Below are 576,716 nucleotides of genomic sequence, written 5' to 3' on the forward strand. Positions count from 1 at the left end.
GGCATCGACAGCAGTATATTACTCAAGTGGTTGGTGGAAAGTATAACCAAGCCCCAGACAGTTGATTCAATGTTTGAACTTAAGGTTTAATTAATATTAGATGCTCTTTTGTGAAAGAAAATTTTGATGGCCCATGAGAAGACAGAACAAGAAATAGAGAAAAAGCTTGGAAGGAGGGCTGAAGATCTGAGAGTTTAATTTTGCCTTCTAGCTATTGGGGCTCAGGGGCTCAACTCTAATCAGGCTGTAATTGCATGTCCTTTATAGAAATGCTTGTCCATCTGGGTGTAAGGAAGAGCACAGGCCAAACTTTGTAATGGATTTCTTGTGGTTCAGCATTCCTCCCGTGTACTGTCAGTAAAAAGAGAGGCAGACAGAGGTGATGTTTCCATTGAAAATCAATTCACCCAACAAGTACAAGATCTCCACAACATGGTACCCAAATGGACCAATTTCCTGCAATTTTCCACAGAATTACCCTCCATTTATTTTCATGGTCAACTAAGCTTATTCAGGGTCCAAGGTGGCTGGCTTGTACTCTAATGCCAAGTCTAAAGTGTCCTGTTGTCCTAACAGCTTGCAAAACAAGTAAGGAAACTACTGCCTATGCTGGAGATGCCAACCAAACTGTCAAAGCCTCAAAGCATCCAGAAAGTGGTGCCAGGTAGAGAATGAGTAGTATGCCACACTCAGATGAGGCTAACCACCAATCTCCCCCAAAGAGTCAAAGATTTGTGGAGACACTTAAAACAGACCCAGACCAACAAAATCTAGTTCTATTTCGGATAGAAACCATAAAATTTTAGAGTAGACCTGGTAGATGCTTTACAGAAATAGCTTGAAAGTCTGGGTAGATTGCTGCTGAGTCAAAATTATGTCATGTGCTGGGAAGAGTGCTTTTAAGTTTTCAAAGGTCATATAGCTGAAGGATGCCATTGGGGTTGTATAGTTACTAAAGAAGCAAGTTAGAAGACATTTTATTCTTATCATTTTGGGGAGAAATTAAATGCCAACCATTGTTATGGTCTTCCCAACCCCACATGAATTGACAGTGAAAGTTAGGCTTGAGCTCAGCTTCCTGACAACTGTCTAGTGGCTCTTGATTGTTGCCTATATATCTTGTTTTTTGTTTTGTTTTGTGATAGTTATGGATCCGTTTCTGAGGTTAGTGGTGTTCAATGTCTTCTCTAAGGTCACAGGACAAAGCACTAATATAAAGTCATAATTTCTGACTTTCAAGAAACATAGTATCAGTCTTAAGAGCACATTCTGCCAGAAATAAGTCTAGGAATTTTGCAGTGTTAACCCTACAAAGGTGAAGAAGCCCCATTCCTCTGTGGCCTCAGGTCTGTCTACCTGTCTTTCTACCTGTTATCAGGAATGAATGTATTCCCTACTTTTCACTCTTGGGTATACCCTGGAATTCCTCAGTCTTCCACTTGTTACTTTCTACAACACTATCTTCCTTCTTCTCAATCCAAAGTCTTTGACACTGCTTTTACTGTTTCAGTCTCCTTGTCCTTACTTTTTAAGTTTTGTTGACATTGCTATGAGTTTTCATTTTTTGACTTGGCCATGTTTTCTCCCCTAAACTACTGTTGGTGATGGTGCTCTAGACCTCCTCAGTTCTTCATAAATGCCTGCATTTTTTAGGTGGCTAGACCACGGTATCTAATTCATTCAATACATCCACATTGGGTACCTACAGGACACTCAGTAAGGCTGAAGAGATTGGTGTCTTTATTCGTAGTCTAGTGAAATGAAAAGCCACTGAGGAATTTTATCTTAACATCAGCAGTTCCAAAGCAGAATAAATGGAGTTGGATAGCATTTTCTATTTGGAAAGATGTTGATAGGGCTGCTTAATAGATTTGGAAGGAGGGCTCTCTTGCAATCCTTCATTTCCTTTGTCTATTGTTGCAGGTTTTCATTAACCTTTGAGGTTGTCTTCATTTTGTGGCTTGCATTTTAAGCATTTTCTGGCTTCAAAAGTGCCTGCCAAATAATTTCTTTCGATCCAACTGCTTCCCTCAATTACTATTATATTTAAGTCTTTTGTAAAGTGGTAAACTCCATACTGCTTGAATAGCTCAGGGCACCATCCCATTCAGCTGTGGCCCTTATGGCTCAAGGTTTCTTTTAGGAACTATGCTTGATGCACTTGAGGAAAAGATCCCCTAATGCTAGACTTCTGCTTCTCCCCACAGCTGAGTGGTCCTCTTATGTTAATCCTAACTAAAGAAAGAAAGAGACCAAAGGAGAAAGAAAGAGTGAGGGATGGAAGAAGAGGGAAAGAGGAGGAAGGAGGGAGGAAGGGAGGGAGAGAGAGGGGGAGGAAAGAAGGAAGAGAGGGAGGGAGGGAAGAAGGAAAAAAGGGAGGGAGGGAGGGATGGAGAGAGGAAGGAAAGAAGAAGGAAGGAAAAAAGGAGAAAAAAGCAGGGGGGAAGAAAGAAAGGAGGAAAGTAAGAATGAAGAAGATATATGAAAAGATATATGGACAGATACTTTGGATATTGTTTCATGTGATTTAATAAACATAATGGTGTACAACTTAGCAATACACATCCTTCTCCACCAGAAATTCTTTTTATGAAAAATTTCTTAATTAATTGTCTAGTGAAGGATGGTCTTTGGCTCAAATGCTAGCAGTTTCTAAATTTTACTCCAAGAGAACAATGACAAAATAGTTAACATAAATGGAATACTACCTCTGTTTCAGGAATTATAAACCTTTCCTCCTTTACTTTTACTGCTGAGGTGTGAGGTGAGTCTGTTATGATCTCTCATAGATGAGAAAGTTTTGGGGTGACAAGATGAAGTAACTTGTCTTCTAGAAGTGGAAACCCTGAGGAATGTCAGAATAAGACGGAATGCAGGTCTCTGACTCCAGTTTCTCTTCTTCTCTTAAATTTTAAACACTGTATTTCCATTTTGCTTTCTGTTTACTCATTTCAACCCATACTGTCCCATCAGATATCCCTACTCCCACCCTATCACCATTACAAACTCCTTCCAGAGGGGAGAACAGAGATTCTGTACCTTCCTCTCTATCAAGACAATCCTATGATAGAAATGATCACACTGATATATCTCATTTATTCCATGAATTGACATATTTCATATCCTTTATGGTAGTAGAATATGTAAATATTTCTGGCCTTTATAAATAGATAATAGTCTGGTGAGGAAGGAGAGCTATGTTGACACATATAATGTGGCACTGTGTATAGGAATGAAAATTGTTGGAGGTGTTCTTGGAGCCCAGATGAAGAGACTCTCATTCTTTCAGGGAAGTCTAGGAAGAAGGGTGGAACATTATCACAGGCCAGAGAGGGAGTCATGTCAGACAGGGGATCCTGTAGAATGACTAAGGTTTCAGTACTCATGTGTTCATTCAACACATAGTTGGTGACCATTCAAAACATACTTGGTGAGTACACTGTGATACCCTGTAGTTATGCACTAGTAGTGGAAAAGTAGATACAGTTCTTTCCTTCAGGAGCTTCCAGAGTGATGAAGAAAATAAGTAGCAACATAAATGTATAAATATTTATCTACAATTGAAATATACACTTGAAAATATGTTAGGGTAAGAGAAAATAAGAGGAAAACCTGAGGTAAGTAATATTGGGAAAAGGAGTTATATTTTTTAAAAAATCACATGGCATTGAAGGGTGATCTTGTGGTGGTCAGGAACAATAGAAATGGGCAGAGTAGCTAGGCACAGTGGTTCACATCTGTAGTCCTAATTACTTGAGAGACAGATTGGGAGAAGTATGGTTTGAGGCCAGCCCAGGAAAAAAATTTGTGAGAACTTTATCAATAATTACCAGACCACAGTAGTACATACCTGTCATCTCAGCTATTTGGGAATGTAAACATAAGAAGGCTTTTGATTGTAGTCTATCCTGAGTGGGAAAAGTGCACATGACTCCACCTGAATAGAAAGAAACTGGGTGTGATGATATGTATCTATCATCCAATCCAAGGCAAGAAGGGTAAAATAGGAGGATTGCAGCCCAGGGGTGGGCCCTAGCAAAAAGTGAAACTCTATCTCAAATAATCATTGCAGAAAAAGTGACTGGATGGTAACTCAATGGTAGAGCACCTGTTTAGCAAGCACAAAAGCTTGAGTTCAAACCCTAGGACCACCAAAAAATAAAAGGAAACAAAACAAACAAACAAGATGAATGAGTGAAGCATTCTAAGCAAAGGAACAATATATAAAGTCCCCCAAACCAGAAATAGCCAAAGGTGCTAGAGTGCTGGAGGAAAATGGCAGCAGGCAAAGATAGAAAGGCAAAACAACAGCTTTGGATCTGGGTAATGAGAAGGCTTTGAGATGGAGAGGAGGGGGTGGAGCTTAGATGCCTGGAAAAGTTTGTGTTGGGTGTGGAAATAGACAATGACTGACCAACAAAGAAAACCAAAATCTACGTATTCTGAACTCACTGTAGCTAGAGAATCAGCTCCTAGCAGCAGTGCCTTGGTAGAAATGTAAAGTCAGGCAAAGCAATGGGAGATCTACCTGGTATGGAAGGGAAGGCTTCACGTTCTCTGAAAGAGGTTGTTGGCCCTGCTGCAAGTGAGTCAGACATCCAGGCCTCCTCTGGGATGGGTTAGGGGAACAGGCTCTGCTTTTACTGGTCGAAACTTAATTGCGATTGGGAGCAAAAGTTAAGGCAGTATCAGTTAGAAATCAAGTCTTAAGGGGGAGGACCGTAGGCAGATAAGGAGAGTCAATGGCCCCATGGAGATAAGGTCTTTTTCCTCTTCCTAAAAGCCTGAGAGACAGAAATAGAAGAAACACCTCTGACAATCCTGAAGCAGATCTGAACAGGGGCCAAATACTGCTCCCCCAGGGAGGGAGGTGGACTGTGGCTCAATCAGATGCCAGACTAAATCAGATCCCAAAAGAGACATAAAAAGGGAGACTGCAAAAGTGCTACAAATTACAGGTCCCCTTCTTGCTCTTTTCCACTGAGAATTCTGTACTATCTTCCTCTCCCTCTTCTTCCTCCTCTTCTTCTCCCCTTCCTCCTTCGCCAGGAAGCAGGTGGACAGGACCTCATGCAGAACAGGCCTCACTCTACCTTTTAAATAAACTTTGCTTCTGCAAAGTTTTCCAGTGCCATGATTCTTTTCTTAGTGGAGATTACAAAGGACCCCAAGACTCCTAGATCATATGGGTCTGTTTATCGGGGCTGATATTTAGAGGAGTTACTGTTCAACTTTCTGGATGGTCACCATAGAGAACCATGTGGTTTCCAGTTGTAGACAAGGGGGGGCGCTCTCAAAAGTTGCTCCAGTTGGTTGCAGTTCTACTTCTATTTTTTGTCAGTTGTGGGGCTTGAACTCTGGGCTTAGCCACTGTCCCTGCACTCTTCAGCTCATGGTGAGCGCTCTACCACTTGAGCCACAGCACCATTTCCGGTTTTCTAGTGGTTTATTGGAGATAAGAGTTTCACAGACTTTCCTGCCAGGGCTGGCTTTGAACCATGATCCTCAGATCTCAGCCTCCTGAGTAGCTAGGATTACAGGCGTGAGCCACTGGTGCCCCGCTAGTTCTATTTTTACATATGGACCTGTTGTGATCCCTTTGTGTAACTCAGAGAGGAGTGGTTAGAATGTAGGTGCTGCATAGAATTGACACATACAAGGAAGGTATGTAGAAGAGCAGCCTTCAGAATTTGTGTTTAGTCCTCAGGCCAGTTGACCACACCTGTGTCTGCAAAATGCCTACTTATTCTGTCTGTCTGTCTGTCTGTCTGTCTGTCTGTCTGTCTGTCTGTCTGTCTGTCTGTCTGTCTGTCTGTCTGTCTGTCTATCCATCTATCTATCTATCTATCTATCTATCTATCTATCTATCTATCTATCTATCTATCTATCTATCTATCTATCTATCTATCTATCTATCTATCTATCTAATTTGTGTTGGGACTGGGACTTGAACTCAAAGCCTGAGCACAGTTCCTTAGCTTTATTCATTCAAGGCTAGTGTTTTGCCACTTAGGCCACAACTCCGCTTCTGGCTTTGTACTGGTTAGTTGAAAATAATAATCTCATGGATGTTCCTGCCATTTTTTGAACTGTGATCCCCAGATCTCATCATCCTGAGTAGCTAAGATTACAGGCATGAGTCACTGGTGCTCAGCTTGTGTAATTCTTTTGACAGTCCTTGAATCTATATCTATCTGCATGTATTTCTAACTTATATGTGCTTTCTTCCATATTCAAACTTTTAATAAATCCCTAACAAGGCTTGTATATATTGTTATTTTCAGTGAAATTTTGCAAAGAACTAGACGATCACATGACTCTAAATTCTGTTCCAATATTGGAGCTTCACACCATGTGCTCAAAGCAAATTGATTCCTTTAATTGTTTAAACAGTTAATAAATTATGTTGTTAAATGACGACAATTATCCAAAGTATAAACTGAGAAATCTTTTTCACTCTAGCCCCATTCCCTCTTCTCCCTTGCTCTCAGTTAACAACTACTTTTCATTTTCTCTTTGCTAATCATGGGCTTGAACTCAGGGCCTAAGCACTCCACCACTTTAAGCCACAGTGCTACTTCTGGTTTTTGAGTGGTAAACTAGATATAAGAATTCTCATGGATTTTTCTGCCCAGGCTGGCTTTGAACAGCAATCCTCATATATCAGCCTTCTAGGTAGCTAGGGTCACAGGCATAAGCCACAGGTGCCTGGCTTTGAGTGACTTCTTAAAGCATCTTAGCCTCCTTATGAAGTCTGTTTAGGTTCTTATTAATACCAGGTTTCTGTTGTTTAGGTGATTGTCAGTGTTTTGATATTTGTTATTACTTTGATGAAGGACACATACTGGGATAAGATTAAGAGAGGTCTTAATTGAATTTTATTTGTTTGTTCATACCTGGAAATTGAGGATTATCTTCAATAAGTAGAATTTTTTGTAGGTGTCTGTGAGGCTGCTTGAACTAGTGTAACTAATATACCCCATATCCACTTAATAGCAAGAAACCTCATTGTCTCCTGGTTGGTGGATACCCAGAGGAGCAACCATCAGCATGCACACCTCACCTGCCCCACAAGGACATGGAGTATTAGTCTCTGATATGTGGGGTAATGAGAACCCCTGTTAATTTATACGCTGATTCTATCAATAATGAGTCACATTTCCCACTTTTTTTAGCAAAATCTGACAGTAGACATTCTGGTATTCCCTTCACAGAATCTCAGCACAGGGGCATTCCCTTTTAAAAATACCCATCATTGTTGGCAATTAGGAGCCACTGCCAGTGGACCAGGACAGATCACTCTCCTGGAACTTTGAGCCTCAGAGAAGCACATAGGTATTTCCATGAGAGATTAAGCTGTCCCAAAGCATTTTCAAGCATCTGGACCAGACAAGGCAAGGAGTGAAAGTGAGGAGTAGTAGCTGGTGGATTTAGGAAGCACAGTGGACTCCAGTTACGTGGGTTTCCGGGGGTAACGGGGGCTGCCAAGGACAATTGCAGACTGTCTTCAGGACATGCTGGGATGTATTTTAGGTAACTGAGACTTATCCTGTGTGTTTGCAGGAAGCCCTTCTGGACCTGTTCACATGCCTGTGCCAGGCACTCTTCTGCTTGCCTGGCAATCAGATGGACTTGGGGCCCAAGAGTCCCTCAAAGACTCCTCATAAAGGCCTGTCTTGGAGGTCCAGATCCCAGGAAAAGCATTACTTGATACCCAAGGAGACCCTTCTGCTACAAGGCAAACTGTTCTCAGCCAGGAAAGTGTTGCTCAGTAAGAGAAAAGGTGCTGTCAGGTACCCATTCCTGACTAACAGGGTCATTCTCTGCCAGGCTGGAGAAAAACAAAGCCAAACACAAAGTAAAAGAACTGATATGAGCTGGTTTTGTCTTGCTCCCTCATTTAATCATATATCTAGAATGTACAGCCCTCTAAAGAAGAGATGACGGAGGTGACAAGAAGTGGCCGTTGTGAACCAGCACTGGCCTCTTCCAGCCAGTGCTCCAAGCCAGCAAGGTCAGTGAGAAACAGCCAGCGTTGCTCTTGGCACCTAAAACACTGTCTGGCATCGAATGGCTATCTGTAGATGCTGTTGCATAAATAAATGAATGGACTTATGAGTGGAGTCTGTCTGCTTAGATGTCCGTGTCTCTCTACATTGACATTTACAAAGACAATGTCTTTACTGTTTCTCAAGACAGAATTTTGCACTGGTTGACAATTATATTAAGAGCAAGTTCTCCTTGTCCTGTAGTAAAATATTTCCCCATCTAATTTTGCTCTGTGGTCTTGAGTTTCCACTGGGGGTTTGGTTGGGCGGGGGGAGAGTGGGGTGACTTTGAACAATGCTTTCCCTTTTTCTCCATGACAAATCTTCCCATGCTGGAAGCAGTTATTTTCCCACTGAGATTTCTATATGGCTGACTCCAGCTGGTTTATTCAACCATTTTTCTAAGGTATGATGGAGTTTCCAGACCCATCGCTTCATCATTTATCCCCTTGATTAGTGATACTGTGCTGGTGGTATTAGAAGAAGGACCAGCAGCCATATTGGTAGCTGCGTACATAGATTGGCAGGCTTCCTAATACTGTTTTCCTCTTGGATAGGGCTTAATGAAGGACTTTCACAGACATTGCCTGATTCCATTCTCAACGTAACGGTCATTGTCTCTTATTTCACAAGAGGAAACTGAACATAATATTGCCCAAATACCCATACTTGATATGTTGTGTTCATCCCAGTACTGGGTACCTTTCCATCCACAAGTTTTTTTTTTATTTTTCTTTAAATGGTATTGATTTTTAAGTGCTGGATATTAAACCAAGGGACTTAAGCACGGCAGGCAAATGTCCTACTACTAAGCTATAACCACAGTTCCCACTATTCCTCCCTTAATGTATCTAAGGATAAATGCTGGAGCTGGACCTGGGGTCAGAGACATAACAAACCTTAATGTGCAAAGAGGCAGAAGAGGAGACAGCACTGAGATATAGAGCTTCCTTGGTATGGAGTTTGTGGAGCAGGTGGAGTAAGTAGATGGCTTACATGCGTATAAGCCTGAACACATGCTTGCTTCTCTCCTTCCCCTGCTCTCCACACTGGATACCAGATTTTTAATCTTGTTGAGGGACTCCTCCAAAGAGATCCAGCTGGGAAGTCAGAGACCCACTACACATTCCCCAGGTCTGGCCAGATCCCATCTTTTAGCACTGGCTTGCCCCATTTTCTCTCTTCTGTATATGTCCCTTTGGCCTCACTATTTCTGGATCTCTACCCAGAAAATTAACGTTAATAAATTCATAATACATACTTCACCTCATTGGAACAAATCATGGAAGGCTGTTGGGCAACTTGTATTTTTGCCTTCAAAATTCAGAGGGCATGCACTTCAAGAGGCACGAAGTACATGTGGCTTCTGGGGCTGGCCCAGCCTACCTGCACTGGGATAGGTCAGTTGCATGGTGGGGCTGGATGTGCAGAAACACAATGTTCTCTTTGGATAGGGGGATTCAAAGCATCCTTTTCCTGGAATATGGGTCAGCATCCTGAATGGAAAGGCTGGAAAAGACCCATAGGATTTATGAGTCTGCAGAAACTTGGTGTGCTTGCTCATATAACAAGAGGAAGACAGAATGTTCTGTCACCACATCAAGTTTTCTAATGCAGTAGGCCTTCTGGAAATGGTTTTTCAGCCTGTGAATTGAAGGCAGATGGAAGTGAGTTCCTCTGGTTCACTTGCACCAACTTCTCTTTTTCTCAGATGCTATTCCAATCCAGGTAATGAGAATGATGGAATGAGAAAGAAAGAGTACAAAAGAAATGGCTACTACCTCAGACATGACCTGTGGAGAAGCTCATCCAATGAATGCCCAGGGCGGCAGCTCATTAGCTAAGATATTCAATCAATCCATCAAAGAATTAATTAATAAATACGTATTGATCATCTATTAAGAGGCTGTTCCTAGCATTTGAGACAAGACATAGGAAAGTGCTCAATAAAGGCATTTTTATGGAGGATTCACATGGATTTTAGCTGATGCTCAAAAGCACTGTATAAATAATAACAGTTGGATCATTGTGAACCAAGCAAGGGGATCTGATCTCAGTGCCTATGAGCTGTAGAGGGTGGTTGTGCAGTGGGCAGAGAAGCCACTGCTTTTGTTCAGCAGAAAAAGGGGTAGGAAAGGATTCTAGAGGCCAGGAGGCTTATCCAAGCACCTCTGTAACATGGAAGAGTTAATGTGAACAGTCCAAATAAAGACAGCTTATGCAAGGAACTAGAAGTGCAAATGATTGAGAGCATTGAAGGACCAGGGAACAGGGACTGAGTCCAAATTTTATTTGAAAGGAGATGGGTATTGTTGGTCCGTCTCAGGAACTAAGTGGAATTCTGTAGGGACAATTTCATAATAAACTGGATCATGTTCATTGAATCTGCCTTGACACTTTCTAGAGAACAGAGTCAAGTTAGTCTATTCTATGCTTCTTGTGTAAAGGATCTGAGACCCAATGTGTGAGGCTCTGCAAGCTTTATGATTTCTCCCACAATAATTTAACTCTGTCATATCTCAAATGCACCCCCAAGTAACAAACACATATATGAATCAATGGGACAATGTGCTAATACAATTTTACTGATGTGCACTCAAGTTTGAATTCTGTATACCTAACGTGCTCTGGTTTTGGTTCTTTTTAACCAGTTTTAAAATATAAAAGCCATTCTTGTCTTGCAAGCTATACAAATGGAACAAACTAGAATTTAGTCCCTGAGCCACAGTTATCTACCCCTGGTGTACCAGGAGAAGAATCAAACTTGTGGTAGGAAAGGGGAAGGAGGAGGAGGAGGAGGAGGAGGGAGAGAGGAGGAAGAGAGAGAGAGAGAGAGAAAGAGAGAGAGAGAGAGAGAGAGAGAGAGAGAGAGAGAGAGAGAGAGAGAGAGAGAGAGAGAGAGAGAGAGAGAGAGAGAGAGAGAGAGCAAAGCAATAAGCATTCTCTATCTTAGCTATTTTCCTTGATCTGGTTTAAGTTCATTGGCTCTCTGCTTACTTCACATTATTCTTGGAACATATTTAAAAGGGATGCACTTCTTTTACATCAAGTCATGCTGATGGTGATTTCTGGTCCATTGCTTGTGAAGTTTTAAAAAAAAATCTCAAGTGTGTTAGTCATCGTTGCATAGACTTTCCCTGAGGGTGACACCTGCTTTATGGACAGTGTATTTGTATTGGCCCACAAAACCTTGTTTTTGAGTAGGTCTATAGGAATTTATTACTGTGTTGTATCAGCAAGTCTGAAATAGTCTATGTGAAAGCTAGTAAGTAGGAAAGAGAGTATATAATCCAAATATAGGACTTGGCCCATAAACCATAAACCAATCTCTCTGGAATTTGAATCGTGGTTTATTGTTTTAAAAATGTATCATAAATGTTCAATAATTTCAGCTTCTATTTTCCTTTTTAACGTTATGATTCCTTCCTATTTATTCTCATTCATTCCCCATTGAGCTGTTCTTCTGTACTACTATACACCAGCCAGTTTGGTAGCCTAACTCTTCCATAAAAATACCACCTGCATAATTATTACAAGATATTTGCCTGTATTTTCTTCCTTCCATTTGTAACACATACCAGGGTAAAAACGTCTTTGAAAACATTCTCAAATACCACTTCATGGCAAACAAGGGGATCCCTGGTGAGCCAGTTTATGAAGGCTCAGTAGAGCTGCTGGAGCAGATGTGTGTCATCTGTATTAACCTTTCAGGGTAAAATAGCTGAGAGATAGCAACAGCATTCAGTCCTGGGTTTGATACCATGGGCACTGCTTGGATTTCTGAGCATAACTGTTGCAAAGTTCTTGAGACGTAGCTTGGGTGGTTCTGGGCACTTACTCCTCATTTCACTGTTATATTTTTGGTATATTCTATAGTTTGTGTGTGTGCGTGCGTGTGTGCGTGCGTGTGTGCACGTGTGAGCACCAGTCTTGGGGCTTGAACTCAGGGCCAGGGTGCTGTCCCTGAGCTTTTTTTTTTTCTTAGGGCTAGTAGTCAATCACTTGAGCCACAATGTTACTTCTGGCTTTTTCTGAGACGTTTATTGGTGATAAGAGTCTCAAAGTCTTTCCAGCCCTGGTTGGCTTTGAACTGTGCTCCTCAGATCTCAGCCTCCTGAGTTGCTACAATTACAGTTGTGAGCCACTAGCACCCAGTTCTATAGGCATTCTGAGACCAACCAATGGGGAAGGGGAGAGTTCTGCTTTCTCAAGCAGTAAGTAGCATAATCAAATTTATCATCTATCTGTATGTGTATATATATATATATATATATATTCTTTCTCTCCCTTTTAGCTCCTCAAATATTAGTATCTTGGTACATTCATTTTCACTCATTTTGTGTCATATCTTACATTAAAGTTTGAGATAAGCTTAGCTTGTGAACAGGGATGGACTCTAGGCCTTCTTAAAAGTTACATGACATGTAGCATGTTACCAATCCTTGAGAATATATGCTACAGTCAAATCTTTGTGTATTTAACATCCACTACAGATGACAGCATGGAAGAAAAAGATAAAATAAAAATGGGTTAGAAAAATAGACCCAGGAAATCTTGGAAGCACAGAAACCCTTTTAATATTACAAAGAAATCACAGAAAATGGAATACTACAAAAGTAGAAAGTGTGTTCTCAGCTTTGTCTCTTTCTAAAAGTTCAGGAGATCCAGCTTATATGTCCTGCATCTTGTATATACATTTTTCTAATTTGGGGAGGGGAAGGGAAATAACCAAATGCTGAAATAAGGATACAGGATGTCCCATTGTAACAATGAGATGGACAAGACACTATGTTGAAAACAAACTTTACAACTTTGCTGGGGCAGGAGAGGGAGGAATTGGGGAGGTGGGGAGGAAAGGGATGGTAGGGAAAAAACAAAGGAGGAGGTAACAATGCTCCATAGGAAAGGGACTCATTACCTTGCTCATGTAGCTGTAACCTCTCTGTGCAGTATCTTTACAATAATATATAAATATATATTTTAAATAAAACAAAAAAATTAGAATCCAATGCCAGTGGCTCATGCCTATAATCCTAGCTATTCAAGAGTCTGAGATGTGAGGACGGCAGTTCAAAGCAGCCCAGGCAGGAAAGTCTGTGAGGCTCTTATCTCCAATTAACCACCTGAAAACTGGAAGTAGTGCTGTGGCTGAGTGGTAGAGCACTTGTCTTGAGCTGAAGAGCTCAGGGACAGTCCCAAGCCCAGAGTTCAAACCCCATGACCAACAGCAATAACAACAACAAAAATAAGAAACAGAAAACTATTAATATGTATGTCCTATAAAAACTACTGCATTTGATTCTGGTGCCCTGTTTCTTGTATATACATTTTTCTAATTTGTGGAGGGGAAGGGAAATAACAAAATGCTGAAACTAGGATACAGGTTGACCCATTGTAACAATGAGACATACAAGCCACTAAGTTGAAAACGAACATTACAACTTTGGGGCGGGGGGGGGGGTGGGGAGGTGGGGAGAGGGAGGATTGGAGAGGTAGGGAAGGAAAGTATAGTAGGGGAAAAACAAAGGAGGGGTAACAATGCTCGATAAGAAATGTACTCATTACCTTACTCATGTAACTGTGACCCCTCTGTACAGTATCTTTACAATAAAAATATTTTTTAAAAATCGATTAAATGGAGAAAAAGAGGCAGAATTTTTAAACATCTTAATAAAGTGTATCCATAAAACAAATCAAAACTCTAACCTACTGTTTCACAATGAGTTAAAGAAAATTAAGAACTAGCAGGAAAATAACACAAATTGAAATTAGGAAAACTTAAAATTGAAGTGACAGAAGCAGAAACTATGAAATGTGAATGAAAACATCAAAGGAAATTCAAAAATGAAGAAAGTTACACCAAGACAATTTCTGAAGGTAGTATGAGTTTCCGAAGAAAAAAATTAACACAAGAAAACAGAATAAAGGCTAACATATATGATTCTAAAATGTTTTTTTAAGAATATTTAAGGGCAGTATTGACTCATTCCCAAATAGATCTGATAAAGAGTACTGGGCGGTAAAGAACAAGAAACATTTTTCATGTATGTACATGTAACGAGAGAAACAAAGTAAAATCATATTAAAATTAAGTTTTCCAAAGCAGCATCTCATGTCAGATGAGGATGGAGCAGCCTTCTTAAAATACTCAAAAGAAGCAGTTGTGAGCCAAGGATTCTACACAGAGCCATAGGACTTTCAAGTACAAAGGGTACAACTCTTGTTAACATGAATGAATTCAATTCAAGCAGCTTTGTTGCAGCAAGCCTTTTCTTAGGGAGTACCTTGAGAATAAACTTGAGACATCCAGTGGGACTAGGCACCACCACAGTGGTAGTGAGCAGTGACTAGCCTGTAGACCTAAACTTACATTGTGAATAAAGGCAAGTGTACATGTTCTTTGTGTTCTGAAAGCATAGGTACAGACCAGTGATTAAAATGGCAGAAAATGGAAGAAAAATCATGCTAGTTTTTTTTTTTTATGTTCTCAAGAGTCACATTAGTAATGGAATTTGGTTTGATTTACTGAAGCTCTTAACAAAAGGATAATGAAAGATAACCTGTAATCTTTAAAGATTGTCTTAGGATACACAGATGGAAGTTTTAGATAAAAATTTTCCAATTCAAATTCAGGAATTTGAAATGCATTTGAATTATGTGTCAGTATGAATATATTTTCATCTATACATACATATGATGCATATATATCACATATATACTTTTCTACTTATATTCCTATTTCTATTTATTTTATATCTCTATGTATACCACTATAATACCAATCAATCTATCATCCATCTATTCTGTACCTACTGAAGCGGGAACAGACTGACAACTGGTATCTATCAGAATAACTAAAAGGAAAAGAAGTGGTAAAAATCAAATGCTGGTGGGGATACAGAAATACAACAATACCATGTTCCATTCATGCATTGTTACTAGGAATGTAAAGTAGTATGACTAGGCTGGAAAAGAGTTTGTTTCCCCTCAAAACTAGAAAATGGATCTAGCATAAAACCAAATAAACAGTTTGTGGTAATTTCTCCAGAGACACTTACATATGAAAGATAGCAGCAGCTTTATTTGTTGTAGCTAAAAACTGGAAACTACTCAAATCTCCTATAATAGATGAGCAGTTAAACACTGGTACTTCCAACCAAGGAATTGCTACAAATACTGCATAGTTCCACTTAATCTGAAATATCTGGATTGTCCAAACTCTTAGAGGTTGCTAGAGGAGGGGGAAAGGGAAATAGGGGTGTTTCGGGGGTTGCTGCTTTAGTTTGGCAGGATAAAAAACGTCTGGGGATTTGTTGTACAATAATGTCAATACCCCTTAAAATATCTGAATTGAACACTTAAATTGGCTACAATGATAAATGCATTGCTGTGTGTATGCTACTATAATTAATTGATTTTTAATTTTTTTAATGAAAAATAATTAAAAAATTGAAAACAGTTCTGCTTAAATCCGGCTGAGAGTCTGGTTAAGAGTATCATATTAAAGTTAAACTCCTGTTTTTAACGATTGTACTACAGTTATGTAAGATACTAACATTACAAGAAGCTGGGGGAAGACATTAAGTAGAAATCTGTACTGTTTTTGCAACTTTTCTGTAAGTCTAAAATTATTTCAAAATTAAGAGTTAAAAATTACAAACCTTATTTTGGTATCCTGGGTATTGTATATACGTCTATCTGAATTAGGGAAGGGAAGGGGAACAACAAAATGGTTAGACAAAGGACGAAGGAGAAACCTATGCAACAGTGATACTCACAAGACAATATGTTGGAAATGATCTTTACAACTTGGGGTGGGGATTGGGAAAGGGAAAGAGGGAGAAAAATGAGGGAGGGGGTAATAACTTAGACAAGAAATGTACTCACTACTTAACTTATGGAACTCTAGCCCTCCTTTACATCACCTTGACAATAAATTTAAAAAACCACAAACCTTCCATACATAAAATAATTTATATAGATATTCAACTTCACCTGTCTTCAGTGTGAGTTTCCAGTATGACTTCCTTCCAAAAAATCATTGTGAAGACATGCATAAAAGAGGAAGTTTTCTATGGAAAACAGCCAATAGGCACAGACTGTTGAGGAAGATTATCATCAACAGTGGACATCTTGTTGATAGGTGTGTACCTTTGCAGATTGGCAGCAGAATCTCACTTTACTTCTATAGTGCCTCCCCACCCCCATCCAAAACGCACAAGAAAAACATTAGAACACTCTTGGTTAAGGACTGTTCTTCAGAATACCTAACTAGTGCTTGGCAAAACTATCAAGATAATGACAAACAGACAAAGTGGAAGAAACGGGAACAGCCAAGAGAAATCTAAAGAGACATGTGGGTTAAATGTAATGTAGATCCCACTCAGCATCCTGGATAGTAGCGAAAACCCTGAAAGACACCTAAATGAAGTGTGGACTTTAATAATAAAGTAACAATGTTGCTTTGCTGTCATAAATATAACACACCATTACGCGATGTAAATAATAAAGGTGCAGGGGTCATGGTAACTTAGTACAATCGTCATAGCTCTTTCTAAATCTTAGACAGCTCTAAAAATAGTTCCAAAACTATTCTTTTGGAAAAGAATATGTGATTTCCTTTGTGCAAGATTCTCGAAGTAGCCACACAGGAGGGGGAGTGCACATTAATGGTGGTCAGAGGTTTGACATGGTGATAGGAAGGAGGGTGGTTAGCAAAGGTATCTTTCTGCAGCAATGATGCAGTTAAGTGTTGTGATTATGGTGACAGTTACACAAAGCCATACATGTGACAGAATTGTGCATAAATCACACACACAGCCACAGCCAGGCATGGAATGAGTTATCCACACAACCACGTGGATCTAAATAAACTCAGTGGGTTTCGCCAATGTCAGTTCCATGCTGTTGATGCCACACTGGGACTCTGTGAGGTGTTGGCATGAAGGAGAACAGTTGGGAGGGCGCTGCACAAGACTTCCTCCAATGTTCCTTTGCAACCTTCTCTGAATCTGTAATTGTTTCAAAATAAAAGCCCCAGAAGTCTTTGGAAAACTGAAAAAAAAAAAAAAAAACTTTTTCCTTGAGGTTCTTGGGGATTGAATCCAGGGCTTCAAACATGCTAGGCAATCACTCTACCAATTGCATTCACCAACCCTTTTATTTTTATTTTGTTTTTACATTCAGGCACTCACTAACTTTGCCCGGGCTAGTGATCAACTCTTCAATCCACCTCCCAAGTAGCTGAAAGTGAAGATAAACTGAGGACATCTATTGTCTACTAGTTTAGTGAATTATATTGTTAAGGATATCCTGCTGAAGTTTGACCTTGTATGGTTTCACTGTTTTCTTCCCACCATTCCCAACAAAGAGCTGGGATGATTGTTTTGGGGGTGGGAGAATAGGGTATTCTGGAGAATGGAGCATTGCTGTCTAAAACGGGACATGTGTCTCTTGGGTGTGTAACTGGTGTTGGAATTCTCAGGGGTAAGGGCGGTTTGGATATTATGAAGAAGAAGAAGAGGCAAAGGTAATTGAATTTGATGCTATTTTTCAGGGATATATAGTAGATCCCTATTGCTTTTAAAAAGCTCTGTTTTCACTACAACCCTTTTGTGAGGATGAAGAAAAGATGCCCAGTTTGAGCAGATACCACACCAAGAATACATAAATACATAGCTCAGTAAAGAGAGTATAGGCTGGGGCTGGGAAGGTGGCTCAGTGGTATAGTGCTGTGGCTCAAGTGATATAGAGTGCTAGCCTTGATCTTGAAGAGCTGAGGAATAGCGCCCAGGCCCAGAGTTCAGGCCCCACAGCAGAGAGAGAGAGAGAGAGAGAGAGAGAGAGAGAGAGAGAGAGAGAGAGAGAGAGAGAGAGAGAGAGAGAGAGAGAGAGAGAGAGAGAGAGAGAGAGAGAGAGAGAGAGAGAGAGAGAGAGAGAGAGCTGGATTTCAGCCCTCATTTTCTTTTTCAGCCAGGTCTCTTCATGCAAGGAAAAAATCGATGTAACCTAAGTAATCTCACCCTGTCACATTATGAATTATGAAAGGCAATTATGAAAGGCAGTAAATGAGTGGTTCAAGAGTTACTCATGAGTTATATCACGAGCCTCCCAGAAGGATATGGAATTTGAATTAAGCTCTAAAAATGAATAGAATTTGTATAATCAGAGAATGGAGAGAGGACATTCACTATGTAGGTAGGTTTGGTGGAATAAAACTCAATGAGGCTTTGTCATTCTTGCTCATCATCACCTTCTTGGAACGTGGCAATGAGCTAGGAAGAAAAGAAGGAAAACAGGATTTGATTATACACTCTTACACCATATTCTGCAACTTATCCCCTCTGTTCACATCTACCTGTACTGAGCCAATAGGACTGCTGAGGCAACCCCAGGATGCCACCAGCTTTGCACAAGGGTGAGTGCACAAATGGAGTGAAGGAGGGGAGAGGTGGAAATTTTAAGGTAAACCCTATGAGGAAAATACAAAGATGACAGTCAGAGAGACAAGACCCCGAGACTATTACAGACATCACAGGGTTAAACCCCACACTTTACAAAGTAGACAAGTGATGAACATGTTTTACTACTAGGGACCGATCAGAAACAACCAATGTCTTGATTCGTATTTCACTGTTCTATGTGTTAAAGGGAATTAAGCTTTAAAATATCAGACTTAATATTGAGACGGTATGTGTGGTTTCTAACATTTCTCATTTGTGCCTCCCTAATGCTGCCATATGTGAATGTGAATAACACCTTGGAACCAGTTTTTCCCTTAAATTATCCTGGAAATCAAAAGCATTTCCTCCAGGAATGTGTATTGCCATTGTTTCATAGCAATTAAAAATCTGGGAATTGGTGGTGTTTCCCATAGAAGTCGAAGTGTTCATAATAACCATAGAAATACACATTGCACACATTATCCTCCCATTTTTCCAATCTTTTGTACACCCATTCATTATCTCCTCAAACCTATAAAGAGCCTTTGATGACCTGGGGCCAATCCTTCAGCTCTGTCATCCCATAATTTCCTCTCCCTGTGGCATGCCTGACAGGTTGTTGAGGTGGTGACTAATTTCCGACATTCTCATTCTTCTAGCATTTCCCCAATATACGCAGTTAGGCTGGTTTGTGTCCATCCCCTCTGGGCATGCATTTGACAATAAAAGCAGAGGAGAACAAACTAAAAAGCCAGCTTTTAACTTTGAAACACCCACAAAGTGGGCAAATAGAACATGGCACAGAGACACAATTTAGGAGGCAGTTGGAGTGAGGCTTGGCCAGAACTTTACTTTCTTTCCTGTCAATGATTCCTTGTCTTTGGACCTCAGATTCTGCTGGGCTGGTAGAAGGGATTCTTAAAAATTAATACATCTGTGCTGTAGAAAAATTCGAAAATGTATATTCTTTCTACTCATCTATTTGTATACTAGCTGTATAGCAGACATGCACACACCACTTGGCTTGTGAGACTCCTCTGTGTCACAAATACTTCATGACCTAATAAATGTCACAGTGGGTCGTATTAGTGATTAGGGGTAAGCAATTGCCCCTAACATTTCCTTTGGGAAGAGGAGTCTCTGCTGATAAGAAGGCAAAGGAAAAGAAAATGCCATAAATGATGTACATTGAATACAAAAGTAGAATGTGCAAATTATACTTCCAAATAGAATTTTAAATATAAATTAAAAATTAGGATAGGAAAATGAGGAATGTGGTAACAATGTTTCAAACAAATGTACTCATTACCTTACTTATTTAATTGTAACCCCCTGCTCATTACCTTTCCAATAGAGATTAAATAAAATCAGGACAGGGAAATATGGGAAGAGAAAGGACAAAGGGTAGGGCTCTCTTATTCCTCTGAGACCCCCATCACCGTTTGACAGTTTGTCACATTCTCTGTAAACTGCTAATTCTGTGGTCTAATGTTAAGTGTGCAAGGTGATCCACAGCAAGAAAACTTAATGTACAATCTGGGTAGGGTGATCAGTGACTGGCTTTTCCTTAACCTTTCCTTTCTATTGTTCCAATAAAACATTTAAGTCCAGCCAGGGAGCCTTCATTCAGAAAAATGACCTCATGGTATACTTAAACAATGTAGCCTCTGTGTATGTGTTCTTCTAAACATGGAGGGTAAGATGGGTCTTTAGCCCCCTACCATACCAGAGGTCTATCAGTTCTCAGACTCAACCCTGGCTCCATGTGCAGAGAGTACCATATTCTCTCAACAGAAGCCCAGCAAATGAGACTTCCGACTTGCCCACCATGTCTTTTCTCACATCACACAAAAGAGGTTTGGCTAGATCTTGTCAATGATTCTGTATCCAGTTGGTGTGAGCAAAGACCCCCAAATGCTATTAAAACTGCTTAGCGATGTGAACCAGATGGAAAAGCAAACAAAAGAATTCACGACTCATGTTAGACTGAATTGAATGTCTTTAATTTCACACAATGAATAACATATGAATAGGATTAACTTTTTTTTTTTAATAGTTAAGTGCTCTATACTGTGCTAACCTGATCTGGTAGCAAAAAAGACTGAGCTTTCTTTTAGAAAAAAATGTTTAAAACCCAACATCTAAGACCATGAGGAGCATGACAGTAAAGCATGCCAGGTGTAGCTACGCCTCAAGTGACAGCAAGTCCATGTTCATTTTAAATGTACAAAAATGCTTTATGAATAAAAACTGTTACAAAAAGAACATTTCAAACAATGTACAATTTTTCTTGCCTCTATATTCAATAAAATACAAATACATTTTTTGTTCTAAAATATGTTTACATACAATCAAAGTAGGACATGCAAATTACACTTTAAAAAAGGCTTTTAAAAACCACTTATGAATACAAACTAAAAATTAGCCAGCACGACTTGTAAGACAATCTTGTGCCCCATTTTTTTTCTTTTGAAATATATATGTACATATTTAACACATCATGTGCATTTATTATTATTTAAGAAATAGATTTTTTTTAAAAAAAAAAAAAAAAAGGAAGAAAGAGAAAGACACCAATCTAGGGTGGAACTGCCCTTCCGAGTCGACCAGTTGGCAGTTCTTCACAATTTCCCCCCTTTAGTGTTTATTGTACCTGGGCAAGTGGGCGTTAGGTATCCAGGAAGTTTCTTCCTTGGTTGATATGTGCTTCTAAGACTGTTCCCCAAGTGACTGCATCCGACAGGGAAGGCAGGCTCCTCAGTGGGGTGAACTCTCCAAGAAACAAGAGGCAGACGGCGCCTTGTATTGTGGAAAGAAACTTTAAACACCAAGAAAATGCTACGGTATATTACAGTTTTGAGTTTCTAGGCACTGTGATGACATTATCTGTATGCTCTGGCATTTGGAGCATTGTGATATGATAGGGTAGTGTTGAGGGAAAATGTCTAGATTTATCTACTTTTACATAATGAGTAGGACTGAAAATCCTGCGACGTAACACTTAAATGGCTTTTGAGGCATTTCAGCTTCTGCCACCCCCTCTCCCTCTCCACACTACAGTTGGCATTTAAAGGCTTTGGAAATGTATGGATAGACTTTAGACAGTTCCCAGGTAAATCTTCCTAGCGATAGGGGAAAAAATACTCTCCAAAAGCTTATTATCTAAATATTGTTGAGTAATAAGCTAGGCATGGGATTTTCTACTTAAGTCCTAATACCAAATCCTTTATGATCTCCATGTAATACATCACCTTATACTATAATTCTGTCACCACTTGCTTATCATATTTATAGACCCAGCAATGTGTAGAACACAAATTCTGGCTGCCACTGAACATGGCCTTTCATTCCAGACAGTAGCCAAGTCGCAGTAATTTTCTAGCAGCCCTTAGTCACCTTCCCTGGGCTGCTAGTATCTGCTGAATCCTAGGCCTGCCAAGTCAAAAAGCAACCCTATATCCTCTCCTTTCCTTTGACCTTTCTTCCTTGGGTTGTAGCCAGACCTGGGCTACTTCAGGACATAAAACTTCAACTCCTTTCATTTGAGATGAGGGATCAATAAACTAGTGGCCCCTTAGTACAGTAGATTAAAGATTCATCAGTACCTCTAAGGAACTTTTGTGTCTAGACTTCATCATCTTCTCATCCCTAGTAAGACTTCTTATACTATAGGTTGGGTCCATACTTGTATAATGAAGGTGAGTATTCCAGAATAAGAAAAGGAAATAAAAACCAGTGGGTGTTTCTTAATCCAAAATATTTCCATGTTGCAAATGTTTAGTCTTGTGCATCTCAAATGACCTCCTCTCAAAATAAAAATGCAACCCCACAAGGCAGTGTTGGGTGTCTAAAGGCAATGTTGTGTGAGTAAAGACCTCCACGCTCTAGTTTAAAAGAGTTGGCTTCTCTTCCTGGTTCCACAACTTACTAAATGTAAAACTTGATTAGCCTGCACAGAAGAGGAGGGGTAAAGGAAAGAGGGTAGTCAGAGAATAAGGAAGTGATTACACTGATGAGCTGAGTCAAGTTCTGAAAGATAAGAAAAACAAAGCAATGAAACATGGAGGGAGTCACCAGGTGACGGAGGGTCACTATGGGTGACTGGACTTGCTCCCACCTTCAAGGCCCTATTTAGAATATGCCAAAAATATTCTCAGCATACCAGGTGGAAGAGCTTCCTATCCATGAGAGAGTTTGAACCCCCTCCACTGTATCTCTCCAGGAATATCTTTCATTGGCTTAATAATTCTACTCTATTCCAAAGTTATCTGGAGTTCCTTACTTATTTGAGGGTAATGCCAATTTTAAACTTGGGGTTTTCTTCTAAGTTTTCCAAGCCTTGGATTACTGTTCTGCAAGAAGATTTAGCCCATTTACAGAATGGATTTGAGAGCCTGTACGACACAGGAAGGACAAAGGGCAAAAGAAAAGAAACGAAGGAAATGATTTTCCAAATCCAACAGGAAGAGAAACCTCTTTATGGCTTAATTGGAATGAAAATGGTAGCTCTTTCTTAGCAATGGCAGGGTGAGAGAGGCTAATTTAAACCTTCCTCTCCAGCGACTTCAGAACGGCTCAGACCGGGCTTGAGAATGACAGATTGAAAATAGCGGTTTGATTTTGTGTTCAACTTGTGTGAAATGCCATAGGTCAACCCAGGTCACAAACTGAGTATCTAGGATATAAGCTTTAAAGTACAATCTTTTAAACCTACATATCTCTAGGATACGTGTGGCTGACCTGGTGGGCAGCAAATGGTGTGAAGAACACAAGAGACGGTGCTTTGTGGGATGGCTCTTAGGTGATTTCAAACATCACACACCAGAGATGCTTGCAAGCATATTGAGATTTTGAAATTTATTCCCATAGATACCCCATCATTTATTCTCTTCTGTTCACAAGGAAGACCCCTTCCTCTTTCAGGAAATAATATTGCATTGTGAAGTGATAATTCAATTTCCAACTGGTCTCAACTTCCGGTAAAGAAACTTAATTTGGAGGTAAAGCAGATATTCTAATTCCCATTAAGAAATTTCATTCTGTTTTTGTCACCTGTTCTATAATCTACTATGCCAGGTATTTCTGATGTCTTAAGAAAGGTAAGGGGAAGAGTTAAGGGAGGAAATTGAAAATATTTATATGAATTTTAAAAAACATCTATGGCAATGGAATAATTTTAAATTCATTCAGCGTCTTCTTAACATGTTTTACGTGGGCTGTGGGTAATAGAATATCTGTCCACGTTAAACCAATGGCTAGTGTACAACTTGGATGAGAAATGTACAGTTGAAATTGACCATTTAAAAGACAATTTGTCACACACAGTTTGCATCCATGCAGACTGATAGATTTATAATTACATTATGTACAAAAATGTTTTAGTGTATTAAGGCAACCACAGTTTGGATACTTTGTCCAAGGTGGCTAGATACAATTGGAGTGGTGATACCCTTTGAACTTTTTTTTGTTTGTTTTTAATTTTTTTTAGATAAGAACACTTACTCCCATTTGCTTTTAAGAAATAATTAGCGAGAGATAATGGACTTCTATTGTCTTTTTGTTTTTGTTTCTCAACAATCTATGACAGGTTTCTTTGTATGATAAAAAAAAAATTCACATACCAGGGCATTGCTAGACAATTTTCTTCTGTTGGGTTGGAGCTTTTAATTTTTGGTAGCTTGTCAGGAATTCCATCTTCTGTGGGGTATTAAAACTAATTTTTTTTTCCTGCCTGTTTTCTACCGATATGTTGTCAGTATAAAAATAACCTGGTTGACGACTTCAGTCAACATATCCCGCATCTGCTGAGAGTTGCTTATTAAAAGGGCTCTGTCAATACTGAGTATCTGCTTCACAATGATTGGAATTCAAAGCCATGTTCCTTGGGATAGAGCACGCTAAGGGTGAACTTTACAACACAGGTAAGATTTACATTATTTAAACATGTACCAAGAAAAGGGCAGCGAGTTAAGGAAAAGCGCACAGGGAAGTACAATGGACAAAGGAAAAGCAGGAACAGAAGGTGTAAAAGTCAGTGTATGTGAGCTAGAGGAGGCCTGTGGAAGAATGTGAATGCAGGTCTAAGGTCACCTGTCGCTAAGAGCCCACCACCTGATCATGTGATTCTATCTGAGAAACTGTATTTTGTTAACGGAAAGATTCACCTTGAGGATGACGCCAGTGCCCCAAAGCCTAGCAGGGATTGAAAACACGGAAAGAAATAGGAACCAAACAAAAACCAAAAACCCGATTAAGTGAAAGTGGGTTATAACCAAGCCCGTGGAATGTTTCCTAAGTGAGGGTGTTTTCCCTTTTGACATTTTTCCTGGCCAGCACACGAGCTCAGAATCAAGGGCACACCTTAGATGTGAGGGACTCGGAGGAGGGGCTGGCAGAGAGCACCAGCCTTCTGCTTCTGGGTGGGTGGGTGGGGTGGGGGTGGGGTCTCCTGCTTCCTGCAGAGGATCTGGCCACACTCAAGTTGACAACTATGCCCCGGTGCAGCCTGGACCAGCTGCTGCATTTCCTTGGCGATCCCAAGAACTCCCTCTCTTCCCCCTTCCCCCAGGGCATGGATGGTTCAACCCCCTCATCTGGCCCCCATCCTGCCCGCCCAGCCCGTGTCCCTGCAGTGGGGGAGGCTACCCCCTGTTCCTGCTCGCTGCACTTCCAAGGCGTCAGTCAAGTCCCCAGCCCTCGGGTTCAGACGTCCAGACCTGCCCTAGGCGAGGACATCACTCTCGCTCCCACGGGACTTCCTGGACCTTTTGGCCTTCACCTCCTCTTCCTGGGGAAGGGGCTGCTGCGGTGGGGGCGGCTGCTGCTGTGGAGGCTGCCCTGGAGGCTGAGGTTTGTGTTTCCTCTTCCCACCTCGGGGGGTCTTGGGCAGAGGAGGGGGTGGAGGTGGGGGTGGGGGTGGAGGCAGGGGGGGAGGAGGGGGCGGGGGCAGAGGCGGTGCCTCCCGGGCCATGTGGATGACAGCCTCAATGGTGGCCATGATGGTGTCCTGGCTGGTGGCCGGCTCCAGTACAAGCGGGCTCAGGCTAGGCTTTTGGCCCCTTTTGCTAGGAAGGTCAATGCATTTTTCCAGCACTGGCATTTGGTCTCTGGAGTCCTCATCGAATTGGGTGGGCTGCTTCCGGGGTCGCCCTCGCCTCTTCTTGACGAAGTTGTTGCCTGTCTTTGATTGTCTCTGCAGCCGCTTGGCCTTCAGGATCTTGTTCACGTGGTCCAGGTTCTTCTTGGTGGACAGTATCTTGGTGTAGTTGCACATCTTCCGCACCTCGCACTGGATGGCTTCGATCTCCCGCCGCTTGAACCGCTTCTTCAGGGAGGAGCTGGCTGCAGAGGGCAAGAGAAAAGAACCTGAGCACATGACTCCAGGACAGCAAGACATGGGCACTGCACGGATATCAAGTGTTCTGTCTGGTGGTAAGAATCATGAAGGCTGAGAATGTAGCTCAGGGGTAGGACCCACAGCCCTGGGTTGGATTCCCAGCCCTGCAAAAAGTTGTTCTAAGAACAAGTAATCAAGGGGGAGGGGGGGTGTAAATTTGATCAGAGCACATTCTGTTCATGCATAGAACCCTTTGTATAGTTCATTTGCACTAAGAGAGAATTATGGATACTTTGGAAGTGACTCAGTACTTGGCTATTTTTTTTTTTAGTGTTTCTTCTTTATTCACTTTGAAAACAAAAATAAACTATGTTTTGATTCTGTTACAGGTGCAGCGTGTTTCAGTTTGCATTATTTCAGTTCTCACAGTTACAAGAAACAGTCATTCTACGTTAAGGACATGAAAACTGGCACTTGGCCTTGAATGACAGGAACAATAGCCAAACTACAATATATATATTTCTTCATTATTTTCCTTACCATTGATTTAATATTTTAGCCAAGCCTTTCATATTCAGCCCAACTCAATTTAGCATTCAATTATGCTTCCTCTTTTTTGTGGATGTTGAATGAATACAATGACCCATAGCCCTCCACAGCCTGCAGTATGATCACATAGGACACACTACTGATGTCTTACAAATGAGACCTTGACCTGATCTAGAATATGTCACCAAACTGTTGTGTTAACCTTCATCTATCTATGAGGGGGGGTTACTTCCTGAACACTTTAGTTAGGATGGCAGTCTTTTCCCATGTCAGGATTGCCTGGTGATGTCCAATTAACCAACTCCTTCCAAACCAGTTCATCCTGGGAACCTCCAGGGAAATGTCCGCCAGGTGTTTCTGAATCACTTACCCTCCCCCTGCTGAACTGTTGCTTGCAAAGAGCTCTTTTCATGTGCTGGTGGCCAGATGCGCCTCTTTTTTATGAGCCCAACTTCTCAGGAAGTCCTGTACTGTGCCACTAAATGGCCTTCAGAGCTGCTTCGTTTTGAAGTTCAGACACCATAAAGTGTGAATGGCTTCAAGACATGCCAGCCTTTTGCCTTTAGCTCATTCTTTCCCTTTTTATTGTGTGCAAGCAGGCACATGTACACATACCTGTGTATGTGTGTGTGTGTGTAAACAGACACGCACATGTATGTGCATGCACCCTTGGACACACTGCCCCTTCTCCACTCTGGCTATCAGTAAACTTACCAATTTGTTGTTGTGATTTACCCTAAATGTTTAACCCTGAAGAAGCAAGCCTGGGTAAAAGACCTAGGTCAAAAGGGGATGTAATTCATCTCAGTATCTTAGTTTACTGTGCCCTTCCATTATTTTATTCATGTACCATTAGGGAAACAGAATACATATCTTAAGAGAAGGAAGGAGGGGAAAAAAAGCGTAAAACTTGGACACTACTCTCCTTCATTCTTGGGTACTCCCACTTCATTCTTTCCCCTGTCTCCCCACTTCTCTCTCATGCTGTGGCCATCACAGACCTCCAGGAAGGTTTTATTTGAAGTTATTTATGCCACTAGCTTCATGGAGTGGGAAGCGCTGAGTTCCATAGGCCGGGTCAAACTGCTACAGCTTTTGGCCAAAGGTCAGCTAGACTGACTGAGCAATGAATAACTACTGAGCGATCTTTAAAATAAGTTATAAAGATCAAAATAGAACAAAGCCAGAGTGAGCTTCTGACTATAAAAATAAAACTTTTGTAGTTAGTCTTGTAAAAAAAAAAGAAAGAAAGAAAAGCTTGTTCAATTATCAGTTCTCAGATGCAGGCACTGATTCTGGTCTGGCTTTGTGTCTCTAAAAGGGCCTCGCATGGTGCCTCCTTCCTGGGCAGGATTTAAAGGTTGTTTCTGCACTGACAAATCAGACTAATCACTGCTGCCTCAGAGCACAACCCTTAAGAGAGATTTAGTTTGGATTTTTAAAGTGACTCTTGCAAATACAGGGACACTAAGAGTTAGCAGGCCTCCCTTTAGAAGCAAGGATTTACTTTGTGCCACTCACAAGCAAAAGAAAACTAGATCCAAGAAACTTCTGGTATTATTTCAAATAAAGGATCCATTTGCAGTTATATTTTCCCTTTCGTTTATACTATTTAACAAGAAAGAAAATGCTATGTGACATATACTCCAAAACTCCAAGCAGAAAGTAAACAATTTGGCTAATATTCATTACAGCATGAAAACCTGAAGTAAATAAGTGAGTTGACACTATTAACCAAGGGAAGTTTGATTGAAATACTCCAGGAACTTTTTGGGGGCAAATATAGCCAATGGATTAGCCTTCTTTCTTTTTGGAATAAAATGCCAAAAGACAACAAAAACCTAGTAGATAATCTCATACTCATTATGTAGAGCATGTAGCTTTGACTCATCATACTTCTGTCTCAGGATGTAGACCAACATTCCTTATGTTTTATTATTACTCTCTCTCTCTCTTTCCTCCACTATTGATTGAGCTAAATATTTGCTCTCTTTCCTCTTCACATGCTTGTGTTTTTATTTTCATTTCATTTGTAGATATCTAAGTGGTAAAAATTAAATCTGAAACCATGTAATGTTGGCATTGGTGTAAGGGACTAGGATTGTTGTAGATTGTTCATGAAAGCATAAAGTGACATAATCACCTTGGACTCTTATGGGGTAAAAACTATTAGAGTTGAAGATGTATAGGTTCATTTCCCAGCAGCCCCATCTCAAAGGAGCCTCTTTACTCACTTACAATAGGAAGCAAAGGATGCAAAAGGGTTTCCTCCACAATGACTTTATAGAACTTTACTAAGCTTTGGAGAACAGTCTATTTAGCCAAATTTTCTGGAATGGTGAAAACATTCTTTATCTGTACCATTCCATATGGTAGCCACTAGCTACACATGCCTACTGAGCACTTACAAGGTAGCTAGTATGATTGAGAGTTAATATTTAATTGTAGTTGTCACATTTTCCAAGGAGACTTACTTTATAGACAGCAAAGGTCTAGAGTGAACCAACTCAAAATTCAGAGAGAAGGATAGGCAAGGATACCTTGAAATATATAGGACACAAAGAGCTCCAGATAGCAAAATGGAAAGTGTGGGGACTTACAATTAAACAACATGGTGTCTCAAAAACATATATGTGTGTGTGTGTGTGTGTGTGTGATACATATATATATACATATATATGATACATATATATATACACACACACATATATATGTTTTTGAGACATCATGTGTATACACACACACACACACACATATGGGTGTATACATATACATACACATTTCAGGTGAATGGAGGGAAAAATTATACATTTAAAACTCTTAAGAAACAGGATGACCTTATTTGAATGCCAATTTAAATAAAGTGTTAAAAGACGTCATCAAATAAGTTTAAATTTGAACCTGGCCTGGACATTCCTAATCATGGTAAATTTTCTTAGTTGCAGTTACTGCTTTGTGACCATCTTCTTATTTTTCAGAAATGTATACCGAAGTACTTATGGGTGAAATCATGAGGTGTCAGAGACTGGCATCAACATAACAAGGAAAAGGGGAAGTAAGAAGAGGTAATGTGGAAAAAAAGTGATCGATTGTGAGTTTATACTGTTGAAGCTGAATGAAAGATAGATGGGCTTTATTAATCTTATTCTACCTGCTTTGGTATATGCGTAACGTTTTCAATGATACAAGGTTTAAAAGCTATAAAAGATAAATGGCACAACAGTATTTCCCCAGAATCTCAGGACTGAAGAGAGTTCTGTTTTTAACCCACTGGGGGATTTATTTCACCTATAACATTTTGTAAGAATAGGAGACATCTTTAGTGGAGAGCATGTACCCATGACTTCCCTAGAAAGCACACAGTGATTGCTGCTCTCCCTCATGGCACCACAGTGTGGGAGACCAAATGTATTCTCTGTTTCAACTGTGCCCAACAGCAAGTAGAAGTCACAAATGTTCACTGGGAGTGTTACAACTTAGCATCTCCCTTCCTTTCATACATTGTAATGTTTGGGTTTTTCCCCCTACATCTACTGAACATCTGAATTATATTTTGTTCTTATGCTTATTATCCAAACATTCAGCTGAGACTCATTATCCTTGTGTGTGAATAATAGCAGAGTGTGTATAATGGAAAGAGCCTTCCGTGTAGGGAAATGAACCAGGATGAATCTTTCATGCCTCTTGGTCTCCCTTCATTTCTTACATTGCCTGGATAGAATAGATACTCTCCAAGCTCACTTCTGGACTAGACCTTTCTCCTAGACTCATTAGCCATTGCTTTCCCAAAATATGAGGCGGCTTTCTAAAACACGTATTTCTGAAATATTTATTAAATCCTAGTGTGAGGGGCAGAAGACTTTGGACTTGGCAGGATTTGATATTCGCAACTCATTCTCCTTATTGCTTTGCTGTCTCTCTAAATCTTTACAGATTTTTCTCTCTTCAACTTGTTTCATTATTTCGATAGTGATTTCTGGCCTGTAAGATTGATACCATATTTGCTCTCCTTCTTATAACTGTTCTATATGCTGCCTGCTGCTCTTTGTTAGTCTTAAAGAAGAATCATGAGTGACCCAGGAAAAATGCAAATTCATGTCTTCATAACTCTGCAATATAAAGCACCTTCAAAAGGTTTAAAGTTGCTATGCAAATGGCTGAAGTGGTTTTCATTCAGACCTAGAAGGACTTTTTACTCCTATTATCAGACCATAGCCTCATCAGCATTTCCCTGATTTGACTCACATCTTTAATGATAATCAAAGAACGGACTTTTTGTATACACACAATAATACACACATATATGTGTATATATACACACATATATGTGTATATATACATATACATATACACATACATAGCATAGCCACTGTGAGCCAGGCCAAGGGCTAACAATGTTTAGCTATTGAGATGTTTTTTAAGAAACTGGTGCTAATGTTGAGAGACTGCTTTGCCCATGTGTAAGACATATGTTAATTTTACAAGAAAGATTGTGTGGTGTGGGTGAGGGGAGCCGATTTATTTTTGACTCTTTAGAGTTATTCTGTTTGAGTGTCCTTGTGGCGAGGTTGGGAGAAAAAGAGGAAGGACGAATTACCTGAAATGAAGTTGCTTTCTAAGTTATAGAGAACTGGAACACTGTTGGTCTTAAGACAGTTTACTGCAATGGGTGTTTCCTTGTATACTGATGTGTTAGAAAGTTCTCTGCATGCAAAGGCCATTTCTTTCCCTCTTCATTTTCAGTGTAGGAATCATTCATACAGCAGCACATGATCTGGTGCATTCTACATGGTAAGCAACTACAAACTCAAGGGAATTCAATTGTCTCATGTTCTCCAATGTAATGTGTGTGTGTGTGTGTGTGTGTGTGTGTGTGTGTGTGTGTTTTGTGTGTGTGTGTGTGTGTTTCTTTGTATTTTGTGCTTGGATTTGACTCCATAATGGTCTTTTATTCTCCTAATGGATGGTTTTATTTTTTGAAGGGAAGTATATGAGGCAACATGCCTCATGATGTATCATGATGTATCAACTTTCCCCTTCATCCTGTGAATTTAAATGACCTTCCTACAGTCCTGGCCTTTAAAACTCTTTAAAAAAAAAAAACTAACAAGTTGCCTTTCCTGAGCAGGTCCCTGCAAAGCAGAGAACATCTGATGGAAGCTCAAGCCCTCGAGTCCAACTCTTTATGTGTAGAGCAGCAATTTAGAATTAAAAGTTAGCAGATGTGTGGGATTCGCCCTGACATGCTGTTCTTTCCATTCTGTTTCTCAAAATTGTCTTAATATACTTTGAGGTCTCCTTGAGAATGTGACCAGCTTGTTTAAAGCCCAGTGAGTGGTTAGCTAGTTCAACAGCAGCTTCCTCTGGAGTGGTTGTTGTGAGGAACTGTCTTATCTCTGTCCTTCACATTTTTCCTGGGACAATGGAGAAGGTGAAGCAGTACAGGTGTGTGAGCCCTGAAAGGCCACCAAACATCAAATGCCATTTGTTGGATACCTCCCTACATCTTCTTAGCAGCATTCATGGTGTTAGGAATTTAAAATCTTGCCTCTGTTCTCCAGGCTCTGCTGTTTGGCCCACTAAGGGGGCTTCACTCCTCCAAGAAGAAGCAGGGTGATTTAACAGGCTACAGAAGGATTATGCTAATTCATATTTATATCATGGATATTTAACACATAAGCACTCAATTAAGCATTATAATGCTTAAAAAAATGGGACCACAGAGATATCGTTGATTGACACGTACTTCAGATGATGAGTGCCAGTTACACTTGGCCATCCTGATCCTGAGAGAAGAGAGCCGATCACAGACATTCAGAAAGCTGATGGGGCATCTCACCAGTGTGGTGCTAGTGTTCCATAGTTTAAATGCCACAGCACGGTAGCCCATATAGTTAATTTTTATTTTTAAAAAACAAGGTTTTGTTTGTTTGTTTTGTTTTGTTTTGTTTGTCTTGGGGCCTGAACTCTGGGCCTGGGTGCTATCCCTCAGCTCTTCAGCTCAAGGCTAGCGCTCTACTACTTGAGCCACAGCACCACTCCCAGCTTTTTTTTTTTTGCTTTCTACCACATAGCCACCTTCCCAGTCCCCCAAACAAGGTGTTTTGAATAGAAAAATAATTCAAAATCCTTTGTAATGAGATTAAGAATATTCACTCAGAGTGCTATTGGTTATATCAGGAAACTGCATAAAAAGAATTTTTTTACAGAGTTTTTGTTGTTGGCGATGGTGGTCCTGGGGCTTGAACTCAGGGTATGGGCATTATCCCTGAGTCTCTTTGTGCTCAAGGCTAGTGTTCTACCACTTGAGCCACAGCTCCACTTTTGGCTTATTCTGAGTAGTTTATTGGAGGTAAGTCTCCCAGACTTCCCTGCCCTGGATAGCTTCAAAATGCAATCCTTAGATCTCTACCTCCTGAGTAGCTAGGATGACAGGCATGAGCCACAGATGCCTGGCTGTTTGTTTGTTTGTTTTTTTTAAATCTTTGCTCTTTATTATTTTATATTATTTTATTTTAATGTATTTATACTGGCCTATTCTCTGTATTTTTCATATTTTACATTGGTGAAGGATCAGTCATGAATGGTTTATAGTTTTTAAGTATATTGTCAAAATTGATTTACATGTTGTGATGAATTTGGCACTTTTTCTTGGGCAAAAAGGCACAGGTTCTAAATGTTCTCTCTCTCTCTCTCTCTCTCTCTCTCTCTCTCTCTCTCTCTCTCTCTTTCTCTCTCTTTCTCTCTTTACTGTTCATGGGACATTACCAATGTTACATGTACTAATGTCTAACAGTTGTTAGAACATAAACAAAACATTTAATGTTCCTTTAGGGTAGAGTAGGCCAGAAAACAACTGCTTTAAGAAATAAACTCATCTTTACAATAATATATGTGTGTGTGTGTGTGTGTGTGTGTGTATATATATATATATATATATATATATAAATTCAATTTATAGAAAGAGCCTATTTCATAATTGGAGATATTTATATTGTTTTTGTAATTTTGTTACATATTACATATGTATATATATTATATATTATATATGAATATATTATATATGAAATCTCTCTCTATATATGAAATCTACAAGCTTAAAAAAATAAAAAACCTGGCCAAGTGTGGTGGCACATTCCTGTAATCCTAGCTACTCTAGGAAATAGAGTGGATGTAGGAAATAAGAAGATAAAGGTTTTAAGGCCCACCCACATGGGCAGAACTGCACAATCCTATATAATAATAAACCAAGTGAAAACAAAACAAAAATAAACTGGGGCATGACCCAAATGGTAGAGTACAGTAAGAGTGAGGCCATGAATTCAAACTCCAACACTGAAAAAAAAGTGCAATGCCTTCTGATTTTCAAGTACGTCTAATTATTAGTTTAAAAAACCAGTTTGCTAAATTTCAATACAAACCTTACCTAATTGATTAATATGTGACTTGAGCATTAGCTATGTTTTTTTAATCAAAATAGACTAACAAAATATAGAAAATAAGCACACTTCAGATTCACACTTTTAGATTACTTTATCATAAATGTTTAAAAAAATCCAAGATGAAGTTGAAGAGGAAAATAAGATAAAGTAATAGAAGGGGTGAATTTCATCCAAGTATATTTTTGCATATATGGGAATATCACAATGAAACTTCTTTGGAGAATTAATATGTCCCCCCAAACCATCATAACAAGAAAGAAGAAAAGTATAAAAACTTTCAACAGTAAGGACAAAAGGAATGCAACTCAAAAATCATAATCAGCTTTCTGCCTTAAAAGTCATTAAAATATTATTAAAATTATAAAATTGGAATAATATTTTGAATATAACAGAACTGTCTCATTAATATTAACAAATTTGATGAAAATTAAAATCTGTTTACACCATTATTGACTGGTGGATTATGCCATTTTTAAAAACTTACGTCAAAAGATTCTACATATTTTTTAAAATGGAATGGGAACTTTTTGGGGGCTGGCATTGAATTGCAATCCTCTTGTTCTCAGTTTTCTAAGTAGCCAGGATTATAGTCATGAGCCACAACTGTCTGGCTAAGAAACAATAATGCTTCTTGAACACACATAACATATGTGGTTCTTCATGTCCTCAAAACAAACAGTATAGGTCCTGCTTTAAGGTAAAGGCCTGGCTAATAGTTCCTGATGGATTGTTTAGAAGGTAAATGACTCAAGACCAAGCCTGGATTAAGAGGAGGCTTCATGTTCCCTAGCTCACCACTAACTGACTGGAAGGCAATTCAGTGATACTGGGAACCCCTGTACCCATGGAAAGCTTCTAGAATGAATGTTGAGACTGACTTGCTTATTCTTAAGTTCTGGGGGACTGGGAAGATGGCTCAGTGGTAAAGTGCTTGCCTTGCATGCCTGAGGCTCTGGGTTCGATTCCTCAGCCCCACATAAGCAAAAAGAAAAAAGCTGGAGTGGAGCTGTGGTTCAAGTGGTAGAGCGCTAGCCTTGAGCTGAAGAGCTGAGGGACAGTGCCCAGGCTCAGAGTTCACGCCCTACAACCGAACCAAAAATAAAAAAGAAAAAGTTGGTTGTCTTAAGTTCTGGTTCCGAGAACTTCAGAATCCTTGACTTGTTTGATGATGGCTGCATACTACTAGTCCTCATGAGCCTAGGGCTTATGTGATAAATCACCTTTGGATCTGACAGACAGAGGTAGGAGTAAATTGATAACACACACACACACACACACACACACACACACACACACACACAAACTGTGGGTGAGGTGGTGTGGGCGGGGGGCGGGGAGGAGAAAGGGAAAGGTGTGAAGGAAAAAGCTAAGAGATTAGAAAAAAAGAAAGATTTTACATAATTCCTTTAAAAGTGTTTGGTACACATTCACTGGTACACTGCGTAATGATCAGAGCACAAAGTAAAAAGGAGAATACAGTTTCCTACGTGTGCTGTGCACACCAGTGTGCTGTGTCATTAATACTGGGAGTCTCCAGCCCAGATCACCAAGGACATCCTTCAAGTAGAGGAACTTCTCTGGGCGTGAGATTTGCTAGGGTCAAAGTTGCTTCTTAAGAAGCGAGTTGGAAGTAGTGGCACTGGTAAACTGAAGAACACAAGAGCTATTTTGTCCTACAGGTTCAGTCAACTTGGGCTTCCGTTTGTTGCAAGGTAAGTCAACTAGACATCATGCTACCTAGACAGCCCAGGAGGCTGGACAGAAACAGAATTCATGCCAGACAATTTGAGCACATCTGTGAAATCTCACCGCCGTAAAGCTTGCCACCCAAATTAGGGGTGGGTGCACCCTCTCTTAAGGCTCTTTATATTGTCTCTTCTTTCCTCTGAAATCTGGTATAGCTTTTTCCTTAACCATGGAGGTCATCTTTTATATAATTCTCTATTACATAAGCATGCTTTTATTTGCAAGAGGTTTTCATTCATTCTCTCTTTTGAAGTCTGAAAAGAACAATACAGGGGAAAACAAGGAATCATATAACAACATGAATTCAGGAGAATTTCTATTTAATTTAAGTATATATGCGTAGATAAAATAAATCTTTGTTGAGCATGCTGGAACTCCAAGAATTGTATGCCATGATAGATACTTATGCTTTGTTTCTTTGTTGACTGTAATAACTGCAATTGTATATGTGATACTGTGTCTCTTTTGGCAACCTGAGAGAAATGATGTTGATTATGATACTAGAGGGATGAGGTGATACTGTTTTTTCTTTTACAGTATGTGGTGGTGCTGGGGCTTGAATCTACAGCCTCATGCATGGTAGGCAAATGTTCTACTACTGATTTTTAACTCCAGTCCTTGTGATTCTGGTTTATCAGATAAGGTCTGCCTACCAGCCTGGAGTTGGACGCCAGCTTTTGACTCCGGAGTAGAAGGGATTATAGGTTCTAATCTTGTTAAGGCTTCTAGTCTGGTTATCGCTATGTTGTATTTTCAGACAAATCTCTTTAGGATCTTCATTTCTGAATATAGTCTGTCAAAGGCATATTCTTCCAAGTATTCTTTGTTCTAGTAGATGTCCTTTAAAAGATAAAGATTTTTGTGTTTTCAATGAGGTGAATTCTAGACTATATTCCATTTCAGTCACACTTTTCTGGAGATTTTAATGTTCCCCAAAGTTCTTTTTAAATTTTGGCACTGAGAATTGAACTTATTTCTCAAGGAGGAAGTGCTTAGCTTAAATATATATATATATATATATATATATATATATATATATATACACATACATGTATATAGTTGATTTATTTCTATAAATGAAAGCCACACACTTACATTAATAAAGTCTACATTAAATTGTATATTGAACAACGCCATATTTACCTCTAAGCACTTTCATATAAGCTACCAAGCCGGGTCACTGCTATTGTAGAATTGTTTTCAGAGTGAAATGCCAAGTCTTTCATTTAAATCTGTAAAGTTTAGTTATACTAGTTTTGGTCCAATGTTCTAGTCTACTGTGAAAGATTTGAAAACTCTTTTCATTGTGTTTTCTCAAAGAGTACTTGGAATTTTTTAAAGGAATTTTCAAAGGGTTTGAATATGTTCAAAGTTAGTGACTTTAATTCCTTCTGGGCTTGATTCAAGTCACTTTATTGCATATTACTGGCTTTCCTTTTTATTGAAGCTTTTAAAGAAATACTATCAATTTACACAATAAAGTATATTTGTATTCTTGATTAAAAAAGTAAGCAATTATTCTCATTGCTATAACATGTCTGTCCCCTTAGTACATGATGGATGAACCCCAGAAACAATAACTTTACATTGTCCACACATGTGTGTCCAATTCTATTATTTCTTACAATGTCAGAAAGAATATTGTGTCTGATGTTGGATAGGGAGTAAAGTCTTGCATTTTTCTTTTATCCAGAGGCAAGATTTCTGCACTAGTGAGGAAAAAAGAAAGATACAAAGTAAAAGAATACTTGGAATGGTTCTGTTGCATCCAAATTTCCACTGCATTGTTTAAAATTCAGTCCTAAATTATGCTATCAATATCATGCATCTTAGTTCAACCTGCCTACTCTTAAAAATGCCCATTAAGGACTCTTTATAAAAGATGTTCCTGATCTTCTATTGCAGTGTTTATCCTGCTCCCTCTTTAGGAAAATTTATACAGGTTGCTTGTTCTTTTCGGATTGCATTTCTCTTAAGTCTTGTACTCAGATTATGGGATTAATTTAGATTTATCCTTATTCTTACATTGTGTTTTCCTAAGGAACTAGGACAGGTTCTGATTTTTTTTATTCATTGTTGGAATAAATGTTATTGATGGAGCCCTATCTTGTATTGGACACTGAAAATTCTGTGCTCCTCCCTCTATAACTAGCACCCAGCTTAGCTGAGTTTCTTGAATTTTAAAATCACTATGTAATACAACCTAAACTGGAATTTATCATCTACTTTGCAAAGCCTGTGTGTGGGACATGCAAGGACTTTTTGAAGGACATTCACATCACATTAAATTGGGTCTTCACATACTTTAGCTGTTTGCACTATCATTCATTGCTTGGAGTTAAGCTATTGCAAAAAGTGCTGCGAACAACAGACATATATCTAAACTATGCATGGAAAAGCAGGTAGCACAAACAAATTTGGAACTTGGTTGGGGTTGGGAGAGATGGAGAAGAAATGATGAAATGGAGGACACTGATCAGGAAGTATAGTACTAAACTGACAAATTGAAAACTCTTTGTGCAACCACTAACACACACATATAAAGTTTATAATTTATTGCAAGCCACTAAGGAAACCAGCTTGACCATTTAAGGATGTGGGTTGATGGAACTATAGGTTTCCCCACAGAAAGAACACATATACATGTACACATTGTCTAACAATAAAACTTTAAACAGGCTGGGTGCCTGTGGTTCTTGCTTGTGATCCTAGCTAGTCAGGAGGCTGAGATCTGAGGATCATGGTTTGAAGACAGCCTGGCAGGAAAGTCAGTGAGACTCTTATCTCCAGTTAATCACAGAAAAAGCTGAAAGTGGTGCCATAGCTCCAGTAGTAGATTGCTAGCCTTGAGCATAAAGGACCTTAGGAACAGTGCCCAGACCTAGAGTTCAAAGCCCAGGACTGGCACACATGCACACACATCAAAACTTAAGACAATATATACACAATATTCATACATATATATATATACACAAACATATATATATATATATGTACACACACACACACATACAACACACAACTTAGATAGAGAGACAGAAATAGAGTAGTTTTAAGTTCTCAGGAATATAAAGCAGAAGATATATAGAGATTTTCTGTGCATCTCCATGTCCTAACACACAGCCTTTACCATGAATGGTCCTTTCATTGCCAAAAGTTTGGGTCCAAATTATAAAGGTACATTGTGGGGAGAGGTCATACGTTGTCTTGGCAAGTGTATATACATTCATATTCTGAGCAGTCTATCAGTAGTTTATTGAAAAAAGTTACTGTGTTAACTTCTTTTTTCAAACACAGGCTTGGGCAAACTCAATGCAGCAAAATCCTTTTCTTCAATTTAACATTTGACAATTTGAGAGGAAAAAGCTCATTCATCATCTTTTCCTTTTTCAAGACCATAAATTATTGGCTCCTATGCCACGCAGCCAAAATTCTAGGAAAAGTTAGTGTAAACAAACCCAAGTTACAATGCATGGAGCAAGAAGAGTGAGTCATAAACAAAACATAGACATATGTTCTCATATAAATAAGGGCCTGGATCATCAGCTTCCAAAGTCTGCTTCCCATTAATTATACAACAAAATGAACTTTCCATATGTAAAGCCCAAATCACTTAACTCTGGCAGTTTACATAAGACAAAGACCAGGATTGTGGGGACAGAGGCACTAACAGAAGTGGATTTCAAAATAACGAAAATCTTTGTAAAGTATCTTTAGGCATTGAGGGGCAAGAGGATCCCTTAGAAGAATGTTTTTGAGCAACAAAACTCTACCCAGGTGCCCAGGAGTACAGCTCAGGAGGAGGATTAGGATCCTTGCTCAGTGGGTTTCCTCTCTTTTGCTCTGAGTTCTTCTTCTTCTTCTTTTTTTTTTCGCTCGTGCAAACCCTGGATACAGGTAACACATCTCCTGGAGCCACTTCACAGTTTAGGTTCCCTCCATCAGTATCTTTTTTTTTTTTCCTCTACCTTTGAAACTGTCTATTGGTACTGCCCATTCACATTTCCTATCTTAGGAAGGCCATTTAGTACTTCCTAATTTCAGGATAAAAATCAAGGAGCTATAGAGCTGTGGGAAGCAGCTGAGTTCTTCGCTGTGTCCCTTTCAAAAGGAGATTTCCTTAAATGGACTATAGGCTGATATCCAATGGACATGAAAGGGACAGATAAATTTTAGTTTACTTGGCTGGGAAGCGGGAATAAAAAAACCCTTTTTTCTCTTTGCTAGTAGAGATGTGAGTGGCTTTCATTGATTGACCCAGTGGTTATTTCTGTCACATGTATACTTTGTCTCATGGTGTAGACCACACAAGGTAAGCAGAATGCATCATTCATGCCCTTTAAAGAAACTAAGGGGAAGAGGAAGGAGCTAATGATTTTTGGAGAACCTGCAGTACACACTGGCATACTTTACACATAGCAGCAACCCCTGAAGAACTTTAGCATTCTTATTTTACAAAGTTGAAAACAGAGACCTTAGAGGGTAAGTAAGTGATTTTTCTAAGGGCGCACAGCTTAGAAATCAGGAACCCAACAATTCAAGAAAGGGTTGACTGCTCAAGGAGTCGAAGCCAGTTGCATACCGCATTCCCGTAGGAAAGCAAAGAGGACCAGAAGTTAAATAGCGAACAAGAAGACCCAGACTATGAAAACCCAGGTTTCCCTTTCAATTTTCTACTACTGACCCCATCAAAGTACCAAAGCTCTCTGAATTTCACAACCTCAAAGGACTTTCCCAAGCCCCAAGTTCCATAATTAAATAACAGGAAATATTGCGGCAGATTACGCATGTTATGTCTGTTAGATTATGTGTTCCTGCACATTGTTTTAATTGAGTTCACACGTTTTCAATGGCTTCTTGCAGGGACCTAGGTACTACATCATATATATGCAATTACTCCAAAATTTAAAAAAAACCCAAATGTAACCACTTCTGGTCCCAAGCATTTTAATTCAATCACATTGAGGGAAGTTGGGCAAGATCATAATGAAATGTGATGGTGGGAGAGGGGAGAACCTATTAAAATCAAGAGAATATATTTCATCTAATGGGGTAAATGTAAGCTTGCTCCAACCAGATAGAAATCTTAGCTCCAAGGGGCCAAAGGATATGAGTCACAAAAAACCAGAAATCTTGATAATTATGTTAATAGTTGCTAAATAATTAAAAAAAGAAATAACCCCTGAAGGCCAACCAAAACACAACTGCAAACACCTATTCACCCATAGCTATCATTTTGCGGACATTACCCTTTAGAATGGTCATAAGGCCTTACTCTAGAATTCCAGGTTTTTCATATCCTGACTGTAAACTTCCCTTCCAGCTCAAACTATAGTTATTTCTAAGAACACAGGTAAAACTAAAGAAATGGACAGAAAGGAGGCTAGCTCCGAAATGACGCAAACCTATTCCTGTAGTCACTATCTCTCTCAATTATTCTTTTTTTCCGGAACAATTTTATTGTCCTCAGAACCCCTTTGGTTGAAAACATTATTTGGTCACCTGATATTTTAGAGTCAGATCTTCTCAAATAGTATACAAAGTTCCTCTAGGACAAGAAGTAATCTTATGCCTGTTTTCTGTGAGACAATCAACAGAACTCTATGTGGTATACAGAATGGTCTGCAGTTATTCCCTATCTCACTACAAAGTATTATGGTTTTGTTTTCAGCACTGACAATTTTCTGGACACCAGTGGCTCATGCCTGCAATCCCAACTACACAGGAGGTTGAGATCAGAGGGATGTAGGTTCCAGGACAGCAGGGCCAAAAAAGTTTGTGAAATCCATCTCAACAGTAATGGTGGAAAATGTCAATAGGAAAATCAGAGCCCTGGGTAACCTGAGAAAAAAGCCAGACTGGATTGTAAAAATAACCAGAGCCAAAGGGGAGGCATGGCTCAAGTAACAGAGCACCTACCTAGCAAACCCAAAGCACTGAGCTTAAACCCCAGAGCCGCCAAAACAATGGACAGTTTATCTACACTTATAGACATTTGAGTTAGGCTGAGCTTGATACGTTGTCTAATGCTCTCAGTAGTAGAGAGCTTGGACTGAGGTAAGAGTACGTAGAAAAGGAAGTGAGGATGAAGCATGGGTAATGATGCCATGAATGAGCTACAACACAAGGAACTCTTGACAGCACCATTGACGTGACGTAATATGACTTCATTTTGACATGAGAAGGGCCATAAAGCACATGCACACACACACACACTAAGTTTGGAATATGTGATGGGTGGTGTCGTTTGCTCTTTTATTTCCTTCTTGCCACTATACATTTTTTCCATTTAATTGATGGGGACCCTGGGACTCAGAAGTCTCGGACAGATACAGTGACATAAGGGAATGTGTTAAAAAAAGAACTACACTGCTTACTGTAGTGAGGATTTCAAAATAACGCCATCCTTAAATTCTAATTCCAGGTTCTATTCAAGCTCAGTGTGGTGGCAAACAAAGAACCCACTTTCCTAACTCCCAGTTAAACAGTGTTTGTAATGTCTTCAAGGTTTTCTCCCCTGCAACATGAAGTGATTGGCAAAACACTTTGTTTTTCTCTGTCACCATCTCTCTATCTCTCTTTCTTGGTCTCTATCTCTCTCTGTCGAACCTATCTCATAATCCTTGATCTGTTCTTTCTCCCTGCCTTCTTCTCTCTAAGATACTCTGTTCTCTTAGGCTGTTCTCTAAGAGTTGACTATAGCCTGCCTTGACCACTCAAAATCATTCTTAATGACCGTCATTACACAGCCCATCCACATTGCCCGAGGCCATCTCTGCAGCAATGAGCAGGAAAGACTTTACCCCTGTCTCCACAGCTGGGCTCACTATGCCAACTTCACTGGAACTGCGAAGTTTTTCAAAAACTCTCCATTAATTACAGGAAACCCAAAGCACTATGTTCCCTTCTCATTAACATAGTTGCTTTCAGTTGCCACTAAATTATCTCACCACCATTAAACCAACAATCTAATTAGACTTGTGGAAATGGAAAAGCCAAGGAACAAGGCAGCTGCTGCACTTTCATCTCAGAACCGGTCATAAAATATTTGTGCCCTTTCGTTCTGTGCTGCATAAAATCTGCCCCTAGAAGAGTCTCTTCTCACTCTCTCCCATTTATAAAGAAGAGCCTGCATATTTGATATAAAACGAGTATCTTAATAGAAATCGCTTCTCATAGGGGAGGTTTTCTTTTCTGCATTTCACAGAGAGTGGAGCCCTCATTACAATAATCGCACCTGACTCCCCCTGAGTCTGCTGCCTCACAGCCAAACCTCCCACTGGGCTTCAATGGAGGTGTGAATGATACTATCGCTGAGAAGAAGATAAAATGTATTATTATCATTACTCTATTTTTAAGAGGGTCTGACTGTAGCAAGAGGTGGTTGGGAATGTAATCTGCATGAAGCATTCAGAGAAGATAAATTGAGTTAAACTTCTTACCGACGCAGCACTTTCAAACCTGTCATTAAACCTTCTGTCTTAAAAAAAAAAACCAACAAAAAATCCTTCAGTTCTGGAGAGAAAATGATTAAACTCAGTCCAGACATGTTTACTGAGACTGTACCCAGCATTCCACAGGTTCTTGGCACCAAAATATGATTGTGAATTGCTCAGGAGTGAATTTCTTCTTGTTTTTTTTTTTTTACCTCTATTATTTTCATTTTTTCCCCCGCAGATCCCAAGAACCTAAGATTTCATACAATGTCCAATATTCATTAGATGAGATGATCTAAACAGAATGGTTGCTGATTAGGGAAACTATTCAAGCCAGAACTATCACATGTAAAATAATTAGGGTACAGCAAAGGTCCCTGAATCTCTGGTCTTCCGCTAAGTAGTTCATACTAAGAATGTTATAGATTTTCCAAATGAGGGGAGATACTATACATCCAATACCTCATAGATTTTTTTCTTTTTGTGGTGCTGTGTTTTGAACTCAGGACCTTAGAATTAGAATTGCTGGGCAAGTCTCTACCACTTGAGCCACACTACTGTTTATTTTACTGTTTTATTTTTCAGGTAGAGTCTTATAACTAATCTTAGACTGGGATCCTCCTACCTTTCCCTCCCATGTTGCTGGGATTACAAACATGCACCACTATGACCAGTTTGTTCCCTGAGATAGGTCTAACTTCTTTGTCTATACTATGATATTCTAATCTCTAATTTCTGTATATAGGCTGCCTCTTAAGCATAATCTTCTTCTGAGGTAACCCTAGTGATTAACCAAGGGTTGGGCTGCCATTATTCAACAAAGAAGATTGGGGGCCCCCAATGTCCTTTAGTCCCTTCTGCTAAACATTCTTGAGATGGTTACTGTTTTTAGTACTAGGATGGAAAATAAAGGCAAATCACTGTCCCTCAACTGTAATAAATATAATACTAGAGTGTTTATTTTCATGTGTGAGTTTTCATGTTTTGTGCAGGTAGGAAGCAGTTATTCAACACATTTCAACCAGTATATAATGAGGACTGAGGTTTTAAAGGAGAAGATTTGACCATAGAAGACAGGCAATCTTCCAGTTCAGTGTGGAAAATAAGTGAGGGTACAAACACTGTGCCAATGTAAGGACCAACAGCCTATGGATTTATAGAGAGCAAAGAAAGCACAGAGGTTGTAGCATCCAACTTGACCTTTAGTGCTTCTCAAAATTGGTGTCACAGAAGGCCTGCTGGGTCTTGAAGAGTAATCATGGACTAATCACCCAAATGGCATTCCATGTGGGTACCAGAGAGCAAAACATCTCAGAGTAGAAAACATCATAGCAACCACAATAGTAATAATAATGACAGCACAGCAATGATGACTAACCCCGTACTATACTTTGTAAGGTATTTTCCTAAGGTTTTTCATGAGTGTTACCTCATGTATTCCTGTCCTAGATTCTCCCATTTTATAAACGTGAACACTGAGGTCTGAGGCTAACCATCTAGTAAGGGCAGGCAATAGGAGGTAAGAACTGCATTGTTCTAGTGAAATTTCATGGACATGGAAGAGTAATTTGCCAACTTTTTAGGAACAGGGCCAGTGATTTCCATGCACTCTTCTGTTAAGAGAAGTTATTAAAGACATTTGTTCTTCTGGGACTTGCAGGTACTGACTGCAGGTACAGAATCTGTCATTCCGCACGTTAATTTGTAGACATCTGTCCAAAGGAAAAAAATTCAGTGTAGCAGAAAAGTTAAACACAGAGGTTATGTTGCCTGTTGTTGACATGGACTGAACCACCTTGCTAGACAAGCCTGTATTCCTATATAGTCTCTATACCAAGAAGGCTCGTTACTGTTGCTTTGGACGTCTTTATCAGCATGATGTGTCCCTTCTTAAGGAGCTGACCAAGAACTGGCAGGCATCCTTTGCAAACCATGCTCTGGCAGTGGGGATCTGAAAGAAGTGCTGCAATGGCTGAGGTTTCTATGAGATGGGCCTGGAAGTGGGTGGGAGGGGGCGGAGTCAGGGAACAGATTTGGGGGCAGTTGGGATGCTCTCCTGGAATGTTATAGCTCTAGTCATTGTAGAAATGGCTCAGGTGCCCTATGATCCAGATTAAATCAGAGACAAACTTATTTCCTCATTTTTTGGGTAGAAATAACAATAATGATGGGTTTTTCAGAAACTTTTGCGTGCTCTGGTGGGTCCCCCAGGAGAGCGGAGCAGATTCCAGCCCAGCTGGGACTCTCAGTAGCCCAGAGCCAATAAAGGGCAGTTTTGCACAAAGCACAGAAGCGGTGGCAGCCTAGGGAGGGAGGCTTTCTAGATAAACACAGACTCATTTTGTGATGTTTCAACAGGAGTCTTTTTCAGTAGTACTTTTCAGATCATTTGACCAATTGTTTTAAAATTAAGCTTTATTTTTTCTAGATCTATATATTTTATGACTGTGGGCTCCTAAGAATTAATTTTACAAACTGAGGTCCCATTTAGTGTGTGTGTGTGTGTGTGTGTGTGTGTGTGTGTGTGTGTGTGTGTGTGTGTGTGTGTGTGTGTGTGTGTGTGTGTGTGTCCTTATGGTTCTTGAACATTTATTTGCTCTGTTTTGGTGTTTTGGGAAGACAAGGTTTTTGGCAAAATTCCTCTGTTATTTTAGGGGATTCAGATAATAATTCCACATAAAACGGAAAGCAAATGAAAACAATAATTGTACACTCCTTAAATTCCTGCTTACTGCTTTCTTGTACTAGGGTATTATTTTTATCATTCAGAGATCCCTCTCATACATGACAGTTGATGAAGAGCAAAATCACACATTAAAATTTGAGAGCTAAAACCGATTTTTATTATCACTGGTGTCTGGCTTCCTATATTCCATTACAATTAGGAGGTGGGATTCATACTATTCTTTGTCAATGCTATTGCTTTATTAAGCTTAAAGTTTTCCATCTTGATGATGGGTATAGTAAGTTTTGATTGAGTTAAAAGTTTGGTTGATAACTAAGTATATTACCTATTATTAGCCCTTATACCATGAGAAGCAAAATGCTTCTAATTTGTAAAACTTAAGTACTATCATTTTCTCATGGGCTCTGGTATTGTTAAATAAAGTGGATTATACAGTTTGAGAGAGAAATGGATTATTACCTTTATACAAAAAAGAAAGGCTGAACAGTGTTATATACTTTGCTATTACCTCTCACAGAACTATACCTGGAACAACTGGGTTTTGCTGATGGCATCCCTCCCTGATAGATGCTTTTTTCTCCTTCTACTTAAAATGAAAGAATATCATTGGAGTTTGAGAGAGGGAAAGGAGGAGAGAGAAAGGAGAGAAAGGAAGAGAAGGAAAGAGAGAAAGGGAGAGAGATATTGAGAGAGAGATATTGAGAGAGAGAGAGAAAGATTATAAACTTTTTCATCATGCCTAGTTGTTTTGTTTTCAGGCTTTTTATTGAGTTATCACACAAACAGAATCTACTTATTAATATGGTCTTCCCTGTATTAGCTAACTACAATATAGTTCCGTTAAATACAAGGAGAAGAAAAAATACACTTAAGAGTGAATTTACAAATTGTCTATATATTGCATGACCTCCCAAGAAGTTTAGTTCAATATGCAGAGCATAAGAAAAATTAGCCTGACTTATTTAGGTATGGATTATCTGATATAGTTATTAAATCATTATTGGGCAAGTGTAACAGGAGTTGTTTCAAATTATGCATCACTTTGAACAAACTTTATTGAAGCTTTTACTGCATTAGCCCTAATTACTTACTATAATGATGTGGCACTCCCTTGCATCAGCCCTCCTATGCTGAGCCAGGGGACTGCAGTGGATCAATAACTATTGAGTAGTTTGATCACGCAAGCTGACCTGTTGGAGGTCCGATGGCAACCACTGCTGTCCCTGCCTCCCTTCTTCCCCCTCTCCTTGATCCTGCATCTCTGCTCCTGCTCCTTCTACAGATCAATACCTTCATAACCAGCATGAGTCTCAGATTTTGAGAAACAACAAAAAACTGCCTTAAACTAGAATGCTTGAGGTCTTCTTCACACACATGTCTACATGCTCACACACTTAAGCTTACTTAGTAAAACCGTTTATTTTAAACTTATGGCCCACAATCATTTTTCCTATACTTGGATGCTTATAAAATAAGGGAACTGTAACCAAAGATCACCTGTTTGAAAAAGCATTGTTAGGATGACAGAGCAATTAGTTACTTAGAAAATATTTACCAACAGCCTACAATGTGCTGTAAACTGTTTTTCATTTAAGTTCTAAGTGTTCTGGGATTCAGTATGTCTTTCTCAAATTTCTTCAATCACATTCAGCACTGGAACAACACACAGACGCTTCCTCTCAACCATTCCTTTACTACTCAGTGATTACTTACTGAGCATCAATTAGTATATTGAGATGGACACTAGGTATTTTAGCATCTCTTAATTTTAAATGAAATGAATATTTAATTAATTGAATTGTTGCAGTATCTTCAGTCTATTTTTTCTCCCCCTACCCATTTATGTCTATTTTAAAAAATTTTGTGCTGTTAGCTTATGCCTGTAGTACTATTTATTTGGAAGGCTGAGATTAGAAAAACTGAGCTTTCAGGCCAGGACAGATGGGTAGAAAAGTCCAAGAGATTCCATCTCAATAGAAGTTACTGGGTGTGGTGGCAAGCACTTGTGATTTTAGTTCCATCAAGAAGCCTAAAATAGGCAGATCAAGATCCAAGAACACAGCCAGAGTGTATGTGGGACCCTATCTCAAAAATAACGAGTGAATAAAGATCAGAAAGCATAATTCAGATGTAAAGCACCTCCATAGAAAATGCACGGCCCTGACTTTAAACTTCAGCACTAAAAATTAAATTTTCATTATAAATCAACTTATTTTAACTTTTCAATCCTCCCCCACAACACTTGAAGTTGTCTGGTTCTCCAAAGACACTGTATAGAAATGATAACCTATTAGAAAATAAGTTATCCACAAATTTATTCTTGAATAAAATCAGAATCAAGTCTAAATTTACTTTGCATATAGTGAAAGATAAAAGAAATCTAAAGAAAACAAAAATCCAGTAAGTTGTATCATTAAAAGTACATATGATTAATGTTCAGTCAATTAAATGAAATCAAGCTCCTACAGACTTCTATGTGCTTGAGTTCAGTTAGAGCTATCTGCTCCATTAGATTATGGGTTTTATTTATGCTTTCCAAAGAAGTAAGTGTTCGTAGGAAAAAAGAAGTAAGTCTTTGCTTAGTTGGGCCAAGGGTAGAAGTGGGGTTCCACTGCAAACCAGGCAGTAAATCAGGAAATCCAGTTGTGTAACCTCAAGTGAATCTTGGGAGGCACCTGCTTCTCCATGTGTGGAACAGAGCATTGGACCTGGATCTGGGCCCAGCCTGTGTATTCCCAGTTCTCACAGGTTTGTGGGAAGCTGTTTATCTGTGGGAAGTGAAATCTCAGGAAAGTCTGGCTTCCAGCATCTGGGGTAGATACTTGGCTTGTTTCCTCTCCAATTTTCTGCTCAGCTGCCTGAGATCCGGAAATGGACCAAATCTCTGCAATTCTCATGAGAGTCACAATTTAGTATTGTCAAAACTAAACAGCCCATTTCTACATCCTGAAAACAGAGGTGCTTTGGCTCAGCTCTGATTCCAGGAGAGGCGGGTGTCAAAGTCCAGTATCCACCATCCCTACTTCTTCTACTTGCTTAGAGTATTTATAAATCACTTACTGATTGCAAGCATAGAAAGTAAGCTTATATAAGCACATAATCCCAAGACCAGTCTCTCTCACACTGAATAGAAAAATGCAGAGGAGGATAATGGGGGGTGGGGGGAGGAGAAAACCACCTGTCTTTTGGCCACTGGGAAATATCTGTGCTTGGCAAGCAAAAGCGGAAACAGAGGCTAATTTCTGAAACCATAAAGTGAGGTCTCCAGTGCTTAAACAACAAGGTGAATAAGCAATTAGCACTACAGCCCATAGCCCACAGCTTATTCTCTAGCCAGCTTATTCTATCTACCATGGGTAGATGTCTACCCATGGTAGATATCCAGTCATGGTATCAGTTACTTCTGGCATTCTGTCTACCTGGCTCCCTCTGCCAGATTCCTCCTACACAAGTGCTACTGGTCCATCAAGCCTCAGGGATGGCCTTGTCTCTATTTCTCTGTGACATTCCTTTTCCTTCTTCTAGCTGGCACTCTTAACTGCAGTGTGAAAGGTATGAAGGTTGATTATCATATTTGAGACATGACTTCATTCTTTCCAAAGCAGGTTAATCCAAGACAACTATTGAGGGTACCATTTCCAAGACATGTCACGAGCTAATCACAGAAAGATAAATTTAATGTTCAGATTAGGTTGTGGAATTCTATGCTGCTTCCTCTTAACAATGTGTCCTGCTCAATAAAAAGCTCTGAAAAACAGGAAGGAAGGCAGGTGGTATTCCCCACTCAGTTTACAACACAGAACATTTCTTTTCTCACAAAAATCTTGCCAGTATTTTCCTGAACTTGATTTGGGAAATGTCATTGCAAATATTTATGATTATTTCCACTGGGCTTATTTTCTAATTGCCAGTGATTTTTGTGAAGGAGGTAGGCATGCAGATAAGTTATCTGCTCAAAACCACCTGCTGAATAAGGACACATGCTTGGAGTGAGTCTCTTCTTGGCTTCTAATCGTAAGTCATTTTTAAGTACTGTATATTTATACAAATAGTAGTGGAATGTTCCATCATTCTGCATCCCATGATGATTGCAAGAATCTAAGCCATGGACACTTCTAGGGTGTGCACAGCCTTGGTTGCAGGGGAGAAATTAAGTAATAGACATTGTCTAGTGTCTATTACAAGAAGATAAATGCACAGTAGAGACATGGGTACTATGAGCATTTGCAGGCGCTATGGCTGGTGGGAGCCTTGAAGATATGAGCAGAAAGTGAGTAGCACTGTTCTCAAACACAGGTGTTAAATCCTATCTGAAGGGATGATCTTGGTCAAATTGGATTGGCTTGGGGATAATGTGGGGAGAGATGGAAGGGGCTGGACTGTGAAAACCCCAGACTTCAAGGACTCTAGGGGACTCTGGGAACCACTGGGGACTTGGTGTGAAAGTGGGGTAGAATGCATCAGTGTTTCAAGGAAGCTCAGAGACCACCATGCTTCAACTCTGATTGTACAAGTGGGAGAATGAGGTTTGGAGATGTGCTTTAAGATCCTGACTGTCAACAGGTTGCTGGGGCACATTTCATTTCATTTCATTTCTTTCTTTCTTTCTTTCTTTCTTTCTTTCTTTCTTTCTTTCTTTCTTTCTTTCTTTCTTTCTTTCTGTCTCTTTCTTTCTTTCTTTCTTTCTGTCTCTTTCTTTCTTTCTTTCTTTCTTTCTTTCTTTCTTTCTTTCTTTCTTTCTTTCTTTCTTTCTTTCTTTCTTTCTTCCTCTCTCTCTCTCTCTCTTTCTTTTTTGTGTCAGTTGTGGGTCTTGAACTCTAGACCTGGGCACTGTCCCTGAGCTCTTCAACTCAAGGCTAGCACTCTACCACTTGAGCCACAGCACCACTTCTGGTTTTCTGGTGGTTAATTGTAGATAAGAGTCTCCCAGACTTTCCTGCCCAGGCTGGCTTTGAACTGTGATCCTCAGATCTCAGCCTCCTGAATAGCTAGGATTACAGGTGTGAACCACCAGTGCCCGGCAGGGGCACATTTCTTTACTCTTAACTTCTGTTTTAGAAAACGAGTAAACAATTATTTATTTCACAGAATTCTTTGCAGTCTGGTTCCAAGTCGAAGTTCCTTTGTTAGATCACAACCCACGTGAGAAAGCCAGTGTGGAGATACTTTCTAGGCTCATGGTCCATGGGAAGTTGGCTTAACAAGCAGTCTTACCTGTACTCAACACATCACTCACCATGGGCTTTCTCCACATCTGTCTTCACTGTGGTAAACCTAAAGCATCTGAGGAGTGCTCACCTGTGTCTGACGTGGCTGCAGATGCTGCGAGGAGTGATAACACTGGAGTGGGTGGAAGTGCAACACTGTCCACGGCAGCTGGCTTCTTCCTGGTCATCATGGCAGACACTGAGCCCTCGCTCTTACTATGTGCTGTTGTCTGGTCCACTTTTAAGTGAGGACTTGGCATCCCTGAGAAAAACAATAACCCAGAACCTGTGGTTGATTTAAAAGAACAAGAAGACAAACAACATAAAACTTAACTAGGATCTTCAAACACAGGCATGGTTTGACCTCCTGCTGGCACGAACAGAATAAAATTTTAGAAATAAGTAAAGGAAAAGTCAAAAGGATGACTAATTTTGTGGCTGAAGTTAGGAGTGATGGCATGGTAGGCTGGCTGCCTGGACGTAGGGTAGACCGAGGAGTAATGAAGTGACAGATTTTGTCAGGCCCGCATTAGCCTTCTAAGAACCAACACGCCTATCTCTACAGCAAGAAGGGGAATCCCCACAATTTTCTCGCTAGGGAGGCTTCACATCTCACCCAGATGGGAAGGCAAAACTATCTGAGAAGGAAAAACTAGACTATAGGTACACTCAGTTTAATGTGCAGCTCATCCTAGGTTCTTGAAGAGATGTCTGGCTGTAGAGATAAGTTCAAGAAGAGATGAAGTCAGGCTGTGCAGATTGTGTTGGGCAGAAAGGTGAGGGAGAGGCATTTTCTGTGCCAAGAAGAGTATTTCTAAAGTCAGGGTGGGGAATGAACATGATCTAGGCAGGCAATCAGGCTCAGCATCCAACCAAAGGGCAAACGAATGAAGAAAATGCAGTCTAGATATACACAATAGACTATTCTTCATCCACGGAGAGAAATGAGAGCCTGTCATAGCAAAATGGACAGAACTAGAGGACACTATGTTAGATGATGTGAATCAGACACAAAAGACAAGCACTTCCATGTTCTCTCTTCTATGTGGACGTTTAGGGAAACTTAAAGCTTATTGGGTAGAGAACAGTGGTTGCTACATGCTGGGAAGGGATGAAGAGGAAGGATGGATTGAACAGTGCACAGCCTATGCACACATTTAAATATCCCACTGCACCCCATTTGAATACATATAATTAATACATGTCAATTATTGCAATAAAAGATCAACCTACTAGAGTGTTGAGGAGACCGAGTATATTAATCACCACTAAGCTAAGCAAGTGCTAATATGTTAGCCTCTGATTGTCTGGTATTAACAAGCAGCCTAAATCATGTCATTAGGATGTTTCCAAGCCTGGTGCGAGCTTCTCTGGAACCTTTTTTTCCCCCAAGTATTATTCAGGCACTGAGACTTTTCAGCTTTGTGATCAAGAGTAAGTTACTTTGAATTTCTAAACTTTTGTAAACTTAAAAATGGTTTAGAGCCACACCCTGCTGGCTCACACTTATAATCCTAGGTATTCAAGAGGCTGAGATCTGAGGAACATGGTTTGAAACCAGCCCAGGCAGCAAAGTCCAAGAGACTCTTATCCACAATTAACCACCAGAAAACTGGAAGTAGTGCTGTGGCTCAAAGAGGTAGAATGCTAATCTTGAGTGAAAGAGCTCAGGGATAGCACCCAGGCCCTGAGTTCAAGTCCCAGGATCAACACACACACACACACACACACACACACACACACACACACACACACACACACACACACACACACACACACACAAGACCTAGAAACTATTCTATTTCACAAGAGTGGTGGTGAGCATCCAGTGAGTTACTTCATGTAAAGTGCTTAGAACAATGTCTAGCATATGTGCTCTTACAGAGGCTACCATTGTTTTTGATTACTAATATCACAAGTATGATTTCCCCACTGCTATTTCAGAACCAATTTTAACCAGTAAGCAAAAGTTAAAGCTCTCTTTCCTGACCAAGAAGAGTTTCTTGGCACTTTTTACATACCTAGCTGCAAAAACTTACAAGTCTAGAATCTGAGGGTCTTATCCATGTCCAATGGCCAGCTATTCTGAGGGTCTTATCCACGTCCAATGGCCAGCTATTCAGTCCCTTCATTTGTAGGCTATCAGGCTCTGCCAGCAGCAGCAACAAACTGGGTTTTATTACAGCAGGTATTTACAGTGTTTTTTTTTCTCCATCTCCACCAACCTGAGTGATATAGTCCCTTCACGGAGCACCATTATCTCTCCACCACAGTGAGATCAGCCTCACATGGGCCTTGTGACAACCCAGTCAGGCATGTAGTGTGGATATTACTATTTTCTCAATTTTACAGATGAGGAGAACTCATTTCCAAGAGCTTAAGGAAAAGCTGAATAATCTCACACTGCTCTTAATGTTAGAGCTTAAAATTTCAAGGTAGCCAGATGCTAGACTGGGATCATCTTGTTACGCTGGGAGCACTAACACCTTGCCACAACCCCATTCTGTCAAAGTAAGTTCTATAATAAGGACACAAAGGCTTTACTGCCATATGTAGAAAAGGTACCTCTACTCTCCTAAGGCGAAAGCCTTGCTGACATTCTCCTTTACCTTTTACCTTCCACCTTCTCTCCACTCTGATCTTTAAAACTACTGCTTGAGCTGGGCGTCGGTGGCTCACACCTGTAATCCTAGCTACTCAGGAGGCTGAGATCTGAGGATCACGTTTCAAAGCCAGCCCAGTCAGGAAAGTCCCTGAGACTCCTTTTAAAAAAAAATGTTTTTTTTTTAATTGTAAAAATACTGTACAGAGGGGTTACAATGAGCACATTTCTTATCAAGCATTGTTGCCTCCTCCTTTGTTTTCCCCCCACCATTCCTGCCCTCCCATCTCCACGACTACATTCCCCCCCCCTCCAGCAAAGTTGTAAAGTTCATTTTTCCACACAGCATGTTGTACATCTCATTGTTGCAATGGGTCCACCTGTATCCCTATTTAAACAATTTGTTTTTTCTCTTCCCTTCCCCAAATTATAACATCAAATATAGTGAAAACAAGGGTTATACCATGGGGGAGGGACATACAAAGCAACAAAAAAAATAACCTTATAAATACATTAAAAACAATAACAAGAAAGAAAAAACCACTTGTGTCCTTATCTTTGAGTTCATTTCTCCTGATATCATCTTATCTGACCTTTTCTGCTTGTCTCAGACATATACTAGTTATTACAAATAAGAGGAACCATGGGACCTATGTTTCTTTGGGCCTGGCTTGCTTCACTTAATATAATTTTTTCCAGGTCTTTCCATTTCCTAACAAATGGGGCAATGCTACTCTTTCTGATGGAGGCATAGAATTCTATTGTGTGTGTGTATGTATTATATGCGTATGTATATATATGTACACACACACACACACACACACACACACACACACACACACACACACACACACACACACACACACACATATCCACTAAACCACTCAGAAAACCAGAAGTGGCACTGTACCTCAAGTGGAAAACACTAGCCTTGTGCTGAAGAGCTCAGGGACAGCACACATGCCCAGAGTTCAAGCCTCATGACTGACAAAAAGCAAAACGAAAGAACAAAAAGAAAACAGCAACAACCAAAAAACCCTACTGCTTGAGAATCCACAGATAGCCATACCATTTCTTTTTTTAACAAAAAATTTATTTCATTGTCATTTAAAATTTTTTTTTGTTGGTTGTGGGGCTTGAAATCAGCTCCTGGGCGCCATCCCTGAGCTTTTCTACTTAAGCCTAGTGCTGTACCACTTTGAGCCTCAGCTCTTACTTCTGGCTTTCTGGTGATTAACTGGAGATAAGAGTTTCACAGACTTTCCTGCCTGGGCAGGCTGTGGACTGTGATTCTCAGATCTCAGCCTCCTGAGTAGCTAGGATTACAAGTGGGAGCCACCAGTGCCTGGGTGTTTTATTCTATTTTGAAATAAGTAGTTGGACAAAAGTAGTTTAAGTAGTTGGACAAAAGCATTGCCATTTAACAAAGCAGTTGATGAATATATCTTGATCAATGTCACCTCTTTCAACACTCTCAGCCGTCCCTACCCTGTCCACCCATTCCCTCATCTTCTCAATTTTATAGGATATACATTGGATTTCTGATTGTATTCTCCCCACTTTCTCCTCTTCATTTGTCTGCTGCTTTCTCCTTGACGCCACTCCTTTTGAGTTCCTGTTTCCTAGTGTTTCATTTTACTGAACGTTGACTTTGCCTTTCTGAGAAATTACACTATTTGAGTTCTCTCTTGAATCTACAATATATTAGTTAATAGATTTGTAGACATAGTGCATAGTACCCAATGTATTTATTTATATGTTTATAAGCCGAATCTAACTTCCACATAAAATAGAATGATTGCAAGGTAAAACCCTCAAGATTCACAAATATGTGGAATACGCTTTGTTAGTAAAATATGTAGATATGCTTACAATAAGCTATGTACAGGATAATACACTTAAATTGTGCAGAGAAACATCTGTAAAGTGATCAAATCAAACAGTTAACAGGATTTATTCTGAGTAAAGATTGCTCAGAACTATTCCCTAGCCTTTGTTATTGTTAATATTTTTTAAAAATCATAAACTTTCTTTTTTATAGTGCAGAAGCAAACACAGTTTGGAAAAAATGTAGACACTGATCAGAGCATAGGTAGAATGACTGATGTATTGAACACAAGTCTGCTTAAACATGTATGTACTTAACACGAGTCCACTAATAAATCTGATAAAATAAGGAGAGTGGGTAAGAGTTTAATGAACATTCCTCAATTTGGTTCCTTACATGCTCACTCAGTGAACCCCTCAGTGAAGGCTCTGCAGCACACTTTGAAGCCCCAAACTCTTCAAGTTCTACTGGACAGCTGCTCCTTTGATAAGACTCACTGATCAGTCATCTTTGTACTTGTGAACACAGGCTGGGCAGGTACAACTTTGTTTAAATTATGATATGCATGGGGAAAGAGGGCAATAAACAGGATTAGTAGATGAATATTTAATTCTCACTTGGGAACCCAGTGATTTCTGTCATTTCAGTTGTACCCATTTCCATGCAAATGCTCACAGTCTCTAAATTAGTCTCAGTCCACATCATGTCATTAAACTTGATCAGACCTCTGTTGGGCATACTTTGTGACTCAAGTGTTTATGTTATAGAGCGAGTTAAATGTAATAAAATAACACTTAAAACACTATGTCATTCAGATTGTCACTGTTCAGCTCCTTCAGAAAACCCTAGACAATTGAGGACTTTATAGATTATAGTACTGCTTGCTAGTTTATCAATTGTTGGAAATAAACTGAAGAAAAAAATAATATGGCCAATCTTGGCTTTTAGTCTGTATTTTTTTATTTTGAAAGGATAATGCAAACGATCTCAGAAATAATATACAGGAACAAGAATACTAGATAAATTTTAAAGCAAAGGCAGTCTAAATACATATAACAAATGGCACAATCTGACTTGGGGGAGAGACTGATACGGGCAACTGCTTCTTGAGAGAGGGATACTGAGCGAGTTGCTACCGAGAGACTTTGTTTCCCTTCATCCCAAGGAGCAGCAGGTGCCCCATGGTGAGTGAGGCCACAGTGGAGAGACATTCAGGGGAATTCCTTCTCAATGAGTCTGATTTCTGAGGCAGAAAGTTGATCACAAAGATACCTAAATAGAGCTTTGTTCAGACAAGACCGTGGAGATGTAGCACCCCTGTTTATATTGGGGTATGAGAAAATGCAGGGTGACTTGGGTCTGGAGTAGGATCATTAGGGAAGTTCAGACAGTGTGCAGAGTTCCTGGTAGATTAATTCTGGACCCCAACATAAGACACACAGCACTAAGGTTTGCATATTTGCAGGCCAGGGTGTTCTGAAAGGAGGAAATAATAATGTTAATGACATTGCGGATCCAACATCTGCTCATAATTAAAAGACAGAGGCAAGTGGAAATAAAAAAATACAGCTATAACCTGTTGAACTCTAATGATAAATACATAACATATATATATATATATACATATACATGTATATATATATATATATATATATATATATATATATATATATATATATAGTCATTCTTTGAAACAGGTCTGTAGCCTATCAAGGGACAGTTACTCATTTTCCAGGGTAATTTCTCATAGCCCAGTTATCCCCTCAAACCTCTACCTGCGCACTGTGTTTGCATTAGGGACTTGATTTATGGATTCCCACTCCCGCAATGCACAAGCTGACTTCCTGTTGCCTTGGTTACTTGGACCTCAGTTCAAGGTTAAACTACTCCCAAATCAAAATCAGTGGCAGGCACTGCATCTAGTGGCTAGGTTATTGACTGCCCCAGGATGGGAAAAGGTCAGAGACCAAAGCACTGTTTACTGCCTTAAGGGTAAGTCAATAGCTTCAATATTTTGATCCTGTTTCTTCCCAAGTAGAAGCTGCTGCTCAATTACCTCATCCCCAGGTTGCTCAAGGTCACCAGGGGCAGGGCAGAGAAGCAGTCTATGGGGCCTGACTTTCCCAGAGTCCTTTTAATGAGTTTTGTGACCTTGGGTAATAAAAAGCAACAGCTTCTTGGTGTCATTTGTATATTCCACTAAGGTTTATAAAAGTCATTATCTACTTGATCTCATTTCTTTATAGGGAAAACAAACACAAACAAATTTTGTACACTGGCTACTGTTTATTCTCCTTCTCAAGATAAGGAAAGTTAAGAAAGGTCATCTGAAACCAAGGGGCTGGTAAGAGATGGTGAAATCCACGTCCTCCGACCCATTAGGTCACCCACACAGGTTCCTTAAAGTAAAGGAGATGATGGAATCACCGCTGTGTACTTGCATGAAATTTGTTTTGCAACATTTACTACAGTCAGCAGAATATCTGGTTGACAGCATATAATTCATATACGTTGGTTCAACAGCCTAGTTAGTTTTCTGATTCTACAATTTCAAAGCTGGTGCTTTGTGTCGATCAGGACTAGGCTGGCATGAAGAGAGGCTTCCATCATTGGGACAGCTGGATTTCCTGTCACCTCACAGATCCCCCCCTTATGTTCAGGATGGTGTGAATGGGGAGGAAAGATACTTTGTGAAGTTAGTGGTTTCTAATCTACAAAGAACTTGGACATGCACTGCGCTGTTTTCCTCTCTCCCATCTCCGCAGGTAACACAAAGTAGATGCTGAGGTCTCTAAATCATAGATGAGTGAACAGAGGCCCAGGGGAACAGGTGATTTGTCCCAGCTCACAGACCATGTATGTGTGTGAAGCAATGTCAAAAGCATTCAAGTCTCTTGACTCAATATTCTTTTCCTAACTTTTGAATAAACCAGTGAGTGATTTTTTTTAATTGTGAAAATACCGTACAGAGGGGTTACAGTTACATGAGCAAGGTAATGAGTACATTTCTTATCAAGCATTGTTGCCTCCTCCTTTGTTTCCCCTTCCCATCCCTTCCCATCTCCCCCTCCCCCACAACCTCCCTGCCCCACCCCAGCACCAAAGTTGTAAAGTTTGTTTTTCAACATAATGTCTTGTACATCTCATTGTTGCAATGGATCCACCTGTATCCCTATTTAAACAATTTGTTTTTTTCCTTCCACTCCCCAAATTATACATACCAACATCAAATACAGTGAAAGCAGGGGTTATACCATGGGGGAGGGACATACAAAGCAACAAAGAAATCATCTTATAAATATATATATATTTTAAACAAGAGACAACTGCTCCAGCAAACATGATAATTATACTTCTTGTTAACTATGCTGGTTGTCTAGTCAGACTTTGACGTTATCTCTTGTAGCTAAAAAGAGGAATATATGTTGCCAAAGAATAAAAAAATATTCAAAGGGCAACACTGACCAAGGTACATTGTATTCATAAACTTTTGTTGAATGGCAACTCCTTTGTACAACTACAAGTCATTATGTCGAAAAATGAACTTTACAACTTTAGTGCGGGGGGGGGGGTGCGGGGAGTAGTGGGGAGAATTGGGTGGGGGGTGGGGGTGGATGGGAAGGGATGAGAAGGGGAAACAAAGGAGGAGGTTACAATGCTTGATAAGAAATGTACTCATTATCTTGCCCATGTAATTGTAACCCCTCTGTACAGTATTTTCACAATAAAAAAATCAAAAAGTAAAATGTAAAAAAAAAAAGAATATGAGCCCAGTAATGGAGAACCATAACAGAACTATGGAGAACCATAGTCTTCTGGAACAAAACCAACAAATAAAATAATTTGACATTATTGACTTTGATACTGTCCTTTTGTATTGTGAGCAAATGAACTTCCCTTGTAGCCAACAAGAGGAATATATGTTGCAAAAGAATATAAACTCAGTAATAGAGACCGTATGGTTTAGGAAACCATAGTTTTCTGTGTCCATATCAACAAAAAGATTATTTTTGTTGTCTCATTCATTAATTCCACAACTACTTACTGAATATCTGTCTTACCATGCAGATGGTACTGGTTAAAACAATTAAACCTCTTGCTCTTTAAGAATTAGTTCTCATATGTTCTTCATGCTATAAGGGTAAGCATTACTGTTTATAACAGCAATGATTAAAGTGCTTAACAATTTTAATAATTAAAAGGCAGGCCCTTTATTACTCATATGACATCTTTGTGTGAATTAGCAAAAATTCACCCAGATGGATATAGCCCCATGATTCCTGAGCCAAGCTAACAGAAGATACCTGAAGAAGGCATCATTTGCTATGTGAATTGAGAGCACAGCTTGGAGACAGGAGCATGAGCTGGATTTCAAGCAGGATATTTACAGATACCAAACAACTTGCTTAAAGAGAGACAGTGGCTCTATCACATTAATTTTGTGTCCAGTGAATTTTACTTCAGCTCAAGACCTTAACAGATGAAGTTAAGCCTGATGATTGTAGCTCACCAGAGTACTCAGCAGGCTGAGATCTAGAAGGTCATACTAGGAGGACATACACCTGAAGATACATCTGGAGGACACACTAGGTCAGAAGGTTTTCTAGAGTTCATCTCCAAAAAATCAAAAAAGTCATGACTAGAGGTGTAGTTCAAGTGGTAGAGCACCAAACTATCAAGCACAAAGCCACAAGTTTACCAAAAAAAAGCCCCAGTATTACAAAAAAGAGATGAAATTAAGGCAGATAATATTCAAGCAGATACTGTACAATATGCCTAGAATAAATTATTCTGAAATTAGCAATTAATTGAAAGCTGAGTAACAGAACATGGAAGATGTAATCTCTTGGAGGAGATGGAACATGGAAGATGTAATCTCTTGGAGGAGATGGATTTGAGGTAGGGATGGATTTGAAGTAGAGAGTAAAACATGACATACACACTTACGAAGCGGATAAAGCTGATATGATTAGGAGGGTAAATGAATGCTCCCTGTGTCAGGAGAAAAATGAGATTACATGTGGGCTCCAATATTGTCTGCTTCTCATCTACTCTTTATGTAAGCATTCACCAAGAATCTGCAAGTGCCAGATACTATTAAGTTCTATCCCCTCTATCTCTCTTTGTATAGGACCAACTCTTCATTTAGGAAGACAGATGAATGCAAAAATTCCACTCTAGAAAGTTGGATAGAATTTTATAACCAGAAATGAAGAAGGGCTTGCTATGTCTGGGAAATGACCAGAACAAAAGCAGAAAAGCAGATAAAGCTGGGAAGGTGGCTCAGTGGTAGAGTGCTTGCCTTGCATGCATGAGGCCCTGGGCTCAATTCCTCAACATCACATAAGCAGAAAAGGCTGGAAGTGGCACTGTGGCTCAAGTGGTAGAGTGATAGCCTTGAGCTGAAGAGCTGAGGGACAGTGCCCAGGCCCAGAGTTCTGGCCACATGACCGGAAAAAAAATCTGATTAGCTCTTGCCTCTAATGCTTTATTAGTGCAGAAACCAGGTATAACATTTGCATTTGCTGGGACCTTTTAGAGATTTACATTGAGGCATTTGCAGTAAATTCTACTGATGCAGATGTTAGGTGTTCCTGACCCTCTGTTATCATCAAGGAGATACTTCAAATAGCAATACTGCAAAGAGGTAATGTCCCACATTGAGCAAGATGAAAATCTTCTTGTATCTCAGACACAAGATCATTTTGCAGAGAGAAAAACATAGAAATAGAACATATTTTGTTCTAACTCAAAAGTTTCTGGATACTTTAAACTCAGGTAATAATCCTTGCCTAAGTTAATTCCTACACAGTCTCTCTCTCTCTCTCTCTCTCTCTCTCTCTCTCTCTCTCTCTCTCTCTCTCTCTCTCTCTCTCTCTCTCTCTCTCTCTCTCTCTCTCTCTCTCTCATACACGCACACATACACACTCACACAGGAATTTAGAAATAATAATAATTGGAGCCGGGCACTGGTGGTTCACACCTGTAATCCTACCTCCTTAGGAGCCTGAGATTTGAGGACTGTAGGTTAAAGCCAGTCTGGGCAGGAAAGTCTGTGAAACTCTTATCTCCAATAAGCTACTCAGAAAGAGCCAGAAGTGGCACTGTGGCTCAAGTGGGAGAGTGCTAACCTTGAGCACAAATAGGCTCAGGGATAGCACCCAGTCCCTGAGTTCAAGTTCCAGGACAGGAAACAACAGCGAATAAAAGCTTATATAATAACCGAGGGAGGAAACAATTCATGACTTCAATTTAGACGTACAATGCAGCTGATATGCTTTTTATATCTTTGGTGATTAGGTAGCTTAAGAATTTGCTACCATAACATACACAGAACATATTACAGGTTATTGCCAAATAAAAACAGGATCCTGAACAAAATAAAGCAAGGTAGTTTATAATTGGAAGGAAACCAGAAAGTCCTTTCTGCATCTGAGCATAGAAAGGGGCTATGACTTGCTTTGCCTGGTGTCACATAGAGAGGAGAGCTGAGCTGTGTCCCAGCATCCCAGACCAGCATGCAGGCTTTGTGCTGCAAAGTTTCATTCTCTGATTGTAATCTTCCTGCTTTCCTGATGCATGATTCTGATTCTTCATTCACAAGGTAGATTCAAAACAGACCAGGTTCACAGCGGCAGATGTACCATAAGCAGTAGAATCATTGTTTCTGGAAGACTCTCTCTAGATTCTCCCTAACGTGAAGGGCTTAGCAATCAACATCAGTTAATATACACACATCTTGTATGGTGTCTTCCTTTTTACCGCTAAAGTACACAAAGCACATCTGCATGGTAATACAGATCTCCCTGAGATGCTAACTGGGTCACCTTATTTGCATTTTGATTACTGCTTATTTAGAAGCCACAGTGAGAAAAGAGCCTGATATCAGAAGCTTAGTGCATGTGTATACATAAATATATGTATAAATAGATAAATGCACATTTACTAGTTTGTGAAAGATCAGCCCCATATGTACGTATTCTCATGGGCACATCTGTAGAAGTCTGGCCAAATATGGAGATAGGAATTATAAATATGATTAGGCAATCTAATTATACTTCTCAGTGAAATATACCCCTATTGTATCTGGCTAGAGAAATCAATTTGGCATCTATTCCCCTTGTTAAGTAGACATCTCTGTATGTAAAGGGAAGTTGCATTGTACCAGTTCTTCCAATCCCCTACTTTATTCCACTATAAAATGTGCATTCCTATGGAATATAAAGTAGTGACCGTGTGCAGGCATGCACATTGGAGAGTGTGTGCCAGCAGAGCTCTCTTCTTTGCAACAGGAGAAAAAAAAAAGGAATCACAGAAACTCAGACCCATCATTAGATAGATCTCCTAATCTTTATCTCTAGTAGTTCAGTCAGACGAGCTAATACCATGATGATGGCTTTGAAATCTCTTAGGAATTGGATGAGGAGAAGCGATAGTGATGAACTCCCAGCTAATAAACACAGAGTGCTTATTTCGGCAGAATGATCAATTTCTAGATGTCCTGAGGCTTGTCTGATACAGTTGATTTACTCATCCTCGCTTACCTCACTAATAAAGCCAAAGTCCACCATCAGATTACAGAGGTGGCTGGGATTTCTTAAAGGGGCAGCAGAAGCTGAAGTTAGCACTCTTCACCTCCCTTTGAGCACCCCTCGGTGGCCACAGTCCCTGGAACTTCAGTTATCTTTCTTGCTCAAGACTGTACCCAACAGACTTTGGGCTAGTACAGTAATACAGACAATTAGTTTGTTATCTTGTTAGTAGAAATTTAATGCAATGATCTAAAAGAACTCTTACATATTGTGATAAACTTTAGTGCCTCTGGGTGGCTCCTTTTGCATTGGGCTCATTTCACATCTCATCCATTATGTAAATGAGATTTGGAAATAGTTGAGTTTCACTAATGTAGTTCCACTCTGATGGATTGGAGAGTCAGTCCTACGGAAACTAATGAGGTTAAATGCATCTCAACATTCCTTTCTACTTGGTTGGTTCTGCAAGCCCCTGTTCAAGAAATGAATGTAATCTATTTTTTTCCCCAGCCATCTTCTAAGGTAATTTCACTGTTGCCTAGACCCAAAGTGGTCTAAAATAGGTTTGATTTCGATGATGCCAGCCTGTGCTCATTGTAGCCACTGTGTTACCATAGAGTTCACGGACAGCATTCCTTCACATTGGAGCAAGACTGACACAAGGATTGAAGACAAAGGGGGCATATTTTAATAGTTAATGCATCTCAAGGTATTTCTAAATCACCCAGAGAAGATTGGGAGAAAATTTCCAGGTGTGGGCAATGAGGATAAAGAATCTGTGGTAGGCTTGAGATTAGAGAGAGAACTATTATTACAAAAGTTTGGACTGACCAACAAATTATTCCATTTGGTTCAAAGATTGACAAGGATTCCAATCCAAATGATTCAGGGCCCAGGTATGGGATGGAATTATAAGTAAGGACTTATTATTTGGGGTTTTGTTTTGAAGGTCCAAAAAGGGGAGGTCCAAAGACAGAATGGTATCCATAGAGAAGAATGATAAGCATATCAGGAGAAGCAACCTCCACCCACTCAAGGTCATCAGATTGGAGAGTGAAGATGAGTTGCTAGCTCCTTCATAAGTTAAAAAAAAAGTGTGAAACTTTTTAGTCTTTTTTTGGGGGGGGGTCCGGTCGTGGGGCCTGAACTCTGGGCCTGGGCGCTGTTCCGTCCCTCAGCTCTCCAGCTCAAGGCTAGCCCTCTACCACTTGAGCCACAGCGCTACTTCCGGCTTTTTTCTTTTTGCTTATGTGGTGCTGAGGAATGGAACCCAGGGCCTCATGCATGCAAGGCAAGCACTCTACCACTGAGCCACCTTCCCAGCCCCTCTTTATTTTTTTTTAAAGGAGGGGGCATAGAGTGGAGGAAACTAAAACAAAGATGTGGAGGAAAATAAAACCATTCTGTATAAGAAGCAGAACCCACATGTGTTAGGAAGTAATTAGGAACCACTTAAGAGGAAAGGAACTTTACGCTAGTGAATAAGATGTGACCCTGAAGGTAGATGGACGTTGGTTTAAATACCAACTCTGTCAGTTACTGCGTGGTTGAGACTTTGTTCCAATGATCTAACCACTCAAAGCTTCAGTTTCCTTGTTTTGTTTTTTTTAAAAAAAGGGGGGGGTGGGAAGGAGAGATTTATTAAAAAGGCTCAGATATGAATTAAGTAAGATAATGCTTAGAATATACCTAACACAAGGGGTAGAGAACATGCACAGAACAGGTCAGCCAGGAGCAAGAGCAGGGCACTTGGGATGTGTAAAAGGTTGGAGCACAGGACTGCTCCTTCTGGAGGAAGGAAGGGGTTTCTGGACAAGTCATTGCTCCATCTCTGCCATCCCAACAAAGGCAATTTTCTGAAAGCTGTAACCATGAGAAGTAAAGTCTCCTCAGCTCCTAAATATTCAAAATATTGTTAGAGTTTGATAGCAAGGAAGCAATTTTGTGCACGTGCTAATTTATTTAGCAAAAGCTTCCCTACCTACTGTGAACAGGGAAAATCTAAGTCCTGTGGGAACCCTTAAAATATAAGAAAGAGTCCAGACTTTGAGTAGCTGAAGAGCTAGTTGAAGAAACAAGATAGAGGAGCAAGAAATTTAAATAAAAATAACAATCTCCCCTGAGTGGAAAAGACCACCCACATTAATTTCCATTGCATCTGGGACCAAGCTAGAGATTTATTGGGTAGATTTTTAACTAGCATACATTACAGAGTGATAGTTAAAAATGGAATTTATTTACTATATATATCAGGTACAAACATAAATAATGAACCCAGCTGACGAAGGATCAGAATGTATGTTAATATTTGTACCACAGTCAAGGTAGCAATGTAACCAACACGATCGTTTTTATGGGAGAGAGCTGTTTCTAAGTAGTGTGAAGAGTGAGCTCTGAGCCCACATTCCCAGAGTTTAAATCACAGCTCTGCAAAGTGCTGGTTGTCAGAAGCCAGGCAAGTTCGTGTGTGTGTGTGTGTGTGTGTGTGTGTGTGTGTGCATGTTTGTGTGTGTGTGTATGTTTGTGTGTCAGTTGTGGGGGCTGAACTCTGGGTTTGGGCGCTGTCCCTCAGCTCTTCAGCTCAAGGCTAGTGCCCTACTACTTGAGCCACAGCGCCACTTCTTATGTGGTGCTGAGGAATTGAATGCCTCATACATGCGAGGCAAGAACTCTACCACTGAGCCAACTTTCCAACCCCACCAGGCAAGTTCTTTAACTTCTCAGTTCTTCTGTTTTCTCATCAATAATGCAATTAATATAGCACCTTGCCCTCAGGCTTAACTATGAAGATACAGAGATGACTTTCTACCCTCAAAGGGTCAGAGGAAAACAGAGAAATGAAATGTTAATATTCTCTAATAAGGGCCAGAAGATTAGATACAAGACATATGAGTATCCATGAGAATGAGTTACTGCTGCGCTGGGACAGGACAGACAGACATCAATGAGGAGGTGACACATTTTATTTAGGTCTTAAGCCATTTGGACTCATCAATTGAAGTGGATGAGAGAAATTTTCAGATGAACAGGATGCATAAAGGGATGAAGCAAAATACAGAATGGCACGTCTGGGAAAAGACAAGGATTTCCTGGGTGGTGGAAGCAAGTGCCATAGATAGTGTAGCCCAGATCAGGTTGGAAGGGAGCTAGAAACTTGGGTTTCATTACTGAGTAATGTGGAGTTAGGAAACTGCAATGCAGGTAGAGTAATACATTTCCTTTTGCTTTTTTTTTCAGATAGAGTTTTATGTTTTTTTTTTTTTTTTTTTTTTTTTTTTTGCCAGGGCCTGACTAGAGACTGTGATCCTCCTACTTCTGCCGCCTGTGTAGCTGAGATTGGAGGCATGAACCTTTCTGCCCATCTTATTGGTTGGAATGAGTGTTTTCCTGACTTTTTGCCCAGGCTGCTTGCTTCAACCACAAATCATCCCTACCTCAGCCACTTGAATTGCTGGGATTACAAGTATGCATCAACATACTTGCCTCTAGAAATTTGATCTTGGACAGAATTTTGTTAGGCAGTGCCATACTTTGCATAATGGCTGCCTCCCTTCTCCCTGTTCTGTCCCCTTCCCTCAACGTTGACTGGACAAATTCTGCATGGGAAATTCCTTGCTAAACACTATGGGGAAAACTCTGATGAGTAAGTACAAATCTTGCTTAGAATATACCTAAACCCATGTTTAAATGTCTTACTGTACCCATGCTGGAGTGGAGTATTTAGAGAAAGTAGAAGGTAGAGGATTTGAAAGAGTATCTTTTCTAGAAAATAAGTCCTTACTGAGTGTAAGTGTTGCACATATGTGGATTTTTACAATTTGCACTGGTGTGTAATTGATTCATTTTTTTTCATGGATGTCATGCCAAACCTCTATAATCTTAGATTATTAAAGAAGCTTTGAACAGTGGAAAGAAAATAAGAGGCCAGAGGAGAGAAGAGGAACAACTGAATGACAATCATGGACTATACAAGCTTCACTGATGAAAGAACAGGTTTGCAATGGGAACCTGATAGATTTAACGGGTGAGCAGAGATGGGAGAGAAAGACACCAGATCCCACTATAACATAAAAACAGTCAGGAGTTATTTCTGGGGGCACGCACACCCAAAATGAAATTATTTTATTAAATTCAATGTGTATGGCATATATAATTTGTGTAATAAAATCAAAGACTTGGCAGATCTGACTGTATTGCTCCATGGTGAGAACATTTACACCATTATCTGTTCATTTATTCATTCCACAAATATCGATTGAGCATCTATAATGAACAAATGACTTTGGCAGGCCTTGATTTAAAAGTGCCATTGTTAAACAGTAAAAGATGAGGAAGAATTAGTATAATAATTGAGAAAGGGTAATAATGATTATCACTGAAACTGAAGGCAAGCCACACAAATCAAAGTTCTGACTACTGGAGAAACAAATATTGAACCCTGATGTGAGTACAACGTAAGTCATCCAAATATATGGACAAATAGGCAGTAGGGATTGAGCCACTTGCACCTAGGCTTTTTGGACTGTGTTTCACACTGGCCCAAGTGATTCATTTCAGGATCAAACAGTGCAGGAATGACTTCCCATGGCTCATGCTCATGAAGGAAAGCTTCAGCATGGAGAAGATAGAGGCTCAGGAAATGAAATGGTCTCTATTTACTTCTGAGTCTTCCTGAGAAAAGAGGAGCTTCCTCTGATCTTAAACATTAGGTGAACTCCCTTTCCATCGTATGGATGCTTAGAGAGTCACATAGAGGAAGCACATTTATTTTTGAGAAGAAAACAGAAAATCTCATTTATTTCAGATAAATAACATGCAATAGCTGGACATGGACCAGCGTGCAAGACACAGGCCCAGAGTCATTTTGGTGTTCATATCATGTATTATGGGTGCGCCAGTGGTGGTAATGATTCAGGAAGGCATGACTTCAAACTGCCTTGAAGGAGAAGCCACTTGTTTTGCTTGAACTCTGGGCCTGAGTGCTGTCCCTGAGCTCCTTTTGCTCATGGTTAGCATTCTACCACTTGAGCCATAGTGCCACTTCTGGCTTTTGTGTGTGTGTGTGTGTGTGTGTGTGTGTGTGTGTGTGTGTGTGTGTGTGTGTGTGTGTGTGTGTGTGTGTGAATAACTAGAGATAAGAGTCTCATGGACTTTCCTGCCTAGGCTGGCTTCAAACCATGATCCTCAGCTCTCAGCCTCCTGAGTTGCTCAGATTACACTGGTGCTTGGCATGGGGAAGTCACTTTTTTCATATACATTTTTTATTGTAAAGATACTGTACAGAGGGGTTACAGTTACACGATTAAGGTAATGAGTCCATTTCCTATTGAGCATTGTTATCCCTTCCTTTGTTTTTTCCCTACCATCCCTTCCTTCCCCACCTGCCCAACTTCTCTCTTCCCCACCCCCCAAAGTTGTAAAGTTCGTTATCAACATAGTGCCTTGTACATCTCATTGTTACAATGGGTCAACCTGTATCTTTGTTTGAGCATTCCCTTCCCCACCCAAAATTAGAAAAAAAATGTATATAAAAGATGCAGGGTACCAGAATCAAATACAATGAAAACAGAGGTTATACCATAAGTGAAGAACATACAAAAGAAACAAAAAAAAATCACATGGTACATTATAAGTACTTTAAAAACAACAGCAACAAAGAAAAAAACTCTTGTGTCTGAAGGGAATGCCACTGCATTGTTGGTGGGAGTGTAAACTTGTTCAGCCATTTGGAAAGCAGTATGGAGGTTCCTCAAAAGACTCCACATAGATCTCCCCTATGACCCAACAATCCCACTTTTGGCTATTTACCTGAATGATCACAAACAAGACCACACTAAAGCTACCAGCACGATTATGTTTATTGCAACATTATTTACCATAGCTAAGATATGGAACCAACCCAGTTGCTCCTCAGTAGATGAATGGATCAAGAAAATGTGGTATATATACACAATGGGATTCTATGCCTCCATCAGAAAGAATGGCATTGCCTCATTTGTTAGGAAATGGAAAGACCTGGAAAAAATTATATTAAGTGAAGTAAGCCAGGCCCAAAGAAACATAGGTCCCATGGTTTCCCTTATTTGCAATAACTAGTATACTTCTGAGACAAGCAGAAAAGGTCAGATAAGCTGATGTTAGGCAAAATGATAAGGACACAAGTGTTTTTTTCGTTCTTGTATAGTTTCTAACATATTTATTAGGTGATTGTTTTTTTGCTTTGTATGTCCCTCCCCCATGGTATAACCCCTATTTTCACTGTAGTTGATGTTGGTGTAATTTGGGGAGGGAAAGGGATAAAAACAAATCCCTATTTAAAGGGATACAGGTGGACCCATTGCAATAATGAGATGTACAAAATCCTATGTTGAAAAACGAACTTTACAACTTTGGTGTGTGCGGGTGGGGGGGTGGGGGGGAGTGTAGTTGTGGAGATGAGAGGGCAGGGATGGTAGGGGAAAAACAAAGGAGGAGGCAACAATGCTTGATAAGAAATGTACTCATTACCTTGCTCATGTAATTGTAACCCCTCTGTATGGTATTATCACAATAAAATTTATTAAAATTAAAAAATAAAATAAAAACACTCTTGTGTCTCTATCTTGGGGTTCATTTCACTTAGCACCATCTTATATAGTCATATGTGCATAGCTTTTGACCTTTTCTACTTGTCTGGTAAGATTATCTTAGTTGTATACTAGATATTGCAAATAAGGGAAACCATGGGACCTATGTTTCTTTAGGCCTGGGTTACTTCACTCAGTATAATTTTTTCCAAGTCTTTGCATTTACTAACAAATGAGTGGCATCATTCTTTCTGATGGAGGCATAGAATTTCATTGCATATATACATATATACCCCATTTTCTTGATCCATTCATCTTCTGAGAGGTGTCTGTGTTGGTTCCATGTCTTAGCTATGGAGAATAATGCTGCAATAAACAGGAAGTCACTTTTTAAAGAAATCTTTTTTTTTTTTATTACTTTTAAGTGCAACTAACTATCCATGTTTGAAGACAAAATGAGTATCACTTTTAATGTAAATTCCCACAATCTACAAAGCAGATAATTCTACCTATGTTTTATAGATGGGGAATTGAGCCTGAAGCATTAAGAAACATTCAGACACATTGTTTTCCAGGCTGTCAGAAATATGGAATGACACATATGTTTAGATCCTTGAGTATCAGACAAAGAAGAGTGGCTCTGACTTGTGTCCTTTAAGCAAAATGTAGGGAAAGAGCCCTTATTTGCAAATGGCTTGTTTCTTAATTCTGTCTAGTTAACTCTGGGTTCAAGGAAGTAATGGCCTAATGTGAGATTAAAAAGTTGTAGAACCTGTTAGAGGAAAAAAAAAAAAAGAGCTTTGACTGCAGGCAAATAGGACACAACTATGGAAATCTCCATGAACTTAGACTTCAGAAACAACTCCCAGGTCTGACATAAGCCAGAGAACGAAGCTTCCTTACGACCAAAAAGGAGGCTGAGATCAGGATCTTGTGAGCAAACAAAATGGTCAAAAAATGCCAATGAAACACATGTAAGACTTTAAAAATAGTTAAAAAATTCCCTCCCCAGAAAATAAGTCTGCTAATGAATGGATATGTTACTTAGCATGATTTAGCCTTTCCACAAAGTCTACTGAAGTATACTGATTTCAAAACAAAGATGTTAGGCCAGATAAATATAAACAATTGTTATTTACCAACTAGAAAGTAAATCTTAGACTGTACTTCACAAACCTGGAAATTATTACATTGCCCAAGTAATAAAACTGACAGTAAAACATTATTTTTCCAGCCTTGGTTATGTAATAAGTGGAATGTGTTTGTTTTTCTAAGAGTTTTTTTTTTTTTTTATTAATCAAAGTTATCTGAGGGCAACCCTTTCTCAAGCCAGGAATTTACTTGAAGGATATCCAGCTTTGAAAGCTACTGGAGTTCTGGGATTGGGCAGGTGATGGCTCGGTCTTTCCGATAATTTTATGAAGACACTATAAAAGAAAAAGATTACAGATGGCAAACGTAGTCTTCCATCTTTTCTTAGGAATCATAGTTTGTTTCTTGCTCCTGGCCCAATGCCTGCCTTCCAATGTTGTGGGTGAGCTCCTGCTTATCCCTTAAGTACAACTTCAAGCAGCAGGTAATCTCATGTACCAGGGCTTAAACTTTGTTTTTGTTTTTTTGATGTAGGTCTTGGGGCTTGAACTCATGGCCTACAGCATTTTTCCTGAGCTTTTTTTTTTGGCTCAAGACTAGAGCTCTACCACTTGAGCCACAGCTCCACTTCTGGTTATTTCATTAAAGATAAAAGTCTCACAGACTTTCCTGTCTGGGCCTGGCTTTGAACTGCAATTCTCAGATCTCAACTTCCTGAGTAGTTAGGATTAAAGACATGACCCACTAGTGTCCAGAGCATCTTGTATCTACACCATAGTTCTGTCACCTTTTCTGATATTCACTTTCACAGGTAGCTCTATGACATTTCAAACCCTCAAGACCAGTCAGGTACCTCACTGCTTTGCTTGGAGCAGGCAAATTAATTTGAGCTTTAGATATCTTGTAGGTAAAATGGGCACAAAAGGAGATACATGAAGGAGTTTTCCTCTGAGGCCTCACTGAGAAAAAGATTTATCAAGTATCTTCTTCCCTGCCATGCTGCTATTAACATTACTATTAACTTCCCAATAAGATAATTATTGACTTGAAAAGAGAGTTTAGTTTGTGATTATATTTTCCATGGGTTGTTGACAGTGTTCACCTTGTAAAAGGGCTGGTAAGAAACAACACAATCAGCAAACATATGTTTAACTGTGCCTGGGTTTGTAGATGGAATGGGTGAGAACCCCGTAGCACACACAAAGCTACATCACCAACACTACTGTTTGAAGTGAGAACTGTATTTTTCCACAGTCTCCCTAAGAAGTATTTTCTATTGTAAGGATTATTATAAACAAGATGTGATTTTTTTAAGAAAAGATTTGAGAAATCACAGAGGAAATAAATGATATTTATGATCCCATTTCACGAAATGAAGAACGGGGCGTTAATTCTGAAATGCTACATGCAAGCGTGGGAGGAGGAACAGGGCTTGGGGAGAACACTGAAGCCTGAACTCTGTAGTTTGGATGTGAGGATCCTAAGACACTAGGGCTGGAAAGGACCACTCAGAGGGTCCTACCATTACTCTGTTGAGAATATGGAGAAGAGAAGTTACCTATCACTGTTGGTGAAGCTATGCCAATCTGGACCTCTAGACCTTGATTCTCCCTACTGATTAGGCACGGCTCACCTCTCATGTGATTTTCCTACACAGGTTCCTGACTTTGCATGTTCTTTCCTTAGTCTTCCTAATGATTGCCAAGGTCCTGTTTAGGGAATGCCATGCAAGCAGGTGGGGGCAGAGAGTGGGATGGGCAGAATCCCAAACAACCAGTCCAGGATTTGCTTTTGGGAGTAATCTCAAGAAGGGAGACATTCATTGAGGCTTAAACCCATAAAAATCACTGATGATAGTAGAAAGGGAACAGACTATGATTTGTTCTCTAAAATAAGAGAAACAGGTAAGGATATCCACAAGTGACAAAGCATCATTTAGTCACCTTATTGATAAGTGGGGACTTTGGAGCTACCACTTGGTCTTTGCCATGAGTGGCAAACTGTTGTCCCAGCCTCTACATTTGCCCCTCCCAGAAACAGAGCTTTCCTTCTAAGTGGATTTCCCCATGCCAATCCATAATGGCCAGAAGTGATCATTATGAGCACAAAACATTACAGTTTCAGGTTGTGGAAGCTGGGAGGCATCTTAGTGTTACCCTTGTACAGGAAGAAGGGGCTGGGCCATCTTGGTAGACTCCAGTTCCACCTACATTGGCTGCATTTCTCAGTGGGTCTGGGACATGTCTCAGTCTGCTGTTGGCCACACTCAGCTCTCCTCCACCCCCTCCCCCCAATTTCTGAGAGTGTACTGTGCCCTGTTGTGTGTCCTCCTTCCTTCCTGTTTTTCCCACCTCGCTAAAGTCTAAAGCCTGGAGCAGTAGCTGTTGGGTTTGTGGTGAAAATCAATTCAAGGTCCTTTTATCTCCACACTAAATCCCTGTAGCCAGCTGTTTTTATATGGAAGTCCCTACAGGCTGGGCCTGGACTAGTGACCGTTTGGAAGAAAACAAAGGGAGAGGAAAAAAAAGGCTGATGATGTCAGCTTTTGGATGTGGTACAGCAATTAGAGGGGGGAGGGGGGAGGGGTAGATTAAAAAAATGGGCATTTCCATGCAGCCATGAAAAAGAAGAGGAGAGGAATCCTCTTCTTGAACAACAAACGCTCCTGCTAATTTTCACTAGAGTAAGCTCTGATAAACCTGCATTCGATGTAAGTCACTGACCCTCAGGGAACAGGAGGTGAGGAGATGGGGGAGGGGAAGGCTGTGTGTGTGTGTGTGTGTGTGTGTGTGTGTGTGTGTGTGTGTGTGTGTGTGTGTGTGTGTGTGTGTGTGTGTGTGTGTGTGTGTGTGTGTGTGTGTGTGTGTGTGTGTGTGTGTGTGTGTGTGTGTGTGTGTGTGTGTAATCTCACAGTGCCCAGAGCCCTGGAGATCCTGGAACACTTCAGTAGCACAGGCCAGATTCATTAAAAACCCTGGCTACAGGCCAGCAGTTAAAATTGAAGCAGCATATTTATTGCATTTTGTTCAAATAAATCTGAAAACGTGTGAATCATATTCCTTGGAGAGACTGGGAGAAGAAGTAAACAACATCAGGCTAATACTTACAAGCAGTGGAGGAGAGAGAACAAAGATACAGAAGGTTCTACCGCCACAGGAACTTGGTGGGGTTCTCGCCCTTTATAGGCAGGGGTGCTGGAGGGAGCCACACTCTCCAGGACTTTCCCTGTGTGCTGGGTCCTGGCCTTGGTGCTCTGCCCCCGGCAGGGGGGGGGTGGGCTCTGCTCTGTGTCCTGGGCTTTCTCAATGGCACCATGGCCTCTCCCACCCTGCTTTGCGGGTGTGTTGTCTCTAGTCCTGCCATCCTGCTTTACAACGGCAGCTGCAGAAATTAGATTCAATTATGGGTTTTCCTAAAATAGTATATGAGGGAAAACCTCCTCCCACCCCGACCAGTCCAGTTCCTATGAAACTCGGCAAGAGTTCAAACTAATTATTTGCCTCTTTAAAGCTAAATAAAATAGCGGGTCAACTCTACCAGCCTGGGCTCCAGGTTCTTTTGTTGTTTAACGTCTTTCAGTAAGGCTCAAAGGGCCAGTCTGTTTTAGGAAGCAACCTCCCATTGGGTGGAGACTGGGAACTTCTGGTCTCAGTTCCCTTCCTAATAATACTTCTCATATAGTAATTCAGAAAAATGAACAATTATCTTGAACGACCATGGTATTAAATTACAGAGCACCCTCATGAACAAAGGCCATATCTCCGCTTTATCCCTATTGAAGATACGATTTATTGGCATAACTATTGAAAACTTAGGATCTCCTTTTCTCGGTTAAACTCAAGACTGGTTTTATAGCATATGTCTGCCACTATTTTCCCTCTGCTCTTGATTGTGTGAAACATTGATAGAGTCAGGTTAGCAAGTGGAAAGTGTGGCCTGACACTCCTTACTTCATTTGTAAAAGCTGTTTATGCATCTTCAAAAGCTTTCTGGCCTTCTAGCCAACATCAAAGGCCCAGGGGCATGTTATGAATACTCAACAGACCTGCTGCTGGTCACCCAAGAGAGCCATGCATGTGGTGTGTCTGTTCTGTTTGAAAGCCTTGGGAAAGGCAAAGGAAAATCTGAGTACTTGATACACCATAACTGAGGTTAGGTTTGTAGGTAAAGGCTGCATGGTTATAGCAGTAAAGATAAACTCAAGCTGTCAGCTGCCAATCCATATGAGTAGCAGAGGGGTGTGTTTCTGAATAGAGGAATGCATGTGAGATGACCCAAAGGCACCCCAATGGAACAATCCATCTTGCTTGACCCCTAACATGGCAATGTGCGAATGACCTCAGTGCTAATCTGATTTGAACACCTTGGAACTTGCTCCACCTCAGAGTTGTGGCTCACTCAGCTCCTTCACTTCACCTTTCACTAAGTTGCAAGCTATTATTTCCTACCTCCTGTGCTGGTGGGGACTCAGTGTGGTCCCCAGGAGCCTCTTTCCTAAGCCGCAGAACACTCACTCCTAATCAAAGAATCCCAGGCAGAGCCCAGAGACTGTCCCCAACAGCCGTCTGAAGCATGCACTCCACCTTCCGTCCCTCCTTTTCATATGGCTGTGCTGAAAACAGTAATAATAGCTTGAAAGTACACAAAAGTAGGATACTTGTCACGCCACCTATAAGCATTAACCTATTTCACATTTATGGCACGTCTGTTTGGTGGGGCATCATTTTACAGAGGAGGAAACCGAGGCCTAGAGGGGGCCTTTATTATCACTGTGTTGATGGGTACAGTCAGAATCTGAAAGCACACAAGCCTGTGTCAAAATCTTCCTCACTAACTGGTGCCATGCGGTCTTCGTTTCTTATATCCGTTAACAACTAGATGCTGATTCCCTCTACACTTCTGTCTCCTCGGTATGCGCCAGGAGGAAATCCACTGAGCAGCTACTTGGCCAGATGGTAACAGGAAGCTAAAACCAAATTTTCCAGTTCAACAAGACAGTATTTATTAACTTAGGCTAATCAATAGAAGCCTGTCTCTGGTTGCGTGGGCTTAAGCTGAAATGTACTGCCTGGGTGCAATAACAGGAGGACATGGTATGAATTACTGTCCCCTTACAGAGAAAGGGTCTGCTGGCTCATTAGTATACACTCTTCTTTGCTCCTTTTATGTAGGCCGGGGCAGGTCGGAGCAAGGGGAAGACTCAGTGGTGAGTGAAGAAGAATGGAGATAACTGAGCTACTTGGGGGAGGAAGAATCCACCTCTTATCCCTTTAAATCTCTATCTCCTTGCTCTATGAAGTTTAATATTTCCTTCCTCCCTCCCTCCCTCCCTCCTTTCCTTCCTTCCTTCCTTCCTTCCTTCCTTCCTTCCTTCCTTCCTTCCTTCCTTCCTTCCTTCCTTCCTTCCTTCCTTCCTTCCTTTATATCTCTCTTCCTTTCTTGCTTCCCCCTCTTTCCCTCCCTCTCTCTTTCATTTCTTACTTGTTTGGTTCTAAGTGTTGAACTTAGGACTCTGTACATGCTAGGCAAGCGTGCTACCACATGAGTCACACTCTTAGCCCTTTTTGCTTTTGAAGTAGGGTTTCCATAACTTTGCCTTACACCTGAAATTCTTGGGCTCTCACTTTCCTAATCACTGGGAGTACAAACATGTATGTACCATCACAGAAGATTAGTCTAGTTGTTCCTTTATTTTTCTATTATTTTATTTTGCTGGTCCTGGGGCTTGAACTCTGGGTGTGGGCACTGTCCCTGAGCTTCTCTTGTTCAAGGCTAGCACTCTACCACTTGAGCCACAGCGCCACTTCTGACCTTTACTGAGTTGTTTATTGGAGATAAGAGTTTCACAGACTTTCCTGCCCAAGATGGCTTTTTAAATTTGTAATATGTTTTTACTGTAAAAATATTGTACAGAGGGGTTACAGTTACATTTCCTATCGAGCATTGTTACTTCCTCCTTTGTTTTTCCTCTACCATCCCTTCCTTCTCTACCTTCCCAATTCCTTCCTCTCCCTCCACTCCTCCCCCGGGCCCCCCCCCGGAAGTTGTAAAGTTCAATTTCAACATAGTGTCTTGTACATCTCATTGTTACAATGGGTCAACCTGTATCCTTATTTCAGCATTTTGTTGTTTCCCTTCCCCTCCCCAAATTAGAAAAATGTATATACAAGATGCAGGGCACCAGAATCAAATACAGTGAAAAAAGGGGTTATACCGTGGGGGAAGAACATATTAAAAAAATCACATAGTACATTATAAATACATTAAAAACAATAGCAAGAAAGGAAAAAAAAACACTTGTGTCCCTATGTTGGGGTTCATTTCACTTAACATCATCTTATATGGTCATATGTACATACCTTTTGACCTTTTCTGCTTGTCCTAGACATACACTAGTTATTACAAATAAGTGAAGTAAGCCAGGCCCAAAGAAACACAGGTCCCAAGATGGCTTTGAACTGCAATCCTCCGATCTAAGCCACCTCAGTAGCTAGGATTACAGTCGTGAGCCACCAGAGCCCAACTAGTTATCTCTTAACAGATGGCCATGACCTGACTTTACTAATGCTGTCACTCTACATTTGGGCTGTGACTGTGCAGCAGGTGATGGTGTTCTTGGTGCTCCTCACACCTTGGGGAATATGGGCTCCCAAACCCAATTCATTTTGTTTCATACTGTCTTGGAATTTAGGGGAAAAAAAATTCTGCCAAACATCATTTCCTTGTTGAGTGAGAGAATAAAGCAATTATTGAATTAAGGCAGAACCTGAGAAGAAACCAAGTTGCTTAAACATACGTGTGTATTCCCAAGTGTCTTGGGTACCACAGCTTTTTCTTGAAAGCAACTTTTAAAACAGAGTGAGAGGAACCTAGTAGTTGAGCTTTGCCTGTCTGCTACGTGGCTAGAGCCTCTAGACCTCATACCACAAGGCAGGGCTACTGAGTAGGCAGACACTCTCTCCATGGTCTGTGTTGAAGTGGAATCCACTGCTAGAAGCAGACCTGACAAGACTCCAAATGAAGCAGAGGTAGTCATCTTTCCACAACATCTCTCATGGCTGGTTGTTATCAAATGCAGAGGAGTTAGGAAGGGATGAAGACCAAAGTTCTAGGGCTTCCCCCAATTCATCATGACCACTAGGAATGACCAGAGGCAGGGCACTGTGATTCCCAACAGCTCTCCATAATACTCTCTACTATGCAGATATCCAGAAGAGTCTATAACTGGGACCTGTCTGAAGTGGAAGTGAGCTGGACAGAAGCCATCGCCTGCCTTGTTTCAGTGCCAACCCTCCTCTTGCTGCCATCCAGGACTTCAGGGCCAAGCGTATTATTCATGTGTCTTTCAGTGTTATGATACTTTGATGTTGAAGCCTTGCTGACTCTGGGAAGATTGTTTCTCCCAAGGGTAGCTAATTCCTAGAGATTGCTGACTCCCCGAGAACAAAACTTTCAGATGCAAACCAACCATCTCTTCCTTCAGGAGCGCTGATTAGCTGAGTCCTCTCTGGTGCCAGGTTTAGGCAACAGGTTACTAGCAGAAGCCTCAACACCCTGCAGCCCAATGAAATTATCCCACTAATACCACTGGCTGCTTATACCACTAGCCAGTTCTAATTCTTCCTACCCAGCCCCGCCAGTTCCTCCCTATGAAAACCATAATAAAGCTTTTGGCACATATTCTTCCTTTACTCTACTAACTTTTATGTTTCCCCAACTAGTCCTGAATGACATCCATGGCTTCCATTGAAAGCATAAACATTTTCCTTCAAGAAAATCATTTCCATGTCTGTATGTCTTGTACCAGACATGATTAAGATAGCCATGAGTGCATTCTATGGTATCAAGCTTCAGGTCTTTTCCTCCTCCACTTCTTGGGGTCAGGAGTGGAGACTTAAAGAAAATAATTTATCCTACCATTTCTGGAACCCTTGATATAAGTTTCTATTTAACTGGGGCCTTTATTTATTTATTTTTAAAACTTCTCAAATGTTTCTGACAACAGTGTTACTGACAACAGCACACCACGAAAGGACTGGTGGAAAGCATGCGTGAAAAGAGTGGGCATTTTCTATGGATTATTTCTTTTCATTCATTCCGTCTCTGCCTGTTATCTTCAAAGAATAACAAGGTTGCCTACACAGCTGGACGGAGGTGACATTCAGACCTAGGCAGTCTACTTCTCAGGAAGCACACAGAATCCATGCGAGTAGTGATGGATACCCACATCTAGGCAAGTTTAGGAAGATCACTGGGATTATCATGTATAGCTCTAGAACAGTGTTAGGCAATGGCTGGCTTGCAACCTGCTATTCTTCAGAGCCTTTGCTACCTGGCCTCTGGGAGAAAGAGAGATTATTCCAGTATGCAAATCAAACATGACAAGATAGTATAGCATTTCATTTAGCCTTTCTTTTTCAGATCACTAGTGTGGTGATCACAGTATGGTGATTTCCACTAGGGATGAATTTTCACATCTAGTCCTTTTGGATCAGCACTTGGAATGCAATCCCTGCTATAAACCAGTATGTGCTGTTCTATAATCTTCGAGGTTCTGGATTCTGTGTTGAAAGCTTCCACACCAGAAAAGGGATCTTTAGGGATGATTTTTTTTTTTTTGCTGGTTCATGTGATTAATCAATGGCCAGTCTAAATGTGGCCACCTCTCAGGTCTGACACCATGATACATGTTACAGCACCTTTCTCTTGAGAAAAGTAGCTTCTATTCTAGAAGTCAATGATCTTAGCAACACAGTCCTGCTTCAATCAAATCAGAGCTAAATTGTGATTGTGTTTTCACATGTTTATATTTTATTTAGCCTCAACAGACTGCAATCCTAGAATGGCTGCATATTTCTTTGGCATTCCCAGAATACCCATATTAGTAAAGAGTTTGATTTATGCTTGATCACATGAATTATGTCATCTTACGGAACAGCATTTGCAATCCTATCAGCATCCCTTTATAAAATTATCCCTTGCCTTTTTAAAATTAGAGCCGTGATTTCCATTAGACCTCAGCATAAGCCCACGTCAGCTTTGTTAGTCATGATCTTGAGAAATTACTTCATGCCCCTAAATTTGAATTTTCTCATCTCTAAATATTAGTAAGGTTCACCTTTATGTGATCATTGGTAAAGAATAAATAAGGAGGGGCTGGGAAGGTGGCTCAGTGGTAGAACACTTGCCGTGCATGCATGAGGCCCTGGGTTTGATTCCTCAGCACCACATAAGCAAAAAGAAAAAAGCTGGAAGTGGCGCTGTGGCTTAAGTGGTAGAGTGCTAGCCTTGAGCTGAAGAGCTGAGGGACAGCACTCAGGCCCAGAATTCAGGCCCCACGACCGGACCCTCCCCCCCAAAAAAAAAAGAATAAATAAGGAATGAGCACTTGCTTACCAATGCACAGTATTTAGCTCCATGTCTAACAGATAGTAAATGCTCAATGATTGGTTTTGTTATTATTATTTTCAGTTAACTGTGAATTAAGCCTGATGGGGAAAATCCTAGAAACTGCACTATCAATGAGATATCATCAATGATGGCTGCTGCCTCTAGGTTTGAAAACCACTTTTAGGTTGACTTTGGGTGAGCTTGGCAATTTTTTCAAAAATTATAACATTTTGGCATCTGTCTAAACATAAACATGTCATGACATATAGCACTGCCAAGTTCCTAAAATGTTATAGAATTGGAAAGATGAGAAGTTAATGGTTTAATAGGGTATAAATTCACCAGTATGAAGGGGGCAGAATATCAGATGATTTTTTTTAGTGGCTTTTGGACCCCAGAAGTTCAGCTGTTCTGATGACCCCGTCAGCCTCAATTTGCAGAAGCTACCTCGGTGGGTGCTAAAGCTAGCTTTCTAGGTGCTCTAGAAGCAGAAGTGACGGAGTCTGCAGGGCAGGGGAGTGTGTAAAGAGGGGGCCTGGAGGAGAGGTGGAGATGCTGCTACAATTCAGTATTTTTCCTTTCCTCCTGTCATGCTCAGTAACAGACCCTCCCGGCGGGGGACTGTGGTTAGCAAGCATTGATCTGTGTACCAAAGACAAGACCACAACGGATCAGAGGAAAATACATGTGATTAAACAGTTCACTGGCAACTGGAAACAAAAACAAGGCTAGCAGGAGGTGGGATTGCCTGGTGGACTGAAAAGAGTAATATACTCACACTGGGAAGACCAGATTTGGGGTTATAGCTCCCCAATATGTGTGGAATATAGCCAAGCAAGTTACTCATCTGGGCCTTAGTTTACCCAGCAAGCAGACTAATTGGAATTCCTAGTCTGTCTCTCTCCACTCATCATTTCACAGAGAAGCCCACCCAAGCTCCTAGATCTGAGCATTTCAGTAAGATATACAAACATAAATTTGAATTAACAAGTGGCTGGAAGCAATACCTCTTTTTTGGAGTCAAAAACATATTAGTTAAGGGTTTGAGCCATACACATGATTGATGATAACTGAATTGAATGATGACCAGGAAAATTTTATAAAAAAAGTATTTCAGGTTAAAAAAAAAAAAAGCATGCTATAATCTTCCATACTGTCTTAAAGCTACTGCTACTGTTGAACCCCCTGCTGAGGTTATATTATGCCCCATAAAAGCCAGCACAATTATTATCTTCCCACTGTGGGGGACACAGCTCTGCTGCATAGTTCAGGCCACTGACATCAAATCACAAGCTATTTCTGCAAGGCAGAGCTGCTAACCTGGCACATACCTGCATTGCCACAGGGAACCTGGCAGGCAGTACCTGCGGCTGCAGCTGCAGACAGAACTTCCCTGTTGGCAAACACCAAAAAGCGTTTTGTGAGGTTGGCGGCAGGATGCAGCAGCAGGAGTGATACTCCTTCTGGTGCCCTGTGGGTACGGCTGGTAGCTGGGAAGGCACACTCTTCTTCCTGTGTCCTCCCATCTGACAACATGACTTCTGAGGAGCCCTCGTTAAAAGGCATGCTGGCTGCCACCGCACAGTGTGGCAACTGCCTCTCCAGCCTCCTCTGTTCTCTGTCTTATAGAAGCCAGCTGCAAAGTGCAGCACCACATCCCGCTCCATGGCCAACGGGACATTAGCTGGTCTGCTGCCTCCCTTCACTCCTGTGTTGTTGGAGCTTCTGTAAACATGTGTCAGCTACAAATCCACTGGACAGCAAAGACAGGAGTAGGCCAGGTCTCCTCCTTCTCCATCTGGCTGGGATGGTACCAACTCCCAACCCTTTGCCAGGAGTTTGGTTGGCTCTTATTGATGTTAATAGTGTGGACTTCAACTAGAAGAAAGAGAATCAAGAGTTTGGAAAGGGACTTTTGCTCACCCCTTCATATTTTGAAGTGTGTATGTGTGTTCTTATTCCTGAGGTGGGGGGATGGGGGAGGGAGACTAGGCTTGAGGTTAAAGCTAGTCAGTAGTTGGATCCAGGCCTGGTTTGGCAAACTCTAAAGTCTTTTTTTTTCCCCTCAAGTTCTGGAGGTTGTTTTGTGGTGGGGCGGGGAGGGAAGAACATCAAAAAGTTTCCTGAGAGCAGTCTGCGGACTGGCCTTCCATGTACTTCTGAATTGAATTCTGATATGTGGCTGGGGGAAAGGTGCAATTGAAGTAAATATTTATAAGATCTCTGATGAACATAATTTATTTCTGATCAAGACTATGCATCATTTGATCATCATTTAATCCTAGACTTCTACCCAGTGCTCACAGGATCCCAGTGAGTTATCACTGAGTCTTTATTACCTAAGTGCTCAACATCCAGAGCTGGGTGAAGAAAACCTCTCATCTCCTCGAGAATATATGGAATTTGGTTTATGCTGCTCAAGGCACAAAAATCAAAAGGAGGAAACCCAATGATGCACAAACAATGGTACAGAGGCAGATCTTCACCTCCTCATTTGCAATTGGATTTCTCAGGGATTCTTGAGACACTTCAGGAACCAATTAGGACAATATGGAGCCTGGATTTGGTATTTCAAGAAGGCTGAAGCCCCTTTGCCATGCCCAGGAGGTGCTGAAGTAGTTACTGGGTCATTCTTGGAGGAGATTCTAACCAAATATCTGCCTTTCAGGTGTTTTGGGCCCTGAATGAACAGATCTGTTTTGGGTCTTAGGTTCAGAACTTGCTAATGTTCAACCTGGATTCCTCCTTTTTTTCTTTTTTAATCCTCAATATTTACCAGATCATCTGAGATTCAAGAAATAGTTTGGCCCTAAATAAAGAGTAAAAAAAAATGACTACTTGACTTGATTTTCAAGGGGAAATTCCTGACTTGTGAGTTTTCCCAAGTATCAATGTCTCCAGGTTAAATATGTAAAGAAGTCCTGATGATAGTAGGAAAAGGGGAAATGGAAAAATTAACAGTATGATATGGGAAAGTTTGAATGTCTTGATTCAGAGGATTTATGTTGGTCCATGATGGAATGGTTGGCAGGATGCAGAAACATCATCAAGAGGCTTTATATTCTTTCTGTGGCAGACTCTGAGGAGCCAAAGTAAGTGTTTGAACAAGTCAATAACAATAAAAATGAAGCGTGTAGAATTACTAGAAATGTTTTGTTTTTATAAATCAGTGCCCCAAATGTGTATTGTTTTAAAGTAAGCATATTTATAGAAAGACAACAAAACAAGTAAAAAAGAACAGTTGTCTAATAAAGTATATTGCTAGAACTAAAGAGATTAAAAATAGCAGTTGTATAAAACAGATACAATCCAGTGACTAGTATCAGCTGGAATTAAAAATGGATTCAGGAGGAAGCATAATGGAAAGGGCTAAGGTTGGGCTTAGCAATGAGCTGACAGGAGATGGAATGAATACTAACTCTTCCATGAGCGGTAGAGTTGAGTCACAGTCCTTACTTTGTAGTTTGTGATGACAGTGATAACTGGAGGAAATGGAAATATGTTCTTTGAACAGTTGTATTTTCTTTAAGTAGCTGTACAAAAGAGCTGCCATTCACCAAAGCAGTTTATGAATACAGTGCATCTTGATCAATGTTACCCCTTTCAACATTCTCATCCACCCTTCCCAACCTACCCTTTCCCTAACTTATCTTAATTTTAGGTTATGTATTGAATTTCTTCTTTTGCCATTTAACAAAGCAGCTTATGTATACAATCCACCTTGATTTGTGTCACCTCTTCAACATTTTCACTCCCCTTCGGCTTACCTCTTCCCTTATATTTCTTAATTCTGTGCTATATTTTGCCTGCATTCTCTTCTTTTTATTCTTCTACTCCTCTCCCCTTGGCCCAACCCTTCCCTCATTTTCTGGTATATATTTTGTTACAGTTTGACTTAACATAAAATAACAAATAAAACTAACAATAATAAATGCTGATGTAGCTGTGGCCAAAAAGGAACTCTATTACACTATTGGGTGGGAATGTAAATTTGTTCAACTACTCTGGAAAGTAGTATGGAGGTTCCTCAAAAAAATAAACATAGAGCTTCCCTATGATCCAGCAATTCCACTCCTGAACATTTATGCAATAGAATACAAAGAAGGCCAGCCTAAAACTATCAGCACAACCATGTTCACTGCTGCATTATTTATCATAACCAATATATGGAATCAGCTCAGATGCTACTGTGGTATATATACACAATGGAATTCTACTTATCCATCAGAAAAAAATAATACCGTACCATTCATAAGGAAATGGAAAGACTTGGAAAAATTATATTAAGTGAAGTAAGCCAGACCCCGAGAAACATAGGTTGCATGGTTTTCCTCATTTCTGGTAGCTAGACTTTGCCTATTAATCGATAAGTGGTAAACAAGGAGTTACAGATGAATTAACTGAAGTGTAATAGGCTCTATGGAAAGCACAAAAGAAAAGAAATGGAAATGTTTTGAAGGCATTTCTTCAATGGTAATCTCAAACGAACAGCTCTACGCAGCTCTACTACTGGATAGGAGGATAATGAAGAAATTGTCATTGTGGCCCCACACTGTACCTCTAATTGAACTTGCATGTGCAGTTTACCTGGTATAATGGATCTCATATGAATGCAAGACTATTCCTGCCCTCAAGACATTGAAGTTGTTGCTATTGGGGATAGAAATGTAGCTCCAGTATATATATCATCATGTAACCTTATATGGAGATAGTCCCTAGGGAGGCAATCAATGCTATGATTTAGGTTTGGCCCAAGAAGTCCATGCAGTAAAGGGTTCATCCCCAGTGTGGCTCTATTAGAAGATGAGTCTTCTTTGGGGTATGCCTTTGAAGGGGATTGTAGCATCCTAGTGTATGGCTTCCATGTTTGTGAGATGACTGGTTTAATGAGACACACCAAATACTTTCATTAGGATGTGTCTTCCTCACCTTGTCAAAGCAATGAGGCCACTCAGTCTTAGAATGGAACCTCTAGAACTATGGGCAAAATTTATCCTTTTCCTTTCTCCTGTAAAATAATATCTCAGGTATTTTGTTTTCTAACAAAGTTGAAAATAAAATCACTAGGGAGGTGGGCCTTCATGAAATATAACTGGTATGTTTATAAAATGGAGAAGAAAGAGAAGTACATAAGGAAATATGTGTCATAAAGACAGAGATAGGGTAGTGTTTCCACAAGCTAAAGGATGTCAGAAACGGTGAGCTGATCAGTAGACACATGGAAAGAAGTGTGGAACAGTCTGCAGATAACCACTAAAATGGAACTTAACACTGCAGACACTATGATCTTAGACTTCCTGCCTCTGTAACTGTGAGACAATCAATGTCTGTGGTTTGAAGCCCCCACCCAGCTGGTGTTTTTTGTTATGGTAGCTCTAGGAAACAAACGTATTCACAGAGGGACTTAACAAAGATACATGGAACAATCAAAGTTCTAGTGAGTAGGAAGGGATTATATGTTAAATAGGGATGTAGAACTGAAGGGAAAATATGCAGGTTAGGAAAAATTTTAGAAGATTTTTATTGAGAAAGGAGAGCCCGAGTCAAGTCAAGAACATAGGTTAAAGCTCCTTCCAGACGATGGTGAATCTGCAAGTGCCTTTGTACCCTGTCAACTCCAACCAGAGGAAAGATCATCTCCTTTCCCAAGGCTTATTTTATACCTTCTCTACATCAAGTCCTGAGTTCTGATCTAATGTGTATCATTCTCAGTGCTTCTCTGGGTATCCTAGAGATTTCTTACCAATTTTACGTGTCTATTATCCTGATTAGACTGTTACAGACATTCTTTTAAACTAAGGTGTGTTTTGTCCAGGGGAACATACATTTTTCTCTTAAGTTTTCTCACCAGAAAATAATCAATACTATATTTCCTTTCATGTAAGGTAAACTAACGTATGGTTTGAAAAAGAATTTAACTTGGGAGACATTCAAGGATTAACTATTAAGACTTTTATTTTAGTAAATTTCAAGGGAAAAAGGATGTGACTAATTAGTAAACTCGGGTTATATTTTTCTCGATATAGCTTTTTTCTTGGGTAGTGATGAAGGCTAGTCTGTTTTGTCACAATATTGCTTTCATTCCTTCACTGAGCTACTGGGAAAAACCCTCAGAGCAGTTTGCAGATCACTGAGCTTCTGTTATTTTATTTTTTTTAAAAAAAACAAACCTGATCTATGAAATTCCTTTGTCCTATACCAGCTATATTCTTGCTATGTTTCTTGACCGTGATGATGGTGAAGCTTATCAGGCTTGCTCTCAATGTCAATTAATGGTGTTTCAAAAATGACTTTGGGAGTGAACTGAAGACAGAAAACCATTCTCTAATCTCAGCAAAAAAGTCCGAGGATTGAGCTTTACACTTCAGAGACGCTGCAGGGTCCGGTGAAAGAAAGAAATAAGCTCTCACCCTTGAGTGAAGCCTGTGATTTTACTGCCTGGGCATGCAAAGAAATCCATTACAAGCTGGGTACCATCAGTTCTGAGGACAGGTGTGTGGTAAAACCCACATGGTGAAATGAATGTTAGAGTAGATCTCAGGAGCTCAAGTTCTAATCCTGTTGCATTGCCATGTATCTAGAGAGTTATTCAAATTCTCAAGATTCTTGTTTCTTGGTTATCGTCCTATATTAAGTAAGATAACTGACCTCTTCTCACTTAATATTCTTTGATTGCTTAACAGGAATCTCACTAGAGAATAAGATAATTACAAAGAATGAATGACAGAGACGCTACAGGTCTTCTGCATATCACCTGGGACAAGACGCACCTTGCACAGGGGAAAATTAGGCCAGTTCTCACACAAACATTAGTGCAGAAAAGCTGAATTGGGGTTTCGAAGGGCAACGTTGACTTGGAGCGCTCGTACTTCTGTGATATGGACTGAGGAGAACAAGAACAATTGGCCACGGTTATGTCCACCATTATAGTATGTGTTGCATTGATTCTCACCAGGTAGGACTTGTTGGGTTCCAAGATTTCTCCACTTCAAGCACTCTTGGCAATGACATAGGCTCTTTCTTTGTTACACAGGAAGGCTCTCTCCTGTGCCTTATAAGTTGCTTGGCTGTATTTCTGTACTCTTTAGAGCCAGTAGAAACTCCCACAGGTTCTGATGAAAGTGTTTGCAGATTTACTCAATGACAGTGGGGGCTAAATCTCCCCAAGAGGAGAATAACTGATAAAACGAGATAGGCCCTTACTGGAAGATCAGACACACCCAAATCATAGAGCACAACATTAAGCATGGCCACGCTCCTCTACTTTAAAAATGGAGCCACTATGTTAAACTACTACTACCAATATATATATATATATATGTATATAATATAATACAATATGACATATATAGCCCACATATACGTGTGTGTGTGTGCATGTGTGTGCGTGTGCGTGCATGTGTGTGTGTGCATGTGCGTGTGCATGTATGTGTGTGTGTGTGTACATGTGTGTACGTGTGTGTTTCTTCACAGCCAAGCGAAGTGCAGATTAGGAAAAAATAAAAATGATTTTTGAGTAACTCTGGCTTTTTTGATTTTGCCAGATACCATTGTGCTTCCAGCATCTAATGTGGTCTCTTTCCCAGAGACCACAATGGAGTCTCTTGTTGGACTTGGACTCATTGTGGTTTTACTGTAGAAATGTGACTGGTCTAGCTGCATCTTTCCATTGCTACAGTAAGAAATGCTTGCACTGAGTCTGCACCCACAGGAGACACGTGTTATGATTCATGATTGTCAATGATTCACCAGTATTGTGCACAGGTAGAGGTGATGTTTGAAAGCATGTAAATGTGTACATGTGTATGTATCTGTGTATATATATATGTGTGTGTGTTTATATGTGTATATATGTATATATGTGTATATACACACATATATATTTCCCTATAGTATATATATTTCACTATATTATCAAAAGATAAAGATTTTTTCCTACAAATACTGAAAATATTTCTAAGAAAATACATAAAATGTGTCACAAAATAAATCTAGAAATATTCCAGAACACTCTGAGTAGCAATGCCTTTTTGAATTTTAATGTATTAAGATAAGGATTTATTCTTTTAGATAGATAAATAAATAAATAAATACCAGTATATTTCTTCTTTTTTTGGGGGGGGTCTGGTTGTGGGGCCTGAACTCTGGGCCTGGGCCCTGTCCCCCTCAGCTCTTCAGCTCAAGGCTAGCGCTCTACTACTTGAGCCACAATGCCACTTCCGGCTTTTTTTTTTCCCGCTTATGTGGTGCTGAGGAATCAAACCCAGGGCCTCATGTATGCAAGGCAAGCGCTCTACCACTGAGCCACCCTTCCCAGCCCCAATACCAGTATATTTTTTAAATAACAATATAACATCTGATATATAGCAAGGCATTTACCTCTTATCCCAACCCCATCAACTCAAGCCCTTAACTACCAATTTGTAAAGAAGCAAAGAGAGGTTAAGGACTCTACTCTTCTATTTTTCAGCCCAGTTTCTACTGGCTTCCCTTAAATGACCTTTTCTATAACTCCTTAGTACTGGCCTGTAAAGGTGAAAAGAACACACAGTTTTCCATAGAAAGAAAAGAAACTCAAGAGTGTATTCTCATTGGGGGTATTGCTGAGGCCTGAGTGAATTGGAGAAGGAATAACAACATGACAGAAACTAACTAGGAGCTATGGATACAGATATGAAGGTTACCACTCCCAAGATAATACGATTTAAGAGTAGACACTGCCCTTAGAAAGGGTGAACCAACTCAGCAGTGATACTCACTAGACACTATGTTGGTAATGAAGTATATAATTGGGGAAGTAGGAAGGGAATCCAGAGGAGAAATACTGGGAAAGAATGAGGGAGGGAGAATGACATTGTTCAAAAGGAAATGTTCTCATCTGACTTACGTAACTGTAACCCCTCTATACATCACCTCTACAATAAAATTTTTTAAAAAATACTTTGAGATTTAAAATCTAATTCTAAACAAATAAACAAAAATGTGAAGGGAAAGATGAAGGAAAAGAAAGGATAATGAACTGTTCAGTTCCTGATCATTATTGATACCAGCAAATTAAAACCCATCCCAAGTGAATAGGAAGAATGAAGTAGAGGCAAACACTGAATTCCAGAGGAGACCAGGATGTATATTTAAAATAGGAACATGTGCTTCAGGAAGAATGCTGTGTGCTCAGCCTTGTTTATAAGATGGCAGAGGATTCAAGAATGTAATCTGTTCTGAACCAACAAAACAAAACAAAACAAAGGAAGGAAAGAAAAGGGGGGGTCATTCCTTTCTATTTTTTATCCGATTCATATCTATACTAGAAAGATAGATTCTGTCGTGGATTTTTGGAGCGCTCATTTCATCTGTATGGCCTTTCATCTGTATGGTTAGATGGTGGAGAGAGAGGAGTGGAAGGGCAACGATCTAGAAAGCTGAACTCTGAGGGAGACTCTCCCTCCCCCCTGCAAAAACATGAGAGGGAGAGAGAGTAATGTGTGGTAGTGGAGCTTTCCTGGGGGACGTTTTTGATTTGTTGAATCTCGGGTATTTTGGAGAGGGAGCTTTGGCACCCAGTCTGGACAGGCAAAGTAGAGGAGCTCCATTTCTGCACTTTATTCACATACTCTGGCTCCATTCAAACTTGGGCAAATGTCCTGAGAAATGAATAGTGTCCTCTTTTCCTTGATGGGGAAATAGAAACTCTGAGTTGATCATGTCACTTACCAAAAAATTTGGAATGCCAAGCAGAGGAGCCGAGACCTGAACTCATGTGGGTCTGACTTTGTTCAGTTTATGCTACAGTACTAGGCTGTACTGCTGCGATTAGTTCAAGCACTGAGTGTGGCACTGGATTCATAGGAAGTGTTTAGAACATTGAGAATTAATGGCTGAACGAACATGTACACACATACTAAGCGAGCAATCTATTTGTAAGGCAGTCAGAATCTGGACTGTTGCAACCTCCATTACGTTGGGGTCACTGTTCAATACATTTTGGCCTCATCTTTGTTGTTCAGTCTGTCTTTGTATCTCAGTACTGTATTTAAGTAGATCAAAATGTAAGCATGCATTCTTTCGAATGCGAAGCTTGCTACGTTGTGTGTGTGTGTGTGTGTGTGTGTGTGTGTGTGTGCAATTATGTTGTATGCACGTTGAGTACTTTACTGTTCTAGTCAAATATATTTTTAGCAACATCGTAGTCACAGTTTAAAGTCTTAGTTATACCTTTTTTATGACTTTTCTACTTTCTTCTCTTTTTTGAAAACACTAAAATTATAAGACAAAAACACTGTAGAATTCGGAGAGGTTTCCTTATGAAGCCTAAAATGTGCACAGGTAATTTTTTATTTAAAAATATATTTATCAAGATTTAGACAGACATATTTTGAGCAGATCTGACAGAAAGTAGGAAGCTTTTTAAGGATCCACAAGATTCGAACTTGGTCTCTAATCTCTAGCTCACTGTTCTCTGTTTCCAAGCAGGAAAGTGCTCAGGCTTCAGGGCAATACTTGCAGTGCCCAGCATCCCCTGATGGCTCCTGAAACTGGTTTGCATTCCTGGCTCTTGCTTTTCCCCTGCAACTATGCCTCTGTCTAGAGAACTTAATAGTAACATGAGTGTGTTTTGTATGTCCCAGTCCAAAGTCCATATAGGTTCCCCAATAATTACTAAGATCAGCTTCCTATTTCACCCTCTATTGGGGATAGGTGTTTTGGGACAGGAGCCTTGCCTAGATACCTGCATGTCCAATCAGATCCCTTTACCTCTTACTTAAACACCATCTAGGCATCTATGTTGGCTTTCATACCTGCAAAGAAGTCAGAAGGAGCCAAGATGTAAGTAGATCACTGTAGTAGCATTGTACTATGGCTGCAATAATATTAAAAACTCTAATCTCTCACTAAAATAAAACATGAGAAAGACTAACAAACTTTATGTTTTCCTGTTTTCCTTCTCTTGGGTAAATATCTTAATCTGACTGTCTTTAATTTCATTGTGCTCAGTCATGAGATCTCTTAGATTGAAAACTACTAGTGGCAGGGCACAGCTATATCTTATTAGTTTCATTGTCAATTATCCAGCATAACATGACAAGGAATTATGTCCTTAAAAGTATCTTATGTGAGGCTGAGCATACACAAATGGAATTAACCAGTAGGAAATGGATTAACCAGATCAGCTGGTTTTAGCAATTCTGGCAAACTAATAACTAGTAGCTTGCCTTTATGATGGAGCACTGGCAAAGGAGTTCTTATGAGCTATCTGGAGGTTGTTTTAACTTTATATCCCATGAGAGTAAGTAGAAAATGCTCCAAGTTCATGATCCATTAATACTGCATAAAATAAATGCCAGTGAAATGAATACTTGCTGTTCCAGATTCTTTTCAGGGGTTACTTAGCAGCTAATGTTAAGATTGTAGACTTCAAATTTTCCTATTTACTCATACTTCTTAATATCTAAAATCCTGAAAGCCACATAAGAATACTTAAAATCATATTTTTATACCTTCATAGTGCCATTTTAATGCCAAATTTGGTGAGCGCATCTGAATGCTTAATTATCAACAAATGAAAACTTCTTGGAGACTTTTTGTTTTCAGCCTGGGTCTGTCCCTTTTCAATTGAAAAGGAGTGTGCCCCTTGAGGACTCCTGATCTTGAGTTATTAATTATCTGATTAGGGAGATCTACTTATTGCCTGTATGATTACCATCAGACAATTTGGGACCATGTATGTGCAGGTCTCAGAGTGGTAAGCAGAGGTACAGGAGTAGGAAGAGAAAACAAGTGATGATGTCAGGAAGTTCAAACAGTAGGAGGTGCTTTCCAGAGGGATGAGTCTTAGTTGAAGCTAGAAAGATGTTAAGGATTATTAACTGTTTATCACATAAGAATTAGAAGAGTCTTCCCCTGAACATGTAAGGTTAATGTTAATGGCTCAGGATGCCATTAGCTCCAATTCAGCTGTCGTACTGGAAAGTGCTTGTCATGTCCTTTTACTTATCAAATCATCAAGGTTAAAATGTGGGAATGGTAGAGTCACTGTTTTCTGTCAGTTACCTTAGAACTACTTCTCATAAACCTGCGGTAAACATTATTGTTTATGGAGTTCCTTTACTGTGGGTGGGCGTGCCATAAACCGTTTCTGTGGGATTACTTCCTGTGTACAGTTTTCTCCAGTATCATCTTTCTGCTTAACTTTCGACTGTGAAACAGCCCAGAGAAGTGGGCAAAAGACACATTTCTCCAGCACCTTCTCATCAAGGCCTCAAGAGCTATCTACAGATCTAGCTGGGTATGGAAAGGAACAGCAGTCATTTAGATCAGTGCTGGAAGCTGTGAATATAGTCAATATGTCTACTGAATGGTACATATGTTTGACTAGAAACAGACACATGGGTTTATATGTATATAATTTCACTCAGTGCAGGGCAAGTGAATTCTCTGGGGGTCTTCAGTGCTCACCACTCAACCTTGAAGGGAAAAAAAGCTCTACCACTAGCCCACCATAGAAGAGAAGTAACACAGAGTAGCCACGCGGCCAAGCATGGGACAAGGTCTGGAGTAGGGAAGAGATACCCCTTTCAACGCACTACTAGCTTATGCATGTGTTTTCCACACATAACTGAAGCTGCTAGAAATGCCCCAGTCCAGGGGATATTAGTCTTGGAGTGCCTGTCCTCTCTGCTCATCACTGTGTCCTCACAGACTTCCTCCACATACTGCCCAGGCCATATCTATTTGGCTTCTTACAACCACTAAAGAACTGCAGTGATCCCAGACTCCCTTTCCTTTAAGTAGTTCAGGGGCTGCTAAAAGGCCTCTTGCTGCCTTTTGCGTGTGGTGCTAATTAACATGATCCAAGTTACAATATGTGCTAAAGATTCCAGTTTTGTTACTTATTTAATGAGCTTCGTGGGATTTGAACATGAGGCTCGAAGTAGCAGGGGAAACCTCATAATTAGTTTCAATTACAAGAAGTTCTACGCATTAAGACTATTTGATGAACTGCAGAGGGAAGGAACTAGCAACCAGATACAAATCACTAATTTTGTTTCATTTATTATTATACTTATTTTCTTCCTAATTAGTACCGATTGGCTTATGATCCTAATTAATGCAAAGGAATTTGGAATGGTATACAATGGTATGGCTTAGAAGATGCCAGCATGTACAACTGCTAAATTATTGCTAATTGTTATTTACATAGGGCCTGGAAGACTAAGTAATGCAATGCCTAATTAGCATTAAAGATATGGTATCCATTTCCAATTTACACTAACGCAATACAGATCAAACTGTTCCTTAAAACAAAACAAAACCAAAAACCTGTCTTTAGAGATCAAGAATTGCACTATTGTATAGTGACCTCTATCTAAGGGGGAAATGTTTGCTCTTGTCTTTAATTGCATCTTGCCAGGACTTGGCTAGGACTTTGCAAAAAAAAAAAGTTACATAGGCATACCCAGCATCAGGCTGGCAATAGGCTCCAGTACTTAAGGATTAGAGCTGGGAGCCAATTGGCAAATAGGCCAAACATAAGGCCTGGGTTTGTTCCAATGCTGGGAGGTGTGTGCTTGCTGGAGAGTGGAGTCCTGAGATAACAGGTTTCTGGGAAGGTGTAAGCACATCTCACCATCATGGTGCCCATGAGGTGATCTCTCTAGAGAAGCAGAGATGCCAATTCTGAAGAGCTGGAACATCAGCCACTGGCATAGGTGTGGATGTTACTAGTAAAAGTAGTGGTGCAGAGAATAAAGACATGGTCCTGAGGCAGACAGACCTAAGCTTCAGCACTCAGTCCAAATCACACCATTTTTCCATGGTAAATACTGCCCTTAATGCCCATCTACTCCTTCTAGTAAATGGTGGAGTTCATTGGGAACTTGCTGGGATATATCCTCCATCTGAGATACTTGTGTTTCTTTTCTTCAACCAGTCCCTTCTTATTTCTCCCTATTTCCCTTGTCTTCTTCATTTCTGTATGGAATGGGGAGCAAGGATATTACGTTGGGAGTGAGAAGTTCCACCTGACTTGACAATATAAGTAAGAGTCCCCTTACCTCTCAGGATGTGAGGATCTCTCCAGGAGATAAAGGAGAAATGCTAACAGCCGTTGTTCCTTCTCTTCCTCTCAGTATCTAGGGCTCAAATGGACTCACATAGGTGAACACCCTTTGAAAATCATAGGTCCCATGGTTTCCCTTATTTGCAATAACTAGTATAGGTCTGAGACAAGCAGAAAAGGTCAGATAAGTTGATGTTAGGTGAACTGAACCCCAAGATAAGTATTCAAATGTTTTTTTCTTTCTTGAGATTGTTTCTAACATACTTATAATTTCTTTGTTGCTTTGTATGTCCCTCCCCCACAGTATAACCCCTGCTTTCATTGTATTTGATGTTGGTATAATTTGAGGAGGGCAAGGACAAAAACAAACCTTTTAAATACAGGTGGACCCACTACAACAATGAGATGTACAAGTCGTTATGTCAAAAAACAAACTTTACAACTTTGGCTGGGGGGTAGGTGGAGATGGGAAGGGATGGGAAGGGGAAACAAAGGAGGAGGCAACAATGCTTGATAAGAAATGTACTCATTACCTTGCCCGTGTAATTGTAACCCCTCTGTACAGTATTTTCACAATAAAAAAAAGATAAAAAAAAAAAAGAAAATCATGAAGTTGGATATAAATAGGAAGGATTCTTAGAGTCAATCAATCATTTCATCTTCAATAGCTAAATAGTTGCTCAGTATCTGGCAGTGACTGGACACATTTCCCTTCCCTTTCAGTCATGGTAACATGTGGACAGAATGGCACTTCTCCAAGGTGACTCTGCAAGCTGGTCTCATCAAGGAAAGAAGCTGACTTCTGTGTAAAGCCCTTGAAACACACAGAGCAAGTTTCTCTTCCACAAGGGCAAACATCTTCCTCACTGAGAGTCTGCTTTACTGAGACAGAACAGGCATATGATCAGGCTCAAGGTTCCTTGATTTTCTCATTCTTTCCCAGAGACCTTTCATGTTCCAAGGCAAACATTGCTCTTGGCCATGAGGCTTTGTTTAAACATGCCATTTGCTGCAGTTTCATAAGTGCTTGATATTTTTAGAGAAACAGTAGCCAGGAGAGAAGCCACTTGGTATTTAATATAGCATAAACTCCGTATTGGGTGTTGGGACTCACTTAAACTTCACTATGGGCCTATTGAATTTTTGATTTCTCAAAGTTGATAAAGATATTTTGCTATTGTTTGCCAAAATTGTATGTGAGATATACATATATATATCACATGTACAGAAATAGAATCTATTTTGCATATACCACTACATATAATTTATAACATATAGTATATAAATGTTCCTCAAGAGAACATATAACCCATGTATAGGAAATCTATGAGTAGCTACTTTTCCAATTAGTGAAACGGCCTTATTCTGAAACTTAATTTTGTGTTTTAAAATTTGTAAGATTACATATAATACATAGACAGCATATGTGTTTGTAGAATGTGTATATTCCATATAGATATGCAAACTTTAATTAAGTTTATACATGCAATTGCTAAATATGTTATTTGCACATGTGCATGTACATATATATTTGAAGACTATGTTCTCCATATGCTCATTTACACATGTATTTAACACAACAGGTTATATATAGTATTACTTAGTTTAAGACACATCATGTTATTAATACCTTTGGCATGACCATACATGTCTTACTGGGTATCTTGGATAAACTTGAAATTAAAAAATCCCCTTTTCCTCTAGTGGAGATACATTCTCACATCCAAGTAAGGCTGGGGAGAAGTTTTAAGGACAACCTTCAACTTCAGTAGTCTCTTGTCTGGATACCATTGTGCAATTGTACAAGAAACCCTGCCCAGTCTCTGCTGCTTCTCCCTTTTATCAGGTACAGTCATAAAGACAAAGCTATATTCATTATTAGGTGCCTTTATCATTGCCCCAAATTTTATGTTTGCTGTAATTGATTTGGATTATTTTTACTTTATATTTGTACAATTCCCAACTTCTAATACATATTCATTATTGTATTGCTTTTGTCCCCCATTTTTCCTCTCCCCACCTCACTCTTTGTTTGGTTTATAAGTTATGATTAATGTGATCTATTTAGTGATTGTTCTAGACATTTACAACTCAAATCTATAAACTAATATTGATAGTATCTTTAGCCATTTCTAAAACAATTCTGCAGTCTTCAGGTATTTTAAATTATTATTTAAACTATTCACTACTTTTATCTTTTCCTTTAAAGTTGAGTACTATTCTTATTTCTTGTACAGCCAATGTTTGTGTATTTAATCCAATTCATCTACAGTTTTCTACTTTCTTTACTTACTATTTCTCTTCCTATCTCAAATTTCTAGGATAATATTTTTTCCTTTCAAAGTAAATACTTTCAGGAGGAGCTAAGAGTAGCAAATGGTCTCAGTTTGGTTGGACTTCAAATATTTGTAGTCTTGCTTTTGAAAGATGGTAATCCTCTAAATATTGATCTAGCAGGATGTTATTTTTCTCACTGCCTTCTAAGGATAAATTTCAATTATTTACTGGATTTTATTGTTAACCTTTGAGAAGCTGATCAAAGCTATACCGTTAAGAATTTTTTTAAGGTTATCTATCTTTTTTTTCCCTGGCTATTGTTTAATTACAGTGTATCTCCATTAGTGATGTTTTAGGAACTCAGAGCCTTGGTGCTGTCTCTCAGCTTTTGTGCTCCTGGATGGGGCTCTAGCACTTGAGCCACAGCTCCACTTCTAGCTTTTTGGTGGCCAATTGGCAATAGAATCTCACGAACTTTCCTGGCTGGGCTGGTTTCCAACTGCGATCTTCAGATCTCAGCCTCCTGAATAGCTAGGATTACAGATGTGAGTCACCTGAAGCTGGGTAATGTCTAAGCTTTTTGATTCTGAGCTTCTCCATCTTTCCATAATTGTGGAAGTTCTTTAGGACATATCCAACATTCTCTTCCCTTTCTTCCTTCTATATCCCTTTCCAGAACCTTCAGTAGGATGTATAGACAACCTGTGATTCATCCCATGATTATCTTTACTAGAGCTATGTTTTCCTACCTTTTTCTCTCTGTATTACGCATAATTTTTGCACCTACCTTCCAGCTAAGTTTTTAAATTTTAAAAAGCTTATAGTTGAAGCATGCTTGCAGATATAGTAGGTCTCATTCTAGTCTTTGTTGTTTCTGCTGACTTACAGAAGCAGCGGAAACAAGATGTGTAGTACATCTTGTGCAATGGTATTTCATCATGATTCATGTTGTATCTGTGAGAGTTCTCTGAGTCATGGCCACTAAGTACATTTTCTCCAGAGATAATATGCATCTGACCGAAGCCTAAGTAAGGTTTGATGCATTTGAAGCTAAAATTTTGACTTGTTCATTTTTAGGCCACAAAGAACATAATTATTTGGCTTCTACTCATGTGACAACTGTCTCAGTGTTTAAGACTTCCAGAACAAAGACAGAGAAGATTCTTTTCTGTTTTTGTGGGACAAGTTATGGTATTTTGTTAAGAATTTTACCTCATAATCTAGTCTTTCTGAGGGCATTTTGGATCACATGGTTTTTTATATTACAGGGACTTTTTTTAATGTGGAACTGTGGAATCGAACCCAGGGCTTCATGTATACTAGACAAGCACTCTACCTCTAAGTCATAATCTTAAGACCCTATCTTTGCTCTTTATGTAGAGCCAAATTTAAAAAAAAATCTGGAAATCCAGGAGTAGCAAGATTTCCCTAGAAAAGCTATCAACTTCCAGACTATTTACTCTGTTTATCAGATTTATCTTCTAAAATATCTCTGATCTCTATCCCCATTCTTACTTAGATAGACATTTAAACAGCTCTCTTGTATTTTATTCAGCTTCTAAAGGTTTTGTATCTGAAAGGCTTTAAAGCATAGCTTGCTATATTTTAAAGTAGAACCCTTTCATACAATTTTCTTTCCAAATTTCCATCCAAAGTGACCAATAAATGTCTCTCATTCTCTATTATTACTTACTTTTAGTCTTATTAAAGCTATCACATTTCATTGATTGAAAATGCTACACAATATATACTGCATAGCTTCTATTAAGAAGTCATTTTTCTATAGTCATACATATATATTTTAATGTGTATTTTAAGTCAGTTTTCTTACTAGGCCAAAAATTCTGAAAACGATATCCATCTCTGCTTCTTTCCAAATCATATTCCTATTTTGTTCATAATTTTCAGCAAATTCTAAAAGAAGTATGTAACCTTAAAAAAGAAAAGGCTAAGAATTGCTTATCTTAGAGGAATATCAACAATTAAAAAAGGTTCACATTCATAAGAGAATTCTGGAAACTCTGCCTGGGAAAAGGCAGTGAAAAATGTCCCATGAGAAACAATATATATAGCTGTATCTATGTATACATGCCTGCCAGTCTGTTTCTGTGCCTTTATCTGCATATTTATGTACATGAAACTCACAAATACCTATCCTCTCGTTCATAGGAGCAAATGCCACTCTACTAAAGTGGAGTAGTCAATGTGGATAGGGACTGTGGTTACAAACAATAAATTTTAATTATGGGTATATTTCAAATACAAGTTTAGAGATAACAAACAGCTTGATCATCACGAAGAAAACCACACCCCTCATCCCTGAGAAAACTCTGGCAACACTTTATCTAAAATGGGTAATTCCAAACGATCATTACCCATCTTGACCTCTCTACCAGACTTGGCTCCAAGTGATTCGGCTGCATCTATAAATCACATCTTCATTCCAAAGGCAAAGATGTTTCAAGCATTCAGAAAAATATGGTAGTGCTTGAAAAAATCTACAAGAGGTCTCCCAAACCTCTGAGCAGAGGAAGCTGTACCAGGGCTGCTGTTACTTAATGGTTATTGCTAGACAGTCAGGAATGACCTTTATTTGGGAACTTAATAGTCCAGTGACTTCATGAATGTTTCTGTTTCTTTTTCTTCTTATTAACATGTCTCAAATCTATGTGACCATAGAATGGTTAAAAAATTAACCGAGTAGGCTATTTGGAGAAAGATACCAAAAATGTTCATTTTGACGATGTTTTTGGGACAAGACAGATCATCTTAAAGAGTAACCTCTACTAGAATAGAGGTTGGTAATGCACACTCGAAGAAGCAACACCTTTTTATTTATTTTTATTTTTTTACTACTCTGTGGCACAAAATATATTTTTCTTCATTGCTTTAAAACAGGAAGTCTATAAATGTCCCCTCTTTTCCTCTGAGAAAAAGTCTCCAGTGAAATATTACATAGAAGTAGGGTGAATATAGCATAATCAGACTTTTCAAAAGAAAGAGAGAGCACACACATTCATATAACTTTAAGTACAGATACATTATGTTTGTCTTAGTTTATGATTGATTGTTGTTAATAAGATTAACAACACCTAATTCATAAGTTAAGTTTTATTATAGAAATGTGTTTACACAACAGACATTAATATAGATGGTCTTGGGACTACCTGTGATTTTAAGAATACATTAAGGGGTCTTGGAATATATCTCCCTTAGCTAATAGGGACAAGTTATAAAGAAAAAACTACAACAACAAGAAATAGGGACTCATTATAGTTATAATAATAATGAAAATTTAACACCTTGCCCTTGTATACCATCTTGTAGTTATATCACATAGGGTATTTTGATCTTTCACCTTTTATATGATAGTCTAGAATAATCAGTTTTCACAAATGATGAAAGTGAAATTCAGAAATGATAAGTCACTTGTGCAAGGACAGATGACAGACAAGGATTATGAGGTTTCCTATCACTGCAGATAAGTTGTAAAGGGTGATAAGTAGCAAGTTATTTAGTCAGGTCATTGGCTAATAATGACTGTTCAAAGTCCAGAAGAGGCCGCTCAAGCTGTTCCCATTTCTACTGTTTCTCAGCAAGAGGACTCAGGGTTCTGTTGAGTGTGAGACATTGGGAAGTAGACTTGAGAATGTGCTTCAGTCAAGAGAGCAGGTCCTCGTTGGCTCAGGCACAATCTTGGTTTTATTCTGTTAGCACCCTGACCTTGGAAAGCTACCTCCGTCCCCTGGTCTGTAGACTAGAGATAATAGAACTAATCCTGGGGAAAAAAATAAAATTATGACATAAAACACTGAGGATAGCACCTGCCATTGTTGTCAGTCCTCAAAGCTAATTAGTGTGATTAAAACTTAAATGTAATTGAAAAGGTTTCTGAGGGGGGTTATACATACCTCCCCTGCCCATAACCACATTTTGTTTGAACAAGTCCACAATTCTATAAATGACAATAGCTCCCTTCATGTCCTTCCTCCCTTTCTCTTTCAGAATTCTTAATTATGATTTGAGTTCCTATCAAGGCTGGAGTCTGGAGGCTAACAGTTCTCAGGAAATGTCAAAGGTTTGCAGTGACTCCCTAGAGAGCCTGTGGAATAAAATTACAAGTATAGTCATGGCTGAGTAGCAACAATTCTGTGAGTTTTGACATGGTCCCAAAGTGTTCTAGGTCTTCGTACTGACATCCATAACATCATATGTGGAAACACAAGGTGCTCTCAGGCCTAACAAAATGGTTTAGCAGAGGGAATTGGTTCTGAAACATGAGACTTTCAATACAATTTGTAGTAAATGCGCCTCCCTTATCACTTCTAAAACACTTAATGAAAGCTTGGGCTAAAAACAGTTTTCAAAAGCTACTTTATTAGCTGGGTGCCAGTGGCTCACACTTGTAATCCTAGCTACAAAGAAGGCTGAGATCTGAGGATTGTGGTTCAAAGCCAGTCCAGGTAAGAAAGTCCATGAGACTCTTATCTCCAATGAACTACCAGAAAACTGGAAGTGGTGCTGTGACTCAAAAAGCACAGTGCTAGCCTTGAGCTGAAAAGCTGAGGGACAGCACCCAGGTCTGGAGTTCAAGACCCATGACCAACATCCCCCTTCACCCCCAAATAAAGCCACTTTATTATCCAGCTGAGATAACATGATCACTTGGAGACAGGAATAAACTACATGCAGGCATTAAGCATTCTGTTGTATTAAAAAATACATGTCATGAAGCCAGGTACTGGTGGCTCACACATCTAATCCTAACTACTCAGGAGGCTGAGCCCTGAAGATTGTGGTTCAAAGCCAGCCCAGGCAGAAAAAGTTCATGAGACTCTTATCACCAATAAATTACTCAGAAAAGGCCAAAAGTGGCGCTATGGCTCAAGTAGTAATGTTCTAGCCGTGAGCAAAACCAGCTCAGGGACAGTGCTTAGGTCTTGGGTTCAAGTGCCATGGCCAGAACAAAAATAAATAAAATTAAAAATACTTGGCTTAGAGCATTCAGTTCCTATGGTGATCTACATGCATGACTTTTTAGTTCACTGATCATTGGTTTGCCTGGTATGGATAACAATGAGAAAACAATACCGTTGTGTGGTTTAGATGCTTTTCAAAAACTCATGGCAAACTTAGGAGGGGAGGGCAAAAAGAAAAAAAAAAGTCAAACCAGAACCATGAATAAATTAATGACAAAAGACTAGGTTGGGGGGGTACTGTAAATGATGTACTAATCACAGAATCATTTGAAATTACATATAGAAGGATGGGGCTTGGGCTCAACATCCCTCCTTCAAAAAGACAAGGGGTAGGGATGCTGGAGCTGGAAACCAGTGTCTCCCTAGCCCTGCACCTTGCCATATGCTTGCTTCCAAAGCCTTGCTTTTATGCATTTAAATGCTGCTACCATCTCTTCACCCAATTTGTATATTTTACACCTGCATAGGAAGATGTTATTGGAAGTGTCATTTATTCCAGAGCTGTGAAACCACAATAGTGATTGATTCCACTAGTAACTTCAATTCTCACAATCAGGCAATTGAATCACTTTTACTACCTTTAGCTCCACCCCACCTTTCTCAAACTTCTGCTTTATGGGGATCTTTTTTTTTTTTTAAATTTTTTTTTTAACGCTGCCTACAATAAGCCCGCTCTGAATACAAATGCACATTTCCCACATATGTGACACTTTCAAACAGTGTGAGGAGAAAAATCCTGGAAAGACAGTGGAGAGAAGCAATTGCACACATAATACTCTGGGTTTTGTTGCTGTTGTTATTTTTTTCTGCTAATTAAAAAACAAAACATATATGCAACCTTTTTTTTTCAGGCTAATCAGCTATAAAAACGAAGTGCTTCTCAAGAAAGAAAGAGTGAAAGAAAACACTAAATCTCATTGCCTTCTTTAGATATTCAAAAAACAAAACAAACCAAAAATAACCAAAATGGGGAAATGTGATTTTCAGTCCTTTCTGTGTTCTATGCCATGCAGATACAGATCACAGGTGTTGCTCATGTACTACGTAAGTTCAGCCATGGCAGCCAGTAGCCTTAGGGCAAAGATGTGGCTACCATAATAAACCCTGGGTGCTCTTCTTTTCGAAAGTCCTGCTATTGCCAGAAATACGAATTCTTAAACAACTCTATATTGTGCGTGCTGCAGATTTTATTGACAAAGGTGTCAAGTCTCACAGAACTGAAAGTTGTTTCCCTTGTCATGAAATAAATAAGTAGGTTTGCTCTAGTTCTCGGTTCCATTCGATTTGCTTAGACACAAGGTGACTGTAAGCATTGATTCCATGTAAGATCAGATATAGATTTTTAAGGGAGGTTCATGCCCTGGGAGTTAGTCACCTCCTATAGTAGACTAGCTTTGTACCTGGGTTCCCAGGTCCATGGAGAGAGGTCGAAAGTGAAGGCACCGGAAACTAAGGGATGATGGCAAGCGTGGGGACAAGTAGGCTGGCTGCCATTTTGAGTGCTCTGTCTTAGACACTCACAGGATGTTACAGCTGGACTGGAGGGCCTTAAGATCACCTGGCACCTTTGCTGTCAAATGTCAGTGTGTACCAGGTGTTTTTGTTTTTGTTTTTAACAGAGGTTGCTGGTCTCCTGGTCTCAGACCTTTCAGTTCAGTAGATCTAGGATAAGAGCTCTAGGATGAGAATGGGCAAATCTGAACTTTAAAGCAAGTCCACCACTAAGCCCACTGAAGCTGCAGGGATTCATAGACTGAGGCTCCAGAGAATTCTGGAGAAGTCATGTAGCCTAGATATCCCACATTTCCTGCTTTTGTAGGTCCTCACTGTTTCCCTTGAACCTTGCTTTGCAGGCTTCCTACTTTCTACCCATGACATCCCCCTTCATCTAGAGATGAGGATGGTGTTTTGGAAGTTGTCAGCAGGAGCCAAGTGCCTGTGCTGCTGCTGCTGGCCTGTGATTTCCAGGCATTCAGGGAAAGTGAATAGCCTTCATACTCCAGGGGAAAATAATGCTCTGGGGGATTCCTCTCTAAGGTCCTGTTTGAAAGAAGAAATGACTGGCAGGCAGGGAAACTGGAGCTGCTCAGAAATGGCTTGGCTGTCTCACACAGGTATGAGTTTCCAGACAAGAGTTTACATATATGTATATATATGCATATATATATATATATGTATATTTCTAAGCAGAAGAATGTGGCAGAAAGTACTTAAGAGTTACTTGATCCTTAAGGTCTCTTCTAACTTGAGAGTCTATGATCTACGAAATGTGCTTTCTTAATATATACCGTAGTAAAATTCCCTCATGCCGTATCTTACTACACCAGAGTCTGTGAAGAGATGCATATATAATAGAATAATGCTGAGTTCCATAAAAGACTTTACTGTGGAAACTACACATTTCCTGAGTCTTATTTCAGTAATCAGTCTATAAGATATGTGCTGACACTATAATCAAATGATGTCTAACTCACCCAGACACATTCCATTCCTGGAAATTTCTTGTTGTTTTCTTGGCACTAATCAATATCTGAGATCAAGTTATGTATTTACAGGCTTGCTTATTGTCTGGCCCTAACCAAACAAGACTAGAAGGAAGGCATCACCATTCTTTGGTACTATGGTTACCGAAATACTCAGAATAAGGTGCACGGAAGAAAACTCTGAAGTTACTTTAGAGTTCTTTTCCTCCAAATTTACAACCCTAGAGGTTTTTTTTAGAAGCACAAGCCAACAATTAGGAAGGAACTAGAGTGTTTATAAATTCACAAATGAGGACCATTAATAAAGAGCCAAGATGATCACAAATTTTTGTTTTCCACACAGTACAACTCTCCTTCCATATTCATACGTTAATTGTATCTGTAGGTTCAACCAACCACACAATGAAAATAGTTCTAAAAAACTACACCTATTCTGAACACATGCATACACTGTGTGCCACTATTCTCTAAGTGTGAGAGTAGAAGAGCTGTTTGTATATCATTTATATTGTATTAGGTACAATATACAATGCAGAAATGATGTAAAGTGTTGGGGAGAATATGCATATGTTCTATGTAAATGCTTCACTAATGTATACAAAATACTCCAGCATCCTCAGATTTTGTTATTGTAAGAGGGTCTTGGAACCCAGGCCCTAAAATGTTACAGAATGCCTGTATACATGCAGGAGATAGTGTTAACAAGAAAATATAAAAACATTACATTGCATTAAATTGTACACAACAATTTTTCTTGAGTCTCTACTATATTTAGGTTTTCACAGAGCCTGGATCCATTTATGAGTCACTTGTGATTTTTATATCATGGACCACTTTGCTAGCTTAGGTCTGGAACATCTTCTTTCTAAATTCTCACAGCAAAACTGCCAGCTTGAGCCGATGGTCATTTGACACCCACGAAGTATCACCCTGATTTCCACATATAACATTCTTTTTGATCTTCTCCATGACTAAAATATTACTAAACTATGTTTAACATGATGAAAGCTACATCTGTTCAGAAATGACCACTTTATCCTTTATCACAACTGTAAACTGAGTCTTAAACTGAGGCAAAATTTGTAATCAGCACTGCCCATGGTACGTTGAATTTTATTAAAGTACAGCAAATCTTTTGAAGTTGTTTTAGAACAAAGGGCTAGGCACATATGAAACGCTTGGAGGTAAAGTTACAAACAGACAGCTTCCAGGAATACAAGTTTCAAACACACACACACACACACACACACACACACACACACACACACACACACACACACACACACACACACACACACACACACACACACACACACACACACACACCATTGAACATACTAGAGTTGACCTCTCACTCCGCAGTGGGAACTAAGTGTAGAGTCAGGGGCTTGGATCTCAATGTCCTCCACTCTGGCTAGACTTAGTTTCTAGATGAGTATACCAGCAGTGAAGGAAAGCCCCCAGGGCCTCGTAGTCACTTTACTCTGTCTGTGGAATAAATACCTTAAGTCACCAACTTGATGGAAGACAAACACCAGTATTGAAGCCAGATAGAATTGGGTTCAACTTCTGGTTCTGTCTCTTAATAGACACATGATCTTAGACAAATTATTTCCTTCTTGAGATTTAATATTCTCATCCTAAAGGATAATTCTGTCTGCATAATCTTGAAGAGATCTGGGATAATTAAAGTTATTTTATAAAAAAATGTCAAATGGTATTATATCCTAAGCTTTGAAAACAGGTTAGCTGATAGAGCAAACTCACCTCAGCCAGCTCGAATGGGAATAACAGCCCAGCAGGGAGCATCTAGAACAGGGCTTGGTAAACACATGTCTCCTTATCTTGTCTATAATGACTCACACAGCAAGTATGGCACACACACCCATACGTAATTCCATCTACGTGGGAAGTAGAGGGATGAGGGTTGAGATCTGAGATTGGCTAGTAGAAGAGGAGCTTGAGAAAAGAACTAAGGCCAAAAGGGAGGGATGTGTGGATCAAATGTAAGAGACCTTGCCTAGTAAGCACAAGGCCCTAAGTTCAAGCCCCAGAATGGTGTAAATGAAGAAAGAAATAGATAGATGGATGATAAGATGTATAACAGGATGGAAGGGTAGACAGATGGATTAAGATAGATAGACAGACAGACAGACAGACAGACAGACAGACAGACAGACAGACAGACAGACAGACAGACAGACAGATAGATAGATAGATAGATAGATAGATAGATAGATAGATAGATAGATAGATAGAGCAAGCTAAGTAAACTTGAATTGTCTATTGTGAACATACAGCTTTTGGTTTGGATATTCAATTACAACCTTGCTTTGAAATTATGTCTCCTTCACTGTTAGATTTGTTAAATAGGCCCAATCCTACTTAGCTCTGCCCACCTCAAGCTAACTATGATAATTATGTTGGATAAAGGAGGTGAGAAATTCTAGAAGGAACCTAAGTACTAAGAAGTACTATGCTACCACGACTTAATGCTCACTCATTTGGGATTCTGCTTATATAGGTTTTATGATGATTACTCTAAAATATAAAGGATATGAGGATATAATATGAAGATATAAAAGATATAATATAAAATGTAATAGTTTCTTGGCAGAGGCAGACCCCCTTAAAACCGAGCTTGGTTTCCAGATTCATATTTTTTGGGGGGAGGGAGACAGAGAAGACTTTGCCTTGCAATAATAAGCATGGTGAAGTCCTTACTGATATTCTTAAATTATAAGCCTGTCTCAATGTTTTATCAGTTGTGGCTTCTACTTTCTTTTCCAAGCTGACGAATAACAGAGTTATGTTTCCTCTTGCTCTTCCCAAACTGATGTTGGCTAGTAAGTTGGACGCAGCTCTGATGGTGGTAAGATGATGGATCTGTTCGAGGGATATGGAGATTTTAGGATGTTGTATAGTTAATCTCAGACTCAAGAAGCGGACTCCCTTTAGCTCAAGAGAATAGCATGCCACTGAACATTTCTGTACATGAAGACTGTACTCATTTCTTTAGAAGTAACAATTAATCAATCACTCCAGAGTAGATTACATAGCAGGTATGAAAAGGATGAAGGCCAGGAATCAGTGGCTCATGCCTGTAATCCTAGCTACTTGGGGGGCTGAGGATCAAAGTTCAAACCCAAGCCTGGACAGGAATGTTTGTCTAACTCTTACTTTCTTTAACCATCCAAAAGCTTGAAGTGGAGCTATGGCACAAGGGGTAGAGCACTAGCCTAAAAAAAAGCAAAAAAAAAAAAAAAGAGCAAAAAAAAAGCAAAAGGACCAAAGCACCAAAGCCCTGAGTTCAAGTCACAGTATAGGCATTAAAAAAAAATAAGGATGGAAGGCCAAAATGAAGAACACTTTGGGAGTGTCTGCTTTTGGCTGGATCAGACATGCTTGAGCTTACAGGCTGCATTGTCTCTGTGGACTCACTTGACAGGCCCTAAAATCCAACTCAGGTTATGGGATCATTCCAGGAAATGAGGTTATAACTTTTATCAGGGAAACATAAAAAAACCGTGGCAAGCTACTAATAAATCAACACACAATTAAGGTTAAAAAGTCAATGTTCGGGAAACATCAAGGTTTGGAATTAAATCAACATATCAGGGTAATTCAAAGGATAGTGCCTGGAAGGCAGCGTTTTATTCACAATCCAATTCGTCTATCAAGAAGATTTCCTCGCTCCTGAGCCCTGGTTCTGTGGAGTGATTTGGGACACTTGCCAGCTGCAGCTAGATTTCCCAGCTTATGCTCATTTATGATTGTGTGTTGGTCAGGAGTTGCCACCAGAGTTAGATTGTGCTTATCTGCCATTCTCCCTCTGAAAACTCTTCATTGATGATTTGTTTTGCTCTTTTCCAAGGTTATATAAGGAAGGCCCATACCCCTTCATGTCTTTCTCTATAGATATTTAAAACCAACCAAGAGCATTACCCCCAATACTTTCTTGCATCCTACCTGGGATCAGAAAGACCATACACCAGAACATCCACTTTTAAGCATATCTTTGAGGGGACTCCACAATCTAGGAATTACAAGAAGCCTTTTCATATCTTGGAATTTGCCCCATATATTGAAGGATAAGGAATGGACTCAGGACTTGAGAGGGAAGAAGTCTAAGAGAAAGTAAGAGGTGTGGGGTACTGAATCACTGGAGGTTAGAAACTCTTCATTCATTACATACATCAACTCTTTTTCTCATATTGAAGTAGTTGTACAGAAGAGTTGGCATTCAACAAAGCAGTTTACAAATACAATGCATCTTCACCCATGTCACCCCTTTCATCATCCTCCCCCATTCCTCCCAAACCACCTTTTCCTGAAATTCCTTATTTTTTTAGGATATGTACTGAATTTTATGATTGCATTCTCCCCAATTCTTCCCTTCATTTATCTGCCCTCTTCCCCTTGACTCCCTACCTCCCCGCTGCCCTAGCCCCATGCATCTTTCTAGTACACTTTTCCTGGTGTTTATTTTATTAGACTGTGAGTTAGCTTTTCTAAGGATTTACACTGTTTGAGTTCTCTCTTGAATCTACCATATTTCGCTTAATACATTTGACACCTCAGCTCTTTTAGTTTTTACATTAAGTCCCAGAATGCATTCTATTCCTCCTCTATCTCCTAGTTTACAGACTTGAAAACTGTGGCTTCCATAAGTAAGGTAATAACTTAGGGAAAAGTCAGAGAGCTGGTGAGTTACAAAATCGAGACTCAACTGCAGGTGTGTCTACTGCTTCAAGTGCTCCCGTCCCCTTGGCTGTTGTTTTAATCCCAGAGTTCCTGAGCCTGGGACAGAAACGCTTTTGGGGCAGTTACTTCCCATGAGTCAGGCTGTGTTCTATGAAGCCATTCCTCTAACCCACCTAGCACATATGAGGCAAAGTACCATTGTCCTGACACACAGAGAAGCAAGCCATTTACTCAGTTTATCTGGCTAATAAGTGTGATTAGCTGGGCTCTAATCTAGACCTTTTCACATCTGAATTACTAGTATTTACTAATCAGACCTTCAACCAATTATTTCCTACTTGCCCTGAACATAGCTCAGTCCTAAATTTGAAACCTAGATCATCAAGGTAGGGTCGTGAACAGATTCTGTGTCCAGACTACATAGGCATAGCAAGGTAGATAAAGGCCTATGACTTTCTATCAGCCTGGAGTTCCTAAGTTGACACCAGAGTGTGAATAAGTTTTGTTTTAGTACTGGCTTTTTCTCTGTGGTTTTAATTATTTACTCACTCAGGTTCATTTGCTTTGGAGCTTCTTGAATGTCAGGGCTTCAGACAGCAAATGCGAGCCAAGCTTTGGCCTTTGCAGACGCCCAGGGTTAATGCTGACTACAAACAAGGGGCCTCCAAAGCCACTGTGGCTTCCTCACCAGTCCTCAGCACCTGCTTCCTGCCTCAGAACATTTCCTGGGTGTTGTGCAGAAGGGGCCTGAATACCCCAAGGAGCGCTGGTGTCTAAGTATGTACGAGTGCATGCATGTGTAAGCATTCCTCTCCCGAGTGCTTGTCTCATTCCTACTGAGTGCACCTGGACAGTCTACAGAAGGCGGCAGTAGGCAGCTTGTGAAATAATTCCTCAGTTCAGAGCAAAGAGTCCTATGATTACAGAGCATGCGTGGGCTACTACTACCTGATCTTCACCCAGTACACAACCCTGTAAGCCTCAATTCTGCCATTTTTATCTTCAAGAAACTAAAAGTACATTAGTATTTCCCTGACCATCTTCTGCAGTATAGTTAGCATTTCTTCCTTGATGTATTAATGGGTGGATTTGGAAAAGTAAAGGGCTGTGAAGTTAGCGTGGTTGAGAAGAGCGACTTTTCCTCTGTAGACAGATTCACATCACTCATCCATGTGTTAAATGCCACAAGATGTCATGTAGTAATAATCATATATTTTTAGCTATTCTAGCATTTAATAAATGCAAAATGTGCTTTTACTGAACATCTGTACAGATTTCTCGGGTGCTAGACAGTGTCAAGAATTTGTTTCAGGTTCTCAGACAGGGTCTACACATATTCAAACCAGCAACTTGATGAATAAAGAGTTACCATAGTTTTTGGATGCTTTGACTGCTGACACGAGAACAAGTATAAATGGAACTAAAATTAGACTTGTATTTTGTGTTAATTGATGGACAAGGTAATAAAATTCAGTCCAAATTCCATCTTGACAGAGATGGTGAATGGTAAATGGTGAACAAATGTTTTTCCAGGTGAGGATGTTTACTGTCCTTCATCAAGCAGATCCCACGAGTACTGCATGCTTATGCTCAGTTCTTACTCATGTATTTCTTTTCAGTGCAGAAGGACCCTTTATTTTGTCAGTTGTGGGAATGTTTTCACTTTGAATAATCTTTTGGTGCTTATGTGCAGAAGGACTCTTAAGGTCAGAGAAATGTAAACACTGGAGCAGAACGGACCTTTTCTGCTTATATATAAGCTTTCCTATCTATCATCTATTTATCTATCTATCTATCTATCTATCTATCTATCTATCTATCTATCTATCTATCTATCTCTCTATCTATCGATCGATCGATCTGTCTATCTGTCTATCAATCTGTCTGTCTGTCTATCTATCTGAAGGTATTGGCTTGTGAACTCAGTTCTAACTCACTTGACTTACATGCTTCCCTGGTGCTCTACCACTCAAACAATCCCTCCAACATAGCATTTTGCTGGTTATTTTGGAGATGGACTCTTACCGACATTTCTACCTGTGCTCACTTTGTCTGAGCTATCCTCCAGCTATCCTTGGCTTCTTGAATATCTCGGATTACTGACCTGAGTCATCAGTGCCTGACTTCCCATCATTATCCCCCTTACTGATCATTACACAACTTGAGGCCATGATAATAGGGCCACATAAGCAGAAGTTAATCAACTTCTGGTCAACTTAAGATGTCAAAATGTGCCTTTGTAAGGTATACATACAAAAGAGATAGTGCTCAAAAATTAATTTTACTTATAGTTTTTATTAGTCGCTGAGATTTGATGAGCCTTACCATGACTCATCTAGGTTTTTTTGTTTGTTTTTTGTTTTGATGGATATTTTGGAAACTGAATCTTGCAGAGTTTTCTGCTTGATCTGGCTTTAAACAGCAATCCTCTGGATCACAATTTCTTCAGCATCTCACATTCTAAGAGAGAGCCACTGGCATCTAGCTAGCAATTCCAGCTTTAAACAGAGTTACTCACAGGCCAACTTGGTATAAATCACGTATTATTCTGACCCAAGTATCTTTGTTTTATTGTTTTCCTTATCTCCATGTAGCATATTTTCTATATATATATGGAGTGCTTAATGAAATGACTGTGTTTGGGGGTAACACTGGTCACCTTTGTGCATTCCCTGGTATAAAGCTGGCTGATGTCTAATACGTATTTGCTTGACCACAGTCACAGGTATTTGAAATTATACTAGGAATGATGTATCTTGAAAAGCAGCTGGAATCAATGCATATGAATTAGCAAATAGCGGTTGTCATATTATAGGTACTCAATGAATGTCATAATAATTATAACTGCTGACATTTTCTTCCATGTTTTCTGAGAATGAGGCATTATGCTAACAACTCTGTGAGCAAACACATACTGCGAAGTAGTAACTATTGTTGGACATAAGAAACCAGAGGCAGAAATTGCTTCATTCATTTGTTTCCCACTTTCTCTCTTTGTTCAGCCTCTTCCTTTGCTCAGCTTACTACCCTCCATCAAAGGGTTCCCAAACTGTTTGGCCTAAATTATTTGGCAAATCTGCTAGGGTTGCACTCTTCAGAAATACAAGTTCTCAGCTGGCGTGGCTATAGCAATGAAAAGATAGACTGTACTTCGAGAGAGTTCAAAACCCTATCCTAAAGCATACAAAATAACCTTGTATGGAGCAGCAGACTTCCTTGATTCAAGGACAGTAGTGTATTTGGGGCATGTGCTTGCCTATTTGACTTTAGTGGACAATATTTAGGGCTTGTCCAGGTGAAACAACCCTTCAGGCCACAATAATCTGTCTGTGGCAGATCTATGCTAGCAGATAGATTCTGAAAGGAGTATTATTTAGGTGACTCAGGAGCCCAACCACGAACAGAGGGTGAGGCAGTGGAAATAGTGGTAGGCTTTGATCTTCAGTGAAATTTCACTTTTCCAAATAATCTGGAGCCTGTCTGGGGGCCTGGGTAAACTTCCTGTGGGTGCTGGGCCTTGGAATCACAGCTTCACAAAGTAGGTACTTGGTAGAGGAAGAGCAAATAGGGTTTCACACATAATGTCAAATCTAAGCCCCACCCAACTAAGTATGCCTGCTTTTCTTGGGACCGTCTCTTCTTTAGCAAGCTGCCAGCCGCACCAATGCCAAAAGACCCAACCTAAAGTCCATACTTTATTTGAATAAAAACGTCTCTAAAGACTGAGATTTATAACTTCACAGGAAAGGTCTGGGAGGGGAGAGAAAGCTTAAAAGAATATTTTGTGTAGAGTTATGGTACTGCCAACAGTTTGTGGGTTGGATAGGTCATTGCGTTCTGAAAGATTAGACGTAACTGAAGGTTCCCCCCTTTTTCTTCTCTTTTAATAGCAAGGAAATATAAATCCTCCCCTCATGTCAGAGCCTCAACTCTTCAGACGTTTTGTACAATTTTTCCCATTCAGGAGCATTTAACTGAAAGGAAACTGGGAAAACTTTAAGCTTTTTTTCCCCCTTTTTTTATTTCTTCAAACCAAAAGAATTTAAAGATATCAAGTTTAGCTCTCTAATTTAATTTCTGAATTCTCCTCCTTTTTTTTTTTAATGAGAAAGAACTTTCGTGGATCTGAGGAAAAAGCACATGTTTTTGTGATTACCAGAATTCTGGTGGTTGGTATTTTGTGAAAAGGCCACAGAGCCGTACCATGAGGTAGAGAAAGCGTTCACAGTGAACCGCCCGCCCTGACTCCCACCAAAAAGAAATGTCAGCAAGAAATCTAAGCAAAGGAGTTATTTTACTCTTCGCATAGAATGGAACACAGATTCTGAACTGTGAAAAGAAATCACAAGTGAGAAATGTTTTGATTTTATAAGTGTTCCAGGCCACCTCCTCCTAGCAAGCAAGCTATTCTTAGATTACAAACAAATCTTAGCTCCTGCTTTGCCCCTCCAGCACACCCTGAAAGTGAATGAGTCATTAAAACTCAATCATTCAGGTGAAATCTAGAGGAAACGGCACTGTTTGCCTACTAAGGAAGAGAAGCTTGTTAAATTATGCAGATGCATAACAAAATAGCAGGGTGGTATGGAACTACTTAAAACCATCCAGGTAAGTAAAGTCATGACCTTAGAAACCCTTATACAACAGTGTTCATCATGCTATTTGTTTTACTCTAGTGATCTCTTTCCTAGAGTCCTTTTGAAGAATCACAGACCTGGCCGCACTTAGATTACAGCTTCTTGTGATCTTTAACAGAGGGCCCAATTGAGCCCATTGGATTTCTGCCTGACTGAAACTGTGAAATAATTGAATTGCTTTAAGCTGCTAAGTTCAAGCTGGTGCTGTGTTACAGAAGCAATGGAAAATGTATACACATTCCATTTCTTTTCATATTTATGGCTGAGGTTAGCAGATAAAATGGTACACAAAACAGGTGGTGCTAAGTAGGACTAAACATTCTCACTGTGACAAACCAAATGGCAGGGGACAGAAATTACCACCCCTTTGATAAAAAGAACTTCTAACTCCTGCGGGTGGTGTCTACGCAAAGAACATTCATTTATCTTTAGGTGAAATTTGTATTTTTCTCACTTATCCACAAGAACTACATAATCCCACAACCTTATCTTCACCATCAAATCAAACTGTGGTCCAGCAGATTTCTGCCCCTTTGTCTATGTGTGTGCATGTTGAGAGATGGATTTAACTTCACCCCAGTGGGAGCATAATTGGGAAGGATCGCTTAAAGAAAGAGACAGTTCTATAGCAATCTGCTGTTTTGTATGTTTTCTGCTTGAATACATTATCCAAAGTGGAAATGAAAGGAAATAAACATTATTAGCAACTATACTCTGAGCAATATCTTGGGCAATCCTGTGTGTATTCTACCTTTATTTAGCTCTCAAAAGACTCTGTGCGGTAGGTATTAATAGTCTCATTTTTCAGATGAGGGAAAGAAGGATCAAAGAGACTAAGTTATCCAAGGTCACGTTACTAGTAAGTAGGAGATTTAGCAACCAAATCTACATCTAAGAGCTTGAACTCCTAGGCTTTTTTTTCTTCTTCTTCCTCTACTAGTGTGCCTTAGAAGTTAAGGAATTCTTAAGCCAGTGCTTCTCAAAGTGCATGCCAGGAACCCATAGTGGTTTGCAAGGATCAATCTAACCAGTAATATCAGTCAGATGTGTACTCAGCATCATCTCGAGGATCATATAATCTACAAAGAGAATGGCATGATTCTAATCTTCTAACAGCTCAAATTTGATCTGGGTGAGTCAAACATCTCTATGTAACATGAAGGTAAGTGGGACAAAATCAAACATAAATAAGCAGCAGAATAAAAGTGAATGTATTTGTTATGCCAGAGAGGCAGAAGATGCTTGTGGTTAAGAAACTAGTAGACTAGATTTGGAAAACAGATGGGGAAGGAGATGTCCTACACAAAGGATGCTATGTGGCGATTTGAGCCTAAGATGAAGGGCTAATTGTTATATTTTCTATAAGATACAGAGGAGATTTAACAGGACTAAAGCAGGGGAATAAGCTGGAAATGATCAGGAAACAGTAAGAACTGTAAGTGTAGATAATAAAGAATCTTTGAAGCTAGATGATTTTGGACTTAATGTAGTAGGAATTGGTATTTCCACACCTGGCATCAATTATTCATTTACCTATGGTTACCTTCATGGGTGTTTCCTTAAGAACGACTACCTTTTTTCTCCTTCCATTTTAGTAGTGAAAAAAATCTTCATTTAGTTTGAGCTGTAAGGGGGAAGTGGATACAATGGACTGTGGTTCTGGTTATTATTGCCAAAAGAATCAACAAAATGAAAAATAAAGTAGAGGTGATTGCTCAAGACTAAGAAGTTACAGCCCTGGCCTGGGGGAAGTTCAGCCCACATAAATGAAGTTTTTCTGGAGTCATACTGGCTTCCACAGGCCAAGTGCAGCTGACATGCTGTGATTGAAAATTACGAGAAAGAGCCAACACTCATGTCCTTGGTGGCATCAGAGGAAGGCACTCAGAAACAGGACTCCTATCTGTGACAGATCCCATGGGAATGGAAAGGTTTCCTCTAACGGTAAACTTCTACTGCAGTTGCAAAAATAATGGAATGACAGTCAAGGCAAAAAAGTATTTCTAGTAGCAAACCTTCTATGATACATGCATTGAGTATGGAAACGTTAGCTGTTGTCCTCTTTGCCTGATGTACTGCAGAAAGACTCAGCTTGGAAAAAGTATAGACATGTCTTACTTATGAAAGAGGACCTGTGGACTTTACAACCTCACATTAGAAGTATCCACAGATATATCAGGAAAGGAAATAACCAAGTTCTAGCCTAAAATTAATAGAATAGTTGATGTCTTAAGTACTCTGTTTTTAGTGACAACAACTCATAACATATAACTAGTTAATTTATAACTATAGCCAGTTAACCAGCCATAATTAAACTAGCTTTTGGTAGGGAGTGTGTATGTGTGTGAGGGAGAGAGAGAGAGAGAGAGAGAGAGAGAGAGAGAGAGAGAGAGAGAGAGAGAGAGAGAGAGAGAGAGAGAGAGAGAGACAGAGAGACAGAGACAGAGACAGAGACAGAGACAGAGACAGAGACAGAGACAGAGAGACAGAGAGTCAGACAGAGACAGAGACAGAGACAGAGACAGAGAGACAGAGAGACAGAGAGACAGAGGGAGAGGGAGGGAGGGACGGAGGAAGGGAGGGAGAGAGAAGCATTTGTAATCATACTGGCTGGTTTCATTCTACATTGCTGAGGTGGACATGGGATTTCAAATTTTGGAAAACTCACTGCATCTCCCCTTGACAGAATCTGTGAAAATACATTCAACACTGAAGACTCTTAGGAGAACTGTCTTTATTCCTTCCTTTAATTTTTTTCAATCTGTTTCATGTATCTGAAAAATCTGTCTTATAAGGTATAAGCAAGACTAGGATTATCATTTCTTTAAGATGAATTGTCTCTTTTCTTATTTTAAAATGTTCCTAATTAACTTTGGTAATAGTTGTTTTTTTCTAAAGCATATTTCCTTTGATTAGTTTATTCACTCCAAGACTTTTTTTCCTCTAGTATTCTGGTTTGAACTTAGGGCTTTGGGCTCTCACTTGCCTTTTTTTGTTCACAGTTGGTGCTCTGCCATTTTAGCCATGTCTTCCCTTGCTTGCTGGTTCCATGGAGATAAAGAGTCCCTCAGATTTGTCTTCCTGAGGTGAACTGTGATTCTCAGATCTCAGCCTTAAAGGCTCTTGGAAACTTTCCACATTATCTTCACTATTAGATATTTTTAACATGATAAAAGAAACAAATATTTTCCAAGTAATCATCAGCCATATGCTTATAAGCAGGAAATACAATTTTATTATTGCTGTCAGATAGATAAAAAAAATAGTATTTAGCACTTAAGGGTTTTGTTATTTAGAAGACAGATTGGCATGATCTGTAGGATTACAACACATCTCCTAAAAGAATGACCATGTGTCTTTACATATGGATAGCTGCATAGGATTGGGTCTTAGATTATTAAGCACTTGGTATTTTCCATGTGATAAGGAAAATACGCTAAGATATATATGACAGCACACACACACACACAAAGTGTTTTTCTAAAAACACTGGTCTTACTAGAATATAAGACAAATGGATACAAAAACCATAGTTTTCATTACAATTCCATCAGGAAGGGTGTGAGGTCTTTATAACTATTTCCCATACTTTTGAGATATAGTCCAATTTCATGACTTCCTGTATGACATGCTCTGTTATCTTAATTCTTAGCCCATAGTCTTCTAAAGTCATATTTTTTGTAGGCTTACCAGTAGATATGTAAAGTCCCTCAACCTGTACAAAACCTTTCCTTAGAAGAACAACAGATTCAAATGTTAGCTTGAAAATTTTGTGACTAAGAACATTTTTGTTCTTCTCCGTGTTCTTGCTCCATACAGTTCTGTCTCAGGTAAGATAAAGGTTCTACATACAGAAATAGTCCCTCAGAGAGGGCTTGGCTGACACTGGCTTCAAAGAACTGCTTATAAATAAAAACTAATAATAACTTGAGTAAAGACTAAATTAGCTATTCATGAGTGCCTTATTCTAGTCACCACAATTTCACTCACTAGCAAGAATTAGGGATAAATAATAAGTCTTATTATGGACCCTATAAGATTTACAAAATATAATGGGTCTTACTAGATGGATGTGGTGATCCATCATATTTTCCTGTGCAAAACTGGCTGGGTGCCGGGTGCTGGTGGTTCACGCCTGTCATCCTAGCTACTCAGGAGGCTGAGAACTGAAGATAGCAGTTCAAAGCCAGCCCAGGCAGAAAAGTCCCTGAGACACCAATTAACCACCAGAAAACCAGAAGTGGCACTGTGGCTCAAGTGGTAGAGCTGCTTGCCTTGAGCTGAAAAGCTGAGAGACTGTGCCAAGGCTCAGAGTTCTAGCCCCACAATTGACAAGAAAAAACAAAACAAAACAAAAAATAAACAACATTAAACTGGATGGGTGGCTTTGGCTGTTTTTTTTTTTTTCAGTATTAGAAATAAAAGATAGGGCCTAGTACATGCTAGACAAGTGCTCCACCACATCTCCTACCCTGTGACGTTGGGTTTTAATTTCTTTGTCTATCAGGTAGGAAAGCACAACTATTTCTGGCTTTCTGCTGGGCGGAAAATCATTTGAAGATGAAATAGAAATCATGTGCTTTGAAAAAAATAACACTGTTCAAACATAAGGAGTAACTGTGATAGACTTCAGATATTTCATCAACAAGGGGTACCCCTGAGCTTCATTTGTACTCGTGGCTTATTTTTTTTCTGTCTCCATTTCTCTCCTGACAAGTGGGGAGCCAAGCAGATCCTCCTCTTGGGACTCACCCTTCCTCTCTGTTGCCCACCCCCTTCACGTATTCTTATCTAACCTGTACTAAGTCTATGTGCAAATAACCAATATCAACTTGCTTTTACAACACTCAACTTACTACTCTGTAAGGTGTTTTATGAGCTCTTTTCCCCCTTGGAATGGGTTTTTATTTCCAGCCATTAAATGTGTACATTCCTATTATTCTTTCTAATTGCTTTGTATATATGTCTATGCCCAACCCTTGTGTCCTGATAGCTTTACAAGCTTCTGGAGGACAGATATTATTTCCTGCTACTTCCATCACTGCACCCAGCTCCTGGCATCAAGCTTAACACCTTGCAGGCTGAGGACCTTTTAACTTTGATTTATCCTTCTTTCCTGGACACCCCGCTCCCAGCAGTTCAGCCTCTTACAAAGCCTTACTCATTCAACTGCTAAACTTCTCACCTCCATCTCTTCATTCCTGTTGCCCATCCATCCTTATGGTCTGCCCCTCTTCCTGTCCATTTTTACCCTTGTTGCCGGAATATTGGTTTGGGTTGTTGTTTAAAAAAATATGCACTACTCTCCAAGATTTCACCCCAGAATTTTATCTTTCACTGATAATCTTGTCAACAGTTCAGATTCTGGATTCCCACTACACAAATGGTTGACCATAAATGGATTCCAGCTGGCCCTAGTATGACACTTCAGTCTCTTCTTTGCCTTGCCGCCATTTCTTTTCTTGCAATGTCCCTAACTACTCTTGCAATGATGCTATTTGTTCGGTGACTGAAGAGCTCTCAATCACTTTTAAAATGAAAGTGTAATGTTCAGTAGCAGATACTTTTATTTTTAACAGGAGTGGCTCTTCCATACACATAGCTGATGACCATGGCACCATAAGAATGTTAAAATAGTCATTACCATGATCAAAAATTGCCAGGTGATCTATGGAGCAGAAAAGAAGGAGCCGTCTTAGAATCTCTTCCCTTTCTTCAGTAATGCAACTTTTCCCTATTTTATACATAGCTTTCACAGGAAGTGGAATGGAATAGTGAAAAGGACTCTAACATTGGGTTTATGATTCCAATGTTAGAGCTGCTCAGTATGTCTCAGACTTAAGGCCTACTGAAAATTGCATTGTCACTATATATAAGCTTTAGCAAAGACTTATTTTAGTCTAATAGGGTTTAAGTAGGGAGAAATGGAAAAAGGGAGAAACATTTCCTGTTTCCCATGCAGAAAATGGGAGTGAACAATTCTGCAGTGTCCCTTCTTAAGGGTTGACTTAACAAAAAACAAAAAACAAGTCTCTTTAGAAGTTAGAAAGGGTTTCTCATACCACATAAATGTCTCCCATTTTGTACCTGAAGTCCATGTGTTCCTAGAACTCACTTCCTCATTAACTACCTACACTTTCGTTTGGTATAAAGCCCACTAAGACTTAAATGTATGAGGCATTTCAACACACGCATGATTTTTAAAATTTCTATTGTTTTCAGGGTCACCAAGATGTTCATACACACCCTCATCTGTCCACACCTTTCATGGACACTGAAGCTTCTGGTTCTGTTCTCATTATTGAGTTTCACTCTTCTCTGGCGCCCTCAGTTTTTCTCCAGCATTTCTGACCACCTTCCCTTATCTTTTCTGATTCCCTCTTATTCCATGGCTCTATTTAAGATAGGCTGTCAGGTCCATTCATCTTATCTTCTTTCTTCCTTTCTCCATGATGCTGTCCTTTTGGCAAGCCCTTGCTCAGAACACATTGCCAATCACTGACTGAACAGTCCATTGCCTTACACACAAACAGGTATTTTTCTCTGATTTCTCTAATTTCACTCATGTGCTATGATTTTCCCAGGTATCTGGGGAAACATCATGGAAACATATTTGACTTGAATTAGAGAAAGAGGTATAAATCAATAATGATTTTTTTATGAGATGCTTGGGCTTGGATACTTGGCTAAAAATGATACCTTTCAGGGTAAAGTGATTAAATGAAGGAGTCAGGGCACTTGATGGGTACTATCTAAACAAGTGAGTAGGTAACTGTAGTACAGCAGGAAGAATGCAGGGAAAAGGCAAAATTTTCCAACACAGATTAGGAGAAGCAGACAGTGGCCAGGGAATAAAAAGTACAATTCATTGTGTGATTTTTACTAGTTTAAAAAGTGTCTTCTTACTCTCTACAACTTCTGGATGTAAGAAAATGGCAGTCCGACATTCTTTCCTTACATTATTTGCCAGGATCCTCTAACTGCCTAGCAAGGTCTCAATAAAATAAGACTAAGTACTGTTTTCCAAATAGTTTTGAGGTATTTCACCTAAATACTTTTGCTCAGATGGTTTTCTGTGCAATTTCAACTTGTTCTCTTCCTCTTTTTTTCCCCCAATTACATTCCCTTGAATTTAGTTATTTTCTTTGAGTATTACAATGGCTAGATCCCAAGTCTAGCAAGTGTGCATTACTTATTACTTGTTCATTTATAAAGTGAGGGCAAGTTTACTAGTTTTCCTCCAATGATGCTTTTCCTATCTTTGCCCACTAAAAGGCCAGCCTTTGGAAGGCATGCTATTCCATTTCCAGCCAAGAAAGGCTCCATGTCCTATCAAACTGTGTCTGTAGAAATTATAGCTTCTCTGCACCCACACCTGGACCTGCATAATTCCCTAGTCTCACAGAGATATAAATAAAAGCCTCTAACAGGACAGGAGGACATTTGCCAACAGTGAGAAGATAAATGGCCCAGAGACTTCATACTCCAAAGGTGAAACTGCTTGATTTCTGATGTTGCACAAGAGATACTCTGAGTCTAGACCTGTGTGTGTGTGTGTGTGTGTGTGTGTGTGTGTGCGCGTGCTTTAAAAATCTTTGTTGCCAGAAAGTTATGGGTTACAACATTTAATTTGATTAATTCTTGGTTTCCAAAAGGAAACCTTAGGAGGAACCTTGGGAGTCCCAATAAAATAAGTATGTGCAATTGTTAGGACAGGAAAGGGAAAATATGACTTCCATCAAAGCCCACAAAGATCATTTGCAGTCCCAAACATGGGTCCCCTGAGATGGCCTGGAGACCAAATTATTGTCAAAGAGATGCTTACCTTTTACAACTGCTCACAGAAAAAGAAAACATAAAGCTTAACATCTCTCCCACGGTTCACCTTCCAGGTTTTTGTTTTCTTTTATTTTTCCACTCCCTTCCTCTCCCTGATTTTAAGCTTCTCAGTCTCAACTGTTTAAATCAATTAGGTATGTATCATTATGTCAAGACTTGACCTTCTTTAGGCTCAGTAGGCTAAGCAAGATGGGGTATTTATTCTATGTTACCAAGATTCTTGAACATGCTCTGTCTGCTCTCTATTAGTGCTCTATACCGTTTGTAAGATGATGCTCATTGTTTTAAACTACACAAGGACCAAGTAATATGTCAGGTAGGAATCAGGTATGAGGAGTCTCATCTTTTCTAAAGGTGAAGTCAAAATCTAACTGAAGTGGCTAGAGCCAAACAAGAATGGGAAGAGGCCCAAAGATTAATACATGTACCAGAAGGTGGTTCTAAAACTTGACCGCACAACTCTTTTGGGGGCAATGTGGACAATAATTTGGGCAATGTTTTCTAATGGCTTATTCTCTTTGTGTGTATTTATGTAAACAAGTTCATATTCACTTTTAAATTCTTCTGGAGACTTTCTGAATCCTAGATTAGAAGATCCGGTTCAATCCTTGTAAAGTCACATTTGGGAAACTGAGAGTCGGAACAAGTGGTTAGTGTACATATGGAGGATACAAGACTTGGACAGTACCCACAATCCCACTTACAGTGCATGGCCGCCATTATACTTAATTAAGTCTTCAGTTATTCCTATTCAGGGACCCAGAATTTAGCCTAGCTTAAGGTTATGAAGACAAGACTTCATCAGCTTTCCATTTAGGGTTCTCTTTTCTTCTAGTCTTCACATCACCTTTTTTGCTTTTATTCCATTTCTCGGAACATTCCTCCCATATTTCTTCTGTATAGCTTTTGCCACATTTCATCGCATGGTTAATTCCCTCTTCTGGATGGCTGCTTGGGGAAGGTTTTTGTATTACCTTTGGCTTGGGTATCCTTTTCCTGAGGCTGAGTGACAGCAGAGGCTGCCTCCCAAAATACCCCACAGTGCTGATAAGAGGAGCTGGCAAAGGGCAAGACAGAAGGCACAGCAAGAGGTGGAGCAGGCCAGGCTCAAGGGAGTCCAGCTACCTATACGGCAGGATTCTGATATCTGGGGGGAGAGTTCAGGATTAATTCTCAGCATCCATTCATCATGAGGCAAATACTTAGGGACTAGGGATGGCTATTTTGCTTAACAATGGCATGCAAATTTACTCTTCTCATTGTATTTTCATTATCTGATAGGAGCCTGGACAGCAATGGTGGTAATATGTCAGTACCTGGCATCGTTTTAGGCTATGGTATTATGCCAAGACTCTTTCCAAATAGTCTCAACAGGAAGAACATCATTCATCCTCGAGTCTTCTACCACCTATGGGAATTTGGCAGTTTCCCATTGAACAGGTTTGTTCTTCTGGGAACCTGCTGCATATGTGAGAGACAGCAATGCCTGGTGACAGAGAGCCTTGAATTTGGCCTGATAGAGCTCCTTCCAATTCTGAGACCAAACTTTCCCAACCATTTATCCATTGCTTTTTAGCCCCAGGAAAATATGTTTTAACAAATAGATATTTAGCAGACAGTATGCTTTTAGAAAACAAGCCAAAAGAGTCACTGCCTTCTGAAAACAAAGAATCAGAAAGAGTGAAATATGGAAAAATGAGAGAAGTCTGTATCTCCACTAACCTCTAGGTGTGTTGTACAGGAGCTCATAAGACAATGCAGACATCTGCTGAGCCAGGGAATGCAGAGTGAAGGATGTTTTTACCCCCCGCACAGGAAAGAGGAAATGGAGTGTGCAACTGCTGTCCTTGCTAAATGGGGTCTCTAATTCCTCTCTCCATAATGGTAATGACTTGCTTCTTCAGCTCTGATCTCAGAGAATGCTCCAAGCTCTCTCTCTCTCTCTCTCTCTCTCTTTCAACTCAGCTCCTAAATCTGGTCCTCAAGAAGCTAATGAATCCCATCTATAGTTGTGTTGTATCTATTTTAGAGAAGGATAGTTCATGTAAAATTGGGTGTTCAGATGTGGAGCAAATAAATACCGACTGGGGAGGGGAAGGTAGAGGAAGTCAAGCGAGGGGATTGCAGACGCTTATTTCTAATCATGACCCTCACGATCATCCAGCAAAGCCAACAACTCCAGCTGGAGCAGAGCAGACTCTGGAAGCTCTTAATGACTCCAGTAACAGCCTCATCTCATCATCCAGTCTTTTCATGGAGCTTCACACTCTTGGGCAGATCTCACCATTAAGGTGAATATTATTCATAAAGTCTTTACAAACTCTGACACTGAGCTCCAAGTGCTACTAAACATATTTTTCCCTGTTGATGCTTTTCAGAAGTAGAGGGAACATTTATATTATATACATGGAGAGGCCAAACCTTAAAAACAAGAGAAGCAGATAATCTGTCCTATTCTAGGAAGGTATTCAATAGATGACATAGGATATAGAAGTCACCAGCAATTATAATTCATTAATGTATTCATTAATAAACCATGCCATAAATAGAAAGGTAAAACAGCAGTGATAACTTAGAAACCTGGCAAGAAGAAGAACAAGAAGAAGAGAAGAAACTTGAGCTCTGGAGAAGTTTCCAAGCTGGTAGTTAGCAGTGGCTGGGTCATAAGCATTTCTTCATGATTGGTTAGGGACTGAATAAAAGGATGGATTCTTTCCTTCTTAGTCTTTTCTGCGAGCATCACATGATTGCTGCACAAACACCATAGGGAGGTGCATACCTTCCAGAGGATGAATAGGAGCCTGAAAGGAAAGCCAATAGTGACACAGAGGAGTACTTGATTGGCAACCAGGATCTGTGTCCAGGCTTCTTTACTAGCTGTGTGATAAGTTTCAGTTCACTGGGTTCAGTTCTGGCTTGCTTAGAACCAAAAGGGATACTTATTTGAACCTGGACAGAAGACTCCTGATGCTTAATTTTGGAATATAAGTTGAACACCCCTAATTTGCAAGTCTGAAATCTGGAATATTTTAAAATCTGAAACTTTTTGAGCACCAATAGGATAAAACAGTTGAAAAAAAAATCCTGATCATATATAAGCTTGGTTTCATGAACAAAATTATTAAAAAGTATCATACCAAATCATGTGAGGCTATGTAGACAAAGTACATATGAAATATAAATGAATTTTGTGTTTAGACTGAGGTCTTATTCCCAAGATATCTCATTATATAGATGGAAATATTTCCAAAACCTCCCCTAAAACATGAAATCTCAAACATTTCTAGTCCTAAGCATTTTTGATATAGGCTATTCAACATATGTCTGTTTGTTAACATTGGAGAAAGTGTATTATTTATGAAGCAATGAATTATACATAGGTTTAAGGACTGAAACACAATAACCATGAGAGTTCTGACCTTAATCCCTTGAGTGACAAATGGGCAGAGAAATCCTAAAGGACCAAGAAAACCATACCTTAGCCACATAGCACATTTCTAACAGGAGTAGGCTTAGCACCCAGTTCTGCAGACTGAATCTAGCTTTCTTTCTTGAAGTAGATATTGTTAGGATGTGAAGTCAAGCAAAATCCAGCAAATTGAGCACAGAAAGGCTGCTAATTCTTCTCTTCTCTAACCCTGGAGAATGTCCACCACTATGACAACTTATGAGCTAGTAGCAATCTGGTGCAATAATTAGGTGTGTAATCATATTTCTCTCAGTAATCTGCTGTCCTAGACATTATCTTTCATTACTCTTATTATCACTTGCCCTACTTACCAATTCCCTAAAGGGGTGAGGGGAGATGAATGAGGGACATGGGTCATGTGACAAAGGTGAAACATAATACCCACAGGACTAGTCTTTTAAACCCAGGCTTTGGACACAGAGGGTTTCACACTACCTGGGAAAAGAGGAACACTAGATATGTTATGGTTTCTACAACTCCAAGAACGGGTTTCTACTATTCTAGAAAATACATGCTTTCTTCACAGACATCATGTTTTAACATTTATGAGACAGAAATGCAGGCATAGGTTGGCCCAAGTGTAAGGCTCCAATGACAGGAAAAAAAATCTGAAGGGATGATGAAGTTGTAAAAGAAATCCTGCTGAAAATCCACAAGAATTGTTCTTAGGAACAATGAAGACTTTGAAGATCTGTGAGCCAAATTTCAATTCAGTGGACATGTTAAGAGATACAACAGCTAGGTTCTGCAGGGATAGGAGGAATTGAACACCTTTCGGAGAAACCCTTTCCCTCTAGTTCAGGGAAGTGAAAAGTGTGTGAATGTGGTCAAGGCCTCATGTTGAGGACCTGATTTTTGGCATTGTCTCAAATGCTCACGAACCAATAAAGAACAATATGACCTGGGTTTATTCCATATCTTTTACCAAGGTCAAAATATGGCATCAACCCAGATGCCTCTCAGTGGATGATTGGACCAAGAAAACCTGATATATACACACAATGAAATTCTACTCATCCATCAGAAAGGATGCTATTGTGCTATTTGAAAGAAATTGGAAAGACTTGGAAAAATTACATTAAGAGAAGTAAGCCAGACCCAAAGAAACATAGGTTGCATGCATGGTTTTCCTCATTTGTGGTGACTTGAATGTGCCTATAAATCTACAAGTAAACACATTAGATTGTAAAAATAAAAATACAATGGGACATGATAAATTATACAGATCTCTAGACAGTCACAAAGTAAGAACAAAGAAGGATACTCATGGTAACGGATCACAAAAGCTTAATAGTTATGTGCATATGATCATATAAAATAATATTTTATAAAATGAACTCCAAGAAGTAGAAATGAGACTTTCTTTGTTGCTAAGAAAAGAACAATATGATCTCGGGGCTGGGGCTCGCTGGCCAAGAGACTTCAGTATTCCCTGATCACTGGCTTCCAATGATTTTGTGGGAGACTCACATAGGATATCACCTGAAGTGTCAACATATGAAAAGTAATTCCCACTTAACTGTGGTATTCTTGGTATTTCAAATTAGCTTTAGAGGCTTTATCCAAATGGTAAACTATACCATGAGATCGGGACCTGAGGACCTGTGAACAGCATCTTTAATAAAAAGCATAAATACAACAAGCATGGTTGTAGCCTAGGCAGCAATCAATTGGGGGCTAATTGTGTACAATTTTCCAGGAAATAGCTCCAGCAGAGGAAAGACAGTAAACACCAAGTAAGCAACGTATGCCAATATGTAAGGATGTCTATTTAGCCAATATCTATTTACTTCCCATCTTTTTGTAAACCAGTAAGCCTAATATGCCCTAGATGGCTGTCATCCAACAACAGTGCAAAGCCCAGCAATTAAACAACTAGTGATCCAAATCGGGTGGAAAAACTTGGCCTTACCTGGAGACATGGAAGAGTCATAAGCACTTCTTTCCTTGCGGTTCATCTTGAAGGCTTGGATGTCCTTTTCCCTGTACGTCCCAAAGCCTTCAAAGCTCCTCCTTTTACTCCCACTCAGGTCACTGTCCCACTTGTCATTCGAAGGGTTCATTTCATTGAACACATCTAGGCTTTCTGATCTTGTGCTGCCACTGTCCCCACTACTTCCAGAATACCTTTTAGCACACGAGTCCACAGGCTCACTGCTCAAATCGCCTTTGTCCTTGGCCTGCGTCCAATGCTGCGCATCACAAAGTGACAGTGTAGACAGAGTGTCCACCTCAAAGTTGTTCTTGGAAACTTTGTGGCTGGCTTCACTGGGCTGGTGCTTCTGTTTCTCCTTATGCTTGCTCTTCTCACCCACCATTGGGAGCTCTTTGTCTGCACTGCTCAGCCGCTCACTCAGGAGGCTGGAGAAGCCGGTGGCTTTGCCTGCAAAGAGACCACTCAGGTTGTCATGGGTCCCTAAGATCCGATCTTCCTTGTGCTTATGCTTGTGTTTGTGTTTCCTCTTGTGGAGCCGACTGCTGGCCAGAGTGGCCCCGCCCACCTTGGGAGGGTTCAGGGATGGCTGGATATCACTGAGACCCATGCTCACAGGCCCCTGTAGATGTACTCCATGCTTTGCTTTATGTTTAGCTGCCCCGGACATCTTCACATGGGAGCTTGTGTGAAACTGAGGTGGTGGCACTGTTGGCCTCATGAATGGGGAAGCTGCTCCAAGCGTGTGCGACAGGTACAGAGGCGCTGGGTACTGACCGTAGTAACCGAGGTTCATCATAGGCATTGATGTGTAAGGCATTCCATAGGGTGCATAGTAACTTCCACTGGGAATAGGGTAGCTGAACCCTTGTAAAAAAGGCACCTTTGTCATGGTGTCATTGGTTTTTGCAGGCCTACCACGCTTCTTCTTTGACTTCAAGTCTGAAGTCCTGCGAAGATAGAGCAACGGGTCATACTGGATATATGGCACCGGGTAGTAGTGGTCAAAATTAATCCGAAAAATGCTGGGATATGGATTCTCATGGTAAAAGGTGTAGCTCCTGTGAGAGACCCTGAACACCTGGAACTTGGTGATGAGTTCTTCCAGCTCGGCTAGAAACTGGAGATCATCACGATTTTGCAGGCTTTTCCGTTTCCTCTTGTGCTTTGGCTTTTTGAGGCTTTCATGGGCCAGAAAGGTATCCACGATGAGGTGCTTCTGCCTGTGGCCATGGCGGTTCTTTGTGCTGGTGTCGGACGGAATGGCCTCCGGGTTGTCCAGGGAGCAGAAGTCAAAAGAATACCTCCGCCGGGATTCGGAACTCTTTTCTGCTTGGTCAGACGTGCTGTTGTTGTCTGTCCCAATGCCACTGTCGCTTGGGATGGTCTCTTCACTGTGGGACTCGCTCACAGGGGAAAGCGTGATCTCCTTCAGGGAGCCGATCTCGCAAAGGTGTGAAGGGGAGTTGGCCATCAGTCTGGGCGGAGACAGCTTCCAGGTTCCACTGTGTATTCCCTTTTGGGTTTTGGTTGGAAGAGCACTGATGGGCTGGAGATTTGGCATAGTTTTCAACTCTGAAAAACTGGTTTCAGTGCTGGCGGGGCTCAGGTTGCCATTGGACCCCCCTAACTGTGTGGAAAGGGGGTGCATAGCTGCTGGTGAAGACGCCACAAGTGACTGAAAGTTGGAAGGCACGGCTGGAACATCCGGCTGGCTAGAAACAGGCCTGGGGTGCTTGATGGCTGTTTTGGGTTCTTCCGACGGGGGCGGCAGCTCTGTTCTTGGCTTCCTGCCCCTCTTCTTGCCAATGTAGATGGTTCCTCTCTTACTAACGTTGATCTGCTTGCCCAGTTTGCTTTCGATTGCTGTTGCTGCAGGACTGGTCTCTGGGGGAGCTTTGGCCTTCAGAGCCATGCTACTCGAACAGGACAAGATCTGGTTCAAGATGTTTTTCCTCTTGAGTGTCTTCATCTTATTGATCGTTTTGATGGTCTTCTTATCCAGCACACCAAGCTTTCCAACTTTCTTGTGAAATTTCATCTCATTCATGGGTTTATCCTCTCCTGGCACTAGCTGGGCCAACTTAGCTAAATTGCGTCGTCTCTTTCTTTTCTTGGTGCCTGGAAATTCTCGGCTGATGGGACTCACTGGGCTGGTGGAAGTACCCTCGTGGATTGTCTCTACTGTGAGCAAAGGTTGCTTCTTTGGTCGTCCCCGCTTCTTTTTGACTGGAGTGATCACAGTAAGACTATCTGTGTTGGTGTAGAGAGGGCTAGAGGGGGTGATGGGATAAGCAGATGGCGGTTCCACCATCAGTTTATCAGAAGAGGCCATGACGGCCTCTCGAAGCATACTGGTGGGTTTGGGTTTGCTGCATGTCCACCTCCGTTTGGCTGCAAACTTTGGATGTTGGATTTCTGGCAGCTTTCTGGATGGAGAGTGATCTGGGTGTGATGGAGGAGTCATGAGCATGGATGGCTTTCGCTGCTTAGAAATACCTCCAGGAATCATTTTCTCGGTATTCCCACTGGTCTCAAGGCTGATGGATGGAGACTCATTCTCTATCATTTTGCCCAACTTGGGAATTCGGGAGTCTTTCTTATTTCCCTCTGAGTTGGAAAGTATCCTGCTAACGACTTCGCTGCTCATAGCTATTCCAGAAGCCAGGGCTTTCTCTGGGATGATCTTTTCTACCACTGCTTTAATGGTCTGTCTCTTTTTCCTCTTATGGCTGCTTGGGTCTAGAGAGGGTGCCTTGATGGGAATGGTAATCCGAACATGACTAGAATCATTTTCAGGATTACTGGCAGAACTCACGTTCTGCCTGGCTGGTGATGCTTCTTGGGCATTATCTGCGGAGTAACCCTCCCTTTTCCCTTCTGTGTTATCAAACACTTTCTGAGCATTCTTGACCCAATCCAGATCTGGATTTGGTATGGTTTGACTAATCACATCTTTTTTATTAGACTTTTTCTTGCTGCCTATCATAGGTGGTTCTGGGGGCTCTTTTGTACCTCCACCATCTTGGTCGCCCAAGGGTTGGAGTCCATTGGATTCTGCAGAGCTGCTAGGAGGGGCTGGTGAGGTGTGGCTGCTGGGGGATGGAACCACACCTCCCAAAAGCAGATCTTTGCTGTTGCCAGATAGCTGACTCCATGTGTTCCCTGCACTGCCTTTCTTACCCTGGGATTTTGCAAAAGAAGCCACAGGTTCAAGAGCAGGGATCTTGCTGGTGCTTGTAGTGTCTCTACCAGACTCTGGACTGATGAAGCAATTCTGAGTGGTAGGTCCACTGTCAGAGCTGGCGGACCAGTCCATGTGATTCTGGCTGCTGCTTTTTTGCTGGTGCTTTGGTTTTAAGGTGTCACTGGTGAAGTCCTGTGGGAGGCCTGGGTCATAATGGAGAGTCGAGTGTTTCTGAGGCCTCTCATAAGCCTGAAGGAAAAGAAGAGGAGAAAGAGAGACAGAAATATGAGCAACTTAACAAACAAAAAACAATGTCAAAGGGCTTCACTATTTGTAATAGGGAAACAAATGACCATGTTAACAACTCTCTTACTTCTAGATTCTTTACAGAGGTTTTTCAGGGGTAGTGAACATGAGTGTCACTGCTTTTGAACATTAAAAGGATTCCTTCATTGCTGTCTTTCTCCTCTAACTAAAAGACTGATCTAGCTTGATTTAATACAACCTGTGGGTAAAGGCTGTTTAGGGAACAAAGAGGAGAAATATGGAAGTATTTCATGGAAACTTCAAATTTTTGTTGATGCTAGGCATGTTGCTGTATTTAGGAGTTAATATTCTAAGAGACCCGCAAGCTTATATGAGGCATTTATTATTCTTTGTGGGTTTCTTGAATTTCCTAGATAAATGTACCCAAAACAAATCAGTGTTATTCAAGATCCCTTTTCTGCACATTGGGAACTGGTTTTCCTACAAGACTGAATGAATGAATGGTCTTTAACATATTCCCTAGAAATGACTTCTCCATTAGGAACAGCAGGATTTGTCAGAACATAATCAGTGTCTATAAAAATCACAAATGAAATATAACATAAATACAACTTTTTGATATTTTAAAAGTACTTTTAATATTTATATACATATGTATATGTATATGTATATCTATATCTATATCTATCTATCTATCTATATATATATATATATATGCTCTCATTTTTCCAGGCAGATTTTTTCCCCCATTTTTCTGATCCTGAGGCTTGAACTTGAGGCCTGGATGCTATCTCTGAGTCACTTTGTGCTCAAGGCTAGCACTCTATCACTTGAGCCACAGTGCCACCTCTGGCCTTTTCTGAGTAGTTTATTGGAGATTAGTCTCTCATGGACTTTTCTGCCCAGGCTGGCTTTGAATCATGATCTCCCAGATCTCAGCCTCCTGAGTAGCTAGGATTACAGGTGTGAACCACCAGCACCCAACTCTAGGAAGATTTTTAACCATTCTACTAGCATGAAGAAACATTCCTTGAAGTTTATTTTTAAGTCTCATTTGTATATACAGTGTTGAACTTACTGGATACATTAGTTTATAATATATTACAGAAGGGAAAATATTAGTAAACTGAAGAAAGCTTTGGATCATAGTTCCACTCAGAAGTATAAAATGATTGTATAATAAAGTTAATAATTTTAGCCTATAATATCTATTTATCTATCTATCATTTATCTATCTATCTGCTATTGATGCTATAAAATTTATACTTGATTAGAAAATACTTCTTATAGTTCCAGTGGAAAAATATGCATTCTGGGTAAAACTCAATACTTTAATGCATCCAAGGTTTCCTTCACATTAGTTTCTAAAATCTCAAGTATTTTTTGTATCCTTGAAATCTAGCTTACTTTAACATCCATGCACTGTATTTTCAAACTGTAAGATAGGCTCCTCCAACAAAGTCTACAAATGCCCAGGAAAAGATAAAGAATATATAATTATTTAATATAGCTCATCTTCTAATTTATGGTAGAAATACTACCATCAGCAACATATAGAGAATTAATCTTGCCACTGAATATGTTTAGTAGGTATATTGTTATAGTTATAGGCTTCTTCTTATTTATAGTAAAAATATTAAGTGCTAGTGACTTACTTTTTATGAATCACAGTTTTGCTAATTCATTGTTAATACTATTATGTGTTTGCTCACAGGATCACTGATCCAGTAAAAGGCTTTAAGATTCTATTTTCTTCTTCTTTAGCATGATGCTTTATTACTCATGGGATTTCAAAGAGTTGGTATAGGTGACTATAAAAAGTTACAGTGAAATCCAAGATATAAAACAAGAGATTTTTCTTTGTTGTTTTTAATGTACTATGTGAAGTTATTTTTTTTTTCTTTTTCCCTTCTTTGATTTATCCTTTGTTGTCACTGTATTTGATTTTGGTAGCCTGTGTACTGTGTGTGTGTGTGTGTGTGTGTGTGTGTGTGTGTGTGTGTGTGTGTGAGTGTGTGTGTGTGTGTGTGTGTGTGTATGTATATATATATATATATATATATATATATATATATATATATATATATTGTATATGTGTATCTGAATTAGGGAAGAGAAGGAGAACAAAATGGTGAGACAAAGGATAAAAGATGAACCAATGCAACAGCGATATTCACAAGTCAGTGTGTTGGAAATGAATTTTACAATTTGTGGGGGGCCCGCATTGGCAGTGAGGAAAAGTGGGAGAAAAAGGAGGTAGGAGTAACAATGTTTGACAAGAAATGTACTCACTACCTTACTATGTAACTGTAACCCCTCTGTACATAACCTGACAATAACATTTTTAAAAAGTGACAGTGCAACAAAATGTGTATATTGTTGGTTTGGAATTGGGCACAACAAATGTTTGGCTGAACTTCTTTCCTTAAGTTACTGGTCCCTTTAATTCTTTAGCTCTGTACACTGATGTTGCAAAGGGGGCTCCATAATTACATGAGAACTAAAATCATGGTCTCTGACTCCTATCACTTGTTCTGGAGTACTCTATCTTCTATTCCTCACTGATAGCAGTGTTCTAATTAATGTTTTCTTCATACTATAGTCAGCTTAGTTCTAGGGAATTCCCTCTATCCTTGTTTCAGGTTTTCATGAAATTCTACATTTCAGCTTTGTTGTACTTACTATAGTTTTAATTTTATGTTTGAGTTGTTTACCAACTGAATTCAATCCCTGTCTTCCTTTCTAGCTTGTATATACTGTCATCACAGTTCCAAACAGCACCTTGGCATACAGCAGGCACTCAATAATGTATGCATATACATTTAACTACAGATATTTCATTTCATCAATAGTGAGATGAATAATGTACATAGAAGTCACCACTTCTAAACCAATTTCTTATACTATGCCTTCTATAAAGGCCAATGGTGCCAATATGACATTTTTCTTGGTCTTTATGTGGACTATGTTTCTGTAACTTTCTGTCACCTTCCCCAGGACTATAAGCATTTGAGTTTTCAATGAATGTTTGCTGAGTAAGTAAGTAAGTAAGTAAGTAAATAAATAAATAATAAAAGAATAGCTAAGGTACCTATTAAAATGGCAAAATATATCAGTGCAAACAAAATATCGTATACCACTCATATCTGATAATGACTTTTAATGAAATCAACACATTGAAGTGCATTTGGTGTCGATTAAAAAAAATCCTTCCCAAATACTTATGAACTAAAGGCACTTGTTATTCCCCACCAGTGCAATTCTTGCTATTAGTTCCTCCCCATTTCTTCTAAATTGTTTCAATTTCCAATTAAGGCTGCTCTTGGGAAAGGTCATGTGACTTGTCAGGAGGATGGATTTCACCCTAGCAGTGTAAAGGTGGGGCCTGCTCACTTATACCTATGGCAGTCCAGTGGAGGGTAATGTGGTTAAGCTGGTTGTCCCCACGGCTTCCTTGGCTCAAGGCCTGATCCCATTGTTCATACCATTTCAGAGGCAATTTGCCCTGCTGGGTAAGCTCAGCAATCAAAAGGCAGAGTGGACAAAAGGGAAGCACAACAAAGGATCAGTAGTAATGGGGGGAGGGGATGGTGTTTTAAACTCTTTAGTCCTTAGGGGCTGCAGAAAAAGGGGCAGAGTGGCCCAAGAAGGACTGCTTTCTAAGGGGTCAGGAATAAGGCCTCCTCCAGCTCTGCTGATGGCTATATCCCGTTACATTTCATGAAATCCCAATCCTTTACCTGTCAGCCATGACATCTTATATACACAATCGTAGGCTGTCAGTTCCAATATGTCCTTAACTGAAAATTGAGCACTTACTCTATCCAGACAGAGGTGGAAAAAGCAAGCTGAGTGAAAGGAGAAACACAGCTCTCCCTTCTGTCTGTCCTTTGGAGATAAGAAAGGGCTTGGGGATAAGAGTCCATGCTGGGGTCTTTGGCCAAGGTTTTTTATTAACAGACACAACACATATGACTTTTTCTCTTTATAGTACATTCTTTGTCCAGGGGGGATTTTCTCTTCTTTCTTTCTCTTACTTTTTCTTTTCTTTCTTTCTTTCTATTTTAGTTTCCTTTATTTATTTTTTTTTTTGGTAAGACTTGGATTTCTTAAAGCCTTCCCCCCAGCCCCCCACCCCAATCCTCAGTCCTCAACAGGGCTTCCAAATGAGGGGATAGTCAATGATATTCTACATGGCATACACTGATTTTGTGCAAAACATTAAATATCAGAGGAGGCTCAGCATGTATAGTGGTCATGTTTCACCTCTCTCCTGCACCCTCAAAAGTTGATTAGCACTCATGGTTATTTTGAAAGTACAGCTCACTTTTATAATATTTTCCATGAACACTGAATGCCTGCCAAATGTTTGTCAGTAAAATTTGAAAACACTGGGCAATGTGATCTTAAAGCATGTATTCAGGGGATCAAGTCCTTTTATAATATGCTGAATAGTTAGTAAAGAGATAACAACAGTTCTCCTTTCCCTATCATTTATGTAAATCATACACATTTAAAGTATTTACAAGTCACATTTTTTATCTGATTTCCTGTTAAACAGGCATTAGATCACACCGAGTCAAAAATCTCTAAAAATGGGAGGAAAATGAGTACCTGAGTTTTATTTTCAGGTTTACCAAAAGCAAAAGTTTGTTGTAAGAAGAGAAAAACATGGCAATTTGAATCCTAGAAAACTTATATAAGTCATCAAAAAAAAAATCAAGCATGACTGTGGGAGATAAACTGCTCTTTTTGGGTTGGCTATGTCCATGCTTCTTTTTGCTGACACCAATAATTTAAATTTACTGTCTGTGAGATATTTTGGTTTACATGTGCAGGAAAATATGCCTGAGTATGAAGCAAAGGGGGTGGGGGAGAAGCTTTATCTCTTAATTTAGCACTTGGTTCTTCTCCAGATGTGGTCTTGGATCACTGTGCCAGAATCACTTACAGTGGTACTGATTATGAATACAGATTCCTTGGCCCCACTAAAACACCTACTAATTCGCAATCTCTGGGAGCAGGAAGGAGGAATGTGTATGTTAACAAGCTCCCCAGATAAATCTTAGGTGCAATGAAATTTAAACACCATTGAACTAATGTTTTTAACACCATGATTTTTGTTGGGTGGAGCTCTTCTGTGGTTTCTATGATACTCACAGCACTTTCTGGTGGTAAATATGCAGAGCAAACCACCATAAGCCTGTTAAGATAAGCACTTTGCCAACACTAAGCATTCCTATTTTTGCACCATCAATTCTTTGTTATTTACACAGGAGGAAACTCTGAAGTGGTCCCCTCTTTAGGGAACCCAGATACTTTGCAAGTTGAAGGAGACCAAAGAAGCAAGGATTTGGGTGAATGAGCTTATTTTCCTCCAAGAAAGGATCAGGTATACAAGTGTTTCTGACCTCCCCCCTGGGATTTCTATTTCTCCAGTTCATCCAGACCAAACCCTAGAGTTCTGGGAAATTCTGGTATGCCATTTCTGGGGCTGGAAAAGCTTCCACAAGAAATGTAACCACAAACTGATTCGATTAAAAATTATGAACTCTGTGACTGTTATGCTAGAATCACCTAGAAAGCTTTGGAATGAAATAGCACAGCTAGGCTCAACCCAAAGCAATTAAGACAACCGGTTTTCTACAGGTGGGGCCTGGGCAGTTAATGCTTTTTAAATTTTTGTCCCCCATGCTTTCAGTTGATCAATGGGCAGAGTTGAAAACAACTGAGCCATATCAGAGACAGAGTGTGGGGTAGGGAGCAGAAGACTGATATATCAGAAGCTGTTCCAACCCAGTGGCTTTCAAAGATATTTCACAAAATCCTAGAACCTTTGCAAAGCCATTTGTGGATGACAGCCAGTAGGTGTGGCAAGAGATGTGCTTCAGACTTTCTTTTCAGCCCTCAACCCCCTAGTTAAACAGGGAAGACTTGCAAGGGTTTCATTTATGGCACAGGGTGGTTCTGTCACTTTAAGAAAAGGTTAAAAATGATCATAAGTGGGGTGGGGGTGGGAGGAAGAGGGGATCCAAACTGCACCTTCCATTGAACTTGTCCCCCAGTATCTTGCTAAGCCCAACTTTTTCTTGTATTTGTTGATGGTATACATAGACAAATAATACTATACACCCTGTTTGAACTACGATTCTATGATACTCTGTCTCCACAGAACACAGAAAAGTTACCCAGCTGACAAGTGGACACAGAATTTCCCATTAAACATATAAACTGAACCCGTTCTCAAATGCTGTTATCTGTATTGCCCTGACTGTGATTCCTGTAAGAGCCATCTTTAATAGCTTTTGGGGGTGAGTGAGGGATTTTCAAGCACTCTTTAAATGGCAAGTGATTATAGCTCAAAGGTAAAGTCCTCTTATCATATGTCTCTGAGGACATAGTAATTACACATAAATAAAAGTTACCAGTGATTTGATTTCTGCCATGGTGAAAGGTATATATAACCTTCTTATAAATACAAGTGTAAGTTTAACAAAGTATATATGATGCTGTACTACACAAAAGACTACATTGGTTATTTTCTATTCTAGGTAAGGGAAGCCTCACCAGGGTCCAGCATATTCCCAATTTTCTCTACATAACCACTTTCTAAACTGTGTACATGGAAGTACATAGTCCATGCTGTGAGTTCCCTGGACAGCACAAAACTGAGAGAGAGACATTACTAGTTATTGCAAATAAGGGAAACCATGGGACCTATGTTTCTTTGGGCCTGGCTTACTTCACTTAATATAATTTTTTCCAGGTCTTTCCATTTCCTAAGAAATAGGGCAATGCCATTCTTTCTGATGGAGGCATAGAATTCTGTTGTGTATATATACCACATTTGCTTGATCCATTCATCTACTGAGGGGCATCTGGGCTGGTTCCATATCTTAGCTATGGTAAATAATGCTGCAATAAACATAGTTGTGCTGGTAGCTTTAGTATGGTCTTGTTTGTGATCATTTGGGTAAATGCATGTCTGAGACAAACAGAAACAGTCAAATAAGTTCATGTTAGGCAAAGTGAACCCCAAGATAAGGATTCAAATGATTTTTCTCTCTTGTGATTGTTTCTAACATATTTATAAGATGATTTCTTTGTTGCTTTGTATGTCCCTCCCCCATGGTATAACCCCTGTTTTCACTGTATTTGATGTTGGTATAATTTGTGGAGGGGAAGGGATAAAACAAATTGTTTAAATAAGGATACAGGTGGACCCACTGCAACAAGGAGATGTACAAGACATTATGTCGAAAAATGAACTTTACAACTTTGGCTTGGGTGGGGGGTGAGGGTGAGGGGGTGGTAGATGGGAAGAGATGAGAAGGGGAAACAAAGGAGGAGGCAACAATGTTTGATAAGAAATGTACTCATTATCTTGCCCATGTAATTGTAACCCCTCTGTACAATATTCTCACAATTTAAAAAAAAAATGAGAGACATTAGAATTTGAAGGACAGCTTCACCTAACAGGAGGGAGCTACTTCCAACTCTGGAGACTTTTATAGGAGTTTCCTTTAAGTCTGTAGACAAACTTTGATTTTTACTTAAAGACAAGAATACAAAAAGTTGAGCAGATGGAGGTGGAGTTGGGTGAGAAGACTTTCATGAATATCCCAGACATTTTTGAAATCTCATAAATGGTCCTCCTTACAAGCCTGAGTACTCTTGTGCTTCCTTAACAAATTCTAAATTAATCATGAGGATAAAACTAGGAATGCCAATAAATCAACTGCCTGTCAGAATACAAATCAAACCTTGATAAGGGAAAACAACAAAATCTAGATTCTACAACAGAGCAGCCACACAATCACCAGGACAAAAGGCTAGTAATTGAGACCCAAAACTGGCAGAACATAAACAGATCTGATATTCTCAAAACAATGTTTACAAAAATATTCACATGTATAAAGAAAGGGGGAAAAACACATGTAAATTGAAGAACTTATGGGAAATCTCAACATAGGGATGGTAACTACCCTTAAACACATTACATAGAAAACTCAAATCTGAAAAATACAATATCTAAAATGAAAAAAAAGTCACTGGAATAGTTCTAGCAAATCACATAAAAAAGAATTTCAGTAAAGAAAAAGACAGTAGAAATTCTAAACTGAAAGACAATGAGAGACACTTTGGTAACATGGGGCAAGATGAAGTCATCTAACATAACATACACATAACTAGAATACCAGACAGAGAGCAGAGGTAGTGCATGCAAATTCATATAGCCAAGAACTATAACACATCCCAAGTGGAATAAACAAAAACCAAAATGACACCTGTGTATGTTGTAAACAAACTGATGAAAACCAAGTAAACAGAACACTTTAAAAGTAACCAGCTAAATAAGATACAGTATTTATAGTAGAATAAGGAGAAAAATAATGATGTCTGACTCTTCACCAATATAAATGAAAGGCAGAAGACAGTCAAACACATTGCTGAAGTGCTGAAATAAAAACAAAGCAACAAATTCTGTATCCAGTGAAAAATTCCTTAAAAATTGATGGCAAAAATAAAGAAAATTTCAGATAAACAAAAGCAGATAATACATTCCTGGCTGGCTTGAGTTACAAGAAATGTAAAAGTTGGATACTTAAGCTAAAGAGAAATGGCAAAAGATGGGCATTGAGACATTTGTTTACTCCAATAAATGCAAAGTGCTGATTGTGGTTTTGTAACCATGTTCTTAAGAAAAAGACAACTGACTGCTTAAAATAATATAGATAGATAGATAGATAGATAGATAGATAGATAGATAGATAGATAGATAGATGTATTTATAGTTCAGGATAATTGTAGAAATACAATAATCTATTAAAGGATGAATCAAAGGACATGTATATGTCAATTTCTGTTCTTCGATGTGGAAATGTAATAATTTATGGGTGCATATTATAATCCCTGGATAAAGCAGAAAAAATAAAGTAGCCTATACAAAATGTTAATAGGAAGAAACAAAATACTTATGATAAAGTTGAATAATCTAAATGAGGCCAAAAAAAAAAAAATGAATGAAGCTGGGACAAACCAAAACAAGGTATGTAATGTATTTAAAGTCTACAATGTCAGTAATTATGTTAACTCTGATTATATTGAACACTTATAAAAGCAGACTGTTAGACTCAGTAAAAAATAAAGCACAAGAAAATACGTGATTTATAAAAGACATACTTTAAATAGGAACACAGATAACTTACAGGTAATAGGACTGAAGAAAATACATTGTTAATTTAAGGATAATAGAGAATGAGAAAGATAAAAATGCTGGAAGGCAGCTGGGCACTGGTGGTTGACATCTGTAATTCTAGCCACTCAGAAGGCTGAGATCTGAGAATCACAGTTCACCTCAGGAAGACAAATCTGAGGGACTCTTTATCTCCATGGAACCAGCAAGCAAGGGAAGACATGGCTAAAATGGCAGAGCACCAACTGTGAACAAAAAAAGGCAAGTGAGAGCCCAAAGCCCTAAGTTCAAACCAGAATACTAGAGGAAAAAAAGTCTTGGAGTGAATAAACTAATCAAAGGAAAATATGCTTTAGAAAAAAACAACTATTACCAAAGTTAATTAGGAACATTTTAAAATAAGAAAAGAGACAATTCATCTTAAAGAAATGATAATCCTAGTCTTGCTTATACCTTATAAGACAGATTTTTCAGATACATGAAACAGATTGAAAAAAATTAAAGGAAGGGATCGATGGTTTCACAATGAGACAATGTTTTTTTGTTGGTCATGGGTCTTGAACTCTCAGTTTTAACATTCTTTTCTCAAAAATTGATACAACAAATTGATTTTTAAAAATCAGAAAAAATAGAGATATATCCAAGGACCCAGTAATTGCATTCTCATCATCCACTCAAGAGAAATGAAAATATCTATCCACAAATAGATATTTGTGAATACTTCATAGCAGGTCATTTGGAGTTAAAACTTGGAAACAGTTCAGGTATTGATTAAGAAAATAGATACACTTGAAAGGAAACAAACCAAGTATGGGCACCTTTCACAAGGATCACACACACACACACACACACACACACACACACACACACACACACACACACAAACTTTGTTGAGCAAAAGAAGCCACATGCCAAACTACAATTACCTTGATCTAAACTTGAAAGACAGACAAATCTATTATGATAGAATTTAGAACAGAATAGGGAGGAGTGAAGGACAGGACTGGTAGGGGCACGAGGGAAGTGTTCTTGGGGACCTGAGACATGTGAATAAATTAAATAATTGTTTATTTTTGTCAAAACTCTTGGGGCTATACACTTAATATCCATCTGTCTTAGTGTGTGTGAATTTTGCCTAAATAATATAACAAAGTCTAAAATGAGGAAATACACCAAAAATGATCACTATGAACTGTCTGCATCGAACGAACACACACACACACACACACACACACACACACACACACACACACACACACACACACACACACACACACACACACACACCACACACCCCAGAAGCCACTCAGCAGAAGGCTCTTGTCCTTCTTTCTAGTAGTAGATTTCTACCAAGGCCAGCAACTCATTGTGTCCCCTCCCCCAGGGGCCCATCCTTCCAAGGCTCTTTAATGGGTCCCCAAACAATAGAGTCTGAATCAAGGAAACAGGTGCTGATGGCTTCTGTAAGCTCCCTTGTCCCTTCCTTTCTTCAGCCTGAGCAATATCCCTGACCTAGACCACAGGTAGCCAGGTGAAGCCTGCCACCACTCCAGCCACAGTTCACCTTTGTGGAGGTGAGTAAGAAACCTTGGCTCACAATTCAAAGTTGGCACTGCCCCTACCCCGCCTCCTCTGTAAATCATGCTCAATCCATCTGGGTAATGACTCCTCCAGTGTAATTCCCTATTAAGAGGCTTTATCTGGAGAGATAAGCAGCTGGTTCCCGTGTCACTAATTGCTGTCTGCTGTGATTTTAAAACATCTGCACCATTGTGCTCTTCATTTTCATATTCTAATCACCCTGAAACTTGAAAAAGGTACATCATTGATTGTTTCTATGGGTTAATTAGTACACAGTCTCCTTGTAGAGACAATTTAGAGGCAGCCAGAACCTCAATCAGGAAGTTTGTTTTAAAAATTAATAACATCAGAGGGTGCTTGGAGGGACTGTCACATCTAGGGACAGATCAGGACGTCCCTGTTAGAAAAGCCACCCTTGTTTTCCTCCACAGAAGAAGGAAGAGAAAATAGGGAGCTAGCCTAAAACAATGAGGAGGGGCAGCTAGAAGGTACAAGCAGACCTAGGATGTGCTGTGGTGATCACAATAGTAACCCCTTACCATTCATTCCCACTGTACCCTGCCAACTAGCCCTGGGTCGGCTTCTCTGTCAGCACAAATTGGGACTTTTCTGAGGAATGATAAAAATATCTAGGAGAGAGAGAAATGTGTCCAAGCACTAGTAATATAGGGACTGACTTTATAGTGTAAGGTCTGTTCACTGTTTTCTTTCCCTGCTCCCAGCCCAAATTAGAGGAGGGAGGAGACAGGGAGGAGGACTAGATTGAGGAGAGAACCAGATTGAACAATAAGGTGAAGATTGCATCCCAGTGCATCTCAGGTTTAAATTCCAGAGATTCACCTACAGTCTGGGTTAAGAAGTGGATTTGGATTCTGATTCTGGAAGTCTGGAGTGTGGCTGAGATTTCCTATTTCTAACAGGCTCCAGAGCACTAAGCAGTAGCATTTTGGCTGTTACCACACTGCTCCTCGACTGGTGTCCCACTGATGAGATAAAGTAACACTTTAGGGTTCCTTTGAAGTAAACTCCCCAAGGACAGTCTTGAGTTCCATGCCCAGTTCTAAGCCTTAATGTCCACCAGGACTTGTACAGGCCACAGGGACCTAGGACCATGAGCTTTCTCAATCAGACACTAATACTGGGGATGTTCTCATAAGGGAAGCTAGGAAGATTGGAAGTTGATGAATGCCACGTATTTAATACGATACATAGTCCATAGTAAGCAGTGTGTGTGTGTGTGTGTGTGTGTGTGTGTGTGTGTGTGTGTGTGTGTGTGTGTGTGTGTGTGTGTGTGTGTGTGTGTGTGTGTGTGTGTAGCTATTTTACTTCTGGAAAAAAAAAATTCTGAAAAAGTATCCAATTGAAATGGTAATAGGTTAGAGACAATAGCCAGGAGATGGATGTCTTACTATAATTCAGAAGATGGCCTCTTGCCATTATCCATTCTTTTTGTTGTTGATTGTGGGGCTTGAACTCTGGGCTTGGGTGTTGTCCCTGCACTCTTCAGCTCAAGGCAAGCAGCTCTACCACTTGAGCCACAGTGCCACTTCTGGTTTTCTGGTGATTAACTGGAGGTAAGAGTCTCGTGGACTTTCCTGCCCGGGCTGGCTTTGAACTGTGATCCTCAGATCTCAGCCTCCTGAGTAGCTAGGATTATAGGCATGAGCCACTGGTGCCTGGCACCATTACCCATTCTTAAGCTACTCTCTTACTCCCTTTGACCTTCAACCTAACTTGGTATTCATAGCTTAAGAACTTCCTTCAGGGTCTTTCTTGGAGCTGCCTAATGGTATGGAGCCATGGGGAGTTCATGTGTGCACAAAGGATGTAGTTTGATGTATTAGATGGCATTTTCCTCTGTTGCACTGAAACACCCTTGTCCTTAGAAAGTTCCAGCAAGAGGAAAACAAGTATCCCCTCCTTTGGCATCCAGGGGCTGAGGATATGGTCTCAGTGCTACAACCAAGGGCAAATGCGCCCAGGATGGAGGCTCCTGAACCCTCTGCCCAGGGCTATTTTCAGCAGGTTTCTAAATGCTTACCCCATGGGTCTGGAAATGTGCTATTGTTAGGGAAAAATAAAAACTGGGCTTTCAATTCTGTGAACTACAAAAAAATTAAGACTAATCTCTCAGCACAAACATAGGGAAGCACAATTCAGCAAACAGTGCTTGTGTGTGTGTGTGTGTGTGTGTGTGTGTGTGTGTGTGTGTGTGTGTGTGTGTGTGCTTGTGAGAGAGAGAGAGAGCGAGAGAAACAGAAAGACAAACAGAGACAGAGACAGACAGAGAGGCAGAGAGACAGAGAGAGAGAGAGAGAGAGAGAGAGAGAGAGAGAGAGAGAGAGAGAGAGAGAGAGAGAGAGAGAGAGAGAGAGAGACATTAGTGGAGGCTCAGGACAGTCCTTTCTAGGAAGGCCATGTGTGTGTGGGTTGGGAGGTATTTCCCCAACTTGCCTGTAGAGAAATGCTTGGGGCCTCTGTTAAACACACAGCAGGCCAGGCCTCTCTTAGCAAGGTGGACACTGTGGTTCTAGGTGTGGGCCCCAGGTCCCTTATGTGTTATCAAGTAGTTCTGGAGAGTCCACAGTCTTAAGTTCTCTATGGAAGGGCATTCAGCCCTGTTTCAGCATGCTGCAGGGTGGAGGGCTAGGAGGAAATCAGTGTAAAGCTGACAACCAGAGCAGAGCAGAGAGGGCTCAAAGATGCTCAAAGATAAAGCCTGAGGGCTGGGAAGGTGGCTCAGTGGTAGAGTGCTTGCCTTACATGCATGAGGCCCTGGGTTCGATTGCTCAGTACCAAATAAGCAGAAAAAAGGTAGAAGTGGCGCTGTGGCTCAAGTGTTAGGGCTCCAGCCTTGAGCTGAAGAGCAGAGGGACAGGGCCCAGGCCCAGAGTTCAGGCCCCACAACTAACAAAAAACAAAACAAAACAAAAAGATAAAGCCTGAAGAATACAAGTCACTCTTGTATGTTAAGGGAGGGAAAAAAATGGGGGGAAAAGTATCTTTATCCACTTTGTGATTTCCTTTTTTCTATGATGAATAGGTTTTGGTTTTTGCTTTATTTTTACCACAGGTCTAAGTGATTTTTGCCATGAGGAATAAAATAACCATTGATAATAAATTGAATCTAAGATGTCAAGGAGATGCAGAATTCATCTGAGATTCCAGCATTTGAAGCTTTTCGAGTACCTGAGAGATGCCAAGCATTTGGCACAACATTCACTTAGCACTAATTTTATTCAGAGGAAGACACCACCTCCACAGGCTCATGACAGTGGAGGATAGTGACTGATCTCTCCTGGTTAGAGATGACACTTGCAATTGTCCCTGCCCTTCCCTGTAGTAGCTCAGAACTTTTCCAATGATCCCTCAATTGATGCTCCCTACCAAAGGGATATTGTGGTTTCCATGTTGACCTGTATTAACTGCCCTTAAATATCCTGTTTAATTTGTGCTTCTAAGCTTCTGAACTCGCTCTAAATGACTTCCTGTTGAAAGCAGCATGGCACCTTCTGCAATGGGGCAGAAGTGTACTCTTGAGGCAGAATGGTGGGTTTGAATCTTAGCTGATTCCACCATTTACTAGCTGTGTGACCTTGAGCGAGTATTGTGCTCTAGCATCCTTTTCTGTGAAGTGGAAATAATAATATACTTACCTTTTAAGGTCATTAGATGTATCTAAAGTCTAAGAATTTCAGCCAGTGTAGGGTGCATAGCCAGGGCTGTCATTAGAATCACAATGCCATAGAGGATTCTGGGAGTATACTTAACCTCTGAAATCAGGACTGAAATTCAGATGCTAGCTTTGATTCTTACTGTCTGTGGATCCTGGATCTCCTTATCTTTTCTACGTCAAAAAAAGGGGAAATAATATAACCCTGATTGGGTTCCTTGGGGCCTCTGTTAAACATACAGCTTACCAGGCCTCTCTCAGCAAGCTGGACATTTTGGTTCTTTCTGGATGTGGTCCCTGGGACTCTCATGTTTTATCAGGTAATTCTGGAGATCCCACTTTAGTTGAGGTCTCCAAGGGGGTTAGCACTGTTCTGCACGTTGCCTGATAGGGTGGTATTGGAAATTAAACAAGACAGAAGTGGTAAAATTGTTATCCTGGAGCTCAGTGTAAGTGTTTGACCAATCAGTTACTATTAAACTTGTCAAACTAGTTCATTTACTGGTGTTACTACCCATTATAAAGACAGCTTCCTGGTCTCTGTAGTCTATTGACCTAACTAGGCTTTAGACCAGGCTTGTTAGAGCTGGCTTTCAGAAGTTCACTGCCTCTAAGAAGAGACAGAGGAATAGGGAGCCAGGGCAGCCCCTCAGAGAGCACATTGTCACATGGCAACAAGGACAATGAATCACAGACCTAGAAACATGGTGCCTTGATACTTCCTGATAATGCATTAACCACCAGGCAAAAATCAGACAGTGAAACACTTTTTTCTGTTGCCTTATGGAAGACTGAGGTGTTGAAGGTCTTTTTTTTTTTGCCAGCTTTTGCTAATCATGCACCTTAGCATAAAGCTTTCAAGGACAAAGGCCGATGGTAGTGCAGGTCAATAAGACACCCACCTTGCCTTCTGTAACTTATAACTCAGTCCTTAACAAAGTTGTGGTTTGACCTTGGGCAAATTACTTAACCCCCAGGAATAATCTTTCTCTCAGTCTTCAGAAATAATCTCCCTAGGCATGCCTGCTTCTCCAGGTTACCCAGCAGACCTAATGGATGTGAAAACATTTTGGAAACCATAAAGCGCTATATAAATGCAGGTTATTGCTGCTGTTTGTTATTGTGTGGTTGGGAAACCCAAGCATACTACATATAATCCTTGTAATGTAAGTATGAGACACAAGGATCAATTAGGCAAAGTTTCAGATGATTATTTAAAAGATCATATTATGTGTATGGATTGTGTAGGGACTCCTAGAACCTTTACTGTCCCACTTGTCCTGTCCTTAGTTGAAGGGGAGGGGAAGGAGAAGGAAGGCAAGGAAGAGAAAACAAAAACAACAGCCCTCCCCCTTCTGGCAATAAACTTCCCGTTTCAAAAGCAGGTTTTATTTAGTGTGCTATAAAAACATCCATTTCTTCCATCATAAAAGCAGCCTGCCTATCTAGCCTGGTTTTCTGCAATAAGACTCTGGCTCTGGGTGAAGTAGGGCCTGTTCTGGGCAGGCCACAGCCTGCCTTCCTCCTCAGTCCTCATCCCTTCCCTTTCTGGTCTGTAGAGAAAGTGAAGCTTAAATATTTTACTATGTGTGAGTCTATCAGGAGGGAAAAAACATAGGTTTGGGAGATGGAATTAAGATTTAATTGTCTTCTTTTTTTTCTTTATGGTTCATGTGCCCAAGAGTGTAGGTCCTGTGGTTTAAAAAAAAATCCAGACAGAACTTTAGCAACTTCCCCAGCCATCAAAAGGGCTCTGGAAAGTTTAGCTCATTCTGGTGGGTTTCAGTTAAATAAATACAACCAAAGCAATTACAACTCCGACAGGATAAAGAAGAATCATGGTTGAAATGTGGTTCCTCATATTGGGCACACTTCTCTCTGAACTGTTACCTTGCTGCTTTGTCCATAGCCTTGGGAGTTAACTGTGTGCTAATCACATGGGAACACATCTAACACCATGGAAGAGGTGACTAAACAGGTACTTAGCTGCACAGTCTCATAAGCAATTGCTTTGGGAATGTGTTTCTCACTAAATAATCAGAGTTGGCACTGAGACATCTGTATTGCCTATAGAGTACTTTCAAGTTTCTTCTGAATGAGCCCATGCCCTGCTAAGCAGGCAAAGTCAATGGCTGGGATGCAAAGGCAGCTCAAATTGCAGCAGGCCTGGCAGGAAAAGCATCAGGGATCTTGATTTCGAGTGCACACTGTTCCCCAGAGCCTCAGTTTCCCTCAAAACCAAACAGCTGGTATGAAAAAGAGTTTATAAGGCTCTTCTTAGCTCTACCACTGTCAATGCTAGAACGCAACAATTCTTCCTTTAGGGCTGGCTTTAGGATTTGAAATAGAGCAGGAACTTTGTCTTTGAAAACTGAATACAGAGGAGATTATTTTCACTCCCTAGCCTTTTCTTACTGGGCTTGCCACAGCCACTTCTGCAGCAAGCCTTAGGCTGTGGATGACACTTGACTCTCAGATCCCAGAACCTGTTTATCAGTGGGAAGGACAGAGTGACATGAGCCTAGGGAACCAGAAGCACACAGATGCCTAACCCTTAACCTGGCACCATTTATTAACTAGCTAGCAGTTACCCTCTTAGCACAAGTTAAAAGGAAACTACCCTCTCAGGGGCCTTGCAATTGGGCCATCCCACTGTTTCCTGTTTCTATCTATCCACAACCAAATAACAAGCAGGATACAGGGATTTCCTGAAAAGCAGAACGCTTGGCAAGAGAAGGAAAAAAAGAACTAGAGAATGCATTTCCCTGGTATCCCTGGAGCTTCAACAAATGCATCCCAATACCTCAATTTTTTAACCCTGAAAACAATACTGTGTTGGATTGTTTCCTTAAGGTCATAACTCTCCTTGTCTATGAAAGATTCTACACATGTGCCCAGCTAGCACCAAGGCACTGTGGAGAGGAAGTCTATAGAAGTTATGAGTTTTAGCTTACTGGATTATTTTATCTGCAATGACCATAAGTCCCTAAGCTTTGGCCAGTCATAACTAGGGACAAAGGGATTTCATTATATGCATAGGTGGAAGAGAAGTGAGATGTATAAACATAGCCATTTCACACTCAATGCTGAGTGCTCCACGGCCAATGGCGTGCCAACTAGTTAATTTCACTCAATTCTTTCCCCATATGTAGTAATTCCTGACTTACCAGCTGGTTCATAAAGGCATTATCTTAAAGAACAGGGATCAGGGCAAATTCACCTGAAGTGAATAGCCACGTGATTGACAGCTGATACATGAAAGACTTGACAGCATCAGATGGTCTAGCCACTGATCTAGAGCAAGATGTTAAATCTCAAGGCGACCTTGAGTACTCCAATTAATACACAGACCTCAGTTTGCTAACCAGTTAAAGAAGAATGGGTTCTTCTGCCTTTTAAGTGCTCAGCCATGTTGTACAGTGGAAAGAAGAAGTGCTACATAAATGACACTGAACTGAAATCTAAACATTTTGTGGGAAAGAAAGCATGTTCTTTTGATACCTATGGTCATACTTTTCTATATTCACTGACTCATTTCACTTCTGTTTCTTTCAATGTAATTCCTACAATGTGGTCAGATGAGATGATTTCAAGCTCCTCCCAGTACTACTAGCGTAGCAGTTTACAATATCAGGAAGCTATCTTGCCTAACCAATATGGAAGCTGGCCAGTCCTGATGAGGCAAGTGGATCTTTTCAAAGTGAGGCTAATCCATGGTTTGAGCATCAACATGTGGACACTCTAGGTTAAGTATCTTCTTCTCATCACTTGGAGGATACAGAAGCTCCTGAAAGTGCCTATCATAATGCTTCTGCATCTTGAGCATTTTATAACTCAACAGCATCTTACATATATTAGAACATGTGCCATGTAATTAGATTTCCTTGTGATGGATGCTGTGCCCCTTCAGTTTGAAAGAAGAGAGATACTTCACTCAGAGATGAGAGCTTGTCAATGCTGTGTCTGCTCACTGGGGTTCATTTCAGTGAGGCAAGCAAACCTATGTCATTAAAAAAGAGGCTTTGTCCTTGCAAGGGCTTCTCCAAACCACTGAAGACAAGAAATTTTTAACTGGGATACTCAAAGCTGAGATTCTAACCCTAGTGACTTGATGGTGAGGAGGGAGGACAATTACTCTAGCTCTTTTTAAAGATGATTTGCAGCACCAACACTATATTCCAACAATGGCTGAGACTCAGATGGTAGTTCCTGATGGGACAGAAAACATTTCCCTTTCTAGGACCCCAGAGAGGTTCATGGGCATAGACCGAATCTATTTTATTAGAAAGACCACATTTTGTAATTCTGCAGATGCAGTTCTGCAAATCTCTTGTTCTCACTCATAATTACACATGTGAGATTGGAGGTAAGTCACTTTGCTAAGTCTCCATACGTCTCACATAAAATGAGACTGAGGAAGCCTGAAACAAATGAAGAGTTTTCATCTCTCCGTGTGTGTATGTGTGTGTGTGTGTGTGTGTGTGTGTGTGTGTGCACGCGCGCGCGTGCAAGCACGTGCGTATGCACAAGCTCCTTCTTATAGTTATCTTTGAAAACATGGATAGTAAGTAGAACACTTTGAGACCCTTTATTTTATTTGTACTTAGGAATGTAACCTAAAATGTAATGTTAGACCCTTCCTAACCCTGATTAAAATTTATGTGTCTACTGTTTGAATCATGAATAGTATTTGGCTTTCTAAGCCTAGCCAATCAATCTTTCCAACCTGATATGGGGAAATACAAGGGTTACAGTAAATTAAATGGCATCACAAAGGAACCTTGATGCCTGTGACACTAGTTACACAATTTCTTCCACCTAATTAAGCTGTTTCCTATATTACTCTTGCTGTCTTATTTGCATGGGTAGCTCAAATGTCACCATATTCTTAAAGCTTCATGCTCTCATTTATCCCTCCATCCCCTGAATTCCTATGATATTTAGTCTGTATATCCTGTAGGGCTGATCACAGCCAGCCTGCTAGGATTGTGACTTGATGCTATTCTCCCTCTTGGATTGTAAATCTTCTGAGGTGATTCCTTATATCCCTTGGCACTGTTTCTGACAATGATACTTGTACTGACTATGATAATTGAAAAATGTAGAAGAGTTTGAAAAGTAATAAAACACCAGTGGGAGCAATTTTGTTCTATTGGTTGTAGTCCTTCCCCACTAGGAAGGGATTATCTAACTTTAGTTTTGGAGAGCTCCATGCTTTCTATCCCTGGGTCTAAGACATGATGCTACTAGAGCCCTAACCCAGAACAAGCAGGTAGTACCTTGTCCCATGCTCAAGGTTCATAAGTATTAGAGGAATTAAGCCCTTCACAACTACTTATCCGTGATTCTGGAGACCCCTTAACTCTCATTGTGAGAGTTCAAACAATATTTGTAAGGATTGTTGGGGAGCCCAAGAGCTCCATTCTCTTTAACTTACACAACAGGAATGGCTAGAAGACTTCAGTCAGTGCCTCATTTATAAAGACTGACATTATGTTAGCTATGGTAAATAATGCTGCAATAAACAAAGCTGTGCTGGCTCTAGTATGGTCTTGTGATCATTTGGGTAAATGCCCAAAAGTGGGATTGCTGGGTCATAGGGGAGCTCTATGTGGAATCTTTTGAGGAACTTCCATACTACTTTCCAAAGTGGTGAACAAGTTTACACAAGTTTACCAACAATGCAAATCCCCTCCAGCATCTGTTGTTATTAGAGTTCTTGATTATAGCCATTCTAACTGGGGTGAGGTGGTATGTCAAGGATGTTTTGATTTGCATTTCTTTTATGGCTAGAGAGGTTGAGCATTTCTTCATGTGGCTATTGGCCATCCTTCCTCTTCAGAGAAATTTCTCTTTAAGTCTTTAGCCCACTTATTTATTGGGCAGTTGTTTCTTTGAGGATTTGTTGTTGGGGGATTTAATTTTTTGAGTTCCAGGTATATTTTAGATATGAGACCCGTGTCCGTTGTATGGCTAGTGAAGATCTTCTCCCAATCCGTGGGCTTTCTAGTGATCTTGATAGTTATGTCCTTTGCCGTGCAGAAGCTCTACAATTTCATGCAATCCCATTTGTCCAACCTTTCTTTGATTTGTTGTGTTTCTGGGTCTCCATTAAGAAAATTTTGGCCTGTGCCAAGGAGACCTAGGGTTTCTCCTATTCCATCCTGTAATGTTTTCATAATGTCTGTTTTAACTCCGAGGTCTTTGATCCATTTGGAGTTGAAGGATCTAGCTTTAGTTTTCTACAGCTGATTAACCAATTTTGTCAGCACCATTTACTGAAGAGGCTGTCTTTCATCCATTCTATTTTGTAGCTCCCTTATTGAAGATTAGATGGCTATATGTCTGTAGGTTCATTTCTGGGTTTTCAATTCTATTCCATTGGTCCTGAGGTCTGTTCTTGTGCCAGTATCAATCTGTTTTGATTACTATGGCTTTGTAGTAGAGGTTGAGATTTGGTATTGATATTCCTCCAGCACTGTTTTTTCTGTTAAGGATCGTTTTTGCTATTCGGGGTCTTTTATTGTTCCATATGAATTTTTGGATTGCCTGTTCTATTTCCTTGAAGAATGAGGTTGGAATATTGATAGGTATCACTCTGAATTTGTAGATAGCCTTGGGAAGTATTGCCATTTTCACGATGTTGGTTCTTCCAATCCAGGAGCATGGGAGCAACCCAGATGCCCCTCAGTAGATGAATGATCAAGAAAGGTGGTATATATACACAATGGAATTCTATGCCTCCATCAGAAGGAATGACAGTGCCCCATTTGTTAGGAAATGGTAAGACTTGGAAAAAATTATATTAGGTGAAGTAAACCAGGCCCAAAGAAGCATAGGTCCCATGGTTTCTCTTATTTGCAATAACTAGTATATGTCTGAGACAAGCAGAAAAGGTCAGATAGGTTGATGTTAGGTGAAACGAACCCCAAGATAAGGACTCAAATGGATTTTCTTTCTTGCAATTGTTTCTAACATATTTATAAGATATTTCTTTGTTGCTTTGTATGTCCCTCCTCCTGGGTATAACCCATGTTTTCACTGTATTTGATGTTGCTATAATTTGTGGAGAGGAAGGGAAAAAACAAATCGTTTAAATAGGGATACAGGTGGATCCATTGTAACAATGAGATGTGCAAGTCATTATGTGGAAAAACGAACTTTACAACTTTGGCCGGGGTGGGGGGTGGGGGGAGGAGTAGGGATGGGGAGATGCAAAGGGATGGTAAGGGGAGAAACAAAGGAGGAGGCAACAAAGCTTGATAAGAAATGTACTCATTACCTTGCCCATGTAATTGTAACCCCTCTGTATGATATTTTTACAATAAAAAAATAAATGTATGAAGAAACGTTCAAAAAAGACTGACATTATGAAAAGGAAATGTATAATTTGACAATTAAAATGTACAAAGATGATTGCCTACTTGTCTATATGAAAACCTTATAAAAATTATAGATGCCACTCAGCTAGTGAATGATTGGGTGGAAGACTAAAACTCAGACCATAGACATGTTAATTCAATTCAATCTGTGCCACGCCATGCTCCTACAATTATTACTAATATTCTAGTCAATATGAGGACAAAGAAAGTTGGCAAGCCATGACTGGGCAAGTAAGACCTTTGCAGTTAAAATGTCTATGCTGATTCTGGAAACTAGTTTCAAATTCATCATTCTATTCTTAAGACATTGAATTTCCTCCATAATCTTCTAGTAAGTGGCAGTTGTCCCAGTATGTAACTGGGATCCTCATGGCCCCTAAACCAGAGGCTGCAAGAAAGAGTAGACAACCAACAATGAGTGAAAGGTACCGATGGAGTGATAATATACCATCATTATTAAAAACATTCGAAGATTACTTTTCAACCATTGAGCTCTTGCTCTGGTTGGTCTGGTGTGGTTAGTCCTTTTCTCTAGTACGTTTGATCTTGAACTTCTATGATTATCCTTTGATTGATCTTAGCCAAACTATAATCAGACTGCAAGATTTAACTCAGGTCTATCTTTTCTCAAAAACATTCTCTTATTTATTCAAGAATTTTTTTGAGTAACAGTAAATTGTCAGACAGTTTTCTGAGATACAGGGATGAGGAATGTGATGGTTAGAATGCCAAACTTCATGTGTTGGAAATATATGTTAGTGTTGGAATATGTTAGTGTTGGAATGTATTCATGTGTTGGAAATGATATGTTAGTCAGATCCATTCCAACAATTCTGAAAACTAGGTAAACTGAGTAAAATAGCAAGAATTGTCAAGTATTCACAGGCAAGAAGAACGTTTTCAGCTCTGGAAGCCAACCATTCATCTACATTAGGTTCCTTTCCTCACAGCACAGCTGGCAAAGCCAATCATCCTTTTGTGTGTATGTGTGAGTGCGTGTGTGTGTGTGTGTGTGTGTGTGTGTGTGTGCGTGTGTGTGTGTGTGTGTGTGTGTGTGTGTGTGTGTGTGTGTGTGTGTATGTTGGTACTAGGGCTTGAATTAGGCAGTTCTTGTTCAAGTCTAGAATTCTACCACTTGAGCCACAGCTCCATTTCTGGCTTTTTTGGTGCTTAATTAGAGATGAGTCACATGGCCTTTCCTGCCCTGGTTGGCTTTCAACCTAGATCCTCAGCTCTCAGCCTCCTGAGTAGCTAGGGTTACAGGTATGAGTCACCAGTGCCCAGCTTTCAATCATCCTGCTTCACATCAAGAATGATAAGAGACAACTCTCCAAGGAATGTCTTCCACTCTTGGTGGCCCTCTGGCTTGTTAGTGGCCAAGTGGGACAGAGTTCATGTTTTCCAGCTCTTAGTCAAATGCACTTTTCATTCAGATTCTCTCCTAGAAGGACTAACTTCAAGCCTTCATAGGAAGCTTTCCAGAAAGAAGACCTGGTTAGGGGAAGTAGAATTTTAGGCCATTTCAGCTAAGCCTGGGCCCTCTTCTTCTAGCTAAGGTACAGTGCAGCCAAGTGAACCCTACTTTTTAAATGCATGTCCTCAGAAAGCATCACCAGAGCAAGATGGCCACATCCCAATGTAAACACAGATTATGTAGAGGTACAGAATGTCCCTTGGATTACTATTTTGAAGTAGTTGGTGTTGGTTTCATTTAGTCAAATTCTCTGATGATTGTTTATTGGGAAGAAAGTATAAATGGCTCAGCAGAACTGGAAAGGAATTTGTTTTTTACACCTCTAATCTACTTTACTAAGTCCTCCAAAGCATAACTAAGGGCAGAATGCACTGAGGCCATGGTGAACAAGTCCATTTAAGGGCACATGAAGCATCAAGAGCTTATTTTAAGTCGAGAAACAAAATGCAGTGCAATGAGAGCCCCGCATGCTACAGGTGGTGTTTCCTCTGCTACCATCTCCAAGGGACTCTCTAAAGTCATATGGCATGATGGTATCTTCCCCTTGAAACACAATTCCACACAGTCCTCAAATGCCCTGGCTTAGAGCACAGAGACAGGAAGCAGGAATATCTATAATTCTTCAAGCTTCTGCTGCACCAATCAAACAATTGAAAAAGCTTAGGGCAAGCAGACAGGGGCAAGGGATGGAGGAGAGGCAAGTCTGGCATCAAACCCTTCCCTTACTACTACACATGGATGAAAGGATGTCATGGGTAACAACCTACATGTTAACTGAAAAGTCAGGCATTTAGGTATCATTTTTCCCCAAGCTTTAAAAAAAATACAATGTAAGCCTTTTTTTTTTTTTTTTTGACCCTGGGTGGCAATGAAATTCAGAGGGAACTTAAACAAAAAAGGCACAAGGGAAGGCACCCAGGAATCAGAAAGCTGGAAGTACTCCCAAATCCTCAAATCAAACAACCTCTTTTCAGGCAGTAACTGAAGAGCATGTCCCACAAATCACCTGGAAAACCCCTCATAAAAGCCACAGAAGTCCTGTTACCCTTGCATTGTACAGATAAAGAAACTGAGGCCCAATAGGTGCAGCCTAGTGAGAAGGGTTCAAGTATTTTGCAGCAATTCTGCTCCAAGATCTTTCCCACTCCACATAGCAGTCCTGAGAAACATCAATGCCTGCTCAGGGGTACAATCCAGGAGGTCCTCTGGAGGATGGGGCCATCTCAAATCTATTAAACCTATTAATTTCTTTCTCTAATTGAGTTCCCCAGAGTCAATTAATACTGAATGGTGAAGTCAAAAGATTGCCAACTTGGCTAGTAAACATGGGTGGATGAGGCCTGGAAAATAAGGAAGCCAGCTCACTTGGCAAGTATGTATCACCAGGGCTGGGCTATTCTGCATGTTCAGTGAAAAGTAGATTTTTTTTCTTTCTTTCTTTCTTTTTTTTTTTTTTTTTTTTTGGTCCGGTCATGGGGCCTGAACTCTGGGCCTGGGCGCTGTCCCTTAGCTCTTCAGCTCAAGGCTAGTGCTCTACCACTTGAGCTACCTCTCCACTTCTGGCTTTTTTCTTTTTGCTTATGTGGTGCTAAGGAATCGAACCCAGGGCTTCATGCACGCAAGGCAAGCACTCTACCACTGAGCCACCTTTCCAGTCCAGCTTGCTATTTTCTTTTTTCTTTTTTTTGGGGGGGGAGGGGTCTGGTCGTGGGGCCTGAACTCTGGGCCTGGGCGCTGTCCCTTAGCTCTTCAGCTCAAGGCTAGTGCTCTACCACTTGAGCCACATCTCCACTTCTGGCTTTTTTCTTTTTGCTTATGTGGTGCTGAGGAATCGAACCCAGGGCCTTATGCATGCAAGACAAGCACTCTACCACTGAGCCACCTTCCAGCCCAAGAGTAGTTATTTCTTATACCTCCAAACACCCTTGAAAAGTTGATAAACAAGGGAGATTTTCTTCATGAACAAACTGTAGCTTTCGAGAGGTCAAACGATTTGCCTGAAGTTGTAGAAATTAATAACAAAGTTGGGAGTTGCAAATAGATTTTCTTGACATAGGTGAGGACCCATTTTCACCTCATTATACTAACTGTCCAGAAATATGCTTTCTGTGACTGGGGGGTTTCTCAGACACTTTATGCTGTATTGTTCAATAGAGCCAGGTGAAGTCTTGCTCCCTATGAGGTTCTAGCTCAGCATAAGATTCTGTTGTGACCTAGATTATAACAATATTTATATAAGTTATATTTAGGATACATGAATGCTTGAGAAAAAAACTTCATAACTATTTGTAGAATGAAAAAAGGATGGAGAGAAACATTCAGAATTATCAGACAATGGATTTTTTTAACCTTCTGCTTTCTTTTTTTTTGAATTGTGAAAATACTGTACAGAGGGGTTACAATTACATGAGCAAGGTAATGAGTACATTTCTTATCAAGCATTGTTGCCTCATCCTTTGTTTCCCCTTCCCATTTCCACTCCCCCATGACTCCCCCCACGCCAAAGTCGTAAAAATCAGTTTTTGACATAACGTCTTACATATTTCGTTCTCGCAATGAGTCCACCTGTATCCTTATTTAAACAATTTGTTTTTTCCCTTCCCCTCTCTTGATCACACAAACTCTTGGCAGACTGCAAATTGGAAATCAGAAGGAAATAAAACAAATGAAAAACCAGGTATTTGTTTGGACTAAGAGAAGCATCAATAAAGAAGGTGGTTTGGAAAGGAAAAGGGTGAAGAGAAAAGGTCTTGGAATTGTCTAATTTTAGATTTAGATCTTACTGCTATTTACTAGTAATGTGGTGTATGGAATATATATTTCTCTGAAGAGAAAACATTGTAATAGCTACCTCATAGACAAAATAAGGTCAAAGAAATGAAGTGCTTTGCCCAGGGCTCCAAGAAATGTGTAGGAGGTGCCTGTAATCCCTTCTTGATCACTTCCTCTCCTGGCTTTAACTACCTCCTGCTCAAGGGAAGCTCTGCACTGGTGTGTACCTGAAGCTTTCTACAAACTTTTCATAGTCCAACCATCTCTCTTCTCATGAATGTTAACATGTGATTGCTACAAAAAGTGAAAACTATACATGGGAAGCCTGAGTTATTTGCTAGTGCTGCAGTGTGCTTGCAACTTTCTCCTTGACACTCTTGAGGGCCAAGTTCACTTTCCCTTTTACAGTGTCAGTGTTTATCAAAAGACTGGACAGGTAGTTCAAGGTCACATGTATACTCATTAATTCACCTACTAGTTAGGTGAATAACTTAGATCATGCATTTGATTTACATTGTTTTCCTGTATCACCAAATAAAACCACATAAATACTTTGGGATGTGTTTCTAAGTAAGGGAAATTGCTCAGAAAATGGTCCTTCTGAAGCACAGTGGAATGAGGGAAATAAAATTAGGCAAAGGTTTTCCCATTCTGATCCTGGAGGATACTTAGGTATATCAAAGACTCTCAATAGCCAAGTTGGGGATGTAGCAGACAACGTCTTCCTCATGAGTTTCCACAACGATATTCAAATCAACTAGCAATGCATACTCATGTTGCAGTAATGACATCAGCAAAACAGAGTTAAGTTCAGTACTTTTAAATAGACTCCTTTGTTTGTCTATGATCTGCAAGTAATTAAAATATGCCTTGATTCAGGACATCCAAGTCCGGTCCTGGCTCAGTTGCTAACATAATTTTCTAAGAATGTGTGTTGGAAAAAGAGTGTTTGGGTGACAATTGAGAGAAAGCTTACTGCCAAGATCATTGGTTTGCAAACTGAGTCCTATGCAAGTCCTATTTCAGTTGCCAAATTACATAGTCCATCACATCAAGGATGAACTTTTAGAATCCTTAGAGACTTTACATAATAGGTTAAAAATTCCTATCAATCTCAAACCTATACTAGTCAATGACAGCCAATGGCATCCATCCTCACCTCCACCTACCACTTCCCATTATCCTCTCATTATAGAGATCCTCAGATGAAAAGTGTCTCATTCTGTCTGAATCTGGAAGGTGACAGTCACTCAAAAATGGAAAAGAATGCCAAATCTATTCACTGAATGCCAATCTTTGTCATTTAGAGAAACTATGACTTGGATCTTGCCTAGAGAATAAAACATAATAAACTAGAAGCTCAGTTGAAAAGCAAATTTTGAACCTCAGTGTTTGAAGTGACAAAACAAAATATGATCTGTGATTTTCCCAATTGCTCAAGTATAATCTGAGTTTCTTAAGGATAGTATAATTCCCAGAGGGTAAGGCCTGGTCTCAAACAGTTCTTTCCTAAGCCAGTGTGTTTATAACCATCAGCTACTGGTCATAGCCATGTTTTGGGTGATAAAACTTCCCTGCCCATGAAACTCATACACTCTAATTTACTTTGAAATGACATCAATGCAAAGCATGCATGGGTCCAAAAATGAGGTAGGGTAGTGGTAAATAAGAGATATTTATGATGCTCCTGATAGCCCCAGATACTCTATACCAAGTCTAGGATCTGTCCTTTATCAAAGGACAGAAGCTACAGACACTGAAAGTCCAGTTCTGAGCACCCATCCTGAGCCCTGCATGATAATTTTAAACTCAGTAGAATGGCATGCACATCCTGTATTGCAAAAGTTTGACATAGGAATGAAGAGATGATGGAAACAGAAAATAGCCTACAAAGCCAGGCCTCCCTAGTAACAAAAAATGGAATGGGCCCAGCCATGGTATGGTGTCAGTGTGACCTTTTTGTAGGCAGCTGTGGTCACTGTGAGCTATTCAAAGGTATCTGAGAATTCACACAGAGAAGCCAACAAAACACATAGCTCTAAGTTCCAAGGCAAAGATACTCACCTCTCACTGGCCCCAGAACCAGGAGACTTTAACTGGGACAGGAAAGAACAGCCAAAGTTGAGTCCCTTTTTTGGCTGGAGTACAGAGAAATGACTTTCCACATTACTCTAGTCCTATTCAAGAGTATTCTCTTTGTTGTCCAGGCTTGTGGGCCTACATAGACCACTAGACTCAGTCTTCTCTAAAATTGACCCTGTATCCTCTATACTTGTCTCTTTTATTAGGACAATTACAACATCTACAGTTTGAACTTGAATCTAACCATGAAGTAGCCTTAAAGAAAGGAGCCTTAATGTAAGGGTACCAGAAGGAATCTCAAGGAAGACTCAGTTCTTGTTGTGATGAAGCTTTGTCTCTGATCTCATAATCTTACCTGGGGACACTATTCAAAAGAAAACTCAACTTATATCTTGCTTGAGATTTGTGTGGGTTTTCTGTTGCAGGAAGTAGAACCTAACGTTCATTGATAAGGAAGTCCATCAATCTGTATTTGTTGAAAAATATTTCCCATGACTACTGGATCCGGGAAAGCCCTCTCTTAGAGCTGAGTCAAGTATATTCCAATAATTTCTTCTTCTTTGGAAACACTCAGCTTTCTAGCTTCAGAACTCTGGGCTCCTCTGGGCAAACAGCCAATGTCTGAGGAAGGAAGCCTTGTGTTGTGGTTGCTGAAAGGGAAATGAAGCACCAGCGTCTGATCTCCAGAGCTTTGGGGCAATACAGACACCTCCTGTCCCCTTGCATGTTAGGTTATTTTTGAGAGAACAAGGCTACTTACTGGCCTAGAGGACATAAGAATATGTAGAGAAAGGGGTAAATCTGTCGAATCACAGAAAACTTTATTTTAAAAACTTCTCCTGAAAATACGTATAGTTTCTAGAACCTACAATCAGTACCATCAATTTCACAATATGTATGCTCCCCTGAAGCGCCAACTAAATTAAACTTTATCATTACTTGACTAACAATGCTACCAGTAAGCAGGTAAAAGTAAAAGACGCAGGTAAAACTCACAAGCACGTGTATTGGAATACCACAAACATGGGCCCTAGTCACAGAAACTTTCAAGACCGATATTCAACAATAAACCCTTCATCTAGAAGAATACTGTCATGAGACAACTTGACCTGTTCTTAGAAGAGTATCTTAGTTGCCACTTCCTGTAGAAACAACCCCTAAATTCTCATCTTGATAGAAGAGCTCACTTCTTCAAAACTCTAGCACTTTCATGAAATCTGACACAGCAATTGTCAAAGCTTGCACCTTACCTCCTCCATTTTTTTTAAGATTCTTAATGAAGAGTAGCAAGACCTACATACCTGAGTCTTCTTTACCAGTTCTGTCCTCACCGTTGGCATTTAGTGAGCATTTGTACATATCTATGGTTGGCTGAATATCTATTACAGAAAGGCAGTGGAGGTCAAATGGCATCAAGCAGCTCATTTCTGATAAAGGTTCAATGGAGAGCTCGGAGACATCCATGGGTAAGGTCTCCAATGTTAGTGGAATTTAAGCAGCCAAAAGAGAGGGGGAGAAAGAACACTGTCACCTAACAGTGGGAGACATGGAGGGTGGTATCTTTTTCTATGACTTAGATAAAAATGCCCTTCATCTGGAGATAGTGGTTGACAGACAGCAAAAGAATTACATTAGGAGACAGGCCGTCTAAGTTATAACCTGAACTCTGCTGAGAGTCTCTGGGAGTTACTTTCATCTGGGTGTGATGGCATACACCATCACCCTGGAGGTAGAGATTATGAGGACTGGAGTTTAAGGCTTGAACAAGAAAGTAGTTAATGAAATTCCTACCTTAGCCAACAAAAAACTGGATACAGTGATGTGTACCTGTCTTCCTAGATAAAAATGTTTAGAGAAAACAGGACAATTTAGGTTTGGAAGAAATCAATCCCTTCCCATGAAAAGGACTCGAGAACATTTCCTGTTATCTGACCATTCCGTCCCTTATTCCACCATTTTCTTTTAAATGTGTGTTTCAGTGTTGCCAATGGCATTCCATTGTTATAGGACAGCAACACTGCTGGTGGCAGGTCACATCGTGAGGGAATAAAATTTAGTACACATATCTTCATCGAGATCCAAATGACTGTGTTAACAACTATTCCTGGAATGAATGAGACACTGTCTGGTCATTGTTGGTGATGTCAGCCGTGCAGAAGGCAGGCAGATCTAAACCTTTAGACAGACTTATACAACAGCTATTGAATCCAGTGTCAATTTCTTATAAAACAAAACATGAATTTAGAGAAAGGAGAGCACAGTGCTATGTACAGGAACTAGAAAATGCATCTTTAAACAAAAGGGATCAAGTCCTTGTCTTGAGAGTTTTTAACTTCCTTAAGACTATAAACTAATCTAGAATTTCCTAAGTATAGACAAAGTAGAAGAGTATTATTTAAACCAAAAATACAAGAAAAAAAAGGATGACATACTATAACATAGAATCATTGCAATCAATTCTGCACATGCCACCCTTTAAATCACTGTTAACTCTGACAAAGGTTGAAACCTGTATGTGTGTTAAATTAGGGATGATCATAATCCTGATTTAATAGAGATGTGTTTGGAATTTAATAATATTCATGTAAAAAATATAGCACAATGTCTTACACGTCATGGATGTTACAAAAGATAGCCTACTAGAAACTACAAAGAGTAGGAAACAGAGAGGAATAGAAAGTGGTCACTGTGTTGTTTGTAGCTCTGGGCTACTCTGAGCTCAGAAGCAGGAAGAATAATATGCTTCCTCCTAAGCTCAGCCTGACAGAGAAGCCACACAGCCTTGGCTCTGGACCCTCAATGCTTTCCTCATCACTCCAGGATACACAATCAGCAAACTACTTCTATAGTCTGGTCTAGTCAAATCCTGGGTTGTCCAGCTAGAAGTGGAACAAAGACATTCTCCTTTCCATGTCGCCTTCCACACACAAATCTCTCAAAGGACCTATCTACTTCCAGTTTAATCCTCTATGTACTGCAGCAGCCAAAGAAGTTTCACTTTCACACAATTTCTCCCCTATTTTTCCTTCCTTTTTTTCTGATGCTAACAACCCCATCCCACTATTTACATTTACAAATCTAGAACTTTGTGATTCTTACAGACTCAGGAGCAGTAGCAACAGATTTCTGGTTCTTGTATGAGCTGGAAAAAGTCAGTTTTCTCTAACTCTTGAGACATGGAGACAAGAATGCTAGGTTAATAGACAGTAAAAGCATATTTTTCTAAAACTGAGAACTGAAGGTGAGAGAGTTGTATACAAAATCAGTTAAATGTGAGGATGGAAATTAGTATTTGTAACATTTAAAACACATGTATATTGGAGTGTCTTCATAAGTACTCTATGGGGAATGTGTTGTGAATCGTTGTTTTAAAGATTAGAATCCCAACGAACCCTAAGAGGAGAATTTTGAAAAAAAAATCGTAAGATGATTCTAAGACTTATCTGTCAGGAACTCAGAGTAGCCATAATAATCTTGATTAAAAGCAAAACAAACTTAGAGGAGTCTTTTCTTGATGTCAAAGCTTACTACAACAAAGCTACAGCAAATAAAAGTGCGATACTATCACAGAGACACAGAGATCAATAGAACAGATTTAATTATGCATTAATAAACCCTTACATTGTGCTAAGCTATGGACAAAAGACTTTACAACTTTACAAAAGAAGGAAGAGGAGGAGGAGGATGAAGAAAAAGGGAAAGAAGAGGAGACTGATAGATATAATATACCTTCATTACACCTTATATAAAAATAAACTCAAAAGGAACCACAGAATTATTTGAAAGTGAAAACAGAGGAATGCATTTTCCTGAATTTGGGCTCAGCAAACTATTATTAGATGTAAGACCCCAAAGTACACGAAACAATGAAAAAGTAGATAAATTATTCTTTTTAATATTTTTTTTCTAAAATCACAGCATAAAGATGGGAAAGGAAAACCCACTGAATGGGAGGAAATATTTGCAAATCATGTGTCTGATAAGGGACTTCCATCTGAAATATACAAGGAATTCTTAAAACAATGATAAAAAGGCAGACAACAATGAAAAATGTGAAAGATTTGAGCAGTCCCTTATAATGCACATCGGGTTGAATTTTATGTTCAACATCATTAATAATTAGGAAACCATCAATCAAAACCACAATGACATGCTACACCTCAGGCTTACTAGCATAGCTGGAAAAGAAAGATAAGATAGTAGCATAGGATGTCAGTAAAGAAAAACTGGCATCATACCAAACACTTGTAATAGGCAATGGCTTTGGAAACAAGTTAGAAGTTCCTCAAAATATTAAGCCCAGAATTACTCTAGTCACAACTAGATATACTCCCATATGGATTAATTCAAGTGTGACTTCACTGAGGTTGACCAGGATGGTGTAAAACTGGGTAAGACGCAGGGGTTTCTGTGAAGCTCGATCTGGGAAGATGCCCCTGGATCACAGGCAGAAGGACCTAGCCGAGCGGGTGCTACAGCCTGCCAGCAGCATGGTATGTACCAACATCTTCATTTACATCATGGCTACAGTATGCCTGTATAGTCAGCTGATTCTTTGATTCTTCCGTGCCTTCCTATAAGAGCCTTTTATTTATCAACAAACTCTCTAAACAAGAATACCCACCTGGTTTGTGGGAAAGCAATTAGCTAATTAATTCCATCCATACCAGTTACTGAGGATCTAAGATGTCTTAGGCGTAGTAATGGTAATTGAAGAAATGACAAGTTTTATATACTTATTTTCCTCCTAAATACCATCAGAGTCACAGTTCAGGATCCTGAGAAGCAATAGATTGAATCAGATACCTCTTTTAAAAGATCTACAATCACTGTTAAGTTCCCAAAGTCTTTCTAGCCCAAGACAACCACCTTTCATTCCAGGCATGGGCTTCTACCATCGTGGGCTGTCCTCTGTTTGTTCTCTAATTTTTCAATATTGCCTTTAAAACCTGGTGCCCAGTACCCAGTTCAACTGGGATGTATTAGTATGTAACAGCAATGTGGGCATGGAAGGGAACAGGAGATAGTTAAAAGTCACGATATCCTCAGTCCACTTTCCAATTGAGCCAGCAAATTTGATACGTATGGTAAATGTTAGCCATATTTTAATCTGAGATGTTCATTTTATTAGGGAACCAAACTTTCTGTACTTTTGGAACTTATTGTAGCAAAAATGTAATTTGATTAGAAATGCCTACTACGTGTGATTTGAAGTGCTTGAAGGGTCTGATTGAATGCTTTGACCCATCTGTACCATCTGCTCACCCACCCCTGCTTCCATTTGTTCCCTTCAGTTGTGAATATCTTAAGTTCCACCGTCCACAGCCTCAGCTCAATTTAACTAAATATATTAAAATGTGCATAAACAAAACCAAAAATACATAATGCAGGCAACAAAAGACAACAGGACAGAACATGAGAAGACAGTATAAATTGCAACACAGAAAGAACAAGAATGAGGGTGAGAGAATGAGGGACAGAAAGAGAAAGACAGGTGGAAAGAGCCTAGCTCTCATGTATCATGGCTCACTAGAACTTGCAGCAGTGATGGGAAAATTATACGTTGGCACGATTCACAATGGTAGCACCAGCCACAGGTAACAAATACATACTGGAACTTGGCCAGTGTTATTAAAGAAGTTCATTTTAAATTTTATCTAATTTTAATTAATTCAATCTTGAAGGAAGGTGTTAAAATGATTGCAATGAATTCTGTCTTTAGTAAATAAAGCTGGTAGGTAGGAAATGCACAAAATAAAGTGGTAGTTTTTGCTTTTGTTTTTGCTTCTTTTTTTTTTTTGGTGAAGGTCTTGGGACTTGAACTCAGATCCTGTGTGTTGTCCTTGAGCTTCTTGGCTCAAAGCTAGTGTCCTACCACTGACTGCCATCTCCACTTTTGGTTTTTGCTGGTTAACTGGATATGAGTCTCAACCAACTTTCTTGGCCAGGATAGTGGTGGGGGGGCAGGGGGGGAGGGAGGGGAGGGGAGAGGGGCTGATAGGGGGAGGGGAGTGGCTTTGAAATGCAATCCTCACATCTCCATCTCCTGAGTAGATTGGGTTACAGGCATGAGCCACAGACACCCGGATGAGGATGGTGGTTCATAGTGGTAGATGCTACTACAATGGTGCATGCTTGGCTAATATTTCTAATTGTACAAGTCAGTTATTACAGGGTAGATCAACTCTTTCCACATGACTTGTAGCTGTAATATATTTGTGTGCAGAGTATATAATTATTATCTGTAATATCAGGAAAGCCAGAATCTAGGGGGTGGAATATATAAAATTCCTAGGATCTTTCCAGGCCCACTGCGTTAAACACTATAAGCGGGACATTGTATCACTAGTATCCTGTACCTCATTTTCCCACTCAAAGCTTCATCGAAGAAGCAACAGATGCCTTCCATATGGCCATAGGCTGACATTCTGTCCCTCAGTGGACTGTAGTCACTCACATGCAGGCAAAGATGATGCTCAGAATAGAAAGAGTCAGAAAGACTGGAATCATGGGCTCTGTTTGGCTTCAAAAGCTAGAATCTCAAAAACATATCTCATGTTGACTTTATCTTAATTTCCACATTTCAGTGTTATTACTTGTACGAAGGACAAGAAATCCCACTCTCATATCAGTGTAGAAATAAAAACATACAATAGAAAAGTGTTAGACATGACTGTAGACCTGAAAACTGAGCCTCATCCTGGAAAACATACGATAGGAGGAAAGAGGGATCTGGCAAAGTGAGAGGCAGCTAATTTCCCAAAATTAAATAGAATATTCCAATGACATTATTAGCTCAAAACAGGCAGCTGATTCTACTCAAGTTATCATGATAAATAATTTTATTCTGTTTTATATTTTAAAGATGTATGTTCAATTTGTTGTTTTGGGGGAGTTAAGTATATTTGAATATTAATTTTAAAAGGTGCAGGTAAGAGGAGGGTTTTCTTTGTTTCTATTATTATTTGGCAGAGTATGAAAGGCCCCAATCTAAGAAATGAGAAGCGGGCTCAAATCCACACTCTTCCTAGTACCAACCTGGTGACCTTGGGCAGACAATTTAGTATCCACCCATCTTATCATAAGTGGTGTGACAGACATCTTCAAACAGAACATAAAGTGAACCATTATTGCCTTTATACAATGGCTTTTCAAGTTGAGCATGCTCAGGATATCACCTGGTTAAAGCAGGGGCCATGGCCTAAACGTCAGAATAGGCCTGGATTTGAGAATTTGCATTTTTGGTAGGTTCCTAAGAAATACAGATATGATTCTGGGGAACCAAATTTGGAGAATCAATGCCTTTCAGTGTCATTGTAAGTAATGGATGGATTTTTCTGCTACGTATCCAGACTAGTGCTAGTTATACATGTGTGTAAAAATAGAGAAAATTCAGTTACAGAAAGCACTCTCCATATGAAACTATTCTATTATAGAACCCAGGTTTGTTGTGATATTTATGGGGAGGAAAGGGTTGAAGTGTGTTTATACATATAAAGCAACATAAAAAAGTATCAATAATCCATTGACAGAATCTTCTTTAATACTATGTTGTTGGATTTCTTTCTTTCTTTTTTTAGGATAAGTAGCCTCAGAGTTGAGCCACACATCAGAATCATATGGGGGACTTACTAAACACAAAGATCAGTATCACTTGCTTGGGCAAGACTTGAAAACCTGCAACTCTAACAGGTACTATTGCTCCTGTTTATGTGTGGATCATACTTAAAATCACTAATCAATTTATCACAGCTTCCATTGCTTTTCTTGCCCTATTCTGGAGGTTGGCAAATGGCTGTTCTTTTCTTTTTTAAAAAAATAGTTTTATTCAAATACAGTTTCATATACTTATTTCTGTAATGTCTATGAATGTCGAACATTACGATAACGGACTTCAGTCACTATAAAAGAATGTATGATGTGTAAACCTAAAATACTCACTATTTATAGAGATTGGGCAATCTCATCTCCACTTTTCTTTATTCTGCTTAAACATTTTCTGCAAACAAAGCACTTGATAAATGATAGAGAAAAAGACAGATAATAGATAGACATACATATATATTTATATATCCATATATATATATGTCTAAATCATTTGGATTATCTATCTCATATAAATGGTTTCTGGGTCCCTTTGAACTCAAGGTGATAAATGATATGCTCTTGAGTATACAGACTGATTCTGGATCAGCTTACATAGTTTATGGAGATCAGTGCTTTATGTATTTGTACAACCCACTAATTCAGTAACCATTAATAAATTTCAAATTTATTGTTATTAAGTAGTTGTACAAAGGGGTTTCAATTCCAGAAGTCAGGTTATGAATACAACATGTCTTTATGTCACCTATTAAGAATTTTTAATGGCAAGAACAAAGCATTAAACCATGGGTGAGCCTTCCAAATGTGGGCCCTCTGGGATTATATGCATAATGGTCCTTCAGCCAGTGCTGACCCAGTGTCCTAGTTGTGACTGTCTTGGCTTTGGGCTGTGGACCTCTCTCCTATTCAACTGACCACAAACTTTACAAGCCATGGCAAATATGCCATTCTGAACTACTGCAGTCTACTTTTGGAGACAGAATCTCCACATCCTTATACACAACATGGCCTCTATTTATAATGCCCTTGGGGGAAGAATGACTTGCTTGATTTCCAAACCATTTTGGCATCTGGGTGACACTCAACACATGTGGTTATTTCCTGAGAATTTGTTCCTTTTGTCCTAGAGAGGATTTAAAAGGACCTTTCAAGAAATCATTGCTAGATTAGTGGGTATCAATGAAAGCAAAAACACAGAAAGAAAGTGCATAAATTATTGTTGTGATTTTTATATAAGAGGAAAGAAACAACCAAGCAACAAAGGCTGTTTTGCTGTTACTCAAAAATGCACGAAGGACTACAGACTAGGGTCCAGTGTTTTTCAATATGAGACCCAAGGCTGCACCAAGATTTCCATTTGGGTTTTCCCTCAGTATTGAGGTATAAGTGACAGCAGTTCCAAAACACATGCACAGCCAAGCCTGGGATCATTTTAAAGAATGTGGCATCTCGTGTTATTTGATCACTATATTCTCTGAGCATTTAATCCTCTCAAATATTTTGCAATCACTTCCTTTAATTACAGAGAAAACACACTGGAGTGATGTGGCTGCTCAGGAGCATCCCCTCCTGTTTCCTTCTTTCTGTTTAATCAAGAATTTGAATCACCTTTCAGCTTCCTAATCCTATAATCCTGAGAGGAATTTACTCTGCTCCAAACTCTGCTTGGCAGGAATCTGCACAGTAGAACCTGGGAGCCCTTTCACAAAGACTGTGAAGGGAGAGAAAATCCAGGAGGCAAGCTTCCTGGCTTTCTTTAGGAAATTGGGAAACTGGGAAATTGGGACCCCCTGAAGAGAATCTTCTTTAGCTAATATTCTGAAGGTATAATGGGCCTAGAGTTCTGCCTTAGATTTTTCTGGAGGGCTGTTAAACATCTAATTTTCTGGGCACAACCAGAAGGTTGGATTTAAATGAAATTTGAAAATGAGAAATCAATTTTTCTCTGTCACTGACCTATGAATCTATCTATCTGTCTGTCTGTCTATCTATCTAATCTACATGTCTATCTCTACCTACCTACCTACCTACCTATCTCCCCACTTACCTATCTTTCAATTTTTCCAAGTGATCCTCATGAATACCAAAAATAGAGAGCTAAATGGCAAGTCATCCACGTTGTCAAGGTTATGTTCACTATACCATTGTCTTACATCTGGAAAGCTCAATTGTAGTTGATACTATAACCTGGTTTAAAGATGATGGTTTGGATGAGACAAGGTGGGAGGTACTACTTGGGAGGATTAAGAGATGGGAGGATTAAGGTCCAAGGCTGGACCCAGACGATATGCCTGAGACCTCATCTGAAAAATCAAGTAAAGCAAAAAGGGCTAGAGGCTGGGTTCAGGTAGTAGAGTTCCTTCATAGTAAGCAGAAGCACAAGGCCCTAAGTTTATCCTTTGTATCATCAACAATAAAACATCAAAATTAATACACAGGACTAGGTAGTGGTGTCACTGAAAAAGTGACAGATAAATATGGGTCATTGCTACAGAATCTAGGAAGAATGTGAATAGTGAAATGAGTATCTCTAATCTTGCAACCATACTGGATTCCCAGGGCCTGAAGTAATGGCTCATTTGCATTCAGAGTTAGGGTAGAAGATGAAGTTAAAACACTGGGACTCCAGTGACCATAACTACTGGCTTTCTGGAAACATGCTTTTTCAATCTTTTCCTTACTGACTTTATATACCACTGTAATGTACTATATATTGCAACACTGTAATACCCAAATCATACCAACTCAACACACCCAGAAGGCATATGGCAATCCTTTCTCAAGCCATGGGTCTGAATTTCTGCTTCAGTGAATGTGGTCACCGAAAGCTGGAAGGCCTGGGACTGGATGATACTGGCCCATTGAGACTGGAAATGTCTTGTTCCATCTACAAAGATGACCTTGCTTTGACCACTCACTCAGCTGCTCTTGTTCCTGTGTGGCTGGCCACAGGGCTGCTCATCCTGCCCTCTTCACCCCATCTCTGAAAGTGGGAATGGTCTTTCCAGGTTTGCTCAGCCCTCACGCATGCACCTGCAGTGTTTCTCACACAAGTCAATTAGTGCTATAAACTGGGAAAGGATGATACCCTTGGCTTGATTCAAGAAACTCATCAGTAAAATGAGCCTACATGTCCCAGACCACATGCTGGAAGGGATAAGAATTTGTAATGCACTTTCTCATCAGCCCTGGGTCGCTAAGTAGGGCAGGCTATTTTTTTTTCCTCAGAGACTCCATATGTTCTGCTCACATGGATCAATGGAAGCACCATATTGTCTTCAAAGCTTTAGCTCCTCACCCTTTCTGTACACAGATTGTTGTTTTGCTTCCCACCCCTCACCCCTCACCCCCACCTAAGATGCCCTGGAGCTTCAAGTGACAATGTGCGATAGGGATTCAGCCCATGTGTTTAGTGGGTATAGGCTGTGGATGTATCTCAGCAACTGATATTTTAAATAGCCTCCAAAGGACCTTGTGGGGGCTTAAAGCAAAAAGAGGGGGAAAAAGCAGCAACTCCGTTGCTCACATGCAATCTTAATATCCAACATTTTTTATTTTATTATTTTTATTTTTATTTTTTTTGCAACAAGGCAGACTATCCAAAGTTAGGAGTGCACAGCTGCCCTCAGCAAAGCAAAGTCCTAACAGCAGTGAGTCAACATGCTCGGGGGCGACAGCTGGGTAAACATTTCTGATAAAGCCTCTCCGTGGTGATCAAACCTCACGGGTGTGCTAGTACAGTTGGGTGGATTGATAACTACTTAAATACCATTGAGCAAAGAGTATGGAGTAAGACGGACATTGACAAACTGGAGCAGATGAGGAGAAAGACAAATAAGGAGAGCAGAATGACATGACAGGAGGAAGGATGAGGATAATTAGCAGGAAAACTAGAATAGAGAGGTCCAGGGATGAGTGCTCTCTTCAGACACGTCAATGGCTTACTATAAGGTGTAGAAAGAGAGTAAGATTTAGACCGCATGCAGGGTTACACAAGGCAGGAAAAGGTGAAATCATGAAAGTAACTGGGAAGCACATGTCAGCTAAAAACAACATGTTTCCTAAAATGAAGAAACTATTGGAAATATTAAAAGAAGATAGACTATTCTGCTGTTAGAAAGAATCCTCTGTGCGGCCAGAAACTAGCTCAATGGACATGATACCTTCCAAATACAGCAGGAGGGTATAAGGTATGTACTGAGAAATGGCTCTTTTTCGTCTCCCTCAAGCTCACCCCTCAGTCACTCTCCAGAAACAGGAAGTGGGTAATAATCAGCCATTATAACAACAGAGGATCACATGGTTCTACCTTGAATATGTCTTCCTTTCCAACATTTCCACTGATGGAGAAATGATCTCCTATGAGTAGTATATGTAAAGACAGTGGGGTGAGCAGGAAGGAACTGGGGACATTCTACTTATCTGTTGAGTATAACACCAAATCACCTTTAAGGGTGAATTCATCCTTTTGATATTAGTGCTTACAATGCATACAACATAGTTTTGATTTTGTTTTTGGATGTAATATGTAAAACTGAATATGTTAGTCTCTCAAAAACCATCCATCATTTAGCACCCAAATTATCTACTAAGCACAAAATTGTTCATTTTATAGACCAGCCTATAATTTGTAACCTACTTGCTCAGCTAGAAGAAAAGTGAAGACATCGTATCCTAACACCATTAACCCCTTGTCTGTGAGTCTAGCCATCCCCTCAACTTCCTGTGGCATGTTGGGCCACCACTTCATTTCCTTTATCAAAGGTTTACTGCCAGAACATCATGGTTGTGGAGTAATCATCATCTTCTTTAAGACAGTACAGCATTTGAATACCCATATTCAAGAGAGAATTCAAATAGTAGTCTCTATTGCTCTTAAGTTTTCAAAAGTCTCAGTAACTTGAGTAAAGACTTTGATTCCCAACAGTTGCTGGGAATTCTGTTATTCAGTTTTGTTTTTAACAGGGATTTGGACTTAAATAATCTGACATTGCTGACTGAAATCCATTAAGATTCTCTTGGTGGTCTTCAGCTGAGTCCTGGATATGTTTATATTGCACTTCCCTCATTCTTATATGTAATTTAATTGAATGAAATAGAATACATTTTTTTTCCAAATGCCTAAAATGACTGGAAACAATCATGAGGAGTTACTATTTTTTTCAGTATGCAGGCTACATATCATTATGGATGTAATGGACAGAATTCTATATGCCTATAATTAATCAACATCACAATTTTCTTTTCTTTCTTATATGATCATTTTTGTCTAAGCATCAAGGGAGTCTCTTAAGCATGCAAATTAAACTATGTGACAATCCACCGGGCACAATTTTACCACGTCAATTAAGGACACTGATGCTAGTAAGGGTAAAAAAGTGAGCAAGAAGAACCTCTAGGAATACAAGTTGAGGCATTCCCCATTTACTAGAGAGGCAGACTGTAAATCTCCTCTGGGAGGTATATGTAAAACAAATTTATATTTACAATTATTTCCTGCGTGCCTGGCTAAATTGAAGTCACTTTGCCAAGCTTCACAAAGAAGAAAAGAAGACTATTTCAAGTTCTCTGGCTGATTCGGGCACATAGTTTGAAGAAAAGGGAAGTCACTTATTTAAAGTGATGAGTTAGGAACCTATGAAATTGCAGAATGGAAACAAGTGGAAATCGGACCAGCATATTTATTTTTAAAATTTCAATCCTCAATCATCTGGTTTTTTTTCCTCTAAGATTATTTGCTTAAACTCTTGGCTTAATTGTAAATTGTGTTTTCAATGGCTGTCAATAAAGAGTAGAGATCTACAACTAAAGTATGGCCTATAATCTCTGCTTAACCTTAGAGAAAGAAATGGACAGAGCCTGGCATTACAGGATTTAAGGTATGACAGAGTGAGAAATCTGTTTTAATCATAGTTTGTACATGTCCCAGTGTGTGTACATGTACAAATCCATAAATTTATTTCACATATATTAAAATGAGCTTAATAAAATTCTCCTTGGGTATTTAAGTATATATACTATATAGTATATATATTAACTGATGGCCCAACAGAAGTCACTCTGGGGTAAGTAAAGATCACCGATCTAGCTGCCTGGAGGTTGAGGATCTATTTCTGTTGACTGCTAACTCTATTGCAATTAGAAAACAGTGAATGCTATGAGTCAGAGAGTCCATGTTTGAATGCACGCTCATCCATTGCAATTAGAAAACAGTGAATGCTATGAGTCAGAGAGTCCATGTTTGAATGCACGCTCATCCATTTACAAGTCTCATGAACTCTGTCAAATCACCAGACCTCTCCATGTCTTCCAAATGGTGCATTTACCCAATGTCACCTAGGATTATTATGAGTACTTGATGAGTTAATAATAAAGGAGAACATCCCTTATCCCAAATGAGGGACCAGAACCGTTGTGGCAACTGGATTGTCTTTTTCAGATTTTTGAATATTTGCATATATATTTTAAGGGATTTTTCTGGATGATAATTCTAAGTAAGAAATTTACTCATGATTTACATATAACTAATAAACAGTGTATTGAGGCATTATTGCTTTATACAACATTTTAATTTTTTTCAATTTTCAACCTGTGTTGTCATGTTGGTGATATAAGGTTTTGCATTTTAGAGCATTTTGGATTTTTAGTTAGTGATGTTCAATTTGTATTTAAAAACTGCTTACAGCATTGCTAAAAATTTGGCTTTTAGTAAGTGGTAAAATTTGGTGAATACTGCTTGTTTTAACTATTGAAACCTTTTACTTGCTTGCCTGTTGTTAAGTAGATGAAAAGGGATTAATAGGGAGAGATGACTCAAAGCTTTTCTTGGAAATGGATGATAATACTATTTGATTATAAGCTCCTTTTGAGTTAGCAATGGGTTTTAAATAGCTATCATAATCCTAGATGGCAGAAGTCAAAGTAGGGAATTCCAATGAAGCTGGGGTGCTGGTAGCTCATGTATGTAATGCTAACTACTCAGGAGGGTGAGATATGAGGATTACAGTACAAACCCAAGCTAGTCAGGGAAATCTATGAGACTCTTCATCTCCAACTAACCACTAAAAAAAAGTCCAGGGAGTGGGAAGGTGGCTCAGTGGTAGAGTGCTTGCCTTGCATGCATGAGGCCCTGGGTTCGATTCCTCAGCACCACATAAGCAGGAACAAAAAGCAGGAAGTGGCGCTGTGGCTCAAGTGGTAGAGTGCTAGCATTGAGCTGAAGAGCTGAGGGACAGCGCCCAGGCCCAGAGTTCAGGCCCATGACCGGACCCCCCCCCAATAAAAGTCCAGAAATGGAAGTGTGACTCAAGTGGTAGAGCACCACACACACACACACACACACACACACACACAAACACACACACACACACAGACAAAATTCAAATGGAAATGTCTAATAATCATATTTCATTGCCTAGATATAATTAGCATACTGGTCAAATTCTCATGACCTTGTTTAATTTCATGGAGACACCAGAAGAGTCTATTCTAGAGGGAAGTGAGCAGAATTGGAAGGTGATTAAAAAAAACATTCATAAAAGCAGGGTTGTACTATTTAGTCCAGAGGTAGGAGAGTTAAAGAAGTCCTGATACTGCTTTCCAAATGCTGGAAAATTATCATATATACAGGGAGAAAAAATACTGTGTAGGGGTCATGACAGAATCATTAGGTAAAAATTTTAATGAGAAAGATATAAGCTCTATATAGAGAATAATTTCCAAATAGTAAAAGCTGTATAGTAACCAAATAAGATGACTGGCCCAATAGGAAACTCCTTATCACTTGAAATAGTCAAGCACAGATGAAATGACCTATTAGGTAGCCCTAGTTGGATTTCTGAATTGTTAGCAAGACCAAGTTACATAGAAATTTTATTAGAGCAAAAAATCTAGCACAAAAAACATATGTATATGAGCTTAAAAAGGCCGAAAACTATGTTCATATAAAAGGTAGCATTATTTCTTTCTTGTGGGGGGGAATTGTACATGCACCTACCAAGCAAGCACTATACTCCTGAGCCACACCCACAGCCCCCAAGTGACATTATTTCACTGTTGGTTGCAGCTGTCTATACCACCTGAAATGTCTATTTAAATCCTGAAGAACGCATCTTGCTTTCTGTCCTTAATTCCCTTCTAGGAACAGTCTTAACTTTCTATTGAGGCAATTGAAAGCAACACTTTTATTGCCCAGAGACAAAGCAGCCAGTATACAAATGGAACTTCTACTCTCTAGTGGGAAACCAATGGAGTTGGGATTTTATTTTGTTTTGTTTTGTTTCATTTCAGCCTTTTTTAATCGCAAACAAATGACATGGAGAAAATATGGGCTGGGTATAAACTCTTCTTTTCTCCCTCTCATGCCTAAAACCTGTCAAAATGTTTGAATGTGAAAGGATTATTCAGGATTCACTTCATGAGACATTTGAGCTTAATTTCTGCTGTTGCTTCTCACACTAGCACACTCCCCACCTAGCTCGGCTTTGAGTCTGTTTTTCTCATCTTGTAGGTGGGTTTGATTAACATGTCTGTCGATCATGTGCAGACTCCTTTGAGAAAATGAAAAGTAATGTTCAAATGTTCAAAAATAATGACTTTTACAGTTTGTATCTCAAGATGTCTACGACATTTTGTGTGTGTGTGCATGAAAAGCATATGACCTAAGCAAGGGGGAAAAAAAGCCTCTTTTATACAGAAAACAAGTTCACTTGGCATTTCTGAAGTAGAGCTCTAAATTTGTCCGATAAGAAAGGAAAGGGAACATTAAACACGTGGTCAGAATATCAGATAAACATTCATAGCTAATTGGGATGACGCAAGCCCCAATACATCAGTTCTTTTTCAGAAATAAGACATTTGCATCTTGCTTTAACTGCATATTGGCAGTGACCTTGGCTCACTGTGGTGACTCAGTCCCTCCTATGATGATTTCAGAAACTGGTTGGAGCAAAGCCCCCATTACATGCCTTCTACTCAGGCAAGTAAAGATGTGCCTAATACTGTGCTCACAGGTATCTAAGTGGAGAGGTAAGAAAAAAAATGAAGGTGAAAAAAAGGATAGTAGTAACATTCACAGCAAGAATAAGTACACTTGAAACTAGATATGTACCCGAGTATTGTCAAGGGTACTACTGGAATAAACTGGGTGATCAGGGTCATACTGGAATAAACAAAGTCTACAATAATATCTGACCCAAACAGTAATTCACTTAAGACATCTCTGTGAGAACGTCTCTCCTCTACCATTATCATCCAAGACCTATTCCATCTACCTGCAAGATCCAACTCCTTACTCGGGTCTGAAAGTCTCTGAGTAGTCCCTAGAGAATAAGACTATGTAACATCTGTACAAAAAATATATGGAAAATTATACCCAAGGAATAAGTCTAAGGAAAAAAAAATCAAAGGAAGCAAGGCTTCTTTCAAAGAAAGGTCTAATTCTCCACCAAGTTTCCTTGAGTATTCTAAAATGTAAGCACTGGAATGTCTTATAAACAATGCATACTTAATAACATTTGCTTACTAAATATGTGTGATAAAATGTAGGTCAAACATAGATGACTGAATAGCTGAGTTTCCATAAGAGCTTTTATTTCATTTTATCTTATGTACCTCTTCTTGTCAAAGACTTTAATGCTTTGTGCTTGCCAAACACAGAAGATAAATTCCAAACCAGTGTGGGCACTTAATATCATTGTGAGCTGGGCCAACTTGTTTAATCTCTAGATCCTCAGTTGGTTAGATTTAAAACCTGAATGACAGTAATTGTCCTGAAGAGGCCACAGATTTGATGTGAAAATAAAAAAGCAATAATCATCACGAAACTACTCTTCTAAAACAGCAATGAAGCACTATTACATGCACGGTTGGGTGGTTAAGTTGTTCCAATAGCTCACCATTCACTTTTCTGCTGTCCATGCTGGGTTACGCTACTTTGAAAGGCTCCCTAAGGAATTAGAGAAAGGTGGGAATATTTGTTGTGAAGATAGCTTGATGATAGATCACCTAACCTGACCAAATAGCTCCAAATATTCCATCTAAGAAGGTTATTGTGGTAGATGCATTTCCATCTGCTAAAGCTCCTCTAGAGAGAAGCAGATATGGAAACAATATGGAAACAATAGCCCTTGATGTTCTACACAGGTGTTCCTATCCTGCTTTTTACATGAAGATTTACCACTACAGGAATAAAGACTCATAAAACAAGAAATCCTTGAGGATGAGGACGGAGGTGTGGGGAGATTTTGGTCAAAAAGTTCAAAGTTTCAGTGAGGAAGAAAATATGCAAGAGAACTATTGTGTAGTAGAGAGGACACAGTTAATAAGGAAGTACTTTTATTTGAAAAGTGGAAGATGTGATACTTAGAACTGAGCAGATATTTAAATTTTTCTCATCAACAAGAAATGATGGCAGGTAATTAATCTGTTAATGTGGAATACCACCTTCCTTTCCAAACTGTATACATACTACAAAATATTGTGTTTTACATTGTAACCGTGAATATTATTTGTCCAAGGAAGCAAGAGAGGAAACAAGGGAGAAAAGGAGAAAGAGAAAAAAGAGAAGAAAAAGAATGCTCTAATTGATTTTTTTTTAAAAACTCCATTAAATGTTGGGGAGACCATACTATAAAACAAAACAAAACAAAAAGACTTTTCAAAGAAATACAGATTTCAGAAAATTTTCTATTGGTTAATTATTTGTAAAGGCTGTATATTTCACAAGTAGGTAGTAATAAATTCTCTATATCTAAATTTACCAGCCTTTTTGTCCCTTTAATGTATGTACAGTTTTATGTACATGAGATCTGTGTTTAGTTAATTGTACATCAGCCTAATTTCAATGAGTTAATTCATCAATCTGCTAAGAATTCCAGAGCAGAACATGCCAAGTATGGATCTCAGCATCAGTGTTCAAAACTATCTAAAGTACTGGATTTGTGTCTTCTAATTGTTTGCTATTTGTAAGACAGGCTTGAGTAAATTGACCAAGTTCTAGTGCTAGCTCTAAAACCCTTAGGAAAAATAATGGATTTCTTAGCAGAAAGATAACTAACTTCTGATTCTTGCCCTAGATTGGGAAAGAAAAATAAAATATTTTCAAATAAAGTATCCTTATAAATGTTCCTGGAGATTAGTGAAAGGATCAGAGGCATCATAAAAGCATGGACCAAATGAGTTATCCCTCATTTGAAAGACTAAATGGGAAAAAAGATGGAAGGGATATGGCTTCACAACAGCAGAGTAAGATGTTTATCAGGGAAGATATTCAATTTTCAGTTCAATGGAAGCCTATAGGCAAATAATATCAACCTGCTATTATAACACCAGAAGAAAAGTATGAGAGAGCTCTTCCTGCTCCCTCCCACCTCCCACCTCCACACCCACCACTGCTAGTGAGTGACTAGGTGTGTTGTTAATCAACACTATACCCTACATATCTGGGGAAGAATAGAGAGGGACCAGTGCACACACAGATCCAGCTGTCTGTCTAATTACCAAGGGCCATGAAACTAAGCAAAATGAACTTCCAAGAAAGATTGGTTGCCAACTTTTTCCTGGATCTCTCTTTGTTCCTTTTTCTTGGCGCTCCAAATACCTGGTGAGTTGGAAAATCCATTTTTTTTCCATCTTCAATGACCAGGCCACTGACAGTCATTGTCATGTAAGCATAATAGGCATTATGTCTTAGTAGACAAGGCAAGTTTGAGGAAACAAGTAGTCTGATTGTCTTTGTTTATAATAAAAGCACAAATCTCCCTTATCTGCTATAGACCTTTTTATTTTTCTCCAATGGGTAGTCCATTCCTTTTGGGACCAATTTAACTCATAAGGCTTGAAGAGAGATTCATGCTTTGTTAAAGACTAGAGTGAACAGCATAAGCTTTGAGATAGGATCTTGGGATCCTATGAATAGGCTTCTTCAAGCACTAACTTGAGCAAAATCCCTGAGTGAGCTCTCAAAGTAGCCTAGATGTTACCTTTGACTCCCTGCTAAGACAGCATCTCCAGAAGGGCAGAGATAACTGGCTCACAATATGACAAAGCCCTCCATTTGAGTTTTATTAGTTTTAGCTCTCCAATTGAACTGCATGGCTTTAGGCTCAATTTATAAAACATGCCACTGAGATCTTGGTGTAGAAATCGATCACTGATGCTGTCAGAGAGCAAGACAAGCACTCTGGAAGATTCCTTCTCTGTAGGGACTTGGGATACTTTTCTTGTGGAATATGGACTTAGGATGTCCACAGTCTTTACTTCTGTGCAGAATATGGCTTTTCCCGCCTTGTTCCAGATAGTTTCTAGCTTGGCATTACAATTTTGACCCCCAGAACTTTAATTTCTTTCTTCTAAGCCTTTCATTTATTTTTTGTATATATTGTTATTGTAAAAATACTGTACAGAGGGGCTACAATTACATGAGTAAGGTATTGAGTATATTTCCTATCGAGCATTGTTACCTCCTCCTTTGTTTTTCCCCTACTATCCCTTCTTTCCCCAACTCCCTCTCCCCCGCCCCCAAAGTTGTAAAGTTTGTTTTCAACATAATGTCTTGTACATGTCATTGTCACAACAGGTTAGCCCTTCACTTTAGAACCTGGGTTCTGGCATTCTCAATTAGATATCTTTCAGCCACTCCTATATGTAATCTTTGTTTGACCACCCCAGGTTAGGCCTTTGATTTCCTCCTATTCTTTGCACTCAGGTAAGCCCTGGAACATAATTGGAACATATTATCTGGAACACAGTATCTTGAACATAATTGTCCTCTTGGTTATTGTGTTCTCTGCCCGTTCCTTCCTGTTGGTCTGACAATTTTATCCACCTTGAGCAATTACCTTAGAATAACCATTTCTAGCCTGTGTGTGTTTCTTGTATTTTTATTCTGAAGATCTACATATGGGCTTTGACTTTAGTTTTTCCATACTCAAGCTCGTTTTTTCTACATGAGCCCTAGTTAAGAATAGGGATAAGTAGTCTCTTGTCATGTCATTGTCAGAGCTACTTTTTCTGCCCTAAGGGTCAAAATTGAAATATTAATTCTTTGAGGTCTAAGATGAAAGACATTTGGCAATTTGTAGCTCCTTGCTTCCTCCACCAAAATGGAAGTGTCCCCACAGGGATTAGTTTGTAATCCTGTCAGACTCATAGTCCAGGGGTTCATTCTTAATACTTATGTGTTGCCAAAAGCAGGAATCAGAACATTTAAATAGGACATCCTTAAGTGTTTGTGGTACAGTGTAGTTTGAATGGTGAATTGATTTTATGGTCTGATAGACCCTTCCCTTCATATTCATATACTCAAGAGTTCTGAGAATGTTGATGATATCCAATATTGGTTTTTGTGTAACTCAGCCTTTGCCAAAGGTTTTGATTATATCTCAGCATCTTTTCAAGAAAATCCATAATATTCCAGGGACATACAGCATGGAAAATGCTGGACAAGGCTGTTTTACATTTTCAGATTAGGAAACTGATACTTAAGATGGCAAATGTATGCATGTCCATATAAAACTCGAGAAAGTCTGTACTCCAAAAAGTGTTAACAGTGGTTATTCCTGAATAGGATTTTAAATGATTGCTGTTTTTTTTTTTCTTTTATTTTAAATTCTCCAGATTTTCTCCAATCGGCATTCATTCTGTATGGAAATACTTACAATAATGCATCATCGGTATTATTACATTTGTTTGTAACACTGATTGTGGACAATGAACTCATGACATACTGAGAGACTCAGATGACCCATGACATCTATTTTTAGGAAAACCTCTTCTAGATGTCACAGGGTCAAGTCAACAAGACTGGAAGAAATTGTGTTTGGACAAGAGTCTCTTCAATGACACCTTTTCCGTCTGTCATCTGTTAGCATACGTGACAACTTACTCCCTGATAACATACTAGTCAATTACTGCATTGCTCTGAACTCAGAGTTCCACTTTCCTAATGACATTCTTTGGGCTTCTGAATCCAAAGGGAAATTCTTACGGTTCTGGACCAGAAAAGGGTTTAAAGGCCACAGACCAGAGGCTTCTACTGCTGCTATGAAAAGGACCTTCCTTTCCTTACCTGTGCACAGAGCATATAATTAGAAAGGATGGCAGGGAATGAGGTGTCATTCAGGGTACAATGACTTGGGAAAACACCAAGCTGGAGAAGTTTTAAATATCCATTAATTGAGAAGTTACACAGTTCCAGGCAAAGAGCTACTACTCTCCTACATAAATGTTCTTCTGCAGGCAAGATGACTATTGTTTCCTCCATTGTATGCACGAGAAAACTGAGGTAGAGACCTGCTATCCAACTTGACAAAGTCACAGAGGCAGTAAGTGTGGATGCTGAGATGTAGTCTCGGGTCCTGTTGACTTGTCTGGCTACTATTTAAAATCAGGAGTTCAGAAATTGGGTGCTAACTAGGCACATGGGAGTGAGTTCATTTTGTTGCTGGGAAATTATTCCTAAATAAACTGGAAATCTTTCCCTTTCAATGAATTCCCATTGGTTCTAGTGTTCCTTTGGGGAGCAATTACTTTAACAGCAGTTCCAAATTTCTTGTATACATAAAATAAAAATGTAAAGAGACACCATGGGACATAAAACCAAATACTAGGTTGTCTTGACTGAAAGAACAAATGTAATAAAAAGGAGAAAGACTCTGAAAGTCTAAAGGTCTTGATTTTAATCCCTGATCTGTCACAGCACCTCTTAACACCTGAAGATATTGGAGGAAAATACTCTAATCTGTTTCAGACTCTATTTTTTTCCCCAGTCATGGGGCTTGAACTTGGGCCTGCATGCTGCACCTGAGCAATTTTGCTCAAGGCTAGCATTTTACCATTTTGAGCCACAGTGCCACTTCCTGTTTCCTGGTAGTTAACTGGAGATAAGGGTTTCTCCAAGGACTTTCCTCCCTGGGCTGATTTTGAACCATGATCCTCAAATCTCAGCTTCCCTGATAGCTAGGGTTACTAGCCAGCACCTGACGTAGTCTCTACTTTGTATATGTAAAGTGAGATTCATCATCTTTGCCCATTTCACATGTTTCTGGTGCTTACTAAGTATAAGAACATTTTTTTTTGTCAGATCTGGGGCTTGAACTCTGGGCCTGTGCTAGCCCTCCTCTTCACATCAAGGTGAGCACTCTATCACTTAAGTCACAGCACCACTTCCAGTTTTCTGGTGGTTAAATGGAGATAAGAGTCTCCCAGACCTTCCTGTCCAGGTTGGTTTTGAACCGTGATCCTCAGATCTCAGCCTTCTGAGTAGGTAAGATTACAGGTATGAGCCACCAGAGCCTGCAAAATCTTTTTTTTTAAATGGTATTTATTTTAAAGACATTACAGAGAACAATGGGGGAAGAATACCGCTGCAAGATTATTTTCATGAAGGCTGAGCTGGCCTTGTTGCAGTAAGGTAGACACACAATCAGGCTTCACCAAGACTGCATTTGACAGACTGTCCTTGGGCCAATCTACTTACAGCAGAGGCCCTGTCACCAAGTCACAGCCATCCTCTGAATTCACTGTGAACAAATGAAAGTCTCCCCTCAGCCCCCAGGTCAGGAGATATTGGATATTTCTCAAATATTAAGGAGAAGCGGGGATGACCATGGAGTCATTGACGCTGGCTCCGTGTGCCCTCACCTCTGTTTAATGCTTCCTATGCTATCACACAGCTTCTGAAGCCTTCTCTAGCCCCAGGGATTTGCCCCAGACAAGCTCTGCTTTGTATCTGAGAGCCAGAAATGTCATCTGAACAGCTGCTGGTTGCAGCAAGGTAGGTATCAAACCAAATTCACTGAAATAGTTGTTTTTATGGGTAATTTCTGACTGTGTGTGCGTGTGCACAGACACACACACACACACACACGCACACACACACGCACACACACACGGAATGAATGATCTATAGAACTGTTGAAGCTTATATCCATACTAACCTGATACCCTGTCACCTCTTGCTCTGGCCTCACTCGATCTGTCTCCGGTCCTATCTAAATGGGCAATATCCTAGGCTTGTGGACAGGGAACCCTTGGCCATAGTTGAGAGGGTTTGGAGAGGCACTTGCAACTTCATGTGATCTGGGGCCATCCTACCTTCTATAGGTCAAGTGAAGTGGCCATCATTGTAGGCACAAGGAGAAAGAAGCAGGTATTAAAAAAAGGCAATATGACATCAAGGTTGCTTGTCACTTGGGAGAGAGAGGAGCATTTTCTGAGTTCTGGCTTGCGATGACAGCTGAGTCTAAGTGGAATCAAATCAGTCTTTAGCTCTCCATCTGAATCCCCAGAACCCATAGATACAGCGTCCACTAGAACTGTCAGTCAGGCCAAGGAGCTCAGCAAATGCCCTGTGATTAGCGCCTTCCTCAATTGAGAGTGTAAATGGAGAATCACAGCTCACTCCTCAGAGTAGCTGGCGCCACACACCCATTATTTCCACAGAGCCAAATGTAAACAGCAAATGAATGCTCTTGCACTCTCCAAATATTCTCTCCTCTGCTAAAATGCTTGGGGGTGGGCTTAGGGTGGATCCTTTCTTCCCTTATGATCTCTTCCCATATTTGAAATGATCTGTATGTTTGACATTCCACCAAATGATTCTCAAAGGAAGACAATGAACGCCTCTGCACCCCCATTTGTCAGTATTTAAGCCTTAATGAACACTTGGCGAGTTCTCTCCTCCCAGAGCTACATGGTGTTTGTTATTGCTGCCTAATGGTGATCTATCCAATGCTTCAACATGCCAAAATGCCTTGCTAGTAATCGGGAAATATATATATTTATTAACTGGCTGGTTAATCTGCAGAGAGATTTTTCTGGAGATTTCCATATTCACTAAGAACTACTAAACCCAGCTGTGCTCTTTATATTTAAATCCCAGGCATTCTCTAGTGAGAAGGGCACTGAGTCCAGCCTGGCCCATCCTCTATCTCAAAAATAATCTCCCTCAGCTGTGTGTGAATCTGGACCTAGAGGAGGACATTTCAGAGCTCTAAGACTTTGGGTGCATAAAAAGATTCTCCACAAATGCACATTCAGAGTAAACAAAACCCGTCAGGCCCCTGCAAGAGCCCGCCGCCGCCGCCTGATTGCACTAAACACATCACGTTGGAATCTGCAATTGGCAAAGTAATTGGCGTTATTACAGCTGATGGGGAATTTCTGATGCTGCCCGAGCTCTCTTTTGAAATAATACTCAGCCATTTAATTTGTCCAGCTCTCGTTTAGCTGATTGCTCTTTTCTGCTGGTGTTTATACAGAACGAAGAGCACTGCCTCTCTTGAAGCCTATAGGTTGAAATTAAACAGGAGCTTCTTGTTTCTGCATCCCCTGCTCTCTTCCTTACCCCTGTCTTAGGTCAGATCCCAAGAAGCCAATCATTCAATAGGTTCAAAGTGGGGGAATCCAACTGATTTAAGTCAAAGCTGTCTAATCCATGCCCTATATCCACAGGTAACCAGAGTTATACTATAAAACCTTAGTGAAGGCTGGGTGCTGGTAGCTCATGCCTGTAATCCTAGCTACTCAAGAGGCTGAGATCTGAGGATCGCAGTTCAAAGCAAGCCTGGGCATGAAAAGCTGTGAAGCTCTTATCTCTAATAAACCATCAGAAAGCTGGAAGTGGTGCTGTGGCTCAAGTGGTAGAGTGCTGACCTTGAGCTGAAGAGCTGAGGGACAGCACTCAGGCCCAGAGTTCAAGCCCCATGATCGACAAACAAACAAACAAACAAAAAACATAGTGAAAGGCAAATAAGCCTGTTTAGTCGACCTATGGAAGACTCACAAAACTTACTAGAATAAACACAAAAGAATACACTTTCAATATAACCCAAGGCCAGAGGGCATTGTGGAAATATCTGAATTTGCACACATGCATTTTTATTTGGCCTTTCATGTACAAATACACCTAGAATGTGGCCTAAAAGGAAGAATTTTTAAGCATTTGCTCTTTTGTTTTCTGGAAGCATATAGATAATTTTTTCATAGTCGAGGCTCATCATCCAGTGTTATCTTGATATTTCTATTCTTGCCCAGATCGAGGATGGAGGGGAAACCCAAATTTAGGCAGCTGTGTTTTTTTCTCATTGTAGATAAGACTGACATTTGGGTGCAGACCATTCTTTCTCCCTTCAGGGGGTTGCTTGCCCTGTCAACATGTCATCAAGTCCTGTGGTCAGCAGAATATCCCAGGCAGTTGCCACCACACTCCGATGACACGTTGAAACACAGAAAAACAGAAAACAAACAAACAACAACAGCAAAAACCAGCTGACTTTGGGTGTTATGAAGAGTCATCACATAAAATCCTGAAAAAGCCCCAATCTCAGTGGGCAGCACCTGATGACCTTGGGTATAGTTCCACCCCAAGTTTCCCAGCTCCTCACTCAGTCTCCTGATGATTCTTCCACTGAAGAATCCCACTGTTACAATCCAAGTGGACATACAGGAAGATACTGACCATCGTGGCTGAAATAAAGCAGTGCTCGGATGCTCCAAAGCATTTGTGCTACATATATTAAATTCACTTTCAAACGTTCTAGCACTTTCTCTTACCTGGGTGAATCTTGAGCGCTATACTTGTGAAGAAAGGATGCTAACAATTGTCACACTTGTGGGTGTTCTCTTCTCCCCCACCTTCCCCCCTAACCCCACACCAGGCTAAGTGGCCTTGCCCATCCCTCTGGCCTGTCCTGTCAGTCTCTCGGTCTTACCACAACCTCTTGGGGGGTGGTGTCTTTTTCTCAGGGCCACAGTATCTGTCACTGCTTATTTCAAGTATCATAAACAGATGGGTAGATCCTCTAGATTTTTGCTCGTTTATGGATTATGGTTTTATGGTCTCTCTCTGGCCTCATTTAATCCCAAACTCAAGTCATTGTCTTGGGAAACTGATTTGTGCTCTGACTCTGGCTTCAGAAGTCTATGAACACTTCAATTGTTTTACTTAGAATACAAGTAAGAATTACAGTATACATATGGAATGTTTACTAGACACCAAACATTGTTCTGCCAGCCTATCGATTCAGTGCTCCTAAAAGTGGCATGGGCCAGGCATCTTCCTTTCATTAAAGAGGACTCTGAGCCAGGAAAATACAGAATAACTTATGGAGGTTATATAGCTAGGATGGGGCACCTCCTGACTCAAACTTACCAGTTTGGGCCCAGAACCAGTATTCTTAACCACTAAACTATGAAGCATGAAGCAGTAGAGAGTGTTTTCAGTACTCTATACTGGAACAGACAACAAGATGGTAGAACTTTATGTTTTGTTACTAAACAACCATCAAAGTTTAGTATATATAGTAAATAGTAATGTTTATAGTGCACTATAGTATCATTCAGTGTTCTTCTGTGCTATAAATCATTGTGGCTTGGGTCTCGGGAGACATGGGTTCTTCCAGAAACTCTGACACACACATTTAGGATGGTGAGAGATGAAAGAAAGAAAGAAAGAAAGAAAGAAAGAAAGAAAGAAAGAAAGAAAGAAAGAAAGAAAGGAAGAAAGGAAGAAAGGAAGAAAGAAAGAAAGAAAGAAGAAAGAAAGAAAGAAAGAAAGAAAGAAAGAAAGAAAGAAAGAAAGAAAGAAAGAAAGAAAGAAAGAAAGAAAGAAAGAAAGAAAAGAAAGAAAGAGAAAGGAAGGAAGGAAGGAAGGAAGGAAGGAAGAAAGAAAGGAGGGAGGGAGGGAGGGAGGGAGGGAGGGAGGGAGGGAGGGAGGAAGGAGGGAGGGAGGAAGGGAGGAAGGAAGGAAGGAGGGAAGGAGGGAGGGAGGGAGGGAGGGAGGGAGGGAGGAAGGAAGGAAGGAAGGAAGGAAGGAAAGAAATGCTGAACTTAAGAGGATGAGGAAGGCAATGTCTATCATCAGAACAATATGGTATGGGGCATTTGGAGACTGAATATAGCCTCCAGACCCTAGCAAGCAGATGGTAAAAGAAAGTTGCTTGAGATCCACAAGCTGTTTGCAAACAAGACTCCACTGTGTACTATGTTCGGACACCTCTTTCTGTTTGGTAGGAGATGGGAGGAAATGAAGTGGGTATGTAGAAAGACACAGGGTAGAAAAGGAGTCAAAAAGGTGGTTTCCAAAGAACTTGAAAGGCAGGGCTGGCCATAGTGTCTCATGTTTGTAATCTCAACTACTTAGGGGGAATCATCTTGTTAGGGCAACTAGGATAAAAGGTCAGAGAGACTCCATCTCAATCCACAAGCTAGGAGTGGTAGAATACCTGTGATTCCAGTTATAGAGGACTGCAGTCAGAAGCAAGCTCTGGGCAAAAAGAGCCGCTCCCTAAAATAGAACTAAAGCGAGAAGGGACTGTGAGAATGGCTCTAGTGATAGCACCACTGGGTTTCAACCAGTAACCACTGAAAATAAAGTTTAATAACAGACTTGCTCATTTGCTAGTAAGGCAATCCTTCCATCTCACAGCACAGGTCTGGGTCTAGCCTGCCAAAGGAATTATCAAGACACCTAGTTGAGAATTTGTATTTACTCCATGCCAGTCTTTCCCAAACATAAAGACTGTAGAATGAAAGTAATGCAACCATTGAAATGTTAGACACAGGAAAATCTGATACTGTCACTGAAACTAAACAGACCTTTGTGATGCATCACAAAACATCAGTGACTCCAGACCTGTACTAAGCAGAATTACAGAAATATATATGTATATATATATATATACATATATATTTCTGTATATATATACATATATATATATATGTATATATAGTGCTGGTCCTAGGGCTTGAACTCAGGGCCTGGGCGCTGTCCCTGAGCTTTTTAGCTCAAGGCTAGTGCTCTACCACTTTAAGCCACATCTCCACTTCCAGTTTTCAGGTCATTAACTGGGGTTAAGCATCATCTCACAGACTTTCCTGCCTAGGCTGTCTTCAAATCACTCAGCCTCCTGAGTAGCTAGGATTATAGGGATGCGCCACCAGTGACTTGCTAACAGAAATATTTGTAAGAAGGTTATATTAAGGCATCTTTACAAAAACAAGTATAGAAGAACCAGAAACACACGCAAAAAAATAGAAGGAGTCATTAAAGCATGGAGACTCAAGGGATCATAGGAATCATTTAGTCTTCCATTCTTGTTGCTAAGGTTCTATGTTTTTGTTTTGTAGCTGTAGTTGAAAGCAAGGAGAGTGCCATTGGTAGTTAATTCCCACTAGATAGTCTCACCTTGTTCCTATTTTTATTTGGAAGTTGAGTATAAGTCAGGTGTTGAAAAATCTATATTGTATTTGAATATACTAACAGAGATAACGTACTGATTGTTTTGATAAAGTGGAATATATTTGCACATATGAATAACACTCTCCTTTCCCCACCCCCATCTGCAAATTTTCAATTTTCCTGTATCTGAATTTCTGCACAAATGTTTGTTTTAAGTTGGGCCCACCTGCACTTGAACCTCAGGTGGTCAGAACACCTTGGGAGTCAGAAACAAAATATTCACTGAAGTCTAAAGAGATTTACGGTCCCAAGAGAACTTGTTAAGACTTCAGAATATTCCATTGAAATGCCAGACTCTGGAAAACACCTGGAGAAGTTCTCTCTCTGAGAACAAATGCCAATGCTGTTTTTTTTTTGTAAAAAAAAAAAATGCTGAAAACACTGTTGAGACCAGCAGTGTAGGCAGCGTTATGACTATATTTTAAATTTTCTGGTTTCATGTATGAAAAGTAAGAGTTTCTCTGTGTGTGTGTGTGTGTGTGTGTGTGTGTGTGTATGTGTACTGTATGTAAGAAAATATCTGTGTTATATATACTCACTTATTATCACAGATACTCAGGTATATAAGAAAAGCAACTAAATGGGTTGCCTTAAAATTACAGGAAGAGATCCATCCTTTGTCTAGATATTCTGAAAATGGTAAGAAAGACACCTTTTCCAAGTGAAACTGCACAGTAGGGAAAATTATGCACAGTACAGATATTGATATATTTGCTCATAAAAGAAAAAGATAAGTGTCCAAATTTTACCATTACTTCAACTAGAAAATTCTTACACTATATCATTAAAACAGAGCTTCTCAAATGATCTTGGGTACAGTACCAGATGTTTTTGTTTGTCCACACCATAGACTTGTATAGATATTTTGGTTAGTTGTTAAAATTAATGATATTAGTAGGAAAACCATCACATGCTTAAACATGGATACATAATTTACAACGTAAGTTTCTGAGCTCTTTGAGCTGTTAGATGTATCTCAGTGGTGGACCAATGACAGGCACTTGACCAAGGTTCCCTGGCTTATCTCTATGTAGTATTAACTTAGAGAACAGCACTGCCCATGCCAGGCCAGTTAGATAAAAGGCCTTCAGAATGAAAGTATGTGTTTATGCAGCAAAGGACCGAGGTAGAAGGATTTGTGGGATGCGGTTAGGCCGGGCACTTAACATACATTCACTTTATCCAGTAGTGTTTTAAAGCTGGATCTTTTTGGTTACCTTTAGACCCAGAAAAAGTGTTAAGAGAGCAAGCAGAAAGGATCATAAACCCAGATACGATGACTGGCTACTCTACAATCTTGGACAAATCTAATTGTTGCTTGGAAGGAGCACTGCCCTTCCTCTGGTCCCTCATTCTATGAATATCTCTCTAACCAGTACGTAGAGGCTGGTTCCACTGGCCCTGCCTTTATATTCTTGAATTTGTTCCCTCAGCCCCTGTCTAGCCTATCGCCAAACCGGCTCCATTTCCGATGGCTTCCCACTCAGACCTGTGGCATAAACATCTGTTTCAGCACACTTTCTAGGGACAGAATAATCTTTTTTGTAGCAGTTTTAACTCTTTCCTGTTCTTATACTTTATATGACTGCCACTGTCTTCAAATGAATGTCAGAATCCAAATACTGGGTCCTGATTCAAATACATCAAATGGGAAATGATACATTGAGATGATCAGAAAAATCTGAGTATGGACTGGGCATTAAACACACTAAAGGAATTGGTATGCTGGATAAGTTTACTACCTTATTTCCTTCTCTACAATCTTGGCCCTGGTACATGACACCTCTGTGGAGATTTCCACTCTTATTCCATACATACATAATTTCTCCCAGGTTTAAAATGTTAATAAATTAACCCATACTTCCAAAATGGAAGATGGAATGAAATTCACCGGGCATGATCGGCATCCTACCAGGGTGCCATTATATGTATTGCCTCAATTTATCTCACCCTCTGAGCCATCTCAGATAAATCACCAACCTTTTCTTTCATTTGCAACAAAAATACAAGGACTAGAGGCATGAAGTAACTTTCCCAAGGTCTCAAGCTTGATACAAATGGCAGACTTTTCCACTACTGTGAAGTCCTGGGAAAGAGTCTTTGCACAGTAGGCACACGTAATAAAGGTCTTACATGAATACCTGTTGAATGGAATGGCAACTGAGGGACCCAAAGCTTCTGCTCTCCATGTTATGGCTGGTCTCCAGTACATTTAGTTCACTTCAATATGCCCTTGACTATAATAGCCATGAACATTTTCACTCATAAAAGTGTCCGACTTTCATAGGCAATGCTACTCCATTTTCCTAAAGGAAGGATTTCTGCTCTGAGGTCGTGGAGCATTTACTGCAGGTGAGGAGGATCAAGTGTTTTAGTCTGTACTCTCCTCAGTGGGAGATGTTTCTTGGTAAGGTCAAGTCTCCAACACTGGCTGGACATGGAGATCCTACATGTTAATTCTGTACCACATCCCTACCTGGGCACTTAGATTCACATGAGTACACTTTCTTAAACATCCTGCAATATTTAAGGAAACTTCCCATCTTAGTAGGCAGTAAGAAATAAAATAGAAATAAAGGCTAGATATGTGCTGTTTGTATCCTAGGGGAAGTGTCCTAGCATCAGCCTGGTATTAATCCTGGAAAATTTTCAGCCTGCAAAATGGACAAAATGCCTGGCATTTAAGCAACTTACATACGTGAAGATTCTGGCACTTAGTGCAAAGCAGCCAGATGCTACATGACTTTGTAGTGGCAAAGGAAGCATGCAAACAAACAAAAAGAAAGTAACAAAAAACTCCATATAAACTGTGACAGTCAATTTTTAAAAATCCAATGAATATACACATCTATGTAGAACAAACATTGAAGACTATGTCCCCTAAAACCTCACCTGTGTTCCTGAGGTTGAAATAATAGAAGAAATTTGCTTTTAGATTTTTTTCTGTGCACTCTATATTTGTACAATGAAGATACTGAGCTTCAGAAAAAAGAAAAAAATTAGGTGGAGAGAAAAGCATATAGTTACTGGGCTTTTCCTAAAGAGTATTAGTTACTGGCTTGCATTTCTCTTGGAGAGGACAAAGGGAGATGAAGATCCTCATTTCCAATCATTGGAAGACTACAAAGGAGGGGCCTCAAGGGTGTCTGTCGCTTCAAAAGGCAGGAACAAGATGTTAGAAGATAAAAGGAGATGTGTTTGGGGAGAAACCAAAGAAGAAAGAAAATTCAAGGCAGTTTAGGTGTGAATTTCAGAAGCTTTTACATCTGTGCTTTGAAAACCCACTGAGAATATGACCCACCCACCAGCCTCAGGCCTCAGTCTAGTGGACACGTCTAGCTTGTAGACCCTGGGCCAACCACAGCATCTGGGCCTGACTGAATACAGAAATGTAGGAAGCAAGGGCTCCCTGGCCCTACCTGCGAAATCACTTGGCCGGTTCCCAGGGAATCGGTAGCAAGGAAAAAGACAGATGCTCATGTCAAGACTGTTCTTTGACCTATCTGGATGCAAAGACCGATGGAGGATAGTCAGATAGAACAAGCCAATCTAATAGACTTGCCAAGCTCTTCGCTGTCAAAGTCATCAAAGCTTAGTGAGGGAATCATGATTACTTTTTTTAAAAAAAGAGTTTATAACAGGACAGACCTTCAATTGCTCCAGCCACACTTGAACCACACACAAATACCCAGTTTTCCCTAAAGGGATCCTTCAGGTCCCTTTTGTGAACAAGCAGTGACAAAGCCTGTAAGGGAATAAGCCCAGGAATCATACAGGATTTAAGATGTATGGGACTCCGTTTCTTCTATAAACTTCCCCAAAGAAGAGTATAACCAACAATAGAAGCAAACCATTTGGTGCAGTGAGGCCAGAAGTGGCATCCTCAAGCAGGTGACCAGCTTTGTATCTCTATGTGGAAAAATTTCCATAGGCTGGTGGTGACCTGAGACACATCCCTTTCTGACATAGGAATAGCACTAGGCACTTAGAATATTCTTAGTATTACATGGTGACCACAAGATTTCCACAGCTTTCCTGGCCTCAGGAACCAGCAACCTGAAGGGTGAAAATACATATTGGTGTGTCCAGTCTGGATGAGGAGGAAGGGCTCTCTCTCTCTCTCTCTCTCTCTCTCTCTCTCTCTCTCTCTCTCTCTCTCTCTCTCTCTCTCTCTCTCTGTCTCTCTCTCTCTCTCTCTCTCTCACACACACACACACACACACACACACACACACACACACACACATACACCTTGTCATTAACTTGGCCTCCCTTGTTACTTTTCAAGCAGCAGAACAGGGTCACATAAAGCCTTTTACTCTTTTGCAATGAATGAATTTTTAGATAAAGAGAAATCTTAAGCTAGATGAAGGGAGGTGTGGAGACCAGCCGAATTGGGGTAAAAGACAATATTCTTTCACTTTTGTTTTCATTTCTGTCAGATCCACTGGAGATTATGTGAACATATGAGTAGATATTTAATAACTTATCTGATTTAAATGGCAAGGAAGGCCTATCAGTTGTCTGTCTCTCAGACTTTGGAACATAGCTTACAGAAGAATCAAGAAACTGTGATAGAGACACCCTAAACAGATGTACAGGGCTGCCTTTGACACTCACCTGTGGCCCTTACTTTTGTCAATTCCTTTCCACCTCTCCCTATCCACTCTTCACCCCACTCTCTGTGTGATGTGGAGCTAGTTCACAGCAAGTCTTGGGTCCTCATGTTCCCCAGTAGTAAAAAGGGGCTTAGGATGGAACCCATAGGCGTTAGTGTCGGGAGCCCACATGGGGCTCCTAAACATGTTGAAAGATGAGAGCACTCCAAATACGCAGAACCCTTGCTACTAGAAAATCACTTGCTCCACCATTGGAATTTAACGACCATTGGCTGTGACACATTCTCCCTTCCTCCCCCCACTGAAACAGGGCACTAAGGGATTATAAGGCAGACACTGAATAGGGGAACAGTGTCATATAGAAAGGAGCATCATATCAGTCACTTCTGGCATGACCTTTGCTTGAATACGTGATCCAGCCTCACTGAGTGTGTAGAGGGAGATCAGGACACTTGTATGTGAGTGGGGGGGGGGGGTGGTACACATGTATGTGTAGGCAATGACTCCCTGTAGAGACAAGGAGATAACTTTCCATCTCTGAAAAGCAGGTCCCCAGCCACCTAGCCACTGCCTGCACCCTCTAGTGGTTTGTCCAGGGGAAACTTCAAACAGCACTCTAGCCTTGACAATGGTGAACCATTTCCTAACAAAGGTCAGAAACACTTAACTGTCCACCTCTACAGGAGTCTGCAATTCACCTGTCTGCCAGAACACAGCTACAAGGTGTTTGCATGTAGTAATTACAGAAATGGAAATACTCAGTCCAAATATCGAGCTACAGGGGAAAACCTTAGCCTTACCTGATTCATGGATGGTTTTTCCTTAACTCTTTCCTAAGCTGGAAAACTCACCTCCCCAACATTCTAAGCATCTTGACCTAGCAAGCACAGATGTCCCGGATGAGGTGAGAGAGAAGGTGGAGGGGAGGTCAAGTGACCAGGTCATTCTTATTATTTGCATTTGGAGTAGAGAAGTGGTCAAGCCCAAGTGAAAGTTCTGTTGTAATGCAAAGTTCATTTGCTCAGGACCCCAGGACAGAACAAGTCACTCTTCAAACTTTACAAAAGCATGAGGAGAACTCACCTGTGGCTGAAATCCTTTGAAGTCACTGGCTGCAATGTCACTGACAGTGAGGAGCTGGGAAAGAACAAAGGAGATATCCTTAGTGACAGGTCTCAACGTCTACATACAGCATCCTCAAGACAACCAATGCACTAGGACTCACCAAGGCCTGGCTAGGAGCTCAAGAAAAAAGCAAGTGTGAGATTTTTGGGACTAGGAATCAACTCAAGGGCCTTCCTTCTGGGTACCACATCTCTCTGATCTCATGTTCCTCTTCATTGACCTCTCTTATCTTCCTTCTATATACAGTGGCATCAAAGGGTCTTAACTTAGAAATCCTGGATATGACTGGACTAAGTCCATTGGTCCTCAGAAACTATAAGTATGACTGAATGAGTCCAAAGGTATCTCTAATTCCTTAGGGAAATTAGTTTTCTTCCTCATATCACATATATCTTTGATACAACAGATTGAGAATTACCAGTTCAGATACTGATAAAGACTCATCTCTTGTCAGTGAGCTTTTCCTTTTTCTCCCTCTTTCTCTTTTAAAATCAGCATTAAAAATTACTCTTTAGTTTTCTTATTTACATGTGACTCAATTTGTCTTTATCACATGTACTATATAGGTGTTTATAGCTTAAGTTTCAATCATATTTACTAGAATGTGTATATGGATGTTTTACACTTGTTTGTTTAATCAGTTTGAAAGAGTAGCGTTAAGGTTTAAAATCTGTTTGCAATTTCTGCAGAGTCTGGCATTAGAAAACCCTCAATAAAAAAACACAGTATTGATTTATGAAATAATCCAATTTTTACTATTGCTTAAAACTGCTGGGAAAGGGTGGGATAAGGAGAAAAAGGGAAGATGTTTATTTTGATTCAAGAAGGTTGACAGTTAGCTTTTGTTTGGCTTGGAGAGCATTTGTGAAAAAAAAAAGGAGGAAAGATTTCATGTTTGCTGTAACAATATTTTGGTTGGTTCAAGAAAGGGAAAGAGTCCTGCTGAGATTCAATGCCTGTAGCCTGAAGAAAAAGTTCAGTAAGACTTTTCTGCTTGCCTAAGTGACTTTGCCAAAAATGATGCCTAAGTATGTTAGAGCTGGGATAGAGCTTTTTCACTCTTCTGTCCATCCAGCCTATGGGCTAGATACCCTTTCCCAGAAAAACTCCAGTTCAGCATCTCTGGTTGTAATGAAATACTCATCCTTCATGGCCCCTCCAGTTTGGTAAAGGATCATATACACATTCACCAGTACAAATAGAGTAGAGCAGAGTTTGGTGTCAAACTTTGACAATAAGGCAAGTAAATTTGGGGTGGGGTTTGTTGAAATAAGGTGCAATTTGAATGGAGCCTTAAAAAAATGAAAAGGTGCCAAGGTGATGTGTTTTTTGTTGGATCCGTGGAAAGAACAAAGGCAGTGAAGGGAATGTGCCAATCCTAACACACATCCATTTGCATCGATGGATGCCAGCCGGCCTCCTCCAGGACAAAGGGAGGGAGGCAGGGAGCACTGAGGATTGTCTGAGTCCTACACATCAGTTGTTTTTAAATACTTTTTTTTTTCTTTTGCAATCTGGACAACTTGAGAGAGAAAAGGCGAGAAAGAGAAAGACAGAGAGAGACAGACATATGGAGAGAAAGACATCTCACTTTCTGATGAGAAGTGATGTAACATTTTGGTCTAGGTCTCCTAGGCAATGCATGTATTGGGAAATTGAATCTCACACTATGTTTTCCCCCAGGTTTTTATTTTTCTTGTATAAGAAGATATCTCTAAATTAGAACATACTGGCAAGAAAATTCTTTGAGGAGCTGTGGCACAGAAAACAGGCAGAGTGCAAGAATAATAGCCAAATGAGCCATGGGTAGAAACATGATGTCTTGAAAACGAACCTTAATCTGTCTACCTAGACACTCTTACTTAACTTAAATAGTAATGTCCATTCACTCTTCTGAGTTTATCAATAGGCCTCTGTCTTGAGCTGGGCACAGGGAGAGAGGGACAGATGGCTGGGGTGACTTATAGGCATGGGAACACCTCATGGAAGGGAAACACCAGCCTGCGTTAGCATCTAGGAGTCAAAGCACGAGGCTTCCATGTTTTACAGTAGAGACAGCAGAGGCTCTTCTCCCACCAGGTAGACAGGTAGCAGGAAATCCAAGAGTCTAATTTCTCTTTGAACTGCGGTCCTATTCAAAATATGTGCTATTTCTGCAGGTTAATGGTCTTGGCACTGGAAAATGATCAGATCCATTTGTTTAGTTGGAAATGGACAGATATAGCATCTTATGATTTGTTGATCTGTTCTGATTCTGTATCTCCCTTCCTGAAAACCTCAGATGCTCCTCTTGAGAAGATAGATATGGGCAGTTAATTCTTTGCATTTCTATTTTGTGCTGATATATATATATATATATGTATATATATATATTTATGTGTGTGTATATATATATTACACACTCACATACACACACTTTTTTTTTCACCTGACTAGAACATACCTAATAAAACCAAGTCTAACCAAACTATGGTTTACACATTATCTTAAGGTGGATTCTGCATTTCTCAACATGTTGAGAAGAAGTCTGCACATATAATTAGTCACTAAATAACCTGTTGGTCAAATGACTTAAAAGGAAAGTGGAAATGACTGTCAACTCGAGGTGAGGCTAAGAATGGCTCAATTGCTGAGTAGGAAGAACAGAAGTGTGAGAGGCAGCTGAAGACATCCTTCAAGCTGACAAAAGGAAATGGCACTCAGCACCTAGCGTGTTTCCTCCGTGAAGGAGGCACTCTAGTATTTGAATGAATTAATCAAGCTCTTCTCTATCCACTATGGGATTTATGAGAGACTATTGGATTACACTTCAGTGTGAAAGTCAGAGGTTAAATTTAAGGAAGAGCAGTATGAAATAAAAGAGGCTGAACAGTGAATGAATTCACTACCAGTTGGAGAGGGCTCTTCCTTTCCCATGGAAGAAATAATAGCATGTTAAATGGGCCCACCATAGTTCAGGTGTGTTCCATCTATTGGCTGCTGAGTGAGAAGATGCAGGTAGATCATATTAGGAATGGAAAACAAGCAACTTCTAAAACTGAATTCCTTTCCCTTGCAGAGTCTAAATACTTCACTCACACAATCTAATGTGTATTAAAGGGTCAGCTGGCCTGCCAACAGCCAAAGGCAAGCCTTGCAAATTCCCTTTTAAATGGATTCTGGAAGAACTGTGGGTAGAAACCTATCTTTCCTCGCCACGCTATAAGCAGCCTGTCTTCCAGGTGCCCAACCATGCTCTAACTAAATTCAGGAGCTGTTGGGCAGAGCACAAGCCTGCCTATGGAATCGTTGCCAAACTAGGTACACATTCTGCGCCTGGTACAGAAGAAAAGGCCAAGTTCTGGATACTTAATGCATTCTACTCAGGTGTCAACTAGAAGTATAGGACCAGAAAGTACTTTTGTGTTTCAGAATCAGAGACCGCTTAAATCTGAACTCTCAAAAGAGTGCCATTCATCTAATGACAGGACGTGAAACAATCAGGTGACTGTGTGCTCCTCCCACATGGTAGTCTCCTGTCCCCAGTGGCTTAGGAACAACTCTGCTAAGGAAATGGGGTATGGCAATGCAGTGTGGAAAAGAGTTCCCTGGGTCTCCCTATTTTCCTCAACCTGACTGGTTCTGCATGATTTTTTTTTTCTAGTTCTTGAACCGGGTTGAATTTGAAAACAAAGGTTCAGCCACTACACCAATTTTTTTTTTTTAATTGTGAAAATACTGTACAGAGGGGTTACAATTACATGGGCAAGATAACGAGTACATTTCTTATCAAGCATTGTAGCCTCCTCCTTTGTTTACCCTTCCCATCCCTTCCCAGCCTTCCCCCGACCCCCACCCAATCCCTCCCCCCACCAAAGTTGTAAAGTTCGTTTTCGACATGACGACTTGTACTTCTCATTGTTGCAATGGGTCCACCTGTATCCTTATTTAAACAACTTGTTTTTCCCCTTCCCCTCCACAAATTATACCGACATCAAATACAGTGAAAGCAGGGGTTATACTGTGGGGGAGGGACATACAAAGCAACAAAGAAATAATCTTATAAATGTGAGTAGAAACAATCGCATGAAAGAATAAAAACATTTGAATACATATCTTAGGGTTCATTTCCCTAACATATCACCTTATCTGACCTTTTCTGCTTGACTCAGACATATACTAGATATTGCAAATAAGGGAAACCATGGGACCTGTGTTTCTTTGGGCGTGGCTTACTTCACTTAATATAATTTTTTCCAAGCCTTTCCATTTCCTAACAAATGGGGCAATGTCATTCTTTCTGATGGAGGCATAGAATTCCATTGCACTACACCAATTTTTATACTCTTCTTTTGCAGAACAAAAGCTGATAAGTGACATTTTAAAAATCATATTGATAATTCACAGTAGGCTCTGGATGTGTCACCTGATTCCCAGACATTTCAAGAATTTAGGGGAAACTGAGGCATCAGTAAAAAAGGGTATAAGCATAATTTTTTCTCGAAAGCCACTGCTTGGAAAACACAGATCTGGGCCCTTCCCCAGGTCTTCTCCCTGTGGGACTCTATCCCCCTCTTTAGTCCTACTGGAAACAGTTAAGAGTTCTTAGCAGCCTAGCTGTGTGTGGAGAGATCCAAGAGAGGCAGGCAAGGAGAGGAAGGGAAATGAAATCTACTCTGGCTCTGGGGAATTCAATCAGGCTGAAGTTAATGAAGGATTCTGCCTTTTCCCAGGATGGCTAAATGCCTGAGCCAGTCCCAGCTAGAGGGCTGAGCAGGTGCTAGGGAGAAGGGCAGACAGAATTGCATTTAAAAGGCAAAGGAAGGAGAAAATTCTTTCATCTCCCCTATGGAGCAAGCTAGTGTTCCTGGGGCCCTGTTCAGACCAATCTCATTCCTGACACATCTTGGTATTCTCCGGAAGAGTCCACTCTATTTGGAGGGTGACAACTCTGCTTTCCATTTTTGAAGAGGTATAGTTTCCCTCTTGGTAGAAATTCAGGGGTTTTTCCCTTTCAATATTTCCTTTTCTTCCTCTGTCTCTGTGCCTCTTTCTCTCTCCTCTTTATTTCTGTCTCTCTCTCTCTCCAAGATAAAAAGAAGTATTGGAAGAAGACAAAGGAAGCTGTCTGTCTCCTCTTTAAATGGTGAGAAGAAAAAGCCCTTCCATTTTCTAAGCCAAGACCTTCCGTCCCCTTGTACTCCCATTCTCTCTCAATAAAATTCTCTTTTTCCTTCCCTAACCAAAACTCACCCAGTCTTTGGCTTAAAAGTGTCCCTTCAAACAGGCATCTTTCTGCCTGAAAACTCCATAGCTTCTGACAACTTTACCCTACTGAAAGGAAGGATGCTGTGCCACCCCCTCCCCGCCCCCCATCCCTAGGAGCATCCTTCTGCTCTGATGGCCCTTCTGTCTCTGGTGGGCAGTACACACCACCCCAGGGTACAATGGAACCCAACATATTCCACCTATCCCTCAGGCTGACCCAGAAAATTTATGCTTAGGAACGAGTCACTGATGCCAAAGGATGGAAGGATATGGGCCCTGCCAAACATGTCCAGATGAACTTCGACCTCAGACATATAGTTACACACGCTGAATCAAAATGGACCTTCCAGACCATACAATCTTCCTGGAAGTCTCTACCTTTGGGGGCCAGAGAAAGAGATTTGGGGCTGTGAAATGAATGGTTAGATGGATGAATGAACAGGTAGATAAGTAGGTAGATAAGGAAACACTACCAAAATGGCTCTAGGGAGAACAAATTGTCATGGTTCAAATTTCCCGTCAAAGATATCATCCTTTGATTAACTATGCTTCCAGTATAATCTGTCATTGTTTCTCTTTTCTATTTCACAGAAAATGTCTCTCTACTTCCTAAGTGTCACTTTCTTCTTACTTTGGCTATAGGATAAAAGCTGAATCACATGGTGTATAAGGCAATGCCCCACCAAGCTGGAACAAACATCCAACTTTATGTGTGGCTGAGTATGCTAGAAATGAACTAGTCTCAGTCTCTCTCTTGAGAAGGGAAATGAGGTCCAGAAAGATCAAATGACCTATTGAGTACAGAAATCCAGAAGAAACAAGCCTAATTACCCACATATAACAACAACAAAAAAAGAGTTTTAGATGCTCAGATACCCTTAGATACAGGGACTTTGAAAGGAGAAGGAAAGATGGCAAGTATTTCAGGACCAATTGAGAAGGAAAGAAGTCTAAGCAACAGGTTGTGGTGCCACCAACCATAAAGGGGTCCACAGTCCAGAGGGACTAAAGGACCTCAGTAGACACTGGAATAAAGGAAGTGAAATGGAACCAGAGGGTTCCATTGTATTGGCAATGTGGGAGAAAATTTGTGTTATCAGCTTGGCCCTGCCAGGGATCTGTGAAGGGGTCATTTAATTCACTTATGTCCCATGCTACAACCTATTGAATCTTTTCTGCATTTTCTTTGAGCTCCTCCTCCTAGCACTCAAAATTACTTCTCTCATCTCAAGAAAAGGGAAATGGAGGAGACACTAATCTTGTCTTCTTTTTACCCTCCTTTCTTATCATGTCCCGCTGAAAATACATCCTTCTAAGAGGTTACACCCTCTGATATTCAGAAGGTAGGACTGTGAGTTTATTTTATGCTGCCGCTTCAAGATCGTTTTACAAATAAAAAATTGGGCAGAAGCTACTCAGACCGCTACATGAGTTCACCATCCCGATATGCCTAAAGTGAAGTCCACATCAGAGTTAAAGGTAAACAACCTGCCCGTTCAAAAGCTGGTAGTAGAGGCCAAAGGGCTAAGATGCCCACTACACACTTACCAAACTGCATCCAAGCCAGCTGTATATCCTTCAGCCAAATCTGCTTGGTCTCATGGAAATTCAAGTGTTAAACCTGAAACCAGTGACACTTCCAGTTGTCATTTCAGGGTCTTTCCAAAGATCAGTAAAGACGCATAATAACAGCTTTGCATGTAATTCCATGCAGGCCTCGTCTTGATTGCTTATATTAGTCTTTTATTATTTTTTTAAGTGATGAGGTTCTGATATTTATAGGTAAATTTTGTAACTAATTCCCCTACAGATGTGGCAAAAAAAAAAAAACCCTTTTGCAACCTTCTTTTGTAAAGATTCCACATGCAACCATGCCTATGTAACCCATCCTCTTACAGTAGTGTATATATCTGGGAGATGTACAAAGTCATAACTATTTCATCTTTTGAGTGGGAATGTCTTTCAACTCCACCCCTAATCAACTCTCCACTGAGTAGAATTGAAATTACTGAGACCTAATAAAATAAAATCTAGAGCCAATGGAGGTGAGAAGACTTGTTTTATTTTACTTGAACCTGGTGAGCCATATAAAACCTCACTCTCCTTTTGTTTTTGTATGTCTTATTAGACTGTTTTTTTTCCCCAAAAATTATTCTTCAGAACAAAAATCCGGATTTCATGCAAGGTTTCTTGTGTGGTATTGGGTAGAAAGTTTACACAGATAAAATGGCATTAACTAGTGACATGGATGTTAATATCGTCATTTATTAAGCATTCCAGTAAAAGCTGGCTGAAGAAAAGTAGTTTCTGGAGCTCATCATTCATAGATGGGGGATGGTTGAGTCTGGCGTGGCTAACGCATGTGAAATGATTCCTGGGGTACCCTGGATTCTGTGAAAAGGTTCCTAGGGAATGTAAAGTAGAATTTTTAGTTCCCAAAAACTCTTCATCAAGAGCAACACAAATGTATTGATTTGTAATATTGGACTTCCATGCTAAGATCCATTGATTTAAAGCCCTATAAAATAAAAATTTGAAAACTCATGTCTTAGCCGGGCACCGGTGGCTCACTTCTGTCATCCTAGCTATTCAGGAGGCTGAAATCTGAGGATCACGGTTCAGAGCCAGCTGGGGCAGGAAAAGTCTATGAGACTCTTATCTCCTATAAACCACCAGAAAACCAGAAGTGGCACTGTGGTTCAAGTGGGAGAGCACTTCCCTTGAGCCGAAAAGCTGAGGGACAGTGCCCAGGCCCAGAGTTCAAGCCCCACAACCAACAAGAAAGAAAGAAAGAAAGAAAGAAAGAAAGAAAGAAAGAAAGAAAGAAAGAAAGAAAGAAAGAAAGAAAGAAAGAAAGAAAGAAAGAAAGAAAGAAAGAAAGAAAGAAAGAAAGAAAGAAAGAAAGAAGGAAAGAAAGAAGGAAAGAAAGAAGGAAAGAAAGAAGGAAGGAAGGAAGGAAGGAAGGAAGGAAGGAAGGAAGGAAGGAAGGAAGGAAGGAAGGAGGAAGGAAAGGAAAGGAAAGGAAAGGAAAGGAAAGGAAAGGAAAAAGAAAACTCTTGTCTTAAGCTAGGCGCAGTGGCTCATGCCTGTAATCCTAGCTATTCAGGAGGCTGAGATCTGAGGATCTCAGTTCAAAGCCAGCCCAGGCAGGAAAATCCATGACCAACAAATAAGAAAAAGAGAGAGGTGGAGGGTATTTGCTGAAAGATGTAAAAATAGTTAATTGTCTCTTTGGGGGAGAGGTAAGGATCCCTGTCCAACCCTCATTTTAAGAATGCAGACTTTAAAACTTGCCATGATGGCAAGTGAAATATTTTTTCTATTCCTCCCTTCATCCTTTCTGCCTCCCTATCTGCTCTCGTCACCTGAACTTCAACAAGTCAGGGCAGTTAGGAGCTCTAACACAGTTAGGAATGCACAATTCATGTACCAACCAGGACAGGAAGAGCTAAAGACATACTGCATTTCTGGGGCACAATCTAGACAGTTAAGTCATTTCCTTCCAAGTGTGAAATTACATCACAAGCATCTGTGGACTGTTTGCAAATTCTGTAAAAAGCCAATGGAGTAGGTTCTCCTCGTTGAACATATGCCAAGCAAAACTGGAGGCTGAGGGAGTATCCTCCCTCGTCTCCTTCTTCTCATCATTTACTGAATTTATGCTTAGAAACTGACCAGATGATCTTCTCCACTTGGCTCCAAGATGTATAACAAAGCTTTCTAATTCATCCCCCTTGGCAAAACTCGGGAAATTGATTCACACCCCTAGGATCACTCAGCAGTAGAGAGAGCAGAGAAGTCAGAAGGTGCTTCCTTTGGAGAGTATCTGAGCACTGGAGTCAAAAGCTCTGCTCAGTAGAGCAATTTGGCAGAGAATTAGGTCCTCTGGGCCAAATCTGAAGCAATTAATCACAATTACAGGTGGATATCTGAAAAGGATAAAGCCAAGCTGAGCCCCGGGATAGCAGAATCTTGTAGCTGCAGGGAGTCACACTTTTAGAAGCCTCAGGTACAATGGAATAAAAGGAGATTCTGGAGGACCTGAATTTGAGGCCATTATAATATGAAGATAGGATGTTTCAAGACCTAGTTCTGTCTGCTCTTGTCCGAGGTAGATGCTTCACTTCTTCATTCTTCTTTATCTTCATACAACCAGTGCAGAGCTGTATTATTTTCTCCAGTACATGGATGAGTAAATTGAGATTCAGAGTGGTTAAATTAAACACCCAAAGTTGAATCATAGAGAGCCTAGCCCTCTTCCCAGGTCATCTTGGAAGTCCCTTCACAGGACGCTGTCAGGAGGTAGCTGTGTTCCCAGGTAGCAGATGGCTCTCTCCATCAAGCAGGAGCTAGGATTCTCATCAGACTGTGAAGCATCACCATCTAAAACTGAGTTCACAAGAAGTTGTCTCTGTCCAAATGAACTGTGTTCCTGAATCCGGCAAACCAAGGAATTCCTAGAAAATGGACTGTACTATGCTGTGAACATTGCTCATAACCTTGCATATTTTCCCTCCAGAACTAAGCTTACTCTCCCTCTCCCTTAACCCCTACTCCTTCCTCTGGATTTTCTCTCCTCTCTCTTGTTCTCGCTCCTCTCTTATTTCCTCCCTCCCTCCCTTCTAGCAAAGAAGGCGAAAGTAAGTTGCAAGACACCATCACAGGAGCCAGGAATTCTCAGGAACTAATAGATGCTTTTCAGGGAAAGGCTCATGGCATTCAATCCTCTCAAGAACTACACAAAGTAGTACTGTAATTATGCCATTTTACAAGTGAGAAGACAGAAACTTCCAACATTAAATCACGTATTCAAAGTCATACGGTGTAACTGTATGACTCAATACCATATACCACTGAAATCTGTGTTCATCTGCCACTATTCCTGTGTGTGACATCACCAGCCATTTCAGTGCACCATGGGTCATGCCATGTGGTCCTTTAGGCATCACATGCTCAAGCCTTTTATTTAGGAAATGTCTACGTCTTTTCAACATTACACTAAGGCAGACAACAGGAAGATATTTAGAGAAAAATAACAACCAATAATGAGAAGGGTCTAATTGTATCTCAAGGAAGATGAATATTATTATAATCATATAAGTGAACACTTTTTAACAATACAGAAAAATGGGAAATCCCAAATAAACCAGTTCTGTTACTACCCGTGTGAAACATGCTACTATATTATCTTCAACTGCTACATGGCATTACAGCCTTGAGAAACATAAGTAGCAAAAAAAATCATTTTGTTCCTGAAAGAATAAAGGAACTAAGGCGGTAGGAGACAGGGCCTTCATGCAAAACACAAAGGTTTTCAAAGAGCATGCAAAGTATCATCTTCTTGCTTTGCAATAAGCAATTTTCACACACACACACACACACACACACACACACACACACACACACACACACACACACACACACACACACACACACACACAACATAAACAAAAAACCCCAAAAACCTTTAAAGGTCATTTGGGCCTGGTGATACCTGCCTATAATCCCAGCCACTTAAATGGCAGAGATCGGGAAGACTGAGGTCTGAGCCCAACAAAAAGCATAAACTCCTTTTCAGAAACAGCTCTGGGTGTCCATCAGAGACATTACTAAGTATTTGATGTAGGGAACTCAGAAGAGGCTACGTGCTTCCTTAATTAACTAAGTGAAACTTGCTTGCTTGTAGGTTTTGCTATTGATCAAAGTGAAAAATCTCTTTAAAATGCTATTCGAAAAGTATCTGCACAACCAACTCTCAATCCCTTCCACACAAGGCTCTGCTCTTGAATTAATGTGTTCAGTCATTGTGAAGTGCTGGGAACTAAGTCTTGGCCCTCCCCAGAATCAGCACCTCTTTGTGACTACTCAAACCTGGATGCTTCCTATTTGAATTCCCATCCTTGAAGACTTTGCACAAAGTATGCTTCAGCTTCTAATGCTGCCCCAGTAGATTAGGCAAACAAAACATCCTGGAAAAACAACACCAGATTCCCAGAAGGACACCTCTGCAGCAAGCCTGGGTCTGTGAAATCTACACACGTACTGGGACTTTGTCAAAAATCTGTCCCTCTTGTGTTGCATACAGGATTTCCAGAAACAGCTGGAAGTGCATGTGTGGGGGGTGTGCATGTGCATGCGTACACATCTTACACAATCCTGCCTCAACCAACACAATTGCTAAAACTGCCATGATTTCACTCTCAAAGATAATCCCTCAGAGGTGTCTAGAAATAAGCTGCCCATCAAAACAACCCAGTCAAGTGTGGATTCTATATGTTCTCAAACCTCTCCCCAAACACAACATTCTTTATTGGTTCTGTCTTCAGTCAGGTGCTTGCCTGATTCACAGTCCACCCATTTCTGAAGCAGCTTGCATCGTTTCTGGCTGTCTCAGTTGAGGGAATATCTGACTGTCTCGTTCCCCTGAGATGGAGAACAATGAATATAACTCAGTGGTGCTGCCTCAACAGGACCAAAAGTAGTAGTTAACTCTCTTTCGTCATCACATGTTCAAAGTCCTTTATTTATAATGCACTTGCAGAGCTCTCCATAGGGACTGACAATGTGCACCGCTGCAGGTACATCTGACAAATTCACTGCGACCTTGGGTAAGCCATATTCCTCATTGGTACTCATTACTTCCCATCTCTACTCTGAGGAACTCTGCAGACTGCCCTAATGCTCTCACAGCTTCTGAATCTAGGGAAGGTGAGGATAAGCCTTCCCACACACTCTCTGTTAGTAAAGAGAGGGATGACCTGGAGTCCAGCTAGTATCAGAAGTGTTGTATTATAGCATAATGGTAGAATGATAGGGCCCTTGGCACAAGCGATGATGGAAGAGCTAGCACATCCCTTCCTCCTTAAGTCTGCCATTAGGAAAATATCCACTGTCACTATACACCTATTCCCAACATGATCGGTCATTTTGCTTTGCTTCTAGGACTCATTGCTATACAGAAAGCTTATTAAGTATGGCAGGCTCTAGGATAGAAAAAAGACAGTACAGTGGCAACATCTTGCCTAGCAATTTCCATCCACTCATTTTTGCCATGGGAAGGCCTGAGCATTTCAACCTCCTGGTCATTCTCTTCCTTTACCCAAAGTCTTATCTTGACTTTCTGGGAGACTAGGCAACCAAATCCTAAGACCTGCAAGCTTATTTCTATAAAATATTTAGAATAGTTTGACAATGGGGATGTCTTTTAATTCAGAATTATACCTTTAGTCTACTGAATGTGAGTATGTTTGTGTTTTTTGTAATAGTTGTTGTTGTTAGTAATGGAGTTACAGGGAATGTTGCCCTAATTAAAGATATTAGAGGGACCATAATAACAAGCACAATACAGTAGCAGACTGATAAAATGAAATGTTACACTCCCTAGACCTAAAAGCTTCCAAACAATGATATCATTTAGCTACCACAACACCAGTGAACAATGGGAAGGAGCAAGAAACTATCCTGCTTGTTTGACAGATGGAAGAAATGAGGCAAAAAAATTGGTCAGTGACTTACCCAGGGCCATGCTCTTGGCTTTAGAATTCGACATGGAAAGGATTAGCCAGCTCAGCTTCCATCCAATAAAGGAATCCCCTTCTCCAACTTCTCTGACAGATGGGCACCCAGCTTGAGCACTTCAGGGAAGTGGTACTCACTAGCTTAGTGGCAGAACAGTAGTGTTTAGCAAGTTCTACTTTTATTCAATTGAATTGAATTCTGTGCCTCTACTTAGGGGGAAAACAACTAACTTTTTTATGCTAATAAACTTCTTGTGAAAATTGGAATAAGAGCCAACATTTTGTAAATGAGGAAAGAGATTAACTGAGAACCCTACATGAGACCTCAGGCCCAACACTGTAATGAGACACGGAGTCCAGATGATTCTTATCTCATCCTCTGGACCTGTTTGCAATCCTGCCCATGGGCAAACAGCCCTCTTGCTGCTGGCCATCTTTAGGTACACCTGAGAAAGACAGTCCCCAAGCATGCCAGGAAGAATTTTCTAAGAGCCTTCACCTCCCTAGACATGGCATGATTCTCAGGGTCATCACCACCTAAGGGAAACTTATCAAAGCTTCCCTTAAAAGTGGTTCTCAGATTGAAGCCCAGATTTAAGCCCCAATGGGAAGAGCAACTAACCAAGCATGTGCCAGAAAATCTTTTCCTTTGTGCTAATCCTGGGACTTGAACCCAGTGCCTCGGTGCTATGTACTTGAGCTTCTTTGCTCAAGCCCAGTGTTCTACCATTTGAACTACAACTCTATTTTGGCTTTTTGGCAGTTAACTGAAGGTAAGAGTTTCAAGGACTTTCTTTCCTGGGCTGTCTTCAAACTGGGATCCTCAGATCTTTTGAGAAACTTGGGTTACAGGCATGAACCACCAGTGCAAGGCTATGCTAGAAAATCCTAAACAATTGGTTGGAAAAGAAAAAAAGGGGGGCCGGATGGGGGAACAGGGACACTGGGGTCAGGTTCTACCAACTTCCAAAAAATAAACATTACTACACGTTCAAGCTATCAACCTGAAGTCATCAATTGCAGTGCTGGAAAGAGATATGCCCAATTAGCTCTATTATAAGCTGCTGTAGCACACCACCTGTGAGTGCATTGTTGCCTATCTGCTTAAGATCATCAATTTAGCTCACTTAATTGGGAAAATGGGCAAAAATGAGCTGTACCACACCAACTCATGGGATGGTTGATGATAAGCTTTGCATTCCCTCCTTTACTTTATTTTCCCTCAAAGTTTATGACTTTGAAACAGTGGTGAGCAATGCAAAGGGGCTTTGGCCAGAAGTATTTTATTATTAGAGTTTCAAGTGGACACTTCAGCATAAGGTTGAAGAACTATCTGCCTGGGCTTCAGGCAAGGCAGGTAGGAGGTAGCTGGAAACATTGGCTCTACTGTGAAAGGCTTTTGTTATGAACAGAGGATTTACCCCATTGCTCTTTCAAACCCTTTTGACCAAACATTAAATGTCCCACATTGAAATGTATGAATGAATCCAACAACCCAGAAAGTTCCTGGCTTTGGTGTTGAATTCACCTTATCTCTGTTCCCTCTCTTAAGTCTTGCAAGGTAGCGGAGACAGCTGCTGTTCAGTCCCTACCAAACCCTGAGGGGTGCCATTTGTATACAGAAATACACACACACACAGCAGTCACCGGTTCTAGGGGATCCATCTTCAGAAACTATTTACATGCAGGACATTGCCCAATGAAGGGAAAGAGACACTGGTATATAATTATACTGAGGAAAAAAATGAAACTGTGAAATTTGGAATGTTCCCCACAGTAAGTACCACAAGGCTTGTTAAACAAATAAAATACTTCATTGGGGACACTACTATCTTTTCTGTCCCTATTAGACCCAAAGTCCACATCCAGGGATGGTTAGGAGAGGAGTTACCTGCTTTTCTGGATGTGGCTGTGCTCAAGCTGGATTTGGGATTCATCTCTGCAGAGTAGCTGCCATGTAACCCATGGCTACCTGAAGGAACCCAGAGAAAATACACTGCATTTCCCTCTATCAAGCAGGGGAGAGCAAGGCTGAATACCTGGCAAAGGTTTCAGCAGGCAGTTATTTCATGGAAACATCCAAAAGCCAGGGTGACCCCTCTGGGGACAGAGTCCAGGTGAGCTGCCTCGGTTTTCCCTGTGACTCAGCCATGCCCACCCTGCAGGGGTCCCCTGATGGAGGATGGATGGGGGTTGGGCAGGTCTGGCATCTGCAGCTTCTGGGCCTGGGTCTGTGCATCTCATTTTTGAACGGGCTTGAATCAAAGCAGCCTCTGCAGCTGCTGTCCTGTTTAATCCATTTGTAATCAAAAGTGATTAGCCTGGATGCCTTGGTGCTGAGGTTATTGTGTACATGATCAAAGCCATGGCTCTTGCCTGCTTTCCAGAGTGGCCAGCACCTGGGAGGCATGGAAGTCCATGATCCTGGGGCTCAGGGCAGGCAGCTACTACAGTCGGAAAAAGGTGGGCTCCCTAAGTACTGTCCTAAAATAACAATCTGTGGGATGATTTGCAGGAAAGGGAGGCACACCTAGTTTTTCCTTCAGAGGCAGACATTTTCAGCCCAGGAAATGAAGTAGGTAGCAAGAGAGAAAGAGAGATGGTGGGCAAGAAGGACTCATTCAGCATTAAAGAGTCTTAAATTCCTTCATTCTCTAGAAGAAGACACAAACTCAGAGCAAAGAAACATATCCTCTACCTGGATCCAATTGTGCATGTCAAAAAAAAAAAAAAGAAAGAGCCGGGCGCTGGTGGCTCACGCCTGTAATCCTAGCTACTCAGGAGGCTGAGATCTGAGGATCGCGGTTCAAAGCCAGCCGGGCAAGAAAGACTGCGAGACTCCTATCTCCAATAAACCACCAGAAAACCAGAAGTTGCGCTGTAGCTCAAGTGGTAGAGTGCTCACCTTGAGCTGAAGAGCTGAGGGACAGCGCCCAGGCCCAGAGTTCAAGCCCCAGGACCGACAAAAAAAAAAAAAAAAAAAAAGAAAGAAAAGAGAGAGAAAGAAGGAAAGAGGACAGGGGAGGGGAAGGGACAAAGGAACTTTTCAGAAGAGTAGCATAGCTGGTAAATGGATATTAACATCGAAAGAAGAAAGGGCTAAAGAGGCAAAGACAAATGGAAGAGTTAGTCTGGGCATTCAAGGACCTGTCATAGTTAATACATTCCTCCTAATAGCTTCCTTAGTTTTCTCTCCTCTCAAACAAGAAAATGTCATCCTTGAACTCACCCTCTATTTATAAATTCTCCCTGAGCCCAGCTTGGCATCCAGTCCTATCTGCCAATTAGATTATGAGCATCATGATGGTCCAAATTAAAGTTCAATTCTTTCAGGATGCTTTTCATAGATCTTCCTTCTGAATTGTTTTATCGTTGCCACTTGTTTGGCACTTATGATTCTCTGATCACCCTTAGGATTCCAGGGTAAACTCTTGGATGATGATAATTTGAGCATATGAGCCCTGTGCATTTGGGAGCTCCCTCCATACCTACCCTGGTGTTAAATAACTCCTGCATCCTCAACAGGAGATGGAGACTGATTTGAGGGCAGGTGCTACACTGATGAATTTGCACCTGCTTTCAAAACCAAGCATCACCCCAAATGCAGTAGATTTATACCAAGTGTCTGTGGGATGGTAACAAAATACACAAATGGTTTTGGAATGAGTACCTACTGTGATACGGTCCACGAGACTGATCAAATACAATTCATTTTTACTAAAACTGACCCATTCCCAATGAGCAACAGGAAGAAAAGAGAGGTTTCTTCAGAGTGGGAAAATTAAGAAAACCAAGAAACCATTTCTTCCTAAAAAGCTTTCTCCAGAGGCAGCGGGGAGTGGGGGAGGGAGAGGAGAGACAAACAACAACAACAACACAGATGTTTAGGGCTTTCTTACCCCATTGTTGTTATAATAAGCAGCCCCTACACAATGACTGTGCACACTGACCTGATGCATGGAGTTGCTGTGTTGTTAGCTCTTTTTTCTCCCACCCCCAATAAGTGGCACCAAGGTCTAATTCCTTTAGCTGAAGAAGGTCTTGGTAACTTGCCTGAGTTTGTCAGATCTTTATGTGTACCTATGATGCAGTTTCCTGGGCATGTCTTAAGTTCACCACACAGGTTTCACTAGTAATAAAGGAACCGCCCAGACCCAATATGCAGAGAGCATGGTGAGTCCTTCGTACCAAGAGATACAGATTTGGAAGCAAAGATGTCGTAGGAGGATGTGTGGAACATTTATGAACATTCACACTAATACCTCACACTAAAAGAACACATCTTTCTCTTGCTGAATTTTATTTGATGTTGGAAGATAACCAAGAACTCCAAAGCTATGAATAATTTTAAAAATTGCCCATTGTTGAACTGGTAAGGGGAAAAAATGAACTTTTATTAAGCTCTCCCAAGTGCTGGTATACTCTATACAAATCTCATTTATGTCTCACAGCTATCTTTCTGAGCAAACACAGTGATGTCATCTAGAAGATAAAGGATATGAGGCTCAGGAAGGTTAAGTAGCTCACTAGAGACAGCACAGAATCTGAGGGAAGGGGGGCCTCTTTCTGATTCTGAATACTGAGTGCTCCTCCCACAACTTCCACCTTTTCTGATTCAGCCCCATGTCAGTGAACTGTTGCATTGTGGTACCCACATCACCTCTTGCTCATTCACATTTCAGTAGCATGCCAAATAAGCAAACTAACTCCTACGCCAGAGGAGACAGAGCATCTTCAAATGGAATCCTCTGATTTTACAGATTAGTGAACTGAAGCTCTAAAAAAGTTAATTACTGGCTCCTGATTACAATACTCATTAGAAGTAAGACTAACCTTCAAACATAAGTCTTTGACTTCCAGGACAGTGCCATTTTTCTTGAACTATGGGATGTGGGAAGAGAACTGGGGCTGTTAAGTAGAGACACAGAGGTATCTGTCTTTTGGGCATTGTCATTATGAACCAACTCTACATAAAACGCTCAGAGGTATTTACTAATGTGTTGCCTACAAAGGTGCAAGGGCCTAATGCCTAGGTCCTTATTCTACCAGCAGATTGGGATGGCTATGCGCAGCCATCCATTCAGGATATAGTCCACTGCATCCTTGTGGCCTTTAATAGCAGCAATATTAGCTGGCTTAGGGAATCAAAGAGGTTAAAGAAGAGCAGGTGGAGAATTTCTTCCTTGACTTTTGAGAAGCCACAATTTCAGCTTAATTTGTAATAGATAGTGGGAGTACAGGAACTGACAGCAGGGCCCATCAGCTCTTCTGTTAGTAACACTTGAGGACACAGCACTTCAATATGACTGGAGCCAGCTGTCCGAGGCACAAAATGACCTTTGGCCCCCTCCTTGGAGAAATTTAATTCTCTTCATGCTTCTTTCTCTCCCCTGGGAGTTACGAAACAAGGGTTGCCAGAATAATCAGAAGCCTTCCTAATGACAATGCTCAAACAAATGAAGATTACACATTGTCAGAAACATAATCTGCAACTCTTCTCTGGTGTTCCATCCTGTTTGCATTTTTAACGTCACATCTTTGGGAAGAAATGTGACAGTTGGGGGCCCTCCCTGTATTTGCATTTAGAAAGGCATGCGTCTTCTTCATCTAAAAGGCCAGGGGGGAAAGTTAAAATATGGTAAGTTCAGATGCCATTTCAGTTTTGTGACTTCTTACCTATGCCGTGTGGGTGTCTAGGTCTTCTAGACACATATAGCAACACACGTTCACTTTGTGCCTCTGTATAAGGAAAGGTAGTTTCCTTGCCTGCTTTTACCCAGCATTAATGGACACTTCCACAGAAAGGGCACAGATCTTCTGAGATGATTAGCTCACCTTATTTATCCTAAAACTGTTTGATTATTTCCATTATTTAAAAGACCATCTGCAATCTTTGCCATGGACTTCAAATCCCCATAAACTAGCTGAGCCATACCAACCCTGATCTTCCCCAATCCTAGATCACTGGCTCACTAGGCTCAAGCCACTAAGGTCTACTGGATTTACTTGCATCGTAGAATCTTTTACACACACACACACACACACACACACACACACACACACACACAGATTTCAAATTTAAATTAACCAGGCTGGGGTCCGACCTTAGAGAGTTTAAGCCCTACCAGAGTGATTATTATGGAAGTCAGGATTGAACACTAGAGCATTTGTATACCAGGGCTTTTGCACTTGTTCCCTCTGGCTGCAATGCCCTTTCCTCAGAGATGGGTCTTCTCCCTCTCTAACTTCTAGCTCCTGGCTAGACTCTGTATTGTTATATATTCTTCCGTATAGCTCTGTATATGTTATTCATCCTCTGGACACGGATGATCTTTCTTTATACCACAGCATTTTGTCATGTTTGTTATTTGTTGTGCTCTCACCCTGTCACACCTTACTTCAATGTAAACCCCAGAAGTACAAAGGCTTCCCATGTGCTGAGCTGCTCTATTGCAATAGCATTTGAGATCTTTGGGCTCAGAAGTCACAGAGCACAGGAATGTATAAATATCCTGTGCTCTACCATCAGGAAGGTTCTGCTTTGTGTTCCCAGCACTGGGGGTGGGGTCACATCAAACCACCCCACTTTCTCATACTATTGCAGGTTTAGTTTAGACATTGATCCGATGGGCCCTTGTACTTTCCGAATGACTTTTTTTTTCTCAATCTATACCCCTTAGCTAATCCCAGAAGGCACAGAATAAAATAAGATGTTAATGTGAAAAACAGCCATGAGGGCTTCAGTTAGAACTGTATAAGGTATGAGGAGGACAGGGATGGCCTGGGAGGCCTCTGGCTAAGAAATGTTCCTTTGAAAACAGGAAGTCTGGGAAATAGAACATAGGACTTGGACCCCTGATCAGACCTTAAAAGCTGTATGCTGACTGGCTCTAAACCATGCCCACCCAGTCACTGCAGTCTTATGCATAGACTTCTTCCCTACAGTGTTGCAATCCTAACCTACTTGTAAGCTGTGCTTCAGCTCCAAATATCCAGTATCTGTTTGGTCTTGGTCCTTGTTCATACCTGCGACTTCAGTCTGGCATTTCCATCAGTTTCCTCTGAATGGCTAGGACTGTACACGTCATTATGGAGCTCTCTGGAAAGCACAATGCTTTCATAAGCTGCCAGCCACAGTACCAGGCAGAAAAATTCTATGTCACTTGGAGAGAGGAAAACTGTCCTTCCAATTTATTCAATTCAATGATTTGAACAAAGCAAGGCCAGTTTTTGACTGAAATTTACAAAGGGCATTGATGAAATTGAAGAAGGGCTGATCCGTGTAGGATCAAACATTGAGCCTTTACGGAGTCTTCTAAAGTGAGGGCTTGGTCATTCAGCAAACAGTTCTCAAGCACTCACAGTTTGCTTTAGAGAATAAAAGCCTTTATGGAGAGTGTATCTCCCAATTCTAGTCCATGGGGAAAATTCCTGGCTATGCATAATTGTCTGAGGTTTTTTAAAATATAAGGCTCAGATATTTCAATTCACAGGTTTAGAATGAACCTGCACACCTAACCTATGGTTATCTTTATAGGAAATGTCCAAAAGAGAAAAATTCATAGCAGCAATAAATAAATTAGTGTCCTAGGGCTGGACAGGGTAGAAGAAGGGAAAGACTGACAATGTTATAGGTTACTCTGGCAGGTGAGAGGATTGAAAATTTTCTGGAATTAGGTAACAGTGATGGCTGCATGACTAACAACACACACACACACACACACACACAGACTATTGTAAAAAATATGTTTAGAGAATGTGGATTATATCTCAAAAATGATAGAAGCATTAAATCCTATATTTTTTAAAAATAGAACTGTGCTCATATTTCAAAAAGCTTCCACAGGTGGTAGAAAGATGACCAGAATGGTTAGGAATGAGGGTGTTACCCCTGAACCATTTCATAGCTTCTCTGAGAGGAGAGCATGCAGCTGACTAGGGGGTTAAGCCCCAGGAAGAATGTGAGAATGTGATTCCTGTAAACCTTGAACATAAGGAATCCTGCGTTTCCAAGAAAGAAGAGTTCAGGGAAGCTCATGTTCTCAGACACCACCAGGATCCCCCTTCTGCTAGGCATTGGGGACCTGGGGAAAGCTAAATTTAGTCACAACTTTGCATAAAATGTCTTTGCTGAAGGAAGAGGCATTGCTGGCAACAATAGGCCTTACATTCTGAAGACATTCTTCATCTATTTCCTCCCATTCTTCCCCAAACAGGTTTCCCTCTTGAGTGTAGAGTAGATGGTAATTAATTAGAATTGGGCTCACTGAATCATTTAGATATGAGGAAGCAGCGGATGGAGGCTGGGGAGGCAGGTGGGAGGGGTCTGCGGGAGTTGCCTGGAACAAGTCTTAGAGCAATGAGCCAGCTACACACGGAGGAGATCCCCAGAGCTGTGAAGCAGAGAGCCTCAGGTTCCTGGCACTGCTGGATGTGTGGAATGGGCTATTCCTATGAGACCTACAGCCCTGGAGACACCCAGCAGCAGTTTTGCTCCTCCAAATTCAGTGCTTGGGGGAAATCAATAGGGAAATGAATCACTTAGGGACCAGAAACTATTTAAGGGCATCCAGTAGAACATCATTGTGCCATGAATGGGAATTCAAGCTCACTGGCTGGCACCATGTAGGTTAATGAGATGAAGTATGAAGCCTGCTACTTCCTGGAAAGTTGTAAATGATTGTACCCAAACACTTCTGGAGGGGCCTGAGTTACAGAGAACCTGTAAAGAAGTTGGATGGTTGCCTGAGATTCTTAGACATGTTGGGTTTATTAATAGATTTCGATTGGCTAATAGCCACAATCACATTTCTTCTATCCTAACTTTTAAGGAAGATGGGACCTTTTTGACTCTTCTGCACTCACAAGTAAGTGTTCTGGCCACAGCCTTATAGGAAATGAGAATAGCCAGTGTAACTCTTCTACGCCAATCAGAAAGTCAAGGTTCTTCTTCATATGATCAGACAGGCCCTGCCAATGACTCCCACCAAAACCTTTCTCTTGACAAAGTAGGTCTCGCTCTGTCATGGGTGTGAATGTTACATTTTGAGTAATTGCAAACTTCACCCAAGCTGAGTCTCCAAGCCTTTGACCAACCTCAGTCAACACAGTCTGAAACAGGAAATTTGTATGAGACTTGTACAGTGGCCCTAGCCAGGAACCCCTTTCTAGCCATATACTCTTTTAAACCTGGAAACTTCACCTACTGACAATACTACACAAACACATCTATGTTGTCTTGCCGAGTTGTCCAACTGATCTGTGTTTTTAACTTGTTTTCCTGCAGGATGCTAAGAGTCTATAGAATCAAGCTTGCATTTTCTCTTCCCTCATGGCCTGAAAGAAGGGTTCAGAGAACACCAACCTGGATTTAAATCCCAGCTCTGGACTTTGTAACTGTGCCCTTTTGAGGGGACTGTAAATAATCTCTTAGCTTTGGTTTTATTCTCACTCACACAGACTCAGGTTCTAAGAACAGCTTCTAGAAGCATAGAGAAAGTGAGAAGCTCAAAGTTTCTCTCAAACTTAAGTTATGACAGCTTGGAAACTTTTGGGGTGTGTGTGTGTGTGTGTGTGTGTGTGTGTGTGTGAGAGAGAGAGAGAGAGAGAGAGAGAGAGAGAGAGAGAGAGAGAGAGTAAAATGGAGACATCAAGAGAGAATAAGCAAGCACAAGAGAGAGTACATTTTATACTACATCAAAAAGCTTTAATTAACAAGTCACTTATTTGAAGGAGAAAATAAAATCCCCTACTTCTTTAAATATAAGGAAAAGAATAGAGGCATCACCACAAATTATGTGCATAAAAATGACAGGAAAGAAAACAGAGCCTTGGGGAGAGGGGGAGAGATAAAGAAATAAATATCTGGATCAAAGATGAAAAGAGAGTAAACACTTGAAAGATCATCAGAACCTAAATGGAGGCTTAATTTGTTGAAGACGGTGTCCTTCCTGCTGTGGAGACACACTGACAAAGGTCCTCACGAAGACTGGCTGGACACTCCTGCAGAGCAGGGCACACACATGTGCCAAGACCCGCTTCACTCTACCTGAGTCTGTGTACAGCACCACAGTATAGCACTATGGTGGATGAAATCTTCCCTTCCAGCTCCCACGACCTCGCTGGTTGCTGCCTCTGTGTGGCTGCCCTTGAAGGTTGGTGTCCCAGAGAACCCCTGGGAAGAGACACATAGCTTTGGGGGCTGTGGATTCTGAGGACTGTGGCTGGTCACATGGCTTGGATCCCTTTTCCAGGCAGGACCTTGAAAAATGACGATCAGAAGACTATTCTTCTGGCCCTTGTTTGGCCTCCTCATATGACTCTCGTCACCCTGAAACTGAGTTTTCCTATCTGTAAAATGGGGGTGGGGTTCCTGCAGTGGTTCAGCTGGATGCTGTCGCAAATATTATAACTCCTTGTTGCTGGGAGCCCCAAGTCTGTCTTCAGTGAGGTAGGAGTGTGTGTGTGTGTGTGTGTGTGTGTGTGTGTGCACGCGTGCGCACACACACGCACATCCACCCATAAGCAAGCCATTTAGTCTTGCATGTTGGCACATTTAGCAAGATATTGTTTGAATCAAAAGAAAGAGATGTCTGTGAGGCAAAAGTGGCCTGCAGATTCCCAGAGTGAAGCGTCTGCTCAAGGTATTGTCAGAAGTCCTCTGTCTCTCACATTGTACTCACATTGAGTAACGAGCTGTCTTCTTAGTGCATTCTTTTCCAACTCACTCACATGCATACACCTTTGTAAATCTAGAAGTAAACCAGCTAAAAGATCTTGCTCACTAGCACCTGCCCTTGTGAAGGACAGAGATAGGTTGAGCCACCTGGCAATGGCTATCCAACTAGCTGACCAGCTGTGGACAGTCTTTCACTGACCAGCTGGCTTCCTTGTATATAGAATGAAGAGGCAGCCCAGAGTTCACCAGCAGAGAGATCATGACTGGCTATGACTAAACAACCATTGAGGATCCATGAGAAAGATCAGGAGTCCCTTTTAGATAAGCACTGTTATTCAGAAGGAAGATAAGAGGAACTGATACAAATCACAAAATCAGGGAAGTGTGTGTTTTGTTGTCTATTAGCTCCTCACTGCTTCTGTTTGAGCCATCCTGGGGTTTAACCCTTATCATCTATTTGCTGGTGAGTAAGAAGACAACTACTCTTTTGAAAATTCTAGACTGTGTAGGCCTCCCCACCAGAAAAAGGTGGCTCATAGTAAGGGCTGTCAGATGACCGAGGGATACTGTGAGACAGATTGGAAAGGACTGTCAGATGACCCAGGGATACTGTGAGACAGATTGGAAAGACCCCATGTTGGTGCCCTCAGATCCCATAAGCAGGGTAGTCACCTGCTCCACCTAGCAGTAAAACTGTCCCTGGACAGCTGTGTTGTGGGGAGGGAAGCTATAGGACTTTCCTGTCCAATAAAAATTGACCATTTACTGTAATTTGGTTGTGATTTAACAATGCTTTTAAAGGAGGAAGCAAATGGCCCATAAAGTCTGGTGACCTCTTCACTTCTGTGTGCTTCACCAGGCCCTCCCTCTGAGCTGGTGCCCTTCACATCGCCCATCTCTCCTAGGGAAGGCCAGAGATGAATATATTGCAAGGTCAGGAGTCTGATTCCCACAGCCAGAGTGGCAACCTGCAGTGTTCTTCATCTTTCCCTGCCCCATCTTTCTGTCTTGCCCTCTCTTTTCCTTTCCCCTCTTCTACTTCCTTGCTCTTTTCTTTGCTTTCCTTTTTGTCCTGAACAATGAAAGTTGAATGGCAATGCAAATCTCAGTCTCTTCTTAAAAACCTCAGCCAGGGAGGCAATGTGTCACCCATATTTATGAGCTTTAAATGGCTTTTATCAAAGTGAGGTCGCACTAAATCACGCCTGAGCTGTCATAAATACAAATGACTCAACATAGGCTGCAACAAGCCTTCGGGGAAAATTATATGATGTGCTGTTGCAGTTATGGTATATCACACAGGGAGCTCATATATTTCCACTGGCAAGGTAATCCGCTCCTTAAGAGGACTCTAATAGGCAAAAAGAGGCAGTTAAGTCCAAGTGAATCATGGTGAGATGGTCACACTCCTAGCCAACAAGGGACCCCTCCCCAGATACTAATGAACCAGCCTGTTCATGGCAAGAAGGTAATTGATAGGACCTTAAATCTTTTATGGTCATTTCCTTATTTAGAACCAATCAATTAGTAATGACACTAGTTGATAGCCACTGAACTAGCAGGCAGGAGACCTGAAGCTTTAACATTAAATGTAGTTAAATGACTTTGGCTGTGAGTGGGCTGAAGTATGTCTCAAATTATTTGGTTCTGGCCTCCTTAAAAAGTGGAATTGAATCCGTCTTCCTCTGGGTAGGCTAGCCTTAGTAACTCCCTTCTAGTGGACAGATTGAAGCAGAAGGGAGGTATGACTTCCAGGATTAGGTCATAAAGGCATTGTGGCTTTGTTTTTGGGTCACTCACTCACTCTAAGAAAACCCAGCTGCCATGTTGCGAAGTGAGGACTTGAGTAGCCCCATGGAGACGAGGCTTCCCGCCAAAAGCCAGCTCTAACTTTGCAGTGTGTGAATGAACCACACTGGATAGAATCCAACAGACCCATCAAGTCACCACAAGACTACAGCCCTGTCCAACTTCTTCCTTGACTGCAAATTCAGGAGACCAAGAGCCAAAACAGTGGAGTCTGGCTACCCATAAATGCATGATCTACAGAATATCTGAGGGATAATAGTGCTTATTAATCTGAATGACAGTTTCAGAGTAACTTTTAATGCTGAGAATGATAGTTAATACAGAGCAATTAACTCAAATTCTCCAAAGGAATTTATTTCTTTATTTTTATGTGAAGGATGGTCCAATCAAAGGTTCTAAAAACTAGCTATGTATCGCACTCATTTGAATACTGTTTAAAAGCATTTAATACTAAAGACCTATTTTAGACCAATTGAAACTAAGTTCCTAAGCATGATGAAATCCTGGCACTGTTTTTTGTGCTTCTTGTTTTTCTGTTTTTGTCTTCTGGTCTTAGGGTTTGAACTCAGGATTCTAGGTACTACTATCCTTGAGTTTCTTTTGCTCATGGCTAGCACTCTACCACTTCAGTCACAGTTCTACTTCAGACTGTTTTTCGGGCCAAGGGTGGGTAGTTTATTAGCTATAAGAATCTCACAGACTTTCCTTCACTGGGCTGGCTTTGGACTGCAATCCTCAGATCTTAGCCTCTAAATAGCTAAGATTTCAGGCATGAGCCAGCAGAGCCTAGACGGCTTTGATATTTTTAAAGAGTTCTCTAGGGAATTCTAAATGAACTGCCAGGTTTGAATGCTACTGGATTTGATTAATTTTGTGTTCTAATGCATTTTTTATAATTTTCCAAAACCCTGGCACGCGCTTTCTCTCTGTCTCTGTCTCTGTCTCTCTGTCTCTGTCTCTCTGTCTCTCTGTCTCTCTGTCTCTGTCTCTGTCTCTGTCTCTCTGTCTCTGTCTCTCTGTCTCTGTCTCTGTCTCTGTCTCTGTCTCTGTCTCTCCAAACTCCAGATACCTGGAGACTGTCTAGAAAAGAAAAGACAATCCCTTTATTCCAGCTGGTAAAACCTGGCTAACCACAAAGAATCTATTTGGAAATGTTAAATATTACAATAAGGATCAATCTTAGAGAACAGAGGAACAACTGAGACCTAATGAGGAATGGCAATCGCTGATCAATTCCCTTAACCCACTGTGGAAAGAAAGTTAAACAACTGTTCTTGAAGACTTGAAGACACATTTTACAAAAGAGACTTGCAACATGTCACTGCTCTGTTTGAGGTCCGAGGTGACACAATGAAAGTTAAGCCACAAGACTTGCTGCTCATTTGACAAGTTGGATGTGGGACAAGTCAGTTCTTGGATCTTGGTTCTGACTCAGGGTCCACATCTGTATGACTGGGAATTGTCTATCTACCATGTTAACAATACTATAAAATAATGAGACAACAGAAGTTAAAGACCTTGGTGTCAGGGAATTCCTGAATCACAGAACTATACAGAGGGAATTACACTATTGAGCAGGTCTCTTTCAGAAAACAAAGCAAAACAACCCCTCTGTATGGTATTTTCACAATAAAAAAAAAGCAAAACAAAACAAAACCCTCTAAGTACCTAAATAAAATAAAATTAAAATCAGTACAGATCAAGAAGGCAAGTTGCCCCCAGTTACAGTGACCGCATGTTTTCCTATTTGATTGCTCTCAGAAGATACATGATTGTTTTCTACCCGTTCTTCCTGAAAAGACTTACTCACATTTGTGTGCTGCTTCCTCACCCCGGATCTCCGTTCTACGAAGCCCAGTTTCTCTAGGCCTGAACTGTTTAAGAAACTGTCATATGAGAATTCTGGACTCTAGAGGATCAGCCATTCCCAGGTCACTTATATGACTATTCTGTAATACTTAACTCCTTGGAAAGCAGCAATATGAAAGCTATAGAGATAGACAGACAAACAGACAGACAGACAGACAGATCGATGGATCATTGCTAAGAAGTCATATCAGGATCTTAAAGCTGACAATGGAGTGTGTGTCAGCCTGAGAGAGAGCCTGATTATTAGTTTTAAAGAGCCTATTCCATTCTCTGAAAAATGGAATCAGTTCATCTTTATCACATGTGTCTGTCTGTGTGTGTCTCTGCATGCCACATGCCACAATAACCACTGGCTCCAGACATGGTGTTATTAAGGTGTAGTGTATGCATCATGGGGTGGAGGGTCTGTTTGTGTGTGTGTGTGTTCCACAGCAGCACACAATGACATACCGAGAATGAGTAATTAATGGATTTGCTCATTTGCATTCAGATAGGGAAGGGAAGAGAGGAGTTCCCATCCAGCCACTGTTCACTGGCTACAGGAGGGAAGAACCCTGGTTAATGTGTCTTTGTGAGCAGCAATCAACAAGGCCTTGGAGTGAATCATTTTACTGAGAGATGTAATGGAGGAGTGTAGCCGTCACACACAGCCACAGCCAGGGTTACAGAGCTGCTCCTGACTCCCCAGCAACTTCCCATTCTCTGAGGCAGTAAGACAAAGGCTGAACTGAAGTATCAGATCAAAACCAGTACAGAACTTTCTACTGTTTTGTCTGATTCTGGAGCCTACCATCCAATCAATAGGATGACACTACACAGTTTCTGAAGTAAGTATAGCACTGAATCAGCATGAAAGGAATAGACAGGCATTGAGTGACTCCTACCTTGAACTAGGTAGTGGATATTGTGGCAATACAATGCAAAACTGAGGCCCAAATGTGGCTCATCAAGTATATTTTAGGCATGATTAAGGAAGCTAAGTAGCAAAGCAAAACTATAGCACACTTTTGACAGATGGAACCTGGAAGAATCCTTGAGCCTGGGAGCATATTTGTTACTGAAAGAAGGAAAATGGGTCCCCCAGGCCTGTGCTAGCAAAATTTTTTTTTAAATGCAAAACTGAAAACAAGATTTGCTAATCGTGGAAACATGTCCCATACTGTCCTGGAGAATAGCCGTCAAGTTAGCTCAATTTTTCTATAAAGAAGTACGTTTGTACATGTCTCTCTACACACCAGCGACTCTAGGGCAGATAATCTGAAATGACAGATAATCAAAACATCATTTAGCATTTATCTGTCCTGGAATTGATATGGTTTGGTCAGAAAAAGGAGGGTTTGTAACACTTTGCAAGAAATAACACAATGCCTTTAGAAAGACCAGAGTCAGGAAGCACTGGGAAAATGTCACATTGATCCTAAGGCTGCATCTATTCCTTTCGATCTTTGCCTGCAGAAATGTTACTGCATCACTTTCAGGCTGAGGCAAAACATCATGATCAGTGTGGAAGACCAGGCTTCCCCTTCACCTCATGTAAGGAAGAATATTAAATGAAGGCTATGGATGTATAAAAGGCACATTTCTCTTAGTATCTGCGAGGCCAGAATATACATTCATCTCATATACAACATCAAATAAAATGTATGCATCTACTTGCTAATTATGAGGGAGTAGGGGAGACTCACAAGGGATGAAATCCCAAAGCTGATAATTTACCAGCAGGTTACTGAGTTCTTATGCAGGGGAAATGGCCCACCTCCTGAAGGAAGCCTCACTGGATTTTTTTTTTTGAGCCAGAATGAAGCACTCATGCTCTGTACTCAGGTCACATTCTCTGCTTTCCTTGTAGTCAGTGTGAACTGAAGAAGGAGTGCATATCAAAGATAACCTGGGTTGAACAGGGACCTATATCCTTGGCTTTTGTGTGGTGAATCCCAGCCCTGCTAGTTGCTACGTCATCAGTCATCAAAGCCCTCAGCCTGTGGAGTACAGCCTATCCTGCCCTTTGGCAATCACTCCTGGAGCCTGGAAAGTACAAGCAACTCAAAAAATTAACCTGAATAGTTTCTTAAAGGGGAAAAAAAAGATGGAAATGGAGCCCGAGAATTGCAGTGGTTCATAGGAGTACGATAAGAGCTCCTTGTCTCTCAGGGGCTCAGCTTGACGTGACTTAGAGGAGTTGCTAAGAACAGATCGCAGCAAAACAGAAGTGGGGCAGGAGTTGTGAAAAACTGAGAACAGGCACCTGTCACATTGTGTTCTGGTGCTTGCTTGGTAAGTTCATCACGCTACCTACAAATGGATCGTCACAGACCTCCATTCACCTTTAATTTCTCAAATTAATACTGAGAAGTAACTATGACAAAGAAATAATTTCAAATAGTGAGGAAGCCAAGTTGTCTAGTCTTCAGAGTACTGTTCTAGATTAGGGGAAAAGAATCCTGGGAAAAAGAGCAAAGGGATGGAGAATCCCGTGGGCTCTTTAGTCCTGAGTAGCACCACAACCTACCGAGCTGGTGGTCACTTCCAGCTCTTCTGTTCCATGATTTTTAACAACATCACCCTTTCTTAGACCACAGTAATGCTGAAACAGATGTGTGCTAAATAGAACCAAAAGGAGAAGGTGTGGCATTTAAAAAGAGAGAGCGAGAGTGTGGGAGAAAGACAAAAAGGAACAGACAACAGTGTATTTATAAAGAGCTGATATGTAATTTTGTGTTTGTAGAAACTTCCCTGGTTTGTTTGGTGGCAGAAACTGAATTAGAAACACATAAAGCATTATAATTAAAAAGGAACATCTTATTAAGAATAAAGAGGGCTGGGTTTATAGAGTGCTTGTCTAGCATGCAAAAGAGCCTGCGTTTCATGTTCAACATGCACACATGTGCACGTGTGCACACGCGCGTGCACACACACACACACACACAAACCAGGCAATATATCCAGCCTGTCATCCTAGCTACTTAGAAGGCAACAATGAAGGACTGCAGATCGAAGCAAGCATAAGCTGGCGAGAATCCAACCCAACCAATGTTTGGAGACTTACTGAAACACAAGTAAGAGGGCTGCAGTCCAGGCTGGCTCAGGCATAGTGAAGCTCTACCTTGAAATGAACTAATTAATCAGCTCAGTCATGGCTCATGGGCTCCAGTGGTAGAGTGTCTCCCTAATAATCAAGCACTGGACTCTGACTTTACTTGGTACTGCTGAGAGAACAAGAGAGAGAGAGAGAGAGAGAGAGAGAGAGAGAGAGAGAGAGAGAGAGAGAGAGAGAGAGAGAGAGAGAGAGAGAGACAGAGAGAGAGACAGAGAGAGAGACAGAGAGAGAGACAGAGAGAGAGAGAGCAAGAGCAAGAGCAAGAGCAAGAGCAAGAACTAGAAAGAGAGGGGGGAGGGAGAGGGAGAGGGAGAGGGAGAGGGAGAAGGAGAGGGAGAGAGAGGAGAAGAGGAGAGGAGAGGAAGAAGGAGGGAGGGAGGGAGGGAGGAAAGGAAATGAAAGGAGGGAGGAAGAGAGGAAGGAGTGGAAGGGAGGGAGAGATAGGGAGAGAGAGGGAGAGGGAGAGAGAGAGGGAGAAGGAGAGAGAAATAATTTGTGTGCATGTACTAGGGTAAGTACTGTTCCAGTGGAAAGCAGTGCTCTCATGAGCCAATACTTCACATGATTATCTGGAGGTTAGAAAGCTCTGGGGGTTGCCCCATTCCAGGAAGGCTCTGGTGCCAGAATTTCTTCTCCTTGGAAAAGGATTTGAATGTTCATTCTTAAGATATTCATAAGCTAGGAGTTTTTGCCCTTAGGCTTTCTTTTAAAATGCAAATACTGCTAAGAAGGATGATGCATTTCACTAGTCCATATCAAGTTGCATAGTACTGGTTACAAAGTAGACACTGAGTTGGTCTGGAAATCAATGCTTTGCTCCAGCTTGGCTGTGTGAAGCTGACAAACAAACCATTAGAACTTTAAGCCTTTCATATGTGGAAGGGCATTAGATAGTAGAACAAGGTGGTAGACTTCTGAACTCTAAAATAAGATTTTTTTTTGATGTATTAGGTGTAGGCTGCCAGATAAAACAAAGGACAATCTGTTGAATGTGAACATCAGATACACAGAAAAGACTTCCTTTGAGTAAGGACTAGGAAACAACAACAACAAGCACTCATCTAAGTCTGGTATTTTTACTTGGTAGATCTTTGTTTCAACTTTGAGTCAGAACGGATTTTTTTCATGAGAAGGAAGATTCCAGAAAGAGCATAGGTAGTGAATGGGGAAAATGTTGAGAGTACGGAACAAAGTATAGCTAGCAGGAAGACATTAAAGCCCAGGGCTATCCTCTTCTCAATTGTTCCAGGAGTAGTCCCTCAGTGCTCTATGATAGATGAAATGTGTGTCACTCAGTTCTCAGCAAGGTGCATGATCTGTCAGGTGGACTGCTCTACCTATGGCTTCACCTGCTGCTGCTGTTGCTGCTGTTCCCAGAGTTCTCTAGACTAACCTGGGCTCTTCCACACCCCTTCTGGATTTCACTCTTCTTATTTTTTTTATCCCTCCTGTGCACATGGGCCTCTGCTGAGCAGGCTTTCTAGCTGTAGTCTACTTTGTGTATTTTTCCTGTTCATTCCTTGGGGGGGGGGGGGGACAAGCAATTCTGACTTCATTCATCTCTGAATTTCTAGTCCCTACTATATCTCCTGGTACTTCACAAGCATAGAGTAATTACTTGGTTGACTAATGTTCATGGATCCCTGTCGTCTAAAGACATTTGCCAAGGAAATGATGAAGCTTTCCTTCTCCATTTTTGTGTCTCTTCTCTTACTCTGCACTTTGGTAGTCATCTCTGCAATTAGCCAACTTCTACCCATCCTCAGATGCCCTTCCTCTGGCAAACATTAGCAAGCCTTCTTTTGGACTCACAGAGCTACAACCCATACTGCCAGTTTGGTGCATGCTTACTTAGCAATTAACTGATATTCCCAGGCACCCTGTCTTGACTTACTTATTGTATTGTCCATCAAGGAGGATCTCATTAGAGCTTTCTCTATGGAGACCTTCTGTCACTCTGTGGTAGGGAACAGAGCCCATGAAATGAGGCCCCCATGTTCTGAGGGCTTACATGTGGTGAGGTAAAACAAGGGGAACCAGAAGGTCAGTTGAACCATCCTTGGAGATCTATATATGCGGGGGGTCCACAATTTACAAAGGAGTGAGGAAAATTCAGTATGAATCAGAAACCTAACCTTGAAGCATCTTATAACCTAGCAGCACTGTACACACGTATTGTATCATTGTTGCTTCTGTGTTGGTGTGGCCGACCGGGAGCCACTGCTCAGAGCCACTGTGTAGCATCACAAGATTATTGTAGTGCATGCTGCTGTGCTACCCTGACACAAAATTTAAACACACACACACACACACACACACACACACACACACACACACACACACACACACACACACACATACATCAAGACTCAGAATTTGAAGTATGCTAGATACTAAATGTGCATAGTTTTGTACAATAACAACATAGAGAAAAATCCAAATTGAGCCCATGTTAAGTCAGGGATTGGCTGTTAAAGGGATTGATCCCCATTACTTCAGGTGAAATGGAAAGTGTCATGTCCCTCCCAAAGTTTCTGCTGATTTCTGGAGTCCAACACTCCATTCTTTTGTTTGATTTTTGGTTCTGAGAGAAGCCAAGATCTTTCCTCTCCCATGGTCCTTTTAGCTTTCTACTCTCCTCTCACAAGAAACATTTCCGTGATTTCATATGCAGGATAATTTGTTTTCTTTTGTGCCTTTCCTTGGAGGCCTCACCTTTCATACCCAAATGAGGTATTTGTTTAACAAAAGACTACTTTTTCTCCTACAGGCAGAATCAAAGGCAAATACTGTAATGTGAAAGATCCTTTATCTTCTCCCTTTTCTAACTAAAATAATAACTGAGTTATAATAACTGAACTATGAGCCAGAGGATCCTAGAGTAAAACCTGCCCTTTCTGAGGAAATATACATCTGTAGACTCTGCTCTCTGTATTTAACACAACTAAACCATCTTTACCACTGCAATGTGGTCAGGAACCATGTCTAGCCCTATTGGGGTACTGCCTTATGAGATGGCCATTGTTTCTTGAACTCTAAAGAATCAGCCCCATTTTTCTAGAACTCCTGGTCCATTTCTTAGATCCACTTGTGATAGGAAGGCCAAGGTAGAGACATGGTTTTTGGTGCCCCTGGCTTCACATCCTTGTCCTCTGGATGGATACCTTGTCACCCTTCCAGGATTCTGCTCACTCTTCAGCCCTCTGGGCACAGCTAAGTGCCTCACCTCTTCTTCTCTGGACTCGGAGGAAAACACAAACTCTCCTAGGTCCTCAACAGCTTTGTCTCCAGAAAGATGTTTTCCATCAAACCTCTAGGGCTGCTTATTATTAAGTATGCTGAAGGCAAAGATCCTCAACATTAAGCTTGTATCAGAAACACTTGGATGGCTGAGCCCCATCACTGGAGTACATCAGAATATCTATTTCTCACAAACACCCAGATGATAAAGATGCTAAAGTCCTTGCCTAGTACTGGCTTCCATTATGCCCAGTCCTCAGGCTCTTAGACATACTATTATCCTGGCCCCTAACCAAAGCAGGCATTTCCAACTTGACAGTAACATACTCACAGTGGCAGAGTGGCAGTTGGGTCTGGGTAATGAACCTGGAGTTGAGACTGTGTGCTAAGGGGCAGCCCTGGCCTACTGCAGACATTTATTCCAAGTGATTAAAATCCAGATATAAAATGCTTCAGGGATCAGTGTGCTGGGAGACCTGGGACATGATTTTACAGAATAGCGTGTATTTTGTGTAACCCGCCTAAAAGGGGCTGAGGAGGGGCCACTGGCAGCTGTTTCTCATTGAGGGACCAGAGGGACCCAGGGAATGAGAGGCTAAGTATACTGCAGCTGGCCAACCCCCAGTAATCAGAAACCAGAGGGCATATTGCTGTTTCTCAAAGGGGCAGCACAAGGGCATGAGGAGGGGTGCCCAACAGACACCGAGTTTGGGTACATAAGCTGGACATAGCAAATAGTGATTGACCTTTCGTTCTAGGAAGACTAATTTCCATCCTGGGATTCCAAGGAAACAGCTTATCCACGAAAGGGCTAGGGTGATCCTCTGAGATGGTCATTTCTCTAATGAGGTGTTTCTTGGAACTTGGTCAGAGAGAGAACCAAGGGAGTTAGGAATCCCAGCCAGTCAGGGATACACAGTCTATGGGTAGCCCAGGCCTGTCTTAGGAATCTACATGCTACGAGATGTCCCCGCAGAGCTGTAAAGCTCGCTGATGTCTGAACAGAGCAAGAGGGGCTAGGCCCTTTCTCACTTCCCTGTCTCTATCGACCAAGAATGCCCAGTGTTATCTGACTGGTTTTACCATCAGGTCCTTAGGCCGTAAGGGAGGAACTCACTCCTGTATCCTGTATACCACAGACCATAGTATTTCCCACACCGGGAAAAGCACTTTGCTTCTTTGTTAACCTCTTCTAAACCTACTTGTTGAACAGTCAATAAATACTTGCTGCACGCTAATTTTGTGATTATGATCCTGGGGAAACTTTTTAAAAAAGAAAAAAGAGGAGAGGGACTCAAGGCACCTGACAGCAGAGGTGACGCACAGGAGGGGGGTAAATGTAACACAAAGTCATAGGCACCCTGACATAGACAGCAGGGCTAATGAATGGGACCAAAGGGAAATGGAGGAGAGGGAAGAAGAGGAAGACTTAGCACGAATAATGTCATTATTTTACCTGAATGTTATTGAGCCTAATTCAGAAGCTCTATATGACTTGTATAACTCAAAACCAATGATAGCAATAGCCATCATTTATGGAATGTAGACTCAGCATGACACAATGGAGTTTAACATACATGCCTCACTTAATCCTTTCTAAAAGAAAATGAAAGTTTCTTTAAATTATAAATGAGGATTCGGAAGTTTTCAGCTATTAACTACCTGCTCAAATCACACAGCCTATAAGAAATGGGGTTGGAATATAGTAAGTTCAACCTGATTCCAAAAACAGATGTATTTTTTTTTTAGTGTTAGTATTATATGGGGTAGTCATGAATAAATCTAGGGATAATATAACCCTATAATGACAGAACTGGGTAAGATAATTAAAAGTCATAATGGTTCTCCCAAGGGAAGAAATAGACAAGTTTTCAAGTGTTAGGAATAAACTTCTTGAAAGAAAGGGAGTTTGGGAGAGAAATCAGGAAATATGCTCATATAAGGTACCACTTGATCACATGGTTTTGTTTACTGAGAGAAGAAGTAGAACAGCTTTTAGAATCCCAAGGGAGAAGGTTATGCTTAAAATGGTCCATGAAAACAAGTACAATTGAGCCTGAGTTCTCCTCTCCACTTATCCTCATGGGTGAAGGCCAGACTGAGAGCAGCTCATCCTGAGCAGTGTTCGCAAACATGTCTCTACTGGATTCACAAAATGCTCAGTCAAGCTTGTTTCTCTCTCTCTCTCTCTCTCTCTCTCTCTCTCTCTCTCTCTCTCTCTCTCTCTCTCTCTCTCTCTCTCTCTCTCTCTCTCTCTCTCTCTCTCTCTCTCTCTCTCTCTCTCTCTCTCTCTCTCTCTCTCTCTCTCTCTCTCTCTCTCTCTCTCTCTCTCTCTCCCCCGTCTCTCTCTTTCAGAGAGTTGGGAATTAAAAAACAAGAATGAAAAGGAAGCTCTTTACCAGGCCTTACCAAATGAGCAATGAGCACTCTGGAAAGTCACTGAGCAGAAAATTGAATTTAAGTTTCTCCAAACGATACATATTCCCCATCCTCCCAGTTGTTTTGTAGAAGGCTCCACGCCCTCTATAAGGAAGTCATGAAACCAAGGAAACACTTCAAACTGGAGAAAAACACAATGTACTGTTTTGTGAATCCAGACCTTTGGAATCAGGTCAAGTTCTCAATACATACCGTTTTTCTCCCTCCCCTTCCCTTCCCTTTCCTCCTCTCAATAGTATAGTAAACCTTCAGTCTGCTTCGAAACTTGTGTATTATTTTCCTGCATGAACTCTTTACAGAGGATGAAAATGAAAATGTTCTCTAGACAAGGAGCAGAATGATCCTTATCCCAGGGACTTTTTTTCAGAGGACTGTCTTATCCCATCTGATCAAGTCCTCAAAATTTGCAAAGCATCAGATAATAAGCAGAAACAAAAAGGAGGTGGGAAATGCTTCAGGCTGAGTGGAGAAGCTCCAAAAATCTCACTCACATGTCATTTTATGAAGTTTCACCCTCAGAAATGTTCTAAGGTTTTATAAAGAGAGGCAAAATTAAATTGGAAAGAACCTTTTAGGTCATTGTGGCTAGTCTACAAGTACTGTAGTTGGGTAAAATAATACCTTTGTTAACTTGCTTCTTTGTGGAAGAATCCTGTTTTGAAACTGTAGCAAGCCAATGTGTTTAGTATAATCCTGATTGCTTCTGACTTTGGGTCTTAGGCATTCCATACAAACACCCTTTGGGAAATGTTGTATATCACCTTGCCTTTTGCCATTTTGTAAATTTACAATGCAGAATCACTTTTGTATTAAACAGTCCAGGAAGTTCTACCATGATCAATCCCACTAATTTCTTCCCTAGGTGTATTGAATTTTTGCTCAGTATCATTCCCCCTAAAATGCAGAGGACCAAGTGAAGTTGTGTAAGCAAAGCATTTGGAAAATACTGCTCAATACTGCTCAATACATTAGTGGGTCCTCTCCTTTAGGAGGAAAATAATTCAAGTATAATATTTGATGCTAATTCATTTTAAGTTATTTACAACTCACCATGTGTCAATTTTCCCTTTAATAAAAAGAGCAAATCAGTGGTAAAGTAGCTGATTATGTACATGGATCTAAGCCATGAAAAATGAACTTAAACAATTAGGCTTGAACATGCCCCAAACTTGGACTAGACTGTACCAAGTCAAAGGGATTAAGGACAAGGAGTGAAGCAAAGACCACTCTGTAAGACTATTCTATTCCTGCTGTTGAAATTCATCTGATTTGATCTTCAGAATTCTATTTGCTGCTCTAGTGCTGGTGGTTCATGCCTATAATACCCTCGCTATGCAGAAGGCTAAGATGTAGGGATTGGGGTTTAGAGCCAGTTGGGAAGACAGATCCTTAAGATGTTTACTTCCAATTAACTAGCAAAAAACCAGAAGTAGAGGCATGCGTTAAACACAATGGAAGGCTCGTAGTTCAAGCCCAGTCTCAGGCAAAAAATGAAGTGAGCCAAACCAAACCAAAACAATTCCATTTGCTACAAAAGTCCTACTTTCTACTACATGAATATTTATTATTATTACAGGCTACTTTTCCTCATTTTTTGATACTCTGCAAACAGATAAGATGCAGATACCTGGTAGATGCCTAATGATAAATTGTGATTAAAAATGTCTACAAATCTTAACATCTTTCTGCAGGGTTGGAAATGGGATATGTGTAATGCTTGGATTTCAGTGTACTTATTCTTACTCCTGATTTTTTTTTCTTTTTAGTGCTTTCAAATGTTCTCAGATGTTCAATTGACTTAATAAGTTTAAACAAACTAAATTTAGACCCATTTCATCACAGAATTCAGTATGATCAATATCATTACAACAGACTAAAGGAAAAAGTCATTAACAAGCACCAAAGCAATAAAGCAAATCAGTAACATACATAAGATGTGCTGAGTTTGCAGTTAAAGAAATCACAAATGTACACTGGGAATCTAAGTTGATAGTAGCATCTTCAATCTTATCCACATCTTTTAAAACTCCAAATGGATCCAAACAACTTTGATTTAGGAAACATTCTCTTTACTTCCTAAGTTTCTCTCTCCCCATTAAATAGAGGTCAATGTTCTTAGGGGAGTTAGGAAAAAAATAACCTGCCAGTATCTTTCATTCTTTTCTTTTATCTAGCAGATGTAGTATAAAAAATGGTCTGGTCTCCATATAAAATGATGCTAACAAAATGAACTCCAAGGTATGGAAACAAGAGATTTTTCAGTTTTAATTTTTAATATACTGCGTGAAGTTATTTCTTCCTTCTTTCCTTCTCTCCTTCTTTCCTTCCTTCCTCCCTCCCTCTGTCCTTCCCTCTCTCTCTGTCTCTTTCTCTGTCTCTCTCTCTGTCTATCCCTCTCTGTCTCTCTCTCTGTGTCTCTCTCTCTGTCTCTCTCTCTCTGTCTCTGTCTCTGTCTCTCTCTCTCTGTCTCTCTGTCTGTCTCTCTCTGTCTCTCTGTCTGTCTCTCTCTCTCTCTCTCTCTCTCTCTCTCTCTCTCTCTCTCTCTCTCTCTCTCTCTCTCTCTCTCTCTTTCCCTTTAGTTTATCCCCTGTTGCTTTTTTATTTTGGTACCCTGTGTCTGGTATATACATTAATCTGATTTGGAGAAGGAAAGGGGAATAACAAAATGGTGAGACAAATGACAAAGGGTGAACCAATGCAACAGCAATACTTACCAGACACTATGTCAGAAATGAACTTTACAACTTGTGAGAGAGGGGAATTGAAGGGAAGGAAAAGTGGGAGAAAATGAGGGAGGGGGTTAACACTGTTTGACAAGTAATGTACTTATTACCTTACTTATGTACTTATGTAGCTATAACCCTTCTGTACATTACCTTTACAATAAAATTAAATTAAAAAGCAAAAACAAAAATAATGGTCTAGTCTTATCTTGTTCAGTTCATAATGTCATAATGAAATATCTTGTACTGAGTACCATGAACAACCAAATTCTATTGTCTCATTAGTCCAAGATCAAAATGAAACAGGTTGAGTATCTCTAGTCCAAATATCTCAAATCCAAAATCAGAAACTTTTTTGTACACCAATGTGGTACCATAAATGAAAAAGTTCCTCCTGTCTTTTGTAGCCAAAACTAAAGGCTCACTAAAAATATTATATAAAACTATTTTCAAGAAGGGGTAACATTGTCCAAAAAGAAATGTAGTCATTATCTAACTTATGAAAATTTAATCCCTCTTTACAACTTAATAATAACAATCATACACACACACACACACACACACACACACACGTGCACGCACACACACACACACACACACACACACACACACACACACACACACACACACACACACACACACACACACACACACACACACTTGTCAGTTATGGGGCTTAAACTCTGGGCCTGAGAGCTGTCCCTGAGCTCTTCAGCTCAAGGAGAGCACTCTACCACTTGAGCCACAGTGCTACTTCCCGTTTTCTGGTGTTTTACTGGAGATAAGAGTCTGGACTTTCCTGCCCAGGCTGGCTTTGAATCCTGATCCTCAGTTCTCAGCCTCCTGAGTAGCTAGGATTACAGGCATGAGCCACCGGCGTGCAGCTAATAAAATTATATATTAAAAAAATTACCTTCAGGTTTGTGTATAAGATACACACAAAACATAAATGAATTGTTTATTTAGATGTGGGTTTCACCACTGGTGTATCTCACATGTACATGCTCGTATTCTGAAATAAGAAGACAAAAATCTGAACTTATTTCTTATTCTGAAATGAGAAAATGAAAATCTGAACTTCAAAACACTTCTGATCCCATGCACTTCACCTAAAGACAGTCAGTCCCAGTAGCAAGATTGACAGACAGAGAGAGACAGAGAGAGAAACAGAGAAAGAAAGGAGGTATAACTCATTTTGTCTTTTCTTAAATGGGCACTAATTTATAGGCTCATGGTGACTTCACTGAGCCTCAGTTACTTCTTTACTCCAAATAGAATCACTTTAATGGTTAGACTTTCAACAGAAATTTAAGTGGCTACCACTCAGATTAAAGCAGGTCACAAGATACAAAGTACTATACATTGGTGGAGGCTTCCTCTCTTCGTTTCTCATTTCCTCTTCTACTTTTGTCCTCCCTTAATTTTCTGTCTACATATTACACTGAAAGAAAAAAAAATATTCTAGAAACAATCTTCAAAATGATGTAAAATAAATTGGCATTGATCAGAAATATCTAAATTTCCTTCAGCTCTCTCTTGGAAGTCACAATATTCAAGCAACACCTGGTACAGTGGTATCTGAATTTCCATCTCTTATATTGAACCATGACTGCTGGTCCTAGACCCTGTGCTAGATTTGACAAGTTGAGACATGCAGCAGCTCGCAGATTCCTGAGCCCCATTGTCCTTGCTGTGTGACAGGGCCATGAGTAACCTGCTTCACCACATTTCAGCTTACAAAATTCCTAATGCAAGACTCTACAGGGCCCTGTAGAGAGCATCAGCTATACAAACCAGATACTTCTGTGTTAGTCTCTCCTTTGTGCTTTACAAAATCACTCCCTTGGAAACCATTAAAGGGCTTTTTCAATGGTCCAAACAATGGTTCTATTAGGCACACAATTCTTGAGAGAAGAAAACTTTGAGAAATACATACATACTGTTACTTGAAGGTAAGATGAGGTCTAGATGGAGGGTTTTGCAATTAGCATCTTAAGCCTCCCTCATTCGTTGGACAGCTTCACACTGGCCTTCCTTCATTTTAAGCCATTAATAAAAAAATTTGGAATATGGCTGTTTGAACTGGTACTATTTTGCCATTCTTCTTTCTTTAATCTTTTTCTCCATTTCCTACAACTACAGAGAAAGTGTGTGCACTCATGGAGGAGCTACTCGGAAGCTTAGCAGGATGAACTAATGCAGTATAGGGGAAGTATATAATCTTCTCCTCCGTCTTGGACTAAAATTTTCACTGAGATACTTGGTTCTGCCATGGGCGATAGGAATTACAGTTAGCCTTTGTGAGGTGAACTTACTTGCCTACAAAAGGAAAGATGTGTCAAGTCCCATTGAACATGCTATCCATCTTTAATCTGACTCATCATTTTAAAACCAAATATTCTTACATCTTCTGAAAGCTTAGTATAGGACAGAGCCATAAGAAGCCTTCAATCAATCTCAAGAGTTAAATACATGTTAAAAACCTCCCCCCTCCAAAACACTCTCAAAAAGTCACTCACATATTATGCATGATCTCTGACTAATCTATTTGAAAGTAAGGTCTAATTGGAACACACAGCTACATTTCTACTAGTAACATAGCCTAATGAGAGGGAAAACGTTATTTCAAATCCAGCTGTCACACTACCATAACAAGGGTTTGCTTGTTTTTCTCCACTTCAGAAAGTATATGGGGAGGTTTATTAACTAGAAGTTTCCTGATTCCCTACCATAGAGAAGTTTTTTTGTTGTTTGTTTGTTTTTGTTTGTTTTTTTTTATTTGGAGGGGGGTGGTGGTGGTGGTGGTGGTTGTAAGGAGTGACAAATGTCTTCCCTCTAAAAAGAAACAGACATTTGTCACCAGGTTGAACATGACATCAGTGTCAGAGAGCTCAGGCTCTTTGATCACTTTGACTCTGCCATGCCTTTACTGTCTCTTCATGGAGCTGGAGTGTCTCTGGGGTCAGTGTAGTGAGGATGAGAAGTTCCCCTCCGCAGCATGTTAGTCTGAACTGGATATAGAGGAGAAAAGTTAAAGAAATTTCAGCTACTTTCTGTGGCCCCTTTGTGGGCACCAAACAGCCATTTGGGAGCCTTGGTGTTCCTGGATTATATGCTAAAGAAACCAGTGTTTGAACCACAGATGGGCCAGACTGGGGCTGGTCTGGTCTGCAGGGGACTCCTTTGTTTGGGGTTTGGAATCATTCCTTGGTTCCTTTTCACTCCATCTCCCCACCCCCAGCTTCTTCCCCTCTCCCAATTCATTCTTTAAGAATGTATCCTGCTGCTTCTTTAACTCAGCATGTGTCTGGGCAGATGTCCAAGAACTCTCCCTTCAACAAGGACAACAACAGGAACAGGAAAAAAAAAATCGTCCACTTCAATTCAGTCCACCCTGCTCTTGCTAGCTTTCCCTTCTCTCTCCTGGCTTTTAACAGCTCATGATTGATAATGTCCTCCTCTCTCTCTCCCTTGGATTCCACATGCCTTTCTATTGAACAACACCTCCTCTGTGAGGCAACCTGGGAGCCCAGCCACTGTGGGCCCTGGGACCCCCTTGGGGTCTTTTGAGAGAGGAAGAAAGAAAGGCCAGAAAGGGGCCTGTGATGGGGGCAGGTCTAACAGGTACAAAGCAACCAGAAAGCTGAATGCAATGAGCTTTTGTGCAGGAGCAAGTTCTGGCAGTCACAGCCATGGGGAGAGGGCCTGGGAGGCCAGGAAGGAGTGAGGGGTTGAGAGAGTCTTTCCACAACTCTTTTCCATTCTTTTCTTTGCCCTTGAAAAAGGCAACAACAGTATGACTCCATAGAACCAAGATGATTCTGAACCAATGAAAACCATTGTACCAGAACTTTGCTTTGAATTCATTGGCTTCCCTTCCCCTTGGATGGCATCTTATTGTCAATTACACTTAGTTACAAGAAAGATTCAAATAACAGATACTGAGCATTGAAGTTTCAGGTCGCCTGTTCATGGAAGATTTCCAAAGCAGTTAATTTATCAGCAGAAGGGGAAAAGAAGGTGCAGAAAGACTAATCCATTTCTCCTGGATTTTATAGAGCCCCAGTGTATGACAGTGTTGTGAGGTGAGATTCAGCCTTGTAACTTTTCCTGCTCAGATGTACTGCTTCCCTAAACTGTTACAAATGAAAGAAAAATGGAATGCAAAGCCCCTCAAAGGAAGAAGCTCATTTCCTCCTTCCTCTTTGTATCTTGAGCTCTATGGATCCCAAATGCCTAGTCTCAAGGTGTATCAATCACATCTTTCTACTTTAGAAAATTTGGGAGGGTGGGTTTCTAACTACACTTTAATCTTAGACATTTCCAAAGGGTCTGTTTGTTCCTTGTCTTTGTTAAAAAAATTTCACTGGCTAACACTGTCTACTGTCAGAGATAATTCTCTTTTAAAAGAAATTTTTTTTCAAAAATACGGAGCAGAATTCTGATACTTTGAATCTGTGACTTCTGTTAAACAAAAATGGTCATGTGAGTTGATTCCTTTCTACCCAGCTTCTAAGGTTGTCTCTATTGCAAACAGAATTTTTAGGGGCCAACTAGCTTCCATTTCTTTTAGATGGCATCTTCTTTTCTCTCAATTCTAAATTTTATATTATCCTTAAGTACTTTGAACTTACTTTAGATACAGGCAAGGTAAATAAAATAAAGACCAAAGTATGTGTCTACTGCAGGCTGGTACTATAACCTGAACATCTTACCTGAAGGTAAGTACAGGTATATACCTAGGAGTATAGAACATAGCAAGACAGAGCAAGTTCCTGAGTACAAGAGAAAATTAACTCTATATACTAGATGAGCAATGGTTGGGGAGCCTATGCTATATACCAGGAAGTGCTGGACAACAGCTTCTCCAAGTACATCAAGAGGAGCAGACTCATGTGTTACAAGAACTCTCCTTGGCTCCTATTTCTTCCTGCAGTGGAATTCCCTTCCTTACTGTTTTCTGTTGTGTGCAACCCTTTATTCATGCATTTCCCTATCCACTTTCTTCCCATTACTTTTCTTCCCACACACCTCGCCCACCTTTTCCCCAGTTAGCTTCAAAAGTACAATGCCCTGGGGGCAAGAAAGGTGGGAGAAAGGAAGAAAGGATAGCAAAGGAGTTGTAACCTGTCATTTAGAAAGCTGTTTTACTACTGTTCACTAATTAGTGGGTTCATTAAAATAAAAACGGATTCATTGAATTGTTACATTAAGAAATCTATCAAGGAATACTGATGGAACATCCATCAATTTCATGAAGGTTATTTGTCATCGTATGAAAATACTAAGTAAATTTTCAGTACATTTACCTCAGAGCGGGTACACTTGAGGGAGACATGCTCTCAAGAGACATTAAACAGCCATCCTAGTACATCACACAAGGCCCTATCCACAATGTTATGTGAATGGTAGGTATCTGAACAGAGAGCTAGAAACAGGAGGTGTGCGGTCCTTTAAACAAAGAATACATGGTGAGGATGTCACCAGAAATGAGACCAGAAAGACAGGTAAGCTTAGCACTGAGCCAGGAAGCACAAGGCAGCTACAGTCTTATGGTTCTGTCCTCACTTCCACCCTGCCGCTTGGCATCATCTCTTAAGTCCTAAAATTCTGGTGAGGGCAGAGGAGGATAGAAATGGAATCTAGGTGCCATTTGAAAGACTCTAGCAATGATGTTTGTCAGGACCTTTTATCTGCATGTGATTATCATCATGGCTGCTTACTACACATGAGCATCCATCAACTGTTGTTTTCTCTTCACTTGAACTAATCCCATACCTATGTGTTTTTAAACTTTGTGTTCACTCCAAGAGCTTAGCAAAGCTAAGCAACACTAGTGAGTGGGAAGAGGAGTCAAACTGTTTCTCAGAATCGAAAGGGACTAGTCTCAAAGATTCAGCTCTCCTATTTGTGTCATCATCTCAGCACTTCAGCTAATAAAGATTCCATTTCCTTTTTATACAAAAGTTTCTGGGTCTCAAAAAGCAAATGGTGTTGTTCTGTAGCAATATTTGTACTTCCTTGATCTGAACAAACCTCTTGAGTAGTCATGTCCTAGAAAGCCTTCTTCTACATGGGCCTAAGCGACTAAGCCAGAACGAACACTTCTCCTTTCACATAGCAAACATTTTCAGCACCAAATAACAAAGCCAGGCATAAAAACAAGGGCTATCTATGTCCTATTGAGTAAAAAGTGTGTTCCTCATCTATTTACTTTCTTAAAATGTAACTGTTTATTGCCATTGCAGAGAGAAAGAAACTATCATTGGTTTTTGCTTTTGTTGTACTTTTGTTTTAGATGGATCGAAGTGTCCATGTTTTTCCCCCATTACTATTGCCTATAAGTAAACCAAGCCAAGGATATCGATCTCTTTTTTTAAACTGTCAAATGTGAATAGCTTCCAAGTAACTAATCTGCTCCCACTTCAACTCTGCTTGATATTTTGTGTAAATAATCTTTTATTTCTAAACCCAAACAGAAAAAAAAATTGTGGTGGATGACTTTTGTCAACAAGCATAAGCATGCCTGTGCAGAAGGGGTTTAAGTGCATTTCACTCAAAGACCTAGGTTTCTTACAATGGACTAGCCATTGCTATTGACAACCTGTAAGGATTCAAGCTTCTCCATGAAGCTGTAATAGGGGGCAAGTTAAAATCTCAGATCTTTATCATAGGCCAAAATACTTAGGGTAACTTTTTCATGGTCAGATGGAGAGCAGGTCTAGCTCAAGAGTAAGGTTAGTGGAAGAGGTTTTGTCAAGAGTTGTCCTCAAGCTCCTCAATGCCATATTCGATGTAGTGAATCCTAAAGGGAATTCCAGATCAAGTGGCTGAAGAATTTAAAACATTCTTTTCTCCATGACATGTTGACTTTGCTATCCAAATGTCAACTACCAGTAACTTTTGAAAACAAAGTTAGATTGATGAGTCTTTTACTCATGATATGGCTACATATTATAGAAGACAGAGAATGGAACAACATATCGTTACTCTGAGGAACTTAATACATTCCCAAATACTAACGGATCTGTGCTTGATGATGAAGGAAGAAGGGATGAGCAGCAATGAACTAAAGAAAATCTGAACTATGAGGTTCCTTGGTCCAACTGAAAGGCTGTAAGATAAACAACACACTGTCCTCACACACTGGATCGTTCCATTCTGCCTTACAGAAGTGACTGGTGTGCAAATAAATGTCAGCCAGTCAGTGAAGAAGGGTAAATAACAACAGGAAAGAGAAGAGATAATGAGAGAACCAAGTGGGGATAGAATCAGGAGAGGGTGGTCCTTTGAACAGTAGCTCGAGAGAACTAGGGTCCTCTTTGCCATTCCAGAGCCATGGCAGATGGAGCTTTCTGTTACAGATTTGGGTGTAGCTGCCTGTGGAATGCACCTCCAGCTATGGATAGCACATACATTTCCAAGGTGATAACAAGAGGACCCTGATCCTTCCGGAGTACCTGTGATTCGGGGGAGACTAAGGTGAATACCCCCACTGAAAGCTATTTCTTCTTCATTTCTACCCTGGTTTATGCCTCTGGTCATGACAGATAATTGAGGAACTGTTCTATTCTTACACATTCCAACACTATTTTTTAACATTCAGTCATGTGCCAGGAGCAGGAGGACAGGCCAAGGGAAGGTCAGGTACATAAAAGAAAAAGTAGGGGGCTGGGAAGGTGTCTCAGTGGTAGAGCGCTTGCCTTGCATGCCTGAGGCCCTGGGTTCAATTCCTCAGCACCACATAAGCAAAAAGAAAAAAAGCCAGAAGTGGTGCTGTGGCTCAAGTGGTAGAACACTAGCCTTGAGCTGAAGAGTTGAGGGACAGCGCCCAGGCCCAGAGTTCAGGCCCCACGACCAGACCCCCCCCCAAAAAAAAGAAAAGAAAAAGTAAATTGCAGTAAGTATTCCATTAAAAGTCTTTCATAAGGGACATGGGACTAGCAATAGGTGGTAACTTTTCTTCTCATGGAAGAAAGTACCACTGGAGCTCAGAAAGTCTCTGGACAAGCATGAAATTCTGAAAGATCACTCTACTCAGAGGGAGCACTCCACATGTCATTGCAGGGACAAAAAGGATACATAACCTTTGAAAAAGTTTGGGAGATGACTGTGACCATAACATCAGGTGCAAAAGAAAAGCCTAATTCTGCCTTGCATAGTTTGAATGTATCAGTGCATAGCAGTTAAAAAATGGGGCTTTTAAGCAATGTCCTCCTGAAAAGTAGGCCCAGGGAGAGGGACTTAGTGTTATGGCTTTATGTGTGAAAATCAATATGGCACAATAAGATTTTGTGTCAGAGTCTGGTGGCTCATGCCTGTAATCCTAGCTACTCAGAAGGCTGAGATCTTAGGATAGTGGTTTGAAGTCAGACTGGGCAGAAAAGTCCCCGTGAGACTCTTATCTCCAATTAACCACTCCAAAACCAGAAGTGGCGCTGTGGCTCAAGCAGTACAACACACTAGCCTTGAGCACAAAGAGGCTCAGGGATAGTGCCCAGATCCTGAGTTCAAGCCCCAGAACAGATTTAAAAAAAAAAAAGATTTTGCACTTAGAAAGATCTAGAATACAAGTCTCTCTTCTCCCAGTCCAACCTGCTTCCCACCAGCCCATACTGCTTCCAAAGGGTCAGTACATGTTTGCTGGGGGTGATGTGTCTCTGGATATCTTCTGGGAAGTGGAATCCTTAGGCTAATATGGAGCTGTCATTCTCTTACTTTATTTCAATGAAAGGAAATGTTACATTGATGGCTCCCAAGTTGCGAAGTGTACATTTCCATCAAATCACTTACCACAATGCCACTGTGATTACTCATCTGTCTTTCTCCACCAAACTGTGAGCTTCCTGAATGCAAGGACTGTATCTTCAGGCAGTTGGTAAGTGTTAACTGAACAACTACCTTAGTGTGAAGCACTATGTTAGACACGGGGTTTTCAATTCTACATGAACTAGATACAGCCTCTGCCCACTTTGGAATTGGAGTCATGCCAGATTTGAATTTCCAGAATGTGAGCACAAGGCTGACACTTCGAAGAGGCATGTGGACAATGGAACACGCAGAGTTAGCAGTGTTGTACTGTTCTATCACCAAGGAAGTTGAAGTTGTGCTCATGCATTGTTTTATAAAGGTACCTGAGTCTGTCTCTATCCCCTAACATCATTCAGAAACACCAGAGTGAGGGAGGAATGCACCAGGCTAGAAGTCACACTTCACAGTCAGCCAGATGGCCAAGGAGTGCTAGATATCTCAGTGTTTAAAAGCCAAGAAAGCACTGGGTTGGAGGCTATAAAGAAATGAAGAAGAAGAAGCCTTTACGGCATTCTAGTGGCTTCCCTTGGAACTTTCACAATTCTCAACTACCTTGTGTGAATGAAGAAGACACTAAAGCTCTGAAATAGGCTGTAGGTTTAGCACAGGACTCCTGAACTCAAGCTCCAGCCACCATACCACTGCCTGCCTGCAGCCGCCACGTGGCGCTCAGCTGGGTGGCTCCAAGCCCAGCTTGGGCTGCCCGGGTGAGGAATGTCCTCCTGCTGAGTAGGCCAGAAAGAGCAGCCAGGAAGGGCTGCCATTCCCCCAGGAACCAGCCAGCAGCCCTGAGCTGCCAGGGCAGACAGGAATGGTGCAGCCTCCAGTGGCCTGCCCTCTCCACTCTCAGCAGCATATCCAAGGCAGTATATTGCAAGGGTGTTGTCTGATAAAAGAATGAGTTTGGTGTGCTCTAACTTGGCTATGGGTTCTTTCCTTTTGCTGTTACTAAGCGGTCATTACAATTTGCCCTCAGGGGTAATGGATGCATGTGGATTACATGTACTTCCTTCTGGTAGAAGCTATCTCTGGAAGAAAAATTTTAGTGCCCATTGGTTTCACTAAGAACTTGTTGCTGGTTAAATTCTAACCTGATGATAGTATTATCTTCTAAGCCAAGACAGATCAAGATAGTCACTACAAGTGTGACCTCAGTGTGGGCACAAAACCATGTGTCACTGCGATGCTGTGGGAAAACACTGGGAAGCAAGCCAAAGGTCCTGAATGCAAGTCTCCTTCCGTTGCCTGCAGTAGGCTGTTGACCTTGGAAGTGATCTCCTCTGCTGTAATACTGGAGTTTATAAAAACGAAGTGAGAGAGAAGGCTTTCATTTATGTTTGCACCTCCACCTACTTCCACAAATGTTTTTGTAACAGTCTGAAGTAAAGGAAACACACAATAAGAGTTACTATAAAAAGAAAAGATCCAATGATAGGTAGTGAAGGATGAGAGGTTAAAATTATACCCACACTCTCAACTGACAGCAACTGACAGAGTGGCAGGTAAATGTTCAGAAGTTCCGAGGTGTAAGTGAATGAGTTTTGTGTGTATCCTTCTGTGTCTGGGTAAACTTGTGCCAGGCCCACAGCCCTGTAGATCTGAAAAACCTCAGGACATTCAGTAGCTTTATATAAAATGAAGCATCTGTATCTAACCTATACACGCCATCCCATATGTTTTACAACATTTCAAGATTGTGTATAATACCTCGGTCTTTGTGTCCATTATATAAACAGCAGTGATGTTCTATTGTTTAGAGACTGATGAACTAATGTTCAGAATCTATTTTTTTCAAGTATTTCTTAGCTGTGGTTGTCTGACTCTGCAGATACAGAGCCCCAGGATATAGGACTGGCTATATAGACATACTCAATAAAATATGATCTCACAAGTAAAATCCCTCAGAATATAAATGAAGACATATGTGACAGTGTTAATGGAAAGTAAATGTAGGACATACAGATGACTAGAGCACTGGAGTCTATTTCCATAGAGATAGATGGCAAAAAAAAAAAACACATTCTAATCACCGAACATAATTCTACCAGGCTGGTGAGATGGTGGGTATATTCACATTTCTTTTCATTAAAAAAGAGCTCTGCAAGCATATTCATAAGCTTTTTTTGGGGGGGGGGTCTGGTTGTGGGACCTGAACTCTGGGCCTGGGCGGTGTCCCTCAGCTCTTCAGCTCAAGGCTAGCGCTCTACCACTTGAGCCACAGCACCACTTCCGGCTTTTTTCTTTTTGCTTATGTGGTGCTGAGCAATCGAACCCAGGGCCTCATGCATGCAAGGCAAGCGCTCTACCACTGAGCCACCTTGCCAGCCCCTCATAAGCTTTTTGTAAAGATAAATATCACAAAATAACATTTTATTCCTTGTGCTTTCTAACTGTCACAAGATAAGTAGGTATAATTTCAGTTTTCTTAAAAGCAGTTCAAGAATGTAGCCACTGAGAGATGCAACTGGGAATGCCAACATGGTAAAAGAAGTCCACAAGGAATGTCTGCAACCATGACAGTCTTTTGAGTATTTCGCTAGTACTAGGTTTAAGCTATGACACTAGGTGTCAGGATAGAACACATACTCAGTCAGGTTCAAGGCCACTTGACCTTGGCCAGTCATTGCCCAGCTGGACCTCACTCCTCTTCTGTGGGGAACAAACTCTAAAGTCCTTCTTTCTTTAAGGTTCAGTGAATTTTATGATCCTCTGAAACTCCACCAGAATTAATTCCTTTGAGAAGGCAAACATATATGTCTAATTTTGCTTTTCAGAGGAAAGCATTCGGTGAACAGAAGAATGAGAAATGTAAAGCTAAGAAGACAGATGTTTAGCCTTTCCAGAAAGGCATCCAAACCAATATGTTAAATATATAACTATATATATATATATATATATATAAACACACACACATATATATATATAACTGTATATGTGTTTGTCATAAACAAAAATTTTGCTATTCTTAAAAGATCTGAAGATACTCTTAGAGGTTATATATTTTCAAAAGTTTTGTGTGCTAGATTTGGTAAGGCAGTTCTGACTTCTCCACTCCTATAATCTAATTGCCCATTGTTCCTTAAGGACACATGTCCTGAATTCTGTTTTCAAGTGTGGCCATAGGGCACCTCATAGTTCAGCAGAAACCAACATCCATCCCACACTAATGATGATTTTGCATTCAGCAGCCACTCCAGTGATGTGCTCCACTCACCCGGTTCATCCAAATCTACCCCTGCTGCCACTACACACAACAGCAACAGTCATTATTGAGCTTGATTCTTGCCTGACTTCTACACATCAGTGGTCTTCGAGACAAAGACAAAAACTGCGTGTTTTGTTTATGACATCCCAGTATTTGATCACATGACCTGAGAAACTTGCTGACTCTCAGCTTCGACAAGGAACTGGGCTGAAATGTAATGAAAGCTGCAGCTTTCAGATCCATTACTATTATTTGTTTGTGTTTGTTTCTCATACACTACCTACTCTGATGACTTTCCTAGGACAGTCTCTTCTGTTGGTTGCTACATGAAGTCTATGGATTATAGCTTCCTGTTGGATCTTCAGTGGAGTAGCTAGGCCATTGAGGCTAAGAACTGCCTCTTTTCCATGGAGGGGAGACCCAGGGCCTGGGTGGAAATCCCTGTAGACAGTCTGAATTTAACCCATGAGAAGAAGTTGCAGAAGATCATCAGTGCTACCAAGTCGACATCTATCTAATGTACTTTTGTCAGCTCAGAGAAAGACACACTCTACCCTGCATCAGGAACACTTAAAAGGACCCAAGTGGAAAGAGGTACAGAAAGAGACACATTTGAAAGGTATAGAAACTAGATAGATAGATAAGAGTTTTTAAAGATTTTATATATATATATATATATATATATATATATATATATATATATATATATATATACCTTTAAAAAAACTGGATTCAGCAGAATAAAAATGTAAGGAAGTGGATGGTATGAAGGAGATGCATTGGGGAGTTCTAGTCCCTGAACAAGGCTGTCTATAAAAGCAGCAGTGATTTCAGGGGACAGCCAAAGGCACCTTAATGGAGAAGTCACCCCTCTTCTCCCCTGATACTCTGGTGTGCAGAGAACAGGTTCCTGTCCTTGCTTGGTAACTGGACATCTGTGAGAAATGTCTTCCCTCATAAAGCAGGCGTGGAGGGATCACAGCGATACAGAACATACTACTTGCCTTTCCCAGAGCCAGGCCAGCCCCTCCCCAGAGCCTCTCCCGTCTTCCTCCCCACTAAACCTCCTCCTCCCAGCCAGCTGCCCACCCCATATCTGCCTTTTCCCAAGATGTGTTCACAACTGCCCCTCTAGCCTGGCCCCTGATCCTCCTGGAGTATTTGCATTGTAGCGCTGGCTTGCACCTGCCATACTGCCCCTCCCCTTCTCTCCCCCTCAGGCTCTCCCACCCATTAGCAGATTCCCAGGCAGATTGGGACGCCTCAGAAAGAAAAAGAGGCCAGTGGAAGCTGCGTTTCCCTGCCCACCTGCCCTGCTCTGGCCTTTGTAGGAGGCTCCTTGGGAGCCTCTTTCCCCTCCCCCTCCCCCCCTCTCCAGTTCCCTCAGGCCTTCTTCCCTCATCTGTTGTCCCAGGCTCCCAGGGTTTCTCTGCCGTTTCCCTAATTTGTTTATTGATTGGAAGAATCAAATCACTTTTGTTCAGCAGAAGAAACAGCCTGGTGTTGTGGGAGCCGCATTCATATGGCATCGGGAAGCTGTTCTAGCAATGGGCTGGGAGGGTCCTTGGGCATCATCTCTTTCAAGCTTGTGGCTTCACAGATAAAACAGAGGCCCAGACAGCCTGCAGTTCCTCTGTCTCTGAGTTCCATTATATCTGAGTCCCTGTTTCCTCACCTTTAAGAAAAACTATACGCTACCACTTCAGAGGAAATCCTGAGGACTTTTGATAGTGATAAGGACCACAACAGGGAGGGGGGTTAACCAGGCTGCAAATTCATCCTTAACCCAATGCTCATCACTCACTCAGTCTACTCCATGTTGCTGCAGAGACAATGAAACAGGAGCAAGCCATGCAGGGTAGAAAGCTCAGTGCGAACAGAGAGCAAAGATAAACTGAATGTGGATATTAGCAGTATCTCAAAAGCAGAGACCCAAAGCTACAGATTTCTGGACTTGGTAAACAGCAGCAATGGGATGAACGAAAAGATATGTCTTATCTGATCATCCAAAGACCTATTACCCACCACTGATTCCAGACCCCGGGGATGTAGGCACAGGTGGCCCCTTAAAGTTTACTCCCCCACTTCAAGATCAATGCACAGGGGAAGACCTGGAAGATGTTACTGTACACTGTAATGTCAGATTGCGTGTGGTCTAACTGCATTTCCTAATTAAAAGAGATGTGAACCCTTCCTTAAGTGTTAGAACACCCCAGTGTGCCCAGCCTGCATCGAGTATGTAGTAAGAGCTTGAGAAATAGCAGTTGTTTGATGTCTGAACCAAGGAAAGAACAAGGAGGCCAAGTCTACACTCACTCCTGGCATCTATGTGCCAAGACCAACAGCTTCACATCTTTCCTGCCTAACCATAAGGGGCTATAGAAAGAGATTGTCTTCATTGCCCAAATGTATGTTTATGATACTAGAGACAGAGTCGTTGTATGGGATTTCAATCGACAGGAAGTACAGCTAAATAGGACTCAAGGACTCTGAAATCCACACACTTCACCTTCACAGAAAACTCCTCACACCTGCATTCATGTGATTTCACCTACCAGGAAAGCTTCCTCACCAAATGCCAAATGTTTGGAAACCTGTTCCGAGTCTGACCTTCTGGAATACACTGAGCAGCTGCTCCTGCTGCCTACTTAGCTTCACAACAGAGGCCTCGGCGCCAGCGCAGCAAGCCTGCAGCCCTAAGGATACCTGCTCACATGGATCTGTGCCTCGAGGATCTGCCACAGGGGTCCACTCATCACAACTTCAATTAAGTGTACAAGAAGTTTTATTTAGTCTTCACTTACCACGAGAAGTTCCTACTTCCTGATTAGCCAAAAGGTGCCATTTGTTAGGCATAGCAGACAGAATTTTTTATTTTGGGGAGGGTTTTTTTTTTTTGGTGGTTTTTGTTTTGTTTTGTTTTGCGTTACCAATTTTATACTTGGAGCAAGGTTAATAGCTTTTTGCCCAATTTGTTGTCACGAGTTGACTTTAAAGAATCAGTGGTATACACCTGGCCCTTGAGTCCGGCTTCCCCGTTTAATTTGTGGCGATTTGTTTGATCCTAAACTCCTCCTTTCCCCATATAACAACCTCCACGTTTACCACTGCTATCTTGCATATGGTGTGGATTTTGAATAAGACAGGTTCTTGATATGACTTTATAGGAGTTTGCCTAAACCGAATAAACTAGATATAGCTCTAGAAGATTCTCGTCTCTGCTTAAGAGTGTCATTCTCAGTGCCAACTTGCCCCCCTTTGCCCCACACTTTTACCAGCTAAGATCTCCCTTGCTACTTCAACCCTACCCTCTACTACAAACCATTTCTTCTGGTTATTTTTTTTTTTTTTGCGTAGTTCCCCCATTGAATTGATGCTCCTTGGAGAGCAAGAGTGGTCCTTCTTATTTGTTCTGACATTTCCAGCTCATAAGGATTTGTTAGGACCTGGCCATGATGGTGCCCCCCTGTGATTCCAGCCATCGAAGGCTGATGCAGACGGAATACAAAAAGAGTTTAAGGGCAGCCTTGGTTACACAGTAGTGAGTTCTAGTTTCACATCATCCCTGCCCCGACCTCGCAACTTGCTAGGCATCAGTACTTGAACAGTTCCTAATTGATGGTAGTCTTTGATTGACATAAGAAATCAGGACCAAGGACCTGATAGTTTCTTAGTCCTAACATCCCAGGAGAGTTAGAAGTCCAGGATTACTTATACATAGAGACTCCATCAGAGTTCTCATAGCTAGCAAAAAAAAAAATACAGTGCATTAGTGTGTTAGCCCCACAGGATGCCAGCTTTGGAATTCAAGTCTTACATGAACAGCACTCAGCACACTATCTGGTGCATTCGGCAGCATTACTGTGTTTATTGCATCAATTAGTGCTTGAGTACAAACTGGACCAATCCCTGTTACTCTCTTTCCTCAGAAGGCAAAGCTCCGTTAAGTTGCCTTTTTTAATGAGACAAAAATCATAAAAACATAGAGCCTGGATGGAGTCAGGAAGCTGATTCCAATTTCTCATTTACAGATGGGATCACTGAGGTCCAAGATAGCACAGAAGGCACCACGCTCCCTGTCTAGCACACATTCAACTCTCACACTGTCACACTTTGTAGGAAATCCACGCTTCACCAGCCTGCCAAGGCCTATGGCTGAGCCCGAGGCTCTTGGCTTCTTTCTTTCCATCTCTGTCCAGCACTTGTCCCTCCATTGGAAGAGGTGGGGAAAGACATTGCCCCACTTTCCCAGGCAACAGAGACAAATATCGATACCCTACGACAGGCAAGAAGAGGAGGCCTCATCTCTAGGTACTTTCCAAAGGTGACATTACACTTTCACTTGAGAAGACTTTTCGCTACAGAATAGACTATTCCCCAGAGTTTTGTTTGACTGAAGAATGACAGGAATAAATACATGGCCATGTTGCAAAGAAACTACACTAAGGTTCTTCATTAAAAAAAAAAAAAAAGTAGGCCATTGATTCAATCATTTACCCAGCCTGTGTCCTCTTGGTCCTATGGTTATGCTCTAAATACTCATGGGATCCAAGGGACCCCTAGCACCACCTATTGTAAAGGTCATAGAAGGAACAACCTTGGAACTATCCCTCGCCTCTGGAGTTTCATATACTAGAAAACAATCTTGCAATAAGAAAAAGCCCCCAGGCTTGTTGGACTCCCCTCTTATCGTAACTGCTGAGGAAAGGCTGGTCTTTGAATGAGCATTTTGAACTCATATGTAGAAATGTGAGTTCCACGGTATTGGAAGAAGGAAAATTAATGCATAATCAGGCACAGATATCAGTATTACCACAGAACAGGCAACTGACAGATGAAAAGGTGCTCCAATCAATGGAGCCCTGCCCAAGTGGACGGCACACCATACCAAGACACCTTTTGCTTATGGGCAAGATATTCCATCACACCGATGGACACTGCACAAAAAAGTTACTGCCCATCTCAAACAAGACTGTTCACTCCACAAGTGCTTGAGAGATCATTTGTTATTTCTACAGGAATCTAAGAGCACGGACAGTCAGAGTTCTAACCAAGCCATAGCTGTCCAAAGGATATTGTGTGTCATAAAAAAAAGATTACATTTGAAAACCTAAAACTCATTTAAGCATTGGAGAAGTGAGATCACCAACCCTGGCTCGACAGGTCATAGTGCATATGTGTGCACATGTGTGCCAGGGGGAAGGCATGGGAAAGGCAAAGAGCCTGCCTGCAGAGACTTAGGTGAAGTCACCTCGTGTGAGCCCACACACACTGATTCCACCTCTCTTCAAGCCCTGGGGGTGCTGATGGGTTCGCTGCTCAGGCCACTGACCAGATGTTCCTGGGCCTCCCATAGAAGTCCATTTCAATGGGGAACAAGATTAAGCTGTTACTCTCCAGTGAACCTGCCAGCTGTTCTGCTTAGCAAAGACCTTTTAACAGAAATCAGAACAGGAAAAGCCAACCACCTTGCTGCCCAGGCCAACACTTAGACCAGCCACTCCAAGAATACTGCTTGTTTGAGGATCCCATCACCAGACCTTAACTAGGGGCCTTTTGCACACACTGGGTCATGGCAGAATTGTAGTCCATAGGAGGGCATTGGATGCTGTGTTGTTTTATTTTGCCTTAGGAGTTGTCGGAGAGGAAAGATACTGACATCCAGTGTCAAGTGCAACTTCAGGGAAAATTGTTTTCTACCTATTTCTTGCTTAGGTCTGTTGGTATCAGCAATATGATGAAAACTGCAATCCCAAAGTGCAACTTCTACTTGGTAACGTGTACGCCATATCCAGTCAGGTATGGGTTAGAGTCCCAGTCATGTGACTGCACTTCAGTTGGGTGGAGAACAAATAAGGATCAAGCTTTCAGAATGGACAGATCTATTTCTGCTACGGCACAGCGAATTGCCAACCTGCAGATGGTTAGCATCAATGTTTCCCTTCTTTTGTAAATCGCCAAGGGCAATGTGGAAAAAAAATATGTGAGAAATAATGTAAGCACATACTTGTGAGGGCATGTGTGAGTATATGTGTGCCTAAGTACATGTGTATCTAAGGATATGTGTGTGTGCGCGCGTGTGTGTGCATTCAAACATCTCTATCGAGATCAATGTTCAGAGGTTAATGGAAGATTTGTTCGTAATACATCCTGGGAAATTTCTTACAAGGCTGATTTTATCTCTTTGTAAGTAGAGAGCATCTTCTATATTTTTTTACAACTTTAAAATGTAAGGTATAGGCTCATACTTTATGGCAAATTAACCCCCCCCCACACACAAACACACACAATTATTCTCAGGAAATCTATATTTAAGTCCTGACTGTGAAAGAAATCGAGTTTTGTTACTTTCCCTAAAAGGTCAGAGATACTTATTCTGGAAAATAAGAATGGTGGACCTTTTCGGGATCATGGCCCCTTCTAGAGTCATTGGACATTCACAAAGCTCTTCTTAGAAAGTGGACATTTGCCAGGTGCTGGTGGATCACGCCTGGAGTCCTAATACTCAGGAGATTGAGATCTGAAGATCACAGTTCAAAGCTAGCCCAGGCAGAAAAGTCGAAAAGATTCTTACCTCCAGTGAACCACCAGAAAACTAGAAGTGGAGCTATGGCTCAAAGTGAAAGAATATAAGACTTGAGCAGGGACAGCACCCAGGTTCTGAGTTCTAGCCCCATGACCAACACCAAGAATATAAATTTGTGACCCTTGGAAAAATTAATCACACTACAACCTCTCCATGAAATAGAGGATGTGTAGTGTGCCTTTAGGCTTTAAGTTTTTCCTTGTGTTTATTAAAATATTTCTGAGGGGAAAAACAATCAGTGTTCACGGGCCTGAATTTCACTTTCTTTTTTCCTCAACATGGTGTGCTACAAACAAGCACAGAAGCTCTGAAGGTACTCCAAAATGGATTCCCAAAGCCCAAATTGCACGTTATATTGCTAAGAAGCTATTCATGTTTTTCACTCTCCAAATAAGACATCACTCAGGGCTATGGTATGGGTGTGAAATGTCCTCCAAAGGCCCATAGTTAAAGACTTGGTCTCTGGTTAGCACTACTGAGAGACAGTGGACACGTTAGCAGGTGCTACCTAGTGGGAAGCCCTTAGGTTATTGAGGTTGCCCTTGAAGAGATTACAGGACCCACATCTCTTATTCTTTTGTCTTCTGACCCTGAGGTGACCAATTTGCTTCCACTTATTGCCATCCAACACATACAACAAAGGCCCCAGGAAATGGGTTTGATGAATCTTAGGACTGGGGACCTTGAAAACCATGAGCCAGAGTGGGTCTTTTCTATTCTCTAAGGTATTTATCGCGTATGTTTAGCTAAAGAGATAGAAAGCTGAGTATCATATCACACTGTTTACAGCAGTAATTCTGTCTTCATTTTGGGGTCTACTACCTCAAATGCTGTTTGGATGTGTTTATGAATGGACACCAAGAAACCATAAGATGCACTCAGGACTTTCAGCTAGCCCCCCCACACTGCCCTCCCCCCTTATAAATCAATTCTACTATTCACTTCCTCCCTTCAAAAACAACCTAATTTTAGACCTTGGAAGGCACCTGATACATTATCTAGCTCAATATCCCATTTTAGATGAATACTCAGGAAGGCTGACAGGTGCTCCCCGGGTAGAATTAGGACTCCAACACAGCTCTGTCCACTGCCAAATCTTGATTGTTTATTCCTGGCCCTTTGCTGCCTATTTCATAGGCTTCATAAAGGAAATAAAGCAGGCTGAATAGGTGTCAGGAGGGGAGGCAAGTTGGGGATATTTTGTGAAAGGAAGAAAAGGGTCCCCATCATAAGGGCTTCCCACTGCTTCCCTTTCCAACAAATGGAGTGAAAAACCCATTAAACCCATAGGGACCGGCAAAAATAGAGAAACTACTCCTTGCAGTGAGGCTATAAGTCAATTTGCCTTTTGCAGTCCAGGCTTCAGTGGGCCTGGAGGATGTGCCAGTCCCAATGTTGTCCATTTGACCAGGGTAAAGGGAGAGACTCTTGTTTTCTATAGTAGATTCTCTCCTAGAGAGCTAGTCTAAATATTCTACATCATTACCATCCAAACCCCTTAGTATCCTCCGATCCACAGCCTCTGGTAGCATCTCATGTCCATTTTGGACTGAACTCCTGTAGACAATGCCTCTTCATTGAGCTTCAGGGTCCATCTTCTGCTCTATCCTTCTTCAGTTCTTTCCCCCCATACCCAAGTAATGAGCCAGAACTCTTATTTAAAGGCGAATGCCATACAGAGCTCTTATTTAACCATGTTATATGTACTGGGAGACTTCATTAAAAAGCAAATCACTTGACAGTCTGTTTCCTAGGTCCAAATACCAAAAGCCATGAGCTATGCCTTGGTCCATTACTATGATCTGGCTCCCCACACACTCCCTCCCTCATAGTCCCAAGGAGTCTTTCAGGATGGCAGATCGATTTTTACTTTTACATTCTAAGAGCAGAATGAAATACTCACATTACAGTTTCGTGGGCCCTGTATATCATATCCAGACCAGGAGAAGGAGAGCAGTACTTATTGATGAAATTGCTTTTTTGAACTTTCAGCTTTAATTAAAGCTGCCTTTGTAAGAAAATGAAAGGGAATCTCCTGTTTCTAGGATCAGGTAATTGCCTCTGTGAATACTACATTACCAGATTCCTTCACCTGCTTCTTCCCTATGCCTCCTTCCAGATCTTGTATTATTCTTATTGTCCCATCTTCTAAAAGTCGTAGAAAAGGGAAATAATTCTCTGTAGGGTAAGAGAAAGCATTTGTGCCAGGAATTTCCTTTCAAGAGTCTGCTGCCAGCAACTACAATCCAGAAGCAACTTGCTCCACTGCATATTACATACCCCTGAAAGCCACTTAATCCTACTTTGCCTTAGATTTGAATCCTACTGTGGTCAGGACTGGAGAAAGAAAATCTATACCAATTCTTGGTTACTTCTAAGTAGGTGGTTAATAGATATTTTTTAAGTTTTTTTTCCCTTAGTCAATCTTTTAAATCTTTTTCAGCCTTGCCACAGAGAATATTTAAGATCAGCAAAATCATGTTAAGATTAGGTTAAATTAATTAGGTGCTGATAGTTTATGCTTGTAATCCTAGCTACCCAAGAGGCTGAGACCTTAGGAATGCTGTTGGAAGCCTGCCCTAATAGAAAAGTCCTTGAGTTCAAACACCTAAAACATCAACACCAACAATAAAAGAGTTAGAGATTATGTTAGAATAAATAGTAGAAAGGGGAAATGTCCTGGAAAGAACATAGGACTTTTCAAATGAACTTCCTGTGGTCTCTGCCCATGGGTTCTAGAAAGACCAAACCTCTCAGGGGTCATTGGAAAGTTCCTGCCTTCTTTCCTTTGGAAATAAACAATATATTCTCTTTTTAAATGATCCTCAGTTTCTCACTACACATTCAGACAAGTAGATCCCTATTAGCTTACTTCAGGACTCTCCTCTGAAGTCTTCCTGAGAGCCTTGGTTGGGTCTGAGCCTTCTCAACTCTGAAATCACTGCTTCCAATGAAAATGCAGCTAGAAAATATTACCTCTCAGCCAAATAAGTGAATACTCGAAAATGAGTGATACATGGATGGCCGAGCCCATGGATGCTCAGACTAGTGGGGAGATGAAGAGAGAAACACATTTTATAAGGAAACATGAAGGAGGGCACGGGTATTTACCACACCAATGTCAGGGTTGTCAAGAAGAATTCGTTTCCAGTGGTGGGCTAGATACAAAGATAAGGAGTTATTAACAAAGAAGTGGCGACCATGTTTTCATTGCAAGTAGCGAGAGGGAGTAGTTACTGAAACCCTAGAACCTCCTGGGAGTTGGTGGGTTTTCGCTATCTTCTACCTCAAAAGTAGTCTCTATCAGGTCACTAGCAACACCTTTCTAGGATCTAGGGCTGGTTCTGCTTTCTTGGTGCTGATGGCTTCTGCTCTACCCCCCTGTGGATGTAATACAAACTCCATGGCTTGTTCCTGTAGCCTTTAAAAATAGCAGTCCATCCTTAGCTCAGCCCTTTCTCACTTGGAGGCTGTCATCCTCTTTGCCATAGACTCCCCCCACCCCCATCAGAATGCAGCATTTAATTAGTCCTGCTTTCCTTTGAGAGCCTACTCTCATTCTTCTCTCTCCCTGTTGTTCTTGCCTAATCCTACTCTCTTCTCAAGTACAGGTAGTATCTCACAAAGATAAACATTGAATATCTGACTTGAAGAAAGGCCCACTAGACTAGCATTCTTTGTCCTAAAGTTGGACTCCTTCCACAATCCCATGTGGTTAAATCACACAAGACCCCATTTCTTATTTTGGTAATCAGAAGGACAGATAATTCAGGAAAAGACTCAGTGGCAATGTTTGTGGCCGCCAAAATCAATTCTATCTGCAAATAAAAACATGGGGGGCTGGGAAGGTGGCTCAGTGGTAGAGCATGTGCCTTGCATGCATGAGACCCTGGGTTCGATTCCTCAGCACCACACAAGAAAAAAGAAAAAAGCTGGAAGTGGCGCTGTGGCTCAAGTGGTAGAGCGCTGTCCTTGAGCTGAAGAGCTGAGGGACAGCACCCAGGCCCAGAGTTCAGGCCCCATGACCGGACCCAAAAAAAAAAAAAAAAAAAAAAAAAAAACATGGGAAACAACTTAACTTTGTGAGGCTATATCAATGAGAATAATTATTAATGACAACAACAATATAGTTATTTAGAGTTTTGTTTTGAGATATACCACGGCTTAATGCCCTTGCGTGCAATTATTTCTTCTGAGGACCCAGGGAATGCTGGGTTTCAGATATAGGGCTGTAAGGAGCTCCCTAAATTAGAAATATCAACCTATAAGAAGTAGGCAACTCTACCCTTTTCCCTAATAAAAGAAATAATTGAAAAATTAGGCAAAAGAGGCATAAAAGACCTTTAGCAAATAAGTCCAAAATAATAACATATTGACTGGCCCAGGGGATTCCATTATTAGCATTCAGGGGCTCCTTTGGCTTTCAAAGTTGAAGTTGAAACTGCCAAGAACTCTTGGCCTGAAACATCTCAAAGCAAAAAAAAAAAAGGGGGGGGGAGGGAGGTGGTGGGGGGTGGAGAGAGGCACCAATTACGAATGGAAATGGCTCAAACATCATACATGGATATTTAAAGATAGGCTACAGAAGGTCCATGATTCTAAATGGAATAAAACAAATTTGAACTGCTTCTTCATAAAAGAGCTGCTGACATCATAACAGAACACACACAGAAAAATTAAACTGTTGCAGTGGAAAAATGAAATCAGTGGGCACCAACTTTAACTGTGTGATATGGAAAGTGTGTAGAGGCTATGGTATAGCCTGAGCCTTCTGTCCTGAGCCACACGCTAATCACAAGTCGCATTGCTAAGCTTGTACTACGCAAAATGGTTGCCATTGAAAATACAAGCATGCTACCCTGCTCTTATGGACCCAGAGTGGAGAGGAAGGGAAATGAGAAGGCTCAGTAGAGTTTTGCATTCAGACCTAGCTATACCTGGTGTCTATGGTTTGCTATGAATATCAATGAAATCTTGGGAAGGAGCTGTCACTTGGGGTTGGGTGAGGTCACGTGTACAAATTAGCTACAAAAAGATGAAAAGATACCACTAGGAGAGAACTGACTTCTGTAAATTCATGGACACCAAATTTAATTATCAATACAAGGAAAAGAAGGCACCAACTATGAACACAGGTCTACTGTGAAAAATAAACCTTCCATGGAAAGATTGTGTTCACAACTTAAGGTTACTAGTAGCCAAACATGGGGTCCCATCCAAACAAACTAGAATGAAATACTTACATATGGTGATCTTTCTGCTTTGTTAGAACAGAGAAAGGGACTCCAACACAGAAAAAGGAGGTGGGGGAAGAAGAGAAAGAGAGAGAGAGAGAGAGAGAGAGAGAGAGAGAGAGAGAGAGAGAGAGAGGAGGAGGAAGAGAAGGAGAAAGGGGGGAAGAGAGAAATTAACCCTTCCTTCCTTCCCCAAAAGAGATGAAAAGGGAACAATGTTCTGTGAAGAGTTTAGACATAATATATTAGCAAGCTTTTGCTACCATTTCTGCCAAAATATGACAGTGGCAGAATATAGATTCATATGCTTTAAGGAAAAACGACACAAACAGTATTTGAAAGTTATCCATAAGGAAAAACAATTTCAAAATATAAATGAAGTTCTCTTGACTTTCTCACAGATACATCAATTTTCCTTCCATGTTTTTATTTTTCTTCCTGCTTTTCTGATGTGGCCTTTCCTTCATTTCACAGAGTGTATATGCATGTGTGTATACATCATGCTTTAGAATAATGGGAACATCAAGAAGAATGTGACAGGGGAAAGAGGAAAGGCAGGTCTAAGGAATGAATGGCTTCTCAACTTCCTTGTACTTCCCTGCCAGGGATGGAGGATTTGCAGCCTTCAACCTTGGAATCTAGTTCAGACACTTAGAATTTAATGAGGCTGGATAAGCTAGTTCCCCTTGGGCCCTACCTCTACTTAATCCTGTTGAACTTGGGTGAGTGAAGTGTATCTCATTTGCTGAATGAATGAGTTTGGCCAGCTAACTTTTCAGATATTCAAACCCAAAAGACTCTAACTCTACAGTCTCAGAGCTCAGCTCGGGGCCTATGGAGAAATCAACAATACGACAGCTTCTAACAAACAAAAAGAATAAGCAATTTAATTCAGAAGACAAAGTAAATGACCAAAATGAAGAACGAAAAGTTCAATAGACCATGGAAATGCATGCTAAGTTGTAAAAACAATTGAACATATCAAAGTTTAAGACAGTAGATACTGTGAACTAGGTATGAATGGCTCATGCCTGGAATACTAACTACTCAGGAGGTTGAGATCTGAGGACTGATATTCAAAAATCTGTGAGATTTTTTTACTGCCTATTAAGTACCATATATATGTATATATGTATATATATACACATATATATAGATATATAGATATATGGTGGAAATGGAGCTATAGTTCAAGTGATAGTGTTAGCATTTAGCAAAAAAGCTCAAGCCCTGAGTTCAAGTCCCAGGATGGAACAAAAAGAAAGGGGGGGGGGCAGGAAGGATACACAGGGCAAACACACAGAAAAGTCCAAAATGGCATTATGAAAGGGATAGAAACTGGTTGTAAAATGGTGAAGGAGATATGAACATACTCAGATACTTATACAAATGCAGCTATGTTTATCTGGATGGAAAACAGCAGTTTTCACACATATAGGAAAAGTAAAGCCCTCAGGTATTTGGGTGAGCAACAGCCAATAGATTTTCTTGTCCAAGACTCTGATTGTTGACTTTCAGCATACTGAAAGTATGTTTATCACATTATTATTGAGTAACTTAGGACCTCCTATGGGTTTCATCTTTGAAGTCTTCTATACATTAAAATCCCTCTGGAAAGGAAATTCAGTTTTTCTCAAGCTTTGGTAAACCATGAGCACTAGATACAGCTGAGGTCTTGGGAAAGCCTGCTCAGAAGAGGAAACCCCAACAGTGGTGAATTCCCTGTCCCCCCCACCCCCCATGGAAGGCCAAGATTCTGGAGCAGACTAATGCAGAACTGTTAATCATTCTTGATGTCTTGCTATTCACAACAAAGGCAAACCATGCCGACTGCTACCTAGAATGACCAAGGGACACTCAGGGCTCTATAAGGGGTACATGCTTATACAAACATCATACAGTAACCTTGGTTAGGAGAAGAAAAGATGTTGAACACTGTGAAAAATCACCACTCCTGGCCAAACTCAGGTTTTCACAAATACAGACAAGGGTTGTATTTAATGGTGCCCTAGGCTTCCCTGTTTGTGTATTTGGAGCACACTGTATCATATTTATAGGCTCTGTTAAGTGTAGATTCCCTCATAGAATGAAAGGATTTTGATGGTTACTTAACAAAGGCATTTGGGGATAGCAATGATGTTATACATTTATAATCTCACCTCTCAGAAAGCTGAGGCAGGAGTCAGAAGGCTGACCACAAGTTCAAGCCTGGTCTGCATTACATAGAAAGACCCCTTTTCAAAATGTGAATAAACAGACTTATTTTAAAGACATTCGCTTAAGTGTATGTGTGTGGGGGGAGAGGGGGTAACTCAGACAAATACATACAAAAAAGTCAGTCCTTACAAAATGACTCAGTCACAAGATTGCTTTCAAAAAGCTCTCACTCGCTCCATTTTACATAAAATACTCTGCTAAAATGTTCCTTTCTAGATAGCCTGCAAAAATATTACAGTTCAATTTGTAAAACTCATTCCATATACCTTTTTTAGAAAAATATCAGCCGCTTGAAATGAGGCACACCTGATTTGAGACAGTGCATAATAGTTTATGATGCAGAATCTAAAACATTTTCCTCTGATAGTCTCTGGCTTAAGCTAATTTCGCCTTTCCAATTCAAGTCTAAACAGTGACACATGTTAAACACTATCTCATAGGTCTACATGAGTATGTACATATAGTATAAATTAATAAAGACAAAGGTTATAATCCATTCAAGTCCATACCTGGGTATATTTTGTTTCCAGTATCTTTTTCAAAATAGTGTCTATCTGAGCAACAGGTTTGCTAAGAGGTGTGGATAGCTATAGACTCTACTCATTCTAGATCAAGTCCTTTCCCTGTTTTCCTTGGGGAGGGAAGAGGGGGAACTGTTCCGTCAAAAGAAGAATGGATGGAAAAAGGAGGAAACATTTGCTTTCATACTATGGTGCTTATGCTTTAGTCAATTTCCAATAAACCATAGAAAGACATCACTCTACAAGAAAAGATGTGCATAGCTAAGTCTGAGAAGAATAAATCCTGGCTAAATATGAGGAGTCTTAAGGAATAAATGGGCACATGAAGGAGTAATAAGAAACAAAAAAGAGTGCAAGGAACAGAGAAGCAAAGAGGGGGAAAGCAACTAACTGAAGCAGAGAGAAAGACGTGAAATCATTTGAAATAATTCATGAATGACAGTTTAAAAGTTGTGCACTATGGAGCAACCTGAGATTTATGACACAGGGAAGAAAACAACGTGGGGTGTTGAAAAGAGGAAAAAAAAGAGTAATCAAGAGAGGAAAGGATTAGAGGAAGGAGAGATTGGGCATTTCCAGTAGCATCTGTGGGAGACACAAGCTAAGAAGTCCACGCCTCTCAGAGCACATTCCGTCCTGGCGATCTGACTAAGCACTGTGGAGTGGGCAGCTCCAGCTATATTTAGCTCCTTTGTAACTCAAGTCAAGAGTGTTCCATGGGGCAGCTGCTGCAGAGTCCTGGAGACATTTTACAACCTACCCTGGAATAGCCACAGCAAGGGCCAGGGCCTTAACAGCTCCGCTGTGTTTATATACAAAGGAGCAGCATTTTGAACATAACTGATATGACTGTTAACATAGTTTAATGCTCTGCTGTATAACAGGACAGCCTTTTCAGAAGACCAAAGTCATTACTCTTGGTTTCTATCAACGTCCCTCCCCCATTCCTGAAACAAATACTGGCCTTTACCTTATATGGTATGTTCTCTCCTGAGAACATCCCTGATTTTCTGGTCTTCATTTAGACTCCACACAGGGCCTTGTGCTTTCAAGAGCACTTTTCTGATATCAGCTCAAACACTCATAGGCCCCATTGACCCATGGTTGTAACTTTGGGTTTTCTCAGGGGCCAAGGAAACATAGGTGACTTCTACTAAAAAAGTGATTTTTGAAAGGTTAGTATATTCCCTATAGCCAGAAACGAAAATCTTTTGGAACTGACCTGAATACTTAAGTAAATATGAACTCCTGTTCTAAAAAAGATATTTAAGTATAGAGTTAGAGAGAGAGAGAGAGAGAGAGAGAGAGAGAGAGAGAGAGAGAGAGAGAGAGAGAGACTTTTTGAAGGAGGTTCAATGATGTCATGTGCACAAAACCATCATGTAAAATGAAACAGGCTCAGGATAAATGTTGGGAGGGGAAGAAGTGATTGGAATCTTGGAAATCTAGCGAGATTATTCAGAGAAAGAGACTTCTTCATGAAGAATGCATACAATACAGGTAAGCAAAGTAGAGGAAGGATAGCATTCCAGTTGGAAAAGAGAAAATAAGCCAAGATGTCCTTGACTTGTGGAATGTGTGCCATTAGATACTTTTACAAAACTGAACTTCCCAATCCTGCACTGTGACAATTATCAGCAGACTTTCCAAACCAATTCCTTAGGTCATTTGCATGAAGTTCTTTTGATCGTATTGAGGATAGAACTCTGCGCTTTGTCCTTGCTATGAAGCACTCTACCATTTGAGTAATGTCCTAACTCCTTTTTGCTTTAGTTTATTTTTTCAGATAGGATCACAATAACTTTTTCCTAAGCCTGGCCTCAGACTACTATCCTCCTATCTCTACATCATACATAGCTTGGATTACATCCACCCCCACTTGGCCCTCACGAAGTTCTTACCAAGAAGCAACTCCCTCTTCTCCAGACCTGAATCTAAATTTCCCCCTTCAATGAAAGAAGATCTGGACAAGTAAGTAGAAATTAACATAGAATGTGTTTAGGTCCTTCAGAAAAGAATTGGTCTGTGATTGGATGGGAGAAAATGAGGGGACACACTGGCTAATGTGAAACATGAAAAAGAGGAGGGTGGATGCTAACCACTTCTCTCTAGCACACATGAGCTCGTGAGGAGGCAGGAGGTGCCAGGTGTGGTGAGGAGCTTACTGTAGCAGAGTTCACCTCCTGGCTGTCCAATCCCTTTAACCCAGATTGGCTGAAGGGCTGAGAGAAGATCGTTCTCATTAGGGTATGTAATGGATCATTTCCAGTGGCCAGATGGTTCCCCATAAATACATTAATGACTTTATAGGCATGTCTGCCTGGAAAAGTAACAGCTTAACTACCACACTGTGGGAAATGTGCCTTGTGGATTCTGTGTAAACTAAATCAAAGACCACAGAATTATTAAAAGGGTATGTGTGAAATTACCCCCTTTCCTATACTTCATTATTTTTAGATGGCAAACTCAACACATGAGGCTAGTATTTGGTTTAGAAGAAGAATGAATGAATCCAAACCTTCAAAGATCAGTTGGATACAGATGATCCCGGTGTGGTCACACAGACACAGACACAGACACACACACACACACACACACACACACACACACACACACACACACACACACACACACACACACACACTCTCTCTCTCTCTCTCTCTCTCTAGTATTAACAAGGTCAAGGCTTCTACTACTCAATAGCTATGCAGTGACAGCACTCAAGTCAGACACTTCAACTGGAAACCTTCCAGTTGGAATTATATATTTGGCAATCCATCCTCTCAGCCTCCTACCAGGTCCCCACTTGTCTGATTCTCTCCCTCACTTTCATCCAACTACCAGAAGAGCCTCCTTTTGTTTCTGCTCTCCTCTATCCCTTTTCTGTAGAGCTCCCAGATAATTTCTTTGCAAGGAAATCTAATCATGCCATATCTTAAGCTTCTATTATTATTATTATTATTATTATTATTATTATTATTATTATGATGATGATGATGTCAGTCGTGGGTGCTGTCCCTGTGCTCTTCAGCTCAAGGCAAGCACTCTACCACTTGAACCACAGTGCCACTTCCAGTTTTCTGGTGGTTTATTGGAGATAATAGTCTCACAAGCTTTCTTGCCCTGCTGGCTTTGAACCGAGATCCTCAGATCTCAGTCTCCTGAGTAGCTAGGATTACAGGCCTGAGCCACTGTCGCCCAGCAGCTGCCATTATTTTTAAGCTAGACAATGGGATCCCTTTCACCTGTTCAACTAGTACCAGGACAGGTTCCAAGACCTCTCAGTCCTATCTCCCACTGGCCCCTTCACTTCACCCACCTTACATCACTTCAAGCACCCTATACTGATCTTCAGATCATCAAAACTGGCTAAGACACCCCCCACCCTCACCCCCACATACACCCCCCCATACACTTCCCTCTTGGGGCTTCTGTGCAGCCACTTCCCTGCCTAGACTATGCTTCCTTTGTGCTGTCATGGGGGGAATTCACTCCTGCTCATCATCCTGCCTTTCCCAACACTACCTTCTCTGCTCAATCCTTTTCTTCCTTGAAACTATTTACATTTTAATTGATGGATCCATGAAGACCTATAGAATGGGTGTGGAAATTCTTCAAGAGTTATAAAAAGTTATAAAAAAGTTATGCAAATAAAGACAACCCTGAGATACCACCTTACCCCAGTCAGAATGTCCCACATCCACAAATCAGCCAACGACAAATGCTGGAGGGGATGTGGAGAACGAGGAACGCTATTACACTGCTGGTGGGAATGTACACTCATACAACCACTTTGGAAAGCAGTCTGGAGGGTCCTTAGAAAGCTAAAGATTGACCTCCCTTACGACCCAGTCATACCACTTCTAGGCATCTACCCTGAACAACAGGAACCAATATACAAAGACACATGCACCTCCATGTTTATTGCAGCACTGTTCGCAATAGCTAGGATATGGAAACAACCTAGATGCCCCACCACAGATGAATGGATCCAAAAATTGTGGTATCTATACACAATGGAATATTATGCAGCCATTAGAAATGACAAAATAATGGCATTTGCAGGGAAATGGATGGAGCTAGAAGGAATCATGTTGAGCGAGGTAAGCCAAGAACGAAGAGACAAACAGTACATGGTCTCCCTGATAAGTGGATGATGAATCCAAAATGTTAGGTGATATGACAAAACTAACAGGACTTAAGAAACAAAGAACTCCCACTCATCTGGTTGAACCACTACTAAATATCCCCATGCTGCTGATCACATATATGGTATATAACATATGAGCACCGTTATATATTACAGACTGTGATAGACAATTTGCTCCAGGAAAGTTAGAATGAACTTGTGACTTTAAATGAGCATCATTATTCCACAATACTGTGAATTTCCGGAAATTAAGTAATCACTTAATCACGATCAAAAAAAAAAAAAAAAAGAAAAAAAAAGAAAAAAAAAGAGTTATAAAAAGGATCCTAGGATAAATTGCTCTTTATTTTCTGTTTTTACAGGATGGGAAGCCCCTAAAACAAAAATGGAAATGATACAACAGTACTTTCTCTTCCCCCCACACATCAAAAGGAAACAACTTGCAAAACAAGCCTTTTTTTTTTTTTTTATGCCAGCTGAGACAGTAGTAGCCACAACTTGGTAAATGATTAGCCTTGGGATCTCCTGGTATCAAATAGAATTCTACTTCCCTGGGGCCAGAGAAACCAATGACAAGCCACCAACTGAGTTTGACAATCTCCGTGGACCTTGCACACCTGGTTCCTAGGGGCCCAGCGGTCAGAGTAGAGTAAATATTAACTGTGGAAGGGAATGATTAGTCAGCTGTGGGCAACTATCCATAGCTTCCAAGGTACTGACCTGAAAAGGACATGAAAGGAAAGATGGCTGGGGTGACTCCCCACGGGGATGGTCATCATCTGGTACTTGCATCTCCAAGTTCACTCCCTTCTCCAAGTTCACCTGCCCCCACTCTGCTGGTGACTCTGTACATTCTTATTCTTTTACCCTCTATCTTTAAGCCAAGAAGAGATAAGACATCAAAAGGAAGGAGCCAAGTAAGGTCAGAGAGGCTTCCTCCCTTTCAGCCCACCCTAGGCTGATTGTGTCCCAAACCAAAGGCCAGAGCTACCCCCCACTGGTGGTTCCCATGCCCTACAAACCTATACTTTTGGGACCTGATCATTCAATGTCCTCAAGCTGCAGGGGGTGGGGTGGGGAGGGGCATGGCGGTGACATTGCAAGCGACCACATTTCTCCACAACCAGTTCACAGTTCACACCTGGAGGTAGATACATAACTAGTGACTGAGATAGGATGGGTTTTAGGAATCATGAAATGGGTTTCTACAGTGTCTACAAGTCTACTATCTGAAGTAGCTATGAGAGCTGGTAGTCAGAAAAGGCTATCCTGGGGCAGGGGTGGTGGTGGTGGCGGTTGTGATTCTTGAGAAGACATCAGAATCCAGGTCAAGGTTAGATGGGATGTAGGAAGGAGGTTGGGGAGGAGGCAGAAGCAGCTCAGAAACAGGACAGCCTGAGAAAAAGCCCTCTCTTTCTCTCACATCTATTGACTGGCAAAAAGACTCTTGGCTTGCCATTTTCCATTTGACTCTGTCATAGTTTTGTGGAACGCATTTTAGAAGGGTGTGCACATCCAGGATGCTAATGATAGTAATAATCATGCCAATAAAATACTTCAAGTTGTGCATCAACTTTTCTAATACGTCAAAGCTTCTTGAAGTCCAGACTTTGTCCATGGTGCCCAAACACAATGGTAAACAGGCAGTTACAGTCCAACAATATAGGCAGCTGCTGGAAAAGAAAGGATGAGGAGAATCCCGCAGAGACGTAGCACTACCTCTCATTGGAGATAGGTGCTTGGCTTGCTGCTAGTCTGGGGTTGACCTTGGGAAAATGACACTAATCCCCAGATAATGTTTTCTAGGGTCTCAAGCAAGAGTTATTTTGGTCTTCTGAATACTTAGGACAAAAAGTGGGATGAACCCTGGCCATTCTCAGGGTAAACTGTTAAATTCAGCCTCATAGTGGGGCTTCCCACTGCCCTGTCCCCACAAATGTGAAACCGCCAATACAAGAGGTACCACTATATTCCAAAAGTGTCTTTGCCAAAAGCTCCTAAGCAAGGAAAAAGAATGGTATCTGTCCTTCTAATTGGTTTTCATTCAGTCATTATTAATATTTTTTTAAACCTTAGGGTATATGTCTGAGCCTGACCATCTTCCTATATTTCAGAGAGTGATAAGAAACCTCATAAGGAGACAAAAAAAATCAACCACTCCTGTGGCTGAAGGCATTTCATTTTTACAGAAAGAAAAAGTATATAGAGTTGACCTAAATCCCAGTTCACTCTACTCTACGATTAAACTCACTTAGGTCTCAAGGAAATAATCTTCCATTTCTAAGGGTCCAGTTTTCTCATCTGCAAAGTAAGGTACTTTTTCCTCATGGTAAGCAGCGACTAAGTCATATCTGACAGCTAGCAACTCCACAGTGCTGTGAGATTGCTTGCAAAATGGATTGGCTCTAAGTTAAATTTAAAACTGACAGTAACTGAGTGGAAATTGTGCCATATACTGTTATACAGCATGTGAGCAAACAAGCATAAATTGAAGCTTAAGAATTAACAATGTATATGGTAAATGCTATTATTCAAAAGTTTAAACATATGTGAGGCAACTCATAGCAACCATGCTGACATATGGCATTGAAACCAATATGTCAACACTTGTAAGAATTAACATCTATAGCAATTCAATCAACCACAGTTCTCTTTTTGCATTTAGGTCACAAATGAGACCACTGTTAAACATCTCTGGTTAAACATTAACACACACCAGGATCTACCTGAAACCTGTTGGTTAAGGTGCAGTGCCCAGCTAATTAATATATCACTGGCCGATCAAGTTCAAGGAGCAACATTGAGCAAGTACATTCCTGAGGCCCCATTTACCCTCTTTCAGGTAGCAGGAAGTCCATTGGAAAAGGTAGAAGAGGAAAGAAAAGGAGAAATGGGAGAAGGGAAGGATGGTCATTTTGCCCCTGCAGAGAAGCCCATAGGTGTGTGTCCATCTGATGTGTGTCCTGCGTGGGTCTGTGCCATTAAATACTGAAATCATGTCACCTGAGAATAAGCTGAAGGAAGTAGGAGGTGTTTAGACAAGGTAACATTACACTTAAGGAAGGCATCTTAGTCTTTTGCCCTTTCAGGGACTGTAACTGCAGGCCCTCTCTGTGTATACTGTCTGTCAGCTTCATGCCCCTGGCATCCTATTATTCATCTGTGATGTGAGAGACTTGTATAGTTGCCTGGCTCTCAACTCCTGCTGCAATTAGAATCCAATAAAGGGCTTTAAAAGAACACACATTCTGGAAACAGACATTGTTATTTTAATAGCTTCGTTGGTTACTTTCTGATGCATCCAAGAGAGGCTGACAAGCACTAGTCTAGATTCTCCCAGATAATTTAGATTGTTCCTGAAGTCTGCTCCAGTGTGGCATTCAGATGAGCCCTTCTAGCTCCCAGACTGAGTCATCTCCAATCCTCTTCCTATTTCTCCATGGCCCTCGAAAGAATCATAATCCTGAGGGAACATAGCATATCAGACATTGATGTTTATTTTGGAAATACTCAATAAGTGAAGTTATCAATGCCAATCAAACATGGAAATTTTGCAGTAGAACTCCAATACATAAGAGGTACTTATGGCTTTAAAAAAATTATTTTTTTGTGGTGGTGGTATCTAACCCCTGGACTTTCACATGCTAATTAATTAGTCTACCACTGTGCTACTTTATTTTGGAGGTGGGGGGTCGGTCCTGGGGCTTAAACTCTGGGCAAGGGCACTGTCGTCAGCTCTTCAGCTCAAGGCTAGCACTCTACCACTTGAGCCACAGCACCACTTAGGGTTTTCTGAGTGGTTTATTGGAGATAAGTGTCTCACAGACTTTTGTGCCCAGGCTGGCTTTGAACCGTGATCCTCAGATCTCAGCCTCCTGAGGAGCTAGGATTAAAGGCATGAGCCACCAGCGCCTGGTACTATGTTACATTTATTTGGTCTTAATTCAGAATCAGTTAGCTCTGACTTTCTACAGTCTTCACCACTTCATTATGTCATTTTCTATCCATGGCACACATTAGAAAGCACAAATTGGAAGGTTATTTGAGGAAAAAATTAGTTTTATCTATTAACAGAAGCAAGTAATGAAGCATCCTGACAGTGAGAAATTAAATTAAAATGACATAAAAGGACTTTACAGAATCCAGTGAAATACCACAATCTGGTGATATTTGGTGTCATGGGGGCAAATTGTCCTTCCATTTTTAAGAGCCTGGGGATGTCTCTGTTATTCTATAATAATTAGAAAGAAAAACTTTATGTTCCATGAATTCTATTTAACACGTTAAAGGCGCATGTATATCAAGATGTTTCTAAATCAGTTTGGGGATTTGTTAAGAAATTATTTCATTCTTTCAAAATGTAGGAGTCAGTATAATTCATTGCTATGTTGTTTCTTGTTAGGCTTTAAAAAAACATACACATGATAGCACTTGCTATACAAAATCATTCTTTAGGTTTTGTTAGGTAACAGTCACTCTTAAATGTAACCAATACACTTAGGAAACCAAAGAATCTGTAGTGGGCAAACTGTGAAACAGACAGGAAAACAAATTGCCTTTCCATTCTTAGTCAGTAAACCTGATCTAAGACCATCTGAGATGACACAATTAAGAGACTTCACCTACCATCTCTGAGATCACCATCATTAGTTGTACACTTTAAAAAGCCATGGTGCTCCAAGAAGAGAAAAAAAAATGATGGGATAGTAGCAATGGGACTGTTAGGCAATGCACTAAGTATCAGTAAAATACCTCAGCAAGCCTTGAAACTATGTAAAATAGCATCTTCAGATAAGACCCTATTATTTTGGACTTCACTTAGTAAGAGCATCATTTTGTCACATTGCTATTTGTTAGCACAGGAATCAGATTCTTCTTGAGATCAGAGGAGGCCTCTGCCATATTTGCCAAATATGAGAAAGCTGTAATCCTCCATTAGACCTGAGCTCTGCCTGGGATATCAAATTATCTGTGTGGCTCTGGCTTGATCTTGTACTCTCTCTAAAGTATTGGAAAAGTATGGATTTTTGAAACCTGGTAGATACCCTTTGAAAGCTTATCTAGCAACACTCCAAATCTTATTCCACAGTCCACATCTTTGACTAGGAGAGTTTTTAGGTGGTACATGAACGGTTAGATGTTTGTCAGTGACATAGAATACTGTTCTGGAGTATACATGAAGTGCTGACTAGGAGCCAGTCCACAAGAGGACCCTCTTAGACTCACAAGGCTGTGTTCTGTATTCTAATGTACACATTTTTACTTTGCTTGAACTCATTGCATTCCAGGTATAAGCTTTGAAAACACTGATGTTTAAAAAGGGAGGAAATAAAGGCAAATTTATCCTGAAAGTGAGTTCAGAGACAAGATCATCTCTTGCCTTATTTTTGCAAAGGCCAGAAGCTTCTATGACAGAGCTCTATATTACCATGGCCATTTTCATTGAGTTCAAGGCCTGTGCATTTGATGCCATCTTGCTTGAAGAGCTTTATTTACAATTTTTCTCTAGGAGCAATAATAATGTAGACTTATCTCACCACAGGTTGTCCAGTGTTTATCTAGCAACAAAACCACCTGAAAAGCTTGACACAAAGTCTGGTCCCCACAAACCAGAGTCTATATTTAGTATGTTTTGAAAGTTCTACTTTATTTTTATCTATGACTTTATTTTTATGTATTTTCATTTAGATGATATATAAGATATACCAAGTGAAGTTTTGTTTTGAGGCTTAAACTCAGGGCCTGGGCATTCTCTCCGAGCTTTTGTGCTCAAGATTAGTGCTCTACAAACAAGACATACTAAAGCTACTAGCACAATTATGTTTACTGCAGCCTTATTTACCATAGCTAAGATACGGAACCAACCCAGATGCCCCTCAGTAGATGAATGGATCAAGAAAATGTGATCTATCTATCTATCTATCTATCTATCTATCTATCTATCTATCTATCTATCTATCTATCTAGATCTATTGGAAAAGTATGTATTTAGATCTATTTAGATCTAGATAGATAGATAGATCTAGATAGATAGATAGATAGATAGATAGATAGATAGATAGATAGATAGATAGATAGATAGTTAATGGAATTCTATGCCTCCATCAGAAAGAATGATGGAAATGTTAGGAAATGGAAAGACTTGGAAAAAATTATATTAAGTAAAGTAAGCCAGGCCCCCCAAAAAACAGGTCCTATTGTTTCCCTTATATGAAATAACCAGTATATGTCTGGGACAAGCAGAAAAGGTCAAAAGCTACATACATATGACCAGATAAGATGATGTTAAGCGAAATGAACTCCAACATAGGGACACAAGAGGTTTTTTTCTTTCTTGCTATTGTTTCTAGCATATTTATAATGTACCATGTGATTTTTTTGTTTCTTTGTATGTTCCTCTTCCACAGTATAAACCCTGTTTTCACGGTATTTGATGTCAGTGCCCTGCTTCTTGTAATATACACATTTCTAATTTGGTTAGGCGAAGGGAAAAAACAAAATGCTTAAATAGAGACACAGGTTGACCCATTGTAACAATAAGATGTACAAGACAGTATGCTGAAAACTAACTTTACAATTTAGGCGGGGCGGCGGGGGGGTGGGGAAGGAAGGTTGGAGGGTAAGTGTAGTTGTGGAGGTGGGAGGGAAGGGATGGTACTATGCTTGATAGGAAATGAACTCATTACCTTGCTCATGTAACTGTAACCCCTCTGTATACTATTTTTACAATTAAAAAACATATTAAAGTAAAAAACCCAACAATTTAAAAAATCATAAAAATAAAAGATTAGTGCTCCACCACTTTGAGCCAGCACTCCATTTCCAGCTTTTTGGTTGTTTATTAGAGATAAGAGTCTCATGGACTATCCTACCTGGGCATATTTTGAACCACAGTCCTCAGATCTCAGCCACCTGAGTAGCTAGGATGACAGGCATAAGTCACCAGCACCTGGTACCACGTGAATATTTCATATACATATACATTATATAACATTTTAACCATGGTAAACCTAGCTATGTTCTTAAACACTCATAATTTCCTTTTTGTATTTCAAAAGGCAAGAAAAGAAAATCATTTTTTTGCCTTTTGAAATACAAAAGGTATAACTGGTGTCTATAATCCTCATATTGTACAATATAGCAAACTGGAAATTCTTGTTCCTATCCCAATCAATCAACCTTTCCCCATCCCTCCTATTCCCCTATTCTTAGCCCTTTCTATCTACCAGCCTCCTCTTCTGTGAATTGAAACATTTTTGAATTCTACATGTAAATGACATCATACTGTACTTATTTTTCTATGCCTGGCTTATTTCAATTAACACAATGATCTCCAAGTCCATTTTTGGTGTAAATGACAGGATTCTATTCTTTTTGAAGACAGAATAGTTTTCTATTGTGTGTGTGTATCACATTTTCATTTATAAATTAGAATAATTATTTCTAACACATTCCCAAGTGATGCAGCTACTAGTGGTTCTGAGACCATACTGATTTGCAAAGCAACAACAAGACCCAGTCCTGGTCAACTGGAAGTTAATCATCATTAGATAATTACATATACCTAATATGCAGACACCAAAACTTTTGAATTAGAATCTCAGTCATATAACTTCAGCATATGCACTTCTACCAAACTTCCCATATCTCAGTGGTCAATGAGAGAGCATGAATCATTTTATGGATAACAAAGGGATTTCCAGAGGGGACACAAAGGGGGCTTGCTTGAATTCTAAATAATTCTGAAGCCCAGACTTTAATTCTATGGTTGTAATACTCTGGCTGCCCTTCTCCTTCCTCCTCTATAGCTTTGCCCCCAGATAATAACAGGCAGAGTTGCTTGATCCGGCTGCCCCAAGTCACAAGAGGGAGAAGCCAGCAGAGCCACTCACCATTGGAAAGCTCTGGCTTCATTAAAGCTCTGCTTCACATAGTTTCTAAATATAACAGGCAGTCAGACACTCTGAATAACTCTTGGCTGCTTTGGTTTCCCAGGATAAACTTTTCTTTCTCTGAGATTATGCTGCAACCAGGAATAGAGCCCTGAGGGGAGAAATTCCTCTTCAAAGTCAGAGGGAGATAACACTGTGTGTGGTATTCAGGTTGTTCTCCTTTGAAAGGAGAAGAGAAGGGGGGAGGAAAACTTCTAACATCAGCCAACATCAAAAAGGATATTCCTACTTTGTTCCTAAGGTGTGCACAGAGGGGGTGCAGAGCAAGATGAGGAAGTGGTCAGAAGAAAGATAATTAACACATCCTGGCTGGCGGTGAGAGGAATACCGGCAACAGGTTTGGATACCCCAGGCATCGGGGCTCAACATGAAAACTACATATGATGACAGGTACTGGCAGCTGCCCTGTGCTGGTCCCACAGGGACATGAGTGTGTAGCTAGCTCCCTGGTAGGGGGATTCAGGTACAGCTCAAATGGGATTCTCTGCCAGACAGCAAACATGCTAGCCCTCTGGCACTTGTGAACCTTCCAGTAAGGGAAATTTGATATGATTGAAAAATTGTCTGGAGCATATGCAGATGCCAGTATCTTTTCTCTCTCACACACTACAAAGCTTTTCCTCCTTAAGTCAGTGCTGGCCCAGCCTCTGTATTTTCCCACATCATATATATTTGAGGATTGGCATTAGCATTGGTGGGATTTTGGCATCATCTTGCATGGTCCTCTCCCTTCGCAAGAACTAACATTTTTCAATGCTATCATCTTTTCAGCTCGTATTATATATGGCACTTTCTATAACTCAAATTTAACGCTCACTCAAACAAGAAAAGAAGTGTGTTCTACAGATTACAGAAGATAGAGGACAAGCCCAGTGCCAATAGCTCACAGTTGTAAACTTGGCTACTGAAGAGGATGAGATCTGAGGATCTGAGGTTCGAAGCCAGCCTGGACATAAAAGTCTATGAGACTCTTACCTCCAACTAACCAACAAAAAGCCAGACGTGGAAGTGGAACTCAAATGGTAGAATGCCTGCCTTGAGGAAAAAGACTTAAGAGACAGAGCCCAGTCCCTGAGTTCAAGCCCCAGTATCAGCACACAAATATACATACACAAAGATGGGGCAGAAGAAGAAAGAATTGAAAGGCTAAGCCTAATAATTCATGGTTATTTGGGTTACAACTACTAATGTCTAGCTCTACATCAGTGCCTACTAGGACAGGCAGAGGAAGAATCAGCAGCAAAAAGCTTCTTGCTTTCCCCCCACCCAAGGCATTATGGCAAATATTCAAGACATGTCAACAAGGAGTAGTTTGTGCTTTTCAAGACTCGAGTCAAATGAGGGCTTAGCTTGATAGTTCTTTTCTATAGAAGAAAAAGTGGACTCAGTTTTGATCTTAGAGGGGGAGAAGAAGCCCAGTTGCTATTAGAACTGAGCCAGAAATTGCATGGAAAATTGAAGAGCAATTCTTCTTTTCCAAAACACTGAAGTTCAGGGACACTGTTCAGTTCACCAAAGGTCCTCAATACTCTATGTCCTTCATCATGGGAAGATGGACCATAGAGAAAAACCTTGATTTGTGTTTTAGCTCTGTGTGTGTGTGTGTGTGTGTGTGTGTGTGTGTGTGTGTGTGTGTGTGTGTGTGTGTAATGTAGTGTAAGAGGCACTGCAGTAAGAGGAATAGTACCCAGAAACCCTTCTCCCACCTAACTCTTTATTTCAACAGTGTTACTCAGTACCTGCTCTTTCATATTATAACTGGATCCTCTGTTGAGGTCGGGGCTGATGTGTGCATTTTAGGGCAGGTAGCAGCATGCCTGGCACTATGTTCTGTCACTACCAACGCCCACCCAATCATGTCAATGAAGCTTATCTGCAGATGTGACTACATATCCCATAGACTATGGGGAGGGGATAAAGATGCCCTTGTTGAGAACCATTGCTTGAGAATGTCTCTCTTGGTCACCATGAATAAAGAGGGTTAAAGTCTACTTAAAGGCATGCATCTTGAGATCCTCTTTGGATCAGCAGAAGACCCATAATCTGTATAGTTTTATAAAAACACATATATTAGCTGGGCGCTGGTGGCTCATGCCTGTAATCCTAGCTACTTGGGAGGCTGAAATCTGAGGATCAAGGTTCAAGTCCAGCCCAAACCACTCAGAAAGCTGGAAGTGGTACTGTGGCTCAAGAGGTAGAGTGCTAGCCTTGAGCTGAAGAGCTGAGAGACAGCACCCAGGCACAGAGTTCAAGCCCCACGACCAGCAAAAACAAAACAAAACAAAGCAAAATATATTGAGGTAAAATTTATGAAAAGTGAGATTGTAAACAAGGCCCTCAGGATAATCAAAAGCTCGGATCTGTCTTCTGTCTGGTCATCTGGTCTCTTGAAAGGCCCCTCCACCTCTCATTCTCTTCCACTCATCCTTCGAGTCCGGTCTCCAGGGCCTAGAAAGCCCTGGACAACTTGTTGTCTGGTCACTGGCAACTCAGTGAGTAGTCCTTGTAGTTCCCTTGGCTTCCTGCAAGCAGAACATCAGCTCTGCTACCTTTGAACTTTCAGGGTCTACAATACGGCTTGGCCCACCATCACTGTTGAATCAGTACTCGGGAATAAACACATTCTAATAATAGCTTTCATTTTAAAATAGTCTCTTAGTTTGTTTTAATATTATGCATGTTTTTAGTATTCTCCTCTATTAAGGACCAGACATTTTATCTCACCAAATAAATTTCAACCTTTCCTGCAGCAAGAAAGTTGGCCAAATGAACCCATATCCACTAAAAAGGCAGCTGTCAACATGGTCTACATAACTCTTAAAAAATTCCAACTCTCTGTCAGCACCCTGTAAGCCACATAAACAGACTCTCCAGGGGTCACATACAGGCATGCTACTTTTTCAAATGTCCCCCGTCATTCTAATAGGCAACGGGTGAGGAATTCCCATGGCAAACAGATCTGAAAATCAATCCTGGTGGAATCTTAGCCTTACTGGGGACAAGTCTTCCAGGTAAACTGAAACCATCAAAGGCATTAGCTGGTGTGGTTTTATAGCATCTTAGTGTGACTCCATTGGCTGTCATGGATCAGAAGATCTGGTTAACTTTGGCTAAATCAAACCAAGAAAATTAATGAGCAGTATCATCTAATAAACCCCTTCTGCTCAGGAAACAGATTCTTCACAAGCATAGAACTGGTAGGTTGAAAGCAGTGTCTTAGAGTTTCCTGTTCTTTTGTTTGTTTTGTTTGTTGAGACAGGGTCCTGGCCTGGAGCCCAGGCTCATCTACCTCTGCCTCCCAAGTGCTGGAATTACAGACATGGAGCACCATGTCTAAAATCTTTTAAACACCGTGCCTTTCAAACACCAGGTCTTTTATTTTTCAGTGTCTAGCAGAGGGGAAGAACTAAGTAGCACTTGTTGATAAACAGACAGTCCATAATTGTCATTCTGCATTTTTTTTTTCTCCAACTAAGCCAGAAATACCTAAATGTCCCCTTTCTAGAACAAAGGTAATCACAAGAAAAACTGAGAGTAGGGCATATGGCTATTTTTCCCACATTAAATAGTTCCTGTTGTTTCCTTCAGGGATCACAGAACTGGAATCTGTACAGCAGCTACCAAGATTCAAAGGAGAAATGAAACAAAGTCTCAGAGAGGGTGGGGTTAGGGTTTAAAGAATAGACTTGGGTAAATGACATCATCACTGAGTTTGTCCAGTGAACTGGATCACAGAACTGGTCACACAATGACTTCTGACTCTCCTGGGGCCAGCAAAGCAGCCTGGGCAGGCCTTGTCAAGAGAATTCTGTGTGGAAAACTACTTTCTGAAATAAAACTCACATAAACCAGGTATGTCCCAATTGGTTGGGGTAAATCTCAGGAATGTGGGAGGAGTTTGTTATGCACACAGGTTGAATTGCTGAAAGCTTTGTGTCCATTTATTTCCTTCTTCTCTGTCAATAGATAAGGACAGAGAATCACCAGAAAACAAAATCTGCTTATGTGTTAAGTAGATAAACAGGGTAAAACAGAGGCCAGAGAGCAAGGAGTTGAGGGCCCATCACCCACAGTAGGGCAATGAATACTGACAGTATTAAAGTAAAGTGGACATAAGCTTGACAATCAACTCTGCCAAGCGATTCTCCACTTAAATCTCTCCACAATCATTCAGAGCCTGTCTTGATTTTCCTGTATTCTCCAGTAAATTGAATGAAGTCGGTTTTGAGACAACATGCTTGTACTTCCTGAAACATACCACAAGTTTGGTAAGTCAATATTAGGAAGCTTTAAAGCTTAGAAGACTAGACACACTGAGCTGCAGAATACAACAGCAATTCTTTCACCCTCCGTTGCAGAGGGAGAAAAGCCGATAATACAACTTCAAGTGACATTGATCAAGGTATACTGTGTTCATGGACTGCTTTGTTAAATGACACCTCCTTTGTACAACTACTTAAAGATAAACTTAGAAGTTTTTTTCTTTTTAAGAGCTTAAGTGACTCATCTAGGGTACTGAAGATATTTGATGAGCCATCCAAATCCTATGGCTTTTTTCTTCACGAACCTTCCCTCCTCTTATCCACCATCACCAACCACCCGCCACTGAGCACATAGATAAATAAAATGTTCTTCATCAGTAATTTGTTGCTTTGGGTGGGGAGTCATCCTTACATTGAAACAATCACTTTTATGGCACATCATTTTACTAATTAAATTAAATGTTGAAGGTTTGCTTTGTCCAGAAGCAATTCTACTCCTTCCTCATGAATGTTTTTCATAGAACAAACTGTGACATACCATAAAGACAAGATCTTAAGGCTTCACAGACTATTGTAAGGGCTAAGGACAGTCTTTAAGGACCTTGTTCTCTCCAGATCTCATGATCTCAGCCATCTACAATCAACACAGGACACTTTTCACCAGATCCCAGACAAGAGGAAATACAGAGGTATGGTTGGGGAGCTGTGCATCCACTGAAGTATCATCAGGGAGCAAGCCAGCAGTGCATGGTGACATAATTTACAAATTCATCAGAAATGAGCCTGCCCACTCATATGCTCCAAAGAAGTAACTGCTTTGTCGTCCACCATAGCTGTGGATGTCTCAAGAGCCACTCAGAAACTAAGATCCTACAATCCTTACAATGACCATCTTTCAATACCTCTGAGGGTTTTTCTACCCAACATCATTTGGGAAATCACCCACATACAAACACATTTTTATCTTTGATCTCTAAAGCATGCTCCTGGATGGGGGATGGGGAGTAACTAATATTTACACATCCAAATTAGGACAAGAGATAAATGAAAAGGTTTTTATTCACATTACAAGAAGGCTTTTGTTTCTTTCCTTTTGTGTCTTTAACAACATTTTCCCCTTAAATTCTTTAAATGACTAACTTCTACGGTGCTGAGATTTTAAAAACATAAAATAAAGAATTCATTTTCACTTTGGAAGAAAAACACACTATATGACTTTCTTCGTATGGGGTACTAGTCCTGGATTTCTTATCACAAAAGTCCAATCATCTGTCCACTCAAGCATCTGAGCTTGTCTGATTCCATCTTGACTCTATGGAGACTCAGAAAGTACTAAAAGCTTCCAGGTGCTAAATAAATGAAATACCCTTCCAATTACTGCTCCTGAACTATATTGAACTAGGGTATATCACCATAACTAAGAAAAGAAGTCTGCCTACACAGTGGCTCCCTTCCTCATCCCAATGCAATCCATGCTCATCTCCTCATAAATTCAATCACTCCTAAAGGGACATCTGAGTTCCCTTCAGAAGTGTTACTGTCCTCTAGACATGAATATACACCATCCAGAAGTAAACTAACAGGGCTTCAAAGTCTGTAATTTTGTAGGTAACAGCTCAAACTGCTCTCCCTTCTTGGTACCCAAGCTTCATTCATCTCTTCTTTGAGTAGACAGCAAATTTGAGAGAAAGATCAGAAACAGAAAACTGCTGCCAGCATGACAGTGGCATCTCAGTATGACAGCTGATGGAGAAGAGCACATTTCCCTGGACACGTTTAATTGCTTAAGTTAAGATAACACTATTCTCTCTCTCTCTCTCTCTCTCTCTCTCTCTCTCTCTCTCTCTCTCTCTCTCTCTCTCTCTCTCTCTCTCTCTCTCTCTCTCTCTCTCTCTCTCACACACACACACACACACAGAGGTACTGTGGCTTAAACACAAAGCTTCATTGCATCAGTTGGCTTGCTAATTCATGATTAGTGCTCCACTTCTGGAGACACACTTCTACTCTTGCATTTTGCTGGTTATTTAAGAAATTGAGCCTAAAATAACATAGCTAGCAAGATCAATAGAAAGCCCACCGACTGGGAGAAGATCTTTACTAGCCATACAACGGACAAGGGTCTCATATCTAAAATATACTTGGAACTCAAAAAATTAAACCACCCAACAACAAATCCTCAAAGAAACAACTGCCCAATAAATAAGTGGGTGAAAGACTTAAAGAGAAGCTTCTCTGAAGAAGAAAGAAGGATGGCCAATAGACACATGAAGAAATGTTCAACATCCCTAGCCATAAAAGAAATGCAAATCAAAACAACATTGAGATATCACCTCACTCCAGTTAGAACGGCAAAAATCACGAACTCTAACAACAACAGATGCTGGAGGGGATGTGGACAGAAAGGAACCTTACTTCATTGTTGGTGGGAATGTAAACTTGTTCAACTACTTTGGAAAGCAGTATGGAGGTTCCTCAAAAGACTTCACATAGATCTCCCCTATGATCCAGCAATCCCACTTTTGGGCATTTACCCAAATGTTTATAAACAAGACCACACTAAAGCTACCAGCACAACTATGTTTATTGCAGCATTATTTACCATAGCTAAGATATGGAACCAACCCAGATGCCCCTCAGTAGATGAATGGATCAAGAAAATGTGGTATATATACACAATGGAATTCTATGCCTCCATAAGAAAGAATGACATTTCCCCATTTGTTAGGAAATGGAAAGGTTTGGAAAAAATTATATTAAGTGAAGTAAGCCAGGCCCAAAGAAACATAGGTCCCATGGTTTCCCTTATTTGCAATATCTAGTATAAGTATGAGTCAAGCGGAAAAGGTCAGATAATGTGATGTTAGGAAAATGCACCCTTAGATATGTATTTTAATTTTTTCGTTTCTTTCATGCATGTGTTTCTAACGCATTTATAAGATTATTTCTTTGTTGCTTTGTATGTCCCTCCCCCACAGTGTAACCCCCGCTTTCACTATATTTGATGTCAGTATAACATGTGGAGGAGATGGGGACAAACGAGTCGTTTAAGGATTCAGGTGGACCTGTTGCAACAATGAGAAGTACAAAATGTCATGTCAAAACCAGCTTTACAATGTCGGTGAGGGGTGGGGGAGGGGGGTATGATTGGGTGGGGGGGAGGGGGGAGGCTGGGAAGGGAGGTGAAGGGTAAACAAAGGAGGAGGCTGCAATGCTTGGTAAGAAATGTATGCATTATCCTGCCCATGTAATTGTAACCCCTCTGTACAGTATGTTCTCAAATAAAATAAAATTTATTAAAAAAAAAAAAAAAAGAAAGAAATTGAGCCTAGTAGACATTTTTTTTTGCCTAGCCTCCAAATCTCTTGGAAAATATCAGACAAAAACAACTGACATATTTCCTATCTATGGTGTAAAGTGATGGTATGTCACAGACAGCAAACTGGCTTAGGTACAGGAAATAAAAGGAGGAAGAAATGGACACATTCCAGCCAATCTCATTAGAACTTCCTATGGAAAATAAAAAGTTACTAACAGGTCCAACAGAAGTGGCCTAGAGGATGAAGCTCCTCATGAAAGAGAGCAGTGGTAGGTCATATATAAATGGAGGGGTAATGCAGGAAGCCTTTGGAATTTGGTGGAGGATAACAAAAGTCAAAAAAGGATTTGCATTATACCAATGTAAGATAATATTTTTCATTTAGAATGGATGGTGAGGTGCAATTATAAAACAATGGCACTACATTTTCCATTAGGGATGGGTTACATTGACAAAAGTCAAGGGTTAAATGGCTGGCATATAATTAAAGCTCAAAGAGAAAAGCCCATGATGACCTGTCCCTCTAGAGACTCACCCTTAGTCTTGACTTGAAATAATGTGCTCCTGAGGTGTTATACCAACAGTGGAGAGGCAAAACCCAAATCAACAAGGAGAGGAGAGGTGACAATGACCTTCCCATGATTGAAGTGAATGCTAAGTGGAGACCAAAAAGAATCCAGAGATTAAGAAATCAGTAAACAGCCTCTTTCTCACCCGCACTTAAAATATTTGATCCAGAGTCATCTCTATAATACTCGGAAAAGAAAGCACAGGCAAAATGCAGGCAATTTACTTTATATTACAATAAATAAACTATACAATGTGTGATCAAAGTACATCCATGTGGCCTAATCCCCCACCAAAAGCTGCAATAAACTTGACAGACACAAAAGGTAAGTGAAGGGAAGATGCCCATGTAGGAAATTCCTACAGTGTGACTTCTAAGGCTGATTTTAGAGCGATTCATCATGTCCCTGGCACCTTCATATGTTTAATTACCTCATACATAAGACCTCTTCAGCTTCTGTCAGACAGAAAATATCTGCAGTTTGACCAGGAATCTAACACACGTCATTGTTTATATTCCTTGTGACTGTGTGTGCATGATGGTGTTTATGTGTTAAAATCCAAACGCCATGAATAAAAAATATAGAAGTGCTTCTAAAATAAGCTCCCTTTAAAAACGAGTTAAACAAATATGGGATGATTGATGTCGAATACACAAAGTACATAGATTATAAAGTTCTGTTATCACAAGCTCAACAGTGTAAGCCTCAGGGATTTCCTCATTTCCCTTAAGAAATGCATTCTGCTTCACATAAATGCCTCACAATCATTCTACATTTTATCAGTAGTCATCAGGAACTCCCAGGTATAAATATGCATAAATTTTGGCAGCACAATATTGAGTGGAAAGAACAATAAACGAGGAGTTGAGTGACTGAATTATACTCCTAATTCAGTTGACTATGTAATCTTGAGCAAGATGTAAGTTTCCCATAAGATGTTTATTTCAGTCAATGAAGCTCTTTCTATGTGCAAAAGCGTCATTTTCAGTGTTTGTTTACAACGTAAAACAAGAAACAAAAGCAGTATCAGAGCTTAAATTCCAGCACAGGTTGACAGACAATGATAATGTAAAGCATAAATAATAAAATTCAAATAAGAAAGAAACGATGAAGGAAAGACTGCGAACAGGCCAATGTGACAGAATAGATAGAAGTCTTTAACTGAGAAAATCTGTAAAGTCTCATTTGAGAAACTGACACTTGAACCAAATACAGGAGACAAGAAGGGGTAGGTCATGTGAAGGCAGGAAATGAAGTTCAGACATTAATGATAGTTGCTCCAAAGTTCCCAAAAAGGCACTGGGCTAGGCCTGGGGAAGGAACTGAAAGGCAAACTGGCCAATGAAGTCATAAAAACTATGTACTGGTCAATCTCTGTAAACAATGTTGTAGGAACAAATGCTAAAAAAACAAAATTTAATTAAAATAGGTAAATAATTTTTAAAAAGTCATGGTGCTGTACGAAATGAACAGGATTACTAGAACAAGCCTACAATGAAGAAATCTTCTGCTTTGTGTATTATTTCTTTAGACCTACTCATCTACCTCAACTATCATTTTTTAAAATATTTTTGATGGTATATATTAAATTGTACATGGTAAGGAGTTTCATCATGGCATTTTTGAACTTTGATCATATTCATCCCCTCTCTCACTCAAACATCATTTTTATAGCTGGAGAGAAGGCTGCTCCTTCATCTTCTGGAACAGAGAACAAAGGCATGAACTAGCCTAAATCCATGAGAGTGACCTTTCAGGTCCTTATATGTGGCTACCTGTCAACAAAGCTTGCCATTTCTCTTCTGGGTATGACTCATACTGCCACAAGAAGTTTGTAAGCCAACCCTCTGCCCAAAGCTTTAATGTAAATATTGGCATTAGCATCATGGAAGTAGGAATTTAAAGTCTCAGTGCTCTAGCCTGGCCTTGGACTAATCTCTTAGGTTTTGAAACCTAAGACAAGTCACTAACAGACGTAAAGTCCTTCACTTTGACATTGGAGGAAAATAAAAATGCTTTCCTTCTTAAAGAGAAGGATTATAGAAGGGATTAAAGATTACAATGTATGTGGAAGTCTGAGTAACTATAAAGCACAAAACAAATATTTCTACCCTTCTCATTTGTTTTGTATGGCCACTCTCCACCATGCTGCCTAGTAATCATTACCTCAGATAGTCCTTAGGGATATCTTTCAATTTCAGGAGTTAAAGGAATTGTACATGAGGAACTCCATGATTTATAAGTTGTGCCCTGCACATAGTTCTCACTAATCTCCTTCTTTTTCTTCTGATTTCCCATAAAGAGAGGAACTGCCCTGGATTATGCTGAAAATATCTTGCCATAGATAAAGACTCAGCAAAAAACATACTTGTAGCAGGTAAGCTGTATACCATCTGGACCAAGTCCCTAAACTTTAACTACCATGGTATATTTTCACTACCAAAGGTTCAGACAGATATTACCTGACCTACTCCATATATGAATCTAACTCTCAGAAATCTAGGCATCTAGACTCCAAGTCCAATGATCTTTGAAGTTGACTAAGTCTTTTCCAGGAGAGGATCTAATGAAGACTAAGTAAGGTCATGGTTATGGAAAATTATAAGGGGCTTTCAGATGTTGAGAGAATTATCTGAGGGCAAAGTGGCCTTTATATACAAACTTTGTTTGCCTGTTCTTCCCTAAGGGGTAGTCTGATCTGCCCCTCTAGAACACCAGGTTTGGAAAGTGGCACTGTCTAAGGACATGTCTGTCTCCATGGGGACACACGTAAGAGCACACTGTTGGTCTCTGTCAACCTTACTGATTGACAGTTGACTTGTTGGTTGTGGGTTGATAGTTTAGTATGAAAGACTACCTAGTTCTTTCCATTGGAGCCATTCTAATCCTTAAGGAAGGAGTTATCTACCCCCACCCCCACCCATCCCCTCTCCGCTTGGGGACCCAGCAGGCAGGAATAAAGAACAATGTACCCAATTTAGGACATTTCAATAGGGTTATGAAACCATGAGACTATGTTTTTGACAGAACTTTCTTTCTGCTTCCTCCAGATTTTCTTCCTTTCTTTCCCCAATGAGGTAAATATTTTGAAAAGGTTATCTAAAGTCAACTCAGAAAAAAACAATAAGCTGTAAGTTCTTCTGTTCTGTCTGATCTATATATTGGAACTAGTCATTGTGGCCAACAAAAATGCATGTCTTAAAAAAAAAGAGTTTAATTTATGTGTTTTAAATAACAGGAAATTCTTATCAGGATGTGAAAGTTCAGGTCTTGCTTTATCCTCTCTATTTTTTTTTCTCTATCTATCTGAGAGAACAGAGGAAAACAAATCTCTCTCTACATAACTGCCTCCTTCTTTTCCATCCATGCCTGGCTGGATGCAGCATGCCTCTTGGTGGCTTCTTCTGCTCAGGCTGAGGTCCTCCTGCATTCCTAACCACTGCTTTTGCGCTAGCCCACTAGAGCAGAAGGGAATCCGACAAAACCCCATGATAAAGAAGAAGGCCTGGCTTTCTAACATCCCTCTAGCAAAGGACATTCCTCTGACAAACAAAATGTTGTGTGTTGCCAAGAGTAAGAATTGTGTTTGATTTGAACAGTATTATAATGGTGTTAGTAATGGTCATTACAAAAACCAGGTCATTAATAAGCTTTCTGCAGCCCAAATCCTTCCTTTCACACTTGAAGAGAGTATCAAGGAGCTGTTGCCTCACCTCAGCTCCTCAGCTTCTCAGGGACAGAGGTGGGATGTGAACCAGGCTCCTCACCTAGTTCTTCAAACTACAGGACTGTACTCTCTCCCATGGCCTTTAGAAATCCAGGTTTCCCTGGTTTTCTCATTATGAGTAATGGGGAAATTCTTTGATGAGCAGATTCTAATGAGGGATTATGTACTCATTCATTCATTCATTCAGCAGACACTGAACAATTGTCTGGGCTAGCCAATAGGGACTCAAAAATGAAAATGACAGGGACTCTCCCTTCAGTGTGTGCGTGTATATGTGTGCATCTGAGCCCCTCCACATTCTATCCTCTCTCACATGCTCTTATTCATCAGCTTTAAGCTCTCTACCCTTGTGAACTATGATCCAGTGAGGATGGCTATGACATTTTTCTTGTTTTCTGTTAAGGCTGGGGCACAGTGCATTCTTCAACCTCACAAGCACTCATTGACTGGATAAGTGAATGCCTATATCATTGTATATGGACATTACAAATCTGGAACTCCACAAAACCACAACTGTAATGAAAACATTCCCAGGTGGACTTAAACAATCAATTCCAGAACTCAAAAAGTAATAGACAACACGAACTTTTGGTAAAACAACAACAACAACAAAAACCAGTATATAGGACTTAGCTTAAAAAAATACTAGAAGGAATGAAGATGACAAAGGAGTGACCGTTCCAACATGAGAAATGGGGCTCCATGGCTCCAATTCGAGTCCTGTTCCTTTGTAAAATATTAGGATAGTAATAGAGAAAAGGAAGGGGAAACAGGTATGTGTTTGGGAGCCTTGGCATGTTGGACCATAGTTGACTCTCCTGCAAAATGCCACACTGAACACTGAAGGACAGGGGACTGATCAGGTTTTGTTGTTGTTGTTGTTGTTCTCAATAAGGAGATGCTTCACAGTTGGGTATAGGTTGTTTTGGAAGCAGATAAGATGTGTGTTTCCTATTCCTAGAGGAGAAAACTCTTCTGTAGACCCAAAGCCCTGGTGAGAAAGTACACTGAGTATGTATGTGTGCAGGTTTGGGGTATGTGTTAGAAAACTGTAATTTAAACATCAATTAGACTATTAAAACAAAGAGAGATAAGAAAACATTACAGAAGAGAAAAGTAGAAGGCTACAAGTAGAGGGTAATGTGACTTCCAGGCTTGATATGGAAGAGCAGAAAGGCAAGAAGGATGTAAGGAGAGGCACATTCAGAAGGCTGTCCTTACAGAGCATTAGGTAAGCTCAGAAAGACACTAAGCGCTTCTTGATTTTTTCCTCCAAGTCTCCTTCTTCACAATCTTTCCATGGTTGGTAAGTAAGCAGCCTGGAGAAGCCATCATTCGCTCCTGCTCCCTTTTATCCTTTTCCACCCATTCTAGTCTCCTCATCCTCTCTAACAAAATGCATGAACCCACTGTACTGAAGGGACACTATTGTAAAAGAAACTGAGATTTGCTCTGGCCACAAAAGGAAACTAATAAATATTAAGGAACTTTACATATATATATATATATATACATATATATTTAATCATATAAAACAAATATATATCATACATAATATATATATCCATAGACATATACATTGCATATATGTGTATATACACACACACACACAACTCTTCCGTGAATATGGGTGGGGTTTCTAATACTTCAGGAACCTCTACTCCTGGCTTGAAGGATATGTGATTTAAGGTGATTTTTATTTAAAAGTGATTTTTACTTAAAGGTGATTTCTAATTAAAAGGTGATTATTCCCCAGCTAAAAGGTCTTGGAGGATCCATGGGCCCAACCTCCTAACATTCCCACCAATCATGGGCTCTGATGATGGTGACGCTGTATATACTGCAAGAGAACAGAGGTGTTACACATTCTGAGCCTCCTTGACAGGGCTGTGATTTTTCTCTGGGTGGAAATGTGGAAACCTAACCTCCTCTAACCTGTCTAGTGACTTTCTGAAGTCACAAAAGCAACATTGTCTAGCCCTGTCTTAAGGAAGATTAAGCTGCATTTAACAGCCCAGGCAAGGTAATGATCTCAGTATAAAATCAACATACAGCAGTAGCCAGGAGGCAGCTCCAGCCATTGCTCAGTGACCACCCAACACCTTGGGGCTTCCACCAGTCATTCATCCTTCTCCTTCCACTCGGATGCCCAGCTCAAAGGCACTGACCCAGTGACATCACCCCACACTGATCAGGATCAAATGCTTTGGGGCTAAGCAAATAGATCTTGACAGGCAGTTTCTAAAGGAGCTGCAGTAGAGGGCTCTCAGGTCTGTGCTAGTGTTGAACTAGAATTAAAGTCCTCTAAACCAGCCTCCCCAGGAGCTCTCTGTAGGTCCCTCACTCTTCCTCTGTACTAGCCTGCAAGGGAACAGGACTGCCATGGGCTGGACGAGGTGGGGGCGGGAGCGGAGCGGGGAGGACTGAATAGTGACATAGAAACTTTGGAGCATTCCAGAAAATGAATCACTTAATAATAAAAATAAAAAAAAACAATAGTATCTTACTACTGGAATGGCCAACTTAAGAAAATTATGTTTTGATCGTAGAAAAAAGGAAAGACATACTTTCTGTTAGTTTGTCTGCTTAGTAAAATCAGGGGGGAAAAAAATAAGAGATTTCAGTTATACAAATAAAGAATACTTTGTATTCAGTATTTGAGAGTTCCTTAAGATTATGCTGAGAGAGTACCACCAAATTTCCATGGAAGAGTTTCTAATGGCTTCTCATCACTAAGCCTAATTCTACCCAGAAAATAAAACTCAAGGAATATGGTAAGTGATTAGTACCCCTCCCCTCAGCTCCAAGGACACGTGCGCAAGTCTTCAGGAATCACCTCTTCAAGGCTGCGAATTCGAGAGGGATGGAAAGGTCTTGTCTATGTTACACCGAGTAGTACATTTTCAGATCTCAGATGAGGGAGACCAACAAAAGGAGGCTCAGGCAAGACCACCTCAGGATCAATGCCTCCAAACTAAGGCGAATGGAAACAACTCAACTCTTTGCATTTTTACTTTCTGGGAGAAGCAAAGGAGGAGCTCTGGCAGATAAAGACACTTTAGAAATCATGCCAGCCAGCTTCTGAGCCCATCCCTGCACACAGAGAGCCTGATTTCCATGCCCCAGGGAATTTGTCAGTGAAATTCTGGAAATTTGCAAATGTAACAGTCGAGGAACAGTTCAGAAATGAGAAGGCGGCTCTCCCATCCCTGCTTCCTTCCAGATAGGATCATCAGCACAATTTGGACCCAAGAAAGTGCTTGTGACATTACACTTCCATCACTGGCCCTCATAGGGGCTTATTTCAGTTTCTAAGTTGTGTGAGCATCTGACTTTGAATTCAGATTTCTTCTTTAGAATGTTTTGATCAGCTATGATGACAGTGCCAAGTATGAACTGGTATATGATTGAGTCTAATATATCTTCTCTCTTTCTCCATGACTAACAGCTTCCTATATCACTGTTTGGTCTGCATAGAAACCTGAGAAAGGTTGGCATTGGCTGCTCTCGTGGAGAAAATAGACTAGAAATGTAGGAGGGATAGGGTGCAGCACTCTTTACCAGATAAGAGGACACAATGCCACCTCCCTGGTGGTACAGGACCAAGAGGCCACGTCAGGCTCATCAGGAAGCAGCACCTAAATGTTAATCGTCACAAGCACAGAAGCAATATCACCCTGAATGCCAATAAAAGGATGACTAAGTACCCAGCACTGTGATTTTTTCCAAGACAGAATGACCTGAATTTGTAGCAATTACACACAGAGTGATATTTGGGAAGCTATTTTGACATTTTGATCATGGTTTCTCCCCCTGACATTCAGGAGAGGAGAGAGAGGAAGAAGGCAGGGCTCTATTTTGCAAAAGTAACACATCTTACATCAGGGCCATGAGGATTCTAAGATTGCAGTTCACATTTTGCCCTTTGAAGCCTGCCCACCTTCTTCCTCCTATTATCTATCCCCTTTATTTCCTTCAAAACCATGTGATAAAAAGTATCTTCTCACCTCTATAGAACTCTAAGGCACAAACCAATTATAAACAGAATGCCCAGGATTGGAGCCCAAATCCTCCTAACATTATATCAAGAAGTCCTCTTTTACTTCGGTCATCGGGGACAGGCAGCTATGGCAAATACAGCCCAGGGAAAAATATTGAAGTCCTAAATTTTCCAGGATATTACCTTCCTGGGCTAATACTTAAGGTGCTTTATATTTGATTTACTTCCCCCCTCCCCCTCTGGCTCAAAGATTAAATGGCAGGACTTCTTTAGGCATAAAGGATAAGCCATAGAGCACAGCTCCTGTGATGAATAAAGGGACTTAGGAGGGAAAAGGAAATCTTCTTAACATGCACTTTCCAGTTGCCCTAGAGCTCAGGAGCACAAATCTCTACCATGATACTTCCTGCCCCCTCCCTGGCTTTGGGTAGTTTCTAACTTGCCAGATAGAATCTTACCCTGACAGTTCTACCTCACAGTGGCACTAAATGAAATAAGAGTAGATTCTGTCTGGTTTTGAAATCATATTCTCTGGCCTTTTAGGAAAAATCAATCTGGGCTGGCTCTGAATTGCCCCTCCATATAGAAAACATCGGCTGTGCTACAGAGCAAGGCAGAGGGCTCTGTAGGTCCTGCTGTCAATCAGCAGTAGTTAAATGGAAGCCCTCAGGGTTGTAAGCTCAATGGAGCCAGGAAAAGAGATGAGGGAAGAAAATACTAGAGTGAAAGTGGTCTAAAGTGATGGCTTAGAGCCTATCCCTAGTACCTTAAGGGGAGTAACTGCTCTCAACACCCTCTTCTTCACGTGCCAGGGCAACTGCACACAGAAGATTACACTTGTAGACTTCGTAGGGGATAAGGCAGCCAAGACAATAGCAATTAAGTTAGCCATGACCTGGTTCAAAGGATGTTGGAGGAAAGTTCAGGGATAATAGCAAGATATGATCATTCAGGAGAGAACCAGTAGTCAAATTTTGATTAGATTAGTTTAGATTAGGGTTTTCTTTTTTGTTTTTTCTTAAAGCCTGTCCTCAAGCTGGTCCACTACAAGCAGCACAGCACAGAGGTGAGAGGGTGAGATAGCGATGTACATACCTGACAATGCCCGTGGTCTTGATCTCATTAATCTACTACACCCAATCCCTATGACTCACTGTTTTTCAGATGAAGATAGTCAACACAACCAGCAAAAGCGGTGCTTTTCAAGCTTGGGAATAGTTTTACAGATATACATTTGAATATTATGCTCACGGTAATTTCTTGATTGGGTATGAAGGAACTGAGAGTAAATTTTTTAAAATGCTGTGGAAAAGAAAAATTGGAGGGGCTGGGAAGGTGGCTCAGTGGTAGAGCGCTTGCCTTGCATGCATGAGGACTTGGGTTTGATTCCTCAGCACCACATAAGCAGAAGAAAAAAAACAGAAATGGCGCTATGGCTCAAGTGGTAGAGAGCTAGCCTTGAGCTGAAGAGCTGAGGGATAGTGCCCAGGCCCACGACCAGACCGCCCCCCCCCAAAAAAAAGGGAAAAAAGAAAGATTGGAGCAGGCGCTGGTGTCTCATGCCTGTAATCCTAGCTACTCAGGAGGCTGAGATCTGAGGATCACGGTTCAATGCCAGCCGAGGCATGAAACTCCGTGAGACTCTTATCTCCAATAAACCACTAGAAAATCGGAAGTGCTGCTGTGGCTCAAGTGGTAGAGCCTTGAGCTGAAGAGCGCAAGGACAGTGCCCAAGCCCAGAGTTCAAGGCCCAAGACCGACAAAAAAAAAAAAGATTGGAAAGGATAACAAGTTTGACAAGAAAGGTACTTATTACCTTACTTATGTAACTGTAACCCCTCTGTACATCACCTTGGCAACAATAAATAGGTAGATAGATAGATAGATAGATAGATAGATAGATAGATAGATAGATAGATAGGAAAATAAGATGAAAAAAATGTGTTTATTCTCATCTGTTGGAACCAGGCTACAAGGAAATACCAGTTTCCCTCAGAGAGCACAGAACCGGGAGGGAGTGGCTACAGAGGTCATAATCTTAGATTATGTCTTTGAAGACCCTCTGCTTTCCCAAGTCATATGACCACAGCATGTTCTTTACCCTACTAACTGCACCTGTCATATGAAATATCTATGTCACAGTGCTTATGCATCTCAGAGATAGGGAACTCTTTGAGGACAAGGATAATATCTTATTTAACTTGTAGGTTTGAGATCTAGCACATAGCTTGTGTGAAATAATTAGTCAAAAATAGTCGGAATCACTAACCATTGAAATTGCATCTCTAATTGAATTTTTTGTTAAGTAATAGAAATTTATGCGATGATAAGGCTTTTGAAGACTTAAGGACACGGACAATAATTATACCATGATGTCTAGTTTAAAGAGATGAAATACAAAATCAGGTTGCACTCAGTTGTGGCTAGTGGTAGAGTTTGTGCCTAACATGCATGAGGATTCATTTCCCAGCACCAAAAATTTGAAGGGAAAAAAAAATGAGTTGCATGTCACAGGTTAAAGGTTTTTCTTTCTGGCAAGGCCTTTAATAGTAAGGCAAAGTAAACTGTCCTGAAAATATCAGAGTTTAAGATTGTCAGTTTTCATTAGCATTTCTGAGAAAGTTAAAAAAGTGAAAACTAAATTAATCTTCAGAGACCTTACCATTATTCTTTCTGTAAAGTATTATATCAATTTTAAGTGATTTGTCTTCTAATAAAATTCAAGTAAAAACAGAATCCCATGAATAAATTGTTAACTACCTAGAGACACTGAGATTCACTCAGTTCAGAGTTTTTGGATGTCTTCATGTCAATCAAGCGTGTGAGCTCCAAGATCAGATGACCCAGGTTCATATTCAAGTTTGGACCTTTCTAGATTGCAGATATTTTTCAACGGAAATAAAGCATCTTCCCAAACTATCTACAGAGGAATAGGATTTGATGACCTCCAACTCATCTCCAGTTCTGAGTTCCTATAATCTTACATGTCCCCATTATAGTCCCAAATTGTCTACTCAAAATTAAATTCTTCAAGGAACCCCTTCAAGGAATCCTGAAAAGGGATATTGGTGACCATCACTAAATTTTTTTAAATTAATTTAATTTTATTTTATTTGTGAACATACTGTGCAGAGGAGTTACAATTACATGGGCAGGATAATGCGTACATTTCTTACCAAGCATTGCAGCCTCCTCCTTTGTTTACCCTTCACATCCCTTCCCAGCCCTTCCCAGCCTCCCCCCTCCCCCCCAATCCCAATCCTTCTCCTTCCTCCCCCTCCCCCCCCCCCCGCACCGACGTTGTAAAGCTCGTTTTGGATATGACAACTTGTACTTCTCATTGTTGCAACAGGTCCACCTGTATCCTTAAACAACTGGTTTTTCCCCATCTCCTCCACAAGTTATACTGACATCAAATATAGTGAAAGCAGGGGTTATACTATGGGGGAGGGACATACAAAGCAACAAAGAGATAATCTTATAAATGCGTTAGAAACACATGCATGAAAGAGAAAAACATTAAAATATACATCTAAGGGTTCATTTTCCTGACATCACATTATCTGACCTTTTCCGCTTGACTCATACATATACTAGATATTACAAATAAGGGAAACCATGGGACCTATGTTTCTTTGGGCCTGGCTTACTTCACCATCACTAAATTTATTTGCAGTTCTTTATAACTGTCAGGTCAAATTGAGTTACAATTTGTTTACAGATCTTTAGCAAGATGCATATATCTTGGCTGCACACACACACACACACACACACACACACACACACACACACACACACACACATCATGCACACAGCTTCTTCTGGAGAGTAATTCCAGTGATAAAGGTCTGGAATGTATATTTCAATAAAGTTCAACAGAACAATTTTCCACAACCTCATCCTTTATTGAGACTCCTCTGACTAAATTAAGATTCATGCCTACATCTAAAGAGGCGGCAAAGGATAGCTTCTTTCACTTTTTGGTAGTATTAGGATTTGAACTCAAGGCCTGTACTTGCAAGGAAGGTGCTCCACCCTTTAAGCCCATCCTCAGCCCTTTTTCCTTTACTTATTTTCGGAGAGAGTTTCACATTTTTGTCCATGGCTGTCCTCAGACTTCAATGTGCCATTCCTGGCTTATTGAATGGAAATCTGACTAACTTTTTTCCTTGACCCCTCCTGATCCCTGCCCCTCAAATCACTGGGATTACAGGCCTGAGCCACTGGGCTCAGCTTAGGCTGCCATCATTTTTAAGAACAAAAATGTCAAACTGGGTGTGGGTACATGCCTGTAACTCCAGCATTTTAGGGGTTTGAGTTCAGCCTGGACTAAACAATGAGACTCTCCCAATGAATAAATGAATGAATAAATGAAGATATTTTAAAAATGAAAGCTTCAGAATCACAGCCACAGTCCAAAGCAAACCAAACCCATTTCTAGCAGAAACCTACACACACTTTGGATCTCCCTTCTTTCTTTTCACATTATCCTTCAGTAACTATGATCTACTACTGGCTCAAACTTTTGCTTGCCACTGGATTCAATCACCACATTATTCCAGTCAAGTGGTTATGGCTATATCATAAATGGTTATGGCTAGAGAAAAGACGTGCATTAACATATCAGCTAAGAGCCATACCTTTTCCCTCACCAGATCATGCCAAGAAAAAGAGTAATACACACACATTCAGAAATGAGCAGAAAGAGTGAGAGTCAGATAGACACAACAGAGAAAGAGACAGACAGACAGACTGACTGACAGGCAAACTGATAGACAGAAACAGAAACAGCTAGGTAGACCCTGACCTTTGAACCTAGTTTAAGACTACAAGCTTATCAGCTAGCCTAAGATTATCCTACTAGGCTTTAGTTCTTGGGCTGAGATTTTATTTACTTGCTTGTTTGTTTAAAGTCTAGATTTTTCTCCATTGTAAGTAAGCACATAAAGTACAAGACTCCAAATCTTTCGACTAAAAAGAGGTTTATTGACCTTGATGTGTCAAACATGTATTGAAACAAAACCTCAGTGTTCTCTGTGCTTTGAGAGTGGAAGATGGTTCCAGCAGACCTCACCAATCTCTAGGCCTGCACCATACTGTCCACTCGTTTTACCTCACTCTCCCGTTGTTCATTCCTAGCTATGAGCCAATTTTGTCCTGGGGTCTTTTCAGGCACATCTGAATCTAAACATCTACTGGTCAGGGTCAGAGCCATAAAGAGTCCTTTCCATAGGCAACTATGTGAAAGGAAAATTGTTTACAGCATTAACACTAACAGAGAAAACAGATAGTATAGTTGAAAGGCCCTAGACCTTTGTTGTTGTTGTTGTTGTTGTTGTTTGGTTGGTCGTGGGGTCTGAACTCTGGCCCTGGGCACTGTCCTTCTGCTCTTCAGCTCAAGGCTAGTGCTCTACCACTTTAGCCACAGCACCACTTCTGTTTTTTTCTGCTTATGTGGTACTGAAGAATCAAACTCAAGGCCTCAGGCATGCTAGGCAAGCATTCTACCACTGAGCCACCTTCCTAGTCCCTAGGTGTACCCTAGTATAGACACTTCATCTTTCCTTATCTTCTTTTTAAGTCACCAGAGACTTTTGTTGGATAAGTACAAACTCTTATCCAACAGGCGTAGTTGGGAGAGGAATATGAATAAGAGAAACAATCTATTCTGTGAGTCGGTATGAATGAAGTACCTATGGTAGTCTTAACCTCTCCTAAATCTTTCTACTGAGAAGGTCATAGTTCATACTTTTGAAAGTCCAACTGAGTTCTGAAAATGCCAGTTCTTCAAGGCAAGAGATACTTAAGGACAAATCATCCTATTAAGGTCTGAGGATTTCCCCTAAGCCAAGTATGATCCCATATGGGCGTATCTGTGTATGCTGCTATATTTCATTCTCCAAATGCCCTTAGGAATAGCACAAAACAGATGAAAAAAAACTGAGGTAGAGACACACTAAGCAAGCCATCTAAAGTAATTGATAGTGGTATCTAGTAGAGATATATTTAAACCTAGTTAGTCCAAATCAAAGATTCTAAGTTGAAGAGCAGCACATCACATCTTGGGAATATGACCCAGAGAAGAAATATCACACTGCCTTGTGAGTGGAATTTTCCTTTAGCCTTAGGGTTCTACTCTTAGGAAAATAACCCTGAGACCTGAAGTTGTTCAGAGCCAAGAATGTCCCTCACTCTGACAAGCTCCAGCATTCCCAGGGATGCGGTTCCCAGTCCCTGCTGGGCTGGGTCAGGGCTCCAAAGGAGGAGAACGCTTTCTCCAGCCAATGCAGGAGGCCCGGCCCTGCACTCCCCAGGCAGATGTGGGTCCTGGAGGTGTTTTCTTTTCCTTCTCTTATTTAAAGAGAAAACAAAACTCTCTACAACTCCCCACATGTGAAAGGCGCTTGCACTGCCGCCAGACAATAATTTTACAGTCACACATGACCCTTGAGCGAAGAAAAGAGGAAAAGGCAGCCACTCCACCCAATCCCAACCCTGGAGTGTCAAGCTTTGGAAAAGCTGGGGTCATACAAGATCAAACTCACACGCCTAGCAAAGACAGGAGGTGGGCAGGCCTGCGCTGGGATAGAGGACAAGGAAGGAGGAAGCATAAAGTTTAAAGGTCAAAACAAATGTCAACCTACCACCAGTACTGTATGAACAGCACCCAGCCTCACCGCTAGACAAATAAATGCTGCCGAAGAGGCAAGGTATCAAGAGATTTTATTAACTCGCTTCCTGGAATCGTACACATAAGAAGTCTGTTCCATCACATAAGCAGCAAAGCACAATATTTATCCCTTGTGGGGTGGAAACCACAGAGCTGATACGGAATTTACAATACAGAGCTTCTCCTCCACTTTCTTCCCAGCCAGCCTCAGTTCTGGCTGGACCTTCAGGGGCCTGTCAGCAGGAAATATCCATGTAGATTTTCATAAGAGTAGAAGGGTCTCATGCTGATGAGGACACAGGGCACAACCCTGCCTGTTCCTTCTGTCGCTCTTTCCCGGGCATGACAGATATGGTCCCAACTGAGCCTAAGGGAAGTCTGCAATAAGGGCATTCCTGAATCCTGCTCGCTGCAGGGATCCCTGGCCTATGTCTAGCACTCTTGGAATTCCACTCCTGTTGGGACCCCTAACCGAAGGCCCAAACATTTAAAAAGATGACCAACATGGGGCCTACAGGCTCCCAGGGTCTTGTGGATAAACTCTGCCTGTTCTCACGGTTTCCTGTGTTGGCTTCTAGGCTTTAGACGTAATTTGGGTACATCCCCTGAAGTTCCTGGGCTTGAGAACTAGGTCCTCAGTGTGGGTCTGTGGAAGGTGAGTAGATCACTGGGAGTGATGGTCTTGGCAAGGACTAATGTAGTTTTCATAGGACTCATTTCAGAATGAGTTCGTCCCTAGCTGTTTGACTTCCTATGTCCATTTTATCTCTTCTGCACAGTCCTGCCATTGTGAAGCTACTCACAGGAGGAATGGGCAGCATTGCCTTATGTTGAACTCTCACTTTCCAAAAGCAGAATCTAAGCCAGGTACTGGTGGCTCACACCTATAACCTAGCTACTCAAAGGGCTGAGCTCTTAGGATCACAGTTCAAACCAGCCCAGGGAGGAAAGTCCAAGAGACTTTTATCTCCAGTTAACTACTAAAATGCCAGAAGTGAAGCTGTGGTTCAAGTGGTAGGCACTAGCCTTGAGAAAGAAAAAAGAAAGAAAGGAAGGAAGGAAGAAAGGAAGGAAGGAAGGAAGGAAGGAAGGAAGGAAGGAAGGAAGGAAGAAAGGAAGGAAAGAAGGAAGGAAAGAAGGAAGGAAAGAAGGAAGGAAGAAAAAAACTCTAGGGAAGCACCCAGGCCCTGAGTTCAAGCCCCAGGACTGGCAAAAACAAAAACAAAAAAATCCAACACCCAAAACCAAAATCTAAATAAATATCTTTCTTTATAAAGTACCAAGCCTCAGGTGTTTGGTTATAGGAGCAGAAAACATCTGCTTCACCTGGAGATCTTAAAGTGTATATGTAGGGTGTGTGTGTGTGTGTGTGTGTGTGTGTGTGTGTGTGTGTGTGTGTGTGTGTGTGTGTGTGTGTGTGTGTGTGTGTGTGTGTGTGTGTGTGTGTGTGTGTGTGTGTGTGTGTGTGTGTGTGTGTGTGTGTGTGTGTGTGTGTGTGTGTGTGTGTGTGTACCCTTGGTGTCACTCCAAAACTTCTGATTTAGTCAGTCTGAAGGGGATCTTAAAAGCCCATACTTTCTAAAAAATATTTCCAGGAAATTCCGATGCAGTTACTAACTTCAAATGGGTTTTACAGAAAATTAGGGACCAGCAGTATCAGTGGGCAGTGTCCAGTGTTCAATGAGCAGGACAGGTGACAGGTGACACAGTCCATTGCAACAGTCACTGTGAGCCCTGGGTGTCTCCAGACCCTCATTTAATCTCAAGCTGTCTGCATTGTGTTAGCGTGACAGAGCAGGGGAGACACACCTCTGCCTTCAAATTTACCCTGATCCCCTTCTTCAATGCCCTCTTTCCTGTCAGCACCTACTCTCTGAAACCCCTGACTGCTAACACTCCCATGCACCTTAGCTCCTCACATACTGACGGGACTTGGTTTATTGGGCTCCCACATCTATGTGTAGTTACTATATGAAAATATCAACTACTGAAGGAATGGCATAAAATTTCTCCCTTGTTCCAAAACAATTAAGCCTGGCTAATGTTTTACTCTCAGAAGAGCTTTTTTTTTTTTTTTTTTAAGAGAAATTGTGTAAGTGTACAGTATTTCCTGTGTAACAACCAAGTTAAAAAGAGGAAGAAATGAATCCATTGGAAATCATAGAGATACTGTAAAAGATAACCCAAAGGCAAGAAATCAATAACAAAGAGAGAAAGATTAAAAAGTAAACCAAATAAAGCGGGTCAATGCAGAAAGCACTCATGTTTGACAGGTCATTACCCAAGGGGAAGTAAGGACAGGAACTCACCTGGTAAGACCAGCCTTGGGTACAGTGGGCAGGTACTGTGGGGTCCAGGATCCCAACTGATACTACCTTATTTACATCGCATTCTAAACGGTTGCTCCCCTGACTGTGCTTGATCAGGTTCTTTTACTTCCAGTTTTAGGCAAACCCCTATACCCTGACCATGCTGGTCTTCAATCTCTTTCTTGCTCAACAATTTCTATGCAAACTCTTCTTGTTGACATATAAATCACGAATGCTTCAGTTTGAACACAAATATGAAATGTCTTCTGGAATTGCAGTGTCTGTTTTATTTCTTAACTGATCTGACAGAAGGAAGAGGAGAAAGTAAGGAAGGATATTTTCTTCATCTTTTTTGAGTTTCAGTAGCCACTAGGAGTCAGGGACAAATCTGAGATTCTTTTGTACAGCAGAGTTAAGGTGAAGTTGAGGTGAAATTAAATGTCTTTGTAAGCCTGCAGAAAGACCAGTGGGCCTTTCCACAGGTAGTATCCTATCTTGATGCTGAAGAAGGACCCTACAATAGGTTCATGCATACATGAGTACCTGAAAAGCTGCCAGTTAGTTCTTAGCCTACCGACCCCAAGGCAGCACTCTGTGAACACCTATACAACAGATTGATGGGAAGGAAACTAAGCTGTGAGCATGTGTTTCTTTTCTTTGTTTATTCTAGATTTCTTTATATGGTAGCTGAGAGAAAAAACTTTTAACTCTACTTCCTATCCTTACCTAATAATACAGAGTAAATCTTGCCAAAACCTACATCCTGATACTAACTTCCATGTAAGGTGGGTGAAGTGAGGAACACATTTAGAAGATCAGAATCTCTACGAGAACTTGGCTTGAGCCATGGCAATCTGGATGAGGTCTCTGCTAATACCATCCAATAACAGTAATGATAAAGAATATACTTTGGGAAGAGCATCTTAGAAGAAAATATCAGAACCCTCATTTCCCAAAACCTTGTAGTAGTTAGAATAAACTCTAAATGGCAAAGAGCCATTAAAGAGGCTAAATTCAAGGTTTCTAGAAGTCAATCTACTAGGCAAGGGAATATAAAATCATGTAAATATTTTTTAAGTAAAAGAAGATGTGTCAAATAAAAAGGTTTTGTCCAAGTTCCCATGGGATGTATCTAACTCTGGATGCCTTGAGCGCACTATAAGTGGAGGTTCCACTTGTGGATTGGCTAACTCACCAAATCCCAGTCTTCATACTCTTTCTGGATTCCTGGCACATTGGGGAACATTCAGCTGACCTCTTGGCTTAGATTAATTGGGTGTTGTTTGTATGGCTTTTGCTGGGTTCTTTTTCTTAATGCCTTCCTGTTTTCCCTAAAGATGGTTGGTACCAGGTACACGGTACTAGGTATGTCGTACCCAGCAGGTCCCATGTACAGCCTATCCTTTGCTTCATTGTATATTGAAAAAACGATGACAGAGAAAGACATCTTTCATCTGACTGCTGCAGGTTTCTGTGGGATATCCTCCACCAACGAGAGTCTACTCACCCATTTGGGGAATGAACTTTATAGTTCTCTATGTATTACAGTTTTCAGAACTACTTTCCATATACTTTATGGTGTTTATAATAATTCAGAGACTGCAGAATTGTACTACTTATGGTCTGATATGGTTAAGTATAGACAACTATAAATACACTCATGAGAAACTCAAATTTTAGAGGAAAGGAACAAACCACCTGGTAATCACCAGAAAACTTGGTGAATATTAGTCCTGACAGAGTGCGAAATAGAGCAAAATTTGCATTGCAATCAGTCCAACTGGTAAGTAGAGTAAGATTTAGTGGAGAGTTAAACTGGATAAAGAAGGCTCAATAGTTATGTGCATATGCTCATGTAAAATAGTGCTTATCAAAATGAACTCTAAGAAATGGAAACAGTAAGTTTTTTATTTTACTTGTTGTGGTTCTTTTTTTCTATTTTTCCCCTTTTGTCACTGTGTTTGATTTCTGTACCTTTTTTAAATTTAATTTTATTGTCAAGGTGATGTACAGAGGGGTTACAGTTACATAAGTAAGGTAGTGAGTACAGTTCTTGTCCAACATTGTTACCCCTCCCTCATTTTTCTTCCAGTTTCCCTCCCCCCAAATTTGTAAAGTTTGCCAAGTTGTAAAGTTTATTTTCAACATACTGTCTTGTGAGTATTACTGTTGCATTGGTTCACCCTTAAGTCTTGTATGTAAGTTTATCTGATTTGAGGAGGGAAAGGGGAAACACAGAGTTGGTGGGACAAAGGGTGAGCTAATTCAGCAGTGGCATCCTCTAGACACTATGTTGAAAATGAACTATATAACTTGGAGGAGAGTGTGGATGGAAAAAAATGGGGACAAAATGAGGGAAGGGGTGACACTGTTCAAAAAGAAATGTACTCAATACCTGACTTATATAACTGTTGCCCCTCTGTATATCACCTTTACAATAAAAAAATTAAAAAACCTAAAAAAAGTTCAACTAGATAAAGAGACTTGAAAAACAATTACACCTTATATCCCAAACTCTACACACACACACACACACACACACACACACACAGAGAGAGAGAGAGAGAGAGAGAGAGAGAGAGAGAGAGAGAGAGAGAGAGAGAGAGAGAGTCATTTAACTTTACTTTGAACATTTCCTAGTGTTTAAAGTATTGGTGTGTGGCTCAAAATATTTTTGAAGCTCATTTTATTTGAGATCCTCATATGTAAAACAAATTCAGAGCAAACTTTCTATGGTTAGAATAGGATCTGAAGAGTAGATTCCTGCTGCTGATCACATATATGGTATATATGTGCAAACCGGAGGGAAACCAGGAGTATGACACAGAACTAGAGGGAATCAGAAAAAAACATACAACAGTGGGACCCATCAGCTGCACTGGACATTGATTAAAATGAACTAAGCAACTCAATGGCAGCGATGGGAGAGAGGGAACAAGTGGAAAAGAGAAACAGCTGATGCTACTTAAAACAAAAGAAATATACATATCCCCAATGTGGAAGAAATAACTGTATTGCAAACTCATAGAAGTCATAAATGTTATAGACCACGATAGACAATTTGCCCCATGAAAGTTAGAATGTGTTTGTGACTTTAACTAAGCATCACTATCCTACAATACTGAGAAATTTGAGAAATTATGTAATCACTTAATCGCAATAAAGAATTTGAAAAATAAAATAAAATAAAAAGCCAAAAAAAAAGACAATATGTTGGAAATTAACTGTACAACTTGACCGGGAGGGATGAGCTGGGAGGAGGGAAAGTGGGAGAAAAATGAAGGAAGGGGTAACAAATTTGACAAGAAATGTACTCACTACCTTATGTATGTAAATGTAACCCCTCTATACATCACCTTGACAATAAAGTTAAATTTAATAAAAACGGATGATATAAAATTTTAAAGACATAAGAAAAATGGAAACACTCATGCTATATTGAATAGAACATCTGGTTCTATTCGAATTAGCAGAATTATGATTCTAAGGATGGTACATGAATGACAGAGAGGAAGGCTATGTTAGAACATTTAATCTAAGTTACTAACACACTAGAACTCTTTCCACATGCATTTCATAGAACAAGGTGAAAGAAGTAAGCTCCTATGTTGAATGCTTCCGTGAATCAAGTTCACTGATCCTCTACCTTTTGCTGAATGAACTAGAATCACTTAAGTTCAAAGTCACCATTGGTGCCCCTTTGAGAGCATCACAGATTTCCAACAAGCAGATTTGATTTATCAAAACTATTCACTTCCAAGTAACCAATTTTGTGGGGACGTACTGTGAGGGGGACTTGAGTACTTTCTAGAACATCTCATTCCCCTTGCGCTGCATTTTATTGTCCCCATCTTTTTTTGTTGGTGGTGGTGGTGCAGCTTGAGTGGCTTGAACTCTGGGCCTTGGCACTGTCCCTCAGCTCTTCAGCTCAAGGCTAGCACTTTACCACTTGAGCCACAGTACCACTTCTAGTTTTCTGGTGGTTTATTAGAGATAAGAGTCTCACAGACTTTCCTGCCTGGGCTGACTTTGAACCATGATCCTCAGATCTCAGCCTTCTGAGTAGATAGGATTGCAGGCATGAGCCACCCGGACCTGGCTATTTTCCCAATCTTTACAGTGAAATTTTCCTAAGTTGATACAAAGTTCTAACTCCTTGTCCCTTCATTCTGTGAAATCAGATAGAGTAGATATTTTCTACCTTTCTCAGACAAGCTCTAATATAGAACACAGTGTTCTTTCTACTGTAAGGACTCCTTACTACTCTAAGAAACTATAATAGACCAACACCCAATGATTAGAAATGATTATCTTCCTATTTATTAATTTTTTGAATTGTGATAAACATTGATGTAAATTTGCACATCTTGACTTTTTTTTTGTGTGTATGCTGGTACCATAGCTTGAACTCAGGGTCTGGGTACTGTCTCTTTAACATTTTTACTCAAGGATGATGCTCTACCACTTGAGCTACAGCTACATTTTCAGCATGTTGATGGTTAAAATTAAGATAAGAGTCTCATCGACTTTCCATGTAGGCTTGACTTCAAATTGTGATCCACAGATCTCAGCCTCCTGAGTAGCTAGGATTGCCAGCATGAAGGCACCATGCTTGGTTCCAACTCAACCATTTTCAAGTGTATAGTTTAGTAGAATTAAGAACAATCCCATCATTGTGATGCTATTCACAGGACTCTTCCTTTTGCAAATTAAATTCTGTATCCATTATATAATAAGATCTTCTTCCCTCATACTTCCAAACACAACTAGCATTCTACTTTCTGTCTCTAGGTAGGTCCTGTATATAAGCAAAATCATTAAGCACCTGTGATTTTGTGAATGCCTGTTTCCCTTGACCTAAATTTCTCAGTGTTCATCCATAATGTTGCAGATATCAGACATCAGACATTCTTTCTTTCCTAACAGTATATTCCATATCACAGGTGTAAAAATCAGGGCTCCAGGGAGTTAAGGGTATTCTTGAGACCACACAACCTGACTCTATGTCCATTGCCTGGCTACTTATTTTTCTTGATATTCCAAATATTTTATATTTCAGTTTGAGCTGAAGCTGACCAAGAGAGAATCCCTATAAATTTTGTCTAGGCAAAGAGCTTATTTTCTTGGAAACCATCTTACACATGGCAGCAGATAGAAAGGAGCCTAGAGGAGATCACTGTCCTCTAGAGCTGAGTGTTGGCAAAGGAACTACAATATAAAGCCTGTGAGCTTAGTCCTACCATGTACATGCTAATGAACAGTACTGCTTGAATATTATTCTAATTACTATGAAAATTATTATTTATCCAATGAAGAACTCAGTATATTATCTTTACGTCTCCTTTTCTCTCCTCTCCTCTCCTGTCTTGTCCTCTCCTCTCCTCTCTTCTCCTCTCCTCTCTTCACATTACTAGAGATGTTCTGTGTTTATTGTTGTTTCTCTTCTAAATGTGGATATGCACCACAATCTGTCCTGCTGAGAAATGGGAAAACCATAGCACTGGACAGCCAGAGTGGAGCTCAGCCATTCCTCACAGCTACTGCTGTTTAATAAAGAGCAGTACCTCTGCAAAGGATAAGGTTACTGCCAGAGAGGGCACAGTTAATAATGATTAATCTGATCTGGGCCAACATAAACTGAATCTGCCATTCACTAAATAATTATTCTGTAGCCTGGATACCATTTCCACAGGCTTCAGGGAAGTTGCTGGTCATTCATCACATTAAAACAAAACAAAAACCCTACATAAACAAGAGAGGATGGAATAAGACACTATGACCAAAATAAATCCAAGTGCCTCCACATCTTCCCGCTTCATGCTGGAAACAAAAGCAATAACAACATAACCCTGATGTCTCTATCACAACCCCTCATCCCCATGCCAAAGTGAGAGAAACAAAATTGACAAGACACATACTTTTCTCAGAAGGAGGAGGAAAACCAAATCTACTTTCTTCTGTAGAGAGGAATAGGTTCATCTACTTATCCAACTAATCTTTACTCTTATATTTTAAGTAAAATATCAGCAGCCATTTGACACATGATGAAACTATAGTCTGCGACCTTTAGAAGAATTTTCTAAAACAACATGATTGCAGCAAAATCTAGTCTTAACCCAAGGCTTCTACCTTCAGGAATTTCCTCTGTAGTGACCTTTAAGAAAGTTCATCTTGGGATAGGTCCTAAACTAGACTGTCTCTTCTGCATTCTATTTATAGGGGATATCATTGCACAAATCATTTTGCAAATATCTATTGAGCATTCACTATGTGACAAGCACTCTGTTCTCAGTACAAGGACACAGTCTGAGAGAAACAAATCCCTGTACTCAAAATGGTTTCACTCTAGCACTGAAAGACATGCAATAGGCAGAGAGGCAAGATGCTATATAGAATAATATCTGGAAATAAGTGCTAGGTATAAAACTAAAGAAAGTCTAAAGAGCAGGAATAATTGGAAGAGGTAGAACTTACTGTATTATACAAACTAGTCAGGAAACACACCATGGATAAAGCAAAGAAATCAAAGAGGTCAAAAGCAAACACTGCAATTGTCTACAGAAGAATCCCACAGATAGCAGAAACATCAAATTAGTTTCAAGGGGAAGTGACACTGTAGCTCAAGTGGTAAAGCGCTAGCCTTTAGCTGAAGAGCTCAGGGACAGCACTCAGGCCCAGGGTTCAAACCCCATGACCGACAAAAAAAATTAAATTAATTTTTGCTTGGAATATTCGGTAAAGAGGACCATAGTGAGACAAGGCCAGAGAGGTAAGAAATCCAGCTCACTTACACTTTACAGGCCATTGCAAAGTCATACCAAATGACACGAGAAGCTAGTGGAGTGGCTGGAGTAGAGGTATATGTCCATTTGATTGATGTTTCAAATGAGCTCGCTAGCACTGGTATGGGAAGTAAATGTATATGAGTCTGAAGTTTTGCTAGAAGAGCTCATGTGGGAATCAACATCCTCAAGCTGAATGGGAGTACATGTTTATTGAATACCATGACAGAAAATACACAGAGAATAGAAGAGAGAGAGAGAAAAAAAATTACACTTTGGCATACTTCAAGGTTTAGAATTCAGGAAAATCTGATGGGTCAATCATGAATTCAGATTAGCAGCAGTCAGTGAGCTGGGAGAATAGAGACAGAATGAGGAAAGCCAAAGAAAGACTATTTCAAGGAGCTGGGAGGACCAAGTTGTCAAAGCAGCTAGCAGGTCATATAATACTCATTGACATTATGAGAGGCATTTAATGTTATCTTCAGCTTAGGACTGTCTCCCCAAAAATTAAATTCTCACTTCCAGTGGGTTTCAAAAGAGTTCTGAAGAAAGGGCTCCATAGTTTTGAATGCTCACTGCCATTTTTGGTCCTTCTTGAAGCTCCATATCGTTCATGGAGGTGTGGATGAGGGGGGTGACAGACAGTACAGTTACTGTCAACCTCAAATAACCCATCTCCAGGCTGTAACTGGTGAAGCTTTCTCTTACCTTGGGAATGCAGACACCTTGATACCATTCATCCCCACCTGCTAGAGAGCTAGTTTAGAAGAAGCAATTGATCCCCATCTCATTTTGGAAGTGAAGACACTGATCTGCTCATCTGACCACATTGGTCTGGACTATTATTATATCCCTTCTGCTCATCAAAGTCTGACTTCTATGACCTGGCACTCAATGTCTTCTTATAGCCTCTAGCTCTTTACTCCATGTTATGTAGGTATTCACTGGTTCTCAACATTTGGAGTGATTCTCAGAACCAGCATGCTTCCTTCCTGCCTGTGACTATTTATGATACTTTTTAATGCCCTATGAAAGACACCAGTGAAGAGTACTTTAAATGAAGCTCCTCTAATAGTCTAGAATAATCTTTGCCCTCTCTTGGTGCTGTTCATATAACACATATTTCATAATTGTTTGCATCCTGCTAAAATGATGTCTTTTGGATGACAGGCAATGTATCTTCACCACCATTTTAAGCTTTGCTCCAAGTAAGTCCTCGGTGACTAGTTAGAGGACAGATGAACGATAGGGCTTAAGAGATAGAAGAAAGTCAATATTTAAGTTCAATTTAGGACCTTTCCATTCTGACACCCAGATCCACTCTAGAAATGGCTGTTTGTTTCTCTGCCAGTGTTAATCATTGACGGTGACAGAGTTGTTAGGAGGACTTGGCCCCGTCACCCTAGAAATAGGCCTGCAATTCCATTCCTTCGCTGGGCATTACTCCCACATTCAAAGCCTTAGTGGGAAACACTTGACTCACACCTGAACTTCTTTGCTTTCTACTTCACAGCATATCCTGATAATCCTTGAGATAATGATATATATATATATATATATCATCACCCAGGGAAAGTGCATGATCAACATGCTAGTAAGGCCTACTACATGCTCAGAACCATGAAGGAATCTACCCCCATCTCAGTACCCACACTCAAAACATAGAAAAGACAAATATCTCTATGTTTACATGTGGTTGAAGACAAAATGCAAATTGTGTACTAAGTACTACTATCAGGGTACCAACAGTTTAAAACTCAGTATCTAGGAAGATACTGAGAACTGGCTACTGTCCCAATATCCTGCCTAGGTGGTGAGTTTTGGACTGTGTTTAAAAAGGATTTATCAGAATGGCAACAGGAAAAGACACCCTACCAAAGTGGGAAAAGAAGTAAGCAGAGCATAAGTAACACTCTCCCCCAACCCCAGTTTTTAAAAGCCTGATAAAACTGTGAATTGGCCAAAAGGAGGGGTACAGATGGCAAGACCAGCCTAGCCAGCTAATCCAGGTCACTACCCGATGGTCCCAATTGAGATGCCTGTGTGTGATGTCCTAGAGTCAGCCAGGGTATAAGGAGGCTAAGGCACACACAAAGTTTCTACCATTTATTCACAGTGATGGAAACAACTAAGCCAAAAGGTAAAAGGCCTGAATCCAAGGACACTAAAAAAACGTTACAAAACAAGGAAATGGATTTCTCTTTATTTTCTTTTCTTCCTCATAAGGATGAGAAGGGGAGAGAACAGCAAGTTCACTCCACCCATATGGTTAGAATGAGATTCATATTATCAAAATGATTATCAAAGCTCTATTCAAAGGTAATATGTATATGACATAAATCTCTAACAGAACAACGCAGGCTGCCTAAGGAATGCATTGGTACCACTCATCATGGATCTAATGAGAGTACTGCCACCCATTCAAGAGTATGCTCCCTTGATGAGGGACTAAGTCAATTCTTTAGAATTAGCAAGTAGCTACAAAGAATGTTGGAATGAGAATGACATGGATTGGTTATTAGCTTTGCTATTTGCTGTCTTGTGTACTTTTAGGCAAGTTTTAGTAAGCTTGTCAAACCTGAATTTTTGTTTGGATTTGCTTATTTATTAGTAAAATAAAAATGGCACAGCTGACTTTGTTGGGCATAGAGATGATTCCATGTTAAAAACAAACACACCTCATCAGTCAGTAGTACAATGTAGATACAAAAGTTGTAACCTTACTATAGACCCTACAGTATCACAGTCCTGGGTCATTTGCAAAGGATGGAATGTTGTTGATGTCATAAGTACAATGTAAAACTTTGAAACTCTTAACTTCTTGTATGTATTTCTCAAACTGAATATGGCAGGATGAAAATCAGCATACCGTATTACTTAAATGCATTAGGTACTAGAAAATATTCTATGTATTACCCCCATTTCCAGTCCCACCTAACAATAGTCTAAAGTACTATTCAAATTCATAGAAATAGAAGATAGAATGGTGGTACCAGGGGTTAGGGAAAGAAGAAATTGTGGGTATTGTTTAATGGGCATAGAATTTCAGTTGTACATGATGTAAAGGTTCTTGGATGTATACTATTACAGTTTGAATGTACTTAATGCTAGCCAAATGTACATTGTGAAAAGGTTAAGATGGTACATTTAATGTGTTTCTCTTTAAACCACAATGTAAAATATTTGATAAATTAAAAAAAGTTTAGTCCTACTGACAGTGGATAAGTGACAAATATGCAAACATGCTGTCGTCCCAAGGTACATCTGAAATTCAGATCCAATCTGTGGTTCTATGACAGGGGCTTGAGAGGAAGAAGAATGTAAAAGAAAAAGGAAGAACAGAAAACAGAATGGTTCTGAATAAGGATTTAAACTTCATGAAATCCACTGGGTTCCAGCAAGTCTCACTCCCTTCTTAGATGTTAGATATTAGATCTATTGGCTCAGTTTTTGAACTTGCTTCCTGTCGGTATCACTTTCTTGAGATCTGTGGTAAACCAAGGTAGAAGAGGAGCTGTAGTACCATTTGGTAGTCTGAAAGAATCATCCTGTGTACAGACACATTTCAGGTCTTTGCAGCAGAGACCAGTTTGTTCCATTCTCCATGCACAGAGAGTCATACCAGGCCCTATGAGAAAGGTACCTTCTTCTATCTCATAACATAATGAGAAGTTCAAGGTGAAAATATCCAAGATGGTTACCTTGAAATGAGAACCTTCAAGTGTTTAGGAAGCAAGAGAGGGGGGCTTGTCAGGAAATGAAACTGCCATTCAAGAGTCTCCTGATCCTGTTACAATGCAAAGACTCACCACCATGATACCAATTCTTGACAGTGTTCAACTAAGAAAAAGACTTGAGTTCTCAACAAGTACCCACAAGCTGAGAGTTCCCATCCTACTTATACAAGCAAACTGCAAAATGAACAAAACAGAACTATAATCTACCTAGTTCAATACCTTAGAAGAAGAATACAAGGCTCAAAGATTGTCAATGAGGATTCCTTCACTGTGTAAATATTTGTGTGATATTTCAGGGAAATCTTAACTTAGACTTAATTACAAAGCCCCCTTTCTGTTCATCACCCTGCATACTGTACAGGAACTGAAACTCTTGAAGCCGAAGGTAGATGGAGGGAACTGAAAAATGAAACTTACTTTAAATAGGAACTGAAACTGATGAAGACTCCTCTCAAAGGCCCAAAGAGGAAAAAATGAAGCAAATATAAACAAACCACTTCACTGAGAAAGGCCAGTGGGACCCAGAGAGTTTTTCAGTTGGGATAATTGAGAAGGTTTCAGATAGAGATTAGGTTTTACACATACTGTGAGTACCCCCACACAATGTACACATGGTAAAGCTTCACAGATGACATTTCTTGGGGGCAGTTGCCGAGCCTGACTCATGTGCTGATTGAAAACATACCTCCTGAGATAAAACAAGGGGAGAGTGGAAGTTTGCTCCCAGAGAAGAAATGAGAGACTACTAACTACCACATCTGGGAATAGCATCACTGTGCTCAATTCTAATATGAGCTCATGTTGATAACTGAAGCGAATACGATTCCCTTTCAGCTTTACAGAAGGACCTAATGCACTGATTATGAACTCATGAAACAAAGATAATGTTCTTCAATTTGCCATGTCCTCCATTTAGATTTTTCTGACAGAGAAAGTGGTGACTATCACACACATAAAGCATCTGTGGTGGTACCTACAGACATCCTAGAAAACCTTGGGGTGCTTTTCCAGTACCCTGGACAATGAAAGAAATCTTCCTTAAATAAAGACTATATCTTCTTATGTGGAAAACATAGGTGAAAGTCCAGATCCACAGCTCTCCATATAAATGTCCTACTGGTCAGATGAGAAAGAACAGCATGGCAGTCAGAAACACTAGATTATCAAGAACAGGAAAGGGTTCATAAAGGCAACTTACTAAACAAATGGCAAGAGCTTTTGAAAATAAATCTCTTCAGTCCTATAAATTTTAGAGTCTTAGGGTTTAGGCTCTATAATCTATTCTCAGTTACTCTTGGTTTACTTACTCTAAGAAAAGCACCTGTCCCTAGAACTGGTTTGTTTGACCATCTCCTTAGAGATGATAAGCTCAGGAGTTTGCTTCCTCTGTGTCTGGGCTTTGAGGTGTTACATCACCCTCTGTTTCGGTTGTCTTTGGACACTTTTAATGATTCAGAAGCCTATAGGATGATAAGTGGGTGACAAATAAGAATGGAGTTGGAATTTCCCAGCTCTCATTTCTGATCAAACCTTCCCCACCCCTACCCCCAATCTCATCAAACTGAGGCATTTAGACACACTCCTTCATCTAGAAACAGAGTGGTCAGAAATGCATTTTCCTAACAAACAGTTAACAATGTTCTTGGAATGCCTTGAGACTTTGATTTTTCTCTTTACCATGTGACACATTTTGAATTGTGACAAGTTTAGCAACAATGAGGATAGAAGCAATCAACAGAATACAGTGTAACTTGTTCATTCCTTTCCAATACTTTCCAACATCGTAGTTCTCAACCTGGGTTCTTGAATCAGTGTTTAAATCCCATAGTCTAACTTGGAACAAGTTGTTTAACCTCTCTCTGTTAGTCTCCATTCCACTTTCTGTTAAACACTTCCCTTGAATTTGCTGGAAAGAACAAATAATACAGTGCAGATGAGGCACATAGTAGAGACACCTGGTAAGCACTGAATAAATGTTAGCTATTACTATTAACATATTGTTATTTAAAAGTTAGAAGAATTCAACAGGCGCCCATGGCTCACACCTATAATCCTAGCTGAGATCTGAGGATCACTGTTCAAAGCCAGTCCAGGTAGAAAAGTCCATGAGATGCTTATCTCCAATTAGCCACCAAAAAAGCTGGAAGTAGAACTGTGGCTCAAGTAGTAGAGCACTAGCCTTGAGAAAAAGAAAAAAAATGCTCAGGGACCAGTGCACACATGCATTTCCCCCCCCCCCTCAGTCACTCTCTCTCTACCTCTCTCTCTCTCTCACTCACAAACACACACACACACACAAATTCAATCTGGCTAATAAGCATTGTAGACACAGAGAACACAAGTTCATGCATATGTGTGTAAATGTATTTGTTCAAACTCTTGTCTAGCTAGTGCACAGTGTAGGATCCTATGTGAAGTGCTAGCATTAGCTTTAGTAAAGCAGGCTCCATGCGACACCAACTTTGATGTATTCCATCAGGGGTGCAGATGTACTGAGGAACACAGGTAGGTGGGACACAAACCACTGAGAAACCCTAAGACCATATCATTCAGTGTGTATATGAGAGACAGACATAATCAGAGACGGAGCAACAGGTCTAGGGTTTACCATCTTGTTAAACATGGCAGTACTAAGAGGCCAACTCAACTTTGGCCCTAAAGCCAAGCTCAGGACAGAAAGGAAGAGGACCTAAGCCAAAATTTTCTTCCCCATCTGCTGCTTCTGAACAATATCAAAGATGTTCACCCAAGAGGTGGATCAAATGTTGGATATGTGAACTAAACTATGTATTTTATTCTTCTCCCCGCCCCCCCAGCAAAAAAATAATGATGCCAAATCTGCCAAATTAATTTGGAACACTGGAATATCAAAATGCCACATTTGTGATTCAGTGAAGTAATTCCGAGAATTCAGAAAGTTCAGAAACATATCCCCACCATAGAGACAAAGTGTCAATCATTCTCTCCATTTGAAGGGGTCACGATGTAAGTTACCCAGTAGCCAATGAGCACAATCTACTTCATGGAAAGCGTTCAGAATGGCACATTTTCAGGACAGAGGTTTTTTGTTTTTTTGTTTTGTTTTTGTTTTGTAGAGAAAGGACGCTGCATCATTAAAGAGGTTAATGAGCTTTGCTAGGCAAATGTTCTGGATGCTGTCAGCGGGGGCCGGGGGTTGGGGTGGGACAGAAAAGAAGGCATAGTTGAAGACACACATGCAGGAAATTGGTCCCATTCTTCAATGTCAGATGTGGCCAGGAGGTAGTAGACTCCTCTGGGTAGGAACCACAGTCTTTTGTAGTGGCTCTGCAGGCCAGCTGATGGTTGGTTAGTGACGTGCCCTTCATAACTAGCCCTGGGCTTACTGAGCAAAGAAAGTCAGTTCAGAGATCTGTGAAGATTCTTCCAGAAGCAAATCAGGCAAACATTTCTCAAAGGGGGTAGATTGTGATTGGCCCCCAATTCAGTCTCTCTCTCCCCCAACCCCACTTTGCTTTACTATATGCTCCATTCCCCACCATGATGTCTACCTCCTTGTGGACCCTCAAACAATGGAGCCACTGATCACAGACTGGAATTACTGAAACTGTGAGCCAAATAAACTTGTTCTCCTTTGTTTTCCTCGTGTCTTTTGTCACAGCAGTGGAAAGCTGACTAACATAGGGGTACCACAGAATATATCTATCTCCCAACCAGAAGTGTGTTTCATAATCAAAGTTTGGGGGAAACTGCATACTAAACTGACTCTTGAAAATTCATGAAGCGTGCTAGTGTGTGGAAGGTTCAAAACATGCCTTCAGAGAAACTCACTAAACTGGCCAAGCAGTGCTATAATTTTTTAAACACTCAAGTTTGCTGCCCTGCCTCATTTCTTAATGTAACACTTAACAATATTTCATGCTCAAAAGCATTTTCATAAGAACTATTCTGGCACATGATCCTTCATTTTAGTTAGACTGTCAGGTAGTCCCCTTCAAACAGACTTAGCTTGCCTTCATTAGTGGGAGAGCCTAAAATTGCCTGAAATGATTTGCTGAACCCTTTTACTCTCTTTCCTGGATTCCTGTTTTCTTCCCATGGCCCAATCCAAACCATGTTCACTGCTTCACTTTTCATTTCCTACACACTTGACACTGACTTCCACTAAGGAGGCCACCCTCAGCATCCACACTAAGCCACGCTCACCTACAGCTTTTCTATCCAGCTCATTCGTGCTCATGGACATCCATCAGTCTTAGGGGCAGGACAATGCCTATCTGCTAGAAATGTAAGAAAGAAGTTTGCTTAGGTTTGGGTGATTGAAATGTTGGCCAGGGAGAGTTTGACAAAGGTGAGTTCCAATTAATTTGGGAGACAGCAGTAGTTCTAATATCCAAGCTTGTTAAAGTCTAGGCAAAGGCATTTCTGTAACATGAATTAAACTGAACTATGTTTCTATTTCCCATAGGGAAGAGGTAGGCTCCCATTTTGGAAGTAAGGTACATTATAACAGTGTCTATTAGGGGCAGACACGTTAAGTGCTCATTTTCATAACTGCTTTATGTAGATCTTCCTCCTGGGGCTCTACAATTTGTTGCACAAAATCACTATTCTTCCCCCTTAAGTCTGTGGTGGGTTCAAATTGATCATAACACAGAGCATATTTGGTAGCTTAGAGATCTTGGCAGGAAATCAATCTCTAATCTCTTTTAGTGGCTCATCCTGTTTAGTGGGAATTTGGAAATAACCTACAACCAAAGGTGACTTCTTGATACATTACAAAGTATTAGTAAAGAGAATGTTACGCTGTAAGAGTAAACACCTGAGTAGTTGTCTCAGGTCTGGAAAGTCTTGAACAAACCAGTAACCCACTCCAAGCATTAGTTTTCTCATCCATATATTTCGAGGACCAAAATAAATAGTAATTCCTCATTTTCTTGGTTCCCAGACCATCTTGACAATCTGACAAAAGCTATAAGATATTCCCCCAAAACACTTAAATGCGCATGCATTTAAGTTTTAAATAGCACATGCAGTTACATAAGATCAGAAGGGAATCAAACAATCACTTATGGATATTTATAGTGACCTTGACCCTGGATTAAATATCCCATGGATTAGCCAATTATACAACCCCTTATGTTGCCTCTACTCTCTTCTCTATTAAGCCTTCTTTGAAAATGTTGAACTTTGGTTAAGCATTTTTAAGCAACCTGTCAGTTTTCTAGAGTTCTCATGACACTCAAATGGCCCTTAAGCAATGTATAAAATATGAACAATATGTCAAGTGCACTCATTTTTCCAGATGACACAGAGACAGTCATTGGTAATCAGTCAAACCTACAGTCATCACTACTCAAGTACAGAAACATGCTGTACTGCTCTCTGCTTACTGGGAGATTGAAGTACTTACCAGAAGGCCACAAGAATTGTCTTCAACGTATTTCTATTGTTGAGCCATGTTTCTAACCATGTAAACTTTACATCATATGATCTACAGACAGCTGTCCTGGTTCCCTTTCAACATGAAGAAGATAGTCTGCTGTAAGCCTACTCAAGTCAATGTTCTAATAAATAATCAAGAGCCACTAAGGTCTTCGGACTTATTGTGCTGCACTTGCTATGTCAGATAGATTGGGAAGGCAATTGGTTGAATAAGTAAAAATTAAATAAATAGACATGGATTGTTCTTCTCTACTCTTAATATTTATTTCTCTTTTCCTTTATATAGAAAGTTGTAGCCTGCTACTATGCATTGAATTGTGTTTTCTTGATATTCATATATTAAAACTTTAACAACAATGTGGTGATATTTAGAGATGAGGCATTTGGGAAATCATTGGGGTTAGATTAAGTCATGAAAGTGAAAACTTCATGAGGGAATTAGTGGCTTCCTAAGAAGACAAATAAAAAGATAGACTCTGACTCCAATATGCTAGGACATGGTGAAAAAGTGATGGTTAGCCAAGAAGAGAGCCCTTATTGGGAGCAAATCCACCAGCACCTTGATCTTGGGCTCTCCATCTCAAGCTACAGAGTCGTGAGAAATATATTTCTGTTTGTTTAGGTCACCCAATCTATGCATTTAAGTACAACACTCTAAAGAGGCCAATATACTTGCCTTTTCCCAAAGAAACACAAGTCCTGCTTTCAAATGCCTGGCATTGTAACTGAAGATGGAAGGAAATAATCAAATTACGACAAACAAAATAACAAATGGGAGAATAAATCAAATAGCAATCTAACCTGAAATAACTATAAATAGCCACAAAAATGGAAACCAAAAACTGTGTATGCTCAATTGCAAAAACAGTGACCCAGGAGTGAAGAAAAGATGACTAAGAATCAAAGGGAAAAAAAATACAAACTACTTGCCCTACCAATAGCTTCTCTCACTTACTTTCCTCCTTCTAGCTCTCTGTTCTTTTTCTCAAACTCTCTCCTGGTGATAGGGAAACAATAAAGTATTTTAAACTTGATAGTGTGAGTGTGTAACCTGCTCTTTATATGCATAGTAGCCAGTCTTGGAGAGCAGAGCAGTGGGGCCTTGCAGAAGGCAGAAGGCAGAAGGCCTCCCCCCCAAAAAAAAGATCAAACGAGGCAATAACACAAAAACCTATGCCCTCCCATGCCCTGCAGGGTCACTTTTTAATTGATAAACACCACAATAATGCTCAGTTCATTCTATCTCTTGCTGACTGCCAAGTACCAGGCTCAGCCGTGTATAGATAGATTTGCTCATGCCTATTCCCATTCTTTCCCAATCAGGTCCATCATTGCCACAGCTATACTCCTGTTGGCCATCATCAAGGCCCCCTGCAAATCCCATTTGCCCCAGGAAGCCTTGACCTATCCAACTAGCACACATTAATCTACATTTTAGGTTCAACACTAATTTGTAAACTTAGTATTACTTTAAAGAGCTCTCGTAACTCTGCACTTATGGTGTACTAGCTGGGCCTCTTCAGGTCAAATATCACGTCTTCTCTTCCATTCTAACCTCACAGAGCAGAATGTGGTAAAATCTGAATAAAACCAGGACACGAAATTCCGAAGAATTACGTTTGTGTTTGGCCTAAGCACAAATTCCGAGGTCCATATCCACATCCATTCAAGTCTCATTACATTACGTATGTGTACAAATCGCATCATGAAACTCACTAAAGCTGTTCAAAAGGAGAGGTGAGGAAGGAAAAGGGTTAGGAAAGAATAACAAAGATGGGGTGAATTTGATGAAAGTTCATTATAGGCATGTAGGTGAATATTACAATGAAAACATTTTGTTCAACTAATTTATGCTAATAACCTTTTAAAGAAAGCTCCTGATAAGTCTAGCTTACACAGACCTTAAAATGCTTCCCACATCTATACCCTGATGTAATCTTCAGAATCCAAACTGAATTTACAATTGTTTGGAAATAAGTATTTGTGCCTCCCAAAATGTTGCTGTGTTGAAGGCCTAATGACCGATATAATGATTTCAGAAGGTCTGAACTTTGGGAAGGACTGGTTTGGGTGAGGCCATGCAAGTAGATTCCTTGCAATTGGATTAGTGTCCTTAAAATAAAAAAAGGCAGAGGATAGCAGGACTTCCTCAGTCTGCGAGATGAGTATCTATGGCTAAGGCTTTCAATAGGGAACTCAATCTGCTGGCACCTTGATCTTATACTTCCCGGCATCTAAAATTGGGCCATATACATGTCTGTAGTTTAAGCAATTCAACGCTATTACCTCGTTACAGCAGCCAATTCTTTATGAAGAAACCAACATGTCTGTGGTCCTCTTTGGCAATTTATCTCCAAAGCTACATACAACCAACTCAACATCCTGTTGATGTGCTTGTAATCTCTGTTCTTTGAGTCTGAACCCAGGTTCACATCATCTATGGAACTTTCATTAAATACCCCACCTGCTCCCATTCAGTCATCCTTATTGACTGTGATCTCAAAGCCACTGTAGGACTCACTGGATACTTGATCATACACTGGCATGTCACAGAAGGCTGGAAACAGATGGAAAATGAACTCATATGGTTATAAAACTGGGAAATTTTAACTTTTATTTGTTTTTGTTAATATTTTCTACCATGTCCTGTGGATTCAAGGATGTTGGGAATTCCCACCATCTTTAAAAAAAAAGTCTTCACAGTCCATGCCATCTTAGTTTTGATTATATATATATTTCAGTCTTCATATGTTGGTCCTTATGCAAAAGCTGCAAGCTCTTTGAGGAAAAGCTTTATTCAATACATGAGTTTTTCTTCACTTGCCTAGCAAAGAGACTGTGAACAGTGTGAGTCTTGCATATTTTCTTGCTAAAAGAAGACACCACTTCCATGGAACCCAATAAACAGCTCCAGAACCCGGGTTTCCCAACCATTACCTTTATTTTGCAACGGCAAGAGATGTGAGGCAGCAGCCCAAGCCTCGAGTGTGATGGGTGCTGAAGGAGTTTAATCTTTGATTTCTTCTCTCCCACAACAATCTGTAATTTTCAAATTGGAGGCATACACAAGCTTTGCTGCAATGGATCTCTCAGAAGGCCAGAGTATCACTTGATCTCTGTGCTTCAGCATCTTTCTTGTAAAATAGGTCCAATTACATTTAACTCTGCAGACAGGGGCAATGAATGAAGTAGAAATGAAAAATACCTTATAAATGTTGCAGAGGTTGTGAGTGTGATAAAGCACCTGCCTTGGGGAAGTGTTGCTTTGACTCTGAAAAGTGGGAAAGAGGCTTAGAGAGTCTATGTGCTTCTCTCTGTCATCGCTGTTCATTATCATGATGCCTCCGTGTAATAACTATCCCAGAAAGCTCTCTGCTGACACATAGGAGCCTCTGTGGTCATGGAGACATGGTGAAGAGAGGCAAACCAACAACAACAACAACAAGCTGTAATCAGCATTTGAGAGGTAGTTGTTCGTGTCTTTTCTCCATCAGTCTATGTGTCTACTTGTATGTCCTCCCACATACCAGGGCAGCAAGTAAAAACTATGCCTTCTTACATGATCCATCCTGCATGGTCCAATAAATAATTGCAGACACGATCAAAGTTGCCAAAAGGAGCGTATCAGAGGTTGATCTCTATGCCTGGATCCAAGGCCAGGAATACCAAGCCAATGAGCTGGAAGCAAAGTGAACTCTGGACACAGTGCCTTTTTCCTGTGCTGTTCCTGGGATGTGCATGCATGGACATGCACATAGAAACACAATGGTTGCTGAGCACATACAAGCTTCTTGCCCAGGGATGCCCTGAGCAGTCTTAGATGAAGTGCATACAATTGATCAACCCTCTGCAAAGCCAGGACCTCTTAAGCCACCTGAGGTTTAAACACAATCAGGAACCATCCTGTCTATTTTGTAAGAAAAGACATGAAGTTTAAACTGATAAAATAGTAATGGTTTGTTTTCCTGCTAGCTTCCTTCTGTCCTGTTCCCCTGGAAAAGCAAACCACTGTTCATATGGTTCCTTTTCTTCTATTCTTTTTAAGCCTGTATTACTAAACTTGGTTTTTCTTGATTAGTAACAAAGTTTCTTTCCTTCCTTCTTTCTTTCCTTCCTTCCTCCCTCTCTCCCTTCCTTCTTTCTTCCCATCCTCGAACCCTCCCTTCTTCCTTCTCTCCCTTCTTCTTTCCCTCCCTCCTTTCCATTCCTTCTTTCTTCTTTCCTTTCTTCTTCTTGAGTGGAGCAGGATTAGTGCCACTTGACAGAGTTGATATTTCAGAAAACTGTCTTCTCCAGTCGTTTTCTCACATGATGTCATTTAACTAGTCTCTGAGGGGGAAAAAATGCAGGAAGCATCTTTACAAAGATCCATTTACCCAGAAATCAGTGCCTCTAAGCCAGGGAGTCTGTCTTTAAAGAAGAATTGGAATTGCAAGTATGGTCTAGGGAGAGCTGGTCCAGCAGATATCAGCTTGTGACCTAATAAAGCTGTAAAATATGGTAAACTTAGCCATACTTGGAAATCCATGATATTCATTGCCATATTAAAGGCTTTGAGATATTCCACTGCAAAGACATCTGTTTAGTTTTCTTAAACCAGGTGTTTCCCAATCATTTTGCTCATGAAATCTTTTGTAGCCTCTAACACCTCTTAATATTCTGAATAACTCAGTTGCACAGACCACATATTGTAAAACATTGACCTTCATTTTTCTCATGGGAAAAGTAAGAAACAGAGAAGGGCATTAACCAACTTAACCTCACACATAAATAGCAATATGAAGCAGTAAATAAAAAGTACAGTGTGTTCTAGACCAGGAGGGCAAAATGTCTGGGTAGAAGTCCTTTCATACCTCTGACTGTCCTTGTGCCAGCACCAACATCTCTTTTCTTGAGATATTTTTCATCTTTGGCAAAAAGAAGAATATTTTCTTCTGAGGATTTCTGAGACTCCTCTCAGTTCTCTCTCTCTGGGATGCTGGAAGGCTCTAATACTTGCTATAACACCTCCTGAAGCAGGTTCCTTAAGTGTGAGTCTGTAGTTGTTCTAAATTTAAATCTTAAAAACTCATGAGATTGTCAACCCACAAGGAGGAAAAAATTCAACAGCAAGAAGCCTTGTGGGCCTGGAAAGAAGCATGGTGATGGAGACCCACCTTGGAGACCTTGTCATTATGAGGAAAGACTCTTGGAGGAGGAAGAGGAGTTGGGCACCTGCATGCTGATGCACAGCATAGGCAACAGAAAGAATAGGGTTTACATGCAGCTCAATGCAGTGCCAAGATCTGTCTCTTACCACTAGACACTGGCCCAAAACAGGAGACTATTTCAATGCTGCTCAGATGCACTGAGTATATACACAGCCTGCTTTACCTGGCCTTCACTCTTGCCCCAAAGCAGAGGTTGCACACCAAAAGAGATTTCTAGAATTTTCTCCAATCCCGTGTGCACATGGCTTTCCTAGTATTTTTATTGTTAAAAGATAATTAATTGTCTTTACTAGTAAACACCCACCTATACATTCTCTCTGTGTCCTCAGAGCATGGCTTTCCTAGTATCTGAGGAATAAATGATTATTTCAAAACTGAACATTGTTGGTTGCTCAGTGTAAGAATGTAATATAGCATCAAATATGTTACTTGGTTTGTGTGTGTGTGTGTGTGTGTGTGTGTGTGTGTGTGTGTGTGTCCCAGAGCGCATGTCAAGTCCCAGGCTTGAACTTAGGGCCTGGGCTCTGTCCCTTAGCTTTTTTTTTTTGCTCAAGGCTACTAGTTTTTCACTTGACCTACATCTCAACTGGTGGTTAATTGGAAATAAACATCTCATGAACTTTCCTTCCTTCAGGCTATGAACCTATAATCCTCAGATCTCAGACTCCTCAATAGCATAGGATTATAGGCATGAGCCACTGGCTCCTAGCTCAACTATGTATTAAATATCTGCATGTTTTGAGCACCAAGCATTATCGAGGAACAAAGATAATTCACACGTTTTGTCCTAAAGTTACTTTTATTAACATATATTAGCACAGCTTGGGCTATGTCACAAACATATTACCTCAGTCTTCATGCCACTTCCATAAATAAATATATATTTAAATGTTTCTTTTCCTGTATTTCCTATTTGTGGACACAGAGGCAATCATGGTTATCCTGGGTATTGTATTTATGTTTTCTGAACTAGGGAAGGGAAGGGGAACAACAAAATGGTGAGACAAAGGACAAAGGGGGAACCAATGCAACAGCGATACTTACAAGGCAATATGTTGGAAATGAGATGTACAACTTGGGGTGGGAATAGATTGGGAAGAGGAAAAGGGGGAGGAAACTTAGGGAGGGAGAACAAGTTTGAGAAGAAATGTAGTTTTACCTTACTATGTAACTGTAACCCCTCTGTACATCACCTTGACAATAAAAAAATAATAATAAAACCAAAAATAAACAATGATAATAACAATCATTATTAAGATCAGATTCACTGAGTATTTATTATGTGCTTGCCTAGCAAGGCTCTCAGTTGTGAGCTATTATTTTATAAAACTGTGGTTATTCTTGAATACAAACCCATGTCTTACTCCAACTCTCAATGAGCTCAACCGTACAACCTTAATGGCTTCCCTTTCCATCTTTGTCATCTCTCCTGTGATGCTCCATACTTTCATTGCTATTTGTGCTGGAATTGTTGCAATCATCTTTATTCATTGTCCTCTGGCTCACACACAGCATATCTGCCTTCGCATGACCAAAAACAGACATGACAAAGCTGCCCTCCTGCTCTGTCCATCTACCATTTTTCCAGCCCTCAATCCAAACTCAGTACATCCCTGGATGCATTCAAGCCTTTCAGATCAGAGAAAGTTGCCAGAGAATAAATGGACCACTGTGGCACTGTCCATGGCTATGACTTGAATCTGATCCTCCCAAAGTTCATGTGTTTTAAACTTAGTTCCTTGAATTCACATGTTACCAGTATTTAGAAGTGGGGCCTTTGAGAGGTAATTAGGGTTAGATGAGGTCATGAGAATCAGGCCTCCACCACAGCACTCATGTCTGCCATTAGAGGAGACCCCAGCTGGCACAGTTGCTCAGTGTCCTCATGTGATACCCCCTGCTGTGCTGTGATGTAGCAAGAAGACCCTCATCTTAAGATGCTCTCAAGCTGCTCACCCCTTAGAACAATGAGCTAAATAAATTTCCAACCTTCATAAGCTATCTAATATCAAGTATTTTGTTTTAACAACAGCAAATGGACTAAGGCATCAACGGGGATCCTCGGAATAACTGGCGCGGGCATAGCTTCTTCTAGCAGCCTTCTCTGAAGGCCTTCTCTCCCACTCAGGGCTAGGTCCTTCCTTTGATGTCCAGTCAGCCCAGCCAACACCACATGGCTCCAGTCTTTGTCTTGATCCTTGACTCTGAGCTATTTGAGACTGGACAGAATCTCCACACAGCTTTCCCAACACCTGACCCATCTGTCATGAGCAAGATGGAAGGTTCCTGCTTTTCTATTGCTTTACTTCACATTATAAAATGGTTTACAAAATTGTTAAAATGGGATACCCTCTCTTTCTTTATGACACAATTCTGAAAAAAAAAAACCCATCAATGTATTTCATAGAAAGTACTGCTTCCTATCAGAACAAATGCTCTCCTCTTTTCTGATGAAGAAAGTGGGGCTTTGAGGAATCTAGTGACATGTCTTAAGTTCACAACTAATCAGGGACAGAGCTGAGGCTAAAATCAGGGTCACACTTCTCAGTCCTGTAGCTTTCCCATCTGCCCCCACCCCAGCTCGGGCATTCTGTTTTTAAAAAAAAGAAACAAAGAGAATATATGTGTGCATTTATATATGTGTATATACATATGCAAATGTGCATATATGCATACACAAATATATAATATGAATATATACGAATATAAATATAAACCTCCCCATCCTTACGAAATATGAATATGAATGAATAGGAATCTATCCTAAGCATTTAAAGTGAGGCTCTGAGTGTTTCACAGGGGGGAAGAGATTCCACCCAAAGAGGGGGGGCCCACAACAGACAGCTGGTGTTTGGGTGGTAGTAAATCACCCTGAAATGAGCCTCTTCCGTGGGCTCAATGCGGCCCCCACAACAAAGGGAGGCCCAGCTTGCAGAGGGACAGCTTGCCCAGCAGCCCCAGACTCGCATAACAGCTTCATTCAGAAGCCCCAGGTCCACACAAAAGCCCCGAAATCAATCCGACATCCCGCTACCCCGGACAATGCCCCGAATCTTCTCAGAATCGAAGCCGCAAATGAGGGGACAGCATTGAGGGGAGATCAAACCGCCAGCCTGCCTCTGAAAGCCAATGCAGAAGAAAAACAAAACAAAACAAAACAAAAAAACTTTTTTTTTTTAAAAGAGGAGGGTTGGGCTACACAGACCAGAAACTCTCCCTCTGCCCAGGCATGGTGGCTGCTAGGGGCTTGGTGATACAATCTTACAAAGTCTGCCATTGGTGTGGCTTCAAGCAGTCCTGTGGCCAATGCTGTTTGTGAGGGACTTGGTGCGCGACACTTGCATCAAGGCCTATTGATGCCACTTGGCCTCAGACCCTCGGCCACAGTGCTCCTTGGGAACTGCACCTCGAGCATTTCCCAGTGGCTCCTGAGCATGGGCAGTGGGGACACACACATTCATATGTCCCTGCCAGAGGCCATGGCTTAGAGTATTGACAGGGGCAGCCCCCATCTTGGCCTGGGGAATCCTCATCCCCAGGCAGGGCCCCTGGGGGTGCTCATCTGGCCCATTCTGTACCTAATCCCTTTATCAGCTGCTGAACATCAGCTGCAGCTCTGGCTGCCTGGTAGAGCTTGGGGGGAGGGGTGGCAGCTCCAGCAGATGAGCCTTGATTGTGTTCTTGTCTTTTTCTGGGGTCATTGTTACAGCTCTGGTCTCTCCAGAGTCCCCAGAGACCCAGGCGCCTGAGACCTCACTCTGCCCTGGATATCAGAAATCCACCTACTCTTAGAAAGTCAGGTTTCCCCAGCAATGGCAGAGTTAAAAAATGTGCTAGGGATGGCAGAATCAAATATTTGACCGATCTGTGGAAATGCCAACAGTGTAGTGGCCAAAGCATGTGTCATTTGATATGGCCAGATCTTTCTGGACATTCTAGCAACAGAGCAGCCTTAACTTTGACAGCCTAAGCAAGCCTCCATGAGGGTCACATAAATTTTGATTGAAAACAAAGGGCTTCCCCCTGGCAGGCCATTTATTGATGGCCCTACATCCCTGCAGGACTTCTCAAGGAAGCAAAGGGAACACAAGGATGAGAAGGATGAGGTGTGCCTATGAGGCAGCGGTCCATGGATGCAGAACGAAAAGCAACATTGAACCAAGGGAAGACAGATGGGTTCAAAGAAGGATACGTGACCCTTTATTTTCTGCCACAGACAACTCTTTATTTATTTATTTTCTGTCCTCTCCTTAATTTACTGGACAAACTTCCTCCTGGACTTGATCTGCAAACAGATAGCAATTAACCACATCACAGAAGAAATCCTGCCACCCCAACTGCCTTCACACACCATTCTGCCAGAGCCAGATCCCTGAGCAATCTGGAGACTGGGTGCCAAGGGAGGTTAACTGGAGGTGAGGGGACTGAACCTTCAAAATTCAAAAAGGGCACGTTGTGTTTTCAGTATAATGCCATGTTCCACTGATTCAACCGGCCAGCAATAGTGAATCCAATTTCCTTCTTGGATGGATCAATTGTTGTTGTTTTTCTTTCCTTCTCCTTTTTTTTCTTTTTACCCTTCCCCTTTCCATTTTCTGCTTTTGTAGCTCACCTCCTCCAATCTACTTCCCTACAGGAGCCGAAATTAAACAAGCTCCCCATATGCCATGCTTCACTTGTTGTCTGTTCCCCTCTCCGCCATCTGGTCTATTTGCTCAGCCAAAGACAGAGAGAGAGAGAGAGAGAGAGAGAGAGAGAGAGAGAGAGAGAGAGAGAGAGAGAGAGAGAGAGAGAGAGAGAGAGAGAGAGAGAGAGAGAACAAAAAAGGGGGTGGGGGAGAAGAGAGAGAAGCAGGGAAGCAGAAGAAAGAGAAGAGTGAGAGGCAAGGAGGAAAATAGAAAAAGGATGGGAGCAGGGAATGAATGCAGGGAGGAAGAGAAAGAGAGAAAACACCAGGAAGGAGGGAGAGCCAGACACAATGAGGCGGCAGGGGTGGTGATGTAGCCTCTCCCATCTGCTCCTTGGCCAGAGTCCCGGATGGAGCAATAATGGAGAGCAACAGAACCAGTGATAATTAACCCAAACACAGACCTGTTTATTTAACCTGTTCAGATAGATCACTCCCCGGCAGCACTCTTGCAGTGGGCCCTGGGACACACTTAGGGAGGCACCCTGGGGGCTGCGAAGGACACACAGGCAGGCTGACCCTCCCCCACAGACGTGCTGGAGCTAACTGGATGCTTGGCTAGATGGAGAGCGGAGTAGAAAGAAGACTTTCTGAAAGAAGTCAGAAACTACTGCTAAGATCTTCAGGAAGGGCTTCTTTTGTCACTGTGCCCTTTCCCCCTGTCTATTATCATATGTCATAGCAACAGCTGCTCCTGGGTGGCCAAATGAGACAGAATATAGCTAGGCAATGAGCCACACTTGACTTCTGTGTCTCCTCCCCAGCATCTCTCTGCTAACTAACCTATCTTGGCATAAGGAGTAGGCCAAGAGACAAAAACCAGTCTACCTACAAGGCATAGAGAGGGATGGAAAATCACCTGACTGCAGAATGACATGTCCATGAGCTTAGGACTGCACTCACTGGCATTGATGGAGGGCATCAGGTGAGTCAGGAGCCCAAGTTCACGGCTTAGACCGCTGATTTTCAAGGCAGTGCACTAGCTATCCGTATAACCCCTCCCTGGACTTCAGTTAACCTATTTAATGGGAACAGCAAGACTGACCTCCCAAGATGTTTTAGTCTCCAAAAATTTAAATGTAAAAGGTCACTGTCATCTGTTCACAATTCCCCGAGTTAAGGAGGAAGAATGCAAGCCCTGAGCAAGACCACCAAGACTACGATCTGTTTGAAATCGGCACTGTATGCCACTCAAGAGAAGGGGGCGAGGGAAGATTTGTGTGTGCTATACCTCCTGACGCTCTGGCAGCCCCTGAAAATAAAGGACAAGAACCTTTTTTGGGGTTGAGTGGCAGCAGACAGAACAGGAGTTGTGAGTCTGGGAAGTGGAACCCAAGAAAGCTGTTGGTGGAGCACTGTGTGGTTAGTGAAGGAGTACACTGGTTGAGTTGAAAATAGGAAGCATCAGGGGTGGGTGAGGAGTTGGCAGGCACCGGATTCCAAGTGGCTTCGCGCTTCTCAGTGGAAGCAATGCAGAGATAATGTGAACATGGCTATTTTCAAGCTCCACAGCTGAGCTCCCTGCTCTCCCACCCCACACCTCCCACCCTGCCCTGCAATTTGGCAAACCCTTTCTGCTGGCTGCTCTTATACCCAATATGTTGGGTTGCCTTAGCAACTAAGGCAATTATCTCCTTGGAGCAGTTAAAACAATGACCGTCATAAATAATAACAATAAGAAAGATGATGGTTAAAAAAAATAGATCTGAGGGTCATATATTGGCATGACCTCTAAAAAATAGGAAAACAGGTAGTGCTAGGGCGAGGCAATGAAAGTTGGTCTCTTAGAGGACCTAGTCTTTTATTTTGTTTATCTAGAGGAAAAGACAGGAAACAGCCTTCCCTCATTACCCCACCCCCAGGCAATCTTAGAGCCCTTTCTCATTTGCTATTACCATGCTTCTATCAGACAGACCCAGAGCTTTCAAACCACATGGAACATGAATCATCTAATTGTTCATCTCCTTTCCAAATCATCAACTCCTCAGACAGAACCTAGACCTTTATCTTCTTGCCCTTAGCTCAAGGTCTGACACAATGCACGTACCTCAACAATTCACTAGATGAATAAAAATACCATACTAAACTGAATGAATGTCTATGTCTGTCTTTTATCTTAAGGTTGAATTCTAAAGTTTTTCCAATGGTTCTACCCGGGGTTAAAATTTAACGTGTTTATTTATGTATACCGTGCACCTTGGTCAAAGTCATCACGTCTCTCATTATTCTCCCCCACCTAACCTACCTCTTTACCTATCACATCAAGTTGTCACTTCCTCCTCCACACATATACATATAGTAAATATTATGACCACATTCATTCACTTTTCCCTTTTCCATTCATTCAACCCTTCCTGCTAGCTCCCTCTCTTCACATTTGAACTATGTTTCATCATCCTGATGTTCATTTTGTTAAACTGCTAATTATTCAAAGGTTTTACTCGGTGGAGTTTCATTCCTGCCTATACTATTTTTATAACCCTGTAGGGCAGATAATTTTGAAGATACTTCTTAATCCAACACTCTACAATGATCTTATAGTCTACTAGCCTGGGATCCAAGATATATAATAGAGTTTCTTATTTATAAGAAGGTAGAGCTGGGCGCCGGTGGCTCAAGCCTGTAGTACTATTCAGCTAGCTATTCAGGAGGCTGAAATCTGAGGATCACTGTCCAAAGCCAGCCCGGGCAGGAAACTCCATGAGACACTTATCTCCAATAAACCACTAGAAAATCAGAAGTGGCACTGTGGCTCAAGCAGTAGAGCACTTGCCTTTAGCTGAAGAGCTGAGGGACAGCGCTCAGGTCGAGTTCAAGCCCTACAACCGACCAAAAAAAAAAAAAAGGTAGAGAAAGAAAGATATAAATTCATATTTATTCATGGATAAGCTTTTTCCCTAAAGAGCTATTCCATGAAACTCTGTGACTATAACTATCAATTGGAACAAAACACTAAATCAAAAACGAAATCAAATGATTATTGGACTGACAATTTATCAAACAACTTCTACTCACCTACATCAGACATGCACTCTTATCTTAAATTCTAAAAATTACATACCAAGAATGATGGCCTACAAGTACCATTTAAAGTACAAGATTAGTGAGCTGAAGCAAAAAACAACCTATTCATTCATTCCTAGTGTCCATAAGAGATGTATTTAAAACAAAACAAAACAACAACAAAAGATCAGACATTTGAATTCAGTCATCTTAGCAGAGAAGGGATTTCCGCTCCCTTCTTTTCTACTTCACCTCCTTTTCAAGTATTGGTGACTCAACAGACACTTGACACCTCCAAAATACATTTACATCCTCTTGTGTTAATAATAATTCTTGAGGCGAATAGGGGAGGAATCCTTATTCCCATTTCAAACATAAGGAAATGAAGTCATGACTTCAAGTGTTAAACCATGAAACCAGCCCTCTTGTCAGTGTGACAGCCACAATGTATATATGTGTAACTCGGCCATTATTACGTAGCGAACTAGAAAACGTTTCAGAGCTGTCAACAAATTATTAGGCAGATACCTGTTCCCACTTCAAAATCCCAGATCACATTGATATAATTCTACTATTGAACCCTTGGAGCCCTACTGGCCACAATCACCATGCTAGAATAATAACTAAAACTTTATTAACTCCAGAATCTAGGTCCAACAAATGTTTAGATGCTTGACCTTAGCAAGTCTCCGGGAAAGCCCCCTGCCAGGCTGAAGAGGTGAGGTTCAAGAAATTGTGGGGACTCCCGATAAGCAGGAAAATTTCATTCTCTGCTGTTCTAGAGCAACTCTGGCAAACATGTTTTTTGGTCAATGTCTATTCACTCGTTTTTCATGGAAAGGTCTTCACCATGTATACACCTATAACTCTGTAGGAGCCATAACTTTGCCTCCTAATCAAAATTACTCTGTCAGTCTCACACAGCTACCTAGACTCAGATTGTGTTTACTGGATGATAACCCAGAGTATTGGTTTTGTGAATTTACTAATACACATCTCGTCACTTGTGAATCCTTTATCCAGTTGATAAAAATAGCATAACCAAATTATCTTTTTCGGAGTACTTCAAACAGGAAGGGCCTAAATCCAAATTCAGATATCCACTAACAATGAATAGTAGGTTTTCCAGGAACTCTAATGAATGAAAATATTTAGTCATACTCATACAGATTCAACCAGTTCTACAAATTATGGCAAAAAGGATTAAACTGAAAGTAATTATTTTCATTTCAAGTATAAGATTGCTCGAAAGTAGTCACAGATCAAGGAGGTAAAGGCAAGCAAAGATTGTTTTCTAATGTTTGCTTAATCCAAATTATTACTGCAACTAAAATGAGGTGTGGTAGACAAAATACTGACTCCCCAAAGATACTCAACATCTCAATCCGTAGAACTTATGAACATGTCATATTGCACGTAAAAATGCAATTAGGCTGCAAATAGAATTGAATGGCAAGTCAGCTGACACTAAAATAAGTAGAGGCTCTGTTCAGCTAGGTACTTTTACAGCATATTCACATGCTCCTTACAAGTTGAAGAAATGGTAGCACATACCTGTAATCCTAGCTATACAGGAGGTGGAGGGAGGGTGGTTGTGATCTAAGGCTGACCCAGAAAAAAAAAAAACAAAAACAAAAATGGGAATTGGATCATGGCTCAAGTGGTAGGACCCCTGCCTAGCAAGCATGAATCCCTGAGTTCAAACCCCAACATGACTATTATCAACAAGCAAAAAGTGGAAGAAGCAGCAGACATGGTAAAGCAGCATGAAAATGACTCAGCCCAGTGTTGGAAGAATGGAAACATGAATCAAGGAATTTCAGCTTTCTCTAAAGGATGAAAAAGAAAACAGATTTATCCTCAGAACCTTCAGAAGAAATATAGTTCTGCCAGTACCTTGGTGTCAGCCCAGTGATAGCCACCACAGACTTTACCCACCAGAAACACAATTTAAGCCACTGAGTTTGTAGCAACTTGTTATAGCAGCAATACCAAAGAAGGGACTGTGTATATGTATGCACCCATGTCCAACTACTTTGAAAACATAAACCAATTTATTCAAAACATGAACACTCAACTTTTCACAGTTCCATGACAATGAAATAACAAAAACTAAAAGTGACATCATTTCCTCTGAGGATACAGAACATGGGCAGCATTCAACGTGAGCAAAGGTCTCTGGCTACATTGGAACATTAAGTGCCACTGGAGGCCTCATTGTCTGAGCCTCCTGCAGGGACACACCAGTACAGGTCTTCAGCTCCAACAGCAGTTTTCACAAGCAAGTCACCAAGGACACCAGGTGCCAGGCTCTCAAAAGAAGAACCTTTACACATATGAACCTGGGTGGTGTTTTGGATGTGTAAATGGCCAGTCAGCTGACAGGCCCATATCATTTTTAAATGATGGATAATGGAGATATTGTTATTATCAATGTAGCAAAATGACAGAGCTGGGCAGAGTGGTTCACACCTGTAACCCTAGCTACTCCAATAACTGTCAATTTTGTGTTGTTATGTGTCATGTCCTATATTCTATTGTCTACTGTAAAAGGCCAAAGCAAACACAAGGAAAACAGTTCAAGAAGGAACTAGTACTCTCTTAATGAAGATGGATAGCATTTCTGTTTATGGCCATCCCAAAAGACCAGTAGAGTGATCTTCATGTGGAAGTAAAAATGTTGTTTGTCATTCTAACACAGCCTCAGCTAAGAGCTACTAAAAGAGGCCCCACAATGTATGATCTTTCCTCCTGCAATCTTATGTGATGATGGCAGCATATTCCTCAGGCTGTAATATTCAGATGTTTTATGGGGAAGAAACTCAGTGGAAACTGACCTTTCACATTAACCTTCCTGAACCCAGGAACAGAAGGTAAGGAATACCTCATGCATCCTCTTCTTTCCTGTGAATTAAGTGGGATCTTATTCTGCCAATGAGGGTCAGTAAAGAAAAGAGGGACCATGTTCCTCATAGATTTGATCCAGAGTTTTCTACATGGTTTGACCTTCTTTATTCTCATGTCAGGGAGACTTGACCACTTCCAGTACTTGATTCTTACTATGCCCAGGACTATCTACCAGAGTCCCTTTATCCTGGACTCTTTCTGCCTTCTAATTCTTAGCCCCTCAGATGTCTGAGTTTTGGCTCCTGTTAGTTCTACTCAGGTGAACTTTCACTTGCTAAAATGAATTGTGCAAAACACACACCACCTTCAACTAAAAACATCCTCCAACAAATCCCTAGTGGTACACCTAAGACAAGTCTTCCTTATGCCTTCTGTTCCAGGCTTTTGCAAATGGCTTGATGTAATTAAATTTGTGGTTGTGTGTGCTATAGGCAGCCTTACAGATTTTCCAATCTATCTCTTTCTGCTCCAGAGATATATAAATACTAATCACAGATAGCCATGGCAGCTTATCTTATAGCCTGAAATCAGTTATCAACATGCAATTATGTTCCCATCAGGGAGCATTTCTATGCATTGGTTGATGTTGGTCCCATTACCAGAGGCCCCACTGACCCAACCCCCACCCCCACACCTCCAACTTCCCAAAGCCCAATCCATCACCTTCCCAGTAGTTGCTTTAATCCATTTCTTCTCTGTTTGATCATCTGTATGTCTTAGAGTTGTCAATATTGGGTCATGTTTCAGAATCTCCCCATGCTAGTTAATTAAACTTCTCACTTTCCATAAAGGGAATATATTCCCCAAGGAAAAGTAGAGAATAGTCAGAAAGGAATGGGGAACACATTAAGTCATGGTGACATTGAAGCTGCTGCCAAGCACCAGTGGCTCATTCCTAAATCTTAGCTACTCAAGAGGCTGAGATCTGAGGATCCAGGTTCGAAGCCATATGACTCTAATCCCTAACCAACCTCCAAAATTGGTAGTGGAGCTGTGACTCAAGTGATAGAGCACTAGCCTTGAGTGAAAAAGCTGAGGAACAGCATCCAGGTCCTGGGTTCAAACCCCAGTTAGCAGCATGTGCATGTGCACACTCTCTCTGTTTCTCTCTGTGTCTCCCTGTCTCTGTCTCTGTGTCTCTGTGTCTCTGTCTCTGTCTTTCTATTTCTGTCTCTGTCTCTGTTTCTGTCTCCGTCTCTGTCTGTCTGTCTGTCTGTCTGTCTGTCTGTCTGTCTGTCTGTCTGTCTGTCTGTCTCTCTCTCTCTCTCTCTCTCTCTCTCTCTCTCTCTCTCTCTCTCTCAGAACTGTGATCTCACTTGATTTAATAGATTGCATGTAACCAAAGATTTCCACAGGTGAATCCTGAAGCATATTTTCAACAAGACAAAAATCCTCTACAATACCCTTGCTGCGAGTAATCAAATATTGAGAAAGTGGATTGAATTTTGGCTTTCTAATTCCTATCTTATAATTAATGAGCATCTCTATATGGATTTCTATGAAAGTTTACAGCTAACCTCAAAACCTCTTAACTACTGGACGACAGAAATCCTTAGGACTAGGAATGGAAGGAACAATACATCCTGCTTTTGTATATTCACTATAAAGATTCAATTAACATTTATCGAGTGCTGGCTGTATGCTAACTGCTGTGGTAGAATGCCAGTACATTAAACACTTTATCCTCCAAAGAGAATTCCTGATCTAAATATGGGAAACCAAAAAGAAAAATAAGACCAATAAATAATACTTAAATAGTCCAAAAGAAGAAATGTAACCATTTTACACACCACACACACACACACACACACACACACACACACACACTTGATACCAATGACAAATATGGTCAAAGTTGAGGGACTTCAAAGAAGCTAGAGAGATCAGAAGAGATAGGATTTTCCACAGCAAGGCCACTACTAGCTAGACAGGAAAAGAGAGGAGGGAATTTAAGGTCAGAGTAATGTAAACAGAAGTATGGAAACGGGAATACAAGTGTGGTTAGGGAGTGAACAGAGCATTCAGGAAGTGGTGAGAGATAAGTCTTCAAATAGCAGTTCGAAGAACTGAAATTAGAAGCATCCTTGAATGCCAAACTTAGTTGTTGTGTTTTTTTTTTAACTATCTTTTTATGTCTTGCAAGAGGAATGGCATTGACAAGGGCCTAAGCAGATCCATACACAATCTGAAAGTATACAAGACGGCTAGAACAGCAAATGGCTATGAAACACATGCAGTTTCAGAAAAGCCCAGGAAAGAAACTAAGACTAGCACAGAGCATGTATTTAATTAATAGTTCATGAATAACAAAGGTGATACTCAAATTGGTCAGGAAAAACTCTCCAACAATAAATGCCACATCTTATACCATGATGTCACACCTAACAGTGCAGACATTCTTATACTGTCTATATCTGTTTGGAACTATTTATTTCTTTCCAGAACAGATGTCAACATAGCATACCAAGAAAGCCCCCCGGACCAGCTCTCTGGTTCATAGTTCCTGCTCCTGTCCCCATTTGCTTCCATCAGTGATTTGTGCTCCCATCATCCCCCTGAATTGTGGTGAAGAAAGGGGGATTGTCTGACCTAGCCTATCCTGTAGTTGATGCACTCAGGGCCTCTCAGTACACATCTGTAGATTCACAAATCATCCGCAGGACTATCAATTTCTTCACCCACACATGAAGTTGGCGTTGAGGTCAGGAGGGATGGAAGTGAGGACCTGCTGTTCTTCCATGGACAGCGACAGAGGCTCTCCCAGCCAAACAGCCCTAAAGCCAATGAATCATTAAAATTTCCCCCGGACGTCATGTAATTCAAAGGCCACAATCCTGTAGAGGAGGTACTGAAAGAGGATTTGTATTTTCCACAAAAAGGGAAATTGAGGGTTTTGTGGTAATAAAGAAGGATTGGACTCAGCCTCCTAATGGCTTATTCTGTATCTGACCCCTCCCCAAACCCGCAGTGATACTGTCAGTAAGACTCTGGTCATGAGTCATGTGCACTTACATGGGCCTGATGGCTTTAAGCAAAGAGAACACCAGTCTGCCCAGTGTGCACACACATTTGGGGACAGTGATGTGATCCAAAGATGGAGAGATACAGTTCTTTGACTTTAATGTGGAGAGACAGGCTGGAAGACAGGTCTGTAGAGGTCTAATAGAACCGACAGGCCTTCTCTCAGAGGGCCAGAGAATGGCTAGCACATTTGGGACTTGTTATTCGAGCCATCATAGACGACTTTTCCACTGACAGCCCCAACTTCCAAATTAATTATTTACTTACCAGAGATTCAGCTTGGCCCTGTAGGACAGAAATAGCAGGGGGTGCTGTGTAACTCAGATGGCCTGGTATTCAAACAGTATGAGAGGATACCATTCAGATGACAGCCTGTTGGGTCTGGGGTAAACAATTCATTGGGTGTCTTAAGCTCCCTACTCTTCTCCTGATCCACTTCTCAAGCAAGACCTGAAGAGATGTGTTCATGTCAGGGCCTCCTGTAGAAATTGCTTTTTTCCTGATTAATTTTTTTTAGCCCTGCATACAAATCCTAAGGGAAATTTTATTCCATGGTTCTGGTTTTTGGGGGGGTTGGAATAATAGGTAAAAGGATGCTGAGCTGCTGGTAGGGCTGGGACAGGAGAGGTTCAACCATCACTGTGAGCTCTGTTTTCTGGAAGTAAAACAGGTGTAGAGTTACACACTCGGGGAATGCAAGCGCCAGGAAGAGACCTGGTAAGTGCAGCCAAGTAGGGAGGTCAATGCCTCCTTCTGTACTACCTCTTCCTGGGGACCACAAAAACAAAACAAAGCAAAACAAAAAACAAACACCTGACCTGCTCTTGTTTACTGTTTTAGGAGGTGAAGAGGCTGCACAGCACTTCTTTTCAGTGAAATTTATTTCATTGAATTAGATACATCAGAAAGGCAGCAGTAGATGCAGCAATAGCTAAATAGGGTATGTTTACAGAGCACTTATCCTGGGCCATAAGGGTGTAAATAAATACAGCATACAATACGGTTGTTGCTGTCCACGAGCAGGTGAAAAATAACACTATGCATTTTTAACTTGTTTATCTCTCATGACACAGGCTTTGGGTTTATTCCTTAGCAGGATACCTGCTCAGCACACAAATTTCTAGGGCTAGGAGTTTATGAAGAAGGCAGCAGGGCCTTTCCTACAGCAGCCCCATAGGTCAAGTTGCAGTACGGTAAAAGAAAATAGGACCTCAGAGGCCTGCTCTTGTTAAGGTTAAGTTCCAAGAATATCTACTCAGACATAGAGACCAGCCAATTCAAGACCTATAATGGGGACACACCAGATCGTGTACCTGAGTGGTAATCAAGTTTCTCAGTTCAGCTTTTATTCTAAACCCTTCATGCAGAGAGTCACATATTTACACAAGCACATCATTCATCACGTAGAGCTAGGTAGGATCAAAACAAAAGCAGAGAAAATTCATCTCTCTCTCTCTCTCTCTCTCTCTCTCTCTCTCTCTCTCTCTCTCTCTCTCTCTTTCACACACACACACACACACACACACACACACACACACATACATATACACCCCCACGCACTAGACACTTGTAATAAAGATAATATGCAAAAATGAGAAAATATACCAAAAGGAATGGAGAAACATGTTCTTGTACATAAAAATTGACTTTTACTAAGACAAACAATCAGAATCATTTGGATGGTTCTCAAGGAGCATCTACTGTGAACAGAGAATGTTCTATTCCACATTGTCTTCACCTGAGCCAGGTATGAAACATTATCCATGACTGACAGCCAAGGGAAGTGAGGCTGTGAGAGCACATGTTTGTTCAGCAGCATACACAGGAGGTAGACCAAGGTATAACTGGCTACCCATTTTCTCCACAGGAGGACATGCAGTATGTGGTCCATATATATATATATATATGTGTGTGTGTGTGTGTGTGTGTGTGTGTGTGTGTGTGTGTGTGTGTGTGTGTGTGTGTGTGTGTATGTATATGTATGTGTGTGTGTGTGTGTGCTCATATGTATGTGTACATATGAAGAACTATTCTCCCAGTTTCCCCCACTTCAGAGACCGTGTGGCTATATCATCCAGGCTGGCCTCAGAGTTATAATCCTCCAGCTTCATCCTCCTAAGTGCTTAGGCTTTAGGCATGTACCAGCCATGACCAACTACTCTGTTTTCTAAAGTCAGGCTAACTCCATTCCACCCAAAATCATGCTAGGGGTCTAGCCCTCAAGTCACAGTTATTCTAGGGTTCATTTTACAGACAGGAAGACAGAGTCAGGACCTTTGTTTTTAATTTAGGGTGGTTCTGCTTTGTAGATCATAACTTCCCCACATGGATTCTGACAAACTTACAGAATCCTCTGTGGACCCCATGTGTCAGTAGCACATCAATGAAATTAGTTGTGTCTGTCTTTTCTCTGACCATGTGGAAAAAGAGTTTCTGTAGCATCTTGGATGGCCTCAGTGACTTGCTGGACCCACAATTACCAGCTCAACCACGTGGAGAGGACATATAGAGAGACAGGGGTGCTCAGGTAACTCAAGCTACTCCAGTCTTGCAGACCCAGGTACCAAACATAAACCACTAAAGGATCCAGTCAAGAGTGAAGGACAAGCCCAGAAAACTGCAGGGTCCTATCCCAGAAACTCCCAACTAAGGCTATCCAGGGGCAAACAGAAGCTACCCCCATCCCAAGCCGATGCCCAACAAGAGAGCATAAGAAAAAAAGCTATCGTTTTAGTGTCATTAAGTTTTAGAATGGTTTGTTACACAGTAATAGATACTATACTTGGACTCTAAGGAATTCCTAGGATGATTCTATCCTCTGAACTCTCTGAGACCATCTAAGCCTCTTCTTCCCTCCACTCTTGAGCACAGCTCTCCTCATTTGCCCCTTCCGCGTCTTTCTTGGCCCAGTAGAATGATAAAAGAAAGAAGCGCTGTTGAGGACCTTAAAACAGTGTAGGCATAGCAGGTAGCAGGTGTCAAATGCATGCTTCTAGATATGAGGATGGGGTATAGGACAACCTCTTTGATAGGTAAGGATACATCGCTTATTGGCACAAGGAACATTTCTTTAAAAAGAAGACGGGGGAAAGGCATACATTACACTAACAAACTGAGCTTCTCCATGTCTCCCTTCCCCAACCCTCAGGAAGCATCTCATTTACATATCCATATGGCAGCTCATAGGAAGTCTCCGGATCCTCCATGACACTGTCTTTGAGGACAGAGTTTATTTCAGTTTATCTCCAAGGACCTCAGAAACTCTGACCTCTCCCTTCTCTAACGTCTTTGGATTGGTGGTTCAGCTCATTTTTTATACTGTTTTTTTTTATTGTGAAAATACTGTACAGAGGGGTTACAGTTACATGAGCAAGGTAATGAGTACATTTTTTTTATTGTGAAAATACCATACAGAGAGGTTACAATTACATGGGCAAGATAATAAATACTTTTCTTATCAAGCATTGTCGCCTCCTTCTTTGTTTCCCCTTCTCATCCCTTCCCATCTCCCACCCCTCCCCCAACCCTTCCTACCCCCCCCCCACCCTAGCAAAGTTGTAAAGTTTGTTTTTCGACATAACGATTTGTACATCTCATTGTTGCAATGGGTCCACCTATATCCCTATTTAAACAATGTTTTTTTTTCCCTTCCCTTCCACAAATTATACCAACATCAAATACAATGAAAGCAGGGGTTATACCGTGGGGGAGGGACATACAAAGCAACAAAGCAATCATCTTATAAATATATTAGAAAAAATTGCATGAAAGCAAAAACATTTGAATACTTATGTTGGGGTTCATTTCACCTAACATCAACTTATCTGACCTTTTCTGCTTGTCTCAGACATATACTAGTTATTGCAAATAAGGGAAACCATGGGACAAGACCACACTAAAGCTACCAGCACAACTATGTTTATTGCAGCATTATTTACCATAGCTAAGATATGGAACCAACCCAGATGTCCCTCAGTAGATGAATGGATCAAGAAAATGTGGTATGTATACACAATGGAATTCTATGCCGCCATGAGAAAGAATGGCATTGCCCCATTTGTTAGGAAATGGAAAGACTTGACAAAAATTATATTAAGTGAAGTAAGCCAGGCCCAAAGAAACATAGGTTCAGCTCATTTTTATTCAATGTTTGTTTTATCCCAGCGACTAGAGTAGAAAATTGTTTAAGGGTAGCACCCACACTACTGTAAGTAATTTCCCTTCATACTCCATACTCCCAAGAACAGAACCAAAGCTTGCCATGCCAACTTTATTTAATATGCGCCCAGGGAAATTTAGCGCTACCCATATACCCAGGGCTGACTGTGTCTCAGCTTCACACCACAGGCTTCTGCAAATTATCTGTGATGGGTTATCAGGAAGGTGAGTCACATTGATACATAGCTATACTTCACCCCCCTGGCAGGCTTCTGGAAAGATCTATCTATGCTATAGTTCTATGTCTCCTCCACAGTCTTCTGATCCCACACACTAAGAACATTCTCTAAAATCACACTGACCTTGTATTCCTAAAGTTTGTATGACACAAACCACAGGGTTCCAGAGACCTATTTTCTTCTTTGATCAAACCATTCCTTCAAACATTCCTTTTGCTTGTCTTTTAAATAGCTAATCCTCCCCCCCCAAAAAAATCTTTAGAACCCTGATACTACATATTGCCCCAGGTAGATTATAATATTCTCATGATTTTTACTAGCAACAGATCCCAAAGTCTCTAATATTATACACAACTCAAATATCCCATGCATTGCCACATGGTATTCTAGGGGCACCTGAAATTCAATAGGAACCACACAGATTTGCTTTAGCATCCTTTGCTTAAGCAGGCCTCTCTTTATGAATGGGGCTATCGTTTAGGTTAAGGGAGGTCTGAAATTCCAGCTTCTCATTCAACAACTAAATCCCATTAACCACTTTTGAGTCCTGAAGATTCTACTGGCTTAATGCCTTGTGAATCAACTCACTTGTGATGATTACTCCTGTCACCAGTAGGTCTCGGGGTTTTTATCACTTCTCACCTAGACTATGTCAAAACGTCTAGCTGGCCTCTTATACTCTCATATCTGTCTCTCTGTCTGTCTCTCGCTCTCTCTGTCTGTCTCTGTCTCTGTGTCTCTGTCTCTGTGTCTCTGTCTCTGTGTCTCTGTCTCTCTGTTTCTCTCTCTCTCTCTCTCTCTCTCTCTCTCTGTTTCTCCTTATTATCTGCTCACCACAGAGTTACTCAGTTGACATTTCCAGAACATAACCATGCCCACATCATTCTTGTGTCTTAAAACAAATCTTTTCTTTTTCAGAATGATGCTCAACTAAGGCTAAACTAACTAGAGCCAAAGACTAAACTCTGAAGCCAGATTTCATTTGTTTATAATTAAACTATAGGTTTTACTAACTCTGTAACAAGAAAATGGCTTAATGGCCCAATACCTCCACCTCCCCCATTTGTAAGTTAGGAATACTAGTGGTTATTTTCTGTGGTTTCATGAAGATTGCATACAACTCACACACGAAAGCCTTAGAAACCTAGCTGACAGCAAATATTCAATGTGTCCTGGTGAGTTTCTTTCTACTGCCCAGTCCTCACCTCTGCTCTCAATCCACACCTGGTGTCATTCTTTCTATTTATTCTATTGCAATCTGTTCTTTTGCCACCAATGGCCTTGCACATGTCCTTTTTCTCCCTGAGAATGCTGTTCTCTCTCTTAGTCTCTATGAACCTTCTTTACTCTCTTGTTCCTCAATATATAGTCCAAAAGTTAGCTTCCTGGGGCTGGGAAGGTGAGTCAGTGGTAGAGCGCTTGCCTTGCATGTATGAGGCCCTGGGTTCCATTCCTCAGCACCACATAAGCAAAAAGAAAAAAAGCCGGAAGTGGTGCTGTGGCTCAAGTGGTAGAGCGCTAGCCTTGAGCTGAAGAGCTGAGGGACAGCACCCAGGCCCAGAGTTCAGGCCCCATGACCAGACCAAAAAATAAAAAAAAAGTTAGCTTCCTGACATCCCAGAGCTTTCTCTACTTGCCACTACTCTGATTTGAAGAGTTCTCTTTTCTCTTCACTGTGTTTAGGCTTCTTTCTTCTTCTTCTTCTTCTTCTTCTTCTTCTTCTTCTTCTTCTTCTTCTTCTTCTTCTTCTTCTTCTTCTTCTTCTTCTTCTTCTTCCTTCTTCTTCTTCTTCTTCTTCTTCTTCTTCTTCTTCTTCTTCTTCTTCTTTCTTCTTCTTCTTCTTCTTCTTCTTCTTCTTCTTCTTCTTCTTCTTCTTCTTCTTCTTCTTCTTCTTCTTCTTCTTCATCATCATCTTTTTTGCCTATCAGAATCAAGTTTGTCTCATTCTTAAATGCAGATGAAGCATCTTATTTGATTTTATATTTTTAATGCTGAGTGCAATGGCCACCTTAAAATCCATGTTTATCTAATGTTAGCTGAAGAAATGATCACTCAGGAATTAATAGCAGGTGCCCACTTACACTTAAACTTGATTACTTGCACTTGACAGAAAACAGTGATATTCCCTCCAAACCTGCCAGCCACCCATAATTTTTAATAGATTGCAAATAAATTTAGTACAGAGAGATATCATTATATTCAGGGAGATGACAGCTCAGAGAAACAGCAGTGTCTATTAGTGAAAAGCCACTAAACATCCAGAAGGTTTCTACTTCTGACTGTCCCCCGATTGCCCTGCTTTCTGAAATAAATCAGAGCCTACAGTACAAGAATCGGTATGAAGTGGCCAAGCTGTGCAAAAGTAATCACAATGAAGTAGAAGTGCATTATTCTGTCTCTTGGAATTAGCATATTTCTAAGTAATGAGTCTTAAATGAGAGAAGAGAAGACTTGGCTTTTCTTTACGAGAGAGCCTTCATTAATTCTCTGGAGAGAATCTAATAAAGGATAGCAGAACAAACAAGGGAGCTGATGAATGGCACTTCTGAGGACAGCCCCTCAAATCAAGTCTCCTTTTGATTGGATACAACTTCTTGTGGTTTTGGTTTGGGTTAGGTTTGGACAAAATGCCAAGGACTAAGTAGCATACCTGTGTGTTTTGGATTAGGTAGGAGTATGAAGTAGACATTACAACACAGAGCATTTTTGTTTTGTATCAGAGAAACAGTATGTAAACGTGGATATGTCCCATAGTAGATTTGCCAATTACAAAGCACGAAGTGGCTGGTAAAATATCTGTCAGTAACAGAAAGATATGTGCCTTTCACATTCAAGAATCTAATGGTATGATGATATCTATAATCTCAGCACTGGGAGGTGGAAGCAGAAGGATTAAGAGTTCAAGGCCAGCCTAAGATACATAGTGAGATCCCTGTCTCAAAAAACTGAAAGCAACAACAAAGCTAGTTTCAAAGCACATTTTTTTTGTGCTTTGCTAATTTGATATAGACACTTAGGGCATGTTTAAATTATTTCTGGTTTTGTTGAGGTTGGAGAAACCATTCTAAACATCTCAATCCCTGCAATGACAACCTCTATTAGGGCAGAGAAAGCCTAACTAATCCCCCTCTCCCTCCAGACTGAAGGGCAATGCTGGCCATTTTGTATACAAGCAGCTTCTAGAACAGCAAGTTTAGAGGCCCACCTTCATGTCCCTTTATGAAATGGTCAAGACAGACAGACAGTCGGCAACAATCCTTCATGTACTTTCCAACAATAAGCCTCGCCTCAAGACTGAAAACCCATGGAAATCATTTATTATACTTTTACCCCAAAGTAGATGACAACAAAAAAAGATGATTGCAAGAGAAAGATAAACTTTAAGATAGTGTTTTTGTTTATACCTGTTTACGCCAGTGTATGCGCACATATGCATGCACACATACATGCTTACACGTGTACACTTCTCACATACTCCTCTCCACGTAGATCATCACCAAACACCTACATAAAACACATGTGACTTTAGCAGAGAGACTAGAGACAGGGAGATAACAAAATCTTCCCACTAAACAGACTTCATTCTAGTTACCAAATTAACATTCGAGAAAGGACTTCAAAGAAGGAGATTCAATAAGTAAGACAGAAGCAAGATCACAGAGCTAAAAATATTAAAACGAAACAAAAGAAAAATCTGTTGACATTTTTTGATAAAATCACCCTCAGACCATTAGGTCAATGGCAAAGGAATTTACCTCCTCAGTGGAGACCAGGATATAGAGGCAAAAGCCAATTGGCCAAGGTGGCTGGCACACAGTATAGCCCCTTCATCCTGGGATCTTCTCTACAAAGTACTCTGAAAACACATGATGTAATGGAGTTTTGTGGCTTGAGACGTTTGCTAAAATAAGGCTTTTGTGGAGACTTTTTTTGTACCTTAAAAAGCTCATAAACTTCAAACATTTGATAGAATTAAGAAGCAATATAATTCCAGCTCATGGCTCTACACTAGGAATAGGAGGTCCTGTGTAGATTCAAGATTAAGAACATAAACTTTGAAAACCGTCTAGCTGCTTTTAAGTTTAAGTCTCTTAGCACTCACTCTATGTCACCTTGCAGGCTATTTAAACTCCCAGGCCTATTGTTTCTCAGAAAAAAAACATACCTATTAGAATTGTTGAGAAAGATCGCATACCAGTTTATAGGCAAAGGGGTTAGTATGTTTTCTGCCATACAGAACTCAAGAGATGGGTATTAGCATTCAATTAGTCATAGTCTCTTCTAATTATTTCCAACTTTGGGCCTTACAACAAAGCAAAGTTCCTGCTTTCCTTGGGGGAAAAAAACATAAAAACCAAAAACAACCCCCCCCATAAAGTATTTGTTACAACTCACATGAACTAGTCGTTAAAGTCTAAAAATTATGTAACAACTTCATGAAGCTGAATTTGATGAATTATTCTCAATTTGATGGTAGAAAAATCACTTCTGAACTTAAAAGTCAAAGCATGTCAGAGTAGAAGGAATCTGTTACAGACCTTTTCTCAAAGCCCTGTGAAGCCTCTTAGTTCTGAATTCCTCTAGACTAACTGAGAGCCAAGAGAGACACAGTACTTCCCCTATGAAACTTCTCATGTCTCCCTTCCCACCATTAGCCACCAATACCACCCCAACACCCTCTACTAACATCGATTTCTAAATTAAAAAGGAAACTACCTAAAATTGAAACTGCTTTGAGTCTATTATTGGAGGGGTAAGGGTGAGAAATGTTGATGAAAATAGTCAAAAAGTCATCATTTCCTGGAAGAGAAACCAATGTACCTTCAGCCAGCTGGAAAATCAGGGGACTGGGGTGGAGGGAGGGAGGCATCCCAGCCTGGTCACAAATTCACATAGTACCATAGAGATACCAATGAAATTCTGGGGATTCCCCATTGCAATGAGCCCCCAGGGCCATTCTAGCTCTCTGCTCCTCTAATTCACAAAGGTCCTGGTGAATTTCCATCACCTCCCTTACTATTAGGCTGGAGAAGTAATGAACTTGTGCTCTCCTGGAACGCCAAAGCCATTTCCTACATGTAAGAACAGGCAGGGCTAAGAAGGGAGGAGGAAAGTGGACAATGGTGAGTCAAAACACAACTGCCTTATTTCCTAATGACTTCCTCCAACCCTGACGACCCTGCTCCACACACACCCCAACCCTAGCACAGGTACACAATTCCTTGAGCAGTGCAAAACAAACCCATTAAGAACCAATGCCCTGGCACAGCCAGATCCAGTGCTATAATCACATTACATTCTCTAGTAGATGCAAAAATTACATAAAATTACTCACTAAACTCTGAGCAGACACTGATGATTACAAGATTTAGGTGTTGAAAGAAAACAACAATATGAACATCAAATCAAGGGACTCATCTGTGTCGGAATCACCCACTCCTGGTCTTCCCTACCTTTGCCATCCCCCGTGAGAAGTTACCAAGCCCTCCATGGCAAGCAGGTTCTCCGTCATCACATGCTAAACAAGTCAGTGAAGGAATGACTGCTGTGCCACACAGATGTGGAAGACAGGGAAGTGGGGGAAGCACATTGACCTTGCAATGGGCAGTCACTTACTGATATTCTTTCTTATCCATGGTCTCTCTCTCCACCTCCAGGTCCCCACCCCCACTCATTATGCAGTCTGACTGAAAACCACTCAAAATATTTCTCAATTAGGAGAGAAAACAGGAATTTACCACTTGTCTGCCTCCATTCTGTTGCCTGTCAGCCTTCAACAAATATTTCAGTCCTGGGCCTTTGCCTGCTGCTAACCCCTGTCCTCTAACCTCTGACCTTGCCCTCTTGAAATTCTCCAGCTTTTACCTTCTCAGCTTCCCAGCCCAGACATTCCACACCACATTGACTGGTCAGTGACTAGGTGTAACCAGAGGGAGGTCTAACGATGGCCCCGAGGCCTAAGAGTCAGAAGAACACTGCTGAGACTCTGTGATCAAAAGATGATTCGAAAAATTAGCTCATCACAGTGGATAGGAGACTTCCAGTCAAGGAGCTCAGCTCTGTCACTCAGCCTAAATGAACTTCCTCTCCCCCATCCTCTCCCTTCAGAGCACAGGTCTGACTCTAGTTTACATATGGTCCCCGTTCCCTCAGCCTACCTTCCTTTTTTTTTTTTTTTTTGGTTGATCATAGGGCCTGAACTCTGGGCCTGGGCGCTGTCCCTCAGCTCTTCTGCTCAAAGCTGGCACTCTACCACTTAAGCCACAGCCCCACTTCCAGCTTTTTCTGCATATGTTGTGCTGAGGAATCGAACCCAGGGCCTCATGCATGCAAGGCAAGCAGTCTACCACTGAGCCACCTTCCCAGGCCAGCCTAGCTTCTTTGAAAGGGTATGGCACTGAGCTTCAAGGCTCAGGCATTGGCTCTCAGAGATGTTGGTGGGCTATTTTCAATGTTGATGTTCAGTTAAATCTTACAGTCATTCCCTACCAAGGACCAGTCTTTTCTCAATCTCCTCAACTTCCATGACTTTGGCTACCCTCCCACCTCCTTACACTCTGAGAGACTTCCATGACTTTTCTTTCCTGGTACTTTTGTGGGCCCACCAGCATTAGAGGTATGCCATTTCTCTGTGCTTCTGTTATTTGAGAAAGGCTGGGAATATTGAAGGACTACTTCTTTTGCAAGGACTAGCTTCCTGTCTGATAGCACTCCTTCCTATGAAATTAATTGTGCTGTCTCTTGGCTCGTTAGAAAAGAGACACTCAGGTCCCAGGCAGCATTATGCAGGGTAAATCATGTTTAAGTAACTGAGAACTAGTGGGTCAGTTTTATCTTTTGTCGTGGCTGCGATCATTATTTAGCTGGTTCTCAAAATGCCTGGCAGTGAAGCTTTCATGTCAGGCCAGTATTGAAAGATAAATGTTTTCTTCTCTCCCCACCCCCATTGCCAGCCCTTCTTCTCTGAATGCTGCAAGCACAGGGCAGCTGGGAAATAAAAGGCTTCTTTATCTGATTTTCCTGGGCAAAGGCATGGTGGGTTCAGGAGGGTTCAAGAGGAAAGCGCCAAGCTGTAATGAGATGGGCCAAGTGAACAGGCAGGTCAGGCTCCCAAGCAAGGGCAATGAGTGGACACACCAATCAAGGGTCTTGTCTCCTTTTTTCCCCTCTCAGCATTGTGGTGACTAAAAAGATCATTTTGTTGTTGTTGTTGTTTTGTTTTTGTTTTTGTGTTTCAAGACAGCCACTGCTGGGTCATGTGGTACCTGACAAATCCTGAGACCCCATCGACCTGGGTGCTATGTCGTGCTCTGAAGAGGGAAGACTGCTCTGAAGATTTGAAAGGTCTCTTTCGGCTTTCATATTCTTTGTGTGTAACTGTCAAGCGATGAGAACCAGTGTGACCCTTGCACACAGCTATGGAGAGCACTGGCCAATGGTACAAAGGCGTCTTCAGAGAAGATGAAAGTACCAACTTTCTGGGTAGCCACAGTTTGCTTCTGATAAAGCAGAGTGAGAGGCAGTAGGAGAGGGAAATAGCGCGACACCCACTACACAAGGTGGAAATTAAGTCACAGGGACACTTTTGTTAATTAAATTGCCAAAGTCAGAGAGAAAAGTAATAATTTGTATGATTAGAATTGTGTGTGTGTGTGTGTGTGTGTGTGTGTGTGTGTGTGTGTAAGAGAGAGAGAGAGAGAGAGAGAGAGAGAGAGAGAGAGAGAGAAGAGAGATTAGAAATTTTAACCCAGAAGGACTCCAACTTTCTCTTGTCCTAAATTCTGATCCTATTAAGCCTCTTTCCTGTAGAATATTGGGTAGGAAGAGGATGTCTGCTGTTTAATTCATAAAGATTTAGAATTCTCACTCTTTGTTACTAGCCTGGACAATCTAGCTGCCTAGAACAGAAGTCTTCTTTCTTCCACAGACCCTCAAGTGCCTATGGAATGTTGTCAGTGACCCAGGTATCATGATCCCTACTTGTGTCCAGAACACAGTACATCCTATGCCTATCATGCATTACTTCTCCACAGAAATCCCTGGAAGGCAGGATTTAAAGTAGTCATGCAGCCTATGGACCTCTACAACAGCTGGGACTTGTTCTTCAAAGATCCATTGCAAAGACTTGGAGGATGAATGAAGAGGAAAGAGCAGTGTTTTGACACAGAATGATTTAACCACATTGGTAGCATACACTACCTCAGAATACTACTCAGAGCCTTGAGCACACTGTTCTGCTACTCTCACTACCTTCTCCTGTTGCTCATGTGAAATATCAATTAAGAACTTAGACGCCAAGGTAAAAATGAAAGGGAAGTCAGGGCAGCAGGCAGTGAAGGCTAAGAGTTCAAGAAAGCGGCTGGAGAAAAGAACCAGCTCTCCTGCCCCAAACATCCATTTCAAAGCCACCCCTGGGCGCTTTTCAGCAGACACATGCATGTCCCCACAGATACCCTCTCACATGCACATGTCCAGAAACTCTCAAGTTGGCAAACAAGTGACAATATGCAAATCATCAGAAGCCACAAAGATTTGCTTCGGTGGGGAGCTTGAACAAACAAGGGAACAATTTTGCAAGTGACCACAGATGGCTCAGCTTCTCTGCTTACAATGGACACTAACAAGATTTGCCATAACTAATTCATTCTTTCACACCCTTGCCCTGTTCCTACACCTTCTGAGGGTGGGGAAAGTTCCCTATCAGAGCCATCTGCATTTTTGTTCCTTTCTAACACACACAACAAAGTGTAATTTGTTCATCCACACAGTGTATGGATGGGTCCCATTTAAAGTCGTTAAAATAGGTTTGAGAGATTGTGGTGGAAAGCAAGCATATGCTGGCTTTTTCCCATCCGCCTTAGTTCCTTGAAAGCCATATCAGGAGACAGGGTGGAAAAGTAGAGATTTATTGGAACCTGTGCCAAGCTGGAGAACTCAGTAGTGGGATAAGAATAAGTAGTAAAGTATACATGAAATAGAATGGTCTGGAAACAGACGATGAATCTATCAGGTCAAATCCTAACTTTGCACAAAGGTGAAAACTGAGCCGAAATAAAGGAGATAAATTCTGGCTTTACATAGCAAAAAGATAATTTTATGAGCCTTCTATGCATTCTACACTAGGCATCACCAGTGGAAACAAACCCTCCCAAGGGAAAGGCTGAATTGGGACTCTTTGTGCATACTTAATGCTCTTCTTTATTCAAGGCCCTTTCCAGTCAGCTTTTCATAAGGGTCCCTAAGACACTTATGTATTCCTCAGATGGCAAATCAATGAATTCTTCAGAAGATAACTGAATTTCTCCAAGTAGCCAGAATCAAGAATGTGGAGGCTGTTTCTTCCTGAAAGCTCTCTCAGCTTCTTCAGTGGGATCACAAAAACCAAGGGTATTGAGGCTCTGTCTCTGGGCTTACTTTTCTTTACTACTGCTGTGTGATGACTTACTAATGGAGCTCATTGTCGATTCCCTCGCTGTGTTCTCCTCATGGAGGTAGGTGGCTTCCATTGCTGCACTTAGGGAGAAGTCAGTCTCTCTAATCAGGTCTACTTTACACAGATTTCCTGTGTAAACCCTATAGACTAACAGGTCCCAGTCTGTTCACCACAACCAAGGGGCACATGAGTATTTTACACCTTTTGTACAATGCTTCAAATGATGTTCCTGATCCCTGGTAAATCTGATACATTGTTCAAACCCAGTCAGCATCTCCACTTCCTTTGCGGCTTCTTGGAGTTGCTCACCTCCCAGCACAAGCATCTACCCTGAGGCCCAAGCTCTCCACCAAGAGGGAAAGCTTGTAGATTTCTATCAACGCCAAGCAAATCTATGAAAAGCAGAAGTGAGCCTTTGCATCATCCACCATGGGTCCCCAGTCGTGATTCATAGCAAGTTAGGCCAACTAGGTTTACTTTTTTGTCAAATAAATATGCATTTGAGACCTACAGCAGCCAGCTATTGAGTAAATTATGCACATTATTATCCTGATTAGATAAAATTCATGTTTACAGATGAGTATGTTTCCATATACATCCATATGAATATCTATGTATATGAATAGGTATTTCTACGGTACTTTCTTGAACTATCAGGCTTGGAAATTACTTCAGTATCTTCTGTTCCAGTGCCTTTATTTCAAGAGATGACCTCTGGAAAGCAGAGGCGGGTGCAGAAACACTGATCATCAGGGACAGAGATGTGGTGTCTTGTATCTTGGGCCTAGGCTCTGTTAGAACAAGCATTCTAATTAATATGTCTTCACAGAGGTTACACACACACACACACACACACACACACACACACACACACACACACGCACACACACACACACACACACTTGTGTAAGGATATATAGTACTGACCCTAAGCACACAAAGCACACCTCCCTCTCCTCAGAGAAACCTGAGGGACAGGTATAGATGTCCTAGGGGTGCTCCCAATGAATTCTACAATACTTCTGGACCATTTTTTTTCATAATTGTCCTCCCATGCAGTTCTTTTGCCTCCACTTCCTACAAACCATATGTTGTGACCCTGAGCCCCCAGAGATGGACTTTCCTCTCCTGTGAAAAATAAGCTCCAAGGACCACCAATTATCCCCCTGCATTAAATAAGATGAACAGAAGCAGCCATTGCTGCTCCCTGTCAGAGACCAGCCAGAGAAGAAGCTGCTGCAAGCCCAAAATTGGGAGCAAAGGTCAGCTGTCATTTAGGAATGAAGCCAGAAGGAAAGACTTCCATCCAGAGGGTTAGCACCTGCTCCTCCCTGGAGGAGTCGGGGAGCACAGCTGTCTGGCTGGAGGCAGCCTGTATCCATGCCCACCTGCACGCCTGGCCCTCATGGGGTGTCTTCAGTGGCTCTAATGTCAAGCAGCCCAGTATACTGGGTGGGAAAGACAAAAATGGCAGGTCAGATCTCCCCAGGGTACTCATGCCCTCTTGTACAAAGGCCACCTGGATGGAGAAAGCTGATGTCTTTCCCCCAGTCCTTGGAATGCTGTCAGTGCCAAAATATGTGCTATACCATGCCCTTCCTCCACACGTACGTTTTCTCACTTCTTCCCACTAGAGACACCCCATACTTGAGCCCCACACTTCCTCCGCCTCTCCTCCTCCCCCCGGGGCAATAAACTGCACCTTTACTGAGGTTTGGCATTTCCAGTTTCCGATATCTCTGTTCCTGTTTCCAGTACTATATTACCTTGATTCTTTTCCCTCTGCTAAAATGTGTGAGATTGTTCCGAGTGTCTTGCCAAATTTGTTATTCTCCTGCCATCCTAGACTGGGTATCTCAAGGACATCCTCCGGATTAAATACACCAATACCATAAAGCCCTATGTATCTTCACATGGACACTAGACTGGATGCATGTCGTCTACTCATATTTTGTTCTGCATAAAGGGGTATCATGTCTCTGTTTTCACTGAGGCACAGACGGTTCCTATCGCTCAATGAAATGGACCAGTCAGTCATGAGGTATTTTTTGAGTCTCTGACATCCTCTTTCCCAGCTGAGTTGCTATGGAGAAGCCTTTCTGTCTCAATTCCTACTTTGATGTAGCTTACAAGTCAGACAGACAGCGTTCCCCCAATGGGGTGTTTAAGGAACAATACCTAGTTAAATCTCTGCAATATTGCTTGGCATGCAACAAACAGTTGTGAAGAGAATGCTTTTGATTGAGCAATTGAATCAATTAATGAATGACTCACTGATGCTGAGGAAGAGCGCACTTCAAGTGGGACAATTAGCATCAGCAGTGGCATCCAAGGGCCAGTTGGCTGCAAGAGTAGGCAACTCAGGCTCTGCACAGCCCCCTGTTTAGAAGTCGGACATTGTCCTTGCTATAGTCTGCTGCTTCCACACTCACAACTCTCGAATCTTCAGCCCTCAAAGAAATCAACTCTGGGGAAGGCCTCTGGGCTAATTGGAGCCCAGACTGCATTTGCTGTCACAGGGGCAGTTTCTGTACTTAGGAGCCTGTGCATGCTGTCACCCAGTCTGTGACCAGCCATCCTTCGTCAGCCCTTCATTGCATCCAATGTGGCCACATGCTAACTTCTGTCTTTCTCTAATTGCTTTGGACAAGCTTTGCGTTCATACATAGATTAAATTAGAAAAGGAAAGAAAGGAGGAAACATTTCGCAAAAGCACGCTCATTTCACATGGCAAGGAGTTGAGTACATTGCTCAGGAACGTTGCTCTATTTCTTAAAATCCATAGAAGCCTATGATGTATTTTAAGAAATTAAAATATACACATGCAAATGTATGTGCATACACACACACATTCTAAGTCATCTAGGAAAATAGTACATACTATGCGGAAGGATGCAAGACAAGCCTCTGGTCTCTTTCTGTCTCACTGTCTTTCTTCTCTCTGTCTACTGTGTTTGTTCTGCTGTATGTTGCTCTAGGAGACTCCTCAGATCCCCAGCACTGTGAGGTCATGGGCCTAGCCCAACAGTAAAAGGAGAAAAGAGAAATACTGTGTCTATAAGCAGCTTTATGAATTTCATGGATCTTCAAAAGTAGGCTGAATTCACTATGTGTAGAACCTGCCTTTCCTCACCCTAAAGGAGCGAACATACCTCCTCTTCCCATAGGCTCCCAAGTAGAGCTGGAAGTGCCTGCAGGGAGACCAGATGCCAAAAGCTGCCAAAGACTTGTTGGTGATCTGTACTAATTTAGAACAGAAGGGAGAAAGAAAAATCAACCCTAGAAAGGCACTAGCTCCAGGGACACAAGATCCTTTTGTAAGATCTGACCCAACTCTCTGGTAGCTGTGGCATCTGACTGGCATGGTCTCATTTCATAGAGAAAGAACTAGAAGGACAGAAATATTCTAGCCATGGGTATGAAGCAAGGATGTCCGGCTCCCTCCTCAGGTTCTGTACTCTATGCTGGCTTGCGTGAGCACAGGAGTCTGCAGGGCAGGTACACTACAGTCACCACTTCCTAGATGCCTTGCATACCCCAGGTGAGTTTTATTAGAAGTCATTGGGCCCCACCATGTTCATCTGTATAATGGGGATAATGGCATCTACCTAGTGATTGTAGGCCAGATTTGGTAGGTAATAATGTGGTAGACGTTTGACAAAGTTCTCAACTACTCTATATACCAATCTGGTGGCCATTATTCTGCCCAGGAGAGTAATCTCAACAGCCAATGGGCTCAGGCTTCCCACCAAAAAGTCTCTGTGGTGCTGCTGATAGGTGAGTAATGGTCTCCAGAAATAAACCAGGCAGCCTGAGTGTCTGGGCACCTGGGCATCAGAGGCTTGTGAAATGAGGTTTGTGAAATAAGGCCCACCCTACCCTGAAGCACCTAATGGATCTTGCTGGGACTCTATTAGGCCTAGTTTCATTTATTTTTAATCTCTATTTTTAGTTTTTGTGTTCTTTTGTTTTTCTCCCCTGCCAAGAGATTAATGTGTAGGTTCTTAAACAAGGAGGTCCCCGTTTACAGCTGACAGCAGCAGCTGCGACCTCGGACTGTCCTGCCGAGTGGCAGGGAATCGAATCAAAAAGAAAAGCAAGTGGACAACCTTTCCTCCAGGGAGCATGAAACACAATACCAGCCTTTAGCCAAACCCAGCAGACACCAGCCCTGATTGGAGGTTGTCTTGGAACAAAGGGAAATTGGTATTTTAAAAAAAAATTCTGAAAGCCAACTCAGCAGATGGTTTCTTCCTGGCCTCCAGGAGGGTAGGGGAGAGGTGGGAGCAAAGGAAGGATGCTGGGATAACACAACTGCCACCATGATCCAGATGACTGAGAAGTGACAACGATGGGGAGGAGGACTGACCTCTCACCCTAGAATTTCACAAAGGGCAATTACACCATGTGGCGGGTATCTGGGCCCAGCGGCTGACCATCTCCAACCTGCAGCTGTTGTCAGTCAGAACCAGGCAGGGGCTTTATTAACAGCAGAGGAGAGGGAGTTGGCAGTGAGAAGATATTAGAAGAGGCAATGGAAAAGTTTGATTCAAGACTACAGTGTGTTAGAAAAACACAGTATTAGGATTCTAAAGAGGAGCACCTTCTAGTTGCATGGCCCCATTAGTATTTCCCAACCACTTCCTAGCTTATTCACTCAGATAATCCTCAGGATCATTATTAATCTTGCTTTTAAGTAAGAGAAAACACAGATCCAGTTGTGAAAGGCAGAATGGAGATTCAAACTCAGAACCTCTAGCTTGAGATAGTCTTCTTTTTTCTAAACCCTATTTTTTTCTTTTACTGCAGGACCAGACAATTCAGAAGACCTTGTAAATAACTCTAGATTAAGTCATATTGAGCTTGCTTTCCCACAGCCCTGGGCCACACTGCCCACATATCACCCTGTCCATGTCTCTTCGCAGCTAGGAGCTGCAGCATGCTTTCCAGCAGGAAGATAGCTGTGGGCAGACAAGAAAGAAGCTGTGGGTTTAGGGATGATGTTGCAATGCTGAGATTTACCCACAGACTAGGTACGGGTGGTAGGAACCATCCAGCAAATATAAGGACTGAGCTCATCTCCTACATTAGGGACCCAGCAGCCAGACAGCAAATGGTAGAATCTTCTAGGGATAGAGTCCTGCTGCTGGAAACTAGAGACCTGAGGGTTTGCACCTTCAACTTCCCCATCGAATCCCTCTGTAATTAGTTGTAAACTCAGGCAAATCATTTTTTAAAACCGTTAAGAGTAGGTCAGGCAAGATGGTTCAGGTGAGGTGGCTCAGGCAAGGCGAAGATTGAGAAACCATGGTTTGAGGTTAGTCCAAGCAAAGACGTTCACAAGACTCCATCCGAACCAATGGCTGTGTGAAGTGACACAATTCTGCTATCCTAGACATAGGACAAATGCAATAGCTGGGGGCAGTGCTAGGAGTTGTTCATCCCCAGCAACTACAAGAAGCACAAGTAAGAGGATTACAGCTTTGGCCGGCCTGGGCGTAAAGTGAGAACTTACCTCAAAAATAACTGTGGCAATAAGGGACTGGAGAAATGGTTTAAGTAGGAGAGCACTTGCATAGCAAATGTTATAAAGCCCTGACCTCAATCTTCAGTAAAGCAATAAATACATAAATAATACAATTTTAAAAGCCCATTCCCCAGGACTATAAAATAGGGAGGATGAACAGCTATTCCACCTAACCATCCAAAGAACAAACCAGAAAGAAGCAAGAGTTAGGGAAACAGGGACATGATTTGTTGAGGTGTCAGGGTGATGTGGTGGCGGCTTTCAGTTTTCTAAACCATGAACTCCCCATAGCCCCTATCTTGACAACTTTTCTTCGCCCTGGAATTTTCCTTAAGTGTCCTGAGATCAATTATTCTTAGAAAGATTTTTTTTTTCATCACTCCTGGTAGCATTCATACTGAATATGCCACACAACAGTGTAGATACAGATTGAACTCCAATGCTTCTGTTCTGCCACAGTCTGTCTGGACGGTAGCATGGAAGGCAGAAACATGAGGGAAAGAGTTCAGATGCTTCTAAGGGATGGATTCACAGCACACAGAACTGACCAAATAGGAGTTATTTGGATAGCTAGACAAGGAAGAACTTTACCATGGAACAATCTACATGGGCAGAGAGCTGACAACAGCCTGGTTCACCTAGGCTGGAGAAAGAAAGTGACTATGAATGAGGCTGTAACTCCTGCCTTTACAGAGTTTACAGCATAACAGAGAAATAAACACTTCACTTTGACAACAAGTGCTTTAACAGCCATCTCCCGTACACAAAGGAGATTATAATGTAAAGGAGAAACCAAGTTTAGAGATGGCAGACGTTATTTGAGTCATAACTCTCTCTAGATCTCTGCAGAAAGAGATGATTGTAAGAATTATACAGGAAGAATTATACTTCAAGCCGTGGCTCAAAGTGGTAGAGCACTAGCCTTGAGTGCAAAAGCTCCAGGACAGCACCCAGGCTCTGAGTTCAAACCCTACAACTGACCAAAAAAAAAAAAAGAATTATGCAAACACCCAAATTTTGACTCAGACACTCCATGGAATGTAGTATCTGATGGCTTGGACTACCAAAGAAAGATAGCACAAGGTGGTAAGAATTTGTAGAGCTTTCCTTTGACCTTGATCTCAAAGCCCATTAACAACAGTAAAGCAGCCAGAAAGCTAGTACAGTCCAGGATCACCTTAATAGAGGTGTTGACTGTGTCTACAGCTTCGGTTTTAATCTCCTGGCACTCTGTGGTCCACACTACTTCCTGGCATTGTACTCTTCTCTGTAAGTTCACCCTGCCTATGCCTTCTAGGAAAGATGCTGACATGGTAATATTCCCAGCACACCGACAGGCAGATGGCATCAGAAATCCAAAGAACACTTTCAGGAAGTAAAAATATTTAGTTGTTAAAGACGATTGTTTTTAATGTAATGTAAGAAATTGCTTTCTAAACAAGTACTGTCTCAAGAGGTGGCATATCTACTTCTCTGAGGGCCTCTGGCCAGCACTAAGGTGAGGTTTGCTCATTTAAGGGACATTCTACAAATGTTCTTTTTCATGTCAGAAATGGCCATGATTCTGGAAGTGTGACCCGGATGTCAATCCATTCGGGTTTTGACCCAGATCTTCTGTTGTCAAATCCCCTGCCCACTTAACCAGGTGCTGACTCTAGCCTGGCCTCTCAAAGGACATAACTCCTATGTGAGACCCTTTTGCACCTCCCAGGCTTTCTCTACGAGCTAATAGTTCTCAAAGTCCAAGACAGCACAAAACTGCCATTCAAAGATGGGATACTTTTTTTCTGCCAAGGGTCATTTGGATATTATAAACTATTCAAAAGTGTCATTCCAGGCTGACAGGCTGCAAGGGGTGACAAGAAGCAGGTGTTGGCCCACCATGTACCAAACGATTTCTCAGGCATTGTATGCCAATGGTCCAGACAGTCCTCACTCCTGAATGATAGAAACAGAGACAGTTCAAGAACACGGTGCTACAAGGAAGCACCACAGGCCCAAACAATGTCTCCTTTCCCCACAAAAAAAGACAAGGATAGTGACAATAAGGAGAGGCCCCTGTGTATTTGAGCCGTTCCCTTTTGCTGCACCCTCGATCCACCATGAGGAACAACTGCTTTAAGTTACATTCCCCAGTGACCAAATCCAGCTGTGAAACATACTATAATTCTTTAGTCAGATTTCATTCACAACACTAAACAAAGGAACTGACTGGTCTGGCATAAAGAGGCTGCTACAGTTCTGAGAGAATTTATATTTGTAAACAATTACTTCTTCTTGGCACAATGGCTCACCTTGAGGGGCAGAATCATTTACCTATTGCCTTTCCAGAATGCTCTACCCACTCCCATCTAACTAGACAGAAACTAAGAGGTAAAGACAATCTGGGAAAAATAGTCAATAAACAAGGTCAGAGAAAGAACACGGAAACATAAGCTGCAATTGATACGAATGATGATTATCAAATGGCCTCACGAGGTGGGAACTGCTTGGACTTTTCAGAGTGAAGAAAGGACTCCATGGTTTTCCAGATGAGGTCAGAGGCCCACAGGAGGTGAGGGAAGTTAACTCTGGAAGGTACAGACTGACAGCCTGAAACTTTAGAAAGAAATGATCTTCATAGGGCAAGGGCCTATGAGAAAGAGTCCTGGAAAAGATGCAACATACATCTCTTCCCATGCAGACCTTTAGTGTTTCCTGTTCTGACACATTGAACTAAACACAAACACGCCCTCAGCAAGAGGGCCTACTGCTTCTCCAGCCAACACTCGTCCACTTCACCACAATGACTGAGAATCCAGTCTGAATGGGTGTCTGCACGCTGTGTCTCTCTCTGTCTGGACACATCTTGGGAACCTGGCTCTTGATCTTCTGCCCTCTTCTCTAACAGCCTTCCCTCCTGACCCCTCCTTGAGAAAAGCTCCCAGAGCTTTACTGCTACCCTTTAAGTCACTCTGAGGCCATAGTTGAAACTTCACCCTCAAACTGTTGGTCCTATGCAAAATTCAACACAAATTGTCAGCTCACTGTGGGTAAAAACAATTCTCCAAAGACACTTAGCTTCAATGTCTTCTGCTGTTAGTTTTCTTTATTTACTGCTATCAGAGAGGAACCTGAACCAAAGAAGCATCTGACTGGGAACCTGGAGCAACCTCCCAGGCCCCTCCCCCTGGCTGCCCTGACTGCCTAGCCAAGGTCCCTCTTGTGTCGTGACGAAGTGAGGCAGGTGCCAGATGTCAGAACACGTTCGGTATGTTAAACTTTGATGGTCAGATGCTTTCGACTTTAAGTTGTTTTAATTAGAAGTCAAAGGATAATAAAGGAGAAGGCAAGAAAAGTTAGTTTTCCTTGACTTCTATTTAAAATTTTAAAAAATGAGATGCAACTGAAGGTCAGCTGGAAGTAAAGCCATGACAGGACGTTCTGCAAGTGTGAAATATCAGTGGTTGAGAAGGGTGGAGGGGGTGGGGCTCTTCTCCCAAGGCCAGCAGTGTGCCACCTGCCAGCAAAGCTATAGTTGGTGGTTCCTTTGACACCACATTAGAACTTTCGTTTTGAGTCATCTTTTGTGCTCAGCTGATTTGGGAGATAAATGATCACAGAGGGGAAAAAAAGACATTTGAAACATCTCTGAATAAATCTCCACAGCAAGTCTCCTCCCTCTACCAAAATCAAGCATTGAGGATGCACCATACCAGCCTACCCTGGTAAAGACACAGCAACAAGACACTGGAAATGCTTCCACTAACACCTGTACCATAGACCAAACATTCAAACAGGTCACAGTGCCCCCCTCAGAGAAGGATGGCAGACAGGAATCTGAGCATGGTTTCCTGACTGAGGTGGTATTCTAAGCAGCCCCAAGGCACTTCCAGCCTTCCATTGACATCATTATTAAGGTGCTGGTGTGATACTCCATTTTCATGTAGTCAGGACAGGTCTTCAAAGGTTGGGTGGTTTATTTGCCACAGGCTATTCAAAGCCAGCAAGTGAAAGAACTCAGGAGAGAGAGAGAGAGTTCATCCTGGAATCTAGCCTAGCCACCGGAGAATGCTATCCACACCTGGAAAATGACTCTCTGGCTGAATAGCATATGGGTTCCCCCACCCCCAGTCATTCTGTCAACTTGGAACCTCAAAGGCATAGAAGCACCATGTCAGTCTCTCCATGGAGAATCCCCAAACCCAAGAGGTAACAGACTAGCTTGAGGTTGTAAATACCAGATATTCTCAAACGCAGAAAGGAGAAAAAAGTAAAAATAAAAGAGGAGTGCGACGTGGGGGGGATCAAAAATTCACAGAATATCATCTTAGAACTCTCTGTACATGTCTTTTTCTGTGAACATACTTCTAAAGACTCATTTTCATAATCTCTGTTTTTTATTGACTTCTTAGAAGGGCACTATATCTCTTACCTAATACTAAAATGAAACAGTGTAGGAATTATTACAAAGTAGCTCAATATATCCTGAGCTAGCTCACCCTCAGCCTTTACTTCCTAGCAAATTCTGTTTTCACACATCATGTAAGCTATTAATAATAAATCCTCCCCCAAGAAACATCTCCATCCCCAACCCTGGTGAGAAATACCCATGAGCCCTTGAGACAGGGAGGTAACATATCCATGAGTCTGCACTGCTCATGCTCTACCATGTTCCCTGACCATCTACAATGTCTTGGTTGGTCCTAGGTTTGAAATCTGGGAAAAGGCTCTAGAGGATGCTAGATAGACATCTGCTCATGATAGAGTTAAGAACTCCTGTAACGGTTAACCTAACAAAGAAATTAACTTGTGATATGTAGGTTCCATCACCATTTTCCTATAGACCTTTCTTTTACCCAAAACAACAACAAACAAACAAAAAGCAAAACAATGAAAAAGAAAATCATGTGGAATCCAATATGAGCAGTTTTTGCCAGAGGCTGGTAGACAATCACTTGGGCAAAATTAATTGGTTGACTTACAAAAATACACACATATAATGCAACACCCAATTTCCTTGACCCTCTAATTAAACTTGGAGGTTGAATAATTAAAAACAATCCAAAATGAAACAAAACTTGTTATCCTGAAACTTCATGTCTTTCCCTAAGTCAAGGGTTGATGACAGTTTTATAAGACCAGATCGCAAACAGCTTCAGCTCTAAAGGTCATTGTGTCTTGGTGACTCTCCTCAACTCTGTCACTGTAAAAATCAAAGTAGTCACAGGCAAAGTACAAACAAATGGATTTGGCTCTGTTCCAATAACATTTCATCTATGGAGACTGAAATTTGCATTCCATATGAGTTTAACTTATTTCCAAATATTTCTTTCTTTTAATCTTTTTAAAGTATAGCAATCATTTTGTTTGCATGTGAGCTGTACAAAAACAGGAAGGAGGTGGGATATGACTTGGTGACTGTGGTTTGCCAACCCCTGCGGAAAGTCAGCACACACTACCAGATGACTACCAAGAGGGGCCTCCACCAGCAACTCCTCTGTAGCTCCTGGCACAGGGCTGGATTCTCAGGGGCCTCTCCCTGAGTACTTAAGGATACTTACTTCATTAAAAAAAAAAAGATCCAGAAGATAGGATTTTAATGCCACAATGATGAGATATTCCAATGGGCAGCAGGCTATACTTGAGAAATAGATGCTAGTCCAATACTTACAAAATGTCACCGCTATTCTTTCTCTAGTCAAACTACTGATCATATACTTCTCATTTACACAAAGGCAATTCAACTTCAAGAGACTGAGTTTTTCCACACGAATACTAGACTAAGTCTCCACATCCCAACCTCAGCTTCAGTTTTTGCTTACTTTCAAGTTGCAAAACAACACAAATTTGAAAAGAAATTAAGGTAACATTCTAATCCAATACAGAGCTGAGAATGTTTTTTATCATCTATCAAGGTATTACAACTCCATGCTGGTAATTTTATTCATGCATTTCTGTTACATATACTACAAAGATGTCGTAAAGACAGTGATATATAGAGTATGAATAAGCTCCTGACAATTAAGAGGAGTTTTTAAGTATATTTCTACCTCTGCGTCATTATGAAAAGGTACTATATTTTGAAATCCAACTGAGTTCCTCCTTTCTCCTTTCCCTTGTATTTAACAAGTCACATGTTCAAATACGTGATTTCATCTCTCTTTCCAACAAAGCCTTCTTCAAAGGGTACGTAGTTTTATGAGTGAATATGTCCAGCTTGAGAAAGTTAGACATGTATCACTGCAAATTACAGTTTTATAGTTCATCCTATGTCACAAATTCCAAATCATTATTCCATGTCATTACAGTGAGTAGAAGGCTGTGTTTGGGAACAACTTGTGACTTTCAGTAAAGTAGTACCTGATCTGAAAACTTATTGTTTTCAAAGGAATGAGTTGCATTGGCATACCCCCAAGCCTGGTGTTGTTCCCCAAGTCCTGTCAGTGATGGAGATGGAGGGAAAACAGTAACTATAAGTAACAGTTTTTAAAACTGCCCACCCCTCTGAGACCTAACAACACAGAAAGAACTGTATAGCTCAAGGCCAGAGTTAGAAAAACTCATTCTCAAAGGTGAAGAGACCCAACTGCAAAGCAATGCTTCACTGTGGCATTTTCTTGCAAGAACCACAGAATAGTTTACAAGTGTTGACTGGGTTGTATGACAGGGAACCCAGAAATCACAGTCAAGTTTAGTGTGGAGAAAGCATGACCTCTATGTGCTGGCAAAGCAGGCCAATTTCTAAATATTTCTTTGTATCCCAAAATGCTAAAGTTGTGTGACCAACTGTCCTTGTTTTCCCAAAACTGACATAATTTTTGAGCACAAGAGTTTCAGTTTTAAAACCAGGACAGGCTTATTGAGCCAACCGTGAGGAGTTAGTCACCCTAAAGAGATGCTTCTAGCTCTTTTATTTGGATTTTAAATACATCAAACTGGTCAAAAGTCTGTGGAAAGACACAGTCCTATATTAAAGAGTTAATATGACTCCAATGGCTTTATTTAAAATGACTATACCACAGGACTGGGAGCATGACTCAAGTGGTAGAGCACTTACCTAGCAAATGCAAGGCCCTGAGTTCAAAACCCAGTACCATCAAAAAGAAGAGGGTAGGAGAAGGGGAGGATGAGGAGAAGGAGGAAGAAGAAAAGTAGGAGAAGAGTAGGGGAAAAAATGACTGACCCAAAAACCACTGGTAGCAAAAACATTGCATTTCCTTATAATCTCTGGGTTACAAAGTTTCTATATCTCTACCATTTTAAATTAATCCATCATGGTAAAAGAACACAAAAATGAGAGAGACACAGATTCTAATTAACAACTACTACTTTGAACCTTATATCTCTGTCAATAAACGGGTATCATTTAGTGCCATCCTCAAATTCTAAAGGCTCTCCAAGACAAAATCTTTCCATACTAAAGCAATCAGTCTTCTACTACCATAACAGGGTACTACACTCATACCAGGAAGAGATCATTGTAAGATCCCCAAATAAATCCAATGAACCATGGAAATGTTGACTTCCAACCATGTTTCACACACCACTAACCACCTCCAATGGCTCTAAACACAAATGTATGACTTTTGTGAAGAAAATGACAACCAACCAGGATCATGTAATATCTTGCCTTACATATCTGTGATGTCTCCAAAAAAGATTCAAACCAATCCCCTGCCCTTTCTGCAGTTTTCCTTAGTCTTCTAATTTTTTTCTCAATGGTTTTTCAGGATAATCTCTAGGCCCTGCAAGAACCTGGGTTACTATGAACTCAGCTTAGTCAGGTTAGCGATTCATCTTTAAGAAGACATGTGATACCAATGACTAACCCAAAAGGAAATATAAGCAGTCCTGACTGCTCTGATTGACCAACTCTTAAATTTGAGAATCAGTGCAAATGTTAAAGCAGAGGAAATAAAAAAGGAAACCAAATTTTGGTTAGCGCTCAGGTCACCCAGCCATCTGGATGCTATACAATAAACAGGAACACTCCAGAACTATAAGGGCAGTAGCGACTTCATCTCCAGGTAAGTAGAAAATATAATAATAAACAGGATATTCATATACATGCATATATATACATATATGTGCATATATATGTATGTATGTATATATATACATATATGTGCATATATATATATTTCCTCTCCCTGGAGCCCTAAATAATCAGCCAAGGAGGATGGTGAAACTAAAGTAAGTAAATGCTTAAGTAGACTTTCAATAGTTGTGGATTCAACGGAGAAACAAATAAAAACAAATCTGTAAGCAAGGGCTTCCTACCTTCTTTTTGGAGTGGCTTCTTTCTTCCTCCTTCGTAGCTTTGCTATTTTTCCCAGCACGGGACACCTTCTGGTCCCCAGACTGCTTGATGGTGATCTTGATCTCAGGTGGGCATATATAGTTTTCCAGATTCTTTGGGGGTTTCTTAGCCCGCTTTGTGGTCTGAATCTTCAGTTTCAGACTCCCCTCTGTGAAGTTTGCCTCCTTGATGGAAAACTCCTGCTCTTCCAAGCCATCTCCTGCCACCCATTTCTCACTGTCTGCATTGGAGTTGGAGTCCACATCTCGCCCTGAGCCCAGTTCATCCTCCTCCTCCGGCTCCATGTGCTCTCCGCCCACTGGGAGGCCCTTCCCAGATCCTGGAGCAGAGAGCAAGGCTTCTCCTGGGACAGATGAGGGTTTGGCTGAGGAGACTGGCAGGAATTCTGACTCACTGCCCCCTCTTTGCCGGGAGCTGCTTAGCATTTCTCTGGACTCCATGACAATCCCCCGCTGTCTTCAGGAGTTCTCAGGAGGGAGAAGGGGAAAAAGGAAAAAGGTAAGGTCAGAAGGAGAGGACACCCAAAATTCCAAGAACAAAGGAGTCCAATGGCTAGGCTCAGAGTCCCATGGATGGAGACACGGTGAGGTGTTCAGAAGAGATCAGATCTGCAACTGAGAAGCAGAGAGATGATTAGCTATGACAGGAAGGAACATGACTCTAAAAAGATATTCAATCTAAGTTCCCAGAAGTCCTTTCCCCCTGATCTACAGCATCAAAAGAAAAAAAAAATTCAACCAGAATCTGTACATCTCCAAATTGGATCATACTTGGAGTAAAGGGGGAAAACACAGGTATGTCTTTCGTAATGGGTTCTTATTCATTTTTTTAATGGCTGCAGGCCCAAGGAAAAGATAAGCAGGGTGAGTCCTCCAGCCAGAAACAAGCTAGAGGTTTCTTTTTTGTTTGTTTTAAAAATTATTTTTATTATCTTTAAGTAGTTATACAAAGGAGCTGACACACAACAAAGCAGTTTATGACTACAGTGCAACATGCCTGGTGTCATCTCTTCCAACATTCTGACCCACCTCTTACCACCCATTCCTTCCCTCACTTTTCTTAATTTTTTAGGATATGTATCGATTTTTCTGGCCATTTAACCAAACAGTTTATGTATAGAATGCATCTTGCTCTGTGTCACCCCCTTTAACATTTTCATCCCCCTGGGACCCACCCCATCCCTTATTCTTAATTTTTTGGTATATACAATGTATTCTGCCCTTTTCTGCCTTCATTTGTCTACCCCTCCCCCTCCCCAAGCTAGAGGTTTCTTACAGCCAAGCCACATTTAGCTGAGTCACCAGCAAAACCAACCATGACGAAAGGGAACTCTAAGTGTTGATGCTCAGGTCTGTGGGAACTGCATCTGGGTGGCTCTGTGTACCACATCCCCCTCCCAGGTGAAGAACAGTTTGCAAAGCCAAAGAAACACAGCCCCACTCCTTCCCACCTGTACCAAGCTCCTCTGCTTCAGAAGAAAGACATTTACTCAACCTTTATCACTCTCCTTTCTTTCTTTGTGTACTACTTCAATTACATAAAGTCTTGTCTTGCTTCGCACAAATCACAACTTAGGTGAGAGGCCTCAGAAAGGAAAACAAAAAGATCTCAGTGGGAAATAAGTACAGTTATTAATACAGAATCAGCTAACTTGCTGAGTTTCAGAAAGAGGCTTAATAGCTCTGCTTTAGCTTTATTTGGAGAGTGGGTAAGGCAGAGTAAAAGAGGTGAGACTCTAGTAAGCTGCTTAACACCAATATCGGTGGAGAAATTTCTGTAAAAACAAAAGGAGCCCTCTGCCTGCTATAAAGGAAAAGACGAACTGCCCACTGAAATAATCAAACCTGGACAACACCAAAATCTGACATATTCCATTTCAGTATTCATGTAACAGAGTACATGGTAAAAGTTTGTAGTTTGTCACCAGTGAAGGGTGGTGTGAACTAACATCTTATAAGAGAGTAGTGAGTAAAACTAGAACTTTTCATCAGAAAGGATTGAGTTTGCACTTCTTGGTATCTGTTTCTGTTTCTCAGCTTCTCTACCTCTGTCTCTCCCTCTATTTCTGTCCTCTCTCTCTTCCTATCCATTACTTTATTCTTCATCCTATTCTACCAGTACTTTTTTTACTTCCAAAATAAAGTATGAGAACACAGAACTTTCTAAATCTAAACAGTTGACATTAGCTCTTAGAAAAAGAAAGGAGCAAAAGGAGATACCCTATAATAAAAAAATTAATGTTTCCAGACATACACACACATAAATATTTAATTATTTTCAAAATAGCCATAGTAGATTATTTTCTTTTCATGTTCTTTACATGAAGTGGTATTATGTCTACATAACAGCAAAAGGAAATGGTTAGAGAAGCTGCATTTCGTGGGCTCTTGGAAGTGTTAGCAATCCCCCTAAGGATCATCTTCTCCCTCATTCCCCAACCCCCAACCCCCAAGATGACAGGAGAAAAACCAGACTTTCCAACCACATGACTAGCTAAACCATCTTTCCCTCTTACCCGTTTTATGTCCCTTATTCCTAATTTTAAAATTTCAAAGATCAAAAGGAATCCCAACCATCAATCCTTAAGCAAAACTCAAGAGCCTTTGAGGCTATACCCAACCCCCATATGTCCCCCTCCCCGCATCAGGCTACAGGTCAGATCTCTCTCAAGCCTTTGGTCTCCAAGTGTTCTTGCTGGTTCCAGCAGAAGATATTACCATACAACTTTGGTTTCTACTTCTGAGTGCATCAATTTTAAAAACTGGCCAGGAAATATGCCTACCAGAAGGTGCCTATGAGTGGCAGCAAAGATACCTTCAGAATAGCCAAGATCGAGAAACCTGAAGTCTGAGCACAACAAATCCCTTCTCTCTTGGGAACAGCATTTCTTCAGCCTGTGGTCTGAAAGGAAACCATACAGGAAGGTAGCTATGTCTTCCCCAAGGATCCTGTTTCCCAGAAAGGCAAGGAGCATAGCTGGCTCCTGGAAAGTGCTCAGCTCTGAAGAATGGACAACTTACAAGTGCTTCCACTTTGGGGAAATCCAACAACTGTCTTTATTCCAGAAAGGATGAAGCTGCCTAGTGAGAGGGTGAAGATTTTTGCTGCAGTTCAATAGCTACTTGTGACTCATGCTACAGTAAGGATAAAGTCCCCTCTTAGGATGGGAGTGGCAATTAGCTTGGATGATTCTGGCTATTTCTTTTGCTTATTAGATCTGTATCTCATCTGTGCAATCTGAGTGCTTGTCCAACTCTTAAATATTTGGAAGTCATATTCAAGTCAATTGTCACTGGGGCCCTTTTTCTAGTGGAAGATACCATATTAGTTGTTGGGGGTACCATGATGTCTTAAGACATGTCTTTCTGCTTGTCAAGGAAGAGGGCCGAGTCCATCTTTCTCAGTCGGGAGCCCAGATTCCTGCATATTGCAAGTAGTGATGGTCAATGTTTATTTCTTTTGGCAGGAATTATCAACATTATCTTTTTATTTCCTAATTACTAACTTACAAAGCTGTCCTAGGTCTGGGCAAAAGGTGAGGCACAGATTTCTTAAGTGAATCCATCTGAATCTTCAAACCAGAGTGAAGCAATGTATATGCTGATAAGAGAAAAACAAGTGAAATTGTAGGTAAACGGATGGGGGTATGAATATTAAGACTCTTTCACTTAAAAATGGTTTACTTCAGTTTTGTATATCTGATTTTCTAAAATCAGTAATTACTCAAATGTAGAAGATGAAGTTCCAAAATTTAAAACTTGAGTTGTATAAGAGCCACAAAAAATAAAAATTTAATTCTATAATTTTTTGCCATTCTCCTCAGGTCAAGATCCTAAAAACACCGAATGTTTAGTTACACTGTTGAAGAAGGATTTGAAAAACAACTGTAAACAGCAGAATTTTATGTATACTGTAGCAAAGGAAAATAAAATAAAACACGCATTTCATTTGAGAAAGTATAGGTCATCAGAAAGCTACAAGAAGAAACACATGATATGGCTTGGATCATGGGCTTTTCTTAGGTAGAATAGAAAGAAGGATGATGTGGTAGCAGAAGGAACAGCACAAGGCAAGGAATTTGCCAGGAGCAAGTACAGCATTGTGCTCAGTAAAGAGCCAGCTGATGTGTGGCTAAGGAGTGTAGTATTGGTAAGAGGCATGGTACAAATAAAAGCTTTCAGCCAGATTGTGGATCATCCACGCCAATGCGTCTGGATAGTATCTTACAGGTAGTGAGAAGCCATTGAAGAAATGATGGCACCAGTGAACAGGCACTATCTAAGTTTTGCTGGAGTTTGGCATGGTGGTGCATGTCTATAATCCTAGCTACTTGGGATGATACAAGGCCAGTCCAGGCAAAAACTATGAGATCCTCTCTAAATAATAACCAAAGCTAGTGGACTGGGGAGAGGAACAGCTAAAGTGATACAGCACTTCCCTAAAAGTGCAAGGCCCTGCGTTCAATCCCTAGTGTTACTATTACTACATCTACTACTACTACTGATGATGGTGATAATTAACAAACCAACATTCACAGCATTTGCCAGAATTAGAAGAACCTGATATTAGATGAAATGGGGGGAGGGCATAAGAAAATTCAGGCTGCTGCTACAATTTTATTCTGATTGTATTTTGATTTATGCTGAGGGTAATGGGAATTTACTATAACAGTATTTCAAGTACTCTCAATCTTTCAGAACACGTCATTACTAGTTTAGACTTTCCATATTAGTCTCATGTTTGAGTCCAGTCTCAGGCCTTATCAGTCACCAAATGGCTCTGTCTAACCAAGTCAAATCTGTATCCACAAACGTCATTACTTGCATAGAATTTTTTATATTGATTTTTTTTTTTTTTTTTACAAAATTGGTTCTTACCCCTCTTTTCTTGCATGGATATGCAATGCCTGGTATTCACTAGAACCTTCTAAATGTTTATTGCATGAAGAAAGGAATGAACAAATGAGCAGCTAAACAGACCTCGAGCTTTGCCATATGTCTAGGTCCTGCCTATGTCTTCACTTCTCTATAGTGACATTTTTACAAACTGTGGGCACCGCATCCACTCCCTGGTATGACTTACACTGCACTCATCTGTATAGTTTTCCACTAAATACCAGTCTCGTATTGTCTTCTGGCTGTTCTGAGCACACAAATCTTATTTGTGTAACTCAACTGCAATTCATTCTCAGGCTGAGGCCAACTGTGGTTGAATAATGCGTACATTCACTTCTGGACCAGAGCTGGATTGGTTACTTGCAAGGTTTCAAGAAGTTCTTTCTGAATGAAAAGGAATTCAATCCAACAACTACTCAAAGTTCTATGGCTTGAAGTACCCTAACCATAACCCCACTTACCCAGGAAACTCTGGCTAAATTATCTGACTATCCTACAAATAATAATCCAGCCCCTGGATTCACATGAGCCCCTTATTGTAGAAAAATAAACCTTCAAAAGCAAAGAAAACTAACCTGTCTGTTGACTTCAGATGTACACGGGGTTTCTCTTCTCCTTTAGCCTCTCCAGCCCACACCCACCTACCTGCCTGCCTGACTGTTCAATTTTTTGGTGAGCTGAGAGACAACTGCCCTGCCAGTCCTCCTGTGTTGCTCCCTGCCAGCACACACATGCGAGCATACAGACCACTCACATGCTCACAGAGTTCAGAGCCCAGGAAAGGTAGAAATATTTTGCCTTGTCACATTCTGGCAGTCAATGACTCCTTCAGAGGGGGTGGCGCACAATGGACACTCTGTACTTGGCTCCAGCCTCCAAAGTTAACTCTCCAAAGTTAACTGCAACCAGAGCTAACTCTTGCGTGGCTGTGTTAACAGAGCTTGGGAGCAGGCAGGGGAAATGAACAGTAAAACCTGTTTGGGAAGTAACGAGGCCCCAAGAAAGCAGTAGAGCCAGGAAGGAGCAGAGTTCTTGGGAAGAACACCAAACACAAGTTTGAAAATTTGGTCTCTACTCCTGGCTCTCTTCTGGCCAAGCAATGAGTTACTACACGAGCTACTCTGAGTTCCATACCCCACATTTTCCTCAACAACAAATGGAGTGAAATCCAAGTATCTTTCATACTCAACACTGCATATACCTATGGGGGAATTGTTTGAATATGCCATTATTGCTCCAAGTGGCCAGAGCAATCCTGTGTATTTAGATATAGCTCAAATTCAAGGAAGACTCAAATAGTATATTCCCTTGTGTCCTCCAAATCTGTACAGTGCAAGATTATTTTTCCTAGTCTAAAATGTATACTCTATCTGCTGCCCAGAGGACTTCTTACTGATCCTGGAGCTCGGTGGAAAGGCAATTTCTCAAGTTTTAATGACTGATCAGAGCTTCAGAAATGAGTCTGGCACACTGACTTCTTAAGGCTTCCACGTGCTTCTGATATGCTGGAATTGGAGAACTAGTGTTTTAGACTTTCCGGTCTATCTGATTTCCCCTGCACAGTGCTTTGGGCGCCGGGCACTGCTACCCTATATGTCAAAGTATTTTCCTCTTATAAAGGTACTCCAAGTTTATTGAGAAATAGGCATCAGTTACTTTTGGGTCCATGTGCTGTCTTAATGCTGAGCATAGCCACCAACATGTAACAGTTGCCCAGGAAATGTTGAGTGACTGAATTAAAAATTGAAAAATATAAAAAATTCAAGCCGGTCTCCCAAGCCTCATCTGCCTCCCTACCTGCTTAGCTCCCAGGACACTATCCACATGTAGGCCACTGCCATCCTGCTGATTTCCAAAAGGACAATATGGTAGAAACAGTCAAAGCCCTTGGCATAGTCAACAAAAGTCAAAAGATGCAACTTCTGTGCCTCATTATGTCCACATAAGACTTTGGTCAGTGTAGTGTCATCAATCAAATGAAAAGAGTGAGGTCCTCCTCACCACCCCCACATTAGATTATAAGTTTCCTTGGTAGTTAAATTCAAAGCTTATTTTAAAATGAATTTTAAGACAACAACACATATGCCTCACAGCATGCTAAAGACAAGCAATCACAAAGCCAGGGAGAATCTCCTCTCTCATTTGTCTTGCTTTCCATTACCTTAGTCTCCCTCACTCCTGGGCATCCAACTCTTCCTCTTTAGCTGACGTTCTACTCCCTACTGTGGAAGTTCCCACAATATCAAACACTTTTTTTTCCTTCTTTACCGGAGTCTTGCCTCAACTCTTGAGGTGATATATTCTAAGGGCACGCAAAAGAAGATGGCTGCTGGCTGGTAGATTCCCCTTGTAGACAACTTGCTTTACACCTTTTGTAATTGCATATTCCCTTTCTCGTTATCTTAGAAATGTACCAATTAAGACATTGAATGTGTTGTAGATATGTCTCCTCTTAATTTTCCTGGAATGTTACAAATCTACAACATGGAGGTCCTTTTCAACTCAGAAAAGTTCTCTATGATTATTCCTTCTGTTGTTTCTTCCATTCAATGGATGACTCTTGCTTCTGAGTTTTTCTTACAATTCTCAGTTTAGAATTCTCCTCTCTGTTCTGTTTCTATCATTTCTATCTCTCACTGGTTTTCTTTTCCTTTGCCCTATATGACAGCATATTCTAATCTAGCCTCCATAAAACCAATTTAATTTTATTTTACATGCCTTTTTGTTTTTATTAAGCTCACCGTAGAGTATTAATTTTGCTGCTGCATGTGTTGTAGTCCTGCATCTTTCTTGATGTTGTTTCTTCTCATTCAGCTGAGTCTGGTGTATTTTCACCCCAGCTTGCTCCTTGGTGTAAACACTACTAAAGTTCTACTTCCTCCTCTGGTAGATGCCAGGAAGCTTTCTAAAATTCTTATTTTACTGTCATTATAAATAATTCCATGATACTGCTGCTTTTATCTTGTTTTGAGTATTTCCCTGCCTCAGGTCTCCAGTTGGATTCTTCTTATTCATGCGCTAACAAGGGGAAAGTTATGCACTAGAAGCACTGCCCTACAGAGGAAGTATCAGTCTCCCTTTGATAACCCTTTCCATCCATCAAGGAGCCAACAGAAGCCTCCTCTCGGGGCTATTGCTGCTACCAGGGCTTATCTCAGCTCTAGTGAACAGAAACAATGCTATGCTGAAGCCAGTCCCTGTGGGCTCCTGAGAGTTCACCCTGTGTATCACTTCCCCAACTCCATGTTCAGTGAAATCAAGTCAGTGGCTTGAAAATCAGCCATGGTGGGAGTGTGTACACCACAGGAAACTTTACAAATCAGAGCTTTAATGAAAAATGAATGGGATGCTAAGCATTTACAAGAACACTGACAGGAGGCATGAATCTACTACTGTTTGCTGGAATAAAAAGATTATTCTGCTGGATTCTTTGAAGATTTGAATAACTAAAATCCACAGTGTGCCTTGTAACCACAACTTTTCATGTCTACCCTAGAACTCCCATAAAGAAATGTCTCCACCCAGAAGTCAATGGCAGTTCTCCTGTCTTACCCTTCTCCAGTCCTGCCTATTTGTTGATGAAAAGCTGTGACCTTTGAGAACATATATTATTGAAAGGTGTGAGACTCTTTACATTTTTTTTCATTGTAGCAACAGACCTGAAAATTGTTAATTTTTCTAGTTGACAAAAAATATTGTTGTTGTTTTTTCCCTGAGTATCGGACCTAAGGCCTTATGCATGCTAAGTAGGTGCTCTACATTAAACTACACCCCATAGACATCAGGAATTTCTGATTCTGGGAAATGCCCCATGGTATTAAAGAACGGAGTATGATAGTACCTGATTATAGAGAAAAGCAAACTGTATTTTTAACCTAAGCTCATTACATTAGCCTATAGTCATAAAAATTCCTTAACAGACTCTTACAAGAACCTGTCTGATGTTGACATCATAGTAGTTGACTGTGTGTCCTTTATTTCTGCTCAAGAGTCACAAGTGGCTTTTTTTTAAACTTTGTACACACTTGGAATCCTTCCCCTGTCCTTTTGACTTAATACTTCACAGGATGAGGTCATATGTTTCTTCTCTGAGCTTCACAAACCAACTCAGGACTCCCCATTTGGTGCCTTTGGAATATACAATGCATCTTTCTTGGCACTTACTACATAGTTGAATAGTTGTACCTCTCTTAGTTTTAAATCCCACTAAACTATAAGCCCATGGGGGTAAGAACTATGTTTATTTGGCTCATCCTAGTAACATCAGAGCCCAACACCATTTGCAATACATAGAGAGACAATCTAAAGTCTTAATTCAGTAGATGTTGAATGAAAGCCTGTGTAAAGGTTAAGCTGGATATCATTTGACTCAGGTGCCAATGGCTCTGAGTGATGCTTCTTAAAATGCTTCCTCCTGAAGAAATACCTGGAACAAATGCTCCATAAACACTAGTAAATGGATCAAGTGCCCTGCCAGTACTCACTTCTCAATCAGCCAAGGCATAAAGCCATGTACCGCAGTTCTCTGCCACTCCAAATACATCAGCCATATATAGCAAAGGATTAAGTTCTTATTTGGTGGTTTCTTTGGGTACCAAACACCTGTGTGCTAATTCTAGAGGACATTTTGTCTCCTCCGTGCAGCAATCCATGACTCCTTCATTCACCACACCCTTCAGCAACATCTTAAGAGATGTCCTGATGCACATTTATTGAATATGCCTCCCCAGGAGGTAGTTCTTCTTCCTGAAGGCCCTTTTTCCTTTCTCCATTCAGTTTTTTCTAAGTTACCTTTCAAGAACTGGGTCTCATTTCACCTCCTTCAGGGAGACTGGCTGAACTTACTTTTTTCATCCCACTTTCCCTTGCACACACTTGTTACACACACACACACACACACACACTTCCTTGGGTACTCCATCATCAAAACATTTGACAAACTGCGTTTTAATATTACATTAAATTATCTATCTTGCCCAGCAAATCAGGCACTCTGTGAAGGAAAAGGGCTCTGTTTTAAATGAGTTTTCATACAGTGCAAAGCCCAGTGAGCGTACAGAGAAATGGAAACAGAGAGCATCCATACCTTGAGAAAAATAACAGTATCTCAGAATGGATGTCACAGGATTAGATGACTTAGCCTCTAGTTCCCACTTAGTAACCATTTTCTGGGAGACATTTTTAATCTATTCAAGTCTCATTTGGAAATTGGGTAATAATCCTACCTCAAGGGCTGTTTGAAGAAGTAATTGACGATTAAATGAGATAATAATTACCTGGATCACTTTAGTAAGTGCTCACACTTTTTGTTCAATTTGATTTAGTCCCATAGTCTGTGTCACCCAAGCTCACATTTGGCTAAGTGCTTCTCTTTTTTCTTCTCAGATCTCAAGTAAAGCCCAGAGGAATGGGGTTGGAAGGCACTTTGAAAGCCACCTCCTCCTTCTCCAGGCAAATCAGAAACACACACAATGGGTTTAATGTGTACCTGCTGACATGTCTTTTTTTTTTTTTTTTTTGCTATTATTTACCTATAGTCTTCTTGTTCCTAGCTCATCCTGGGGGAGGAAATGACACTGGGTTTTAAATCATGAATTCCAGGCGTAATACTGTCATTTTTTCTTCCTGAGTGTCCCCATTTTTATTTGGGATGGCATCAGAAGAATTCTATGACTCATTCTGGTCTGACATGTCCAGGTACTGAACACCTGTCTTTACTACTTGATAATCAAAAATCCTTGCAAAGGCAAGGCTGGCTCCTTCTAACTGCTTTATTGGTTCCTGCATATTCTGCAGCTTGGTCAGGCTGGGTTGATTGAGCTGAACACAAAACGAAGCATATGGGATTTCCATGATAGGGAAAGAGGCAGAATCAAATTTCTGAGGCCTGAGCTGGGCACAGTAACCAACAATTCCAGCCCTAGTTACAAAAACACTGTCTCCCCCGGGAACAAATAACACAACACACTACAAGAGCATGAGCCTTGGCTCTTAGCTCCTGGGAAAAGATCTCTATGGCACTAACAGGCCAGTCTTTATGTTTTCAGGTTGAACCAGTTGAGCCCTGGCTTTGGCAGTCCACTGATTGCTTATGTTTCTCTGTGACGTCAAGGAAAGAGCACACTTGCAGTAAGAAGACGGTAAATGTGAACAGTGCCCTACACCAGGCCCTTTATAGACATTACTTTATAGCCACTTAATCCTTAAATGACTATAAATCCTAGAATACAGAAGATCCTGCCAGATGTTTAAATGAAGCTCTAGAAAGTAAATAATTTGCCCAGGAGCACACAATCCTGTGTCAGATACACAGTTGAGTTCGCCTACAGTAGTATGCTGAGTAATACAACTTCTGTCTATGATACGCTTTGTATCTGATGCTGGTCCCATAAGATTATCACAGAGCTGACAGTTTTCCATCATTTGGTGACGCTGAAGCTATTGTGATGATGTAGTGCATACATTACCCCTGTGTTTAAGGTGTCACAGTGTAAACAAATGAACTGCACTGCCAGCCACATATACATACAGCACATACAACTTCATGTGGCACACAGTAATTGATAAGGAGAGTGATAGTCATTTACTAAACACCAGTTTGTATGTTTACTACACTAGTTTGTTTTTTTTTTAATGTCTACTGTAAAACCGATGTCACATTGGTCTGGCCATGACCTCTTTCCTCTCACAGTTATCCTATCTCTAGATTGTATCCAGAGATCTTGTGTGAATGACATATACCATTCAGGTATGTATGTGTAAGCATCCTCCGATGTGGTTCTCAGACCATGTCCCTATGGTTAAGTGATGTATGATTACAAACAAGATTCCAAACCCTCCCTTGCATCATGACATATCTAAGATACGTCATGCTGGCTTATCATTCAAAGCTCAAAGTCACTTCCATACCAGCCTGACATCTGATTGGCCATATCATTTAAACTCTGAATTTTAAACTCTCCTAGAATTTTCCAAGATGGGTGCAAAGGTGGGCTGGACAACCAATATAAGTTACTGTAACTCTGGTCCTCCACTCATCATTTGTAAGTTAGGGGTAAAAATGGCAAACTTACTTGGAGACAGATGAGCTAGCAGATGATAAATTCCTCTTTCTTTCAAGTTTCTCTAATGTTGACCCCACTGCAAGTTCAGTCTGAATTCAAATCCCTCAACTTTTCATCCATCTGATTCAGCAATTGCTTTGTTCATTGTTGTTTGAACATAAAGTGTAATCTGACACTTACATATTTATGCTTCTGCTGTGAAGGAGATGCTAGGCATACCAGAGAGCTAAGCAAATATTAGCTCCACTTCCCTTTCTTTTTGATATTTCTCCTCCAGCTATCTTGAAGTGTCGCTTAAACATTGCATTGCTACTGAAACTTGCATGTCTTTCTCCAATGATACAGTAAACTCGTGGAGAAAAGTTCCAGTGGAGATTTCTATGTCCCAGAGTGACCATTCCAGTTCAAATGCGAATAGGTAGTTTCACTGTTCATTCTAAAGAGACTTCTTTTGAACCCCAGTCTGAAGAGCTGGTGATACACAGGACTTAGACGGAGGCAGGCAGCATGGTACTGTGTTGGAGTTCTTTCGTGTGTGGGATGTGTGGAGGTCCCTGGTGGCATGTCCTTCTGCTCTGCAGTCTCGCACTCTGCACCTGGATCCTGTCTCCTCAGCTCTGCTCTAGGGAGCTAAGGCTTTGATCTGATTCTTACAGTACCCGACTCATCTGCCTTGCTGTCTGCTATCCAGAGCCCTGTGTTCCCAAGGCATCTCCCTTACCTCTCTGCACCTACCTTAAAACATCCCATCATTCAGGATAAAGTGGCCCCCACCCAATCCTTGAGCTTTCTCTATAGTGGCCCCACTACATGGGCTTCCACTACAATTCAGTAGTTAGCCTGTGTTCCATGTGATCTTAGGACATGTTCTACCCAGATTGAGAGCAGCAACATGATCTTTCTCCTCTCCTGGAACTCCTCATAGCACCCATAGGAGTCTACTGTATTTGATGACAATGAACAAACTTGATTGTGCCCACTCAAAGTATTGAAAAGTTGATGACTTTAAATTTCCACCCTGGATACATGAACTAAGGCCAACTTAGAGAATCCTGGGTTTCATCCTTCCATTGTGGAAGAAGACCTCATGCCAGTAAAGTGCCTGCGAGGCGTGGCCAGCCCTTCCACCTCAGTTATCTGGACCTTCATCTCAGAGCTGCCTGCCAGAGCCTGCCATTTGTCCTGCATACTCACACTGAACATTCATTGCCTTGAGACAGTTCTAAATTTACCCTTACACCTCATCCTACCTCTGCTTCTATGTCAAAGGTAATCTACTCCCCAAAACTGTCTCCCATTGCAGTTCTACTATTAAGCACATCCTCCTCAAAGACTTCTTCTGCTACACTTCAGTACTGATCATACGAACAGCACACCTCCACTTTGAATCATGTTCTTAGATGAGCTGCGGAGGGATGATTTCACCATTATTAAGCATGCCCTTTCAAATATCCTGTCCATTCCCCAAAGGCTAAAGTCACATCTCATAGCAGGTCCTCCCCATCAAGAGTGCCAGGCTTAATGGCTCACAAAGGCTGCAATGCCAAGACTTTAATAAATATTTGTGGATCAAAATACTGATTGTAATAGAGCTCCAGAGTACAAATAATGAACAGAAAGAAGGCCCACAGAGCTTTCACATCAAATGGTCCTTTTTAGCCACCACTATTAATCAATACTTTAAAAAAAATCAAAGATCTCATTGCTCAAATAACAATAGGTCACAGGCATAGCCAGCAGCCACCTACTTCATTACACTGCTACACTTACGCAGGTGTCTCCAATGCTTCCAACAAGCATTATCAGACCACTCATTTGAATTTACCAGATTTAGCTACTCCATCTCCCTATGGCACCGTCCTAAGTTCAAACAACAAGCATTCTTTTCCACTGCAAACTGAAGCATTGGCAGATATAAAGAATAGTGAAGAACTGGTTTTCACACAATGTTTTTGCTCTTCTCCCTCCCCCGGACCCTTTCTGCATTCTTATCCCAAATCCTTTGCAAGATTCTGGGGTCCAAGTCATCTCAGAATCTCAGTAGCTTGCAGAGGTTTCCTTTTCCTAAAAACCCAATCAGTGTATTCTCATTAAACTAGTTACAGTCCCTTAGGTCAAAGGCCAATTTTCTAGATGTCATCCCAATCTAACCTCACAGGGAACTCTGGTTTTGGGGGTTAAAAATACAAAGCAACTTAGCAGCTACTGCTGAACACAGGTTTCCCTTTGCAGGGAAGACAGGTGTAGAAGGATGGAGAGTACCCCCCAGAAGGATGAGTTAACCCATGCTTCAGGTTCTTTAAACTCCACTTAGAAAAATGATACCCAGACCATAGATATATGACATAAGTGAAATATTCACAGTGGAGATTCCAGATGCCTCCAGGGCATGGGAAGCCAGGGCAAAGCTTTGGCAGATGTTATGGTTTTGGACTTTCCAGAAGCTGCCTTTGTACCATCTTCCTCATGTCAACTCAATTATTCCACCAAAGAGGGCTGGGCTTCAAAAGAAGTGGAAATACTTTAACCCTTTTCTTCATTCCACATTATTCTTTGTGGTATTTCTTCATACAGAGTTTGCCATCTACTCCTCAGTTCTTCCCTACAAGCCTGTTCTGTTCTAATTGGGAAGCTTCTGATTCAATTTACCCCAGGGCACCAACTTCCCCTGCTATAACTCTCTCAACCACATCAAATACTGAGCAAAGCTCATTAATTTCCAGTGGGATTGGTTTAGACAGTTGTTGGGGTGTCATTAAGTGGGTTTGAAGAGCTCTAAGCTTTATGATAATGCTAAAATCCTTGAGATTGTTAGGCACTGGTGGCTCATGCCTGTAATTCTACCTACTCAGAAGGCTGAGATCTGAAGATCCAGGTTCAAAGCCAATCCAGGCAGGAAAGTCTGTGAAACCCTTTACTCCAATTAACCACCAAAAAGCCAGAAATGGAGCTGTGGCTCAAGTGATAGAGTATTAGCCTTGAGCAAAAAGCTCAAGAACAGTACCCAGACCCTTAGTTCAAGCCCAAGAACTGGCGTGTGCATGCACACATGCACACATACATGCATGTATACATGTATACACACACACACACACACACACACACACACACACACACACACACACACACACACAAAACTCTGGGATACATCTAGTTATTTAGAGTCCCAAAATGTCAAAAAGGACTGTTCACACCAATTGTGACTATTCCACTTTATGATGGGCCAACAAAGGAGTAGAACCAATGCAACCTTTGCTGTATCCTATGCTAACAGATGGCCACCCTGCTGCCTGCCTCCCTCCCCTTGCAACTGGCCCTTCTGGATTACTTTCACTTTCAGCCTTTCCTCAGTTCCATTGTGGTCAGGCTCACTCAGTCACCAAGGAGCAAAAGCACTTGGACTTGAACATCAAAGAAAACAGCACGGTTAAGTACCAGAATGAGTGTGGTGGACAGAGAATGCAAGTGGGACTTTCAGAGAAAGTCAAGAGCTGTGTGAATTAGAGTGGTGATGAGACTCTAGTAGGCACTTAATAAATATTTCATGATTGGGTGAATGAGTGAATCAGTGAGTGAGAGGAGGTCAATGTGCTATGAGGAGGTCAATGTTCTATGATATCATTACCTCAGACTTTAAGGAAGAAGCTGAGATTGGGTGATTTTCCCCGAAAGTTAGCCCAAAAATATAAAAAGCCATTAAATATAAGTAGTTAATTATCCTAAGAGGCCTTCATTGTGCGGCTTCATTTTGGAGAGCTTTAGTATACCTTCATTAACATTTATGATCAGGCAACAGTGGCTCATGCCTGTAATCCTAGCAACTCAGGAGGTTGAGATCTGAGGATCACAGTTCAAAGACAGCCCACGTAGGAAAGTCCCTAAGAGTCATATCTCCATTTAATCACCAAAAAGCCAGAAATGGAGGTGTGGCTCAAGTGGTAGAATGCTAGCCTTGAGCGCAAAAAATGCTAACAAACAGAACCCAAGCCTTGAATTCAAGCCCCAATTACCATCCTCACCATCCCCCCCCAAAAAAAAACCTCAACATGCTTGTAAAGGTCATGGGGCTTGAACTCAGGGCCTGACCTATGTCCCTTAGTTTTGTGTTTTGTTTTGTTTTGCTCAGGGCTGGTACTCTGCCCTTTGAGCTACACCTCCACTTCTGGCTTGTTGAGGGTTCCTTAGAGATAAAAGTCTCATGGAGTTTCCTGACTTCAAACCAGGATCCTAGCCTCTTGAGTAGCTATACTTATAGGCATGAACCTCCAGTATCTGGCAAATATATAAATACACAAATTCTTTGATTCATTCATGAACCAAAAATCTATCATAAATAGGTGCAAGATGTGGGCATACACAAATATAATCCCTGTTACTCAGGAGGTAGAAATGGGAAGAACTGCAGTTTGAGGCTAGTGTAGACAAAATGTTAGCAAAATTCATCTCAACCAATAGCCAGGCAGGAAGGTGTGTACCTGTGGTCCCAGCTACACAGGAAGCATAAGTAGGAGGATCATGGTCTGAGGTTAGCCCTGAGCAAAAATGCAAGGCCATATCTAAAAAATAACTAAATAAAAACAAAAATAAAAAGACTAGAGGCACAGTTCACCTGATAGAGTGCTTGCCTAGCAAGTACTAGTTCCTGAGTTCAAACTCCAGTACTGCCAAAAATAAAAAATAAAAAAATTGCAAGCTTCACCCCTTTCTTTAAAAAGGGGCAAAAGTAGGTGAGAGAACAGCAAAGCAGAATGGCTGGGCGTGGCCTGTGCTTGGACACAAAACGCTCTGGGAACCAGGACAGGGAGCTGGTGGTTAGTGACTCCAGTGTCCTCACTGAGGGGGTGGGGTGGTTAGTTTCCTAAGACACAGCTCTGCTTAAAAGGGACCAGTCAGGGCACTTTCCAGCAAGGAAGTAGCAACCCTGAGAGGGCTGAAGTGTGGAGGTGGGCAGGTGACAAAGTGCCCAGGTCAGTGAGGAAACCAGTCTGACAAGAGCAGAGAGCTTGGTGTGTGTTTGGTCAACTGAAGTTTCACTCAATAACTCTGCATAGGTGGCTCAGTGTCAGCTGCCAGACAGAAAGGATCAGGTGTCTTGGGAAAGAGCAAGAGGAGAGACAGAGTTGAGGAGCCAAGAAGACTGAAGAGTGTTCCTGATTCTAGAGAACTTCCTGTTCTTACTGAGACAGAGACAACCCTGACATTTGTTCATTCTTTAGAGAAGTTGGAAATTAGGGTCTGAATGTCACTGCTCAGCCATAGTGGTTCCCTGATAAAGAACTATTGTTCTTTCCCCACCACCTCCCCTCTCTATGTGGCTACACCCATGCATTGCTTTTCTTCTTTTGATTTTTTTTCAAAGAACACTTCCAGAACACCAATACTTCCTTGATTCCAACTGGACATCACATTGGACTTCGGGTCTCAGCTGGACATAGGCATATCACAATGCAACTTGTATATGAGTTGAATAATTCAACTTGCCCACCGTACATACATCTACACTACAAAATCAATGGAATTATTAAAACACAAAGGCCCTCATGGGTATTTCTGGTCAGTCCAAGGGGTTATTAATCTCTAGGCCAAGACAACAATAATCTCAGATACCAGGCTCTAGGAACCAGCCCAGAATTCAGTGACAGAAACTAAGTGGTATTACTTAATCTTTAAAGCCCCCGTGCCCCACTCCAACATGTTTTACTGACTAGGTTACTGATGTACATATAGGTAAAATACCTTGCTGGGGTCATTTAACTGGGGCGAACTGAGGAAAGGATTCAAGGCATATCTTGTCACCTCAAGTATCAAGCTACTGGAGTTTTACCCAAAATATCTGGCACTCAAGTCACCCCCAACCTCTGTCATTTTAGGTAACTCCATTACCATCATTACCTCATCTTCTGCATAAAGATAAAATGCCTCTTTGGCTTCTTTCCTCGGAAGAACCAAAGGGGTGATGTGAAGATATTTTTGAAAAGAACAAATTTCCATACATATAAAAGGAAGTATTTTTGGTGGAAAATGATACGTTGGATCAGGAAAAAAAAAATTTCCAAGCTAACACAATTCTTCTCACCAATTGATCCCCTCTTTTCCTAGCACTTTGAAAGACAAAGCACTGCCTGCCTGTCGGCCCAGTTGGCTCTATCTAGACTTGTTTTACATGCATCTCTGCATCATAAACCAACTTCAGCTCCTGGAGATGGTGTGGTTGGTTCTTCTCAAGAGGTACTATGAATTTTGGGGTGCTCCACTCTTCCTGTGGCTCTGGCATGCTCTAAACAGGTTGGGAAACTACTGGTTTCTAAGCTAAAGACATTAGAAATGTTTTCTTGAACTTAGAGGGTACCCTCTAGAGAGGCTCAACTCCAGCTCTTAGGAAAGCTGCTGTTTCTGAACCTATGAGACCTCCATGGGTCACTAATTTAGACTAGACAATCTCAGGTCATTATCTCCCAAAACTTTATTTCGCCCTAATTTGGTATGCCCAAGTGAGTCTGAAATCCAAGCAGAAGGCTGAGGAAAGTTGAAATAACTCAGAGCCAAATAATAAAGTAGGTTGTCATCATCTCTCAGCATTCAGGAAGTATACTCCGTGAAACTTGGTGTTTTCTTTTCTGTACAGATCAGGTGTTTGGCTGGCCAATGTGTTTGCAACTTCATGAGGATTATATGGAAACATCAGGTGACCTTCAGAAAGAGCTCTAAAAGAAGCCGAAACTTGTGGCATATGATAACAGAATTCTCCCTTCCATTCTGGCTAAAACACTTTGGGGAGCTCACTCAGTTCTAGAGTTTGAATGCTGAATGTTACTCAAAGATCTCTGTGTTAAAAGACTGATCCCTAGAGAGGTACTATTGAGAGCTGGTAAAACTTTGTAAGAAGTAGAGATTAGTGGGAGGTCTATAAGCTACTGAGGGCTGTGCATTTGAAGGGGATTTGAACATCCAAGCTCCTTCCCATTTTTTTCTATGTTTTACTTCCTGGCTCTGAAGTGAGCAGTTTGGTTCTACCACCAGTATGTACTGCCTTGCCACAGGCCCAAGTCATCATGGGTTGGAGCCTTAAGTCTGTAAGCCAAAATAAACCTTTTCTATTTATAAGTTGATCATCTCAAAGTATTTTGCTACAGCTGACTCAGCTTCATTAGATACAGTAGCACAGGAATGGAGCTGAATTGTTTTGGTCTCATCCTCACGGCTTTAAAAACTATGTGAGGCTTTGTTTCTTCAGCCCTATGCTGTACTCTCCTGGACAAGAACATCTTCCTTTGCTCTCACCCACTTCTGCTAAGACTCTCCAGTACCTTGGGCCTCTGAACAAACTCTACCATTATCATCCCAATTTAAATGCTCTGCAACTAACTTCGACAATGCTAATGTGTTAAAAATGATTGGCCTTGTTCTTCTGAAAGGAGTATAATGAAAGCAACTTGAAAGCCATCAGAAAAAACAAAACAAAACAAAACAAAAACCTTTTTATTTCCTACCCCAGAGCATCAGAGAAAACAGAATTTCATTGGCTGAGTCTACCTTCAATAGCTTTCTGGTTTCAATTAAAAGTTTCAGTCTCTAAGGGAAAATCTGGCAGTATGGGAAGCCAAGGTCCAAGCCAAGTTTCAGTGTCTCCACAGGAGCCTAGAAAGGATGTCCCATCCATCTAACTAATTCTCATCTTCTTCCTTTTGCATTATATATATATATATATATATATATATATATATATATATTTCAGAGCGGAGATTGAAGTACCACTAAAAATAATGACCATGTTGCAAGAACTCTGTTCTCCTGGATGCATGCTTTGGTGCCAAAGAAGTATTGATTCTACCCTAATGGAATTCAAAGTTAAGATAACAGCAGAAAAGGAATGGGGGATCCAGGAGGAAAAGTGCCTACCTATTTATTTCTTCTTCAGCAAAAGCCTTAGTGCTGCCCTCTCCCCACTGACCAGTTTTCAATTGCAATTTCCAAAGAATATTTCCCTCCCCCTCCCCCCTCTCTCTCTCTTCCTCTTCCCCCCTGCCCAGGTCATTGGTGATTGGCAAAGCAGCTCACCATGAGTGGTTTAAGTACAGGGCCAGAAGCCCTCATGGCATCAGTGGGAGCTTCTTGGTTCCCTCAGGGATATTTCCAGGTTTCCTTCTTGTGAAGTTTAGAGCTGGGGCTCTGTGCAGAGCCTTCCTATGTAACATTCTGATGTTAATGTGCAAAAGATCAGATTACAGCCTTTAGCTGGCCTAGCCCATTCATGAACATATAAGGCAACTGATATTTTCTGATATTTTCTCCCAGGCCAGAAGTAGTCCCTTCCTCACCAAACCCCGCTGCATCTCAGATGGCCCTCCTTATGTTCATTCCATCCCCCTCCCCCACCCTGAGTTTGTTTACTCCACCAGTGACACGTCTATTTTCCTTGCTAAAAGAGACAAGTCTGCTTCCCTCCTCTGGCTAAACAATGCTGGTGCTCTCCACCTCCTTCCCCTAGCTGAGCTCAGCTCAGGTTACTATACTGGCAACAGCTCCCAGGACCCAGTCTGAACATTACTACAACTTCCCCAATCCAGAACTTTTTATTTTACTTTTCCTTTTTTTTTTCTTCTTTTAACTAACGAAGGAAGAAGATTGTGTCCTAAGCAGTACTCTAAGCACTGGTCTCTATATCTAGGGCTATATTCCCTGTAGCTTGAAAAGCTCTCAGTGTTCAACCATACTTGCTTTCTTCCTTCTCTTCTGATTTACATCACATATTATCTCCAACACTCTTTTCTGGTAATAGGCATTGAGAATAAGTATAAGTGGAAAACACAGCACCTGCAACTATGTTCTGAAACCTAGGAACCCTAGGTCAGAGAGGAAAGAAAGAAAGAAAAAAGAAAAAGATTAGACCTCCCTCCAGGAGGAGATGGATGGCAGAAGCCACAGAAATCCAGAGAAAAGCGGGGAGAGACCTGAGATTGTAAACTGACTACACCTTAAAGTGCTATAAACTTTCTCCTCCTTCACAAACCACCCCTGGCTAGTTGGCCCCGCCTACCAACCTCTAACTGGAAAACTCATTCTCTACATGCCCCCCCCCAAAAAAAAACCTAGGTCTCATCTAGTGCTGCAGCTGTGGCCTGCACAGAATAATATACCCGTCTCCAAGTCCTTCTCCTTCCTTCTTACAACATACACAATAACCTCTTGGCAAAACATAACTGAGTTTGGATGAGACCCTGGAGATTTACCTGTAGGGACTACAGGAACCAAACTACCAAAGAATTCCAGTGACAGTTACTTTACAAAACTTAGTCTTCAGTGCAAATCTACAGGAAATGAAGAAACGCAGGATGAACAGTGAAGGAATGAAAAAGGAAAGGGAAAGGAATGTCAGAAAAAAACAAGTAACGTCATTATTTCCTTACAGACCATGGACTCCAACCAAACTTCAAGGGAAAGGTGTGAATAGTTGTGGGATTATAGGAGAGCTTCTGTAGAATTCTAAAACAAAGTCCCTACAGAAGAAGAGTTTCACCGGGGATAAAGAAACACACAAATTACAATGTCAGTATTAGATGTCAACCATGAGATTATCAGGACAGTTTGTTTTAAAGGGAAACAGATCAGAAATTCTTGCCCTCAACAGTCCTTCTAGGCAGACACACATAAAAAAGAAATGTAGCATCTAGAGGCTGCAAGAACACAACTCTCCTTCCACACCCCCAGTACCTCCAGCCTCGTCTCCTACTTCCAACTACATAACTTTCAGATCACCAATGAAAATATTTCCAGTTGGATCCGATTTCAGAATTGTAGTGAGCAGGGGAGGACAGGGGAGGAGGGATGGAAGACAGCATTTCAGCAATAACTTACTACTATTGTTATTATTGTTGTTATTATTTTAGAACCAGCATGCTCTACCGATCAGAAATGGCAATTACCCAATAATGCTCCCATCACAAACAGACAACCAAAGCCAGCATGACCGTTATCACCATCTTGCTACAGATCTGTCCAGTTCCGTTTACCTGACTTTCCTTCTGGGGGAACTTCTCAGACAGTGTTTTGGTCAAAGAGATAATGGTTCCAAAGACAAAAACAATAAATCGATACTGAAGGGCTTCCTTTCCGGGAGTGATTTCTCACTGGAAACGCCGACAGGGGAAGCCTGCTGTTAATTCCCAAACCCAAGGGCTCCTCTAGAACACGCACACAATGCGTGCTTTCAAAGGGGCATTCGCCTGCTTTTAAGGGAATTCCTGTCTTTGCAGAATCCTCAAACCGGAGAGCACAAGAAACGGGACTCGGATCCATTAAGATTTCTTTTCTTTTCTTTTTTTAAGAGAAAGACCAATGCAACAGCCTCAGAATACAAGCAGACACCAACCTTCGCCCGCTGGACCACTTCTTGCCAGTTCTTCTCTATTAACCGACACATTAAGATTCTGATACACCGCCCCCCCCAAAAAAAAAAAAGAACAAGAAAAAAAAAAACCAACTAGGTTACAATGTAGCTCTCTAGCTCCACTTAACCTGCAAGTTACAAAGACAGAGAGAGAAAAAAATCCTACCGCCTTGCCTTTCCACCCCGGTTCCAACCCCTCCCCCCTCCGGGTCCACTCCACCAACGCCAAACACGCTGGCCCCCGGCAGCCCGCGGCAGTACCGACCCGGGGAGGTGGGGGTGGGGGGCTTGGAAGGATTGGGAAGGTGGAAGGAGGGGGGGGGGAGAAGAGATCAGATTAGACGAAACTCAATAAGCTTCCAACCCTCCAGCCCGACGACGCTTCCACCATTGCCGCCACCAACGGGCCACTCCAATTAAGCCAAGCATCACTGCCCACGCCGCGGGGCCGGCCAGAATCGCGCCCATCCTTTGGGCAAGCGAACCCTCCCGGGAACCAGCATCCATCCCGCCCCCCTCAGCCCGCTCTCCCCTTCCAAACGCCGTGCAAAGTCAAAAACCCCCGGCGAGGCGAGGAGAACTTTTGTATGCACGGCACACACACACACACACACACACACACACACACACACACACACACACACTGCCCCATGTGGCCCCTGGACGTGCAGGGGGGGGCGGTGGAGGTGGTGTGGAGGTGTGTGGGGGGGAACCCACGGCGCGGCGGCGGGGAGGGCCAAGCGCCGGGGTTCCCGGACCAAGGTCGCCGCGCGCTGCTCACCCATGTCCCGGCGGCTCCGGCTCCGCTGGCTTCCAGCGCTCGCTCAGATCCCGGTCGCTCCGATCTCTCGCCCGAGCCCCCAAAGGTGCTTCTGCCGCAACTCCATGGCGATGAGCATCTGTCAAACGGCGAGCCCGCGGGGCGGGCCACCCTGGCTCGGGGGGCGGGGGGGGGGGCGCCGCCGGGAGGGAGGGAGGTGGAGGTGGTGGAGGTGGTGGAGGTGGTGGTGGTGGTGGTGGAGGGGGGGGGGGGCGCCCGGGCGCGCGGAGGCGGCGGCGAGCGGCGGGCGCCCCGGCCGGCCCCGCGCTTCCCGCCCGACGCGGCCGCCTCCGCCGCGCCACCGATTTATGGAGAGAGATATCAAGGGGGAAAATGGCGTCTCCGGAGCCCGAGGAGTCCTGGAGTAATCACATTCACACACACACACACACGCACACACGCACACACAGGCGCGCGGCTAGCCCGGCTAATTTTAGCAGGAGCACCCCCCCTCCCCAAAATCACCGTCGTAAATCGAATCTGTGTATGTATATGCGCACACACGGAGCCCCGGAGCCCCGGCTCTCCGCTCTGTTTTGTTTTCTTTCCTTTTCTTCAAAGGATGGGTTGGAGCTTTAAAAAAATTAAACAATTCGATGGGAATAATAATAATGAAGCGCGGCCGGGCTCGGGCTCGGGCTCGCGGGAGGCGGCGCGCCCAGGGCCAGGGCGCTTCTGCTGAGCTGTGCAGTTCGGTCCGACGCCCCGGGCCGCCCCTGCCCGCCGCCGCCGCCGCCGCCGGTGGCTGTGCCGCCCCGCGGTTCGCTAAGGCTGCTCCCGCCGCCGCCGCCGCCGCCGCTCCATGGTCGCGCCCGCCCCGCGCGCCCCCACCCCACCCCCGCCGCGTCCCCTCGCCCGCCCGCCCGCGTCCCCGGCGAGCGCCGGAGTGGGGTCGGGCCCGGGTGCCTGCCTCCCGCGCCCTTCTCCCGAGTCCCGGAGTCCTAGTGAAAGGAAAGGGGGGGGAGGAGGAGGGGGGAGGGAGGGAGGGCGCAGGCGGGGGAGGGGGAGGACCGAGCCGAGCGGGGACGGTCACCCCGCGAGCAGCCTCCGAGCGGGGGGGGGGGGGGCGGGGAGGGGCGGGGGGTGCCGATGCCCACACGGCTCGCTCAGCAGGATCGGGGCCGCTCCCCCGGGCTGGAGGAGCCGAGAAAAAAGAGAGAGAAAAGAGAGAGAGAGAAAGAGAGAGAGAGGCACCGGCCAGCCGCGAGCGGGCGGCGAGCGACCTGCTCCCTCCACCTCCCCTCCGCCCGTGAATTCGGTCAATGGGTGCGAGCGGGGCTCCGGGTAGTGGAGAGGGAAAACAGTTTGTGGAGGCCTATCGGGGACCCCTCGCCAACCCCGCGCCCCGCCCGCTCCCCAGCGCCCTCGCGGCCCAGTGGCTCCTGCCGCCCGGAGACTGAGCGGCCGCGGGGCCCGCCGCGGGCTGGGCGCGGGTTCCCGGGCTCAACACTGCCACTATCTGACACAAGGCGGGCAGTGTTGGGGGCTGGGGCAGGCGCGCGCCCAGACGCGAGTTGTGATAGGTTCCTGAAACAGGGTGTATTTTTTTTTTAAACCTGATAATTACATTTCACTTTGAGGGGTTTATTATTGTGTGTGTGTGTGTGTGTGTGTGTGTGTGTGTGTGTGTGTGTGTGTGTGTGTGTGTGTGTGTGTGTGTGGCTGCGAAGAGACTTGTTTGTATTCAGATGCTCACGTAGATTTCCATGTTAGTTATAGGAACTGGACACTTGATGAGGAGGAGGATTTGGAGAGAGGATAAACAGTGCCCACCCAGTAGTGCCATTCTCTCTCTCTCTTTCGATGAAAATGAACAAGGTGGAAGGTGGAATGTCTTCAGTCTGAACAAATTATAATGATATTTTTCATCGCTCTTGAATGTTTGTATTTGGGCTGCAAATGGAGTTTGTCTAGTCCCTCCTTCTGCCTCCTTAGGCAACTGAGGAATAGATCCCTTATTGACACTGGACAGATGCAGAATCAAGACCTTGAGATTGAATTTTATTTGGGAGGAGACTCTTGACTATCCCATTTTACAGTGAGAATCTGGGGTGGCTCGGGATGGGGAAGGATTTGGAGGTGAGGGGCAGATGGTCTTGTCACTTGCAAATCTACCTCTCCCTGACTGCTTTGGTTGCTGGTCATGTTTTGTGTCACAGTGCCGCTTCACTCTTCTCCCAGAAGCAGAGCAGTGAAGGGGACCAATTTAGGTATGTGGACCCCTCGATCCCACTCCATCCGCCTTTAGTCTTTCTCTGAACAGAAAAGTTATTTGTCCCCCTTCAGATCCAAAAGTTTTCAGCATCTGACTCTTCTGATTGGTCAACACCTCTTCCCATTATTTATCACTGCAAGACCTCTTTTGTGGCCCCATTTCAACTGGTCTTGGCTATGCTTCTCATGGTAACATTGCTATTAAAGGGAATAGTAATAAGCCAAATATTTGCCCATTTGCTTCTGCCCCCAGCTTTAGAAGTACTAGGTCAAAAGCTCACTGAAGCCCAAAATAGCATGTAGGGCAGTTCCTACCCTTTCTCTTGAATCAGAAGGGCCTGCCCCTAACAAGGACATGGCTGGAAGATGTCCTTAGAACCAGAACTAAAAGTTGCTGTCCAATTTCCTTTTCTTAAGCATATACACAGGGCACTTCTTGTGTTCTGTTGCTTTGGAAGCAAATATAAGGTACGCATGGCTTGTTGCAACATTCACCATATTAGATGGTAAGCCTCTAGAATTTTAGTGCAGTTGTTGATCCAGAAGATTACGGGGTCCACTATCATTAAGTTGGGGGAACAATAAACTGAACCAAGTTAAAGTCATGAATACATTCTATGTCCCTTGACTTCACCTTGAAAGTAATGTTCTTTCCCTGTGGGTGGTTCATCTTTCAGTCATGGGAGGTTGTTTCATATATCCATATATACACATAGGTAGAGAAAAATACATATGTGTTTATGCCTATTTTATTACATAATCACGAAGTATGTTGTGAAGGTATTATCCTTTCGATATGTGCTAAGCAAAGATTCCTAAAAACTAAAACCCCATTCCTGAATTGTGTGTCTGTGATAGAATGGGACCTGTCTTCAAAGGTTAGCTGAGCAGGGTGTGCTGGCATAGGCCTGCTGTGACCACACCAGTAAAAAGGCAGAGGCAACATGATCTCAAGTTCAAGTCCAACTTGAAGGAATACAGTAAAAAAATATATATATATTTTAAAAAGATGTTTCATGCCACCAGAATTCTCACATTTTCCCCTCTAGTAGGCTTTTGGTGGTCTGAGAATCCCTGAAACACAGATCATCTAAAGCTGGTAAAGAATATGTCATACATAGTGCTATTCCTTTTAAAGGTTCTTATTTATTGAGCCCCAAGACCACTGTAAAAGAGAGATGGGAGTCTTTGAGAGGATACATCTGGTTCTGGTAGTCACTCAGCAAGTTATTTTTTTCTGGCATGGATGATGCACCAGGTACTCTGACTGCAATTAGAGACACAATCATGACCAAGCCCCAACCCCTCTCCTCACAGATTTCATAACTAGTGGGAGAGATTAGAATACAAACTTCTAAGTACAGCTAGTGCATGGAAATGCTAGAAAGCAGAGGTTCGCAAAGTGCATGACATATGGATGTAGAAACAAAGAGAAAGTTAGGTGGAAATCATGTACTTTTCAGAACTGCTTCACATTTAATCTTGTGTATCTTTAACACACATATTTCCATTCTTTTTTTGTATCCTTATATCTGTTCTCCTATAATAGGCGCTTTATTCTAGCAAATATAAATTTTATAAGGATTCGGGTAGTCCTTTTGCCTGGACATTGTCAATAAATGTGAGTGAGAACAAATGCACCTCTGGTATCATCATAGAGCTGACCTGTTAAGTGACCATAATGATACATCCTCGTCCCCATACCACGGAGAAAATATAAGAATCTGAAAGATGAACACATCCTACAAGACATGAAGATTTGAGGTGCATGTACAGACTTAAATAAAAGAAAAGCTAAAAGACAGAAATAAAACTATATCATGCCTTCCATTCCTTTTATTTTTTTAAAAAATAAGAAGTTATGATCAAGTAGTATAATCAAATGCACAGAATCAATCATTTCCCCTTCTTGCGTCCAATACAATACCAATTCTCACCCTTTTGGAAATGTGAGGTAGTGTTCTCTAATGTGGTGGTTCTGGACCCTTACTGCAAAACAGAATTAACTGGGAAGAATTATTAATGCTTGGGATTTATCTTGATTTAATCCACCGTGAGTGGACTCTGCATTTAACAAATGTTCCATTCCAGGTACTTCTGGTACGCAGTCAACATAGAGAATTCTGATTCACTTGAAAGTGCACGTGACCACAGTCTAACTAAGCTCTTGATGAAGCTCCTCCTTTCTTAGATAAACTGACATTACTAGAAAGTATGCTCACCCAAAGGGAGCAACAGATGTAATGAATGGTGGAATGATTGTGCCATATTTGTGAGTTCGGGAGCACTTCTGATCATGTAAAAGCTAGAAGTATGTTCCATGATACAGTAAAAAGACCACACACCAGATATTTACAGAATCTGCAGTTTAACAGTTATTTGGAAAGTCCCCTTTATGTCCTTCTCCTTAGATTCTATTTCTGCCAAAGGGACTGAGGATATAGTTAAGTGGTGAAATGATTACTTCTCATGCATGAAGCTCTGGTTTGATCCTCAATACCAGGAGAAAGAGGGAAGAATGAGACAGAGATGGAGGTGGATTGAAGCAGAGAAAGGAGATGAAGGAGAAGGAAGAGATGGAAAGTGAGAAGAGTTCTAAGTCTTTTCAGAACTGCACTAGTTACAGAAGTCATTCCATCTTTGATTCAAGAACAGAGAGCAGGAGAGCACATGTAGGGAAGCTGCCCTTAAATGTAACAAAAAGCATCAGTAAAAATAAGCATTTATTTGCCTAGTTCTGCCTTGGGACCCTAATGCCCAATCAGTTGATATTATAAGGAAACAGATCTTGGTTCAGGATACTAGAAAACACTGTGACTGAATCTAAAATGAAAAAAAAAAATCAACCTACTTAGTAAGAAGTTACAAAGTCTTTGAATTATGCTCTAAATGTTCTCTGGATAAAATCAAACTCAGAGTCCACTGTATAGCCAATAAGCATTGGTTAACTGTCAAAGATATTTAATAAGTAACATGACATGGACCAATCTATCACTGACATATGATTCTGTGTAGCTAAGAGACATCCAGTTAGTTGTTAGATTGTATAGAAGTTCAAGGGAGTCTGAATGACAGAATGGAGTACATGGGAGTGAGTTTGAAACAGCAGTTGTTTACAATTTCCAATATTTTAACATCATCATGCCTACCTATGCATATTAGATGAACCTCAGATCTACATCATGGCTAAATGAATGAATGAGTCAATCAAGTAAGTAAGCAAGCGAGGATACCATGGAGAGAAAGAAAATGAATAGACATCAGATACAATTGAATTTTAGTCCTGTTCTGTCATTGAGTAAAGCTGAGTACATAATTTTAGTTCCCTCTACGTTAATTTTATCACCTATAAACTGAGAACCATGTAAAGTTACATTATGAAGTTAAATAATTCTGTTCAAATACTGGCATGGTTATTAAAATAAGATGTGGACATTTAAATGAATCCCTGAAGATACAGCCTAAATCTACTACTCCTGAGGTCCATATCATATCTTTCTCTCTCTAGGAAATGAGGAATTATTTTTTGTTCCTTGCTTCTCCCACTCTGGCTTCACTTTGGAAGGGAATACTTTCTCTAGTTCCTCTCTGATACTACTGTGGCTTCCTATCCTCAAGGAGTAGAAAGTAATTGTTCTAGGAAAGACATTCAAGCCTTTCTAGCTACAGGAAATTCACTTTAAAAAGCTTTCTTGGCACATGGTTCCTTGTGAGGTTCCTCCAAGAGAGCGGCTTTCACTGTTTGAAAGGCAACAAGGTCAGAGAGGAGAAATCTTCTGGTTTTCCATTTTCTGGCTTCTTGGCAGATTTATTGCCACAATGACTTCAGAGTGCCCTGAAATCTGCAGGCAGATTTGAAATGTTCCCAATTCCTAACTGATCCTTAGCTCAGCTCTAGGAAGTTTATGTTTATGTCACTGTGTAACACAGGAGCCTAAAAGAGACCTCAGAGGAAAACCACCGAAAGGCGGAGACCCCTTTTCACCTTTAAATCTCCATACACATGGCCCAAATACAGAAAAAAAGATTGCACAGAAAGGTGTTGTGTGGATGGCTTGCTCCACTAGAGAGGGATTCTTTGAAAGGAGGCAGGGCAACCATATGGAAGACAGACAGAGGAAGAATAATCAGGCTTCATGAAAACTGGGAAGTTGCCAGGCAGCTTTCTATCCCCTCCCCCATTCCTCCCCCCCCCCACCTCCTTTCTCTCTTGACTTTCTACCAATTCGTATTCTATTATCTGAGGCAAGTTTTGTCTGACTAAAAGGTATACCTTTTAGTTACATCTGACTTTTGATTTCTCTAACCTTCCATGCCAATCCTCAACTGTTCTGGAAATCTTTGTTTTGAGCATGCTCCCTTCTGGTTCTCAAAGATGCTAACCACAACTAAGAGCAATAATGCTTGATAAGAAATGTACTCATTATCTTGCCCATGTAATTGTAACCTCTCTGTATGGTATTTTCACAATAAAAATAAATAAAATATGACTGAGTAGACCCAAGCCCTTCTCCAGAAAGACTATGAAAAAGGTGTCCACAATGGAGCATAACCATGACTGGTTATATTTAGAATGAAGAATGAAAACTGTAAGAAAAATTTAAATATCGGCAGTATCAAAGTCATTTTGTAACATGAGAAGAAATTGGATTTGAAGTTAGACAGGTTTATGTTTTATTTACCCTGATGAAAACTTAACCAAGCTACCTCTTTGAGTTTTAACTTCTTTGTCTGAAAAATAGAACCAACCCTTTAGAGTCTAATGGTTATTTCATGTTATATGAGCTAATGAATAAAACACATCTATGTGGCCAAGCTTGTGCTAGGTGCCATGAGAATTTGGGGAGATACCTAACTTTTGTTCAATAAATTTCTTTGAAAACCTACTACATTTGACCTGAATGTGGTATTAGGAATATTAAAAACTCTGAAGGTATGTTCTTCCTGAGAACTTCCAGTCTAGTAAAAGACACTCGTGCAATATTAGAACCAAACTGTTACTCTGTTCCCTTATTCATTTCTTAATCACTGAACTTGAAAGATAGACTAGTTGTGGCTTTTTCTTAACCTTTTACCTAATATCAGCTCTAGCTACAGATAGCTAGGAGAGTTCTTTACACACAGCTCTACCCTGACTTCATGTAGATTGAATCCATTTATAATATAAGACCACATAGAACATGGAATCCAGTAAGAAGAAAACACAGGAGATAACATAAAACCATATTTGTTGCTGATAGACATGAACTTTCAGGAGAGAATCCTCCTTGGAAAATGACTAGTGAGATATGCTGCCTATTTATATGGTGAATTTTGACTAATAATGGAGAAAAATAAAGATGCAAATAACCACAGTTAAGATAAAAAGTTTTTTGGACAAAAAATGGCATAGGTCATAGATAGAGAAGAGATTGGGTAGTTCAAGATGGAAGCATTTTTCATGAAGTATTTTATAAGTATGTGGCATCATTATCCTTTTATTTCTAGTTGAAATTGGCCCTTGGGGGTCTGGGAAGGTGGCTCAGTGGTAGAGCGCTTGCCTTGCATGCCTGAGGCCCTGGATTCGATTCCTCAGCACCGCATAAGCAAAAAGAAAAAAGCTGGAAGTGGCGCTGTGGCTCAAGTGGTAGGGCGCTAGCCTTGAGATGAAGAGCTGAGGGACAGCGCCCAGGCCCAGAGTTCAGGCCCCATGACTGGACTCCCTCCCCCCAAAAAAGAAGAAATTGGCCTTTGGATTGACTAATGTCATATGAGCATTAGAATATTTGGATAAGAGAAAGAAAGGCAGCTTTCCCTTGTAGGAGGATGACCAGAGGCAAACACTGGATAATGGGATCATTCCATACTCTAAGATTTAAAACCATAGTCACTCATTTGTCCTTGGTCATTAAGCTACCCATGTAAGTCAGTTTACCTATCAGAGTATCCTGACACTTTACACTCTAGAAATAGATTGATCTCTGACAATGTCATTTGGTTCAATCAGGTTCCAAATGATTCAGCCCAAGGTCTATGGAACTTGACCATCTGGGAAGCTGAGATAAATTGCTTTAAAATGATAGCTGGAAGTTACCAGAATGGGGAAAGCCAAACTTTGTTATCCATTGCTCCATATAGCCATTCTATTCAAGCCTACCTATCCATGAAGCAACAAAGACAGGTGGAAGCGCCTTACCTCACCTCTGTAGAATCTATTCAATGAGCTTGTTGATAAATGAATTACAGTAACATCAAAACTTCAAATCATACTGCTAGGACAAACAGTTCATTATAGAGATGAGAGAAAACTGAGAACCCGAAAGATGTAAACAACAAACACGATTAACAAGGCAAGGCTTAAAAAACAACAACAACAAAAACAAAACAAGGCAAGGCTTATGAACAAATGCTAGATTGCAATCGCTGAGCCTGTTCCCTATCATCACATGCCAGTTGATGTTAACTAATTCTGGTAGGGAAACAGAATTATGGAATGGTAAACTTGGCGAGTGAGTACCTCAATGAACTTTCCATGCAGGGATTTGTAGGCATGTTCTCTTTGAGAAAATAAGTAGGTATATACTTTTATGATTATGCATTTCCAATCTGAACTATGACCCAAAGGTAGGAAATATGGTTGAGTGCTTCATATTAAGACCAATATCCACTCAGTAATTACTCAAATTTTCTTATAATAATTTATAGAATAAAATGTTTTAGAGGAAGACCTAAAAGAAATATTTTGAGACATTAAGAATAAACTATAAGTATGTAATTATATATGAGGCCTTCCTGAAATAATAGGTACATTTTTTAGTTAAGCAAGCTCAATTATTATAATAGTGTACATTTACACTGGAAGATTGAGACTCCTTCTATCCATCTATACATTAATAATTAAAGCCACTAAAAATAATGTAAGCACTATACAAAGTAAGAGAAATGATATATGTCATCCTAGACTTAGAAATAGCTTTAATCTAGTTAGGAGCTTATAAAGTTAAGTTCTGTGGTTTGGTGAGAAGTTAGTTGAAGATAATTTTGAGTTCAGTCAAAAATAATGACCAAGTATGATTGTAAACTAGTACAACCACTCTGGAAAGCAGTCTGGAGATTCCTCTAAAAACTGAACAAAGATCTTCCCTATGACCCAGCCACACCAGTCCTATGAACCAGGGTATGATAAGGACACGTGCACGTCCATGTTCATTGCCACACTGTTCACAACAGCCAAGATATGGAAACAACCCAGATGCTCCACAATAGATGAGTGGATTCAAACATGTGGTACCTATACACAATGGAATTTTACACAGCCATTAGAAAGAAAAAATAATGTAATTTGCAGGGAAATGGATGGACCTAGAACAAATCATGTTAAATCAGGTAAACCAAGCTCAGAGAGACAAATGGTGTATGCAAAAGTTGGATCTAAAACAAACTGGGATATGACAGATTATACAGGATTCTAGATACTCACATATAATGAGACCAAAAGAGAATACTTTTAGGAGAGAATCACATAGGTGCAATGTCTAATTGCCTCTTCATATTTATATGAAATAGACATAGTTTTCTTTTTTTTTAGTTTCTAGTTTTTGATGATTTTGTGTGGTGTATTCATGTGTATATCTTTGGGAGGGTGGGAGGAGGACACAGAACTTGAGGGAAAAATGGTGAAAAAAGCAGCAGAGAAGCTCAGTGGGCACTGAAGAACTATATAGAACTCGTGGGTAGAGATAGGAGGGAGGGACTGGGAAAGGATGAGAGAACAGAAGACACTGTACAAAAAGTATGTACTCATTACTTGACTCATGTATTTGTAATGTAATCCCTCTGTACAGCACCTCTATAATAACAATAAAATTTAAAAACCTAAAGTAAAGAAAAGAAAGAATGACCAAGTATAATAACAAATAAGTTTCTTTGAACAGATCCTTAATTAATTTTACCAAGGTCACTGACTTCTGGAACCCTCCCACCGAATTATAAGTGAGCAAGTTCCCTCATAGAAAATACTATAGATAACCATAATGTTGTCTGTAACCAACCTGCATCATCTGCTAAAACCTGATATGCAAAAACAATGTCCATCAAGTCCTGCCTGAGATATTCTTCCATCAATTAAATTATCTGGGCATATGTATGCCAGATAGATAGATAGATAGATAGATAGATAGATAGATAGATAGATAGATAGATAGATAGATAGATATTTCCTTCTAAACAATGTAAACACTGAATACAGTGTCTGGTACACCACATGGTAAATAAGCAAATCCTTCTGTACACATTCCTCATTTGTCTTCATTTGTTTGTCTCTACTGTCTATGGTGCACCCTTATCCTACATGCACACACACACACACACACACACACACACACACACACATAATGCTTTGATCATTGGAACAACTTGAATATGGTGGGCATATACACTATGATCATTTCTAAACATGCCCAGGTCTGAGAGAACAAAAATAAATGAAATGAGCAACTTAATAAAATTTATTTGTATCAATATTTAATCTAATTTAACTTTACTGCACAATCTAGAATATTTACTTTTCTATTATGTGCTTCAAATAAAAGTGCTTCTTCTTCTTTTCTTTTCTTTTTTCTTTTTTTGGTAGTACTGAAGTTTGAATCCAGTGTTCTGTGCTTGTTGAGTCTAGCCTTGACAAATCCATTGTTTTTCACTGGTCATTATTTGTTTTTGTTTTTTTTTTTAGGATAGGGTCTTACTTGCCCATGGCACACACCTGAGCTATGGTTTGTCTAATTTAGGTTTCCTACAGTCTTGGGGTCACAAGCACATATCACTACATCCAGCTTCTCTCCTTTGAGAAAGTCTCGAGCACTTTTCTGCCCAGGCTGGCTTGGAACTATGAACTATGAATTAACAATCATAGTCTCCCTTGTAGCTAGGATTACAGGCGTGAGTTACGGCCACTAAGTTAAAGGTTTCTCTTGATGAAAGTGGTGACTAAGCCTTTTTTCTAGTCTGAAACGCAAGACTGACAAAAAGTAGTTACATTTCCGATCTCAGGATTCCTTTATTTATTAGTTGTGCCAAGACAGGTGTGAAAAGGTAAGAGCTCAGTGCTGTATTTATTAAGAAGGTGTGGCAGACTCTGGAGAAACAGCTCCCTGAAAGCTGTGGATGAGCCAGATAATCAGGGCAAGTCTCCAATGGTTTCAATGTTTAGTCAGAGCTGCGATAAAGGGTTTCAGATAATGTGGGTGTGACAATAACTAAGCCATGTATGGGAATGGTGAAGTTGGGCTGGAAAACTCTACAGTTAGCACCTGAGACTTGTTCCTGGCTTGGGGAGAAAGAGGAGATTCTAAGAGTAAAGGGGGCTTAGGGAGCCGTGGGGGGTGGTGGGCAGCAGGGGGGCGGGGGGGGGGGGGGAGGGGGGGTTGGTTACCTGGCAAGTCAGAACATTGGAAATGGTGGCATAATAAAAACGAAAGCAGAAGTGGAGTTCTACACACCATTGTAGATGAATGAGGTACAAGATGTGATTCTTGCTTTGAAAAAACAAGTGGGAGGACCTGGTGCTGAGAATGAAATCCCTGAAGGGCCATGAGTCAGGGTGTATATCAATGGAGGGATAGGCTTTGCTGGCTAGAAACAAAAGTCAGCACAAGGCCTGAGAGTTTGCTTGCATAATGGTCAATGCCTAAGAATTGTGCCACTGTCAAAATGGGCAATGGGCAGACTAATTAAATTCTTTCTTAAATCAGATTGGTTTGATGTCTGGAATTATATTAAAATGCATGTAGCAGGGTGACAGGTATTGATGAAAAAGTTATTTGACATGGAAAAGATGATTTTGCTTGTATTAGTAAACAACTTCTACTCCAGCTTTTGGTTAATTGGCTAAACTTGTAAACTAAGGAGAATTATTTTGTTGCTTCTATATGTACAAATGCTCTGTCTTGCCCACAGGAATTTAAACGAATCAGGAAGAGAAACAAGCACTTTGATTCAGTGATTTCTACAAATATTTATTGGAGACTAACTATTGCTAGAGATTTTCTTTGCTATAGATTGCTCTTAGCCAAATTCTTTTCTAACAATTGACACTTCCCACTAAAAACCTTCTTCATAAGCTCTTTTCTCTGTTTAGCAACAATCTCTTTCTACAGTGGCTTGACTTGATGTCTGTCTGATACTTGCTCTAGTAAAGAAATTTGGCATCCTTCTCTACCCTACACATGGAAAGTCTTCATATTCTGGCCTTGTTAAAAAAGCCAGGCTTACAGCAGGTGGTCAGCCCTTCTCAAGAGATATAGGAGTCCTAGCCAAGGACTCCTTCTAGGAAGGGGTATCAGATTCTTTTCCAACTTGATCCTCCTGTGATACGTTAGTAACATCCCTCCTCCATCTCCATCCTCTTCATGTCTCTCTTGGCCAATAAGAATTGAGGTTACAATTTAGTATGACTTATTCTATGGAAGGATAAACCAATTTCCATTTCTGGCTGCAAAGAAATGGTTGTATAGTGCCTAACCACCTGCTCAGAACAAAGCATATCTGTTTGAAGACATGTGGGGAACAAGCGAAGTAGTCAACACATTAAGTTGCCAGATTCCCAAAAGATGGGAAATGTCTTGAGGAAAACCTGATATTTTGCATTATTTCTTCCCTCAAGGCATTTGCTGGCTTAGAAAACCCACATACATGGAGCCAGAGTTGAAAAAAAAATAGAAAGTAGAAGCTAAATGGTAAATTAAATAAATGAAAAACTGAGAAGACTACAAATGCTAGTTAGAGCTTTCACGTTAGTGAGGAGTAGAAGGGCGGGAAGGAAAGTACAGAGAATTAAGTTTTATACTGATTTCCTCTTGAGAAATGTATTGATTCCTAAGAAGGATATAGAAAGGCTAAGAAGAACACATATTGAAAGGCTGAAAAGTAACACAGACTTTGCTGTGGCAAACTATGACAGTAAAGACAAATCATAGTTCAGTTTTTACCTAGAAAAAGTTCTGGTAAATATTTCCAGGCTTTCACTTGGAATCTTTAAAGAACTCAGTCTTAAGAATAAGGGAAAATTACAGATTAAATTTTATAATGATAGAAGCCCAGCTCCATGTTTATTTATTATTATTATTTTACCATATATTTACTACTATACCAGAAATAACAGAGCAGTATTTCTTTAAAATCTACAAAGCTTTCTCTGTGTTATTATATTTGAATAGATTGGAGTTGATGGGAATACACACACACACACACACACACACACACACACATTTGCAAGAATACTTTGAACACCCCCATGTAAGATTCTGGTGCAGTTTCCCTGCCCTGTTCACCACTTTGCCTCCCATCCCACAGGGACACTCAGAAAGTCTACCATTTACTCTAGATATGCATTGACTATAGCTATATACTGTTCTCACAGTAGCGCTTAATCAGCAGGAGAGATTTGATTTTTCATTATTATTTTGTTAGTATGATAAGAAGAAGTGCCTGGTCACTTTCCATTATAAACAGATTTCTTATATCTGGTCCTGTAATCTCTTTAGTTAGTTACCACCGAGTGGATAGGTTTAATGGAAGATTAGCTACAATTAAAGAGAGGATTATAGACAGGAAGTTAGGACAATAAAGCATATCCAGACCAAAGTATAAACCAATAAAAATGCAGAAATGCTATTTGCAGCTTGTAAACTATTTCCAAGACTTAAGATATTCTAAAGGTCAGAGAATGATCTCTGATGAAAATGAAAATAACTAGAGGTCAATAACAAAGAGATAATTAGTAAGTAATATAAAATCTCTATATGTTTGAAGTTACATAAGGTACTAAGCAGTTCATGAATCATAGGAGAAATTGCAATGATAGATTAGAAATAAAATGCAGTATGTTGAAGATCAAAATGGTTTGTTTTGTTTTGTTTTTTGTTTTTGTTTTTTTTGTTTTTTGTTTGGTGTGGGCTTGAACTCTGGGCTTGGGCGCTGTCCCTGTGATCTTCAGCTCAAGGCGAGTGCTCTACCACTTGAGCCACAGCACCACTTCCGGTTTTCTAGTGGTTTATTGGAGATAAGAGTCTCACAGACTTTCCTGCCTGTGCTGGCTTTGAATTGTGATCCTCAGATCTCAGCCTCCTGAGTAGCTAGGATTACAGGAGTGAGCCACTGGTGCCCAGCTTGAAGTTATGGTTTGATTGTAATTAATAACCCCCCAAATAGAACAGAAAATAGTAGATGCTGAAAAATCAATGTATCAGTTATCCCATTATGTGCCTACTGAAGTTAGGAAAAACAAAAACAAAATAAACCTATAAAAGTACAAGAAAGTAAATAATATGAAGAGAAAATTATAGCAAAAATAAATAAGAAAGACAACTAGAATAAAGTTAAAAAGCTCAAAGATAGTGTTTTGAAAAACAAAGTATATTCATACATTCACAGTTAGGCCCATGGGTGATAAGTTTTTAATGATTTTACTAGGTAAACTATACCTTGTGTTTTGTAACTATTGATCTACATAAATGATTGCATTTCTGAGCTCCTTCAGGTCATTGTTTACACTCATTCACTTATTGATGAGCTTATTTTTAGTTATATGCTTGGACTTGTGTGTGTATATGCATTACATTAATAATACTCCTAAGTACATAAATAAACATAATTGTAAGATTTCAGTTCAGCAAATTCTTTTTCACTTTATGTGTACTGGGCACTGAAAATAGAGCAAGAAGGAAAATGGAGTTTGGGCTTTTTTTAAGTTTATAGTCTAATAGAAATGCTTATGTTAAGAAAAAATAAGAAGGCATGAAAGACAAGAAGGGGAAGAAAAAAGGAAGTATTTTCTCATAGAAAAAAGGAAAGAGATGATAGCTAAGTCATTCAGGTTTGTATCTTTTGTTTTTAACCTTATGGCCCTCTCTCTCTCTGTGCCTCTCCCTCTCTCCCTCTCTTTCTCTCTTTTTCTCCCCCTTTCTCCTTCTCTCCCTCTCTCTTTCTCTTTTTGGCTGTGGGGCTTGAACTCTGGGCCTGGGCACTGTCCCTGAGCTCTTCAGCTCAAGGCTAGGACTCTACCACTTGAGCCACAGTGCCATTTCCAGTTTTCTGAGTGGTTTATTGAAGATAAGAGTCTCACAGACTTTTTTTGCCCCTGCTGGCTTTGAACTGTGATCCTCAAATCTCAGCCTCATGGGTAGCTAGGATTACAGGTGTGGGCCACCAGCACCTGATGAGTTTCCACATTTTTTTTTTATTGTGAAAATACTGTACAGAGGAGTTACAAATACATGGGCAAGATCAGTACATTTCTTATCAAGCATTGTTGCCTCCTCCTTTGTTTCCCCTTCCTATCCCCCATTTCCCTCCCCCTCAACATTTTTGATAAACATGGGGAGCAATAAGGTGTGGCCTGATTCTGGCCATTGTGGTGGTAGCAGAAGTGATATATGAGATTTTATGAAATGTTTTTCCTTTTCTCCAGTTCCATTAGAAGTTGCTGGTATACTGGACCAATAGGTTGCGAGTATACACAATAAAATACTGATAGTAGAGGGCCTAGAATCATCTACCTAGGAACTGTTTTTATTGTTAAGGTAGCCTTCACTCACTTTTACTCACTGCCTAACTTATCAAGGTTCTTCATCCAGACATAATGTCCCTGTCCACAATTGGTGGAGTAGTTGTCTTAACTAGGATCTGAGATTGCAGTCCATAGTTGTGATGCTCCATTGCTTTGGGGTCTGGCCCAAGAGTGTGTGGTACAGGAAACTGCTCACCTACTGGCATCCAAGAAACAAAAGATACAGAAGAAGGCTCCAGATCCCAATATCTCCTTTCAAGAGCACCCTTCCCCAGTAACATCACTTTCTTCTGCTTAGTCCTAATTCTTGATTCTACCAATTTTCATTCTTCTATCTCCTGTGGGCTAGAGACCAACCTTTCAACACCCAAGACTTTTAGGGTTACTCATATCCAAACTATAACAGTAGGTTAAATTTCATTTACTTGTATTCCAAAGTCAATACATTAAATACTTGTGATTTGTTCTTTAGTAAGAACTTATATTAATATGGGCCCTTTCCTAGCCCAAATTATCTGCCTCATTAAACACAATGACTACCCATAGATTGATATCATGGTGTTATGATATTGTTCCCAAAGGTTTCCTGTTAAAATGATAGTTTGTACTTGAAACTTACACACTTAGGGCTACTGTCTCAGAGGGTCTACACTTAACAAATAGGGAACATTAATTTTCATTTTAATGCTAAAGTTTTAATTCTAATCAATACTTAGCTCCAGACTCTTCCTTGATGACAAAGGTTCTATAGTGTAAAATCATAAATTAATCTTTAGGGATCTAAGCAAAGCTGAATTAAAAAAAACATGTATAGCAGGCAACATGGAACCCATTTCTGAGGATAGTTCCTATCATATCCTATGTTTCACACCTTTACTCAACCTTCCTTAAATTATTTCCCTCTTTTCTGTGAGTTCTTTCATTCAATGCATTCTGTTTTCTCAAGAGAACACTAAAAATGGCATTCACTTATCTGTTAATACATGCCCCATGCACTTGTACGAGTGTTAATTCCTCCCTCTCATTACATGTGGCTTATGATAGGAGTTGGCCAGCATTGCCCTGCCCTACTCTAAACTCTTGGCATCTCACCTTGGTAGGTTCTTTTTTCATTTACATATACAGTACCATGATAGACTTCTTAGGGAAACCCTAAGGGGAAACTAAGTTGTGCAAGGACCATATACAACTGAATTTAGAGTATTTGTTCTCAAATCAAGTTAGCACAATGATTCACATAAAACAATAGAAAGAGAAGCAGTAATTGGAAATGATCCAGCCATAGTTACAAGCAATGCAAAAAGAAAGGCTTCTAGTTCCCTGATTGACATTGTCATCTCACAAAAAAATCTCTAAAGGCCTTGGGAAAACGTCATTGAAAAGCAATAGAGCAGCAGTTTTGTGCTGAACATTGTAACATTTACATTGCATTCTTTTACATCACAGGGATTTGAAGGAATGAGTAAAGTAGGATTAGGGGAAATATTCTAGACATGAGTTAAGTTGGGGATGGGGATGGGGGAGGGAAAGAGAGGAGAAAAATGAGGAAAGGGATAATAAGTTTGATAAGAAATGTACTTATTACTTTACTTATGTACCTGTAACACCTCTATATATCACCTTTACAATAAAAAGATAATAAAAACATTAAAAAAGAAAAAAACTACTGAGAAAGTATTCACAGAATATATATTTTGGTGTAAAAGTATCATCTTAAAATGTATTATTATTTGGAGTAGATTAATGAAAGCACAATAATAAAGCTCTTTATGTTTTTTAAAAAATTAACAAAAGAAATTAATCATTCAAAAAAAGAATTGAGGGCATAGAATTCCACTGTGTATATATACCACATTTTCTTGATCCATTCATCTACTGAGAGGCATATGGGTTGGTTCCATATCTTAGCTATGGTAAATAATGCTGCAATAAACATAGTTGTGCTGGTAGCTTTAGGATGGTCTTGTTTGTGATCATTTGGGTAAATGCCCAAAAGTGGGATTGCTGGGTCATAGGGGAGCTCTATGTGGAGTCTTTTGAGGAACCTCCATACTACTTTCCAAAGTGGTTGAACAAGTTTACACTCCCACCAACAATGCAGTAAGGTTCCCTTCTGTCCACATCCCCTTAAGCATCTGTTGTTATTAGAGTTCTTGATTATAGCCGTTCTAACTGGGGTGAGGTGGTATCTCAAGGTTGTTTTGATTTGCATTTCTTTCATGGCTAGAGAGGTTGAGCATTTCTTCATGTGTCTATTGGCCATCCTTCTTTCCTCTTCAGAGAAGTTTCTCTTTAAGTCTTTAGCCCACTTATTTATTGGGCAGTTGTTTTTTAGAGGACTTGTTGGGGGATTTAATTCTATGCCTCCATCAGAAAGAATGACATTGCCCCATTTGTTAGGAAATGGAAAGACTTGGAAAAAAATTATATTAAGTGAAGTAAGCCAGGCCCAAAGAACATAAGTCCCATGGTTTCCCTTATTTGCAATAACTAGTATATGTCTGAGACAAGCAGAAAAGGTCAGATAAGTTGATGTTAGGTGAAATGAACCCCAAGATAAGTATTCAAATGTTTTTTTTCTTTCTCGCAATTGTTTCTTTTTTTCTCGCAATTGTTTCTAACATATTTGTAAGATGATTTCTTTGTTGCTTTGTATGTCTCTCCCTCATGGTATAACCCCTGCTTTCATTGTATTTGATGTTGGTATAATTTGTGGGGGAGGGCAAGGGCAAAAACAAACCATTTAAATAGGGATACAGGTGGACACATTGCAACAATGAGATGTACAAGTCTTATGTGGAGAAACGAACTTTATAACTTTGGCTGGGGGGGGGGGAGGAGGGAGGATGGGAAGGGAAAACAAAGGGGGAGGCAACAATGCTTGATAGGAAATGTACTCATTACCTTGCCCATGTAATTGTCACCCCTCTGTATGGTATTTTCACAATAAAAAATAAAGAATTAAAAAAAGCAATTGAGGGCAAATCTCAATTAACTTTTCTTTTTAAAAATTGTTATTGTAGAGTTGATATACATAGGGGTTATAGTTACATAAATCAAGTAATGACCAATAAGTACCATTCTTTTCAAACCATGTCTCCCCTTCTGTTGCTCTCTCCTGATTTTCCCTCCCATCTCCATCCACAAGATATCCAGTTTATTTCCCACAGTGTCTAGTGAGTATCATTGTTGTATTTGCTCATTTTTGTTCCATCTTTTACAAATACAGAAAAACTAGCAAGCAAGAGGAAAATAAAACAAAAACAGCAACAATGGCAACTAAAAATGTCTTGCTTTTTTTCTTGGAGTCCATTTCATAGAAATTATCTTATATGATCCTTTGCATAGAGCTGTTGAGCCTTTGTCATCTACTCCTATGCATAACCTCCTTTGGCTCAGTGTGTGGCTGTCTAGAGTCCCATATAATTCATCATGCCCGAGTGTATGTACGTTTATATATATATATATATATATATATATATATATATATATGAATATGTATACATGTTTTTTATCTTAATCATTCATTGTGTTTACTTGTAGATTTATAGGCACATTGTCGTTACCACAAATGAGGGAAACCATGCAGCCTATGTGTTTTTCTGTTGTTGTTGCTGTTTTTTGGTCTGGCTTACTTCACTTACTATTGTTTTTTTCCACGTCTTTCCATTTCCTTACAAATGATACAATATCTTTCTTTCGGTGGATGAGTAGAATTCCATTCTGTATATCTACCACATTTTCTTGATCCATTCGTCCACTGAGGGACATCTAGGTTGATTCCATGTCTTGGCTATGGTAAACAATGCTGCAATGAACATGGTGTGGCTTTAGTGTGGCCTGGTTTGTGGTCCATTGGATACATGCCCAGGAATGGGATTGCTGAGTCATAAGGAAGCTCTATATTTTGTCTTTTAAGGAACTTCCACACTGCTTTCCAGAGTTTGAGCAAATTTACATTCCCACTAAAATTGTAATAGAGTTCTCTTTTGGCCACATCCTTACCAGCATTTGTTATTGTTAGTTTTCCTGATAGTGGCCATTCTGATTGGAGTGAGGTGGAATCTCAATGTTGTTTCGCATTTCTTTTTGGCCAGAGGTGTTGAACACTTCTTCTAGTGTCTATTGGCCATTTTGTTCCTTCCTCTGAGAATTCTTTAAAGTCTTTAGTCCATTTATTGATTGGATTGTTGAGTTTTTGAGGGTTTATTTTTTAGGGGGTTAATTTTTTGAGCTCTAAGTATATTTTAGATATGAGACTCTTGTCTGATGCATAGCTAGTGAAGATTTTCCCTCATTATGTGGGCTTTCTATTTATCTTGCTGGCTATGTCCTTTGCCACAATTTGATACAATCCCATTTATCTAGTCTTTCTTTGACTTGTTGTGATTCTGGATCTTTATATAGGAAGGTTTGTCCCATGCCTAGAAGGCCAACAGTTTCCCCTAATCCTTCCTGCAATGTTTTCATAGTATCTGACCATACATTGAGGTCTTTCATACATTTAGAGTTGATTCTGGTACAAGGTGATATGTGAGTACCTAGCTTCTGTTTCTTGCACATAGGTAGCCAATTTTCCCAGCACCATTTGTTGAAGAGTCTATCTTTCTTCCCACCTGTGTTTTTGGCTTCCTTATTAAATATTAGGTGGCTATATATTTGTGGGCTTATTTCTGGGTTTTCTATTCTGTTCCATTGGTCCTCATGCCTATTCTTATGCCAGTACCAAGTTGTTTTTTTTTATTGGTATGGCTTTCTTTGTAGTAAAGCTTGAAATTTGGTATTGTTATTTCTCCAGTGCTCAATTAACTTTTCATCCATGAGTTCTCTTTAGTCTTTCAGTGAATACCATACAATATGATCATTGTAGAAACGAAAGGAAAAAATATCTGTGATTTTTGCACAGGGTCATTTTATCTCTGTAGTAACTTGGTCTAGAAAGAAACTCTTCAGAGCTGTGTAGATACCATGGATAAGTCCCTTACTTAACATTTTTGTTATTCGCCTTTTTCCATGAATAAGTATCATGACTCATTTTTATGTAGTGAAATAGTAAAATACTGTATATGCAAAACATATCTAGCACCTGGCCTGTTTCTAACTCCTCTGATATCTGTAATGTCCAACTCTCAGCCAGAAGCCATTTGGAGCAAGTATAGGGCTGTCTCTTTCATCAACTCACTGAGTCTACAATGTGCTGACACTGGTACTTCTGTCAGTTTCCCCCACACTTCTGAGGCTGGAATGCCCAGAATTTTGATCTTTAATCCCAGAATTGCAGGGAAGCAATCATCTGTCTGGGCACATCAAGGTTCATTTTGGCAAAGAATGACATAGATAGTTTCATGGGGTTTCATGTATCTTGCAAGTGTACAGCAGGTCTTTGCCTTTGTTATTTTGTTCAAGTCTCTGCAGCATACCTGACCTAATTTAACTGTCACTATTTCCTCCTGGCAAAGAAGAGAGGAAGAGGAGGAAGAGGAAGAGGAGGAGGAGGAGGAGGAGGAGGAGGAGGAGGAGGAGGAGGAGGAGGAGGAGGAGGAGGAGGAGGAGGAGGAGGAAGAGGAAGAAGAGAAGAAGCAGCAGCAGCAGCTCAGAGATTCTACCACACATGTAATATTTATCTTCCTCATCTTAGCTCAGGAGCATCTGTATAACCAGGTGCTCTTAGTAACTGGCTTGGGTTAGAACTCCACACTCTTTTATTTCTAGTTGTCACTTTCTGGTCAACAGAGCTTAACTGATTGCTAATTAAAACCTATGTTTTCTTTTGATTTAGTGTGATATGCTGGTAACACCGAAGTGGTTTGTGTTTCCATGTGAGTTAAACTTCAGAGTTCCAGAGAGCATCTCACAGCTGAAATATAGAGATCACTCAGGAGAAAAGGTAAATGGTGAGGATACTTGAACATTTGTATCAGCTACTTGGCACAGAATGGCTGTTGAATTAATTGACTGCATCAGTGGAAATCTAGAAGCCAGTCTTGGAGGGAAAGGGACGAGGCAGAAGGCTGGCATGGATATTTGAGCAAATGCATGAGGGAAGACTCTTGGGAATTGGAGCTTAGTGTTTCTGTAGTGGACGTAGAGAAATTCCATCTACATAAGACAACTTTCTTCTAGGGTAAGGAACACAAAAGATACTCTAAAGATGATTGGTTATGAATGATGGGAATATGGACCAATGCTCCTTTCTTCTGTGCACTCTTCAAACTTCTCCACTCTTCTTTTTCTAGTCAAAAATACAATTATGTCTATTTAATTTTTTAAAAGGACCATTCTCTCTTTTTTCTAGAGAGACTACATGTACTCTTACAGGTTGAACCTGAGCTTTGATCAAATTCTGACCATTGACCAGAAATTTCAAGTTAACAAATTTATTTTCTCATGATACCTTTGCTGTATATAGATATGGATTGTCTGGTTGTCTGAACCACTTTGATCAGAGAATTCTAGGGATGCATTCATTTGATCAGACATGACTAATGTAGCTATCTATATAGATTCAAAACTCCCTTTCCCCCCACTTTTGTAGCAAATGGTATAGCCTGTGAGTTTCTGAACATAACAGTTTGGTCTGCCATGCTATATCAGCCAGCTTTAGGCTGAGTCCTGGTAGCACAAGCCAATATGAATAATTAAGCCAGGATATATAAGATGTGAGTTAGTTTCAACTTGGATACCAAACATCTAGATCTTTCACTTGCACAGTTATCTAGAAAAGAAGGATAAAAGTGTTAGCATAATTAAGTTTTCAGCTCTAAGTCACAATCAGATTAGGTTGTGACTGTTGCAATTTTCTGAAAATTAAAGTGCTGCATATGTGGGCAGTGAGTTCATCATCAGGCTCACTACTGCATGGTCCAAACAGCTTAGTCAAAGTCTAACCAAGCCTCTAAAAGAGAGCTTATAACATGTGACAGCAGCCTGTTCAGGGCCTTCCCTAGTGTCCAATTTGCCACTTTCCCCTCTTTTTACTTTTCTTTAGCCCTGGAAACTTTGCAAGTGATTTCCATTTGATTTAGGAAAGTAATAGAGCAAAGAGACTATCTGTAAACATAAAGAATACAATGGAAAACATTATGTGTGTATATAAAGAGAAATAAAACCAGACAAAAAACTTTACAGCTTGTCTCCAAAGAATTATAAAATTAGTGAATGAAGGGCATGTTGTTACTTTTTTATATTTGCATTTTGCCAATGGAAAGCCTCATAATATTTTTACTATACTTGTAGACTTGGCACTTCAGTCTGTTATGTGGATGGAAAACAGCCTCCAGAACTAGAGGATGCTAGAAAGGGTGGAGTGGGAGAAAGTCTAAAGTATTAGAAGCCAAATTTCTTCAACACTGTCACCTGGGAATTGCTGAGCAGGTGCAGGGCAGGGCATCAGGGCTGACTGTGCTGCCATAGCAGATTCTCTTGACAGGCTTTCCTTGGGAAAAATCTCCAGTCTCCATCCTTCTCATTTGTAAAATAGAAAGAAAAATAAAAGGAAAAGTTAATATTCATTACAATAGAAACCCTGCGATTGTAACCTTCATGCCCATTTATTATTGCTCCGATATTGTCATTCTGAGGCTTCAGATGAATTCTATCATGATGCTTGATTTATATGTGTAAGGATTTTGCTTCTGCATTGAAAAGTTGGTTAGTTTGTTTATCAAGTTTGCTGGTATATATTTGGATATAGTGATGTTAGGAAGTAATAGAGATCAATAAGGTTATAAAGTGAATTTCTATTATGATAAACTTTGTGGTCTTATATGAGAGAATATGAACACAAAACGAGAAGGGATGAGCAAAAATGGCCAGTCTTTATCTTAGACTTCCTACACTCTAGAACCTTAGGTACAGAAATTTCTGTTACTTAACCATTCAGTCTGTAATATTTAGTTGTAATATTCCAAACCAACTAAAACACAGTTAAATTGCTTGGGCTCATTTATTCTCAATTAAGGATTAATTTGGCAATTTAGTTATAAAGTCCTTTCTGTTTCCCAGACATGCTAATTGCTTATACCACTCAGAAAATAAGAGGGTGAATAATGGTTGAGTCTATAGCTTTGTACCCACAGAGGTCACATAATTTGACAAAAGTTTCCCAGCAATGAGTGTCAACCTCCTAGTTTGCTGAGCCTACTTTTGTGTTCTTTGCACTATGAGGTAAACAAAGATACCATCTCATCTCAGACATTGCTCAATTTATTACAAGTGGTCTATGTAGCCACAATTTATATCTAAAAAAAGAGAGGACTGATAAATCTAATCATGTTAAAAAGTATTTTTGCAGGACAACAACAAAACAAAACAAAATCCTATCATAAGAAATTCGAAAGTCAAGTGACTTTTGAAGTCATTAGAAGTATTAGAAGTAAGTATTTGATCACTTATGATAATAGTCTGATAAGAAAGTAAATGGAAAAATAAAATTACTAGATAGATAACAGTTAAAAAATTATCTCTTATACATATGAAAACATTCTTTCAAAAATGTAATCTAAATATATGGACAAAGGAACAGAAAGAGGTTTTGGTTCTACACTTTTTAAAAATAATTTTTGGTTTTTGAAACATGTAATTTAAATATCCAGTAATGAATATAAGTAACAGAAAGAGAGGAGAGAGACAGAAACAATGAGGAGAGATGGAAAGAAAGAGAGAAAGGAAGAAGAAGGAAGAGGAGGAGGGGTATGAGGAAAAAAGGAGGAGTAGAAATAAAAAGAAGCCAAATTATCATAGTAATGGGAATTCCTGTATTCCTTTGTTCTATTTTCTGATGGGAGAGCTTTTCTCAATTTGGCTATTTTCTGAACTGCAGAGTAATAACTTTACTTGGAAGTTTAAAAAATACATGTTGAATAATCACCACATAGTCTGAAAGTATAATATTTGAAAGAGGTTTAGCCAAGACACTAGAAAATGCACTCCCAAGATAATCTTGCCATAGTTGCGAATGTTTTGAATTACTATTTGTGGCACAGTAAAGTGGAAATATCATAGGCCTTAGACGCAGGCCACAAATGGCTGCTCAAACTCATCTGCCACAAACAAGCTTTGTGGTTTCTAAGAATTAAGTTGCCATTCTTATTCAAGATGGTATTAGTAATAGTGCCAATAATAGTTAAAGTAAGACCACCAAAGTTGAACAGCTAACACAGGTAGATTTGTCCTAGATTGTGGCTATATTTATTGTAAAAATTCTCCCAAACTAGTAGGCATTTAGAAAATAAAGACATTCTGAAAAAGCCAGTAGCATATTACAGTCATTTCTCTACTTCTCATATCATTGACTGTCAAAGCATAGATTACAGACACAGAGAGAAGCAAACAATGCTCATGGTAGCAAAATGGATTCCACAATGAGTTAGAGGAAGGTTTGAGTGCCTGACTCTTAGATAGTCATAAGAAATCCCAGAGCAATGTAAGAGTTGGAATTAGAGAGAAGAAATGGCCTCATTAGATGTGGTGTTCAGAAATTTGACAGATCAAAATGATAGAAGAGCCATAGAAAGAAAACCCAAGAACCATGCTGGGTGCCATGATCTCAACTGCTTGAGTGACTGAAATCAGAAGGATCAAGTTACTGGGACAAAGTTGATAGAAAAGTTCACAAACCCTTTTTCAATTGATAGCTATGCATGGTGGTGCATGCCTATCATACTAGTGTTGTGGTAGGAAAATAGCGGGAAGATTACAGTTGCATGGTAACATGGACAGAAAAGTCCTCAAGACCTTGTCTCAAAGAACCTGGACATGAGGGTGCATGACTGTCATTCTGCTAGGTAGAAAACTTATAATACAGCATTATAGTGGTCCAGGTGTATACCCACCTAAAAAATGTAGCCAACACACACACACACACACACACACACACACACACACACACACAAAGCTGGAAGCATAGCTCTGATTTATCACACTTGCTGAGTTGGCAGAGAGCCCTGACTTTAAACTCCAGTACTACCAACAACAATAACAAAAATACAAGAATTTAAGGCATAGCAGTTGAGATCTCTATTTTAGCCATACACATCTTATCTATATATTCCAGTTAATTGTAAAGACTTTGATGTATTTATCCACATCCCAAAATACGTCTATAATAGGTTAGGTTTGAAATGGTAAAGAGCAAATATTTTCACAAAAAAATTGGTTAAAATAGGGCTGGGAAGGTGGCTCAGTGGTAGAGTGCTTGCCTTGCATGCATGAGGCCCTGGGTTCAATTCCTCAGCACCACATAAGCAAAAAGAAAAAAGCCAGAAGTGGTGCTGTGGCTCAAGTGGTAGAACGCTAGCCTTGAGCTGAAGAGCTGAGGGACAGCGCCCAGGCCCAGAGTTCAGGCCCCATGACCGGACCCCTCCCCCCCAAAAAATTGGTTAAAATAAAAGTAAGCATTGATATTTGCTGGGTTGCTCAAGTGGTAGAGCTCCGGTCTGACAAGATGAGGCCCTGAGTTGAAACCCCACTGTTGTCAAAACAACATGTTTTAATTATCTTGTTTAATTATCTTGCTATATCAACAACTTCGCTCTCTTGAATTCTAAACTCAATTTTTCATGAATTACTAAAATTTCACTATATTCAATACCTAAGTGTTCATTAGAAGCAAAAATACTAACAGAAAAGTCTGAGCTGAGATGAATGAAACGCTTAAAATATAACTTGAATCAAGAAACTCTCACAAGAAATGTGATTTTGTTCTTTATAGGTTCATGGAAATCACAGTAAACAAACAGATCCAACTTACCTATCCTGCCTCTGATTTAAGGTTTGGCATGCATGGAATCTAGTCTATAATATTTTCCACCAGGCCCTCTATTCAAGATATTCTGATTTGTTTAGGTTTTAAGAAGTCCAAGAGCTGAACAATGATTTTTGCAAGTGGCAAATGCCTTTCAGGACAAACACTTCAAGTTGTTGCTTGTGTATCTTGGAAAATGATATCCTGTTTTGAAGCCATGGAATCCAGATCCTAATTCCAATTAAGGTTTTATTTATAGCACCACAGCCATAATGAAGGGGGACTGTCCACCCCAGACTTTGCTGCCATTGAATTGGGATGAGTACAATGCTCCACAGCAATAAACCCACAAGATTATTCTGACACAATTCTCCACAAGCAGCTAATTGTACGTGACTTTCTGCATTGCATATTTTACCAATGACGTGTTGTTATGTGTTTTTGAGTCAACTTTTTTCTTTTATTATGTAGAGTGCTCCATTACCTCTGCAAACAGTCATTCCCTCTGAGTAGCTACTAACTAGATAGATTACAGGTCCAGATCCAAGGAAGTATAACAGGAAATGACCAGTCACTTCTTGTCATCATACTAACAAAATAATAATGAAGAATCAAATCCTGCCTACTGATTAAATTCTGCTTTGAGAAGAGAGTATGGGGACATATTTTGTGCACATCTAGAATAAATAGGAGAAGCTCTGAGTGTCCCTGTGATGAAGGGGAAGGACAGAAAAGATGCTCCAGAATCTTAAGGTATTCTTGAATGTGTTCATGTGTGTGTGTTCTCCATGAACTCCAATTTATTCAAATACAATGTAGGGAAAACTTTGCATGTTTGAAAGAAATGCTTCCCATATGATTTTGTAATAAATGTAATAAATGTACAATATTATGATAATAAATATTACATAGAGGAAAACACATATTGGATGATTTCTATGTTTAAACACATAGCCTTACTCTTCCCTATGGTTGAGACTGCTTCTCTGTGGTAATATCATTCAAGTTGATATTACAGTTTGGAAATGAACTTCAAAAAGTCATCTATACTCACTTTCTTATTCCTTTATGGTAATGTCACACATCTCCATTAAAAAAAATAATGGTATGTAAAAGAATGCTGTTGTGTCTGCTATTAGTGACGTTAAGCAAGGAAACATCCTCAGCATCAATCTCCCTGTAATGACGATGGAGAATAAACTCCTTTGTTCTCACTAATAGTTATGATAGTGAGATGGTTAGGTTCAGAGGGTGAATAGGAAACCAGGAAAATGAGGACTCTGAGTAGAAGTCAAATATTACAGTCTGAAGGAGTTTAGCTGAACTTAATATGGGCTAAACACCATATGAGGTCAAAAAGATATGCACAGAATGTCCTTGCTTCTCTATGTTTCAGGGACAAAGAATGTGAAATAAGCATTGAGCAAGACATTTTTGTCTTACCAAGATGGGGGAAATATGGGGCAAAATGAAGGGAAAGATCGGGATGGAATAAACAGAAAGTACTAAGAAAAAGGCACAGGGCAACAGGCACTAGTTACGAAAGACATATGATTTGAGTTAGGCTGTGGCAAAGGCCACAAGGTGGAGAAAAAGGGATGAGTCTTTAGGCACTGCATTAGTAGGAGAGGGTGATTTGGAAGTCCTGAGTAACCAACATGTGCCAGTCCTTTCCGGAAAAACCCAGAACCTTAGCTCATGCCTACATTATGCAGAACATATCTTTGTGCACAGGTTACAGTGTTAAGTAAAGCATGCGCCTCTGTATAATTTGTCTCTGGAGAAAGTTATCACCTGAGGCAAAGGGTGAGTGTTCTGTGTTATAATTCCTTTGCCTTCATAGCTGGCATCCAGAATAATTCCAGTACATCAGGAGAGATTTACCTCCCAATTCCACAGGAAGGTTGTAGTAGGCTAGGACAGTAGGTTGGGATAAGGTGACAGATCTGGCACCAGAGGTTGGAGTGGGTGGGGACCATTACAGAAAGCCATCTTTCCTACAGAATTTCTCAAAAGCAAGATCTCCCAGCTGGGAAATTTTTACCTTTTCCTGTTCACCTCTCCCTCAACCTCAAATGCCTTCCCTTAAATGTAGAGAATAGTTGAGGATGGGCTGGTATGATTAATGCCAACCTGTCTGGAGTGTATCTCCATCACTCCACAGTCTTTCCATTTTTCTTAGATGCTGAGAAAATGCTTTTCACAGCTATGATGACACAGCCAGAAATATCACCTTTTGAAGACATCATAACCGTGAGCTATGACACTCTTTTGGCCGTTAGAAGGTTATTTGCTGTAGCCATTAAATACAGCACTGTCATTCTCACTCACCTGAGCCATATTTTCTCCTTCAATAGATTATCCATAAATATAGGCTCAGGTACAAATAGAAATAATGAACATTCACAGCTGAAGAAGACATACACAGCCAAATCCTGCTGGAGGGCAAGGAAGCAAACCCTTCCCCAGAGGAGCTCTGCAGAACTCCATAGATGCCACATTTCCCCAGGGATTCTAAGGACCCCTTCCGTCCATCCCCCCCTCCAGTCAACGTGACTTCAGTAACCTATCGACATAGCTCTCACACCTTCCAGATTCCAAGGCTGTTCCAAACTACCCACGTAGTAGACAAGTCTATTTTGCTGCCATTTGATAATGAGAATGACTTATTAATAGTAGTATAGCACAGGCTTGAATTCCAATTAATATTACTATTGTGAACAATTTATTCCATATGTATAAATGCTACAATTTCTGAAGGGCTGAACAAGCAGATACTACCCTCAGTTAATGTAAATAATATTTTTTATATTCCAATCTGATGTTTCATTGAGCGATTTCCCTGGAAGCCTAGAGAACTGCAGCGGTGTAGTCACAAACTAGAGCCCTCTTTAGCTCTTGCAAGAGTGAGAGAAGAATGTGATAATTAGATGAGAGATGGCATCGCACAGATGATTAATTTTGCAGGCATTTGTAGAGAAAGATGATTAGAAATTCCCTGTGATTGATAGGATTTACCTGGTCTCAGGGAGAAGGAAATCTACAAAGAGCTTTTATCTGATTTCTTAAAAGTGGGATCTAAAGAGTGAGTAGAAGATAAAAAGGCAGGGATATTCCTGACATATATGGATCTCAGTCATGTCATCTAACCATGAGAAAACTAACAATGAGAAAATTAAGGCTGGGAAATAACTTGCAGATTGTGTACTATAGTGAAGTCATGATTCCTGAGGATGATCTACCCATCTAGAAACTGCCTTTGTCCACAAATGTTTGTGTTCTGGACTTTTAAAATATCCTGACTCAGTGAGAAGAAAGACTGGGGAAAAGACCATGAGCGTCATGGGACTTAGTGTCATTACATCGCTCAAGACAGATCTGTCCTCACAGGGAGACATTAGCTCATCTCTGAGCTGAGTCTTTGTCTTCCTGCCTAATTTTCAGAGTTGATATATTTGACTAGTGAAGATGACATGCCTGGTACAGAGGCACCTTGTCCATAAAAGGATATTTTTTCTGTGCATTACATGTTCATACTTCCAATAGGCTAAATACTGTCATGTGGATATAGCTGTTTTTAGAATAAAGTGTTATTAAGTTTTTGACACTAGAAGTACATGTCATATTTAAATGTCAGCTAAATGTGTTGCATATTTTCATCAGATTCCAGGTATTTAGTGAAATATCTTCCCTGAAGCTGTAACATGTACATAACACTCATATACATATGCCTACAAATGTTCTTGCAAGAAAGAGGAGTGAAGGAAGAGAAGGAGGGAGATAAAGTTTGTTCATACATAATATTATAAGAAATGCATCTTGAGATCTGACCATTAGCAAGCCAGCATTGGAAGGGAGCTACAGAGTGTGTGAAGAGATGTGCTTTACCTCATTTTCATTCTGGACCATCTGTTTGCCAGGCAGTAGCTGGAAAGATCCTCCAGTGACTGCCAATTATTATTAGAATAAAACCCTGAGTTCTCCTCATAGCCCAGAAAGTCCTTCTTGGATTGGCCCTGGTTAGCTCTTACGCATTTCCCGCTGTTTTTGCTCACTCTCCCAACATCTTCAAAGACCCATAGCATATTGCTGGCTGAGAGCCATGGCTGCTTCTCTGCACACTTCTTTGTGCTATTCTCACATCCCCCTTCCTTGTGGGTCTCTCCTTGATCACCCTTTCCAAGAGTACTCACTTCCAAGATTCCTTCAAGATTCCTTCAAAGATTACTTCAAAGGCCTTCTCATTGATCACTCCTTCTAAGATAACTCACTTCCAAGATTACTCCCTTTTCCTTTCTGGCCCATTGTCTTGCTTTATTCATAAGAATTAAAATGATCTGATTAAAGCAAAATAAAATATAATGTATAATAAAACATAATGTACATGCATATATGTGTGTATATATGTACTAACAATGCTGTTCATATTTCAAGTGGTGTCCAATATTGTTTTTCATTTGTAATACTCATTGAGCTTATGTGTTTCTCAAAGAGGGATATCTGCTCTCCACAGGGATAGACTTCATTGGTTTTAAGCTGTAACGCTCACACATAATGGATATTGATTTAGCACTTTTTGAATGAATGACCAAAAGCAGCAAGAAAATATTTATTTTCTTATTTATTTACTTATTAATTTATAGTTACCTTCATAAATTTACTAAGCTGGTTGAGAACTAGAACATTCCTAGAGATTGTCATTTGTCTACATGGCTCCTTTCTCCCTCCCACATCATGTCTGTATTCATTCAATATGACAGTTACTCTGGACTTTTTGTTATAATTCCCTATATGTATAACTCTAATATATGTATATCTAAAATTATAAATTATAAATTGTATAAATTATAAATTGCTTAGAGTTTTTTATTTGTTTTTTTTTCATGCCATTTAAAAAGAACATTGTCCTGCAAGGAATCGCCCAGAACATTTTTATTTGCATTCAATTTTATATTCTTGTATGCATTAATATTATTTGAGTATTATTTTACTTTTATATTTTATGTATCATATTGATATACGAGCATTGTCAATATTTTCACAGTTGTATAGTTTTATTTCCTTTTGTAACTATTTTCATATTGTCTTAAGTCAATATTCTAGTATGGCTCTTACTTGTGAGTCGAGACTATTTGGCAGAATCCTTCAGTGATTTATTCCAAGCTGTTGATCAGTAAGTGAGGATCAGGGCTGAGATCTCTACTGAGAAGTCTTAGAGATTTGTAGGGACATTTTGAATGTACTGCTCGATCATTTAGTTAGCAAGTTAATGTGCTCCGTCATGGCTTGCCTCTTTTCCTCTGAGGCTGCCCCTCCTAGCTTTTCAGCCCTGGTTTACTTTTGAGTCTCACCTGTAAACCCAGTCAGTCCCATTTATCTTTCCAAAGCAACTGTAACAGAGGAAAAAGTATATTAATTACTCCAGCTGGTGGTGTTTTAAATACAATCCCCCCAAAGATTCACTGTAAGAGACTTTGTTGACAAATAGACTGGGGAATTAGTGTTCTGCCCTGTTGTCACCATGTTGTATTGCCACATTTTAACTTTCCCACAGTGCTTCAGCTCCACATTCATGGTTCTTGTGTGTGTGTGTGTGTGTGTGTGTGTGTGAGTGAGTGTGGTGTGTTGTTTTTTTTTTGTATTTGCCAGTCCTGGGGCTTGAACTCTGGGTCTACGTGCTATCCCTATGCTCCTTTTGCTCAAGGTTAGTACTCTACTACCTGACCAAAGCTTCAGTTCCAGCCTTCTCTGTGACTAATTGGCGATAAGAAACTCACAGGTGTTTCTTCCCAGGCTGGTTTAGAACCCGGACCCTCAGATCTCAGCCTCTTGAAGAGCTTGGATTACAGGTATGAGTCACCAGTATCCAGCTTTCATGGTTCTTTCTTGGAGAGCTGTCCTGCCTTCCAGGCTGGCATTTGGTTTTTCTCTAGAACCTTTTCTCTTTTATGAAAATCTGGCTATTTTGTGACGTTGCCTTGATTTTCTGTCTTCTTTCTGGAGAAATATGACTATCTACCTTCGGCATGATCTCCAAGACTTGCTAGTTCTCAATCCTTTACTCTGTAGCTTCACTTTTCTGGTCCTAATTCAAGTAATTCCTGAATTTAAGTAAGAGATTATTGGATTTCTGTGTCACATTTGCAAAATAAATTGCTGAAATTAGGGAGAAGTTTATGCACAAAAGTGGGATTGCTGGGTCACAGGGGAGCTCTTTGTGGATTCTTTTGAGGAACCTCCATACTACTTTCCAAAGTGGTTGAACAAGTTTACACTCCCACCTACAATGCAGTAAGGTTCCCTTCTGTCCACATCCCCTCCAGCATCTGTTGTTATTAGAGTTCTTGATTATAGCCATTCAAAGTCCAGAGAGTCTGTAAGTAACTGGTAGTTATTCGAGAATAAAGCTCCAATATATTAGAGTAACATAAATTTGAATAACAAAAGTATTATAGCTTGAGAAAAAGTGATCATATGTACACTCCACCTCATGTGTGATGCAGCATCAGACTTTGTTATTGAGAGTACACATTGACATACTTCATATTTTTCAAGCCAAGTTCAGAGTATGTACTCTTCAAAAATTTGTGTATTTTGACACTATAGAGCTACTGTAGAAACATTTGGTAAGATTATTCATTTTATTTTATTTTTTCTTCACAGTACTAGGACTTGAACTCAGGTCCTTAAGCTTTCACTCAGCATTCTTGCTCATGGCTGGTGCTCTACCACTTGAGCTGTGTTCCAATCCAGCATTTTTCTAGTTAATTGGAGATGGAATCTCATAAACCTTTCTACCAAGTCTGGCTTCAAACTATAAATCCTGCAGATCTCAACCTCCTGAGTAGCTAGGATTACATGTGTAAGACACTGGCATCTGGCAGAAGATTACTTAAAATAAACTTTATGGACAACGATATTCACTGAAGCTTTTCCTAGTTATAAAAATATAACAACCAAAATCTATTTGAATGATCAATAAATTAATTGTGTTACTTCCATTAGAATAGTCTTACATTTCATTTTTATACTAACTCTAAAAAATGGCATTATGATGTTAAAATGTTATATGAAAAAACGTGAAAATCATATGAACAGCACAATCAATCTACTTTTCTCATTTATCTGAAGAAATAATGTTGGTAGGAATCCTCTAAAAACTAAAAAGTGGTGGAATTAAAGCTCTCTTCTAGTTTTCCAGCTCTTCTGCATCATTTTTATAGGTAGAAAAGAAATAACCAAACTAAAATAAATCAAACATGACACCTTGTCAATTATGAACACAAATAAAAGGCAAAGAGTAAAGACTGAGAAAACCAGCCTCAAAGAGATTTAAACCGCCTCCTTCCCTGCCTAGATCTCTTGCCCTGTGGAGATCAGAGCAGGAAAGCTCTTTCTAGTTGCTTGTGAAACATCTGCTTTGGAGATCAAATTCAAGAGTAGAAATAAGCCCGAGATATAAAATGATTTACTCTATGGAGAAAGCAGACTTTCAAATCAGATGGAATTGAGGGATATGCTAACATGCATTAAATGTCTTTCGAAGTGTGTCAGGCACATAGTAATTGCTGAAATGCTGAGATGTTATTATTGTCGTCATTTGTCAGGACAGGCTATTGATATAGGTGGCCCTCAGTTTAAGAAAATACATAATGATACATGATGAGAATGATGAAATAGTAATAATGAAATTCGTAATGATAAAACTCTATTATGTCTTACATGAAAACAAATTCTAAGTAGATTTAAAATCCAAATGCCACAAAACAAGTGTATATCTAATTGAAAGGAAACTCAGGGTACAGAAGTTCTCTCTTAGTGTAATATCAAAGAGAGAACCTGTCAGTATAAGCAATTAAAAATTTCTGTGAGAATAAAAATAAAAGGAATGATAGTCTAGGGTGAACTCATAAAATAGCCATTTCTGTATGATATATGCTTATTTTCCCTTTTCACCCCTCACTACATGAGTTAGTGATCTCATTAAGACAAAGCTCAAACAAATCTATAAAAAAGAAAAAAGTACTCCAATAAAATGTGGAACAAATGATAAGAATAGGAAAACAAATTATGTCCATATGTATTAAGGTATATTTTTGTCTTTATAAGTAACTAAAGGAATGTGAATTACAACATGAAGTACCAGATGTATTTTTTCATATGGCTTAACAAAGATAAAAATAAATAAATAAATAAATATATATATATATATATATATATATTGATCCAGTCGTGGGGCCTGAACTCTGGGCCTGGACACTGTCCCTCAGCTCTTCAGCTCAAGGCTAGCACTCTACCACTTGAGCCACAGCGCCACTTCCAACTTTTTTCTTTTTGCTTATGTGGTGCTGAGGAATCGAACCCAGGGGCTCATGCATGCAAGGCAAGTGCTCTACCACTGGGCCACCTTCTCAGCCCCAATATCTGATATTTTTGAGATTGAGTTTGTATGTGGGTTTTGTAGAATTTGGTAGAAATATTTCGGAAGATTTGTTAAAATTGTAGCAATGGGTTTGATTTACCTTATGCTTATGGAAAGCATAACCCTTTTAATAATAGGAATATAAATGCCAAGGAAAAAACGGTACAGAAGTTTTAATGTATATGCTTTTTTCTGTTTCATTTAATAAGTAAAAACATTAGTTTAACCATAAGAATCTTTGAATTGTTTGGAAATACCTGGATATATATATATATATATATATATATATATATATATGCATGTATGTTTGTATGTATACATGGTTTATGTATATATATATGTATCTTTGGAAGCTTTGGAATATTTATAAATATGTATGAAATATTTAAATTAAATGCTAATAAGATCTAGTCCTAAAAAATTAAGCATCATCTCAAATTAAAATGAAATCATTAAGTTTAATAGAAATATAGAAAGACTGTGGTATAATACTCCACATTTCTCTCTCCCAACTCCTCACAAAAGAACTCACATGTGAATATAAATTAATGAAAGCTTTTGGAGGAATAACAGGCCATTTGTAAAGTACTAAAAATTGTAAATATACTTTGACAGAGAAGCCTCACTTTTGGTAATGTACCCTAAACCAGAGAAGTGTTCAGAGTTGTTTTATAAGGGAATTCATTGAAGTGTAGTTAGTAATACTGAGAAATTGGAAATAAATATCACTAGATGGGATAGACTAAAATTTAGGCTGTTTGGGATAGAATATATTGCATGAGATTTGATGCATATTTACTGAGTTTACTTAAAATAGTATGTCCGTAGTGTTCTGAAAGTGAAAAGTCAGCTGCAATGAAATATATTTATTATGATTCTTTTAACATAAAAATGCACATAAACAAACATGCCAGAATATAATCAACTGCCAGGAAAAATATATGATGACAGGTTCACAGTGTCTATTTCTAAATGTAAAATCACAAAGAATTTTCCCTTTTCCCTATGTCTTTACACACAATAGTATTATTTATTTCAGCTATTGCATTAACTGTCTCCTTTTACCTGACACCTGGAAACAGAGCCAGAGATCAGAAGTGGTGGGCACATAGCTAGAAAGCCGAAAGTCCAGGAAACAGAAAAGCCCACAATGCATGCATTCATAAGCTGGTTAATGCCGTGTGCAACAGGGTTCCATTCCACTGTGGTCTCTTCTCAGTATTGTCCCACAGAGGTGCAGGAGTGCAGAAACCTTTGAGCATCAAGTCTCACTACTCCCTGGTAGAAGGTTGCCCAGGGTGTTGGTTCTTTTGAGCTCCCCTACATGGGGTCAGAGCAGACTGCTGTAGCGCCAGAGGCAAATTCTCAGGCAGAGAAGCAGGGAGCTGAGTCTGCTTGAGAGGGGAGGTGTTGGAGTGGTGTTCCCTGGAGCTGCAGCTGAACTCCTGTGGAGAGCTCAGGGATGGATGTGGTGTAGAGCACCAACTGCCTGGGATGCTTTGGCATCCCAAGACTTTTTTTTCCAGCATCACAAAAGTCTCACCTGCTCTTCCTTAGCTCTGTGAGTCATATTCTCAGCAGAGTCACCAGAGTGATAATTCTAAAATGGAGCCCATTGTCCCAAACCTCTACTCAAAACCTCATATGTGTCAATAAAACAGACAAATGATCCTAGAAACAAAACCACCCCAAAGCTTAGATAGTTCACAGGCAGTGGCTGATCCAGCTTCCACGAAGCTATATCCACGACTCTACTCACTGCCAGCTCTGTTCCTCCGCCACACCCAAAGCCATGGCATTAGTCCCTACTTCATGAAAACTTCTCTCTTCCACATATATACCAAGCGCTCTCTCTCTCTCTCTCTCTCTCTCTCTCTCTCTCTCTCTCTCTGTCTTTTTCTCTCCCTCTCCCTCTTTCTCTCTCTCCCTTTCCCTCTCCCTCCCTCTCTCCCTTCCTCTCTCTGTCTCTGTGTCTCTGTCTCTGTGTCTCTGTCCCTGTGTGTCTGTGTCTGTCTGTCTGTCTGTCTGTCTGTCTGTCTGTCTGTCTGTCTGTCTGTCTCTCTCACTTCATTCAGGCATCTGCCCAGTTAGTCCTTTCTCAGAGTAGCTTTCCATGACAATCTTTTGCAGAATAGCAAAGCTCTGGATTGTTGCTTTCTCTTTCTATTGTTTTTCTCCATTGAAAGGGAATCGCCATTTGACAAGGCCAGAAAGGAAGTCTACTACATTGCTGGTGGGAGTGTAAACTTGTTCAACCACTTTGGAAAGCAGTATGGAGGTTCCTCAAAAGACTCCACATATAGCTCCCCTATGACCCAGCAATCCCACTTTTGGGCATTTACCCAAATGACCACAAACAAGGCCATACTAAGGCTACCAGCACAACTATGTTTATCACAGCATTATTTACCATAACTAAGATATGGAACCAACCCATATGCCTCTCAGTAGATGAATGGATCAAAAAAATGTGGTAAAAATTTTATTAAGTGAAGTAAGCCAGGCCCAAAGAAACATAGGTCCCATGGTTTCCCTTATTTGCAATAATTAGTACATGTGTCAGACAAGCAGAAAAGGTCAAAAGCTATGTACATATGACCATATAAGATGATGTTAAGTGAAATGAAGCCCAAGATAGGGACACAAATGTCTTTTTTCTTTCTTGCTATTGTTTCTAATGTATTTATAATATACCATGCATTTTTTTTTGTTTCTTTGTATGTTCCTCCCCCCACGGTATAACCTCTGTTTTCACTGTATTTGATGTTGGTGCCCTGCATCTTATATATACACTTCTCTAATTTGGGGAGGGGAAGAGAAAAAGCATGCTTAAATAGGGATACAGGTTGACCCATTGTAACAATGAGATGTACAAAACACTTCTGTTTACAACTTTACAACTGCACTGGGGGTGGATGTAGTTGTGGAGGTGGGAGGGAAGGGATGGTAGGGGGAAAACAAAGGAGGAGGCAACAATGCTCAATAGGAAAAGTGCTCATTACCTTGCTTATGTAACTGTAATCCCTCTGTACAGTATTTTTACAATAAAAAACATATAAAAATTGGTAACCCCTCTGTACATCATCTCTACAATAGAAAATAAAATAATTAAAAAATTTGTCCAGTTTCTTACCCGCAGTAGGCTAGAAGCTTTATTAGGACTGACCTATGCCATTATATTATGTTCTGTTACTATCATTATTTCCTCTGTGCCTAGACGATTGCATGCATCTATTAAGCATTTATCAAGCACTTAGTGAATGTTGAATAAATGAATGATTGAACAAAGGACTCCCCAACTTCCAAAGGAAGTATAGAAAAAAGTAGAGAATGTATGAATAAGCCAGGATCCTTCCTTGGTGTTTTCTGTTTAGCAGAGTCAGTCTTAACTAACCCTCCATAGTTTTGACAATTTGCTTCGTCTATCTGGTTAGTTAGTGTGCAGCTTTTGGGCTGCCAGGGTATATAGAATCAGCCATTGTTAACCCAGTAGTCAGGTATTGATTTCTGTAAGTTGTCTGCTCCCAGGGCTGTCTGCATCCTGGCAATTCCAGTCAACATGACCTGTCTTGGGCAATCAGCTCTCTGAGGATGGGCGAGTACTCTCAGTACATTCTTAGAATAAATTCTGATTGACTCTGTGCTTGTCTCCTGGTCAGGCCTAGCGAAAGAACCTGGTATGCTGGCACTATGCCTTGTAGCCCAGACTTCTTGGCAACACACCTTCCCAGAAGCCAAGACAAAAGTCATCCTTCCATCAGCACCTTTCCCAGCACCTTGCTGGTTCTGGATTCCTGCCCCAACCTCCACCCTGCCTCATTGCCATGGCTGCTTATAAAACATGAGGTCCACCCACGACTCTCTTCTTCCATGATTCACCTGAATTAATAACAAGGCTACACAAATAAGAAATGATCGTACCTTCTTGCCAAGGAATGTGGAGTGCTTGGAAATGTGCCCGGGGAATCTGTCCTTAGCACCCAGAGACACCAAAGGTCACTCCTTTACACAGGAAAGGAAAATAGAGTTTGTGTTAGAAATTCTAGCACATTCCATGGAAGGGAAATGAAACAGAAGCCCAAACTTCTGTTTAATCCAGTGGCATTTAATCTGGTTTGATATCAAACATGTCTATTCAGAGCTCTTCTATTGCTTTTCCATCCTATTCCATAGTAACTGATGCACACTTAAGTACTTAGAAATCCACTTTCTGAAATACTGTATTAGAAGTTTAGTTTTTATACTGAATTTCCAAGAGGTTCTAGCAATTTGATTCTTTCTCTACCTTTCCTCTTGGATTCTGAGTTGAACATGAATCATATGAAAACATTAGGGAAAAATGTTTCTATACTTGTTAATTCACTATACTTAAATGACACAAGGGAATTCAGTGTGTTTAATGATCCAAGTAGGAAGCAACCCACGGTTTTCTACACAGAGATAACCTTAAATAATTTGTGGTTTTCCCAAATGTCATTTCATGAATTTTGTAATTCATGAAATGGAATTGAAAGGGATTTCATGTAGGCCTTATTTACCATTTTGAGATTCGACTGTCAAGTTGTAACAATAAAGAAAACATGAATTTTTATATTTGAAAATAAACATAAGGATATGAACAGAATCACATATAGCTCACAAAATAATAAATAATCAGTACATAATTTATTATATTACCTATTTTTTCTATTTTTCCTTTTTGTCATTGAGATAATCTTTCCACTTTCCTATCCTTTTCCTGGAATGCATTTTATTCTTAGAATTATGTGTGAAGACTGTACTCAAGTGTTTGAGGTATACCACAAAAATATGCAGCTTTTGTTTTTAAGAAAGCAAATATTTCAAGACATGGTTTATATTGCATCCATAAAAGCTAATTTGTATAGCATTCACTACCAATCATGTAAAAACTTAACAATTTTGACAGGTTTTTCTTGTGCCGAACATTTTGTTAAATATTTTTCATGTATATTATGTAATTTCATTCAGGCAAGATGCATATTCATATGTAGTACTTTAGCAGATTAGACAACAAAGTATCTTCCTGGTTTGGTTTGATTGGGGGAATATGAATTTTCTGGCCTTCTACATTCTGTATAAGCCTGGAATGCACACATTATTTATTTAAGAAGTATTTTTGGATCCCCTATTCCAGACAAGAAGATTAATTGGAAACTGTGCTAGGAGAAACTACTGAAAAGAACTACAGAAAGGTAAGTTTCTGCAGGAACTACAGAAAAGCAAGATTTGAACCCTCCTCCTAGGATTTGAAATGTGATTGTATATATTACTAAAGCAGTTATCAAACCTAGTGGCTTGACAGAAGTCATTCCCAACAGTGTTTGATGGGCTATCTTCTATCCAGGCACTTGTGGATCCAGCACATTCTGTGCTTTTGCAGTCCTTTTTGCTATGGAGAGCACTTCCTTTCTGGAAAGTTGATGGGGAAAAGAAATGAGATAGGCCAGGCTAGGCCAGGCCATAGAGCATTTCATTCAATTCTATGTCAAGGACTTCCTGAGTCCCTCTGGAAGGATTCTAGAATATATCCTATGTAATTTCCAGGAAGGCTGGACCGTGAAACCTTACAGAGGGCAGAAACAGAAATAAGTAATAGTATCATGGAGGCTTCACTCTTCTGGGCCTCTCCTAGCCATTATATAGGATACCTGTGCCTGCCTTTGAGTGACAACACCTACAATCAGTCTTGTCATTACAACTAGGTCAATGGTCATGATATCCAGGAAATGCAAGTTCTCTCCATGAAGTTATCTGTGCACCCTCTTCACCTTACCCTGTAGTAACACAGAAACTCAGAGAGATTTTTATCTTCTCCCTCATCTACTATACATACCTCACTCACCCTCTTTATACTCCAGTGGACTATGTGAAGCAGGAACACTGTCATTGTTGTAAAATACTCTCATTTGAAATCCTGCTGTGCATCCTTATAAAAGATCCTTATAACTAGGGTTGGGAAGTTGGGGACCAGAGCCTTATTGTGTCTCCTAGGGAATTTTGTGTGTTGGCTCTGCTGGTCACACTTCTTTGTGCATTTTCCATATGGTCACATCTGAATTTGATGTAGGGAAGTTTGTCCTCCTTCAGGATTGCTCAGCATCTGTTCCCTATTTTCTATTTGGGAAACTTTGGCATCTCAAAGGTTGTTGCAAGACTTAGGTAGTTACAGCCTTCCCCCCCCCAATACATTTTCCTCAAAAATGTGACATGCTTGACTTCTAGTCACCTCTGTCTACTAGTACCCAGAATGAGACTGTAAGCAAATGTCTTTTCCTAATGATGATTCTCAAAACCTGAGCTGCATTTTCCTTGTTTCATATGAATTCCTAAACTAAATGGGCAGCAAGCTTGCAAGTGAGGTAAAAAGATCTAATATCGTTTTATTTGTAACTCAGAGTTACAAATAAAAAAGGTTACTGGATGATCCCAATAAGCAACCTTTCTCCCATAAAAAATAGAATAGAGTAAACATAAGCCTACAAGTCAAATGCAGTAACTAGCAAAGTTTAAAAGTAGGGTACTCTCTAATACATGAAATAATCACCCTTGAAGGAAATGTATTTATGACATTCCAGTTTTTTTCATGCTTGCTACTGTAGAAAGGGTGTAGCCCATCTCTTCTCTTAGGAACTTATTAAAAGCAGAAATACAAGATCAACTGAATGATTTTAGAAGTCACTCATTTTCATTTATTACCACTCCACAGCATCCTGCAAGCCCAGCATTTGTAACATGTTAAACACTCATTGTAGCAAAGTTCAATTTTTATTTTTTATGTTTTTGATTGGTCATGGGGCTTGAACTCTGGGCCTGGGCGCTGTCTCTCAGCTCTTCAGCTCAAGGCAAACACTCTACCACATGAGCCACAGCACCACTTCTGATTTTCTGGTGGTTAATTGGTGATAAGAGTCTCACAGACTTTCCTGCCCAGGTTGGCTTTGATCCATGATCCTCAGATCTCTGCCTCTTGAGGAGCTAGGATTACAGGCATGAGACACTGGCACTGGGCTGCAAAGTTCAATTTTGAGGCTAGTAATTCATGAATAAGAATCTATCTTTTCTCGTTCTTTTGTCCATGTAGCCCAAATACTCCCTCTGTTAAATTTCCTAAGTATATTCATGAGTCATTTATTTGCATTTAGGCATTCAGCAGGCTTTGGAATGTGAAACGAATGTATTATTGTCTAAAAGTGCATTATAAAAGAGAAAGCATCTTACCAACCAAATGAGTCCTAGGTCATACACATGCTTTGGAAATGAATGGGATCAAGTTCTTGGGCTGGGTATCAACCTATGGACAATCTTGTTGAGTTCCTGTTGAGGGTAGAACATAGGTTCACTGAATTGTTGACAGAGGTGACCTGACATGGTGGAGAATTTGACATTTCTTTGGAATCCATAGTTTTACTATTTTGAGAAGACAACATCAATAAGAGAAAGGATCCCAATTTTGAAGTTGTTAGGTTTTGTGCCTTTTATGAGCTGTATAATTCTGAGCAAGCTACCTAAGTCCTTCTTGCTCATTTTTCTCATCTGTAAAATGTGGGATAATGATGACACATGCTTCATAGCATTATGAGAAGGATCAAACAGACTAATGAATGGGAAAGTGCTTTTCAAATGGCAAAGCAGTTTCAAATGTAAGTTGTTATTATAATTGGCCCTCAATAAATGCTCTTTGATAATAATGGTAAGTGTCTAATCCCATTCTCCTTCCCTGGAGGATTGTGGATATGAGGTACCAATAACACAGGAAGATGATGTTCTGTTGGAACCACTTCCTATCTACCTTGGGAGACTGTTGCTCAAAGGAGTACAGGAATGACAAGCCCCTGGCACTGTTGCTTTAGGCAGGGATTTTTACCTGGATAAACTTTGTTTTGTTATAGAAGATGGCATCTGTGTACCTGTAAGTAGGAAATTAATTGAGCTGGGAGTTTTAAAATAGGTTTTTATTTCTTCATTTTTGTGGCTCATATTTGTTTAACTAAGAAAATATTATTATGAGTCTATGATATATCAGACACTGCACTAATCTGCTGTAACTGTGTAACTGGATACTTTAAGCCCCTCTTTCATATTAACAGAAACTTGAGAGAGTCATTACCCCATTTACTGCATCAATTGACTCAACCACTCCTAGTGATCAGTCCTACCTTGCCTTCCTGACACAGCTTTAAGAATAGCTAAGAGAATGCTTGATTAAAAAATAAAAGTGCTGGACAATTATGAGGTGTGAGGATATTATTTGCCTTCCTTGAATTGCCATTGGCATGTGGCAGGGCTACTGTGCTACAGTGTCTACAAAGGCAAGCTGATTGTAAAGCAAGGGAAATTGCTTATGGTTTACAGACCTTTTGAGACATGCCAGTAACTGAACCCAACATTCTTTCATTGTTAGTGTGAAGTTAAGGACATTAAATAATGATAGTGAATTCAAGGAGAGAGTAGGTGTGGGAACAATGAAATCTGGCTAGAGATTTTAGCATTCTGTCTCCCAGGAGTGGGCAGACAGGGCAAGGCAAGTCATGAGTACTCTGGGAATCTTGAGATGGCATAACAATGCAAAATTAGTTTTGGTAGTAATATTAGTTAGCATTTATGCCACACTTTGTTTTGAAAGTACTTTACAATGGTTAATTTGTTAATTACATCCCTGTGAATTAGGTCAGCATTGTTATTTCTCTTTCACCCCATTAATCCCTTCTCCCTTCTTAGCTAGCTGAGGTCCTTAGTCATCAAGTCAAACATTTAGCAAACAGTTGGGTGGGTCCTCATAAAACAATGTGTTGTCCTTAAAGGGCAGACCTATGAAGGGGAAGATGATTCTCTGTCATTTCCTCCTTTTTAATGCTAAGCAGTCTAACTTATGAGATCTTAGTCTGTGGAAGAACAAGTTAGAGTACCTTGAAAAAGTCACTTTGTGTATTTATTCTCACACTGCAGGGTTCATTAGAAAACCCCAGAGAATGATGTGCTCTAGTATGACTTCTGCCACTTATTGGGTGTGTTAATTCAACAAGCTCTTCCAAGATTCTATGCTTAAGAGTTCAATTTTGTAAAATAATAATACTACCTGTTATATTTTGAGAGTGATACAAAAATCATAATTTAAGGAAGAATGTTTGGCAGACACTAATATGATAGGCTAGCTTTAGTGATATCAAGTTAGTGATAACATTAATCAAAGTTGTCAACTACAAATCTTCTCTTATACATATGGCTGACATTGCTAATTGATCACATCCCTAGGCTAGGTCTTAGAATCCTTTTCAATAAACATTTTAGCTATGAGTACTGACTGATTGGAGTTGACACTGACAAGAAAAATACTTGCTAAACCCAAGTCAAAACCACTTTTCTTTTTATATATGGGTTCGTGTTCTTAACCAAGTTCCAACTATTGATTTCTGTTTCAGCCTCTGAATGACTTCTAGTTTTTTATTTGAACAATGAAGAGTCCTAGAAATAATATTATCACTAATATGTGGGATGATTGAAACATTGGTTTTATTCTGTTTATTTTTTATTTTTAAATTCCATTTATTATTTTCATGAGGACATTTCAGTAAAATTAGGTGGATGAAGCAAAGTCGGTCACTCATTACTTTAGGACTGATCTTATGAAAGTGATAGGCTGTTGTGCTGGGCTATCCATACCAAACTTGGTATCATTACCAATCCAGTCTATTATGTATCTGCAGAAAAATGGGGAGTGTAAAAGACTGTTCTGAAACCAGTATGGTTTCAAGTAAGAGTTTGTCAGTAAGAATCATTTGGAAATCATTTGTTTATCTGGATGATTTCTCTTCTTTCTTTTCTTTTCTGGAAAGCAGTAAGGAAGGTCCTCAAAAATCTAAATGTAGAACTATGATTCAGCAATTCCACTCTTTTATCCAAAAGATTACAAACTTGGATACAGTAAACCCACCAGCAAAACCATGCTCAGTGTAACACTATTTACCACCATCAAAGTATGGAATCTATCCAGATGCCCCTCGAAGAATGGATCAAGAAAAAAATATATATATATATAACATTTTCTATATATATACATATATATAGAGATATAGATAGATAGATATAGATAGGTATATATAGAGATATAGATATATCCCCAATAGAATTTTACTCATGCATTTGAAAGAATGATATTACAACATTTGCAAAGAAATGGAAGGACCTGGAAAAAGTCATATTTAGTGAAGTAAGTCAGGCCCAAAGAGACAAGGAATACGTGTATCCTCTCACATGTGGAACCCAGAATTAATTTATAAATGTTTAAGTAAACACTTCAGGGTGCTATCCAAGTATACATAGTTATATTAATTAAAATATGATAGATTCAGTGGAGAATTCAAGCAGTGCAACTCTTTAGAAAGGTGAGCGTGTAGTCCAACTGTTATACAGGAATTCAATCATGAGATTAAGAGAAGCCACATTTTGAGAAAGGAAGCCAGTGACTGAAAGCAGACACATGTCTCCCAACACCTTGAAGCTTCAAATGCACTTAATTCTGTTAGGAAACTGATCCATGAGGGTAGTAAAGAAAGAGCAGGAAGTCAATCTCAACCAACCAGATCAACTCTACTGGAGAGTTGAAGAGAGGTGCCATGGTGAGCTGAGGAGAGTGAAGAGACATAAGGTATGGTGCAATGGTGGCTGAGATGGTCAGGGCCTAAATAGGGTCATGGTCGGGGGGCAGGGTCACAGGTTGCTCAGAGTTCATGGTACAGGTTCAGCAGGCCCAGTAACCTATTGTGCAAGTCCCTGTCCTTGCTTCTAGGAGTTCAAGTATACTTCTCACCTGGGGAATGGGGGTGGAGTTTCACCTCTGAGAGTGTTTGGAAAGTTCCTCATTCTCCAAGATGCCAAGATGGTGCCAGTTAGACTCAGTATCCATATTTTGCAACAACAAAACACTAGGAAATGGGCATTCAAAATAGGCTGAGCAGAATCAAGGTGACAGAGATAGAGGAATGAAGAGAGAAAGTGAGGGAGAATGCAATCATAAAATTCAATGCATATCCTCAAAATTAAGAAAACTGAGGGAATGGGTAGGGTTGGGAGGAATGAGGGGAATGACAGGGCTTATACTGATGGTATTCATAAACTGCTTTGTGGAATGGCAACTCCTTTGCACAACTACTCACAGATAATTAAGAGGATAAAAAATAAAAATAAAAACTGCTGCATTAAAAAAGAAAATAAAATAGCAAAAGCCTCGATTCTACTTTCCTGACTTTTGGAAAGATTACTACAATGATAAGAAGGATCAAGGCATTATTTACCCTTATCAAAATAGAAAATCAAAATCAATATAATAAACTAGTGAGAATTTCAGATTAACAATATGATCAGAAGTTTTAAATAGTACTACTCGACCCATCTAAAAGATAGATTGAAGTTAGAAAATAAAAGTGACTTTTTGTAATACAGCTTCTGTTTCCTATGTAGTTTTGTATTGTTGTTGTTTTCTTTCTTCTACTCTTTCTAGAACAAATACAATTTATGCTCTGGTGATTGTTTTTATCTTACACCTCATAGCAAAACCATCTTCTAAGCAGTTTGCTTTTATTTGGTATGGATAGAAATACACCTGCAGGGTCTTGATGCAGATTGGGCCAGCTCTGTTTTACAATCAAAGCCACTAAGACCTTCATTGTGTCACCATCACCCAAGGTCTCATACTGGTTCATAACACTAATTGAACCACACAGCTTAGAAATGGTGGCCATGATGTAGAAAATAACCTATATGCCTTGATAAGCTATGTGTGTGTCACAGAGCCAAAAAAATCAAGTCCTTGAGGAAGTTTTGAGCAGTCCAGGGTTTCTGAGCACGTTAAGATTTTCCTGCCCCAGTGAGGATCAAGTTGCTGCATTGTGTGCCTACTAGTCCACAGAGAGAGAGACACACACACACACAACACGTAGAGGCATCAATGGTCTCTAGAAATAGCATATAATACACATGAACATACTAACAGAGCCCATTAGTTTCTAGTTTTGAATTAGAAACAGATAGAAACAGCACACTATGGCATACACAGCTTTCTCGGCTTCTTGAGGTACCAGATCAGTGCTTAAAATGCATTGGAAAGTAAGGAATTGTGGCGCAATTACAATAGTACATTCTTAGGTGAAATCCTTAAAGCTTTGGACAAAGCTTTGCACAAAGTTATGATTATTTTGAGAAGTACCTTCTGCTTTCCACAAGTCTCTAACAGAGATGAATACTTAATCATAGAGACTCAAGTTGCTGTGGGACATGAATGATCTACCTTTTTTTTAAATTGTGAGAATACTGTACAGAGGGGTTAAATTACATGGGCAAGATAATGAGTACATTTTGTATCAAGCATTGTAGCCTCCTCCTTTGTTTCCCCTTCCCATCCCTTCCCATCCTCCCCTTGCCCCCCCCACTGAATCCACCGCCCCCCATCACCCCCCTCACCAAAGTTGTAAAGTTTGTTTTTTGACATAACATCTTGTACATCTCATTGTTGCAATGGGTCCATTTGTATCTCTATTTAAACGATTTGTTTTTTCCCTTCCCCTCCACAAATTATACCAACATCAAATACAGTGAAAGCAGGTGTTATACCGTGGGGGAGGGTAATCTACCTTTTCCTGGTTAGTTTGGGACCTGCAAAGTGATGAATCTAGCCATGTTCAGGAATATTGCATCATTTCTTGCAAGTGAGATGCACAAATTCAGACTTGAGAAAGATTTTAATACATAATTGAGGTAATGAGCCCGTGGAAGGCTCCATCTTTGTTACCTCTGCTTCACAGACAGTCCCTCCACGCTTAATGGCTCAAAATGCACACTGTTCTATCTTGCAATTTTTGTAAGTTGTGGATTAGTGAGATCATTTTAGACTGGATCAGTTTCAAAAGTCACCAGTCATGGAATATCCCACCAGGTTTTTTGACCAACCAGATTAATGACCAATTGAATTGCTAACTGAGGGAGAAGGGGTTGTGGAATATGAGAATAAGAATATAATATGATATGTTGTAAAAATGAGGACTTTGTAATTACACCTATTTTCCTCCTTAATTTAATATGCTTTATATGTTTATAAATTCTTACATTTCAAAACATCTATTTCTAATAAAAGATGTGGTAGTTGTAAATAATCCCTTATTCAGGGTTAAAGTTATAGCATACAGAAGGAAATTTGGTTCTTGGTTAAAAATGAAAGGTATTGCTGAAAGACAAAATGATCTCTAAGACTTTATATCTACTTTGGGGCAGAAAGTGCACAGTCTTTGGGTTATGTGAGATATGCTCTTACCTAGGTAAGTCTCTATGATGTCAATATCCTGCTCAAAGGTTAAAAATGAGCAAAATGGTTGTGTAAGATGCTGAGTGGACAAGTGAGTTGGCACAAGACAGAAGGTCTGTTGTGAACTTCGTATGAATGCTATACTCTTCCAAGGAGTCTTCTGTAGGTATTATATTAACTTTAGTAGTTACCACTTACTTAAGATTGGGAAGAAAAATGAGAAGAGAATGTCTGTTCTCAGACTGTAAATGTGAAATCCATCAGTTTCATTGTAAGCTCTTGAGAACTGCTCTTGATTGCTGTGGACTGAGATTGTTGGCGAGAACTTGTAGGACTTTGACAAGCTTGGATGGGGTTTTGGCCTTGGGACTTCAGATTGAGATCCTTAATATTGGCTTCCATGAACTTTCTTCTCTCCCAGCCAATACCTTCTCAGTTCTTCTTTCTGATCTAAAACAACTGGGTGAATCTATAGTGATGCTTTAGATTGGTAATGCCTTCCAAGTATTGGGTAATATGGAAATCTGTTAGTATAGTTAATGTCTTGTGAGATAAAGAATGCATAAAGGCAAATACTCTAAATTTAGTGAAGCTTTCATGGAACTAATTAGTATTTAATCATAATAGAACTCATGCACATTGTAATAACTTATGTGAGATGCTATTCATTAGCTTATTGGCTGATTTCATCCAGCTTCTTCACAGATTCAATGCCGCCTTGCAGAACTAGCCATTGTTGCTCTTAGCTTCCTCTGTATCAATCTCTCATGTAAGGGGAGGTAGGCCATTTTAAATTTGAAAACAGGTATTGTGGCTCATCACTTTTCAATGAAAAGTTTGTTATTTAGCAAAAGGATAGTCTTTGATTATCCATCTGGGACTAAAGTGAGCACTTTTTAAAAATCAGACAATAGAAGGCACTTTCCAATAAAAAGCATCTAACCAATCTATAATTCAGTACTGCTATTTGCTTCATCTTAAAAGTTCTTTTGGGTAAGATATGTTTTTTTTATAAACATAGGCACTTTGTGGAATCAAGTAAAGGTCTATTCATTATATATGCTCCTGTGTAAATTTTCAGGTAACAAAAAAATGGGGTAGGCTCCACTGAGCTGCAGGATTTCTTTCTGTAACATAGAGCTATCTAATGTAGAGGATTCATTTATTTTGCCAGAAATACCAGATTAAAAAGGATTTAAGGCCAGATACTGGGCATTAACATATAATGAGGAAAATTAGTGCACGTTCTCAAAAGTTTTCTTGGCTTATATTAGAGAATTATCCATGATTGGTTTTGAGAAGAGATATTATTCAACATCAATTACAAGTCAAGACAACTATATACATAGTAATATTCAATCCATATGCTACTAGCTATATAGTTTGTCAAATTCCTTTTATGTTTCTGTAGTACTTGTCACATTGCAGGACAGTTTCCAAGGACTGAAAAAAAATCTCAAAAGGCCTGGCAGTGGACAAAGCAAAATCCTTGCTTTTGTGGTTTCTAGTTATTGTGATGGATTTGTGGGAAGTTAAAGACATTAGCCCTGCCTGCAAGGAGATTACACTTTCAGAGAGAGACAACAATTACATTTGACCAAAACAAAGCACAAGAGCAACAGAACCAGTTACTAAATTGAATAAGATGAAATGAGAAAGGCAAAGCTTATTTGCCCCCAAAGGCTATAAAATGTTAAAGGGCCTGAACAAGGTACACAAAGCATTGAAAAAATCTACTACAGATGGAATGCTTTAATTTCCACATTAATCCTAGGAAAATGTTATATATTTGGGAAAACTGTTCCAAAGTAGGAACTGAAGTACCTCATCCCTAAATGAAGTAGATTGTCAGTAAATTCTACATAAATGTTTAAAGATAAATAATTTCTCTGGGATGCAAGTGATACTTAAAAGCTTTGCTGGATCAGAAACTCATGCCTAGAATATAATTTGGAGATGTAGTTGCAGGTCTTACCTTTGTTAGGTAAGTGGTTGCTCCCAGAGGAACTGTATTTTATAGGTGTCTTTTGATGTAAATATGGGGAAAAGATCAGGTATACGAAGCCAAGAATGTACTATTTGATTATCCAGGCAAGCTTTGTATCTATGACCTTAGAGAACTTGTGGGAAGATCTCCAGATGCAGGAGGTATTAAACTAATTTATGGTTTCCGGTCTTCATTCATTCTTATAGTAACTCAAAATGTGCTGGACAGTACTACTGAGTATCACAGTGGGTATAATGGAGGAAGTGACAGTGCCTGCTGCTTTATCTCTTAGGTGCTAAACAGCCATTGACACATTACCTTGCACATCCCACATCCAAGAGCACCTACAGAGGATGCACTAGCAGGGTGATGTGGCAACTGACTGCAGCACGCTCTACTTTCCTCCATACTCTACTATGTGGGAGGGCAAGAGGCACAGGTGTGAATATTTGCCAGCAGAGACACTGAGAGAGCCCCCAGGTGTTCATGTTCTTGCTTAAGGTTGGGGCCAAGGAAAGACCTTAGGGGATTTTCTTTTGGTAAGTAATTAATATATGTTTCAAGTTAAATGCCAAGAGCATGAAAAAGACCTCACAGGTGTTAAGTGTTATTATAACATTAAAATAATGAGAGCCTTGCTCATCTTGCTCTGCCTAGTTTAGTGGCGATTCTCAACACTGCCTAAAGATTAGAATCATTTGGGAGCTTTGAAAAAAAAAGCCAATGACTAGGCTCCATTGAGATTGGACTTAATTGTGGGGAGAGGGGGGCGGAGGATAGGGGTAAACACTAAAGGAAGGGAGAGTTAAAGAGCTCCTTGGGGGGATTTTAAAATAGACAGTGTTGAGATCCAATACAGGCAGCTCAAAGCACTATCTTGTTTTAATAGTTTTCTGAGACTCATTGTGTTGCCATCTCTACTAAAAGTTTTTCCTCAGATGCTCTAATTTATCTATTTACACTGTGGCTAGGGAATGATATTTTAAAAATCTTATTTGTGCACCCCTACCCCCTGTCTTGATGGTGATTTCTTTAATCACATACAATCTAACTCTGGTAAGTTCCTTGTTCAATGATCTTCATGATTGTTCAACTTCCAAAACTGAACCGTGGTTAACAATCTATACCACTTCACTTGCCAAGTATCCCCAGTGCACACTAACTCCACAGATCCTCAACAGAGTGGAGATGGCTGCATTTCCCCATATTTCCCTTCTAGAGCTTGTCCTGTGGTTATTGCTGTCTATATCAGAGGACTGTCTCTCCATGAGAGCTAGAAAAGGATGACTGGAAAAATTGCTCTAAAATGTTAAGAAATTGCATATAGCTCTTTACTTGTAGGGAGTTCAGGTTGAGACACTTGCATTTCAGGGATGACTGACAGTGACCTTAGTTCTGTCTATAAGCTTGGAACGTTCATTAGGTAAAAAAGCCAGGTAACAGGCAGATTAACAAACTCCTTAAAAGCTACCTTCTTTAAAAAAAAATCTAATGAGCTACCTGGGATGCATGATGGCAAGACCTTCCCAGAGGGATTCTGTTGTTAATTATGGCACCCTGGTTGCTGGTACAAGGGCTCTGTCTCTAGTGTTTTGTTTGGTTCTAGCAAGTTATTCTGAAAATGGTATTTATTTACATCATTTAATGTCACTACAAACAGGCATGCTTCTCCGACTTTCCAGCTTCTCAGACAACCCAGTAGAATCCTGCATGGTTTGAAAACTTTGAAGCATTTTTGGGTGCATTGGCATCTGAGCTCATGGAGGTAAGGACCTTCAAGGAGAGGGACCCTGTAGGAAATAGTGATTGTTAGACAAAATAGAAAAACAGAAAACGCTGGCTCACACACTAGGAGATCTTTATTCTATTGGAAGTTGGCATTTTGGGGAGCACAGGGATCAAAATTAGATTCAAGATTACAAGGGAAAGTCTGGTGATCTTATAAGATGTTCCCTTTATATCTTTCCCACCAGGGAAGGGATCCCTTTGGGAGTCTAAGTTCTCTCTTATTCTAGGAGTGTATCCTCATTGGTCTTAAAGGGCCTAGATTTTTTAAAATTAATTAATTCATTAGTTAGGTTATATTATCTTTAAGTACTTGTGCTTTCAATTCAATGTGTCAGTTTATGAGTACAGTGCCTCTTAACCAATACCACCCCATCCATCATTTTCCCCATCTTTCCCAACCCCATTCATACCCTCAGTTTTCCTAGTTCCATTTTTGCATATATACATGGAATGTTATGACTGTGTTTTCCTACCCTTCATAAGCTACCACCCACAGACTTTTCTGAGGTGTGTTTTTCTCACAGTCTAGTCATTTTCTCTTCCAAATACTGGAGTACTAACACTGTGTTCGCTTTGCTTCACATAGTTTTGATTTGTTTTTGCTTTTTTTTTTGTGAAGATGATTTTCACACTCTCTCTCCCCTCTCCCCAGTTAACATTTACCTGAATGCCATTTAGTGCGAAGCATGCCATTAGCTTAAGGTACAGAGTCGATGAACTCACGAAAAGGTGTTAAGGGCAGGTAATGTGAGAGGCAGTTCTTCTAGATGTTTGCATTTTAATAGAAAACTTACTTTCTACACATTTCCACTTTTAGTGTCCTATGGGTGTTACCTGTTTTACTTCCTAGCCCAAGGACAAAACTAGAGCAAAGTTCAGAGCAGCATGCCCAGTTTAAAGAATTCCTGCTAAGGAAATGGAATCAAGGCATCTGGACACTCCCCAATGTGTTTGCAGACAGTGTTGAAATTTCAGATTAGTGTGCAGAGGGTACACACACATATTAACCAAAATATGATGTTTGCTGGGAAGAATTCAGATGGTATAATTCCTTAGAAAAACTAACTCGCAATCCAACAAAATGATTACTAAGAAATGGACACTTGAAGGTGTGTGTGTGGAGGGGTGTTCAAGAAGTGGGGGGAGAACAAAGTCATGATAATGTCTATCTTATAAAACTAGGAAAATGGAGGGATGGGGTTGGGCTGGGAGGAATATGGGAGATGATGAAAGGGATGATATTGATCAGGATGCATTATACTTCCAAACTGATTTGTTGAATGATTACCTCTTTGTGCAACTACTTATAGCTAATAAAAGCACATTTTTTATTGTTTTAAAAAAGATCAGTCTGTAGGATTGGATCTAGCCTTTGAACAGCTTTGCCAAATATGGGTCAAAATGACTGCTGTAAACTCTGTAGAGACAGAAGCAAGCTTGCTTTCTCTCATCTTCTCTGAACTCCTGGGGCCTCACAGTCAGTATTTGGTTTAGAAGGGATTCAATATCTTTTATTATAGTTTTGATGTCAACCTCAATGCCACATGGGGAACAATCTTGCGTTCAAGGGGCAGCCACAAGCAGAAAACACAAGCAGAAATGGCAATCTCAAGGTTTCCCCCATCCCTTGTACTTTTGGTCCCTGGGATCATTTTGAAGGAGACAATGTTTGTATTTCTAGCCTTTCAGTTTCCCTTTTCCTTGTAAGTACTCCATGGTTTTGTGGTCTCTGGCTGTTCTTTTAAGAAGAAAGTAATCTGATAATCAAACCTACTTTAAGTGTTTAGAACAGAGTACATTATTCCTTGAGGGAATATTTAGATTTTTAAAAGATGTTTTTTGACCCAATATATTAGCATCAGTTCCCAGAAACCAAGCAAACTTAGACGTGTATAAAAATTCAGCACTTTCTTGGTTGAACATTCGTTCAGGGTAGCTCCAATTCATTTTGCTGCTAAAATATTATTGCTAAAGCAATGGCTCCTGTGAATTGTCTTTTTTTTTTCTTATAGAATTTTGACAGGATGTTGAGATAGGAGAGGGAAGCCTTGCAGAGCAATAAAGCACAATGCTAAGAGGAACAGAAGCTGGGCAGATATTGTTTAAATGAGCATTGGCCACCACTGTTAATTGGTGTTCAAGGTATAGCCAGCTCTGACCTCCACTAACATTTTATAACTTTTAATCCTCTTTAGACATCTACGGTGTTTAAAGGGCAAATTTACAGAAGTAACTACCATAGCACTCTATAAACTATGCTAATTTGTTCAAAGGTCAGCATTAGTTATAAACATTATAAATACTATAAAGCAGAATAATAGTGCGACATGGAATATTGGTGGAGCACATAGGACCCACTTGAAATCCACAATCTTTTCAACATTAAAAAGCAAAAAAAAAAATGTTTTCATTGTAGTTATTCCTGAGAAGTTGGCTGAGAGTATGTTTTCTGTCAATAATACATATTAGAATGGTGGCTGATGTTTTGAACAGAAAGATAGCACATCAATGGGAGATAAACATATAAGTACTAACAATATCACTTGCTTTTATCTCAGTATTTAAAAAAACACTTGATCTATGCATCTACAAATATGTCAGAGTTTTTACCTGATTGTATGCTCTAAGCACTAAACTTATAATAACATATTTGTGTTAAAATAAAATGAATCATTTAAAAGATGATGTGAATTTTCCTATTTAATAATCACTTTCTTTCCTGAAATGCTTTCAAAATTCACCTATAGTGAGTTTCCTTACCATATGCCATACTTATTTGTAAGTAAAGATTTATTATTATTTATTATTTGTAATTGCTTTTGTTTTTATTGATATTGTACAGTTAATATACAAAAGGATTACAGTTACATGAATCAGGCAATGAGTACAATTCTTTTTGAACCATGTATCCATTTCCCTCACTCTCTCCCAGTTTTTCCCTTCCATACTCACCCACAAGATATGTACAGTTCATTTTCCACATACTGTCTAGTGAGTATCATGCTTGCATTCATTTACCCTTTGTTCAACCTTTTCTGTGTCCTGCCTTACTCTCCCAATTCAGACAAACTAACAAACAAACCCAAAGGAAAATTAAACAAAAACAGCAACAGAGGAAACTAAAAAAGTCTCTTGCTTCCTTTTCTTGGAGTTCATTTCATAAAATACTATTTTATGTGATCATATGCACATAACTATTGAGCCTTTGTCAATCACTTCTATGCATATCCTCTTTTGGCCCCAGTGTGTTAATGTCTAGAGTCCTATATAATTTACTATGTCCCAGTATGTGTGTGTGTGTGTATGTGTGTATGCATATGCATATATAAATCATTCATTGTGTTTGTGTGTAGATATATAAGCACATTACCACAAATGAGGGAAACCATGCAACCTATGTTTCTTTGGGTCTCGCTTAATTCATTTCCTATAATTTTTTCCAACTCTTCCCATTTCCTTATGAATGGTACGATATTGTTCTTTCTGATGGATGAGTAGAATTGCCTTGTGTATATATCCCACGTTTTCTTGATCCATTCATCCACTGTGGGCTGTCTGGGTTGATTACATATCTTAGCTATGGTAAACAATACTGCAGTGAACATGGTTATGCTGGTACCTTTAGTGTGGTGTTCTTTGTGTTTTATTGCATTAAAATTCCCAGGAGTGGGATTTCTGGGTAGTAGGGTAAAGATTTATTGAAGCATACCATACTAAGAAAAAGACATGAAGCTCCAAGTGAACATCTGCTTGTCCCTAGCATTCAGGAACAAGTAGCAGGACGGAGTCCATCATGAGTTCTCTAGAAGCCTAATTCATCAGGTTTTAGTCACAATGCAGGTAAGCCATTACCTTGATTCTCAACATGATGTTGAGACTGCTTTTGCCTGTTTTTGGAACCACCAGTTTTCTTTCTATATTAATAAGTTTACATTTAGTACAAGGAACCTACTCTTTGGCCCTGTGTTGAAGATTCATCCATATTGTGTAAAATTTTAGCTCAATATTTTCTATCACTGTGAAGTTTTATCATCAAATGAGTATATTTTGTAAATACTCATTCTGTTGTTGAACTTTATTATTCATAATTTTAGGATATTATAAATAGTGCTGCTCTGAGCATTATTATAGATGTAATTTTCTAAACATAACAGTCACATTTCAATTGAGCTTATGCTTTGGAGTGAGAATATTGGATAATAAGCTTGATTTAGTTTGGCAGATGCAGTTCTCAAGGGGTGTGGGATAACTCATACTCCCATCAGTGGGTATGAAAGATCCTGCCATAATGAACCTAAAATTAGTATTGTTGTATTTATCCATGTATCTAGGTCTCTTGGTGCATTTAACTTTTACTTTGTCTTACCCTGATTTATAATTAGTGGGCAGTTTTTATATTATTTTTCATTTGGAAATCTCTTGACGTTTTTCTATACTTCTGCTAATTTTTCTTCTGTCTTTCTTATTAATAAATGCTAGATTTGAGTCTTTGGATTCTTTCTTTTACAAATATACTGTTATTTTCACTTGCCTGTGTGTGTGTGTGTGTGTGTGTGTGTTTGTGTTTGTATTTCATTCAGGATTTTAGTATGTAAGTATGTACCTCAAGCTAACCTTGAGCTTCATAGTCCTTTGCTTTGGTCTTTGAACTAGTAAGAATATAGTTGTATCATTAAACTTTGCTTTTTCTTTTTCCTTTGTTCAGTACCAGGATTTGAACTTGGTGACTTGTTGCAGTTGCTAGGTCAGCACTCTACTACTAGAACCATGACAATTTTACTTTAGTTTATTTTTTAAATAGAGTCTTGCAAAGTTCTTTATTTACACACAAATTATTTGCACCTTTTTTGGGGGGGGTCCAGTAGTGGGGCCTGAACTCTGGGCCTGGGCGCTGTCCCTCAGCTCTTCAGCTCAAGGCTAGCCCTCTACCACTTGAGCCACAGCGCCACTTCCGGCTTTTTTCTTTTTGCTTATGTGGTGCTGAGGAATCGAACCTAGGGTCTCAGGCATGCAAGGCAAGCGCTCTACCATTGAGCCACCTTTCCAGCCCCTATTTGCACCTTTTTATATCTTCTCTTTCTTCTAGATTATGAAGATATTCTCCCATGAATTTATTGAAAATAATCACTGATTTTAAACATGCATCCCATCTAGGATTTTTTAATGTAGGGAATACTTTTTTTCCACAGGCATCATTTATTGAAAAGCTCATGTTTTTTTCCCCCAAAGTACTGTTACAAGGTTGTGCTTGTCAATAAGTAGATGACCTTGTAGGTATAGGTAAGTTTCTGGATTTTCATTACTTTTCTGTTACTTCCTGTCTATTTTACTACTATTTTGCTTATAGTACATGTCCTTATATGCTATAACATTTGAATAAGTTGAGTTTTAGTGTCTGGAAGTATAAATTCTTCAACTGAAAACCAAGAAGACGTACTTCTTTAAGATTAGTAATACCATTATTAGCCCTGTATATGACTATGTAAATGTTGGAATAAGGTTGCCAACTTAGACCCATACCAGAGTTGGGAATTTTATTGAGATAGAGTTAAATCTAGACAATATTAAGGTAGTCATAGTCAAGGTATATTATTTGATTTAATTTTTTCCCAATACCATATTGTAGTCTTTAATTTTAGTCTTACACATAATTGTTATATTTACTCCTAGTATTTGATTATTTTGATGCTGCTATAACTTCTAAATTATATTTTTAAAATACTTTGTTTGGTGCTGGATTACAGAAGTACACTGGATGATTTTTTTTTTTTTTTTTTTTTTTTTTGTCGGTCATGGGGCTTGAACTCCGGGCCTGGGCGCTGTCCCTCAGCTCTTCAGCTCAAGGCGAGCGCTCTACCACTTGAGCTACAGCGCCACTTCCGGTTTTCTGGTGGTTTATTAGAGATAGGAGTCTCACGGTCTCTCCTGCCCGGGCTGGCTTTGAACCTCGATCCTCAGATCTCAGCCTCCTGAGTAGCTAGGATTACAGGCGTGAGCCACCAGATATTGTTCTGCTTATTTTTCTTCCACTCCTAAGTTTCCCATTATATTTTCCTTTAATGTATTCATATGTTCCAGATGCTTTTTTTGTATGTTCCATTTTTCTAAATTTTTGTGCTTAGTTGATTATTTCTTCTTGTACAACTTTATGCCTATACTATCTAAGCCAGTGTTTTCATATTGGTTTTTAATTATGCTCTTGAGTACTTGCTTTTAGGAAATTGTTTTAAAATTCTGGAGTTTTTATTGACTTGTGTTTTTAAAATGAAGTATAATTGACTGTTCCATTTTTCAGATATTTCCATATACCTTGAGTATTTAAAAATATGTATATTAACTCAAAAAATTCTAGTCTTTCTAAAGGCATTTTTAGATTCTCTGCAAGTTCATTATTACTAGGGTTTTTTTTTCTTTTTTTCCATTTACATTAACATATGCTTTTTAGGATACCTAGTAATATTGTGCATAAAATTTGTGACTGCAAATAATATTATTTTCCTTGTGAGATTCAACTTTTTTTCTATGAGAGCAATGTAGTGTTAGCTGACAGTTGTATTGAGTTTGGGTTGCACTTTTTGGAAGGCTCAATTAGCCTTTTAGTATTTATTTCTTTCCTACTTGGAGATTTTTTTTAATTTTTATTTATTTTTTATTGTGAAAATACTGTACAGAGGGGTTACAATTACATGGGCAAGATAATGAGTACATTTCTTATCAAGCATTGTAACGTCCTCCTTTGTTTCCCCTTCCCATCCCTTTCCAGCCTCCCCCGCCCCCCCAATCCTCCCCCCCCACCAAAGTTGTAAAGTTCGTTTTCGACATGACAACTTGTACTTCTCATTGTTGCAACGGGTCCACCCGTATCCTTATTTAAACGACTTGTTTTTCCCCTTCCCCTCCACAAATTATACCGACATCAAATACAGTGAAAGCAGAGGTTATTCTGTGGGGAAGGGACATACAAAGCAACAAAGAAATAATCTTATAGATGCGTTAGAAACAAATGCATGAAAGAAAAAAAAAACATTTAAATACATATCTAGGGTTCATTTTCCTAACATCACCTTATCTGACCTTTTCTGCTTGACTCGTACATATACTAGATATTGCAAATAAGAGAAACCATGGGACCTATGTTTCTTTGGTCTTGGCTTACTTCACTTAATATAATTTTTTTGGAGAGTTTTTTAATCATTCATGAAGCTTGAATTCAAGGTCTGGGCACTGTCCTTGAGCTCTTTTGCTCAAGGCTACTGCTTTGAGGCATAGCTCAACTTTTGGTTTTTGAGTGGTTAATTGGAGATAATAGTCTCATGGATACTTTTCTGCCTGGGATGGCCTTGAACTGCGATCCTCAGATTTCAGAATCTTGACTAGCTAGGATTACAGGCATGAGCCAGGGGCCTGCCTAGTTGAAAAGTTTTTAAGGGAGGTGATTGTTGAACTGTAATCTTTCTTTTCTTAGGACTGCCATACTATCAAAAGTTGTCCTCTCTTTTTTCAGAGGCTCCTTCTCCTTTAGCTTCAGATTTCAGAATAAATGTTGAAGGAGGAATAAGACACAGATACGAGCTTTTTCAAGTCTCCAATGGGCTATGTGTGTTCTATGAGTTCAGCAACTCTACTGGCCCATCCTACCAAAAGCTCTGATCTTTTTTTTTCAGAGGTTAATTCTCCTTTAGCTTCAGACTTTGGAATATATGTTGAAGGAGAAATAAGACATCATCTCTGCTGGCTGCTAGGTCCCCATTAAAAGTCTTATGACCAGATGAATTATCATAGAGGTTCCTCCCCACTAGTTTACAAAATCAGCCAGGGCTCCTAGGGGAAGAAAGAGTGGTTGCCGGTCACCAATTCATCTCTCATTCTTAGTCATGGTAATCTTACATTGCCTAGTCACCATTTCTTCATCAGCTTTCTGATGGCTTTACATACATACTTTCAATATTTTATAGGACTTGCTAGTTATCATCTGGAAAATCTCACAAGCTACTCAATTCTACTAAGAATTCAGTCTATTTGTACTTAGGCAGACAGGTTTGCTTATGTTGCTCACTCAATAAACATTACTATCTTACCTTCTGGCATTTCTCAACTCCTTCTTCTTACTGCATGCTTCAAGATTTTCAGCCTTATGATCCAATCATTTCTACCACTTTTCTTTTTTATTCTTTTTCATTTCCTTATCCATTCCTTTCTTGCAAAATTTTTATTACTAAGTAGTTGTACAGGGGGGTCACAATACTAAAAGTTAGGTTTTATAAGTATAATGTATCTTGGTCAATGTCAAGCCTTCCATTTTTCTCCACTATCCTCTCCCTCCTATTCCTACCCTCTCAAGTTACATAGTTCAATTTTTATATAATCTAAATTGATTTAATGACAGCATTTGCTCACCCTTCTTTTTTCTACTATGTGCTCCCTTATCCCCCTCCCCATCTCATTGCCTTACCCCAAAACAAGTTTCCACTTCCCAGTATTCATTTTGTTAGACTGCTAGTACTGGGGCTTGAACTCAAGAACTTGTGCTCTTATCTTTGCTCTGCCTTTTTGCTCATGGCTAATGATGTGTCACTTTAGCCATACTTCCAGTTCAGGCTTTTGATGGGTAATGGAGATGATTGTCTTATGGGTTTATTTGCCCTTCTTGACCTTGAATCCACCAGGATCCACAGGTCTCATCTAGAAGTAGTGAAGATTATAGGCATGAGTCACCAAATTCAGGCTAGAGTCTGTTATTTCTTGATATTCCTTTGAGGACCTTAGTAATCAGTTTGGGTAAATCTTCCCTATTATTATGATTATTGTTATTATTGTTATTATTATTATTTGCCAGTCCTGGGGTTTGAACTCATGGCCTGGGCACTGTCCCTAAACTTGTTTTGCTCAAGACTAGTACTCTACCACTTGAGCCACAGTGCCAGTTCTGGCTTTTTTCTGTTTATGTGCTATTGAGGAATCGAACCCAGGGCTTCATGCTTGCTAAGCGAGTACTCTACCACTAAGCCACAATCCCAGCCCTTCCCTATTATTTTCTAAACTTTCATAGTGTTGTTTATTTTTTGTATTATATGGCTTTGCTCTTGATTTTTTATATGTTCTTTAATATGCCTTGATTTCATGTGATTAAGCATGTGGTGAACACATATTTTTTTTTGTTATATTATGGAGCACACAGCATGAGTTTGATAAGAAATAGATCTTTTTCTCAAAGATTAAACAAAAACTCTTTAAAGTTGTATAATCAGCTTGATCTGATGCTCTCCCCTTCATTTGAATGTGGAAAAGAGAGTTCATTATTTAAAAAATTCTTCCTTAACAAGGAGGCAACAATGCTTGATAAGAAATGTACTCATTATCTTGCCCATGTAATTGTAACTCCTCTGTATGGTATTCTCACAATTAAAAATAAAAAAATAAAAAATAAATAAAAAATAAAAAAATTCTTCCTTAAAAGACCAAAATTTATAGAGAATAAAAATGAATTCAAGGAAATTTACATAGTGTGTATATTAGAAATAAGGAGGAAAACTAATTTAAATTATTTATAAGCTCTATAGTTTTATGTCACACTAGCTCTTTTTTTAATGAGCTACTAATGACTTCTCTGGTATCAACTGCTAAAACAGGGTTTCTATAAAGCAAGTCTTAGGGACCCTATGTGTGAGCCAATCTAGTTTTAATACTCAGTTTGCAGATGCTAGAAACATGAGCAAAACTTACTTTCCCAAGAACACGGCACCCTTCTAACTGTTAAGATAAATATATTTTATTTCTTTCTCTTATATTGCTTATTTTCAAACTGTACATTCTTAGTTTCATTTGAAATTTACTAGATGAAATGTAGCCTTGTTGATGAAGCATGAATTTGAATCCTATGCTGAGAGTGAGATTATCTCACTATCAAACATTGCTTCTCAGAGCATCTTTTGCTTTCCTCCCCCCTTTGCTTATTTGCTTATTCATTAGTGCTTATTAGGTGCATACATTATTGTGTGCTTTCTCTCTGTTTAAAATAGTCTCTGTATGAAAGTACTTTTATTAATTGTATTAAAAGCTAAAAGAAAGATATAATGTAATGATTTTTAGAAAAAGAATACTTTCAATACATTGAAGAGTGGAGTGTCTTTGAATTATGGGTCTATTTAATTATCTGAAGGGTATAATTAGAAAGTGTGAGTTATAGTTTGTAGCCTATTAATGGCGAAATTATATGGAATTCTTGTGTTCGAGAATTTAAAGACTTAAATTCCTTCTGATTATAAATGGTCTTCACTCCAAGTTAACTTTTGTTGTTGATCTGAATAATGCTTCCTCTCCCCAAAGTATGCTAGCTCATTGAGGGCAAAATTTAGATTATATTCTACTCTCCAGCCCTCTCTCTGCCTTTAGTCCTAGATTCAAGTTCACAGCAGGACATTGGTTCATCTTTTCTGGATGAGGAAGTTTTCTGTTGTTCACAACTGTTTTTGTCTGTCTGCTGCCTTTGAGGCACAGCACAAGATTAAACTCATTCCCCTGTATGGCTGGTAGAGGATCTGTGACTAATTTTATTTAATAGGTTGTGAGGAGAATTGTATGTCACTTGCAGGCTAAAATATTTAATTATCGATGAGTCCCAGCAGCACATGCTTTCCCAGTGTTGAAGTGACTGTTGACATCCACATAGTGGGCATCCTGTCTTTCTGACATGGGCTCACAGGGCAGCTGAACCTTCTGCCTTCTCAAGATGTATGCATGGGAAAGATAGACGGATATAGGGGCAAGAAAAAAAACTATTGCTTTCAATCCCTGAGATTTGAGATGTTTGTTATCATAATCCCATTAGCTCATCCTGAATGATGTCCTCATTGGCTATTTCTGAGCTTTCGGTGTCCAGACCGCTCCAGGGTAAGACCAGCTGTGTGGTGACCACCACATCATTGTTTTATTAGGCTCTGGCTAACCAGGCACCAGGGATATTTGGTGCCTTCCTCCCTCTTCTGCCCAGAAAAGAGGAAAGAAGGACCCACCAGTAGAACATACATAAAGAAAATCAGGGGAACCATCAACTTAGAGAGAAACAGAAACTGTCACTGAAGCCTCCCTGGCTGTATCCTTCAAGGTACCTCATTACCTTTACCATGGATTCTGTAGAGGCATGTATTTTGTTATACTTTGTTATACTTCAGCTGTAGGCATACTTTGCTGGGGCTAGGTGCATCTTTTTTTTTCCCTATGTGCATCCAGAAAATACCTTCCCTAGCTTCACTCTACTCTTTTATATTGTGTCGAATTTTCAAAGAATGAAACGATCAGTTTTTAAGCAGCTTACTAAGATGGTGAATGTTTTAGTCCCATCCTTTCATGGCCATTTCTTTTGGTGTGTTCAACAGTCCTGTCTTTTGTAATATCTTCACCTGTTTGGTTACTCTGAGTTTTGTATTTTTAGGGTCATGTTTGAGCCACGAGATTTCTTTCTTTTTAAGTTAACTTTTTTAAATTTTTAGACAATTGGAAACTAAATCTTACATGCCAATGAAATTCTTAAGGCAGAGAGCTGGCCTCATCTTGCCCTACCGTGTCAGCTCACACAAATGGATCACTCAATAAAGATGAGGGATATATGGACCAAAGAGACTCCCTACTAGCAGCAACTATCATTTGCCTTTCTCTCACTTGCGATGAGCTGGAAGCTGTGTCACTTGACAGAGAGGTAGAATCTGCCACTGAAAAATAAGATGGAGAGTACCAGAGCTCAAGTCCCAAGTGTTTTCATTTCTCCTGAGCCAGTCTGAATTCTTAGCTGCGAATATGAGGATCAGTATGAGAACCAAATGAAATTAAATGTAAACTACATTACAAGCACTGAACACATAGTGAGTAGCTGGTATCGCTTGGAATTGCAAAGAGCTCAGTCAGGGCCAAATACTTGGCCCTAGTGAAGGTGGATTTTATTTCCTATCTTAGGGAAAGAAGTGGAGGGGAACTTTGCCAGGTACCCCAACCTAAGAAGGGGTACACCCAGAAGATAGGTCTGAGAGAGCCAGATGATCATTCAGAAGAGCTTCTCTCTGTCCAATTCCTGGCAGGTGGCTGCAGTGTGTAGGCAAGAGTCACCCCCTTTGAGGAAGCAGGAGGCACCAGGAGGTACGTGCTGGTGTTTACAAAGAAGAAAGGGGAGCAGGTGCCCTGAGTGAGAGAGGAGGGCTGGGTGACAGACACAACTGAATGCCCAGCAGGGTAACTTTCGTAAGGCCTGGCTGGTGTAAGTCTTCTCCTGAGAAGGGACTGAGGGGCTCAGAAGCATCGCCCCATCTGATGGCTGGTCCCTTAAATGTGCATCTCAAACTGTGACTCTTCACCAATCACCTGCTTTCTTCTGGGCTGTTGGGCAGATGGGTTTGGCCAGCTTCCACAGATGGTTTGTCACTGGTAGGATTTGTGACCCCAGGAATGGTCACTCAGGGCGTTTTGGCCACAGGTGAGTTCTGACACTTCATCAGGAATGTGTGGTCATAGATCCTGGTTCCTTCCGGGGTGGTGCTGAAGAGTATGCCACCGGGGTAGTGCTGTAGTCCCCAGGCTACACACCTTCGCTGAGGACCACCCGTTGGGTGGGGGTTCTGGCTGCAGCTGCTACCCTGGGACATGTCTCCTGTGTGAGGCCTGGCGATCCACCTGAGAGATTTCTTTAATTTTTTTATATTATGTCTTTTTAGATTGAGAGCCTGTGGTTGGAGCATTGCAGGAGGGTTTATAAGTAGAAGTGCCAGGGATGGTTACTTACAAGTCTGAAAGGTCCTTTCTGGAGTCACTTCTGAAAGTTCCATGGAGAAAAAAACATGCTAAAATAATACAGGCAAATTTATAGGAGAAGACAGACTACAGAAATACCTAAAAATGGTGCAGGAGGGAAGGGAATAGATAATTTTTCAAATTTCTGTTATCTATCATCATTTTGTTATGGTTAAAGCCATGGCAATGCAAAGCTAACAAAGGAAACAAAACAGCACCACCATCACAACAAAATAATGACAACAAAACACTATTGTTTGGTTGCTTGGCAGATATTCTTTTCTATTATTGTGTTCACTACGTACTTATTGAGAAGCAAAAAAGATTGCAACATGGTGAAGTTTGATGGAAAATGCATATAAATTAAAAACTGTTTTTAACAATTGAAGACTCGTACATCCATTTTTATTTCATGTGCTTCTTAATTTATCCACTAAGCACATAAAATGGAGGAAAACACATGATATTTAATGGAAATCATGAAATAAAGACTATACAATAATAATAATAATTTATACAGTAACCATTACCAAGATAAAGTTAACTGTTCAAAGTATCTTATAAGAACTATATTACTGATTTTTCAGTGACTCAATATTTTTCTTCACTTAAGAGAGAAGAAATCAAGGTCAGAAAGTCTGTTAGATGCCCAAGGTCAACAGATGTGGACTCAGATCATTTGGACCCTTAGCTTGTGCTCAACAACTTGACAAAATGACTTTTCCCCTGGTCCTTACTGGAGCTTATCATTGAGAAAGTAATAACCATTCAATTGTCCAATATGTAAGAATCTGGGTTTAGAGGGTATTGATGGAGAGGACCTGTCTTCTTCAACTTTCTACTTATACTTGGTATCACTACTCGGAGCTTGAAAGAAGCAACTTTTCCAAATCTTTTCATCTGTAGAATGATATAGAGGGAGATAAGAGTTGGCAGAAAGAAATTTGGAGACTGCCACTTTCCTTTGCATACATAGTTATTAAAATGTGACCATGGTGTAGGGGAAGCATAGCCAGAGGAAAGGGAAGGCTCTAAGGATCCTCAGAGAGTCAGTTTGTCAGAGCTAAGGCAGTGGGGGAAAGATCTTGGATTTCTGATACAGTAGAGTTTCTCCCAATGCTTTCCGATCTTGACATTATGCAATGGTCGGGAGAACAAAATCAGGTGCTAACTGAACAAGTTGTGCTGTCAAAGTGCTATAAAATTGGAAACCTGGTATATTTTCAGTTCAATGTTTGTGGTTGAGATAAGTACTTGAGTGTGTCTCTGTGGTCCATCAGCTGTTGAGATGTTATGAGGAAGGGAATGAGATCTTCAGGACAGTAACATCTGAACTGTGCCATTGTACTTACTTATTCCAAAATCAGGCAAAGAATATACAGAGTATTTGGAGTACAGAAGCACTGATTTACTTATAAATTATGTAGATGCTACATTATTGGTAAGTTATGAACATTAGAAATAAAAGTAACAGTAATTTTAAAGGGTACAATGTAAAAATGCAGACAATTATAAAATATCTCCCTATATATGATAGCTGCATAACTATATCTCAATGTTTTGTGAAAATACTAAGATAAGGTTAGAAATGTATTCTGCAGAATAGATCTTAGAATATAATCCATTGTTTTTGCTTCAGAGTGCCCTTGATGAAGAATTTATACAATACATGGCTATTTCAGCCTATTTTCTTGTTATTGTTTGTGTTACCATTACTACTATTGACTTCATTTCATGTTTTTTTTTCAGGATTAGTTTAAGATAGTTTACCTTGTTGTGAGGTTAATGTAGTCAAAACTAGAGAACATTACCCACAAGGACATGTAACAAGGCACCTATGAATACAATACATAGCCTTGGAAAGCAAAGAGATGAATGAATCACCATTTCCACCCTTTTCCTTTGAAAAATGTCTATTCTTTCCTGAAAATTATTGTATATTATATGGAATATGAGACCTTATCACATAATGTTCCATATAATTGATTAGCCTATTAAATATGAAACAGTTAATGTTCTAATTAGAAGATGTATTTAAATAGAAATTGTTTACTTTGTGCATGTCACTTGATACACCTTGCATATGTAGCTCTGCATTCTTCTTAAAATTAAAGCTCCTTATTTTCATTTTGATATTTCCAATAGGCATTTGGAAATTATCAGATTATCATTTCGATACTTGGATGACAATTAGAATTCCAAAAACTTTTAGAAGTTAAAGAGTTTGAGATGGTATTTTAGCTAAAGGGATTAGAAGTAAGCATTGAGGAGATGGGGCTCATGCATACCGTCAAAAAGTAGAATGGAAAGCAAGAATTTAAGCGAGGGAGGGGGGTGGGGGGGAGGGGAAGAAGCGTAGTTGTGGAGATTTTCACAGTAAAAAACTTATTTAAAATGTTTTTTCTAGATAAAAAGGTGGAATGGATATTGATAGGAGTAAACTTCTGATGAAGGAAGGATAAACTAAAAAAAAGTCAAAAAAATCTCAATACTGCCAAAAAATAAATATGAAACTTCAAAAAAAAAGAAAATACAAGGAAGTTAAGTTTAGAGGACACAATCATGAATTTAATTTTAGATAATGGACATTTGCAGTACGGGTTAGATACACGGGTAGCAATGTCTCTCAAAAACATAGAACTTTAGATCGATGTCTTAGAAAGACCTTGAGTACAGAGACAGTGATGTCATCCCTAAGGTTTTAGGGAGATAATTCCTAAAAAAATAAAAGTGATTCATTGAGAGATGGGTTGAGGACATAAAGAGTGCTTTTATACATAATGAATATATGGGATGCCTACTTCTTTGTGTTTCTTTTTCTTCATAGATAGTTGAGGTTATTGAGAGAAAAAGTACCAGATTTATGTGTTTTGGCATCAAAGTAAAGATTGTCAGAATTCCATTGCTGGATGTGAGCAATCCTAGGCTGCAAGGAATGGTGTGGTACCATGGTAGAACCAGACTGCAACTTGAATTTGAGGACATGAATTAGGACTCTTTAACAGTGATTGATAATTAAAGTTATACAATCATGAAAGGAACAGTTAATATGTTAATGTTCAAGTATGGGATCAAGAGGACACGCCTTGCAGCATTAAGGAAGTAATTTAAGAAATTAAAGCCAGTTGTACTTAGTTGACAAACCAAATACTGACAGTATTCCCAACATTGACTGGACTAACAGATAACCACACAACACTCTCCCCAAAGTATTTATTCTACTGGTATGAATAGGAGAGAGAATAACTTTTTTGGGGGGAGAGGGTAAAACATTTAATGGGATAATTATATGTGTTATGACAGGGGTAATATGGCTGTAGGTACTTAGGGAATAATTTGCTCTCAATTCTAATTTCCCAGCAATTTATTTAAGGAGGGGCTTTCGTACTCCATTAAAAGCATTCATGGTAACTTTTTAATGTGAATGCACAAAGTACCTCTTTATTAGTTATAAAGTTTAAAAATTTAGAGCATTTCCAATACATTGTGTTAGGCTGTCTTCACTGTGCTTTTGAAAATTGCAACTAATAAAAATGTATCCATGATGTAGAAATGACACAGACATATAGACTCTTGTAGGAATATCATGATGGCACCATGCAGTTAGTGTCAGCTTTAGAGTCCAGGTTTTATTTATGGACATGGCCAGACATTCACCCTAACATCTTAAAAACATGTCTTCATTTTCAGAGTTGAACTTCTAGTGTCTGACCTAATTTCCTCTTAAAGTTCTTACAAAGATCCAGTGAGATCGAGCCTATGATACCATGAAAACTAGAAAGTGCTAAAATGGCAGGCAAGATGTCAATTTGTACAAATCTTTCCTTCTATGCAAACTTACATGCATATTTATTTTGTGTTGAGGAATTTTTTTCTCATTAAACTAAATATAGTTTCTAGGTAGAGAAGCCTTTCAAGTAAGGTTGATATTATTATTCCTCACAAGTTTCATCTTGATTCATAAACATTTTATGCCAAAAATAATGCTGTTTTAAAGACAATAAGTGCCTGTTTTTGCCTGGAGCCAATGGAAACCCTGTAAAAAGACAGGAGGAATTAAAGGCCCTTAATCATATTTCCCCATTTTTAACTGTTAGTTTTTATACTTCTGAGTCATTTCTCTCCTTTTGCTGGGCCCTACTGAGGCCCATAAATCTTAATTAAAGATGCAATTTTTTTCTTATGAAATCTGAGCTACAAGAAAGCTTTCATGTTTTTTTATTTTTAAGACTAGCTCCATGTGTCGGCTCATAAAACAAATAAGACTTTTACACTCAAAGGATTTTGAAAGCTGTTATTGCTGCTGTCATGTGGAGCTGGTTCTATAATTATTATTATTGTTATTTTATTTTAGCTTTTTACACATGGGCTTCCGATTTTCTTGTAACAGTGTACAATGGTGGAGGGGGGAGGGAAGAGAAACTTTTATCAGGCTGGTCTAGGATTAGAAGATAAGCCTGAGATTCCAGTAAAGAAGAAGATATTTTCTGAATGCTACAGGCTCTGGGACTTTACTGATGAATAACCCATGAAAAAACCTTTATTTGAGGGAATATTCTCTTTACCAGAGTATGTCTGGTGAGATAAGGAAGATATCTCCATCTCCAACTGCCTTTCTTGCTGCTGGGTCAGTATGCCTGATAGTTTTAGGCCTATGGGTTTACTATCCTGCTGGGAGGTGCTGAAGGGGTTCAATCCAGACAACAGGGTTTTGGAAGACCTAGGAAGACCTGACCTCTTCTAGGTTATATTGCCCACAAAGAAAAAAAATCTGATATTATATGAACATTCAATGAGATTAGAAACAGTATCAGTTTATATGTGGAAAGTGAAAAGCTGATCTCATGGAATTAGGGGATAGAGTTCCCCAACCTTGGGAAAGAGAAGGATAAAGAGATGATGGCTAATGGGTACAAAGGTGCATATGGATAGTAGGAATAACTTCCAATATTCTGTAGCACTGTATAAGTTATTAATTGAATGTTTCAAAATATCTAGTGAACAAGGATTTTGAATATGTGCAGCCTAAGAGAATGATACTTGACTAAGGTACTGATCATTGTAACCTATATGTAAGTTTTATACATAGTTATATGCCTGTGTACATGAATGTGCATGCATGTGTGTTTATGCATGTATTAAAATGTCATATTGTAGCCAGTAAGCATGTATGATAACTTTATGTATGCATACATAAACTCCTTTGTTAAATGGCAAACAATTCAATACATAATCTAAGAATTAAGAAAAGTGAGGGAAGGGATGGGTTTTGGGAGTGGGTGAAGATGTTGAAAGGGTTGACATTGATCAAAACCACATCGCCTTCATAAACTGTTGTATTCATAAATTGTGACTGGCAACTCCTTTGTACAACTACTTAAAGATAATAGAATAATAGATAGATAAAAGAGATAGATAAAAGATAATAGAATGCCAATAAATAAATAATATAAGAAGATCAACATTAAAGAAGGGACATAACCCATTTCAATTCACTGAAGCGATTATTGTTCTAGTAGGAATAATTCTGCATAAAAGAAAAGAAAATTTACAAGTTCCAATGGTATATGAATGAAGAGAGAGGGAGAGGGAGAGAGAGAGAGAGAGAGAGAGAGAGAGAGAGAGAGAGAGAGAGGAGAGAGAAAGAGGAGAGAGGAGAGAGGGGAGAAGGAGAGAGGATTGGGAGGGAGGAGAGAGAGAATGACAGGCACTCTACCTAAAGACTACAGTGATATAAGGCCCCAGAATGGGTGGGTGCTACTTTCTTCTGTCACTCCTCCCAAACTTCAGTGGTCTCCTGTCCTCCCTAGGAGTATATAAAAGCTCTGAAGACTACTTCTTCTCTGGTGCTAACCACTTCTCCACTGTCACGTCCCACCTAACCACCGCTTTCCATCCATACATCTAGAGAGAGCCTTCAGCATTGCTTTCCAAATAAATTGTATTTTTTTTGGCAATCTGTGGGTTCCTATGCACTGAGAGATGTAATGGGTAAGGTGCAATTATATAATGAGGTGAGTGTGGATTTTAAGTTAGGAGGTTTAATTACCAGCTGTGTAACCCATAGACAAATTATTTCGTTTCCCTGAGCCTCTTTTTCCTCATCTGTAAGGTTGAGACATAATCACATCAGTGTGAGGATCATAGGAGATTTATGTAATGCACTTAGCACATCCTCTGCAGCGAAGCTGGGACTCCATAAAGCAGATGCTCTAGCCTTCCTTCTGTATGAAGAGCAGCAGTCTCCCCATGCTGAGATTTTGCCCAGCTTCCCAACCTGCTGTCAAGTTTTACCTCATTTATGAAGTCTTTGATAAGATCCACCAGGCACATCAGAGGATGAACATTTGGCAGTAAATGGCACAAGGAAGGAACTACAATAAACTTAACTGTTTTCCCCCCCTGTGGCTATAGCATATTTTATTTTCTGCAGAAGGGACCTTCCATACCCTAGCCTCCTCTGCTCCTGCAGCTCTCATCATTATCCATGGCTTTGCTCGCCAACACTTCCCTTTCCCACAATCTCTATTCTACGCTCTCTCAAATCTTTAAACCATCTGTAGCTTTTCTCCAATGTTGACAAGTCCTTCAGTACCTAGTTCATGTCTTCATATTTGACAGATATCATTAATCCTTTCTCCACTTTAAATTTCTTGCATCTTGTATTCTTAGTGAGTGTGTTTTTTAGTAGCCTTAGAATAAAAACTGTAAGAGCCTCTTGGAATCATGGAATCATAGCATTGAAAAGATCTGACTGGAGGATGTTCAAAGACATGCAAAACAGCTTTACCAAATCAACATAAGAAGCTGATGAAGGCTCTGACCTATGGGTCTCACTCCTGGCCAGTATTTTTTGTCCAAGTCTACACTTATCCCTTTAACTCCTTGTACCATATGACATCTTAAAATCCAGAAGACTCCCAAATGACAGGTGTGCAGAAGCAGGTGAACATGTAAAGCAGGACACTCCTAGAGAAACCTTCAACTGAAGCAAGCCATCCCATAGAGTTTGGGAAGACACTTTATAATAGTATTAGAAAATCTCAGATGACAGCCCTACTACACCGAGTTTCTCAGCCATTGTAACTACCTAACTCAATCTCTTCGTAGTTCCAGATGGCCAGGGCTGAGTGTTTTCAGTAATTCATAATCAAGGACATTATGACACTATGGCTAGGCTTTTTCTGCAATAACAAAGGAGTGAGGACAAGAATGAATATTTATTGAGCTCTTAGCCAGAGTCTGGTAAGACACATATATGTTCCTACATAAATCTTCCCAAAAGCCTTAATGAGGTTGTGAAAATTTCCCCTGTTTTATACATGAGGAAATTGAAGTTTAGGAATGATAACTAACTTGCCAAAGCCTATCTGGGAAGCTAGACTAGATTTCAACATTGGCTTGTCTGACTTAGAGAAGTTTAGAAATGTAAAGAGTTTGACTGAGATTTTGTAGAATAGATTTTTAGGACCTCAACTTTCTGACTGTACTGTTTTCATCAAAGCATATAACTCTTGTCCATAATTTGTTTTCATGTTAAAACTAGGTGTTAATTTTTTTATGGGTATATTGGGAAATCAGGTAAGACAATGTATTTAACAGTGCTCTGAAATGAAGTGTTACACAAATACAAGTTATTACTATTGTTTCATTACAATATAAATATTGAATAGATGAGGAAAACCTAAAGAACATACAAATTTCAACATTGTTATTCAAGTTCTTTTGGATGCTAACAAAAAATCCATAAAGTCTCTTACAATGAAGTCTACCCCACGGATGGATTGTTAAATAATCCCACACCATTAACTATTCTTCAGCTATGAATGAAAATGAGATTACTAAATCCCATAGCTATATTTCTTTGTATTCAAAATAATCTGACCTCTTGATAGTCTATGATGAATGGTTTCTTAGAGGCGAATAAAATTTACAACATAAATTGCATTGTCATTAATATTTTCATACCATGTTCAAATTATTTCCTTAGGCATTGCAAAATGCAGTTAATTATCTTAATAGTATTGAATCATAGATTGGTCATTTATATGGATAAGGTAAAGTGTTGGTGGGTCAGATGCCATAATTATGGGGATAAAGTTAGTTTTCCATTTGTTTATTCTTTTAACAATAAATCTATTTTTTAACTTTAAAAAACTTGTGGAGGGCTGGGAAGGTGGCTCAGTGGTAGAGTGCTTGCCTTGCATGCCTGAGGCCCTGGGTTCGATTCCTCAGCACCACATAAGCAAAAAGAAAAAAAAGCCGGAAGTGGCGATGTGGCTCAAGTGGTAGAGTGCTCACCTTGAGCTGAAGAGCTGAGGGTCAGTGCCCAGGCCCAGAGTTCAGGCTCCACAACTGGACCCAAAAACAAACAAACAAACAAACAAACAAAAAACTTGTAGAGATGGGAGAGAAGGGATGGTAGGGGGAAAACAAAGGAGGAGACAACAAAGCTTGCTAAGAATGTACTCATTACCTTGCTCATGTAACTGTAACCCCTCCTCTGTACAGTATTCTCATAATAAAACATTATTTAAAAAACATATTAGATAAAAAACTTTTTAATTGTTATTATAATGGTGATTTGCAGCGGGGTTACATAAAGCTGGTAAAGAGCACATTTCGTTTTGAACAATGTCATCCTTTCCTTCTTTTCCTCCCAGTTTTTCCCTCTGATCTTCCACCTACTAGTTGTATCGTTCATTTTCAACGGTATCCAGTGAGTACCATTACTACATTTGTTCACCCTTTGTCCCTCCATCTCTGTGCTTTTCCTTACACTCCCAAAGACATATAAATGAACAAACAAAGCAAACTAAAAGCAAACAAAAACAGCTAAAAAGAAAAAAATACCTCGTTTCCATTTTCTGGAGTTCTTTTTGATAATATTATTTTGTATGATCAGATGCACATAGGCATTTTGCCTTTCTGTACCTCTCCTATACTTTTCTGTACTGCTCCTATACTTTTCTCCTATACAGATCACCGTATACTTTAGTAATGAATAAATTAGAATGAATAGCTTTCCTTTCTGACTTATTTTTCCACTTGGATAATGGTTCTTCTTCAGCATATAGGACTAAGTGACCTTCTTCATCACAGACACACACACACAGACACACACAGATACACACACACAGACACACACACACATAGACACACAAACACAGGTCCATATATTCTTTTCCCTGAGAGTAAGTCTATGCGAGACAATTAAAGAAAAAGAAAACTACATTTCATAGAAAGCTTAAAGAATATCCAATTATTTTGCTACCGATGTGTGTGCATTGTTTGATACCATCCATGTAAGCATGCGATTGTGTATTTAACAAGGTACCTTGACTGTGTCCCTGCTAGGGTTTACATGATACCAAAATGATGAGGAGGGAGTGGAGCGACACAGCTGTCTTAGACTTCTACTGACATAAACAAAAGAACAGACGGGTTGAGGAGTTGCCCATGACAAAGAATGTAGTTCTGAATATACCACAGCAAGAGAAGAAGTTAGGACATGTTGACAAGGCATGTGCTACAGTGGGCTCTTAAATATCCTTCAGAGGCCTATGGAAAAAGTCTTATTCCCTAGCTTAGTCTTCTTGGCAGTTGGAGAAATCTTTAAGAGGCAGAGAATCTAGTGAGTGGACTTGGAGTTATTGGATTGACCTTGAGTTGATTATGGGATCCTAGCTCTTATCTTTTTTGTTTCCTGCCATGAAGTAAGAGGTTTTGTTGTGCCATATGCTCCTCCTGCCATGATGCTGTCATTTGCCACATTCCAAAAACTATAGGGAAAATCAATCAAGGATTAGCCCTCTAAAACTGTGTGCCAAAATGAGTCTTTTCTCTTTTGCCTTTAGACATCAATGATCTCCAGCATTTATTGTAGTAGTGGAAAGCTAACGATCACAGTGCATAGAGGGGTGAAAATCATGTCACCCAAATCCACTACACTTTGAGATTTATAACTCTTGCTTTCAGATCAACTCCTTCTTGAACTACATTCCCCAGAAGCATTATAAAGCAGAAAAGATAATCTTCTGTCAGAGGAGTTGACACATGGATTTTACATCAAAGGTGAAGCAGGTTCATTCTGGGACCAGAAGCACTAAGGTTGGAAACATTCCCATCCTCCATGGTACTATCAGGCACTGCAGCTTGCCCGTTAAGGAAGAGAAGTTACCCTGGCAAACTAATGGTGCCTCAAGGCAGTGGATGATCCTAACTGGGCTGGTTGATTCTTGATGTACATAAGCTTTTCCAGTGATTCTAAGAATTACTTCAGGGAAAGAAACACTAGAAAAGCCTGGGCTTCTAGCCATTCCAATTCAGTTATAACTGTCAGTAGTGCTACATTGCATTTGCTTAAGAAAGCTGCTTAGATTGCCAGTAAATAACTAAATAATTCATAAACAAGCAGATAGATGATAAGAATGCATTTATTCCTAAACTACATTTAAATAAAGCTATACTTGGGGAAAATTTCAAAACCCTTTCTTACAAATCTCTTCTTTAAAAATGGAGCCACATGGATTCTCTATTGATGCTACAGTGATTGATTGCATAAGCTGGGGTTTAAACTCTGTGCCTTGTAGTCTACTACTTGAGCTATGTCTCCAGTACTCTTTTATTTATTTCCTAGATAGTATTTCACTCTTTTCCCAGTCTCTGTCCTCATAGCTAATCCTCTCACAAATCTAGGATTATGAGCATGAACTACTATGTCAGACTCTAATACTGATTTAAAGATCAAGTACTATTATTAACCTGAAGAATCTGTAGAGATAAGGAAAGTAATAATGCAAAAAGTGATTATAAAATAAAGTGGATGAGTGAAGAGTGATTATGGCTCTAGTCAGCTCCTGCCTTAGCCTTGAATGTAGTTTTAATACTAATGTTGGATTGTAGTTACTTGTTAGTTGATTCTCAATATCACAACTATGTAACACTTATCCTGGCTTAGAAATATTGAAGGACAAATAGAGGAACTGTACTTAAACTTTGGTTTGATTTATATGTTTGAAGTCAGCAAGTTAAACTCCATAGTTCAGTCATCCTATTTCTGGGGAGCCAAAGCAATACCAGCAGCTCAGTTTTTCCTAGTAGAAAGGAGAGAATTATATCATTGAGGGGTCTGGGGCCATCTGGGAGACTATGGTGTTCTGTTTCTCTCATCTGTCTATTTGATTTTGGAGACTCATAGACCATGAGATAACGTGAATTTCAAATGCTTTAGGGGATGGTGTAAGGGAAACTGCCAAATCAGTAAGACTTAAGATAAGAATTCAAAATGCAGGATGTGAAGGCAGAAGAATTTCAAAATGCCATTGTGGATAAAAGGACCTTCTACTGATACAGATTTTAAAATTCATTCCAGAAAAATGATTCATGAGGTTCATGGGTAGTTTCCTGAATTCTGCATACAATCTTTCCTATGTATGGATGGATTGACAATATTCTGCTAAAAAGAAATATTATGTATTTTCCATTATATATATGTATATAAAAGAAATATTATGTATTTCCATTATATATATGTATATATTTTTAAGGAGTTTATATTAGTGCTTCTAGCTGCTGTAGTAAACAACTCCAAGACTCATAGATATCTTTCCCATCCATAACCACCTCAGTTCAGTTGAGGAAGTGAGGAGAGCAAGTATAGCCTCACAAAAGTAAGTAATGTGTCTTTCTCATTCTCTAGGGTCTCTTTGAAGTCTTGACATTCTTCCTCCAGTTAGCTATTGATAATGGCATAGAGTATGGAAGATTTTGTAGGACACTTCAGGGCTTGTAAATGCTTATATTATTTTGCCTACATGGTATTCATCTGACCTCATCACATAGCCCATGTAGTTCTTAAAAAGTTGAGAAATATAGTTTTCCTTGTTCCCCAGAAGGAAAATAAAATCTTGTGGTAATGACTCAGATTATTTCTGTCATAAGGTTTGAGGATTATAGATGTTTAGGAAACCTTGCTTTAGTCATTATTCATTTTTGAAGGGTAATATAGTTTAAGTTGCCAGAACTGTTGGACCATTGGGGCATTGTTAGAATGAATTTAAGGTGATAGTACATCTCTCCAGAGCAATAGTGAAAGTTTTTTTTTTTAAACTCTCTTCAGGAGCTGTCAGTGGGGTTTATCTCTCTTCGTTTCCATTATATCTATCAAGAGGAGAGAAAAATCTCAGAAAATTCTTAAGTATCTGTTCATTTCTGAGTGTAATAAATTATTTTGGGGATATGAAGAAGATATATTTCAAGGTTTATTTCTATGTTTTCTTTCTTCATTCCTTCTCTCTTCTTTTCTTTCTCTCCCTCCCTCCCTCCCATTCTTCCATCTTTCCTTTCTTTCTTCCTTCCTTCCTTCCTTCCTTCCTTCCTTCCTTCCTTCCTCCATCCCTCTTTCTTTCTTTCTCTCTCTCTTTTTTTCTCTCTCTCTCTTTCTTTCTTTCTTTTTTCTCTTTCCTCCTTCCTTCCTTCCTTCCTTCCTTCCTTCCTTCCTTCCTTCCTTCCTTTCTTTTGCTTTTTTTCTTTCAGGAGAGCATATGTCTAAAATAGTCTCAGATTTGGGAATGCCATGCTGTGACAGCTCTGCCTAAAGAACTTGGTTACTTGGCTCATGTTATTTGTCTGTGTTCTTTCCATAAAAACTTGAGAGAGTATTGACTAAGTTATGGTCTGCTGCTAAAGGATGTCAAGATATTCAGTTGTATTTGTGGTTTGGTTTTCCTTCAGCCCTCAAGAATTTTTCATTGCTTGTTGTGTAGTCCACCCAGTGTCTTCTGCTGATCATAGCATATATGAATTAACTTATTTTAACTGAGGCCAAGAATAGAGATATAACAAATTCTTGTTATAAAACAAATGATATAAGAATATTTTATTAATGAGCATAATTTCTTATTTTTATGGATAATGATGAAGGTTGTTATATAATTATTACCTTAAATATTCCTAATCTTAGGAGTAATACAAACCACTGATGTTTAAATCTTAACTGCATACCTTAATTATAAAAATTGTGACTGTATAGCCCAAGGACACATTCTTTTAGTCATAAACTATGTTTATGCACAACTTAAATGAGTCTGTGCTATCAAATCCTTACATACAGATAAAATGAAAACAAAAGAAATTATATCAATGTATAAGTTGAAATTTAGATAGTTTCAATATTCCAGTGAATTTTCTTGCTCTCGTTCTGGGCTTTTCTCACTGAAAATATTTTGTTTATTATTTATTTATTTTACATAAGCAAGACAATTTTGTGGTATTCTGTGAATCAGAATTTTCTGAACACTGAGCTAGTTGTGTCTTTGAAACACGTACTTTTTAGGAGGCTGGATGCTACACAGTCACACTGTCGAAATGTCAGGTTGTCAACTAGGCTGCTTTTAGTTCCTGGGAGAGAACATGTAGTTTTCTCAGAAGGCATTGCTTTTTACTCGGTTATTGAGTTCATCACATCTCTAAGCGTAAGATGATGAAGAGTAAGAACAACAATTTCCTCCCAACCAACCATAATTCAGAAAATAATGAAAACAGATTTGCCCCATAAACAAGGATTGAGTCCTGGACAAAAAAAGATACAAAAAGTTGGAAAAACTTCAGAAAAGTAAGCCAACAAAAATTCAAAGCAGAGTGATGACTATCATAACAATAAAGATGACAAGAACCAACGACTACCAAATATTCATGCGTGCCAGAAATTGTCCTTGCTACGTATTTTATGCATGCTATCATATTTTGTTTTTATACAAACCTAACAAATGTGTGTATTTAACCAACTATAGCATCTTAAGCCAGTCACTTGATCTCAAAGATTCTCAGTTTGACTCTCTTTAATTTGAAATCGACCTGTCTGACTGATATTACAGAAGTTGTCATAACCACTCAACATGGCTATGTCTGAAGGCATACAATGTTTTTCTAACTATTTGAGATATTCTTATAACCATTATTAAAATGTAATATAGTTTCTGTGTTCCAAGAGTTTTCAGTTAGTGAAGAAATCTTACTTTCAAGAAAGGTGTGTCCGTAAATAAGCAAAAGAAAATCCTTCCTTTGTTTTGTTTGTTTGTTTTTCTTTCCTATGTGACTCATATTGCCTCAGGTTTGGTTTGGGACAAGAAAATGAAGCATGGATTGTTGAGAGGAAGCAATTCTTCTTCCTTCATAGTGGTAAGAGAGACTTTAATAATCCCTTGTATTCACTGGACACTTAAAGCTTTCAAAATACTTATACACTACTGATCTCCTCTGATCCTACTTTTGATTCTCAACCAACTATATTGAATATACAGAATTCATATTCAACAAACAGTTCTGACTAATCAGATATCTAATTGTGCTGTTGCTGAAACTTTTGTGGATTTGAGTCACCAGCTTGGTGACTAACACTTACTCAGTTTTCATGTTCATCCCAATAGTAGCTTCAGCTTGCCTCCCTCCCCTCCCCTCCCCTCCCCTCTCCTTCTCCTTCTCTCTTTCCCCCTCCCTCTTTTCCTTCCCCTCCCTTCCTCCTTCCCTTCTTCCTTCCCTATCTCCCTTCTTTCTTTCCCTTAAATTTCTCCAATAAGTATTTAAGAATCCAATGGCATTTCTTATGCTACATGCTAGACTAATAATTAATAGAAGTCTTCAGTCTCAAGAACATATTCTGGGGATTACTCCAATGATATAACTCCTTTGAAAAATGAACTCATAGTTTAACACAATGAATACCAGGTAGCTGGAACTTGTGATGTGTGTGGAGGGAGTAGAGGGAGCAGTTTGAAGTCAAGAGGGGGAGGGTAGTTGAGTGGAGAGAGGAAGGATGGAAAGCCATGAGAGTATTCAATTCATGTATATGAAAGTGGAACGAGAGAAATTGAGGGGATGAGTGGGGTTTGGAGAAACCGGACAATTATGAAAGGGTTGAAATCGTTCACGATACATTGTACTCACAAACTGACATGTAGAATTGAGACCCCTTTGTACCACGACTCAGAGATTACAAAAAAAAAAAAAAAGAACTCAGTCTAATTGATGAAATACATAAGAGGAGAGACATTTACTTTGTGCTGTGACATTGATACACTAGTGCGAGCAAGCGTTGAAGGAGGGCCCAACAGGGGCCCTATCCCACCCTGAGTGCACGGGAGGAAGCCCAGAGAGGCCCGCTTGAGCAAGGTCCCCAAGCTTACTCTCCACCTGCTGTTGGTTTCACCAAAGGCAAAGGAAAATTCACAGTGCTTTTGAGTTAAGAACATTCCCGGCCCTCAAGGTAAGGGATATTTCAGGGTTTGGGACTTGACAAATCCAACCCGAGACCCTGAGAATTTTTCAACGTCCTGTTTATTTCCAGGTTATTCTCCTTCGGTGGATCTAAGGTGCAGCTTGAGCCACTGGCCTGGCTCGCATCACTGGGCATGCCAGTGATGAAGGGTGTGTTTGTCTGAGGACCTAAGTACCAGGGCACACTGCCCAGCTCAGATGAATCGATGGACTAAAAATTGTCTTCCCGGCAGGCACTGCCAAGCAGCCTCCAGCCAACACTTCAGGCAACTGAGAAAAGACCCATTGAGCTCTGCAGGAGGTTGTGTTTCGGCTGACTCAGCGCCTTGGAAGCACTTCTCCAGTCATTTATATCTTTACTTTTCCTCTCCCAGCTCTGCTCTGTGTTTCTACTCTTGATGAGGTCTGCTGTGTGCCAAGCTGGGAGGCACTGAGGTTTCAGATGACTGTACGTTATCAACATCTTTGTGTGCTTTTGACAGGCTCATAAAATAGACCTGGCCTGATAGTCCATTTTCTTCCTCGATTAGGTTAATTCACATTTGGGTTTGGCCCAAGTCATAAAGGTTTTAGTTCAAGAAAAACATTTTTAGAAAATGATGAATGGGATTAATCTTCTAAAGATCATGGAAAATAATATTTGCATTTGAAACTTGTGTTTTAAGAAACTTGTGGAAAGTCATAAAACCAGTTGGTGGCAGAAAGTAGGTCTAAAACCTGGAATTAGCTGAGTTTGGGCTAATTTTAATGTTGTACAAACTCAGATGTTTTCCTTATTTTTGAGGGCACTTAAATAATGTATTTAATTTTTTGATAAGGAGACTCCTATGAAGTAATTTGTCAAATGCATTACCATAACCACACATATGGATGAAGGATACTAGGCATTCATGTCAAATGTTAACTAAAGATGAGCAAGGGGTGTGAAAATAGAAATATTTCTCTCTTAGTACTAGGATACTAGGGCCTTAGGATTTAACTTGGTTTTCTTTCTCACTGCTGGTGCTCTACCACTAGAACCACTTTTCCAGTCAGACATTTTTCTGGTTATTTGGAGATGGATTATCAAGGACTTTTCTGCCCTGGCTTGGTTTCAATCTTGATCCTCTAGATCTCAGCCTCCTAAAGAGCTAGTATTAGAAGCATGAACTACTGGCACTTGCCTGAATTCTGTTAGGCCTATTTTATATTAGGTTTATATTTTATATTAGGTTTCTGAGTTCCAGAAATCCAAAACTAGATCTGTGTTGAAAGAGAGACACAACAGAGACATTTCTGCCTCTACTATGCAATGGGTTTGAATCAAATCTTTTGTTATGGTAATTTCCAAGATGTTGCTCATCTGTGGAATGTGCAAATAGCCCTGCTACTGGCTTACAAAACAGACTGTTTATAGGAGACAATGCTGAGATGTCAAGGGGGAGTCAGCCCAGGTTGAACATTTTTAACTGGAAGAGCTGTGACTCTGTGATTCCTGCCACTCTGGAATGCAAGTCCATGGCAGGGAAAAACCTTGAATTGCTTAAGAGATGTTAAACATAGTTTAAGAGGAGTAAGATTCTTATGAGCTCTTTATTTTTAGTTGTTGGTAAAAGTGAATTGATCAACCAAACAACAGTGTTTGAGCCACAGAATGAGACCTGTAGGATAGATAAAGCTGGTAAGTTGTCAGTGGGCACTATTTGGATGGTAAGATCTTTTCAGTCTTGGTGAATGCTAGTACTTCACTTCTTCATAAACATCCTTGGAACTCCCTCAGAGAAATTTAGCATCAACAAGAGGATAAGTAAAGTGTATATGATGTGTGGCAAGTCTCCATATGGTTCACAATCATGATACATTCTGAACCTTTTAACTAGTTCAAAAAGAACAAGTGATAGATAGGTCTTAAAAATGGAGAAACAATAGAAACCTTAAATTACTCATATTTTACTCTTAAATCATACTGAGTCTCTTCTAAACTCAATAGGCTGATAGATAATTTTGAAGGCCAGAAACCCTTTTCTCTAACTTTTACTTTTTTCCTGGACCACCATAATCTGTGAACACTGGGAAATGCATGTGAGTCAAACCATCCTTTTTTTTTTTTTTTTTTTTTTGTCAGTTGTGGGGTCTGAACTCTGGGCTTGGGCACTGTCCCTGAGCTCTTCACTCAGGCTAGTGGCCTACCACTTGAGCCACAGCACCACTTCCAGCTTTTTTTCTGCTTATGTGGTGCTGAGGAATCTACCACTGAGCCAACTTCCCAGCCCCAAACCATCCTTTTGAGACTATGGCCCTGAATTTTATGATAGTTCTTTGAAGTTTATATGATAGATATGATAGTTCTCTGTAGACTTTTGATGAATCCCATTTACTTATATGGCTCAACATATTCTCATGAGCTCTCCTCTTGAGCTCTTTTTGTGTTTCAGATAACGCTTCCCATAGATGATTTCAACATCTTTCGCCTTTACTTTGCTCTTGTAATGGCCAATATGCCATCCAGGAAAGCCATCCTTTTACTTAACCAAATCAGCATTATCTTCTGCCTTTCTTACTTCTGATAGCTTTATACCCTGATGGAAAAAATGTTGGGGGTTGGGGAAGAGATGTTATACCGAAATTCGGGGACCCCCAGAAGACCACCAGAGACCACGATCAATGTAAGCAACAAAGAGCCGGTTTATTGCAAGCTCGAGCTTGGTCCTCCGCGCACATGGTAACCGGTGACGCTAAGAGGCTCAGAGCATAGAATCAGGGCTGTTTTATCTGAAGAATGGGTTGTTTAGAAACTCTTATTAGTCCTAGGTGGGTGGGGGGCAACACCACTTGGGGGCTAACACCTGCCTTAAGCAAATGCCATCTATGGCTCCAAGAATTGTGCGTGGCTTTTTGTCATAAATTCCTAGCATTGGGGCTAAAATGGATCACAAGTCAAGTCGCAGAACTGAGATAGAGTATTAAACAAAAATGGAGTTGCTTAGGTTTCTTAAAACATTATATTTCTTCCCTAGGGCCTTACTGCCTCGGCCTCCAGGAGGGGCGTTGCAGCTGTGGTGATAATTCTGAGGACTTTGCCCCCTTGGTCAGGGCTGTAAACCCTTTGAAGTCTTTTACTAAGCAACTCTAGGCTCCCAAGCTGACATTCCACTACTAAGTAACTAAAACCAGTCACAGTTAAAATCATACAAAAACCATACAATCATCCAGTACAAAGCAATTCATACAGAAGCAAAAATGGCTGTTAGGTGCTGTCATATATATATGTTTTTTTTGTGTTCTTCAGAGATTGTTCAAGTAATATGTACAGAATTCGTTGCTTTAAAAAAAAAACAACTTGTGAAGACAGAAGAGGCAATATGGTTCTAATTTTCAAGAATGAGAGAATTTGCAACATGGTAATATAAAACAAAAGAATGAAAATTCAAACAACTGGTGCCACTAAGGTCTACCTGTTTTCAACTGAAATGATTGGCATTTTGGATAAAACTAAATAGACTTTTTGAAACAGACTAATTGGAAGCTATGTCTAGGCTCCAGAAAGTTTCTATCCTGGATACTGTGGCATTTTTAATTATCGCTCTCCTACATCTTGTGTGTGTGTGTGTGTGTGTGTGTGTGTGTGTGTGTGTGTGTGTGTGTGTGTGTGTGTGTGTGTGTGTGTGTGTGTGTGTGTGTGTGTGTGTACGTGTGTGTTTGAATCCTCTTTTTAGGAGCCAATTGATCGTATTTTACCTGTTACTTTATTTTTTCATCTTCTGGTCGCTCTTTCCTCTTACCCTCCACCATTTTGCTGGGGTCAGTTCAGCTCTTTAAGCAAATTCCCAAATGAAATAGAAATGTACAAAGTATAAACCAAATGAACAAGGGTTTTGCTGAAGATGGAGCAAGGGTGTCCATTCCAAATCTCAAAGAAACTAAACAGATATCTTCACAACTATGGAGTAAAGTTACCTTTCTAATCATCTAGAATAGGTCAAAATTTTTCTTTTTTATTGTATTGTTTTGTTTTTAGCTCAGAAAAACTTCATGTTATTAGCTCCGAGAAATGTCTGAGTATTCTGTTTATTAAATAAACAAATCAATAGTAAGCAATGTAAGCATTAAAATCCACACAACCTGAGATTTTTTCACAACTTAGTAGCATTTGAAATATGAATTTATGAAAAGAGCAGTATTTTACTTTTCTACTTTTCTTCTTGAATGAGTACAAATGTTCACTAATGGAATGCATTTTCTCTGTGTGTGTACATGTTAGACACTGTACAAATTCTAAAACAAAGGATTCTATTGTCCTCATTTCCTATTTCACATTTACATTTGTTCTGTACTTGCTTTTAGTCACAGGAACAGATGAAAAACTCAGCTTCACAAAGATATAGCACCATCAAAAAGAATATCATACAATCAGCTTTGGAAACTGTAAATTCCCTTGAGGTAGTACTTTGTATGGTTTCTGAGAGATGTCAACTATTTCCTCTGAAAAATTAAAAATATCTGACAACAGCCATATGATACCTGTAGCACTTTGAGACATTTCAGCTAATGGAAATAGGGCAAAGAGTCAACTATCTGAATCATAGCCCTAGATCAGTTTTCTAGCGTTGTGACAGTGGGCAAATCATTTAGCACATTCCATCTACCGTCCTTTCCTTACTGCAATGGAAGATATTTGGATTTGTTAATCCCATGTGGATCCATCCAGTTCCCAATGCCTGTGAGTAAATGACTTCTACTATCAGTTCTGCTATGGAAGCTTGGAAAGAATGCACTGCCTTAAATAGCAAGTAATTATTTTTCTGGGTCTTTGTTTTAAGAGTGAGGATAAAAATGGTCTTGAATTCAGCCAGCTCACCCACCCGGACACCACACTTCCAAATTCTGTTAGTCCTGCAAGCTTGGAATTCTTGCAGAGGAATTATGCAAGGAATTCTGTGCATGTTTAATATCAGGCCTGGGACAGAGTGGAAAGAAAGGAGTTTGTATGATCTGATGCTTTGAAACAAGTAAAATATATCCATGTGCATAGTCTAGCTTACATTAGGAAATACTTTCTGTCTTTCTTTGCTTTCTGAGGGCTAAGAGTTTAAACCAGATTGAAAAGATCAAATATTTCCAGTCAATATCCATAAAACTGTGCAGAACTTGGACAGAATGAAGACAGATTTGTTCATTGATTTTGAGCAGAAATAATGAATAGGTATTTTATTGAAATTTTGAGCAAGTCAAATGAAAAGTATCCATATGTAACAATTTCTTATTTGTTATCAAATGAAAACGTGGGAAATTATTTTTTACTAGTGTTTTTCATTGAACAGAAATCCTCAATTATTTATAATCTTCTTTTTGGAGGGGATGGTCAGTCCTGGGGTTTGAACTAAGGGCCAGGGCACTGTCCTTGAGTACTTTTTGCTCAAAACTAGTGCTCTACTGCTTTGACAGCTTCCCACTGCTGGTTTTCAGGTCGTTAATTGGAAATAAGAGTCTAATGGATTTTCCTGCCTGGGTTGGCTTTGAACAGCAATTCTCAGATCTCAGCCTCCTGAGTAGCTAGGATGACAGGCGTGAGCCACCAGTGCCTGACTTTATAGTCATTTTTTATACTATATTTTTATTTGTAAAGCTGTCTCTCCATCTAGTATTTGAGAAAATATCTTGCTATGTTTCCCAGACTGGCTTTAAACTCTAGGTTCAAAAGATCCTCCGGTCTCTGTTATATGAGTAGCTGGGACTACAGATGAATACCACAGCAACAAAAGAATAATATATGTGAAGTTAGATTGTTAAAAAGGACCAAAATTTTCTGGGTTTATGGTTCCAGAGGTTATTAAGTCTGGGATTGAGAAGATGATACAATCTTTTGGTCTTTGTGATACAGTTATGGTTCTTAAGGCCCACTTTTCCACCTTTCCACTGAGAATCATGCATCTAAAACTTTTTTTTTTGGTGGGGGACACATTTAAACCACAGCAGGGGGCAGCCTAGAGCTCTGGAGACTTGTGACAGGGTGGATGGACACTGTGGACAATCTGCTACGAGCAGTTGTTTAGATGAATACAAAGTGCCACAAATAGACTTTTAAAAGGACCTGTGAAAATATGCAAGAAACGCAATGAGGAGCAAAGCAACATAATTACTTTCATAAAAACTGAAGAATATATATTTTGTTGAAATATTTCTAATTTAAAGGCTACATAAAATCAAAATGGAAGTTCATTTTATATACTAGAATTGTTATCCTGTGGAGAAGAATAATCGCTGTGGGCCGCAAAGATGAATAGAAAATGCTGTGGGCCGCAAAGATGAATAGAAAAATGCATAAAAGAAAAAAAGAAAGGCGCAACATAAAAACCAATTTACAATGGATCGAACTGCATTTGAGACAAAATGTGATGATAATTTTGAAAATGACGGGAGACTTAACTTGCCCAAACTCCCCTCACTTTTTGGAGTCAGGAAGAAGTAGGCTTTTCTCAGTGGGACTGGGCTCTACTTTTTAAAAGACAGTCCATGAAAAACAACATAGCAAGGATGCTACTTAGCAATCCTACCCAGGAATACTGAAAACATTTGGTTGACTCCCCTAAGAGTTATTGATATTTCTTGGGATGAACTGATAGGCAAATCTAGCTCATGAAGCTCCAATGCTTGTCTCTGGGAAGTCCTATGTGTGAAGTGCACCTATTAGTGCCTGAGTCACTTAGCAATGTACCCTGCTTCAAAGCAAAGAGCACATGTTCCATGAGTGGAGAGTCCTGACCAAGAGCTCAAAGCATCTTCTCTCCTAATTGTCAATTATCTGTACACTCCAAGATAAACATTTCTCCTTTAACATTAGACTGGTCTGAGAGGTTTATTTAGAACAAGGCTATTTGAAGGGCAGGAGTAGAGGGCATCTGGGAGAGGAGAGAGAAAGCATAGAGACTAAGCTTAAAACTAAGACGTACAATTTGCTTCTTCTGTTTCTCAAGTACAGTCCTAGTAAGAGAACTGCTCTGCAGTAGCCTGAACCTTTTGGTGAGGGAGCAGGAAGGCAGGTGACAACATAGGATATATCTCCATTTTTAAGCCTTCCATTGAGATGGGAAGTTCTGAGAGGATGTGTGTGTGTGTGTGTGTGTGTGTGTGTGTGTGTGTGTGTGTGTGTGTGTGTGTGTAAAAGGTCTTCTTATCTCTTGATTTGTTGAATAACTGGAAGCATGTATATATGTATATGCATATACTCTCTCATATATACACGTATGTAGATATACATGGTATATAACTTTTTTGTTTTTGTTTTTTGTTTTTGTATTGCCAGTCCTGGGGCTTGAACTTGAGCACTGTCCCTGAAATTATTTTTATTGCTCAAGGCTAGTGCTCTACCACTTGAGCCATGTACCACTTCTGGCTTTTTCTGTGTTTGTGGTGCTGAGAAATTGAATCCAGGGCTTCATGCATGCTAGGCAAGTATTCTACCACTAAGCATATTCCCAGCCCCTACATGTTATATATTTATCATGTCCACTTGTGCATACAGTGCATCTTGATACACATGTGAATTTTTTCCCAAGATAAATAACATTTTGAATGTTTTACTAAAATGACATGATACTTTACAATCTAAATTTTCAATTGGTTATGCATGTATACAATAACACACTGATTTTTGGCTATTAGTGGAACAGCTTCCAAAATAGGAATATTTAATACAGAAGCAAACATTCTTTTTTACATTGATTTTTATGTTTTTATTTTTATCTTTAAGTACTTCTACAAAGGAGATGCTACTCAACAAAGTAGCATATGAGCACCATCAGTCTTGATCAGTGTCCTCTCTTATTATTTTCCCCATCCCTCCCAACCCATCCCCCCAAAGATGATTTTTTTTTATAATTCTTGCTCTGAGAAAGTTCAGCTCAGAAGCTTTCCACAAAAAGACTGATGATTTCTAGTCCTTTTATATAATGCATGAGATTGCAATGAACTTGACCTAGTGATGGCAAGGCCAAAGATAATTGAGTACCTGTTGTCTTCTTCTTTTGTTTTAGTTTTTGTTTTCTGAAAAAGAGGATCTACTAAGAAAGAGCAGGAATGTTTATTTTAGCCTTACAAAAAGAAAGGCGAATACTTAAGACTTTTCCAGAAGGTAATCCTGCAGGGCTTATCTGCTTTGGAGAATAAAATAAGGTCACTCAAATTTCTTTGCCCATGATCTTGCCCTTCTGTATTTCTGTCCTTAAGTATCCTATCCCACCCCGGCCTTATGATTCCTTTTGCCTTGCCTACTTAGAATACCAAAATTCACATGTAAATTAGTACAGGCATGATTTCCAACCTGTTCATTGATGCCAACAATTAAGATACCACCTTTTCAAGATTAGTAACAACAATGTACCACAAGTCAAAACAGAGAGATGTATGTTCCGTTATTTTGGAAGCCAGGGAGTGGTTGAAAATTTTATATTGAAAGTTCAATGATGACAGATCATTTCAAGAGGGACAGCCTGTGTGTCAACATGAGCCAATGAAGTCAGAAACTTTCTAGGTCAAGCACAGAGAAGAATGTTTTTGTGGAATGAGCAATTAAACGTGGAAGCCTACGATGCTCAGAAAAGCTGTTTCCACTCAGACATGAAGGTTATTTCTTCTTCTTCCCTGTTTTTGTAATGATACTTTTTGAAAGGGTTTGGAGGAGCAGTGGTAGTTGATTTTCCAATTATTAGTCTAGATGAGATAGATTGTTAGTTGGGAGTTTTGTTTTTGTTTTTCGGGTATTTTTTGAGGATTTTTGTTCTTGGAGCCATTAGGTGAAATTTGTCTCTGGCGATCCAAGTGTTTCTTCTTTTTGGCAAAGCCTCTCAGCTACTAGTAACCAGCTGGCATTTTAGATGACTCTATGGAGATTGTACTGCTGTTTCAACCAATATGTGGGTGTGAAGAAATAGAAAGTGTATGCTTATTCTGGCTTAGGAACAGTGAAGAACAGGTTTGCATGGCTGGCAAAGACTGATGCGCCGAGGATTGACACCCAAATGACAATGGCATTTCAAGAGACAGATGCTTTGCCCTTAAAACTTTAGTTACCATTAAGGTGCTGGGTCTGTCATAAGGCCCAGAATTAGTCACCATTAAGGTTTTGGGTCTGTCATAAGGCCCAGAATTAGCTTAGTTGATGTTTTTTTACTTTTTTTTTTTTTGTCAGTACAGGGACTCAGGGTCTTGTAGTTTCTAAGCTCACTTGTTTGCCTAGTGAAAGTTGACGATGATTAATGAAGGGATTCTTCTGACAAATGGCCAAACTACAGTTGTTCATTTGACAGTAATGTTTTCAAATATTTTCTGTAAAATATATGGTGTTTTTAACCAGCCCGTTTATTATTAATAAAGAGTTGGCCCTGCTTTCCAAATATTAGCTGTGAATATTGGGTACATTGGATGAACTGTTAAACTGTCTGCAGCTCGGTCAAATATTGTCAATGATGCAACTTTGTTAAGCAGATAAAGAGATATTATGAGTGATGTAGTTAGTCCAGAGTGGTACTTAATTACTACTTTGAAATCTGATCATTCATTAACCTAAAGTTCCTTCAAAGGATTGACCATGCCTCAACAGTTTTTTTTTTTTTTAATTTTTAACCTATGTATAATACTACATTTAGTCTACAGAAGAGGCTGAAGGAATTGATGGAATTACTGAAAGCATGTGCTCTCAATTCTGTAGTTTTTAGAGTTCGGAGATTTTTCTTGGGCTTTGAATCTTATTCAGTTTGTGTTTTCTGTGGTTGTATCAGGAAGATATCCAATTCCCTTTTCTTCTCTGATAAGATAAACAAGCTCTGCACTGATCTTGATTCTATCTTTACTGATCCTTGGTATGAAGAATCAAAGATGATCACATATTCTGGTGTTGATTTAATGGAGTAATGGTGTCTGGCCACTCTGCCAATGTGATTAATGTTGATGTAAGAAGAACAAAAAAATGGATATTTTCTCTTTATTTCCATTGTAAGAGAAGCCTCTGGAGACAATGCAACTTTTGATTGTGGTGTAGCTTCATGGTGGAAAGTCTAGCTCATACCAGTCAGGAATGGAAGGGTTAAGGAAGACCAAGTATTTTTGCCTAGCTTGTGGACACACACACACACACACACACACACACACACCTCAAATAAAATAGAACTTCACTGCTAATAATTTCATAGTTTTGCCAGCCAGGTGAGTCACATTTTGATTTGTTGAATATGCATTTTCCATCTGAGACTCCGAGAATTTAAAAAAAAAAATGAAACTCTTGCCTGTTAGACTTGGTAAAGATTATTGTCTTCAAGCTACTGGACTGAAGGTTGGGCTTGGGATGGTGGCCCAAGCTCATATGGTGATATGGTGAACTTTATAAAAAAAAAAAAATTGGTAGCTGGACACCAGTAGCTCACACCTGTAATCCTAGCTACTCAGGAGGGTGGGATCTGAGGATCACAGTTCAAAGCCAGCCCTGGCAGGGTAGTCCATGAAACTCTTGTCTCCAATTAACCACCAGAAAACCAGAAGTGGCACTATGCCTCAAGTGGTAGAGCGCTAGCCTTGAGCTGAAGAGCTGAGGGACAGCACTCAGGCCCAGAGTTCAATCCCATGACTGACCAAGAAAGAAAGAAAGAAAGAAAGAAAGAAAAGAAAAAAAAGAAAGAAAGAAAAAGAAAGAAGAAAGAAAGAAAGCAAGAAAGAAATTGGCTTCTAGGCCCACCCTTGGAGGTTTTCAGTCAAAACTCCCTTGATGATGGTTGACTTTGACCATTTTTAGGTAAACATTGCTTTTCCTCAAAACCTTAGATTTGGTTTCTCTTTATTAAGACTGAGAGAAGAATTAACATTTCCATTTGTGGAAGACTCGGGATCAGAGTGACTGATTTTCCTAAGTTCATATAGCTAGTGAGGCAGAGATAGCTTAAGTTTCTACATCTTACTCCAAAACCTCTCAGTTAGGATTTTTTTTTTTTTTTGAGTCAGCCATGGGGCTTGAACTCAGGGTCTGCCCCTAAGCATTTTTGCTCAAGGCTAGCACTGTACCACTTTGAGTCACAGTGCCACTTCTGGTTTTCTGGTGGTTAATTGGGGATAGGAGTCTTACAAACTATGTTATGCAGGCTGGCTTCAAACTGCAATCCTCAGATCTCAGCCCTCCTGAGTGGATAGGATTATCAGGGAGAGCCACCAGTACCCAGCCCAGTTAGGATCTTGTCCCTGGAATCCTTAACTATGTAATGCAGTAAGGTTTTAGGAAAAAAACAAATCGCTAAAACAGGGATACAGGTGTACCCAATGCAACAACGAGATGTACCAGTCATTATGTCAAAAAACGAACTTCACAACTTTGGTGGGAGGGGTAGGGGGGAGGATGATTCGGTGGGGTGGGGGGCAGGATAGGAAAGGATGGGAAGGGGAAACAAAGGAGGAGGCTACAATGCTTGATAAGAAATGTACTCATTATCTTGACCATGTAATTGTAACCCTTCTGTACAGTATCTTCACAATAAAAAAATGTAAAAAAATCCAAACAAATAGAACTACTCCCAGTGAGTAGATTATTACATTGAAAAGCCATCCTTCAGATCCCGAGCCTGAGTTCTGTTTTTTAGAACCTGTACTAACTCTGACTCTACAATTCAGTTTTCTAACCCTTTAGCCTTTGTGCTATCCCAGCTGCTGAAAATATATTCACTTCAAAATGTTTCAACAAATAGTTAATGAGAAAATTGAGATGTGCAGAATGCATACATTAAGAAAATTAGAAGTGAACAGGAAGAGAAAGAAACGACACAAATGGATGCAGTGGGTGTTATGTCAGGGGAAGTAGAAGATGCCTTGAGAATACATATTAGAAAAATTTAACCCAGACTCAGGACCAAGGGAAGAGTTTCAAAAGGTGACAGCTAGAAGATGAATAAGTAGTAGCTACATGAAAGATAGAAGAGTAAGAGCATGAAGGCTGAGCAGGGAGATGATCCAAAAGAGGAAACAGTAGATTCCAGTAGTCTAGACTTTGTGTGGAGACTTTGCATCTGACCAGTTCAAAGAACTGAAAGAAGATTTTGTTATTTCTGGAGAGAGGGAGAGAGGCTAAATGTGAGAGGCAGAAAGCGTCCAGATGGGGAAAAGCCATGAAAACCCGTTAAGGTCTTTGGATTTTTATCCTAAAGTATTGCTAAGCCACTGAACTTTCTCAATCTCATAAAAGTAATCTGAGGATTAATAGCCAGGTGTAATATAAACAGGTTTATAGTTGGAGGATACTTTGATGGCAGCTAATGATGGATTGGGGGTAAACTGAGCTTGGAGGCAGGGTAGCCAAAGATAGGGTGTTCATTGGGAGGCTGGAACTGTGTTCTTCATCATTGTAGTGTCAGTACCCAGCACTCGGCCAGGCATCTAGTACGTATTGAGTAAATATTACTTCAATTGATGTGTAAAGAACTGTTCATTGAGGGGAAGAAAACCTCCCCAAAACTTGCTCTTTTTTGTCTAATTAATTAATTAATTAATTAATTTTTAGTTGTTCTGGGGTTTAAACTCAGGGTTTTGCACTTGTTATGTTGGTGTTCTACCAATTGAGTCATGTTTCAAGTCCTGCTTTTTTTGCTGGTTGTTTTGTTGTTTTGAAGACAGAGCACAGTGAACATTTTATCCTGGGCTGGAATCAAACTGTGATTCTTCGTATCGTAGCATCCTAAATAGCAAGAATTATAGATATGAGCCATTGGTGTCTGACTGTGTTCTTTATGCAAGCTTTTCCTTTTCTCCAGACTTTAAGTTCAACACATGAATACTTTTTCTTGGGCTATGTTCAATTTCCTTGATTTCCTATTCCCTTCATTTACACCTGGATAGGATTGTTTAAAGCTTTTGGGTAGTATAAAGGTATGATTTTGTTCAGTTTAACTTGTTTTAAATATGTCTGTTAACTAATATCTTATTCTATCTATCTATCATTTATCTCTTATTCTATCATATTTTTGTGTTGGTCCTGGAGTTGGCCCTGAGCTGGTACTGGCCCTGAGCATTTTTGCCTGAGGCTAGTCCTCTACCACTTGAGCAATAGCTTTGAGTCCAGCTTTCTGATGGTTAATTGGGATGGATTTTCTTGCCTGGGCTGGCTTCAAACCACAATCCTCAAATCTCAGCCTCCCAAGTAGCTAAGGTTACAGGTGAAAGCCACAGGCTCTGGGCTCTGTCATCTAGTTTTAAGACTGGCAGGCTTGGCAAGCTATCCTCATTCATTTTTGAAAATGCACAATTTCTTCCTGAAAAGTTATATACAAATGTATACATATGTATATATACCTATATATGGTGAGGTATACTTATTTTTGTCTATTGTAGTTTTAAAGAATTAAAAGTGATCCAATTATTATTCCAACATGGAAAATTAGTGGTTTAAATATAGCATGCTATATTCATATGTAAAAGATACTGTATGGCAATATGACTTGGGAAAAGTTAACAAGGAATGGCAATTAAAACTGAAGTTCTAGGGCAATAATAAACATTTTTTTCTATAGTCTTTTTCATTATAATACAGTTCAATCCTCAGCATAAATATTGTGTCAAAGCAAAACTATTTTCCATCCTTTCCTTTTGCAAATAACTGTAGTTGGCAAATAAGACTACCATTCACCATTCACAAACTCCTCATACACCCTCTTGGCAGCTGAATCAGAAGGAAAAGAAAACTTCCAAATCGGGCCTTTTGGAAGGCAAGTTGATGGCTTTCTCTATCCAGGCCAGCCTTTGGAAAGTTACCACCCTCACATTTGTATAAGCTGAGCCAGCAAACCACCTGTCCAAGCACTGGGACGCTCACATCTAATTTACTTCCCATGGACTCTCTGAGGGGTGAAACATTGACAGGTTCTGGCCATGGCTCACGATGACACAGCAGCCCAGAAACATCTCCAAACAGGGTTCCAGACAGCAGGCCTGCATGCAGTTCATCATTTTTATTCTGGCAATTGCTTATCTCCTAAAAGTAATTATCACAGGTCAGACAACACATCCTCTCTTCATCTCTAGAGAATTGTACTTGACCTGTTTCTTGTCCTATTTAATTGCACTGAGGCATTTCCAGAATGCTGTAGCCAGTGATGTTCTGGCTTATGTTGGTGGAAACACACAGTACAAGAGTTGTTATCACATCTCATAAATGTCTGAGAGGAAAGACCCTGAAGTGCAAAGTGTATTTATTGAGAGTTCTCTAATGCAAAACAGCAACAACAACAACAGCCAGACACAGGACCCTCTGTCAGGAAACAATTCCTTCTCTTCATGGAAGATCATGACCAGCTCCTCATAGAACTGTCTCAGTGTGATATCAAGAGCTGAGATCTTTGCTTTCGTGTTTCCCATCTGCAACATATTTTATTTCTCAAGCATATGTTCTGCCTGGCTCCCAGCAATGAAAGTAGGCAGCATGTGCTGAATTCACACCGGGTTTCCAGACCTATGTCTTTGAGTCTCACAACAATCTTGTGTGGTAGATACTCTCATCATCACTTCAGAAAGCTGAGGTAAAAGAAGGCTAACTGACTGAGGTCATGCAGGTAGAAATTAAGAAGACAGCAAGTTCTGATCATCTGAATCAGACTCCTTTACTAACCACCATGCTGTATACCAAATTAACATCTCCAGAATGTTAAGAGCAATACTGGGTACTCTATAAATAGAAGCTACATACTATCTACTGTCAGCTCTTTTAAATAAGTTTATAATAACCCTTGCAAGTCCCCAACTTTCCATCCCAATTGATGTGCTCAGGGAAGAAATTCTATTCTCTGAGGGGAATTGAGAATGATACCATCAGTCCATGAATGAGTGCTTGTTAAGCATCCTCAGACTCGATGTTTGGGAGCTATATAACAGGAAGAAGTTGAAGTTGGCACAGTCGTTGACTTCACAGATGGCAGAAGTGTGAGATATGTCAAGGTATGGTCATCATTTGCAACTCTACAAAGCTCTTTGTTTCTTTTATGAGTCCAACAAGTCATAGACAAGGGAAGAAGAAGGCAATGATGCTGAATAAAATTTATTATTAAGTAGCTTTGAGGCCCTTAGTATTCTCAAACCTATAGATACTTCTGAAGCTGTATAGTTTTTACTTATATTTGAGGAGATTGCCTTTCCTCCAATAACCCCCTTGACCTAAATTTAGCCAAATTTCATATGGAAAAAGTACTTCAGGCCTAGAGTAGGAACCAGAAAAAAGTACACGCTGCAATAGCCCCACAACCCTGATGTATACTAAGGAATATTAATGATGATCAATTATGCTTGCTATCTAACACAGTTATGCATACACCTAACTTAACAATATGTGACAGAATATTGATTTAGATGCCCCTGGCATCGAAGAGTTTTTGAGTTCTAAAAAGTGGTTACTTAGCACGATATTCTATATATTTGTTGCATGCTCTGCTTTTAGTTTTCCCTCATTTTATTATATCTTTTTAACTAAGTTATGGTTACCCCCATGACTTATGATTACTCCCATTTCTCTATATTCAAATGTACTGGATAGTAATTGAATTAATATTCTAGAGTTGTGGTTAATTGGGAAGTTCTTCTATCTAGGCATATAAAGTGAGTTCAGGGAACATGGTAAAATGTTTTGATTGTAAGAAGTCACTGTGGAAAGAATCTTAAAAGAAAAGGTGTTGCTTAGGAACAATAACAGGAGCATAATAAAACCTCAGAATCGCAGTGAATTATGACCACTAATACTTGGTTTTCACTCATGCTACATGGGTAGATGACAGTTCTCCTTAGTTTCATATTGATTCGGGGACCAAGAACCGCTGTCTGAAGTGTTGCCACTTACAATGAGAGAGGAGGGCAGGATTTTGGAATGTCTTAAACTGTGAATGTTCTCTTCTGTTAGTGATATACACAAGTAACTTATACTCAAAAGGTCATTACCTAAACTACTAGAGATATGTTTCTAGGAGTATGATTCTGTCTTGTACTGGAAGGATAGGGAAGTGGGCATAGTTGGTGAGTCATAGATCTATTCACGGTGACACATGGACAAATTTGAGTGAGAGATGATGAGAGAGAAGGGTGGGAGACTTAAATCCATAGAGAAAGTCAATGAAAAAAAGCTCAACTTGAAGAGAAATGAAATTTATTGGAATTATAAATGGGACTAGGGAGTAGTTTGGGAAAGTCTTAAATATCATGCTGAATTTTGACTTTTACAATGAAGTCATTGATTTACAAAATAATGTATCAGTGCAGATAATTTTAAAGCAAAGTTATATAGATTCCAGAATGTAAAGTAGGAGCAGCAAAGAATCTCTCTTATGGAAGTGGATGAATAGCCTCTTGTTTTCTCCCTCTGTTGGGTTTCTATGGATTTCTCACCCCAGTTAGAATGGCTATAATCAAGAACTTCTAATAACAACAGATGCCGGAGGGGATGTGGACAGAAGGGAACCCTACTTCATTGTTGGTGGGAGTGTAAACTTGTTCAACCACTTTGGAAAGCAGTATGGAGGTTCCTCAAAAGACTACACATAGAGCTCCCCTATGACCCAGCAATCCCACTTTTGGGCATTTATCCAAATGTTCACAAACAAGACCACACGAAAGCTGCCAGCACAACTATGTTTATTGCAGCCTTATTTACCATAGCTAAGATATGGAACCAACCTAGATGCCCTTCAGTAGATGAATGGATCAAGAAAATGTGGTATCTATACACAATGGAATTCTATGCCTCCATCAGAAAGAATGACATCTCTCCATTTCTTAGGAAATGGAAAGACTTGGAAAAAATTATATTAAGTGAAGTAAGCCAGACCCAAAGAAACATAGGCCCCATGGTTTCCCTTATTTGCAATAACTAGTATATGTCTGAGACATATGCAGAAAAGGTCAAATGAGTTGATGTTAGGTGAAATGAACCCCAAGATAAGGATTCAAATGGTTTTTCTTTCATGTGATTGTTTCTAACATATTTATAAGATGATTTCTTTGTTGCTTTGTATGTTACCGCCTCCCCATGATATAACCCTTATTTTCACTGTATTTGATGTTGGTATAATTTGTGGAGGCGAAGGGAAAAAAACAATTGTTTAAATAGGTATACAGGTGGACCCGTTGCAACAATGAGATGTACAAGAGGTTATGTCAAAAAAATGAACTTTATACCTTTGGTGCTGGGGGTGGGGGGTGGGGGGGAAGAGGAGGACAGGGTGGGGGGAGATGGGAAAGGATGGGAAGGGGAAACAAAGGAGGAGGTAACAATGTTTGATAAGAAATTTACTCATTATCTTGCCCATGTAATTGTAACCCCTCTGTACAGTATTTTCACAATAAAAAAAATTTAAAAAAATTTAAAGACCAAAACTCTAGTAACTCATTTATTATCAAGTACATTTCAATATGGAGAAATAGAAGTCATTGCAGTAGCCATAGATTAGTAAAGAAAGGATATACTAACATGAGGGAGAGGGGCTGGGAATATGGCTGAGTGGTAGAGTGCTTCCCTAACATGCATGAGGTCCTGGGTTTCATTCCATGGTACCACATAAACAAATAATAATAGCAATAATAAAATTATATCTAAAAATAAATATGGTAAATAAATATCTGAGGGAAAATCTGAAGGTAGAGAGTTCAATAAACATAGTGCCATTCCAGCACAAGAGAGGCTCTCACAGAAAGATCATGAGTTCTTGATCAGCCTGACCTACATAACAAAACCCTGCTTCAAATATAACTTTAAAAAGAGTATCAAATAATAAGATCGCTGACCCTAGTGTTGACAAGGGTGGGCATCTCTCAATGAAAATTTTGACAAACTGATGATTGATTGGACTGGAGTTCTCATAGAAAAGTCAGGTTAAAGAACCTGTAGGATGCTTGTGAGTATGGGGAACTGATAGAGAAATTAAAGATCAAGAAGGGTTTCATGGATTTGTCTAACAAATATTCACTTAGTAGCTCTTTTTATGATAGGAAGAGCTTTGGATCAAATATAAATTAAATATCTAATGTGTTAGTTTAGGTGCCAGTAGGTTATCCTAAGGCATTTATCCTTAAATATTGAATTCACTTTTGTAAATATGATGGAGGCACTGAGGAGGACCAGGGTTGAAGCTGTGGCTTGGAAGGCACAAACATTAGAATAGATATTAACAAAGGCTCATGTATATCTGATTCAAAAAGAGACTCAGTGACTAAGGCGAAGCACTTCTTTAGTGTCACTGAAACAGACACCAAGTCTACAAAATTTAATAGTCATGAAAAAAACTAAGGAAAGATTTTTAAACTCCAGAACTCACAGACTGAAGCATAATGTAAAACTTAATGCTTCCTCTTGTGACTTGGATAGCAAGTTCATCTTTTTTGGTTCTAAATAAGCAATGCTGGTGGCTTAATTTTCCTTCCTATTTGGGAACCTAAAATAGTTGTTCACATCGGAACAATGGGTCCTAGCTTGAAGCTAGTCATCATATATATGTATCAAATGTAGTAATCATATATATGTAGCAAATGTAGTAATATGTAGCAAAGAAAGAAGGATAAAGATACCATTTATATGTTGTTGGGATTAAGTGACTAAACATCCTTGGAAAGTTCAACCTTTCCTCTTCTGAAAATGAGATTCCTCTACTCCATTCCCTACAAGCTCAACTTCTCAAAAGGGCTGAGGGCCTAGTGTTCTTGGCATCCTAGTCTTTTGATTCCTTGAAAACGGAAAACAGAAGCACAGAGCCTAACTTCCTCATTGGTCTTTGAATTAAAACCAAGAACTTCTATTGACCCATGAGAGGTTATATAGTGATCGATTCATTTACATATGATCAGGGAGAGTGATGTGGAGTGCAAAGGGCTACCTCTATGTGACTCTTGATTTCCCTTTTCCTTCCTTCCTTCTTCCCTCCATTCTTTCTTCTTTCCCTCTCTTCCTTCCTTCTTTTCCCATAAGCAACAGTAGAAGTTATTCAGTGGCCAAAGAATGAAGAGGTAGAAGCCTTGCTTTCAAATCAACTTCTGAACTCATTAAGGGTGGAGAAAACATAGGTATGTGATGAAAGAAATGAGGGTAGAGGGAAAGACACAAGAAAGGGAAGGAATACTCTTGTCTTTTCTGAGGATGAGCAAAAAATTTCCAGCAATTTGGGTGGTACTTCCTTCCACTCCTTTTACAGTTCACGCCAAGAGCCCTAAAGGTAATTGTCAACTGTCTTGGCATTTGATGTGAGTGCTATTTAGCAGGTACATGGTATTTAAATGGTGTTTGGAGTCTACCAGATCTGGATCCTGGATCTAATCACTCTTTCCTGTCTTGTCAGAGAACATTCAAATGATCATCTTGTCCTGGAACTCATTGTTAGGTTTAACCCTATCTGCTCTTTAGATGGTGTTGAGTATCTCAGAAACAATTGGACAGATCATTTTATTGTAAATTGTATTTATTTCTTGTTGAGTTTGAATTCAATTCCTCTAGTGTTGTTTCTAGCAGCCATTTTGTGGACTCTTATTTTTTTTTTGATGAAGAATGGAGTTTCATAGTCTTATCAAAATGACACAGTAATGACTAAATGTCAAACAAGTCATCAAAAGCAGTAGTTAGTGAGCCAGTGGTTGCTGATGAGAAATAGAAGAAAACTTCCTCTAGACCACACTATTTGACCTTGGGAGTGAAATGGTAACACAGGTGCCACATGCCAGGGTCACAGACAATCAGTGAAAATGTACTCTTTATAAAGTCTTATATCATGTAAGAAGTCAGACAAACAATATGTCTACTTTCTCCTTTCAGCAAGGAACAATTATATCATGTAAGAAGTCAGACAAACAATATGTCTACTTTCTCCTTTCAGCAAGGAACAAATAGGAAAATTGGATCCAGAGGGAAACTGGGGCTGTCTGGGATGTATAGATGGAGCCCCAATGTATGTGAGCATGGTCCTGAAGAAAGAATACTATCCTGAGGTCAGATGTCTGCCTCTGAGACCACTGAGCTCCGAATCCGAATCATGTAAACTAAAAAAAGTAATTAATTTTCAGACTATCACTATTATTTCAAATTAATGTAATTTCTCTATCACTTAATGTAATGTAAAGTCCAAATGAATTTATATTAAGTGCACAAATCTCCACTGAGAATTCTGCATATTTTATCTTATTTAATCTTAAGGCAGCATTCTGAAGAATGTATTGATATCTCAAAAAAAGTGGGAAAATCAGGCCTCAGAAAGATTAAGTGATTAGTTTACATGGGGTAAATCTGAGATTTAAACTCAATTTGGGTTCCAAGTCCCATGCTTTCATCCGCTAATATAGATTCCCCTAAAAACGGCTTTCTGCAGTGTAATCCTTGGCTCCTGTCCCAGTCACAAACTGGCTAGAGAGCTTTTGTTCTTTAGAACAAGATTGTTCTTAATGGTGGCAAGTATATATTTTGAACCTGTGCCTACTCTTTGGATCAACAAAATATAGAATTACTATTGACAAATATGCTCTTATGTTACCATGTCATTATGGCTTTTATTTTATTATTTTTTAAAAAGAATGTTCCTCCCGTGAATGTTCCAGCCACAAAAACAGCGTTCATCTCTTTAACTCTAAAATTGCTCCAAGTCTTTTTCAGTTTCTACCCAGGACCTGTAAGGAAGCCCATGGGAGGTTATGGCTGCTTCTTCTTCACAGGTGCTCCCTAATGAAAAAGGAGTGATGTCATCTGAGGGCCAAATTTCCTCTGGAGAGCTTTGTATTCGCTTTCCAGCTGTGACTACCTCCGTAGCCGTTATGTACATCTATCTGCCTCCTACAATCTAGGGCTTAGTGGAGGCTTTGTGGGTTTGAGTAAAAGGTTTGCTAATCTGTTATTTGTTTGCCCTATAAATTATTTTCCTTAATGAAAAGACAGCCTGTTTTACTCTTTGAGCTATTCACCAGACCCACTATCACATGCTTTACGAAATTAGCAGCTGGAAATGTCAATACCTGGTTCTCATTTATAATTGACCTAAGATGTCCACTATTCTTCATTAGCCAAAAATCTCCCAGCATGATGAAATCTGGGATGGGAAAAATGTCTAATTTACTTTTCTGTTGGTTTATGGAATACCTGCTACTTTGTGGATATGGTCTTTTTAGCCTCATTGTTCATGGATCCTAAACCATCCCAAACCCTTTTTCAGGGAAGCTGTTGGACATTGGGTAGACTGCTGTTGGCATTGGTGGCAGTGCTTATAAGTATCCGATTTATACAGAAATGGATGTGATTCAGCTGTGAAAATTACAAATTAGATTTTGGCATTCAGGTCACTGTGTATTTTTAGAACTAGAGGATAATAAAGTAAACATTATTTTAGGCCTAGAAAAGATTATTAATATTATGTGCAAGAGAAAAACACCGTCCTGATAATTGGTTGGAATAACTGCTGGGTATAAATTTTCTCAACAGTGCTAGTTTTCTCCAATATAGTATTACACATCAGTTTTTTTCCTTATTCTCTCCCCCACATTTTAAAACAGATGTCTTAGAGATTAGCAGTAGGGCATGAGATGACTCACTTTTTAAAAGTGGTAGACCTACATTTGCCAGATGAAAGCTGTCTGAGTATAGAGCATTGTTCTCCTTTGTTCCTTCACTTTCAGCAGTGATTCTGTGGCCTCCACCAGACAGTAGCAGAAAACATACTCCTGGACAGAAGAGACGACCAGAAAATATGTGTTCTGATAATAAAAGTTAATGGTGGAAATACCCATACTTGTTTTTACCCCTGACATCCCTTGATCTTTTGACTGTGAATTCAACATTGTCCAAAGCACTTTCAAAACTCTCTCACAGTTACTTTCTGTGAATGTAGTAATGATTATGATTTCAGCTTCAATAGAATTATGCCAGGGACTTGGAATGAAGATTAAAAATTAAACAAAGACATGAGAAAACAAGAACCTCTGCCCTCCATGTTAACTCTAGTTGTATGTTAACTCTAGTTCCTTCGTGGAATGGAATAGAACCTCGTGCTACATGCAACAGTGCAAAAGGTGAAGGAAAATGGAAGCTAGAGTAAGCAAAATCTCTGAAAGTCCATGAGAAGTAATGCTTATAGTGAGTTTGACTATTTGGTGGGACTTGCTGCAGAACAAAATTGTAGTGATTTTGGTGGGGTGACTTTGGGTGACTCTAATCTCATAGTGCAGACTGACTGTTACATCCCCTTTCTTTTTTTTTTCTTTCTTTTTTTTTGGGGGGGGGTCCAGTCGTGGGGCCTGAACTCTGGGCCTGGGCACTGTCCCTCAGCTTTTCAGCTCAAGGCTAGCGCTCTACCACTTGAGCCACAGCACCACTTCCGGCTCTTTTTTTTTTTTTTTTTTTTTTTTGCTTATGTGGTGCTGAGGAATTGAACCCAGGGCCTCATGCATGCAAGGCAAGCGCTCTACCACTGAGCCACCTTCTCAGCCCTCCCCTTTCTTTTTTTATTTAAATATTTTTATTGGGATTAGGTGATTACATAAATTTCACATATTTCACAGTATTGTGGAATAGTGATTCTTAGTTAAAAGTCACAAACACATTTTAACCTTCACAAGGCAAATTGTCGTTTTCATGGTCTATAAAGTTTGTGAATTTTATGAGCTTTGATAATACAACTATTTCTTCCACATCGGGTGATATGTACATTTATTTCCTTTTGCTTAGTGTATGTGAGCTATTTCCTCTCTCCTCATTCCCTCCCGCCCATTGCTGCCTTTGAGTTGCTTAGTTAATTTCCCTCAATGTCCACTAAATCCCCATTCATCCATCATCTGTTGAGCTGGGGAGGTCAAGGGAGGTTTGTGGGAAAGTTCCCTATACTGTAAGTTCCCCACACTATCATAAATGAGAAGGCAGCCAGGAAGCAAGTGAGCAAGCAACAGGCAGGAAAGTAAATGGCAGCAATTAACATCAGAACACAAAGGGAACCCCTAGTGGGCTAAGGGAGTTAATGCATTTTCCTGACTATTAGTAAAACCTAATTAAATCAGATGCTACTAATTTGAAACTCTTGCTTATTTGGACCGGACTGAGCTAAATGTTGCTTCTACTCTACCTACAAAAGAAAGGTTTTTCTTAGCAAATTACTGGGATAAACACAATTGCAGAGAATTAAGGAACTTAATAGAATAGCAGAGAATCGATTTGCAAGAAAACAATCATTGTGCCAATTTTAAACAGTTCTTACCTGTTCATTAAGGCAGCCCATTAAGGGCCTCTGTCTCTTAACACTTTGTTATGCTAGTTTGAGTCATTATGTTCAGTAGTGAAAAGAAAAATAGAATTGCACTTCTCTAATTCCAACTGCCCTTTACCTGGGCCAGTTTAGCTTGGAATAGGGGAATTTGTTTATAGGCAATTCTCAGAGAGTTATTATAGAGAGGTCATTAGACTTCATTCCTTCTTCCCGAAGATCACATTGGGAGTATATTGAAGTCACAGGGTATTGTAGACAAATTTTCACATAAAGGCAGATAAGGGAAAGCTGAAATGGCATACCCTCCTAAATTCAGGCAAGTAGTTAAGGTAAGTGATTGAACACCTCCTTTGAGCATATTATTGATTCATTAGTCCCAAGGAAGAGAACCATGCTAAAAGTTAGGCCAGTCTATTGAAGGCATTTTAAGGATCTATAGTTGACACTTTTTGAAATGTGCTCTGAAGTGATTCATAATCTCTTATTTTCACAGTTGTTTAAAAAAATCTAAATTTTAATCCATTTGTGACGATTATATAGAATAAAGACCCCCTGGATCTTTTGGATGTATATGGTTTCGACCTAAACACAATTTTCATAGTTTTGTTTCTACTTCTGTTTATAATTGAAGGGTTACAAGGGAGAACTATCATGTTTACTAGGAATAAGAAAATGACATAGATCTAAGAAAACACCACAAGAAAGCAAATAAACTCCACGGGAGCTATGCAAGTAAAGCATTTGTGAAATTTTGTGAAATTTGAATAGAAAAACAAAAAGATGGCAGAAGCAGGAATTCAATCACTTGTGGCACATTGTACTGGATTTGTTGAACTGCACCAGAACAGAATATAGAATATAACATATGTACGTTGTGAACAGTTATATAATCCCAGCCAAATAGTATCCCATAAAATTAATACTGTTAATTTTAATTTTATAGTTTGCACACTTGTTTGGGTTTTATAGTTCCATCAGACTGACAAGCATAAGGGGCTTAGATTTTATGTTTGTTTATATTTAAATAATATTATAGTAACTATAATTTAAACCAACACCATGAGTCCAAGAGTATACTTTATTCCCTAAAAAGGAAGTAGAGCACAAATAATCTATAGAACCATGATTATTGGAAATAGAGGCTATCTTGGAGATTGATAAGCTAGGTTGATGTTTCTAAAAGTAGACTATAGGAGTTTAGCTGGGGGAATTGGAGGGGGCTTCCATAAACCAACAAGTCCTGGAAAAGCAAAACAGTGTTTTCTCTTATTAGGACTCATTGGGCTGATCTCTAATGTAAAGCCTCTGTAGGGGTGACGGGGAGAAGAAGCTTCCTGAGCACGATTATAGCAGCACATATCAACCTTATCATTACCGGAAAATGCTCCCAACAGAGGGAAGCAGTGAATTCTCTGACAGCCTCACAGGAAGAAATCATTGTGCAGGTTCCCCACTCTTATTCTCTAAAGAGGAAATTAGAGGAATCTGAATAGTGTATTCCCCCTTCCCCAAGTTCATGGTCCCTTGGAAGCTCATAGGTGATCTTATCTGGAAATAGGGATATTGCATGTACAATTTGATAAGATGACATTGCAATGATTAATTTGTGTATCAACATTTCTAGACCACAGAAATGCCCCAGTATTTGGTCAATCATTCTTCTGAATACATCTATCAGACTAGTTTTTGGATGTGTTTCACATTCAAATTTATAGACCGAGTAAAACAGATTCTTGTGTCTTCTGTAGGCAAGCCTCATCTGATCATTCCTGAATAGAACAACAACCAAAAAGGTAACTTTCTGAAGCAAGAGATTACTTTCTAGATGTAATATCAGATTTTTCCTTTCTTTTGGACTGAAACAGAAACATTGGCTATTCCTAATCTGAGCTCTCTGGCCTTGGAATAGAAAGACATCATTGACTCTACTGGGTTTTCAACCTGCTACTTTCAGCTCTTGGGATTTGTTAACCTCCATAATTGCATGAATCGATTACTTTTTTTTGTATATAGAAATGTATTTGCTATTGGATCAGTTTCTCTGAAGAACTCTAAACCAGATATCATACTAGATGAAGGTAGGCCCTAAATCTAATGTCTAATTCTAATGCTTGCTCTTTTAAGAAAACAGACAGAAAGCAGTCAAACAGAGATGAGCTCATGTGATAAAAAAACAAAAAACAAAAACAAAGTCAGAGACACACAGGCCAAGAAATGCCAGGGATTTTGAACCACCACCAAAAGGTAAGAAGGGGGCATTGATCAGATACTCCCAGTAAGGTTTCTAAAGGAAATGATGCTGCCAGCACCTTGACTTTAAACTTTTGGCTTCTTGAACTGTGAGAAGACCCATTCCTGTTGCTAGATATGACACAGCTTGTAGAAATTTATTATGGTATCCCTAGGAAATTAAAATGTAGAAAGAGGGGTGTGGTAGCCTACCCCTCAGCAAGGGCAGGACTGCACCCTGTCTAGAAATTGCCCTTGTTAATGTATTCCTATTCCTATTTTGTTCGAGGGAAAAAAGTCAAAACAAAACACCCCAGAGTATATAATCATTTCTTTAAATAAACACAACAGAAACTGAAAACAAGATACAAACTACTTTAAAATTAAACAAACTCCTTTGAAGAAACAGCAGAACCCGAATTATCTCTGTAACCAGTAACTACACTGCTATAAGAATATCTATATTGGGTTAAGCCAAAGATAACATCTGACTATAAGATGCAGCACTGACAGATGTTTGTTCGCAACCATCATTTTTATTTAGGAGATATCAACATTTTTATAATGCTGGTGGATTAACTTCCCATGGCTGTTACAACACAGGCAAATCTATTGGCTTAAAAGGAGTCTTTTTCTCCTTGTAATTCTAGAGGCCAAAAATCTAGAATCCTTCTCAGTGGGCTAAAATCCGCATGTCAGCAGAGATAGCTGGTTTTCTTGGTGGCTCAAAGGAAGAATCTGTTTCTTAGCTTTTTCCTGCTTTTGAAGACTATCTACATTGTTTGACTTTATGGCCCTGAATCACTGTAGTCTCCACATCTGCCTCTAGCATTTCCTTCACAACCTTCTCTTTCCTGCCAGCGTCTGCTAAGGACTCTAGTGGCTACACCAGGATAATCTAGGATAATCTCCCAGTCTCCAGATCCTTAACATAATCCCATTTGAAAAATCCCATTTGCCATGTAACATCATATGCTCACAGATTCTGAGCATTGGGATGTAAAAAAGTCTTTAGGGGGATCATTACTTAGTCCAGCAGCTAGTTAGTAGTGGGATTATGTTTAAAATTCTCAGTGCAAAGACCTTATTTCATTTCTGTATTTCTCATGCTACAAATGGCATTTTTTAAAAAGTGGCCTTAGAGTCAGGATCTTTCTCTGATTCCCAAAGTACATGAATTCCACAGAGGCTCCAATTACACTTCAAAGTCTGCCAATGACAAAAATACTGAAAGCAGAAATGTATGAAAAACACTATTGCAAACTGTGTATTACTACTGCCTTAGTTGCATAATAACACTCTCATTATTTGTGGCACAGTGGTGGGCACAGCTGCCTTTCAAAATAAGACATCCATCAATGGGACTTGATTCTATTCCATTTCTGTGTATGAATAATGCTCCAGGTGACCACATAGTGGTCACACACAGTAATGGTTACCTCAACAGTCTTTCTCAATTTGAGGAGGAATTTAATTCCAGGTGTGTGTGTGTGTGTGTGTGTGTGTGTGTGTGTGTGTGTGTGTGTGTGGTGTTTTCTTGGGCATTAAATATCTGGCCTTGCACACATTTGGCAAGTTCCCAGCTACAATCTGAGGCACTGATATTTCTGAGATAAGATCTCACTATCCAAAGGTGTCCTCTGATTTTTGATGATTTTATCTCAGCCTCTCAAGTGCTGGGATTATAGGCATGTGTCCGCATGGAAGGTCCAAGTGGTTTCTTGAGCATAAAATACAAATATTTTTGTTTGCTCATGCATGAACGTTGATACCTATGCTAATTTAGAGCTCTGGACAGGTCAATGAGCATCTATCACATAGGCTAATTTAGGAAGCTTTGTAATAAAACAGAGAGATAGGATAGGTAAGAATTTGTCCCCATTTAGATGTAAATAAAATGGGGCTCAGGGAAGCTGTATAAATTACTCAAGGTGACATCACTATGAGTTAATGCAAATGGGATTCAAATCCAGAATTTCTGACATAAATCCCAAGTTATTCTTTGGATCAAAGCATCAGTTAAGCAGAAATCAACTTCGAGTAAATCAATTCCATCTAAAGAGATAATGGAAGGCTGAGCATGGTGGTATTCTACCATAATCCCAGTTTGTAAGGAGGCCCCGGTAAGAAGACTAAAGTTCCCAGTCTGGACCTTACCTGAAGGACAAAGTCAAATGGAACAGGGTTGGGTACAGTTCAGCTGAAGGGGACTTGTGTGAGGCCCTTAGCTCAGTTTACAGTGACATTCTCTACCCTCAGGGGGAAAAAAGATGGTGGATAGTTAAGGTTTATTACCAGCTAGAGACTATTATAGAATGATCATTTTATGTTTTAAGTGTGCTAATATTTAGAAAACAGGTCACATGATACTCATAAAAAGAACTTGCTAAAAGAATGTATCAATAAATTTAAAAAGACTTCTGGTTAGATTCAGTCTACGCCCTCCAAAACCCAATCAATCTTAGCAGTTTAACAAAGGTGTATTGAGTATTGAAAAGGAGTAAAATTTAACTTATGGTTTAAGAAAATAAAGTTTTATTAAAAGTCATTATAGTTTATGCCTACATCTTTTATTTGGATCAAATTTTATAACAGCTTATGACGTTTATTTAAGCTAGCAGAGGCTGAAATTGTAATGTTGAACATTTATAACAGCAATATTAAATGATATATATACATGATGCATTATAAAGCTTTTCACCCATTTAGAAGAATAAACACTTGTGTCATGGCTTGTCTGTGAGAGACAGGTTAAGTTTGAAGTAATATTTCAGGGTGAAAGTCTGCTTAAAGTCTAGTCCGTTGGATCAGGTAGTTGATAGAGATGCTTTTTGGTGGAAAATAGGGATGCTGTAGTTTTGAGAAGATATCCTGACCAGTTTAGCTCAGAAAATGATGGTTTTCCTACCAACTTGGAGAATATTTTCCTTCCTTCCTTCTATCCCTTCTTTCTCTCTCTTCTCTCTTCCCTCCCTTTTCCCTCCTTCCCTACCTTCTTTTCCTTTTCTCTCTCTTTTCCCCTTTCTTCCTTTCTCTACCATGTGCCAAATAATATCATTACAGAAATAAATAAATGAGAAATGGAAATGAATTAGAGCCTTCCATTCTTGTTTATTTCTACTTGCTACATAGTTCTCTATTATGTTCAATGAAATGGGGGGCATCCTTAGCACTTTGTAAATAGACATATTTCTGTCCTTTGGCGCCAGAATGAACATCGCTTCCTTCTTAAAGAACACTTCAATCATTTGTACCTTGTTTCACCTTTCAGCTTTCAGGCTAGCAATTCTATCTGTTTGCAGTCAGTGCTGGTCTTTCATTGTCCTGTTTTGGCACAGGGTCTCCTGAGTTCAACCCTTAATGCAGATGCATGCCAATCTCCTCAGTAGAGTCAGCTTGCTTTAGCAAATAATAGCAACATCATAGAAGAATGAGTGCATCATGTCTAATGTTTTGTTAGACTTTAAAACACCCTAGCTTGTGGTCAGATAACCCTGTCATATATTTTGAGCATGTACATTGACAAAATGAGCACTGTCTTTTCTTTGGAAAGTTGATTTTTTGATATAAACGTAGACTTTATGTTTATTCTGCTAAAGTTCATCTCATTGGCTTTGACCCAGTAACAAGGTCCTCATTAAACCAACACAGATAATTACCAATACAGAGGAAATTATGAGGAATTAAAGCTATTGCCAAATAGTCTTAAACCAAATTTTCTTTCCTACTAACTTTCTACCAGTATAGATTTGTCAATTGAATAAAATTTAATAATATTAGGAATAAAGTGTACTAATAAGAATAAAATATCTGGAATTTTCTGGTTTTACCTGGAACTCTTCCATCATAAAGGAATGTTCTATTAATCCATTAGCCTGAAAAAATGTCATAGTAGCTAATTGCTCCATTCTCACAAGAAGGCAAAGGCAAAGTTACATTCTAATGGAAGAATGAAATTAGAAATTACAGGAAAAGAAAAGAAACCTTGTTAGGGGAAGACAAATCTGTTTCACTGGGGGAAAGTATAATAGTAGATTAAATGCTGTTAATAATTACACTAAAATAACTGTATACATAGCCGAGACATATATAAATGCATATATAATACTAATATAATAATATAGAATATATACATATATAAATACTGTAATATGTAGAAATGCAGTTGGCATTGTTATGATTTTACAGATTAAACTGAGTTCTGGAGAGGGCAAGTTGCCCAGAATTTTGGGGCAGTGAGTGGAAGACAGTGTTTGATCTCAGGGCTGTGTATTCTTTCTTTCTTCTTTCTCTCTGCTGTGCAATTCAAGTTCAATATGCACATCTTCTAGGGGATCAAGTTATAGTAACTGATTCAAGAATAAGAAGGGGGAATGAAACACTTCTTTTTTAAAAAGTGGTTTGTCATAGCTTGGGTGCATTTTAACATTTCCTAATTATTAAGCTTTCCATTCAATTTTCTTCCAAGAAAATGACTCAGTCTTGGAAGTTGCCTACCAGTGTTGCTTAGTAGTGAGGGTTTTGGAATAGCACTGGAGAGGTAAGTTTGATCTAATGATAAACACACTCTGGAGGAGAAAGTTCATTAAATTTAACTTTGTGGAATGGTCACATTGCCTTGGATTCCCATATGAGAGAGAAGCCAACCTTTTGGTGAGAACCAGAATGTTGGCAAGGTGTGTTAAAAAACCAATTAATTTCTTTAATGACTCAGGGATTCGTCCATTTATTTGTTTATTCTTCAAAGTATTACACACACCAAACTAGAAACTGAGAGGATATTGGCTAAGCTGAGAATCCTCTGCTCCAACAACTTGCAAGTTAATTTTTAAAAACGATAGAAAAGAATCAATGCTGCTTGGATTATAATAAATATCTCTACTGTCAGCCTCAGAGTGTCATTCAGTCTTTCTTGGATCTCCAAATCTGATCCTATACAGATCATTTGTCTTAGTACCCAGTGTTCAACATGGATACTTATCTTTTCCTTTTTTCAGTTCCTTCACTCTTCACACGAATATGCTTGGTCTACCTCTGCTTCATTCTTTCCCTCTTTGACCTTTGAGTGTCTACAATGTGCTGGCCACTGGGCTGACTCTTGGTTTCTACCAGAAGATCAAATATTGTATTTTCCACCCTCTTGGGCTTATGGTGTTAGGATTTAGCTGTTTGGCTCATTTTCCTTTGTGAAGTCTTCTGTTGAACATCCATGATAGAAGCATTAACTCCCTCCCCAATCCCCCCATTCAGACTGTTATGGTTCTAGTCTAGGTTATTGTATTTACTGGTACTTCTCTGGGCTTCAGAGAATGAGGCTTCAGTTACTGGATAAATGAGTATTGTCATAGTTTTATATCTATCTATTCATCTATCTATCTATCTATCTATTCATCTACTTACCTTCCTATTTATCTAACATGTATCAAATGATTTATTTTTGCAATGCTGGAGAATAAATCTAGTTCTGGAGCATGCTAAGTAGGTGCTCTATTTCTGAACTACAGCCTTGACCCTTGTGGTCCAGCCTAACTTGGAACTTTCTGTGTAACTAAGGCTGGAATCAAACTTGAGATATCCTTACCTCTTCCTTGACTTAGTTCTTGGATTACAAGTAAATAGTCACTTTATAGTGTACAATATCCTACTTCATGTGCTGGGGTGATTAAATAAGACAATGCACAGTAAGTACTAGATGTAATCTCTGGCTCATAATAAGTGTTAAATTAGAAGTGAGAGAAAGCTATGCAATCAGTAGAAACACTTGGTCAAAACACAAGCTAATTCAAAACTTTGCTTCCTAAAGCTATCAGGGATGGCCAGACTGTTTAAGGACAGGGTTGAAAAGGAGACCAACACAAGTAGAAAGTCTGTGGGTGTAAAGGCAGAGAAAGCCTACCTAGGACACCTTTGCATGCTTCTGTGTTTGTGGAAGAATGCTGTATCTGGAATGTCTTGAAGTGCTGGTGAGTGATGTGGATTTCGACAATGCCAGCAGTGAAATGATTTTTTTCCTCTAGAAAATATTTTGTGGTAATAAAAGTGCCATAAAATACTAAATGGAATTTTATGAATTTTTCTATACTCCCATTCTTATTGATCTTAGATCTAACCTGTTGTTTGATTTCAAAGAATATATCTCTCTTTGATCTCTAGGTCTGTCTTGGGAGATCCTTTAAGGTACTCTTGCTTAATTGCAGAAATGGTCACCTAATGAGAAGGGCAATGGTATACTCAAAGCACTCAGACAATGAAATTTCTACAGTAGGTACTTTGAAAAACACTTTCTTATATATTATCTTCTTTAGTCTCATGTGAGATCATCTATCCTAGATAGATGGGAATCTGTAAGGTTATTCTGCTAATAAAACTGATGCTCACAGTGCGAACAGCTTGGGGGTAACAATATAGGGTGGTGTGAACTAGAGGAAACCTGGGGGATTGGGGGGATTGAGATCCAATTTGCCTGTAGTTCTTTGGGCTTTTATGTTATTTGTAAAATCTAAAGCTTGAATATGATGATTCATTGAGTGTGAATTTTCTACATGGTTCTAATAAGTTCGAAGTTGTACAGCAGTTTAAGATAATGGCAGGATCTGAGCATGAGTTTCCCCTGTGCAAGTCAGTGCAGTCCCTTGAGACACCCAGTGGTCACAAGCTTTCCCAGCAGCCCATCACCCTGTGAGTGCTTTGACATTTTCGTATGAAGTAGTCTCCCAGAATGATTAGGGGTGTTGATAGGAAACTATTTCCCTTCCTCTTCCATGTGCCTTGGCGCAGATCTTTGTTTGGGCAAGTTGTCCTGATTGTGATCATTATGATCTTGGTTATTTTTGTTCTAGTGCCCAAAAGCCTGTGGAGGCATGGATGCCTGGTGAAAGAATTTACAGTTAATTTAGTCCACCTGAGTTGTTATACCATCAGCCCAATTTCAAAAACTGACTTATTCTCTTAAAATTCGGCCTTTTTGGTGATCCGTTCTGGCAATTGTTGAGATCACAGTATAAACTTGGAAAAGAAAGCCACAGACATTAGAACTGAGATTGAAGGGGTTCATCCTTGATGTAGTGGTACTAAGTGTGGGTGTTGAAGACCCATGTCTGCCACCTGCTCAAGCTTGATGGATGATTCAACTTTCTAGATTTCAGTTGCTTCATTAGCCACTGTCTTAATAATAGTACACATCTCATAAGATGAAGCAACTTATGTTCAGTGTTTAAAAATAATGTTTGGGACATTGTAGGTGCTAAGTAGACACTGGCTATTAGTATCATTTTATAAACTCATTTAAAAATTACAGAAGATGAGATTCCAAGAGAAGTCTTTTACAATGCCAAATTTAATCAAGTAGTCACAGCAGAAACTCAGTTGTCCTTTCTATTTTCTTTCCATTTATGTCTTCTTACAACTTTATTTAAATAATGACTTCCCATTTGGGGTTCAGGAAGTGCTTATAAATACTGCAAAATACAGATAAAGAACTGCTAGAGTTAGCATGCTTTTTGGTGTTTAAGAAAAGCATGACCATTTCATCATATGCAAAAATCCATATTCTGGGTATCACTCTGTTTCTGCTGGCCATCATCATCCTTGTGCATAGCTTGTCTGTGGAGGATAGCTGTTGCCAGTGGACTCTGCATGTGTGGGAACTCAGCATTCCAATTGAAATCAGAGTCCAAATATCTGTCCTACAGAGGACAAGCATCACAGAAGATGTAAAGAATCTGTGTGTCCCTCTCCTATTTCTATTCCTCTATGTCTTCTAGGGACTTGACACACAACTCATAGAGAATTTGTGTTCAGGCAACATATGATGCTGTCCTTCCTATTTTGGGTTCTCTTAACAAGGGAGTTCTTGGATTTCAATGGAGGGATTGCTTCTATGAGAGAAACAATAGTATTTTGGTTAAACTGGACATTAAGGCTGATACCTGACATGTATTCTCCACAATTAACAGGTAATGCAAGAATCATATTTTACTAAGTTGATAATTTTCTACAACAGAGAAAAGTAATTGCTTCCCAACAACAGGACAGAAGGTGCTATATTTGAAACTTTGTGGTGGTTGTGATTATCTCCTAGTATTTCTATGCCTCAATATTAATGTGCAACAAAATGCCAATGGGATTTATACCCTTCAGGAACCATGCCTCCAAATAAAGGATCATAAGTTACAGTTAGCTGTAATCTTATTTCTTGTACGTACACTGACTATTTGCCCTTTTTGTTTCCTACTGTCTTATATAAGAAGTGTCAATTGTGATTCAAACTTTGAGAATTAGTCTTTAGGTTACAAAGCAAGTTGAGATTGTGATTCAATTCTAGATAAAATTAGTGTCACCAAAAGGTAAAAACAATGATTTCTAGGACTCTATATGTATTGTCCTTTTCATGTGTAGTGGGTGATCCTTCACCTAATGTGAGAGTTATGTTCCAAACCCTCTGGGATAGGTGGAAATCTGAGAAGTAGCAATAACTGAACCAAGATATAGTGAGGGACGACTAATGCTGCTACTTCATGGATTTTCAGCTAATGTGGGGATCTCTGGAACATAACTCTTGCGATAGGTGAGGGATCACTATTTATATATTTAAGCAAAACTGCCATGCAGTGAGGCCACAGTAAGTGAACTACAATAGAGCGAAGGACGCCTGTATCTTCAGTTGCATAAAGTGTAGGAAGCATATGAAAGCATGCTTGGTCATGTTACTGAATACTTCCTACACTGAATTGACTTGGCATCTCATCTGGAATAAGAAACAGAATGCTGCTGGGCACTGGTTACTCACATCTGTAACCTTAGTTGCTCAGGAGACTGAGATATGTGGATCAAAGTTTGAAGCCAGCCCAGGCAGAAAAGTTCATGAGACTCTTATCTCCAATTAATCACCAGAAAACTAGAAGTGGAGCTGTGGCTCAAGATGGTAGAGAGTTAGCCTTGAGCAAAATAGAGGTCAAGTACAGTACCAGGCCCTGAGTTCAAGCCCCACAACTGACAAACAACAACCAAAACAACAACAATAAAAAATGTTATTACTTCTGTTTATATCTTTCTGTTTATATCTTTAAATATCTAAATATATATTTAGATATTTCTATTTTTAACTGCTGCTTCTCAGCTTTCATTTATTTGTCCATACTTTGCTTTATATTGCTGGAGCTAAGAGTCTGCAAACTACATTCCACAGTTTCCTTTGCCAGCCAGCTTTTTGTCATGCTCTCCAATAGAAGGCTATGATGAGGGTATTACAAAATGAAGAAAGAAAAATAGTTTATATGAGTAGCTGGATTTAGTTCACACATATCAGGCATTTCTTTCAGGCTTGTCTTTGTATCAACTTTTCTCTTCATTTGGAATTTTATTCCATTTAATTTTCAAATATTGCTACATTGTAAACATTGGGATCTAATTTTAATAACCTCACCAGAAAGCTTTTCCATTTTCTCTACTCCCTTAATTTAAGACAGTAACTACTTTCTTTTAATTCTCTGAATATGTGATCTGTTAATTTTTATTTACCTCAATCTATTTTACTTCTTTAGAATAAAAACTCCATGAGAGTAAGGACATTTTTCTCTCTCTCTTTTCTTTTCCCTTCTCTCTCTCCTTCTCTTTTTCCCTTAACCTATCCCTCTATTTAAACATTTTATGTTTTTTACTGAACAATGCACACTAGAAACTGGGTTTACAAGTTTGGACAATTAATTTACTTAATCAACTAATAGTATCTTTCTTTTATCACTTTCCCTTTCTGAAGATTAAATTAACTTTAGATATTTCTGCAAAGTGAACAAGGCAGAAATCACAATCTCCATTGTTACAGGAGCAAATAAGAATATGAAATGCTTTGACTCTGGGCTATGAAGGTATTGTTGATGTTAGAGAAGAAACTTGCACCATGAAATCCATAAATTAGGCTGAGGGGTAGGGGGAGTGATGAGAAATAGTGCCTTTAAAGCATTAGAAGGCAAGTGGAGCTACCAGGTCCAAACCCTGAAAAGAAGTGAATTCTATTGAGCTGAGTTTGGCATTTATGGCTGCTTTTTCCCCTCAGGGCTTTTACTGATTCACATATCATGGCACCAAGGCCAAACAGAAAGTGGCAGACTGGAGCTTTTTGGCAGATTCTCAGGGCTCGGGGAAAAAGTTGGAGTTCAGAGCTGTCAAGGCAGCCATAATTTAACAGGGGAAAGCTCCCACAGAAAAGGAAACCACAGGGGGATGAACTTGAATTTTTTTTTTTTTTTGCCCAATTTCCCCTGGAGACCTTTGTTTACTCCAAAGCGGTGCATGTGGCAGGCAATGTGCTCAGATAAAATGCAAGAAGCTTCTGCTCCGAATCCAAAAAGTTAGCAGGCTTTGGCAATTCCGAAATATTAGAGTCAAGGTTTGGTATTCACATCAGAAAAGACAGGTTGTGATGAACAAATACCCCAGGTGTGATAGTCAAATACTCAAAAGGCCTTTTACCCAAGAAGAAAAAGAGAGCTAGAAATAGGCCAATCCCTAATGGAATCAAGCTTCTTTGCCAATCCAGCGTATTTGGACAGGATCCGAACAAAGGTATCATATGAGGTTAATGTAGTTTCTTACAAAACATATCTAACATTCACTCAAAGGTTACCAGGTAAGATAGGAAACAAAACTAAATCACTGAAAACCAAGAGAAAAAATAGAATAGGAGATATCAGGTGGAAATTATTTGATATAGACTTATAAATAAATATGGCTAATATGTTTATATAGTTAATTGATTGTAATTTACTAAGTATGTTAAATTATTTAATATGTTATACATTGTTTAATATTAATTAATTTAATGTTGATTATTTGGCATATTATACTTATATACAATTTACATATTTATGTATATATGATTAATGTATTTGTATTTTAGCCAGAAAAGTGAAATCCATAAAATAATATAAGTAAACTTTAGAACTGACAAATACAGTAAGTAAAATTAGTAAATACTTAAACTGTACACAGAGAACAAGAGGACAATATGAAAAATTATAAGCATTACATGGATCATAGTGAAGAACTTTAATGAGCTGACTTAGAATTAGAAAAACAGAAAGGGAGAGGAAAAAAAAGACAGAGAGAGAGAGAGAAACGAGACGGAAATAGGGGGAGAGATAAGCAGGGTACCAGAAATCTGTGAAGACATGCAGAGATTATGTCTGGGAATCTCCCTGAATTTGCTAGAGACATTAAGTTCCACATCCTACAGATTTACAGTCCTCAATAACATGCTACCTTGCAATGAGAACCACATGGGGAAAACTATATTGTTACGGTTTGAAAGTTTATTTCTCAGAATTCATAGATTGGGTTTTTAGTGGTGGTGGTGGTGGTTGTAGGGCTTGAACTCAGGGCTGGGAGCTGTCTCTGAGCTTTTCTGCTCAAGGCCAATGCTCTACAACTTTGAAACAAAGCTCTAATTCCTTATATGTTGGAAAATTAATGTTTCCAGTGATCATGTTGATGATATTTGGAGGCATATTGATGCCAGTTGGCATATTGACTAGTACATTATAAAGGGAGTGACTTTGTTATAAGAACAAGCAGCCTCTGGCACACTTACACTGCTTGCATTTGACACTATAACATGGGTAACAGGAATGTGTATCTCTATGTCTAAGTTTCCTGTTTTGTATGAACACTACTTATATGAGGTTAGGACTTACCTTAATGACCTTTTCTCTTTTTTTGGAGCTCGTCTTGAGATTTGAACTCAGGGTCTGGGTGATGTTTCTGGCCTTTTGTGCTCATTGCCAGTGCTCCACCACTTGAGCCAGCTTTTTGTTGGTTAGTTGGAGATAAGAGTCTCATTCACAGATGCTCCTGGTTAGCTAGGATTACAGATGTGAGCCACCAGCACCCAGCATGACTTCATTTTTTGATTACCTCTGTAAGACTGTATTTCCAAAGGAAATTATATTCAAAGATTTCTGAAGTGATAGGATTTCAACCTGTGTTTTTGAGGAGACATAATTCACTCACAACTTTTAGTTTATCAAGTAAAATTACGCAAAAGATCTATGAAAAATTTGAAATCCGGTAGGGAATAAACAATGATTACCTTCAAAATAACACAATGTACATCACATAACACTAACACAAAGGATGAACTTCAGAAATCCAGTGGGATGGAATCTGAGGAGAAATAATTCTCAGCCTAAAATTCTATTCCCATAAAAAGTCCTTCCTTCAAACAGTGAATGTGGAATAAAAATCCTTTTAGTCACACATAATCTGAGATAATTTTTGCCATCAGATCTGTAAGCATTTTCACACAGAAGGAATATGCTTGTAAAGAAAATTAAATACAGAAGAAAGGGTAAATTTGGCTAAATATTCATTGTGCAAAACAATAGGATTGTCTTGTGATATTTCAAATATATATATCCTGAAAAGTCACAAAAACAGGAGCACAGAAGAAGGCAAGGGATACACTATTTCGTAATGTCTTTTTATATTGTATTACATTCAAGGAATAATATATGTTATAACTTCTAGTATAACTAATTAAATAATATCATCATAAATTATTAACAAAGTAAAAAAGTACTATGGAATAACAAAAACACAATTAATTCAAAAGGAATGATAGGACTAAACAAGGAAAGAAAAATATGGAAGAAATAAAGAGGTGTATGATAGTATTTAATGCAAGTGGAATAAATAGTTTAAAGAAGATTGCAATTTTCAAGAGTGTAAATAATAAATTATCCAAAAGTATAAGGAATAAAAATTGCATTTCCCTGGATTTCCATCTTGTTTTATTTTTTCTACTAAAGAACTAGGGGTCCATGGAAAAATGTCTGACTCTGGGAGTGGGAAAAGAAAGGAGTAAAATAAATCTGTAAATCTTATTGTGTAAGAAAGCAAAGATGTGTTCAAAATATGAAAGTGACATAGCAAAAGGACAGAAGGGTTCACACTGCAAAATGACTGTAAATAATGAGGAAATAAGAATCGTGGTGTCATATTGTTAAACACAAATGATAAATTCCATGCTCATGGAAAAGAGCTAATAATCATTGTAGCTAGGAAAAGGAGTTCCGAAATTGATATTTGGAAACTATAAATAATCACTGAGGCCAGAATTATTAAAAGATGAAGCTAATTGTTGAAGGACTGACAATTTTTGTAGTCTCAAAATTCCTGCCTATTTATTAATTACAAATCAAAATGAAATAATTTTGTAATAGAAAATCCTGTCAGATATCACTTTATCTAAATGAGTGACACAGATACTGTGAATGGCATTTTTTGCCTCCTCCTATGATTACTGGGGGGAAATTGCTTCAGTAGTGTTCTTAAAAAAAGAATAACCCAAATTTAGCCAAGAACAATCTTCAAACTTGAGGATTGTTTTCCTGTAACCTCCAAAAGTATTATGGAGAGCTTACATTTATATTATGGCTCAACACTTTGCCGATAGTCCAAGTGTCGGTGATAAGATAAGAAAAAGAAAGATCTGAGAAACTGGCGTGAGAATGTGTCTTTCTTTGGCAGATAGTATGATATTGTATAATAAAGTAAAATCTATCATTGTAAGCGCTAAACTCCATCAGTGTTAAAGCCCACTGGTTATTATTAGGTACTGTCCTTAGAATTCCCTTCTCAAATAAGGTCTGGAGTAAAATCATGTAAGCCAATGTTATTTTGTTACATAGAATGCTCAAAACTTGTTGAATCCAGGAGGATTGATTTTTATTAATTATTGTGTAAAGAAATAATGTAAAGAAAAAGCCATAATTTTGGAGATTGGTATCTGAAGAGGAATAATTTTAAACAGTAGATTCTACTGTTCACAAAGGAAATTTTACTACCTTAATTTCTTTGAGTCCCATAAAAATGCTGTAAATCAAGTTGAAAGATATTGCTGGTTCTCCTTTTAGGTAAGAAACTTCTACGTACAGAATTTGACAGATTACGTTTAAACATGGTGAATATATGGTGAAACTGAGAGGAGAACTCAAGTTTCATGAATCAAATGTTTTTCTCCCCTTCAAGTCTTCCCTTATTCGCTGTATAAATCAATAGCAGTTTCCCCTCATCTCCTGAAATAAGAAAAATACTTAACAATATATTCAGCACAAAGGAAGATATTTGGCTGAAATTAGTTAATATCTAGTTAAATTGCCTCATGTAAAAACTAATAGAATACTGTTTGTGGAGACAAAAAAAAGGCCCGAAAGTAAAACATGAAATTATAAAAGTCACCCAAAGAATATTTAGTTATCTATATTTTATTTTTAAGATTCACTGTTCTCTATTGTCTTTTGAAAATAGTTTCCCTAAAGCTATCTGGGGAGCCTATTTGTCATTCAATACACCCAAATTGAGATTTTTATGTGTTTTAAGTGTTAAATTATCCATTTTATGTTCCTAAACTAACCATGTGGCTGACTTTAAATCTAGAAGGCATATGAAAATAAAATAATTGCTTATGTTTTTTTCATTTTCTTCACATCTTTTAAGTGCTTAAAAGTGTTTTCTCCACGTTTTTTGCAGTGTTCCAAAATTCATATCTTGAAGTGTGGTTTGTATGTAAGATGCTCAGCAATGACTTGAACATGGTCTTAGATGAAAATTCCTCTGGGAGGATCTGTCTAGGAAAAAAGCATGATGTCTATTGTGATGACCCAGTCTCCAGACCTGGACCAAGCTTCACATTTGCCCATCCCCTGAGTCTACTGTTATTTCAGATAGAGATGTAAAGGTATAGGGTTGATTTGATTTTTTTGTGGAATGTGAGGAGCGACTAGGATGTTAAAAGATGGACTGAGCTGCCTCAGAATGGAAAGAACAAGGCTCCAGGGAGGACCCATCAGCTACGACCTCCATGTTTCAGATTCTAATCTTGGTTCCTGGCAGTCTCTTGTCCTGGAGTTTGTGTGATATTATTACTATTTTCCATATATTTGGATATTCCAATGAATGAAGGTTTAAAAAAGTGTCAGTGTTGACCAGTGTAAAAATCACGTTTCACATCTTACTTCAAATAGCTAAATGCTTTTGAAAATTTACACAAAGAGAATTAAGGTATTATCACAACCTTATGTGCATTTAGTAAATCTTTAACTGGGCTTTAGCTACAGAGGATGGTTGTTATTATAACTGTAGACAACACAGCTGTAGCCAGTAGATTGACATTGAGTTAAACAGAATTTTTTTTTTGTCTTTTATAGCTCCTGAGTAAAGGGCAAGGTATTTGAGGAATATCCTATTTGCACCTCAGCTGTGAGATAAATGTTCTATTTTTCTGGCACGAAGGCATACTTTTAAGACTTCAGCAGTAATAGAGAGATAGATTTAGTGGTAAAGGAAATACTAAATTGGAAATCAGTGACTCTTTGGATTATTGTAAACTCTAGGGACATGCATGAGTCCAATAAAGAAATGAAATAAAGAACATTTGGCAAAAAGAGTGAGGAACTCACTTGACAGGGAGATTCCTGTTCTCAATTACCTCAGGAAGGAAGAGAATGAGTGAGAAGAGCCAAGAAGTTAGAGACAAGTGCACAAATGTGAGAGACCTTTGGTGGGGGGGACATCAAGAGAACTTTTGCTGGCATTGTGAACTGACATAATAACGCCTGATTGTTTGGTGCCTTGTTGCAGAACGTTCTATCAACAGATACTTTTATGTATATGCCATCAAGTTAAACTAATGTTTAAGGTTGAGTTAAAGTTACACACTTGGGCAGCCTTAGGAGATTATAAAGGAACTCTGTCATACTCTTGGAATAATAAATACTTTGGAACAATATGCCTCAGGAGAAAATGTTAAGACCAGGTGGAAGTTCTTGACTTTCTCTTTTGCCTTTACATGTGTGGATAATGTGGTTCCAATAAAGAGCATTAAAGAAAACCATATTGTCTTCCTTACAGTATGGGGGAGAAAGTTTGCAACACACTGAAGGAAAGCTGTTGGTCTGAGGCGGCATCTGTATGCAAAGACATTGGGGTGTCCCTGTAATTCTCTATTCAATAATACTGCGATATGGAATCATCCTCTGAAGGGATGATTTTGGACTAGGCATTTTATCTCTGGCAAAATAATCCTTCTACATCTAGTTACTAAACTGGTGATTTTGCTTTTTTTGGAGTTATGCCAGCTCTTTATGGGGTGACAGGAAGAGGAGATATTAAGAGAATGTGGATAATATATGAGACTACTTGCTGTGTCCAGGCAAGATACTTGTGATATGATCTTTGTTGTTTGCATATGTGTGGCACTTCATTTTTAGGTAGGCATTCTACCACTTGAGTCAGACTTCCAGTCCAGGATGGTCAATCTCAATTGTCCAATTGATTGGATTGTGAGCCTACTAAAAGTGAGCAGCACACACATCTCTACATTGAAGTGCTCTGGATGATGGCTCTGGGGAAAGGACATACTCTGAATGTGAGTGACATCCTCCACAAGCTGGGGGAATAAAAGAGAAAATGAGAGAAAGTGAGCTAGCTCATATGTTCTCCCTTGCTGCTTCCTGGTTCAGTGATGTGAGCTGCTTCAATAATGTTCAATAATGTCACTGATGTTCCCCGGTTCGATTATGTTACTCTGCCTCTCCACTGTGATGGACTAAAACCTTTGAAGCCATGACCTATAGTAAGTCTATTCTCCCTTAACTTATTTCTCTTAGGTCAATAGTCATAGAAACACAAAGCCTGATGGGTAATGTGGTCCTAAAGGATTTTGGAGAGAATGATAAATATACTTTAAAAAGGCAATGGCTATTACTTCGTTGATACAAATTCCAATTCTGTGCCAGGCACAGCAGGTTACAGATAAGGCAAAATTTCCCCCTCAAACTACCCGAAATCGGCTGGAAAAATACAGTCAAAAATGTGGGAAAGTGGGGGTGGGGGAGGCTGGGAAGGGTAAACAAAGGAGGAGGCTGCAATGCTTGCTAAGAAATGTACGCATTAACCTGCCCATGTAATTGTAACCCCTCTGTACAGTGTGTTCACAAAAAATAAAAATTAAAATTAAAAAAAATGTGGGAAAAGTTCATGATGACAGAGGAAGAACCCAAGCTTGGTCTTTGGAGTGAGAAGAACCGTCAACTGTTTCATGGATCTGGTATTGATTATGAAATTTGACAAGAGGTTAAACTGCTCTAGTCTCATTTCTCTCAACATACACTCAGTTGTGTTTGCTTAAATTCAAAGTTGATCCATGTAAAATTTCTGGGAAGAATGACCAGCATGAAGTGGATCATCACCTAATAGTAAGCTTGAGTTTTAGTTTTTAATCCTGCTCTGAGCACATGAGAAAACAATCCAATTGTGTGGACTGCAGAGGATTGGCAAGGGTGGCAGACTTCTTCTCTCTCAAAGTGGCAGGGAGGATAGGTCTAGGTGAAATGGCACAGTATTCGAGTCTTTGTGGTATCACATAGCTTATATTTTTCACTTGGGAACTGCTTAGAGTAGAAATCCTGTTCTGGAATATGAGTAGGAATTGTCACTATGGAGAGAAAGAACCCAAGTTTTTTAACCCTGATGCAGTGCATTAGAAACTGAAGGTCCTACAAAATGGCATTGGAAGTGAGGAAGTGGAAAGAAGACCACATGCCAGATAATATATATGGGATGTTTGATGTCCCATATATTAAGTATCCTCAACAAAGGCAAACATCTCCCCAGAGCTCACAAGGACACCACTGGGAAAAGAAAAGAAAAGTCAAAAAATAATTTTATCCTGGCAGACTATCTTAAGCCAAACATTACTTCTATGATAACAGGGATAGGTATAGAACTTGAAGTAGCCGTCATTTTCTGCTTGTAGAGGTATTTTCATTTATTTGATTGCTTTGTTTTCTCACACATCTCTAGGGAGAGCAAGTTAGCCTGGAGATCATCCCAGATTATAGATGTGCACACAGCAAAAGTTGCTCTAGTGAGAAAAGCACCTAAGACTCAAAACTCTCTACTAATGAGATGGTCACCATCCAATGTCTTGTCATCTGGAAAAACACATTTAACTTTCCTAGATGTCTTTTCTCTGGTGGTATGAATACAGGTATTTGTTATTTACTCCTCTCTCCCTTTCAACATCTTCTATAATGGGCATGTATTATTTTAAGCTATGGAAAATGTGGCATTAATTTAGTAACATTCTTTCTCCTCCTTTCACTTTGATGCACTTTGGGACTGTGAATTTATGTGTTTGTGTGTATGGAAGAGAAGGGATGATAGGGGCACTGGGGTGGAGCTTATGGCCATGATGTACAAGCAGCATGAACAATTTCAGACTTTATTGATGATACCCAGTTATATGTAGGGGGGAAATTTTAATCTTCCCTAGCAGTTACTGTTTGCACATGTCTGGAGGACCTAGGAAACAGTTAACAAGAACATAATCAATGGGAATGTCTGGCTTTCTTTACTATGGGTGCCATTTCTGTACGAGAGGTTGGTCTGCAGATCTGCCTCATTTGTCCCAGATTTTCCCCCTCATTTGTCTAGTTTTTACCAGAACTCATCTGCCAACCTGATTATCTCTGTATCGTTGGGCTCCTTTGAATCTAAAACAGTTCCTGGGGCTTCCTCACAGCATTGAGAAATGGTCTTTGTTTTCCTACCCATATGCATGGCCTAGAACTTTCTTTTGGGAACCTAAATTATTGAGAAATTATTTACTGCAAAGTTTGGTTGTAATGTATCTCCAGAGCAGGCATACTTCCGGGCTGTGGGTATAGATGTAAGTTTTAGGAACTTCCATAATCGTGAGCATAGGGACTGGACTACAACTGAGTAACATTCAAAGTTTTAAACCAATCTGGATCTGTAGCCAAGTTGTGAGCATAAGACAACTGGTCTCAGGGACACTCTGTCCGCTTTTTAGACTTAATCCCCTTCTACTAGCCAACCCTGAGCCCTTTGTTATCTCCCATCCATCCTATAGCTTTCATTGAAGACCTTTTTTTTTGTATCAGGACTGAACGAAGGCTCTAAGCACATCTGCACAAGCCAAAAACTTCTATTGCAAACCACAGACATAAGTACAAGAGTCTGTAATGGAAACAGAAGCTTTGTGTGAATCACAGGTCCCTGGAAATCTGCCATCCGCGTATTAAACACTTGAGTTTCTAAAGTTACAGATTTCTGCCATACAGCTTATTGATAGTGTGTGCTATAAATTGCTTCCAGTTTTGCCTCTACCCTCCAAGTTTAGCAATGTAGTAGAAACTTTGTGGATTTTAAAGCTCAATAGAATATGTTTTGACCAGTAGGGAAAACAGACTTTTAGATATGCAGTTGGAGAAAGTCTTTGGTGGAGGGCCCCATTTGGTTGCCTCTACCTCACAGCCTGGATGATTCTTCGAATCATGACCTTCTTTCCTGGGGACTAATATGTGTGCCCAGGACATAGCAATGAATCTTAGCTGAGTCAAATATAAAAGTGTGTGTTTTTGAGTTTGAAATCGTGGCCTTTTATGTAGCACACAGAAATCTCTGATTAGTGGAGTCTTCCTTATAAATAGGGTTTGATTGAAATCAGTGGTATGAAATTTCTTAGCTTTTACAAAATACATTTTTCTGTTTATACTGCATGTTCTCTTGCATGGAAATCACAATATATTTACAAAAAAGTCATGCATTCCTTGTTTTTCTCAAAGGGCATAAATCAAATTGTCACTCTCCAAAATCTCTCCCATGCTCCGGGCGATACTGTCCTCATATTTGTACCTATCATGGATTAGTTGTCTTTTTCTTTTTTTCTTTTTTGCAATGCTACTATGGATTGAACTCAGGGCCTTGTGTTTACTAAGGACGTGTTATTCCACTTGAACCACACCACGTTCCTTTTCTTTCTGGGGTTATTTTTCAGATAGGGCCTTTCATTGCTACCCTGCTGATTTTAGTTTGCAATTTTTCTACCTCCACTTCCTGAGTATCTGGGATTACAAGAATGAAGTACTATACTCAACCTGACTTGCAACTTCGAAGGCTGAGAATAAACATTCAAAGTCAGTGGATAAGGTTAGCTTCCTAAAGCAATGATCACACGAGGACTTCTTAATTCAATTTATTAGATCAGTTACAGCCAGGGATAGAAGACACAATGAAGAGCACTAGGAGACTAGAAGGAAATATACTGATATTTCACATGCAACATGATGATTCTAAAAATCCTGCAATGTAGGAGATAAGTGCTGAAAGAGCTTATAAGGAAATCTGAATGAAGTCTAGTGCTCTTCATCAACAATGAGTATAAATGAAAAGGCCAGGAACATGCAGAATAGGGATATTTCTAGTGGATGTATATAGTATCCTTAAGGGCAGATGCCACACAAATAACCCAAAAAGAATCAGCAGAATGAAGTTAGAAATTATTATCTTCTGAGCATGTCAAATATCCTTTTGAGAATGATGATCCAAACCTGGAAGTTAATTTTCAACATTTAGAAAATTATTCTTAGCTATTATCATGCTTTTTTTTATTCTGGTGAACCACAGGCTCTTGAAAGTTTGATGCCTTTGACAGTCCTCAGACTAGTTTTTGGTGGTGTCACAAATGGAAATAGTTAAATGTTCAGAAGGAATTGTGCTATATATTCTCTTTAACCTAAGTTACATTTGACTTATGTAACTATGTAACTTTTTAACTTAACTTATAAAATTCTTAGATCAGATACTAAAAATAATTCTGCTCAAGGAATCTTGGATTTGTGTAAAGAATGATAGAGACGCTGTATAGTTCAGGATAGGTGTTTGTAAACCTGAAGAGTCAGAAGACAAAGATTAACATAGGGTGCTGAGGCTCTTGATTCTTTCTGAGTTGCATATCTGGTCCTAAGAGGACACTTTATTATAGGTTTGTTTTTGTTATTTCCATATGTGGCAGATTATTTTCAAGACTTCCATCAGAATTAGAATTATCTTCCCTATCCAGTCTAAGCCTGGACTGACTTATGACTTGTTTCAGCCAATAGTGTGGCAGCATGATACTATGTGACTTCTGAGGTGTGGCCAGAAAAGACCTCATGGCTTCAGCTCTCAGTTTGGGCCTCTGAGAAGGCCAAGTTCTAAGTAAATCTAGTGTAGTCTATTGCAGCATGAAAAGTATCATGCAAGAGGCACAAGAAACGAGAGAAGGCACATCTTCCAACAAGCCATCAAGTATCTGTAGCCATAAATATATAGAAAATATAACACCATCCAGACCACAAACACACAGGATAGAGAAATGCTAAACATTAAGCCTTGGAGTGATTTGATACACAGCAATAGATTACTATGCATCATGTAGTGGTTATATAACAATAACACGGTTGAACATGTGGTGAGCTGGTTTAGAGTTCATTCATTTTTTATCCTACGCAATCTTCCCCTTACCTCCAAATCCATATGTTTCAATTCTTTAGAGTAGCTATGAGACTATTCTGTTCTGATTTGCTTTTCAATTTCTGTGTGTGTTGCTAGTGATTGAACCCAGGGCCTCACATATGCTATGTGAGCACTCTACCACCAAGCTACACAACAGTTCTGGAATTTGTTATTATATACAGACAGTGCATATTAGTCTCCTCTACTATAGACAAAGAAACTGAGATGTATAAAGTTTCTAGGGTTCACACATAACCATAAGACTGGCAAGGAATCAGGCAGGGGCACCATAGGAAATTTCCTTCCTCCCAGTCTCTTATTTGTTGCCTTATTCTGAGTTGTTGCTGTATATTCTCCTTTAAAAACACAATTGAATGGTGGAAAAACCAGAAAGAGGAGCAAACCATTTCTCAGAAGACAAGTCTGTGAGATGAGTATTTGTGGAGCAAGGGGAGAGTAATGGACAATCCACAGAACCCCCCACAGCGGGCCCCAGAGCCTTCCTTTTGCTGTCCAGCCATTAGAGCTCTGGTAGCATTGAATACACATCAGCTCAGCCTGCAGGGGTTCATTAATTGGTGTGCTGCTCTGACATGTTTTGTAACTGTTAGTTTAAAAAGTAAATAAACGAAAATATACTTTGCCTTAACCACAACCCTGAATTAGCACAAGAGAACAGCACTGCCCTGTGGAAGCAGAGGAGGAGCCTCATGGCCTTGGTTTCTCAGGTACTAGCCATGCCAAGAAACACAATTCCTTTTCCATACTCACCCTATTGCCTTCATGTAGGTGCTCAGCACTCAGCCAGATTGTTGTGATAACATCCCACTGTATTCCTGCCATGCAACAACCACTTTTCCCTTCTAACCACATTGTACCACTGACACTGATTCTATGTAGAGAGTCATCTGGAGCTTCCCTGTAGGAATGTAAGCTCCACTGTAAGGGTCTTTGTCATTACTGAAAAGAAATCTTGGGAAATCGTGTGAGTTATCATTCATTAAATAAACAGGAGGGTCACTATGCCATAGAAATTAAGTAGTTGAGAGTACCTCATGCAAGATGGACCAGCTGGATGATGTGATACTGGACAGGAAGCTTCTTCAGGCGCTGTAGGTGACTAACTTGAAGGCCACACTGGAGCAGTGAGGCCTATCCAAGAGTGGGCAAAAGAGTGCCCTGGTCAAGCAGCTTAAAGGGGGCTCAGGACCAGCTGCCATCTTAGTTTGGGGACTGAGGAGTCAGCACTGCCCCAAGTCCATGCAACACGTATTTTACAGTGTTTTTCTGGAGACAATGCCTTCATTGAAAGAAGTGACTTGAGTAGTGAACTTCAGGTGTATACCACCCCAACCAGCATGAATTATCATTGGAAGGAAAAAGATGGCCACACACGGCAAACTCACCAATCCCTTCAACCAATCTGTGGAGGGCAACCAATCACTACTGTGTCAAAATAGATGTCTAAGGGTTCTGGAGTGATAGAGGGCTGCCCTAGATCCTGGATTCTGGACATAACATCATTTGGATGTGGCTGGGTTGAAGACCACTTGGCTAGTAGATTTGTTTTCAGTCATATGTAAGTTATTTTTTTTTGTACTGGTGTGGATTTCACATGGACTACTTGGGCATTCTCATTTCTCCCATGATTATCTTTCTGATTCCTCTGAGATCACCAGCCAACATATGTAAAACATATGCTGTGCTAGGCCTGGCCTAGGTGAACAGCATGGCCAATCCTTATGGAAAGGAGCCCTGGACCTGTGATGTCCCTGAACCTTCCAGCCATTCTGGGACTAGAAGAACAGGTTATACCAAGAACATTTGAAACTCAGTGACTCCCTGATCAGAGTACAAGTTTCAACAAATATGGTTAGAACAATAGACTACTTCTGCATGGAGTGACAACAGGAAGACATTGAATGTGGGCAAATAGCTGTGTTTCTTGGTGCCACTTCCTGGAGGACAAACTCTGGAGACCACAGGTGTGTGAGGCAAGCCAGGAAAGGTACATGCACAACTGTGCACCTATCCAGCTAAAGCAGAGCAGGTCCCACTCTTGCCCCAAACAAACTACAGAGTTAGCTGGGATGAGAGGCAGGAGTATCTGCCATCATGACTCCACCCATTCTTCCTGGGTCACAAGATTCTGGCCACACACCTTATTATTTCATGTTTCTCTGACCAATGGGATACAAGAATTGGGGCCACGCCCACATTCCATGCTTCATAGCAGCACCTGTATTCTCTCTGTTGGCTTACACCACTACCAGCAGTTGAGGAAGATAGAGGTGGCTGAGTGGAGATTGAGAGAATTGAGGTGTCTTTGGAGATACAGTAGGAAATAGACATAGTTATTAGTGAGAATAGAGGTGATTTTGTAATAACCCGTGGGGCCCTGATAAGCAGTGGGGCCCAATAGTCATCGTGGCCCCATGGCCCGGCCTGCTGGAGGGGGCGGGGCATCAAGAGGCGAGCCTCGCTGCTCCATAGACCCGGCTGCCAGACAGAGCCGGGCTTTGAGAGGCTGAAGTCACCGCCCCACAGGCCATGCTGCTGAAATGGGGTGGGGCAAGCCGCTGAGAGGGGCGGAGCATGCTACTGGAGGGGTGGGGCATTGAGCCCCACATGGTGAGCTGTTGGGAAGTGATTGGACAGTTGGCAGCTAGGGGAGGAGCATGAATGGCAGTTGGAAAACCGTTAGGGGAAAAATCTTTAGGAAAAAAACTGAGTGCAGAGGAAGGAGAGGAGGAGAAATGGAGGGAGAAAGGCAGGAGGGGAAAGTCGGCTGGAGCCGGGTGAGGCAGGCCTGTGCAGGACAGGGAAAGCCTTGAGAGGCCATTCGGGACTTCCCAAGGAAGCCATTCGGGGCCTCCTCCAGAGGCCATTCGGGGCCTCCTTGAGAGGCTATTTGGGGCCTCCTCGGGTCATTCGGGGCCTCCTCTGAGGGCCATTTGGGGCCTTCCTCTAGGAGAGGCCTGTGGAGAGGCCTCCCGGAGCAGAGCAGGGCAGGCCCGTGGAGAGTGGAGAGGCCTGCAGTGGAGCAGAAAGGGAAAAGCCTACCCCTTTGGAGCTTTGGAGCTTTGGAGGTCTGAGGTTTGGAGGTTTACAGACCGACTACTTTGGTGGTTTTCAGACTAACTAATAAAGGTCAGCGGGTCAGGGCTGCCTATTGGAGGACTGGAGATTTGGTAGTCGAGGTTGCTCTTGGTTCTGGGTATCTAGCCCAGGACAAGGTAGTCTCAAGACCCCTTTCTGGTGTAAACAAACTTCTTTTGTTCACCTCTTATTGTGCCTCGATGGATTTTTTCGCTCTCTGGAGGTCATAAGTATTTCAGAGAGCCTGAGAATGTGGCCCGCCTATTTTACTCATCCCAGTGCTGAGATGTCTGAACGAACAAAATGGAAAAAAAAATAGCTTCAGGAAAGAAAATACGGCAAGAATACCAGCAGAAGAATTGTCCGGATGGACCTGAAAAATTCAAGAAAAAGAGGGAAATTAAAACGGTGGGTAACCCCAAGACAAACACCACTGGGGACTGTACTTCACCGGGGGGTACAGCCAAAGATCATGCGCACCCTGAGCCTCCCCTGCCTTTGGACACAGACAGAGCTGCCAAGGTCAAGAGTGTCACAGGTCCCAATAACACTGAGGATCTGGAGAGGCGCTACCAACACTTGGTGCTTGCCCTGTACTCCAGCAAAATAAGAAATCAACAGCTCTTCAGTGAGATCAAACAACTGAAGCAGGAAATGAAAGACCTGCAGGATCAACAGGAGAAAGAGAATGAGAGGATAACCCATGTGCAAGAAACACTGAAAACAGAACTGACAATCCACAAGCTATCAATACAGATGTTGGTTTCAGAAGAATGTGATTTATAGTCTGCCCTGGCCCCCATGCAACAGGTGGCAAATGAAAGAGAAATGGAGCATGAAGACCTCACCAGCCACCTGCAGGCTGCACAGTAGTGTAACAGAGCTAGAGATGACATTGTCTGCTGTCACCACCATGCACAATGACACTGAAAAGAAGAACCTCATGGAAGACCTGAATAATGTGAAGCTTCAGCTCTAGGAAAAGACCAGAAGTGACACCGAGTACCAGGAGAAGCTGGAAGTACTCTAGACACAGAAGGCCAACATATGAAGATTGGAATTCGCAAGCTCAATATGCAGTAGTGGAGCGGGTGGGGAGTGCTGAAAAGACAAGCAGACAAAATGAAAAGGCGATTGATCACATAAAGTTGGAGAGACAACTTTGAGGAGGACCTGAGGTTGGAGAGGTCCACGTGGAAGGAGGGCCATCAGCTCTCAGAGCAGATTAACCAGCTGGGAGAGGAGAAAGAGAAAGGGGTGAGGTGGGTGTTGGACCTAGACACCAACCTGGTGGAACTGAGAAGCTGGCAGAGCTGCAGCCCCAGGCCTACCAGGTGCAGGCGGAGTTAAAAAACCTGGAACAACAGCTTCACATCCAGGTACAGGAAAATCAGAGCCTTAGTCTCTAGAACATGTAGTAGCAGGAGTGGCAGTGGATACTGGAGAAGAAGTCTGAGGAATGGGATCTGCACACCAAGGATCAGCACAAGATTTTTGAGACCATGAGATGCACACATGTACACAACAGAGCGCTGAAAGGTCAGCTGGCTCAGAAGCAGGATGCTTTCCACAGGGTGAGAGTTGAGGAGGAGGAACTCCCCAGCATCCTGAACTTAGAGCAGCAGGTGAAGAAACATCTGCAGAAGCTGGACCAGATGCTGGAGCAGCTGAAGCAAGTGCAGGTACAGACCAAGTTGGGGGATCAAACGGTGCCTCAAAAGTTCCAGGACACACTGAAGTGTCTGAAAGCAACTAGACAGCAGAAGGAGCAACTGCAGGCCTAGCTGAGCTTCCTGGCTTTCACTAGGGAAGGTGAAGCAGTAAGCAATGAAGAAGAAAAGGGTGAGTGGGTGACTCAGCTTGTAGGCTTAGGCAACACGTGCTTCATCCCTATCTTTTCCAGACTGATCAAATGATAAGTTTGAGATAACGACTGTCTAAAGACTTGGCAGTCACCACCTAGAGAAGTAGGCAGCTGGATGGCATTCTCTCATGCCTTGATATATTGGGTGATGAGAAGGGTTAACTGCAGGCCAGTTAGGGCAGAGGCTGCTGGGATGTAGCCCACATTCTAGGGACATCTAATAGTCCATTGGTTGCCAAGGAAGGAGCCCATGTTATAGTTATTACAAAGAATAAATTCTTTACAAAGAAAAAAAGGAAATTACCTAGCTGTCTAACTCTCTACTGCCATAATCTCTTGCCCTATTTTATACTTCAGGTAAATTGAGTAACACCCACTTATATAGAAGCAAGGCGTTTTCTCATTTCTCTACACATGTACCTCTTATTCTGCATGTAGATGAAGCCATCTTATCTTCTACTTCTTTATCAGTGTAACTTCTACTTATCATCTTACATGAAGCCTAACTGCCAACACTTAATGATAACTCTTGCCCGTGCATTTCATTTCTCATTCTGTTATGGATTCTATACATATCAGAATGAGTCATGAGTACTTAGATAGTTGAGATCTATGAAAGCAGGGGTTTCATAGGAAGGCAGGCCAGATGAAACATATCATTGAAAGTATACTGTAATCCGAGCACTTTGGAGGCTGAGATCTGAGGATTGTGGTTTGAAGCCAGCCCAGCAGAAAAGTCTGTGAGATTCATCTCCAATAAACTACTTAGAAAAATACAGAAGTGGTGGTGTGGTTCAAGTGGTAGAATACCAGTCGAGCACAAAGAGGCTCTAGGACAGTGTGCAGGTCCTGAGTTCAAGTCCCATGACTAGCAAAGAAAAAAAAGTCTATAAAGTACAAATTTGAGGTTATCTGGTTTCAAATGTTGAGGTTAGAAGGGTGAGGTAGAGTGTGCTGGGTGTAGTGGGTGCAGTGTTGGGTGTAGGGTTTAAATGTATTTCATATGGTCACATAAGGGTAGAGGGGACATGTGATAAGAGTAAAGATCTTTTGATAACACATTTTTTTCAGTTAGCTTAGGTTGGTCATTTATGTGTAGGTGATTAAAGTTAATCATTAATGTTTTTAATGAAAGAAATTCATAGTTTCTAGAACAGAAAAAGGAAAGAATCTGTTTCCAAATCCTTACTGAATCAACCAGTGAAAGTTCACTGACCACTTAATTCCATTAGACAAACAGAAATTCACTTATTGATATTTGCTACTGAAGCAGTGAATGGTCTCTGTCCACAACCTAAATAGCTCAGTGTAGGTGTTTTTTAGGCAGCCACAGCCTGGCGCTCTATGAGGTGGTAACCCAGTAAACAAACAAACCCAAGGGAACCATGTAAACACAAGCTGGTTCCCTCACATTGCCCACCAATTGAAGCACATCAAATTAATAACTTTGCACTGTTTATGGGCATGCTAGTTATATGCAATATAGGCGTCTTACTGACAGTCAGCCAGGCAGAGAAACCAATTAAGTAGCAGATCTAAATCACAAGAAAGAAACCATTTCCTAAATGACCTGGCTACATTCTTAGTATAAATTACTCAATTAATTAATGAATACATTCCAAGTCTTTGTTGGTTAACAACTTCTCGCATCCATCAAATTTTATGAAAGAACACTTCTTTCTATATTAGTCATTGAGGAAACTATAATGATTAAAATATGGTTTTTTTGGTCACATTGAAGAGAGAGGTGCTTCAAGTAGATAATTTCTAGTTTATTTTCCTAAGAAATCTTGAGATGTGAAAGAGAAAGAAAAGGGAAATGTGCTGTCTTATGTCAGACTTGGTGATATTTTCCTGTTTCACCTACAGAAGCTTTTACTTCTGTTAAAGAGGAGTTTCTCCTAACTTCTAGGAGAAAGGTTGAAAATAATAGTCTCACATCATTACCACTAGCTGTTTTCTAGTGTCAACAGCTAACTTAGATGACAATTTCTTTCATAGTATTTGTATCATTATTTCACATGGCCTTCATGTTTACTCTGAGGGAGGTAGTGAAAACATCATTAATTCCATTTAAAGGAAATAAAGAAGCAGTTCATGCAAGTTTATACCCCAAAGCCACATAATTCAGTGACCTTTTCAACATACCATATTACCCCACTCAAAAGCATGGCAATCTTTATTTACATTGATACATTTTTTGCCAAGTGGAAAATTTTCTCACTTCAATATTCTTCTTAGAATGATCTTAATTTATTCAGAATAGTGATATAGAATATTCCTGTTGATGCCTCAAGGATGATATCTCAGTGTTTTGAGGGCATGATAGTATGTGACTCTCTCCTTCCTCATCCACTTACCTTTTACTCATCAAGGAAGGTCTGTCAGGTGTCTGGCTTCTCAAATTCATATTCTTCAGAACCTTCCCTAAGTGCAAAGGGAAATTATGCATGGCTAGTAGTTTATTGATTCACCTTTTATCTATTAATCGGGATACTATGCTAGGTTTTAAGGTAAAGAAAAATGCATGATGCCTGTGTAGTGCTCAGCCAGATCTCATGGTCAGATGGGACATGGAGAGTCAGGGTAGCCTACAGCTCCAGAGATGGAGGTGTGATGTGATGGACTCCCCATGTTTATGGGGGTTCTAAAGGGCAAACATTCATTCCACACAATGAACAAAGTGTAAGAACATTCAACCTGTTAGCTGTATAGAATTATTCAGGTTGCCTCCTTCTCCTTTATTTGTCTTGCCTATATAATATTGTATAATACTTCAAACTAGAGAAGAGATTTTTTCAACCAGAGCAGTGGGCCTGATTCATTTGAAAGAGCAAGCCCAGGAGAAGTTAAGCTTTAAGTAAGGTGATCTTCAGTTACCTTAAGTCAGCAAAGTACTAGATGTTCCAAGAAAAGTCTATGGAAAGGTTAATTTTGATTATCAATTGATTGGTTTGAGTGTCTACAAGTTCCTTTCTATGCAATAAAGCATTCCTCAGAATGCATCAGTCAGAGTGATTCCATAAACCATTAGATCATAAGATCTCTGACCCAATTGATGGTTTACTCCAGTGAGGGACTCAACATTTAAATAGGGCAGTCTTGGGCTGTTTAATGTGAGACCTTCTTGGAGAAAATGGGTGGAAGAGGTGTGCCTTTTTTATATGTGTGTGTGTGCCGGCTGGGTTCTGTCCTTTAGCTTTTTTGCTTACGGCTGGCATTCCAGTACTTGGGCCACATTAAGAGTTTTACAGACTTTCCTATCCTGGCTGGCTTAGAATGAGCTTCAGACCTCAGCCTTCTGAATAGCTAGAATTATGGTGGTGCACCACTGACACATAGCTGGTCTATCTTTTAATGGTATATTTTTTCCTTTCTTCCTCTTCCCCTCCCCTTCCCTGCCCTCCTCTCCCCTCCCCTTTCCTTCCCCTCCCCTCCCCTCCCCTCCCATCTTCTCCACTGCTCTCCCTTCTTCCTCTTCTTCTTGGACACTATAAGATGAGCAGCAGTCTCTGCTGTGTGCTCCAGTCACCAAGATCCTCTGCCTCACCCAGGTCTCAAGTAACAAAGCCAACTGACCATTGGCTGAAACCTCTGAAACCGTAAGTCTAAGTCTATATTCTGCTTTTAACTTGTTTTTCTTGGGCATTTTTCACAATGGTTTAAAAAATGCCTAAAAAAGATGGATAAATCCCAACATATTTCTTTTAAAAAACTAGTCACATTATTATTATTTTTAAATGAAATCTCCATTTTCTTTTTCCAGATTCTCACATTGGGTAAAGATGAAGGTATAGAGAGGAAGTAGAAGACAAACAGCAAAACAGACACACCCCTAACTTCTATTTTAATTGAAGCAGTATAGTTCAGTAAAGGTGAAAGCCAAGATGGGACTTGAAATCATAAAGGAGTTATCTGTAGCTTGTGGAAGTCTATTAGAGTGGGACATCTACTCGTCATATTCAGAGACAAGCTTCATGGAGAAGGTGAAATTAAACTGGATGTTGAAGAACAGGTTGAATTCCAACTCTTAAGAAGTGAAGGAAAGATATTAAACAGCATTTACCCTTCCCCAGTAGTGCTTGTAAACAAGACCCCTCAGTGTCCAGTAGACAGCACAGAGATGAGTTTCTATGTCCTCCATGACCCTTCTAGATGCCCTTATGCTCACTAATTGCAACTAAGCCAATCAGTTCAATTTATCTGGAACACAAAAGACCCTGTCCCTACCTCCAAAGTATTTACTGTATAATTAGTTGGAAAATATAAGGGTAAGGGAAGGTAGGAAATCCTTCTTAGAGCAAAGTGATTTGAGGGGTTCAGGGAAAGAAACTATCAACAGGAATCAACACCAGAGGTAATTACCCATCCTTCTTCCATTCGTCACAGAAGATGGAGGCCTGGCCTCAAGTTGTAAATTGCCTGAAAGATGCTTCCTGTCATCATTTTGTGAGAGTATGCCCTTGTTCCTCTTTAGAGTTAAGGACAGATGTTTATTACTAGTCCCTGTACTTGGAAAAACAGCTGTAATTAATATGGATAACTTTAATTGAAAACAATGTTGGTCCAGTCTCAGAGGCTACCTGGGTTGAAAGCAAGAAAGTAGATGAACAGGATATCCAGAGACCTGATTTGCTAGTATCTGTACAATATTCACCAAAGTCCTTGAACTTGGGATCTACTTGCATACTACTAAGTCAGCAATACTTGCTTACAAATACACATGAGGTCATCAATTAGAAGACATACACAGACACATATAAAGTATAATAACTACTTCAAGGAAATTTAGCCTCCTTTTTTCAAAGTACAGGAAACCTGGAAATGTTCATTTTCTTCTGTACTTAAGGAAGATGGATGAGTGGAAAGTGTTTGGATGGGTATAAATATCAAAAGATTCTGTTATTCTATCTATATATCTGGCATACCATAAAATCTACTTCTTTTTCTAGCACTATACTACAAGGAAGATTTAAAATTTTTTTCAAACTGCTAAGAATGGTAAGTGACTCTTATTAAAGAGGAAGGATTATTGCATGTCTAAGTTGTTGAAAAATTTCTCCCCAAACCACAGTAATGAATATTTATTAAGTATTTATTGGAGGTCAGATTTATGCTACAAATGAAATATATACAGAAATGTTTAAACAAGTTAAGTAAATGAATTACAATTTAAATTCTGAACTTGTCATCAATTTTTGCTAAACAGTAGTAAAAATAATTTTACAAATTTGCAGCACTTCTAATTTTTTTGTGTTTATATAGAATTATATGTACAAATGTTTGTAACTTGAATTTGTTAACAAGCTACATGAATATTCAACAATGAAAGGAAAATAAAGTGCTCCTTTTACTCACAGTCATGGAAAATTATTGTCGTTGGAGGTTGTATTGGTTATTTACAAAGAAAAATTATTTGCAGGCAAAGATAGTAAAATCAAGTTTGTTGAGAAGGGATTTTATTATCATAATTATTCAGGAAATTAACCTAGTGTTGTACAGTAAATAAATGAATGATAGATTGTTTTATCAGCTTCAGCTCTTCCCAGGAAATGCTTGCTCCCTGTTTCTAGTGTCTCAGGATTAAATATTTGCAGATATTCAGCTTCCTTTCTTGTACTTGTACATTTAAACACTAATCCTTGTACACAACCTTACATTATCATATATTCTTACATTTGTGTTTCCACTTTTATGACTTTCACTATCTGAGGTTCAAGTTCTCTGTCAATTACATTGAGATAATTAGTTTGCTATTTTTACAGGAATAGCATGAGATCAGGTATAAAATTTCTACCTACTATTGACATGTAATAATTCCTTAGAATTCAAAGTCTAAGTTCAACAACATAAACAGCAGGAAGCAAGTACTTGAAAGGGTTGGGGTGGGGTCAAGAGGAAAGGGGTAAATGAATTAAGAGGAGAAGAGGGGAAGAATTCAGTAAGGAATACAATTATATCCTAGAAAATTAAGAAGAGTGAGGGAAAGATTGAATAGGGGAGGGATGGATGAGAATGTTGAAAAAGAATGGCAACACTTTTGTGCAACTACTTAAAGATTCTGTACCCTCTGTCTTATTATATAAATTTATCTGATTTGAGGAGGGGAAATAGAAGCACAGAAATGGTGGGACAAAGAATGAACCAAATCAGCAGTGAGGCCCATTAGACACTACGTTGGAAATGAACTAAACAACTTTTTTTTGAGGGGGGGTAGGGAAGTCAGGAGGGGATTGGGAGAGAATGAGGGAGAGGGTAAAGGAAATGTACTCATCACCTGACTCATGTAACTGTAACCCCTCTGTACATTTCCTTTACTATAAATTTTTTTAAAATAAGAAAAAGGTTCCCTACCAGCGAGATTATACTGTAAAAAAAAAAGACCCATCATATCATTTCCCTCAAAATTGTGAGATTGTTTAAAAATGTGTGTGTGTGTGTGTGTGTGTGTGTGTGTGTGTGTGTGTGTAGGGGAGGGAATGATATGGAGAAGAGATAAAAAAGTAACAGAAGCAGCAATCATTATCAAGGTACATTGTATACATGTGTAGGAAGAGTGGATTTTGTATAATTAATATATAAAATAATAAAATATAAAATATATAGATAAATAATATAAAATAATAAAATCATTTTCCCTTAAAAGAAAAAGTATAGGCATTAAAATATACCAGTTTTCATTTCCCCTTTTACATAGATGTTTGAAAGGGCTCCTTACTGTTCTGTCTGGTCTCATTGTCTTCCACCGTTAGTGAATCTTGGACCCTCCCACTAGGTAAGTGTTTCCAAGTTGACACTTTGCTCTTATGTCTTGACTACTCAGAAAAGTTCTCATCATTGTCTGCAAAAAAAGAAGTCCAATAACATTTTAGAGCTTCCTAATGTAGTTTTCATTTATGTAGTCAATCTCATTTTGTAAATTTCACCTTTAATGTTCAATTTCTCCATTTTTGTATGAAGCAGACTAATATTCTGCTATATTTTTGTCTTTAGGTACTTGTACAAAGGAGCTGCCATTTACCAAAGTAGTTTATGAATACAATGCATCTTGATCAATGTCACCACTTTCAACATTCTTACTCATCCCACTCCAATTGTCTTCTTCTCTCTTCTAGATTTTGTAGGATATACATTGGACCCTAGTTTGCATTTCACCCCTCTTCTCTTCCTTTGTGTACTTCTTCCCCTTGACTCTACCCCTATCCCTCTCTAGTACCTGCTTCCTAGTGTTTTATTTTGCTGAACTTTGATTTTTGCTTGCTAAGGAATTTTTAATAAGCACATCATAGTTGGCTTTTTGCCTGGGGAAGAATCTATAACAGACATTCAAAGAATATTGGTTGAATAAAATATATGACATTTGAATGTCATTTTCACTATTAATTCACATAAAATTCAAATTTAAATAATACATATCTTTAAACTTTTTAAAAAATGATATACTTCTATCAGGCACTGAAGTATTAGCTTATGAAAATAGGAGATACATTGTCAAACTCAAAGAAGCATGAAATCTGAAACAACTGGTTTCTACATCACAACTGAAATGTGAAAATCTATTGGTGTTGCTTTTGAATTAAAAACTGAGCATGTCTGTTTCTTTAGACTGAGTTACCAAAAAGATGCTAGATGTTCATTATTGTTATGGTTCTTATTACTTTATAAATGTCCAGAAATAAAGTCAGGGAGGATTTGACCATGGCATGCAGAATCCATTTTCAAGTGAGATATAACATAAATATGTGGTTAGAACCTGAATTCTGTGTTCAAGGACAGAAAAGCATTTCTTGCTTCATTGTTAAAGTCTGCATGGGATAGAGAATGCTTACAATTCTGTAGTTTCTGCAGAATCCTATTTAGTAACCTTTTTGAGTTCTGCTTCTTTTATTTTTTTTTAGTTGTGAAAATACTATACAGAGGGGTTACAATTACATGAGCAAGGTAATGAGTACATTGTTGCCTCCTCCTTTGTTTCCCCTTCCCATCCCTTCCATCTCCCCCCATCTGCCCCCCACCCCGCCTGCCAAAGTTGTAAAGTTCATTTTTTTCCGACATAACGTCTTATATCCACCTGTATTCCTATTTAAACAATTTGTTTTTTTCCTTCCACTCCACAAATTACACCAACATCAAATTCAGTGAAAATAGGGATTATACCGTGGTGGAGGGACATACAAAGCAACAAAGAAATCATCTTATAAATATGTTAAAACAATACCAGGCAAGGAAAAAAACATTTGAATACTTATCTTGGGGTTCATTTCACCTAACATCAACTTATCTGACCATTTCTGCTTGTCTCATACATATACTAGTTATTGCAAATAAGGGAAACCATGGGACCTATGTTTCTTTGGGCCTGGCCTACTTCACTTAATATAATTTTTTCCAAGTCTTTCCATTTCCTAACAAATGGGACAATGTCATTCTTTCTTATGGAGGCATAGAATATATATAGAATATATATTCTATATATATTCTCTCTATATATTCTATATGAGTATCACATTTTCTTGATCCATTCATCTACTGAGGGGCATCTGGGTTAGTTCCATATCTTAGCTATGGTAAATATGCTGCACTAAACATCAGTTGTGCTGGTAGCTTTAGTGTGGTCTTGTTTGTGATCATTTGGGTAAATGCCCAAAACTGGGATTGCTTCTTTCTTTTAGTAGGATACATATTAATCAAACTAAATAAAAACTGAAGATAGTGTATACATAATTTTGGATTTACCTTTGACTTGTTTCGTAAGCATCCTTGTTATTTTTTTAATTTTTATTTTTATTGTGAAAATACTCTACAGAGGGGTTACAATTACATGGGCAAGATAACGAGTACATTTCTTATCAAGCATTGTAGCCTCCTCTTTTGTTTCCCCTTTCCATACCTTCCCATCCTCCCCCCACCCCCCCCAATCCTCCCCGACCCCCCCCCCCAAAGTTGTAAAGTTCGTTTTCGGCTTAACGACTTGTACTTCTCATTGTTGCAACAGGTCCACCTGTATCCTTATTTAAACGAAGGTCAGATAAGGTGATGTTAGGGAAATGAACCCTAAGATATGTATTCAAATGTTTTTTTTTCTTTCATGTGATTGTTTCTAAAGCATTTATAAGATTATTTCTTTGTTGCTTTGTATGTCCCTCCCCCACAGTATAACCCCTGCTTTCACTGTATTTGATGTCGATATAATTTGTGGAGAGGAAGGGGAAAAGCATCCTTGTTATGAAAATAAAATACAAAGACTGAACATATTATATATATTTACATACAAATATCCATATATATCTTTATTGAAAATTCTAGATTATGAAAACCATTCCTATTTAGTAGAGTAAGGAATTGTTTTATTACAAAATGAATTGCTAGTACTCTTTTCTACACAGTCAGTCAGGGTCTCAGGCTCATAACAAATCTATTTTCAAGCTGTGACTGGTAAAATCTGATGGTGAAACTGGAAGATCCCAGATAAGACCATGTTGTCAGTGTTTATGACCAGGTATTGGGGTGACAGCAACGATTCTTTTCATTCCATTGGTTCAGATCTCAACCTCACTACCACAGAAAACTACAAAGGAAACTTGCAAATGTAATTCCCTGTATCTGTAGGAAGCCAAGTAAATGGATAGTAGTGAATTGTCAGTAAACACAGCTATAGTTCTTTCTGTAGATGTCAGAAACATAATATTCAATAGTGCTCAGACAATGGTAAAATTATCTAACTAGTTTGTCATATAGCTGGGTTTAAGATCTTGACAACTCCTATTATGTAACAATTTTTTATCCCCTTGAGACAATATTGGCTGATGAGGACAATAACTCATTTGTCTCTTATGGCACATTCTTCTGGAGAGCAAGTGACTAAAGAGACTGCCAGTAGGAATTTGGGGGGGCTTCCTTCTATTTGATTAAATGGCACCCTTTTTTCTTTCCCCCTGCCTTCTTGTGTTTTAAGCTCCTTGTTAAAATCTGTAGTCTTGTTTTTGCCAAAGAACTGGTGAATGAAAGCAGTCTCTCAGGAGGACCATTGATTCTGAGTGGCTGTTGATTTGTTATCACTTACAAGACATTTAATAGCTATCCAGATGTTTTTGTTAGTATAAGACAAATCACCGCAGATCTGAGGTGACTTCAATTTTTCATTAAACATGGAACAAAGAGAAAAATAACAACTTTAAAAATTATCCAGCATCGATTTCACAGTTTTATTGTTTAGAGAGCAAAAAATTTAAGTCAGAGAGTAAACAGGCAGTGAAGACTCTTCGTTAAACATCGAGATGAAGTCTCCTCTTTATCTCTTGGGGAACTGGCACCTGACAAGCCTAGATCAAGTTATGTCAGAGATGGGATGAAAACACCCATACTTGGTTCTAATTTTGGTTGTGATGAACTTTGTAGACATGGCCAAATAATGGACCAGGAGGTACTTCATATCTGTAGGTCCCACATCCTCTGACACATCCAATCAGACGGAAAATAAAGGTGTCATTATTGGCTGAACACACGTTTTCCCATGTCATTGTTTTCTAAATAATTCAGTGTTCAATTCAGTAAACAACTATTTACACAGCATTTACAATGCATTGTTTTGGTATTCTAAGTATTGCAGAGATGATTTGGCACATACAGGACAGTGTATAGAGATGATTTGCAAATATGGTGCCTTTTTATAAGATGACTTGGAGGTTGTGATTTTGGTTTCCTTGTGGAGGAAATGCTAGAACTCATTCCTCATAAAGATTAAGGACAATTATATTTTATTTGACTTTAAAGTTTTCATATATAAAATAACGTCAAGTGTAAGTCAACAGTAGCTTTTAAATATTCTTTGAGCATTAACATTTCCCAGCATGAGACTTACAGACATATGAGTTCTAAAATATACGTGGACTTTGATATACAGAAGTTAATGTAGTTAAGTATAGCCTAAGAAAACCTATCAAGGAGATTTAAGGTTTTAACAGGGCTCTGGGGAAACATAGAGAAGGAAACATAGAGAGAGAAAGCAAAATTAATTTCAGAACACAGAATGCACAAAATAATTGTGTTTATGGCTTCAATAAACATTCACTCCGTGTATACCAGATGCCAAATATTCTATTAGATGGTAGAAATGTAAGAGTGAGCAAGAAACACCTTGGGTCCTGTCTTAATGGAAACTCTAATCTAACATTTGAAGGGATGAAATAAACAAGCATTATGCTCATTTAAAAAACTATTTTGCTTCTTTAAGCAGAATATCAATGTTAGAGTAGTAAGAAATGGGGAAAATGTGTACAGGATATGTAGTAACGAAAGTCTTGGATTCCAGGTATAACAAATGTTTGATATTTTAGTATAGCCTTTTATAAAAGATTTCTGACTTAAGATAATTTCTGACTTAACAGTAATACTGAGGAGAAAGTAACATGTAGGATGGATTAAGACACCTTTTCCTTGGGTTCGTATTTAGCATTCTGATCTGCTTTGGAGCAAAGTTACATAGAAATACACAGGGCAACTCCAATGGTCACTTAACCTCCTCTTGTGTTCTCTCTTCACCCATCATTACCTAACCACCAACCTATGACCGATAATTTACAACTCGATCAGCCTTGGTCCTGCTGTTTGCAATCTACAGATAGGGCCCGGTAGGCAATTGCAATTGGCTCGCACAAACAGATTGATCTGTTTCACTGAGTGGGACTGAACATGTTTCATGGCAAAGATTAGAGAGTGATTCAGCATTCATGAGAAAATGTAACAACAAAAGGTTAGTGGAACAGTCCTAGCAGTGGTGCCATATTGGGAGCAATTGTGGAAGGAAATGGTCTGGATTTATTATCTACATTAAAGATATTGTGGGTCCCATGGATACCAGGAGTGTCATGGAGACCCAGCTAATAGGTTTTTTATTGGATTATTGTCAGGCTCCTGCACCTGCTTTGAGAAGGAATGCTTGCATTGTTTCTTGGCAGAGGCTACAAGCTGCGAAGCTGAGAATAATCACTAAGGTTGAGAATGGAATTGATTATTTTTTCAGAACTTTTCCAAGGATTGTAGAACTAAGCTCCTTGCTGTGGAAGGAAATGCGAAATTTAAAAATCTTGAGAATAGAAATTTCAATCTCGAAGCTCACATTTCATTTCCCTTTGGATTCCGAATATTCGCACACAAAGTGATTGGTTGGAATAGACCTTGGAACATTAATATAGTCAGCCAATCAATTAGTGAGTCCACATGACTTATCTCCATGCCTCTCCTATCTAACCAAATATTGATTTCATCATTTTTATTACTAGTGTGCCTTAATTATACAAAATAAAAGGTTACATTGGGGCCTTTTCAAATGTGTATATAAAAATGCTTTGATTATGTTTACTTTTCATTGACTTCACTTAGCTTCCTCTCTTTCCCCATCCTTTGCTGTAATTAGTTCCCAAACTTTCAGGTTGTCTTATTCTATTTATGAGAAAAAGATGTAATAATTGTCTTTCTGAATCTATATTATTTTACTTAACATAGTGATCTCCAGTTCCATCCATTTTCCTGCAAACTACATCATTTCATTCTTTTCAGCTGAATAATACACCCTGGTGCATGTGTATCACATTCTCTTTATCTGTTCACCCACTGGCAGACACCAAGGCTGAGTCCATGAATTTATTTTTGTGAATAGCCCCACATAAACATAGACATGCATGTATCTCTATTGTGCACCAATTTCAGTCATACACTTTTCATCTTTTTTATTCCTTCTCACTGACTGGTTACTCTTTTGTGTTCAAGATAGTTATGATGCAGTATAGACATGAATTATTCTTGGCATTTGAGGAGTCATGCATATTGAGATTCTACACAGCTGAATTAATAGTCTGGAGCTTATTCAGTAATGTGAGTGTTGATCTAGAACAAGTTGCAAAAATAATGATAGCGTTTTGATCTACTTTTGGAATTCTCTGGGGAAATCTCCAGAATCACCTAGCTAACTAAACGAAATGAAATTCATTTACCACATTGTTTTCCCTCCCATTCAAAAGTTTAGCAAAAATGTTATCAGCCACTAATTCAACAAATGAATGAATGAGTTTGTGATAATCCATATTGCAAGAAGATGGAAGCTGTGAATCTTCTGGGAGCATTATGCACCTTCTTAGTCACAACAGAGACTGATCGCTTTTCCAAAGCATTAACACAAAGCCATAACTTATTGGTTTGAGCCTAGAAGAGGCTAACTTTGACCAAGTGGCCCTGATACCAGCATAGTCATGTCTACTATCTTGTGACATAGAAGTAGGTGGCTTCTAAGATTTCTATCTCTTATGGACACTTATGGAGAACAAGGCTTCAAAGGGCCTTCATGAGAAGTATGCATTCTTATATTTGCTGTTTTGTGCACTGCTTTATTGTTCAGACAGCTGATTTCCCCTATTATTTGGTGATGTCCTCAGACATCAAGAATGATAGAGCTTTTGAGCATGTAAGATTGTCAGAGCTTCATGACTAGTGTATGGGCTAGGAAACTGCTTGTTAAAGGACTTCTTATTTTTGATTTCAGGGCTTCTGATTAAGTGTTATTCTGTTACACAGTACTACTTTTATGCTTTACTACTTTTCTCTTCATGGAAGCATTCTCCTCATGACTAAATGTAGAAGGACTCATTTGTTTTGGTTTAATCAGGATTTTCTCACTCTTAGCACTACGATCACCCCAGCTCTCCTTTCAGTTCATGGTAAAACACGATGTTGGTCACCCTAAAGACAGGTGTCTGATGTCAACTTTACCTTTCTTCCAAATTGCTTATTATTCCTCGTTATTTCCTCTTAACTCATGATTATGACAGCTCTGTTCACTATAGTTAAACTGTGGAAGCAGATGTGATGCCCAACAATGTGTAAATAAAGAAAGAAGATATAGTCATTTATACCATGGAATTAACACAACCCCGCCCCAAAATAAAATCATGTCATTTGCAGGAAAATGGATGGGATTGGAGATGTCATGTTTTTGCTTACTGTTCTTAAAGAAATGGGCCCACTTTCCCTCTATGCCTTTCTGAAGGTTGTCCTTTTGGCTTCATATGCTTTCTCGATCTTGTATGGTGAGCTCCTACTTTTTAAAAACTTGAGCTGCTCCTTCAGCAAGTGCAATTTACTCTTTGGGAGTTTTCAAATAGATCCTAATTTCCTCAGAATAGCTAGGGGAAAACCATGAATCTGTTTTATTACATAGTCCTGTGATTGTTCGTGTCTCCTCTGTTTGCATGGGTGTGCGGCTCTTGAATTTAAGAGCAGAGACAGCTCCTTCTTCATATTTGTTTCTCCAGCATGTTGTTCAATATCGAGTATACATTAATTGTGAACAATAGATAAAATATGTAGCTTTCATTTCTGTTACTTCCTTATGTCCTTTTATATTGCTATCTACCCTTCCCTGCTTTTTTTGGAGTACATCTCATTCTGCTTTGATGATTTAAGTTTTACCAGACAGTTCTTAAAAGATAAACAGCACATAAAATTGAAAAAGAGATAACTTTTAGTTGAAATTCTAGATGCCACCATACTTGTGAGGATGATGTAGAACAAGATACCTGCTCCTTCAGTTACTCTGTGATGGTCAGTTGCCTACTAAGACAGCTACAGTAAATAAAAAGGGCATATTTATTAATTAACCATATGTTTATTAAAAATACATTATGCTACCACCATGAAACAGACAGGGACAGGCTTTCTAGTTTATGGTCTCGACTGAGCCTATCTGCCTGTTTATTTGGGAATGTTCCACTAAGTATGTGAGAAGCACAAGATAGCCAGCACAGGAAGGTGAGTCACTGGAAAAGCTCTGCAAACTTGGGATCACAAGATCCTAGACTCTGAGGACAGCTTTGGAGTTCCGCCGTGTGGGCTGTTTTCAATTTATTGTTTGTTAAACCTAAATTCTCCTCCTGGCTTGATTAACGAGAAATGAATGCATTCACTGGGGTGTATATTTTGTAACCACATGCTGTGTAATGCATGGAAGCATCAAGGGCCAGAGATTCCAGAGGTTTGCATTCTGCTAGAAAACCCATCACTAGCTGGCTCTTAGTCATTTCATTTTCCTGGGTCTATGTTTCTTGGTTTACAAATTGAAATGATGGGCACCATTTTCCCTCTCTTTGGTAACTTCTTTCTCATTTTTTCTTTTATTAAAGTCAGAATGGTTAACAATAGATACACCTATCTGATAAAACTTAAAGGGTACAACACAGTGTCGGTAACTATAGTTTAGATATTGCTCATAATGGGATTCATGGCATATTGTCCTTTTCTGATCTTGTGATTGGCATGTGAAATATCCCCTGGATGCCTCTGTGCTGAAGGCTTGATCTGTGGCTGCTGGCACTGTTAAAAGGAGAGTGGTTTGTGAGGTCTCTGACTTAATCAATAGATTGATCCATTGATAAGAGTCATATCTTGATGGCATTATTGAGAGGTGTTGGAACCCAGGAGGGAGAGCGTGGTTGGATTAAGTCCATCACTGGGGGCAGGATTTTGGAGATTATATTGTTTTCCTTTTCTTCCTTTTTCTTTTTTCTTTCTTTTTTTTCTGTAGTCATGGGGCTTGAACACATAGCTTGAGTGCTGTCCTTGAGCTTTTATACTCAGGACTAGTGCTCTACCACTTTGAGCCACAGCTCCACTTCCAGTGTTTAGGTGGTTAATTAGAAATAAGAGTCTCACATACTTTCCTGCAAAGGTTGGCTCTGAACTGTGACTCTCAGGTATCAACCTTCTGAGTACCTAGGATTTACAGGCATGAGCCACCAGCATCTAGCATGGAGGGTATATTTTGTACCTAACTTGTCTTGTCTCTTTACTGCTGGCTGCCATATGATCAGCTTTCCTCTGCCACAATCTACTGTTCTACTTCACTACCTCAGGCCCTTGGCAATGATCCAACTGCCCAAACACTAACACTTCTTAAACCATTAGGCAAAATAAAGCTTTGTCTGATAAAATTGGTATTATATCACATACACACAGTAACTAACACATAAGACTGGCTAATTCCACTTAGCATAATGTGCTTCAGGTTTCCTCCTGTTGTGGCATATGGCAGGATGCACAGTCTCTAATTTTATCACTTGGTACATCTCTGGGTCACAGATACTTTTTAAAAGATGAGAGTCATAAATGCAAAGCTGCAGTCGTCCAAGCGGTCAAATTCACATTACTCTGTCAAACTGGAAAAGCTCTAAGAGGAGGGAAAGAACTTGCACCTGGTTATTGCTCAGTGAAACTCTTGGCCTCAGGTTGGCTACTGACCTTTGTAATCAGTGCTGCCTGAGCTGCTCATATATTATCTGGACCAGTGAGCAGGTGGATTTTCAAAGCCTCCTTACCGATTGAACTGCGTGTTAAGATGGCGTGTACTCTGATGAATATCTGCTCTCAGAGAAGGGAAAGCTCCAAGGAAGCACAAGAAAGAGAAACACAGGAAAGAGCACTGTGCAAGGAGTCAAGTATCCTAGCATTCAGTTTCTTCAGAGTTGTGCAGACATAAGGTGTCCTAGGGGAAGCCACACTAGCCTATGTAGAGCTTGGTTTCAAATGAAGAAAGTAATGCATGTGCAGCAAGGTAATCAGGAAATTAAAAGCAATTTAACACCAGTCCTGAATAATTTAAAATACAGGGAAACCGTAGATGTTGGTAGAAGAAATCAGGAAATCTCTAGCCAGCATGAAAAAAACCCCAAAATGATTCCCCAGCTAAAATTTAAAAGAGCAGATGTTGTGAGATCTGAAACCCATTATAAGTAAGGAAAAAATTATTGTCCTTCTTAGGTTTGGTCACGGTTCCAAGCTTGCTCTTCCTCTATTCTTTATATCATAGCGGTGTGTGGAGTGTGGAGATTGACTTGACTCAAGAGTCTCTTGAAGGATTACAGTTCACCCTGACCAGGAATTGGGAATGATTTATACCCCAGAAAGCCCAGATGTTTAGGGGCGGGGTGGGGAGGAGATGCTTTGAGGAACAAAGTTTCCCCAGTTTTTTTCTTAAATATCGGTATATTCACCTTGGAAGGACTATTTAGTAGGGACATCTTCAGGTGGCAAATGTCCACAAGTTGTAAATGAAGAGGAAATAATAGCCTGTAGAAAGAGGTCAAGGGTAGTAGAATAAGGTAAGCATGGTGTATAGTTAAGCAGGTCAATTGATTTGCTATTCTACTCTTCACTGCATAGTTCAGAGCCTCCATATGACTGACCCTGCTCTGGCCCTGCAGGTCATATTGACACTGACAAGGACTGGAAAGGCCCCTATCTGGCATCTCCACCCCTTCTCTATGTCCTTTGTGGTCTTTACCCAACATAATGCCATAGCTGAGACAGTTTACGCTGAGCATGCACAAACCAAGCATATACCCTTCCCATGTTCCCTCTCTTTCCCCTCTTGCTGAATAATTCTAATATCAGCCCACACACACCAGGAGTGTGTGGGTAACTAGATTCCTCTGGCCCACCTGCTGTAACTACCATGAACATCTTTTCTCTTCTTTCTGCGTTCAGCATAATCACCTCAGGGCAGGTGCTAGCTGCAGCTAGCTTGATTTAGATCACTTCAAGATGGAGGTGAGCACACACAGGAAACATGCCTAGTATATGTCCTGCAGTTCACATCCTTCATCCCACGGAGTTCTCAGACAGAGAAGAAGGTGCTAAGAGCCCCCATTCTGTTCTATTACCGTGATGATAATGTAGTGAATGCATTTTAGGAATCAATGATGTGCTAAACGCTTCTCAGCATTTTACACACCTCCACCCTGCTCATTACCTATTGCACTGTACAAGACTGCCAGCATCTCTGATTCAACGGTTCTGTTTGCTTTCCACTTGTCATCTTCCCCAGGATTTTGGCATTTGAAGGAAGGTGAAAGGAACTTCCTCAAATCTTGTTTGGCTGACACTTCCCAAAGAATCTTTACATATTGTCTTCAGGACTTGCTTCCGGCCTTTGATTCTGTTGTCTCAAATCCCAGAGTGCTCCCTCCCCTGCCTTTTCTCTTGCACCCACAACACTAACACTTTCTTGTCTTTAGTATTCTTGCTGTCGTCCATTTCCTCCCAGGAGTCTACCCCCAGCCTCCCAGCCAATTTTAGTTCCTCTTATGGACATCTGTGGTGTGCTCCACCTGGCAGCTGTTACTTGGACTTGTGTCATCACCTCCAGGTCTTTACTTTTGAGAAATTCCCTATCCCTAGTGAAGCAGCCTGAACAAAGGATCTGTAAGGTGAGCTGGTCCTCCTGGGAAGGAAGTTGGTGTAAGACCAAGGTTGAGCAAATGAGTCTCTGTCTTTGGAATGTGTGTCAAATGGAACAATACATCGCATCAGAAATGATTGGAGGCATTTATCCTGGAAATATAAATCCTCAGAAACCAATCTTTGCTCTGAGCTTTCTGAGGTCTGTTTTCATCTCCCAAGGCTTCCTTAAACAATTCAATTAATCTAACTCTTCCTCCTTTGGATGTACTGAAGCTAGAATTCACTGTTTGCAAAGCTCCTCATTAACATGGGGCTCTCCTTAGAGCAACACCATATAATTTTGTTCTCCAATAGCACATATCACCTTCTCATGGGCTGGACTCAACCTTCCTCGCTTTCTAATTCAACTGGAGAGTTGACCAGTGACTTGTATTAGAAAAATGGTTGGAAAATTAATTATCTTAAAGAAAAAAAAAGAGAGACAATGTAATTATGGGATTGAATGGTGGCTTTTTTAAATTGTTGTGGTTACTGATGCTTTGAGACTAGTTCTCACTATGCAGCCAGTCCCGATTGGCCTTGAGTTCACAATTCATTTGCCTCTGCCTCCCAAGTGCAGGGAATATAGGTGTACATAACCTGGTTTGAATAGTAGTTTGCTAGAGGAAGGCTGATCAGAAGCAGGATACAAGTCACACACTCACACAATGTTTGGAGAAGGAGGACTTGTTCACCCAGTGTGGAAGGTGAGAAAAAAGGGAGTGGCTTTGAGGGGAAAGCCAGTAAGGCAAGCAGAGACTATATCAGCTGTTTCTGCACCTCACAGAATGGGGAGGAAACTCATCTCACGCTTCCCACAGAGGATATGCAATAAAAATACAAAAAGTTTTACAAATCTCGGTCAAGGTAGGTAAATACTCCGATGACAAAATCAAGGATTTTGCAAAGAAGTTTGGAGCAGTTGGAATGGGGCTGGCTTTCAAGGTGGTGTTGATGCACAGTTCCTCCTGTAGTCTTTCCATGAACAGAGCAGTGTGCAGAAGCCACAGACCCAGATCCCCGGGATGCCCGAGGAGACCAATGTTGGTGAAGCTTGATGCCACCCTCTTTTCAAGTTATTTATCTAGTGCCCAAACCAGAAGAGACACTGGGAACTCCTATTTCAGAGCTTCTCTAACTCTGTAGTTAGTCCCTGGCTGGCTTGCTGGTCTCAAATTGCTCACACCTGGCCATATTCTTAGATGTGCTGCCATCAGTCATGCTAGAGGGATTCAGAACCCTTGGGGATTCTCGGACGGCTCCTTGTTTAGTTGGGAATTATGTTCTTACACAAAAATCTTCCCTGGAAAACTTTTTCTTCAGCCCTAGGTTCCTAGAAAACAGATTGGCCTGAGCTTAGTGAATTCCTTTTACTTCTTCCAGGCCCAGTTTTCCTACATACACAAAGAAATAAGTGGGATTGCTACTGTCTCCCATACTTGCAGGAGAACATTCAAGGAGACAGAGAATAGGGAAACAGCCCCACTTCCAGCTTCTTTTGGTGGTTAATTAGAGATAAGAATCTAATAGACCTTCTTGCCCCAGCTGGCTTCAAACCCAAAATCTTTATTTCTGAGCCTCCTGGGTAGCTAGCATTGCAATAGTAAGCCACCTGCAATCTGGCTCATTTCCTTAAACACACTAAGCTCATAACCACCTCATACTTCTTTGCATTTCTGTGCCTTGAGATCTTTACTTGTGTGGCTCCTTTCTATCTCTTAGGTCCTAGACCAAGTGGTACTTCCTCCTGAGAACTGCTCAACTTTGAACGACATCAGCCCCTTCATTCTATCACCTTTTTTTTTTTCTTTGCTGCACTAACTACCTAGAATTGTTAACTTGTTTCTTTTCTAAACTGGAACTCCCCAAGGAATACAGCTTTTCTCTCCATGGTCTCTACAATGTCTAGACCCTATGCCTATCATTCTACAACATGTGTTGAATTAATAGATTGATAGAGACTGCATCATTCTCTTCTTTGTTTTATGTTCCACCTCCTTTCCAAACCTTTTTTTTTAACCTTGATTAGCTACCTGCTTGCTTCTTCTCTAAGCTTTCCACTGATCTGATTGCTGATTGCTTATGTCTCTCATTTGGAGTTTGCTTCAAAAATCTTTAAGTCCCCATGTCTTGTTTCCACAATTCTAATGGTTGATTTGTGGGCCTGTCATCAGGAAGTATACCTTTGTGTCACACTCAATAATGAATGTCATGTCCTTTAAGATTCACATATCTATATGGCCCTCTGCAGAGATGAGTATTGTTCTGAGCATTTGGTTAATGGCAGGATCTTACTCTTTTGACTTCTGTTACCTCTACATGGATATTGAAGATGAAATTGTCCCATAAGAGACTTGTAATGTTAAGCACTGCAGCAAGAGCCCAGCATGGCCTCCTATTGGCTCATTGCTTCAGAAAGTTACTGAAGTGTTTATAATTTCATGAATCTCCCTTTGCTGTGTGATATGCTGCTGATTGAAGTGAGCTCTTTATCTTTAATCTCAGCCCTAGATACCACTCTCTATGCTTTTCAGATAGAAGCTAAGTTCTTTTACCTGGTCATTTGCCTTTCACAGCACTACTTATCTTTACTACAATTTTAACCCCAATGTCAGCCATTGGACTAGCTACCAAAAATTCTAGAATGGCCTTTTATACCCTATCCCAAGTAGAAGACAGATCGATTATGCATATACAATTCATGCCAAGAATTTATCAATTTGACCAGGTATTCCAAAATAGATTTTACTTAAGAACTTGTCCAGGTTGTGTTGAAAAACTAGGGATTATGATTCACATTTCCACATGGCAGTACAAAGCTGCAAGCAAGTGGCATTAGGGCTCTTTAAATGAGTTACCACACACTAATTCTGAGAGGCCCTTCCAATCTCATAACATATGTTTAACACTTATGATCTGGTCCCTTTAGGCTCTTGAGTTTGAGACCCCTGCACTAAAATAATTATAGCTATACTCTGGGAAGCCATTGAGGAGGTTTTCACAGGAGAGCAACACGATCTGAATTGTATTTAAACATATCTCTCTGGATGATTTTTAAAAAATTATTTATTTTTTTATTGTAAGAATACAGTACAGAGGAGTTACAATTAGATGGGCAAGATAATGAGTACATTTCTTATCAAGCGTTGTAGCCTCCTCTTTGTTTCCCCTTCCCATCCCTTCCCATACTCTCCCTACCTCCCCTGACCCTGTGCTCCCCCGGCCCCCACCGAAGTTGTAAAGTTCGATTTTTCCGACATAACAACTTGTATATCTCATCTCTGGATGTTTTATGCATAACAAGCTCTACTGTGTAAAGAATGGAAGAGAAAACTACTTAATACTTATTCATATAAATTAAGATTACCCAAAATGACTGGTTGAAAGTCTAAGACTTGAACTGTAGTGACTGTTCTACTCTGGGCTCTGGACAGTGTCAGAGGTAGTAAATTGGTCTTGTTACATTTATAAGTATTTCTCCATTTGTGCTTAGGAAATAAACACCTGTAAATTTTCTCATCTCTTCTGTTTCCTCCCCCTTCCCAGTTCTTGTCTTCTCTTGATTCCTGCTCCATTTTTTCTGGCTGACATTTGCAATGGGATGAGATGCTTGTGTCTCTGCATTGGGAGCTTTGCTCTGCATTGTTGTCTTTGCTCGAAAGTCATGGCTTTGTTCAGGTGAGATAAAATTGGGCTTGTATAGCCTGAAGCAATCTGGTTTTGTTGATCTGCCTGGCATAGTTGCTCAGACATAGAGGAGTGTTTCCATTCTTCAATTCTATCATGGTGGGGCCATCTGGTCTGATATATGTTGCTATGACTAGTCGATGTTCTTTCCTGGATGTCATCATCAAGGCAGGAATCAATTAATTGCCACATTTGTTGGAAGAACTCCTCCTGATTGCATTTCAGCCTCTTTCATGGGTCAAAGTACTCACTAAATTTCTGATTCCATCTAGTATACTATCTATAGTTCCTAGTACTAAGAGTCCCGTCCAACACGGAGTCATGTTCTGTCTCTTAACAAATGTCTTCCCAGAATTATTATTCTTCAATTGTGTATAGACAACATCACAAAATCACCTGAAGTAAAAACACTATTATTGTTTGATTCTGCTATGTCCCTTAAGGCTAGAAACTCAGGCAGCCAGAGCATTGAACAAGCAACACAATTGCTATCTAAGAAATTCTATTTAATGATGATTAAAGCAATAGTAATTAAAGTAAAAAGAGAGCTCTACCCATGCATATGGAACATGAATGCTCTCACTTCATCAACTCATTACTATTAAATATTTATTGAATACCTACAGTGCAGGAGGCATGTAGTTCTGAGAGAACACACCAAAGACATGGCTCTCACCCTTTGGGAGCTTGTGATCTAAAGCAATTTAGACTTCAACTGTGACAATATGCCCTGGCTGTGACTGTAGATAAAACAAAGGCTGCAATTCAAAGCATCTCTGAGCTCCAATTTAATCTTCTGCTCACTACACTAGTCATATTTCAAACCCTTTGCTTTACTCTCTGCTAGAGAATGAAGAGCTCACCTTCTTTGTATAGCTTCCCCTGACCCTCCCAGCAGTGTTGATGCTGCCTTTCATTCTTTTAAAAGCACTACACGTGTGTCTGTTAAATGTTTTATAGCATTACCTTAGAATTCATTGCGTTACTTATTTTCTCTCATCATCATATGAAAGCTCGGCATAGGTTGTTTAATGGTTTTTAAAGTTTCTATTGGCTAAAATTAATTTCTCTGTGATGTTTACAATTTGCCTCCAATTGATCAAATTCATCCCATGTCTGTTGTTCTTTCTCAAGTATCTTTTCTTCCCACTCCTTTCTAATGTTTTAACGAGTTTTATTGTGCTACTTTTACACACACACACACACACACACACACACACACACACTGTTCTTCCATAGCATTCACTCTCCTTTCCTTGTTCTTCCATTTGCCGACTCTGCTTCTCACCGACTCTCTTTTTGGGATTATGCCATATTATTTTTCAGCACTATATTCCACATCTTAGAGATAATATGTGACATTTGCTTCTTGCAGTTAGAGATAGGTCTTAGAGATCTGATAATCATCTGTTCAACCATGAATTAATTTTAAATCCCTGTTCTATGTACTGTTTGGGAAATACATTATTTGTGGACATAACAGATGCTAAGCAAGCAGTAGAGGTATGTATGGTGACTTATTCAGGAAGTATGAAAGTGCCATCCTGACATGAATATTCTAGGATGTCCCCTAACCAAATGACAACGATAGGAATGAAAGGAAGCAAGACAAGACAGGAAGGAGTCTAACAGAACATATAGTCCAGAGCAAAGCCTAGACTGGAAGGCCTGAGAATGAAATGCTTCTACTCTCCACTCACAAATACAAGTCTTACTTACTCCATCTTTAAAGTTTTGTCTAAATTAGAGAACAGTTCTCCTTAATGTATTAATATATTCCCTTGGTTTATTCCGGTCTTTTCTTTCACAAAAATGTCATTTTAATCTTTTTTTCCCTCTGTGGAATCTATTGATTCCTAGACATACCAACATTGTACTATGTAGATGCATTTTAATCTCCTTATTTAACAATGAATCATAAATATGTGTATATATACACACACTGTGTCAGCATGTATATATGGATTCATATAATATAATCAAGATGGATTTTCCTTTGTATGTATTCATACCATATTGGTATCAAATCTACCTATATCTAGATTGTCTAGGTGTATTTTGTTTTGTTTTTGTTTTTATTTTTGTTAATCATTGTAAAAACAATCCCAAACCAATCATGTCTGCTTTCTTTCTCTCTCTCATTTTTTTTTTGTCGGTCATGGGGCTGGAATTCTGGGCCTGGGTATTATCCCTCAACTCTTCAGCTCAAGGCTAGCGCAATACCACTTGAGCCATAGCACGACTTCCGGTTTTTTGGGGGTTAATTGGAGACAAAAATCTCATAGACTTTCCTGCCAGGGCTGGCTTTGAACTGTGATCCTCAGATCTCAGCCTCCTAAGTAGCTAGGAGCCAATGGCTTGCTTGCTTGCTTGCTTGCTTGCTTTGTTTCTGTGTTTTTTTCTTTTTCTTTCTTTCTTTCTTTCTTTCTTTCTTTCTTTCTTTCTTTCTTTCTTTCTTATTTAACAAGGCATACAGGTTGGGCAAGAAGGAAAGAGGCAATGAAACTATAGTTTTATTTGTTTTCCTTTTGCAATTAAACTCTTCATATTTTTTCTTTTTTCTTAATTTCTGGAGATTTACTGCCCACTGCAGTAATGTAGAGGACATAGACTTTGGGATTATTGGAGAAATCTGAACTATGATTTCCAGATGACAGTGTTACTTTTCTGATTCTCATAGTGACAGTATCATGATCTGTGTTGTATGCTATCCACTGTGAAAGCCTTTCACTTTCACATGACAATTCAATGACACATTAAACAACTGACATTTTGAAGATGATGTCTCAGAAAATGTTCAAACTTAAGAGTAGCCTTCTTCATTCTTGATAAGTCTTTCATAGCAAAGGCTATATATGTCCACTGACCTAGATTACAGGACTGAAGCCTGAGATTGTAGATCAGACAATGGTCTAAGTTTGGGCCAAACTTGACCTTCCAGTGAATCCTTGGGAAAATAGAACCTGTGCATGTCCAAATACACATCCCTACCTGCATTGGCATGATATCAGTTACAAGCAACACAGAAGCCTTCATTATCCCTTCCCCCAGGGCATCCTGGGCTCAAAAAATGCAGCACCATAGTTCTGCTCCTGCTGCAAAGAACATGTAGCATTCATTTCCCCTTCCAAATTCAATGTCATATTTTCATTTACATTTTTTTATTTGTTGTTCTCAATTTATAATACATGACTGGATTGCAAATTGTTATACATTCAGAAGTCATGTCTCATAGTTCTTATATTCTACAGAACCTTGGTCTTTGAGCTCAGCATATTTTAGATTTCTAGCAAATGTTTTTGGTCAGAGAAAATGAATAGGGAAAATTAAAGCAGGAGACAGATAAAATCCAGTTGCTGAGAAAGGCTCTTGTTTAAATTCTTTTCCTCTTTTTAAGTCAGGAATCACTTCTGTGGTAACATATCTCCTAAGTGTTTGTGTCTTTCCAACGCCATCTATTCACACGGACTAGACCATGCATGCTTCAACCCCAAGGTGAGGCTGTTCATGAAGCAATGCCTGATCTAGTTTCCAAGGGAAGGCCTATCTTTTATTTTGTTCAGACAAAGGCCTCAGGTCTGCTGGCTCAAATTACAGAAGTTTTTCTTTTTTTCTTTTTTCTTAAGAGAAGCAGTCCTTATTTGGATCTGTCTTGAGAGTAGGGAGGTCTGGAGAAACACAAACATTCCAAGTGACAAGATTTGTATTTTCAGTGTGTGACTGATTACACTTGACAACAAGAGTACCACACTCGCTTTTAAATTAAGGAAATGAAAGCTCAGAATGGGTGACTTGCCTATGTCTCATGGAAATGCATGGCCAGGCTGTGACCATGTTCCAAACTTTATCAATCCTGTGCATGGTTATGTCCTATTAGACAGAAGGAACCTATATTATTTGGAGGGCTTGGAGAATGAACTTCCCTCTTGGCTGGATAATCTTGAGGTTTCACGCATTGTTCCATCTTGCCCTGAAAGGTGGTTGTTAGCAAAGCCCCTTCCAAATTATTCCTGTAATAATTTCCGTCCCAAATCCCAGAAAAACTGAGAACACGGGGTGGGGCTCTGTCCCTCCTGCAAACCTCTTGGCTTGTTGCTATTTACTTAATGATTAATCCTTCAGCACTGCCTCGTTAAATGGAAGGGTAATATTTTCCTTCTGTCTGGACTGGACAGGCTCCCAGTTCCAGTCAGGTACCTTCAGGCCATGGAGTTGATGACATATAATATGCCTTTTGTGTTGGCCTTTGGAAACTGAGCCTGATTGGGGGGGGGGAGTGAAGGATGCACCAAATAGTGGATTTCCTTCTTTTTCTCAACTCTAGGGTTAAGCAGAGTACTTAGCATAAACATTTTACATTTTCAGACCAGAGAGGACTGAGAGAACATAGAGTACCAACTGTATGCCTGTGTATCTGTTTTCCTTAAATAGCTAAGACACTGACTGATCCTATCTTTCTAATGACTACTTTTGTTGCTGTAGAACTTATAAATAACGATTTTTAACATGCTAGCTATGGGTGAACTGTCAATATCTATTGCGCTGATTTTTAACAGGTTAGCTATGGGTCAATTGTCAATATCTATTGTGCAGTTTTTCATTTTATTGATTGATTGATTGATTGATTGCAGGTCTTGGGGCCTGAGTTCTTTTGCTCAAGGCTAGTGCTCTACCACTTTGAGCCACAGCACCACTTACAGGTTTTGAGTGGTTAATTCGAGGAAAGAGTCTCATGGGGACTTTTCAGCCCAGGCTGGCTTTGAACCATGATCCTCAGATCTAAGCCTCCTTCGTAGCTAAGATTTCAGATGTGAGACACCAGTGCCTAGCTGTTCTTTTATTTTTAATAAATAGTTAAATTGTGGTTCCTAGACATTCCTTTCTAATTTAGCAAATGGACTGTCAATATAATAATATTGACATTCATGCCATAATCTATTTGGGAAATGACTGAGACATTTAAGAATGGCTTGGGTAGTATGACTTCTTTAATAGCTTTCTGTGATTCCATTACCTTGAGTAGCATCTATACTATCAAAAATTAAGCTTTCCTAACTTTCCTCTTCTTCTTCCATGCCTTGGCGATTTGAATTAAGTGATATTTCGGAAGGATTTTCATTCATAAATTGCTTTGTTGAATAGCTACAACTACTTAAATATAATAAAAATGTTTAGAAATATAGCTGAAACAAAACTAGAAATATGATTTCCAAATAAATCTGGCTGTGCAGATACATTTTATAAAATGGTTCCATTTATCCAGACTTAATACCTCAGTAAGTATGTATACTAGTAAGATGAAGATAACTGATCAAGAATGTAGACTGAGGTCAGCAGACTTGATGTAGCATCCTTCTTAATGAATACTGCGAATCCAAGAAAGACCTGGCCACATATACCTCTTTTCCAGAACTCCTTATGATCTTTATAGGCCACATTTGTACTTACTTTTTTCATATTATTTGTGAACAGTACTGACTTGGCAAGTAAACATGCAGAAAGATAATATATTTCCTAAAAATCTTATATCTTGTACAGCCTTAGTACAAAAGCATATGTGTTGTCTTTGTCTAGAAATCATTTATGACCTGAGTTCTGTGTCATTAAAAAATAATGTTTAGGATTCCAAAGATCGATATCCAGAACTTCCTTTGTTCTCAATTTTTGTAGAAGTTTGTACAATGTGAGATTCAGAAAGTAGATGACATAATTATGGTTACTCTACCCATCCTTGACTTAGTCAAGAAGTAAATAAAAATTTGGAATAAAGTTGCTTATTTTTACTGTTGGGTCAATATTTCCCTTGGTAGCTCTTGGGTTTATATAATACAGTGAAATTGAGTCTGCTCACTTCATTGAAGGCAAGGATAATAACAGCCCAAAGAAGTAGAAAATAATATACACTATTCAGTGTGGTTTTGATACATTTATGTATTTGATATCCAGCTGAGTATTGCAGATTGGGTATTGGAGTAAATGCCAAGAATTTAAGGATTTTTAGATTTCAGTCTTTGCCTGTGTAGATATCTTCTGTTGATAACTATGCAGTGATTTTTCCTGCTTTGCTTTCTTTGGTAAAAGTACAAGGTAGATTCAGTGTATGAAGGGTGTCCTACACTAGGATGAAAATCATGGGAAGAATTCGGTATGTAATTCCTTTTTAAAATATTTTTATTGTAAAGATTCTGTACAGAGAGATTACAGTTACATGAATAAGTAATGAGTACATTTCCTGTCAAACATTGTTACCCCCTCCTTTGTTTCTGAGCCATGAATATTTCTAAAATTGTTTAGGAACACAGTCTTTCTAGAGCAGCTGGATTATTATTAGAAGGAAGTGAGATAGATAGATGCCAAAGCTCTCTGAGAGGTTATCAGTTTTCTCACTCATAAAGCATTGTTTTTGGTATTTTTTAAACTTCCACCCAATAGAGCCACCATTTCAGTAGCCACTCTCTACAGAGAAATGGGTGGTGAGTATTGGCTTGCCAACACTGACATTTAGAATTGAATGGGTCCCAGGACCTACATATGGCTTGAGTCTAATTTGTGGGATAGGAATGAAAAAGAGGGAACAATACTCCCCCTTTTAAGGCTCATGGCCGATCTGCTTCTCAGAAGTTCCTTGGCATAGTTCCCTGGTGGAAAGGGTAAACTCAGACAGCCCCAGAGCAAACACAGTGTACATCTGTGTGTAATGTGATGTAATTCTCCAATTTACATACCTATCTGGGATGCGTAAATGTTTCCAAACCACACCGAGAGAAGGATCATAGGTTTTTAACTGAAAAATTTATGATGTCTGCTCTAGAAAATAAAGCCATGTAAACATATGTCCAGAACGTATCTCCATCCTGTTACTCCATTAATGACACATTGTGAACCACACATTTGACAAAAAAAGAGGGAAGATTCAGATCATACTAACAAATATTCTAGTCATAGAGAATTAGCATTCCTAAAGCATAATGGATGGAGGATGGACTATATATTGAGAAAAATGGATAATCTAGGAGTGAGATCGCCCTTAAAGTCTCTCTTGCGTGAGTGAGTCAAAAGTGATTGAAAACAGTTCCAATGAAGTTGGAGAAGCTCCTTCTATCTATAGTTTGGCTCCTGGGCAAAACCCTCACCATTGTATGTGCTGCTGTAGTACTGCACATGACTGTACAATACCACCTGTGTATCATGGTTTCTTCTTTGTTTTATTATTCTAATTATATTCTCTTAGCTGCTTCTCTGTCTCTCTGTCTCTGTCTGTCTATCTGTCTGACTGTCTGTCTCTCTTTCTGAGTCTTAGATAAAAGTATAGCCTCTATGTAAAAAGACACAAATAGGCTATTTTATCTTCTTGTCTTAAGAGATCTAGCTTTGCTAATCTTTTCTCATCTTCTCATTTGAAGTTTTCTTCTTATTTATATCTCTGAAAATGTGCATTTATTTTTATAAAAAAGGTAGATTCCTTTAGAATGCCTTACTGATATCTTACCATCTTACTTGACCCTGTCAGAAGTACTTTATATGCACAAATTCACTTGACCCTTATAGTGGTATTGTTAGTTCCATTTCAGAGATGAAGACAAGTACAGAGAGACAATCTCTGTGTATATCAAGTTGGAGAGTTGGTAGGGGATAGTTGTTTGGTGATGTGAATCCAAACAAATCTAACTCCAATACACATGTAGATCTCCTTACACTTTTCACTTCTAATTGTCATTGCCCTTCTTTCTTATTATGAATAATAGGAACATCACATTAATTTAGCTTGCTCACTTGGCTGGTGCTCTGCAATTTGAACCAGACCTTCGGCCTGATAGTTTGCTGGTTATTTTGGTGGTGGAATCTTGTGAACTTTTATTTTTCCAGTCTGGCTTGAAACTACATTGCTTAAGGTTTCAGACTCCTGAGTTGTTGAGATTATAGACATGAGCCACCAGCACCTGGAAACCTTCATTTTATATTTTTAAGAAAATATAAAATATAGGGCTGGGAAGGTGGCTCAGTGGTAGAGCACTTGCCTTGCTTGCATGAGGCCCTGGGTTCGATTCCTCAGCACCACATAAGCAAAAAGAAAAAAAGCCGGAAGTGACACTGTGGCTCCAGTGGTACAGCACTAGCCTTGAGCTGAAAAGCTGAGGGACAGCATCCAGGCCCAGAGTTCAGGCCCCACAACCGAACCCCCCCCCAATATATCTATATCTACCTATATATATAAAATATAAATTTCTAGATGAAACTTTCACGTCACACTCTTACAGCCTTCAACCATGTCATTATAGATGAGTACTACTTTAACAAAATGTTTTTCTTAAGGTCATCTTTGTTATCCTTATGTTTGAATATGTAATATCCCCTATAGACTCACATAGGGACAAAAAAACCCAAGCCCAACTTATTTAAAACTTAAGTTGAATGCTCAGTTTCCAGCTAATTGTGTTATTTGAAGAGGGTCTAAACCCTTTTAGTAGGTGGCTTCTAGCTAGAGGAAGTAAATCCATGGTTGCATGCCATTGGTGGCTGTGTCTTGAAGAGGTTCTAAACCCTTTTAGTGGGTGGCTTCTAGCTAGAGGAAGTAGATTCATGGTTGCCTGCCATTGATGGCTGTGTCTGGCCCCAGGCCTCTTTCCGTTTTGCTCTGCTACCATAATTTGAGTGTCATTGCCTTATCCGGATGGATGGACACCTCTGAAACCAGGGGCCCAACTCATCCTTCTACTCTTATGTTGTTTATGTCAACTGATTTGTCACAGTGATAAAATTCTAATTCAAGACATTGTCACAGTCAGATGTAGTTACTTTTAGATCTACAATAATAAACTTATCTTTCTTTATCATTGTTTTCCCTTTCTACTTTTTACTCCTGGGAATCTCCCAAGATATTCTAAAGCCTCAGAAGAGTAGAATGAGAATGGAAGCTGAGTGGAGTAATTCTAACCTGCAAACCCAGCTCCATGAATGGAAGAGGCTGGGAATGTATGATTCAAGGTCAACCTGGGCAAAATGTGATCTCAGTCAATACACTGGGTATGGCGTCTGTCAGCCCAGAAATACAGGAGGCATAGATAGAAGGACTTTAATTCAGGCCCAGGCAAAAGAAAAATAATAAGACCTTATTTGAAAAATAATTAAAACAAAAAATAACTAGAGCCACTTGGGAACATGCCAATTTAAGTGGTAGATTACCTGACTAGCAAGCCTAAGGCCCTGAGTTTAAACACTCAAACTACAAAAAAAGACACAAAGAGTTGTAAACTCAAAGGACTAATAGTCTATGTCGTAAGTTCCTAAAGTGTAGTTGGACTAATGGAAGGGTCAGGAAAGAAATACAAAAGGAAATAAAAATGACTTTTCCAAACTTGGCCTAAAGTTATGACAAATAAGGAGGTCAAGAACAAAGAGCTGATTTGATGTGTAAACTGAAAACTTTAATTTTTAAGTGATATATGTGAATGGCCAGCAGTACATTCAAATGAAAATGTCCATCAAGCCTTTCTTTTTCTTTATTGTGAAAATACTGTACAGAGGGGTTACATGAGCAAGGTAATGAATATATTTCTTATCAAGCATTTTTACCTCCTCCTTTGTTTCCCCTTACCATGGCTGCCCTCCCATCTCCAGCAGACCCCTCCTCTCTGCCCCGCCAAAGTTGTACAGTTTATTTTTTGACATAACCTCTTGTACATCTCATTGTTGCAATGGGTCCACCTATATCCTTAATTAAACAATTTGTTTTTTCCTTCCCCTACACAAATTACACCAACATCAAATACAGTGAAAATGGGTTATACCACGGGGGAGGGACATACAAAGCAACAAAGAAATCATCTTATAAATATGTTAGAAACAATAATAAGAAAGAAAAAACATTTGAGTCCTTAGTATGAATTGAAAACACATGAGGACAAAATTAAGTGGAGATAGAGACTGTGTTATTAATTGTGTGAAGATGTTTGTGAAAGGCAGAGAAATAAATGAGATTTTAAGAAATAGTAAATATTAAGAACAATATCAACAGGAAAATATTTTCAACAATGGCCCATTGCTTGAAAAATAAAAAAAATCAGTCCAATTAAAACTTAATGCCTTTCAGAATTTGGCAAGGGACCAGGTCACTCCAGTTCAACCATTGAGGTCTTATTATGTCAACAAGAGAGAACAAGAAATAAAGACACATTCATTAGTCAGCGTCCTTAATTGCAAACAACAGAGACAAAACTTGAGTAAATTAATTAATGAGAAAAGAGATTTATTGGAAGCATACAGGATAAGTCTAAGATTAATTGCGAAGAATCAGAAACCCACCTTTGAAAATGTACGGAAATTGAAGTAGAAAAGTGAAGCATAGCAGAGAATAATTTCCAAGAAGATGCCATAGAAAGAATCTGATGTACAATACCAGGCCTCATTGCTACAAGTGGCCACTGTAAGGTTGCCAGGGGATGCATGTCATCACCACTGCTAGAAGCATTCTAATTTGCTCCCTGCATCTTTGCTTTATTGGCTCCCAATTAAAGTCCCAGGGGAAATACACAATTGATGGAGTTTCAATGAAGTGTTTGTGGTCTACCTCCCAGGAGCCAGGAAAAACATACCCTTTCTTCTCAAAGGGAGTGAGTTCCAATACTGGACCGGTCCCCACTCTTGCTGTCTTTTATAATTTTTGGATTATTTGAATAACACAGGAATATAATAAAAATGTGCTAAATTAAATATATTCCATACAGCACAGCAAAAGCACATATTAATTTTAAAAATATGGCTCTTTTACTATTTGATCAATTGATTAAAGTTATATCCTATTTAGTAGTTTTCAAAGAATTTCACCCTTTCTTTGACTTGTTTGAAATCTATCTTCTCTTAAGTGATACACCTGAGAACTTCCCTTTTCCCCTTCTCCTGTGAAGTTTTTGCTTTACTTTTCTGATACCAAGCAAAAAGGAAGTAGTCTCTCTCTCTCTCTCTCTCTCTCTCTCTCTCTCTCTCTCTCTCTCTCTCTCTCTCTGTCTCTTAAATTCTTAGGACTAATACAATGCATGATGACACCAGTTAGGTGATAAAAGGATGCAGGATTTTAAAGTAAATTACCAGGTTAAAACCAAATAACTGCTTTCCAATGCAAAGACTAGCAAAGATAAGGGTGGCAGTTGATGATTTGAGGAGAAAGCTTTCGAAAGCATTCTTGGTGGAGTTGTTCCTCACTTGAAGTCAAGTGACATGGAATTTTGGGAGATTTGTTGGAAGACTTGAGGTATTGAATATATGTCCTTTTCCAACATTAAGCACCATGCTTATAAAATAGGAAGTATTAAAAGTTAACCACCAAAAATGGTAAATATGTATGATCCTCTTTTTTAATATAATAGAGCATTTCTTCTGAAAACAGGTGTTTTCTTGCAGATCATTTTTATGTTCTCAACTGGAAATGAAAAAGTTAAATGATAGCTCACATTTCTAACACACTTTGAAGTTACACCATGTCTATATTTTAGGCATAATAATGAACAGTTTAATGCTATGTGAACATTTCCACAGGCCACATGACACCTACATCATGCTCATTTGTAGCAATCTTTATCTGTGAAATATTTTAAGCTATCTTCACACTTCCAGATGATAACTGTTACCTTATTGATCTAGGCTGCTTAATATCAATGAGCATTTCACATTTCTGTATGAACATCATTGGACTGAAAACATTTTAGTGATAATGTCTATAGTGTATCATATTTCCAAAATTTAGCATTGACTAAGGTCCTTAGAAATCTAAGTTAAATATACTTCTCTCTTTTTAATTTTATTAATATCTGAGACCAACATCAATGCCTTGAACTAGTTATAGAAGCAAATAACTAAGGAATGCTAGGGATAGGAAATAACCTTGTGTTTCTGAATGACTTGGTACAATGGAGAAGTCAGAGATCTCACTTTATTTTCAAAAGAAAGGTCTATTTGAAAGAATTTGATTTACATACATAACTTACATGCTTCTCCATAATTGGTCTTTTTCTTTAGCTATTTCTTGAAGTAGCTTTGTTTCTTTAAACTTTTTTTTAGTACTTATACAAAAGAGTTGCCATATAACAAAGCAGTTTATGAGTACAATTTATCTTGATCAATGTTACCCCTTTCAACATTCTTACCCATTTTTCCTCTTCTACCCATCCTTTCCCTCACTCTCCTTAATTTTGTAGAACATACATTGAATTCTTATCAGCGATTTCCCTTTCCTTTCCTCTTGTTTTGAAATATTAATACAAATGAATTATTATCTTTGAACATATTATATAAACAGATGAATTAGTAGTAGAGCTACTTGCTTGGTGACCTGGAACCATTAGAGACATCAATAAAATAACACGAGTTATAGAGTTATAGCCAAATCCAGAGGTTCATGCCTGTTGCCCTAACTATTCAGGAGGTTGAGATCTGAGGATCATGGTTTGAAACCAGCCCTGTCAGGAAAGTCTGTGTGACTCTTCTAATCAGTTAATAAGCAAAAAGCCCAAAGTGTTACTATGGCTCAAGAGGTAGAATACTAGCCTTTAATGACGAAGCTAAAGGACAGTGCCTAGGTTCTGAGTTCAAGCCCTAGTACTGGAACACACACAAAAAATTAACATGAGTTTTTCTAGCCATAACTTTTAGAATGAATGGAAAAGTTCAAATAAAAGTAGGTGAGTTACCTTAAACTACCCTCTTACACTCAGTCTTAGAGGTCTAAATTTTATTTTCTCATTCCATCACCTTTTATCACAATTGCAGATGATAAAAGAAATGCAGATGATCTACACTGAATCTCATAGGGCCAGCATTGAGGCATTAAAAATGTACTAAGTTGTAAGACAGTTCATGTTCATCAGAACAGACATTTGTTCTAGTTATGCATAGATTTAACATGTATTCAATGGTTGTGATTTCAGAAGCTAAATAAACTTATGATCAACTTTTGATACAATGTGTAGTTTTCTATATGTCTCTTTCTACCTTCCATTCCTTTCCCTACCAAGTATTAATGTGACTCCCATTGCTTAGAGTTTACTGAGCTACTGTTAGCATTTGAAAAGCCAGGTTTGTCCCAGGTAGTCATTACAGATATTGTTGGTTCTTTTATCATCATCAGACAAGAAAATTGAGGCTCTAAAGGATGAAATAATTTATGAAATGGTTAAAAAGTGAGTGAGGAAAATGTGTCAACTAGAGCCTGGATCTTTGATTCCTGCTCCAGTACCTGTCTCTCCATTATTAACGACTTCAATCAAACAGCAAAGAACAACTATAAGTAAAAATTTCAAAGCCCTACAATGGCACCACCTTAATTTGAATGCAAAGGCAAATAGCAATAATTTTAACAATCAAGAAAGGATTCTTGAAGCTCTTTTAGAAAACTGCCTGATTATATTACTGATTACTTATATTAGGTAAGTATTTTTCAGATAAATAAATCTTATTCTTAACCTTCTACTTAAGTGCCTGGCTTAGTCTCACAAATAGCATATTTTGTTTGTACGCATACAGTTAAAAACATTTCTTTTGATTTCCCCCTCATTTCTCGTGTCTCCCTGTTCCTCCCATTCTTTCTTTTTATGATTATAGCAACATCGACAGCAGTATGTATTGCGATCTATGGCTGGCTATACCTTTAAGTACCTAGCTTGGAAATCATTTTGTCCCTTTAGATTTGAAAAATTACACCCCATCCCCCAATTCAAGATACATGGAGACAGAGCCGTGCTGTCTGCAAGAATATTAGTTCTGAGAATAAGATTGCTGTTTGCACCACACACTCTGCTCTCTTGCCAGCAATAATCAAAGCATGCTTGTATTTCTTTAATGACAAAGCCTCCCGGTGTGTTAATTTGGTTCTCAGTGACACTCCATCTTGTCAGAGGAGTGAGAGAAATGGGAACACATACATTAAGATCACTGTCAGCCAGCTGGTGCATTTAAAAAATGTAGCCCATGTGTGGACAGTAAGGGCTTTCCTCTCCCGGAGGGCTTTTGGGTTCTTAGGTGTCGTGGACTCAAACTTCCCATTATATCCAAGACGAACAGTTGGTCCATATGACTGCTTACATTGGCTTTAAATAAATTCTTTCTCTACAATGGGATATCACCTGGCCGTGGAGCATCAACATTTTACCACCTCCACTATACCAGAAAAGAAATGAAGAGGGGTAGTGACATTGAATAGGCATGACCTCAACTGATGCCGAACCTGTAACTCCACCCTGAGAACCATCACTTATAAAATGATGACTCACACCTAACTCACCAGGCTATTAGAAGGATTAGGAACAATACCTACATTGCTTCATCTTGTCTCAAATGAGAAGCAGATCTGTGATTGTGAATGTGAGTCTAAGCCTTTGAAAAGGTGGCTAAAATTGGACCTGAGGTCAAGTGTCATCCCGCATTGTCCTGGAATAAAATGTTCACTCATGTTCAGGTGGTTGAAAACTCATTCCAACCTATGAATTTCAAGTTCCAGTGAAGGCAGTTCTATTTCTTCTGCAGTCATCTGTATTGCCAGTTGATTTTAAGGACCATTGTTTTCTAGAGGTTTGTAAGCAGCCTTCTTCTATGTCCTATCCTTGAGCAATTTCTAAAGCTTGAAGCCTGTAATTTCACATTGGGCTTCTTTCTCAGACTGCAATGCTTACACTGAGGAAGGTCAGTTCCAGAAGCCATTATTCCTTTGAATTCGTAACTGCCTGCTAAATTTCTTGCTAAAGAGGAACTGGTACAATCCTTTCCTCTTTCCTTTCTCATCAAGAATGCTCCGAGTTCACAGCAACCATGGAGCCTGTCAGCATGCCCATCTTGCCTGCAAATCAGCCCAGTTGAGGAGAGTGCTTGCGGGAAGTTCTCAGGGCCTGCCTGTTTGGTTTGCCTCTTCCTGTTTGCATTGTAGCTTTAAATAATGTGGTTGCTTCACAACCACTTGTTTTTTGAGTAAGGAACAGGGCATATTTTTCTAGCAGATAAAATGACTTCCCACCATTCACTCTTTGTTATTTCCCCTTTCTGAAGGGTGTTCTGATGAATACAGGCAATGTGTAATGCATGTTTTCCTGTTTTCTGGCTCTTTCTCCATTGGGCTTGTCAGTCAGTCCTGGGCTTGGTTCTGGGGAGGATGTGACATTCATGAGAAGGAGGTTGAACAGAATTTGTGTGGATTGTAGTTCTCTTAGAACACGCACTGTAATTCTGTATGAGAATCAGATGCCACTGACAGGCTACTATACCTAAGATGCTTTATATACAAGTGATGCAATGAAAATGTAATCTTGAATTAAAGGGGAGCAATAGAAATCAAGTATTATATCACCATTTCCTGAGTTATTGTATCATGCTAATCCTCTGACAAACTATGATATGGTATGGTTGAACTTACTCTAATAGATGACTTAAATTGACGATAGGAGAATATAAAGATGATCATCTGTTCATAGTTTAGACTCTGAGAAAGACCCTTAAAGCAGTTACTACTGTGGCCTTATGTCTTACCTTTGCTGAAAGCTTGGTATCTGGCTTTCTTCATCAATTCAGCATTATTTAATATTAACTAATGTATGCCTCTAGGATCTAGCATCTGATCGTTGCAATGGGGGAGGATGGTTTTGGCCCCTTGTCCCATGGCCAGTGGTATTGAAAGAAAATAGTTCTCTGAATTAGGAACTGTAGACATAAATTTTTCTTTAGCACTACATTTATAATGACAAATTCTCTCAAGAATTTTATCAAAGAGAATTTCAACTTAACTTTAGTGTGTGCTAAATGAATTAAAAATAAGATATGAATAGCTAATAGATTTGGGCCATGTGTACTTCTGTTTTGGAATATCATTCAGGTTCATCTGTGGTAGTTGCTTAGGAGGGAACTAATTCAAATTGGCAAATTACAGCCGTCTTTAGTTTGTAATCCTAGAAGTGATTTATAATGAAAATGATTATTAAACGTTTATGATTGAATATGCAAATATTTAAATAAATCATCATCTATTTGGGGCCACTGGTAGGAGTATGACTGGATACATAAGTGAGTAGTGATAGAAATGACTAGGGAAAGGGTGAGAACTAAAGCTGTGACGTAAGGATGTAAAGGTTTATAATGTGATAGTGAAATTCTACCCTGGGTCCCAGAAGCTCAGCCAGAGGATCATGGTAAGTCAGCTAACATCTGACTGGAAATCTTATTGAGTCAGTTCTGAAGCACTCCTGATTGCAGTGGTCCCCATAAACCAATCCTCTCAAGTCTTCCCCTTTCGCAATGCCATATGTACAGGAACCACATTAATTGGGAATAGCTTACATGCCATGCTGGAATTATCATGGAAGAAGAAAAACAAAATAAGGAGTAGAGAAATTAAAAATCCAAAATAGAGTATAAAATAGTATTCTCCTCTTCTTACAATCTTTGGGACAAGCATTGTTGAGCTCTTGGAGAAGAGTAGATCTGGAGGTTTGATAACCAAAGCTATATGATTTGACATGATAAATCATTCTGTAGAACTTCAAATGGTGTGAAGGAAAAGGACTACAGAAAAGGAATAAATATGCCAAACTGGTGGGTGGCAACTTGTAGACCAGATACTTAATGGCTTCCAGAATTTTCCTAGCTCTTCTCTTAACAAATAATCCCTAAAAACTGTCATTTATAGTTTCTTCAAAACCAGAGTTAGTAGAGTGATGAAGCTGAATGTGAATTCATCTATAACTGGAAGGAACACAGACTACAATAAAAACCACATTTGTTACTTCATTTTTCCCAATGTAACCACAAGACAACATGTTGACTTTCAGGTATGAGATGGGGAAAAATTGTCACACTGTCCCTGGAGAATTCATCCTCAGCCACTTAAAAAGAGCAGACTTGCTTAGTTAGTCAAAGCAATATTCTAGATATTGTATACATTCTTACATAAAAGGCCTGGGGAGATTTGTTTCAGATGTATTCCTGACTTTCAGAGGCTAACTGGAGATTTGAAAATGATATATAGGAAGAAGCATAAAGAAAAGTATTAACCAAATGGAAAGAGTCATTGTTAAAATTGAATCATAGCTAAAAAGCAATGGTATATATAGACATGTATCAATCTCCATCTCTTTGTGTGTATATAACATATGTATATATATACACTATGTATATATCACATATACTTACTATATACATGCTATACATATATATGTGTAATTTCCTAGAACATCAAAATGTAGTAAAGAAATATAATATCTAAGAGTGTGTGTGTGGATGTGAGAACTTTGAGACTGGTGCCTTATACTACTCAGCCATCCTGATACACCAACAATGAAGAGATGGAGACTGAAATCAGGAAAGCAACCCTATTTGTAATAGTCTGGAACACCCCCCCCAAAAAAAAAAACTTATGTAGGAATTAACTTAACCAAAGATGTGAAAGATCTCTATTATGAAAACTTTAAAAATCTAAAAAAAAATAAATCTAAGCAGATTTAAGGAAATGGAAAAACCTCGCATGCTCCTGGATTGGAAGGATTAGCATCATGAAAATGGCAATATTGCCTAGACCTATTTACAAATTAAATGCAATACCCATCAAAATCCTAACAACATTCTTTAATGAAATAGAAAAGCAATCCAAAAACTCATATGGAATAATAAAAGAGTCAGAATATAAAAACAATCCTTAGCAGGAAGAACAGTGTTGGAGAAATATCAATACCAAGCTTCAAACCCTATTACAAAGTCATAGTAATAAAAAAAAAAACAGCTTGGCAGGGGCACAAGAACAGGCCTGAGGGCCAGTGGAACAAAATAGAAGACCTAGAAAGGAACACAAGGACCTATAGCCATCTAATATTTGATAATGGAGCCAAAAACATAGGATGGAAGAAAGACAGACTCTTTAACAAGTGGTTAGAATTTAACGAATGGCAGAATTGTCTATACACTTGCAGAATACTGAGGCTAGGTTCTAAAATATCACCCTGCACCAGAATCAATTTGAAATGGATCAAAGAACTCACTGTAAGGCCAGATACAATGAAAACATTACAGGAAAGGTAGAGGAAACCCTATGATTGTTAGGTACTGATTGAAACTTCCTAAATAAAGATCCAGAATCACAACAAATCAAAGAAAGACTGGATAAATGGAACTACATCAAACTGGAAGGTTTTCCATGGCAAAGGACATAACTAACAAGATACATAGAAAGTCCACAGAATGGGAGAAAGTTTTTACTAGCTATGCATTAGGCAAGGGTTTCATATCTAAAATGTGGGAAGGGATGGGAAAGAGAAATAATGAGGAGGCAACAATGCTTGATAAGAAATGTACTCATAAAAAAAAAAAGAAATGTACTCATTACCTTGCCATGTAATTGTAACTCCTCTGTTCAGTATTCTCACAATAAAAAAATAATAAAAGAAAAAAATAAAATATATTCATAGCTCCAATATTTAAATCCCCCCAAAATAAACCCTCAAAGAAACAACAATCCAATTAACAAATGGGCTAAACACTTAAAGAGAGAATTCTCAGACAAAGAAGAATGTCCAATAGACACATGAAGAAATGTTCAACATCTCTGGCCATAAAAGAAATGCAAATCAAAACAACTTTGAGATTCTACCTCACCTCAGTTAGAATGCCATTATCAAGAAAACTATCAATCACTGGCGGTGACCTGGGATGTGACCAAAAGAGAATGCTACCACACTGTTGGTGGGAATGTAAGCTTGTTCAACTACTCTAGAGAGCAATATAGAAGTTCCACTCCTGGGCATTTATCCAATAGAACCCAAACAGAGACACACTAAAGGTACCAGAACATCCACGTTCACTGCAGCGTTATTTACTATTTCCAAGTTATGGAATCAACCCAGATACCCCTCAGTGAATAAAAAGATCAAAGGAATGTGGTATATATACACGATGGAATTCTATTTTATTGTACCCTTTGTAAGGAAAAGGAAAGACTTGGAAAAAATTATGTTAAGCGAAGCAAACCAGACCCAAAGAAACATAGGTTACATGGTTTTCCTCATTTGTTGTAACTAGAATTTGCCTACAAATCTACAAGTAAACACATTGGACAGTAAAAGACAAAAAAGAATACTTGGACATGATAAATGATACAGGTCTCTCGGCATTCACACAGTGAGATCAAAGGAGGATCACAAAGGTCCAATACCTATGTGCATATGGTCACATAAAATGACACTTATCAAAATGTTTTTTTTCCTCTTTGTTGCTGTTTTTGTTTTCTATACCTCCTGCCTTGTTTGTAAGTTTATCTGTTTTGGGGAAAGTTAGTGGCAGACAGACATGGTGGGACAAAGGGTGAACAAATCCAGCAATGATACTAAGACACTATGTTGAAAATGAACTATTCAACTTTATTGGGGGGGCACACAGGGACATGGGTAAAACTGTGATAAAGGTAGGGAAGGGGTGACATTGTTTAAAAAGAAATGTATTCATTATCTGACTTACCCCTCTGTATATCACCTTTACAATAACAAGAAAAATAAATATATAACATAAATTAAAAAAGAAAAAGTGTGTGAAGAAAGTCTTCTTTATTTTCCTCCATTCTTTTCTTGAACTTAAAATTAAACAATTGAAAGGAACTTCATCTTATTTAATGGGGTCTAAGTTTCCATTCCTCTGCTTCACTCACCAGAATTCATTTGTCCTGTGACAGCTCCAGGAAATCTTTTTCACAAAGCCTATATTTACCATTCATGTTCACAAACATCTCTCTCTTTTCTGAGGTTGTTTCTTCTTTGTCTTATTCCATGTCTGATTTTGTCAATGGTTTCCAGTGGTACGTGTTGAGATTCTAATAAGAGGAACAGTGTCTAAGATGGGAGAGGATTCAAAGCCATAGTACCCCAGAAGTAGACGTGGACATTAGTATCTTTGTGAAGATGAGAGCAAGAGGAAACATAATCATTTAATTCAAAGAACTGGTGAAAAGTCATGAAACAAAGAATTAGTTTCCCCTCTTTCTATCCAAGAATAGAGAACCAAGGTGAATAAATAATATTGGGGAAAGAGTTAAAGGTTTTAAAATAAAAGAGTACTATTCATGTCTTCATTTACTATATTTAGGATAAACACAATTACTTTCCATAGGGACACATGTACTGGGAATTCTTAGTTTTAGTTTGGGCTAGATTTTAATGACTTCCTCTAATTTTAAACTCTATCATGTCAAACTAATAAAATAAATCATATATGTTTTATAAAGACATTCTGACTTCATGCTAAAAATAAAATACTGGCAAGAACAAAGAAAAAAATCACTTATAAATAAGTCATTCAGACTTAAACTTGATTTTATTTTATATGAAGCTTTCCAGAATTTTATGAATAAACTTTTCCAAGAGAATAGCAAATAGAAACTAGCAATAAATGTTCATTAGATTAGTAAATGACTTAGAAACATAAGGTACTAGACTTGAAAGCATAGTTTGTCACCACTATATTTTATTTTATTATTTAAGAATATTTTTATTGTCTTCAAATGTTTGAACAAAGGAGTTGCCATTCAATGAAGCAGTTGTCACCTCAAAATTTTTCTTTTAAAAAAGATGAAGAAATTCATTGCTTAGATGTTAAATAATGTTTACAACATCATCTAGCTCGATAGGTAGGGAAGGGCTTGGAATCATCTCCAGTTTTCCTGAAATACTGTTTCTTTTCTATTAATACTTCTATGGGATTGGCAAACAAAATAAGTGGTGGGATTTGCTCAGTCTGAATGTTTCTTTGAGCTGCTATGTCTGCTCTGTAATAATAACAACCCTTAAAGTTCCTATGTTCCCAGAAAGAGGAAGGGGTAACAATATAGCAAAGCACTGACAAGAACTGAACACAGTGCTTTTCTTGAAGCTCTGAAGCCTTGTATGCACCTGCAGTGGGTATCAAAGAGACACTTATAAAAACCACAAAGATCCTCTCTTATTTCCTTTATTTATGTATTTATTTTCGAGACTGTTAGTTTCTGCCTGGCATTACGGGTTATGAAGAACATAATGGCTTCCAAGAGATATTGCTTGTGCTAATGAAACCTTAGAGCTGAAACTCAGAATTTGTCACAGAAGGAGGAACTTGAAATAGTTTTATCAAAGCACAGATGTGACAAGAGGCTTTGTAGGGAAGAAACAAAATTAAAAAACAACGGCTCTCTTTTACCCACCAAGCCCCACTGATTTGAAATCTACAGAACAGGAGAGCAATTTCAGAAACACCTGGCACATTGGGGAGACACGAAGGAATGACGACACCAAAATAAATTGGAGCATGCACCTGTTGGGGCTGTGTATAACTAGGTCACAAGGCCTATATGTCCTCATGAATGGAGCTTCAAAGGCAAACCAAGACACATAAGACTCTGGTCACTGAGTCTTCAGACCAGAATTCAAGGCACTGATGTGAGAGATCTATCTTCCTCCTTGCATAAGACCACAGGCAAATATACCTTGAACGAGAGAGTGCCAGGGCAAAAATAAGTTATTATGATACCATTAGGTGAAGAAAATGAAGGACCTTAGTCTTGAGTGAACTGTGTTCCAAATAAAAATGAATAATGAGAGGAAAGAAAAGAGAAAGATGACGTGTATGTAACACACATGTCTTGTGAATTTTATGTTTTCAGACATCCAAATGGAAAAGTGTATTCTGTATTGTTGTTACCTAACTGCTACTTGTGGTAATATTGCAATGAAGGGCAGCATGTGTAGGCATGATCTCCGTGAGGCAGGCACACCTACTTTGGTGGGTTGGGCTCCACCAAAGCTTTCAGCATTTCCATGTGTATCTACTTAGGTCAATCTCTCTCTCTCTCTCTCTCTCTCTCTCTCTCTCTCTCTCTCTCTCTCTCCATATACATACATACATAAATATATGTGTGTGTATATATATATATATATATACAGGTTTTCACTTCTGCATATTTTATAGGAAATAAATGTGCCTAATTTCAAAACAATTTTTTTAATCGTTTTTGGTGTTGTTGGTCATGGGGCCTGAACTCTGGGCCTGGGCGCTGTCCCCCAGCTCTTCAGCTCAAGGCTAGCGCTCTACCACTTGAACCACAGTGCCACTTGAGGTTTATTGGAGATAAGAGTCACACGGCCTTTCCTGTCTGGGCTGGCTTTAAACCGGGATCCTCAGATCTTAGCCTCCTGATTAGCTAGGATTACAGGTGTGAGTCACCACTCCTGGAAATTTTTTTTTTTTTTTTTTTGGTCGGTCGTGGGGCTTGAACTCTGGGCCTGAGCGCTGTCCCTCAGCTCTTCAGCTCAAGGCGAGCGCTCTACCACTTGAGCTACAGCACCACTTCCGGTTTTCTGGTGGTTTATTGGAGATAGGAGTCTCACGGTCTTTCCTGCCCGGGCTGGCTTTGAACCGCGATCCTCAGATCTCAGCCTCCTGAGTAGCTAGGATTACAGGCGTGAGCCACCAGCGCCCGGCACTCCTGGAAATTTTTTAAAAAAATCTTTAAGTAGTTGTACAAAGGGGTTTTAATTCAACATGCCACTTCACAAGTTCAATGCATAGTGAATGATAATACTCCTTCTTTCTTTCTCAACAGTCCCATTCTTATCCAATCAAATGTGATCTATTGTTGTCTTCTCTGTGTTGATGGCATATATAGTTTACATAAAACTGCCTTAAGATGTCTAATTATTTATATAGAGTCAAACTTAGAATATTGAAATGATTTTTATTACCTCAACTCCATCTTCTTATTCTACTCTTCCTCTTCTCACATCCCAAGGCCTTGTCAGAGTTCGACCTGTAATACAAAATAGAGGAGGTGTGATTTTGCTTAGTTCTAATAGCCAAAACTGTATGCAAATAGTTGAGTCAAGTTCTTACAGAGTTGTTTTAAAGTGCATTGCTACCATTAGCAACTGGAATAAGGGAAACACATAGCTGTTCAGTTTAAATAAAAAATAACATTTTTATTATTTAAATAATTTACATGAGAGATCATTTCATGGGGAAAATACCAAGATTTAAAAAGGAGAACTCAGCAGTATATCAGAATAATGTTAGATATCTCCATCCCCAATTTTTCCTTTTTTTTTTTTGGCAGCTAAGGTATCTTTTCAGAGGAATTTAATTGAGAACTCATTCTCAGACTGATTTAAATGCATGATCAATCAAAATTCTGATTCTTGGAAGAGACCATTTTATGACTGATGCGAGAAAAATATCAGAAATAAGCTATGTCAATGTATAACAAGATGGAGCTTGGGTAGGTCGGTGAAGTCTTTTACTGAAGCAGCAGTGAACATGGTGAAGAGAGATTCTTCTTGGAAGCATGAGGCTGACGTTAGTGACATCATTAGTACTAAGAACAGGAGACAGAACAAAAAAGTGAAAATAAGCCAATGACCTCCCTTAGCTCTCCTTTTGCTTTAAATCTAACTTTTTTCTGGAGATGAATATTTTCTTCTGTGTTTCAAATGCCATTTGTGTATGTAATCATATTTACTGAAAAAGTTCTAGAGGTTCTCCAGACTGCCAGATTCTTTCTTTTGTGGAAGACACAAACTAGGATCTTCTCAAACTATAGAATATGCTTCTTTGGATTTTAGCACCACCTGTGAAGTTTTGAATGTGTAGCTATTCCCAAATCTGAAGCCTTCATGCAACAACAAAAAGAATACCTTAGAAATGCTCTTTGGACCTGGAACAAAGTGTGTGTGTGTGTGTGTGTGTGTGTGTGTGTGTGTGTGTGTGTGTGTGTGTGTGTGTGTGTGTGGTGTTGTGTTTCTGCCTTACAAATTCCTGTATCCTGTCTGACACTTTCTATAGCATATTCAATATTCTGCAATTCAAAACTGTGTTGATTGTTCTGTTATATTCTCTGCTTTGCTGTCTGTTCTGCTGACTTAGTCCGAGTTTTGTTCATAGATCTATGATGTACTCTTTCCATTGTCCATTGACACTCACTATTTCTGGTGCATATTATTTTTTCATTGCAAGGAGGATCAAATTTATGAGAAAGCTGCCATACAGGCACCTCCTCTTAAGTGTCTAACACGCAACTTTGTCCAATCATCCAGCACAATGACAGGCAAGTTTAAGAGAGAGAACGTAAAAAGGGAAAGAGGGAATAAACTCATGGGTTATTAGTATACAGCTTTGTTCTCACACTTCGTGATCTGGGTTGGTTTGTGTCTGCAGCATCAGTACTAAGTAAGGACTAAATATAGCAAGTCTGGTTCCCTTCTCTCAACCTTGATGATTTAACATTCTAACAAAGAAGACACAAACATGACCCAGAGGAACATTCAAAGGCACAGAAATGTTTCTTCTCAAAGTAGCCAGAGTTGGATAAAGCATGCATTGCCTGCTGTTTCTTCTTCAGACCACTTTCTGGTACATCTAGAAATAGTATCTGTCAGGATCCCTCACTAGAAGGGTCAGTCCAGGCCACTTCCATGTCAACCTCCAATATAGTTTTGAGAAACAAAATTCCTTCAAATGACCAAAAGGCAGACTCCAAACACATAATAATGTTGAATCTTCATGATATCATAAAGTCCAGGCCTGCCTAACAGTTAACATGGAAGAGCCTTACTGCCAGCATTGATCCTTCCTGGAGATGAGCCTAGAAGAGGGTCTGCAAGTCCTGCTACTGAGTCGATTAGACCAATGTTGTTAACTCAAACCAGCTTCATGCAACAGCAGAAATTTAAAGATGCTGCCTACTGAAGACTTTGTACCATAGTTGTCATGTTCTGTTTTAGTTTGCTGGGCACATATTGAGAACATGTTTGAGTATGAAGAGAAAGCAAAGGAAATTGTAGATGGGGAGAGAGTGTTAAAAAAAGAATCAATATCAAAATCCATGTTTTCACAATCTGTAAAAACAAGTTCTTTTGGAAAAAGAAACAAATAACTAAACCCCAGAATGTGTGAGTGGGTGATTCATGTATTCCATAGAGTGGAAATGTTAAATTCTGAAAGCCTTTAGGCTGTGATTTTCTTGTCTTTCCCTGTAACTTAAAATAGATGGAGGAAAAAGACAGCGGAGGAAAAGGAGGGGGATTAAATGAATCAAGAGGGAAACTGTCAAAGCTGCTATAAAGTCTGCAGGAAGGCAATAGAAGTAAGGAAAAGTAAAAAGGCTACAGTCATAAAGATGATGGCATTTGTGAAGCAGCGGAAAGAAATGTCAGGAAGGGTGCTCTCTAAATCTGAATAATATAGGACTTAGGCATTTCACAGTCTAGATTATTTTATTGGTCCAACCAATGCGGTTTGTACTAAATTTTGAATATGAAAATAATTGAGTGCTTCAGTGGAAAGGTCTTACAGGCCTAGGAAATCCACTTATTTTATGACCCTATATCACCACTAGGAAGTATTATTTTTATCATTATTATTGTTTCTAATATTAATATTGTTATTATTTGAGGCTAGATATAATTATTTAGGCTAGTTTGCTGATTTTTCAAAATCTGATAATCCACCATGATAGTGGTTTCCTAATCTGGCTGCATTTTGGATTGCTCAAGGTTTGTTTTCTTAATATGAATTTCCAGATCTGCCCAAATACTACTGCATTCAGAATTCAGCATATCTGAGAAAACATGGCATGAAAATCGGCCACCTTTGAAATTTGCAACTCTAGAGCAATATGAGGAAATTCATCTGTGAGTCAACAATTTGCCAAAACTAAAAAGCAGTGTGTTAAAATATTAATCATAACTGTTTTTAAGGATTTAAAAGCATGAACACACACAAAAATAATTGTCTTTTTATTGTGTGCCATATGAAAAGATACACAAACAGTGGAGTCTGTTTTAGTCAACAGAATCTCCCTTGGGAAGTTCATACACAACACAGAAATGCATTACAAATAGACAATGTAGGACTTGTAAGTTAATATAAAAATGGAAGAAGAAGAACATCACTGATAAAATATCTGAACAAATCTTTCCAATGTTAAAAGTAAGTGCAAAACTAGCTCAGCTTCCTCTTCTGTTAAATAAGTCACCTGGGCTATATTTTAGAAAGAAACACATGGTCAATGATAATTTATAGTTGGGTATACTCCAACCATCTTTTAAATAAAGCACTAGATTTTATCAATAGTTAACACTGCTTTGCTTCAGTTGTAAAGATCCTGGATCTTCTCTCTGTATATCCAATCTTTGAACTAAAAGGTCTACCAGGGAAGCTGGTAACAGTTATTAAATAATTTCCTTTCAAGTTTCTGGATTTTCTTTCTTTCATTCTTTTTTAGAATATATATATATATATATATATATATATATATATATAGTAAAAATACTGTACAGAGGGGTTACAGTTACATGAGTAAGGTAATGAATCCATTTCCTATTGAGCATTGTTACCCTCTCCTTTGTTTTTCCCCTACCATCCCTTTCCTCCACCTCTCCAATTCCTCCCTCCCCCTCCCCCTGCCCCACAAAGTTGTAAAGTTCTTTTTCAACATCTCATTCTTACAATGGGTCATCCTGTATTCTTATTTCAGCATGTTGTTATTTCCCTTCCCCTCCCCAAATTAGAAAAAAGTATATACAAGATGCAGGACACCCAAATCAAATTCAGTGACAACAGGAGTTGTACCATGGGGGAAGAACATACAAAGAAACAAAAAAAAAATCCACGTTGTAAAGCAGTATGGAGGTTCCTCAAAAGACTACACATAGAGCTCTCTTCTATGACCTAACAATTCCACTTTTAGGCATTTGCCTAAACGATCACAAACAAGGCCATACTAAAGCTACCAGCACAACTATGTTTATTGCAGCATTATTCACCATAGCTAAGATATGGAACCAACTCAGATGCCTCTCAGTGGATGAATGGATCAAGAAAATGTGAGATATATGAATTCTATGCCTCCAGAAAAAATGACACCGTCCCATTTGTTAGGAAATTGAAAGACTTGGAAAAAATTCTATTATGTGAAGTAATCCAAAGAAACATAGGTCCTATGGTTTCCCTTGTCTGCAATAACTAGTATATGTCTAGGACAAGCATAAAAGGTCAAAAGCTATGTACATATGACCATATAACCTGATGCTAAGTGAAATGAATTCCAAGATAAGGATACAAAAGATTTTATCTTTCAAGTTTCTAGATTTGTATTTATGGTGTTTTATTAATTGCTATACCATATATTTTCACTTATACCTTAATACATTAATTTTTATATTAAGTTTATTTTTTGGCAGTACTGGGTCTTGAACTCAGGACCTTACATCTACAGGTGCTCTAACATTTCAGCCATACCCAGCTCTTTTGGTTTATTTTTCAGAGGGTCTTGTGTTTTGTCCATGGGCCAGACTCTGACTGTACTCTTCCTGCCCATGTCTCCCAGTATCTAGAGCACAGTATCCACTATGCCTCCCAGTATCTAGAGCACAGTATCCACTATGCCTGGCTTATTTATTAAAATAAGTATTATCTTTTGCTTGGTTTGACCTTGAATCTTGCTTATTGTGATCTCCTCCTCTTGAGTATCTGTGATTACAGGGATGTCCCAATATGTCCAGCTCATATATACATCTATGATATTTCATGTATTTTAAATACATTTAATATATTCCGAAATCAATATTAAATCCCTATTGTGGAAGGCAATCTGAAAAAGGAGAAGTCAAGCTTAAAGCTAAATGTCAAATATATCTTCATGTAGGGAGAAATGGGCTAGGCAAAGAGAACAGAAGATCCAGGAAGGCAAGACTGAAGGTTGCACAGGGAGCATGAAAAACAGAACAGAGCCCAAGGAGACGGAGGAATGGGAAACAAGAGAATTAGAATCAGTGGTGTTTGAGAGTGGCTACCTAGAGATCTGAAAGCCATCTGGAGTGGTCATTTGTATTGTTTAGCAAATATTTCAGGTATTTCTCTGGGCATTGTAAGATGGTAACTCCCTGTCCCTTTGCATGTAGGTGAGACCTTTAGACTTCCTTTGAATTTAGGCATTCTAACAGACATGATGTAGGATGTAGGATGCTATTGTTCAACTTGTGTTTCCCTCGTGAATAATTATGTAGAATTTTTCATGTTCTTTGTATTTTCTATCCACTCCAGTAAGAAGTCTGCTCAAATTTTTGCCTGTACGTTTTCATTTTTAAAAGTTGGGTTATTGTCAGGTCCCGGTTTCCCTTATTTGCAATATCTAGTATATCTCTGAGTCAAGCAGAAAAGGTCAGATAAGGTGATGTTAGGGAAATGAACCCTAAGATATGTATTCAAATGTTTTTTTCTTTCATGCGATTGTTTCTAACACATTTAAAAGATTATTTCTTCGTTGCTTTGTATGCCCCTCCCCGACAGTATAACCCCTGCTTTCATTGTATGTGATGTTGGTATAATTTGTGGAGGGGAAGGGGAAAAACAAACCGTTTAAATAGGGATACAGGTGGACCCATTGCAACAATGAGATGTACAAGTCATTATGTCGAAAACGAAGTTTACAACTTGGGGGGCGGAGGAGCCGGGAGGATTAGCAGGGGCAGGGGGATGATGGGAAAGGATGGGAAGGGGAAACAAAGGAGAAGTCTACAATGCTTGATAAGAAATGTACTCATTATCTTGCCCATGTAATTGTAACCCCTCTGTACAATATTTTCACAATAAAAAATAATAAATTATAGAGCTAAAGAAGATGACAATAAACTCATTTTAGAAAGCCTAAAAAAACAGTTGGGTTATTGTCTTATTATTGAACCTTGGAAATTATAGGTTCTAGATAACAGTCTTCTATTAAGCACATTTCTCTATGGTATTGTAGCATTTCCTCTCTCTCTCTCTCTCTCTCTCTCTCTCTCTCTCTCTCTCTCTCTCTCTCTCTCTCTCTCTCTCTCTCTCTCTTTTAAAAAAAAAACAATATCTTTTGACAATCCCAAATCATTAGTTTCTTGTTTTTCTAGTCATCTATTTTAGGGCAAAGTTTTCAAGATCTTTGTGTATTTGTAGAAATTAGGTATTTTGGAAAATATTTAGTTTTGAACTATCACATAAATCCAATCTAATAGTATTATCACTGTGTGATGTCGTGGTTTTATCAATACTCAGATTTTCTTTCAGATAAAGTCATCTGATGATGTTCCATGAACTACTTAATCAAACTTGATATTGCGAATAATTGTTCATTTGAAACATATATCCTGATGTCTTATAATATGTTTTTATAGCATCATTTCAAAAGAATTTCTGTGGAAAATGTTTAATCTGAATGTAAACAAGCTTTTAAACTCAAATTCAGTTTCAAAGAAATAGAAAGGACACAATAACAAGTTAGCAGTATAATAAGGAAATGTAACCATAATGTGGAGGTGTTTGTAAGATAAGGGTAAGACCAACAATTCGTTAGGTGGCATCCAAATAGATGGCATATTGATTGAAAAGAGAAAGTCATCATCACATTTTGGGAGATGACTGGAGAAATTTGAATATGGACAAGGGAATACAGTCTTGAAAAAATATAATTGTGTAAGTATAGCATTGCTATTTCAATTATGTCAAAGTTTATTATTTTTCTTTTAGTACCATTAGTTATCAAGTACCGGTCTTCATATATGTTAGCAAAGCACTCTGCCATTGAGATATACTCTTAATCTGAACATTTTTAATTTAAAAAATGCACACTTACCTATAAATGTCTACAGGTATTTTTCAAATGGTTCAATTTATACATACTAGTGAAGCAAATTTGGCAAATGTTAATTTTCTAAGTTAATCATATTTTAAAATTGCCTTTGAAAACTTTCCAATGAGAATAGAATGCACACTAGAAAAATTCTGAAATAATTAAAGGGCATTTTGGTCAAAATAGAGCAGTGCGTACATGCACAATTTCATGACCAGTGAACTCCAGTGATAATGAAAATCACTGCATGGTAAATATTCCTAGTATTTCCCACCCTTTTTATGTCATAGTCACCTCAAATGACTGGTAAAAGTCTTAAGGCAAAAATATCAATGTGTCTACAGTTATTTGACATAGATCTGAATGAAAAAAAAAAAACAACTTTCCTTGAGATGAACAATGTTTTCTAATTCACACCGCAAATGAGAGTGATTGATTAATGCCTGAATTCTATTTCCAAAAGCCATTTTTATAACATTCCTTTTAAGTTCACTTGCAGGAAAAGTAAGGTTAGTGATCAACGGTTGCTTCTCACTTACGTACAACTGATTGTGGTTTAGTTCACTGAACTTGTTCTAAGAGCACAGACAAGTTTGAAAGATGTGAAGAAGAAGGTGATATGGAAATTGTGGATGGCTCTCAGTGTGAAGTCTCTTTTCTAATAAGCTGGAGCAGGAAAGATAAACCATGACATTTGCCAGACTCCCTGTGATAACTCTGTCAGAATTCTAGATGTGATTTAGTTTCTGTCAATCAGACACATTCAGTTGAGGCTTTGTTTGGAACTGAGCCACTTGGGGAGAGAAACATAGTGTACAGCATGATTTCATTGGCCTACTTCTTGGCCCAATGCCAGTGGACAGATCAGTTATTCTATGATTTGGTAGCTGTCTTTCCAATTTGGTGGTTCTCTGATAATTTGTTACCTGTTCTCCTTCTTACAATTTGGAATGACCATCAAGGCCTCTGTAGTAAACTTTGTTTTGCCCAAGCCAGTTAATTGGGTGTTATTAGCTATAATTTCAGAAATTATGAATGAAATCAAATTATCAGTTTATTATCTACAGGGGAACACTTGTGTCTATACTCAGTCCTTGCTCTCTCTTTTTTGGGGGGGTATGCACTTGTTATTCATTGTTCAGATTAAACCATGTAGTGCATTAATAATACAATCACTGTTTGCATTTACTTTACATCTTATTTTGTTTGCCCGCATTTCCTTCTCTCATTCTATTCCCACCTGCACCTCTTTTATCTTAATATATACATTTTTGTTGTAAAGATATTGCACAGAGGGGTTACAGTTACGTGAGCAGGGTAATGAGTACACTTCCTATTGAGCATTGTTACACCTTCCTTTGTTTTTCCCCTACTATCCCTCCCCTCTCCCAAACTCCTCCCTCTCCTCCCCACAAAATTGTAAAGTTCATTTCTAACATACTGTGGGTCATTCTGAATCCTTATTTCAGCATTTTATTATTTTCTTTCTCCTCCCCAAATTAGAAAGATGTATATACAAGATGCAGGACACCGTAATCAAATACAGTGACAACAGGGATTGTACCATGGGGGAAGAACATACAAAGAAACAAAAAAAAATCACATAGTACATTATAAGTACATTAAAAAGAACAGCAACAAAGATAAAACCTCTTCTGTCTCTATCTTGCGGATTTTGTTTAGCATCAGGTTATATGGTCATATGTATTTAGCTTTTGACCTCTTCTGCTTGTCCTAGACATATACTAGTCATCGCAGATAAGACCTATGTTTCTTTGAATATGGCTTGTATCACTTAATATAATTTTTTCCAGGTCTTTGATTTCCTAACAAATGGGGCAATGTCATTATTTCTGATGGAGACATAGAATTCCATTGTGTGTGTGTGTGTGTGTGTGTGTGTGTGTGTGTGTGTGTGTGTGTGTGTGTGTGTATGTATGTATGTATGTGTGTGTGTGTATATATATATATATATATATACACACACACACACACACACACACACCACATTTTCTTGATCCAATCATTTACTGAGGGACATCTGGGTTGGTTCCGTATCTTAGCTATGGTGAATAATGCTGACAAAAATGAATTGGCTGGAGTCTTGGCATCTATGAATAATCTATATGGAGCCCTTGTAAGCAAGATTGTTTCTAAAGAATTTGAGAAAATAATAATTCTGTACAACTTGCAAAATTTTGAAAAATTACTAAGATAGGTTGCAATTGAACAGTAGCAAAATACAGAGGAAGATATGGTTGGGAAATTTTACAAAAATTATAAAAGTACTAGATGTCAAATCATCTATTGCATTATTCATCAGATAGTTTGAAGGAGCTATTTAAACCTAGTCTTGTTGAATTAATGATTGGAGTTTCAATGATGGAATTTCATTGACTTCCTGTAGGTTCACACATCATTAGTTTTGTAAATTTTGGTTAGAAATAGAAACTGAGTGTCACATAGAAGTTTTGTGGTATCAGGGTGCTAGAGTGTTTTGTTTCAATTGTTCAGGGCTGAGACTGAAATTTTTCTGAATGAGAAGAACCATTATCAATTTTATTTTCAGTCACTATGGCACTTGGGAGATCAGTTTTGTTGGATTTCCTAATTAAAAAAATAAATCCTAAAATCACAAGGCAGAATATCACTTCTATATGAAATATAGACTACACTAATTTTGACAACTACTGCTATTTGAATTACAAGTAGTGCTCTGAGCTGATTTATATACTTCTTATTCTATTACATGTTAAAGGAGAATTCCACCCAAATTTGCAGAAGATACATTTTCAAATTCAAACTACAGTGCTATTAGCTTTTTCAATCCTGTGTGTAAGTACAAATAAAATGTCCATATTTCAGAATCCATTTAATACAGAATTGTAAAAGCTTCTCTGTAACCTCAACTTGGAAGTGATTAGTTTGTAATGTAATGGTATGGTAAAAGCCACGTATCAAGAAAAGAATCTAATATAATCCTGTAACTTTCCTTTAAATGATGAACATTCTTAATTAAAGTTATATGATCATGGATTGACAAATGTATTTGGCAGTATCTATCTGTGTGAAAAGATATTTCAAAGTTGAAATATTTAAAATCTCATTAGAGATCACATTAACATATGAACATTAGTAATTGATTTTGATTATAGGGAGTGGTAACTTTGAATTCATTTAAATGCAACGTTATCTAACTTAAAAATGTCTATTCCGATTAATAGACTCAAAAATAAATTATGTTATTATTGTATTTTTATTTTTCAAAAAATGTAGGCATATGTTTCTTTTCTTTTTTATATGTTACCTGCGTAATATTGTTTTTTTTTTCTGTCCACAAATCCTAAAATAATTATTATATTGGCAGAGTCAGATAGTTTTGTTGGTCTTTGTTTAATCCTGTTGATCTGCCCCTCCCCAACTTTTTCCCCCTATACTGAGGATTGAACCCAGGGATTCAGTGATGGGAGGAAAGAAATCTACCACTTGAGCAATGCTCCTAGCTCCTTTGTTTAGGAAACAGTATCTCACTGAATTTTCCTAAGCTAGCCTCCAACTCACAATCCTCCTGCCTTCTTTTCCTCCTGAGTAGTTGAGATTGCAGGAGTATGAGAACATATTTTCCTTTTGTTTTATTTTAATACCTGATTTACATCTTAAATGACTATCCTGATTCATATGAATTGAAGTATCCTGATTCATGGGAATTAAGTCTCCCCAACTACAAGTGAAAGGTGTTTCCAGGAATACAAACATTTTCACATAAACAAATTTAAAAGGGCGCCACTTAAACTCTACATTCAGTTCTTCTCATGTCATGCAGTTCTCAGTGTAGTTATTTTACTTCCAATCAAGCTCAGTCTGGAAGCCCAGACTGGTTTCAGGATTGACCCCCAACACTGACAAAAGGCAGAACAGGGAAATAAGTAAGACAACCTCATTCTCCTCCTCTCCCCCTACCCGCCCCCTGCAACTTTAAGCCAGAAGAAGTGATGATGGCGTACATTACTACTCTAAGTGAATGTCAAGGTATTGCAGCAGTGAGAGCCTACTGTCCCTGAGTCCCTGGAAGGCTAAATTGCCAGGAAAGTAGTACTTCTCACATTGACCTCTGAAGCAGCAGCGATCCTTCTTGGGGCATGATGGAGACATAGGGGCTGAATGGACTCCCAGTAATGATAAAGTTCAGGAGGTAGGTAAGGCCACATATGCTTCCCAGGTTGCCTCTCTTCCTCTGACTCACTTGCCAGATCCTATTCTGATGCCTTCTGGAATGATCTTCTGAGTAAAACATTTGCCTTTGACCTTCTTTTAGGATCTGTGACTGATCATATAGAATTATGGAACATCTATCTTCTACCCAGGCATTAAAATTGACTGTAGCAGTGTGTGTGTGTGTGTGTGTGTGTGTGTGTGCGCGCGCGCGCACGCATGCATGCGCACCTGAGCTGCTGCTTAGTACTCTACCACTTGAACCATAGCTCCATGCCTTTTGGTGGTTAATTGAAGCTAAGAGTCTCATGGACTTGCCTGCCCGCAGCTGGCTTCAAACTGCAACCTTGATCACAGGTGTGAGCTACAGACACCCAGCAAATTTCATAATATTTTTGCCCAGTAATCTTAACAAGTTTTCAATAACAATTTAAGCCAATATACACTTGTATAGTTTAAAACTCAGATAGTTTCAGAGGTTAAAATTAGATAAACAAAAGCTGCAACTGCCATTCCTTACTTTCAAGAACTATTGAGTTATATTAACTCCATTCTTAATTCTTGTGGCTATAGAGAGACTGTGGTAGATAGACATTGCTAAGTTTAAATTATTAAAGTGTCAATGTTATTATTTTATTTTCCACAATTTGTACTACCTTATTTCTACTTTGTCACCTTATTTTAGCAGTTTTATCAGGATAACATGGCTTACTTTTGTTTTTGTCAAAGTGTGTTGTTTTGGGCAAAACAAAATGAGAAACTGGGTTCTGTGTCTTGGTTGGTGTAATGCAAAAACAAATTATATAGAGAAACTTACTGAGGACAATGGAAAGTCCAAAAGAGAAAAGCTCTGAGAATTAGCTAATTCCCTGGGAAATTTTCAAATTTTCAGTGTTGGAGAGCTGACATCAATACTGAGAAAGCCAAAGGGTAAAACTAGAGTTAATTCATATATGGAATATAGAATACTGCAATAAGGTATTTATATTTATGTATATATAAATATATATGACATATATGCATTATATATGACTGTCTGTCTGTCTGTCTACTTTGAAAATGGTGAGAGCCAGTGAAATGTGGAGTGATCTGGTTATACTTTAAAAAAAACCTGTAAATATACTGTACAGAGGGGTAACGGTTACATGAGTAAGATATATCACTGTTCACTTTAAGTCTCCTCTTCTAATTGTGAGAGCCATTCACAACTCCTGCATGGCCTGTGTTTCAGCGTTGGAGCTCCAAGTCAGACTCACTCGATGTCCTTCAACACTGTCTCAGCAGCTGTGCCAGGCTGAAGGTGCAGATTATTCTGTTTCTTCAACAGCCACAGGGCCCACGGATGAGCTCAAAGTTACTTTCCTGAGCTGTTTAATCCATTCAATTTTTCCTGTGTTCAAAGTGGCTCTTCTTTCATCATATTCTCTTCAGATGAATAATCCATCAGTAGAAAAAACAATAGACAGAAATAGGGTTAAGGAAAACCCTATCTTCAACCCTCATGGTGGCAGAACTGTGTTTTTCCTCATTCCTTTCCCCACTCCACTAAATCAATTGTGTTTATACACACAGTCATCTCAGATGGGCCCTGCCAGGAAAGATTCAATATTTTACTTCTAGAGGGTAAGCAGAACAGGGGTCTTGTATGAAGAACTCACAGATTATTTTTTCCAGAAGTAGATAACATCTCTAGGGTAAAGACCCAAGCACTTGTGATTCTTTGTCCTTGGACAGAATTATCAAGTGAGTATAGGATATATTTAAGGAACAGAATCACACAAGAAATGTCCATCATTTCCCTCTACTTGTTTTCCATGTCTCTGGGCCAAGCCTGTCCTAGGTATGATTCTCTGTGCTAGTCTCAGACTCTGAAGAGCCTTTGATCAGATACTGAAAATGGAGCTGTGGCCTCAGGGAACAGAATTCTTTCTGCTGGTGCTTACAGAAAGATAAGGTCAGAGATTCTGCACCTGCTTTCAGCAGAGGATTAGTAACTAGGAAATCATTGGAAGTCTACAAGCAGAAAGCCCTTCATTTTGAGTGGTTTAGATGGCCTTATCCTCTTCAAATAAAAAGAGGAGAAGAAAATGGTATTCCACAAATTTAAGGTAGAAATCACAGTATCCATAAACATTGACAGCCTTTACTTTTTCTAAAGGAAGGGAGTGCACACAGAACCTTGGAACATTTTTATTCTACTGTCAAGACAGAGTCAAAGGAAGCATGACCACACCAGACCCTGAAGCTTGTTGGGAAATCCCTTTCCTACATGATGACATTTATCTGTTCATCCTGTGAATCATTACCTATCTACATAACTGACAAATGCCAGCTTTGTGCTGCCTTGGTTCCCTTTCTGTTGAACACTGCCCCCAAAGAGGTCCTGTCCAGAATGAGGGTGGAATGAGACTAGGATACCTTCTTTACTTCCAACATGTCTAGGCCTGGTAAATGTCTCCCTATAGTCTCAACCTTCTGCTGTAACAAGTTGTCTGTGCAGATATTCTACTTTTTATCTTCACCCACATTTGAGGTTTCAGTATACAAGAATGCTTTTTATGTTTGTTGGCAAGTATTTTCCTAGATATACTGGCTACCAGTTTTGTAGAGACCAGAAGCTTCTTTATTAACACTTCAATTTGTTGTCCAGGAGTTGTGAGTCATAAAGAAAATGTGTGTCTATATGATTAAAAACAGGGAAAGGGAGGTTCCAGCAAGATGGCGGAGGAGAAGCTGGAGACTAAACAAGCTCTTGCATAGAAAACAGTTTTAGTGTTCCAGTGAACAGTCCTAGGCCAGCGAATTACACCAAATGTGCCATCACAGTACAGAGAGTTTGGCAAGAGAGGGAAAATCCACGCAAAGAGACAGATCTGAGCACTTGCTGGTAACTGTTGCTGTGGTGGCGGCAGCATATCTACAACACAGAGAGTCCGGGACAAAGGTGCCAGATGCAGCAGGAGAGCGGATTCTACTCAACACCAGCAAGAACTGACAAGGGGCAGATATCTTCATCCTGCATGTTGAAGACCAGAGACGACCCAGGAACCAAGACTCCAGCATGAGTAGAACCCTGATATCTTCACTCCTTCTCAGGGAGCAGAGGAGGGAAGGCCACCCCTCCCCTCCCTACCATCGGAGATCTCCATCTTTGATACTGACAAAGGCCTGGCTGGGCAGCTAGCTCCAAGTCAGGCCTTGGAAGAACACAAAAGAGTCATTTAGGAGGTCACAGGAACCTGACCTGCCCTGCCAGGCTCAGCTCCACCCAGGGAAAAGTCACACAGCCCAGGCAGGGTGAGCTCCATCCCAGGAGGATTGACTTTCTTCACTGTGTAAACAGAGCCAGAGGCTGTCCCTCCCTACAGCAGCCTAGACAATCAATTGAAATTCAGTAAGCATAAAGAATGGCTCTAGGCTTGGCTCTGTGAGTGTCTCAGAAGCTAACCCCCTCAGGGAAAAGCTACTGTTTGCTGAAAGGCCTCAACTCTACCCGGAACCTAGCTTCATCACAGCATCTCCAAACTACAGGAAACAGCCATCTCTCTCTTTTGTGATACTCAAAGCAGATCTGCCTCCCACTGAACTAGCCTGGGAGGAGGATCACAAAATCTTGGGTAAAGCAGAGCATTTTTCTGCCTGTGTGAACAAACTGACTTAAGAAACCAATCAATCCACAGGAAAACCAAACACCACAAGCAGGCCAGAGACTCCACCATGAGACTGGTTATGGACACAAGGGAGATACAGGATCTTCCCATCCACCTATCCCCCCCCCCACCAAAAAAAAAGAAATCAAAGAACTCTTTTAAAAATTTTTATAATTTTTAATAATTTTTATTATTTTTTTAAATAATTTTAATAATTTTTATTTTAGGTGTATATGTGTGCATGCTTTAAAAAAATCTCTACTGAGCTTTTGGTCCTTTTTTTTCTTTCTCATTCTTTTCTTCTTTTGTTCTTTTTTGCATGACTGAATTGCTGTTCTGCTTATCCTCAGATATACCCATCATCGATTATTAGACCTTATCCCCCATTGTGTTCACACTTAATTCAAAAATTTATTACTCAATTCAAAACCTCTTAGGCTTAAATTCCTTAATACAGTATTATCTCTTTATACCTATATAATTTTTTAAGAATTTTTATTTTTTAGTTTTTCGTGTCTAAATTTCACCTTTAAAATTAGATAATTTTTAAGTTTCACTTTTTAAATTTAAATTTTTGTTTTTCCATTTTTTTCTTGTCTCTTTTTTTTCTCTCTCTCCTATCATTCTGTTCAATCCATTTACCTCTTTGAGATTAGGACTTGGTTAATTTCACTCTCCTTTTACCTTTCCACATCCCTCTAGTCCTATTTTCCCCACATTTCTCCCTAAACTTAATAATTTCTGATTTGCCAAATTCTTCTTTGCTGTTTTTAGCCTATTAAGACATAGTTGTTTGATGTTGAATAGATTGTATCTGTTGAACCAGATTGTATCTGCAGCCTTTTGACTGTGCAACTACAGGACTTTGGTTGATGCTTACCTTAAAATAGTGTTCTAGCATGACTATGTTTATTGCAGCCTTATTTACCATAGCTAAGATATGGAACCAACCCAGATGCCCCTCAGTAGATGAATGGATCGAGAAAATGTGGTATATATACACAATGCAATTCTATGACTCCATCAGAAAGAATGACATTGCCCCATCTGTTAGGAAATGTAAAGACTTGAAAAAAATTATATTAAGTGAAGTAAGCCAGGCACAAGGAAACATAGGTCCCATGGTTTCCCTTATTTGCAATAACTAGTATATGTCTGAGACAAGCAGAAATGGTCAGATAAGTTGATGTTTGGTGAAATGAACCCCAAGATAAGTATTCAAATGTTTTTTGTTTCATGCTATTGCTTCTAACATATTTATAAGATGATTTCTTTGTTGCTTTGTATGTCCCTCCCCCACAGTATAACCCCTGCTTTCACTGTATTTGATGTTGGTATAATTTGTGGAGGGGAAGGGAAAAATGAATCATTTAAATAGGGATAAAGGTGGATGCATTGCAACAATGAGATTTACAATTTGTTATGTGGAAAAACGAACTTTACAACTTTGGCCTGGGGTGGGAGGGTGGGGGTGTGTGGGGAGGGTGGTGTAGAGATGGGAAGGGATGGGAAGGGGAAACAAAAGATGTGGCCAACAATGCTTGATAAGAAATGTACTCATTATCTTGCCCAGGTAATTGTAACCCCTCTGTAAGTTATTTTCACAATTTAAAAAGAAAAACAACCTTTACGTGAGATTCTAATACTTCTCTCTGAAAGATCATTATTAGTCAGTGAAAACAAAAACAGGGAAAGGGATTTTTTCTAAAATAATTGAGATAGTGTATGAACAGAATTCTGAAAAGCCTGATAATTTTTTGCTAGTAATCAAGTCATATACAATTTATGAGGCGCTTGAGACAAACCAGAGCAGTTGTACAAGAAAATCCTCAAGATGAAAGTCTACTGTTTGCTTGCACTCTGAGAGGTATGATCTTGGAGGTTCTGTTTCCACTGGGAGAACTAAGTAGTGTAGGGAATCTCTCCCTACATCACTAAGGGTTTACTTCACACAAGTTCTTGCCCCAAGATCTAAAGAAGCTGCATCTACAAGACAGAGACTCCAATTCCAGCTAGAGGGGAATTAATTACTATAGTGCTGAAGAGCCTCTAACTTACATATTTTGTTTTTTATGTATTCAGAGCTTCAAGACCAAAATGGGTGAAGAAGAGATGTGTCCATTGTCCCGGTATACCACTTGTACCTGAAGAACAGAATGAATAACCTGGGTTAGTTGGAACAGTAAAGTCCTAAGATTCAGCCACTACAGAGGGACCAATGTACCAAAATAGAGAAAAAGAAGGTCATGGGAGGCTCTCATCAGAGATACATAACCAGAAGAGAATGCAGCATTTTGTAGATATCCCTTGTCAGAGAAATGATGAGCAATAATACTCCCAAATAAAGAGAGATCCCGCTAACCAAAGAACAAGGTTATCAACAAAGTAAACTCTGGCAAAAATATGATTCAGTTGCTACACTGCATTTGGCTCAAGTTAAAAGGGAAAAATTGGTTGGGAGCTACTGGTTTATGCTTATAATTCTAGCTATTCCGGAGGCTGAGATCTGAGGATCAAAGTTTGAAGCCAGCCCCTGCAGGAAAATCTGAGACTTATCTCCAATAAATCACCACCCCAAACAAACAAACAATAAAAGTCAAAACAAAAAGCCAGCAGAAAGTGAAGCTGTTACTCAAGTGCTAGAGTGCTAGCTAGCCTTGAGCAATAAAGCTCAGGGACAGCATGCAGGCTTTAAGGCCCTGAGGTCCTGAGTTCAAGTCCCAACACACACACACACACACACACACACACACACACACACACACACACACACACCACACCACACACACACACACACACACACACACACACCCCACACCCCATACAAGCCTGTACACAAACTATAAAAAGGAAAGGTCAACAAATTCCCGTGTGACAAACTGGATTGAGGTCAGTCGTCTGGCAACTGTGTCTTAAGCATCATTCTTTCCTGTCTCCAGGTCAGCAGTGTTGCCTTCATGCCCCATAAGCAAGTGTTAAGGGTGCTGGATCCTAGTGGTTATCAGTGGTACTGTTCCTCTTTATGTATCTGGGCCCATGTGTATTCTGGTCACACTTGAAGTCTTCTCCCATCGATGTAGTTTGGTCTGTATTTCCTTTACCCTGTTTTTCTTTCCTTTAAAACCACATTTAGTAAGCCAAGTGCCAGTGGTTCACATCTGTAAAATCCTAACTATTCAGGAGACTGAGCTCTGAGGATTGTGGTTCAAACCCAGCTTGGGCAGAAAAAGTCTGTTAGACCCTTATCTCCAGTTAAACATCAAAAAAAGGAAAGTGGAATTGCAGCTCAAGTGGTAGAGAACTAGCTTTGAGTGGAAAAGCTAAGAGGCAGCGCCCAAGTCCCAAGACCAAGCCCAAGTACTGGCATACACACACACACACACACACACACACACACACACACACACACACACACACACACACACACACACACACACACACACACACACGGCGTTTATTCTTTCAAGTAACATCTAAGACTGAGGGTTAGGCTATTGTACTCTGGGAGCCACTTCGTTGCTACTGAGTATTTGCTTTGGAATGTAAAAAAAAAGAAGTCTCGTTTGCAAGGATAATTTTTAGGAAGCTCTATTTGGGCCACTGAGTACTTTTGTTTGTTTGATTGTTTCTGTTTTCATGGTATCATGGTCAATAAGTCTAGTGTTAAAAATTTCTTGTTGAATACCACATGTATTATACAATGATGCTTTTCTTATCTAGTAAACCATTCTGCCTGGCATTGTCTGGAGGGACCACTAAGAGTGTTATTCTCTCTCTCTCTCTCTCTTTCTCTCTCTGTTTAGTGTACATTGATTATATAAAATGGCTTCATTGTGTTATTTTCATATGATATAAAGAGAAATTTCTACAATGTTTTAAATAAAATATATCAGCTGCTTGTTGGCTTGTTACTCACTTTTCTTATATCATTGCACAAACTGAAAGGTCAAAATCAAGGTGTAAACAGGCTGGCTTCATTTTGAAGGGTTGATTGAGAGAGAATACTGCTTTGACTCTTTTAGTCTCTGTCAGCTCTAGGACCTCTTTATCTTGTAACTGGGTTACTCCACTATCTCTGACTCCAACTTCACATGCCTTATCTCTTCTTATGCTCACCTAGCTTTTAAGCAGTATATGTATCTATCTGGATGGCTCTCTCTGGCAGCCTCTCTCTATAGGGAAGCAGGGGGCTGAAGTCATCCAGACAGGAGTGTCAACAGCAGTGGCTTCCATTACTGATAGGAAATTTCAGAACAGCCTACTGTAGGCCAGTGAATAATCTCAAATCTCCAGCCATGTAACACAGATAATTTACTGCCTGTTTGGAAAGAAGTCAGCCTAGGCTAAAACTGTGGATAGATCTGATTTATTATCAACTGGAGTCTTTATTTCATAGTCTCAAGAAATACACACATCGCTAAGATGTGTGTGGTGAAGCCAGCAAAACCACATCTACAGTAAGTCACCCTCCTCTGCGGTTGCAGGGCTGGTCCATACAAATGAATTTACTTTCCCCTTACATTCTAAAACCCAAAGCTCTTGCTCCTTTTTTTTTCCAGCCAGTGTTTTGTCTTTTCTCTTCCTTCCCTTGGCTGACATCTATACAGAGCTGATGACTAAATATTTGAAAATGAATTAAATGAATGTCTCAAAACCCAGTGGAATCATGTTTTCTGTGAACCAGAAAACACTGACCATAGATTGTAGACTGCATTCAGGATTAGTGACTCTGGATCTGGAAGATGTAGATAGTTAGCGGAAGATGTTGCTCTCCCTCATACCCCCACAGCTCAAAAGGCACATGGCTGCTTGGCCCGATATGCTCTTTAGCAATACTTGTGGAGCTGTCCAACTCTAATTGTGTTTGATGGAATGCAATCTCTGCTAAGCAGTCACGGATCAAAGGACTCTTGACAACAAATGAAATCAGAAGAGGACAGCAATTTGTCATCCTTCTCTCTACGCTGACCCCCATGGGGCTGGATCATTAATATAAGAAACCACAAAGGAGCTGAACACAGGCCTGGGCTAGAAGGTTAAGAGGAACTCACAGGGAACTTTATGGTCTTGTTTTTTTTCTCTCAAGAATTCCTACTACGGGCTGTTGCCATTAAAGAAATAGTCTGTTATCTTCCTAGAAAGTAGTTAAGGGAGAGCAACTGGCCCTGGGGATGGGGATGGAGGAATTTTAACCCATTGACACTTACATT

General features: G+C 39.8%; 1 protein-coding gene and 1 pseudogene across 2 annotated transcripts; both read right to left on the reverse strand.

Moving 5' to 3' along the window:
• Positions 1 to 20,486: 20,486 nt before the first annotated feature.
• On the reverse strand, positions 20,487 to 380,303 carry Setbp1 (SET binding protein 1). Of its 2 annotated transcripts, XM_070029244.1 has the most exons (6): positions 380,195 to 380,303; positions 357,028 to 357,681; positions 192,442 to 192,495; positions 126,259 to 129,715; positions 50,984 to 51,154; positions 20,487 to 25,831 (listed from the first exon to the last, which is right to left on the reverse strand). In XM_070029244.1, the coding sequence occupies exons 2-6, from the start codon at positions 357,505 to 357,507 to the stop codon at positions 25,212 to 25,214; spliced, it is 4,782 nt and encodes a 1,593-aa protein (XP_069885345.1). In that variant the 5' UTR covers positions 357,508 to 357,681; positions 380,195 to 380,303; the 3' UTR covers positions 20,487 to 25,211. The 2 variants fall into 2 exon arrangements, with proteins under 2 accessions (XP_069885345.1, XP_069885346.1); XM_070029245.1 differs by lacking the exon at positions 192,442 to 192,495.
• A 64,255-nt stretch (positions 380,304 to 444,558) lies between these two features.
• LOC138831575 (eukaryotic translation initiation factor 4E-binding protein 1 pseudogene) lies at positions 444,559 to 444,878 on the reverse strand (annotated as a pseudogene).
• Positions 444,879 to 576,716: the final 131,838 nt, after the last annotated feature.

The sequence above is a fragment of the Dipodomys merriami genome, unplaced genomic scaffold, assembly GCF_024711535.1.
Source record: "Dipodomys merriami isolate MVZ:Mamm:240054 unplaced genomic scaffold, mDipMer1.0.p SCAF_2, whole genome shotgun sequence".
NCBI classification, from domain to species: domain Eukaryota; kingdom Metazoa; phylum Chordata; class Mammalia; order Rodentia; family Heteromyidae; genus Dipodomys; species Dipodomys merriami.

What these genes read in the sequence shown, in the direction of transcription:
- Setbp1 (XM_070029244.1), bottom strand. Translation starts at nt 357,507, where the DNA reads ATGGAGTCCAGAGAAATGCTAAGCAGCTCCCGGCAAAGAGGGGGCAGT. An exon ending in GAAGCCACTCCAAAAAGAAG is followed by an intron (nt 192,496 to 357,027) that starts GTAGGAAGCCCT and finishes GTTCTTTCCCAG; the next exon opens with CTCCTCACTGTCAGTGACAT. An exon ending in TGCAGCCACGTCAGACACAG is followed by an intron (nt 25,832 to 50,983) that starts GTGAGCACTCCT and finishes TGCCCTCTGCAG; the next exon opens with CCAGCTCCTCCCTGAAGAAG.